This window comes from Somniosus microcephalus, chromosome 3 (assembly GCF_052327205.1).
Source record: "Somniosus microcephalus isolate GS21.2 chromosome 3, FLI_Smic_1.0, whole genome shotgun sequence".
Lineage (NCBI taxonomy): Eukaryota > Metazoa > Chordata > Chondrichthyes > Squaliformes > Somniosidae > Somniosus > Somniosus microcephalus.
Genome location: NC_140989.1, coordinates 37,683,658 through 38,185,529, shown reverse-complemented (window position 1 = coordinate 38,185,529; position 501,872 = coordinate 37,683,658). Strand labels below are relative to the sequence as shown.

General features: G+C 46.6%; 2 protein-coding genes across 2 annotated transcripts in view; both read left to right on the top strand.

Moving 5' to 3' along the window:
* Positions 1–14,682: 14,682 nt before the first annotated feature.
* Positions 14,683–252,160, top strand: ttc27 (tetratricopeptide repeat domain 27). Its single transcript, XM_085977359.1, has 20 exons — positions 14,683–14,716; positions 14,997–15,171; positions 22,920–23,049; positions 32,583–32,723; positions 39,857–39,959; positions 48,281–48,445; positions 50,000–50,133; positions 61,977–62,089; positions 83,405–83,471; positions 121,961–122,074; positions 164,403–164,498; positions 164,982–165,104; positions 168,725–168,952; positions 179,227–179,325; positions 198,309–198,361; positions 199,133–199,298; positions 230,304–230,501; positions 235,757–235,868; positions 240,632–240,732; positions 251,914–252,160. Exons 1-20 carry the CDS (start codon positions 14,683–14,685, stop codon positions 252,034–252,036), a joined length of 2,475 nt encoding a protein of 824 aa, XP_085833485.1. The 3' UTR covers positions 252,037–252,160.
* Positions 252,161–408,909: 156,749 nt separating this feature from the next.
* ltbp1 (latent transforming growth factor beta binding protein 1) overlaps positions 408,910–501,872 on the top strand; it is a 580,062-nt gene continuing 487,099 nt past the window's right edge. The window contains 2 exon segments of the mRNA XM_085980097.1: positions 408,910–409,694; positions 501,269–501,339. Coding sequence (XP_085836223.1) covers positions 409,261–409,694; positions 501,269–501,339 — 505 coding nt within the window. The 5' untranslated portion in view covers positions 408,910–409,260.

Below are 501,872 nucleotides of genomic sequence, written 5' to 3'. Positions count from 1 at the left end.
CCTCCCCCCCAAATCTCCTCCCCCCCAAATCTCCTCCCCCCCCCAAATCTCCTCCCCCCCCAAATCTCCTCCCCCCCCAAATCTCCTCCCCCCCAAATCTCCTCCCCCCCCAAATCTCCTCCCCCCCAAATCTCCTCCCCCCCAAATCTCCTCCCCCCCAAATCTCCTCCCCCCCCAAATCTCCTCCCCCCCAAATCTCCTCCCCCCCCAAATCTCCTCCCCCCCCAAATCTCCTCCCCCCCCAAATCTCCTCCCCCCCCAAATCTCCTCCCCCCCAAATCTCCTCCCCCCCCCAAATCTCCTCCCCCCCAAATCTCCTCCCCCCCCCAAATCTCCTCCCCCCCCAAATCTCCTCCCCCCCCAAATCTCCTCCCCCCCCAAATCTCCTCCCCCCCCAAATCTCCTCCCCCCCCAATCTCCTCCCCCCCAAATCTCCTCCCCCCCCAAATCTCCTCCCCCCCCAAATCTCCTCCCCCCCAAATCTCCTCCCCCCCAAATCTCCTCCCCCCCAAATCTCCTCCCCCCCCAAATCTCCTCCCCCCCCAAATCTCCTCCCCCCCCAAATCTCCTCCCCCCCAAATCTCCTCCCCCCCCAAATCTCCTCCCCCCCAAATCTCCTCCCCCCCCAAATCTCCTCCCCCCCAAATCTCCTCCCCCCCCAAATCTCCTCCCCCCCCAAATCTCCTCCCCCCCCAAATCTCCTCCCCCCCAAATCTCCTCCCCCCCCAAATCTCCTCCCCCCCAAATCCCTCCCCCCCAAATCTCCTCCCCCCCCAAATCTCCTCCCCCCCCAAATCTCCTCCCCCCCAAACTCCCCCCCCCAAATCTCCTCCCCCCCAACTCCCCCCCCAAATCTCCTCCCCCCCAAATCTCCTCCCCCCCCCAAACTCCTCCCCCCCAAATCTCCTCCCCCCCCAAATCTCCTCCCCCCCAACCCCCCCCCAAATCTCCTCCCCCCCAAATCTCCTCCCCCCCAAATCTCCCCCCCCAAATCTCCCCCCCCCAAATCTCCTCCCCCCCCAAATCTCCTCCCCCCCCAAATCTCCTCCCCCCCAAATCTCCTCCCCCCCCAAATCTCCTCCCCCCCCAAATCTCCTCCCCCCCCAAATCTCCTCCCCCCCAATCCCCCCCCCCAAATCTCCTCCCCCCCCAAATCTCCTCCCCCCAACCCCCCCCCCAAATCTCCTCCCCCCCCAAACTCCCCCCCCCCAAATCTCCTCCCCCCCCAAATCTCCTCCCCCCCCAAATCTCCTCCCCCCCCAAATCTCCTCCCCCCCCAAATCTCCTCCCCCCCCAAATCTCCTCCCCCCCCAAATCTCCTCCCCCCCCAAATCTCCTCCCCCCCCAAATCTCCTCCCCCCCCCAAATCTCCTCCCCCCCCAAATCTCCTCCCCCCCCAAATCTCCTCCCCCCCCAAATCTCCTCCCCCCCAAATCCCCCCCCCCCAAATCTCCTCCCCCCCCAAATCTCCTCCCCCCCCAAATCTCCTCCCCCCCAAATCTCCTCCCCCCCAAACCTCCCCCCCCAAATCTCCTCCCCCCCCAAATCTCCTCCCCCCCCAAATCTCCTCCCCCCCCAAATCTCCTCCCCCCCAAATCTCCTCCCCCCCCCAAATCTCCTCCCCCCCCAAATCTCCTCCCCCCCAAATCTCCTCCCCCCCAAATCTCCTCCCCCCCCAAATCTCCCCCCCCCAAATCTCCTCCCCCCCCAAATCTCCTCCCCCCCAAATCTCCTCCCCCCCCAAATCTCCTCCCCCCCAAATCTCCTCCCCCCCCAAATCTCCTCCCCCCCAAATCTCCTCCCCCCCCAAATCTCCTCCCCCCCAAATCTCCTCCCCCCCAAATCTCCTCCCCCCCCAAATCTCCTCCCCCCCAAATCTCCTCCCCCCCCAAATCTCCTCCCCCCCCCAAATCTCCTCCCCCCCAACTCCCCCCCAAATCTCCTCCCCCCCCCCAAATCTCCTCCCCCCCCAAATCTCCTCCCCCCCCAAATCTCCTCCCCCCCCAAATCTCCTCCCCCCAAACTCCTCCCCCCCCAAATCTCCTCCCCCCCCAAATCTCCTCCCCCCCCCAAATCCTCCCCCCCCCCAAATCTCCTCCCCCCCCAAATCTCCTCCCCCCCCAAATCTCCTCCCCCCCAAATCTCCCCCCCAAATCTCCCCCCCCAAATCTCCCCCCCAAATCTCCTCCCCCCCAAATCTCCTCCCCCCCAAATCTCCTCCCCCCCAAATCTCCTCCCCCCCAAATCTCCTCCCCCCCCAAATCTCCTCCCCCCCAAATCTCCTCCCCCCCCAAATCTCCTCCCCCCCCAAATCTCCTCCCCCCCAAATCTCCTCCCCCCCCAAATCTCCTCCCCCCCAAATCTCCTCCCCCCCCAAATCTCCTCCCCCCCAAATCTCCTCCCCCCCAAATCTCCTCCCCCCCAAATCTCCTCCCCCCCAAATCTCCTCCCCCCCCAAATCTCCTCCCCCCCCCAAATCTCCTCCCCCCCCCAAATCTCCTCCCCCCCCAAATTTCCTCCCCCCCCCAAATCTCCTCCCCCCCCAAATCTCCTCCCCCCCAAATCTCCTCCCCCCAAATCTCCTCCCCCCCCAAATCTCCTCCCCCCCCAAATCTCCTCCCCCCCCAAATCTCCTCCCCCCCAAATCTCCTCCCCCCCAAATCTCCTCCCCCCCAAATCTCCTCCCCCCCAAATCTCCTCCCCCCCAAATCTCCTCCCCCCCAAATCTCCTCCCCCCCAAATCTCCTCCCCCCCAAATCTCCTCCCCCCCAAATCTCCTCCCCCCCAAATCTCCTCCCCCCCAAATCTCCCCCTCAAATCTCCTCCCCCCCCCAAATCTCCTCCCCCCCCCAAATCTCCTCCCCCCCCAAATCTCCTCCCCCCCCCAAATCTCCTCCCCCCCAAATCTCCTCCCCCCCAAATCTCCTCCCCCCCCCAAATCTCCTCCCCCCCCCAAATCTCCTCCCCCCCCCCAAATCTCCTCCCCCCCCCAAATTTCCTCACCCCCCCCAAATCTCCTCCCCCCCCCAAATCTCCTCCCTCCCCCCCAAATCTCCTCCCTCCTCCCCCCCCCAAATCTCCTCCCCCCCCCCCCCAAATCTCCTCCCAATTCACAATTCACAATTCACAATTCAAATCGCTTTATTGGCATGATAAGTTACACCTTATGTTGCCAAAGCATCAAAATACATTTATGGTTTAGCACATAAACGCAGTTCTATTCATACAGTGTATAAACAGGTATATCCCTGAGTGTATAAATATACATTCGCATTGTTTATATATATTCTTTTCTTAGTTTACTGGTTGTCCCTCTGTTCATGGCAAGCTGTAACATAGTGTGCCGCCAGTGTTATACAGCTTCTCTCCTCTCCCAGTAGGAATGGGAGTTTTTGGTTGTCATTCAGATTTCTGAAATCAGGGCATATTTGTGAGAATTTTTGGTAGAAATTCTCCCTGATGCCCTGATATTTTCCACAAGCTGTGAGGAAGTGCATCTCTGTCTCCACCACTCCCTGACTGCAGTGAGAGCATATCCTGTCCTCTCTTGGCAGCCTGGTCTGCCTGTGTCTGCCTTTTTCGATCGCTAGGCTATGTTCGCTAAGTCTGTACCTTGTCAAGGTTCTTCTCAGTTTGTTATCCTTTACCATGGTCAGGTAATCAGCTATGTTGTATTGTCTGTTTAGGGCCAAGTAGCAATTGAGTTTGCTTTGGGTTTTTGTTGTTTCTGCCCAATATGTCAGATATTTTTCCTTTTGCTTAGCGACGATTGTGTTGGGTCGAATTCTTTGTGTTACCCTGTCACTGTCCTGGGGCTGGTTATTGTTGGTATTGTTAGTAGTTACTTCACTGAGTCCCAGGACTAGTTGACTGAGGGTATTCTTCTTTATGGTCAGCTCTTGGCATTTCAGGGCGTCGTAGTGATAGCATTGGGGGTTGCTCATTTGTAGGTGGTTCCAAAATTTGGTGGCTCTTTTTTGGATAGTAATTAGTAATGGATATTGGCCTAGTTCCGCCCTGCATGCATTGTTTACTGTTTTCCTTTGAGTCCGGAGGATACTTTTACAGAATTCTGCATGTAGGATCTCAATTGGGTGTTTGTCCCATTTTGCAAATTCTTGTTGAGTTAGCGGTCCCCATACTTCACTGCCATAGAGTGCAATTGGTTCAATTACTGATTTGAAAATTTTGAGCCAAATGCTAATTGGGATTTCTATTTGGATTGATATTTTGATGGCATAGAAAGCCCTTCTTGCTTTCTCTTTCAGTTCATTCACAGCCAGTTTGAAGTTTCCCGTAGAACTGATTTTTAAGCCCAAGTATGTGTAGTTAGTGGTTTGTTCAATTTTGGTTGTTCCTACTGTGAAATTTATTTTGGGTCCCTGATGTTTGGATCTTTGCTGGAACACAAGGACTTTGGTTTTTTGGGGATTTATTGTCAGGGCCCAAGTCTGGCAGTACGACTCCAGCAGGTCCAGGTTTTGCTGTAGCCCCTCTTTAGTAGGTGACAGCAGAACCAGGTCGTCTGCATAGAGGAGGAATTTAACCTTGGATTCATATAGGGTGAGGCCGGGTGCTGTAGATTGTTCAAGTAGTTTTGCCAATCCATTTATGTAAATATTAAAGAGTGTCGGTGAGATTGGCGAGCCCTGCGTCACCCCCCGCCCCTGTGGGAAGTAATTTGTTTGTTTGTCTCCAATTTTAACTGCACATTTGTTGTTTGTATACATTGATTTAATTACATCATATGTTTTCCCTCCTACCCCACTTTCGATAAGTTTCAGGAATAAACCGTCATGCCAGATGGAGTCGAAAGCCTTCTGGAAATCTACAAAGCATGCGTAGATTTTGCTTTTGTTGTGGTGAACGTGTTTGTCAATTAGGGTCTGTAGGGTGAAGATATGATCGGATGTTCTATAGTTTGGCAGGAATCCAATTTGGCTTTTACTCAAGACATTGTGCTCCTCAAGGAAGTTTATAAGTCTTTTGTTTATGATGCTACAGAATACCTTCCCCAGGTTACTGTTTACACAGATGCCTCGATAGTTGTTTGGGTCGATTTTGTCCCCACTTTTGTATATGGGCGTTATGAGTCCTTTGTTCCAGATATCAGGGAAATAACCGACACTCAGAACCAAGTTGAAGAGTTTTAGGATAGCCAGTTTCATTTTGTTGTCTGTGTGTTTAATCATCTCGTTTAGTATGCCGTCTGTCCCGCAGGCTTTTCCTGGTCGCAGGTCCTTGAGTTTTTCAAGAAGTTCTTTTTCTGTTATTATGGCGTCCAGCGGGTTTTGGTAATCTTTTATGGCCATTTCTAGCTTTTCCAGTTTTTTGCATATTTGGTGTTGCTCTGGTCTTAGTGTGTTCTTCTGGTATAATTTTTCAAAGTGGTTTACCCATGTGTCCCCATTTTGAATGGCCAAATCGTCGTGTTGTTTTTTGTGTAGTGTTTTCAAGTTTTCCCAGAAACAATTGGAATCAATGGATTCCTCCATGGAGCTGAGTGTATTCTTAATATATTGCTCTTTTTTGGCTCTGAGTGTGTTTCTGTATTGTGTTAGTGTCTGACAATAAGTAAGGCGTAGTTCCTCGTTTTCTGGATGTCTGTGTTTTTGGTTTGATATTTTTCTAAGTTTTTTCCTCATGTTGTGGCAATCTCGGTCAAACCATTTTTCATAGTTTTTTGTTTTGGGTTTGTTCTTGCGAGCTTTCAAGTTTGCATTTGTTGCCAAATTATCAAAAATATTGTTTAGTTTACTAACTGCCCGGTTTACGCCTTCTTTATTGTGAGTGTATATGTTATCCAGAAAGGTGTCTAAGAGAGCTTGAGTTGATGCATTGCTAATTGTTTTCTGGTATTTTTCCGTGTCGTTTTTGGCCCATCTGTACGATTTTTTGGTGTTGTACAGTTTACTGGGTTGTGTTTCTATGTTGTTTGTTTCTGTCTTTTTGAGGAACATAGTAATTTGACTGTGATCTGACAGTGTTGTTTGTGGTTTGACTGTGAATGCTCTGAAAGAGGATGGGTCTAAGTCTGCAATCATATAGTCTACTGTGCTGCAGCCAAGAGGTGAGCAATAGGTCGATCTTCCTAGGAGGTCTCCTATGAACCTACCATTGACAATGTACAGACCCAGGTTTCGACAGAGCTGCAGTAGCTGTTTTCCGTTGGTATTTGACTGCTTGTCGCAGTTATGCCTGTATGGAAGGGAAGGGATGTCAAAGTGGTTATTCCCGAAAACGTAATTGTTTCCCTGATTATTGGTGAAGTCTGGTTCTTCGCCCGTTCTTGAATTGAGGTCCCCACAGATCTGAGATCCCCACAGAATTGAGGTCCCCCCCCCCAAATCTCCTCCCCCCCCCCCCAAATCTCCCCCCCCCCCAAATCTCCCCCCCCCCCCAAATCTCCTCCCCCCCCAAATCTCCTCCCCCCCCAAATCTCCTCCCCCCCCAAATCTCCTCCCCCCCAAATCTCCTCCCCCCCAAATCTCCTCCCCCCCACAAATCTCCTCCCCCCCCCAAATCTCCTCCCCCCCCCAAATCTCCTCCCCCCCAAATCTCCTCCCCCCCCCAAATCTCCTCCCCCCCCAAATCTCCTCCCCCCCCCCCAAATCTCCTCCCCCCCCAAATCTCCTCCCCCCAAATCTCCTCCCCCCCAAATCTCCTCCCCCCCCAAATCTCCTCCCCCCCAAATCTCCTCCCCCCAAATCTCCCCCCCCCAAATCTCCCCCCCCCAAATCTCCTCCCCCCCCAAATCTCCTCCCCCCCAAATCTCCTCCCCCCCCAAATCTCCTCCCCCCCCCAAATCTCCTCCCCCCCCAAATCTCCTCCCCCCCCAAATCTCCTCCCCCCCCAAATCTCCTCCCCCCCCAAATCTCCTCCCCCCCAAATCTCCTCCCCCCCAAATCTCCTCCCCCCCAAATCTCCTCCCCCCCAAATCTCCTCCCCCCAAATCTCCTCCCCCCCAAATCTCCTCCCCCCCAAATCTCCTCCCCCCCAAATCTCCTCCCCCCCAAATCTCCTCCCCCCCAAATCTCCTCCCCCCCAAATCTCCTCCCCCCCAAATCTCCTCCCCCCCAAATCTCCTCCCCCCCAAATCTCCTCCCCCCCAAATCTCCTCCCCCCCAAATCTCCTCCCCCCCAAATCTCCTCCCCCCCAAATCTCCTCCCCCCCAAATCTCCTCCCCCCCAAATCTCCTCCCCCCCCCAATCTCCTCCCTCCCCCCCCAAATCTCCTCCCCCACCCCAAATCTCCTCCCCCCCCAAATCTCCTCCCCCCCCCAAATCTCCTCCCCCCCCAAATCTCCTCCCCCCCCAAATCTCCTCCCCCCCAAATCTCCTCCCCCCCAAATCTCCTCCCCCCCAAATCTCCTCCCCCCCAAATCTCCTCCCCCCCCAAATCTCCTCCCCCCCAAATCTCCTCCCCCCCAAATCTCCTCCCCCCCAAATCTCCTCCCCCCCAATCTCCTCCCCCCCAATCTCCTCCCCCCCCAATCTCCTCCCCCCCAATCTCCTCCCCCCCAATCTCCTCCCCCCCAATCTCCTCCCCCCCAATCTCCTCCCCCCCAATCTCCTCCCCCCCAATCTCCTCCCCCCCAATCTCCTCCCCCCCCAATCTCCTCCCCCCCCAATCTCCTCCCCCCAATCTCCTCCCCCCCCAATCTCCTCCCCCCAATCTCCTCCCCCCAATCTCCTCCCCCCCAATCTCCTCCCCCCCCAATCTCCTCCCCCCCAATCTCCTCCCCCCCAATCTCCTCCCCCCAATCTCCTCCCCCCCAATCTCCTCCCCCCCAATCTCCTCCCCCCCAATCTCCTCCCCCCCAATCTCCTCCCCCCCAATCTCCTCCCCCCCAATCTCCTCCCCCCCAATCTCCTCCCCCCCAATCTCCTCCCCCCCCAATCTCCTCCCCCCTCTCTCCTCCCCCCCCAATCTCCTCCCCCCAATCTCCTCCCCCCCAATCTCCTCCCCCCCCAATCTCCTCCCCCCCAATCTCCTCCCCCCCAATCTCCTCCCCCCCAATCTCCTCCCCCCCAATCTCCTCCCCCCCCAATCTCCTCCCCCCTCTCTCCTCCCCCCCAATCTCCTCCCCCCCCCAATCTCCTCCCCCCCAATCTCCTCCCCCCCAATCTCCTCCCCCCCCAATCTCCTCCCCCCCCAATCTCCTCCCCCCCCCAATCTCCTCCCCCCCCAATCTCCTCCCCCCCCAATCTCCTCCCCCCCCAATCTCCTCCCCCCCCAATCTCCTCCCCCCCCAATCTCCTCCCCCCCCAATCTCCTCCCCCCCCAATCTCCTCCCCCCATCTCCTCCCCCCCAATCTCCTCCCCCCCCAATCTCCTCCCCCCAATCTCCTCCCCCCCCATCTCCTCCCCCCTCGTCTCCTCCCCCCCTCGTCTCCCCCCTCCCCTCGTCTCCCCCCTCCCCTCGTCTCCCCCCTCCCCTCGTCTCCCCCCTCCCCTCGTCTCCCCCCCTCCCCTCGTCTCCCCCCCTCCCCTCGTCTCCCCCCCTCCCCTCGTCTCCCCCTCCCCTCGTCTCCCCCCCTCCCCTCGCCTCCCCCCCTCCCCCCGTCTCCCCCTCCTTCCCTCCCATATTACCATATATATAGTGTCCTCGCCAATATTTATCCCTCAATCAACATCACAAAAATAGATTATCTGGTCATCATCACATTACTGTTTGTGGGAGCTTGCTGTGCACAAAATGGCTGCCATGTTTCCTACATTACAACAGTGACTGCACTTCAGAAGCATTGGCTGTAAAATGCTTTGGGACGTTCTGAGGCCATGAAAGGCGCTGTATGATTTGCAAGTCAGTCTTTCTTTCTTTAAACCCATTTAAACACATGTTGGCATATTGCCTCTCCCAGAGAGGACGTGCAGTCGCAAAGTTTCGAGACGTTGCAATAAATAAAATGAAATCTATTTTGTATTATGTATTAGAGAAGTTTGAGTTCTCCATTTATCACTGGTACTTCTCCTTTGGTATCTTACTGGGTAGCTGGAAGAGTTAACGTGTTCTTACCTGTGTGTTTTGCAGCATTAATAATCACTTTTAGCAGGTTTTTAAAGTTTTTGTTGTCTGCAGGGAATTGGGGCGTTGCAGGGGGTTAGCATGCTGCTTTTTCTGCTCGGGACCCTGGGTTTGAAAGTAGTCCAGGTATGTGGGACTAAAAAGTCTCTTCCTTCTATTGGGTGTCACGTGAAATGGGTTTGGACACCCTCCAAATTGCCAAGCTCACTGAGTGCACGTGATGACAGAACCTTTGCTCGGTCACACAGAAGCAAGGTACACAAGCAAGGAAGTTACGATGAACCTTTATAAAACACTGGTTTGGCCTCAACTAGAGTATTGTGTCCAGCTCAGGGCTCCGCACTTTAGGAAGGATGTGAAGGCCATGGAGAGGGTTCAGAAAAGATTTACAAGAATGATTGCAGGGATGAGGGATTTCAGTTATGTGGATAGACTGGAGAAACTGGGGTTGTTCTCCTTGGAGCAGGGAAAGTTGAGAGGAGATTTGATAGAGGTGTTCAAAATCAGAGTAGATAGAGAGAAACTGTTCCCATTGGCGGAAGGGTCGAGAACCAGAGGACACAGATTTAAGGTGTTTGGCAGAAGAACCAAAGGCGACATGAGGAAAAACTTTTTTACGTGGTTAGGATCTGGAATGCACTGCCTGAAAGGGTGGTGGAGGCAGATGCAATCACGGCTTTCAAAAGGGAATTGGATAAGTACCTGGGGAAAAAAATTTGCAGAGCTGCGGGGAAAGGGCGGGGGGGTGGGACTGGCTGAAGTGCTCTTGCAGAGAGCCGGCACGGGCTCGACGGGCCGAATGGCCTCCTACTGTGCTGTAACCATTCTATGATTCTATGAAGAATTAGTGAATCTTACATCATTATTGCGAGTTTATTGAAAAATCATTTGTCGTTAACGGGGAGAACCTTCCACCTTGATGTACACGTAACAATCTATTAAATGAAGAAAAGAAAAGACTCTAGTAATTCCTCTTTAGTCCATAAATGCAGACTTGTCACATCGATATCTTCAAAGGAGCTGTATGCTATAAATGAGGTCTAACTAAGGCACAGTTTAACTTGCTGAAATGCTTACCCTTTGCATTTTCAGCCAGTCAGATCCATTTTTAGCAACCTTATCAATTAGTTTTTAATTTTAAAAATGTAGGTTACTGAATTTCCAAGGTCGAACAGTGGGAGATGGTGAAGTTTTTCTTTTGTTTAACGATAACGTGACAAATTGCAAATGGGTTTGAAGTGAATCGAGCTGGGATTATGGTTATACTGTGGGGCACAGAGAGTGATGTTGCTCCTCCCGCTAAAAAAAAAGTGACCTTCACTAGAAGCATGGGAGACTAGACAGGTGTAAGATCAACTAACGCACCGCGAAATACGCTCGGCACTCGGGAGTCCTGTGACATTAGTAGCAAGGTTTTAGTGTGTTTGTATAAAGTTCATTTGGCCAGTATTTTAATGGCGGTGTTGATGTGCTATCAATTACTCATAAAAGACGGAGAGTTAGGAGAGTAACTAAAAGGCTTTTATTAACAAAGAACAGAGCATGCCTCTCGTGGTTGACTGGTTTCCAAGAAGGCAGGGGGCTGCAGAGCAGTCACCTTTATACCTGGGCATGTGGGTGGAGCCAGGGGCGGAGCCAGCAGAGGCATGCATAGATACAACAGTGTGCAACAACAACAACAACGGTGAACAACAATAACTGGTTTACCACAGGTGTTAACCCATTTAACCACCTCAGAATGCTGCCACCTTCTCCATAGGTGGAAGATTAAAGCATCTCCATCATGCGACTGTGGAGCTCCTGATCAGACCCATCATTGAGCACTACCCTCAGAGGAAATTCGCAGGCAGCCTACAAGATATCCACACTGCTACACCGGAAGCTTTGGCCTTGGATATCTGACTTGGATATTGACATTTAATTTGTCTTTTGTTACTACCATACAAAAGGAGACAACCCATTTAAAATAAAACACCGGACTAAGGATTTCACGCAACACCCTTGTTCCTGATATTTCACAGCACGATTTCAGCCTACCGATTTCAAAATGGAAGTCCTGGCAGCATTAGAAAGAGATGACGCTGAATTAAAAAAAGAAAGATTGCTTATAACAATCTGCGTAAAATGTGGATCATTCGTTTAGGGTGTAAATAGGAAATCACATTGGTTTACAACGTGTAAAAAAAATACCCGATTAGGGGCATTTGGTTTCTCAAAAGCAACAAGCTGTAAGAATTTGGATCATCGGTCACACACACATTACCTAAAGGGTCTTAGGAGTTGTAAGGCCCTTTATTAAAGGGCTACAGCTTAAGCATAATCAGATACTACAAGCAATTGAAATAGATACAGTAGACATACAACCCGTGACAGATCAGAGCGGACGGACAGTGAGGCAGTACGGTGGTCCCGGATTGGGTGGATTCCTGCGGTCTGTGGCAGTGGTCACTTCCGTTGGGTCGTCCCTCGAGCTGTTGGAGGTGTTAGGCCATTGGCCAGCATCAATCCACCTCAGAGGCTAAACTTGACCAAGGTGTTAGGCCGTAGCCAGCATGCATCCACCTCAGAGAAACCTTCGCCCCTAACTGCCTGTTTTCCTCTCTCGGTCGCCTGTTTTTATACCTTATTTCGATGGACTGGTGGAGACTTAGTGTCAATCATTTTTACCCATTCCATTGTCCAATTACAAGGGAACAGCCCACCCCCCTCCCATCTTGCTGAGGTCAGCTATTTCCCTATCTGTTCTAAATGTCTTGTGTTTCTAAAGACATCTTGCTTATCCTCCCGGCTCCATGCTGTCCTCCTTATCAGTTTAGCTATGCCTTGAAGGCCTGTTTTTGTGTTCTGACCTCGTAATTCAGCCCGTAGTACAACTCTCTTTCTGACATAATAGCAAAATACTGCGGATGCTGGAAATCTGAAATAACAACAGAAAATGCTGGAAACACTCAGCAGGTCAGGTAGCATCGAGGAGAGAGAAACCGAGTCAATGTATCGGGTCGGACCCTTCGTCAGTTCTGAGGAAAGGTCACAGACCTGAAACGTTAACTCTGTTTCTCTCTCCTCGATGCTGCCTGGCCTGCTGTGTGTTTCCAGCATTTTCTGTTGTTACTTCTTTTCCTGACATGACTGGAATCCTTCTTCGTCATAAACTTAGGCAAACTGCTGATCTAGGGCACCCGTAACAGACTATTATTTCTTCCAATCCGCAATTACTTACAAAGCGCTGTATTAAAAATAGGACCTCTGGCCCACAGTGGATGGATGTCAAACTTGCTGTTTTGTCACATCAGACTTCCAATTAATCGCTTAATTTGAGCTGCGGTCACGTCAGGTTTGAAGTCACCGCCCATTGTACTACTTGTGTGCATAAAAGATATTTTAGTCTCCAAATGAAATAATATGCTGTTGCTTTAAGTATCTACTTGCCTATGATTGTTGGTTTAAGACTTGACTCAGCACAATCTATGGCAGCTGCCTTATTGAGGGAGTTCTTATTTTATTGTGGATTTTAAGCCAGTAATGTTCCATTACCGGGCACAAAGAAGAACCAGCTGTAGTCGGAATTGTTGCATCTTTGAAGTTTAAAGGTTTTTTTTTACCTCTCCTGGGATGGATTGGAGCACCTGTCTATTTTAGTCTCTTATCTTTTGTTTTAGGCTTGATGGGTTAATTAGAATGGGGGTGGGGGGTTGCACGGGTATCATTGCGTGACTGAGGGAGTGCTGCATTGCAGTCACTGCCAACGTGAACCGATTATCTGGTTAGTCACTCATTCGCTGTTTGTGAGACTTTGCTGTGCGTAAATTGGCTGCTAGGTTTGCCTTCACTGCTGGTAAAAGCACTTTGGGACATGTTGAACCACTTTAACAGGGATATTTTGGGATATTTGTCCCACTTTTTATGATTTTTTTTGCATGCAGAGGCTGGATATCAGCCTTTGTTACTGTTATTAAATGTTTCTTATTGTAGCGGAATAAAACTTTCATTCGTTTAAAAAAAAACCTGCAGGGTGTCAGTCTGCTGGCTCAGATAGTATAACAGTGTATATAACTGAGCCATGTAGAACAGAAGGAGCCCGGGTTGATTTCCACTCTGGGCTGAATTAGCTGGGTGGCAGGAGTCCAATTTTGCTATTAAAAAAAAATGTTTCTGGGCAATGCTGGCCCCATCGCATTTATTGCCCATTCCTAGTTGCCTTAAGGCAGTGGTGGGTCTTCTCCTTGAGTTGCTGCAGTCCTTGTGTTGATGATGATGCTCCGATGATGCCGTCAGGTAGGGAGGGAACTGCAGGATATTGGCCCAGCGATGATGAAGGGATGGCAATTTATTCCACAATCGAGGGTTTTATTCCCCGGAATTTAGATGGTTAAGGGGTGCTTTGATCGAAGTTTTCAAGATATTAAGGGGAACTGATAGGGTAGATAGAAAGAAACTATTTCCGCTGGTTGGGGAGTCTAGGACGAAGGAACATAGCCTAAAAATTAGAGCCAGACCTTTCAGGAGTGAAATTAGGAAACACTTCTACACATAAAGGGGGGTAGAAGTTTGGAACGCTCTTCCTCAAGTGGCAATTGATGGTAAATCAATTGTTAATTTTAAATCTGAGATTGATAGATTTTTGTTAATCAAAGGTATTAAGGGATATGGGCCAAAGGCTCCGATGATGCTGTCAGGTAGGGAGGGAACTGCAGGATATGGAGTTAGGTCGCAGATCAGCCATGATCTCATTGAATGGTGGATCAGGCTCGAGGGGCTTAAATGACTAAATACAGGAAACTCTTTTATCCAGGACCGGCGTGGTGCTGGTTGATCAAAAAGTCCGGATTACAGAGAGGTATACTTACCAAGGTACGAGAGCCCTGTACACGGCCACAGGTGCAGGAGCCCCGGTTACACGGCACTTGTGCAGGAGTCCCGGTTACACGGCCACAGATCCAGGAGTCCCTGTTGCACGGCCACAGGTGCAGGAGCCCCGGTTACACGGCCACAGATCCAGGAACCCTGGTTACGCAGCCACTAATATACTGTATAGTAAAACTTACCTGAACCTACTCCTGAATTTTGCCGGTTAAGAGAGATTTCTCTTTAGGTGCCGGTTAAAAGAGAGTTTCCTGTACTGCAGCCACAGTGTGCCGGGTGGAGGGGATGGGAGTCCAATTGCAGGGTTGCTGATCAAGCGGACTGATCTTTGTTGGGCTTGAGTGTTGTTTCAGCTGCACCCCTCCAGGCAAGTGGTGAGTTATTCCATCACATTCCTGACTTGAGGTGTGTAGATGGTGAAGCGGCTTTAAGGGGTCAGGAGGTGAGCCACTCATCGCAGAGTACCCAGCCTTTGCCCTGTTCTTGTGGCGACAGTGTTGATATGGCTGACCCAGTTAAGGTTGTGGTCTGCGGTGACCCCCCCCCCCCCCCCCCCCCCCAGGATGTTGCCGGTCCCAGTTGTCTCCTATATCCCTGGGCTAGGGTGGAGAAGAAGGAGCTTGAGTTCCTGTGCCTGATCACTGTCCAGGAACCGCTACTGGAAAAGTGCATGTCTGTGGCCGTTGAGCTCAGCTGTGATCCAACAGTTAAGTGGTTCTCGCTGTCGAGGCTCACGTGCAGAATGTCCACTTCAGCAAGGTTATGGGTGCCCATGGAATCATACCCCAGCATGGCTTTCAGGAGAGGAGAGGGTGACAAAATTGGTGAGGAAAATTGCAAACCAATATTCTAATCTTTTCAGTTAGAATGCACGCAACTTGTTTTCTCTCGACTCTGCAAACTCTGCCTTTATCCGCCACTGTATTAAAACTGTTTTGCGATTGATAATAAAGGTCACACAAAGTTTGCTTTCTCCATCCCGTGCAGTGCTGCCGGATCAGTAAGTGTTGAATGTCACGGTTACGGCAGCAGTTAGCCTGTGTATTTTGAATGGATTGTACTTCCTCGCCCTTCAGTGGTGACGGACTGTTGTTCCAATTGCAGAAAGCATCTTCTTGCTGCAGCAGCTGTTTGAGGGGAACTTCGAAGGCATTCTATTGAATCCAAGGATTCAGGAGATTTTTCCTGCTCGAATCGCTGATGGAGAAGTTATTGACAGCTACTTGGAAAATCAGATCCTGGCGTACCTCGATAGTCCATCAGATGATCAGAGGGAAAGGTGAGCTTCGGTTTGCTAGCATCACATAAACACTCTGATATAGAATCATAGAAGGAGGCCATTCATAGAAACATAGAAGATAGGAGCAGGAGTAGGCCATTCGGCCCCTCGAGCCTGTTCCACCATTTAATGAGATCATGGCTGATCATCCAAATTCAGTACCCTGTCCCTGCTTTCTCCCCATATCCCTTGATCCCTCTAGCCTTAAGAAATATATCTAACTCCTTGAATATATTTAATGAATTGGCCTCAACTGCCTTGTTTGGTAGAGAATTCCACAGGTTCACCACTCTCTGGGTGAAGAAATTCCTCTTCATCTCAGTCCTAAATGGCTTACCCCTTATCCTTAGACTGTGACCCCTGGTTCTGGACTCACCCGCCATCAGGAACATCCTTCCTGCATCTAGTCTGTCTAGTCCTGTTAGAATTTTATAAGTTTCAATGAGATCCCCTCTCATTCTTCTAAACTCTAGCGAATATAAGCCTAATTGACCCAATTTCTCTTCATACATCATTCCTGCCATCCCAAGTATCAGTCTGGTGAATCTTCGATGCACGCCCTCCATGGCAAGAACATCCTTCCTCAGATAAGGCGACCAAAACTGCACACAATACTCAAGGTGTGGTCTCACCAAGGCCCTGTACAACTGCAGCAAGACATCCTTGCTCCTGTACTTGAATCCTCTCGCTATGAAGGCCAACATACCATTTGCCGCCTTAACCGCCTGCTGCACCTGCATGCTTACCTTCAGCGACTGGTGCACAAGGACACCCAGGTCTCGTTGCACTTCCCCTTTTCCCAATCTATTGCCGTTCAGATAATCTGTCTTCCTGTTTTTGCCACCGAAGTGCATAACCTCGCATTTATCCATATTATACTGCATTTGCCATGTTTCTGCCCAATCACCCAACCTGTCCAAATCATACTGGAGTTTCTCTGCATCCTCCTCACAGCACACACGCCCACCCAGCTTTGTGTAGTCTACAAACTTGGAGATATTACATCTAGTTCCCTCGTCTAGATTGTTTATATATATATTGTGAATAGCTGGGGTCCTAGCACCGATCCCTGCGGTACCCCACTAGTCACTGCCTGCCACTCGGAAAAAGACCCGTTTATTCCAGCTCTTTGCTTCCTGTCTGCCAACCAGTTCTCTATCCAAGACAGTACCTTACCCCCAATCCCATGTGCTTTAACTTTGCATGCTAATCTCTTATGCGGGACCTTATCGAAAGCCTTCTGAAAGTCCAAATACACCACATCCACTGGTTCTCCCTTATCTATTCTGCCAGTTACATCCTCAAAAAATTCCAGTAGATTAGTCAAGCACAATTTACCTTTTGTAAATCCATGTTGACTTTGTCAGATCTTGTCACTGTTTTCCAACTGCTCTACTATTACATCTTTTATAATGGACTCTAGCATTTTCCCCACTACCGATGTCAGGCTTACCGGTCTATAATTCCCCGTTTTATCTCTACCACCTTTTTTAAATAGTGGGGTTACATTAGCTATCCTCCAATCCATGGGAACTGTTCCAGAGTCTATAGAATTTTGGAAGATGACCAGCAATGCATCTACTATTTCTAGGGCCACTTTCTTAATTACCCTAGGATGTAGATTATCAGGCCCTGGGGATTTATCGGCCTTCAATCCCATCAATTTCCCTAACACCATTTCCCTACAAATACTGATTTCATTCAATTCCTCCCTCTCATTAGACCCTATGTTCCCCGACATCTCTGGGAGGTTATTTGTGTCCTCCTTTGTGAAGACAGAACCAAAGTATGTATTTAATTGGTCTGCCATTTCTTTGTTCCCCATTATAAATTCCCCTGATTCTGACTGCAAGGGACCTACGCTTGACTTTACCAATCTTTTTCTCTTCACATATCTATAGAAGCTTTTACAGTCCGTTTTTATGTTCCCTGCAAGCTTACTCTCATAATCTATTTCCCCCCTCTTAATTAATCCCTTTGTCCTCCTTTGCTGAATCCTAAACTGCTCCCAATCCTCAGGTTTGCTGCTTTTTCTGGCCAAATTACATATCCTTGCCTTGGATCTTATGCTATCCCTAATTTCCTTTGTTAGCCACGGTTGAGTTACCTTTTTTGTTTTATTTTTATGCCAAACAGGGATGAACAAATTCTGTAGTTCATCCATGCGATCTTTAAATGTTTGCCATTGCCTATCCACCGTCAAACCTTTAAGTAACGTTCCCCAATCCATCCCAGCCAACTCGTGCCTCATACCAGTTTCCTTTAATTATATTCAGGACCCTAGTCTCTGAGTCAACTATTTCACTCTCCATTTTAATGAAGAATTCGATCATATTATGATCGCTCCTCCCCAAGGGGCCTCGCACAACAAGATTGCTAATTAATCCTTACTCATTGCATAATACCCAATCTAAGATGGCCTGATCTCCAGTTGGTTCCTCGACATATTGGTCCAGGAAACCATCCCATATACACTCTAGGAATTCCTCCTCCACAGTATTGTTACTAATTTGGTTAGCCCAATCTATATGTAGATTAAAATCACCCATGATGACTGCTGTGCCCTTATTGCACGCGTCTCTAATTTCCCATTTAATGCCATCCCCAACCTCAGCATTACTGTTTGGGGGTCTGTATACAACTCCCACTAATGTTTTCTGCCCCATGGTATTTCTCAGCTCTGCCCATACAGATTCCACATCATCAGAACTATTTTCCTTACTATTGTGTTAATCTCCTCTTTAACCAGCAATGCTACCCCACCTCCTTTTCCTTTTTTCCTGTCCTTCCTGAATATTGAATACCCCTGGATGTTGAATTCCCAGTCTTGGTCACCCTGGAGCCATGTCTCCGTAATCCCAATTGTATCATCTATTTGTGCAGCTAATTCATCCACCTTATTACAAATACTCCTTGCATTAAGACACAGCCTTCAGGCTTGATTTTTTAACACTCTTCGTCCTTTTAGAATTATTATTTACTGTGGCCCTGTTTGATTTACACACTTGATTTCTCTGCCTTCCAGTTTTGCTTTTCTCCTTCCTGTCTTTTGTTTCTATCCTTGCTTCCCTTTCCTCTGTCTCCCTGCACAGGTTCCCAACCCCGTGCCATTTTAGTTTAAACCCTCCCCAACAGCACTAGCAAACACTCCCCCTAGGACATCCTGCGATTACTACCTTTGAGGTCCTATTTTTTAGTTTACCTCCTAACTCCCTATATGCAGCTTTTAGGACCTCATCCTGTTTTTTACCTATATTGTTGGTACCTATATGCACCACGACAACTGGCTGTTCACCCTCCCCCTCCAGAATGCCCTGCAGCCGCCCCGAGACATCCTTGACACTTGCACCAGGGAGGTAACATACCATCCTGTAGTCTCGTTTGTGGCCGCAGAAACGCCTATCTATTCCCCTTACAATAGAATCCCCTATCACTATAGCTCTCCCGCTCTTTTTCCTTCCGTCCTGTGCAGCATGACCACCCATGGTCCCAGGAAGTTGGCTGCTGCTGCCTTCCCCCGATAAGCCATCTCCCTCAACAATATCCAAAGTGGTATATCTGTTTGAGATGGGGATGGCCACAGGGGACCCCTACACTACCTGCCTGCGCCTACGACTCTGCCTGATGGTCACCCATTCCCTTCCTGCCTGTGCAGCCTTTACCTGTGGTGTGACCAACTCCCTAAACGTGCTATCCACGATGTCCTCAGGATCGTGAATGCTCCAGTATGTATCCATTCGCAGCTCCAGCGCCGCAATGTGGTCTGTCAGTAGCTGCAGCTGGATACACTTCCCGCACACATGGTCGTCAGGGACACAGGAAGTGTCCCTGATTTCCCACATAGTGCAGGAGGAGCATGCCACGGGGCCGAGCTGTGCTGCCATAACTTACCCTTTAATTAATTGAAATTAAGTTAAATCAAATCAACACCACTAATTACACTGCAATTAAATGATATACTCAAGGGCCCTTGTTTACTAGCACTCCCAGCTACACAACAGAGACCCTAGAAACTATAAACCACAAAAATTAAGTTTGGAAAAAAGAGCAAAATACTCACCAACCAATCAGTTACCTGCTTTCTGGTGACGTCACACTTCGATTACTCTTTACTTCTCGCTGCTGCTGCCGGTGAGTCTGGGCCGCTCTCTCTCTCCCCGCTCCTTAACTCCTCGGTCTCTGCGCTCAGTCTCCACCCAGGGCCGCTATCGCTGCTGCCACCGGTGAGTCTGGGCCGCTCTCTCTCCCCGCTCCTTAACTTCTCGGTCTCCATTCTCAGTCTTCACCCAGGGCCACTCTCGCTGTTGCCGCCGGCCCATTGTTCCTGTGTAGGCTCTTTGCTAGAGTTATCCAATTAGTCTCACTGCACTGCTCTTTACCAGTAGCCCTGCAATTTTTTTCCCTTCAAGTATTTATCTCACTATAACTTTCTACTTAATCACAATTTCTGCCACAGCAATTCAGAATGGTCTTCTCCCTGTCTGATGAAGAAACCACAGTCAATAATTGGAAGTTTTTTTTTTACATTGAGTAACCCAGGTGAAGGGCTCAGACCCTTTGTCCTGGGTCGACATCATGGTTGAAAAGATAAGATAAATCAAGAAATATTGGTTTGGTGATGCCAGCTCTAGTTTGTAGGGCGAAGGGGAGACGCCCACAGGAATTCTACAATTTTGAAGCCATAAGAAATAGGAGCAGGAGTAGGCCATTTGGCCCTTCGAGCCTGCTCCACCATGGCTGATCTTCGACCTCATCTCCACTTTCCTGCACTATCCCCATATCCCTTGATTCCCTTAATATTCCAAAATCTATCGATCTCTGTCTTGAATATACTCAAAGACTGAGCCTCCACAGCCCTCTGGGGTAGAGAATTCCAAAGATTCACCACCCTCTGAGTGAAGAAATTTCTCCTCATCTCAGTCCTAAATGGCTGACCCCTTATTCTGAGACTGTGACCCCTGGTTCTAGACACTCCAGCCAGGGGAAACATCCTCCCTGCATCTACCCTGTCAAGTCCTGTAAGAATTTTGTATGTTTCAATGCGATCACTTCTCATTCTTCTAAACTCCAGAGAATATAGGCCCATTCTACACAATCTCTCCTCATAGGACAATCCCCCATCCCAGGAACCAGGCTGGTGAACCTTTGTTGCATTCCCTCTATGGCAAGTATATCCTTCCTTAGGTAAGGAGACCAAAACTGTACACATTACTCTTGAGAAAAAGAGAGTTAGGGTATTATTACATCGTATTTACAGCACAGAAACAGGCCATTCGGCCCAACAGGTCCATGCCAGTGTTTATGCTCCGCACGAGCCTCCTCCCACCGTTCTTGATCTAACCCCATCAGCATATCCTTCTATTCCTTTCTCCCGCATGTGTTTAGCTAGCTTCCCCTTAAATGCATCTATGCCAGTCGCCTCAACTGTTCCTTGAGGTAGCGAGTTCCACTGTGCACAGTTTTGGTTTTCTTACCTGAGAAAGGACATGCATGCCTTAGAGGCGGTGCAACAAAGGTTCACTAGACTGATCCCTGGGATGAGAGGGTTGTCCTATGAGGAGAGATTGTGTAGAATGGGCCTATACTCTCTGGAGTTTAGAAGAATGAGAGGTGATCTCATTGAAACATATAAGATTCTGAGAGGGATTGACAGGGTAGATGCTGAGAGGTTGTTTCCCCTGGCTGGAGTGTCTAGAACCAGGGGTCAGTCTCAGGATAAGGGGCCGGCCATTTAGGACTGAGATGAGGAGAAATTTCTTCAGTCAGAGGGTGGTGAATCTTTGGAATTTTCTACCCAAAAGGCTGTGAATGCTGAATCGTTGAGTATATTCAAGGCTACGATATATAGATTTTTGGACTCTAGGGGAATCGAGGGATATGGGGATCGGGCGGGAAAGTGGAGTTGAGGTGGAAGATCAGCTATGATCTGATTGAATGGCGGAGCAGGCTCGAGTGGCCGTATGGTCGACTCCTGCTCCTAAATCTTATGTTCTTATAACCACTTTCTGGGTAAAGAAGTTTCTCCTGAATTCCCGATTGGATTTATTAGTGACTATCTTCTATTTATGGTCCTGAGTTCTGGTTTCCCATTCCAGTGTTTCCTGTAAAAATAAATAAATAAATAAATAAATGTTGGTGCGCGGGCCCATTCAATTTCAATTGTAAAACCGTTGAGCGGCCTGCGTGGGACCTCCAGACCGCCGTGCAGCTTAACGGGAACATTGTCCCCCACAATTGGAAACATCTTCTCTATGTCTACTGCACCAAACCCTCGGTGTGTCGTTTCCTGTGTCATGATATTGCTGCGGTGTGGAATATGTGCGATCCCTTTGAAAAGATTTTCCCATCTTGGTGTGTACAGGCTCTTTGGGCTGGATTTTGCCAATGGGGAGCTTTTGGAGGCGGGACTCCCACTTGTTGGATTTTAGTCCCGCCTCCATCAACTTCTGGCCAACCCAGGCTATTTTCCCTTGATTGACCTTGTTAAGCCCGCCCAGCGGGCTCAGCAGGCCAATTATGGGAAAGCCGGGTACAGAGAACGTCAATGTATGACGTTTCATCTGTCAAAAAATTTTTGACAGATGAATTGTCATCGTTTGACAGCTCTGTGAAGCCAAAAAACACTGATATTCTCTGTAGTTTGATGAGTTCTTGAATTCAAGACCTCATCAAACCTCTCTCTTTTGCAGAAATTAGATGGTTGCAGCATTGGAGAATGCAGCAGCCGTCTGTCATCTCTGCTGCAGAGGTGCGAGACTCTCCGCATCCCCACAGATTGAAGCCTGCAGGAAGAAACAAAGGTAAGTACACTTTTACTAACACTTTGCACTCACCTCACATACTCGCCTCTCCACACTTGCACCCATCACTTACCTTCACAGCGCACTTTTGCACCCCTCCGACCCCCGCAGATCCACTGCTCGCCTCGGTGACCCTGGCGGGGTTCAGAGCCTTCGGGAAGCCCGCACTTGTGGGGGTAAAATGGGGATAATCCTCTTATCTGCGTGTTAACTACCTGTTAACAGGCAGATAAGTGGCAGTAATCCCCTTCCCGCCTACAAGGAGGCGGGACCCGGTGCGGGTCGGCTACCCGCCTCCTGGCAAGATGGCATGGAGGTGGGTTGGGGGGCGGGTTGGGCACCCGCCCCCAGATTCTGCCATTTTCCTGGCAGTCCCGCCTCCCCAGGGCTGGCAAGATTGCATCCTTTATCTCTGCTCATTTAACACAGTCAGAAACTTTCAAAGCTATGAACATATAATAAAGATCACTATACATGTACTAAGTAGCACAGGCAGTTAGCACACTGTCACTTCACCTTTGGGACATTGGGTTCAAATCTCGTTCAGAGCACTGGGTGTGACCGTCCCCTTTCCATCTGGCCAGCTGCAAAGGTGGAATGAGTTTGGGAGTCTCAACCCAGCGCCGAGTGAATCCAAACGCACGAGACAAAACTGCCCACAATCAAGAGGATGGCTGGGAAGTTCAAATAAATTCAGTCAAACTCTGCATTTGGCCTTGCTGCACCTTACCCGGGACTGGTTCGAAGGTCATAAAAAAAGAAACTAACGAAACCCACTGAGATTGATTTCTTAATTTTTCACCGGATTCTGGGAAACGAATGAAAGTGGCTCTTCTCTCTGTCCTTTTTGAGATTGGACATTTTTAAAACATCCAGAAATCGGGCGCAAGAAAAGATCCGAAGGCTGGACTGCCATCCGCTTAATCTACTTTCTTGCTCTCGTTGCAGGCAGCTGGCGGTGTTTTTGCTGGGTGTGGGCAGCTTGCAGCTCTTTGTACAGAGTAACTGGACCGGTCCTCCTGTTCACATACAGCCACAGGATATTTTACCTGCAGCAATGATTGGGAACTTTGCCGAGGTAAGGTGACATCGTGTGCAAAGCTGCAGCAGCTACTGTCCACCCATTTACGTTTCCCATAAAGTCTGGTGTAGGCCACACTTGTGTATAATCTGCTCTGTTACCTTAACGCTGCTGGAACCTTGTGTCGTGGCTCATGTAGAGGTCACGCCCGTGGATTTGAAAAGATGTGAAAACATATTTTTAATTTCTTCTGAAAGTGAGAGCATGATTTGTGGTAATAATTTTGGATAAAAGCGCATGCGTTAATTAAATTTGGAAAATCTTCCTTACGAACTAACCTGGAGTGAGTTAGTTAGTGTCTGGATGAACTGAAGACAAAGTGACATCAGTGTTTGTCCCTCCCTGAAGCTTCAATTCCTCCCCAGCCCGCCCTTTCTAGTCTGTTGGAACTCTTCCCTATCCCAGAGACTAGCTCCTCGTCCACCCCAGACTTGTACTTAATTCCCATTGAAGATTAATTTCCCCGGTTAAATTTTAAATAGTGAAAGATAATTTAGACACATGCAAAAGAAAATGCTTGCTGGCCGGGTGGAGAATCGCTTTTTAAAATCGCTTATTGTGCACCTTCCCCTGAAAGGGGAGCTGGTGACTGGTACTCAGCCCCCTGCTGATATCACTCTGAAACCAAGCTTTAGGAGACCTGTGAGGTGAGACCAGGGCAAGCTTCATCCCTTTTCCCTCATCCTGTCCTTCCTGTGGGGGGAGGGGGGAATACATTAGAAGGGTTAAAGTAATTGGTCAGAGGTTTAAAGGGGATTTGAGGAGAAATGTTTTCACCCAGAGGGTGGTGCGGGTCTGGAACTCACTGCCTGAAAGGGTGGTAGAGGCAGAGACCCTCATCACATTTAAAAAGTACTTGAATATGCACCTGAAGTGCTGTAACCTACAGGGCTATGGACTAAGAGCTGGAAAGTGGGATAAGGCCTGGACAGCTCCTTTTCGGCTGGCACGGACACGATGGGCCGAATGGCCTCCCTCTGTGCCGTAAACTTCTATGATACTTCTACGATTAGAAAAGTCAAGGATGAGAAACGGCCTTTGAAGCCCATTCCCTTAGTACTTTAAATCTTCCTCATGGTGTCCAATTGTATTTTGAATAGCATTGTTATTTTTGCCTCTGTTTTCTTGCCTGGTGGATTGTTCCAAACATGTTTCATTCTTGGAGTAAAGGCGTTTCCCTGATAGAGAGCCATAGGGCTGGGTTTTCATTGAGGAGGCAGGACTACAACTTTCGGGGTTGTAGTCCCGCCTCCATCGAGTTGTAGCCAACCCACGCGATTTAGATTTGATTGACCTTGTTGGGCCCGCTCAGCAGGCCAATTAAGGGCCACCCGGCAACAGGTGATGTCACAGATAGATATTTCATCTGTCAAGACCTTTTGACAGATGAAATATCAGCGTTTCACAGCTGTTTGAAGCTGTCAAACACTGACAATCTGTACTCCAGGTTAATTCCTTCCTCTCAGGATGATTTAGAGATCTCTCCGGAACAGAAAGCTGAATGCTGCAACTTTTGACAGCTCGCGGCCATTCTGCTTTCTGTGCCGGTGAGATGAGGGACTCCCGAGACCTGAAGGAAGGAAGGCTGTAAAGGTAAGTAAAACTTCTTTAAACACTTTACACACACCAAACACACTTACCTCTGCACTCATGCACCCATCACTCACCTGAACACCGGACATCTCGAACCCTCTAAGCCCTTCATCCCGACGGCCCACCTCGCTAACGTGACGTGGTTTGGAGCCGTCGGGAATCCCACATTTCACCAATGAAAATAGGGATTAGGCTAAAAACTGCCTGTTAACTACCTGTTAACAGGCAGTTAATTGGCACTAATCCCCGTCCCGCCTTGGGGAGGAGGGTCCCAGTGCGGGTCGGGTACCCGCCTCCTTTGAAACTGGCATGGAGGCGGGTTTGGGGCGGGATGGGTTCGTGCCCCCCGATTTCGGGATTTGAACCTCCCACGTGCCTCCAATCCCGCCTCCACGGCCCAATGAAAATCCTGCCCATAGAGTCATAACAGCACAGAAGGAGGCATTCGGCCCATCGAGTCCGTGCCGGCTCTGTAGAGCAATCCAGTCAGTCCCATTCCCCCGCTCTATCCCCGTAGCCCTGGAAGTTTATTTCCCTCAAGTGCCTATCCAGTCTCTCCTTGAAAACATTTGAGTGTCTCCGCTTCCACCACTTCCGTCGGCAGTGAATTCCAGGTCCTCACCACTCGCTGCATAAAAAAGTTTTCCTTCACATCCCCCCTGTATCTCTTGCCCAAAACCTTTAATCTGTGTCCCCAAGTCCTTGTACCATCAACTAGTGGGAACAGCTTTCCCCGTCTAGCCTATCCAAACCCGTCCTAATCTTGTACACCTCTGTCAAATCACCCCTCAACCTACTTTACTCTAATGAAAACAAATCCAGCTTCTCCAAACTGTCCTTGTAGCTAAGATCCCCCATCCTCAGAACCATTCTGGTAAATCTCCTCTGCACCCTCTCAAGGGCCTTCACATCCTTCCTAAAGTGTGGTGACCAGAACTGGATGCAATACTCCCGTTGTGGCCTAACCAGCGCTTTATAAAGGTTCAGCAAAACTTCTCTACTTTTGTACTCAATACCTCTATTTATGAAGCCCAAGATCCCATATGCTTTGCTGACCACTCTCTCAATATGTCCTGCCACCTTCAGGGACCTATGCACATTAACTCCCAGGTCCCTCTGTCCCTGCACACTCTTTAAAACTGTGCCATTAAGTGTATATTGTCTCTCCCTGTTCCTACTGCCAAAATGCATCACCTCACACTTCTCTGTATTAAATTCCATATCTGTCCAAATGACCTTTTACTAAATTTCTGAGAGGTTTTTTTTCAAATTGGAAGAGGGGAAAAACACGAAGCCAGCAAATTTATTTGGCTTCCACCGGCGCCGAAGATTGTAGATGTGAATATATCGGAACATAGCTGTATATAGGATTGGAAAATATCACTTCAGTCCATCTGACCAACACAACACACTAGATCCCTCAACTGCTTTCCTCACCAAATGCTGTCCAACTCCCTTTTAAAGTTGCTGTTGTTATCAGCCTTGATCAGCTACCTGGAACGTCAGTTCCAAACATTCACTCCTAGGCACAGACCATTGGCTTGTCTGGTAGCTTTCTAAAATTAAATATATATAAGGTAAATCGTGCTTGACTAATCTACTGAAATTTTTTGAGGATGTAACTGGTAAAATAGATAAGGGAGAACCAGTGGATGTGGTGTATTTGGACTTTCAGAAGGCTTTCGATAAGGTCCCGCATAAGAGATTAGTGTGTAAAGTTAAGGCACATGGGATTGGGGGCAAGGTATTGTGGTAAACCACTGTTATTGTTGTTCACCGTTGTTGCACACTGTTGTATCTATGCATGCCTCAGCATGCCTCTGCTGGCTCCGCCCCTGGCTCCACCCACAGGCCCAGGTATAAAGGTGACTGCTCTGCAGCCCCCTGCCTTCTTGGAACCCAGTCAACCACGAGAGGCATGCTCTGTTCTTTGCTAATAAAAGCCTTTTAGTTACTCTCCTAACTCTCTGTCTTTTATGAGTAATTGATAGCGCATCAATTTTATTAGCAAAAACAAAATGTTGGCACAAAACGCTGAGCAGCAGGCGCTGCAGCAAACGACGGCACCAAACGCTGAGCAGCAGGCGCTGCTGCATGCCCTCAGACCAACATGCCTGGACCTAGACCCTCAAGAGGCGGGTTCGTCTACCAAGTTCGCACAATGGCTGCGTTGCTTCGAAGCTTACCTGGAAGCCTCAGCCGTGACACTAGATGGAAACAAACTAAAAATCCTGGCCTCCAAGGTGGGCCACCAAGTCTACACGCTCATCCAGGACGCGGCTACCTACACGGCGGCTATCGATCTGCTAAAAGGACAATACACACGCCCGGTAAATACGGGTTATGCCAGACACCTCCTGAGATCCCGCAAACAGCAGTCCGGGGAATCGGTGGAGGCATTCCTACGGGCACTACAGATACTCGGCCGAGCCTGCGATTGTAAAGAGGTATCGGCCGCGACACACGCGGAGGGACTTATCTGAGATGCCTTCGTTGCGGGCCTCAAATCCGACTACTCCCGGCAGAGACTGCTGGAGAAGGGCGAAATCGACCTGAAGAAGGCAGTGTCCCTCGCGCTCTCGCTAGATGCGGCCCACCGGAATATGGACGCATTCTCCCCTAACCGCTCCGCACCGTGGACGCCGCAACCTTGGGTCATGGGACCGCCACCCCCGGCACCAACTGCTGCAGCGATGTCCAAGGGCCCGAAATGTTACTTTTGTGGCCAGGCAAAACACCCCAGAGCACGCTGCCCGGCGAAAAACGCTACCTGCTCTGGCTGCGGGAAGAAAGGACACTACGTCAGCGCCTGCAAAGGTAAAACCGCTAACGCCAGCAGCGCCGCGTGTGAACCGTGGGGGCAGCCATCTTGTCCGCCATCTTGGACACCTCCAGCCGCGTGGGGATCGGGATCATGGGCGCAGCCATTTTGTCCGCCATCTTGGACGCCTCCAACTCCAATCGCGGGTGACCCGGACTCAACCACCGCCTCGTCTGACGACCACAGCGACTCGCTCGACCATACGCTGGCCTCCGTGATGCTGGACCAATCTCTCCCTCACCAACTGTCCAGGTCCATGATGGACATTATGATAAACGGCCGCGCCACTACCTGCCTTTTCGACAGCGGGAGCACGGAGAGCTTTATCCACCCCGACACGGTGCGCAGTTACTCTCTCCCGGTCTTGCCATCGGATCTCTATGGCTTCCAAATCCCATTCAGCAGACGTCGGTGGCTACTGTGTAGTGACCCTTTCAGTAAGGGGCACAGAATACAAAAATTTTAAACTTCTTCACAGAATCACAGAAACCCCACAGTGCAGATAGAGGCCATTTCGGCCCATCGAGCCTGCACCGACACATATCCCACCCGATCCCCGTAACCCCTACACCAACACATATCCCACCCTATCCCCGTAACCCCACGTATTTAATCCCCCTAACACTAAGGGTCAATTTATCATAGCCAATCAACCTAACTCGCACATCTTTGGATGTCCTGCCCCATCTCTGCGCTGCCGTTCTACTGGGGTTGGATTTTCAGTGCCACCTTAAAAGTGTCACATTAGCGTACGGTGGACCCCTCCCCCCACTCACAGTCTGCAGCCAGCAGCTTTTAAATCGCCCGCCGCGCACCATTTGCAGCCTCTCCACGCTTAAAGTCTCCCCCCCCCCCCCCCCCCCTTGTTCGCTAACCTCACCCGCGACTGTAAGCCCATCGCTACCAAAAGCAGGCGGTACAGTGCCGGGGATAGGAGCTTCATTAAATCCGAAGTAGCAAGACTCCTGAAGGAAGGGATTATTGAGGGTAGCACTAGCCCATGGCGAGCACAAGTGGTGGTAGTGAAGACTGGCGAAAAACAGCGCCTAGTTATTGACGACAGCCAGACGATCAGTTGCTACACCCAGTTAGATGCATACCCACTCCCCCGCATATCTGACACGGTCAATCAGATAGCACAATACCGGGTGTTCTCGACAATTGATCTGAAGTCGGCATACCACCAGCTCCCCATCAGGGCTGAGGACCGCCAGTACACAGCTTTTGAAGCTGACGGTCGTCTCTACCACTTCCTCCGAGTCCCCTTTGGCGTTACCAACGGGGTTTCGGTCTTCCAAAGGGAGATGGACCGAATGGTTGACCAGAACGCGCTGCAGGCCACCTTCCCCTATCTAGACAACGTCACCATCTGCGGCCACGACCAGCAGGACCATGACGTTAACCTAGAGAAATTCCTCCGTACGGCCCAGCGGCTGAATCTAACATACAACAAGGACAAATGTATGTTTCGCACCACGTGCCTCGCCATTCTTGGCTGCGTAGTGGAGAACGGAGTCATCGGCCCCGACCCCGACAGAATGCGCCCCCTTATGGAGCTCCCCCTCCCCCACTGCCAAAAAGCACTGAAGAGATGCCTAGGGTTTTTCTCTTACTATGCTCAGTGGGTGCCCAACTATGCGGACAAAGCCAGACCCCTCATCAAGTCCACCTCCTTCCCCCTGACAGCAGAGGCATGTGCAGCCTTCACCCTCATAAAAAAAGATATTGCGAAGGCCACAATGCATGCAGTGGATGAGTCCATCCCTTTCCAAGTGGAGAGCGACGCATCCGACTTCACCCTAGCTGGAACCCTTAACCAGGCGGGGAGACCCGTGGCCTTTTTCTCAAGGACCCTCCAGGGCCCCGAGATTCGACACTCCTCTGTCGAAAAGGAGGCCCAGGCCATTGTGGAAGCGGTGCGACATTGGAGGCATTACCTGGCCGGAAAACGATTTACCCTGCTCACTGACCAGTGTTCAGTAGCTTTTATGTTTAATAATAATCAGAGGGGCAAAATCAAGAACGACAAGATCTTGAGGTGGAGAACTGAACTCTCCACCTACAATTACGATATCTTGTACCGGCCCGGGAAACTCAATGAGCCCCCAGGTGCTCTATCACGAGGTATATGCGCCAACGCGCAAGTTGATAGACTGCGGACCCTCCACAATGACCTCTGCCACCCGGGGGTCACCAGGTTCTTCCATTTCATCAAATCCCATAACCTGCCCTACTCCATCGAGGAGGTCAGGACCATGACCAGGAACTGCCAAATCTGTGCCGAGTGCAAACCGCATTTTTATAGGCCAGACAGAGCAAGCCTGATCAAGGCCACTCGCCCCTTCGAGCGCCTGAGCGTCGATTTTAAAGGGCCCCTCCCCTCCTCTGACCGCAACGTGTACTTCCTCAACATAATTGATGAGTACTCCCGTTTCCCGGTTGCCATCCCGTGCCCGGACATGACCAGTACCACGGTCATTAAATGTCTGAATGACCTTTTCGCCTTGTTCGGCTTCCCTAGCTATATCCATAGCGACCGGGGCTCATCCTTTATGAGCGACGAACTCCCGTCAGTACCTGCTCACGAGAGGTATTGCTACAAGCAGAACCACCAGCTACAACCCCCGGGGGAACGGCCAGGTGGAAAGAGAGAACGCGACGGTTTGGAAGGCCGTCCTCTTAAACTTAAAATCTAAGGGCCTTCCGACCTCTTGCTGGCAGGAGGTCCTCCCTGCGGCGCTCTACTCCATTCGGTCACTGCTTTGTACGGCCACCAATGCCACCCCCATGAAAAAATGTTCACTTTCCCCAGGAAGTCCACATCGGGGACCTCGCTACCGACATGGCTGACGTCTCCAGGACCCGTCCTACTGCGGAAGCACGTGCGGTCCCATAAAACGGACCCCCTGGTCGAGAGGGTGAGCCTCCTCCACGCCAACCCCCAGTATGCTTACGTGGCGTACCCGGACGGGCGGGAGGACACAGTCTCCATACGAGACCTCGCACCTTCGGGTGCCCCTGAAACACTACCATTGCGGGAGGACACAGTCTCCATACGAGACCTCGCACCTTCGCGTGCCCCTGAAACACTACCATTGCCATCCACCTCCACCACTACCCACAACCCAACCCCGGTAGACGGCATGCCGCAGCCCCAGGACCCGTCATTGACCACCCAACCACTCAATGAGACGCCAGATTCAACGTTGGATGCTGCACCATCACCGCCGCCACCACGACGATCAGGACGGCATACAAGGCCACCTGATAGACTTACTTACAGGAACCTTTAGCACACTTCACCCCGCCGGACTCGATTTTAAACAAGGGGTGAATATGGTAAACCACTGTTATTGTTGTTCACCGTTGTTGTTGTTGCACACTGTTGTATCTATGCATGCCTCAGCATGCCTCTGCTGGCTCCGCCCCTGGCTCCACCCACAGGCCCAGGTATAAAGGTGACTGCTCTGCAGCCCCCTGCCTTCTTGGAACCCAGTCAACCACGAGAGGCATGCTCTGTTCTTTGCTAATAAAAGCCTTTTAGTTACTCTCCTAACTCTCCGTCTTTTATGAGTAATTGATAGCGCATCAGGTATTGACTTGGATAGAGAACTGGTTGGCAGACAGAAAGCAAAGAGTTGGAATAAGCAGGTCTTTTTCCGAGTGGCAAGCAGTGACTAGTGGGGTACCGCAGGGATTGGTCCTTGGACCCCAGCTATTCAGATATATTAATGATCTAGACAAGGGAACTAGATGTAATATCTCCAAATTTGCAGACGACACAAAGCTGGGTGGGCGTGTGTGCTGTGAGGAGGATGCCGAGAAACTCCAGGATGATTTGGACAGGTTGGGTGATTGGGCAAAAGCATGGCAGATGCAATATAACGTGGATAAATGTGAGGTTATCCACTTTGGTGGCAAAAACAGGAAGGCAGATTTTTATCTGAATGGCAATAGATTGGGAGAAGGGGAAGTGCAACGAGACCTGGGTGTCCTTGTACACCAGTCGCTGAAGGTAAGCATGCAGGTGCAGCAGGCGGTTAAGAAGGCAAATGGTATGTTGGCCTTCGTAGCGAGAGGGTTTGAGTACAGGAACAAGGATGTCTTGCTGCAGTTGTACAGGGCCTTGGTGAGACCACATCTGGAGTATTGTGTGCAGTTTTGGTCGCCTTATCTGAGGAAGGATGTTCTTGCCATGGAAGGAGTTCAGCGAAGATTTACCAGGCTGATACCTGGGATGGCAGGAATGACTCATGAGGAGAGATTGGGATGATTGGGCTTGTACTCGCTGGAGTTTAGAAGAATGAGAGGGGATCTCATTGAAACTTATAAAATTCTGACAGGACTGGACAGACTAGATGCAGGAAGGATGTTCCCGATGGTTGGGGAGTCCAGAACCAGGGGTCACAGTCTAAGGATAAGGGGTAAGCCATTTAGGACTGAGATGAGGAGGAATTTCTTCACCCAGAGAGTGGTGAACCTGTGGAATTCTCTACCACAGAAGGCAGTAGAAGCCAATTCATTAAATATATTCAAGAAGGAGTTGGATATATTTCTTAAGGCTAAAGGGATCCAGGGGTATGGGGAGAAAGCAGGAACGGGTACTGAATTTGGATGATCAGCCATGATCGCATTGAATGGCGGAGCAGGCTCGAGGGGCCGAATGGCCTACTCCTGCTCCTATCTTCTATGTTTCTATATTTTATATATATATATATTTGATTTTAAAAAGCTATTATAATTATTTCCATAATTGACGGTGAATATTTCCCTAATTATTTACAAAGAACCAACAAAATATTTTGTGTGCACTCCCCTGCCGCAATGTCCTTTGATACGCCCAGCATTGTGTGTTTTGGTAAAAGATGATAACAGTTTGCAAGATTAGATTTTTTAGTTGCTGCCCCAAGTCTGCCATTCTGTAGCTGAAACCATCATCTTTATGGTTTCAACACTGGACTCATGATTGCAGAACAGTGAAAGATTAAATTCAGCTCTTTTGTCCATGTTTGGACCCAGGCTGTAATGAGGTCTGGAGCCGAGGCGGGAGGGGTGGGGGGAGCCAAAGACAATGAATTTGACCAAGATATATATATGTATATTTGTTTTATTTTAGCCTCAAAGCTTGCGAGTCGCTCTGTTAAACAGTTTGGTTTTGGACGGGGAAGAAATTTACAGCCTTCTCTCTAACCCCATCCTGCTGACATTAGCCAGGACAATCCTGGTGAACTGCAGGAGTAAACTGGATCTTTTCCAGGTAGGGGTACATCTGTATTTAATGTTCTTGTGTTGTAAGTTGCCCTTCGATGCACAAACGTGAGAGGATTGTTTGATCCATTGCCGTTTTATTAAATATTATTTTGTCTTTAACGTGGCGATTTATTTTTCCAGCACGGTGTTAATTAATTATGCTTGATTTTTCAAAAAATTGTGACTTTGAGGCTTTTGATTGGTAAGTTACAGTTCACTGTATATTATATGCTGGAGGCACTGACTGCCTATGTGGGTTTGAACACGCTCATTTTACCTCTATGATTTCAGGATGAATTGAGCACCGCTATCTGGAATGATCGAGAATGCTGTGGGCCAGCAACCACTGTGAAGCTGGTCGGGACTAGCCAGACATTAGTTTGACTGATCTCGACCTGGTTCACAGTGGCTGTTAGCCCACAGTACGGCATGGCATTACAACAACTTCCATTTATACAGCGCTTCTTATGTAAAAAAACGTCCTCGAGGAATTTCACAGATGTATAACCGGACAAAATCTGACACTAAGCAAAAGATTAGGATGAAGTGGGTTTTAAGGAGGAGAGGGAGGTGGAGCGGCAGAGAGGATAATGGAGGGAACTCCAAAGCTCAGGGTCTTGGTGGCTCAAGGCACGGCCACTAATGGTGGGGTGAAGGGAGTTCAGAATACAGCAGAGGCCAGAATTGCAGAGTTCTTGGAAGGTTGGAGGGCTGGAGGAGGTTACAGAAATAGGGAGGGGCGAGGTGATGGAGGGATTTGAACACGAGCATGACCATTTTTAAGTTGAGGCGCTGGGGGACCGGAAGCCAATGTAGGTCAGTGAGCACAGGGGCGCTGAGTGTGTTTCGAATGAGTTGAAGTTTATGGAGGCTGAAGGTTGAGATGCTGGCCAGGAGAGCATTGGAATAGTCGAGTCTGGAGGTGACAGACATTGGAATAGTCGAGTCTGGAGGTGACAAAGACATTGGAATAGTCGAGTCTGGAGGTGACAGACATTGGAATAGTCGAGTGGAGGTGACAAAGACATTGGAATAGTCGAGTCTGGAGGTGACAAAGACATTGGAATAGTCGAGTCTGGAGGTGACAGACATTGGAATAGTCGAGTCTGGAGGTGACAGACATTGGAATAGTCGAGTCTGGCGGTGACAGACATTGGAATAGTCGAGTCTGGAGGTGACAGACATTGGAATAGTCGAGTCTGGAGGTGACAAAGACATTGGAATAGTCGAGTCTGGAGGTGACAGACATTGGAATAGTCGAGTCTGGAGGTGACAGACATTGGAATAGTCGAGTCTGGAGGTGACAGACATTGGAATAGTCGAGTCTGGAGGTGACAAAGACATTGGAATAGTCAAGTCTGGAGGTGACAGACATTGGAATAGTCGAGTCTGGAGGTGACAAAGACATTGGAATAGTCGAGTCTGGAGGTGACAGACATTGGAATAGTCGAGTCTGGAGGTGACAGACATTGGAATAGTCGAGTCTGGAGGTGACAGACATTGGAATAGTCGAGTCTGGAGGTGACAAAGACATTGGAATAGTCGAGTCTGGAGGTGACAGACATTGGAATAGTCGAGTCTGGAGGTGACAGACATTGGAATAGTCGAGTCTGGAGGTGACAGACATTGGAATAGTCGAGTCTGGAGGTGACAGACATTGGAATAGTCGAGTCTGGAGGTGACAGACATTGGAATAGTCGAGTCTGGAGGTGACAGACATTGGAATAGTCGAGTCTGGAGGTGACAGACATTGGAATAGTCAAGTCTGGAGGTGACAAAGACATTGGAATAGTCGAGTCTGGAGGTGACAGACATTGGAATAGTCGAGTCTGGAGGTGACAAAGACATTGGAATAGTCAAGTCTGGAGGTGACAGACATTGGAATAGTCAAGTCTGGAGGTGACAGACATTGACTCGGAGTTTTGGCAGCAAATAGACTGAGGCAGGGGCAGAGACAGACAATGTTACGGAGGTGGAAGTAGGCGGTCTTTGTGATGGAGAGGATATGGGGTAAGAAGCTCAGCGAGATTGCCAGCAGTCTGGTTCAACTTGAGACAGTGATAAGGGAGATGGAATGTATCGGTGGCGAAGGAATGGAGTTTGTGGCAAGGGCTGAAGACAATGCCTTCGGTCTTCCTAGTATTTAACTGGAGTAATTGCAGATTATCCAGGAGTGGATGTTCAACAACACCGAGGCAGTGGAGGGGTCGACAGAGGTGGTGGTGAGGTAGAGCTGAGGTCGTCAGTGTACATGTCGAACCTGATGTCATGTCTTCGGATAATGTTGCTAAGGAACAGCATGTTAATCAGGAAGAGGTGATGGCCAAGGATAGATCCTTGGGGGACTCCAGGGATATGAGACAGATATAGAGAATATTTGGGCAGAAGGTCAGCTTAGGGTCAAATAGGACGCCAAGGTGGCAAAAAGTCTGGTTCAGCCTGAGACAGTGAGACAAGGCTGCAGAGAAGTCGTGAAGGACGAGGGGGATAGTGCACCACTTTTACAGTCACAGAGGATGTCATGGTGACTTTGATTAGGACCGTTTCAGTGTTGTGACGGGTGGAAACCTGATTGAAGAGATTCAAACGGGAGTTGCGGGATAGATGGGCACGGAGATGAGAGGTGACAACACGTTCAAGGGTTTTGGAGAGGAAAGGGAGATTGGAGATAGGGTAGTAATTTGCAAGGACACAAGGGTTAAAGGGGGGTTTTTTGAGGAGGGGGCTGATGATGATGGTTTGAAAAGGGACGGGGACAGTACCTGAGGAGAGGGAACCGTTTACAGTGTCAGCTAGCATGGGGCCAGGAAGGGAAGTTAGGTAGTAAACAGTTTAGTGTGAATGGGCCCGAGAGAGCTGGAAGTGGATCTCGTGGACAAGATGAGCTCGGAGAGGTTCATGAGGGGAGATAGGAGAGAAACTAGAGAGAGACGGGGGTTCAGGGCTTGGGCAGGGGGAATCCGAGGGGAAGTTTAATTTGGTGGGCAAAAGCAGCTGGGATGTGGACAACACTAGTAAGGCTGCAATTATTGTCCATCACCAGCTGCCCTGAGAAAGTGGTATCAACCACGTAATGTGGGACTGAAGTCACGTGTGGCCAGACCAGGTAGGGCTGGCAAGCTTGACGTGAATGACCGTATTTAGCGAATTCATTTTCACAATTGATGATGGGCAGATTTGAGCCCTCAACCTCTGGGGTGTTAGACCAGCACTGTAACCATTACACAACTGTAGCCTTCATAGTTAATGTCATTACATATCAGTGACATTGATGATCCACATTGGGAGCCATTAGAGACCCCGAATAAACATGGCAACTAAATTATTGTTTTGTGAGTGCCGGACCTTTTTAAAAAAAAATTAAAATAAGTTAATTATCGTCATTGTACCCTTTCTTGGGCTGCCGCGTATCTATCACCTGTGTCTGTAGGGCTGGTGCACGGCCTGATTGCAGTGTGACGCTGTTGTTCGGAGGTGTGGATCCACTTCTCTCTCACTCTGAGGAAGACTGTTGGATTTGTTCATTTCTGCCGAAAGGTCATTGACCTAAAACTTTAACTCAACAACAACAGCTTGTATTTATATAGCGCCTTTAACGTAGTAAAACGTCCCAAGGTGCTTCACAGGAGAATTATAAGACAAGAAAAAAATCTGACGCTGAGCCACATAAGGATAAATTAGGGCAGTTGACCAAAAGCTTGGTCAAAGAGGCAGGTTTTAAGGAGCGTCTTAAAAGAGGAAAGAGAGGCAGAGAGGTGGAGAGGTTTAGGCAGGGAATTCCAGAGCTTGGGGCCTAGGCAACAGAAGGCACGGCCACCAAAGGTTGAGCGATTATAATCAGGGATGCACAAGAGGGCAGAATTAGAGGAGCGCAGATATTTCAGGGGGTTGTGGGACTGGAGGAGATTAGCGATAGGGAGGGGCGAGGCCATGGGACTCTCTTGTTTCTCTCTCCACAGATGCTGCCTGACCTGCTGAGTATTTCCAGCATTTTCTGTTTTTAGATTTCCAGCATCCGCCGTATTTTGCTTTTGCTTAAACCCGATCGGTTGGAGCAGCTGCTGACAACAACAACTTGCATTTATACAGCACTTTTAAGTGGCGTGATTACTCGACAGAAATCTAATCTCAAACCCATTTTCAATGCTGTCTGATTACTGCCCTGTAATGACCCCCAGGTGTCCGTCCCTTTCTGGATATTAGCATTGTATTTGAAAGATTAGATCGAGGCGGCAATGACTGCTTCAGAAAAGCTCTGAGAATCTTTTTGTGCTGTATGAGGTGCGACCAGCAGGGGGTGTGCTTGCTTCACCTGGTGCGAGCTGAATTTTTACATTTCTATAAGTGCTGCCACCTAGTGCAAAGTTGCCTCTGTCAGCAATACATCACATTTTCTCTTTCCTTTTGATTTTTAAAGAATTTTTTTAAAACTCCATGTTATAAAACTTCTTGAAAAGACTCTTCCGAAACAAGAGGGGCAACATAAAATCAGGAATGTGAATATTAATGGATGATTTGAAAAATGGTATCTTTTTTCTTCAATGCCGTTACCTTTATTTAACACTATTAACCCCAGTTCTCTCTTCCACGCATCAGTGGACACGCAGGCTATCTGTTCCCATGGCTTAGCAGAGGTAGCCCGCTGTTTCATCAGAATTAAATGTTTTATGATGGTGGTACTCCTTTAAAAAAAAAGTAAAAGTGTGTGGCACAGTGGGTTAGACACCGTCCTTTCATCTCTGAGACTTGGATTCAGCCCAGACTGATGGGATGAAAGATTCCTCTGACTGCAGCTGTAGGAGCTCTAGGTGAAATGAGCTAGAGCAGTCTCAATCCCGTTCACCCATCACCCCGGTGCTCGCTGACCTGCATTGACTCCCGGTCCGGCAACGCCTCAATTTTAACATTCTCATCCTCCTGTTCAAATCCCCCCCATGACATCGCCTCTCCCTATCCCTATAGCCTCCTCCAGCCCTCCGACATCTCTGCTCTCCTCCAATTCTGGCCTCTTGAGCATCCACCGTTGGTGGCCGTGCCTTCTGTTGCCTAGGCCCTAAGCTCTGGAATTCCCTGCCTAAACCTCTCCGCCTCTACCTCTCTCTACTCCTTTAAGACGCTCCTTAAAATCTACCTCTTTGACCAAGCTTTTGGTCATCTGCCTTAATATCTCCTTATGTGGCTCAGTGTCAAATTGTGTTTTATAACACTCCTGTGAAGCGCCTTGGGATGTTTTACTACATTAAAGGCGCTCTATAAATACAAGTTGTTGTTGTGGATCTGGCTGTGCGACACGTGAACTGGGACTTCCTGATGCAGGCACTGGATGCCTGAAATAGGAGGAGTTTCATTCCCCAGCGCTAATTGTAGATGGGAAATGTGTCAGCGTCTACCTTCAGGCTGGTATTTTAGCTGCCTGGGTTTTACACTATAAATACATGAACAGCAATTGACATTTATATCATGTAATCAAACATCTCCAAGTGCTGCTGCTAACTGACGAGCCGCATGGGATTCAGAACAACTTACACATCTTACCGACCCTTTAATGTTGTGGCCTGAGGTGCTTCAAGGGGTGGGCGTGGTTGTAAGGGACAGCAAGCAGTAGAAGAGTTAGGGGACCGTGACTGAAAGCTCGGTTGAAGAGGTAGATTTTGATGAGGCTGTTGAAGGTGGAAGAAATGGTTTAAGTTGAGCATTGCAAGTGTGGGACCAAGCCAGCTGAAAGCTTTGCAACTGGTTTGGGGGGGGGGGGGGGGGAATGCGGGGAAAGGATGCAAAAGAAGCCAGAATAGGAAGAGCAGAAGGGTGCTCACTGACATGTAGGGCTTGAGGAGGTTGCAACAGTAAAGAAGGGCAAGATTTTGGAAGGACTTAGTTGAGGACAGGGATTTTGAATTTGATGCTTTGGGGGCTAGGGTCAGTGGAGGTTAACGCGGTCAAGGGGATAGGGCAACAGGACTTAATGCAGGATAGAATGAGAGTGGTTGAGTTACGACATAACATAAGAAATAGGAACAGGAGTAGGCCATACGGCCCCTCGAGCCTGCTCCACCATTCAATAAGATCATGGCTGATCATCGACCTCAACTCCACTTTCCCGCCCAATCTCTATATCCCTGGATTCCCCTAGAGTCCAAAAATCTATCGATCTCGGCCTTGAATCTACTCAACGACTCAGCATTCACAGCCCTCTGGGGCAGAGAATTCCAAAGATTCACAACCCTCTGAATGAAGAAATTCCTCCTCATCGCGATCTTAAATGGCCGACCCCTTATCCTGAGACTGTGACCTCTGGTTCTAGACACTCCAGCCAGGGGGAACAACCTGGAGTTCTGTATTTGATGTTAATGCTGGGTGGAGCTTGGAAGGCCGGTGAGGAGAGTATTGGAGCAGTCGAGTCTTGAGGTGATGAAAGAATGGTTAGGGGTTTCAGTGGCAGTGGGGGAGGGGGGGTGGTGAGTGAGGCGGGCTATGTTACAGAGATACAAATGGGCAGCAACAACTACAACTTGTATTTGTATAGCGTCTTTAAATGTAATAAAAACGTCCCAAGGCGCTTCGCAGGAGATTTTATCAGACAAACTTTGACACCGAGCCACATAGAGATATTAGGACAGGGGACCAAAAGCTAGGTCAAAGGGGTTGGTATTAAGGAGCGACTTTAAGAAGGAGAGAGGCGCAGAGGGTTTAGGGGAGGGAATTACAAAGCGTAGGGCCGAGGCAGCTGAATGGCGAAGCGATGAAAATTGGGGGATGCGCAGAAGGCTAGAATTGGAGCAGCACGGTGATCTCGTCGGTGGCGGGGTGGGGGGGGGGTGGCGAATTGTAGGGCTAGAGGAGGTTCTGGAGATAGTGAGGGGCGAGGCCTCGGGCAGTCAAAACAAAGGGTCATAGAACCTGAATGGTTAAGCTAACCTTTTTTCCTTTTGCCACAGAGACTGCTGGCCTGCTGAGTGTCTGCAGCATTTTCTGTTTTTTTTCAGGTGTCCAGCATCTACGGCATTTTCCTGGTGGTTTTACCAAGACGGAATGGTTGGGCCGGATGGCCTGTTTCCATGTTGTAATTTCTGTGTAATGCTAAAAAAAACTTCCCCTTTGTAGAGAGAGAGAGAGAGAAAAAGAATCTATCTTTCTTTGCAGATGTTGCCCTGGTGGACAATGCGGTGTGTAAACGTTCAGCAGCAGTTATTGGCAGAGCGCTCTTCTCAGCTCCTCACCATCACTCAAGGCTGTGTTGACAAAGGTACAACTTTCTCCAGAGTCTTTCAACAAAAACATTGAGCGCATCATCCGTAAGGGGTGGGGAGAGAAAATTAATTTGAAAATGCTTGACTTTATTTTGTTGAAGTAAGGGTGATTTGCGTTTCAGTATGAGCGAGTGTCCCTATTCAGGATTTGCAGAGTGAATATTGAGATATATGTCAGTGGAAGACAGAGTGACCATTTAAAATACTGAATTTCATTTGAAGTTCGATATTGACATGTAATTGCGATCATGTAACTTTCAGAAATCTGGTATTGTTAAAATACACAAATGCTGAACAGCTGAGAGTGGAACATTCCTTTACTTGAGTGTTTCTTGAATGAAGTAGAAAATGATAAAGTTGCAGTTTAACTTTAGCACGAGGATTCAGTGATTGTCTCAATTACTTTGTACCAAAGACCTTCTAAAACGCATCAAAAAATATCTCATTGTACGCATTGTCATCTTTCGACATTCAGATATTTAAAAATACAAGCCCATAAGTTGTGGTTAATTAGATAGTTTCTTAAAATGAAAAGAAAACTTTTCCAATGAAAACAAAACACAAATTGTGTGCCATTAGCTGAATAAAATAATTGGTACAACATGTGGCAGCAACAGTGCGTGGATGTAGAGCGTGAACATAAACAGTAGAACCCATCAATTCTTATATACGCTAAGTTTTTTTTAATTGGTTGTGTAGACCAAGCCAGTTGTTTTTCTGAACTGCATGTAAAATGTCTGGTGCGATTCGTGAGGCACTGTTGCAATCATCTACTCAATAGTTAATACTGAGAGAGACTGCAACAACAACAACCACCTGTATTTATATAGCGCCTTTAACGTAGTAAGACGTCCCAAGGCGCTGCACATGTAAGACAAATTTGTGACACCGAGCCACATAAGGAGAAATTAGGGCAGGTGACCAAAAGCTTGGTCAAAGAGGTAGGTTTTAAGGAGCGTCTTAAAGGAGGAAAGGGAGGTAGCGAGGCAGAGAGGTTTAGGCAGGGAATTCCAGAGCTTGGGGCCTAGGCAACAGAAGGCACGGCCACCAATTGTTGAGTGATTATAATCAGGGATGCTCAAGAGGGCAGAATTATAGGAGCGCAGATATCGCGGAGGGTGAGGGGCTGGAGGAGGATACAGAGATAGGGAGGGGCGAGGCCATGGAGGGATTTGAAAACAAGGATGAGAATTTTGAAATCGAGGCGCTGCTTAACCGGGAGCTAATGTAGATCAGCGAGCACAGGGGTGATGGGTGAACAGAATTTGGTGCGAGTTAGGACACGGGCAGCCGAGTTTTGGATGACTTCAAGTTTACATAGGGTAGAATGTGGGAGACCAGCCAGGAGTGCATTGGAACAGTCAAGTCTAGAGGTAACAAAGGCATGGATGAGGGTTTCAGCGGCGGATGAGCTGAGGCAAGGGCGGAGACGGGCGATGTTACGGAGGTGGAAATAGGCGGTCTTAGTTATGCTGCAGATATGTGGTTGGAAGCTCATTTCAGGGTCAAATATGACACCAAGGTTGCAAACAGTGTGGTTCAGCCTCAGACAGATGTTAGGGAGAGGGATCGAGTCAGTGGCTAGGGAACGGAGTTTGTGGCAAAATACAAGACGACGTTAATAAACTTGCAGAATGGACGTGTTAATGGCAAATAAATTTCAATATAGGTAAGTGTTAGGTGGTGCATTTTGGTAGGAGGAATAAGGAGGTCACATACTCCTTGGAAAATAAGAGTTTAAATGAAGTACAGGAACAAAGGAATCTAGGAGAACAGATTCACAAATCATTTAAAAGTAGCAACGCAAGCTAACAAGACCATTAACAAGTGCAAACAAGGCACTGGGGTTCATTTCTAGAGGAATAGAATTGAAAAGCAGAGAATGTATGTTAAACTTGTATAGGACCTTGGTTAGACCACACTTCGAGTGCTGTGAACAGCTCTGGTCTCCATATTACAAAAAGATTGCAAAGGCACCGGAAAAGGTGCAAAAAAGATTAACAAGGATGATACCAGAACTGAGAGGTTATAAGTGTCAGGAAAGACTGAATAGGCGGGGGAGCTTTTCGCTAGAAAAGAGAAGGCTGAGGGGTGACCTAATAGAGGTCTTTAAAATTATGAAGGGGTTTGATGTAGAGGAGTCCAAAACTAGGCGACAATAATATAAGATAGTCACTAATAAATCCAATAAAGAATTCAGGATAAACTTCTTTACCTAGTGTGTTTTTGGAATGTGGAACTAGCTACCACATGAAGTAGTTGAGGTGAATAGCACAGATGCCTTTAAAGGGAAAGCTGGATAAGTACATGAGGGGGAAAGGAATAGAAGGTTATGCAGATAGGGTGAGATGAAGTGAGGTGGGAGGAGGCTCGTGTGGAGCATAAACATCAGCATGGACCAGTTGGGCCGAATGGCCTGTTTCTCTGCTGTAAGTGCTACGTAATTCTATGTAACTGCTACATTATACACACAAAACTCTCAGCATTGGGAATAAATCTGTACAACCTCCTACCCCCGCCCCCCACAAAAATAGCATGCAATGCATTAACAGCAAAGATCAGATTTGCCAGGTTTGCTACAGATGGCTGAGCTGGTCGCACTCTTGGCTCTGTCAGAAGGTTGTGGGTTCAAGTTCCATGGCAGGACCTGAGTGCCTTACCTGGGCTGATGATCCATTGCAGTACTTGAGGGAGTGTTGGAGGTGCCATCCTGCGGGTCCAGCGTTAAGAAACTGTCGTGGGAAGATTTGGAGGCTTGTTGTTATGTAAGAAATGAGATCAAGTGGGCTGAAGGACCTTCATCTAACCCCGTCTTTTAGGGAATTAAGCACAGTGGAGGGATTTTCTGCTTCTTAACTGAAGCGATTCTGATATCTGTCACTTAAATAAAGCACTGCTCGCCATTCTTTTATTCTCACTTTGTCACTGAGCAAGCTTTTTTTTTTGTCGGGGCTTAGTTTTTTTTCTCTCAACCCAGGAATGAATCGGTATGGAAAGTTCCCCGTGCTCAGTACATTCCTGTCTGCGAGAGGAGTCAGGGGGGTTAGTGGAATGCGGTTTATATTCCCTCATATACAATACATAAATATAATAGCGTGATCAGTTTAGTTACTTATTACTTTTCTTGTTTGGAACTGAAACAAGGCATTTGCCGGCATTGCTTCCTGAAAGCTGCTATTTTTTTTGTTGCTGAGAAGCATGTGTAACATTTTTAACGTGTGCCAGGAGGACATTCCAGATTTCAGATTGTACCAGAGCTTAATGAGCTCCTTTCAGCAGATATGTATTTCGCTTATGCGTTAAAAACAACCCCTTGTGTGGGATAGCAGAAATCTCCCCCACTTTTGCTGATGTTGCACTGATATTCTTTTGCTATTTCAGTGGAGTTTTTTTTGTTGTGTGGCAAGATTCCCTGAAGGGCAACGCCTTACGTGACAGGACGGTGCGCACCGAGGCCTGCTTATTGTTTTTGGTTTCTTCCTTTCCTTTTAATAGCGTCACTGCAGCGATTAGTGTTCGTGGGGGTAGAAGTTTTTAACGGCGTCGCCATTATGTGAATTATCACACTAACAAAAAGGGGCACCAACCGCTGCATGGAAACTGCAGCCCAGCTTTAGAAACTTGATATAACAGCAGAAAACGCTGGAAAAACTCAGCAGGCCAGGGCAGCATCCGTGGAGAGAGAAATGGAGTTAACGTTTCAGGTCGAAGACCCTTTCATCAGAACTGGAATAAAAAAGCAGGAAAAGGAACAGATTTTAAAGCAAGTGGGGGCTGGGGAAAGGGGGAGGGGGATGAAAGAACAAAAGGGAAGGTCAGAGATAGGATAGAAAGTGGGAGAGATTAAGAGACATTAAGAGATATTCAAGGAACAACGGATGGCTCTGGATGAATGGCCCTGGCAGAATAGACATAGAAACATAGAAGATAGGAGCAGGAGTAGGCCATTCGGCCCCTCGAGCCTGCTCCGCCATTCAATGAGATCATGGCTGATCATCCAAATTCAGTACCCTGTCCCTGCCTTCTCCCCATATCCCTTGATCCCTTTAGCCTTAAGAAATATATCTAACTCCTTCTTGAATATATTTAATGAATTGGCCTCAACTGCCTTCTGTGGCAGAGAATTCCACAGGTTCACCACTCTCTGGGTGAAGAAATTCCTCCTCATTTCTGTCCTAAATGGCTTACCCCTTATCCTTAGACTGTGACCCCTGGTTCTGGACTCCCTGACCATCGGGAACATCCTTCCTGCATCTAGTCTGTCTAGTCCTGTTAGAATTTTATAAGTTTCAATGAGATCCCCTCTCATTCTTCTAAACTCCAGTGAGTATAAGCCCAATCGACCCAATCTCTCCTCATACGTCATTCCTGCCATCCCAGGTATCAGTCTGATGAATCTTCGCTGCACTCCCTCCATGGCAAGAACATCCTTCCTCAGGTAAGGCGACCAAAACTGCACACAATACTCAAGGTGCGGTCTCACCAAGGCCCTGTATAACTGCAGCAAGACATCTTTGCTCCTGTACTCGAATCCTCTCGCTACGAAGGCCAACATACCATTTGCCTTCTTAACCGCCTGCTGCACCTGCATGCTTACCTTCAGCGACTGGTGCACAAGGACACCCAGGTCTCGTTGCACTTCCCCTTCTCTCAATCTATTGCCGTTCAGATAATAATCTGCCTTCCTGTTTTTGAAGGACAGCTGCCATGTGGGAGGGAAGAAAAAAGCCCAGACGAAAGTGTGCCCCCCTGTTATTACTAGTGCATTTCTAATTCATTGTTGTTTGCTCCGGTTTACGACATTGTAAGACGATTTAATTAGCATTTTTTGTACTGCGTTGTATCGGAAAGGCCTGATGAATATTTATTTAGTATTGTCATACAAATGTTCTTACAAATCCCTCCTTTTGTCCTTCAGATCTCTCTTTCCCGCCCCCCTCACCCCACAACATCCTGCATTCTAATTTTAGTTTCCCGATAACGTACCGCCTGCAAACTTCAGCGGTTGCTTTGGCCATATTTGCATAATGCAAAGTGCTGGTTGAATAATTTGGTAATATCCAACCCGAGAAATAAAGTGACTTGACATGGGAGGCAACCTTCTTTACAAATGAAGCAACATGTTTATATGGAAATGATGCATAAAAATGGTGTGGCAATAAATATTCAATTTTAAAATATATATTTATATATAAAATGTTTTATTTTAATATTATCACAACCTGTTAATTCAGTGCAAGTTGACCAGAAACAGTCTTAGGAGAAGTGATGTACGCTGCAACACATTTAAACAGGATATTTAGTGGGAGATAATATTTTCACGACCTCAGGACGTCCCAAAGTGCTTTACAGCCAATGAAGTACTTTTGAATTGTAGTAATTGTTGTAATGTACTAAACGCGGCAGCCAATTTGCAGACAGCAAGCTCCCACAAACAGCAATTGCCTACATTACAAAAAGTACTTCATTGGCTGTAAAGCGATTTGGGACGTCCTGAGGTCGTGAAAGCCGCTATAGAAATGCAAGTCTTTCTTTCTATGTGATGATGACCAGATAATTTTTTTTAGTGATGTTGGTTGAGGGATAACTATTGGCTAGGGCACCGGGAATAACTCCCCTGTTCTTCTTCGAAATAGTGCCATGGGATCTTTATGTCCACCTGAGAGAGCAAACAGGGCCTCGGTTTAACACCTCATCCGAAAGACGGCACCTCCAACAGTGCAGCACTCCCTCAGCACTACACTGCAGTGTCAGCCTAGATTTTTGTGCTCAAGTCTCGAGTGGGACTTGAACCCACAACCTTCTGACTCCGAGGCAAGAGTGCTACCAACTGAGTCACGGCTGAAATTCAAAGTAATTCCTTGTAGAATACTTGAGAGGTGTGATAAATGCTATAAAACTGCAAGTATTATCCTTTTTATTATATTCTTATAAAGAAGTTACTGCATAAAAAAAGTTGTACAGAATATGGAGTACAGATGTAAACATCTTAAACTGAAAACCCAAGAGAAGGTCTGATTGTGATTCTCAGGTTTGAAAAGCTATGAAGTATTCTATTACTACATTTAAAAACATATTTACTGCACAAAGAATTGTTAGGCTGTTAGGGGAATGTTCACAAGATGAAGAAGGTCCTTTAGACCATTTGATCTGACCCTTTTAGAATATCAGCCCAATTGTCTTCCCATTATCCACCTGAATGAGCAGACAGGATCTCTATTTAACATCCCCGTTATTTTAAACATCTCATCCAGCAAAGGGTGAAGAACACAAAGCAAATGAGCTACTCTACAGCTTGCGATTCGGTCACTGAATAAGAAGATAATAAAAAGAATCAAACATTTGACAGGGTTGCTCGCAACTGAACAAACAGCTCTGCTGGCTACACAATTAGCAAAACAAATTCTAAGACCGGTGCTTTGAAGGTTAAAGCAGCTTTCGGAGAAAAATTCGTCATTCTCAACCTAGCTTCTAGTCGACATGCACCAACGGCACAAAACTGCCAAGAATTCAACGCTAACCGCCATTAAATCCCGCTCGGAGAGTTCATAAGGATGACTGGTGTAGGCACGAGAGATTTTTACACTAGCCCAGTAGGGACTGCTGTCCTGAAGATGAGGCCAAGGTGAAGATTTCCTCTGTGCACGTTGTGCAATGAAGTTCTGAACCCGTTTATTAAGGATGAGAGAAGACAGGATCTCCCCCCCACCCTTCCCCCATTCTTGGGAAAGAGTAAAGGGAGCTTTATCCTGCATTTTTGCCTTTATTATACATGACCCGAGAGTGTTCAATACTGACGGTGGGTGTGAAACGTGGCATGTAATCCATTCTGATAATCCAGTACTGATACACCTCTAATGAGTAGAAAAGAATCATCAAAAATACAGAGGAAGGGAGAATTGAAGGCATTGCCTCAGTTCAGAAAAAACCACACCTCTAACATATTACATGTAAAGTCACCTGTGGAAGAGAGTGTTTGAAGACCAGGACCTCAAACCCAGCACCAAGCTCATGGTCTACAGAGCAGCAGTGATACCCGCCCTCCTGTATGCCTCAGAGACATGGGCCATGTACAGCAGGCATCTCAAAGCACTGGAGAGTTACCACCAACGCTGCCTCCGCAAGATCCTGCAAATCCATTGGCAGGATAGGCACACCAACGTCCCTGTTCTCGCTCAGACCAACATCCCCAGCATCGAAGCTTTGACCACGCTCGATCAGCTCCGATGGACGAGCCACATCGTCCGCATGCCCGATACGAGACTCCCAAAACAAGCGCTCTACTCGGAGCTCCGACACGGCAAGAGAGCCCCAGGTGGACAGAGGAAACGCTTCAAGGACACCCTCAAAGCCTCCTTGAAAAAGTGCAACATCCCCACCGACACCTGGGAATCCCTGGCCCAAGACCACACAAAGTGGAGGAGAAGCATCCGGGAAGGCGCCGAACACCTCGAGTCTCTTCGCCGGGAGCAAGTGGAAGCCAAGCGCAAGGAGCGCACGTCAACCCAAGCACCCCACCCACCTGCCCCTTCAACCACCGTCTGCCCCACCTGTGACAGAGACTGTAGGTCCCGCATTGGACTCATCAGTCACCTGCGAACTCATTTTTAGTGTGGAAGCAAGTCATCCTCGGTTCTGAGGGACTGCCTAAGAAGAGGAAGAGAAAGTCAATGCCTCCACCGTACCAACAATACAATCAATCTATGCAATCAAGAATGCCTCCAATAGCCAGGATGTCAGCTTGGCTCAGTTGGCAGCACCCTTGCCTCTCGGTCAGAGGGTTGTGGGTTTCGGCCCCTCTGCAGAGCTGTGGTAAATAATTTAAGCTGAAACTTCGGTGCAGCATTGAGGAGTGCTGCGTTATCAAGCGTTTTATCCTTATAATAATGATGAAGGGAATTAACAGGGTAGATAGGGAACGACTCTTATCTCTAGTAGGGAAATCCAGAACAAGGGGACAGTCACCTTAGAATTCAAACTAAGATGGCTAAAAGCAAATCCAATTAAAAAAATCCTCATGCAAAGTCTTGTGAGATTATAAATGTACTGCCCCAGATGGTCATAGAACAGTCAATACAGGTGATTTAAAAAGGAGCTGGATGAGTTGAAGGGCTCAGTCTTGTTCCTCGGCATGCCATTGTGTGACCAGTGCCACTATAAACCTTTCACTTCAGATGTGTCCAAAGTTTCAGTTTTAGCCTGACTTGTTGGAAGGTAAAAGAAAGTAACCCCTCCGATTATCCAATTGTACAATCATACGCATCTTTCTATGGCAGAAAGTACTTAAAAGTTTGTAATGCCTTTGATTTATTCTCAGTGCTGACAAACGAGGCCTTTTTCAGCTCGGGGGAGTGCCGGAATTTAGCCATCCAGTTCCACCTGGAATGTGGATACGCTTTGCTATATTACTACGAATACAAGGCGGCCAAGGAGAATTTCAGCACAGCCCAGAAAATGGCAAAACTTTCGACCACCATGACAGGTAGGTCAGACTCTCGCATCATACATTTTAGTTGTGAGTTTATTTTCTCCCGCTGTAAGAGGCGCAAATCTAGCCAAGAGAGGAGCTCTTTTCTAAAACAAAACAAAAAACTCTGTGGAACTAACTAGTGGGTCTCTCTGAGCATTTCACTTTGTTGTATAGAGCTCTGAGTTTGCACTACAATGCAGCTGTTGGAGGTGAAAATGCCAGGAGTATGTTCTTGAAAATATCGTGACAGTCGGCATCGGTGGCACTAGGCTAAGGAAGAGAAACCGCAGCCAGATCGCCCCACTCTCGGTCATGGTCCAGTGACCCCTGTGCGTCGGCTGAGGGACCGAATCGGGTTCCACTGTAATGCCTCACACAGTGGAATAGCATGTCCAGCACGGTCTGGGTTCCCAGACGGAGAATCTGAGCAAGGTAGTGGAAGGCAACATTCCACCATTTTTCTTTTCGCCGAGGCTCTCAGAGACTCCTTTCTAATGGGAATGAACAGCATTCATTAAAATTTAATTAACTCATAGTCTGCTGGGAGATCCAGGGTGATTCCGTCTTTTAGTTCACCCATCTAGATACTGGACCAAGCACCAATAGAACAGTAATGACGCGAATGTGATGTCAAGAGTAACTTTGTTACTTTAAGGCTTACTGAACATTTCAAAATAAAATTAATTCTAAGCACTTCTTGCCCCCATTATCTTTCCTTCCCTCTTTATTACTTTATTTCTACCTGATATGCTCTATTCTATATCTTCTAATGTTTTTCTTAAAAGTTTTACTTTTATTCTGTCCCACTGTTCACCTTGGAAGCGTTTTATTTGTATTGTTGAGCTGAGGCCACCAGTGCAGTGCACCCGTCAAGACTGACGACGGTGGAAGAGAAGATGAGATAAATCGAGGACTGGTTAGATGATTAAAAAGCGAGACAGGGGGACAGATGGGAAAAGGGTGGAGTAAATACCCCAGGGCGCAGGAACTTCCTTATGTGTGATACGATTGCAAATGGGCCCAACTCCTGGTTTTGGAGATGGGATCAGCATTGAAAATTTTGACTTCTGGCTCCAGAAATCTCGGAAGATTGATCTGATTGCATTTAAAAACAAACGGGCCGACCACAGCCCGATGAAGGACCTCAGGTGCCAGCTTGGCTGATCTCATCTGGATGAGATCATTTAATTACAGCACACTAAGGGTTAAGCCTTCTGCAGTGATTCAGAATGTTTGGATTTAAACGTACAGGACACTTTTAACACTGCTTTTGCTTTTCTTATATCACCGTCATGAGCTTGTTGGTAAAAGTTGAATAAGGAACGTGTCTAGAATTTGCAATACATTCTTCAAGGTAATTGATACGACAGTCCGTATTAAACTTGCTTATGGAAAACATGCAGCTTGACTACTTTTTATAAATCTTAAATTCAGTTTCATATTCAGTGAATAAAATTATCGCTTTCTCCACCCTCCCCCCCCCCCCCCCCACCAAAGGTTCTCCAAGCCTGCCAGTCCTTGACCGCTAATACCCGAAATGTAAAATCGGACTCGCTTTTCTTTAAGGTGCCTTGGGGAAGCGTACGCGATTCCAGGAAAACTATTTGGCTCAGCTTATCCTCAGCGTCCAGCGGGAAGATGATGCCCTGTGTCAAACCGGCCTCACGCTGCCGCCCACCCCCTTGGAAAATCTGCCCAAGGTAAGTCCCAAATGAAATTGCACTTCAAAGTTCACCGGTGCTTCGACTCACTGCCATTTCTTGTAATGAACTCATACCTGTGTCTAGCTTAAAGTTGGTAACAGATAATATCTTATTGCAAAAGGCCTGATTTTAACATAGGGAGGAGTGGGGCAGTGCGGGTGTTGTGAGGGGTGGGGGGGTGGGGGAGCGCAGGCTGAGCTGGGAGGCAAACTGTCCTGACCTCGGTAGGATGAGTACCAGGGCCGCCATCTGCATAGCGCCAGTCAGGTTCCTGCCAGAAACTGGTCGACGGGAGCAGCTGGTGATCTGCAGGCAAGAGCATGGTGTTGTGGGGGGCAGGGGGCAGCCATCAGGGGCTGAGCGAAAGGTTCCTAGAAACATAGAAGATAGGAGCAGGAGTAGGCCATTCGGCCCCTTGACCCTGCTCCGCCATTTAATGAGATCATGGCTGATCATCCAAACTCAGTACCCTGTCCCTGCTTTCTCCCCATATCCCTTGATCACTTTAGCCTTTAAATATATTCAAGAAGGAGTTAGATATATTTCTAATGAATTGGCCTCAACTGCCTTCTGTGGTAGAAGAAATTCCTCCTCATCTCTGTCCTAAATGGCTTACCCCTTATCCTTAGACTGACCCCTGGTTCTGGACTCCCCGACCATCGGGAACATCCTTCCTGCATCTAGTCTGTCTAGTCCTGTTAGAATTTTATAAGTTTCAATGAGATCCCCTCTCATTCTTCTAAACTCCAACGAATATAAGCCCAATCGACCCAATCTCTCCTCATACATCATTCTTGCCATCCCAGGTATCAGTCTGGTGAATCTTCGCTGCACTCCCTCCATGGCAAGAATATCCTTCCTCAGATAAGGCGACCAAAACTGCACACAATACTCAAGGTGTGGTCTCACCAAGGCCCTGTACAAGACTGCAGCAAGACATCCTTGCTCCTGTACTCGAAACCTCTCGCTACGAAGGTCAACGTACCATTTGCCTTCTTAACCGCCTGCTGCACCTGCATGCTTACCTTCAGCGACTGGTGCACAAGGACACCCAGGTCTCGTTGCACTTCCCCTTCTCCCAATCTATTGCCATTCAGATAATAATCTGCCTTCCTGTTTTTGCCACCAAAGTGGATAACCTCACATTTATCCACATTATACTGCATCTGCCATGCATCTGCCCAATCACCCAACCTGTCCAAATCATACTGGAGTTTCTCGGCATCCTCCTCACAGCACACACGCCCACCCAGCTTTGTGTCGTCTGCAAACCTGGAGATATTACACTGTAAGTCATGGAAAGGGCATTTCTGGAGGGCCTTGCAATGAAAGGTCCCAGGGCAGGGGAGGCCTGGACATTTCTTGTGGGCTTGGCAGGACAGCCCTGCTCCTCCAAGCCCTCCAACTGCTTGCATTTTTATAATGCCTTTACTGGAGGAAAACATCCTAAGGCGCTTCGCTGGAGTGTAATCAGACAGAAATTCACACCAAACCAAAGAAGGGGAAATTAGGATTGGTGACTAAAAACTTGGTCAAAGAGATGGGTTTTAAGAAGGGAATGGTAGCGTAGTGGTAATGTCACTGGGCTAGTAATCCAGAGGCCTGGACCAATGCTGTGGAATTTAAATTCAGTTAATTAAATAAATCTAGAATAATTACTAGTATCAGTAATGGTAACCATGAAACTGTCGGATTGGTGTGGTCTATATGTGACTCCAGTGTGACAGCAATGTGGTTGACTCTTAACTGCCCTCTGAAATGGCCTAGCAAGCCACTCAGTTTGTAACAAACCGCTACGAGAAACAATATTAAGAATAAAATCGGATGGACCACCTGGCATCGACCTCGGCACCGGCTACGGGCACGACAATGGCACACCCAGCCCAGTTGACCCTGCAAAGTCCTCCTCACCAACATCTGGGGACTTGTGCCACCTAGAAGGACAAGGACAAGGGCAGCAGGCGCAAGGGAACACCACCACCTCCAAGTTCCCCTCCAAGTCACACACACCATCCTGACTTGGACTCCCCGACCATCGGGAACATCCTTCCTGCATCTAGTCTGTCTAGTCCTGTTAGAATTTTATAAGTTTCAATGAGATCCCCTCTCATTCTTCTAAACTCCAACGAATATAAGCCCAATCGACCCAATCTCTCCTCATACATCATTCTTGCCATCCCAGGTATCAGTCTGGTGAATCTTCGCTGCACTCCCTCCATGGCAAGAATATCCTTCCTCAGATAAGGCGACCAAAACTGCGCACAATACTCAAGGTGTGGTCTCACCAAGGCCCTGTACAAGACTGCAACAAGACATCCTTGCTCCTGTACTCGAAACCTCTCGCTACGAAGGTCAACGTACCATTTGCCTTCTTAACCGCCTGCTGCACCTGCATGCTTACCTTCAGCGACTGGTGCACAAGGACACCCAGGTCTCGTTGCACTTCCCCTTCTCCCAATCTATTGCCATTCAGATAATAATCTGCCTTCCTGTTTTTGCCACCAAAGTGGATAACCTCACATTTATCCACATTATACTGCATCTGCCATGCATCTGCCCAATCACCCAACCTGTCCAAATCATACTGGAGTTTCTCGGCATCCTCCTCACAGCACACACGCCCACCCAGCTTTGTGTCGTCTGCAAACCTGGAGATATTACACTGTAAGTCATGGAAAGGGCATTTCTGGAGGGCCTTGCAATGAAAGGTCCCAGGGCAGGGGAGGCCTGGACATTTCTTGTGGGCTTGGCAGGACAGCCCTGCTCCTCCAAGCCCTCCAACTGCTTGCATTTTTATAACGCCTTTACTGGAGGAAAACATCCTAAGGCGCTTCGCTGGAGTGTAATCAGACAGAAATTCACACCAAACCAAAGAAGGGGAAATTAGGATTGGTGACTAAAAACTTGGTCAAAGAGATGGGTTTTAAGAAGGGAATGGTAGCGTAGTGGTAATGTCACTGGGCTAGTAATCCAGAGGCCTGGACCAATGCTGTGGAATTTAAATTCAGTTAATTAAATAAATCTAGAATAATTATTAGTATCAGTAATGGTAACCATGAAACTGTCGGATTGGTGTGGTCTATATGTGACTCCAGTGTGACAGCAATGTGGTTGACTCTTAACTGCCCTCTGAAATGGCCTAGCAAGCCACTCAGTTTGTAACAAACCGCTACGAGAAACAATATTAAGAATAAAATCGGATGGACCACCTGGCATCGACCTCGGCACCGGCTACGGGCACGACAATGGCACACCCAGCCCAGTTGACCCTGCAAAGTCCTCCTCACCAACATCTGGGGACTTGTGCCACCTAGAAGGACAAGGACAAGGGCAGCAGGCGCAAGGGAACACCACCACCTCCAAGTTCCCCTCCAAGTCACACACACCATCCTGACTTGGGAATATATCGCCGATCCTTCATCGTCGCTGGGTCAAAATCCTGGAACTCCCTCCCTACCAGCACTGTGGGAGTACATTCACCACACGGACTGCAGCGGTTCAAGAAGGCGGCTCACCACCACCTTCTCAAGGGCAACTAGGGATGGGCAATAAATGCTGGCCTTGCCAGCGACGCCCACATCCCAGGAATGAATTTTTTAAAAGGACAAGCGGCCTGACAACACCGTGGCTTTAGAGGGGTTGAGAGAGGTGGTGGTGAGGTCGAGCTGGGTGTTGGGAGGTGGTGGTGAGGTCGAGCTGGGTGTTGGGAGGTGGTGGTGAGGTCGAGCTGGGTGTTGGGAGGTGGTGGTGAGGTCGAGCTGGGTGTTGAGGTGGTGGTGAGATCGAGCTGGGTGTTGGGAGGTGGTGGTGAGGTCGAGCTGGGTGTTGAGGTGGTGGTGAGGTCGAGCTGGGTGTTGAGGTGGTGGTGAGATCGAGCTGGGTGTTGGGAGGTGGTGGTGAGGTCGAGCTGGGTGTTGGGAGGTGGTGGTGAGGTCGAGCTGGGTGTTGAGGTGGTGGTGAGGTCGAGCTGGGTGTTGGGAGGTGGTGGTGAGATCGAGCTGGGTGTTGGGAGGTGGTGGTGAGGTCGAGCTGGGTGTTGAGGTGGTGGTGAGGTCGAGCTGGGTGTTGAGGTGGTGGTGAGATCGAGCTGGGTGTTGGGAGGTGGTGGTGAGGTCGAGCTGGGTGTTGGGAGGTGGTGGTGAGGTCGAGCTGGGTGTTGAGGTGGTGGTGAGGTCGAGCTGGGTGTTGAGGTGGTGGTGAGGTCGAGCTGGGTGTTGAGAGGTGGTGGTGAGACCAAGCTGGGTGTTGGGAGGTGGTGGTGAGGTCGAGCTGGGTGTTGGGAGGTGGTGATGAGGTCGAGCTGGGTGTTGGGAGGTGGTGGTGAGATCGAGCTGGGTGTTGGGAGGTGGTGGTGAGGTCGAACTGGGTGTTGGGAGGTGGTGGTGAGGTCGAGCTGGGTGTTGGGAGGTGGTGGTGAGACCGAGCTGGGTGTTGAGGTGGTGGTGAGGTCGAGCTGGGTGTTGAGGTGGTGGTGGTGAGGTAGAGCTGGGTGTTGTCAGAATACATGTGGAACCTAACGTCATAACTTTGGATGATGTCACCAAGGGGCAGCATGTAGATGAAAATAGGAAGAGGCCAAGTTACGATCCTTGGGGGACGCCAGAGCAACATTCCCTGCAATATTTTTTGGCCCTGCACGGCCCCTTTAAGGGGCTACATGGGCCATTCAAAATACCGCGCATGCTGGGTGTTTACATTGAAGCGCTGGCTGTGCGGGTTCCCTGGAGGGCTGCGTTGCCGTGCAGCTTACAGAGAACTATACTCGAGGAAACAGCGCAGAGGCCAGAAGAGAAACATGCTCTGGCTATGATTGGATAGATATAAGTGGAACCAGATCAGGGCTGTCCCACGCAGCTGGACAAGGGCGAAGAGGCGTCTGAGGAGGATGGCCGAGTCTACCGTGTCAAAGGCTGCAGACAGGTGGAGAAGGTTGAGTAGGGTTAGTGCACCACGGTCAGAGAGGATGTTATTTGTGACTTTCATTAGGGCCGTTTCAGTTCTGTGGCAGGGGTGGAAACCCGATTGGAGGGATTCAAACATGGAGTTGCGGGCAAGCTGGGCACGGATTTAGGAGGCGACAACACGTTCAAAGACTTTGGAGAGGAAAGGGAGGTTGGAGATGGGCCGGTAGTTTGCAACGACAGAGAGGCCAAGGGTGGGTTCTTGAGGAGGGGGGTGCTGATGGCAGATTTGAAAGGGGGCGAGGACGGTAGAAGAGGATATCAGCTGACTGGAATCGAGACAGCCCAGCAGAGAATACAGTGTCTGTAGTAAGCGGCAGCGAAGTTGGAGCTCGCTATGAGGAGCCAGCGGAGAAATGGACTGTAAAACGACATCTTTTTGGACATTTTCTGGCTCCGACTCCTCTTCTCGCTTGGTTGGCCTGGCAGGAAAGCCACAACAGCTTCCCCACACAGGCCTCTGGTTAAGATTGCAGTCTGGCCCCAATTACAGCATCGGGGCCCTCTGGTTAAGATAGCAGTCTGGCCCCAATTACAACATCGGGGCCCTCTGGTTAAGATAGCAGTCTGGCCCCAGTTACAACATCGGGGCCCTCTGGTTAAGATAGCAGTCTGGCCCCAATTACAACATCGGGGGCCTCTGGTTAAGATAGCAGTCTGGCCCCAATTACAACATCGGGGCCCTCTGGTTAAGATAGCAGTCTGGCCCCAATTACAACATCGGGGCCCTCTGGTTAAGATAGCAGTCTGGCCCCAATTACAACATCGGGGGCCTCTGGTTAAGATAGCAGTCTGGCCCCAATTGCAACATCGGGGCCTGATTTGCGTCTATGCATATTTAAAGAATAACCCCTCCGATTTCCGGCGCCTGTCCTCGCCTGCTCAGAAGAGCAGATGTAAGAAGTCACACAACACCAGGTTATAGTCCAACAGCTTTATTTGAAATCATAAGCTTTCGGAGCGCTGCTCCTTCTTCAGGTGAAGTGGAGAAATGCATAAAGACACAGCTTATATAGTCAGAGAATCATGTCAGATGTTTACAGGTAACCTTTCCAACTGCCATTTATCACACCTCGGCAGAGAGATAATCACAGCAGTCAAAGGTGTGAATGGTGTCCAAACAGGTCAGTCAGGGAAACATTACATCAAAGAACAATGAGGTGGGGTCACAAGGGGTCAAATATTGCAGATGCTGGGGTCTGTATGAAAAACAAAAAAACAGACAAAAAACATTTTTTTTGGCTGGAAATCACAGCAGGTCCGGCCGCATCTGTGTAGAGAGAACAAGCCAATGTCGACTCGAGTCTGGATGACCCTGCATCAGGTGGGGTTACATGTAGCGTGACATGAACCCAAGATCTCGGTTGAGGCCGTCCTCATGGGTGCGGAACTTGGCTATCAGTTTCTGCTCGACGATTTTGCGTTGTCGTGTGTCTCGAAGGCCACCTTGGAGAATGCTTACCCGAAGATCGGAGGCTGAATGTCCTTGACTGCTGAAGTGTTCCCTGACTGGGAGGGAACACTCCTGCCTGGTGATTGTTGCGCGGTGTCCGTTCATCCGTTGTCGCAGTGTCTGCATGGTCTCGCCGATGTACCATGCTCCGGGGCATCCTTTCCTGCAACGTATGAGGTAGACAACGTTGGCCGAGTCACATGAGTATGTACTATGTACCTGGTGGGTGGTGTCCTCACGTGTGATGATGGTATCTGTGTTGATGATCTGGCATGTCTTGCAGAGGTTGCTGTGGCAGGGTTGTGTGGTGTCGTGGTCGCTGTTCTCCTGAAAGCTGGGTAATTTGCTGCGAACGATGGTCTGTTTGAGGTTAGGCGGCTGTTTGAAAGCGAGTAGTGGAGGCGTGGGGATGGCCTTAGCGAGGTGTTCGTCGTCATCGATGACATGTTGAAGGCTGCGAAGAACATGGCGTAGTTTCTCCGCTCCGGGGAAGTACTGGACGATGAAGGGTACTCTGTTGTGTCCCGTGTTTGTCTTCTGAGGAGGTCTATGCGATTTTTCGCTGTGGCCCGTCGGAACTGTCGATCGACGAGTCGAGCGTCATATCCCGTTCTTACAAGGGCGTCTTTCAGTGTCTGTAGGTGTCCATCGCGTTCCTCCTCGTCTGAGCAGATCCTGTGTATTCGCAGGGCTTGTCCATAGGGGATGGCTTCTTTAACATGGTTAGGGTGGAAGCTGGAGAAGTGAAGCATCGTGAGGTTGTCCGTGGGCTTGCGGTAGAGTGAAGTGCTGAGGTGTCCGTCTTTGATGGAGATTCGTGTGTCCAGGAATGAGACTGATTCTGAGGAGTAGTCCATGGTGAGTTTGATGGTGGGATGGAACTTGTTGATGTTATCGTGTAGTCTTTTCAGTGCTTCTTCGCCGTGGGTCCATAGGAAGAAAATGTCGTCGATGTATCTGGTGTATAGCGTTGGTTGGAGATCCTGTGCAGCGAAGAAGTCTTGCTCGAACTTGTGCATGAAGATGTTTGCGTATTGGGGTGCGAATTTGGTCCCCATGGCTGTTCCGTGTGTTTGGGTAAAGAACTGGTTGTCGAAGGTGAAGACATTGTGGTCAAGGATGAAGCGGATGAGTTGTAGGATGGCGTCCGGAGATTGGCTGTTGTTGGTGTTGAGTACTGAGGCTGTCGCAGCGATGCCGTCATCGTGGGGGATACTGGTGTAGAGTGCCGAGACGTCCATCGTGGCGAGGAGTGTTCCTGGTTCAACTGGTCCGTGGGTGCTGAGCTTCTTCTGTAAGAAGTCTGTAGTGTCGCGACAGAAGCTGGGGGTTCCCTGTACGATGGGTTTCAGGATGCCCTCGACATATCCAGAGAGGTTCTCACACAGGGTTCCGTTGCCTGATGCGATAGGACGTCCAGGTGTGTTGGCTTTGTGTATCTTTGGGAGGCAGTAGAAGTCTCCCACGCGGGGAGTATGTGGGATGAGAGCATGTAGGATGCTTTGAAGGTCTGGATCGAAGGTTTTGATCAGTCTGTTGAGTTGGCGGGTGTGTTCTTTGGTCGGATCTGCGGGTAACTGTCTGTAGTGTTCCTGGTTGTCCAGTTGTCGGTATACTTCTTTGCAATAGTCCGTTCTGTATGACGATGGCACCTCCTTTGTCTGCTGGTTTGATGACGATGTTGCGGTTGGTCTTGAGAGCGTGGATGGCGTTGCGTTGTGCTCGGGTGACATTCTGGACTGTCTTGTGAGTGCGGCTGATGAATCTGGCGTTGATGCATCTCATGACAGCTTGAGCATACATGTCAAGCTTAGGGCAGCGACCCTCCGGAGGGGTCCAATTTGACTCTTTCTTCTTCGGTTGCTGCACTGCGGATCCCTCTGCTGTTCCGGATCATTGATTGTCTCATTGGGTTCGCTGCTGAAATCTTGGGGTTTGTGGAAGAATTCCCGGAGCCTCGTTCTCCTGATGAATTCCTCTGTGTCTGCCGCGAGAGGAGAGCAGGTGACAGTCTTAGCCTGTGGGGTCGGTGGATAAGTCCCTCGGGTGATTTTAAATGCCCGCCCGTCTGGTCTCCGCTGGGCGGGCAGGGTTCAAAATGCCCCATACCTCTTTTTTAAATAACCACATTTGTTTTTTTTTCTCTGGAGCCCTTGAAACTTTACAAAGCTGCTGGAAGGTTCCAGTCTATTTCACAGATGTGTTCCTTCGTTGTTGTGGAACACTTCTGTGCAATGCATCATGAATTTCCTGACATTCCCCACCCTCAAGAATTTTTGGAGCTTCAGGAAGAAGTGTACTCCACCGCCACCCCCCCCCCCCCCCCCAGTACTGACACGGACACTATAGTAGATCTCAGACCTTTTTGGTGTCTTAGACTTCGTGTGTTGCTGGTAAACCTATCCTTTCTCCTCCACCCCCAGCCTGATGCCTCACAAAGCAACTTGTGGGAGCTTGTTCTGTACGTCTGTGAATGCCCATTCACTGCACTGATGTAAAGTTGCGGTTTCAATCCCTGCCATGTTGGGAGTTTATTATAGAGCTGCCAATTCCGAGGCACAGCAGCTGGAGAACTGCAGGAAGGCACTGTGTTGCCGTGCTGGGCTGAATAAGATACAATGTGCCTGGGCATATATCCTTGAAATATATTTCCCACATTACAACAGTGACTCCACTTCAAAAGTACTTCATTGACTGTAAAGCGCTTTGAGACGTTTGGTGCTCATGAAAGGCGCTATATAAATGCAAGTCTTTCTTACGGTATGAGTTTTCTGTTATTCAGTCACTTGTCCACATTTGTATCGTTTGGAACAACGTACTGTAAATGAGCTGCAGCGATCAGCAACTTTCCTTACAAATTCAGCAGCATTCTTCTGGTGCATTCGATTCTGGAAATTATTAAATAGCTTTGCAAAAAAACAAAGTTGCCTCATCTGTTCCCTGTGTACTCTTCTGACTTGGTTGCCTCTGCTTTCCTGTGATTGATTGTTTATAAACATGTGACTGGTCGGTGGTAGTGATCAGTGATAAATCCTGGTGAATTCCTGTGCTAACAGACAAAGAGTCGGTGAGCAAAGTTGGTGCTCAAAAATTCTGAACACGCGTCTGAAATTTTACTGGATGTTGCCTGCCATTGGGACCGTGGCTGAGATTCAATCAGGTGGGAGTGTGGTTGGGGGCAGAGTGCAGACGTCTACCTACAGGTGCTGGTTGTATTGAGGTTAATATAATTTAATGTAGCCCCTCTGGTAATAATGTACACTGCTTACAACTCCCTCTGTAAGGAAGGACCTCTTTATTGAGATCTGCACACACGGGGGGGGGGGGGGGGGGGGTTGCGTATTATTTATTGAAAGAAAACAATTAGTTTTGTGTGTCTGGCTCGGTCACTCTTTAACTTGTTGGACATCAGGAGTTGATTGTACCCTATTGCCTTGCATGATGTGTGATCGCTGGAGAGCAGCCAGTGGCTATACACCACATACTTAACAAAAAATTGTATTCCATGTAATACGTCTGGAATTTACGTTTAGAGACTCTCATTAAACAGAGCACCGTAGAAATGAATAGAGGTAAAAATGGGACAAAAACACGCCAAGTTAGATTTTTTTTTACAAGGATCTGATTTTCACGTTACTGTACTTCAGACATTTTTATAAATTTATAGGTTATTTTTTAAAATCTTATTTTTAAAAAGTCGGAACAGTTTCAAGTCCTCCAAGTTAAGATTCTAAAAAGAAAGTTATAAGGAAGGTTAAAGCAAATTAAATCCTGGTTGACAAATACAGAACTGTTGTCCGCATTAATAGCAATAACCAGATATCTATTGCTCATTGGGCCAACATTTGCGATCGGAGGTTTCCCACGGGCGGGCGGACGCCTCCGACCTGCAAAATGTCTACGAGTTTACCTGGTGGTCCGGGTGGAATGGTGGCTTGCGCTCCTGGGCGCCTCTGGGTCCGCGCGGGCAGAGCAAACTGGATATGTAAACTGTGAAACATTTGCATATTTAATCACAACTTGCACTAAAATCCCTGCATTTTTAAACACAAAAGCTAAACTATTTCAGCTAACAAAATTGTGCAAAAATAGCATCCTTCTCAGAGAAAGACCTTGCGGTTCGAAGGCGCCCCTGGGATCACGTGGGCCGGCCCAACCAATGGAAGAAGGGAATCCCCATTCAACCTTTTGACAGTTCTGTACGTACGGAACTGTCAAAAGTATGAATGGGGAATCACCTAAAAAAAAAAATACACCAACGCATTAAATAAATTTTTTAAAAATTACATTTATAATTAATTAAAATACCATTTAATTAAATATTTTAAACAAAAAATGTAATGTTATTACGGGGCTACAAATAAACTTACCTTTTTGAACAGTTTTTTTAATTTATAAATGATTGTCAAATTTCAATTTTTCTATTTTTTAAAACTCTTAAGCTGGTAAAAGCAGGTCTTATTTGACAGGCATTCAGCAGGCGGAAGTTGTGCAAAAAGCGCAACTCTCCACCCGCAGAGGCACTTTTACTGTGCAGGCGGAGGATCTGTCGAGGATTCGTACCCAGCTACGAAGAACTCTCAGTTTTGAAAGACTCGGATGTGAAGTGTCTATTGATGTTAGAAGGGAACAGAACGAGCTCAGAGGGGATCCGGGAGGGTGTGAGGCGTTTGCCAAAGGCTGCTATCAGGGTGGTCCTAAGCTGAAGGTGACGTAAGAAAACTACTAGGCACTTGGTCTAAGCGTTAAACAAAGCTTTAATCAACTGTTTTACAACATGGAGGTCTAGTTGTGTCCTTCACTAGTTCCTGTTAAGAATGTCCTGCGCAAGCTGGGCCTGTGCCCGAGTATTTATACTCTCCCTAGACAGCGCCACCCGTAGGCTGCTCAGTATTATTTCATAAGTCTTTCTTTCATGAATGACTGATTCATGTCAAAAGGTATTTAAATTACTGGTCTTCCAGTCTAGGAGCTGGTGTGGTTGTTGCACTAGTTGGAAGGAACAAACGAGCCATTGCAGAACAGATCAGAGACTCTGCAGAGTCCCCCACCCCGACCCCTGCATTTGAGAAGCAAACCTAAAGGCTTCCTGACTATTTTGACAGTAGCATTGTACTGGCTGATGATATCTCTTGGTACTAACTGCCTGGGGTGATGTAGAGCCTCATACACTTTGGGCCTCTAGCTTCCAGCTCTGCATTTGTTCAGATTTTAATGTAGGTCCCAGTTTTTAGTTGCAATTCATTAACAGGCATAAACTATGGCGTGTGTACTATGTATGCTGCGATCAATTCAGAACGCAATATTTTGTTGTTAATTAACATGAATTCCGTAGTATTAAAATCCTTTTGAGGAGCTAAAGTTGAATACATGAAGGAATAAAAAAAAAACTCACGGATGCAATATTTTCCTTCTGTTGCCAACAGAACCTTGAGCTGAGTGATGACACTTTGCTGAATTCAATTAAACTGGCAGATCCTGAGGAACACAACATGCCGGACCTATGTGGGGAGGAGCTTGCCGTAATCCTTGGTATCTGGTGAGCATTTTCCGGCACTCGGACAGGCTGGTGTTTTGTGGCAGTGCGTTGGTTTACTTGTCATCACTGTTCAATGTAAAAAATAAGAAACCACGTCGGCTAAGACTTTTGCGCTTCCCCCCCCCCCCACCCCGCTTCGAAACTGAGATTGGCAAACCCGGGAAATCGGTGGGATTAACTAATTTGTCGGTGGTGATGTGAGGAATCAGCACGACCACTCAGTAACTTGGATTATAGCTGGCGGATAATTGATCCGCCGAATGCGCTTTCTGAGCTGTCCGGGCCAGAGGAGCCCAGGTTTGATTCCGAGACCTTGCTGAGTGAACTGATCTGACCCAAAGCAGCTCGCCGGGGCTGTTATAACTGGTCTCGGCACCCCTGGGCTAGCGAACGAGGCAGGAAAATCAGCCAGGGCCCTACCTCTTTCATAACTGTGCAGCGATTCCTGCTCTGTGTCTAAATCTTTCCTGGGGGGAGGACAGGATCAGTTAAATAACCTGCCGGCACTCGCTGTCAAGGCTACCAAAAAATTGAAAAACAGACCGTGTTTTGGCAATGCTGAAACCCTGCACTGCAAAATGAAGTAAGGCCATTTAGAATTTATGCAAAGACAAATTACCGAGTGAAAGGTGGTCGTTTATAGATTGGACAAAGAATCTCATGGTAATCCAAGGGGTATTGCAAGGAGGGATTTGGGTAATAGCGTAAACTGGGAGCTTTCTACGAACGATTTTAAGTCATCTGATCCCCAAGAGGCGGAAAGTGCCGCCTGTAATCCTCTGCCACTCGCGTTGTGTTTATTTTATTATTTGCCCCCCCTCTCTCTCCGTGCACTCCGGTCCTCCTGTACTCGTCGTTTCCCCCAACCCACCCCACCCGATCCAGCATTGATGATAGAGCCTTCAGTCACCTCAGTTCTACTCTGAACTTTGTCTTTAAAACGCGACACTCCTCCCTGCCTTCTTAACACCCAGCTCTTTTCCCAAGCCTTTGGCCGCCTCTCTCAATTCCCCTACAAACCCTCAGCGCCTGTTCATTTCTTACTCGCACCGTGGGAAGTTATACTACATTAAAATCACTATATCATCTTGTGTGGATTTTTAAAAAAATGTCTCCTGCCATTGGTTAGTGATGCAGAATGGCACAAGAGCTGATAGTCGATTAGGTTCTGTCAGATGCGGAATAATTAAAGATTTTTCATCCTTTATGTAATAATGTAGATCATTTATTTTATAAGCCTGCAGAAATTCAACCTAAGCATCTCTTGTGGCTTCTCCCTGATACTGCAGTGTATTACCTCCAAATTGTAACACCCTAAACAACTAGTTTTCTACCACTATAACCAACAAGGGAGGCATTTTATTATTGACTAATAGACAAATCACAACACACCGAAAGACACTATTGGCAGCCTGAAATGAACTGCGCCTGGTGCTCAATAAAGAAAGACTTGCATTCATAAAGTGCCTCATCAGAAATATCTCAAAGCACTTCATCTACGATTAATTACTCTGAAATGATGTGATTCTTATGTAGGCAAATACAGCAGCCATTTTATGTACAGCAAGATCCCATAAACAGCTATACGTTGAATGATCAGTTAATCTCTTTTTGGCGGTGCTGGCTGAGGGAGGAATGTTGGCCCAGACACCAGGTGAAGTTGCTATTGTTCTTCGAATAATGCCACAGGATTGTGACCCTGAACCACCTGGAATAGGCAGACCAGATCTTAGTTTAACCTCTCATCTGAAAGATGTCACCTCTTGCAATGCAGCACTCCCTCAGAGTGTCAGCCTACATAATGTTTTCAAGTCCTGGAGCGGTGCTTACACTCAAATCTTCTGACTTGGAGGCAAGAATGGTGTCAACTGAGCCAAGCTGACATATATTGTGAGTAATAATGAACATAAGTCAAGGTTCAGATGGTGACCCGAAATAACAACAGAAAATGCTGGAAAAACTCAGCAGGCCAGGCAACATCCGTGGAGAGAGAAATAGAGTCAACGTTTCAGGTCGAAACCCTTCGTCAGGACTGAAAAAACACAGGAAATGAAACCGATTAAAAGGCCAGTTTGGGGGCTGGGAAATGGGGATATGAACAAGGTTGAAGAGCCAAACGGAAATCCCGTCAAAGAGAAGAGCAGAACTTCTTCAAGGTAGGCATTCCTAGAAGAGGTGTGGCAGTGAACCAAACACTAGTACGATAGCAAAATACTGCGGATGCTGGAAATCCGAAATAAAGTTGTTATTTTGGATTTCCAGCATCCGCAGTATTTTGCTATCGTTCAGATGGTGACCAGTGTTTACTGTTTTCTCTGCTGGTTTATAATGTTACTGATGTCCGAACAGGTGGAGAACCATTTAGTGACTCCCTTATTATCACTAATTCTGCAGGTTTGAAAGCGCTTAGTCACCCTCCTAATATTTCCTTCTTTGGCTCGGTGTCAATTGTTGTCTGATTACGCTTCTGCGAGGCGCCTTGAGACATTTTACTACGTTAAAGGCGCTATATAAATGCAAGTTGCTGATGTTACTACTAAAATGACAATTGAGAAATAACCCAGATTTGGTGTGATCCATTAGGTCATGTGTGCAGCTGGTTGGCTACATTTTTTTTAAAAACTAACACAATTCTGATCAGATCGTCACCAAACAGAATAAAGCCAAGAGGCAGGCGGAGTAATATTAACTGCCTCGGCCTTTGCCGTACTGCAGTCCATCCTCTCAGTTATTACATTTATTATTAGCCACGGCTGCTTTCTCAGATCAAGAAATTGAGAAAGTGGCATGTGCAGGTTCCTTTACCCGAAGAAAACTTATGTAAAGTCTGTAGAACAGCAAATGTTTGGAACATTAATTTGTTTGCCTTTCAAGAAAGAAGCATTCACGTCTCCATTCAATAGATTTCAGCCAGCTTTGTGGCCTGTATTATAATTCTCGTGCTATTTTCAGTTGAACCATCAATCCAGTTTAATCCCCAAAAATGTTGAGCATTTCTGTCACTTCCGGTGGGATTTTGTGCATCTGTTCTTGGATTGGTCAGTAAATTAAAAAAATCCTTAACATTCTTTGTTGAAATATGATTCTTTTTCCTGTTAGATTAATGATTTCAGTCAAGAGCATTAAGATTTATGTTCACCCTAAATGACTGCAGACTCTGAAGCAGAAATTGTGTGGGTAAAAGTCCTCGGCCATAATCTGTCATTTTCTCTTGTACATTTTATTCATGTCATGCACAGGATATTTGTTACATGAGCCAACTCCGAGCTCGCGCGTTAAGGTTATCTGCCTCACGTCATGAGGGCAGTTGCAGATGAAAGTCATGGCATGCAGGGCTCATGGTTAATGATGTCATGCTTCCCCAAGGGTGATAAGGCTAACTCATCTGACAGGTAGCAGATGTTTAGATAACCTTTCTGTCCTTTATTTTTCCTTTTCACTTGAGTTAATCACAAGTGTGTTGCAGGCCATATGGAGGAACATGTGTTCTTCGCTTTGTTGGAAGCAAGTACGGTCATATACTGACCAGATGGTCTTGGCTTTAAGTTGATCTCAAAACATGATTATTAAAGGAGAAAGTCACCTCTACACAGCCTGCCACCCATAGCAGTAAAGATTGTAAGGTGGTAGTGAAAGCAGTTTAATGGGAACTGGATCAATTCTTGATCGGAGGGATATGGGTTTTAGATAGATGTCTTATTCCCCAATTTATTTCTCTGCTCCTCTCCTAAAGGAGGGGAATTCTTCCTGCGGTACGGTTCCCCATGGATCCGCCATCATCCAGTACCCCACCCAAACGATTCCTCCTGTTGCACTCTTCTACAGTCACATTTTCATTTAGATAAAAGTAAAATAACAAGAAAATGAAAAGCATTGTCTTGACAGGCCACATTCAAATCCACTCTCCGTAATTCCCAGCACCATGGCGCTCTTAAAGGTCATGACCTCTTTTATAGCACGCACGAAACTGACTGTCGGCAATGAAGCAAATATAACTGCTGAACTTCAGCCCCATTCTTTCATAACTTCACATATGAGCTAAATTCTTAAGTTACTGAATTTTGCTTTCTTTGGATCAAGTGTTTTCCAATTGACATTAGTTATCCAACACTTGACGAGAGTACCACGTACATCATAGTGTGGTATGGCATTTATGGAACTCGGGTGCCTGACTGGATATATAACACGCAAATGTGTTAGTGTGTCTAATGTGCTTTGAGTGCTCTCTCTCTTTATTTTAAAAGTTGATTCCTGTACAGAATTGTTTTGTCTTCCCTGCCACCACCCCCACCGCACTCCCCCCCCCCCCCCCCCCCCTCCCCAAATGTCATAATCTAGATCTTGGGGCTCACCATGTGGCCAGTTGTAAATGCGAAAGCATATTCTTCTGCACAGCAATTTGGAGCATCGCCATTCCACTACCATTTTCATTTTTCAAAATATTTATTGGATTATCTGTCGAAATAAGCATCTGCTCCTCTTCGACTGTTCAATTGGCAAAGGCGATGTGTAATCAAGCCATACAGACTGGAAGGTCCCAGGTTTGATTTCTGAGCTGTGTTAACTGATCTCATCTGAGGCAGTAGTTGGGCACTTGCATTGCACCTAAGCATTCATGGGCTAAGGAGAGGAAGTAATCCGGGCTACTGCTTCTGATTACCATCCAGTGACTCCAGTTGCAGTGTGTGAGAAAGGAATGGATACACTTTGGTAGAATAGCATAGTGCTGAGGAAGGTCACTTGGGTGAGGTAGCGGAGTGTCCATGAGGTATACCCCAACAGGAGAGAGTAGTTTCAGGAGAGAAGATGGGTGAAAATCGGCAAAAAAATAAACGGAACATTTTTTATCACAAATATAAAGTTGAACTTATGAGAGTTCCACTACAGTCAGAAAAAATTGTGAAACAATAACTTATTTAGGAATAAGTTTTGGATAAGTTGAAGTTGGTATAAGGTGGAGATTGGTAGGCCAATGAGGAGGGTTGAGTTGGACCATGGTTGTCGAATGTGCGGCTTTTGTTTAAAGCCTTAAATTACAGGAAACTTTCGATTTACCGGCACCTAAATAACCGGAAATCTCGGTTAACCGGCAAAATTCAGGAGTAGGTTCAGCTAAGTTTTATTACTTGCCTTCCTCGATCTGTTGCTGTGCAAGGGTGTTGCTGCAGCTGTTGCTAAGCTACAGAGACGCTTGGAACTTGTGGCCATTGTTCTGAACAGCAACAGGGTTTGTTGCTTTATATGGAGCTCTCAGCTCCGTATCTTTTACTATAGCTTTCGGTTATCCGGAATATTTGATGAACCGGCACCATGTCTGTCCCGTCGGTGCCGGATAAAAAAAAGTTTCCTGGTAAAAAGGAAAAGTCCTAAGTGAGATTTGCAGACTACTTGATTGTGCCATATTTTACCAGCGTTTCTGAGGCTGTGATATAGAAACATAATTGATTCCTGGGATGAGAGGGTTGTCCTATGAGGAGCGATTGAGTAGATTGGGCCTATATTCTCTGGAGTTTGGAAGAATGAGAGGTGATCTCATTGAAACTTATAAAATTCTTACAGGGCTTGACAAGGTAGATGCAGGAAGGCTGTTTCTCCTGACTGGAAAGCCTCAGGATAAGGGGTTGGCTATTTAGGTCTGAGATGAGAAATTACATCACTGAGGGTTGTGAATCCTTGGCATTCTCTGCCCCAGATGGCTGTGGATGCTCAGTCGTTGAGTATATTCAAGACAGAGATCAATAGATTTTTGGACTCTTAAGGGAATCAAGGGATATGGGGATCGGGCAGAAAAGTGGAGTTGAGGTCGAAGATCAGCCATGATCTTATTGAATGGCGGAGCAGGCTCGAGGGGCCGTATGGGCTACTCCTGCTGCTATTTCTTATGTTATGTTCCTTTGCTTAGTCTCAGCTACTTCTGTTGTTGCTTTCAATAATCAGGACGCCAACCAGTATATGGTAAGTTGATTTATTTTTAAATACAAATGATTTTTTAAATAATTCAGGCTGCAAGGGTAAGACGACTAGGGTCTTGCATAATGACTCCGAACAATGGATCAAATTTCACTCAGCGAATAGCTGAACCTTACAGCCCTTTAAAATCCAAGATGTGATCCTATACTGAGTTATATGACCTCATTAAGGAAACTTCATTTGGCCTCAACACCTCAGGCTAGGGAGGGGATGTGATTGGAGGGTGAGGTGGGTGGAGAAATCATCCAGGGGTTTCCCATTACTGCATTACTGCCCAGCAAGAAGTGTGTGGCTGTTGGGTGGGAACAGGATTGGGGTCATTGCTAGGCCCTACATGAGTAGTCATTGCTTGTGCCAAAGTACCAGAGGGCGACTGACACCCGTGGAAATGCGCCCCATCAAAGGGTCAGCAGCTTCAGGGGAGAAAAATTGCTAAGGGAAATGGCCAATAGGTGATGATGGGGTGGTACTTGAAAAATATAGAAATAGAATAGCCGCTCAGTTGCAGTCAAGGTTTCAAATCATCGACAGAAAATGAACTTTGTACTTGTAAGAAATTCATTTGCTAAACTTGCTTTTGTCCCCTCTATGGACATTGAAGCAACAAGTGAGCTCATTGGATAGCATCGGTCGAAATAGTGAAGTCACGCTGTACTTTTTTTTTGTCACTGTATCTGAAAAATATTGGCTTAATCTCCATGGAAACTTGAGTTTTTTTCTTCTTCTGGACAGCCTACATGCAGCTCTGGTGCCCTTTCAAGCTTTAATGAAATTCTCAGATGCTGCGCCCCTCTCTTCAACCTGTCGGCCGAATACAAGCAAGCGTGGGGAAAGCATGTTGTTCGATGGCAGGGATTCGAGGAGGTGTTGAAATACTAAGAATAGATTGGTGCTAGACTGTGGGAACAAATTCATCGATACAAACGTCATGGTTTTCTGAAAGAGACATGCTGTTGTGTGGGAGACCAACCTCCCACTTATCCTTAAAAAGGGACGAGCCAATTTTGTTTTTGCATTTTTTGGGGGAGGAAGCAAAGGATGTGGAATGTTTAGTACCTATACTAACAAAATTCCAAACAAAGCTTTGTAGCGAGGGTAAGTGGGTTGGGTGTAGTATTTTCAGTAAAGAATACTGCGCCCATCTAAGTAAGGATGTTGTTTGAATAGAATTGCACTTTGTAGGACTAACCCTTGAAGTGTTAGATTATTGTTAGGCCGCCCTCTAGTCTAGTCAGACCTTCACAGCCAACAGCCAGCTGCTGAGCTGGCGTTGAGAACAAGACCCATCAGTGAGCTCTGCATAGGGAGCAGAATGGATCAGCATCCTTTCCTGCCGTGGAGGCCAACTGGAAGAGAGGCTAGAGCTGCGAAGCTTCAGTACTGGCCAACTCAGAAAGGGTGCTGATATTCTCGTTTATATTGAAAGTTCCCCCCCCCCCCCAGCTTTGCACTTTATAGCACCATTAAACATTTTTCATCAGTTACTGGTGCTTCTGTTTAGTGGTGTTGCTTTAAATTTGTAGTGACGGGGGCACTTGATTAAGTTTACTATGTGACTGTCATCACGCCCCACACCGAGAGTACAGGAATGCGCGTTGCCTGCACCAAATAAACCCGAAGTTGCATTTTAAAACATGAACCGGGTACAATTCCCATTTGTACGTTGAACGTCAATTAAGCAGTTAGTATGTATCCTTCGTTCGTGCCTCTCAGCTCATGAATTTTCAAATTGTTTCCGAACAATAAAATCGCGTTCTGCTTTATTTTTCACATCACATCTGGGTAGTTGCAGATTAGAATTACATTATAACTTTTTTGGAAGGTCTTGGATCTAATTGGAGCTTTGATAGAGGATAACCTTATGTTCTTCACCCAAAGAATGTAGTGAAATCTGAGATTTATTCGCTGTGAGCCAAGCGTATGTAGACTTGTCAGCAAGTTATACGTTATACAACTCCATTGAGAAGAAGGCAAGCTCTGTGGCTTTATTTTTGTTGTTGTTGTACTAAGGTGCTTTTAATATTAAAAGGACTGTTGCACTTAAGGCCTTTTCCCAACCCTTTCCTTATGTTCCCAGCTAGACTGCAGTTTCCATGAGTAGACCCAGTCACATGAACTAAACCTGCGTCTTTTTTTTTGGCTGGATATAGACTAGCACCGCCCAGGTCTAACAAATAACTCTGACTCATTTACTGGAGAATTCATGGGATTCATACCTCTGCTCTTTTGGTCTTCTTGCACCATTTTCTACTTCAAAGAGCAGCGAGGCAACCATTTCTCTCTCTCTCTCTCTCTCTCTCTTTTGCCTTTGCATGAAGCCTCCTTCAGACCATGCTGTCTTATGGGAAGGGGTTAGGGCTCCTCTGCTATCACCATATTCTGCTTGAGCTGAATCAAGCATCATTCTGCCAAATTTACTTCCACTTCATGTACATTATTGAAATACCTACCCATTGGGATACGCACCAAGTCCCGTTCGCCCATCACCCCTGTGCTCGCTGACCTACATTGGCTCCAGGTTAAGCAGCACCTCGATTTCAAAATTCTTCATCCTTGTTATCAAATCCCTCCATGGCCTCGCCCCTCCCTATCTCTGTAATCTCCTTCAGCCCCACAACCCCCCCAGATATATCTGCGCTCCTCTAATTCTGCCCTCTTGAGCATCCCTGATTATAATCGCTCCACCATTGGTGGCCGTGCCTTCAGCTGCCTGGGCCCTAAGCTCTGGAATTCCCTGCCTAAACCTCTCCGCCTCTCCACCTCGCTTTCCTCCTTTAAGATGCTCCTTAAAACCTACCTCTTTGACCAAGCTTTTGGTCACCTGCCCTAATTTTTCCTTATGCGGATCGATGTCAAATTTTTTGTCTTATAATACTCCCGTGCAGCGCCTTGGGACGCTTTATTATGTTAAAGGTGCTACAGGAAACTTTGGTTTATCCGGAGGTTAACTGTCCGGAATGCTCGAGCCACCGGCAAAAATCAGGAGCCGTTTCGTTAGTTTTTTTTTCTTTTCGTTGCTTTTTTTTCACCAGTCAGGCTCTGCAAGGTCTCGCTGAAGCTGTTGCTAAGCTACAGAGACACTTGCAAGGTACGGCCGACTGTTTAGAAGCTGTTGCTAAGCAACAGGGTTTGTTGCCAGATATGGAGCTCAAAATCTCCGTATGTTTCAACATTAGCGCTGGTTTGTCCGGCAGTTTTGATGGGATGGCAACAGCTCGGTCCCGTCGGTGCCGGATAGCACACAGTTTACTGTATATAAATACAAGTTGTTGTTGTTGTTGATGATAATCTGTAAGGCTGCAAGTCAGAGTAATGTTAATGGTTGCATTTAACATTCGCGGAATGTTCACACTTTGGCAGGTGTTTCTCAGCAGCGCTGCGCCCCTTTAAAGGACCCACATCTTCCCCTTTGAAGCTCCCGTTCCTGCCATTTCAAGCCCTTCCCAGGAGCAGGGTGTGAGCTCTTTCTCTTCCAGGGTTCCTGAACCCTCCCGGGCATGTCTTTACTATGCCAATTTTGCAGGCAAGATCACGTGGGCAATATTCCCAAATTGACCTTTGTGACCATTCCCTGGTCTCGATTAGCTTACTAGAAGGTTGTAGTGTAAAAGGGTTAATGTTTGGGCAGAAACGGGATAGTGGTTTCTATAATTCAACACGCTTTTCATTGTCGCCCCATTAATCTATCACATTACAGACACATGGACAATTTCAATGCATTTTAATTTTTTTTATAAATTGGAATTTCGGCAATGTCTTGTACAAGGAAATTGATGTTTTCCTGTGTCTCAAATTGAAGCATGTCACCTTGCCAGATACTTTGCCTAGATTGCATTAGTGATATTTCAAGAATAAGTATTTTACAAAAATTTGGAATACCAACTTGTAGCTTTTCAAAATAAAATGTATTGGTAATTTGTTTCTAATTCTAAGTTTGATGTAACTTTAAGCCGGAATTTTAATCGGGAGGCAGGGGCTAGGAAGCGGTCGGTGAACCCGGGAGAATGGGTTTCCCGCAGACCTTGCTGAATTTGATGGCAGGGCCTGATTTGCATTTGAATGGTCTGTTTCCCACCTGCAGCCAGCCAGATAGAGAGGCTGGCTGTGGGCAGGTAGGCCTGTGGCACTAGGCCGCAGAGAGGCGGGAGGGATTGGGTGGGAGCCATGGGGTGGTCAGGGGCCGGAGAAGGATCCGGGGGGAGGAACGGAGAGATTGGGGCCAGAGCATTGTGGGGGGGGGGGGTTGCAGATCAGTGGCCTTGTGCGGGGGGGGGGGGGGTGGGGAGTCTCCGATCGCGGGGATGGGTTAGGCAGGAACGCTGGATCCGGGAGGTAAGTGTAAAGGCACTTACCTCCTGGATTCAGCAGTCCTCGTCTCGCATTAGCTGGCGGGTTCTCCGAGGCCTGAGAAATCCGACCAGCCGCAGTTAAATTTGTAATTGTGGTTAAATCTGAGGCACCCCAGCCTCATTATAATACTTAAATGGGCGACCCACCTCCTGGGAGCGGGTTCGCTGCCCGACCCGGCCCGCCTCCGTTAAAAAAAAAAAAACTTGCATTTATATAGCCCCTTTCACGTCCACCGCACGTCGCAAAGCACTTTACAGCCAATGAAGTACTTTTTGAAGTGGAGTCACTGTTGTAATGTGGGAAGCGCGGCAGCCAATTTGCGCACAGCAAGCTCCCACAAACAGCAATGTGATGTTGGTTGAGGGATAAATATTGGCCGGGACACCGGGGATAACTCCGCTGCTCTTTGAAACAGTGCCCTGGGATCTATTACGTCCACCTGGGAGAGCAGACGGGGCCTCGGTTTAACGTCTCATCCGAAAGACGGCACCTCCGACAGTGCAAGTAAGCAGATTCGGGTCGGGATTCAGTTTTTTAACACTTTAACCTCCCACCCGACTGCAACACACCCGTTTTTTGGGATTAAAATTCCCCCCATTGTTTCACTGGACGGTTCTGCCTTGGATTATTTTGAAATAGATGTGTGAACACTCCACTGCCCAGCCTAGTCATTCCACCTCTTTTAGCTCTACTTTGGTATAAGGATGGTCGCCCCGTTGTGCTTGTCGCTACGCTGTGTGCTACCTGGATCAGATTACAGGTGGCCAGAAACTTCAGGCAGCAATCCCAGACAACTTGGTCTTTATTTATCCACTTTTATTTCCCACTCCTCCTGAAGATGATGCTACGTGATCAAGATTTTTTTTTTTTTTTTTTTTAAACAGAGAAACCGTCTTAGCTGTGAGATGCAATCCCCAGATCATCAGTAGATATCTCAGAACATCCTGCATTCTTTTCAAATAAAAATGAAATTTGACTTATTCAGTCACCAGCAAGTCAGTGACCTTGGTCATGTGTCATGTGTGAGTCGGTGTTCAGCAGGCTACTTGACCATGTGGGGGTGGGGGAGGCGGGGGTGTGTGGTTAGGGAGGTCACAGCCAAGCCTGAATCTGTCTTCAGTTCACACCCACCCACTCGGGTTACTAGATAGTGAATAGGAGCAGGTTGATAACTCACAACACCGACTCCAGTTGTTATTCTCTTTGCTGCCGCTTTGGCTGAAATCAGCCGCCTCAGCACAGATCGGGTATCGAGCCTGGGCACCAGGGTGCAGCGCCCCGTCACGTGGCATTTGGCAGGTGGTTAGTGTCAGCAGTGCCAGAGTGTGCTGTTCATGTTTGTTTAATAAACTGCTTCTGAGCACCTTACTTCCATGCATAAGCTGCACACGAATTGGCTGCAGGATAAGATCACACCCTTGGCACACATCACATCAGCACACACTAATACCAGACACATTGGTGGCTAACTGCTGTCATCGTAATTCTCTCATTACAACTGGCTGGTTCTTAATGACCCACAACTGCTTGCAAAATAAAAATATGTGATACTTGAATACTGTACGGGATAATCTTACCGTAACTGAAATTCACATCAATGCTCCAGAATTAATTGGACCTATTTTAAGGTGCCTGCGACTGATCTGAGCAATCAGTGCGTATTATGTTTTTGTTGTTGTTTCCCCGGCTGGTTTTTGCGACTCCTGCAACTCAACATTTTTAGGTACGATTCAAGTTGTTACATCAGAGTGCGGGCTGCAGATATCTTCAGCATCTCATTTTCAAAATATTCAGCTATGCCTTTAGCTCTTGCGTAAGGGACGGTTAGTTATATATCAAAATTAACTTGGATTTATTGATGTCCAGAGACAGCTAAACAGAGTTCACTTTAATCTATGATTCGTATTTCACTGTTTGTGCCAAATGCCATAAATACACTAAATAGTGGGGAATAGCTCCGTCTACTTCAACCCGTCGAGAGGCATAGTATTTCTGGAAGATTTCTTCCCCCGGCTTGTGTGGGTTTTGATTTGCAGCCCTCGACGTGTGGAATCTATCAAAGGTTTGTGTTACAGAGCTGTCGTGTGTGTGTGTGTATATATATATATATTTTTTAATATATATATCCCAGTGTATATTTTCACCCTGCAGCAATTGCACCATTTGTCGACTGTCAATAGGAGCAATTTCTTCTTGGTCATCTTCAATTTATGTGCGTGGACTTGAATGGCAATTTTTTTAATATTTAAAAAAAATGCCAACTATCTGCCCTAAGGAGAGTGACTCTATTTGGGGCACATTTACATTCTAGGCTTCAAACTGAGGGTCCCAGACTCTCGGGGGTCCATCAGGTCATCAGATTTATTGTATTCTGTATTTGTTGACTTACTGGAAGTCACTTCTGTGGCTGCACACTACCAAAAAAAAAACCACGATTTCCTAATCTTTTCCTCTGGATAGCTGACAACTGTCTTTCGGATATTAGTTCAGAAAGTCCCCGGAACACGTCAACATCTGCGGGAGTCCCCCCACACAAAAGCCTGAAAAGCGCTGCAGTTACACAGATGCTGGCAGCCCTCCAATACCTCACCCAAGGGGCCATCCTTCATCTGTAAGATAGCTAAGGCAGGCGGGAGCATCACAGCTGAGCCCAGTCCTGCCACCAACCTATGTCTGCTCATTGTACACGTTCAAGCATGGACCCAACGCAATAGTAAGCAGGGAAGGCTGGCTAATTTCCAACTTGCCAGGTCAATTCTAATGCCCCATAAAGTGCATGGGCTAAGGTTAGCTAATTGAACGCAGCCCAGATATCAGAGCTGGGTGCTTCCTGGTTTGCATGCTCAGTACTACGCCAAATGGTGCATTGATTTATTGAGCTATCAGGGGAGCTCCATTACCGTGAATATGTAAAACCTGCATTTAATTCCACCTCCCCCCCTCTCCCTTCCAATAAGTTAAATTCCCGGTCTACACAGTAGTCCGGCACAAAGGCTACTGCACTTGGCCGCCATGCGTTATTGTTGGAGTTTTACTTTGGATAAGAAGCTTTTTTATTTTGCTTCCCTTCGAGCTCTGCTTTGACTGCGGAGGGGGAAAAAAAGTTTGTTTTGTTTTCAACCGTGCTTGATTCCAAAGTAGATTCGTGATTGCAAAATTGCCTTTCTGCAAATGCTGTTCCGCAGATTTCTTTGATTTTATTTTTAACCTAGCAGCTTGTTGTATTTTTCCAATTCTTCATTCCAGATCTTCACACTGCTTAACAGGTCCTGGGAAACCATGTGCTGAGCATGCACATGGAAATGTTGTCATGACTTTACAGACAGATGGTGCTGCACATTGTCTCCTACTCTTGTGTGTTGTATAAAGCCCACGGGCATTGCTCCAATGTGCTTTTCCTCAGTTAAGGGTCCTTCCGCTCCTCGTATCAGATCTCTCTCTGCCAAATAAATTGAGGCAAAGTCTTGAGCCTCTCTGCAGTAATAGATTAGAATAGATAGACAAGAGCATCAAACATTCTCGTTCTGGTAGTTAATCTGGCATGGCGCTGAGGACTTGACATCAATGCTGGGAATCAGATCGCCAAATGGATGGTTCAGTGCTTTTGACACTGTTGCTATCTTGCAGGAAATACAGGGCCAGCGAGCAGGTTAAAGGTCATTTCACCCATTCCAGAGCTGTTTCCTGGACAGCTCCGGATCAGGTTCCATTTGATGACACACGTGTGGCCGCCACATGGAGCAATACTCACACGTCATCGCTGTCCAGGTTTACCTGCAGCACATGACGGCCACTTGGGCAGGTCGGCCCTGACACCGAGCATTATGACTGCTCTGCAGGGGCTTTCTCTCTCCTATATCTGAAGGATGTTGAATGAAGAAGAAAGATACATCACCTACCTGGTGGGAATTTCTTAATTTTCCAAATGTTTTGCATTCTCCATACACCACACATCCATTCTCTCAGGTGTTGCAGTGCATTGTTTTGTGAGGAGGGTGGGGTTAGTGTTAAGTGATTAGCTAGTTGCAGTTTAGCTTAAGCCCAAAGTAAATCAGCAAGCACAATGGTGCAGGGACTTTATACATTGGCGACCATTTGTGGTACCGCCTAGCTCCAATATCTGATATCTTCAAGTATGTGTGCTCAGCATTTAGTTTCCTGTGAACCTATCAACAATGTTCCCTCTAATTTTGGGGGGGTTCGCGGCCCCTTTAACGGCCCATTCAAATTTTCGTGCATACGCGTTTTTTTCCATTTAAAAGCCAGTGAGCGGCTTGCGCGGGACCTCCAGACCACTGCGCAGCCGTGCAGCTTAACAGGAACGTTGCCTATCAAGTTAGTCTATACTCCTGAAGAAGAAGAAAAGAGTATTCCTGGATGAGCAAAAATGTTCTCCAATTAAATATTGGGAAGACCGAAGCCATTGTTTTTGGTCCCCGCCACAAACTCTGTTCCCTAGTCACTGACTCCATCCCTCTCCCTAACATCTGTCTGAGACGGAACCACACTGTTCGCAACCTTGGTGTCATATTTGACCCTGAAATGTTCCGACCACATACCTGCAGCATAACAAAGATTGCCTACTTCCACCTCCGTAACACCGCCCGTCTCCGCCCTTGCCTCACCTCATCTGCAGCTGAAACCCTCATCCATGCCTTTGTTACCTCTAGACTTGACTATTCCAACGCACTCCTGGCCGGCCTCCCACATTCCACCCTACGTAAACTTGAGGTCATCCAAAACTCGGCTGCCCGTGTCCTAACTCGCACCAAGTCCCATTCGCCCATCTCCCCTGTGCTCGCTAACCTACATTGGCTCCCGGTTAAGCAACGCCTCAATTTCAAAATTGTCATCCTTGTTTTCAAATCTCTCCATGGTCTCGCCCCTTCCTATCTCTGTAATCTCCTTCAGCTCCACAACACCCCCTTCCCCCCGCCACCCCCCCGAGATTTTGGATGATCAGCCATGATCTCATTGAATGGCGGAGCAGGCTCGAAGGGCCGAATGGCCTACTCCTGCTCCTATCTTCTATGAATTTCTGCGCCCCTCTAATTCTGCCCTCTTGCGCATCCCTGATTATAATCCCTCAACCATTGGTGGCCGTGCCTTCTGTTGCCTAGGCCCTAAGCTCTGGAATTTCCTGCCTAAACCTCGCTGCCTCGCTACCTCTCCTTCCTCCTTTAAGACGCTCCTTAAAACCTCCATTGTACTCCTGTGCAGCGCCTTGGGACATTTTACTACATTAACGGCGCTATATAAAAACACGCTGTTATAGTGGACAGAAGATGCAAGTAATTTAAAGATGACCTTATCTGGGTGATGATCAATTTTATCTGCACATTGCATTCACTTTCCTTTTTTAAAATTTTCTCCTGTTGTGACTCATTCTTTAACATCTTGACAAATACATAGTCTTTCTTTGATTACTGTTGTGACTCATTCTTTAACATCTTGACAAATACATAGTCTTTCTTTGATTACTGTTCAATCTATTTGCCAGTTCTGGTGTTGGAAGACTGAGGTAAGCGCTTGGGCTTTTCAGCCTTGCAGTTCTTCCAAACTTTGAAGTGTGACGTCTGAAGAGCAACTGGCTGAAAAAACAGAGACATTGACACACCCACATATGTACAACACACACACATACGTATATGTACACGCAACATGTCCGGTTGTTGATGTTTCAGACATGTAAGCATTTATCAGGTAGATAAATGTCTCCAACAGATGAATCATAGAAATTACAGCACATTTTTTTTATTCGTTTATGGGATGTGGGCGTCGCTGGCAAGGCCAGCATTTATTGCCCATCCCTAATTGCCCGCGAGAAGGTAGTGGTTAGCCGCCGCCTTGAATCGCTGCAGTCTGTGTGGTGAAGGTACTCCCACAGTGCTGTTAGGGAGGGAGTTCCAGGATTTTGACCCAGCGACGATGAAGGATCGGCGATATACTTCTAAGTCAGGATGGTGTGTGACTTGGAGGGGAACTTGGAGATGATGGTGTTCCCATGCGCCTGCTGCCCTTATCCTTCTAGGTGGAAGAGGTCACAGGTTTGGGAGGTGCTGCCAAAGAAGCCTTGGCGAGTTGCTGCAGTGCATCTTGTAGATGGACAGTATGCAGACGATGCTTGCGTCTGCGCTCACTCGGAGGTCGAACTCCAAACCATCGTCAGCACCTTCACCGAAGCGTACGAGAGCATAGGCCTTACACTAAACATCCGTAAGACAAAGGTCCTCTGCCAACCTGCCCCCATCACACAGTACTGCCCCCCCGATTATCAAAATCCACAACAAGGCCTTGGACAACGTGGACCACTTTCCATACCTCGGGAGCCTACTGTCAACAAGGGCAGACGTCGATGATGAAGTCCAACACCACCTTCAGGGTGTTAGGACAGGGATCGGTGCTAGGACCCCAGCTATTCACAATATATAGAAATGATCTAGACGAGGGAACTAGATGTAATATCTCCAAGTTTGCAGACGACACAAAGCTGGGTGGGCGTGTGTGCTGTGAAGAGGATGCAGAGAAACTCCAGTATGATTTGGACACGTTTGGTGATTGGGCAGATGCGTGGCAAATGCAGTATAATGTGGATAAATGCAAGGTTATCGACTTCGGTGGCAAAAACAGGAAGACAGATTATTATCTGAATGGCAATAGATTGGGAAAAGGGGAAGTGCAACTAGACCTGGATGTCCTTGTGCACCAGTCGCTGAAGGTAAGCATGCAGGTGCAGCAGGCGGTTAAGAAGGCAAATGGTATTTTGGCCTTCATAGCGAGAGGATTCGAGCAAAGGAGCAAGGATGTCTTGCTGCAGTTGTACAGGGCCTTGGTGAGACCACACCTTGAGTTTGTGTGCAGTTTTGGTCACCTTACCTGAGGAAGGATGTTCTTGCCATGGAGAGAGTGCAGCGAAGATTCACCAGACTGATACCTGGGATGGCAGGAATGACGTATGAGGAGAGATTGGGTCGATTGGGCTTATATTCGCTGGAGTTTAGAAGAATGAGAGGGGATCTCATTGAAACTTATAAAATTCTAACAGGACTAGACAGACTAGATGCAGGAAGGATGTTCCCGATGGCAGGGGAGTCCAGAACCAGGGGTTACAGTCTGAGGATAAGGGGTAAGCCATTTAACACTGAGATGAGGAGGAATTTCTTCACCCAGAGAGTGGTGAACCTGTGGAATTCTCTACCACACAAGGCAGTTGAGGCCAATTCATTAAATATATTCAAGAAGGAGTTAGATATATTTCTTAAGGCTAAAGAGATCAAGGGATATGGGGAGAAAGCAGGGACAGAGTACTAAATTTGGATGATCAGCCATGACCTCATTAAATGGCGGAATAGGCTCGAGGGGCCGAATGGCCTACTCCTGCTCCTATCTTCTATGTATCATGGTCCACAGAGCAGCAGTGATACCCGCCCTGCTGTATGCCTCAGAGACATGGACCATGTACAGCAGGCACCTCAAAGCACTGGAGAGGTACCACCAATGCTGCCTCCGCAAGATCCTGCAAATCCATTGGCGGGATAGGCCCACCAACGTCAGTGTTCTCGCTCAGGCCAACATCCCCAGTATCGAAGCATTGACCGCGCTCGATCAGCTCTGATGGACGGGTCACATTGTCTGCATGTCCGATACGAGACTCCCAAAACAAGCGCTCTACTCAGAGCTCCGGCACGGCAAGAGAGCCCCAGGTGGGCAGAGGAAATGCTTCAAGGACACCCTCAAAGCCTCCTTGAAAAAGTGTAACATCCCCACCAACACCTGGGAATCCCTGGCCCAAGACTGCACAAAGTGGAGGAGAAGCATCCGGGAAGGCGCCGAACACCTCGAGTCTCTTTGCTGGGAGCAAGCGGAAGCCAAGCGCAGGCAGCGCAAGGAGCGCACATCACCCACCTGCCCCTTCAACCACCGTCGGCCCCCCTGTGACAGAGACTGTAGGTCCCGGATTGGACTCATCAGTCACCTGCGAACTCATTTTTAATGTGGAAGCAAGTCATCCTTGGTTCCAAGGGACTGCTTAAGAAGAAGACACACTGCAGCCATGGTACGCCGGTGGTGGATGGGGTGCCAATCAAGTGGGCTGCTTTGTCCTGGATGGTGTCGAGCTTCTTCAGTGTTGTTGGAGCTGCACTCATCCAGGTAAGTGGAGAGTGTTCCATCACACTCCTGACTTATGCCTTGTAGATGGTGGAAAGGCTTTGGGGAGTCAGGAGGTGAGACACTCGCCGCAGAATATCTAGCCTCTTGTTGCCACAGTATTTATGTGGCTGGTCCAGTTAAGTTTCTGGTCAGTGGTGACCCCCAGGATGTTGATGGTAGGGGATTTGGCGATGGTAATGCCGTTGAATGTCAAGGGGCGGTGGTTAGACTCTCGCTTGTTGGAGATGGCCATTGCACATGAGGCCATTCGTTCTGTGCTCTTCAATTGGAGCTATCTAATCGTAATCCAATTCTTTGCCCTTTAGCTGTATCCTTTTATATTTTTCTGCAATAAATTCACTTTTAAATGTTATTGTACAGCCTCAATAGCCACTTGCGGTAAAGTATTCCATGTTCCAATGACACCTGTGAGGAAGAAAATCTAGCTTCCCCTTTCAGTCTTTTAGTGATGATCCTCAGTCAGTGCCCCCTTGTAATGGATTCACCAACAAGCTGAAACACTCACTACTTACCCTCTCAAAACCTTTCATCATTTTGAAAACCCTTTTTATAGCCCCCCCTTTTACATTTGCTGTTCGAGTGGGTAAGCCTACATTTTTTGAGCTTTTTTCATAACTACAACCTCTCATTCCTGATACCATTTTAGTGAATCTTTCATGATTTTAATACCCTTCCTATAATGAGGTGACCAGAATTACACACAGTACTTGCCCAATTAATATCTGTACACATTTAATAGCACTCCTTGGCCTAGAAATTCGGTGGGCTGCGCCACCAGTTAGCGCCCAAAGAGGGCACTTAGTGGGTTTAGCGCCACTGGTCACGCCTCCCGCGAAATTTAGCGGGGTGCTAATGGTGGCGTTAGCCGGGAGAGCTGCGCCGCCACCGATGACGTCATCGGTGTGCGCAGTGCCCCGCTACTGCCCCGATCGCGAAATTTGGTAGCGCCCCCCACTGTAACGCTGGTCGCAATTTGCGACCGGTTCAAGGGGGCCTACCTGCGGCGGTAGAGGCGCTGAGGTGCGGGGCGGCCATTTTTTTTGCTGGCCGCCTGCTAGCACCTCTTCGCACAGCCGTCCCTGGCCTCCTGAGCGCCCCCCCCCCCCCCGGCGCGTTGTGCCGGCTGTCTCCAAAGAGCCCGGCACTTCTCCTCGGTGCCGGGCTCTTTTGCCGGCACTCGCGATCTCAGATCGCGCTGCAACAGGCCCCTCCCCTTTAAGAAGGGGAGGAAGGCCTGCAGTACCGCAGCGCGCCGTGCCGCAGCGTGTGGCGCTGCGGCACGTTGCGCTGCGATTTTCAGTTGCAGCGCCCCAAGACGGATGTGGGGTGCCTCGAGTAGCGCTGCGCTTCCGTTTGGGGCGCTCAACTGAATTTCCGGCGGGCGTTCGCAACTCCTTCCGGGGCGGTACTTCCGGCGCCCTGGCGAGACTGGCGCCCCGAATTTCTAGGCTCTTGTTTTTACAGTTAAGGCCCTAAGATCTAACACTTGGAATCCCATTTGTCTTTTTATGGCCTTTTCTACCTGCATTCCCACCTTTCAAGATCTATTGGGAGGGGGGGGGGGCGATTTTAACCCTACTCGCTCAGTAGAAACCTGGCAGGTGGGCAGTTAAAATCGCCCTGGCTCTTACCCATCCGAAAGCTGCCATGATCGTAACATCTGCAATTTTAACCTGCTCTCCTGAGCAGGCAGCAAGGACACGCGCCCGGAGCCAACCGGGTCCTTCTTTACATCTGCATGTTGCAGCCCAGTGACACCATTTCGACCCAACTGTAATTTTAACTCTGGCCTGAGCGATAAATCCACCTGGTGTTAAAATTGGGGCCATATGTATCTAGAACCCTAGATCTCACGGTCCCTTTTAGAGTTAACTTCCTTCCACTGTTTTTTTTCCCTGCAAAATGTACTGCTTCACAACTCTTTTTTTAAAATTTGTTTTTATGGGATGTGGGCATCGCTGGCAAGGCCAGCATTTATTGCCCATCCCTAATTGCCCGCAAGAAGGTGGTGGTGAGCCGCTTTCTTGAACCGCTGCAGTCTGTGTGGTGAAGGTACTCCCACAGTGCTGTTAGGGAGGGAGTTCCAGGATTTTGACCCAGCGACGATGAAGGATTGGCAATATACTGCTAAGTCAGGATGGTGTGTGACTTGGAGGGGAACTTGGAGGTGGTGGTGTTCCCATGCGTCTGCTGCCCTTGTCCTTCTTGGTGGAAGAGGTCGCGGGTTTGGGAGGTGCTGCCGAAGAAGCCTTGGTGAGTTGCTGCAGTGCACCTTGTAGATGGTACACACTGCAGCCATGGTATGCTGGTGGTGGAGTGAGTGGATATTTAAGGTAGTAGAGGGGGTGCCAATCAAGCAGGCTGCTTTGTCCTAGATGGTGTTGAGCTTCTTGAGTGTTGTTGGAGCTGCACTCATCCAGGCAAGTGGAGAGTATTCCATCACACTCCTTACTTGTGCCTTGCAGATGGTAGAAAGGCTTTGGGGAGTCAGGAGGTGAGACACTCGACGCAGAATACCTAGCCTCTGACCTGCTCTTGTTGCCACAGTATTTGTGGCTGGTCCAGTTAAGTTTCTGGTCAATGATGACCCCCCCAGGATGTTGATGGTAGGGGATTCGGTGATGGTAATGCCATTGAATGTCAAGGGGAGGTGGTTACACTCTCGCTTGTTGGAGGTAGTCATTGCCTGGCACTTCTGTGGCATGAATGTTGCCTGCTACTTATAAGCCCAAGCCTGAACATCTTTGTATCTAACTGCTACCATGATGGTCGAACACATTGTTAATTGTTGCTTATGTACATATTAAAATTTTGTTTCAACAGCACGGATTTTCAGAAGAACAACCCTGTTCATAAGCTGACTGAAGAGGAGCTGTTGGCATTCACCTCAGTAAGTACTGCAATCTCTTGTTGATTCTTCTTTCAGGCTGCGTGCTCTCTTCACTTGAGATTCTTCCTGAACAAACAGTGGCTGAAACTTTTCCAGCCCTTTTCCACATTATGTTTCCCTGTTGGGTGGATCCCCTAATTTACTAGGGTTGGTGGAATCTGAAAAATGTTTGCAGGCCGAAAGTATGAGCAGTGCACGGACAAAAGCTTGAAAGTAATAATTATATTTTTAAGGAAATCGGCGCTGCCTTTGCAAGCTGATATTAGTAGGCAGTGGAAGTTATTGCCGCACTTTGTAACGCTTCATTTCTTTGGTTGTAAATTGGTAGAGGAATCAAAAATTTTTTTTTTTTTTTTTTTTTTAAAAAGGGCTTTGTTCCAGAGTGAGATCAGGCTAGCTTCTGCTATCTGGGGTTTGTGTCTCAATTGTTCCTTCTCATAGTATTATTAGTGGGTATCATGGGAGATTATTTCTATCCTACAAAACAAACATTGATTTCATGTTCTAGGAAAGATCTCATGACCCCAATTTCTAGGTCTCTTGAGTCGTACAGTGTGGTGCATGAAGTTACTCTTTGTCCTAGGATTCTAGCCGCAGATGTTTATCTTTTTTCTTTCATTTTTATTATATTGCAACTTAGGGGAGGGTGTAAAAGAAGTGGCAAGTCTGAAGAATATTCCAGCAGTTAAAAGAACATCATACTTTTTCGGATTGGTTTATTATTCGCCTTCAGGATATTAAAAGTTTTTCATTTTTAAAGTCTGCTCGTGTTGCATACAGTGGAGATGGTAGGCGCACTGCCCCAAGACCTCCTTTTGTCACGTTACGATGGCCATTCGGAGGCATGTGACATGATGACTCTCCTTCCAGTTCTGCTCTGTCCACAGCAGCGTGGTTGAGATCAGGAACTCACTTGAGGGGGACTTTGAACCAGGCTCCCCTGCGGCCCTGCATATTGGTGATTCTGTGCACTGTATCTCTGTAACCTCCTACAACCCTCCGAGATCGCTGCGCTCCTCCAAAGCTGGCCTTGGAAGCAGCCCTGATTTTCTTTGCTCCACCATTGGAGGCCGTGCTTCAGCTGCCTAGGCCCTAACCTCTGGAATTCCCTTCCTCAACCTCCCCTCTTCTCTACCTCTCCCTCATCCTTTATAACGCTCCGTTAAAACCTCTTCAACTGAGCTTTTGGTCACCATTCCTAATATCTGCTTATGTGGCTCGGTGTCAAATTTTGTTTGATAGTGCTCGTGTGAAACGCCTCGGGACGTTTTACTACGTTAAAGGTGCTATATAAATGCAAGTTGTTGTCGTACTATCATCTAATTTTTCTAGGTACTGTACTGCCTTCATTTATTTTGTATTAGGTTGGGTAGAAATGTATAAACCTTGTTTCTTCTAATCATTAACAGAATTGAGCAGGCATTGGGTAAAGCCGCTGTGTTTCTTTTTCTTGCATGCAAATAAGAAAATTGACTTTGATAGCATTGGTATGACAATGTCCTTGGTGATATGTCCTTCCTGAATATCACTCATCATGACTATATTTGCTAGGCTAGTACTGCACTTGATGTCATGCACATTGTCGCAACTAAAAACTGCCAGGGCTGCCCCAGACATTGTGCAATCACTCAAAAAGGTTGCCAGGAGCGCAAGAGATGTTTAAACGTGCACTTTAAACGCACCTTATAATATGTGTTGTCACTTTTATAATATACATAATCAACTTTAAAAACAAGTTAGGAAACGACCGGTAAGGGCAAAACCGTAACTTAGTTTTCCTTCTCCTTTATGAACAACGCTGTCGATTTTGCATCTTAATGCATTTTTTACACAGTAGGTTAAACAGAGAATTGCGAATGGTTGGGAGTGATAGCAGCGATGATTTTCTAAACCACGAGCAAAACTCTACTCCAAAAATAGGATTTGTTTTGTTGTGGTCACCTTTACCCGTCTGTTATATAAGTAGTGTTACACCAACGTCAGTGTTCTCGCTCAGGCCAGCATCGAAGCTTTGACCACGCTCGATCAGCTCCGATGGACGGGCCACATCGTCCGCATGCCCGATACGAGAATATCAAAACAAGCGCTCTACTCGGAGCGCCGACACGGCAAGAGAGCCCCAGGTGGGCAGAGGAAACGCTTCAAGGACACCCTCAAAGCCTCCTTGAAAAAGTGCAACATCCCCACCGACACCTGGGAATCCCTGGCCCAAGACCGCACAAAGTGGAGGAGAAGCATCCGGGAAGGCACCGAACACCTTGAGTCTCTTCGCCGGGAGCCAGCGGAAGCCAAGCGCAGGTAGCGCAAGGAGCACACGTCAACCTAAGCACCCCAACCGCCCGCCCCTTCAACCACCGTCTGCCCCACCTGTGACAGAGACTGTACGTTCTGTATTGGACTCATCAGTTACCTGAGAACTCATTTTTAGTGTGGAAGCAAATCATCCTCGGTTCCGAGGGACTGCCTAAGAAGAGGAAGAAGAAGTGGTGTTATTTTTAATAACAGTGATTAAATCTGACCTGTTGACGAGTGGAAGGCCCCTCCCCTTCACCCCACCCTTGCCCACCATGCCCTATCTCCAAATGTTATAGTTGGCATCAGTGACAAAGATGTGACATTCACTCTTCATGTAACATTACAATGGAGGAGAGGCAATGCTATTGAATTATTTAGGGGTACACAATACTGGCACAGCATATTGGAGCGCAAATACACAGAGTTAGGACGTTGGTTTGCCTTTGTTATTTTAACTTGTGCCATTGTGGAGCCATGTCGAAATGGAGCCCAGACCACCTCTTGCCATGGGAAGGAAAGTAAATATTGGAGGGTCACGTCACTGGAGGAGGTGCTCTTCTGCAAGTACCTAGCAGCTGATCACAGAGCAGTCCTGGTGAGACATGAACCCAGGTGTTCTGATTGACAGTTTAACACCAGTCGGAAAATATAGGCTCAGGCCTGTAGCCCAGTCTCTTAGCTAAAGAATCTGTGTCGTACGAGGAGATGGTCATCATATAGAAAACAAAATGGCAAATAAAAACAAATAGCAGTTTACATGTTTCTAGTTTTCATTACACAAACCATTTCTTTTAAGTAAGAGCCAATGTTTTTTGTGTAATATAGGCTTACATTGTTGGAATCTGTTATGGTGCCACTGTAAGTGTGGGAAGTGGTGTGATGTCATTTTAAGAACATAAGAAATAGGAGCAGGAGTAGGCCAATCGGCCCCTCGAGCCTGCTCCGCCATTCAATAAGATCATGGCTGATCTGATCCTAACCGCCAATCTACTGTCACAGAACCATCTCCTGAATCTAACAGAATTAGACACACGAAATAGGAGCAGGATCAGGCTACACGGCCCCTGGGCCCGCTCCGCTACCCATAGGGCCATGTCCGATCCGAACCTAGACTCGTGTCCAAATTCCTGCCCGCTCCCCGTAACCCTTAATTCCCTTTACTTCTAGGAAACTGTCTATTTCTGTTTTAAATTTATGTAATGATGTAGCTTCTACAGCTTTTTGGGGCAGCATATTCCATGGACCTACCACCCTCTGAGTGAAGTAGTTCCTCCTCATCTCAGTTTTGAAAGAGCAGCCCCTTATTCTAAGACTATGCCCCCTAGTTCTAGTTTCACCCATCATCGGGAACATCCTCCCCGCATCCACCCGATCCAACCCCTTCACAATCTTATATCTTTCAATAAGATCGCCTCTCATTCTTCTGAACTCCAATGAGTAGAGTCCCAATCTACTCAACCTCTCCTCATATGTCCATCCCCTCATCCCCGGGATTAACCGAGTGAACCTTCTTTGTACTGACTCGAGAGCAAGCATGTCTTTTCTTAAGTATGGACACCAAAACTGTATGCAGTATTCCAGGTGCGGTCTCACCAATACCTTGTACAACTGAAGCAATACCTCCCTATTTTTATATTCTATCCCCCTAGCAATGAAAGCCAACATTCCATTGGCCTTCTTAATCACTTGCTGCACCTGCATACTAACCTTTTGAGTTAAGTCCTGAGAACCATGGGTGCTGTGAGAGGGGCACAGAATCTAATTTCAGCACCATCAAGATATTGAGAACCAGCTTCCATTTTATTGTTTTGCTCTGCTTATGAACATGCCGAACTCTGTCTTTGTAGCATTACCCATGGGGATGAATTGTATATTTTTCATCTCCATCCCCCCCCCCCCCCCCCCCCATGTAGTGGACTAAAAGCCGGCAAATCCCCTGGACCTGACGGCCTACATCCTAGGGTGCTAAAAGAGGAGGCTGCTGAGATAGTGGGATGTATTGGTTGTGATATTCCAAAATTCCCTAGATTCAGGAACGGTCCCAGCGGATTGCAAGGTAGCAAATGTAACCCCGCTATTCAAGAAAGGAGGGAGAGAGAAAACAAGGAACTACAGGTCAGTTAGCCTGACATCAGTTATTTGGAAAATGCTGGAATCCATTATTAAGGAAGTGGTAACAGGGCACTTAGAAAATCATAATATGATTAGGCAGAGTCAACATGGTTTTATGAAAGGGAAATCATGTTTGACAAATTTATTAGTTTTTTGAGGATGTAACTAGCAGGGTAGATAAAGGGGAACCAGTGGATGTAGTATATTTGGGTTTTCAAAAGGCATTCGATAAGGTGCCACATAAAAGGTTGTTCAGCAAGATAAGGACACATGTGGTTGGGAGTAATGTATTAGCATGGATTGAGGCTTGGTTAACAGACAGGAAACAGAGAGTAGGGATAAACAGGTCATTTTCAGATTGGCATGCTGTAACTCGTGGGGTACCACAAGGATCAGTGCTTCGGGCCTCAGCTATTTACAATCTATATCAATGACTTAGATGAGGGGACCAAGTGCAATGTATCTAAGTTTGCTGACGATACAAAGCTAGGTGGAAAAGTTAGATGTGAGGAGCCTGAAAAGGGATATAGAGAGATTGAGTGAGTGGGCAATAAGGTGGCAGATGGAGTATAATGTGGGGAAATGTGAAGTTATTCACTTTGGTAGGAAGAATAGAAAAACAGAATGGGCCTGAATTTGTGGTCGGAGGCTTCCCACGGCGACTTGCGCTCCTGGACCTCTCCGGGAACGCGCGGGTAAAGGCACACGTATCCATGGGGTGCACGCGGTTCGCAAGTGCCCCTGGGATCACGTGGGCTGGTCCAACCAATAAAGGAAAGGGATCCCCATTCCTGCTTATGGGGATTCCGTTTTCATATGTAGCATGAATGGGGATCACATCATAAACACAATTACACACCAATTAAATCACATCATAAACACAATTACACACCAATTAAATCACATAAACACAATTACACACCAATTAAATGTTAAAAAATACAAAGTTAAAGTTAATTAAAATGCCATTTAATTAAACATTTAAAACAAAAATTAAATTTTTTGAAAAATAAATTTAAATGTTTTAAAGGGGCTAAAAATAACCGTAACTTATTTTACAGGTGTTTTAATGTGTAAATAAGTTTTTAAAATTATTTTTATATTCATTTAAACTCTTACGCTGGTAAAAGCAGGCCTTACTCCTGCTTTTACCAGGCGTAACAGTTTCATGGGCATTCACTGGGCAGTAGTTGGCCAAATAACCGAACTCTGCGCCTGCCGATGTCCTTTTCCCAGGGATGTATTGGATCTTCAAAGAAGATTCTTGCGCGGCCCATACGCACCACGAACGCAACCGTAGGGGCCGCAAAATACGGGCCATGATTTTTTAAATGGTGAGAAACTATTAAATGTTGGTGTTCAGAGAGATTTAGGTGTCCTCGTACAAGAAACACAGAGTTAGCCTGCAGTTACAGCAAGCAATTAGCAAGGCAAATGGCATGTTGGCCTTTATTGCTAGAGGGTGGGAGTACAAGAGTAAGAAAGTCTTGGTACAATTGCACAGGGCTCTGGTGAGGCCACACCTGGAGTACTGGGCACAGTTTCGGTCTCCTTATTTAATGAAGGATATACTTGCCTTCGAGGCGGTGCAACAAAGGTTCACTAGATTGATTCCTGGGATGAGAGGATTGTCCTATGAGGAGAGATTGAGTAGATTGGGCCTATACTCTGGAGTTTAGAAGAATGAGAGGTGATTTCATTGAAATATAAAAGATTCTGAGGGGGATTGACAGGATAAATGCTGAGGGGTTGTTTCCCCTGGCTGGAGAGTCTAGAACTAGGGGGATAGTCTCAGGATAAGAGGCCGGCCTTTTAAGACTGAGATGAGGAGGAATTTCTTCACTCAGAGGGTTGTGAATCTTTGGAATTCTCTGCCCCAAAGGGCTGTGGATGCTGAGTCGTTGAGTATATTCAAGGCTGAGATAGATAGATTTTTGGATTCCAGAGGATTCAAAGGATATGGGGATTGGGCAGGAACGTGGAGTTGAGGTCGATAATCAGCCATGATATTGAATGGCGGAGCAGGCTCGAGAGGCCGTATGGCCCACTCCTGCTCCTAATTCTTATGTTCTTATGCAGTCAGTGTGTGGAATAGCCTTCTTAGAACGGTAGTGGAGGTAAAAACCTTGGAACCATTTAAAGATCTGTACTGTGATAAAAGGACTGGATGGGCAGCTCACCGGCCTCGTTTGTGTCAGCCTTACAATCTTCGGAAAGTGCATTATTCTATAATGCTGTTTCTGGTCTGCTTGCGTTGTATTTACGGTACTGGTCCCATGATATTTTTTAAATATATAGCATTGCCTTTTTGTGTCTCCTGCCAAAAACGGTTCGGTCAGGTGGATAAAATCTCAATGATTTATAAATTTGCTTTATTTCGGTGGCGTCTGGAAATCTCCTTGACAATGTGATTAATTTTGAGTCTTTCACTGGAGGAGCAATTCATTCCGTTACAAATAAAACCTTCATAAAGGCTAATATAGCAGCATAAAACGCTCAGGCTCAATTTGCACAAATGCTCTTTAAGACACCGTGTGCTTGTGTATTGTTTATCATTCGGAAAACATTTTGAATATCACCGGCTCCCTTTTTTTGGAAATGGTGATAAAATTTGACATGGCAAAAATTGGGGTCAGCTGTGATGTGTTTATTAATATTCCCTGGCATGGAGACAAATACCATGTTTCATGGACTATTGTAGAACAAGTACAAACCGTACATATTCTTGGCAGACATTTTATTGCTTGGTGGCCTCAACCTTATAACTATCATAAATTAAAAGTCATGATCAAAGCATCTGCCCCGAGGCAGAAAAGCCTGCTTTGCTTTGTGGAGGGAAAAGTGGTCACTTCTGAGAAACTGTCCCACTGCGATGAACCTTGAGGGACAAAACTGAATGTTCTCGTAGGTTACATGACGCTTCACCAACAATGGAAGGGTTATGCCCCCTGACCTCTCATTTTTCTAATCAAAGGGTTTAAAACAGCCAGTTTGTAAATTGTCTATTTACGCTACAGACTCGTACAGCAGTGAAAGAGTAACTTACTAAAGCAAATATTAAGGCAGAATAGGGAGAAGCTGAGTAAGGAGTAATACTTAGAACTATGGGGGGGGGGGGAGAAACTGCAAAGTAAATTTGAGTAAAATCACTTTGAATGTGTTGGAACAATGGTAACTTGATGATGATTCTTCTGTTCTCTTGGGACCAGTTTGACAATCTTGACTTCTTCATAGAGACCTTGCTTTGTTCTTCTATCTTCACACATTCTGCTAAAGCTTTTCTCAGTTGTGCCGAGATCGGAGTGGACTTGATACCATGAAACACTGTGCAAGTGAGTGTATCAGTGTTTGGGATTTTGCCTTGGCATTTTACGTTCAAGGTGGCATGAAGCCATAATGGCCCAGAAATTCGGGTCGGAGGCTTCCCGCGGATGCAAGCCCCCGACCTGCACTTACCTTGCGCGCCGGCCGTTGAGCTGTGGGCCCCCGTGGAATTCCAATCCTGGACCTGCTCCAACTGCCGGCACGCAGTGCTTGTGTATCCCAGGGGCGCAGTTAGTTCGATGCATCCCCTGGGATCACGTGGGCCATGGGGAGCCAATCGGAGCAGGGAATGCTTCATTCATAAGTTTGACAGGAAGAGCTGTCAAACCTATAAATACTATAAGCCCCAAAACATCACTAAATCTTCAAATACATTTTTTTAAAATAAACTATAAATTACATGAAATAACTATTTTAAACAATTTACATTTTTGAAAAAAATAATTTTATTTTCTAACGGGGCTAAAAATAATCCTCCCTTCTTTAAAGTATTTAAAAATAATAAACCTGTGCAAAAAATGTTTTATTTTTAATTAATTCACCACTTACCTTGTAAAAAGCAGGCCTTGCGACTGCTTTTTATATGTCTAACTTCTGGAGACTTACCCTCCCGGGAAAACCGGCAAAAAAAACGTAAGTTCGATGCGCACGCGCAGTCTCTCCTGCGCACGCGCAGTCTCTCCTGCTCACGCGTTCGACCTCTGAACCCCTTCTTTCAGGGGAACGGAAGTGCCGGTTTCCCGCGCATGCGCAGTGCATGCAGGAAACCGGCACTTCCATTGGGCTTACGGGTGAGTACCCCGTGCGTACTCACCCGTGGAGACCTGAAGTTCTGGGCCAATAAGTAGAACTTAGTCAGTACATATTTCACATTCATAAAATAGGGTAGAGATGACTACATTTTCTGATATTTCCTTTGTGCATTAGTTTTAACAAATGTATGTATATATGTTTGAATTTTTGAGGAGGTAACAAGGAGGGTTGATGAAGGTAGTGCGTTTGATGTAGTCTATATGGATTTTAGCAAGGCTTTTGATAAGGTCCCACATGGCAGTAAAAGGTCACGAAAGTAAAAGCCCATGGGATCCAAGGCAAAGTGGCAAGTTGGATCCGAAATTGGCTCAGAGGCAGGAAACGAAGGGTAATGGTCGAAGGGTGTTTTTGTGACTGGAAGGCTGTTTCCAGTGGGGTTCTACAGGGCTCAGTATTGGATCCTTTGCTTTTTGTGGTATATATCAATGATTTGGACTTGAATGTAGGAAGTATGATTAAGAAGTTTGCAGATGATAGAAAAATTGGCCGTGTGGTTGATAATGAATAAGAAAGCTGCAGATTGCAGGAAGATATCAATGGACTGGTCAGGTGGGCAGAACAGTGGCAAATGGAATTCAATCCGGAGAAGTGTGAGGTAATGCGTTTAGGGAGGGCTAACAAGACAAGGGAATACACAATAAATGGTAGAGCACTGAGAAGTCCAGAGGATCAGAAGGACCTTGGAGTGCATGTCCACAGATCCCTGAAGGTCGCAGGACAGGTAGATAAGGTGGTTAAGAAGGCATATGAGATACTTGCCTTTATTAGCCGAGGCATAGAATATAAGAGCAGGGAGGTTATGCTTGAACTGTATAAAACACTAGTTAGGCCTCAGCTAGAATACTGTGTGCAGTTCTGGTCACCACATTGCAGGAAGGATGTGATTGCACTAGAGGGGGTGCAGAGGAGATTTACGAGGATGTTGCCTGGGCTGGGGAATTTTGGCTATGAGGAAAGATTGGATAGGCTGGGGTTGTTTTCTTTGGAACAGAGGAGGCTGAGGTGTATAAAATTATGAGGGGCCTAGATAGAGTGAATAGGAAGGACCTATTTCCCTTAGCAGAGGGATCAATAACCAGGGAGCATAGATTTAAAGTAATTGGTAGGAGGTTTAGAAACATAGAAAAATAAGAGCATGAGTAGGCCATTCGGTCCTTCGAGCCTGCTCTGCCATTCAATATGGTCATGGCTGATCCTCTATCTCAATACCATATTCCCGCTCTTTCCCCATACCCCTTGATGCCTTTTGTGTCTAGAAGTCTATCTATCTCCTTCTTAAATATATTCAGTGGCTTGGCCTCCACAGCCTTCTGTGGTAGAGAATTCCACAGGTTCACCACCCTCTGAGTGAAGAAATTTCTCCTCATCTCAGTCCTAAATGTCCTACCTCATATCCTGAGACTGTGACTTTTCAGCAAAGGGCGGAAACATTGGTGGGAGTTGTGTATAGGCCACCAAACAGTCGTGGTAATGTAGGGCACAGTATCAGTGAAGAAATTAGAAGTGCATGTAACAAGGGCAATACAGTAATCATGGAGGACTTTAATCTACATATTGACTGGGCAAATCAAATTACCACTAATGGTGTGGAGGCCGAATTCTTGGAATGCATGCGAGATGGTTTCCTGGATCAGTATTTGGAGGAACCAACCAGGGAACAGGCTATTCTGGATCTGGTACTGTGTAATGAGAAAGGCTAATCAATAATCTTGTGGTAAAGGGGCCTTTAGGGACAAGTGACCATAATATGATTGAATTTTACGTTAAGTTGGAGAGTGATGTAGTCCAATCTGAAACTAAGGTCTTCAATCTAAACAGAGGAAACTGCAAGGGTATGAGGGACAAGTTGGCCATGGTAGATTGGGAGACTACATTAAAAGGTATGAAGGTGGACATATAGGGCAGGATTTTCATTGGGCCGTGGAGGCGGGATTGGAGGCGTGTGGGGGGTTAAAATCCCGAAATTGGGGGGCACGAACCCATCCCGCCCCCAACCCGCCTCCATGCCAGTTTCAAAGGAGGCGGGTACCTGACCCGCACTAGGACCCGCCTCCCCGAGGCGGGGAGGGGATTAGTGCCAATTAACTGCCTGTTAACAGGCAGTTTTTAGCCTAATCCCTATTTTTAATGTTGAAGTGTGGGATTCCCGACGGCTCCAAACCACGCCAAGTTAGAGGAGGCGGACCGTCGGGATGAAGGGCTTGGAGGGGTCGTGATGTCCAGTGTTCAGGTGAGTGATGGGTGCATGAGTGCAGAGGTAAGTGTGTTTGGTCTGTGTAAAGTGTTTAAAGAAGTTCTACTAACCTTTACTTACCTTTACAGCCTTCCTTCCTTCAGGTCTCAGGAGTCCCTCATCTCACCGGCACAGAAAGCAGAATGGCTGCCAGCTGTCAAAATCTGCAGCCTCTGCTTTCTGTTCTGGGGAGACCTCTAAATCATCCTGAGAGGAAGGAATTAACCTGGAGTACAGATCGTCAGTGTTTGACAGCTTCAAACAGCTGTGAAACGCTGATATTTCATCTGTCAAAAGGTCTTGACAGATGAAATTTCAATCTGTGACGTCACCTGTTACCGGGCGGCCCTTAATTGGGCTGCTGAGCCCGCTGGGCGGGCCCAACAAGGTCAATCAAGTCTAAATCGCGTGGGTTGGCTAGAACTCGATGGAGGCGGGACTGCAACCCCGGAAGTTGTAGTCCCGCCTCCTACACATCGCCTCAATGAAAATCCAGCCCATAATGTCTAACATTCAAGGAAATAATGCATAATTTGCAACAAACATATATTCCTCTAGGGCATAAAAACCCAAAAGGAAAAGTGATCCAACCATGGCTAACAAAAGAAATTAAAGCTAGCATTAAGACAAAGGAGGAAGCTTATAAAGTTGCCAGAAAAAGCGGTCAGCCTGAGGATTGGGATCTTTTTAGAAATCAGCAAAGGGGGACAAAGGGATTAATTAAGAAAGGGAAAATAGAATATGAGAGTAAGCTTGCAGGGAACATAAAAACTGACTGTAAAAGCTTTTATAGATATGTAAAGAGGAAAAGATTGGTGAAGTCAAGCGTAGGTCCCTTGCAGTCAGAATCGGGGGAATTTATAATGGGGAGCAAAGAAATGGCAGACCAACTAAATACATCTTCACAAAGGAGGACATAAATAACCTCCCAGAAATACCGCGGAACATAGGGTCTGATGAAAGGGTGGAACTGAAAGAAATCAGTATTTGTAGGGAAATGGTGTAAGGAAAGTTGATGGGACTGAAGGCCGATAAATTCCCAGGGCCTGATAATCTACATCCCAGGGTACTTAAGGAAGTGGCCCTAGAAATAGTAGATGCATTGCTGGTCATCTTCCAGAACTCGATAGACTCTGGAACAGTACCCATGGATTGGAGGGTAGCTAATGTTACCCCACTATTCAAAAAAGGTGGCAGAGAAAAAGCGGGGAATTATAGCCTGATATCGGTAGTGGGGAAAATGCTAGAGTCAATTATAAAAGATGTAATAGCAGAGCACTTGGAAAGCAGTGACGGGATCGGACAAAGTCAACATGGATTTACAAAAGGTAAATCATGCTTGACTAATCTACTGGAATTTTTTGAGGATGTAACTGGTAAAATAGATAAGGGAGAACCAGTGGATGTGGTGTATTTGGACTTTCAGAAGGCTTTCGATAAGGTCCCGCATAAGAGGTTAGCGTGCAAAATTAAGGCACATGGGATTGGGGGCAAGGTATTGACTTGGATAGAGAACTGGTTGGCGGACAGAAAGCAAAGAGTTGGAATAAACGGGTCGTTTTCCGAGTGGCAGGCAGTGACTAGTGGGGTACCGCAAGGATCGGTCCTAGGACCCCAGCTGTTCACAATATATATTAATGATCTGGACGAGGGAATTGAATGTAATATCTCCAAATTTGCAGACGACACAAAGCTGGGTGGGAGGGTATGCTGTGAGGAGGATGTCATGAAACTCCAGTACGATTTGGACAGGTTGGGTGATTGGGCAGAAACATGGCAAATGCACTATATGGATTTGCCACTACAAAGTGAGGTTATCCACTTTGGTGGCAAAAACAGGAAGGCAGATTATTATTTGAATGGCAATAGATTGGGAGAAGGGGAAGTGCAAAGAGACCTGGGTGTTCTTGTGCACCAGTCGCTGAAGGTAAGCATGCAGGTGCAGCAGGCGGTTAAGAAGGCAAATGGTATGTTGGCCTTCGTAGCAAGAGGGTTCGAGTACAAGAACAAGGATGTCTTGCTGCAGTTGTACAGGGCCTTGGTGAGACTGCACCTTGAGTACTGTGTGCAGTTTTGGTCACCTTACCTGAGGAAGGACGTTCTTGCCATGGAGGGAGTGCAGCGAAGATTCACCAGGCTGATACCTGGGATGGCAGGAATGACGTGCGAGGAGAGATTGTGTCAATTGGGCTTGTACTCACTGGAGTTTAGAAGATTGAGAGGGGATCTCATCGAAACCTATAAAATTCTGTCAGGTCTGGACAGACTAGATGCAGAAAGGATGTTTCTGATGGCCGGGGAGTCCAGAGCCAGGGGTCATAGTCTAAGGATAAGGGGTAAGCCATTTAGGACTGAAATGAGGAGGAATTTCTTCACCCAGAGAGTGGTGAACCTGTGGAATTCTCTGCCACAGAGGGCGGTGGAGGCCAGTTCATTAAATATATTCAAGAAAAAGTTGGATATATTTCTTGAGGCTAAAGGGATCAAGGGATATGGGGAGAAGGCAGGGACAGGGTACTGAATTTGGATGATCAGCCATGATCTCATTGAATGGCGGAGCAGGCTCGAAGGGCCGAATGGCCTACTCCTGCTCCTATCTTCTATGTTTCTATGTTAAGAAATTGAGAAAGAAAGGGAAAATGGAATATGAGCACAAACTAGAGAAAAATATAAAATCAGATTGTAAAAGCTTCTATAGGTATGTGAAAAGACTGGCGAAGGTAAATATAGGTCCTTTACCATCAGAGACGGGAGAATTTATAATGGGGAATGAGGAAATGGCAGAGAAATTAAATAAATACTTTGTTTCTGTCTTCACGGAGGAAGACACAAAAAACCTCCCAGAAATACGAGAAAACCAAGTGTGTGGTGAGAATGAGGAACTTAAAGAAATTATTATTAGTAAAAAAACAGTACTAGCAAAATTAATGGGACTAAAAGTCGATAAATCCCAAGGACCGGATGACCTACAGCCTAGGGTTTTGAAAGAGGTAGCCATTGGGATAGTGGACGCATTGGTTGTCATCTTCCAAAATTCTATATATTCTGGAACGGTTCCTGCAGATTGGAGGATAGCAAATGTAACCCCACTATTTAAGAAAGGAGGGAGAGAGAAAACAGGGAACTACAGACCTGTTAGCCTCACATCAGTAGTTGGGAAAATGCTGGAATCTATTATAAAGGATGCAATAACTGGGCACTTAGAAACTAATAGTAAGATTGGGCAGAGTCATCATGGATTTATGAAAGGGAAATCCTGTTTGACAAACCTGTTGGAGTTCTTTGAGGATGTAACTAGTAGAGTAGACAAAGGGGAACACCGCGGTAGATGTGGTGTATTTGGATGTTCAGAAGGTCTTCGATAAGGTCCCACACAAGAGGTTGGTGAACAAAGTTAGGGCACATGGAATTGTGGGTAATATACTAGCATGGATTGAGAATTGGTTAACAGACAAAAAACAAAGAGTAGGGATAAACGGGTCTTTTTCAGGATGGCAGGCTGTGACTAGTGGGGTACCGCAAGGATCGGTGCTTGGGCCCCAGCTATTCACAATCTATATCAATGATTTGGATGAGGGGACTAAATGTAACATTTCCAAATTTGCTGATGATACAAAGCTAGGTGTCAGCTGTGAAGGGGATGTGAAGAGGCTTCAGGGGGATCTCGACAAGCTCAGTGAGTAGGTGAGAACATGGCAGATGGAATATAATGTGGGTAAATGTGAAGTTATCCACTTTGGTAGAAAAAACACAAAGGCCGAGTATTTCCTAAATGGTGAAAGATTGGGGAGTGCAGATACTCAAAGGGACCTGGGTGTCCTTGTACATGGAATTCTCTACCGCAGAGGGCTGTGGAGGCTCAGTCATTGGGTATATTCAAAACAGAAGTCGATAGATTTCTGACTAGTAAGGGCATCAAGGGATATGGCGATATGATCTCATTGAATGGCGGAGCAGGCTCGAAGGGCCGAATGGCCTACTCCTGCTCCTATTTCATATGTTCTTATGTGACAAATTTAGAGGGGATTTGAGGAGAAATTTTTTCACCCAGAGGGTGGTGGAGGTCTGGAACTCACTGCCTGATAGGGTGGTAGAGGCAGAAACACTCATCACATTTAAGAAGTACTTGAATATGCACTTGAAGTGCTGTAACCTACAAGGATGTGGACCAAGTGCTGGAAAGTGGGATTAGGCTGGATAGCTCTTTGTCGGCCGACACGGACAAGATTGGCCGAATGGCCTCCTTCTGTGCTGTAAATTTCTATGATTCTATGTTAACTAATGCGCAGAAAAAAAAAATATTTTTTAATAAGTTATGTACACAAAACAAAATAGATGTGTGTGGGGGAAATGGAAGTAGAAGGAGACTATAGAAACCAAGAGATGCAGAACTATGGGAATGGGATAAAAGGAAAACCGGAATGCTGGAAACTTACAGTAAGAACAGGAAAGCCTGGAAATAAACAGAAGCTCAGTTAGCAAAGAAAAGAAAAAGGTTAATGTTTTGGATGGAAATCACTCAGTTCCAGCATTTTAAAATTTTGTTTTGTCTGAGAAGAGAAATGGATAAAAATGCAATCGAAAACTTGAGCAGTATTTAAAGAAGTCAATTTGTAACAAAACCAAAATAAGGTGGGGGGAAGAGGAAATTAAGAATAGATAAAGCAGAAGATAATGCTGTGACTTGTCATACAGCCCTTGCATCACAGGTACCTGAATTTGTTTAACCCAGACTGACGATATGAACATCTCTGCTGGCTGCTACATTGTTATGAAAAATGAGCTTGGGGAACTTGAACCAATTGGGTGTGCCCACAGCAACAAAAAAACTGCCCATAATTTGGCAAAGGATTATCAGTCTCACTGTGGATGCCACAATAATGGCTGATGATGGAATTGGAAAAGTTACATTGATTCAGTAGTGGGGCTTTTCTGAAGTTGGGGTTAAACCACATTATTGGGGCAGAGTGAAAGAAACTTTGCTCAGCATCTGGTGATGCTGTTGGGACTTGGGAGCGCTTGATGCCAACACAGAGCAGTAAAGGTAGAGCACCATTTCATTCTCCATCACTGGTGCCCCCTCAGCATGTTGAGCACAGAAAATTGCCTAAAATTTGTAATTGCGCCAACAGTGTGCTTAAGAGGTGCCCCCACGTCTCTAGTGCTTGCAAAATAGTGCCCACTCCAGATATATCTAACCTGACTGAGGTGTACTGAATAATGTCACTTCAGTCATGCCAATCAAGATAAACTGGTTACACGCAACCTCTGATTTGCTCTAAAGCTCTGAGAAGCCTGCAACTGCAGGGGTATTCACATGACCCATCACATGGCGGTGCTCCAAGTCTTGGAAAATGCCAGGCATCAGGTCACTGCGCACGCATTATGTGAATAATGCATATTTTCTTAGCACAAGAGGTTGAGCTTGTCTTTGTATGCAGTTACAGGTTTTTTGTAATGTCTTAGATTTGTGGGGTGTTAGATTCTATGTTAATCTTCTGCTGTCGGTTCGGTCTTCGTGCACTTGACGCTGTTGGAGGTGTATCGGATCTGCCTGGTATTTAACGTAGCTCAGCGTGCACATCGAGGCTGAAAAATCTGGGTTTATATTTCTGGCGATGTGTGTATTGTAAAATGATCAGTTAGGAGCAGCAGGATCCCTTCACTCGGGTTTCGACCTGAAACGTTGACTCTATTACTCTCTCCACGGATGTTGCCTGGCCTGCTGAGTTTTTCCAGCATTTTCTGTTGTTATTCCTTCACTCTCGCTGGACTTTAGGAAATGTTCACTGGTTCTTTCTCCTTCTCCAGTTTCCCTTTGAAATTTTCCCCTTCGCCCTTGTCTTCAGACGGCAACGACCAACATTGGAGCGCGGTTCCAAGAACAGGGTTCACACTCTAGTTAAATATGCGAGTCTGAAGCTCACCCCACGCACTTTCATCGGGGATGCTGTGGAAGTTGCTCAAGTCCCTGTCGATTCCAGTGTCTCGGCAAGTATTTGAAGGAGAACAATCAGCCAGGGTCTCTGCTGCTGGTCATTGCACAGTGAGCACTGCTGGAATGGGCATGAGGTGAGAACAGGATTGACTAAAATGTCCAACTGGAGCATCCAGCCATGCAAATGGTTTTTGAGCTTTTGTTTGTTCTGCATTGCCATGTCACAAAGAAATGATTGTATTTATATAGTACTTTATAACATCTCTCTGAAACATCCCATAAAGTGATTCACAAACAATGAAATACTTTGAAGTGCGGTCAAGGTTGCTGTATAGGGGTGCACGGCAGCCGTTTTTACACAGCACAATCCCACAAACAATAATGTCTTAATCTAAATGTACACTCTCGGGAGCCGCAAGCCTACATTTCGTTGTACTGCACTTGTGCACTAACAATGACAATAAAGTTGATTATGATTATGATTATGATTAATGAAAATGAACGAGCAATTCATGTATTTTTGGTGGTAGTGTTTGAGGGAATAATTTTGACAGATAGCAGCAGAACTCCCTGCTCTACTTTAAACAGGGCCATGGATTCTTTAAAATTCACCTGAATCTCTGGAACCAGTAGATAGGGCCTTAGCTTAATAAGTCATTTGACGGGTGGCAACTGTGACAATCCAGCACTTCCTCAGAACTGCATTCATAGTGTTAAACCGGGTTAAGTGATTGAGTCCTGGAGTGCGGTTTGAACCCGCAATCTTCTGACTCAGAGGTCAACAGCAACAACAATTTGCATTTATATAGCGCCTTTAACATAGTAAAATATCCCGAGGTGCTTCACAGGAGCGTTATCAGACAAAATTTGACACCGAGCCACATAAAGAGATATTAGAGGCAGGTTTTAAGGAGTGACTTAAAGGAGGAGAAAGAGGCAGAGAGGTTTAGAGAGGGAATTCCTGACGTTAGGGCCGAGGCAGCCGAAGACATGGCTGCCAATGGTGGAGTGAGGGACATCAGGTATGTGCAAGAGGTCACAGTTGGAGAAGCGCAGCAGAGTTTTGATTGAGCTCAAGTGTACGTAGGTTGGTAGGTGTGAAGATGGCCAGGGGAGCATTGGAATAGTCAAAATGCTGCCACTGAGCCAGACTGTCACTGTAGCACACGTTGTTAGAAAACTGGAGAAAATGGTGTCTTTGTAGTGTATTCTGAAGCTGTTGTGTGCGTGAGCAGGCATCTATCCAGCCTACACGTAGGTGCTGAAATCTGCAGGCTGGTTAGATGGTTGTCCTGCACTCAGCACAGGCCCACTTTGCTGTCTGAAAAGTATAGAATAGAATCATAGAATGGTTACAGCACAGAAGGAGGCCATTCGGCCCGCCAAGCCCGTGCCGGCTCTCTGCAGGAGCACTTCGGCTAGTTCCACTCCCCGCCCTTTCTCCGTAGCCCTGCAAATTTATTTCCTTCAGGTTCTTATCCAATTCCCTTTTGAAAGCCACGATTGAGTCTGCCTCCACCACCCTTTCAGGCAGTGCAATAGAAAAAAGTAAATTTAGCTTTCCACTAGAAACGGCGTGTATGTGATCACCTCTCCATTTAAGGGGAGAAAAATCTGTGCTTTTGTGTCCATTATAAATTTGTTGTAAGTGGAAAATCTAAACGGTTTCTGTTATGACAACATTGACCTGACTTTCGATGGAGCACATGATATGCCTGTGCTTTTCCCAGGGTGGACACGCAAGCCTCTGTGGTTTTGTTCAGGGAAGTTAGCCGTGGCCTTTTTTGTTTTCACCACAAAAAGGGAATAAGAAGAGAAATTGGATGGTAGTATTCTGAAGTGAAGAGGGGGAAATGCACAATAGGTCAGATCAGTATGTGAAAGAGAAATGTAGGTTAACGTTAGGGTTGTAACCTTTCATCAGGTCAGAACCATTAACCCATCTTTTTCTTTGAGGATGATCAGCCTGCTCCAGGTTTCCAGAAGTATTTTCTTATCATAATACACGGTTTTCTCTCTGTTCATAGAAGGAGGCCATTTGGCCCAACGTTCCTGTGCCGGCTCTTTGCAAGAGCTATCCAATTACTCCTACTCCCCCGCTCTTTCCCACAGCCCTGCAAATTTTTCCTTTTGAAGTCTATATCCAATTCTATTTTGAGCGTTACTATTGGATCTGTTTCCACCACCCTTTCAGGTAGCGCATTCCAGATCATAACAACACTCGCAGTTAAGAAAAAATTCTCCTCCTCTCCCCGTGTTGGTTGGAAGGAGCTTCTGGTGCCCTGTAAGGACTCACACAGCTGTCTTGAGATTATTAGAATTGAGCACGAAATCTAACCTGACACTCAGGTGCAGTACTGAGAGAGGTGCGGTCTTTTGGCTGAGAATACACCTCTCAGGAGGATATAACAATCCCCATTATTTGAAGAAGAGCAGGGGAGCTCTCCCAGTGTCCTGGCCAATATTTATCCCTAAACCAACACCACTAAAGCAGATTATTTGGTCATTTATCTCATTGCTATTTGTGGGACCAGCAAATTGGCTGCCACGTTTCCTACATTACAGCAGTGACTTCACTTAAAAAGTACTTGATTAGCTGTGAAGCACTTTGGGACGTCCTGAGGACATGAAAGGTGCTATTATACAAATGCATGTTTTAAAAAAAATCCATTTTCTACCTGAGTCAGGCAGGTCTGCATTATTCTATAGTGCCGTTGAAAATTTACCAGGCACCCTGACTCATTATGTGCCATGGGGATAGATTTACCACTGGGATTCTTCCCACACAGACTCGGGTAACCCTGCAAGCCACTATCCTAATGGGTAGGGCTTTCCTATCTGCTCAAGCAGCATGAAGTTGGACAATATTCCGTGATGGTTACCTGCACTATATTAGCTAGTTAGCCCCTGCACACGCTTAAGGTTCCCCAAGCCATGCCTCTATCAACCTATGCAGAGGTTCTTTGAAATAACAACAGAAGACGCTGGAAAAACTCAGCAGGCCAGGCAACATCCGTGGAGAGAGAAACAGAGTCGACGTTTCCGGTCGAAACCCTTCTTCAGAACTGAAGAAAAAAAGGCAGGAAATGAAACAGATTAAACGCGGGTGGGGGGGCTGGGAAATGGGGGAGGGGATGAAAGAAGAGACTTTAAGAGATAGAAGGGAAACTGAAAGCAATGAAGATGAACAAGGTTGAAGAGCCAAACGGCGATCCTGTCGAGGTTCTTTGGGCCTGGGTAGGTAGGCCGTGTCCCTCAAGGGGCGAGGGAGTGCACTCCATATCAGGCAAACAGAAGTTCTGTGGGAATTCTCAGTAGCTTGATTTGGAAATTCTCAAACATGGTGATGGGTTTCCATGTCTGGCTGACAAAAAGTGAATGCATAAAATGTGTTTTAGAACAGGGGGGAAAAAAATCAATGTATGTTTTTCCAGTACTAAGTCAGCAATGATTGCAGACTAATGGTTAATAAGGGCCTATTAAACGAGCAGTAAAAGTGGGGATAAAAACCAAATCAGGCTAGCACTTGTATGCATTGGTGTTCAGCCATTGTAAGGTCTCCAGTTTGTATAATGCACTTGCCGGTAGCTCTTTTATTGAACTGTCTTTATCTGTTATTGATCATGCCCAGGATGATGGCCTGTATAGCTCTCAATCAGGAGAAATCGCGAAGCCCAAGCCGAGAGCCATGAGTTCGGTTCCCAGGGCCCGCCTGTCATTCATGCCTGTGTGCCTCTGAGCTTTGTTGGCTCTCAGCCTCCCAAGTTTGAAAAAAAAGCAACCTCGCAGGCCACAGGATGGAGAACCTGGGATTGCATCCAGCTTGAATCACTACTGTCCGGGTGACAATCAGTGTGCCGTTCCTTTTCTCTCTCGTCCTCCCAGCTCATGGGGGAGGGTTGTGTGTCCTGGAGTCAGTCTGCAAGGGAGGGAAGGCGATTCTTTACCCTACTGATTTGGCTCGGATAAAAAGCTGCGCTTGACTGGTTTCATTTAACCCCTTAAATTACGGCAGATCTGTCATCAGCGTTAACTAGCGAGGTAGTGCATGTATAAAAATTAATCGAGTTACGGTTTTCATGGTAGCTGTCCCGGCGTGATTTATTTTCAATGAACTCCTCCTGATGGGTTCTGCATTTGTAAAAACATTGCGCATAATCCCATGAGCCAACCTATGAGTATAAGATGTCTGGAGATTTATAGTCGAGGTTGTAAAGGTAGCACAGGATTACATCATGACAGCAGTAAATTGGTGCCCCTTCCCCTCAGAGAGTACAAAATAGTCTCTTTTGGCTTATTATTGATCTAAACAGGAGCGTGCAAATCATTAATCAAAATGTGACTTTTAATATTATAGAAACAAGCTGTTGGCTCAGCAGGTGATTGAATGTTGCAATTTGTTACAAAATAAATTAATGGGAAGGTTTGATGATTCATTTTCTCCCAAACTTTAAATGGCCCCAGCGTTCAGTGCAACCTGCATTTGTTTGTGCGACTTAGGAAAGTCAGTGACGAGTTTGTGAGGAGGGCCATATCACTGTCTGTTTGAATGGTTTCAATGTTAAAGGTGATTTCAGGGACAGCAAATGGATTAGCAAAGCATCTTGTATTGATTAACTAGAAATTAGATTATCAATGATTCCTAGTGTGCTGTATATGATGCCCCTATACTTTGTTCTGTACTACATCCTGGCTTAATGTTTCTCCACCTTCATCCAGCCATACCACCCACATGTGGTCACTGACTCCTTCCTGACCCATGGAGAAACAATAGGAATTAAAGTCAATAATATTAGTCACTGTTAGGGGACCAGGTGGCACGATGGCTTACAACTCTGACTGCTTTTTCATATGGGCTTGAATACAGGCCAGACTGATGGGATAAAAATGCCTCGTCTCCGCTGGCTGTAAGGGACCCTATGTGAAATGAGTTTTGGTAAATCCTTGTTGTGATTTACAGCACAGGTCTACCAATAATTAAGCTTTTATTTGGCACTGAGTTGCTATTCTCTCTCGTGCATCGTTTATACTGTCAATCAGTCAAATGGGAACACTCCACGCTTTCACTACAGTTTAATTTCCAGATGATTGTGCAGCTCCCACTTGGTTGCTTTATTGTGACCTGTGAGAACCTCTTCCAGTTCACTGTTAAGTGGATGGTCTACTGTCGAATTATGAGAATTGGGTTGCAGTGAAACAGCAGATGGTTTCTTGACATTGGATTTTGCCCCACAGTATTTGGTGTGTGCATGGGTGACATCAGCAAGCACACTAGAATTACAGTGTCATGCACGGCATCATCGCCTTATTGCAGCATTCCAGTGAAGTACACAGCGCTGGTCAGGAGAGCTTGATAGTTGGGATTTGTGCCAAATCACTTGCTTCCCAAAGCAGTATAATCAGGGCTTTAGAGAGACCAGAAGGTTGGCTGGCGTGAGAAACAGAATATTTAATCCCGTGCAGCGGGGTTGCTATTCTAAGGCTGGTTTTTGTTGAGGCAGAGCAGAGGCAACTTTATTCTGCAACTTTTCAGAATTGTAGTTGGCCTGCTAATGCTTAATGCTGACCCTGGGTGCAAAATGTAGGCCCAATGGTTCCATTCTCAAGCACTGACATTGCTCATTCCCCCGCCCTTCACCACCCCCACAACCACCCAATTTTCTTCCTCTGAAGGTAGAGGGGTCTAGTGTCAGAGGTGCTGCTAGCCCTGCACTACATTGCCCAAGTGACCATTTTTAATGTTTGAGCCTACAGCATGGTTCCCCATTCTATTCAGACAAGCTCCACTTTTTCATCGATCTTACCAAGATCTGGGTAGGACTCTACCTCAATCATGGTTCTGGTGGGTCAGTACAAGTGTCTCTGTTATTTTCTCTTTGTATCTCTGTTACTCTTCTAACTTTTGTTTCTCTCTGTTAGTCTCTCCATGTCTCTTCCTTTCCCCCCTCTCTCTCTGTAACTGTCTCAGTGTCGCTTATTGTTCCTCTTTTCTCCTCTTTATGTTTCTGTTGCTGTTCTCCTTTTCTTTTCTTTTTCTCTGTTCTTTTCATTTTGCTTGGCTTGATGTCCCCTTCGTCCTCACGGTTGAAAAGCAACCAGCATCCACTGCTCATGCATGAAGAGTGGCCTGTTGGATGAGTACTGGTGCCTCTTGAGCTGTGTCAGGAGAACAAGAAAGAACATCTGGTGCCAACATCTGGCAATAGTGCAAGAAAGTGAACATGATGGTGGTGTCACAAGTGTAAACATTATATGTAGCTTTGTGGCCGGACTGATTTAGGAGAGAAGGATCATCAAGGGGAATATACGACTGGCAAAAGAAAGTGGTGTGGGTGTGATTGGATAAGCAGGTCACTCTTCTGCTAATTTGAGCAGGAAGTGGAAGATCGTGGCTGACTTGAGTTGCTGGAAAAGTAGTGGGTGAACATACGTGAGGACGTGCTGCAACTGTGAGGCTAGTGGTCTGGACGGTATCCCCATCTTGGGCTTGGCAGCAGTCATTTTTCAGATATTGGTTAGTGATCCAAAGATTATACTCCAGCTGAAAAAGTACTTCACATTTCATATCCATGTACAATCATTCTGAAAACAGTCCAAAGGTTCTGAGTTTTCCATTTATGTGGTTGCATAACCACTGGTCATTTACAAAGGTTGCACAGACATTTCAGTCCTGTGTATTCGCAAACCCCAGTGGGTCTTCCCCTTCCTACACCCCATAGCGCAATGGACTACTGAGCTACCAGTGCAAGAAACAACTGCACTGTAGTGGTTATGGTATTGGGCTAGCAACCTAGAGGTCATGAGTTCAAATCCTATCGCAGCAAGCTGTGACATTGAATCAGGAAAAAATAGCCATGAAAGCTGCTGGATTGTACCCAGCAGGTTTTTTTTATTTTTTATTCATTGATGGGATGTGGGCGTCGCTGGCTAGGCCTGCATTTAGTGCCCATCCCTAATTGCCCTTGAGAAGATGGTGGTGAGCCGCCTTCTTGAACCGCTGCAATCCATATGGTGTAGGTACACCCACAATGCTGTTAGGAAGGGAGTTCCAGGATTTTGGCCCAGCGACAGTGAAGGAACGGCGATACAGGTCCAAGTCAGGATGGTGTGTGGCTTGGAGGGGAACTTGTAGGTGGTGATGTTCCCATGCGTCTGCTGCCCTTGTCCTTCTAAGTGGTAGAGGCCGCGGGTTTGGAAGGTGCTGTTGAAGGAGCTTTGGCGAGTTGCTGCAGTGCATCTTGTAGATGGTACACACTGCGGCCACAGTGCGCCAGTGGTGGAGGGAGTGAATGTTGAAGGTGGTGGATGGAGTTCCAATCAAGCGGGCTGCTTTATCCTGAATGGTGTCGAGCTTCTTGAGTGTTGTTGGAGCTGCACTCATCCAGGCAAGTGGAGAGTATTCCATCACACTCCTGACTTGTGCCTTGTAGATGGTGGAAAGGCTTTGGGGAGTCAGGAGGTGGGACACTCGCCGCAGAATTCCCAGCCTCTGGCCTGCTCTTGTAGCCACAGTATTTATATGGCTGGTCCAGTTCAGTTTCTGATCAATGGTAACCCCCAGGATGTTGATAGTGGGGGATTCAGCGATGGTAATGCCATTGAATGTCAAGGGGAGATGGTTAGAGTCTCGCATGTTGGAGATGGTCATTGCCTGGCACTTGTGTGGTGCGAATGTTACTTGCCACTTGTCAGCCCAAGTCTGAATGTTGTCCAGGTCTTGCTGCATATGGACACGGACTGCGTCAGTATCTGACGAGTCTCGAATGGTGCTGAACAGTGTGCAATCATCAGCGAACATCCCCACTTCTGACCTTATGATGGAGGGAAGGTCATTGATGAAACAGCTGAAGATGGTTGGGCCTAGGACACTGCCCTGAGGAACTCCTGCAGTGATGTCATGTGATTGAGATGAATGACCTCCAACAACCACAGCCAACTTCCTTTGTGCTAGGTATGATTCCAACCAATGGAGAGTTTTCCTCTTGATTCCCAGTGACTTCAGTTTTGCTAGGGCTCCTTGATGCCACACTCGATCAAATGCTGCCTTGATGTCAAGGGCAGTCACTCTCACCTCACCTCTTGTGTTCAGCTCTTTTGTCCATGTTTGGACCAAGGCTGTAATGAGGTCAGGAGCTGAGTGGCCCTGGCGGAACCCAAACTGGGCGTCAGTTAGCAGGTTATTGCTGAGTAAGTGCCGCTTGATAGCACTGTCGACGACACCTTCCATCACTTTGCTGATGATTGAGAGTAGACTGATGGGACGGTAATTGGCCGGGTCGGATTTGTCCTGCTTTTTGTAGACAGGACATACTTGGGCAATTTTCCACATTGCCGGGTAGATGCCAGTGTTGTAGCTGTACTGGAACAGCTTGGCTAGGGGCGCAGCTAGTTCTGGAGCACAAGTCTTCAGTACTATTGCCGGAATGTTGTCAGGGCCCATAGCCTTTGCAGTATCCAGTGTCTTCAGCCGTTTCTTGACATCACGTGGAGTGAATTGAATGGGCTGAAGACTGGCACCTGTGATGCTGGGGACCTCAGGAGGACGCCGAGATGGATTATCCACTCGGCACTTCTGGCTGAAGATAGTTGACTCTTAAAGTGCTCTGAAGTAGCTTAGCAAACCATTTGGGCTAGCCATGAATGGGCAATAAATGTGATCTTACCTGTATCTCCCACATCCCTGGGGAAGGTGGGACCTGTACAAGTCAGACGGGTTGCACCTGAACTGGAATGGGACCAACATCCTTGCGGGGAGGTTTGCTAGTAATGTTGGCGGGGGGGGGGTTTAAACTAACTTGGCAGGGGGATGGGATACGGAGTGGAACTATCGTAGGGGGTGATGCACAGCCAAATATAGAGGAAAAAACAAGTCAGCCTGGAAGGCAGAGCAAATATGTAACGGCACAAGGGAGTATGGCAAGGCTGGATGGCATTTATTTTAATGCAAGGAGGTTTGCGAGTAAGGCAGATGAATTGAAGGTGTTGATGAACACATGGGAGTATGATATTGTTGCTATCACAGAGACATGGTTGAGGGAGGAGCAGGACTGGCACTCAATATTCCAGGGTATAGAATCTTCAGGTGAGACAGAGGGGGGTGTAAAAGAGGAGGGGGCGTCACAACATTAATCAAGGAGTCAATTACTGCTGTAAGGAGGGATGATATCTTCGCGGGTTGCTCTAATGAGGCCATATGGGTAGAACTTAAAAACAAAAAAGGGGCAAGCACTTTGCTGGGAGTGTACTATAGGCCCCCAAACAGTCGGGGTGATAGAGGAACAGATATGTAGGCAAATCTCAGAAGTGTAGAAATAATAGGGTAATAATAGGGGATTTCAACTTCCCCAATATTAACTGGGATAGTCAGAGTGTGAAAGGCTTAGAGGGTGCGGAATTCTTAAAGTGCACCCAGGAGAGCTTTTTGAGCCAGCATGTAGAAAGTCCTACAAGAGAGGGAACGGTACTGGACCTAATTCTAGGGAATGTAGCCGGGCAAGTGGTAGAAGTGTCAGTAAGAGAGCATTTTGGTGACAGTGACCATAATTCTGTGAGATTTAAGGTAGTCATGGAAAAGGACAAAGATGGACTGGAAATAAAGGTTCTAAATTGGGGGGAAGGCCAATTTTAATATGATAAGGCAGGATCTGGCCAAAGTGGACTGGGATCAGCTACTTGTAGGAAAATCCACATCGGAGCAATGGGAGTCTTTCAGAAAGGAAATAGAGAGAGTACAATGTCAACATGTTCCCGTGAAGGTCAAGGGTGGGACCAACAAGCCCAGGGAATCCTGGATGTCAAGTGATATACAAGAATGGATTAGGAAAAAAAGGGAGGCTTTTGGCAGATACAAAGGACTAAAAACAGTGGAAGCCCTAGAGGACTATAGAAAGTGCAGGGGGGTACTTAAAAAAGAAATTAGAAGAGCGAAGAGGGGGCATGAAAAAACACTGGCGGGCAAAATAAAGGAAAATCCCACGGTGTTTTATAAGTATATTGAGGGCAAGAGGATAACCAGGGAAAGAATTGGGCGCATTAGAGACCAAAGTGGCAATCTGTGTGTAGAGCTGGAAGATGTAGGTGAGCTTTTAAATGAATATTTTGCATCTGTGTTCACTATGGAGAAGGGTGATGTAGGCATAGAAATCAGGCAGGGGGATTGTGATATACTTGAACAAATTAGTATTGAGAGGGAGGAGGTACTAGCAGTTTTAGCAGGCTTAAAAGTGGATAAATCCCCAGGCCCTGACGGGATGTATCCCAGGCTGCTGTGTGAGGCAAGGGAGGAGATTGCAGGGGCTCTGACACAAATTTTCAGAACCTCTCTGGCCACAGGGGATGTGCCAGAGGATTGGAGAACAGCTAACGTAGTACCATTATTCAAGAAGGGTAGTAGGGATAAACCAGGGAATTACAGGCCAGTCAGCCTAACATCAGTGGTAGGGAAATTATTGGAAAAAATTCTGAGGGACATAATTAGTCTCCACTTGGAGAGGTAGGGTTTAATCAGGGATAGTCAGCATGGCTTTGTCAAGGGGAGATCATGTCTGACCAATTTGATTGAATTTTTCAAGGGGGTGACTAGTTGTGTGGATGAGGGTAGTGCAGTGGATGTAGTCTACATGGACTTCAGTAAGGCTTTTGAAAAAGTCCCACATGAGAGATTGGTCAAGAAGGGAAGAGCCCATGGGATCCAGGGCAATTTGGCACATTGGATCCAAAATTGGCTTAGTGGCAGGAGGCAGAGGGTGATGGTCGAAGGTTGTTTTTGTGACTGGAAGCCTGTGTCCAGTGGTGTACCGCAGGGATCGGTGCTGGGTCCTTTGCTGTTTGTAGTGTACATTAATGATTTAGATATGAATGTAGGAGGTATGATCAGTAAGTTCGCAGATGACACGAAAATTGGTGGAGTGGTAAATAGCGAGGAGGGAAGCCTCAGGCTACAGGACGATATAGACGGGATGGTTAGATGGGCAGAACAGTGACAAATGGAATTTAACCCTGACAAGTGTGAGGTGTTGCATTTTGGGAGGACTAACAAGGCAAGGGAATACACAATGAATGGTAGGACCCTAGGAAGGACAGAGGATCAGAGGGACCTTGGTGTGCATGTACATAGATCCCTGAAGGCAGCAGGACAGGTAGATAAGGTGGTTAAAAAGGCATATGGGATACTTGCCTTCATTAGCCGAGGCATAGAATATAAGAGCAGGGAGGTTATGATGGAGCTGTACAAAATGCTAGTTAGGCCACAGCTGGAATACTGTGTGCAGTTCTGGTCGCCACACTATAGGAGGGATGTGATTGCATTGGAGAGGGTGCAGAGGAGATTCACCAGGATGTTACCTGGGCTGGAGCGCTTCAGCTATGAAGAGAGACTGGACAGGCTGGGGTTGTTTTCCTTAGAGCAGAGAAGGCTGAGGGGGGAACTGATTGAGGTATACAAAATTATGAGGGGCATAGATAGGGATGATAGAAAGGAATTTTTCCCCTTAGTAGAGGGGTCAATAACCAGGGGGCATAGTTTCAAGGTAAAGGGCAGGAGGTTTAGAGGGGATTTGAGGACAAACTTTTTCACCCAGAGGGTGGTTGGAATCTGGAACTCACTGCCTGAAAGGGTGGTAGAGGCAGGAACCCTCACAACATTCAAGAAGCATTTAGATGAACACTTGAAATGCCATAGCATACAAGGCTATGGACCAAGTGCTCAAAAATGGGATTAGAATAGACAGGGCTTGATGGCCGCCGCGGACACAATGGGCCGAAGGGCCTCTTTCTGTGCTGTATAACTCTATGGGCTGGATTTTGTCAATGGGGACGGGACTCCCACTTTTTAGGTTGTAGTCCCGCCTCCATCGATTTGTGGCCAACCCACGCGATTTTCCCTTGATTGACCTTGTTGAACCCGCCCAGCGGGCTCAGCAGGCCAATTAAGGGACACCCGGTTACAGGTGATGTCAGGGATTGACATTTCATCTGTCAAGAGCTTTTGACAGATGAAATATCAGCGTTTGACAGCTCTGTGAAGCTGTCAAACACTGACAATCTGACTTCTAACTTGAGTCCTTCTCCACAGACTCAATTAGAAATCTCTCCAGAACAGAAAGCTGAATGCTGCAACTTTTGACAGCTCGCGGCCATTCTGCTTTCTCTGCCGGTGAGATGAAGGACTCCCGAGACCTGAAGGAAGGAAGCCTGCATTAGTAATTAAAGGTAAGTAAAACTTATTTAAACACTTTACACACACCAAACACACTTACCTCTGCACTCATGCACCCATCACTCACCTGCACACATCTCGACCCCTCCAAGCCCTTCAGCCCGACGGTCCGCCTCGCTAACTTGGTGTGGTTTGGAGCTGTCGGGAATCCCACACTTCAGGGATAAAAATAGGGATTAGGCTAAAAACTGCCTGTTAACCACCTGTTAACAGGCAGTTAATTGGCACTAATCCCCTTCCCGCCTCGGGGAGGCGGCTCCCAGCACAGGTCGGGTACCCGCCTCCTGGGAAACGGGCATGGAGGCGGGTTGGGGGCGGGATGGGTTCGTGCCCCCCGATTCTGCAATTTTAACACCCCACACGCCTCCATTCCCGCCTCCACGGCCCAATGAAATTCGAGCCCTATGACTCTAACAACAAAAAAAGCCACTTTTGAACATACTGAGCATCATTTGTAGACTAATTTTTTTGAGCAATGTCAGTCCTCGGGAATGGGATGGTTTTGCCACCCAGTGTCAGCACGAAACATTCTCAAGTCAGATCTGGGATGGGTTAGTTTCAGAGAGTGAAACTCTCTACACTTGCCCAGCAAATATCACTAACTGCAACAATATGAATTTGTTCATATTGTTGTTTCAACAAGTTCATCTTGTTGAACTGGTGGCATTTCTAAGCACGATTGTCAATTTGTGGTTTTGTGCCACAGGACAAGGAGCGACATTGGAATTGGCCAGACTTCATGTAGCACCTTTACGACAGAGAGAGAAGACTTTCATCCCATGAGTCTGCACTTGATTTAAGACCAGGTCCCTGCAGTAAAAGCACAGTGCAATCCTCGTATGCCACCCAGTCAATTTCAATGTGCCTAACTTGGCATTGTAGACAAAACATCACCAATAGAATGGGGAGTATGCAGTAATGACAGGGATTTATTAGCAATTTGAAAAGTAGGACAGAATGCAATCCTAGTAAGCCACCCAGTCACTTTCATTGTAGAGAAACCGTCACCAAAAGAAGGGAGAGCATCCAGTAATGAGAGGGATTTATGAGCAATTAGAAAAGTAGATGATAGCAGCCCGTGGGCTAAGACATGTAATGAATATACAGTGAAGTAATTTTGTACAAAACACAGATACGAGTAGACTAACTGAACCTTGCAGATAAGCGGTACTTTCGTTTTTTGTCTGCTGTTCTGCTCACACATGCAGGGCCGGGCAAACCGGAGTCGCTAAACTAACTTTGGCTGCAGGTAATGTTTTTTGTTGTCTACAGGAGCAGTTAGGCGGGCTTCAAATCAGTAAAATGCAGTGCCAAAAGCCAAGTTATTCTTTATTGTAAAACCCAAGGCACAATGAGCTCATGCGCGCTTCTCCCCTTCCGGGCATTTCAAACTGAGCAAAACTCGAGCCGCTCCCAGTTCCATAGTTACACATATAAACAGTAAGTAACGTTGGCTACGGACTGGCTCTGCATTTAATTTTGGTTAATCAACACTTGGTTCCTGGTAGAACTGTAATCACTAATTCAGATGAGTTACTCTCAAACATGGATGAACAGAAAATCAAAATTACTTTTTTTTGTTACACTTCAGGCCTTTCTTGCTGCCTTTTATACAGCAGTTACGATATTTGGACCTGCTGAATAAGAAACATAAGAAATAGGAGCAGGAATAGGCCCCTCGAGCCTGCTCCGCCATTCAATAAGATCATGGCTGATCTACGGCTCAAAGCCGCTGATCTTGGGCTCAAAGCCACTTCCCTGCCCACTTCCCATAACCCTTCACTCCCTTATCTTGCAAAAATTTGTCTATCTCCACCTTAAATGTATTTAATGACCCAGCCTCTACGGCTCTCTGAGGCAGAGAATTCCACAGACTTACGACCCTCTGAGAGAAGAAATTCCTCCTCATCTCAGTTCTAAAAGGGCGACACTTTATTCTAAAACTGTGCCCCCGCGTTCTAGATTTCCCCACGAAGGGAAACATCCTCTCTGCATCTACCTTGTCGTGCCCCTTCAGTATCTTATATGTTTCAATAAGATCACCTCTCATTCTTCTAAATTCCAATGAGCATAGGCCCAGCCTGCTCAACCTTTCCTCATAAGTCAACCCCCTCATCTCTGGAATTAACTTAGTGAATCGTCTCTGAACTACCTCCAATGCAAGTATATCCTTCCTTAAATAAGGAGACCAAAACTGTACGCAGTACTCCAGGTGTGGTCTCACCAATACCCTGTACAGTTGTAGCAGGACTTCCCTGCTTTTATACCCCAACCCTTTTGAAATAAAGGCCAACATTCCATTTGCCTTTTTGATTACTTGCTGTACCTGCATGCTAACTTTTTGTGTTTCATGCACAAGGACCCCAGGTCCCTCTGAACTGTAGCATTTTGTAATCTCTCTCCATTTAAATAATAATTTGCTTTTTTATTTTTCCTGCCAAAGTGGATAACCTCGCACTTTCCCACATTGTACTCCATCTGCCAATGTTTGCCCACTCACTTAGCCTGTCTATATCCCTTTGCAGGTTCTTTGAGTCCTTTGCACAACTTTCTTTCCCACCCATCTTTGTATCATCCGCAAACTTGGCTACATTACACTCGGTCCCTTCATCCAAGTCATTAATGTAGATTGTAAATAGTTGGGGCCCCAGCACCGATCCCTGTGGTACCCCACTAGTTACCATTTGCCAACCGGAAAATGACCCATTTATCCCAACTCTCTGCTTTCTGTTAGTTAGCCAATTCTCTATCCATGCTGATATATTACCCCCAATTCCGTGAGCTCTTATCTTATGCAGTAACCTTTTATGTGGCACCTTATCGAATGCCTTCTGGAAATCCAAATACACCACATCCACTGGTGCACCTTTGTCCACACTGCTCGTTACCTCCTCAAAAAACTCCAGCAAATTTGTTAAACATGATTTCCCTTTCATAAAACCATGCTGACTCTGCTTGACTGCATTATGATTTTCCAAATGCCCTGCTACTGCTTCCTTAATGAAGGACTCCAGCATTTTCCCAACGACAGACGTTAGGCTAACTGATCTATAGTTTCCTGCTTTCTGTCTCCCTCCTTTCTTAAATAGGGGTGTTACATTTGCGGTTTTCCAATCCGCTGGGACCTCTCCAGAGTCCAGGGAATTTTGGTATATTGCAACCAATGCATCCACTATCTCTGCAGCCACTTCTTTTAAGACCCTGGGATGCAGGCCATCTGGTCCAGGGGACTTGTCACCTTTTAGTCCCATTATTTTACCAAGTACTATTTCTTTAGTGATAGTGATTGTCTTTAGTTCCCCCTTCCCTGTGGCCCCTTGATTATCCATTATTGGGATGTTGTTAGTGTCTTCTACCGTGAAGACAGATACAAAATATTTGTTCAGAGTCTCTGCCATTTCCCCGTTCCCCATTATTAATTCCCCAGTCTCATCCTCTAAGGGACCAACGTTTACTTTAACTACCTTCTTCCTTTTTATATACCTGTAGAAGCTCTTTCTGTTTTAATATTTCTTGCCAGTTTACTCTCATAATTCATCTCTCTCTCTTTTTTAGTCATCCTTTGCTGGTTTAAATTTTTTTCCCAATCCTCTGGTCTCCCACCAATCTTGGCAACATTGTATGCCTTCGTTTTCAATTTGATACCATCCTTTACTTCTTTAGTTAGCCACGGATGGTGCTCCCTTCTCTTAAAAATCTTTCTTTCTCACTGGAATATATTTTTGTTGAGAGTTATGAAATTTCTCCTTAAATGTCCGCCACTGCATTTCAACTGTCTTACCCTTTAATTTATTTTTCCAGTCCACTTTAGCCAGTTCTGCCCTCATTCCACTGTAATTGCCTTTGTTTAAGATCAGGACACTGGTTTGAGATACAACTTTCTCACTCTCCAAACTGAATTTGAAATTCAACCATGCTATGATCACTCTTTCCTCGAGGATCCTTTACTGTGAGATCATTTATTAATTCTGTCTCATTACACAGTACCAAATCGAAGATAGCCTGCTCCCTGGTTGGTTCCATTACATACTGTTCTAGGAAACCATCCCGGATGCACTCTATGAACTCCTCCTCAAGGCTACCATGGCCAATTTGATTTGTCCAATCAATATGGAGATTAAAATCACCCATGATTTTTACCATACCTTTTTTACAAACCTCCATTATTTGTTGATTTATACTCTGTCCAACAGTATTGCTACTGTTCGGGGGCCTGTAGACTACGCCCACCAGAGACTTTTTCCCTTTATTACTTTTTATATCTCCACCCAAACCGATTCTACATCTTGATCTTACATAGAAACATAGAAGATAGGAGCAGGGGTAGGCCATTCGGCCCCTCTAGCCTGCTCCACCATTCAATGCGATCATGGCTGATCATCCAAGTTCAGTACCCGGTCCCTGCTTTCTCCCCATATCCCTTGATCCCTTTAGCCTTAAGAAATATATCTAACTCCTTCTTGAATATATTTAATGAATTGGCCTCGACTGCCTTCTGTGGTAGAGAATTCCACAGGTTCACCACTCTCTGGGTGAAGAAATTCCTCCTCATTTCTGTCCTAAATGGCCTGCCCCTTATCCTTAGACTGTGACCCCTAGTTCTGGATTCCCTGACCATCGGGAACATCCTCCCTGCATCTAGTCTGTCTAGTCCTGCCAGAATTTTATGAGATCCCCTCTCATTCTTCTAAACTCCAGTGAGTACAAGCCCAATCGACCCAATCTCTCCTCATATGTCATTCCTGCCATCCCAGGTATCAGCCTGGTGAATCTTCGCTGAACTCCTTCCATGGCAAGAATATCCTTCCTCAGATAAGGCGACCAAAACTGCACACAATACTCAAGATGTGGTCTCACCAAGGCCCTGTACAACTGCAGCAAGACATCCTTGTTCCTGTACTCAAACCCTCTCGCTACGAAGGCCAACATACCATTTGCCTTCTTAACCGCCTGCTGCACCTGCATGCTTGCCTTCAGCGACTGGTGCACAAGGACACCCAGGTCTCGTTGCACTTCCCCTTCTCCCAATCTATTGCCATTCAGATAATCTGCCTTCCTGTTTTTGACACCAAAGTGGATAACCTCACATTTATCCACGTTATATTGCATCTGCCATGCTTCTTCCCAATCACCCAACCTGTCCAAATCATCCTGGAGTTTCCCGGCATCCTCCTGACAGCACACACGCCCACCCAGCTTTGTGTCGTCTGCAAACTTGGAGATATTACATCTAGTTCCCTCGTCTAGATCATTAATATATATTGTGAATAGCTGGGGTCCAAGGACCAATCCCTGCGGTACCCTACTAGTCACTGCCTGCCACTCGGAAAGAGACCCGTTTATTCCAACTCTTTGCTTTCTATCTGCCAACCAGTTCTCTATCCAAGTCAACACCTTGCACCCAATCCCATGTGCCTTAATTTTACACGCTAATCTCTTATGTGGGACCTTATCGAAAGCCTTCTGAAAGTCCAAATACACCACATCCACTGGTTCTCCCTTATCTATTTTACTAGTTACGTCCTCAAAATATTCCAGTAGATTAGTCAAGCACGATTTACCTTTTGTAAATCCATGTTGACTTTGTCCGATCCTGTCACTGTTTTCCAAGTGCTCTGCTATCACATCTTTTATAATGGGCTCTAGCATTTTCCCCACTACCGATGTCAGGCTTACCGGTCTGTAATTCCCCGTTTTCTCTCTACCACATTTTTTGAATAGTGGGGTAACATTAGCTACCCTCCAATCCATGGGTACTGTTCCAGATTCCATCGAATGTTGGAAGATGATCAGCAATGCATCTACTATTTCTAGGGCCACTTCCTTAAGTACTCCAGGATGTAGATTATCAGGCCCTGGGGATTTATCGGCCTTCAATCCCATCAATTTCCTTAACACCATTTCCCTACAAATACTGATTTCTTTCAGTTCCTCCCTTTCATCAGACCCTATGTTCCCTGACATTTCTGGGAGGTTATTTGTGTCCTCCTTTGTGAAGACAGAACCAAAATCTTCTGAACCAATATCTCTTCTCACCACTGCACTGTTCCCATCCTTTACCAACAAAGCCACCCCACCTCCCTTTCCTTTCTGTCTATCCTTCTGAATTGTCATATAATCTGGAATATTCAGTTCCCATCCCTGATCACCTTGCAACCACGTCTCTGTAATGGTGATCAGATCATACCCATTTGTATCTATTTGTGCTGTCAACTCATCTATCTTGTTACGAATGCTGCGTGCATTCAGATATAGAGCTTTTAACTTTGTCTTTTTACCATTTCTCTTATTAAGAAAGAAGAACGAAAAACTTGCATTTATATAGCGTCTTTCACGACCACCGGACGTCTCAAAGTGCTTTGCAACCAATGAAGTACTCTTGAAGTGTATTCACTGTTGTAATGTGGGGAACGCGACAGCCAATTTGCGCACAGCAAACTCCCACAAACAGCAATGTGATAATGACCAGATAAACTGTTTTTGTTATGTTGGTTGAGGGATAAATATTGGCCAGGACACTGGGGAGAACTCCCCTGCTCTTCTTCGAAATAGTGCCATGGGAGTTTTTTACGTCCACCTGAGAGGGCAGACGGGGCCTCGGTTTAACGTCTCATCCGAAAGATGATGATATTAGGTATCGTCTGTCCATCAATTTCTATTTGAATGCAACAGCAAAAATAATTGAAATAGATACGGAGTTAGTCCAGCCTTTTGCTGCACAGACTATTTTTCCTCTTGAGTTAGCAGTTCTTGAGTACCACAGGCACAAGTTGGAAAATCAATAGGACAGAAATCTCCTCTCTGTTGGCTATAGAGGCCCAATCTGAAATGGCTGTTGACTCGGCTCTTTTCCTAATGGGTGCAATCGCACTATATAAAAGTGCCCATAGTTCAGCATGAGTTAGCACTAAATTGCCAGTCTCACAAAGGCCATTAGGATGGCTGCTATGGGAAGTTGTAAATAAAATCACAGTTGTGCAATAAGGCTGCTCTCGTTGGGCAAAGTAGACTCTTGGCTTCATCGCTCACGTATCCCACGGTCAGATCCACTCATTGTTTAAATGTGGTGGAGCCTGTGTAATGCCCTCTACATCTTGAACTTCTCCCACTCCCCCCTACAGTTCTTTTCCTCTTCCTGCGTGAGGAAAATGCATGCACTAAGTTAATCTCAGTTACGGTTGGGAGAATTTGCCGTGCTTGCACCATTGGACAGCTTTAATAATGAAGTTGTATATTTTTGTGCCATTGCAGCCTTAAATGACTGCAGCTGTACACAGTACCAAGCAAATCCTGCGCTGCGATGCAAAAATACATATACAGGGTATATATATAAATTGCATAAGCAGAACCAGAACTGGCAGAAAGTAAATCCTATGGGTGTGACTCACTTTCCAATAAACACTGTGGTTCTTATTGGACTTGGTTTGGTTTAGGATGTTTTCAGATCCATTGTTTTACGTCCACAGACTAACCATTATCCCAAATACGCTGGAGTGCTTTAATGTGTGGGAATTTCTTTCAGTGTTCTTAAGGATGTTGGGAGTACATGACGAATAGTGCTGACTTCCTTGTGAACAAAATTAACTCTGCAGAAGATGGGAGTCCCTTTGTGCTGGGAATAACAGGATGTGTGGGAAGCTATCTCTTTTTCTCATGCACCGTTAACTCTACCCGGTTTCCTCAGGCATTTCTCCCTTCCCATTAAGTGTGTATTCAGCTCATTCTGACAGCTCTACCCATTTTGTAATGCTCTAATCGTAAAGTTTTTTTAAAAAAACTGGTTCGAAAATTTGGCTGTCTTAGATCGATGCATTGAAACTCCCAATTGACTAGCCAAGTGAGACCGATTACAAGTAAATCATATTTAGAAACACTTTTGGATAAACTTAGGACATTTGGGTGGTCCTTTGAAAGTGTTGACAACATTGTATTCCCCCTGGGTCTGGGTGTCTACCAGTTATTTCAAGAGTTAGCTGGCATAGTAACCTGAAGTCAATATTGGTTTACACCATTACTGGAAGTCATGCATGTTTCTTATCTCCATTTGGTTTAAAAAAAAATCAAAGCTTATTTTTCCCCTTTGATTTTCTCCTCTTACTGTCTCTTCTGACCCCGGTGAGTTATGTTGAGGATATCGTACATCGGGCAGCGGCAGCTCTCTGGTACTTCGCCCCTGTTGCCTTTCTTTGTGTGTGTTGGAAGGCTTTGAGTGTTGGAAGACTATTTAATTGTAGCTCTGCATCTTGCCTCTGTTAAAGTTTACTGTCCAACCCCCACTTAAGAACTGAGGAATCCTTTCCGAAGCATGGCTGGTGGCCTGAAACATCAGCTCGAACCGCTAGGCTCAAACCCTCACAGAGAAGGAGTAAGGGACCTCTGTGCCACTGGGTTGGTTTGTTTGCACTATAACATTCCTCCTTGCTGAAGAAGGAGAAGCTCCATATGGGTAACACCACAACTAACTTATTTAGTAATGGATTAAAGGCCAATAAACAGAATCATCATTCTGGTCAGTTCATTGAAATTGGTTGTTACAGTTTGCCAAGTGGCACATAACATAAGAAATAGGAGCAGGAGTAGGCCAATCGGCCCCTCGAGCCTGCTCCGCCATTTAATAAGATCATGGCTGATCTGATCCTAACCGCCAATCTACTATCACAGAACCATCTCCTGAATCTAACAGAATTAGACACACGAAATAGGAGCAGGATCAGGCTACACGGCCCCTGGGCCCGCTCCGCTACCCACAGGGCCATGTCCGATCCGAACCTAGACTCATGTCCAAATTCCTGCCCGCTCCCCATAACCCTTTATTCCCTTTACTTCTAGGAAACTGTCTATTTCTGTTTTAAATTTATGTAATGATGTAGCTTCTACAGCTTTTTGGGGCAGCATATTCCATGGACCTACCACCCTCTGAGTGAAGTAGTTCCTCCTCATCTCAGTTTTGAAAGAGCAGCCCCTTATTCTAAGACTATGCCCCCTAGTTCTAGTTTCACCCATCATCGGGAACATCCTCCCCGCACACTAGGAACAAGATCTGATTTTGCTCACACAATGAAGAGAATATTGTTGAGAAAATAGATTTGTGAGGAGTTGGGTTTTAATTTTGTAACATCTCCATGTAGGAGAACCAACATTGTCCCATGTTATTCTCTCTAAACAGATTAGACCTTGTTAGGTCTGATAAGATTGGGTCCATTTAACCAAAGCAAAAAAGTTGAGCTCTGAATGTTTGGAGAGCTGACATTAATGGGGGTTTGAATTTGTGTTACTTGTACGTTGATTCTGTTTTCACGAATTCACTTTCAGGGAAAATCAATGGAATGAGAGTCAACTTCATGACGCAGAGAATAACACTCTTTATTTTTAATACCCTGCCAAAATTGGAATTAAATGAACATTCTGTTTTGAAAATATGCATCAAACACTAAAATAGTCTTAAGAGTCCGTGTTTAGTTTTGTAACTTTTCCATTTATCAAATTTTTAATTCTGAACACAGCAGTTTAAAAAAAAAAAAAATCTTCTATATAAATATTATTTCTTTGTGTTTCAGTATATACTGTCTCAGCCAAAGTTCTGGGCCCTTCAGGTAACCACCCTAATGTTGAGAACAAAACTGGAGAAAGGTAGCTCCCGTCGGATTGAACGTGCAATGATGCAGACTCAGGTAGGACGCTGCTTCTACTGTGGTTACAAGTGTTTATTAGCTTTACGGGCAACATGAGGAGAATCGGCACAGGATATGTGTCAGCACATCTCTATCTGTTTGGAGTGGAAGGGAAATTGGCAAGTTGTTAAAATGTCCAGTTTGTACTAAGCAGCATCCTCCTGAGCAGTGACCTTGGGCTGCAGATCCTGTGGAGGATCTGTGCTGCTAACAAGAACATCCTGCTTCTACAAAAGACCACACCCATTCACCCCACCTACAGAGCCATGTCAGGAAACCTGCAGATCCCACTGTCCCTCTAAGTGACAGGTGCTACTCATAGAAGTTTAGGACGTTAATGTAGACATGCTTTCACTTGAACATTTTTCACTAAGTTGATTCAGTGAGTTGAAGTTCCCTCATGAGAAGCCTAGCAATGAAAATATTTGTTAGTACATCAGAGTCTAGATTCTAGAGATCAAAACCAAGCAGGGAGAAAAGTCAGTGAGACACAGATACTGCTGCCTATTGAAGCTTATTATCATAGCAAGTAATATGCCAGCATAGAAGAACCTGCATTTATGTAACACCTTTCATCACCTCAGGATGTCGCACGCCCATTGAAGTACAGGAAACTTTGAGTTATCCGGAGACGAACCGTCCGGCAAGCTCGAGCCACCGGCAAAAATCAGGAGCTGTTTTTTATTCTTTTCTTTTCTTTGCTTTTTTTGAACAGTCAAGCTCTGCAAGGTCTGTAGCTAAGCAACAGCTTCAGCTAGAGATGCTACACAGACGCTTGCCGATTGTTTAGAGGCTGTTGCTAAGCAACAGGGTTTGTTGATTCATACGGAGATGAAAATCTCCGTATGTTTCAACATTAGCTCTGGAGTGTCCGGCAGTTTTGAGGGAACGGCAGCAGCTCGGTGCCGGACAGCACAAAGTTTCCTGCACTCTTGAACTGTTGTAATCTGGGTAAATGTGGCAGCCAATTTGCACTCAGTAATGAGACTAATTACCAGATAATCTGTTTTTAGTGGTGTTGGTTGGGGGATAAATGTTGGCCAGGGCACTGAGAGAACTAAAAGTTGCAACACAGGTAAGCAAGGCCATTAAAAAAAAAAGCAAACCAAGCACTAGGGTTTATTTCTAGGGGTATAGAATTGAAAAGTAGGGAAGTTATGCTAAACCTGAATCGAACCTTGGTTAGACCACACTTGGAGTACTGCGTACAGTTCTGGTCACCATATTATAAAAAGGATATAGAGGCACTGGAGCGGGTGCAGAGAAGATTTACAAGGATGATGCCAGAAATGCGAGGGTATACATTTCAGGAAAGGATGAACAGGCTGGGTCTCTTTTCTCTTGAAAAAAGAAGTGGGGAGAAAAGTCAGTGAGGCACAGATACTGCTGCCTATTGAAGCTTATTATCACAGCAAGTAATATGCTAGCATAGAAGAACCTGCATTTATGTAACACCTTTCATGACCTCACCGATGTCTTTAAAATTATGAAAGGTTTTGATAGAGTGGATGTAGAGAGAATGTTTCCACTTGTGGGGAAGAGCATAACTAGAGGCCATCAATATAAGATAGTCACCAAGAAATCCAATAGGGAATTCAGAAGAAACTTCTTTACCCAGAGTGTGGTGAGAATGTGGAACTCGCTACCACAGGGAGTGGTTGAAGCGAATGGTATAGATGCATTTAAGGGGCGGTTAGATAAGCATATGAGGGAGAAGGGAAGAGAGGTTATACTGATAGATTTAGATGAGGAAAGACGGGAAGAGGCTCGAGTGGAGCATAAACACCGGCATGGACTGGTTGGGCCAAATGGCCTGTTTCTGTGCCGTATATCCTATGTAACTTTAGTAGCACTGTTGGTGCTCAGTTGGTAGCTCTGTAAAACTCTCTACGATAATTCATGGATTTGAGCTCTCAATCTCGGCTGACAGTCCAGTGCAGTACTGAGGGACTGCTGCAATGTTGGCAGTGCTATCCTTCATAAAGAGACTTTAAGCCTAGATCCTGTCTGCCTATTGCAGTGATTAAGGTGGATGTTAAAAGTCCCGTGGCAGTATTCAGAGTAGAGCAGAGGGGTTTTCTGGTGCCCTGGCCCGCATTCCTCTTCAACTAATACCACTGGAGAAACAGACCACCAGCTCAGTCGTCCATCTCCTTACTGTTGTGGTACTCACTTGTCCAATCCAGATTGATGGGATGAAAGTGTCTTCTCGAACAGCCATTGGAGACCTGTGAAATGAGTCTGGGCAGTCTCGACCCACTTCCGAGTAGATATGGACCCTGAAGCTACTTTGTGATCCCACTGCACTAAACTGCCCATAATTTGTTACTGGATCACCAATCGTAATTAGAGCTGTGAGGATGGACAGGGATATCAGTGATGGGTAGTGGGACACCTTTTCCTTCAAGTGGGAGGAGGCCATTCGGCCCACCGTGCCAGTGCCGACTCTCTGAAAGAGACATCCAATTAGTCCCACTACCCCGCTCTTTCCCAATAGTCCTGCATATTTTTTCCTTTTCAAGTAATGTATCTAGTTCCCTTTAGAAAGTTACTGTTGAATCTGCTTCCACCACCATTTCAGGCAGTGCAGTCCAGATCATCATAACCCGCTCCGTCGTAAAGTTCTCCTCATCTCCCCTCTGGCTCCTTTGCCAATTAAGCCACATTTTCAGGGTGGAATCTGTGCAGCTTCACTCTGCAACTGTCTGTGGTTTACCTGACCTGGGAATCCTTGATGCTGACAGTGGGTTCTTGAGCTGGGAAACTGTTCCGTTCTCCAGCAGGAACATCCCTTGCATTCACGAGCACACTCCCCATACGCACAATACAGCAGCAGCTTCCTAAACCCTTCCTCCCCTAAAGCAAAATGAACAGGGGCTGTTTTATAATGTCGGATATGGTAGAATTTTGAAACGGTTTCTAATTGTTCAGATGCACTTAAGGCGAAGCTGGATAAGTACATGAGGGAGAAAGGAATAGAAGGATATGCAGATAGGGTTAGAAACATAGAAGATAGGAGCAGGAGTAGGCCATTCGGCCCCTCGAGCCCGCTCCGCCGTTCAATGAGATCATGGCTGATCATCCAAATTCAGTACCCTGTCCCTGCCTTCTCCCCATATCCCTTGATCCCTTTAGCCTTAAGAAATATATCTAACTCCTTCTTGAATATATTTAATGAATTGGCCTCCACTGCCTTCTGTGGTAGACAATTCCACAGGTTCACCACTCTCTGGGTGAAGAAATTCTTCCTCATCTCTGTCCTAAATGTGGCCCCTGGTTCTGGACTCCCCGACCATCGGGAACATCCTTCCTGCATCTAGTCTGTCTAGTCCTGTTAGAATTTTATAAGTTTCAATGAGATCCCCTCTCATTCTTCTAAACTCCAGCGAGTATAAGCCCAATCGACCCAATCTCTCCTCATATGTCATTCCTGCCATCCCAGGTATCAGCCTGGTGAATCTTCGCTGCACTCCCTCCATGGCAAGAACATCCTTCCTCAGATAAGGTGACCATATTTGCACACAATACTCAAGGTGTGGTCTCACCAAGGCCCTGTACAACTGCAGCAAGACACCCTTGTTCCTGTACTCAAACCCTCTCGCTATGAAGGCCAACATACCATTTGCCTTCTTAACCACCTGCTGCAACTGCATGCTTACCTTCAGCGACTGGTGCACAAGGACACCCAGGTCTCGTTGCACTTCCCTTTCTCTCAATCTATTGCCGTTCAGATAATAATCTGCCTTCCTGTTTTTGCCACCAAAGTGGATAACCTCGCATTTATCCACATTATACTGCATCTGCCATGCTTCTGCCCAATCACCCAACCTGTCCAAATCATACTGGAGTTTCTCGGCATCCTCCTCACAGCACACACGCCCACCCAGCTTTGTGTCATCTGCAAACTTGGAGATATTACATCTAGTTCCCTCGTCCAGATCATTTATATATATTGTGAATAGCTGGGGCCCTAGGACCGATCCCTGCGGTACCCCACTAGTCACTGCCTGCCACTCGGAAAAAGACCCGTTTATTCCAACTCTTTGCTTCCTGTCTGCCAACCAGTTCTCTATCCAAGTCAGTACCTTGCCCCCAATCCCATGTGCCTTAACTTTACATGCTAATCTCTTATGCGGGACCTTATCGAAAGCCTTCTGAAAGTCCAAATACACCACATCCACTGGTTCTCCCTTGTCTATTCTACCAGTTACATCCTCAAAAAATTCCAGTAGATTAGTCAAGCACGATTTACCTGCTCTGCTCTGCTATTACATCTTTTATAATGGACTCTAGCATTTTCCCCACTACCGATGTCAGGCTTACCGGTCTGTAATTCCCCGTTTTCTTTCTACCACCTTTTTTGAATAGTGGGGTAACATTAGCTACCCTCCAATCCATGGGAACTGTTCCAGAGTCTCTAGAATTTTGGAAGATGACCAGCAATGCATCTACTATTTCTAGGGCCACTTCCTTAAGTACCCTAGGATGTAGATTATCAGGCCCTGGGGATTTATCGGCCTTCAATCCCATCAATTTCCCTAACACCATTTCCCTACAAATACTGATTTCTTTCAGTTCCTCCCTCTCATTAGACCCTATGTTCCCTGACATCTCTGGGAGGTTATTTGTGTTCTCCTTTGTGAAGACAGAACCAAAATATGTATTTAATTGGTCTGCCATTTCTTTGTTCCCCATTATAAATTCCCCTGAGTCTAACTGCAAGGGACCTACATTTGACTTCACCAATCCTTTTCTCTTCACATATCTATAAAAGCTTTTACAGTCAGTTTTTATGTTCCCTGCAAGCTTACTCTCATACTCTATTTTCCCCCTCTTAATTAATCCCTTTGTCCTCCTTTGCTGAATCCTAAACTGCTCCCAATCCTCTGGTTTACTGCTTTTTCTGGCCAATTTATATGTCCTCTCCTTGGATCTTATGCTATCCCTAATTTCCCTTGTTAGCCACGGTTGAGTCACCTTTTCTGTTTTATTTTTATGCCAAACAGGGATGAAGAAATTCTGTAGTTCATCCATGCGATCTTTGAATGTTTGCCATTGCCTATCCACCGTCAACCCTTTGAGTAACATTCCCCAATGAATCCTACCCAACTCACGCCTCATACCATCGTAGTTTTCTTTATTTAAATTCAGGACCTTAGTCTCTGAGTCAACTGTTTCACTCGCCATCTTAATGAAGAATTCTATCATATTATGATCACTCCGACCCAAGGGGCCTCGCACAACAAGATTGCTAATTAATCCTTTCTCATTACATAATACCCAGTCTAAGATGGCCTGATCTTTAGTTGGTTCCTTGACATATTGGTCCAGGAAACCATCCCGTATACACTCCAGGAATTCCTCCTCCACAGTATTGTTACTAATTTGGTTAGCCCAATCTATATGTAGATTAAAGTCACCCATGATAACTGCTGTGCCCCTATTGCACGCTTCTCTAATTTCCCGTTTAATGCCATCCCCAACCTCCGCATTACTGTTTGGAGATCTCTATATAGATGAAGTAGAGTGCGGGGAGGCTCATGTGGAGCAGAAGTTCCAGCATGGACCAGTTGGGGCCGAACGGCATGTTTCTGTGCTGCAAAATTCTATGTAATGTAATTCTTGAAATAAACTTTTTAAAAAAAGTTATGTATAATCTTACTATCGGCAGTCTTGAGGTCAATAAAGGTGAGCTAGAATTACGCAAAATATTATAAACACGAATCATCGCACAGCCCGGATATTTGACGACAGATTCAAACGGGGAGATTTCACGCGGCGTGTTTTCACAGCACGTGGGGAGAGCAATGCGAGGTACGGTGGTGATTGGGGGGACGGTGGGGGGGGGGGGAACGCAGGTTTGATTATTATTTTCCTCTACACCCCTGAGCTCAACCTCGTCTGCTGAGGGGCGGCAGTGAGCGGAAGCACTGCCTCACCGGGCGGAGAAATGGAGAATAAAAGGTGGACAATCTGTGCTCGCGCGTGCACCTTCCAGCCATCCTCTGCGAGAGAGCAGCATTGGTGAAGGTATGGGAGCAAGTAACGGACTTGCCCTTGCAGTTAATAGCCAGGGGACAGCTCCGCAATTAAAATATACTAAATGTTTATCCTGGAGAGACAAAGGCAGATTTTACAAATGAAAAATATTTGAGGTATTGCAGACTTCCACTGGATTTTTAAAAAAAACATATAATACCTTGCACAATTCGGCTATTTTTGTGGTCTAGAAATATTTGCAATCAGCGAATAGCAAGAATATTTGTAGATTGTGATTATTTCCAGGCTTACAGTAGTTTCATGTAGACCCTCCTTTTATGCTGCCAAAATAGCTTTCTTGAGTAGTCTCATTATTAAAAGACTGAAGTTGAGATAAATTACTGATAGGGAAATATAAACGGTTCTATGTCATGGAAGGTGGAGAAAAATTTCCCCCAAAATATGAGCAGTCAGACCTGATTTGGAAACCTATCGAAACTGAAATGCCACATGCTCATTCTACGGTGGAATCCCGTATGTTTCTGTCGAGTACTGCTTCGATAAAATGAAGCATTCCCAATACCCAAGTGGTTGTTGGAGAGGTTGTGATGACAACTATTTACGTGTATCGTGGACACGTCCCAATATTGCTGGTGAACTATTATGAGACAGACCCACAGCTATACAGGATATAATGTCTCATTCAGACCCATTTGTTGTCTGCTCTTTCTTCCTGTACCATTTCATTAGAGTCTGTATGGATGCAAACTGGTATGTTTGTTTTGCCATCAGGAAATGCATAATGAAAATCCGGAGATCACAACTTATACCAGCTATAGATTTATGGTTGGCAGCAACTTCGGAACTTAAATTATATGGGAACGGTTTGTGAAAATATTTGAGTTCATGGGAGGAAAAGAAATCTAATGCGCACGGCATAGGGCAATCCCTAGATGTACTATCTCATTATTTAGTTACTTGGCTGCTGTACTGTTGCATCATTTGTTTTGTGTTTGCCACGTATAATTGGTATCGTCTATCGTTTCGATATTTACAAATTTGTGTTTTGATTGGTAAACAACTGTTTTTATAAATCCAGTATGAAAAATAAAAAGCTAAAAAATCTTTTAGGACAATTAAATGTTTTGTACAGGGAGGACATAAGGTGAAGATGTGCATCAGTGAAACCTCAGGCGATGTGGGGACTTTAGTGAGCACAGTGAAGTCATGGTATAGACTGGCAACTCATGAGGCTTGAGTAGATTTCAGCCTGATTTTGGAAGGTTATTCAACTTTATTTTGCCTCAGAAATATTGCCATGTCTGATACAAGATCCTAGAAGTAGCATGACAAATCCTCCCTCAAATCTAGGACAAAAATGACAGCTATCAGCACTGGCTTTTCCCTCACTGACTGACTCATAAAAACATAGAAGATAGGAGAAGGCCATTCAGCCCCTCGAGCCTGCTCCGCCATTCAATGCGATCATGGCTGATCATCCAAATTCAGTACCCGGTCCCTGCTTTCTCCCCATACCCCTTGATCCCTTTAGCCTTAAGAAATATATCCAACTCCTTCTTGAATTTCTTTAATGAATTAGCCTCTACTGCCTTCTGTGGTAGAGAATTCCACAGGTTCACCACTCTCTGGGTGAAGAAATTCCTCCTAATTTCTGTCCTAAATGGCCTACCCCCTATCCTTAGACTGTGACCCCTGGTTCTGGACTCCCTGGCCATCGGGAACATCCTTCCTGCATCTAGTCTGTCCAGTCCTGTCAGAATTTTATAAGTTTCAATGAGATCCCCTCTCATTCTTCTAAATTCCAGCGAGTACAAGCCCAATCGACCCAATCTCTCCTCATACGTCATTACTGCCATCCTAGGTATCAGCCTGGTGAATCTTCGCTGAACTCCTTCCATGGCAAGAACATCCTTCCTCAGATAAGGCGACCAAAACTGCACACAATACTCAAGATGTGGTCTCACCAAGGTCCTGTACAACTGAAGCAAGACATCCTTGTTCCTGTACTCAAACCCTCTCGCTACGAAGGCCAACATACCATTTGCCTTCTTAACCGCCTGCTGCACCTGCATGCTTACCTTCAGCGACTGGTGCACTAGGACACCCAGGTCTCGTTGCACTTCCCCTTCTCCCAATCTATTGCCATTCAGATAATAATCTGCCTTCCTGTTTTTGCCACCAAAGTGGATAACCTCACATTTATCCACGTTATATTGCATCTGCCATGCTTCTGCCCAATCACCCAACCTGTCCAAATCATCCTGGAGTTTCTCGGCATCCTCCTCACAGCACACACGCCCACCCAGCTTTGTGTCGTCTGCAAATTTGGAGATATTACATCTAGTTCCCTTGTCTAGATCATTAATATATATTGTGAATAGCTGGGGTCCAAGGACCGATCCCTGCGGTACCCCACTAGTCACTGCCTGCCACTCCAGAAAAAGACCCGTTTATTCCAACTCTTTGTTTTCTGTCTGCCAACCAGTTCTCTATCCAAGTCAATACCTTGCCCCCAATCCCATGTGCCTTAACTTTACACGCTAATCTCTTATGTGGGACCTTATCGAAAGCCTTCTGAAAGTCCACATACACCACATCCACTGGTTCTCCCTTATCTATTTTACCAGTTACATCCTCAAAAAATTTCAGTAGATTAGTCAAGCACGATTTACCTTTTGTAAATCCATGTTGACTTTGTCCGATCCTGTCACTGTTTTCCACGTGCTCTGCTATTACATCTTTTATAATGGACTCTAGCATTTTCCCCACTACTGACGTCAGGCTTACCAGTCTGTAATTCCCCGTTTTTTCTTTCTACCACCTTTTTTGAATAGTGGGGTAACATTAGCTACCCTCCAATCCATGGGTACTGTTCCAGATTCCATCGAATGTTGGAAGATGATCAGCAATGCATCTACTATTTCTAGGGCCACTTCCTTAAGTACCCTAAGATGTAGATTATCAGGCCCTGGGGATTTATCGTCCTTCAATCCCATCAATTTCCCTAACACCATTTCCCTACAAATACTGATTTCTTTCAGTTCCTCCCTTTCATCAGACCCTATGTTCCCCGACATCTCTGGGAGGTTATTTTTGTCCTCCTTTGTGAAGACAGAACCAAAAATTGGTCTGCCATTTCTTTGTTCCCCATTATAAATTCCCCTGTTTCTGACTGCAAGGGACCTACGCTTGACTTCACCAATCTTTTTCTCTTCACATATCTATAAAAGTTTTTACAGTCAGTTTTTATGTTCCCTGCAAGCTTACTCTCATATTCTATTTTCCCCTTCTTAATTAATCCCTTTGTCCTCCTTTGTTGAATCCTAAACTGCTCCCAATGCTCAAGTTTACTGCTTTTTCTGGCCAATTTATATGTCCTCTCCTTGGATCTTATGCTATCCCTAATTTCCCTCGTTAGCCACGTTTGAGTCACCTTTTTTGTTTTATTTTTATGCCAAACTGGGATGAACAAATTCTGTAGTTCATCCATGCGGTCTTTGAATGTTTGCCATTGCCTATCCACCGTCAACCCTTTGAGTGACATTCCCAATCAATCCTACCCAACTCGCGCCTCAGACCATCGTAGTTTCCTTTATTTAAATTCAGGACCCTAGTCTCTGAGTCAACTACTTCATTCTCCATCTTAATGAAGAATTCTATCTTATTATGATCGCTCCGACCCAAGGGGACTCGTGCAAGAAGATTGCTAATTAATCATTTCTCGTTACATAATACCCAGTCTAAGATGGCCTGATCTCTGGTTGATTCCTCGACTCTGACCCGAGAATTCTCAACAAGTAACACTTTATGGTTCAGATACGAGAGGGCACTTACCGAAAAAGGACAACGTCCCAGTGTATCCTATGGAAGGATATACTTGCCATAGAGGGAGTGCAACGAAGGTTCACCAGACTGATTCCTGGGATGGGGGATTGTCCTTGAGGAGAGATTGAGTAGACTAGGCCTATATTCTCTGGAGTTTAGAAGAATGAGAGGTGATCTCATTGAAACATAGAAAATTCTTACAGGGCTTGACCGGGTAGATGCAGGGAGGACGTTTCCCCTGGCTGGGGAGTCTAGCACCAGGGGTCACAGTCTCAGAATAAGGGGTTGGCCATTTAGGACTGAGATGAGGAGAAATTTCTTCACTCAGAGGGTGGTGAATCTTTGGAATTCTCTACCCCAGAGGGCTGTGGAGGCTCAGTCGTTGAGTATATTCAAGACAGAGATCGATAGATTTTTTAACATTAAGGGAATCAAGGGATATGGGGATAGTGCAGGAAAGTGGAGCTGAGGTAGAAGATCAGCCATGATCTTATTGAATGGCGGAGCAGGCTCGAAGGGCCAAATGGCCTACTCCTGCTCCTATTTCTTATGTTCTTATGTTGACATCCTTCCTGAAGTAAGGCACCCAAACTGGACACAACTTACTGTGTCTCCTAACATTGTGTCATCTGCAAACCTGGATATACAACTCTTTATTCCTTCATCCAAGTCGTTAATCTATATAGAGTGAAAAGATGAGGCCCCAGTACAGATCGCTGGGGAACACCACTTGTCCCATCCCGACAGTCAGAGCATGTTCCCGTTATCCTGAGTCTCTGTCTCCTACCCCCAGCCAATTTCCAACCCATGCTGCGAGTTTGCCTCTAATTCAGTGCGTTTTTGATTTTGCTAATAATCTCTTGTGCAAAATCTTATCAAATGCCTCTGGAAGTCCATATAGGCAGCATGCATACGCACTCCCTTATCCACCATGTTACTGACCTACTTCATAACTGGCTGCACCAACTGGAGGGCCTAATCAAGTTTGCCGTGGCTCAGTGACAGCATTCATGCCTCTGCGTCAGAAAATTCTGGGTTCAAGCCCTCAGTCCAGGGACTTGAGCACATCACTTAGGCTGACACTTCAGTGCAGTGCTGCACTGTCAGAGGTGCTGCCTTCAGATAAGACATTAAGCTAAAGTCGTGTCTGCTCTCTTGAGGTGGATGTAAAAGATCCCATGGCATTATACAAAGAAGAGCAGAGGAGTTTTCCCGGTACCGTGGCCAACATTAACCAACACCACCAAGTCAGATAATCTTGTCATTTAACCCATTGCTGTTTGTGGAGCAGGGTGTGCGCAAGTTGTCTGCCTGCCCGCTCGAGAGACTGTTTGAATTTATGATTTATGCAAGGAGCGTTGAAGTATAATTGTTCATATCTTGATGCGATCTTTCATAAATTGGTGTTGGTCTTTCCTTTAGCCCCATGCATTTCTGTAAACTAAAATTCATAATTTAGGAATCTGACACACAGTCCTTTTTATTTCAGCCAAGAGAGTTAATGAACTTGAAGTGTTAGTGACTGCTTAACGATACTTCATGTATAGCCACAATTCAATCTGGGATGTGGGTAGGACAGTGTTAACTCCTCAGCAGCAGTTTCTTTCGAGAATAATCAGAATTTCATCTTGTGCAGGAAATTACTATTCCTTCCTTTTTGTTCCGTTCCATATATTTCTGCGGTGGAATGTAGATTCCATAATGTAAATGGTAAAAGTGACTTGTATCACAGATAGAGAAAAAGTCCCCCCCCCCCCCCCCGCAACCCAAAGCTAGACAATTAATTGTGTCCTTGGGGCTTGGTTGCATACCATGGGATCCTCTAATCCAAAACGGAGACTAGCTAAATGGGTACGGGTACATATTCTACATTGTTACCACCTTGTGGAAAGGAAACCGTGGAATTGTGTCCACGTCATTTCTATGAAAGCTGCAGCCTCTTCTCGGGGTGGGGGGTGGAGGAGGTGTGGGGGGATGTGTTTTGTTTTTAAATGAACCTGGAGAAGATCTGCAAAGCTGTTACCTGGAGAAATCCTCACACCGTCACAAAGTGTTATTGTTTGGATTTATGAGCCAAAGAGGTTGCTTATTCTGTCGCCTTATGTTGTCTGAAGGCACCCTTGCTTTGCTTATTTTTTTTTTTTAAATGCTGAGTCAGAAGCCTAGCCCGTAGAGGTTGCCAAATGAGGGTGGTTGTGGCACCACAGCTGCAATTTGTGTGGCTGCTGAGACAAGGTGGGCAGTCTGGTATCTCATCCATCCAGCTGTTCTTCACATGTGAGCCTAGGCAATGAGTTGTCAGGAGCCTCTTCGAGCACAAAGCCATCGCGTGCATTCCCAGCAGAGCCCACTAGAGAAAAATTAGGAACAGGAACACTGGCTGACATTCCCTCTCTTCCCTTCCCCTCCATTCTCCTTGGCAGCCTCAGAACATAGAGTTGCTAACAGTAGTGATGTGGTCACTATCACTCTGGCTCTCCTCAGTTACTTCAGCACAAACCCAGAACTTTTGTTTCTTGTCTGTATAGCTCAGTGCCAGACCACATGGTGTATAGAAACATCGAAAAATAGGAGCACGAGTAGACCCTTCGAGCCTGCTCCACCATTCAATATTGTAACATTTGCATATTGAATTATCATTGGCCCGCAGGCATCTGTAAGGAATACCTATTATTCACGTGATCACATGCTGAGTTGTCATTGGCCTGCAGGCATCTGTAAGGACTACTATTGTTTTGAAGACCCAGGCTAGGGGTCCTAATGCCAGCTTTTCCCCACTGATGCTGCTATGAGTAAGGTCACAGACCTAATGCTTAATAAAAGAGTTAAACTGTAATACTCCGTTGTCCTGCAATATATAATTTTTAGACAAAGTGTGTAAAACAAGACATGGTGTCAGAATAGGGATTGTAAATGGACATCGTTGGAGCTCCCTTGCCTCGAATGGATTGGGAATCCTTGAACTTACCTGTTGAATGGCGCAAGTTCAAGCAACACGTGGAGTTGATGTTCTCGGGTCCGCTGAAAAGCAAAGGGGAGGAAGAAAGATGCAGCTACCTACTCCTGTGGATCGGAGAAAAAGGGAGAGACATTTTTAACACATGGTCTCTCACCGCGGATGAAGCAAAGGTACTGAAAAGTTATTTTGACCGTTTTGAGTCGTATGTGATGCCCAAGACAAATACGATATTCGCTAGGTACAAGTTTCAGGAGAAAGTACAAGGAGCTAGTGAGTCGTTTGAACAGTTCGTGACTGAGTTAAAACTGCTGGTAAAAGACTGTGAATATGCAGATAAAGATGAGATGGTCATAGACCGCATCGTGTTTGGAATACATTCAGCTAAAGTGAGAGAGAAACTTTTGAATGTTGGGTCCGGGCTAACGCTGGACAAAGCTATGGACATAGCTAGATCGCACGAGATAGCCCAAGCACAGTTGAAAACCATAACCGGCGCCACGAGCAACTCGCGTGAACAGACAGTGCACGCAGTTAATAGACACACACCAAAGAACACCGCCCAGAGAGCATGTTTCAGAACAGAAAGAGCAGAGAGTTCTAAAAATGAGCGACACAGACATAAAACGCTTCAAAAACTGTGGATATTGTGGAAACAAGGTTCATGGGGAAAAGGAGCACTGCCCTACCAAAGGAAGGCAATGTGCTAAAGGTGGTAAACGGAACCACTTTGCTAAAGTTTGCAGGACTGTTTTTGGAATAGTAGTACACACAGTGAGTGACAGCCAAATGTCAGATAGAGAGCCAAATGCAGAGGAACTGTTTATTGATTCTGTGTCACAGAAAAAACAGATTTCAGAGACTGAGCAAGCCTTTGCAGATATTGAGATAGGAAAACAGGGCACAGAGCTTAAGTTTAAACTAGACACTGGAGCTCAGGTTAATGTAATTCCTCTGAGTGAGTATCACAGCTTGAAGGATGAGTGTGAGCTACAGCCCACCTCACGCAGACTGACCAGTTATGGGGGTGAGCAGCTCATTGTAAAAGGCACATGCGTGATGAAATGCAAGTACAAAGAAAGCGACATGATGTTGGACTTTTACATTGACACTCAAGCACCTCCAGTGCTAGGTCTAAAGGCATGTTTAGACATGGACCTCGTCAAGCTAGTGCTATAATTGACAGCACCAGTTGAGAAGCAGACAGTCATGGAGGAGTTTGCTGACGTTTTCAAAGGAATCGGACTATTCCCAGGTGAATGCACTATTCACCTTGACCCAGCAGCAACCCCTGTGGTTTGCCCACCGAGAAGGATACCCCTTGCTCTACGTAGTCGCCTGAAGGAGGCGCTGCAGAGCATGGAGAATACAGAAATCATCGTCCAGGAAACCGAACCGACAGAGTGGGTCAACGCGTTAGTAGTGGTTGAGAAACCACGTACAGGCAAGCTCAGAGTCTGTCTCGACCCCAGAGATTTGAACAAGGCTATCAAACGCCCTCACTACCTTCTACCAATGCTAGATGACATCACACCCAAGCTAGTGGGAGCACGTTACTTCAGTGTAATGGATGCACGATCAGGATACTGGACTATCAAGCTCACGGAAGAGTCATCTAAGCTATCAACGTTCAACACACCATTTGGACGCTACCGATTTCTGCGTTTACCATTTGGTCTTATCTCAGTTCAGGATGAATTCCAGCGGAAGATCGACGAAACCTATGAAGGCCTCGACGGAGTAGTCGCAACCGTAGACGACATCCTCATCTATGGCAGGAATAGAGAGGAACATGACAGGAACCTCCGTGCGATGCTGCAAAGATCACGGGAGAAAGGTATCCGGCTCAACCCTGAGAAAAGCATAATCGGATCCACCGAGATCAGTTATTTCGGGCATCGCCTCTCAACTGATGGCATTAAGCCAGATCCAGAGAAAATCTCCGCCATCAAGAAGATGGAGCCGCCGAAGAACCGCGCAGAGCTGGAGACAGTACTAGGCATGGTTAACTACTTAGCCAAGTTTGCCCCGAGCCTCTCTGAAATCAACGCACCCATGCGTCAGTTGCTCAAACAATCCAATGAGTTCCTGTGGGACAAACAACATGACACAGCATTTCAGAAAATGAAAGACCTAATCACCAGAGAACCAGGACCAGTTCTTGCCTACTTCGACCCCAACAAAGAGCTCAGACTACAAGTGGACGCGTCAAAGTACGGACTAGGCGCAGTATTACTGCAAGAAGGAAAGCCCATTGGCTACGCTTCCAGATCTCTCTCAGACAGTGAAATCAAATCGAGAAAGAGCTATATGCAATTCTGTTTGGATGTAAGCGTTTCCACCAGTACGTCTATGGCCGACAAGTCATTGTGGAATCCGACCACAGGCCCCTCGAGTCAATCATGAGGAAACCACTAGCCGCAGCCCCACCAAGGCTACAGAGAATGAGCCTTCAGCTACAGAAGTACGACTTCACAATCATTCACCGTCCAGGCAAAGACATTCCTGTCGCAGACACGCTCTCCAGAAAGTCTCTTAGCTACCAGGACAGCAGCCTCAGTGAAGGCATGGATGTGCAGGTGCACATGGTGTACAACAGCTTACCTGTGAGTGACTCAAAACTGAAGGAGATCCGAGCAGGAACAGAGAAAGATGCACAACTCACACTGCTGAGCAAAATCATACATGAAGGATGGCCTGAGGAAAGGAGGAAATGCCCTCGGAGCATATCTGAATTCTGGAACCACAGAGACGAACTGTCACAAATCAACAGAATCGTCTTCAAAGGGGAGAAAAATCATCATTCCTACCAGTCTCAGAGAAGAGATGTTGACAAAAATTCATGCTGGACTTATGGGCATGGAAAAATGCAAACAAAGAGCACGTGAAATTATGTTTTGGCCCGGAATGTGCAAACACATTGAGGACATTGTTGGAAAATGTTCTATTTGTCTAGAACGCCACCCATCAAATGTCAAAGAGCCCATGATACCTCACCGTATCCCAGACAGGCCCTGGCAGGTCGCAGCAACGGATCTGTTCACATGGAACAACGAGGACTACATAGTGACTGTTGATTACTGCAGCAGATTTTTTGAACTGGACAAGCTTCACAGCACCACATCTGCAGCTGTGATCCACAAGCTAAAGGCAGCCTTTGCCAGGCATGGCATTGTAGAGACTTTAGTCTCCGACAATGGCCCCCAATACAAATCAAGAGTTCGAGTCGTTTGCCAAGGCATGGGATTTTACACATGTCACATCAAGCCCACATTACCCTCAAAGTAATGGCCTTGCTGAAAAAACTGTCCAGATTGTAAAAACACTCATGGACAAAGCCAAAGTGGACAAAAGAGACCCCTACATCAGTCTCCTCGAGTACCACAGCACTCCGGTTGACAACTTCAAGTCACCAGCACAGCTGTTGATGAGCCGCAGACTTCGCTCAATCCTTCCAAGCACCAACCAGCAGCTGCAGCCAGAGGTCGTCAGCTGCAAGCAAGTGCATGCAAAACATGTACAGAGACAGCAATACCAAAAGAGATACTATGACAGGTCAGCTAGACTACTGCCGCCGCTGCACAATGGAGAATCCGTCAGGATCCAGGAGCATGACTACTGGAAGCCAGCAGTCATCATCCAGCCAGCTGACACTGAGCGATCGTATCACGTCCGCACCCCAGAAGGACAGGTGTACCGCCGCAATCGCAGGCACCTCCTGAACACCAAGGAACAACACCGTCATTCCGACGAGAGGATCAGTTCAACAGAGTGTGATGAACAGAGCAATACACAAAACACATCATACTTACCTGAACCTAAACCTGAACCTGAATTGTTGACCGATTCAGGAGCATGCTCAGTTTCACACCACACAAGATCGGGACGAGAGGTCAAGCCTAGAGTTATCCTGACTTGTGAACTGTCAAAGGGTGTAGGCGGATCGCTGCCCTAAAAAAAAAACTGTACATCGTTATTGAAACGTTGAGATGTTTTCAGTGCTAGTTAAATGCTGAGTTTGCTTATATGTTTATGCTACCGAGAACATTATATAGAAGAAAGGTTTAAAAGTAATGCATAACATTTTTCTTTTAAAAGAAAGGGGATGTAACATTTGCATATTGAATTATCATTGGCCCGCAGGCATCTGTAAGGAATACCTATTATATTCACATGTGATCACATGCTGAGTTGTCATTGACCTGCAGGCATCTGTAAGGACTACTATTGTTTTGAAGACCCAGGCTAGGGGTCCTAATGCCAGCTTTTCCCCACTGATGCTGCTATGAGTAAGATCGCAGACCTTAAGCTTAATAAAAGAGTTAAACTGTAATACTCTGTTGTCCTGCAATATATTATTTTTGTACAAAGTGTGTAAAACAAGACAAATATGATCATGGTTGATCCTCTATATCAATACCATATTCCCGCTCTCTCCCCATACCACTTGATACCTTTTGCGTCTAGAAATCTATCTATTTCCTTCTTAAATATATTCAGTGACTTGGCCTCCACAGCCTTCTGTGGTAGAGAATTCCACAGGTTCACCACCCTCTGAGTGAAGAAACTTCTCCTCATCTCAGTCCTAAATGTCCTACCCCGTATCCTGAGACTGTGACCCCTCGTTCTAGACCCCCCCCAGCCAGGGGAAACATCCTCCCTGCATCCAGTCTGTCTAGCCCTGTCAGAATTTTATATGTTTCAATGTATTTATCCACTCCAGTATTGACAGTGAAGGCATAGCGAAGATCCAACAGTCAAGATACTATTTTTAATTTACCCAACCTCACACAACTCGCCAATATGTAGGCTTATTATTCTGTGGTGAATATTTCATACTACTTGTAGTGTATCCAGTGTTCATGTCCTTGCCCCATTTCTTCAACTTTGGACGAGGTGAATATTTACACACCAATCTCACGTATGAGCTGACAGTTTTATCTGAGCCAATTTGTTCCGCAGGCTCGGATGGTCTATAGTTCAGAACACTGAAGAAGGTTAGTGATGAAATAGCAGAGGAACTAGCTGTAATTTTCTAACCTCCTTTGGAAACGGGAATTGTATCAAAGGACTAAAGGGTTGCATCTGTAAAAGGGAAAGGGGATGAGTCAGACAACTTATAAACCAGTCGACCTCACATTAGTAGTTGGAAAACTGCTTGAGATCATGATAAGGGACAGTGATTGTGAGCAGTGTTAATGAGCACTTAGAAAAGTATGTGCTAATCAGGAACAGTCACCAGTTTTGTAAAGGGCAGGGCATGCTTATCTAATTTAATCAATTGTTCTGAGGAAATTATGAGAGCCTAGACAAAGGGATTGTGAGTGTTTGATAAAGTGTCACATAGGAGAGTTTAAGGCCCATGGTTTAAACAAAAGTTTAAAGTGGTCGCATGGATTGGGGGATGGCTGAAGAATGGAAACTTGGAGTAGGAGCAAACAGATGTTTCTCAGATTGGCAAGATGGAGCTACGACTGTGCCCTGGGATCTGCATCTAGGGCACCTTGTCCTCCATATGTAAATAAATGATCTGGACGTGGGCTGAGTGCAATAACATTGATGACACCAAATGAGGGGGCATGGCAAACTGAGGGAGAATGGAGGAGACTACAGGGGGACATAGAGAGGTTAGGAAAGTGAACACATATGCACTTTAACATGAATGAGTGATATTTTACATGTTTGGAACAGAGAATGGAAGTATGCAAATAATAAAATTCTCAATGGAGTGAAAATGCATCAAGATCCAGGTTAAAAAAATCTTTAGAAGTACAATATTGGGCATGTAAAAGAGCAAATGGAATTCACATTTTATATATAAGGGCATTGAATACAAAAGCAAGGAAAATGAGTCTGTACAAGAGACTGGTAAGATTATAGAAAGGATATCATGAGAATGGTGCAGTGAAGACTCACTGGGAGATGGCCCCCCGCGCAAAGTACAGTAAATTCTTGTTTAAATGGCAATTAATCATCCAGAATACTTTAATAACCAGCAAAATAGATGACCGGTAATCTTGCTGAATCCATCCAGCACTCGTTTTACCCAGTCCGAGTCTCCCGCGGTGGCTGAGTTAAGTCAGTGGCTTTTATTTTTGTTTGTGTTAAAAATTGCCTTGGTAGGTATACCTCTCTGTTATCCAGAATTTTCCATCAACCGGCACCACCCCGGTCCCATGGGTGCCGGATAAGAAAGAGTTTACTGTAATTGGCAGTGTCGACTCAGACATTGGTCGCAGCTAGATAACCAGTACGGTGGGAAAAATCAACATTTGCACTTGAGAAACCCCTTGCTTCCTCCTCCTCTTCTTCTCCCGCTCTCTCCTGAACCGTGCTGGCAGCGGTCAGAGGAGAGGTCGTTCACTTTTCCTCTCGGCCAGTGTTTAGGATGTACATTGTGGGGAGGGGCCGCAAAAACAAAAGATAATTAACTGCGCCCGCAAACAATGGTTTAGCAAGTGAAGAAATTGTTCCAGTAACCGGTATGAACGGTATTTTTTTTCCCATTTGCGCAGTTCTGCTGTACACCAAGTTTTTGAAGTAACTTTTTTTTGGTGGAGAAACCTATTTTGAGTTTCAGCACCTTTATGAGGGTAATTGGAAAAAAAAAATCATCCTGCAGGTTGTTTATTGTTACAAGTCAGGGTCATAGTCACAGGAAGCATTTAATTTTATTGGCCTCTGATGTCAGACGTCTGTGGATTTCCAACAGCGTTTTGTAGCATACCAGTTCATGGTTGTTAAAATAGTAGACAGCCGCTCTGGCAGCCCATTACTGTCTCAGCTATAGGCTCCATGGAAGCAGTGAGACGGTGGGAGTCGACTCGTAACAGCTGCAGCTCACTGCTGCCTTTCCAGTTTCAGCTGCTCTCTTCCCCATAAGATTGGTAGCAGTTTATTCACTGACTTCAATTACTCTCCGCAAGTGCGCCCATACAGCAATGTTTAACTTTTACAAGTTGAAGCAGCTTAGATTATCGTTTTCCTTTTGCTGTGTGAGGGAAAAAAAAACATTTGGTCCATAATTGAATCGTAGAATGATACAGCACAGAAGGAGGCCATTCGGCCCATTGTGCCTGTGCCGGCTCTTTTAAAGAGCGATCCAGTGAGTCCCGCTCCCCTGCCCTTTAAGTGTCAGCTGTGGCTCAGTGGGTAGTGCACTCGCCTCTGAGTCCGAAGGTCGTGGGTTCAAGTCCCACTCCAGGGACTTGAGCACATAAAGCTAGGCTGACACTCCAGTGCAGTGCTAAGAGAGTGCTGCGCTGTCGGAGGTGTCGTCTTTTGGATGAGACGTTAAACCGAGGCCCCGTCTGCGCTCTCGGGGACGTAAAAGATCCCATGGCACTATTTCGAAGAAGAGCAGGGGAGTTATCCCCGGTGTCCTGGCCAATATTTATCCCTCAACCAACATAACAAAAACAGACTATCTGGTCATTACCACGTTGCTGTTTGTGGTAGCTTGCTGTGTGCAAATTGACTGCCACGTTACAACAGTGACTCCACTTCAAAAGTACTTCATTGGCTGTAAAGCGCTTTGAGACGTCCTGTGATCGTGAAAGGCGCTATAGAAATGCAAGTCTTTTTTTCTTTTTTTTCCCCCATAACCCTGCATATGTTTCCAGTTCCCCTTTGAAAGTTATGATTGAATCTGCTTCCACCACCCTTTCAGGCAGTGCATTCCAGATCATTATAACCTGCTGTGTAAAAAAAACAACTTCTCATCTTGCCTCGGAAATTTTAATTTCCTCGTTCATCCAAATGAATAACTGAAGTTTCATAAAAGTATGCACAAGCTGATGGGAAAGATAAGTCCCAGTAAGCCAAGGAAGTCTTTATGGCCCTTTTTATTGGAATAGATGGATGTTTCATTCACAAGATAAGTTGAGAGAAAGTAGGCTGCTTTGTCTGCAAGTTTGGTCACATCTTTCCAGAATATCAACACTACAATCTTCCCATTACAGAATCTGGCTACCTCTTAAATGAATCAAGTGTCCTGGCCTCAACCAACCCTTCATGGCAACCTGTTCCAGCAGTTGATCACGCTCTATGCAAAGAACTACTTCCTGACATCTATGTTAAACTTGTTCTTCACAGCGCTGACCCTGTGCTCTCTTGTACCGGTGAACCTGAAAGGATTGTTCTCGGTTTACTTTCTCTGTTGTATCAAGTGCCCCGCGCTCTTCCCCATTGCTCTGATTCTTCCTCTGTGTCCAATATTGCCTTAAACAATACAATGGTCTCTGTCACTCCCTGTGGCAAAGCTTCAACAATCCTCTCTGTAAAAATAATACTCCTAACCCCTCTCTCACTTTCTTAGTAACAGTTTACATTGAGTATTCTATCAAAACACTTCATAATTTTAAAAACCTTTATTAAATCTCCTCTTGGCCTTCTCTACTGTAGGTTGCAACACTTCAAGTGAATATCCAAGTACTTTTTAAATGTGATTAGGGTTTCTGCCTCTACCACCCTTTCAGGCAGTGAGTTCCAGACCCCCACCACCCTCTGGGTGAAAAAAATTCTCCTCAAATCCCCTCTAATCCTTCTACCAATTACTTTAAATCTATGCCCCCTGGTTTTTTGTTTATTCATTCCGGGATGTGGGCGTCGCTGGCAAGGCCAGCATTTATTGCCCATCCCTAATTGCCCTGGAGAAGGTGGTGGTGAGCCGCCACCTTGAACCGCTGCAGTCCTTGTGGTGAAGGTACTCCCACAGTGGGTTTGGGAGGTGCTGCTGAAGAAGCCTTGGCGAGTTGCTGCAGTGCATCTTGTAGATGGTACACACTGCAGCCACGGTACGCCGGTGGTGGAGGGAGTGAATGTTTAAGATGGTGGATGGGGTGCCAATCAAGTGGGCTGCTTTGTCCTGCATGGTGTCGTGCTTCTTGAGTGTTGTGGAGCTGCACTCATCTAGGCAAGTGGAGAGTATTCCATCACACTCCTGACTTGTGCCTTATAGATGGTGGAAAGGCTTTGGGGAGTCAGGAGGTGAGATACTCGCTGCAGAATATCCAGTCTCTGACCCACTCTTGTTGCCACAGTATTTGTGGCTGGCCCAGTTAAGGTTCTGGTCAATGGTGATCCCCCCAGGATGTTGATGGTGGAGGATTTGGCTATGGTAATGCCGTTGAATGTCATGGGGATGTGGTTATACTCTCGCTTGTTGGAGATAGTCATTGCCTGGCACTTGTGTGGCGCGAATGTAACTAGTCACTTATCAGCCCAAGCCTAAATGCCAGGTCTTGCTGCATGCGGGCATGGACTGCTTCATTTTCTGAGGAGTTGCGAATGGAACTGAACACTGGCAATAATCAGCAAACATCCCTACTTCTGATCTTATGATGGAGGGAAGGTCATTGATGAAGCAGCTGAAGATGGTTGGGCCGAGGACACTGCCTGAGGAACTCCTGCAGTGATGTCCTGGGGCTGAGATGATTGACCTCCAACAACCACAACTATCTTCCTTTGTGCTAGGTATGATTCCAGCCAATGGAGAGTTTCCCCCCCGATTCCTATTGACTTCAGTTTTACTAGGGCTCCTTGATGCCACACTCGGTCAAATGCTGCCTTGATGTCAAGGGCAGTCACTCTCCCCTCAGCTCTGTAATTCAGCTCTTTTGTCCATGTTTGGACCAAGGCTGTAATGAGATCTGGAGCCAAGTGGTCCTGGCGGAATCCAAACTGAGCATCGGTGAGCAGGTTATTGGTGAGTTAGTGCCGCTTGATTGCACTGTCGACGACACCTTCCATCACTTTGCTGATGATTCAGAGTAGACTGATGGGACGGTAATTCTTGAGGATTTGTCCTGCTTTTTGAGGACAGGACATACCTGGGCAGTTTTCCGTATTGTCGGATAGATGCCAGTGTTGTAGCTGTACTGGAACAGCTTGGCTAGAGGCGCGGCTAGTTCTGGAGCACAAGTCTTCAGCTCGACAACCGGGATGTTGTTAGGATCCATAGCCTTTGCTATATCCAGTGCGCTCAGCCGTTTCTTGATATCACGTGGAGTGAATCGAATTGGCTGAAGACTGGCTTCTGTGATGGTGGGAACCTCAGGAGGAGGCTGATATGGATCATCCACTCGGCACTTCTGGCTGAAGATGGTTGCAAACGCTTCACCTTTGTCTTTTGCACTCGCATGCTGGGCTCCGCCATCATGGAGCCTCCTCCTCCCGTTAGTTGTTCAATGGTCCACCACCATTCATGATTGGATGTGGCAGGACTGCAGAGCTTTGATCTGATCCGTTGATTATGGGCTCGCTTAGCCCTTTCTATAGCATGCTGCTTCCGTTGTTTAGCATGCATGTAGTCCTGTGTTGCAGCTTCCCCAGGTTGGCACCCCATTTTTAGGTATGCCTGGTGCTGCTCCTGGCATGCTCTTCTACACTCCTCATTGAACCAGGGTTGGTTCCCTGGCTTGCTGGTAATGGTAGAGTGATGGATATCCGGGCCATGAGGTTACAGATTGTGGTGGAATACAATTCTGCTACTGCTGATGGCCCACAGCGCCTCATGGATGCCCAGTTTTGAGCTGCTAGATCTGTTCTGAATCTATCCCATTTAGCACGGTGGTAATGCCTCACAACACGATGGAGGGTGTCCTCAGTGTGAAGGCGGGACTTTGTCTCCGCAATGACTGTGCGGTGGTCACTGCTACCAATGTTGTCATGGACAGATGCATCTGCGACAGGTAGATTGGTGAGGACGGGGTCAAGTATGTTTTTCCCTCGTATTGATCCTCTCACCACCTACCGCAGGCCCAGTCTGGTAATTATGTCCTTCAGGACTCAGCCAGCTCGGTCAGTAGTGGTGCTACCAAACCACTCTTGGTGTTGGACATTGAAGTCTCCCACCCAGAGTACATTCGGTGCCCTTGCTAACCTCAGTGCTTCTTCCAAGTGGTGTTCAACATGGAGAAGTACTGATTCATCAGCTGAGGGAGGGCGGTAGGTGGTAATCAGCAGGAAGTTTCCTTGCCCATGCTTGACCTGAAGCCATGAGACCTCATGGGGGCCGGAGTCAATGTTGAGGACTCCCAGGGCTACTCCTTCCTGACTGTATACCACTGTGCCGTCACCTTTGGTGAGTCTGTCCTGCCGGAGGTTCAGGATATACCCAGGGATGGTGATGGAGGAGTTTGGGACATTGGCTGAAAGGTATGATTCTGTGAGTATGACTATGTCAGGCTGTTGCTTGACTAGTCTGGGGGCCAGCTCTCCCAATTTTGGCACAAGTTCCCAAATGTTGGTGAGGAGGAATTTGCAGGGTTGACTGGGCTGGGTGCCGTTGTCGTGTCCGAAGCCGGTGCTGAGGTCGATGCCAGGTGGTCCATCCGGTTTTATTCTTAATATTGTTTCTCGTAGCGGTTTCTTACAAACTGAGTGGCTTGCTGGGCCATTTCAGAGGGCAGTTAAGAGTCAACCACATTGCTGTGGGTCTGGAGTCACATATAGGCCAGACTGGGTAAGGACGGCAGATTTCCTTCCCTAAAGGGCATTAGTGAACCAGATGGGTTTTTACGACAATCCGATAGTTTCATGGTCACCATTACTTGATACTAGCTTTTTATTCCAGATTTATTTAATTAACTGAATTTAAATTCCCCAGTTGGTTATTGACCTCTCTGCTAAGGGAAATAGGTCCTTCCTATCCACTTTATCTAGGCCCCTCATAATTTTATACACCTCAATCAAGTCTCCCCTCAGCCTGCTCTGTTCCAAAGAAAACAACCCCAACCTATTCAATCTTTCCTCATAGCTAAAATTCTTCAGTCCTGGCAACATAGAAATATAGAAGGTAGGAGCAGGAGTAGGCCATTCGGCCCCTCGAGCCTGTTCCGCCATTTAATGAGATCATGGCTGATCATCCAAATTCAGTATCCTGTCCCTGCCTTCTCCCCATATCCCTTGATCCCTTTAGCCTTAAGAAATATATCTAACTCCTTCTTGAATATATTTAATGAATTGGCCTCAACTGCCTTGTGTGGTAGAGAATTCCACAGGTTCACCACTCTCTGGGTGAAGAAATTCCTCCTCCTTTCAGTCCTAAATGGCTTACCCCTTATCCTTAGACTGTGACCCCTGGTTCTGGACTCCCCCGCCATCGGGAACATCCTTCCTCCATCTAGTCTGTCTAGTCCTGTTAGAATTTTATAAGTTTTAATGAGATCCCTTCTCATTCTTCTAAACTCCAGCGAGTATAAGCCCAATCGACCCAATCTCTCCTCATACGTCATTCCTGCCATCCCAGGTATCAGTCTGGTGAATCTTCGCTGCACTCCCTCCATGGCAAGAACATCCTTCCTCAGATAAGGTGACCAAAACTGCACACAATACTCAAGGTGTGGTCTCACCAAGACCCTGTACAACTGCAGTAAATCGCCTCTGAACCCTCTCTAGTGCAGTCACAACTTTCCTGTAACGTGGTGACCAGAACTGCACACAGTACTCTAGCTATGGCCTAACTAGTGTTTTATACAGTTCAAGCATAACCTCCCTGCTCTTATATTCTATGCCACGGCTAATAAAGGAGAAAGTATCCTGTATGCCTTCTTAACCACCTTATCTACCTGTCGTGCTATCTTCAGGGATCTGTGGACATGCACACCAAGGTCCCTCAGTTCCTCTACACTTCTCAGTGTCCTACCATTTATTGTGTATTCCCTTGCCTTGTTAGCCCTCCCCAAACGCATTACCTCACACCTTTACGGATTGAATTCCATTTGCTAGTTTTCTTCCCACTTGACCAGTCCATTGCTATCTTCCTGTAGTCTACAGCTTTCATCCTCACTATCAACCACACGGCCAATTTTTGTATCAGCTGCAAACTTCTTAATCATGCCCCTATATTGAAGTCTAAATCGTTGATGTATACCACAAAAGCAAGGGACCTAGTACTGAGCCCTGCGGAACCCCACTGGAAACAGCCTTCCAGTCACGAAAACACCCGTCGACCATTACCCTTTGTTTCTTGCCACTGAGCCAATTTTGGATCCACTTTCCCTTGGATCCCATGGGCTTTTACTTTTCTGACCAGTCTGCCACGTGGGACCTTGTCAAAAGCTTTGCCAAAATCCATGTAGAACAATCCACTAAGAACAAAAGTGGACTCCGAATTAACCCCTGATGTACATTTTTCTTTAATCTGAAGAACACTCACTTTCTTTTACGTTTCCTGCCCATAATCAACTTTCTATCCATGCTGATGTTTCATCTTGCACCAAACTCCTCAATTTTAATCACAATCCTTTTGTGAGACACTTTATCAACCACCATCTGACAATCCATATCTACTGCATCTATTGCATTTCCTTTATCTATTCAATTGGTTACTTCTTCAAAAACTTGTCAAACATCACTTGCCTTTAACAGATTTGTGCTGGCTGTTCTTGATTAACCCATGCACTCCTCAATGCTTATTAATTTAGTCTCAAATTGTGGATTCTAAGGGTTTGCCCATGCTGTTGGTATACTGTCTGGTCTATAGTTCTTTTTACCCAGCTTATCCTTCTGTCCCTTTTTGAATAGGGGTATTAACTTGGCTATTCTCCAGTCCCCGGAGACAATTTGCATATTAAGGATTGAAAAATTGTGGCCCGAGCCTCTGTTATCTCCTGTCTGACCTTTTACAACAATCTTGTGTGCGTGCCATCAGGACCTAGTGACTTGTCCACCTTGAGTTCTGCTAATTGTTTCAGAACCAATTCCTTTACCACAGTGAGCTCTATCAATTGCTCCACATTGTCCAAAGATGTGCGAGTTAGGTTGATTGGCTATGATAAATTGACCCTTAGTGTTAGGGGGATTAAATACGTGGGGTTACGGGGATAGGGTGAGATATGTGTCGGTGCAGGCTCGATGGGCCGAAATGGCCTCTATCTGCACTGTGGGGTTTCTGTGATTCTGTGATTCTCCTCTGGTGCAACTAGGCTCTCTCTCACTTCCACCATCACTTGTAAAAAGCAATGCGAAATATTTATTCACTATCTCCGCCATATCCTCACCCTCCAACATTCGACTCCCTCCTTCATCCCTGAGTGGGCCTACCCTCTCTTTAACTATTTTACTTTTCATATGCACACAAAAGCCCTTACTATTTATCTTTATATATTGTCTCCTAGCTTTTTTCCACATTCCCTGCTAATCTCTCTCTTCACCTCCCTACTTCACTTTCTATATTAGGCTTGATTACCTGTTGTACTTGTTCTGTTTATTTATCCACAAGCTCTTGTATTTAATTGCACCCCTTTTCACTTTATAGGAATATCATAGGCTTAGGTAGCAGTGGGGAAATTAAAAACCAGAGCGTGTCAGGAAGGGGCAGAAGGTATGGAGTAAAAGGTAAAGTAATAAAAAGGGCAAAAGCAGGAACTAAGTGTCACAAAACATATTTGAAAGTTCTCTATCTGAATGCACGTAGCATTCGTAACAAAATAGACGAGTTAATGGCACAAATAACTACATATGGGTATGATCTTGTGGCCATTACAGAAACATGGCTGCAGGGTGACCATGCCTGGGAATTAAACATACCAGGTTATTTAACGATCAGGAAGGACAGGCAGGAAGGAAGGGGAGGTGGGGTGGCTATGTTAATAAAGGAAGGAATCACTGTAATACAGAGAAATGATATTGGGTCAAAAGATCAGGACAATGAAACAGTTTGGGTGGAGGTAAGGAATAATAAGGGGAAAAAACCACTAGTGGGCGTAGTCTGTAGGCCTCCGAACTGTGGCAACTCTGTTGGACGGAGTATCAATCAGGAAATAGTTGAGGCTTGTAATAAGGGAACATCTATAATTATGGGGGATTTTAACTATCATATTAATTGGACAAATCAAATTGGGCAGGGCTGCCTTGAGGATGAGTTCATTGAGTGTATTAGGGATGGGTTTCTTGAGCAGTATGTAACTGAACCGACCAGGGGGCAGGCAACCTTAGATCTGGTCCTGTGTAACGAGACAGGATTAATTAAAAATGTCCGAGTCAAGGATCCCCTTGGAATGAGTGACCATAACATGGTTGAATTCCATATTCAATTAGAGGGTGAGAAGGTTGGATCTCAAACAAGCGTGCTAAGCTTGAATAAAGGAGACTATGAAGGTATGAGAGCGGAATTGAGTAGAGTGGATTGGGAAAATAGATTAAAGGGTAAGACGATACATGATCAGTGGTGTACATTTAAGGAGTTATTTTACAACTTCCAAAAAATATATATTCCACTGAGAAGAAAAGGGTGTAAAAGAAAAGACAGCCATCCGTGGCTAAGTAAAGAAATTAAGGATAGTATTCGACTAAAAACAAGGGCATATAAAGTAGCCAAATCTAGTGGGAGGATAGAGGATTGGGAAAACTTTAAAAGACAGCAAAAAATAACAAAAAGATTGATTAAGAAAGGGAAGATAGATTATGAAAGTAAATTAGCAAAAAATATAAAAACAGATAGTAAGAGTTTTTATAGTTATATAAAAAGAAAAAGGGTGGCTAAAGTAAATGTTGGTCCCTTAGAGGATGAGACCGGGAAATTAATGGTGGGAAATATGGAGATGGCAAAAACACTGAATGAATATTTTGTATCAGTCTTTACAGTAGAGGACACTAAGAATATCCCAACACTGGACAAACAGGGGGCTATAGGGGAGGAGGAGCTAAACACGATTAAAATCACTAAGGAAGTGGTACTCGGTAAAATAATGGGACTCAAGGCAGATAAATCACCTGGACCTGATGGCTTACATCCTAGGGTCTTGAGGGAAGTGGCGGTAGGGATTGTGGATGCATTGGTAATAATTTTCCAAAACTCCCTGGACTTGGCAATGGTCCCGGCAGACTGGAAAACGGCTAATGTAACACCCTTATTTAAAAAGGGCAGTAGACAGAAGGCTGGAAACTATAGACCGGTTAGCCTAACATCTGCAGTAGGTAAAATTTTGGAGTCCATTATTAAGGAGACAGTAACAGGACATTTGGATAATCATAATTTAATAGGACAAAATCAGCATGGTTTTATGAAGGGGAAGTCATGTTTGACAAATTTGCTGGAGTTCTTTGAGGAAGTAACGTATAGGGTGGATAAAGGGGAACCAGTGGACGTAGTGTATTTAGACTTCCAAAAGGCATTTGACAAGGTGCCACACAAGATTATTGCTTAAGATAAAAAAATCACGGGATTGGGGGTAATATTCTGGCATGGATAGAGGATTGGCTATCTAACAGAAGGCAGAGAGTTGGGATAAATGGTTCATTCTCAGACTGGCAATCAGTAACTAGTGGTGTTCCGCAGGGGTCAGTGCTGGGTCCCCAACTCTTTACAATCTATATTAACGATTTGGAGGAGGGGACCGAGTGTAACATATCAAAGTTTGCAGATGATACTAAGATGGGGGGGAAAGTAGTGAGTGAGGAGGACATAAAAAACCTTCAAGGGGACATAGACAGGCTAAGTAAGTGGGCAGAGACTTGGCAGATGGAATACAATACTGGAAAGTGTGAGGTTATGCACTTTGGCAGGAAAAATCGTAGAGCAAGTTATTATCTTAATGGCAAGAAACTGGAAAGTACTGAAGTACAAAGGGATCTGGGGGTCCTGGTGCACGAAACTCAAAAGGTTAGTATGCAGGTGCAGCAAGTGATTAAGAAGGCCAATGGAATGTTGGCTTTCATTGCTGGGGGATAGAATATAAAAATAGGGAGGTATTGCTTCAGTTGTACAAGGTATTGGTGAGACCGCACCTGGAATACTGCGTACAGTTTTGGTGTCCATACTTAAGAAAGGACATACTTGCGCTCGAGTCAGTACAAAGAAGGTTCACTCGGTTAATCCCGGGGATGAGGGGATGGACATATGAGGAGAGGTTGAGTAGATTGGGACTCTACTCATTGGAGTTCAGAAGAATGAGAGGCGATCTTATTGAAACATATAAGATTGTGAAGGGGTTGGATCGGGTGGATGCGGGGAAGATGTTCCCGATGATGGGTGAAACTAGAACTAGGGGGCATAGTCTTAGAATAAGGGGCTGCTCTTTCAAAACTGAGATGAGGAGGAACTACTTCACTCAGAGGGTGGTAGGTCCATGGAATATGCTGCCCCAAAAAGCTGTAGAAGCTACATCATTACATAAATTTAAAGCAGAAATAGACAGTTTCCTAGAAGTAAAGGGAATTAAGGGTTACGGGGAGCGGGCAGGAATTTGGACATGAGTCTAGGTTCGGATCGGTGATGGCCCTGTGGGTAGCGGAGCGGGCCCAGTGGCCGTGTAGCCTGATCCTGCTCCTATTTTGTGTGTCTAATTCTGTTAGATTCAGGAGATGGTTCTGTGATAGTGGATTGGCGGTTAGGATCAGATCAGCCATGATCTTATTGAATGGCGGAGCAGGCTCGAGGGGCCGATTGGCCTACTCCTGCTCCTATTTCTTATGTTCTTATCTTTATTGTGTACTCTATCCATCATTATTTCCCGCTGCTGATCTGTTGACCCGCTAACTAACTTTTCTGCCCACTTAATTTGGGCCGCCTCCCTGATTACCCTGCTAACATTGCTTTTTCCAAGTCCGGCACTCTTATCTGTGAACACTTTCTTTGCGGCCAATTGGACTGGTGAAATGTATGAACAACCAGAAGCTGCTGCAGGTGTTGATTATTTTAAGAGAGCCCTTTTGCCAAAATTGTGGCGCAAGCAATCAAGTTATCCACTGCCTGATACGTGAAATAATCCAGCCATAATTTGCACTTAATCACTCTTTAAATGCCTGATGATGAAGATCACGTGAGGCTATTGGAAATCTTTTGTTATGGCTGACGTAAGAAAACTCACTAAGCACTTGGTTGAGTATAAAACAAGGCTTTAATCAACTGTTTCACAACCATGAGATTCTAGTTACGTCACTAGTTCCTAGTTACAAAAACGTCCTGGGCAAGCTGGGCCCACGCCCGAGTATTTATACTCCTTGGACGGCGCCATCAGCTGGCCGCCCGGTGTTAGTTCATGAGTCATTTCTTCATGAATGATAAGATTCATGACAATGGCTACTTTTTCTTTTTAAATTAAACACTTGCTGATCTCCCCCTGGTGTTGCTCGTGCAAAATCTGGGTCACGGTTGCGATGGCTAGCCGCTAAGACGGAGCTGCGTTTAATCTGTTTCTGAACCTTGTTAAGGTCACTGCGCAGTTCGTGCATGCGGGTCTAATTCGGCACATCCCGAGGCTAATTATTCGGGGGAGTTTCTGTAGAGTGGCAGCTGCTTATAAGTCTCTGGCTTCTGTCCTTGGGGAGAGGGCAAGTTATCAGTGTCAAAGCAGGAAATTACTGTCTATCTTTCCCTTTAAAAAAAATAAATAAATAAATAAATAAACAAAATACTTTTGACACTTTTTAAAAGATGGAATGTGATAGATTTTCTTCATGTACAGGAAACTCTCTTTTAACCGGCACCTAAATGCCCGGAAATCTCTCTTAACCGGAAAAATTCAGGAGTAGGTTCAGGTAATTTTACTATATATTAGTGGCCGTGTAACCGGGACTCCTGCACCTGTGGCCGTGCAGCAGGGACTCCTGCACCTGTGGCCGTGTAACCAGGGTTCCTGCACCTGTGGCCGTGTAACCGGGGTTCCTGCACCTGTGGCCGTGTAACAGGGTCTCCTGGATCTGTGGCCGTGTAACAGGGTCTCCTGGATCTGTGGCCGTGTAACAGGGTCTCCTGGATCTGTGGCCGTGTAACCGAGGTTCCTGCACCTGTGGCCGTGTAACAGGGTCTCCTGCACCTGTGGCCGTGTAACCGAGGTTCCTGCACCTGTGGCCGTGTAACAGGGACTCTTGCACCTGTGGCCGTGTAACCAGGGTTCCTGCACCTGTGGCCGTGTAACAGGGTCTCCTGCACCTGTGGCCGTGTAACCGAGGTTCCTGCACCTGTGGCCGTGTAACAGGGACTCCTGCACCTGTGGCCGTGTAACAGGGTCTCCTGCACCTGTGGCCGTGCAACAGGGTCTCCTGCACCTGTGGCCGTGTAACAGGGACTCCTGCACCTGTGGCCGTGTAACAGGGACTCCTGCACCTGTGGCCGTGTAACAGGGACTCCTGCACCTGTGGCCGTGTAACAGGGACTCTTGCACCTGTGGCCGTGTAACAGGGTCTCCTGCACCTGTGGCCGTGTAACAGGGTCTCCTGGATCTGTGGCCGTGTAACAGGGACTCCTGCACCTGTGGCCGTGTAGCAGGGACTCCTGCACCTGTGGCCGTGTAACAGGGACTCCTGCACCTGTGGCCGTGCAACAGGGACTCCTGCACCTGTGGCCGTGTAACAGGGACTCTTGCACCTGTGGCCGTGCAACAGGGACTCCTGCACCTGTGGCCGTGTAACCGGGGCTCCTGCACCTGTGGCCGTGTAACAGGGACTCCTGCACCTGTGGCCGTGTAACAGGGACTCTTGCACCTGTGGCCGTGCAACAGGGACTCCTGCACCTGTGGCCGTGTAACCGGGGCTCCTGCACCTGTGGCCGTGTAACCGGGGTTCCTGCACCTGTGGCCGTGTAACAGGGACTCCTGCACCTGTGGCCGTGTAACAGGGTCTCCTGCACCTGTGTCCGTGTAACAGGGTCTCCTGCACCTGTGGCCGTGTAACAGGGTCTCCTGCACCTGTGGCCATGTAACAGGGTCTCCTGCACCTGTGGCCGTGTAACAGGGACTCCTGCACCTGTGGCCGTGTAACAGGGACTCCTGCACCTGTGACCGTGTAACAGGGACTCTTGCACCTGTGGCCGTGTAACAGGGACTCCTGCACCTGTGGCCGTGTAACCGGGGTTCCTGCACCTGTGGCCGTGTAACAGGGTCTCCTGGATCTGTGGCCGTGTAACAGGGACTCCTGCACCTGTGGCCGTGTAGCAGGGACTCCTGCACCTGTGGCCGTGTAACAGGGACTCCTGCACCTGTGGCCGTGTAACAGGGACTCTTGCACCTGTGGCCGTGCAACAGGGACTCCTGCACCTGTGGCCGTGTAACAGGGACCCTTGCACCTGTGGCCGTGTAACAGGGACTCCTGCACCTGTGGCCGTGTAACAGGGTCTCCTGCACCTGTGGCCGTGTAACAGGGTCTCCTGCACCTGTGGCCGTGTAACAGGGACTCCTGCACCTGTGGCCGTGTAACAGGGACTCTTGCACCTGTGGCCGTGTAACAGGGTCTCCTGCACCTGTGGCCGTGTAACAGGGTCTCCTCGATCTGTGGCCGTGTTAGGTTGATTGGCTATGATAAATTGACCCTTAGTGTTAGGGGGATTAAATACGTGGGGTTACGGGGATAGGGTGGGATATGTGTCGGTGCAGGCTCGATGGGCCGAAATGGCCTCTATCTGCACTGTGGGGTTTCTGTGATTCTGTGATTCTCCTCTGGTGCAACTAGGCTCTCTCTCACTTCCACCATCACTTGTAAAAAGCAATGCGAAATATTTATTCACTATCTCCGCCATATCCTCACCCTCCAACATTCGACTCCCTCCTTCATCCCTGAGTGGGCCTACCCTCTCTTTAACTATTTTACTTTTCATATGCACACAAAAGCCCTTACTATTTATCTTTATATATTGTCTCCTAGCTTTTTTCCACATTCCCTGCTAATCTCTCTCTTCACCTCCCTACTTCACTTTCTATATTAGGCTTGATTACCTGTTGTACTTGTTCTGTTTATTTATCCACAAGCTCTTGTATTTAATTGCACCCCTTTTCACTTTATAGGAATATCATAGGCTTAGGTAGCAGTGGGGAAATTAAAAACCAGAGCGTGTCAGGAAGGGGCAGAAGGTATGGAGTAAAAGGTAAAGTAATAAAAAGGGCAAAAGCAGGAACTAAGTGTCACAAAACATATTTGAAAGTTCTCTATCTGAATGCACGTAGCATTCGTAACAAAATAGACGAGTTAATGGCACAAATAACTACATATGGGTATGATCTTGTGGCCATTACAGAAACATGGCTGCAGGGTGACCATGCCTGGGAATTAAACATACCAGGTTATTTAACGATCAGGAAGGACAGGCAGGAAGGAAGGGGAGGTGGGGTGGCTATGTTAATAAAGGAAGGAATCACTGTAATACAGAGAAATGATATTGGGTCAAAAGATCAGGACAATGAAACAGTTTGGGTGGAGGTAAGGAATAATAAGGGGAAAAAACCACTAGTGGGCGTAGTCTGTAGGCCTCCGAACTGTGGCAACTCTGTTGGACGGAGTATCAATCAGGAAATAGTTGAGGCTTGTAATAAGGGAACATCTATAATTATGGGGGATTTTAACTATCATATTAATTGGACAAATCAAATTGGGCAGGGCTGCCTTGAGGATGAGTTCATTGAGTGTATTAGGGATGGGTTTCTTGAGCAGTATGTAACTGAACCGACCAGGGGGCAGGCAACCTTAGATCTGGTCCTGTGTAACGAGACAGGATTAATTAAAAATGTCCGAGTCAAGGATCCCCTTGGAATGAGTGACCATAACATGGTTGAATTCCATATTCAATTAGAGGGTGAGAAGGTTGGATCTCAAACAAGCGTGCTAAGCTTGAATAAAGGAGACTATGAAGGTATGAGAGCGGAATTGAGTAGAGTGGATTGGGAAAATAGATTAAAGGGTAAGACGATACATGATCAGTGGTGTACATTTAAGGAGTTATTTTACAACTTCCAAAAAATATATATTCCACTGAGAAGAAAAGGGTGTAAAAGAAAAGACAGCCATCCGTGGCTAAGTAAAGAAATTAAGGATAGTATTCGACTAAAAACAAGGGCATATAAAGTAGCCAAATCTAGTGGGAGGATAGAGGATTGGGAAAACTTTAAAAGACAGCAAAAAATAACAAAAAGATTGATTAAGAAAGGGAAGATAGATTATGAAAGTAAATTAGCAAAAAATATAAAAACAGATAGTAAGAGTTTTTATAGTTATATAAAAAGAAAAAGGGTGGCTAAAGTAAATGTTGGTCCCTTAGAGGATGAGACCGGGAAATTAATGGTGGGAAATATGGAGATGGCAAAAACACTGAATGAATATTTTGTATCAGTCTTTACAGTAGAGGACACTAAGAATATCCCAACACTGGACAAACAGGGGGCTATAGGGGAGGAGGAGCTAAACACGATTAAAATCACTAAGGAAGTGGTACTCGGTAAAATAATGGGACTCAAGGCAGATAAATCACCTGGACCTGATGGCTTACATCCTAGGGTCTTGAGGGAAGTGGCGGTAGGGATTGTGGATGCATTGGTAATAATTTTCCAAAACTCCCTGGACTCGGCAATGGTCCCGGCAGACTGGAAAACTGCTAATGTAACACCCTTATTTAAAAAGGGCAGTAGACAGAAGGCTGGAAACTATAGACCGGTTAGCCTAACATCTGCAGTAGGTAAAATTTTGGAGTCCATTATTAAGGAGACAGTAACAGGACATTTGGATAATCATAATTTAATAGGACAAAATCAGCATGGTTTTATGAAGGGGAAGTCATGTTTGACAAATTTGCTGGAGTTCTTTGAGGAAGTAACGTATAGGGTGGATAAAGGGGAACCAGTGGACGTAGTGTATTTAGACTTCCAAAAGGCATTTGACAAGGTGCCACACAAGATTATTGCTTAAGATAAAAAAATCACGGGATTGGGGGTAATATTCTGGCATGGATAGAGGATTGGCTATCTAACAGAAGGCAGAGAGTTGGGATAAATGGTTCATTCTCAGACTGGCAATCAGTAACTAGTGGTGTTCCGCAGGGGTCAGTGCTGGGTCCCCAACTCTTTACAATCTATATTAACGATTTGGAGGAGGGGACCGAGTGTAACATATCAAAGTTTGCAGATGATACTAAGATGGGGGGGAAAGTAGTGAGTGAGGAGGACATAAAAAACCTTCAAGGGGACATAGACAGGCTAAGTAAGTGGGCAGAGACTTGGCAGATGGAATACAATACTGGAAAGTGTGAGGTTATGCACTTTGGCAGGAAAAATCGTAGAGCAAGTTATTATCTTAATGGCAAGAAACTGGAAAGTACTGAAGTACAAAGGGATCTGGGGGTCCTGGTGCACGAAACTCAAAAGGTTAGTATGCAGGTGCAGCAAGTGATTAAGAAGGCCAATGGAATGTTGGCTTTCATTGCTGGGGGATAGAATATAAAAATAGGGAGGTATTGCTTCAGTTGTACAAGGTATTGGTGAGACCGCACCTGGAATACTGCGTACAGTTTTGGTGTCCATACTTAAGAAAGGACATACTTGCGCTCGAGTCAGTACAAAGAAGGTTCACTCGGTTAATCCCGGGGATGAGGGGATGGACATATGAGGAGAGGTTGAGTAGATTGGGACTCTACTCATTGGAGTTCAGAAGAATGAGAGGCGATCTTATTGAAACATATAAGATTGTGAAGGGGTTGGATCGGGTGGATGCGGGGAAGATGTTCCCGATGATGGGTGAAACTAGAACTAGGGGGCATAGTCTTAGAATAAGGGGCTGCTCTTTCAAAACTGAGATGAGGAGGAACTACTTCACTCAGAGGGTGGTAGGTCCATGGAATATGCTGCCCCAAAAAGCTGTAGAAGCTACATCATTACATAAATTTAAAGCAGAAATAGACAGTTTCCTAGAAGTAAAGGGAATTAAGGGTTACGGGGAGCGGGCAGGAATTTGGACATGAGTCTAGGTTCGGATCGGTGATGGCCCTGTGGGTAGCGGAGCGGGCCCAGTGGCCGTGTAGCCTGATCCTGCTCCTATTTTGTGTGTCTAATTCTGTTAGATTCAGGAGATGGTTCTGTGATAGTGGATTGGCGGTTAGGATCAGATCAGCCATGATCTTATTGAATGGCGGAGCAGGCTCGAGGGGCCGATTGGCCTACTCCTGCTCCTATTTCTTATGTTCTTATCTTTATTGTGTACTCTATCCATCATTATTTCCCGCTGCTGATCTGTTGACCCGCTAACTAACTTTTCTGCCCACTTAATTTGGGCCGCCTCCCTGATTACCCTGCTAACATTGCTTTTTCCAAGTCCGGCACTCTTATCTGTGAACACTTTCTTTGCGGCCAATTGGACTGGTGAAATGTATGAACAACCAGAAGCTGCTGCAGGTGTTGATTATTTTAAGAGAGCCCTTTTGCCAAAATTGTGGCGCAAGCAATCAAGTTATCCACTGCCTGATACGTGAAATAATCCAGCCATAATTTGCACTTAATCACTCTTTAAATGCCTGATGATGAAGATCACGTGAGGCTATTGGAAATCTTTTGTTATGGCTGACGTAAGAAAACTCACTAAGCACTTGGTTGAGTATAAAACAAGGCTTTAATCAACTGTTTCACAACCATGAGATTCTAGTTACGTCACTAGTTCCTAGTTACAAAAACGTCCTGGGCAAGCTGGGCCCACGCCCGAGTATTTATACTCCTTGGACGGCGCCATCAGCTGGCCGCCCGGTGTTAGTTCATGAGTCATTTCTTCATGAATGATAAGATTCATGACAATGGCTACTTTTTCTTTTTAAATTAAACACTTGCTGATCTCCCCCTGGTGTTGCTCGTGCAAAATCTGGGTCACGGTTGCGATGGCTAGCCGCTAAGACGGAGCTGCGTTTAATCTGTTTCTGAACCTTGTTAAGGTCACTGCGCAGTTCGTGCATGCGGGTCTAATTCGGCACATCCCGAGGCTAATTATTCGGGGGAGTTTCTGTAGAGTGGCAGCTGCTTATAAGTCTCTGGCTTCTGTCCTTGGGGAGAGGGCAAGTTATCAGTGTCAAAGCAGGAAATTACTGTCTATCTTTCCCTTTAAAAAAAATAAATAAATAAATAAATAAACAAAATACTTTTGACACTTTTTAAAAGATGGAATGTGATAGATTTTCTTCATGTACAGGAAACTCTCTTTTAACCGGCACCTAAATGCCCGGAAATCTCTCTTAACCGGAAAAATTCAGGAGTAGGTTCAGGTAATTTTACTATATATTAGTGGCCGTGTAACCGGGACTCCTGCACCTGTGGCCGTGCAGCAGGGACTCCTGCACCTGTGGCCGTGTAACCAGGGTTCCTGCACCTGTGGCCGTGTAACCGGGGTTCCTGCACCTGTGGCCGTGTAACAGGGTCTCCTGGATCTGTGGCCGTGTAACAGGGTCTCCTGGATCTGTAGCCGTGTAACCGAGGTTCCTGCACCTGTGGCCGTGTAACAGGGTCTCCTGCACCTGTGGCCGTGTAACCGAGGTTCCTGCACCTGTGGCCGTGTAACAGGGACTCTTGCACCTGTGGCCGTGTAACCGGGGTTCCTGCACCTGTGGCCGTGTAACAGGGTCTCCTGCACCTGTGGCCGTGTAACCGAGGTTCCTGCACCTGTGGCCGTGTAACAGGGACTCCTGCACCTGTGGCCGTGTAACAGGGTCTCCTGCACCTGTGGCCGTGTAACAGGGTCTCCTGCACCTGTGGCCGTGTAACAGGGACTCCTGCACCTGTGGCCGTGTAACAGGGACTCCTGCACCTGTGGCCGTGTAACAGGGACTCCTGCACCTGTGGCCGTGTAACAGGGACTCCTGCACCTGTGGCCGTGTAACAGGGACTCCTGCACCTGTGGCCGTGTAACAGGGACTCTTGCACCTGTGGCCGTGTAACAGGGTCTCCTGCACCTGTGGCCGTGTAACAGGGTCTCCTGGATCTGTGGCCGTGTAACAGGGACTCCTGCACCTGTGGCCGTGTAGCAGGGACTCCTGCACCTGTGGCCGTGTAACAGGGACTCCTGCACCTGTGGCCGTGCAACAGGGACTCCTGCACCTGTGGCCGTGTAACAGGGACTCTTGCACCTGTGGCCGTGCAACAGGGACTCCTGCACCTGTGGCCGTGTAACCGGGGCTCCTGCACCTGTGGCCGTGTAACAGGGTCTCCTGCACCTGTGGCCGTGTAACAGGTACTCTTGCACCTGTGGCCGTGTAACCGGGGCTCCTGCACCTGTGGCCGTGTAACCGGGGTTCCTGCACCTGTGGCCGTGTAACAGGGACTCCTGCACCTGTGGCCGTGTAACAGGGTCTCCTGCACCTGTGTCCGTGTAACAGGGTCTCCTGCACCTGTGGCCGTGTAACAGGGTCTCCTGCACCTGTGGCCATGTAACAGGGTCTCCTGCACCTGTGGCCGTGTAACAGGGACTCCTGCACCTGTGGCCGTGTAACAGGGACTCCTGCACCTGTGACCGTGTAACAGGGACTCTTGCACCTGTGGCCGTGTAACAGGTACTCTTGCACCTGTGGCCGTGTAACCGGGGCTCCTGCACCTGTGGCCGTGTAACCGGGGTTCCTGCACCTGTGGCCGTGTAACCGGGGTTCCTGCACCTGTGGCCGTGTAACCGGGGCTCCTGCACCTGTGGCTGTGTACGGGGCTCTCGTACCTCGGTAAGTATACCTCTCTGTAATCCGGACTTTTTGATCAGCCGGCACCACACCGGTCCCGTCGGTGCCGGATAAAAAAGAGGTTCCTGTATATTGTTACTGATCTGAAATAAGCAAAATAAATGACTCCAGTTAAAAATGTTTTCTAAAACAACTTGAACACTTCTCTACCTGTTCATGTTGAGCAGTGAGATGACTTTCCAGAAAGTGTTCTGAAATGTACACTCCATTGTAGTAACATTGATGAAAAAAAATTAAGTGATCTTCAGCATGGAATTTGATTGATGGGAGGGGTTGCTTTCAATTGTTTTTCCGTATTTCCTAGTGGGTTAGTTTTTTTAGTGACTGCCTCAGACTATAAAAGATTTTGTGGTTAATGTCTGGTTTTGTAGCTTAATGCCATACATTACTCTGGTTTTATTGTCCTGTGTTTCTAGAGAGACTTGCAGGCAGTTTATTGTGAAAAGCTCCTTCTGCATTGATTGGAAAACAAGCTGCCGATGAAGAAAAATTATTAATAGTATATTTGCTGTATAGTGAATAACCATATAATGCGTTAATAGTGGGTGTAAGGTCTGTCTAGGTGGAGACACAAGGCCTGTCCGGGTCTGGGCACGAAGCCTGTCTGGGTGACAAAGACCTGGGAGGAGTGAGCATTGTCATTCTATTATCTTTAACCTGCCCCTTTTGTACCACAGTGTGTCTACAACGGTTCCTGTTGATTGTCATTTACTCTACGGCCCACTCCTTGCTGCTTCAGTTCTCCAGCCCACTCCCTCCCAATTCCCGCAGTCTTCCCACTTGGCAGTGCAAGTTTTGCAGAGACAAACAAATGAGAGTTAAGAACACAGCAATGAGAATGAGGGAAAACAAATAAAGATGAGAAGGGAAAGAATCCGAAGCAAAGCAGCTGGGAGCGTGAGAACGAGAACACAAGTGAACGAGAGTGTGAGAAAGTGAAGGTGGAGACTGAGAAAAAGAGAGAAAAAAGTAATGGAGGAGAGCCAAAGATAAGTCAAAGAGGAAAGAAGTGAAATAGAGAGAGAAACCAAAGTGAAGGAAAAGAGGAATGAGAAAGAAGAGGAGAGATGGAAACAGTGAAGGAGGATTAGATATAGAAGTGAAGAATGGAGCAAGAGAGGTGGAGGGATGATTAAAGCTTGGAATGTACTTCCAGGTAAGCCAGTAGAGGCAAAACCCTGGGGGTCATTTAAGAGGCTCTTGGATTCTGTGAAAGAAGAACTGTTGTTTTTTCTAAATGGATAAGATGACTTTGCTTTTCTAGAGGAGAGACTGCCACCTTGATCCTATCGTGAATTAAAGGCTTTTAGACCAGGTTTCCATCTAGTGGACCTCCTCTGCACCTTTTCTGGGGTATCTATGTCTCTCACTATGTGAGTGGACCAGACTGAACACACTAAACCACTAGTGTGGTATTTCACTCCCCACATCAGTCAGTGTCACGGCATCCCTGCAGCAGTTCAAAGTTGGATTATATCCTGCACACGTTGGGCACTCAGACTGGTGTGAGACAGCCTCCTGGAGGTATCTCTCACCTCAGAGCTGGAGTGTGCTTGCTAATCTCTTGGGTTATGCTGCCACTTTTGTATTGCTGTACACCCAAAACCACTTTGGATCAATGTAAAAATATCAGTATAAGTGTAGTTATAACAGATTAGCATCAGCCCTGCAAAATTGTGCATTCTGTTTTGTAGGGTGGACCCACATCCACAAACAATGTAAGTTGTAACCGCCCAAACTTTTCACGTAAAATCTTTGGGACAGATTTGGTCCCAGGTGCGAAAGGATTTTTTTTCTAACTTGCTACTTACCTTGGTTATTTTTAACTCCTTGTACATTTTATGCAATTGAATTGTTCTTATTCGCAGTGGAGGTTGAAGTGCCTTATTTCTTGTCATTATGTACCGTACTTTAATATACATTTTGCTGGTGATTTTCACAGTAATTTTGTGTTTAATCAAAACCTGGGGAAAAGGAGGAAAAGCCGTCTAATCCAGCTCGTGGGAATTACTTTGGACCATTTTCATCTCTTCCATAAGAACATAAGAAATAGGAGCAGGAGTAGGCCAATCGGCCCCTCGAGCCTGCTCCACCATTCAATAAGATCATGGCTGATCTGATCCTAACCTCAAATCTACTATCACTCTACATCCCTCCCGAACCCATGTGATCTCCTGGGAGAGGCGAAAAAACAGATAAAAAACCCAATGGCCAATTTGGGAGAAAAAAATCTGGGAAATTCCTCTCCGACCCATCTAGGCGATCGAAACTTGTCCAGGAGATCACTGTCCCTATATTTTCTACAGTACTTACCTTCTGTAAAAGGTGATCTCCACTCCACCCCAGCCAGGAACAGGAATAGAACCATCTCCTGAAATCTAACACATAATTAGAACACAAGAAGTAGGAGCAGAACCAGGCTACACGGCCCCTGGGCCCGCTCCGTTACCCACAGGGCCATGACCGTTCCGAACATAGACTCATGTCCAATTTCCTGCCCGCTCCCTGTAACCCCTAATTCCCTTTACTTCTAAGAAACTGTCTATTTCTGTTTTAAATTTATTTAATGATGTAGCTTCCACAGCTTTCTGGGGCAGCAAATTCCACAGACCTACTACCCTCTGAGTGAAGAAGTTTCTCCTCATCTCAGTTTTGAAAGAGCAGCCCCTTATTCTAAGATTATGCCCCCTAGTTCTAGTTTCTGTGATTTTTGAAGTATTGTATAGATTTTTCCGCACTTTGTGGAAAATAATAAAATGGCAAAACATTAATGTGTTTATCCCCCCCCCCCCCCCCCCACCACCCAATCCCTCCTGGAAGCGTTGAGTCCTTTCTGGGATACAGTTCCTTAGGTAATGGCTATCCATTGGTACCTTGCTCAATGGCCATTATTCATACCTGGGCCTTGACTGTGGTGATGACAAACTATTCAAACATGGCCATGCCCAGTCCTGTCCTCACTTCATCTCCACATACATACACAATTCTAGAAGGGTTGCTGGATAGTGATCGGGGGCGATTTTCCCCGCCCTGTCACGGGCACTGAAGCCAACTATCGTGCTGAGGTTAGCTGATGAAGCACAGACCATGGAACTTGCTGAACTGTTACAGAATTATTGCTTTACTTTACCTGTCCTGCTTAGGCTCTTGCAGATCACTTTGAAGACAAGACCACATCTGTAGTGGAGCGTCTAAAGATCTTCTACTGTTGCCAAGTGCCTCCACACTGTGCTGTTCAGGTACGTCTATGAGTGCCCAATGTTCTCTCCATCTCTAAGGAGCATAATGTAGCCAGTTTAACATCTTATCCAAAAGACGGCACCTCCCGACTGTGCAGTGCTATCTCGGTGCTGCACTGAAGTGACAGCCTAGATTATGTGCTCAAGTCTCTAGAGAGTGGCTTGAACCCACAACCTTCTGACGCAGAGGCAAGTGGACACCTGAAAACATGTTTATTACAGATATAAGTTTGATTTTTGTGTTTTATATACAGTGACTCTTTAGCATTGTGGCTGAAGAGTTTTCCAGTCTCAGATTTCACTTTATTTGACAACAAAGTTAGCATTCGGCAGACTAAATTCTCTTAGTCCTCGAGAAGCGCCCTCTGTGGCAATCATATTTTAAAACTTCTTTTGCAGGAAATGTTCTTTTCATCGCGAGTGAGGCAGATGAATACATTACAGGAGTTTTTCATATGAATTATCTTTCTTTTCCCCATTTAGCGGCAGCTAGCCACACTGTTGTTTGAGCTGGGATGCACCAGTTCGGCTCAGCAGATCTTTGAGCAGCTGGAAATGTGGGAAGATGTTGTGATTTGCTACGAAAGAATTGGGAAACATGGAAAGGTGAGAGGACACTGCGCTTGGAAATAACAATTCGGCTGAATGTAGCACGGGTTATTAGAGGGGCTTTTTGTGTGCTGCAAGACCATGTTATCGAACGAGTTATTCTTTCAATCTGCTTGTTCCCAGTAATTAAACGGTGATCGTATTGAATTGAATCTAAGACCTGCCTCCATACAATTTTGACTATATTTTAATCAGTTTGCCAGTGTTGTCTACAGGGGTCTGTGAAATCTTTTTTTAAAAACTGACCCCAAGTATGTGAAAAAGGAGAAATTTCTTCTAAAAGACTGAAAAGATGTAGCTTAAAACGATGGTTCCTTGTTCCTAACAGTTACATCTACTGGGCCAGGCAGCTATGTCACATTCTGCCAGTGCCATTTACACTTCACCTAGAACCATCTTTTGTTTCTTAACTTGTCCCATTACCATCTCCTTTTCCCTTGCACCATCATCCCTTTTGTCTCTTAATCTCTCCTGCCTTCCACCCTATCACAGACCTTCCCTTTTGTTCTTTCCTCCCCTCCCCCCTTTCCCTGCCCCTACACTTGCTTAAAAACCTGTTCCGTCTCCAACTTTTTCCAGTTCTGACGAAGGGACATCGACCTGAAACTTTAACTCTGTTTCTCGCTCTACAGATGCTGCCTGACCTGCTGAGTGTTCCCAGCATTTTCTGTTTTTATTTCAGATTTCCAGCATCCGCAGTATTTTGCTTTTGTGTTGTTGTAGCTATATCCCATTGCAGTGCTTAAAATTTGCTTACGAACAAAATCCACTTTTTTCATTTCCCTTACATGAAGGTTTGGAAAAAATCTGATGGCATTTTGTAAAACCTATATTTGGCTCCTGGAACCTTTTGTGCACTACATTGACTATATAGATCCAAAAGAAGGATTAGCATCCTACTCTCTGGAGTTTTCCTTTATTCGAATATAGTAATAGTTGCATTTATACAGCGCCTTGCCACACTGAAATGTCTCAAAGCACTTTACCCAACCAATTAAATGCAGCCCCAGTCGTTATGTAGGCAAATGCAGCAGACAAACTACTGCAGCAGTGAGCTGAATGACTACTTAATCTGTCTTTTTGAGTGGTGTTGGTTGAGGAAGCAAGGGTTCAAGAGAAAAGTGCCTGATCAACTTGGAATATTGCCATAGAATCTTCAACCTCTACCTGAATCACTGGAACAGACTATTGGGGCCTCGGCTTAATATCTCATCAAAGGATAAATTAACCCAATGCACCAACATTTCCTTCGATTATTAATACTGGAAAAGTCATACTTCTGCTCCGAGCAAATTCAGTAAATAGAGAGTAGCTTGTGGATCATTATATGATACATTATTTAAACACTCTGCTGGTCCCTTGCTTATGTACGTTATCCAGTTAGATGTACAGTGTCTTTAAACGTCTTATCACACCCAGGCCAATGTGGTATACCTATAGAATGGATTAATGTTTGTTTTAAAAATAGCTCCCCCAGTGGCTCAGCAAGACGATGAACTATACAGAGCAGGGAAGTTCCAGGTTCCAGATCCCTAGTCTATGCTGAATTCGCTGATTTGGGGCTGGGGGAGGGGGGCAGGATTGGCGTCACAACTGGCCTGAGCACCTCTGGGTTAGGGAGGTGAAATCGGCCAGGGTTCCCATTCCTCATCGTCCTCCAGTGGCCTCTGCTGGAAGTGGGTGTGGTGTGTGTGTGTGCGTGCGTGTATTGATTGAAGACTGGATCAGGCGCCACTGAAACTGCTGACAGTTCTGCCAACACTCACCATCAAGGCTCACGCATAATGGTCACTTGGGTGAGGGTGGAAAGCTGACGAGAATAAAAAATCTTATCTATTGTTGAAAGCAATTGATGCTAATTTTATGATGAAGGATTAGAAATGGGAATTTAAAATTCGGATTTTTTTTCCCCCCTTTGAAATGTTTTCCTCATTGTATTTCCTTTTCATTTAAAAAAGAACACCTTTCTCTGTCGAAGCTATCCCCAGGCAGTCTCACTGAAGCTTGGGACGTTGGTTTGATAGGAAGGGGACTGGTGCGGGGGGGGGGGGGGGGGGAGTGAGGGGGGAAATGAGAAGAAAGCCAGTCATCTTACAAGAGCGAGGCTTGCCCATGCTGAGCTGACGAGAAGAACATGCTGAGCAGCCAGACTGATAAAAGTTTCAATGTTTTTTAACCGCACAAATTGAGACACTCGGCCTCCACGAGGTCAGTCCCCCAACTGAGAACGGACATGTGTGAATGGCAATATAGTACACTCCAGCTTTTTATTCTACTAGTTAATCACTGGACCTGGAAATTAGCTTATGATATTGACACTGGCACTAACTCTCTGTGACCTAGTGCCAGAGTCTCAATGATCTTACATAACCATGGCAACCTATAAGAAGAAGCCAATGCACCTGTACATTTATTGATTAGATAGAGCTTTATTTCCTTGTTGAAGCATTCTCAAGGGGGAGAAGGGGTTTAAACAATATGTTACTGTGCTTTATGACAACTCAGTGTGATTTTTGAAACCACAAATTACATTTAATCCTTTTTAAATACTCATTTTCCGTCTGGCGTCACAAAATGCAAATGTGCTTTTCATTGCACGCATGTACACAAAAGCAGTCATTTGCTTGATGCTGTTGTTGTCAAAACTCCATCCATTACAGCTGAGAGCATTTGTTTTTGGTGCAGAGCAATTATTGCAGTTTGTACGTGATTGCCCAAAGGTTCAAATTGTCGCTGCATCGGCAATCCCTGGAAAAGAAAAATGCCTAATGGGTGCGAGAGAGAGATTTATTGCAGTTGAGCAGTGGGAGCAGCCAGCTTGTTGGTAACTCATAGTGTGAGTGATTGCATTGACTGTGATACACGGTAACACTGAGGGCTACGCACCAATCACACCCTCTAAAAGCATAGTGCTTCGCTCCACTACCCAGTCATTATCCAGACCTAGGAGAGCGGGCAGAGGAGGCTTACTAGAATGGTCCCAGGGATGAGGGATTTCAGTTATGTGGGGAGACTGGGATTGCTCTCCTTGGAGCAGAGAAGGTTAAGTGGAGATTTAATAATGTTCAAAATTACAAAGGGTTTTGATAGACAGGCCTCTGCTGACAGGAAGGTCTGTAACCAGAGGACACAGATTTAAGATAATTGGCAAAAAAAACAGGGGAGATGAAAAGAAATGTTTTTATGCAGCGAGTTGTTGCGATCTGGAATGCACTGGCTGAAAGGGTGGTGGAAGCAGATTCAATAGTAACTTTCAAAAGGGAAATGGATAAATACTTGAAAAGTCAAACATTTGCAGGGCTATGGGGAAAGAGCAGGGGAGTGGGATTAATTGGATAACTCTACCAAAGAGCCGGCACAGGCACGGTGAGCCGAATGATCTCCTTCTGTGATGTATGATTATATTGTTTAATTCTCTCCGATACCGAGTATCATGTAAATATGCCCAACTACCACACACAGTACCATCATAACATCTTTAATGAATTAATTTAAGTTGATGAAGGCAAATTAACTGAGAAAAGCACTCTGACTGGAGAAAGAACACCCGCCTGTGTTGCATGTGCTGAACCTGTTGGACTGGACTAGGGTTTACTTTCTCCTCTCATCATCTGCAGGCAGAAGAAATCCTTCGTAGAGAGTTGGAGAAGGAGGAGACTCCCACCTTGTACTGCCTCTTGGGAGATGTGCTGAATGACCACCAGTACTACGACAAGGCCTGGGAGCTGTCCAAGTACCGCAGTGCCCGTGCCCAGCGCTCCAAGGGGCTGCTCCACCTCCGCAACCATGAGTTCAAACAATGTGTGGAATGCTTTGAGCGATCGGTGCAGATCAACTGCTTACAGGTGGGGAGACGAGATGATTTACTGTTGTTTACTTTCTCTTGTTGAGCTTAATGTATGTCTCGCTCTGCTGACCGTGTTCATGGGATGCATACCTCTGCTCTTTTGGTCTTCTTGCACCATTTTCTACTTCAAAGAGCGGCGAGACAACCATTTCTCTCTCTCTGTTTTGCCTTTGCATTAAGCCTCCTTCAGACCATGCTCTTTTATGGGAAGGGGTTAGGGCTCCTCTGCTATCACCACATTCTGCTTGAGCTGAATCAAGCATCATTCTGCCAAATTTACTTACTTCCACTTCATGTACATTATTGAAATACCTACCCATTGGGATACGCACCAAGTCCCGTTCGCCCATCACCCCTGTGCTCGCTGACCTACATTGGCTCCCGGTTAAGCAACGCCTCGATTTTAAAATTCTCATCCTTGTTTTCAAATCCCTCCATGGCCTCGCCCTCTCCCTATCTCTGTAATCTGCTCCAGCCCTACAACCCTCCGAGATACCTGTGCTCCTCCAATTCTGCCCTCTTGAGCATCCCCGATTTTAATCGCGCCACAATTGGTGGCCGTGTCTTCAGCTGCCTCGGCCCTAAATTCTGGAATTTCCTCCCTAAACCTCTCCGCCCTTTAAGACGCTTCATCTGCCCTTATATCTCATTGTGTGGCTTGGTGTCAAATTTTTGCTCCTGTGTAGCGCCATGGGACATTGTACTACGTTACAGGAACTATATAAATGCAAGTTGCTATGAAACAAAACCTGGCAGGAGAATTCTACCGGCAGAGACGAGTCTGTGTTGAAACGAGCATGTCTTTAACACCTCAGCTAGTAATTTTCAGTCAGTGCTTTTCGATTTGTGTAGTCTGTGTTTTCATCCAAGCCAATAGGTCCAGTGCCGTTTAGCCTGCTATAAGTCAGACCCACTGGACGGCAAAGCGATGCAAATTCTTGTGCGTGATACTAAATGCATTGGATAATTGAGCCACGCTCCTTTCTCCTTAGGCAGTCCCTCGGAATCGAGGATGACTTGCTTCCACATTAAAAGTGAGTTCTCAGGTGACTGATGAGTCCAATGCGGGACCTACAGTCTCTGTCACAGGTGGGGCAGACGGTGGTTGAAGGGGTGGGTGAGGTACTTGGGTTGACGTGGGCTCCTTCCGCTGTTTGCGCTTGGCTTCCGCTTGCTCTCGGCGAAGAGACTCAAGGTGTTCGGCGCCTTCGCCACACTCCAAGCCAGAAGTCGCAGGTGACTGACTACTCATTGCCTTGTGCCAGGCGGAGGGGCTCCAACAGTGCACGCAAGGAACTGAAGTGAACACCGCGAATGTAAGCATTACGGCAAGTCATTCAGTGCCTGGATGGGAGAGACGGGGTGTGAGGCCTTTCAGTGGACTGAGCACGACAAAGAGGGAGAGCAGGAGCAATCGTTGGTGCTTGAGGGTGGAGATGTGGTGGAGGGAGGGGGGAATTATTGGTTCGGGACAAAAACGGGTGTGATATCAGCGGTGACCAAGGCCGCAGTCGGGAGGCCCGAACCATTTTCAGATCGGGGCCTCATTTAGGTTTTACCTGCTCTGCTGCAGCTCGCTAGTTTGGTACCAACGGAAAATGGGCCAGCTCCTGCATGGAGCCAGCTGGCAGGCAGGCTGGAATATTTTTGCAGGGCCATGAGGAAGAAACTTATCTTTTCTTAGCAGTCTCTAGCGCTCCCTTTAAGGACCTCACTGGTTAGACCTCTCGTCGTTTGGGGAAAACGAGACTAGGATGCACTTCGCATGCTCTGTGTCTTGTATAGGACTCTGATTTGCGTATTTAAACATTCTCCTGTCTGTGTTGGGCAGGAGTTTGCCGGGCACCCATGTAAAGGCCTGCCTGACAATTGAATCAGGTGGGCAAATGGGTGTAGACGATCCCACCCGATTTTCCTCTGTCGATCGTTTGTTTTTTCAGGCAAGAATGGGCGGCCAACAGTTGAAAATCCCCACCCCACCCCACCCCAATTCTAACTATTTTCCCAAAGAGAGAGAGAGAGCTAATTGGTTTAATAGCATGTAAGTAGATTTTTTAAGTCAGGAAAGAGAGGTGTAAAATGCTGCAAACTGTAAAAAGGCAGTTTCAGTCAGACCCGCTCAAAGGGATTAGAAAGACTCCAACATAGTAAAGATCTATAGATATGAAACTCTTTCCCCTCTTGTTTACCTATTTTAACCCATCAACCTCCACGGACTTTTAAAACCTCATTGCCTAACCACTGCTTCATGATTTATGTCATCTCCTCCTACTCCTTTCAACCTTAAAAAAACACACCTTTAAAGGATTAATCAGTCCATTTGTTCTGTTTATTTAGCAGGATAAGGGTTAATGAGTAACCTCAGTTGGTCCCTGGTAAATGCACAATTATGCTTCTTGTTTAGACTCGTAAATCCAATGTGTTTATCTCTTGTAATAGCCCATTAGATTAAAACTCGCTTGTTAGAACAGCAGCGGTGAATGGTCATTTGACTATAAGCAAGTTCTCTGCAGGTTGGTACCACTGCTACTGCTTGATTGGGACAGTAGAAGTTACAAGCTTCTTCACTTCTATTTTTTTCATAATTAACTTGGAGCATATGTAAGGACTCCATTAAACGCGCAGCTCCAACAATTTCTCCCGCAATTGAAGCAAACTTTAAATGATCTGATCATTCATTGCGGAGGAATTATTACGCAGGATTGAAAGAAACATTCTCAGTAAATTTACATGAAATCTGATTGGTGGTTTTGATACTGATCATTCCTCTTTTTTTTTAACTTACCACCTTCCATAAACTTGAGCTCTTCCTAAACTCTGCTGCCCACACCCTAATCGCACCAAGTCCCGCTCACCCTGTGCTCGCTGACCTACATTGGCTCCCGGTTAAGCAATGCCGCGATTTTAAAATGTTCATCTTTGTGTCCAAATCCTTCCATTGCCTCGCCCCTCCCCATCTGTGTAACCTCCTCCAGCCCTACAACCCTCTGAGTTCCTCCGATTCTGGCCTCTTGCGCATCCCTGATTTTAATCGCTTCACCATTGGCGGCCGTGCCTTCAGCTGCCAAGGCCCTAAGCTCTGAAATTCCCTCCCTAAACCTCTGTACCTCTCTCTCCCCTCCTTTAAGTTGCTCCTTATCACAGAATCACAGAAACCCCACAGTGCAGATAGAGGCCATTTCGGCCCATCGAGCCTGCACCGACACATATCCCACCCTATCCCCGTAACCCCACGTATTTAATCCCCCTAACACTAAGGGTCAATTTATCATAGCCAATCAACCTAACCCGCACATCTTTGGACTGTGGGAGGAAACTGGAGCACCCGGAGGAAACCCACGCAAACACGGGGAGAATGTGCAAACTCCACACAGACAGTCACCCGAGGCCGGATTCGAACCCGGGTCCCTGGCGCTGTGAGGCAACAGTGCTAACCACTATGCCAGCTACCACTTGTCAAATTTTTGTCTTATAACACTCCTGTAAAGTGCCTTGGGACATTTTTACTATGTTAAAGGCGCTCTATAAATACAAGTTGTTATTTTAGAATTCCTCTACTCTCTCAACAGAATGTGGGGAGGGGGGAGGAATGTGCAGGTGAACTTGTTGCTTTCCATGTGTTCAATAACAGGAGCTTACATCATCTCAACAACAACTAGCATTGATGAGCACCTTTAATGTAGAAACATATTTCATAAAAGTGTAATTGGGAAAAAAAACTTCAACAACTTAAAGATGTTTCTCCAGATTCCAAAGAAACCAACAGCCCTAATAAATATGAATTATAAAAGGGATTGCACCGCAGGACTGCTAAAAAGTAACATGTCCTCTTGTGAAAAAATAAACTGGTGGTTTCAGTTTTTACCATTAATGAGATCGTATTCTCCACCATTGTCTTTGGAGCTCTTTTTGGAAAAGATTGTGCTGGGATCAGTACCCATTTCCCGGGATGGTACATTGTCATTTTGGTAAAAATAAAACTTTGTTCGATTCTCACCAAACTCTCTCGTCAGATTCTCTGTACCTTTATGATATTTGATTAAACCTAACCCAGCCTGTATTGGTATCCTCAAACACAGACTTGTGGCTGCAGTAAGTTAAAAGATTTTATTGCACCTAACCAGAATTAAAAGTGGTGCCTTCTGGATTTATTTAAGAGATCAGCATGGTGAGAACTTTCAGTCTGTGTTTGCATAACTTCTGGCATCACCTCAAGAACATTGCGTTAAATGGACGCCCTGCCAAAAATGCCCATTTGAGTGTTTGATGGTTGTGTTATGAACCCAGAAATTGTACATTGGCATTGGTGCCTCATGTTAGAAAAGTGCCATTTTGAAAATTTAAAGTGGCATTTTGTCCAACCAGAATTTTTCCAGGACAAAACCGTGCCAAAAGTGTCTAGTGTTGCTTTTGTTATTTGCATTACACTTATCCTCGTTGCTCTGCTGAGGATGTTGGAGACCTTCAATTATCCCCCAATTTCCATTATCCACCGGGAGGGGAGATTCCTGTCCAATATGGTGGGTACTGGAGGGCCGCTATCGTTTGAGTCATTACTCAACCTCCTTGATTTGCCCTTCATATGTGGGCAATTGTCACTCAGATTCCGGTATTATCTTTGTCTTATGAAACTACATGATAATTTTACTGATGAGTGATTATTTATGCGATTGAAAACTATGAGGTGGCATAGACACTTTTAACTATGACTGACTGACGAGGAGCTAAGTGCAGAATGCCATCAGTGACTCAAGGGACTGTTGACTTATTACAAAAAAGGTAAAAAGAAAAAAAAAACTGCCAAAGCTATTAATATAAAACGAAAACAGAAGATGCTGGTCAGTCAACGTCTGGAGAGAAGAGGGAAGTTAATGTTTCAGGTGTAACCCTTCATAAACTGGAAAAAAAAATTACGGATGAACAGAACTTAAAAAGGAATAGAACAAAGGGAAGGAGAAGGAAGCACACACACATCTTGAGCATTGTGTGCGGTTTTGGTCGCCTTATCTGAGGAAGGATGTTCTTGCCATGGAAGGAGTTCAGCGAAGATTCACCAGGCTGATACCTGGGATGGCAGGAATGACGTATGAGGAGAGATTGGGTCGATTGGGCTTGTACTCGCTGGAGTTTAGAAGAATGAGAGGGGATCTCATCGAAACTTATAAAATTCTAACAGGATTGGACAGACTAGATGCAGGAAGGATGTTCCCGATGGTCGGGGAATCCAGAACCAGGGGGACACAGTCTAAGGATAGGGGGTAAGCCATTTAGGACTGAGATGAGGAGGAATTTCTTCACCCAGAGAGTGGTGAACCTGTGGAATTCTCTACCACAGAAGGCAGTAGAGGCCAATTCATTAAATATATTCAAGAAGGAGTTGGATATATTTCTTAAGGCTAAAGGGATCAAGGGGTATGGGGAAAAAGCAGGGACCGGGTACTGAATTTGGATGATCAGCCATGATCTCATTGAATGGCGGAGCAGGCTCGAGGGGCCGAATGGCCTATTCCTGCTCCTATGTTCTATGTTTCTATGGAATGACCTGTAAAGTGCTTAAAAGTTGATTGGCATAAAAATCGGGAGAGATGTTGAACGGGCTGCTGACTCGCTATCACCGGTTTTACACTATCGCACAAAGTCAAGATCTACCCCACCGAGCCCAATAGCAGACCGGCTGCCACCTTTTCTGGCATCGGCCAATTAAGCACCAACCAGGGATCAACCCGAGACTTTGCTAATCTTTACAGCTCGGTGTAAGTGGTGAATTTACCCTGAGAGCCACGGGTTAAAATTAATTGGAATCTCTAATTGTGCTGTAATTTTTAACCTTTTTATTAGGTCCTTTTTCTTAACGGATTAATTTGAAAGTATCTCTGCCCCCAGACCCCCAGTAGCTCGCCCATGACCCCCCTCACTCACATTTTGCTTTCGACTTCTAATTTTTTTCCCTCTCTCTCTCTCTCTCTCTTTCCATCTCTCTGCCATGTTCTTTGTCTATTCCTCTGTGGTAATATTAAAATTGCATTATCAGTTTAACCTGGTGGAAATTTTCTTTAGATTTAGCATGTGTATTCTTTGATTTCTGTGCCATACCATTTCTCTTTTAGCCTAGTCTGCCTTCTAATGTTCAGCTTTATCGTGAACCTTATTTTGTAACCATTCTTCATGCTTGGCAGAATGTCGAATGTATTTTCCTACAGTGCAGAGTAATCCATTAAAAGAAATTGGAGGCCAGCGTTTGGAGAAAGAGCCTTCCTTGCGTATCAGTTCCTACATATCTGCTCTATTTTAAATTGATGTTAAAGTTAGAATTGATATGCAATTAGTTTTTTTAATTCTTTGTCTGCTGGATAGTTTAACTGCAGCTCCCTTGGGGTAAGTGTGGTGACTGTTCTTGGCCATTCTGAGTGGGAGAAAGAGTAAAGTGATCCTCGACAAAGTCATGTGACCAAGTCTGCCATGAAGGTAAATAGCGTCTGTTTGACATCACCTCACTGTCAGTCAAAATTAACTGAACCTTTTGTAACGCCGATACATTAATCACAAAGTCTGCTGCTTTTGAACAAAAGGCTTGGCTTTTAGTTTCATTAAAAATGATTGCACACGATAGTCTGCAGCAAGCAAAGAATTATTTGCTTAACTCTGTCAACTTGACAAGTGTTTGAAACTCTTGTCAGTGAATTGTAAAAAGATCTTTTTTTTCGTAAAGTGCAAGTCATTCTTTCTCTCGTCTTAAGCCAGTCCATTGACTTGCTTGGGCTTCCAGTGCAACAACTTGCTACTGAATAGTTGGATGGATTAGCGACGTGGTACTGCCTTAAGATTCTCCGAACGCCACTTCACAATGCCCCCTTCAAATGGTGTGCAGTAGGAATCTCCTGTTCGAATGACTTTTTTATTTTTTTGAAACTTGATTTCAGCATGTTTTTATTCATTTGTGGCCAAAACCACACTTGTCAACTATCATTCCATTCCCTCAACCGTAAACCCATAACATCCAGATGCTTGAAATGCGTGTTGGCCTGTGTAGCAGATTTGTGGTCTGGGAACTGTGGAGATGTAAAAAAATAAATTGCTGGGGTGAATGATGGTTTGGATTTAATGATGTCTGTTTTTAAATTTAAAAAAAAGACTTGTCCGTTTATGACAATTTCTTTTTAGCCATCTGGCAGGTTATGTCGTGAAGTCCCATCCATTAGCTTGCTACTGCTTTGATGGTAGTTGGTTCTACTGGGATCTTCCCAATGCCGGGTGTTGGTTAGCAAACTGGTAAATCGCAGGAAGTGATGTTGGCATTAGGGTTACAAGCCCCTGAGGGTAAACGGGGGGAGCTAATGGAGGGAATGTTATTAAAAAGGCAGCTCGGTTTGTTCATCTTCTGTAAACAACAACAACCTGCATTTTTACAGCGCCTTTAACATAGTAAAACATCCCAAGGCGCTTCACAGGAGCGTCATCAAGCAGAATTTGATATCGAGCCACATTAGGAGTTATTAGGACAGGTGGAGGTAGGTTTAAAGGAGCGTCTTACAGGAGGAGAGAGAGGCGGAGAGGTTTAGGGAGGGAATTCCAGAGCTTAGGGCTGAGGCAGCTGAAGACACGGCCACCAATGGTGGAGCGATTAAAATCGGGGATGCTCAAGAGGCCAGAATTGGAGGAGCCCAGGTGTATCGGAGGGCTGTAGGGCTGGAGCAGATTACAGAGATAGGGAGAGGGCAAGGCCATGGAGAGATTTGAAAACAAGGATGAGAGTTTTAAAATCGAGGCGTTGCCAATCCGGGAGCCAATGTAGGTCAGTGAGCACAGGGGTGATGGGTGAACAGGACTTGGTTAGGATACGGGCAGCAGAGTTTTGGATGAGCTTTGGTTTATGGAGTGTGGAAGATGGGAGGTCAACCAGGGGAACATTGGTATAGTCCAGTCTAGAGGTAACAAAGGCATGGATGAGGGTTTCAGCAGCAGATGAGCTGAGGCAAGGGTGGAGTTGGGCAATGTTACAGAGATGGAAACCAATGGCAACTGCACCTTGCTGAAGAGAACTGGAACTGTCAACGTTACCGTCTCCATTTAAAAACACTGGGCCAGAAATTCGGGTCCCCACGGGTGAGTACGCGTTGGGTACTCCTCACGCGTAGGCCCAACGAAAGTGCCGGTTTCGTGCATGCACTGCACATGCGCGGGAAACCGGAACTTCCGTTCCCTTAAAGGAAGGGGTTCACAGGTCGAACGCGTGCGCCGGAGAGGCAGCGCGTGCGCCTGGAACTTCCGTTTTTTTCCAGGTTTCTCCGGGAGGGTAAGTCTCCAGCAGTTACGCTTTTAAAAAGCAGTCGCAAGGCCTGCTTTTAACAAGGTAAGTGGTGAATTAAGTAAAATTAAAACATTTTTTCCACAGGTTTATTATTTTTAAATACTTTAAAGAAAGGTAAGTTTATTTTTAGCCCCGTTCAAAACTGTAATTAATTTTTTCAAAAATTTAAATTATTGTTTAAAATTGTTATTTTATGTAATTTATAGTTATTTTAAAAATGTGATTTAAAAAAAAAAAAAAAATTATTTGAAGTTTTAGTTATGTTTTGGGGCCGAACTCTATTCATAAATTTGACAGGTCTTCCTATCAAATCTATGAATAGAGATTCCCTGCTACGATTGGCTCTCTGGCCCACTTGATCCCAGGGGACGCTTCGAACTAACTGCACCCCGGGATACGCAAGCACTGCGCGCCGGCAGTTGGAGGAGGCCCAGGATCGGAATCCCACGGGGGCCCACAGCACAACGGCCGGCGTGCTAAGTAAGTGCAGGTCGGGGGCTTGCACCTGCGGGAAGCCCCCGACCCGAATTTCTGGGCCACTGTCTTTTTGTTAGTCTTCACCAACATCAAAAATTAAACCAACATTTTAACACTAGTGCTCTGCTTCCACTGTCTAGAAAGCAACACAGAACCGGGAGTCTAATTTGAGTTTGCCAGCTCTGTATTGCTCTAAGCAAACCGATACATGTAGTGCAGCTTGTCCTTATCTTACCTTTCCTGGACATTCGAGGAACACCGATTCTAAACTCAGCTCTGAACGTCATGCAAGCTTGACTACCCTCAATGAACAATGTATCAAATATCAGGATGCCAGTTTGGGGAAGGACCTGTTGGCCAATAATTGGTGTTTTGAAAAAAAATGGAAGTCTGATAATCATGGTCTCTCTCAGCCACATTACTATACAAATTCTGGGCCCATCCTACTGCAATTGGGATATTGTGAGGAAGTTCAGGGCTGTTGATGGAAGTTTCAATGCATTGCGAAGAGCATGCATGCACCAGATCAGAAGTTCAAGATTACACTCTGTACTTCTACACAATACAGCAGCTTAGGCTTCAAAGCAATTGGCAGAAGATTTAGTTTGTAGAGAGGCTTTCCCAGTGATTTCAGTGGGTAAGTGTACCATGTAGCGTGGTGTTAAACCATACAGAACAGAAAACTCCCAGGTCCAATATCTGATCTCTGCGATGTTAGTTGATGTCCACCAGGACAGCAGTACAGTTGGGACCACACTGTCCCTGAGCAAGGGCCAGAGTTTGCCTTTGCGGGAGCCCCATGCAAAGGTTCGGCTTGTTAGGACCCCCCCTACAATTTACTGGACAAAACTGATGAGTTGCACAAACACACTGGCGGTAGGGCTGGTGGGAAGGTCCCTGCGGGTGCTTCATGATGCGTAAGGCAGGGTGAAGTGTGCAATCAGATTGGGGACTTCCCCCTCGGACTGCACGGTTTGCATGTTCCGGGGTCGTCCGCGCTTGTGTCGGCACCGAGCCCTGCTGGCCAGATCTGCTCAGGGGGCCCCGTGCAATTGCACGGGTTACACCGTACTAACCCCGCCCCGGCCCCGAGCTAAAGATGAGGAAAATCGGCCATGGTTCCTGCTCCTGATTCCGTTCTGTCAATCTTCGGAAAGCATACGTGTGTATATGTTGGGTGAAGGCCGGACCAGGTATGACTCCACCAAGTAAAAAGCCCACCATACACATTCTGCCTCCCAAGTCACTGTCTTCCGGGGAGGAGGGAAGAAGATTAGGAAATGTTTTCCTTAACTTTCAATAACTTTTCCAGTTTTTATCATTTGAACAAAAGTTTAACATCCCCATTATAACTCGAAGTTGACAGCTGCAGTGAATTCCAGTTGTGTGTGTTACTGCGGGGTTACACGGAGCAAGGATTTATTTGACTTGCAATGTGGAGTTAATAGTAAAAATCCCATCTTAAAATACAGTCTCTTTTTTTCCAGCTCGGAGTTTGGTTTTCTTTGGGCTGTGCATACCTGCGATTGGAAAACTTCGAAGGTGCTGCAAAAGCATTTCAGAAATGCGTGATGTTGGAACCTGATGTAAGTACAGCACAGCAAGGCTGCTGCCTTAAAACAGAGATGGGTTTAAAGGCAGGAATTGTGGCACACAAGAGCCAATTTCTTTTTTTCATTTATCTGAAGGTGCAGCCTGGCTGAACTATCCAGGTGTGTGTGTGTATATTCTACCACTCTTGTGTTTTTCTGGCTGTGCAGTGTTGCCCTGTTAGCTATTCTGTCCATCAGAAGCAGTGCCCCTGCCCACTTTATACAGCATGGAACCCAGACTCAAAAAAGAGCCTGCGACTGCATTAAGTGGGATAGGCAAATATATAATGTGGCCTTTCTACAACTCCTTTATTGTAGAAAAGTCTCAAGGCACTTCATAGAGGCTTAAGGAAAAATAGACGATTATTTGAATTCTGAATGTTTGACATAAGTTTCTCCTGGGTGGCATTTACCTTTACCCAAAACCCCATATAGTGAAGATGACTAATCTCTGTATGAATATGATGCTGGATTTTGTAGTGCCAATTACAGTACTAATATTTCACTATTTAACCTGGACTGATTTTTGAATACTTCGGTATTGTTCGCGGTTCTTGCAGCATCATTTGTAGCTTCCCAGCTGGGTTATAGAAAATGCTTAGATCTAAGAATTTGAACGCATCTTAGGGCAGGATTTTCATTGGGCCGTGGAGGCGGGATTGGAGACGTGTGGGGGGTTAAAATAGCAAAAACTGGCGGGCGGACCCAACCCCGCCTCCAAGCAATTTTCACTAATTCGTGTCTAATGGTTCCGTCTCCGTCCGGCCTCCAAGAGGCGGGATAGGCCGTTAAGGCCCTTAACAATCTCTAAATTGCCTCTATAATGGCATTTTGAAAGGCCTTTGCGATTTTAACCCTTTTCCCACGTGAAACACGCCTTGTTCTGAAACACGACGGTGAAACCTGGCGGGAGCACAATTGGATTGCTGACTGTCAGCTGCAGCTCAACCATTAAAGAGGAGATTTGATCAGCCATCATTTGCAGGTGGCAGGACTTTGTAGTCTCAGGTCTGGGGGAACTTTTAGAAAGCATAACCACAGCTGTGGAAGTTTGGCGCCTGACACCCATCTGCAGTGTGACCTCCTGGGAAACCTCTCTCGCCATCTTCACTGAGCGCTTCCTCAACTGAGGCATATACCAGAAGCATGGGAGTCATTTATTTCCTTCCCTTCTGGACATTAGATGAGGACGAAGACCAGCTGTGGCACCAGCAGAATCAGGAACAACAGCAGCAGCAACAACAGGAGCGCCAAGCTGCTGCTCACCCACCTGAAGCTGCAGGGGCCAGCGCATGGAAGCCCGTCGGTGCAGGAGATACCCCCCAAACAGGGTCTACAGACACAGGGTCAGCTACCTCAACATGTCTGAGCAGCAGTGCCAAAGGCGGCTCCGACTTTCGCAAGAGGTAGTGGGTGACATCTGCGCAATGCTGCAACAAGACCTGCAGGCCAGAGGAGTGGGTGGACAACCCTTACCAGTAGCCATCAAAGTCACCACCGCACTCAACTTTTTTGCCTCAGGCTCATTCCAGGGATCAGCAGCAGACATCAGTGGCATCTCCCAGGCGGCCGCACACACTTGCATCATGCAGGTAACCGATGCCCTCTTTGCCATCGCGCACAATCACATCCATTTCACCAAGGATCAAGCAAGTGTCACGGCGCGAGCGGTTGGATTAGCTAACCTGGCAGGCTTTCCAAGGGTGCAGGGCATCGGTTGACTGCACACATGTGGCCCTTAAGGCACCCCATCGCAATCCAGGTATTTTTGTCAACCGCAAGGGCTTCCACTCCCTTAACGTTCAGCTGGTGTGTGACCACACGAAGGAAACTTTGCATGTTTGTGCCAAGTACCCTGGCAGTTGCCATGACTCCTTCATACTGCGCCAGTCTAGTGTGCCTCCGCTATTCAGTCCACCAGACCAACTTAACGGATGGCTACTTGGAGACAAGGGCTATCCCCTGAAGACATGGCTAATGACGCCGTTGAGGATCCCATCCAACAAAGCTGAGGAGAGCTACAACTGCAGCCACATGTCCACCAGAGCCATAATCGAGCAAACCATCGGTTTGCTGAAGATGCGCTTCAGATGCCTGGATAGATCAGATGGAGCCCTGCAGTACTCAGCAGCCAGGGTCTCCAGAATCGTCGTGGTTTGCTGTGCACTTCACAACATGGCACAGCGTCGTGGCTTGCAGATTCCTGAGGACCAAGTGGCTCATCACATATCCTCCTCTGAGGAGGAGGAGGAGGAGAGCGAAAACGAACATCTTGCAGAGGCCCATCGACCAGCGGCAGCAGTACGCGAGAACATTGCTGCCCGGGATGCAAGGAACGAACTCATCTTGGCCAGGTTTGCTTAGCCTAGCCAATCAAACATTTTTGCTTCGCAGCTTCTTACCTGAGCATCGACAATGGCCAAGGACCAGCGGATTCCTAGCAATTTGACCACCATACTGACAATTGCAAGTAATCCTAAGCCCTCAATGTGAAAGTCCTATTCGCGAAATGACACATGCCACAACTACACCAGTAGCCATCAGATTTTTTATTTACATTATTCATCTGATGGCTTTTTCACAGAAAACATCAAATTTCACCCAAGTGACTACCCTTGTGACTATTTGTGCAGTATCTTTCTCTTACACGTGCTCCTACGTGGTGCTTCCCCTGTGGCTTCAGCAGATGTGGAGGCCCCTTGCTCACTTTCCTGCTGCTCCTGTCTCGACACCTTTGGCGGGTGTCCCCTGGGGTTGCGAACCTGTGAGGGCTCGGCAACAGTCTGCTGCTCCTGCGGCTGTGCAGGGGTTGAGACGCCGATCTCAGTTGGGTGTGGACTCTGGTGGGGCTCTGACCGAGGGCTCTGCAGTGGCATGGAAATGTGAGCGCTTGGAGAGGAGTCCCCACTTCCTTGATGTCTGTCACTAACTTCCCTCTCATGGGTCGGGTCCCACTCAGCGCTTGCAAGTGGCTTGAGAGCACCTTGCTGCACATCAGGGGGGCCATGGGGACCCGTATCTGCCCTTGCAGTCCTACTCAGAAGGACTTCCATGAAGGTCTGGTTTCTCTGTTCAATAGATGACCGTCGCTCCTCCAGAGATGTAATTCTATTCTGAAAACTCACCATGTTTTCTGCACTCTGGCGACTTATCACCTCCATGGAGGTTGCCATCCTTTCCATGGTGATGTGTTCATGCGCTAATGACTTCACAAAGGCTCTGCTCATGTTCGCGATGGACTCCTCCATTCGCTCCACACTCGCAGTGACCCTGGAGACAAAACCTGCCGGAGACAAAACCTGCCCGAGACTCCTGCATCTGTTCCTGGAGTTCCAGCACCGCTGATCTTATGGATGGACACAGAGGTAGAGGGTCGACATGCAGCTGAACCGAGCTGGCAGAGTCCTGCGCCCTCCGACTAGGACTCTCCACTGCTGTCCCTGTCTCCACAATCTGCTGATGCTCACTTGTGAGCTGTGATACACCAGGTGACAACACTAATCTATGTCCCGAAAGTCCCACTGAGGTGCGAGTGTCTGCGCTGGTGCTGGGTGCGGTGAATTCTGCTGACGCTGCACCCTCAGAGGTTGTAGCTTCCTTTGAGGAGTCTTGAGGCTCATGCTCTTCCTCCTGGCTAGTGGGGACGGGTGCTTGCGATGGTCCTGTGGGGGAGTAAAAGAAAGAGTCAGAGATGTGATGCCAAGGTTACATGCACATTGCATATTGCAGATGATCATGTCCATTTGTTAGAGCTTCAGAATCATTATCAGCGACTCATGCAATGTCAATGAGAGAGATGGAAAACTATTCTGTCACCAGCTTGCTGTGATACACTCCTCTGTCCATCCTCTACTTGCGCATCTTCCTCCACTCCTACAATCTCCAGGACCGCCTCCTCCCAGAGGGTGAGGTGGGCTACTGAGGGTGGCCTTCCTCCTGTCCTTGCTCTTTCTCGCTTATTGTGAGCTCCCTTTTCCTGCAATGAGGGAGACAAGTGAAGGTTGAGTGAGAATGAAGGAGTGAGTGTAGAGATTGCAAAGCATAGATACTTAGAAGGAGACAAAGATGGAGTGAGGTGGCAAGACCAAGGGCCCTCCCTATGTGTTGTCAGTTGTTTTCATAGCATCACAGTGATAGGGAGTGTGAGGGCTGCATAGTCGAATAGTTAGGTGAATGTGACCATAGAGAGAGAGGGAATGGGTAAGGGTGCATGGATGTCAGTGTCAAGTGGGATGTGGAGGAAGAGATTGCTAAAGCTGAGTGCTGGTGAGAAAAGGCAATGGGGATCAGATTGAGGGTGATGGGAAATTCATACTCACTTTTCCAGTGTGCAGAAGGTTATGAAACCTCTTCCTGCATTGAATCCAGGTTCTGCGGGTTACTGGTAATGAGTTGACCTCCTCTGCCACCTGGATCCACACAGCCTTGGTCTGCTGGGGAGGCTTCTTCCTCCCTGAAGAAGGGAAGAGCACCTCTTTATTGGCTCTTGCTCCCTCAACTAAAGCCTGCAGGGCAACGTCATCAAACCTGGGAGCAGACCTAGGTCTCTCGCTGGTCATTCTGCCTCCAGGTCCCTGTAGCATGAAAGGCCAAAAGGTTGGCAGTCTGCAGAAGAAGCAAGGCTTGTTGCAGACCTTAAATGCAGCAGCAGTGATGACATCATCGGAGGCGACTTTCAGACTGGAAAAACTCATTTGCCATGGGTTCCCACACGCTGGAACTCCATTGGCGAATTAAGTTAAAATCGCATCAATCTGCCACATCGATTTAGATTCGGGTGGATAACACAAAATGCGGATTACACGACCCCAGCCCGCCCCCGAATTAAAATCCAGCCCTTAGAGTCCACTGTGATTCAGGAGATGTGGAGCAACATTGTAACTCAGACAAGTTACCAAGATGCAATAAAAGGTCATGTTATTGATGTTTTAGTCTGGTGGCTAGGCTTAAATGCCAAGAACTTGTGTAACTAATGGTGTGTTTAACATCCCCGTTCCACTGGGGAAAGGAGAGGGGCTGAAAATGTTCTCAACTTTGACTGGACTTTAACTGCATGTAACTTAAATAAGCTAGTGCCATGACAGTAATTCAGATGATGATTCAAGAACGTAATATGTTTTAATTCATTACCCATTGATGTGTATTAGAATTGCAAATCATTCTGAATGGTATATTTATGCTGTGGCTAAAACTGTCATGGAGGGATTCCATGAAATACATTTGCACTTTATTTTTCTGTAAATATTTTGATTTTGAATCCTGATGGCTCCCAGCCCAATATGCCACTTACTTGCACAGTTTACTAGGAACAGCCTGTTAGCTTACACAAAGACCACAGCTTCTGCAGATTTCTCACTGGCACTGCCACGAGTACTTGTTTTTAAAAAAAAAATTAAAATAGAGACTGGAACGGCCTGAAGAAATGATTGCTTTATGCTTTTGATTGGAGGGGAAAGAAAGTCCAGGGAGAGCCCTTTCTATTTAAACCCAATCTGAAAATAAACATTTATATGTGTTGAAATGCCGTGAAATCCTTTGCTTGTAGTGGATCCACCATGTCCGGTCTCATTCCTTCCTCAGTCGATCTGGTTTCATGAGTTACTGGGAACAACGATATTTATTTCTGGAGCTTTTTCCCCCATTCTCAGGGTGTGGGTGTCGCTGGCAAGGCCGGCATTTATTGCCCATGTCTAGTTGCCCAGAGGAGGTGGTGGTGCATCTGCAGTTTGATAATACTGAGTGGCTTGCTGGCAATGTCCCCTTAGCTCCCGCACAGCCGGCTCACTGACTTTTGAATGGAAAACCGGCGCTTGTGCGGACATTTGAAAAGGTCGTGCAGTCCGTTAAAGGGGCCGCGCATCCAAAAAAAAATTAAAGGGAATATTGCTCGCTGGGCCACTTCAGAGGGGAGTTATGAGTCAGCTACATTGGTGTGGGACTCGTGTCACATATAGGCCAGAGCGGGTAAGGACAGCAGGTTTCCTTCCCTAAAGGCAGCATTTGACCGAGTGTGGCATCAAGGAGCCCTAGTAAAACTGAAGTCAATGGGAATCGGGGGTGGGGGGGCGGGAACTCTCCACTGGCTGGAGTCATACCTAGCACAAAGGAAGATGGTTGTGGTGGTTGGAGGTCAATCCCCAGGACATCGCTGCAGGAGTTCCTCAGGGCAGTGTCCTAGGCCCAACCATCTTCAGCTGCTTCATCAATGACCTTCCCTCCATCATAAGGTCAGAAGTGGCGATGTTCGCTGATGACTGCACAGTGTTCAGCGCCATTCACAACTCCTCAGATAATGAAGCCGTCCATGCCCGCATACAACAAGACCTGAACGACATTCAGGCTTGAGCTAATAAATGGCAGGTAACATTCGCGCCACACAACTGCCAGGCAATGACTATCTCCAACAAGCAACCATCTACCCACCGCCCCTTGGCATTACCATTGCCAAGTCCTCCACCATCAATATCTTGGGGGTCACCATTGACCAGAAACTTAACTGGACCAGCCACATAAATACTGTGGCAACAAGAGCAGGTCAGAGGCTGGATATTCTACCTCCTGACTCCCCAGAGCCTTTCCACCATCTACAAGGCACAAGTCAGGAGTGTGATGGAATACTCTCCACTTGCCTGGATGAGTGCAGCTCCAACAACACTCAAGAAGATCGACACCATCTAAGACAAAGCAGCCCGCTTGATTGGCACCTCATCCACCACCTTAAACATTCACTCCCTCCACCACCGGTGCACCGTGGCTGCAGTGTGTGCCAGCTACAAGATGCACTGCAGCAACTCGCCAAGGCTTCCTCGGCAGTACCTCCCAAACCCGTGACCTCTTCCACCTAGAAGGACAAGAGCAGCAGGCACATGGGAACACCACCACCTCCTCCAAGTTCCCCTCCAAGTCACACATCATCCTGATTTAGAAGTATATCACCAATCCTTCATCATCGCTGGGTCAAAACCCTGGAACTCTCTCCCTAACAGCACTGTGGGAGTACCTTCACCACACGCGGTTCAAGAAGGCAGCTCACCACCACCTACTCAAGGGCAACTTGGGATGGGCAATAAATGCTGGCCTTGCCAGCAACGCCCACATCCCATGAGCGAATAAAAATAAAAGACATTGAAATTCGGGTCGGGGGCTTCCCGCGGGTGCAAGCCCCCGACCTACACTTACCTTGCGCGCCGGCCGTTGAGCTGTGGGCCCCCGTGGAATTCCGATCCGGGGCCTGGTCCAGCTGCCGGCGCGCAGTGCTTGCATATCCCAGGGGCGCAGTTAGTTCGATGCGTCCCCTGGGATCACGTGGGCCGTGGGGAGCCAATCGGAGCAGGGAATGCTCCATTCATAAGATTGACAGGAAGACCTGTCAAAAGTTATAACTACTACGGCCCCAAAACAGCACTAAATCTTCAAATAATTTTTTTTTTAAATCTCATTTTTTAAATAAACTATAAATTACATGAAATAACTATTTTAAACAATAATTTAAATTTTTGAAAAAATAATTTTATTTTCTAACAGGGCTAAAAATAAACTTACCTTGCTTTAAAGTATTTAAAAATAATAAACCTGTGGGAAAAAAAGTTTTAATTTTAATTAATTCATCACTTACCTTGTAAAAAGCAGGCCTTATGCCTGCTTTTTAAATGTCTAACTTCTGGAGACTTACCCTCCTGGGAAAACCTGTATAAAAATTTTTTTTTTAATGAAGTTCGATGCGCACCACAGCCTCCCCTGCGCTCGTGTTACGACCTCTGAACCTCTTTGTTCAGGGGAACGGAAGTGCCGGTTTCGCGCGCATGCGCAGTGCATGCAGAAAACCGGCACTTCCATTGGGCCTACGGGTGAGTACCCAGTGCGTACTCACCCGTGGAGACCCGAATTTCTGGGCCATTAGTAAACCAGTTGGGTTTTTACGACAAACTGACAGCTTCAAGGTCACTTTTACCAGCTTTTTATTTCCAGATTTTTTTTTAACTAGATTACTAGTTTAATTATATAACCACTATATGATTGTAGTGGGGCCAGAGCTTCACCTAGAGCATCCCAAACTCAGGAAGAGACACTACTGACTTAGTAGCTCCAGCTCAGCTTAAAGGGAACATTGGCTTCAAGTTGTGGAGGCTGGCTCTTGAATTCTGTGCCCGTCTGTGGAAAGCAACACAACTGTTTTTACATAGAAAGATAGGAGCAGGAGTAGGCCATTCGGCCCCTCGAGCCTGCTTCGCCATTTAATGAGATCATGGCTGATCATCCAAATTCAGTACGGAATTGGGATTACGGAAACATGGCTCAAGGATGGCCAAGACTGTGAACTCAACATCCAGGGGTATTCGATATTCAGGAAAGATAGGCAAAAAGGAAAGGGAGGTGGGGTAGCATGACTGGTTAAAGAAGGGATTAATACAATTGTAATGAAGGATATTAGCTCTGATGATGTGGAATCTGTATGGGTAGAATTGAGAAATACTAAGGGGAAAAAAACATTAGTGGGAGTGGTATATAGACCTCCCAACAGTAAGGCGGAGGTTGGGGATGGCATTAAAAGGGAAATTAAAGAAGCGTGCAATAAGGGCACAGCAGTCATCATGGGTGACTTTAATCTACATATAGATTGGGCCAACCAAATTAGTAACAATACTGTGGAGGAGGAATTCCTGGAGTGTTTACGGGATGGTTTCCTGGACCAATATGTCGAGGAACCAACCAGAGATCAGGCCATCTTAGACTGGGTATTATGTAACGAGAAAGGATTAATTAGCAATCTTGTTGTACGAGGCCCCTTGGGTCGGAGCGATCATAATATGATCGAATTCTTCATTAAGATGGAGAATGAAGTAGTTGACTCAGTGACTAGGGTCCTCAATTTAAATAAAGGAAACTACGATGGTCTGAGGAGCGAGTTGGGTAGGATTGATTGGGGAATGTCACTCAAAGGGTTGACGGTGGATAGGCAATGGCAAACATTCAAAGACCGAATGGATGAGCTACAGAATTTGTTCATCCCAGTTTGACATAAAAATAAAACAAAAGTGACTCAACCGTGGCTAACAAGGGAAATCAGGGATAGCATAAGATGCCAGGAGAGGACATATAAATTGGCTAGAAAATGCAATAATCCTGAGGATTGGGAGCAGTTTAGGAGTCAACAAAGGAGGACAAAGGGATTAATTAAGAAAGGGAAAATAGAATATGAGAGTAAGCTTGCAGGGAACATAAAAACTGACTGTAAAAGCTTTTATAGATATGTGAAGAGAAAAAGATTGGTGAAGTCAAGCGTAGGTCCCTTACAGTCAGAATCAGGGGAATTTATAATGGGAAACAAGGAAATGGCAGACCAACTAAATACATACTTTGGTTCTGTCTTCACAAAGGAGGACACAAATGACCTCCCAGAGACGTCGGGGAACATAGGGTCTGATGAAAGGGAGGAACTGAAAGAAATCAGTATTTGTAGGGAAATGGTGTTAGGAAAATTGATGGGACTGAAGGCCGATAAATCCCCAGGGTACTTAAGGAAGTGGCCCTAGAGATAGTAGATGCATTGCTGGTCATCTTTCAGAACTCGATAGACTCTGGAACGGTACCCATGGATTGGAGGGTAGCTAATGTTACCCCACTATTCAAAAAAGGTGGTAGCGAAAAAGCGGGGAATTATAGACCGGTAAGCCTGGCATTGGTAGTGGGGAAAATGCTAGAGTCTATTATAAAAGATGTAATAGCAGAGCACTTGGAAAGCAGTGACAGGATCGGACAAAGTCAACATGGATTTACAAAAGGTAAATCATGCTTGACTAATCTACTGGAATTTTTTGAGGATGTAACTGGTAAAATAGATAAGGGAGAATCAGTGGATGTGGTGTATTTGGACTTTCAGAAGGCTTTCGATAAGGTCCCACATAAGAGATTAGTGTGCAAAATTAAGGCACATGGAATTGGGGGCAAGGTATTGACTTGGATAGAGAACTGGTTGGCGGACAGAAAGCAAAGAGCTGGAATAAACGGGTCGTTTTCCGAGTGGCAGGCAGTGACTAGTGGGGTACCGCAAGGATCGGTCCTAGGACCCCAGCTGTTCACAATATATATTAATGATCTGGACGAGGGAATTGGATGTAATATCTCCAAATTTGCAGACGACACAAAGCTGGGTGGGAGAGTAAGCTGTGAGGAGGATGTCGTGAAACTCCAGTACGATTTGGACAGGTTGGGTGATTGGGCAGAAACATGGCAAATGCACTATAATGTGGATAAATGTGAGGTTATCCACTTTGGTGGCAAAAACAGGAAGGCAGATTATTATTTGAATGGCAATAGATTGGGAGAAGGGGAAGTGCAAAGAGACCTGGGTGTTATTGTGCACCAGTCGCTGAAGGTAAGCATGCAGGTGCAGCAGGCGGTTAAGAAGGCAAATGGTATGTTGGCCTTCGTAGCAAGAGGGTTCGAGTACAGGAACAAGGATGTCTTGCTACAGTTGTACAGGGCCTTGGTGAGACCGCACCTTGAGTATTGTGTGCAGTTTTGGTCACCTTACCTGAGGAAGGACGTTCTTGCCATGGAGGGAGTGCAGCGAAGATTCACCAGGCTGATACCTGGGATGGCAGGAATGACGTATGAGGAGAGATTGTGTCGATTGGGCTTATACTCACTGGAGTTTAGAAGATTGAGAGGGGTTCTCATCGAAACCTATAAAATTCTGTCAGGTTTGGACAGACTAGATGCAGGAAGGATGTTTCTGATGGCCGGGGAGTCCAGAACCAGGGGTCATAGTCTAAGGATAAGGGGTAAGCCATTTAGGACTGAAATGAGGAGGAATTTCTTCACCCAGAGAGTGGTGAACCTGTGGAATTCTCTGCCACAGAGGGCGGTGGAGGCCAGTTCATTAAATATATTCAAGAAAGAGTTGGATATATTTCTTGAGGTTAAAGGGATCAAGGGATATGGGGAGAAGGCAGGGACAGGGTACTGAAATTGGATGATCAGCCATGATCTCATTGAATGGCGGAGCAGGCTCGAAGGGCCGAATGGCCTGCTCCTGCTCCTATCTTCTATGTTTACCGCGTCCCTGCTTTCTCCCCATATCCCTTGATCCCTTTAGCCTTAAGAATTATATCTAACTCCTTCTTGAATATATTTCATGAATTGGCCTCAACTGCCTTGTGTGGTAGAGAATTCCACAGGTTCACCACTCTCTGGGTGAAGAAATTCCTCCTCATCTCTGTCCTAAATGGCTTACCCCTTATCTTTAGACTGTGACCCCTGGTTCTGGACTCCCCCGCCATCGGGAACATCCTTCCTGCATCTAGTCTGTCTAGTCCTGTTAGAATTTTATAAGTTTCAATGAGATCCCCTCTCATTCTTCTAAACTCCAGCGAATATAATCCCAATCGATCTGATCTCTCCTCATACGTCATTCCTGCTATCCCAGGTATCAGTCTGGTGAATCTTCGCTGCACTCCCTCCATGGTAAGAACATCCTTCCTCACATAAGGTGACCAAAACTGCGCACAATACTCAAGGTGTGGTCTCACCAAGGCCCTGTACAACTGCAGCAAGACATCCTTGCTCCTGTACTCGAACCCTCTCGCTACGAAGGCCAACATACCATTTGCCTTCTTAACCGCCTGCTGCACCTGCATGCTTACCTTCAGCGACTGGTGCACAAGGACACCCAGGTCTCGTTGCACTTCCCCTTCTCCCAATCTATTGCCGTTCAGATAATAATCTGCCTTCCTGTTTTTGCCACCAAAGTGGATAACCTCGCATTTATCCACATTATACTGATCTGCCATGCATCTGCCCAATCACCCAACCTGTCCAAATCATACTGGAGTTTCTCTGCATCCTCCTCACAGCACACACGCTCACCCAGCTTTGTGTCACCTGCAAACTTGGAGATATTACATCTAGTTCCCTCGTCTGGATCATTAATATATATTGTGAATAGCTGGGGTCCTAGCACCGATCCCTGCGGTACCCCACTAGTCACTGCCTGCCACTCAGAAAAAGACCGATTTATTCCAACTCTTTGCTTCCTGTCTGCCAACCAGTTCTCTATCCAAGTCAGTACCTTACCCCCAATCCCATGTGCTTTAACTTTACACGCTAATCTCTTACGCGGGACCTTATCGACAGCCTTCTGAAAGTCCAAATACACCACATCCACTGGCTCTCCCTTATCTATTCTGCCAGTTACATCCTCAAAAAATTCCAGTAGATTAGTCAAGCACGATTTACCTTTTGTAAATCCATGTTGACTTTGTCCGATCCTGTCACTGTTTTCCAAGTGCTCTGCTATTACATGTTTTATAATGGACTCTAGCATTTTCCCCACTACCGATGTCAGGCTTACCGGTCTATAATTCCCCGTTTTCTCTCTACCACCTTTTTTGAATAGTGGGGTAACATTAGCTACCCTCCAATCCATGGGAACTGTTCCAGAGTCTATAGAATTTTGGAAAATGACCAGCAAAATGTATCTGCTATTTCTAGGGCCACTTCCTTAAGTACCCTGGGATGTAGATTATCAGGCCCTGGGGATTTATCGGCCTTCAAGCCCGTCAATTTCCCTAACACCATTTCCCTACAAATACTGATTTCATTCAGTTCCTCCCTCTCATTAGACCCTATGTTCCCCGACATCTCTGGGAGGTTATTTGTGCCCTCCTTTGTGAAGAGAGAACCAAAGTATGTATTTAATTGGTTCCATTTCTTTGTTCCCCATTATAAATTCCCCTGATTCTGACTGCAAGGGACCTACACTTGACTTCACCAATCTTTTTCTCTTCACATATCTATAGAAGATTTTACAGTCAGTTTTTATGTTCCCTGCAAGCTTACTCTCATATTCTATTTTCCCCCTCTTAATTAATCCCTTTGTCCTCCTTTGCTGAATCCTAAACTGCTCCCAATCCTCAGGTTTGCTGCTTTTTCTGGCCAATTTATATGTCCTCTCCTTGGATCTTATGCTATCCCTAATTTCCCTTGTTAGCCACGGTTGAGTCACCTTTCTTGTTTTATTTTTATGCCAAACGGGGTGAACAAATGCTGTAGTTCATCCATGCGATCTTTAAATGTTTGCCATTGCCTATCCACCGTCAACCCTTTAAGTAACGTTCCCCAATCCATCCTACCCAACTCGCGCTTCATACCATCATAGTTTCCTTTATTTAAATTCAGGACCCTAGCCTCTGAGTCAACTACTTCACTCTGCATCTTAATGAAGAATTTGATCATATTATGATCGCTCTGCCCCAAGGGGCCTCGCAGAACAAGATTGCTAATTAATCCTTTCTCATTACATAATACCCAGTCTAAGATGGTTCCTCGACATATTGGTCCAGGAAACCATTCCGTATACAATCCAGGAATTCCTCCTCCACAGTATTGTTACTAATTTGGTTAGCCCAGTCTATATGTAGATTAAAGTCACCCATGATAACTGCTGTGCCCTTATTGCACACGTCTCTAATTTCCCGTTTAATGCCATCCCCAACCTCAGCATTACTGTTTGGGGGTCTGTATACAACTCCCACTAATGTTTTCTGCCCCTTGGTATTTCTCAGCTCTACCCATACAGATTCCACACCATCAGAGCTAATATCCTTCCTTACTATTGTGTTAATCTCCTCTTTAACCAGCAATGTTACCCCACCTCCTTTTCCTTTTTGCCTGTCTTTCCTGAATATTGAATACCCCTGGATGTTGAGTTCCCAGCCTTGGTCACCTTGGAGCCATGTCTCCGTAATCCGAATTATATCAACTGGTTATGTATTAAGCAACATATGTAGATTACCAAGTAGCTACTAGACAGAGTGCAGTGGTCCCCAGTCTTTTAGCGCCAGTGGCTCCCGGAGGATTGACAGAGTGACTAACCGATCACTTGTAATGTTGGCACACATATTTCTCACTGTATTCCACACCATCAGTGGGCAGGGTGTCATTACAACAACAACAACTTGCATTTATATAGCACCTTTCACGTAGTAAAACGTCACATGGCCTAAGAGTATTATAAGACAAAAAAATATATATTTCTGGAGACAAAAGCAAATAAGATTGGCTCCAAGTGGGATTTTCTTTTAAAAGCATGCTTGTTGCATGCATGTGCAATTTCTGATCTGTAGTTCAACAGACATGGCTCTTCAAAGAAGTAGTAGTGGTAATTATTGCAGAGCAGTGGATATGTGGAGCAGGAACCCTGGCAAAACATGTAATACTGTGTTAATTTTTTTTAAATGCTGGATAAACAGCCATTTAGGAATGTGATTGAAGACTATGAAGCTAGGCAGAGATCCGGATGGTCGTATACCCTTGGGAATAGTTTCTGAGCTGCTGTGACAATGGAAATGTTAGGTCATGGCAAACAACCAGTGAGCAATGTCTGGTGTATCTTTTATAGGCTAAGTAGACATACTGCAGTTTTATTCAGCTATCCTGGTGGGGGAGAACCCTTTACAGATCCGTTCTACCGGAGATAGATGGGTTGGATGGAGTGGATTGCACATTGTCTGTACAAGGAGTGGCCAAGGGCCCCCTTGTTGCTCTGTGCTTTCTTACAATAGTGTTCCAATCGGCAATGCTGGATGTGTCTAACTTGCTCTATTTCTGCTGCTTCCCCGCGCTGGGACACGTACACTGACCCTGTTTGTCGAACACAAGTTACTGCCAATGCTTTGTACACAATGGACTTGTACCAGTTTTAAATAATTTGTGTATTATATAAAGAACTGGCTTTAAAAACCTGCCTCCTTCTGTGTATCGTTAAATATTCCTGGTGTTTACCTTGGCAACCTTTGCTGCATTTTAATTATATTTATTTAAGTTTCAACATTAGAGGGAGAGAATAGTGGAATATATTACACAACAAGTTTTGATCCAAACTGGCAGGATATTGAGGTAGAATGTACAGAACTTATCCCACGATCAAGTGTTTGGCCTCCAGTTTGAAAGTGTTTACTGTGACAGATCAGAGGTCTGTCTGGTCTCAAATCACAAAATACTATGTGGGGGAGAGTTCAAAACTAGGGGCCATAAATATAAGATAGTCACCAATAAATCCAATCGGGAATTCAGGAGAAACTTCTTTACCCAGAGACTGGTTAGAATGTGGAACTCGCTACCACAGGGAGTAGTTGAAGTGATTGGGATAGAGGCATTTAAGGGAAAGCTAAGTATGTACATGAGGGAGAAAGGAATGCAGAGAGGATGTTTCCCCTCGTGGGGAAATCTAGAACTCGGGGGCATAGTTTCAGAATAAAGGGTCGCCCTTTTAGAACTGAGCTGAGGAGGAATTTCTTCTCTCAAAGGGTCGTAAATCTGTGGAATTCTCTGCCCCAGAGAGCTGTGGAGGCTGGGTCATTAAATACATTTAAGGTGGAGAGCGACAGATTTTTGCAAGATATGGGAGTGAAGGGTTATGGGGGAGAGGGCGGGGAAGTGGCTTTGAGCCCAAGATCATCCATGATCTTATTGAATGGCAGAGCAGGCTCGAGGGGCCAAGTGGCCTATTCCTGCTCCTATTTCTTATGTTCTTATGAATAGAAGGTTTGGTCCATAGGGTTTGTTGAAATAGGGTGCAAGGAGGCTCGTGTGGAGCATAAAAACACTATCACTGGGCTGAATGGCTTGTCTCTGTGTAATTCCATGTAACTATAATTTTGTAATAGTTATGGAATTTTGGCAGCTGGCCATCTGCTGACCACTTCAATACTTTAATTTGATTACTACTTCTTAAAAGTAGCACTTCTGCGTGTACCTGGAATACACATTGGGCCTGAATTTGCGATTGGCGGCGTCCCGCGGGCGGATGCCTCCGATCATCAAAAAAACTACGCATTTACCTGGTGGTCCGGGAGATGCGGAGGCTTGCGATCCTGGGCCTCTCCTGGTAGAAATGCGCAGAGGCCCATGTATCCCAGGGGCGCAGGCGGTTCGCAAGCACCCCTGGAATCACGTGGGCCGACCCAACCAATGAAAAAAGGGAATCCCCATTCATACTTATGGGGATTCTGTACATACGGAACTGTCATAAGTATGAATGGGGATGACTTAAAAATAAACGAACACATGAAATGAATAAAAAAATTACACATATAACATTAATTAAAATGGCATTTAATTAAATACTTTAAACAAATGTAATTTTTTGAAAAAAACATTTATATGTTTTAACGGAGGCTAAATGTAAACTTACCTTATTGGACAGGGTTTTTAATGTATAAGTGAGTGATAAAATTTTATTTTTCTATTTTTTAAAACTTTTATGCTGGTAAAAGCAGGCTTTACGCCCCTTTTCCTGGGGATGCAGAGGTCTTGACAGATTGCAAGTGCCGGGTTTCAGCGCATGCGCGCCGCATGCCTACACCCGGAACGTGCGCGGCCCCTGCGGGCTCGTACGCACCCGTAGGGGCCGCAAAATACGGCCCATTATTTATCCTATGTATTGAAGTCACTTCAAAGGGCTGGTGACCTGCCCAGGTGGTTGGCCATCAAGGACACACAGATGGCAGAAACACACTATTGCCATTGCTGGGCTGCAGGAAGGAGTCCGAGGTTTTCTACCTCTCTATTTGGGATGAAGGGATTGGCGGCAGTGTCCTGTTTATCAGGCACTCGGTTCGCCTTTGTCCTGAAGCAGGTGTATGGCTGGAGACAGGTTTTTATGAGACCGGCCTATTGTCTTTGCCCCCCCCCCCCCCCCCCCACTGTGATTCAAAACTGTATTTAATTGTGAGATACCTTCTTCATATTCCTTTCTCTCTGTTTGAACTTTAAACTATAAACTGGGTATAGCTGTGGCTCAATGTCACGACTTCTTTAAGCGCCTTGGGCCATTTTACTGCACTAAAGGCGCTATACAAATGCACGGTGGTGTTGTTTAATTTCCGTTTTACCACAACAGCAACAATTTGCATTTATATAGCGCCGTTAACGTGGTAAAACTTCCCAAAGCGCTTCACAGGAGCATTAGCAAACAAAATTTGACACCGAGCCACATAAGGAGATATTAGTGCAGCTTGGTCAAAGAGGTAGGCTTTAAGGAGCGTTTTAAAGGAGCAAAGCGAGGTAGAGAGGCGGAGAGCTTTAGGGAGGGAATTGGCAGCTGAAGGCACGGCCGCCAGTGGTGGAGCGATTAATATTGGAGATGCTCAAGAGGCCAGAATTGGAGGAGCACAGATATCTCGAAGGGTTGTAGGGCTGGAGGAGATTACAGAGATCGGATGGGGTGAGGCCATGGAGGGATTTGGAAACGAGGATGATAATACCAGGCAGTTGAACAATTTCACTTGCAAACTTTTCCTCGCCGACGGGCACCCCAAGTTACAAGAATTCTTGAAGTTTTGAGAGCCTTATTATTTGGAAATTAATTTAAAGTACTTGTTAGAAATCAAGTATTCTTTTACACTAATCTAGTAAAATCTACTGGCTTTGCTGTAGCTTCTGTTTAATTTTAACTGAATAACTAATTTGTGGTTTGCCGCCTGAGATATATACAGTCTATCACAGTGTTGTTTATCCGTCTCATGGAGAGGTCTGGTCTTATTGTTTAATAGAGTATATATTTATGGTAAAAAGGTTTATTGTTCCCTGGCACAGGTTACTTTGCACACAAGGTCATGAGTTGGTTTGTAGGAAGTGAGGGTTGCCCGTGGAAATGGTGCCTTTGTGTTGGGTCTGAGAGAAGGTATCTGGAGAATGTCTGGATTGTAACAATTTACTGTATTTTGCAAAACCAAAGTATGGGAAATCATATCATTTAATTCTGCATTATTTCCTCTGCAGTTTATATGCAAAATAATGATGCTGGTTCTGTTTAGATTTATACGAAAATAGGATTGACGTAAGAAAACTACTAGGCACTTGGTCTAAGCATTAAACAAAGCTTTAATCAACTGTTTTACAACATGGAGGTCTAGTTGTGTCCTTCACTAGTTCCTGTTAAGAATGTCCTGCGCAAGCTGGGCCCGTGCCCGAGTATTAAGACTCTCCCTGGACAGCGCCACCCGTAGGCCGTTCAGTATTATTTCATAAGTCTTTCTTTCATGAATGACTGATTCATGTCAAGGATCATTTATTTATAATCATTTTAATTATACATCAAGATATTGCAAATGGAGAACTGGGTGGAGGACATCGTCAAATCTGGAATTTCAATCTGGGTGAACATGGTATATAGCTCTCACCCACTTCTGCTCCTGTAAGAGTCATTGGTTATATGATTTGCATAGTGTTTATTCAGTTCCTAATCACCACAGATCCACAGAACAAATTGCCAACCTTACTTTGGTCAGACAGATCTGGAAAACGTCACACCCGTTTAGTAAGTGTTGCTGCTCTGAGGCGGAGACACATTGTTGGGCAGAGTAGAGGGAGCTTTACTGAGCGAGCGTTCCGTGCTCTAGAAGTGGTCGGTGCAGACAGTGGGCACCAAAAATAAGAGAACACCCCAAGTACTGACATTCCTCACCGTGACAAACATGAAATTGGAAATCATGTGAACAATTACAGAAAAAGATTGAGTGGAATGGAATATTATATGCCCCATGTGGTACAAGTTTGAACTAAAACATTCAGTTAACTTGCAGGAAACGCCAACTTTTAAACCATTTCATGTTTCCAGCTTTTCCATTATAATGAAGTACAGTTGATTTTGAAAACTGCGGCTGCTAGGGAACCAACAAAAGTTTAAAAATCATAATGACCTAAGCACCAGATGTAATACGGTCTTGCAACATGCTTCCAGCTTCTGTTATTCTTGGTGTAAGTTAATTTTGGCTCAAATTTAATGCTGTAGCAGCTGACCCCACCTTTAATCTGAACAATTAGGGCTATACTAATGATGTGTTAACTGTTAACAGATCCATTGACACATCCGTTTCTGTTAAATAGTCTCATTGGGCAGATATGTAACCAGTGCCCCTATCTGATGTCCAGTTGAAGGTGTGGATTCATTCTACTTGTTTCTGTTCTTTTAGAATGCAGAAGCTTGGAACAATCTATCAACGGCATATATCCGATTAAAGGAAAAGTAAGTCATTGGCATGCTTCCTGTTATTGTGAGACCCAACAATAACAATTTGACCAATAAAGGAATCATTAACATTTTCATAAGTTTTATACTTAATGTAGAATCACTTTTGAGTCTTTCTGACTTTATTTAAGTGCATGTACTGAAACAAATATAATTCTAACAGGATTGTCTGTAATAAGTAGGCCTTCCCTGACAACGCCAGGCTTAGATACATGAATTTGCTTTGGAAACGCTTTGTTATAAGTACATACATAACATTGTCTAAATTGACTGACCTTTGTTCCTTGTGTCTTTTCCACAATATTGATTGAACACAGTACAAATATATTGTATGCCATTGAGTGTCATAGCCATAAGCCATTGACCTAAGGTTTACAGAAAGAATTAAGAAGTGTTGTACTGATTGCCCTACTGAAACCCGAGGGGCAGTCCTGGTAGCACAAATCTAAATCAATATTTGTGTTACTGTATCCTCGGACCATATTTACTTTAAAGAAGGGGAAGATTTTCTACCCCCGCAGAATAAGAAAGTCTTCCTTTGTGGTGTTAGCTGGCGATGGTCTCCAGGCTGTTGCCTGTGGATGTCGCTCACGGAATCAAGACCTGGTGCCTGTTGATCTCCATTAGCAGGCATCAGTGAAAGCTATGTTCTCTCACTTCATCACTCTGGTCAGTTACATTCAGTGATTCCGTGCAAGGGTATGTTGTAGAAGAGCCATAATATCAAGGAGGTGTGACTAATTTGTTGCATAATTCTGCCTTACATAGAAGTAAAGCCCTGCGATCACTCCAGGAAGCCATTAAATGTAACTATGAGCATTGGCAGATCTGGGAGAACTACATTCTTACCTGCATAGATGTTGGCGAGTTCAACGACGCCATTAAGGCATACCATCGACTCATGGATTTAAAAGACAAGTACAAGGATGTCCAGGTGAGTCCTCCTTGTCTTGAATTGTGTCTGCATTTTGCTTTCTGTTCTTTTGGTCTACAGCTTGAATACGTCCCATTGAACGATAAAGCGAGGGGGTGTTTAAGTTACAGGTCAGTGGTTGCTCTGTGCATGGTCTGATTTGCTCCTTGAACTCTAAGCAATGTTTCCTTTGACTATATATTTTTTTTAAAGGCTTTCACTGCCAAATAACACACTCCTGCATGAAAATAGCAAATGTTTCCAAGCTGAAATTTAAGCTCGAAAAGAAAGAAAGAAAGACTTGCATTTCTATAGCACCGGACGTCTCAAAATGCTTTACAGCCAATGAAGTACATTTGAAGTGGAGTCACTGTTGTAATCACAGAATCCCCACAGTGCAGATAGAGGCCATTTCGGCCCATCGAGCCTGCACATATCCCACCCGATCCCCGTAACCCCACGTATTTAATCCCCTAACACTAAGGGTCAATTTATCATAGCCAAATCAACCTAACCCGCACATCTTTGGACTGTGGGAGGAAACCGGAGCACCCGGAGGAAACCCACGCAGACACAGGGAGAATGTGCAAACTCCACACAGACAGTCGCCCGAGGCCAGATTTGAACCCGGGTCCCTGGCGCTGTGAGGCAACAGTGCTAACCACTATGCCACGTGGCAGCCAATTTGCGCACAGCAAGGTCCCACAAACAGCAATGTGATAATGACCCTAGAAATAGTAGATGCATTGCTGGTCGTCTTCCAAAATTCTATAGACTCTGGAACAGTTCCCATGGGTTGGAGGGTAGCTAATGTTACCCCACTGTTCAAAAAAGGTGGTAGAGAGAAAACGGGGAATTATAGACCGGTAAGCCTGACATCGGTAGTGGAGAAAATGCTAGAGTCCATTATAAAACATGTAATAGCAGAGCACTTGGAAAACAGTGACAGGATCGGACAAAGTCAACATGGATTTACAAAAGGTAAATCGTGCTTGACTAATCTACTGGAATTTTTTGAGGATGTAACTGGTAGAATTGATAAGGGAGAACCAGTGGATGTGGTGTATTTGGACTTTCAGAAGACTTTCGATAAGGTCCCGCATAAGAGATTAGCGTGTAAAGTTAAAGCACATGGGATTGGGGGCAAGGTACTGACTTGAATAGAGAACTGATTGGCAGACAGGAAGCAAAGAGTTGGAATAAACGGGTCTTTTTCCGAGTGGCAGGCAGTGACTAGTGGAGTACCATCGGGATCGGTCCTAGGACCCTAGCTATTCACAATATATATTAATGATCTAGACGAGGGAACTAGATGTAATATCTCCAAGTTTGCAGACGACACAAAGCTGGGTGGGCGTGTGTGCTGTGAGGAGGATGCCGAGAAACTCCAGTATGATTTGGACAGGTTGGGTGATTGGGCAGATGCATGGCAGATGCAGTATAATGTGGATAAATGTGAGGTTATCCACTTTTGGTGGCAAAAACAGGAAGGCAGATTATTATCTGAACGGCAATAGATTGGGAGAAGGGGAAGTGCAACGAGACCTGGGTGTCCTTGTGCACCAGTCGCTGAAGGTAAGCATGCAGGTGCAGCAGGCGGTTAAGAAGGCAAATGGTATGTTGGCCTTCGTAGCGAGAGGGTTTGAGTAAAGGAACAAGGATGTCTTGCTGCAGTTGTACAGGGCCTTGGTGAGACCACACCTTGAGCATTCTGTGCAGTTTTGGTCGCCTTATCTGAGGAAGGATGTTCTTGCCATGGAGGGAGTGCAGTGAAGATTCACCAGACTGATACCTGGGATGGCAGGAATGACGTATGAGGAGAGATTGGGTCGATTGAGCTTATACTCGCTGGAGTTTAGAAGAATGAGAGGGGATCTCATTGAAACTTATAAAATTCTAACAGGACTAGACAGACTAGATGCAGGAAGGATGTTCCCGATGGCAGGGGAGTCCAGAACCAGGGGTCACAGTCTAAGGATAAGGGGTAAGCCATTTAGGACAGAGATGAGGAGGAATTTCTTCACCCAGAGAGTGGTGAACCTGTGGAATTCTCTACCACACAAGGCAGTTGAGGTCAATTCATTAAATATATTCAAGAAGGAGTTAGATATATTTCTTAAGGCCAAAGGGATCAAGGGATATGGGGAGAGAGCAGGGACAGGGTACTGAGTTTGGATGATCAGCCATGATCTCATTGAATGGCGGAGCAGGCTCGAGGGGCCGAATGGCCTACTCCTGCTGCTATCTTCTATGTTTCTATGACCTGATAATCTGTTTTTGTTATGTTGGTTGAGGGATAAATATTGGCCAGGACACCGGGGATAACTCCTTCAAAATAGTGGTCATGGGATCTTTTACGTCCACCTGAGAGAGCAGATGGGGCCTCGGTTTAACGTCTCATCCAAAAGACCACGCCTCCAGCAGTGCAGCACCCCCTCAGCACTGCACTGGAGTGTCAGCCTAGCTTTATGAGCTCAAGTCCCTGGAGTGGGACTTGAACCCACGACCTTCTGACTCAGAGGTGAGAGTGCTACCAACTGAGCCACAGCTGAATCTTGGGGGTCGATTTTCATAAAACTGTCGGGAAGGAGGCGGGACTACAACTTTCGGGTTTTAGTCCCGCCTACATCGATGTTCGGCCAACCCACGCGATTTTCACTTGATTGACCTTGTTGAGCCCACCCAGCGGGCTCAGCAGGCCAATTAAGGGCCACCCGGCAACAGGTCACGTCACAGACTGAAATTTCATCTGTCAAGAGGTCTTGGCAGATGAAATATCAGTGTTTCACAGCTGTTTGACGCTGTCAAACACTGACAGTCTGACTTCTAACCTGAGTCCTTCTACACAGACTCAGTTAGAACTCTCACCGGCAATGAAAGCTGAAGGCTGTCACTTTTGACAGCTCACAGCCATTTTGCTTTCAGTGCCAGCTGAGTGATGGACTCCCGAAACCTAGAGGAAGAAAGGCTGTTAAGGTAAGTACAGGTAATTTAAACTTCTTTACACACTTTAGACACACCAAACACACTTACCTTTGCACTCATGCACCCATCACTCACCTGAACACCGACATCGCGACCCCTCCAAGTCCTTCAACCCGACGGCCCGCCTGCTCTAACCTGGCGTGGTTTGGAGCCATTGGGAATCCCACCCGACACCCCTCAAAATAGGGATTAGGCTAAAAACTGCTTGTTAACTACCTGTTAACAGGCAGTTAATTGGCACTAATCCCTTCCCGCCTCGGGTCGGCGGGTCCCAATGTGGGGCGGGTACCCGCCTCCCCTGAAACTTACGTGGAGGCGGGTTTTGGGCAGGATGGTGTCGGGACCCCCGAAATCGGGATCCCCCACACGCCTGAAACCCCGCCTGACGGCCCCAGGAAAATCAACCCCTTGATGTGTGTTTAACTGACAGTTGAGAACAAGAAACTGGTATAAATGTTACCGACACTAGGAAGCTGTCACCCACCAAGTGTTTATTCAGTAGCGGAATTCCCTCTGGATAACAATGGTGTGTGTCTACACCAAGGAGAAATGCTTTCTGTTGACTGGAGAATTAATCCATAGATGTTTTCTCAGGTACTGAGTAAATAAGGAAATTATATCTGTTGTGCTTTGTGAAGCGGCAAAACGCAGAAACCGCAAGTTTAGGACCTGAATGTATTTAATTGTCTTTTTAAATCTCTTGTGAGAGTGGGATAATAATAGTGTGGGCTATGAGGTAAACAGTGGCTGAGTCACATTATTGATGCAGCTTCTCTGTAAAGGAGCTGATACTACTTCAGCTTTTCACAGTTACTGGTGCTTTCTGCACTTTTTACACGTACATCCTTGAATGTTTCTTTAAAGTCTGGGAGTACTGAAGTTCCCAAAGCATCTGCAAAACGTTTCACTGTAAATGTCTCGCTGTGACTGACTGCTATGGGGTAAAAATCAAAGAAACACGAGAACTTATAAAATGTCTTAGCCTACTTTTAAATGAAACAGCAAAGAAAAGATGGGCGTTTATTTAGCCCCTTATCACGTTTCTCAGGAATGTCTCCGTGTTTCATGCAACTAGTTACTTTGAAGTGCAGTGGACTGTTGTTACCTAGGCAAATGAAACAGCTATTTTTTGCAGAGTGACTGCAGTCATCCAAGGGTTAATGCATGTTGCGCTAGGGAGCCTGCTCATAAACTAACTTGGCTATAAAGAGGCACTTCAGGCTGCTTTGTAATGTCTGATACTTTGTGATTGTGAGCTACACCCAGAAGCTGTTACTTGTAATACTTCACCCATTTTGCTGCACTTTTGTTTGAGCACAGCCTCAATCTACAATCTCCACTTCTATTGTCATTGCTATCTCGGTTTTTTTTGTTGTTTTAAATGATATAAGAGTTTACAACCCTGGGACATTCACTCAACTCAGTATAGCAGAATGGAGAAAGTGGGCAGTACTGTGGGGTTAGGATGTTGCCCTTTGACCCCCTGGGACCAGGGTTTGACCTTAGACCAAAACCCCATTCTCTTCTCTCTGCCAGGTGTCCTAGAAGTGGAAAAAATATTCCAGTTTGCTTCCCAGTCCTTGACGTCCCTCACCTTGGTTAGCACAAGAAATCCAGTTTATTGAATCAAAATAATAAATTGTTCTCTGGTTGTTATATTTGATCATTGAGACCCAACCGTCTCTTTGTTTTGCTTATAGTTACACACTACTGTAGTTAAAGAAAAGAACTTGCTTTTTTTAATGCTTTCGCACAAATTTATGTTAAATTTGTAAAATGAAATGTGCAGTAGGTGTTAAATAACGAAATGTTGTTGTGAAATAATGTTCTATTTGGGTGCAGCCAGTTAGACTGCAATAGTCTTTTTCAGCCCTGTACATTCTTATACTCCTATTTAACAATAACCAAGACAGGGGGAAGCTCTCCTGTTAGCTTTATCGCACAGAACGTTTTTTCTCGTTGCCGACACAATCAATAAACAACAGAAACACTGAACCAGTCAGAAAGGTCAGTCATGAGCATACAGTGAACCGATTGGAAAGCTCCTGCACAAGACGTCAGGTAGATGGAGAAGGCAGACAAAGAAATGTTCTTTCGATAAAAGTAGAAATGCGGGGAGACATTACCGGAAAAGGTTTATTAAAATAAACACCAAACAATGCGATGTTTTCCATCATTGTTAAGTAGCTGCACCACAGGTGGAATTGCAGCCTCTCTTTCAGATATTGGCCTGAATTTCTCAGAACTCAAATGCATTTTTAGTGCCTTTATTTTATCAACTGATCCTTAAAGTTTCTGAAGTAATGTCTGACTTTTGGGCCAGAGGGTGGGGAGAGGGGGAGCGTAGGTCATGTTTACCTCCGGCTTTGCATGTCTCGAAAATTCCTGGCACAGCGTATATAGAAGCTAGGGATGAGCACAAGTCTGAGCCAGTGCAAGATATCAGCTTAGTTTGGCTCGGCCTGGTTCATCTCTGTTATTTCTTGTTCAATGGCAGGATTCTCCAGTCTGAGTACAAAACAAAATACCCCATTCCCACCACCACCCTACGTAGCCCAGAGAAACCTTCTCACAAATCGCTTATTGTTAACTAAATTCATTTTCGCCGTGCATATTGTTTATTAACGCACCACATTATGCATTCATATAAAGTAGCACATATAGGCAATTGTGCTAACAAGTTAACCAGTGCACTAAAAATAGCGCACACAGAGGAAATTAAGCCCATTAGAGTGATTTCCAGCTCTCCGGCTTGGAACTCAGTTTGATGGGCTGCGAGCAGTTTGAACCCAGGTCAGTTTACTTATGCCTGTGCAAACAAGAAAGAAAAGTCCAGAAGAACGAGAATAGAAGCATCCCTGGCTGCTCTTTAATACAGTATAAAATGTGACTGTGGAAATGTTACATTACAGTTGATGCCTGAATCGGGCAAAACTGATTTGCAGGCACATGTTCCACCGCTGGAACCACATCCCGTTGCGCTGTACGTGCGCTGACTTTTCTTCACCAGTGCCCAAATGCCAGTTCCGTTTTTAATGTCAGCTAGCATTAGAAAGGTTTAAGAATGACATTGTAAAGGTTCCCAGGCAGGCCAAACCGACTCTGGAAGGACCATTTTACGCCAGGGACAGTTGTACAGTACCACAGCTGGTGGTCGCAGGCCATACGCCCTAAATTTGATTTGTGCGATATCACAGTCGAGTTGTCCCACCTGCTTTGCATCCACGTGAAGCCTAAACTTCTTTGAATGTCTTGGCAACAACACACGCTGTGTAGCCTGACTGATCTAGAAATCTCCAATTACTGGGTTAAACTGCCTCCTCTGCTCTTTGTGTCTTCGTGAACTAGCTTTTTCTTCTCGTCGGTATTTCACTGCATTGACCTTTTGTACTGTCCGTCAGCAGTCACAAATGTTGGGCACCATTAATGGAAGTAATGATTTTTGTACTGGCACTTTTACAACATGTTCTCTCTCTGACCTTTGCTTAACCAAACACAGTGTGGACAGAGTAAATACTGGCTGAGAAAGAAATGCTATTGAGTTCTCAAGTATCGGTGTGAGGCACTGGGAGCTGCTGGTGTGAAAACTAAAAGAAGGTACAGGGTAGAGGCAGAAAGCGAAGGATTAAAGGAATAGAGCAAGACCATGTGAACTGAAATATCTTTATTTGAAGAATTTATCCTTGATGTTGTAGAAAGATGAATATATATTATAAATTTACCCACGGCACGCTTCAAATTAAGTCAGAGGACCTGCTGTTTTACAAGGATAAGATATGTGAACATTGGTTGGAATGTAGGTGTGTGTCCCTTTAAGCCTGGAAGATGTAACTTATTTATCTTTGGTCCCTTCCAGAAGTTAGGAAGTGGGAAAAATGACCCAATCAGGTGTGGTAGAATAAATCTGCCTATCTTGCGGTAAATTTGGACTGATCATAATAAATAATGACTGAAAGCTGTTACAGGAACTTACAATTGCAGGAAGTTACCATTGTAGGCAAAGCTTTTCATTTATTATCTAGATACATGTGAAAAAAAACACAGCATGCCTGCGCACATTTTCTGTCTCATACTCCGGCATCACATTGTCTGTGTTACACTTAGTATTGGCAAATTTTATGCAAATTAACTTATTCTGTAGTGATGACTCCAGCAGGAGACTGGCAGAAGCTCTGGGTAATGGCAGACTTGATTTCACCAGGTCTCCACCGTGCCCAGAGGTTTCTGATTTGACTTATCGGCGGTGGTTGGGGGTGGGGGGGGTGCAATCCAAGGGCAGGATCTTCTCGTATCATGTGTGTTGACACATACCAGCCACCACAGCGGCGGTTTTAGGTCCCACCAGTGGGCTCGAGGTCACGGAAGTGGTCTTGACTCCCAAAGAAAGCCCTCAATTTGTTTTTTTTTTTGAAAAGCATATCAGCCCCATACTGAGAGGGCCAAGAAGGACATGGTCGAGGTCAAGGAGGACCTGGGCGACCCACCCCCCCCAAACTCAGTGGAGATTGCTAGTTTGCTGAAGTAACGCCATTGCAATCACCACTGCTACTTCGACCGCTAAAGACCAGCACCGGAGGGCTTTCTAGTGTAAATACCTATTGTTATTTCATCTTCCTTTTTAATTCCACTGTATTTCTATACTAGGACCACACACTTTAGGGACGGCAAAGAAATTGCCATCCAAGATTCATAAAATACATGAACCGAGGTAAAAAGCCAGGACTAAGTGGCAGCAGATTGATTTTAGCACAAGAAAGAAAGCGAGGCCGGGAAAAAAAGGACAAATTCTGCTGCCTAATCTTGCAACCTTTTATACGGTTGCTAACCACATGTATGAAACCAAAGAGAAACTAGACGTTCACTCTAAATATTTGCTATGAAGATACATTTTTTGTGAGTGTAGTTTTGCCAGCTTAGATAATTCAAAATGTATTCCTGTTTATATCTTTCAGTAATTTGCTGGCGGATATAAATAAACAGACAAACAAATGAGGTTGAAATTCCCACAGAAATCAACAAGCAAAATGAATTCTTAACTCTCCATTGGCCGCTCTGCTCCCGATCCACTGCTCGGCTCGCTGCGGGCTATTCTAATCAGTTTTCCAGCAAATTGTGGCGTAAATTCGGCACTGGCGGATCAAGGAGCCCCTAACTAATGGGGTTCAGCACCAATGTCGCCATTGCTGCGAATTCCGGGCCACATGTACAACAGTCTTTATGGAACAAAAAAGAGAGAAAAAGCCAGTTACTCCATGCTGGGTGCATCTAACCTGGAGCCGGAAGCATTTTCCAATCTCAGTCCTTCTCAAATAATTAAACTCCAATTGACCTGAGGTTCATTTTCCTTAAAAAAAAAACAAGTAGTCTTTGTGCCCTTAAAGAGACACAGATCCTCCTTCTCAACATGTATTGTGCATTCCATGTTACAACACTCCTCTTATAAAGCAGCAATGGAATGGGAGATGGATGGTTTAAAAAAGATCATAATTCCAAGTAGCAATGTATTTCGTGTCACCTGCTGTAATATATTTTACACTAGTACCTTTACAAAATGCTAATGCTAATCCTTTGGAGTCTGGATAAATGTAAATTTGTCCCAGCCATAAAATTCCATTGCACCGTTATCTAGAAATATCTAATCCAAAGTAGAGCATTCCAAGGTAAATTAGCTTTCCATTTATGCTATTTCTGTGTTCAGTAAGTGGAGAGGCAAAAACGTATACATCCCTCATACAATTAATGCCTAAGTGTGAATATCTGGAAACATTGGTACATCTATCCTTTACCTAATCAAAAGACAGGTGATGGTTGTTCTTTGTAGAAAGTTGCATCGCCTGGCTTTGATTGTTAGTATCTGGTAGTGGTCTCTGTAATCCGCACACAGCTGGAAGATCAAAGGACCAATTCACTCCAACAGCATGTATTGTCCTTGGAAATTCTGATTATTAAAAGGAAGAAAGTGTGGAAGAAACAAAGTAAAGTATTTTTTCTGTGTCTTGTGAATGCTGAATGCCCTCTGCAACTTTCAGAATGCAGCACATACACATATTCTGACTTAACTCCTTTTGCAAAGAAGTGATACATAAAAGGTTGACATTTTGGGCATTGTTTATTATGAATTTTGAGGAATGCACTGAGCTGCACCAGGGGTTGCTAAGGTGTGGATCTGTACTAACCTTTCCCCAGAGACCAAACTCCTGATCTTGGTTTGAGCTGATGGAGGGCTGGGGGTTGCTGAGTGGAGGTGAGGCGCTCCCCACATAAAATGGAAGCGAGGAAAAATCAGAGAGAGAGAGTTCACCCCAGGTAGAGAAAGAGAGTGTCACACCCAGGCCACTGTTGTTTACCTCCTAGCAACTAGCTGAGGAATGGCAGTGGCAGAGTCCTTGGAGCAAGTTGTCTGCCCTCTGTCTCAGTCAGAATATGGCTTCTTGATCAACATAGTTAGTTTGCTGATGGTTTAAATTTGTCTTGGCTTGGAAATGGAATGTCAGGGTGACCTTAAATGGTGTTGAAAGAAAATAACTTGTGAAGAAAAAATGTGTTAAGTCCTAGGATAGAAATGTCACAGTTTTTTAAATATATATATATATATTTTTCTCTCTCAATAACTCAAAGCCCTCTGTTCCCTAATAAAACCTGCATATTTGCACTATAGCCATTGGCCCATAATTGCATACTGTTAAAGCTACTTTAGATTGGATTCAGGGAATCTGGCATCAGCAAGCCAGGTCTTGGCATTTACTCTGCTAAATCTGGATCCCTTCTCCCTTCGGCAGAATTGTAGACCCAATTTTTCGTGGGTCTGTGAATCTAACGCCAAGATAAGGGTCTTGGATTTAGCAGTGTAAATGGTGAGGAGCCAGAATCTAAATTAAAGCAGCACCTACATAAAAGCAGCTTTAGATTACACAACACAGGCATCAGTGCATAATTAGGTATGAAGGCCCTTTAAGAGAACACTCCACAAGTTTAAAGTTCAGATCGTATTATTTCTTCAGTCTGTGCTTTTACTTTATATTCCTGTTTCCATAATAATCAAATGAGACTTGTAATTCGGTATTCTTTTGAAACCAGAGAATGGCTCTAGTGTTTGATTCTTAAAAAGATTCTATTCAGTTGAGTCCATCACGTTTCCTATATTGCGTTTACTAATTCAGGACTGCGGAAGCATTTAAGCACCACAGTGTTTGAATTTTTAATTTTATCTTTTTCTTTCAAAATTAAAAAATACCCTTGTCTTTCCCCCGCCCCCCCCCCAACCTCCCAAACCTCAGGTGACGAGATGTTGAGCACCATTTCCCTAATTTGAGAGGGTGAGCAGGTAGGTAGGCAGGCAACCTGCTGCCGGGCCGGTGACGGTGCTGCCCAGAGCAGGCTACTGGGAGATGTGCTAGAGTGGCCTGAGGGCGACTCGCCGTCTTGTAGGGAAGCAGCTCGCCACCACGCAGCACGTAGCTGAGACGATGGCCTCGATTTTGTCAATGGAGGCGGGTTGGGAGCGGGTCAGGTGGTTTCCAGGTTCCAGTCCCACCCCCCTGCTGCATCCGGCCCACGGACGTGATTTTCCCTTGATTGACCTTGTTAAGCCCGCCCTGCGGGCTTGCCGGCCAATTAAGAGGAAGCCGGTCAGATGACATAATTTGATGACGCGTCATCTGCCGGTTTTCTTAAAGGGACCATGCACAATTTTTTTTTTGACAGCTGATTTTTCAGTGTTTGAGAGTGCTGCAAACACTGACAATCACTGTACAAAGATGAGCTCTTGCACCCAGGCTCTCCAATGACTCCCTCCATAGGCTAGAACAGATGGCAGCTGCAGGTGAGGTAACAGAAGCGATCTGTCACTGGTGAGAGGTTCTCCCAATGAGGTGGCACTAGACATGGATTTCAAAACTTGTTACCTAAAGAAATGTGTGAATGCATTAAAAATGAATTTCCCAACATATTCCTGCCTCTGAAACTCACCAGTGAAACATTGGATCCTTCACACCACTTCTGCAACTGTCATCAATGCAGAAAGATTACAGCAGTATCACAACACGCCACACTTACTGGCGTGGTGTCCAGATGTCGGGAAACCCGAGGCAGAAGCGGCAAAATTTAAAAAATAACCTGTCAACTACTCTCAACTACCTGTTAACAGGCAGTTAATTGGCTTTAATCCTCTTCCCACCACTAGGTGTCGGGTTCATGCGCAAATCGGGGACCCGTCGCTTGGGAAAATTGTTTGGAGGCGGGTTGACGGCGGGATCAGAACCCGCCGTCAATCAAAACGATTTTAACCTTTGACCCGCCTCCGAACCCGCCCCCTCAGTGCCGATAAAATCGCGGCCGATGAATTTACTATGGGGCAAGGGAGGATCATGAGGTCAAGTTCCTCCGATGTTGTACCAATACATTGTGACATGATGCCCTGCCCTGCAACACCTTGATTTAAATGTCTTACCCATGTTTTAAGGCAAATGATTTTGGCTTGGCATGCCATCCCATAACAATCCCTCAAACTTCTACACTGACTGACTGCCCAAATACCTCAATTTTGCATAAACAGTTCCTCGGGCTGATTTCTGAGAATAACAAATCATTGGCTCCAGCTACGTTCTACACATCTTCTAACTCTTTGCAGTTTGGAGCATTGCAGTCTTGGAGAGTATATTTCCAAACATTGTTTTGTGCAATAAAAAAGATTCATTACTTTGCAAGCTGTCCAGCCCTCAAAAGGGAATTCAGACTTGATACTCAGCATAGACAATCTACTTTACACATGACCGAGGTATTCAGTGAAATGGACAAGATGTAATATAAAGGGGCTGTGAATTATAGGAAGCATTCAGCCTGCAAACAAGTATGTTTATCACAAACTCCTTACTCTACTGACTGTATATCCATTTCATCCCTGCACCAATAAATCGAAATGGGCTTCAGAGTTCAGGTTTTCAGTTTGTCCGATGGCTTCGCTCCGATGCTCCAGATCTTTGTCTATGGTCTTACATTATGAGACAATGTCATCACTTGCTAACAGCCGAGAAGCTACAATAAAATACTTCAGATGTTTTAACTTTCTTCTTTCACTGTATGGACTTGATATAAATTCTTGTGATAATCTAAAACAAAGGGCAATCCGACTGCCACTCAGGTGAGGGAGGGTGAACAGACAGTTTAGATTCGACTACTTTAAGCAGAGGGTGGTAACATGTGGAACAGACGGCCCGGGGAGACAATAAAGGTCGATAATGTCGGCGAATTCAAGACTGAACTGGAAACAGTGATGGGTCTGTGCCATCCAGGGGTCTCTGGTATTTTTCACATTTTAGGGCTGGCAGATGGGCCACAATGGGCTCTTCTGGTCCAGCACATTTCTGCGTTCCTAATTTGTGTATTTGCGATAGCTGACCTATTCCGTTAACTTTCACCCATTCTGCACATGCAGTCCAGCTTTAGTAGCTAGGTGAGATTGAGCAGGCCTGGAAAGTTGGACCGGCACACAGGAGCTAGGATTTAATGAGCTCACTTGATGTTGGAAGTTAAAACAAATCACTGCAATAATTACTTTATTACTCCAGGACAAAGCAAGTCTGTTTAATTGGCACCCCATCCACCGGCTTAAACACCCACTCCCTCCACCAGTGGTGCACCGTGGCTGCAGTGTGTACCGTCTACAGAATGCACTGCAGCAATTCGCCAAGGCTTCTTCGGCAGCACCTCCCAAACCCGCGACCTCCACCGCCTAGAAGAACAAGGGCAGCAGGTGCATGGGAACACCAACCCCTTGAGTTCCCCTGCAGGTCGCACACCATCCTGATTTGGGCATATATCGCTGATCCTTCATCGTTGCTGAGTCAAAATCCTGGAATTTCCCACCTAACATCACTGTGGGAGTACTTCACCACATGACCAGCAGCGGTTCATGAAAAAGGCCCACCATCACCTTCTCAAGGGCAACTAGAGATGGGCAATAAATGCTGTCTTTGCCAGCGACGCCCACATACCGAGAATGAATTTTTAAAAACTATGTGGATTATGTATTCATTCTCTTGTATAATGGGATGGCTTCAGAGCAAATGCACTGCACGCTAAAAGATGAATGGACACAGTTTTGTTTTCCGAAGGCAGTGACATACTGTGAGCTGCTGTGGTTCTTTGACACCTTACCCAGGTATCTGTTCTTCCTGTGTGAGTGTAGATGTCATCCTCCATAACATTGTTGGATTTTTCAACATTGTTATCTTTCAATGGGTGTGTCACAATCAAGTACCTGAAAAATTTGGTTAACTTTAACACCCTTTTGTCTTTTTCTGTGTAATTCTGTTTTTTTTTAATTGAAACCATAAGAAACCTTGGTTAGACCACACTTGGAGTACTGTGCACAGTTCTGGTCTCCATATATCTTGGTTAGACCACACTTGGAGTACTGTGTGCCGTTCTGGTTCCATATACCTTGGTTAGACCACACTTGGAGTACTGTGTGCCGTTCTGGTTCCATATACCTTGGTTAGACCACTCTTGGAGTACTGTGCACAGTTCTGGTCTCCATATATCTTGGTTAGACCACACTTGGAGTACTGTGTGCCGTTCTGGTTCCATATATCTTGGTTAGACCACACTTGGAGTACTGTGTGCCGTTCTGGTTCCATATACCTTGGTTAGACCACTCTTGGAGTACTGTGCACAGTTCTGGTCTCCATATATCTTGGTTAGACCACACTTGGAGTACTGTGTGCCGTTCTGGTTCCATATACCTTGGTTAGACCACACTTGGAGTACTGTGTGCCGTTCTGGTTCCATATACCTTGGTTAGACCACACTTGGAGTACTGTGTGCCGTTCTGGTCTCCAAACACCTTGGTTAGACCACACTTAAGAATAGAAAGATGTGTTGAAAGGCTGAGATGAGGTAAATGGAATGGGAGGAGACTCATGTGGAGTATAAACACCAGCACAGACTGGTTGGGTCGAATGGCCTATTTCTGTGCTGTATATTCTATGTAAGTTTACACAACTTAATGAATGAAGCTAGTACCAGGAGAAGTGTCTTCCATTGATACAGCACCTTATTATGTCTCTCAAACATCTCAAGACGCTGTCAATTTAGAGATACAGCGACTCTTGTTATCTATCAAATGTGCCAGCCATTTTTCTCTCTGCCAGATGAATGACCAGTTGATCTGTTTTTGGCTGTGTTGGTTGAGAGAGGAATATTGGCCAAGAAACATGATCCAACTAACACTCTTCAAATTGGGCTATGGGATATTCAACATCCATTTGAACTAATGGGGCCTCGGTTTAACAGTTTAATTTTCATGTAAATAGCGGCATCTTCAACAATGTAGCACTGTCCCGAGTGGCAGCCTGCTCATGGCCTCAAATTTTGGAGCGTGGCTTGAACCCCTAACCCTCTGACTCAGAAGCAAGAGTGCTACCAACTGAGCTAAGCTGACACTTTTTTTTAGCAGATTGGCAAAGCTGGGTTAAACATGTCCATTTGAAGCTGGATCGCCCTCAATCAATGACTGCACCTCTACTGCTGGTCAGCTTCAGCACACAATACACTCAGTAACTTCTCCAAGTTAGTCCTCCCCCTCCCCCTCCCCAATCCCTTCAATCAATGCTTAAAAACATAGACAGGGACATAAATTAAAGGTGTTGATCATCACTTATTGTAACTGTAAAATGGGTCTGGGTGGTGGTACACTCTCCAAGTTCATTAATATAACTTGTAGTGTGCAAGATCCTCATTCTGATCATTCAAGAAAGGTTTATGTTTGTACAATTCATTTTAGCCTAATTCAACACAGATAATGGGCAGGGCAGAGGACGAGGTGTCTGAGGCAGTCAGGTGGATTGTCTTGATCTCTGAAAATGGAAGAAATAGAGAATGGAGGCTGAAAAGGTGGTTTGCACTCTTGAACAAGAGAATTATCCAAAATAACAACAGGAAACGCTGGAAAAACTCAGCAGGCCAGGGCAGCATCTGTGGAGAGAGAAACAGAGTTAACGTTTCAGCTCGAAGACCTTTCGTCAGCACTGGAAAAAAGCAGGAAATGGAAAGCAAGATTGGGGGCTGGGAAAAGGGGGAGGGGATGAAGGAACAAAAGGGAAGGTCAGTGATAGGATAGAAAGCAGGAGAGATTGAGAGACATTGAGAGATATTCAAGGCAAGGGGAGGTGGTAATGGGACAGGTTAAGGAACAAAGGATGGCTCGAGGTGAGGTGTGAATTACGCTGGCAAAATGAAGGACAGCTGAAGGGAGGGAAGAAAAAAAAATTATCCATACATTCCAGGATAATCCTGGAGTAATGGGAGCATTGGGATGTAAAGAGAGGGGCAGGATATTGCTTTAGATGATCAAGGCTTATAAGCAGGGCCAGTCTTGATTGGTGGCTTTTTTGAGAGCTTTTTTAAACAACGTTTGTTAGTTTTTCTGGGTTGGCATGTACATTTTAGAGTGACGTTGAATGACGGAGCAGTTTGCTGTGAGTAAGTACACCAGTTTCACAAGAAACCTAAAATACAAAGCTGGCATCAGTGAAAGTGACGGTGGAGCTGCTAGAGTGTCATTAAAAACCCAATCGGCTCACTAATGTCCTTTAGTGAAGGAAAACTTACCGCCCTTACCCGGCCTGGCCTATACGTGACTCCAGTCCCACACCAACGTGGTTGACCCTGAACATCCCTCTGAAGTGGCCTTGCAAGCCATTTAGTTGCATAGGGATGGACAATAAATGACAGCCTTGCCATCACCGCCTAAATCCCAAGAACGAATTTTAAAAAAAGTCTTCAGTTCCAATCTCGCAACAGATGTGTTTGTGACCTGAATACATGTGATATTTTAACCTCTTATATTGGCTTCCATTAGCAGCTACAGTGGATCTGTTGTGCATCTGTTGTGTATTTGTGGAGATGAAAATGTTTGCAGTTTTGATGCACCCCGTATGTTTCACCGTCCAGTTTATTTTGCTCTCGGCTGTCCGGTGGCGCAGACCTTGTTGCAGAAACCTGCTGCTCCGCAGCGCGGCTGGACATGAATTCGCGCCTGCGGTTTCCCAACTGGTGAGAAGCCGGATTTTAAAAGCCAGGTTGCTGTTGTGGGTTGGGGGGGTGAAATAAAAGCAAGATACTTCCTGTCAGGGAGTGAGAGGAATTAATAATCAGCGCACGCCAATCTTCTGCCAGTTGGCTCCCCAGTACCATTGGCTTGCCAGTTTTGGAGAAGAATGTACGGCACTGAGAGGGACCTAAAAGGGGAAAAGTATTCCGAAACCATGCTTCAGCTCAAGATAATACTTGTATTATTCTTCCATGTCATTTGTTAAAATACCTTGGTACTCGTCTGTTGATTGTTTGCTTGCGATCGCTAAGAAGCTGAAAAGCACAGTAATAGTGTGTGGCAGCAGCAGTTTGACTATTTGCTTTATTGGCTCAGACACAAGTTTGTAAAAGTCTTGCCTGATCGCAGACAATGACTAAACTGTGATTCGTTTAGTTAAAAGTCCATTATAAAGGCAGTAAAAAGCTTTGAGGCTTTCTATTTAAGATTTCGAGGTTTTTTTTTATCATGACTAATTTGTGAGCTGTACAGGAAAGTTGATAAATTGCCATTATCTTGTAGGGATGTTTTAATAGCTTCTGCCAGCAAAGTGGATTAAATAAAAAAAGGAATACTATATGGTGCAGTGTGGTAGCATGCTGTCCTTTCAGCTCGGGAAACTGGGGCCTGGAGCGCAGCCCAGACTGGTGGATTAAAGTTTCCTTTCTTTGCTGGCTATAAATGTCCTTGGGGAAATTAGTTTCGGCAGTCTCAACCCAGTTCCTAATGGGCACCAGTTAACAGCACAAAATTGCTTCTAATTAGGCACTAATTGACATTAAATTGGCAATTCCACTTAGAAGCTATAAGGACGGCCGGTGTGGGAAATGGAAATGTCACATTGTTGCAGTAGGGCATGCTTTTCTGAAGCTTGGGTTTTGGCAATGCAGAGCATAGGTTTCAAAATTGCAGTCCCCATGTCAGCAGATTAACATCAGTCATCAGCTCCTATATTTGTTGACTTTCGAGCGCGTCACTACTGTACTGCACCTGTTTGTTAATACAGCCCCCACCACTTAAAATGGGCAATCGCTTACATCGACCAAAAAAAGTGATTGCCATTATCTCCATTTGCATTAACGTCAATCTCAAAGTTGTCGGTTACAGCGTCTTAAGTGCTCCATTTATTTCGGGGCGAGAGAGCTGTGCTTACTCATTAGTTTGCGCCTCATTAAGGTGCACTGAACGTTAAAATAACATGACCATCCCCATTAAATTGGCAATTCCACTTAGAAGCTGTCGCCTTTTCTGCATAATTAGCACATTGCGAGGTCAGCTACGTGCTGTTTCTTTAATTACATTGTATACTAACAAAAACTTAACAGCAGCTTTCGAGCCAAAGTACGTAGAAAGATCTGGCAGTTGATGCACCATCATTCGAGACCTTAAACGTCCTTCCGTTTCAAAGTTTTGCTTGTATATGTCGAATTTTACCTACTCATACCTGAAGTAGTTCATGATCTTAAATAATGGTATTGCTAATTTATTGGTTTTCCTCCTAATAATCCTATTAGATCTATATGAGGGAGCGCTGATCTCTGACCGATCTTACTCACTATACTGGGCCGACAGGTGCGACTGCCTATTAAATCTGTGTAAATTTATATTAAAAGTATAACTCATTATTATAAAGCGACTGCGGTATGGAGGTCTACAACTTTCACTTACAGTATGAATTGGAAGAAATCAGTTAAAGTCTCCATATTATCTACTGGCTGTTTTGGTGGCTTTTAACCCTTTTGAATAACAGTGTTTCCAGTAGACTGCCGTAAAGTTTGTCGAGCCTTATACCGGCCATCATGTATAGCGGGCAAATTGTGAATGCGTCCGCTATAAGCAGTGGACATTGTAGTGCATTGGAGGCAGTTCATGAGAAGGTTCACGAGGTTGATTCTTGAGTTGAAGGGGTTGTCATATGGAGAAAGGTTGAGCAGGTTGGGCCTACACTCATTGGAGTTTAAAAGAATGAGAGAGGATCTTATTGAAACACACAAGATTCTGAAGGGGCTAGACAGCGTAGATGCAGGGAGGATGTTTCCCCTCGTGGGGGAATCTAGAACTAGGGGTCATAATTTCAGAATAAAGGGGGCACCCATTTAAAATGGAAATGAGGAGGAATTTCTTCTCTGAGGGTCGTGAATCTTTGGAATTCTCTTCCCCAGAGAGCTGTGGAGGCTGGGTCATTGAATATATTTAATGTGGAGATAGACAGATTTTTGAATGGTAAGGGAGTCGAAGGTTGTGGGGAGCGGGTGGGGAAGTGGAGTTGAGGCCAAGATCAGGTCAGCCATGATCTTATTGAATGGCGGAGCAGGCTCGAGGGGCCAAATGCCCTACTCCTGCTCCTACGTCTTATGTTCTGCAATGATTGCACTGTTTTTCTTTGAGTAGCTGACACAATTTTACAGAAGTTAGGACGGGGGTTCCTGGGATGTCGGTAAAGTAGCAGTTTTGCTCAGCGGTAGCACTCGCACCTCTGAGTGGCGTGTTCAAGCCTCTCCCAAAGCGTTCAATGCTTAATCCAGTACTGACACCATGAAGGGATTGCATGAGTCACTAAACTCCTGTTCAGCAGAATGGAGGAGATCCCAAGGCACTATTTAAAGCACAGGGAGTTCCCTGGGCAACATTCATCCCTCAACCAAAATCAGGAATGTGTCATTATCTACTGCAGGCTTCCAACACTGAAAAGTTTGAAAACCAGAGACACAGAGCAATTTAACTCTGTCTGCCCCGGGTTTTACCCTGGTAACGGTGTAAATATTGCGGGTGGCGGTAAATGCTCAATTATAGTGTCCCTACTACTGTCCTGGCTGAAATGAACTAACTTGACACAAACTGGGTGTGAAACCTGGAGCCTTCCTAGTCTGTGTGGCTCAGGCACTCACTCCTTTAAACAGGGAGCTGTATTTTGTTAAAATTTGGGTCAGCGTAATTCACATTGGTAACTGGACCAGACCACAGGTAACTAATAAAGAAAATAAAGACTTGCATTTATATAGCGCCTTTCACGACCTCAGGATGTCCCAAAGCGCTTTACAACCAATGAAGTACTTCTTGAAGTGGAGTCACTGTTGTAATGTAGGAAACACGGCAGCCAATTTGCACACAGCAAGCTCCCACAAACAGCAATGCGATAATGCCCAGATAATCTGTTTTTGTGATGATGATTGAGGGATAAATATTGGCCAGGACACCGGGGATAACTCCCCTGCTCCTCTTCGAAATAGTGCCATGGGATCTTTTACGTCCGCCTGAAAGAGCAGACGGGGCCTCAGTTTAATGTCTCATCCAAAAGACGGTACCTCCGACACTGCAGCACTCCCTCAGCACTAGCACTGGAGTGTCAGCCTAGATCTTGTGCTCACCTCTGGAGTGGGACTCGAACCCACAACCTTCTGACTCCGATGCGAGAGTGCTACCCACTGAGCCACGGCTGACAAGTAATATGAAGGAAGTGGCCCTGCTAAGTAATATTTGAACCAAGTATCTTTCCATTTTAAATAATTTTGTCCCAAGTTTTGGCTGCTTTCCTGTACTGCAGACATGCCATGCATCATTCCCCAGCTGAGGGTGTAGGCCTGCAGGAAATGACCTTCTGACAATGATGTTCTTAACTCAGGCAGCATGAGGTGGGGCCCAGCCTCCCTTTCCTACTAAGGAAGCACCTGGCTATCTCCACTTGGTGCTTCTTGCTAATGGCCTGAACATCAGGAGCTCACTGTACAGGGTTTCATAGATGTGGACCTGTGTTTTAATATTGAATGGTGTGCTGCTGGGTTGCTGTTTGTGTGTGCAGTTTAGCAGAGAAGACTAACCTGAGGTTCAGTAAAGTCGCCTGTCTCAGATAGCTACTTTAAGCAGCATCTCGTATGAAATTGATGGACAGGAAAAGACCAGCTGGTCCATCAAGCCTGCGCCACACCATGGTGGCTGGAGCATCAATGACCCGACACTTCCTACCCCAACCCCGCAGGCCAAAAAACAGAGAAAAAGGCCAGGGCCAATTAGGGAAAAAATACTCCAGTTACCAGGCGATCAAAACGATTTCAGTCATGACGAGATCCCTTTTATAAACTAATTTCAGCAACGTTTTCTCCCTTTTTAGTGAGGGTGTAGATTAATAAGAGAGTAATTAAGTGAGTGAGTGTGTTGATCCACCTCCTTCGCATTGCTGGACTCGATTCTACCAAATATTCAAAAACATCAATGAGAAATAGAAGAAATCCTAATCATATTTCTCTTTTATTAGAGTTCTTTTCAAGGGTTTGGCTTTTAAATGGGAGAGGGCAGCGATGCTCAGTCTCTTGCTAAGAGAAAAGTCATTTTCTTTGTATCCAGATCTGATGTTCCAGGGCACTGGGAACAGTGGTTGTATTTTTTTTTGGTCAGAAATTCCTCTGTGCTCATAGACCCATTTCATTACAAGGACTAATATTCTAAAAACACTTGAATGAAAACGTGATGCTTGGAAAGAAAGTATTATGAAAATATTTTTTAAAAATTAAATCATTCATGCCCTTGTAGCACACTTTTGTGTAGAAAGTGCAGGAGCTGATAAAGTTGCTCTGCCATTTTGATTTGAGTGGTGTACATATGGGACCTCGGTGATTGAGTTTTGACCATTTCTCCCACCGCTTTCCTGCACTTTTACCCAGAGACTCGCCCTTTGTGCAGTTTTTTGGAGTCACGAGATTAAGCAGCTTGGGAAATGCACACAGGCGAGTGAGCTTTTTTGCCAGTCTTCTCCCCTTCTCTTCTGCAGGTATTGATCCCCGCCAGAATAAGGACTCCACAAGCGCTGGACACTCTTTGGCGTCTCACCCATGTAGCTATTTTCCGTGCGAGCGCCACGTGTCAGCAGCTGTGCAACCACCAAATAGTCAAAAACATCAAAAAGAAAATAGACAAAATCCCAGTGGTGTTTCTGTTCATCAGAATAGTTTCGTTCTGAGAAGTGAGTTGGCTATACAAACTGAACAGTGGTGAAATGCAGTTTTATACAAAGAATAAGGATCTATCAACACATTTAATGACAAATCTATTAGCGTATAATCGAGAAACCCGGGTAATTGGCCAAAACTAGCTGCAGCATGAATAATTCTGTAGGTTAATTAGAGAGTAATTAAGTGAGCGGATAAGTAACTTAATGGAATAACAAAAGGACATTGTGCATGATGTATAACAATATGTTTTGTTAAGTAACATCTGTACGCCACTCGCCCGCTACCATGAAGCAGGAAGGCGGTTATTAATTATGACTTACTTAACCAAGGGGGAAAAAAATACTTACTTTAATTTTAAGACTATCTTTTTCAAAACAAGTGCATGTACGCAAGCTGAATCAACCATTATTTGCACATGCTCACTTGTTCTAAAACCTTTTCCAACCGATGTATTTTTTTTTCACTCTGACAACTTCCCCAGCTTAGAGTCATAACAGTGCAGAAGGAGGCCATTCGGCCCATCGAGTCTGGGGAAGTTGTGTTTAGGTGAGTAATGCTGAAACTGCTTGTAAAGGGGGGAGCAGGAGAGGATTGTCCGCTCATGCTGGCGGAAGCCACTTTTCTTTGCCAAGAGTATTCCCTCTTGATAAGCCACCCTCCACAGGAAGGTGAGAATCTGAACACCCGGCACCACTTGTTGAGAGGGCTGTTCTTGGCCATCATGTGAAGTGATGTGTAATCCAAAGACAATAAATAGGCCTGTTTTTCATTCACAGTTTGCTACCTCAGATTGCTTTGACCCATGCCTCAGTTTACAGGAAATTCTTGTTTAAACAGCATCTAAATATCCGGAATTCTCTATTAACCGGCAAAATTCTCGCTCTGAAAATAACACCTCAATAACCGGCAATGTTGCCGAGGCTGAGTCTCCTGCGGTGGCCGAGTTAGTCAGTGGGGGTAGCTCTCCAAACTGTCACTACTCGGGTTCTTGGCGCTGTCGGAAGTCGGAACACCTCAATAACAGGAGTCTGACTCTCCCGCGCTGCCGGTAGTCTCTTCTGATCTGCCATTTTACAGGGGTACTGTGTGTCTCCCACGCTGCTGGTAGTCATTGCATTGCATTACCCTCAACTGGCAGTACTGTACTTAATCAAGCATCTTCCACCATCCATTTAACACAACATTCTGTAGGTGAGTACCCAATTACTGTATACTGCACATTTCTTGATTTTTTTATTTTTCTTTGTTAAAAATAGCCTCGGTAGATAACCCTCTCCGTCATCTGGAATTTTTGATCAACCGGCAACACGCCGGTCCCGTCGGTGCCGGATACAAAAGAGTTTCCTGTATATGAAATGTAGGAGCTGGATTTTCAGTTGGTCGGGAGAAAAACTATCAAAAGACACCCAAATCTCAACAGTCTTATTCACTGGGAGCATCAGTCATAAATAGGCTGTCATTGTTGTTTTAATCTATTGCTTTAAACAAAACCCATTGTTTACATGGGCTCCTCACATTGTATATTCATCCCTCCTGGTGCTAGTCTTCTCAAAAATGTAATTTCCTCTATCAAGTGTCTAGAATTAGTCTAATTGGAATAATGTGAACAATACTGAGAAGTCTCCATGTTTGAATCCCTCCAGTCAGGTTTCCGCCCCTGCCACAGTACCGAAACGGCTCTTATCAAAATTGCAAATGGAATCCTATGGACTGGATTTTGTCAATGGGGGGCTTTTGGAGGCGGGACTCCCACTTGTTGGGTTTTAGTCCTGCCTTCATCGACTTGTGGCCAACCCACGCTATTTTCCCTTGATTGACCTTGTTAAGCCCGCCCAGCGGGCTTAGCAGGCCAATTAAGGGAAAGCCGGTTACTGGTGACGTCAGCGAGTGCTGTTTATCTGTCAAGAGCTTTTGACAGGTGAAATGTCATCGTTTGACAGCTCTGTGAAGCTGTCAATCACTGACAACCTGTCTTCTAAGTTGTGTCTTTACTCAAGACTCAATTAGAAAGCCTTCCTGACCAGAAAGCAGAAGGCTGCAGCTTTTGACAGTTCAGCGGCCATTCTGCTTTCTGTGCCGGTGAGCTGAGGGACTCCCGAGACCTGAAAGGAGGAAGCCTGCAGGAAGAAGTAAAGGTAAGTAAAACTTATTAAAACATTTTACACACACCTCACACACTTACCTCTGCACACATGCACTCATCACTCACCTGCACAACGGACACCTCGGCCCCTCCGACCCCCGTAGACCGACGGCCCACCTCGCTGACCCTGGCGAGGTTTGGAGCCGTCGGGAAGCCCACACTTCAGGGCTCAAAATAGGGATGAGTCAAAAAACTGCCTGTTAATTGGCACTAATCCCCTTCCCACCTCGAGGAGGCGGCTCCCAGCGGGGGTCGGCTACCTGCCTCCTGGGAAGATGGCACGGAGGCAGGCTGGGGCGGGATGGGTACCCGCCCCCGTCCCCAGATTCTGCCATTTTCTTGGCAGTCCCGCCTCCCCAGGGCTGGCAAAATCGTCCCCATTGTGACCGTGGTAAACTATCCCTCCTCCTCCTCCTCCACTTGTCTGCAGCCTTTGACACGGTTGATCACACCAGCCTCCTCCAGCACCTTTCCACCGTCATCCAGCTAGTGCTGTCAGGGCACTGTGAGCAATCATTTCGTTTGCATTTACCATTAGATTCCTTTGGCTCCGAGATTCTGGGGACCAGAGAGGAAGGAGAGCAGATGTGTCAGGAGGGCCGGAATTTGGGGTGGGACCTTGATGCTTCCAGGATGTCACCCTGTGCAAGAAACCTAGAAATTCCTTTTAGGGTAGGGAGAGCAGGTGAATCTTCCAGTCATGTCTCTCATCACAAGGGGGCATGTCTGGGAGTCCTCCACCTCATCTCCAGTAGGCCCAGTCAGCTTCGAGCCGGTGTGAGTGCCTTTCAGAGTTAATTGTTAGACCTGAGCTGCGTTAACCCATACCTGGCAGAGAATAACTACATGGGTTTTGGTTGCTAAGAGACTCTGTATGCTTATGGATCTGTCACCTAGCCAGGAACATGAGAAAAGCATTGAAGCAAAAGCCCAAACTGCACATGATGAATCACTTGGTCAGAAGTTTCTTGGTGAGTTCATGTGAGTAGCGTTTTTAAAAATTAGATGGGTGAGTTTATGGAGATCTGCATAACACGTGTTGTTTAGTAGTGTTTTCAGTATTGAGGTGTTAGCTGTGACTCAGTGGGTAGCGCTCTCGCCTTTGAGTCAGAAGGTTGACAGGGTTCAAGTCCCACTCCAGGGGCTTGAGCACAAACTGTAAGCTGAGGGAGTGCTGCACTGTCGGAGGTGCCATCTTTCGGATTAGATGTTAACCTGAGGCCCCATGTGCCCTGGCAGGTGGGCGTAAAAGATCCAATGGCACTATTTTCAACAAGTGTAGGGGAGGTCTCCCTGGTGTCCTGCCCAATATTTATCCCTCAACCAACATCACATTGCTGTTTGTGGGAGCTTGCTGTGTGCAAAATTGGCTCCCGCGTTTCCTACATAACAGTGACTGCACTGCAAAAGTACTTCATTGGCTGTAAAGTGCTTTGGGACATGCTGAGGCTGTAAAAGGCGCTATATAAATGCAAGTCTTTATTATTTTAATATAAACGCCAACTTCAGTATTTTTCACTTGGTGGAGTTTTAGTCCAAAAACCCGGAACCCTGAGTATAGTGATGGAAGGTGTCGTCGACAGTGCTATCAAGCGGCACTTGCTCAGCAATAACCTGCTAACTGATGCCCAGTTTGGGTTCCGCCAGGGCCACTCAGCTCCTGACCTCATTACAGCCTTGGTCCAAACATGGACAAAAGAGCTGAACTCGAGAGGTGAGTTGAGAGTGACTGCCCTTGACATCAAGGCAGCATTTGATCGAGTGTGGCATCAAGGAGCCCTAGCAAAACTGAAGTCAATGGGAGTCAAGGGGAAAACTCTCCATTGGTTGGAATCATACCTAGCACAAAGGAAGTTGGCTGTGGTTGTTGGAGGTCATTCATCTCAATCACATGACATCACTGCAGGAGTTCCTCAGGGCAGTGTCCTAGGCCCAACCATAGAAACATAGAAACATAGAAGATAGGAGCAGGAGTAGGCCATTCGGACCCTCGAGCCTACTCCGCCATTCGATGAGATCATGGCTGATCATCCAAACTCAGCACCCCGTACCTGCCTTCTCCCCATATCCCTTGATACCTTTAGCTCTGAGAAATATATCTAACTCCTTCTTGAATATATTTAAAGACTTGGCCTCAACCGCCTTCTGTGGTAGAGAATTCCACAGGTTCACCACTCTCTGGGTGAAGAAATTCTTCCTCATCTCTGCCCTAAATGGCTTACCCCTTATCCTTAGACTATGACCCTGTGGTAAACCACTGTCATACCTGTCTGTGTCTGTATGTGTATTCCACTAGGTACAGGTCTGGACATGCCTCGGCTGACTCCTCCCACTATTCCAGGTATATAAGTGACTACCTCCCAGTCCCTTAGTATTCTGGACGGGTCGACCACTCGAGACTAGACCTTCATTCTTTAGTTAATAAAAGCCTGATTGTTACTCGCTCAACTTCAGTCTTTTGAGTAATTGATGGCGCATCAATTTTATTAACTAAATTTTTTATAATGGAGAAGATCCTCACACCAGCATGCCTGGACCTGGACAGTCGGGAAGCGGACGCTTCCACCAAGTTTGCTCACTGGCTCACGCCATGGCTGACGTCCCCAGGGCCGGTACTACTGAGAAGACACGTGAGGGCCAATAAAACGGACCCCCTGGTCGAGAGGGTCGACCTCCTCCACGCCAACCCCCAGTACGCTTACATTGCGTACCCGGACGGGCGGGAGGACACAGTCTCCATACGAGACCTCGCACCCTCGGGGACCGCTGTAACCCACTACCCATTACCACCCCCCCCCACGACCCGATATCCAACCCCAGCAGCCGGCTCGCCTTGGACCATCACCCACGAGGACTACACTCCAGGGCGCCAGCCTACACGGGACGCGACGCCGGAAGCTCCACCACCCCTGCCGTCGCCACGTCGATCACAGCGGCAGAAAAGACCTCCGGAGAGACTCCAATACACGAACTTTTAAATACACTTCACCCCGCCGGACTCATTTCTAAACAAGGGGTGAATGTGGTAAACCACTGTCATACCTGTCTGTGTCTGTATGTGTATTCCACTAGGTACAGGTCTGGACATGCCTCTGCTGACTCCTCCCACTATTCCAGGTATATAAGTGACTACCTCCCAGTCCCTTAGTATTCTGGACGGGTCGACCACTCGAGACTAGACCTTCATTCTTTAGTTAATAAAAGCCTGATTGTTACTCGCTCAACTTCAGTCTTTTGAGTAATTGATGGCGCATCAGACCCCCAGTTCTGGACTCTCCGACCATCAGGAACATTCTACCTGCATCTAGTTTGTCCAGACCTGTCAATTTTATAAGTTTCGATGAGATCCCCTCTCATTCTTCTAAACTCCAGCGAGTATAAGCCCAATCGACCCAATCTCTCCTCATACGTCATTCCTGCTATCCCAGGGATCAGCCTTGTGAATCTTTGCTGAACTCCTTCCATGGCAAGAACATCCTTCCTCAGATAAGACGACCATTAAATGAGTAAGTATGACCATCCAGGATGCATGAAGACCAAGGACTAGTAAACGCAGATTAAAGAAATATAACCCTAATTGGATTAATAAAATAATACAACGTAAAATAGGTAAGGGAAAAAAAGCATGCAAGGAAAAAGATGAGGGGAACCACTGAGAAGATACACCAAAAAAAGTTCTTTAAAAAAAGCAGTCAGAGAGTAAAGGGGAATTAAAAATTAGCAGAATTCTAGAAGCCAAATGCAACAGTGACAAATTCTTCCAGTATTGCAACAGCAAGGTGGTTATCAAAGAAGAATAAGGGTGCAAATGGAATTGAACTAACATGATTACTTTCTGAAAGTATTCAGTAGAGAGACATTAGTAGCGTGCCATCGTGGGTCTATACCTAAAAATGACTTTGATGTCACTTGCATGGAACTCTTAGACAGGCTGAAAAAGCTTGAAACCAACACATTCCGATGGGTGGATGGTAATATCCACAGTGAGATGTGGCAGAATCTATATATAATCTCATCACGAAGGAGCTGGTGAATACAAGCCAGTCTCACTGAATTAGAAACAAGCTAATGTTTCAAAAAAAGGATACAAAACAAACCCAGGTAACATCTTGCATATATGACCAGCAAAATAATGGAATTGATTGTCAGAAATAAACTTGAGGGTGGCCTACATGAAAATAATGTAGTTAAGGGCAGCTAACGTGCTTTCTGAGGGGCAGATCCTGCCTCTTCAGTCCCCTTGACATTGGTGTGAGGCAGCGTCATCACAAGTGGCCTTTGGAGTTGTATGTTGTAGTTTACCTAAAATGCCCGAAAACCTTCGATAACCTTCCAGGTATAAGGCTGCTGCACAAGCTTAAGGCAGGACTATTATAGGTAAAACTTGGAGGTGGGTAAAGAAGTGGCTGAGAGAGAGGAAGCCGACGAGTATTGTTAGGGGAGTGATGTCGGGCAGGGGAGATGATTTGAGTGGGGTGTCCCAGTGATCGGTGCTCGGGCCACTTCTGTTTCTAATCTACATAAATAACCTGCACTCAGAAATGCAATGCTAGCTGGTCAGAGTCGGAGATCACATTAAATTGGTTATTAATCACTTTTTTTAACCTCTGCTCAAGGGATTCTCAAGGTGGCAGAAACCTGGGAGTCCGGTCCCATGACCTAACAAGACCTTAATAACTTCCAATGCTTGTAAAAGCTTGTAAAACAAATAATTTTCTTTACACAATGAATGTAAAATTATTGGTAATAAACAGGACCCACAGCAGGGAATGATGGTGTATCTCATGAGAAAGACCATGACAGCCTATTTGTGACTCCAGGTCTTTTGATGTCCCCAGGAATAGATGATGTGATGTAGTTCACACCACATGGTGCATCCACTCACTGACCAATTCATCAGCTCATTTTGAAGTTTTAATACCGTGAGATTTTATCATTTTTAAGTACTTGTGTTTCTTCTCGGGCATTGGCTGCTACTTATACAGTGAATAAGACATTGACTGTGTCACAGTGTTAAACCGGTAGTTTATTAACAACAGTTGCAGATTTACCTGTGTATCTGTTGCAGGTGAATCGTGCACGGGCTCCACGGGCCATGTTCAGGCCTGGGTACGAACGGTCAGGGAGCCTCGCTTGGCTCTCTTGTACTCTGAATACCCCAGCTGCTCCGTTCTGTAGAGTCAGTTACTCATTATAAGGTTAATATGTCTGGATCGCAAGTTAGAATTAATTCGTTGCTATTTGCCTGTGGTTTCTGCAATGTTGGTTCATGCTGTTCCAAAAATGCCTGTATATTGCTCATTTGGGGATGGTACAAGCCACACGCAAAGACTCATTTGTATTTGTTTGGATAAAAGTATAGATCAACAGTTTTCAACTCGAGACTTATTAAATTACTTGCGTGCAGCGGTAAAGTTTTTCTCTGCTGTACTGCACTCTGTCAGTTCCAGGCCAGCAGATGTTCCCTTGCTACAGTTTTGTTCCTTTGTTTGCCCGCTCTTTAAGGGGGCAATTCACGCTTGGATAGAGTTCTCCAAGCAGTGGTGGCCCTCCAGTATGTTGCTGAAATGGCCATTCTTCACTGGTGAGGCTGAATAATGAGAGTCAGCCAGACGTTAAAGGTGTAGGGGGCACCACAGCCCAGGCCGATCCTGTCCTCAAGCATTGCACCGTCCGACAGAGCACGCTGGAAAGTGATCAGGAGCACTGGCAACTTTCTCTTAGCAGCTTGCAGTTTTATTGCAAATTGTAAAATGCCTATTTCTAAGTAATTTCTTGTTCTCTGGATATGGGCGGCCCTGGATTTAGTTCCCATTCCTAGCTTTCCTCGAGCAGGTGGTGGTGTCTAAGAAGCAGAGAGTTATGACCAATCTCTCAAAAACTCTGAAGAACTGCTCTCGCCACCTTCCACTCACTTAAATACAATGAGATCAGTAGTTTATCATTCTAAATTACTAATTGATCCTAGATAACAACAGAAACTGCTGGAAAAACTCAGCAGGCCAGGCAACATCTGTGGAGAGAAATTAGAGTGACGTTTCGGGTCTAACCCTTTTTTCAAACTGGAAAGGAAATGAAATAGATCGAAGGCGATAGAACAAAAGAAGTAAAAGAGACACTAAGAGGTATTCAAAACCAGACGATTGATTGATCCTAGTATGTCCATGTCACAGGAGGCTGCAAGGGTACTGAACCTGTGTAAACTCCCAGGATCTGAGTGCATTACTCATTGCAGTCCTTGTGGTGGTGGTGGTGCTCTCACAGTGGTGTTATGTAGGAAATTCCTGGATATTGACCCAGCAGCAATGAAGGAGCAGTGGTCTATTTCCAAGTCAGCATGGTTTATGACTTGGAGGAGAACATTCAGTTGATGGTGTACCCAAGACATTGCTGCCGCTGTCCTCGATTTATAAAGGAGGAGATTTTGAAGCAAGCTTGGTTAGTTGCTGTAGTGCCACCTGTGGACATACACGGCAGCTAAAATGCACCGCTGCTGGAAGGGCCGGAGATTGAGTGGAATGGCAGGGTGCCAATCGAGTGCTGTGTCCTGGACGATGTTCAGTGCTGTTGGCAGCTGTCACATCCGGATGAGCGGTGAGTATTCCATCGCACTCCCGACCTGGACCTTGTGGAGAGGCTTTTGGGGGTCAGGAGCTGAGCCACTTGTTGCAGGGCACCCAGCCTCAGCCCTGCTCTTGTAAACACGTTATTGATGAGGCTGGTTCACTTAAACTCCTGGGAAAGCATTAATGCTGTATCTTTATCCACTGATTAACTGTGATATACAGATTAGGAAGGCTTGATTGCCACTGTATGGTAACAACAACTTGCATTTATATAGCGCCTTTGATATAGTGAAACGCCCCAAGGCGCTTCACAGGAGCGTTATCCCAGACAAAATTTAACACCGAGCCACATAAGGAGATATTAGGACTGGCTTGGTCAAAGAGGTAGGTTTTAGGGAGCATCTGAAAGGAGGAGAGAGAGGCAGAGAGGTTTAGGGCGGGAATTCCGGAGCCTGGGGCCTAGGCAGCCGAAGGCACAGCCGCCAGTGGTGGAACGATGCAAATCGGGGATGCGCAAGAGGCCAGAAATGGGCAGTCTGACCCAGCGTGGTGGCAGTGGAGGCTACAGTTGGCCTCAGCATCCTGGACTAAGGAAGAGAAAGTTGACCAGGATCCCTGCTGCTGATTGCTTTCCCCCCCCCGGTGCCCCTGCTGGAAATGTGTGAGTGTGAACATTGGACTTGGCTGCAGTGCTCCCCGAGATTGAATGATCTGCCAGCACTCGCCCCAAGTGGTCATTGTACGTAGGTAAAATGACCACTCAGGTGAGGTACTGGAGGGTGGCAGGTGGCTGTGGAACCATACCCCAGCAAGGAGTCAAAGCCTTCAGGAGAGGAGAGGAGAAAATCTGGTGAGAAATTTTAAAAACCACATATATCCTGTTAAAGTGCAGGGGATACTTGACATGATTTTTTTCCCCCCTCTTCTCCTTGTTGGCTCATGGATGCCGAGTCCAAATGTAATGCTCCCACCACTGCCCTCGCAGAAATCTGCTCATCCTTTTTCTTTTAAAAGGGTTGAGGGAGGAATGTAGGCCGGAACACCATAGCACGATGAGAACTTTAACATCCACCCTGTTTATAAAAAAAAAACATATGAAGAACAGCATCTCCACCAGTGCAGCATTCGTTTAGTACTGCACAGGGGTGTCGCCTTGGGTTATACACTTAAGTTCCAGCACAGAGCTCAAGCCCACAACCTTCTGGCACACATGCGAGAGAGTGTTACCACCTGAGCCGAGTTTATTAAAAAGAATGGATGTGCATAAATCTCAGTCACTTCTCATGTTCGTTTCAGGTCCTGAAAATCCTAGTGCGAGCTGCGGAAGAAGGGATTGCCGATCGCAAAGGGGCTTCCGCAACAGTATTGACGGGAAAACTGCGGGAGCTCTTTGGTAGGGTGACTTCTAAAGTAACCAACGATGCTGAGATTTGGAAGTTGTACGCCAAGCTTTGCGGAGATGGCCAAACTGCGAACGCTGAAGACAATGAAAAGGTTGGTGCCCGATATTGCTGTGAACATTGCGCAGGGCCGAAGCATCCTGCTTCCATCATACCTTTCTTGTTCAGCTCTCATTGCCCAGGTTCCCCTCCGCATCTCGAGAAGAAAGGGGGATCAGGCAAATGGTGACTTGCCTGGCCTCTGCCAATACCATGCTTGAACCAACTCCAGGAATGGGCGAAAGAGTTAGTGTCGAGTGACACCCCCCACCCCCCTCGCGCGTGCCCTGCCTGCCAAGTTCCCTGACTGAAATTAAGAGCTTACGGTCTGAAGAATCTAATTGCTGCCTTTAACAATGTGCTGTGCCACTGGGGCGTCTCGCCTGCTCGTGATTTGGCCTTCTCTAAATCACCCACAGCTTTACAGTTTTTCAATGTCCTCTGTGTTTAATTAGTGATGAGGGTGTGCAGATACTCAGCATTCCTTTGTGCTAGCCCTTCCTCTTCAGCCTAAAACTCCTTGGGCAGGATTTTCATTGGGCTGTGGAGGCGGGATTGGAGGCGTGTGGGGGGTTAAAACCTCGCAATCGGGGGGCACGAACCCATCCCGCCCCCAACCCGCCTCCATGCCAGTTTCAAAGGAGGCGGAAACCCAACCTGTGCTGGGACCCGCCTCCCCGAGGCAGGAAGGGGATTAGTGCCAATTAACTGCCAGTTAACGGGCAGTTTTTAGCCTAATCCCTATTTTTATTCCTGAAGTGTGGGATTCCCGACAGCGCCAAACCACACCAAGTTAGCGAGGCGGACCGTCGGGCTGAAGGGCTTGGAGGGTTCGAGATGTCTGGTGTTCAGCTGAGTGATGGGTGCATGAGTGCAGAGGTAAGTGTGTTTGGTGTGTGTAAAGTGTTTAAAGAAGTTTTACTTACCTTTACAGCCTTCCTTCCTTCAGGTCTCGGGAGTCCCTCATCTCACCGGCACAGAAAGCAGAATGGCTGCGAGCTGTCAAAAGTTCCAGCATTCAGCTTTCTGTTCTGGAGAGATCTCTAAATCAGCCTGAGAGGAAGGAATTAACTTAGTGTACAGATTGTCAGTGTTTGACAGCTTCAAAGAGCTGTCAAATGCTGATATTTCATCTGTCAAAAGCTCTTGACAGATGAAATGTCAATCTGTGACGTCACCTGTTGCCAGGTGGCCCTTAATTGGCCTGCTGAGCCTGCTGGGGGGTCTCAACAAGGTCAATCAAGGGAAAATCGCGTGGGTTGGCCACAACTCTATGGAGGCGGGACTACAACCCCAAAAGTTGTAGTCACGCCTCCTACACGCCTGCAGTATCAAAATCCAGCCCATAAAATGTACATGCCACATATTTTAGTTTTAAAACTTTAGAAAAAACAATTTATCATAAGGGCTAAGAACTAAGCTGTAAATGAGATTTTACAGTGCTTGTGTCTCAGTGCATTGTTGTAGGAACATAGTCACTACTAGGAGTAGAAAACATTATGCGCCCATTGACTGGATTTTTTTTTTAAAGTATGCATTGAGTAAACCTTTCCACCAACCTTTTGGTTGAAAGTATTTTCCTCTTTTCCCTCCTTCCTTTTGTCCATCTCCACTTCCATATGTTGTTCACTGTCCCCGCTCCCTCTGAGCATAGACGGCCTGCTCCAAGACCTGTACTGAAGCTGACCCTGTGCCACCCTTTAGGTAATGTGTACCTCACATCCTCGGGACTTCCCCAGCAGCAGGCCAGAGATTGGCATCTTGCTCTGGAGAATGGTGTCCTACCATTCCACAGCACACGCTATAGATCTCATGGTGAAATGGGCTGCCCCATTGCTAGCCAAGTCCTCTATCCAGAACCTGATAACTTCCATTTAAAGCTCTGGACATCTTTGAACCCATGAAATGCTCTGAAGGAGGAGAAAGAATTTTGCCACAGTTAAATCTGTTTTTCGTGATGTTATTTGAGGGATAAATGTTAGCCTATTAACTGGGGGTATCTAGAACTAGGGGGCATAGTTCCAGGGTAAGGGGTCACCCATTTAAGACGGAGAGGAGGAGGAATTTCTTCTCTCAGAGGGCCGTGAATCTTTGGAATGCTCTACCCCAGAGAGCTGTGGAGGCGGAGTCATTGAATATATTCAAGGCAGAGATTGACAACTATTTGAGCTACAGGGGAGTCGAGGGTTATGGGGAACAAGCAGGAAAGTGGAGTTGAGGCCAAGATCAGATCAGCCAGGATCTTATTGAATGGCGGAGCAGGCTCGAGGGGCCGAATGGCCGACTCCTGCTCCTATTTCTTATATTCTTAGAACTCCCCATCTCTTCTGCAAAAGGTGCCATGGGATTTTTTTTTTACATCCACCTGAGAAGGCAGACGCAGCCTCGGTTTAATGTCGCATCCGAACGGCGGCACTGCTGACAGTGCAGCGCTCCCTCAGTACTGAACTGTAGTGTCAAGCCTAGCTTGTGCGTTCAAGCCCTGGAGTGGCTGTGACCTCCTGACTCGGAGGCTGGCGTGCTACCACTGAGGTCTGAGGGGTGAGTGGGGACGGAGGGGGAGTCTCCTTATCAACACCCAGGTGATAAAATTCATTTGTGGACACTTCAAGAAACTTCATGGATTTACAGTGCCGGATGATATCTTTCTGCAGTTGTTTGCAGTGAAGTGCGGTTGATGGCTCCCGTTCAAATCCCTCGTCCAGAACGCATTAAATTTATAAATTGTGGATTTTCATACCACAGGATCAGAAAGCTCCTGCCACGGAACTCCACCGTTTTTTGCCGCAGACTCCCAGAGGTCTTGGCCCAGACGCTCTGATATCTGCAATGCCTGGAAAGTTCACCATACTCAATCATTTCACTGCCACGCTCCAGAACAATTTTGGAAGTCTTTGACTCGCACTTCCATTCTTTTCATAAGCACTAAACTTCTATTCAAACGATTGACAAAAAAACAAGTCTTTCAGTGAATGGGAAGGCTCCATACTGAGTTATTTTTAAAAGCGTGCTTGGGATTTAAAGTGCTAATATTTTTGAGTTGTTTTAAATCCTAGAATTGCAGGCGCTTTTGAGGGGGGTGGGGAGGGCGTCCGCGAACACATTTGCCTCTGCACTGCTTACTTGGGCAAAGCCAATATGGTACTTTTGGTGCTGTGTGTCTTGGGACACTTGATCCATGTGCGGGCAGACATTCTCCGTTCATACCTAATCCCGTCCAGCTCAGGGTTGGCCCTGAAGTGGAGTTTGCTGTCTGCGGGTGTCAAGCAACCCATGGTGCACCACCTGAGGAGGGCAATCTTAAAAACAGCAGAGTTCGGGAAAAGAAGCACTTTCGACATTTATGGGGGGAAACTGCATACTTTTTTTTTCCAAAAGAGAATTTTTAAGTGTTAGATACCTTTTTTAAAAGGGTAATTTTTCACTATGCTTAAGCTGAGCAGGTTCAAAAAGAGTAATAATTACAAGGGGAAAATCTGATCGACGGGTCCAGAGATTATCATAAAGTTTGAGAGCAAAAGCATCATGGTTTATAATTATCTGAACCCAGTTTTATTCCCCATCACTTGCAGGAATCCATTCCTGCGTGCCTATTTTAATGTATTAATTAACCTTTCCCAGCCACAAGTAGCCATTATTTGCAAGGTAACAACAGAAACCGCTGGAAAAACTCAGCAGGCCAGGCAACATCCGTGGAGAGAGAAATAGAGTCAACGTTTCGGGTCGAAACCCTTCTACAGAACTGAGAGAAAAGGCAGGAAATGAAACAAAAGGCAGTTTGGGGGCTGGGAAATGGGGGAGGGGATGAAAGAGACATTAAGAGATATTCAAGGTGAGACGAGATAGTAATAGGACAGGTAAAGAAACAGACAATGGCTCTAGATGAAGTGTGAAATGCGCTGGCAGAGTGAGAGACAGCTGCCTTGTGGGAGAGAGAAAAACAAGGAAAAGTCACAAACCAAAAGTGTGGATTAAAAATATAATAGGGGCCGGGCCGAGGTTATGATCTGAAGTTGTTGAACTCGATATTGAGTCCGGAAGGCTGTAAAGTGTAATCCGAAGATGAGGTGCTGTTCGTCGAGTTTTGCGATCGCATTATTTGCAAGGTCCCTGTTTATTGATAACTAAATAAGTTAAATTCTGTTCTTATTATATTCGATGATATTGGCACAAGAAAGAGCAACAGTGGTCACTTCACCACTGCCAATGTATTGTAAAGTCAGCAGCAGATTACTGGGGAAGTACTATACCTATTATAAATCAGAAAATGCTGATGATTTCAGTATTATATACTAGTTACGCTTTCAATAGCAATACCAAATGTCACTAATAATCAACTGAGATAGTGGGCATGTTTGTTTAGCCTTCCCTTTGCTTACAAGTGCACAAGGGTTAAATAAATATTTCATAATGACTTCCGTGTATTCTGGATTAATATGTCACCTTTTTATTTTATTGCTGTGGTTTATTTTTCATACAAATTAGATTTTTAAAATACACTCGCCTGTGGCTGGGCTGAAGCATGGAGCGAGCATTTTTGCGCCATTTCCCTGTTGAAGTGTCAGCCATGGCTCAGCGGGCAGCGCTCTCGCCTCTGAGTCTGAAGGTTGTGGGTTCAAGTCCCACTCCAGAGACTTGAACACAAAAGTCTAGGCTAACGCTGCACTGTCAGAGGTGCCGTCTTTCGGATGAGACGTTAAACCGAGGCCCCGTCTGCTCTCTCAGGCAGACGTAAGAGATCCCAGGGCACTATTTCAAAGAAGAGCAGGGGAGTTATTCCCGGTGTCCTGGCCAATATTTATCCCTCAAACATTTTACAAAAACATTATCTGGTCATTATCACATTGCTGTTTGTGGGAGCTTGCTGTGCGCAACTTAGCTGGCACGTTTCCTACATTACAACAGTGACTACACTTCAAAAAGTACTAAATTGGCTGTAAAGCGCTTTGGGATGTCCTGAGGTCATGAAAGACGCTATATAAATGCAAGTCTTTCTTTTGTTTCTTCATAGGCTAACTAGTGGTCACTAAGGCGTTGTTAGAAAACCTAAGGTTACTCATATGCTATAATTCCATTATGTGCTGGGGCCTGACATTACATTATTCTAATCTTGACTGGCAAGTGAATTCTAATATCTTGACTGTGCAAAGGTATTTTGGATCACCGTTGATGGGACCACTCCACCACTCTCTTTGGCTAAAGGAGAATACAGTGGAGGTAATGAGGAGGGAGCGCGAGAGAAGTAATGAGGAAAATAAATAGACTGTGCGTCCTTAACATGTTGTGCATTGCCTTGCCTTTTATCTGCAGGCACTGCAGTACCTAGGTAAAGCTCATCGGTGTGAAACCCAATCGAGTGGATGGGAGAAAGACATTGCATCTTTCAAAGAAGTAACAAGAGGAGCGATAGAACTTGCACACGGTAAGCTGCCAACAGCTGTATTAGCATCTGTAGTCCTTGATTTTACACCTACCTCGGTGTGTGGTCACTCGTAATCAGCGTTAATCTAGGTCCTGCTGTCTATGCTGCCCTGTGTAACAGCGAGCAGAGCAGGTGAGGGGATGCTGGGGCTGACCTATTTACTTTAAGGTTGGACCATCCTGCTGTCGTGGCTCTGAGGTAGAACTATCTGAACACCGTGCACGTATCCGTGAAAGTTCTTTTGTCAGGCACAGGATTCGAGGGCCAGAACGCACAGCATAAAGTTAAGTGTGTTGAAAGAAAATAAGAAATTTAGACTTTTTATTTAGTAAGAAGGTGATAGAATTGTGGAACAGATTAACAGCAGGAGTGGCGGAACAGAAACAGTGGCAGGTTTTAGAAAAAGCAATGGATGCATTCCTATTAGGAAAGGAAATATAGAACTATTAGTTCCAGAAATAAGGTAAGGAAGTTGATATATGGGGTTTAGAAGGGTAAGCTAGATGTACTGATGGCCGCCTTCTGCCCAACCATTGCTGTTACTATTTATGTTATATCTCTTTTGAGAACTGAAAGACATTGTCAACTTTTCACAAGTGTGTATCTGTTTCATATACCAAAACTGATTTCTGCATCTTTAAATATAATGCAAGGTTATTTTAACTCCCTTCCTAGTTTTCACCCTTCCTCTCCTGAAGGCTTATGCTGGGTTATGATTCCCTGGTCATCGGCAACTCTAGTGCCTTATTCCAAGTGGTAATTTTTCAGAAATCATTACAGCCTTGACTTAGCTACGGACACGAGCTGAATGCAAAAGGAGAGATGAGATTATCTGCCCTCAACCTCAAGGCAGCAGTCGACCGAGATTAACACCAAGGAGCTGTCGCAAAGCTACAGTCAGGGGGCAAACCCTTCAGTGGTTGGAATCATACCTGACGCACAGGAAGATGGTTATGTTTGTTGGAAGCCAATCATTGCAGACTCAGTATCATGTGGGAGTTCCTCAGGGCAGTGTCCTCGGCCCACTTTTCTTCAGCTGCATCATCAATGACTTTCCCTCAGGATTGGTGCTGTTTGTGGATGATTCTGCACTGTTCATCTTCATTCCCAACTCCTCTGCTATTGGAGCAGCCCATGCCAGCCTAGAGCAGGACCTGGATAACGTCCAGGTTTCGGGTGTGGGACTAAGCACGACTGCTCTTTCCAAGAGCCAGCACGGGCACGGCAGGCCGAATGGCCTCCTTCTGTGCTGTAAGTGCCTATGATTCTAAGTGCCAGGTAACATTCATGCCACAATTGCTAGGTAATGACCAACCAGCACATCTTCGCCTTGAATGGCGCCACCATCACTGAATTCCCTACCATCATCCTCCTGGGGGGGGATCACCATTGACCAGAAGTTTAACTGGACCAGCCTTATGAACACCATGGTGACACGATCAGGGTAGAGGCTGGGTACTTTGCTCACCTGACGCCGCAAAGCCTCTCCGCCATCGACAAGGCTCAGATCAAGAGTGTGATGGATGCGTGCAGCCTGAACAACACTCAAGAAGCTTGGCACCAACCCTGCCACTAGTCTCAATATCCACTGCGCACTTTGACTGCAGTATGTACTAGCTACAGGATGCACTGCAGCAACCAGTCAGAGAAGAGGTGAAAGCCATACAAGATGCAAACAGAGCAGAAACTGGGAATGAGCACAAGATCATTAATATTCTGAATGAATATTTCCTCCAACTGTTGACAAGGGAAGATATGAGCAACGTGCCCTGTCCAAACAGAGTTAACAAAAACTAAATCAACGACTTTGATATAAATGAGCTGGAAGTTTTACACAGGCCAAAAAGGGCTCATAAGAAACAATAACCAGGAATAGATGGTATTTATTGCAGAGTGCTGAAGAGACTAGGGAGGAGAAATGCAACGCACTGGCACCCATCATGAGGGAGTCACTGGGACAGTGAGAGGTGCCAGTAGATTGGAAAAAGATCAAAGTGGTGGCCATATTCAAGAAAGGGGATACAACAGACACAGACTAATATAGATCCATCAGTCTCACCTCTATTCCGCATAAAATAATGGGATCAACCATCAGGAGTGAACTTGAGTATCTGTGCAATAATAACCTAGTAGATGGTAGACAAAATAGATTCAGAAGGGCAAGTTCATGTTTGAACAACCTTGACTTTTTTGAAAAAGTAACATCCCAAGTGGAATTTGTAAAGTCCTGTGATATAGTGTGCCGAGACTTCCAAAAGGCATTTGATAAATCCCCTCACGAGAGGCTATTAGTCAAACCCGAAATGTTGATGGTTCGGGGGAAACCCTGGAAATGGATCAGAAACTGGTTGGTTGAAAGGTAAAAAACCAATCTGTACTTGTTGAAGGAGTTAGTTTGGGGTGGGGTCCCTAGGACTCGGTGTTGGGACCACTGCTGTTTCTCATTTACATAAATGACCTGGACTCGGAAACTCAATCCAAAGCGATCAGATTTTCTGACGACGCCAGACTAGGAGAGGCGGTGAAATTGAAGGAAGCAGTTCAAAAATGACAGCGAGCTGGACAGAACAGGTATTCTTACCATAGGTAGCATCACAGCCAAGCAATGTTCACACATGCACACTTACTGGTAGGAATTATTGGATAGCAATAAGAAGCTGATTTTTTCCCCCATCCCCTCTTGCAAACAATGTCTGTGGCAGATGAAGGCACGGCCGCCAATGGTGGAGCGATTAAAATCGGGGATGCGATATGGAGGAGCGCAGATATCTCGGGGGGGGGGGGGGGGGGGGGGGTTTGTAGTGTTGGAGGAGGTTACAGAGATAGGGCAGGGTGAGGCCATGGAGGGATTCGAAAACAAGGATGAGAATTTTAAAATCGAGGCGTTGCTCGAACGGTAACCAATGTAGGCTAGCGAGCACAGGGGTGATGGGTAAGTGGGAGTTGATGCGAGTTAGGATACAGGCAGCAGAGTTTTGGATGAGCTTTAGGTTATGGAGGGTGGAAGATGGGAGGGCCGACCAGGAGTGCGTTGGAATAGTCAAGTTTAGAGGTAACAACGGCATGGATAAGGGTTTCAGATGAGCTGAGTCGGGCAGTGTTGTGGAGGTGGAAGTAAGCGGTCTTAGACAAATATATAAAACCAAATTAGATAAATATATAGAACCAAAAAATCTCAGTAAACTTGTCTTATTCTTGGAATAAACTCCAAAAGAAATGAAATGAAATCTTAGTACATTTTTTATTTTGATGAAGAAATATTGCCACCATCAGAGAGTTAACCACAGACGTTGCTTGCAAGTGTCATCTGGATTTAATTTTCAAGCTTTTTAATAACTAATTACATAGCTATCTCAACTTTTGAGTACTGCTTTATTGCCAGTTATTAAAATGAGAAGTATGTGCATAATGTTGGCAGTGATGTACATTGTAGATTCCAAGAACCAAATGAGCCCATATTGGAAAAATATCATCTTCTTCCAATTCTGCCTCCTCCCCTCACCTTTCAGCTTCCGGGAGGGGCTGTTCCCTCCACAACACCCTGGTCCACTCCTCCTTCACCCTTACCATCTGCTCTCCTTCCCGTGCGAGAGCAATAGATGCAACACCGGCCCTTTCACCATCGTCCAGCGCCCCAGCCACGCCTTCTGAGTAAGACAGCGATTTACTTTGTCTTTCTTCCAGCTTAATATACTGTATTCGCTGCTAGCAATGCGGTCTCCTCTATCTTGGGGAGATTAAACGCAGGCTGGGTGATAGCTTCGCTGAACACCTCGGCTTCACCAGCAAGTGCAACCCTCCGCTCCCGGTCACTTTCTTCTTTAATTCTCCACCCCACTCTGACCTCGGCCTCCCGCAGGTCCAGTGAAGCTCAACGCAAGCTCAAGAAACAGCACCTCACCTTTCTACGAGGCACTTTGCAACTTTCAGACCTTAACCACAACTCCCATTTTGTCTCTTTGACGGTCGGTGCTTGTAATGTAGGATGGGTGTACCAGCACTCCCAGTGCTGGGGAAAGGCTGTGAATTAGTGTTTGGGATGGCGATCCCCTACGGTACACAATGTGGGCTGCACCGCTGGGCTCTCCCTGCCTTTTTCTTCCACCAGATTCCCAGGCCACTTTGCCTGTTTTTCCATGTTTCCCCCTCCCTCTGCATATTTTGCTTTAACCATTCACATTCTTTGGGTCTTCTGTGTGTGTGTATACATTTATACTTTTATTTCTCTCATCATGCCTCCTTTTAACTTGCACTATTTTCACTTCTGTCTTTTAATCATCTCCTCCACTTAGTCACTTTTACAGATAATTCATTTTTCTCACGTTGTGTATGTGGTAAATTCTCCCCGCCCCCTTTTCCCTTGCTCTGCTCCTTATAAGCTGTTCGTCTGCAACATCCTCCGGTTCTGACCAAGGAAACGTTGACCTTTTTCCTTTCTCTGCAGATGCTGCCTGACCTGCTGAGTGTTTCCAGCATTTTCTGTTTGTATTTCAGATTTCCCGCATCTGGGGTATTTTGCTGTTTGAAAAATATCTCTCAAGTGGGAGAGGAATAAGTGTCATTTGCTAAGATTGTTTTCCTTCATTTTCCACAAAGTCACGACGTAAAAGTCATTTCTAAGGAAGAAAAATATTCCGAAATAAATGACCTGTTTTTGCTTATTTCTGCAGTATCTAATTATAGTGCTCTCACTGTTCTGTGGCCTAATGCAATAATCGATGCCGTAATATCTTGTGTGTGTGTGTCTGGTTTTTTTTGTGCAGTGTCAATCAAATGCAGCAAAGACAAAAGTAACCCTCAGGAGGCTCTACAGATACTGTCCTCGGCTCGCCTCAGCCTGCGTGGCCTGTCCAGCAAAGCACAGGTAGAACACCTCAAACCCCTTTTCATTTTTTTTTTTAAAAAACTGCTGCATTTTCTTTGCAGCGGACAGAAATACAGGCGAAATTTCATCCTATTCGGAAGCCATTGCAAAACTTACATTGTAAGACATTGTAACCCAAGAATGTGTTGAGTTCAGGTAACAGCTGTAGTTTGTCATTATTTTCATATGAATATGCTCCGGGACAGAGAGCTGTCGATGCTTCTTGTATACTTTTCTGTATGTACATATATTTATTTATGTGGCGCATTATAAATCTTGCATCTAGTGTGCATTTCCTGCATCAGGATTTTGTCATGCCAGAGTGTAAATGGTATTGCCATAACACTTCAATGGCGTTGATTCAGTCTTCCTCGTTCCACCTAGCAGCTAGGTGGCGCTGTGGTGCCTATCTTTATTTATATACTTACCTGTCATTGGCTGTAGTGGATCATGTGATTCGGAGCTCGGAGCCTCTGCTCCCAGGCTCTCAAGGCCTCCTTCCATCAACAGCTCTCGGAGTTTCTAGGTGGGTTTTGTGGTGTATGTGCCTTTAAGAGCAATTATGGTGTATGTGCCTTTAAGAGCCCCAGGTGTGCGTAATGCCGGTAATTGCCACTTGGGCTATATAAGCCTGTGTATTGTGTATATCCTTTAGAAACCCCCCCCCCCCAGACTTGCTTAGTAAATACCTATGAACCAACTCCTGTCTTCAGTGTCTTTATCTACACACGGACACTACAGGTTTTCTTACCTCACACCTCCTGCCCCCCATCCCAATCTTGGGCTTTCATTTTTTTTTGGCCTGTCATTCGGCAAATAAAACACCTTCTTCAAAAACTGATCCCAGGAAAGACACAAACCCCAATGGCTTTAGGTGCTGAGATTGGGAAATCTCTGCCTAAGGCACCAGCTACTCTCTGGCGCAGTTATTTCAACTGTACCTGTGAACAGTATTGTCTCATCCAAACAAAAAGCAAGAAACTTCACACTATCCACAGTGAGTGGTACTCCAATAATTATAGGCGAGTCCCCCAACTCGCCAAGGATTCTTCGACAGCACCTCCCAAACCCGCGACCTTTGCCACCTTAGAAGGACAAGGGCAGCAGACACATGGGAACACCATTACCTCCAAGTTCCCCTCCAAGTCACACACCATCCTGACTTGGAAATATATCGCCGTTCCTTCATCGTCGCTGGGTCAAAATCCTGGAACTCCCCCTCCCTAACAGCACTGTGGGAGTACCTTCACCACATGGACTGCAGCAGTTCAAGAAGGCGGCTCACCACCACCTTCTCAAGGGCAATTAGGGATGGGCAATAAATGCTGGCCTTGCTAGTGAAGCCCACATCCCAAGAACGAATAAAAAAAAAACTGCCGGCCATAGTAAAGTCATGGAACCCTAGCAGATGAGAAGCTGTTTTAACATCTCGGTCTTAATAACTTGTATCTGATTGGTTTCAATCGAATTTGTGACACTCTCAATCATAAATGTCTTCTCTTAATGCTCAGCATTAGGTTGGAATAGTAGACTATGGTATCTTGGTCTGATAGAGAAGCCAACCTATTGATGGACCTGGTGATCTGAGTCCATCAGAGTGCACAAATATCAAGGTAGTGAGAAATGGTTCTTTTGTTTTATCACAACCTCTACCCAGGGGTCCTTCAGGAAGATGTGCAATGACCTAGTGAATGGAAAGTAACATTTGTTCTCTTTGCTGATGACATCACCTAGGTTGGTTAATATTCTATCTGCAGGTAGATTTGCACATTGAGTAACATAATGCATCATTTTCAACACTGCGAGAACCAAGTCAGAAACTCTGCTAATTCCACAAAAACATAGTTCCTTCATGCCTCTTGCAAGTCGAGCTGTCACCTCATTAATGGCTGTCTCTTCAGACCTCCTTCTAGTGACATTTTTGGCTTCACCATCTCCCCAACCTCACCTCTCCTCCATTGTTAAAGCTGCCTCCGAGAAGCTGGGTTTCCTTTCTGGTGCTATTAACTATCTACAAAGCCTAAGCCTATCTAAGATTAGAATATTGCTGCCATAACTGGCGAGGCTCTGCTAACACCGTCATCTTCTCTCGGTCTGTCACAACCTTTCTCTATTTTAATGATGTCGCAGTCTTCTAACAAACCACTGATATTGCCCTTCTACTAGTGCCCTTTAAGGGTTTCAAACTGTTTTCAGCTACAAGCACATAGCAAATTGGTTTGGTAATCGTGATGGATTTACACTGAAGAAAACAAATGGCAAAGATGGCAGAAGAACGGAGATCCTCAAGTAAGCTCAGCCCCGGTTGTCACCTTCGGTAACTGCACTGTTTTGCAAAGCCTATATTTTGCCTTGTGATGGAATATGGTAGCCCTGTTTGACAGGCTGCAGAGAACACCCGTCTCTTGCGCCTGCTCTCCAAACTCCCAAAGCCACTGAGGCAACAGTCAGTGAGGATATTGTGTTCTTACTAGAGTCCAACCTCTAGAATATTGCAGTACCATTGCGGAGCTGTCAGTCCTCTGTGAGGCTATGATGAGTAATATCATATGAATTACAAGCACTTGAGCCAGACCACCACTTTTACGCCAAGAATACAAGAATTGCCACCACTGTACTAAAACGTCAGCCCTGAATACCAATGGCAATGTTTCACACACCACTTCCCAGTCCAGAACAGCTTTATCCCCATGTGATGTTATCATCTAGAAGTTGGAATGCAAAAATAGCCATCACTTCCTGAACCCAGATTGCTGGGACTTGACTGATGCCACAGCTCGGTTTCTCAAAGTCTTTTAAGTGCCCGGAGCAGCCAGTAATTTATATTCATGAGATATCCGTCTTGTTACACTTGTCTCTTACTACACCTTGCCGTTATGTCACCTTAAACCGGTGACTTCTATATCAGTAAAGAGCTATGGCACCAGTAGGTTTTTCATTATATTATAGTGAATTATATTATAGGGCATAGTTTCAGAATAAAGGGTCACCCTTTTAGAACTGAGATGAGGAGGAATTTCTTCTCTGAGAGTCGTAAATCTGTGGAATTATCTGCCGCAGAGAGCTGTGGAGGCTGGGTCATTAAATACATTTAAGGTGGAGATAGACAGATTTTTGCAAGATAAGAGAGTGAAGGGTTATGGGTAGTGGGCAGGGAAGTGGTTTTGAGCCCTAGATCAGCCATGATCTTATTGAATGGCGGAGCAGGCTCGAGGGGCCAAGTGGCCTATTCCTGCTCCTATTTCTTATGTTAACAGGCTGTCCAAGTTGAACAGCATGGGCCATTTCTGTGCTACCTGATTGGAATTTCAACTGTTGATTTGCACATAATATTAGATCCAGCATTGGTGTGTGTTGAACAAAATAATCACTTGGAAAACCGGTGATGTTATTTCAGAATTCAGTGAAGGAAATTTGTCTTCAGCTTTTCATTGTTCGTCCAACTTAAATTTCTGTAATTGTACATTGATTGTTCAAATTTCAGTTGCAAGGCAGTTTGCTGGCCCCATTTCTGAAATATCAATTGTGTAGAAAACCTCTGGCAGTGCCTGAATAAAGGAAATTGTTTTGAAAGATTGTGCTACCATTTGAGAAAGGAAGTCTCTGTTGAGTTCATTAAAGTGCTTGTCAGCCTGCACCCAATCCAGCTTCGAAGAACACTCACCAGCACACTTGCAAAGTACCACAAAAGCAAAATACTGTGGATGCTGGAAATCTGAAATAGAAGCAGAAAATGCTGGAAATACTCGGCAGGTCAGGCAACATCTGTGGAGAGAGAAACAGAGTTAACGTTTCAGGTCGATGACCTTTCGTCACGTTGCAATGTTGAGGCTGGTGCCACATTGAATATTTTCCTTATAGAGACTTCAAAGGTGCAGCATAGTCCCATTGCAGAGATTGGGGCAGATTTTATGTTCCTGCACCTGGGTGTATTGGGTTGCCTGGGTATAGCGGGTGTAGCAACATGTGGTGGGGAGGATTGCATGCCTGCAAAGGAGCCCATCTTGATTTTCCCTCCATTAATTTAAATGGATGAAAAAAATTGCATGTGTTCCCATACTGCCAGGTGGTTGTTCCTTCCCTGCCTGATCTTTCTCTATACGCTGCACGCAATCACCACCATGCACCCAGGAACATCTGCCTTATTTCTCCATTGTAGTAATCTAAGCTACACTATCTCCAATGGCTGTATGTGTATTTCCCAATTTGGAAAGCTATGCCATTTGTTTTTCTAACAATAGAAATGTCAAAGCAGCTTATTCAATGAGAAAAGAAATAGAAAACCTTTTAGTGAAATTTGTAGTCCATAGGTCTGGGTGGTGGCACTGCATTGGCGCACATTGAGCAGGATTTTCATTGGAGGCGTGTGGGGGGGTTAAAATCACGAAATCGGGGGGCACGAACCCAACCCGCCTCCATGCCAGTTTCAAAGGAGGCGGATACCCGACCTGTGCTGGGAGACGCCTCCCCGAGGCGGGAAGGGGATTAGTGCCAATTAACTGCCTGTTAAGTTAACAGGCAGTTTTTAGCCTAATCCCTATTTTTATTCCTGAAGTGTGGGATTCCCGACGGCTCCAAACCACGCCAAGTTAGCGAGGCGGACCGTCGGGCTAAAGGGCTTGGAGGGTTCGAGATGTCCGGTGTTCAGGTGAGTGATGGGTGCATCCGTGCAGAGGTAAGTGTGTTTGGTGTGTGTAAAGTGTTTAAAGAAGTTTAATGACCTTTACTTACCTTTACAGCCTTCCTTCCTTCAGGTCTTGGGAGTCCCTCATCTCACCGGCACCAGAAAGCAGAATGGCCGCGAGCTGTCAAAAGTTGCAGCATTCAGCTTTCTGTTCTGGAGAGATCTCTAAATCAGCCTGAGAGGAAGGAATTAACTTAGTGTACAGATTCAGTGTTTGACAGCTTCAAAGAGCTGTCAAATGCTGATATTTCATCTGTCAAAAGCTCTTGACAGATAAAATGTCAATCTGTGACGTCACCTGTTGCCGGGTGGCCCTTAATTGGCCTGCTGAGCTCGCTGGGCAGGTTCAACAAGGTCAATCAAGTGAAAATCGAGTGGGTTGGCCACAACTCGATGGAGGCGGGACTACAACCCCAAAAGTTGTAGTCCCGACTCCTACACGCCTCCAGTATCAAAATCCAGCCCAGTGTCTCTCACACCTGTTATTCCCAGTGCAAGCAAGCAATGTCACAGGATGCTTTTCGGTACACAGTTTTGGCCTCCATGGATGAGACATAACAGCCACCACTTGGCGTCGTGATGCTTGGCATGGCTCAGAGTGATAGCTAAGTGGAGTAAGTGTACTGTCCAATCCGTAGCACTGAGCATCAGTATTCTAATGCTTAACACCACGACAATCATCTTTTCTCCAATAAAATTACTCTTCATAATCTAGAGCGCAAAGTCCCAAAATCAGTCTTGTTGCTCATCTCTGGATGATTTCCACTGCCAGTCAAACATTGCTAAAGGAGAAAATACTAACAGCATTTTACAGGTGACTTATCATTATCCATTTGAACAGTGTCAAAGCCATAAATAGTCAGCAAGCAATCGGTCACAGACCCAGTGGATTTCTTTGAGGAGGTAAACACATTTGTGACAGAAAGTTATATGTAATATACTTGGAGGGCATTTGAAGAAGTTTCACATGCCTTTTTTGAGAAGGCTCCTGGGATTAACACTCAAATGAGCTAAAACTGGCTTCACAGTAGGAAACAAAAGGTGAAGGTTAAAGAAAAAGCCCCTCTTTAGAGCGTCAGCAACCAGTGGAGTTCTGCAGGGAGCTATTTAGGTCCACTGCTCCTCACTTCATTTCATCAGTGAAATGGAGGCGAGGACATCCACCACTACTTTAAAATTTGATGCTGACACCATCCCTTTAGCACTATTCAAAGGGATTTGGATAAATTATGTGAATGAGCTGAAGAGTACAGATAGATTTTAGTGTGGAACAAATAGAAGCTAACACACAGGATCAAGAAACATTTCCATATTTTCCAGTCCATACATAACTGTTATCAACAAAGGCATCACTAGGATGTCCGATTGTAACCAAAAAAAACAAGATCATCTAAATTTATATCGCCTCACTGATGAGGCTACATTTGGAATATTGTGCACCATTTTGGGCATCCTACCTCAAGTGACAGGGATCTAGAACAAGGGGACAGACATGGGCAGCACGGTGGCATAGTGGTTAGCACTGTTGCCTCACAGCGCCAGGGACCCGGGTTCAAATCCGGCCTCGGGTGACTGTCTGTGTGGAGTTTGCACATTCTCCCCGTGTTTGCGTGGGTTTCCTCCCGGGTGCTCCGGTTTCCTCCCACAGTCCAAAGATGTGCGGGTTAGGTTGATTGGCCATGATAAATTGACCCTTAGTGTTAGGGGGGATTAAATACGTGGGGTTATGGGGTTACTGGGATAGGGCTTGGGTGGGATGGCTGTCAGTGTAGGGACCGGGTGCTAGGGTTTGGATGATCAGCCATGATCTCGTTGAATGGCGGAGCAGGGCCGAATGGCCTACTCCTGCTCCTATCTTCTATGTTTCTATGAGAGATTTAGGCCAGAGAACAGGAGAAACTTTTACACAGCGGGTCGTGAGACTGTGGAATGCACTGGCAGAATTCGTGATTGAAGCAGAGAACATGTTGGAAATTTAAGAATAGATTAAATAGGTGGTTGAAGTACAAGGTAATAAAGTGATATGTGAACAAGGGCGGGCACCAATGCTCCCGTTTAGCTACATATTAGTTGGCTATTCTAGAACAGAATTGATAGAATGTGTCAAAGTACAAATATCATTTGCAGTCTTCTCAGAATAAGGAAAAAAATGCTAACCATGTGTTATAAAAATAGGCATCTCAGTACCCAATAGTTGGTATAGTAGTTTGCTCTGGTCTTGAGTGGCTGGACACTGGCTGGCTCCTGTGACTTCCCCACACAATGAGGCAGAAATTCCAATCCCTACAGGTGAGTACGCACTGTGTACTCACCCGTAGGGCCAACGGAAATGCTGGTTTTAGGCATGCGCTGGAAACCGCCATTTCCAATCTGTCAAGAAAGCTCTTGACAGATCCTCCGGCTGCCCTGGAGCAGGGCCTCTGCGGGTGGAGAGTTCCGTTTTTTGGAGACCCTCCGCCCGCAGAAAACACTTACAATTCTTGCGCCTGTAAAAGCAGACGTAAGGCCTGCTTTTACCAGGATAAGAGTTGAAAAAAGTAATTTAAAAAAATTTCCCACTGACTTATCGCTTAAAAATACTTTAAAGAAAGGTAAGTTTATTTTTAGCCCCGTTATTTTTGTTTAAAATACTTAATTTATGTAATTTAAAGTCATTTTAAAATGTGATTTAAAAAAAAAATATTTAAAGTTTTACTATGTTTTTGGGGGTGATCTCTATTCGTATATTTGACAGGTCTTCCTGGCAAATGTATGAATGGAGATTCCCTTCCTTGGCTCCCCATAGCCCACATGATCCCAGGGACGCTGCAAACCGCCTGCGCCTCTGGGATACATGGGCCCTGCGCACCGGCAGTTTGGAGAGGCCCAGCAACGGAACTCTGCACCTCCCTGGTGCCCTCCGGTCCAGGTGGAGATTTTTCCAGATCGCAGCCCTCCGCCCGCGGGAGGCCTGCGAACGGAATTTCTGGGCCATGCATGAGTTCTTAATCTTGGGTCATCTGCTGTGAAGTTGACCAGAGCCCAGTCTCTTCCCCAGAAGGATGGGAAATTAGGAGATCTGTCAACTTGTAATGTTCTTGCAGACATCTGGTTGCAGCATTTTTAGAAGCTTTTAGAGCAGTCCACCCTCTCATTAACACAATCGTGGGTGGTGGGGGGGGAGGTTAATGTTTAAAAAAAAGTTTTTTATAACTGAACTGCTCCCATAATCATCAAAGGATTAAGGTTACCCATAAATTCTTCTTATTTGGAAACAAAATGTCTTCATTGAATTTTTTTCCCATTTGGTCACAGAGGAAGCTATTGTGGTTAATATTGACACATTTATTTGTCTTGCATATCACAGGAGCATTTTACAAGCTAGTTCAGAAAGCACATCTGTTTTACAAATGGAGAGTACTGCCAAGATAGCCATCCTCCATTTGTAAACTTATTCTAACCAAATATGCTTCTTTTTTTCCCCTCCCCAAGAAAACTTTTAACTTTAGTAACAATTGTTCCTCATCTTGCATTGCCTTGAAAAGCAAAACTTCCTTTCATCTTTCAAATGTTCTTTTTTTCCCCCCCAATTTTCTCCCTTTTCTCTCTCTCTCTTTTCTTCCTTCCCTCCCCTGAATGCACCGACTCTTGCTGGGGTGCAGTTCCATCGACACCTCCAGCCCCAAAGTGACCATTCCTCATAGGTGCTCCTAGACTGTGAGCACGGAGATCAAACATGAGGCATTCTTGGTCTGCACGGCTTAATAAGACACTGAGTGCTGCATTTACCTACCAGGCCTTTGGCCAATTGCCAGTTCTTCTCATTCCCTCCTCCTTGATGGATTTCGTTTAGTTAATCTGTATTTAAAGTTGGAGGAGACCTACGAACCACCAGCTCAGATATTTATTCTTCAGGAGGGACCCCCAGTCAACGAGCTACATTAGGATTAAATTTGATAGTCTGATGATGGTGGTGCCAGTAGCAGATGCTCATGGACAATTGTTGTGCAGAGTTCAGCAGAATAGTAGCCCTGTGTCTGCTGCTTGCTACAAGTTAGAAACGTGGGGTCTTCTGGCCATGCCCACCCATTATTCTCTTTCTCCTTCGTGGTATTGCCAATCAAGATTAGGCCAATCAGTTTGAAGCTTTATTGTGTAAACTGACCTTCACTTTGTGAATCTTTGGCATTCTCTACCCCAGAGGACTGTGGATGCTGAATCGTTGTGTATATTCAAGGCCGAGATAGACAGATTTTTGGACTCTAGGGGAATCGAGGGATATGGGGATCAGGCGCAAAAGTGGAGTTGAGGTAGAAGTTCAACCATGATCTTATTGAATGGCGGAGCAGGCTCGAGGGGCCGAATGGCCTACTCTGGCTCCTAATTCTTATGTTCTCCTTTATGGTATTGTCAATCAAGAGTAGGCCAATCAGTTTGAAGCTTTATTGTGTAAACTGACCTTCACTTTACTCATGAATGAATCATCATTTGGAAACCAATGTGAACCCAGTCTGTAACTGACTCTCTGCCAGGGTCTTTCTTGTAACTCAGCAAAGAACAAAGAGCTTGCGTTTATGTAAGACCGGGGCTGAAAAGCAGATGTTTGTGACACAATCCATTTCTGATCTGCATCGGTTTAAAAATTTATCCTGAACAAAATCAGAACCCATTTGGTGGTGGGCGGGGGGGGGGGGAAGTAATTCAACTAGGATCGATTCTACATGGATCCTCGGCTCCTGAGAGATTCCAAGACCGTAGTTCACTTTTCCTGTACAGCGCTGCTTGTGTGTGGCCCTGCAAATCACAACAGTCGCTGCTCTTTTGAACCACTTTAATGTCAGCAGCTACTTCATAACAATTTTATCAGTGGATTTCCTGAACCTCCATTTCCCATGCTTTCACTGTGTAACAGGAGTGTATCGCCAACTCTCTCCCATTTTCGTGGATCTGAATGCCAGGCAAAGATTCATTTGGATTAAAATTGTTTTTGAAATACGCTCTTTTTTCCCCAGTTTTGTTCAGTGATATGTGCTGGTTATTGTTCATAGAATCATAGAAAGTTACAGCACAGAAGGAGGCCATTTCGGCCCATCGTGTCCGCGCCGGCCAACAAAGAGCTATCCAGCCTAATCCCACTTCCCAGCTCTTGGTCCGTAGCCCTGCAGGTTAGAGCATCCCAAGTGCACATCCAAGCACTTTTTAAATGTGGTTAGGGTTCCTGCCTCTACCACCCTTTCAGGCAGTGAGTTCCAGACCCCCACAACCCTCTGTGTGAAGAAATTTCCCCTCAAATCCCCTCTAAACCTTCCACCAATTACTTTAAATCTGTGCCCCCTGGTTTTTGACCCCTCTGCTAAGGGAAATAGATCCTTTCTATCCACTTTATCTATGCCCCTCATAATTTTATACACCTCAGTAAGGTCTCCCCTCAGCCTCCTCTGTTCCAAGGAAAACAGACCCAGCCTATCCAGTCTTTCCTCATAGCTAAGATTCTCTATTCCCAGCAACATCCTTGTAAATCTCCTCTGTACCCTCTCTAGTGCAATCACATCCTTCCTGTAATGTGCTGACTCTGCCCCGTTTATACCATGTAATGGATTAGCTACACAGTGGAGACAGTGAACATGAAGTTGCTCCAATTGTGACTTTAGCTCTATTGTGCATTCACTACCGTTTCAGTCCATCAAGATTGTTGGTGGGGTTGGGGGAAGGGGCATACAGGCCTGCAATACTAAAAAAAAAATATTGCTGAGCTCAGAGTCCCATCTCACTCACTGCCAGACCCAAACTAGCAGGCTAGCAGCGAATGCCTCCGGCAGGTACTGTTTGTCTTTGCTGCTGACCGTACATTTCGATGGAGGCAGTGAGTGGAAACCCCTGGCTTTTTGCTGCCTCGACTATGCTTCAAAATAATTCACGTGAAGCCCCTTTGGGCCATTTCCGAGGGACAGGATAAGGTGCTGTATGAAGACAACTCTGCGACAGCAGGGACCGCAGGTCATTTATACTCCAGGGTTGCCTCCAGCTTCAATCTTGCAAACTTCTTGTGTCAAGGAGGCTCAAACCTGCAGAGCTGGTGTGTTTGTGGCAAGGTTGTGTTGAGTTGTTGAGCATTGTTGCATACTCGTGCTGAAGATGCTTAATTCTGTGCACCTTGGGTAAATGTTAAGTATTCCGCCAGCTGACTGGGTCGGAAATGGAAACAGGGCTTGGTTTATAATAGGTAGGTTTATTCAAGTAACACATTTTCAGATGTATCGGTTTTAAGCATCAAAATGTATTTAAAAACCCAGCTGTGGTGTTGGCTGATAGCTATTTGGCAACACAGCATTGATGAAATGTAATGCTGCTTCCTAATTGTAACTAATCCTGGGGCTGTTTCGAAGGAGAGAGAAAGAGTGAAAGATAGATTAAGGTACTGAATTGGAAAGAGCTGCTGAATGGAATACAGGTAGCAATCAATGCGAGAACAATAAACAGGTCCTTAACTTTTTCGTTTTCGGCCTTATCTGTTACAGCAACTTTACACCGACGTTGCGACGGGTGAAATACAGAGTGAATTAGCTGGTGAGAAAAAGACAATGGACAACTTGATTCTGGAGCTTCAAGAGCTCAGCAACCAGCTGCGGAATCAGTTGTGAGGAAAAAGAAGAATTGAAACTCCTTTCCCCGCTGGGATACCAATGATGGACATTCTCTGTAAAACTGTAATAAGTCGTTGCACCAGATGTATGTCAATAATCAATAAAATACTCCTTTTATACATATTGCTACTAGGATGACATTTTGTCTCTGTTCTTGCCTTTCTGATGTATTCTGATATAGATACTGAAAGGCTGTTTCCCCATGCTGGGGAGTCTAGAACTTGGGGTCATTGTCTCAGGATAAAGGGTCGGCCTTTTAGGACTGAGATGAGGAGAAATCTTTTCACTCAGAGAGGGTTGTGAATCTTTGGAATTCTCTGCCCCAGAGGGCTGGGGCTGCTCAGCCCTTGAGTATATTTAAGACAGAGATCGATAGATTCTTGGGCACGAAGGGCCTCGAGGGATATGGAGCTAGGGCGGGAAAATGGAGTTGATGTAGAAGTTCAGCCATGATCTCATTGAATGGCGGAGCAGGCTCGAGGGGCCGAATGGCCTACTCCTGCTCCTAATTCTTATGTTCTTATGTATTGTTCACCTACTTTTTTGATTCAAGTAACTGAGAATTGAATTGCCTTATATCAAATTTTGGACAGGATGGTCAGATTTTTTTTGTGAGCTTTCTTAAATGAGCACCACAGTCCAGCCTTCAAGTTAAAAGTACAAAGGAAAGAATGAGCTTACATTTATATAGTGTTTTACTTATTATATCCTCAGGGCATCCTAAGACACTCTACAGCCAATGATATCTTTTTTGAAGTGCAGTCACTGTTATGTAGGCAGTGAGAGAAAGCTGCCCTTCTCTAGGCACTGTGGTGGTTTGTCTCCCATATACCTGGGATTTCCTGGTTCCTGATAAGATGGCTCCTGGGCTGGCAGCTCCCTGGAACATCAGGACCCTCATGGACAACGCCAGCAGTGACAGACCGGAACACCGTACTGCTATCGTTGCCCGGGAGCTCAGACGTTTCGGCATTGACATCGCCGCCCTAAGCGAGACCCAGCGGGCAGGGGAAGGCCAGCTCAAGGAACAAGGCGGTGGCTACACCTGAAGAAGAACGCCGCCTCCATGGGGAAGGCTTCGCCATAAAAATTGAACTAGGGCGTCTCAGAGACTCTCCTAGCGGTATAAACGAGTGCCTCATGACTGTTCGGCTCACCCTAGCCCGGAGCCAGTCATCAGTGCGTACGCCCCAACACTGGAAGCCACAGACGAGACCAAAGAGGAATTCTACTCCAGCCTCGAACAATCCCTGTCCCGAGTCCCAACGGGCGACAAGCTGATCCTTCTTGGCAACTTTAACGCCAGAGTTGGAAAGGACAAAGACCTCTGGGGAGGTGTGATCAGCAGAAAGGGGGTAGGGAAAGCCAACTCCAACGGTACCCTCCTCCTGACGAAATGCTTCGAACATGGCCTTGTCATAACCAACACCTTGTTCCGGTAGAGAGACAAGTACAAGGCTTCATGGCAGCACCCTCGCTCCGAGCACTGGCATCTGCTGGACTACGTCATCATCTGAGCGAGGGATCGCAAGGACATCCGCATCACCCATGCCATGACAGGAGCTGACAACTGCTGGACAGACCACTGCCTAATCCGCTCTGTCATCTCCATCAATGTGGCCCCAAAACAGCGGCGGCAACAGAAACAATGCCGCAGGAAAATCAACGCTGGAGCACTCAAAGACCCGGTTAAGGAAGCCCTATTCAGCATGCGCCTCACAAACAACCTTACGACTCCCAGTAATGCAGAGACACAGTGTATCCACAACGCCCTGGTCTGCACTCAAGGCCTCCATAATCAATACCTGTGAAGAGATGCTCGGTCACTCAACCAGGAAACGCCAAGACTGGATCGACGAGAATGACCAGGAGATCCAGGAGCAAATAAGCCACAAGCGCAAGGCATTCCTGATCTGGAAAAAGCAACACAACTCGAGAGCAAGAAAGCAGCTCTACAGATGCCTGAAGGCCGAGGTCCAACAAAAAACTTGCGATCTAAAGAACAGGTGGTGGGTGGAGAAAGCGCAGGAGATCCAGCAGCTAGCCGACAACCTCGACGTGCATGGATTTTTTAGCGCAATCAAGACCATCTACGGCCCAAGCACCCAAGGTCCTACCCCGCTGCGGACCAAGAACAGAGAGGTACTCATCAAGGACAGGGAGGCAGTTAGTGCCCGCTGGAAGGAGCACTTCGAAGATCTCCTTAACCGAGACTGTCTTTGATGCGAGTGTCCTCAACTCCATCCCGCAGCATGCTACCCGCCAGCATCTCAGCACAACCCCAGCACGGCATGAGGCCATCCGACAACTGAAGAACAACAAGGCCTCAGGAGCAGATGGAATCCCCGCCGAAGCACTAAAGCATGGCAGAGAAGCACTACTGGCGCGAATTCATGAACTCATTTCTCTTAACTGGAAGGAGGAGAGCATGCCGGGGGATCTCGGAGACGCCATAATTGTGACCATCTTCAAGAAAGGTGACAAGTCTGATTGCGGTAATTCCAGAGGAGTTTCCCTGCTGTCTGCCACAGGGAAAGTCATCGCAAGAATCTTCCTCAATCGCCTTCTTCCAGTGGCTGAAGAGCTCCTCCTAGAGTCGCAATGCGGATTCCGTCCACTAAGGGGCACAATGGACATGATCTTCACCGCGCGCCAATTACAGGAGAAATGCAGGGAACAGCACCAATCACTGTACATGGCCTTCTTTGACCGCACAAAAGCCTTTGACACTGTCAACCATGCGGGATTATGAAGTGTCCTCCTCAAATTCGGCTGCCCTCAAAAGTTTGTCACCATCCTCCGTCTGCTTCACGACGACATGCAAGCCGTGATCCTGACCAATGGTTCCACCACAGACCCAATTCATGTAAGGACCGCAAGGCTGTGTCATCGCACCAGCGCTTTTCTTGATCTTCCTTGCGGCAATGTTCCATCTCCCCCTCAGTAAGCTCCCCGCTGGAGTGGAGCTAATTTACAGAACAAATGGGAAACTGTTCAACCTCCATCGCCTCCAGTCCAGATCCAAGGTCGTCCCTTCCTCTGTCGTCGAATTGCAGTATGCAGACGATGCTTGCGTCTGCGCACACTCGGAGGTCGAACTCCAAACCATCGTTAACACCTTCACCGAAGCGTACGAGAGCATAGGCCTTGCACTAAACATCCGTAAGACAAAGGTCCTCTACCAACCTGCCCCCACCACACAGTACTGCCGCCCGATTATCAAAATCCATGACAAGGCGTTGGACATCGTGGACCACTTTCCATGCCTCGGGAGTCTACTGTCAACAAAGGCAGACGTCGATGATGAAGTCCAACACTGCCTTCAGTGTGCCAGTGCAGCCTTCGGTCGCCTGAGGAAGAGAGTGTTTGAAGACCAGGACCTCAAACCTGGCACCAAGCTCATGGTCTACAGAGCAGTAGTAATACCCGCCCTCCTGTATGCCTCAGAGACATGGACCATGTACAGCAGGCACCTCAAAGCACTGGAGAGGTACCACCAACGCTGCCTTTGCAAAATCCTGCAAATCCATTGGCAGGATAGGCGCACCAACATCAGTGTTCTCGCTCAGGGCAACATCCCCAGCATCGAAGCTTTGACCACGCTCGATCAGCTCCGATGGATGGGTCACATCGTCCGCATGCCCGATACGAGACTCCCAAAACAAGCGCTCTACTCGGAGCTCCGACACAGCAAGAGAGCCCCAGGTGGGCAGAGGAAACGCTTCAAGGACACCCTCAAAGCCTCCTTGAAAAAGTGCAACATCCCCACTGCCACCTGGGAATCCCTGGCCCAAGACCACACAAAGTGGAGGAGAAGCATCCGGGAAGGCGCCGAACACCTCGAGTCTCTTCGCCGGGAGCAAGCGGAAGCCAAGCGCAAGGAGCACGTCAACCCAAGCACCCCACCCACCCGCCCCTTCAACCACCGTCTGCCCCACCTGTGACAGAGACTGTAGGTCCCGCATTGGACTCATCAGTCGCCTGAGAACTCATTTTTAGCGTGGAAGCAAGTCATCCTCGGTTCCGAGGGACTGCTTAAGAAGATGATGACTTGGGATTTCCATACTTTTTTTTGTTGATTTGCGGGTGGGGGAGTGGATGTGAGTGTAGAATTCATAACCAAATATAATGGGGATTGCACTCCAATTAGGTGACAAAGTAACCAACAAGGTCATGCAGTAACTTGACTATCATGGGCAGAGGCATGATGGAGTTACATGAGTTACCAGCCCTGTACTGGGGTTGGTGCGGGGGGGGGGGGGGGGAGGTGGAGGAAGGGGGAAAGATGTTGCAAACTACCACAACAGCTTGCATTTATATAGCGGCTTTAACGTAGTAAAATACCCTAATCCGACTGTGAGCTGCAGACTGAGCTTTTAAATCAAAACTGTGACAATTGAGAGAGACGTTTGGCATTTTATAGAGAAAGGTCTATTAAAATAGTCGAGTTTTATTAAATAAAGTAAGTGCTTTAATGCATCAGCCTCACCTCTAGCTCAATACAACAGCTGCGTCACAGTAGGAAGCTCGAGGTGAATTTAGCTTTTCACATCAGCAATAGCTTTTCTCACGAATGCTTAGATGAATGTTTCGAGAGTGCTCTTAATGTTCCATCATTATGAGCAGTAGCAGGGGAGTTGCTGGAGCTAAACCCACAGATGTGTCCTGTACAGGGATTGCTGTTATTTTCTTTCTGAACTCATGGGTATTTTTAGTCAATCTCTGGGGCGAGTCGGAAGTGGGGTTAAACAAATTGCTGCTAAAGTGATAATCTCAAACTGTTCTGCTGCCTTAAAGGAAATTCCATTATCACCTCACGTGACCACTACCACCTCATTTTGCTTAGGCAAACATTTAGCCTAATTGGCATGTGCTTGGGTTAAAGACTAAATTGCTTGTATTTGCAAGTGCCTTTATCACACCAAAAGGTCCAAGAGCACTTCAGAAAATGAATTACTTTGGAAGGGCAGTGACTGTTGCTGCTCAAGCCGATGTCGCAGCTATTTGTGCGCTATCAATATGCTATAAACAGCGACGATACCATGGTGATATTGGTAGAGGGGAAAAATGGTGGCTGGGGCAGGCTGTGGCTGCTTCAGACATACTGCTGCCGGTGTCCGATGTGTCATCCAGATCACGTAATACTGCAAACCTGTTGGTTGCTCAGAAGGTGGAATCCAGGATAACCAGACACTTCATTTTGTGGCCTCACACCAACCCATAGTCTGGTTAAGGAAGTCATTGAAGTCCATGAGGCGTGCTAGGTCTGTCACCTGCTTCTTCAAGTTGGTAATTTCCTGTTTGAGAGACTCGATCTCTGGACATTTAGCACGTGAAGAAGAAGCCAATATTGCCTCAGCTCAGTTCCTGCTCTACCCAAGAGTACCTTAAAGTGTGCTGACAGCACATGCTGCACTGGAGTCGTTATCCTGCCTTCTGGTTCCTGGGGGTAGTCATTGTGAAGCTAGTAGTTCTTCCTGTGAAGAGATAAGAACTGCAAAAAGAGAAAGAAAACACACAAGCAGTGCAGAGCACATTAGCTTCCAAAGGAATAGTGTTGAAGTGATGTGTATATATAAATATAAAAAGGATCTGGCTCTAACGCAATTCGGTCCAAACTCCCTTGGTCTCCGCTCCCACTGTAAGAGACCTTCCTGCTCTGCTCGAGTCACACTGCGCTTGTAGTCTTCCCTCACCCTGATGTAACTCCTCTAACAAGGACCCATAGTTTTCTAACCTTCAGTCAATTTCTTATCCGTTAAAATTCCTTGTTCTTGTGATGTGGGTGATGCTGGAAAGGCCGTATTTATTGCCAATCCCAAGTTTCCCTGAGACGGTGATAGTGGACCTTCTTTAAACACTGCAGTCCTTGTGCTTATAGTGCTCTCACCATGATGTGAGGTAGAGAATTGAAGGATTTTGAACCAGCAACAATGGGTCCAAGGTTTATCTTGGATCCCCACAGCTTTGAGTTTAGCTAATAGCCATGTGAACTTTGATAAATACCTTTTGGAAGTTCAATCATCGGTTTTCCAGAGTCCACCTGGTTTGTTACTTCCTCAAAGAAGTCAAGGAGGGTGGTCAAGCTGGATTTTCCCCATTCTAATCCAAGTTGATTGTTTATTAGTTCTTGTACAGATAATCCTTAAATTTACTCTGATAAAATCCATTTAAATGGAATTGAACTAAGACTAATGGGTCTGTAGTGTTGCCTGTGTCTGTCTCATCACTGTTTTTGAAAATGGGCACCACATTAGTCTGTTTCCAGTCTGACTAAATACCTGAAGGGAAAATAATTACAGGGCTATGGGGAAAGAGCAGAGGAGTGGGATTAATTGGATAGTTCAAGCAAAGAGCCGGCACAGGCACGATGGGCCAAATGGCCTCCTGTGCAGTATGATTCTAGGATTCTACTGGTACCTCAGTGGTGTCCAGCGCCTCCTTCATAATGACTGTCAATGTTTCACAACTTTCTTCTCTAGTCTCTCTCAGCACGCTGGGATAAATACCATCAAACCCTGAGGATTTATCGCCTTTGAGCCATTTTAGCCTGTAAAAGGCAGCAGGATACTTTGTAAGGCAGAACAATATCTTGGCAATATACTGTGCCATGGTTTGGCACTGGGTGAAGGTTTGCACTTTTGTATATTTTGTGCAGCAAGTTCCTGATCTGGGCCACGCTGTACTGGGGAGAGGGGACCAGTGAAAATTGTGCCTATACTTACAGGGGCAATGGGAATAATTGGAACTGAGGCACCTTAGCAGGCAGACCACAGAGCAAAACTGGAAGAGACCAGAGAAGATATCACCTGCCAAGCCCTTCAATGAGGTAAGTGGTGTGAGGCGACCTAAAGAGCTCAACCTTTTTTTTAAAAAAAGGCCTGGAATGAAACACGGAGGGGTCTTCACGATTCCTACTTAACACTGCAAGCTTACTCCATGCACAAAAATAACTTTCAAACCCACGGTAACATTCCAGTTCCCCGTATCCCACTCCGAGTGGTATATAAACAGGATTAAGGATGATCCACGCAAAGTAAACTGACTGAAAAGAACAATCATTTCGAAACAGTTTGCCCAACATTTACAAGTTTGTGTGTGATGCACTCGACCCATTAAGGAGGAGGTATCACAGCTGAGGTTCTGGGGCTTATGTTTCTGGAATGTCTACCCCATAGTTTAATAGTCATTCCAGGAACACGATGGCTCAGATTTGCACCTGTGGTACATTTTCTCCCAGCAGGTCACACTTAGTAATTAGAATTACAGAAATCCAGGAACTGTTTTTTTCTCTCTCTGAAATCTTGGCTAGCATTAGTCGTGGTATAATATAGCCTGGTTCTGTCTCTACCTCTGTGCGTGGGGAAGAGGAGGAAGGAATGCAAACAAACATTTTGTATTGTCTCTGGTAGTAACCAGCTTCTGTCCCGCAATCAACTAATTCCTTGTCTTACTTTCTCCTTGGGAGCTGTGTTAGTTAGCTTTTTGATTTACAGAAGTTAAATGAGAGAAAAGGGAAAGAAATACCCCCCCAAAAAAGTGCCGGCGGCTGCATTTAAGTGCAGGTTTGGTCCACGTGTGGATTCGCTCCCCTCGGGTGTCTGCTTTGCCTCAGTGGTCACACTCTTGAGGATGAAGAGTGGAGGATTCAAGCCCTACCCCAGAGACTAGAGCAGGTAATCTAGGCTGACAGTCCCGTGCAGTACTGAGGGATTGCTGCACTGCCTGAGGTGCCGCCTTTCCGACGAGACGTTAAACCAAAGCCCTGTCTACTCTCTCAGCTGTGTGGAAAGGTTCCCATGACACTATTTGAAGAAGAGATGGGGAGTTTTCTTGGTTCCTGGTCCACATTTATCCCTCCCGCTACATCACTATAGCAGAAAATCTGTTCATTTATCTCTCTGCTCTTTGTCGGGGGACCTTGCTGTGTGCAAATTAGCTGCCACATTTCCCTAAATTACTTCATTGGCTATGAAGTGCTTTGGGACAGCCTGAGGTTGTAAAAGGCACTATTTAAAAGCAAGTACTTCTTTATAATTGCATACTTTTCTATGATCGGTTTCATTTCTTGAGAAGTGCTATCTTTTAGTTGAAAGAAAACCTGAGATGCACAGGAGGTTTGTGTGTGTCTGAAAGTGAAAGAAAGGCTAACACAACCGGAGGAGGCCATTCAGCCCCTCGAGCCTGTACCTGCCATTCAGTGAGATCAGGGCTGATCTGTACCTTAACTCCATCCACCCGTCTTGGTTCCGTAAGCCCTTAATACCCTTGCCTAATGAAAATCGAGCAGTCTCAGTTTTGAAATTTTCAATTGACTCCCCCCAGCCTCAACAGCTTTCTGGAGGAGAGTGTTGCAGATTTTTCTGAGGTCAAATCCTTCATGCGACGCTGATTGACCTGTTGTGTGTTTCAAGCATTCATTTTTTTAATGGTCGGAGCTACAATGCTCTTCAGTGTCCCAAGGTGCCTTGCCCACTTTTTAGCTTCTAATCTGTAGGTTTTCAAACCTGGTGTCTGTGAGGTCATCAGACTTTGGTATTTCCCTGTATTTGTTGACTTATTTATTTTTGTTGCTGTACTGAAGAAATAATCTGCATTGATATAGCACATTTTACCGTCAATTAATCACACTTTATTAAAGAATGTAGTGACTATTGTCTTGTAAACTGACAGGTGGCAGGTAACATGTAAGTGCCAGGCAATGACCATCTCAAACAAGAGAAAGCCCAGCCTTCTCCCCTTGACCTTCTATGACACCAGCACCGACTCCCAATGATCAACGTCTGGGGTTTAACTAAATCAGTCCAGTCCCCCTCAACACTCACATCCAACAGCAGCTGCGTGGAGCTCATGGACTTCTTTGTCATGAAGATTGAAACCATCTGTTCAGCTGCCTGTGAAGGTCCCCCCTTTTACCTTGCACACCGAACCAAACCTCTTCCCCCCCACCCACCCACCCCCCCCCCCGTCCTGAACCCAAGTCCTTCTCTAGTTTCTGTTGTGTCGGTACCTTTCTACCTAGACACAATTTAGGACTCGGAACTCAGAGATTCAAACATGAAGTGCTTTTATATGAAGGAAAGGAAGTTCTGGAAAGTTCCGAACAAAGAGAGCTAAACTTAACAGAGAACACCCAACCATTTATCTCCTGTGACAGCGCCACCACAGGTGGGAGGAGAACACACAATACATAACATTTCCTCCCCTCTTAAATGGAAGGTCCACGTTATTCCTCAACAGGTAAGTTACTTTCAATGCACTCAACGAACCTAGGGTAGAGGTAGACTGCCTCAAACCCTGACTTTACCCTGGGGTTTATTCTGCCCCAGTCTTGTGGGTAAGTCACTAAGCCTACAGATCCAAGCGTCTTGGAGGCCGCCGCTCTCTGACAGGATACCGACGGTCATCGCTGGCTTCCACAGCAGTAGGCATTGACACAGGCCTGGATGGAGAAGGTGCCTGTGTCAGTCGAAAGTCAGGAGTTTGCACAGGTGGAACAGTCTCTTTGACTTCCTGTGTTGGAGAAGAGCACTGTGGCAAAGGATGCTGGTTTGCGGTATCATCCGGGAAACAGTTCAGGCCAACCAGCCGTTTGAGCCTCTGTGGCTGTCTCTGCTCCTAGCAACAGTTGATCTGTGTGTCTTCTCCAGACGACGTCCTCAGCAGTCTCAACCGTGTAAGACACAGGGCCTGTCTGCGCGATCACTGTAGCAGGAACCCATTTCGGTCCAGTGTTGTAGTTTCGAGCTAGGATGTGCTCTCCCGGATGAAACCGTCTCTCCTTGGCTCTTTTCAACTTGAGCTTGTTGTTGACAATGGACAACCTGTTCTGCCCTTGGAGGTTTGAGTAAGTCAAAACTTGTCCGCAACTGCCTCTTCATCATGAGCGAAGCGGGGGAAGTTTTGGTTGTGGCATGCGGCTCGTTCCTGTAGGACAACAGGAAGCTGTTCAGACGTTGGTGGATTGAGCCCTGACCTTGCGATGCCTTCAAGGCGTGCTTCAAAGTTTGCACAAACCTTTCTGCCTGGCCGTTAGTAGAGGGATGATAGGGCACAGACCTGATGTGTTGGACACCATTCATATGCAGGAAGGTTGCAAACTCCTGTGATACAAATTGTGGACCGTTGTCACTTACGAGTTGTTCCGGTGAGCCATAACGGCTGAACATCTCACCAAGTTTCTCAATTGTTTTCTCTGCCATGGTAGACCTCATCACAGCGACCTCCGGCCACTTGCTACGAGCGTCCACAACTACCATAAACATCTTCTCTTCGAAAGGACCGGCGAAGTCCACATGTACTCGCTGCCACACTTCTGCAGGCCAATCCCAGGGGTGTAGGGTTGCCAGCTGTGGAACATTCCGGACCCTTTGACATGGGGAACATGTTTTGGCTTTATCCTCAATATTCCCATCGAGACCTGGCCACCAGAAGTAGCTTCTTGCCATTTCCTTCATCCAAACCATCCCACTGTGGCCTGTATGAAGTTGTTGCAGTATAGGTTCCCTCAGAGGTGGCGGAATGATGACACGGCGTCCCCAAAGAAGACAACCTGCGTGGACGGAGAGCTCATTTCTTTTTGAAACGTAAGGTTTCAAACTAGGAGAATCTCCTATAGCTCTCCCTCGAATGACATCGTCCATTACCTCAGACAGGACTGGATCGTTGCGGGTGTACCTTCGCACCTGAACTGCAGTGACAGGTGCTCCCTCCACTTGTCTAAAGTAGAAGATGTCTATCTGACGAGGCTCTGGGGGAGTAACAGGCAAGGGTAGCCTCGAGAGACCATCTGCGTTGCCGTGCAAGTCTGATTTGCGATATTTGATGTCGTATGTGTGTCCTGACAACAGTAAAGCCCACCTTTGCATCCTGCTTGCAGCGAGAGATGGAATTCCGATGTGGGGCCCGAAGATTGAAGTCAATGGACGGTGGTCCGTCAGGAGTGTGAACCTTCTCCCAAACAGGTACTGATGAAATTTTTGAATTCCAAAAACGATTCCCAAGGCCTCGCGCTCGATCTGCGCATAGTTACTCTCGGCCTTGTTCAAGGTGCGTGATGCGAAGGTGATAGGTTTCTCTTCACCCGAAGGCATGATGTGGGATATGACTGCTCCCACACCATATGGTGATGCATCACATGCTAGCTGCACGGGTAGCTTTGGGTCGAAGTGTCAGGACCTCCGATTTCAGCAATGCTTTCTTTGCTTGGGCGAAAGCTTCGTTGCACAGTTCAGTCCATTTCCATGTTTTGCCTTGACATAGCAACTGATGTAACGGCTTCAGCAATGTTGCTAAGTCTGGAATAAACTTCCCATAGTAGTTAAGTAGCCCCAGAAATGAACGTAACTGGCTCACATTCTGGGGTGCTGGGGCCTCCACGATCGCCTTGACCTTTGACGGCGCCTTATGCAGGCCAGTAGCGTCAATCACATGCCCCAGGTACTCAACTGAAGACTGAAAGAATTCACATTTGTCTTTACGAACTCTGAGTCCGTACTCTTTCAGTCGTTGTAGTGTCGCATCCAAGTTCAGAAGATGATCCTCATTTGTCCCAGTGACAAGGATGTCGTCCAGGTAGCACTGGACTCCTGGCAGTCCACTCAAAATCTGATCCATTGCCCTTTGGAATAGAGCAGGGGCCAACGTAATTCCAAACGGAAGGCGGCAGTACCTGTATAGCCCCTTGTGTGTCACAATTGTCAGCAGCTCCTTTGATTTGTCATCGACATGCATTTGTAGATAAGCCTGGCATAAGTCTATTTTGCTGAACTTTTGCCCTCCGGCCAGGCCCGTAAAAAGATCATCAATGAGGGGAAGAGGGTACTGTTCCGCAGACGGCACCGGGTTAATAGTCACTTTAAAATCCCCGCAGATTCGAACAGATCCATCCTTTTTCAGGACAGGAACAATGGGTGTGGCCCATTTGCTCACGCTCACAGGCTCCAGGACTCCATTCTCGACTAAGGCCTCCAAGTTAGCCTCAACTTTTGGCCTAATTGCATAGGGTACAGGTCGGGCTTTGTGAAACTTCGGCTTGCTGTCAGGTTTAATGTCCAGTCTCACGTTGATCTTTTTCATGCTCCCAAGTTCCCCATTGAAGAGTTCTGCATGTTTGTTTAACACTGCAGTCAGACCCAACTCCCCTTTTGACATCATGCGGATTGCAGACCAGTCCAGCGTGATTTTCTCTAGCCACGCACGTCCCAGTAGCGATGGGTAATTTCCCTTTACCACATATAGTGGCAGTTTTGCAGTCTGTCCGTTCAATTTAACTGTCACCTCAATGACGCCTCTCATGGCCACAGGTTCGCCGGTATACGTCTTTAGCACAATGTTTGTTGGCTGAAGGGTAAGATGCTTTAGCATTTTGTTGTAGACAGTGTCTGAAACAAGGGACACAGCCGCGCCTGTGTCCACCTCCATCCGCACTGATTGTCCCTCCACCAGTGGTGACACCCAGTAGCCATTTAAATCACCTGCAACTGTCAGTATGTGCACCTCTTCCTCCTCAGAGGTGTCGCTCCCCTCTGTTTTGCTTGTTCCATCATACTGCACTGAATGAACACTCTTTTTCCTCTCTTGTCCAAATACAGACATTTTGCTTCCATACTTCCCAGCTCTGTCCTTTTTTTTACCTCTACAGGCGCGTTCAATGTGACCCTTTTTGCCACAATTTCGGTATTCCAGCTCTGTACACCAGCAGTCATTAGCGTGATGGCCCATTTTCCCACAACGGTAACATGCGCCATTCCGCGCACCTTTAGGCTCAGACGACACCTTGTGAACTCTCCCTGTTGAACTCAACTGGTGAGCCTCCTTTTCCGCCATCTCCATGGAGACACTAACTTCAATGGCCTTTTCAAGAGTAAGGTTGTCCTCAGTAAGAAGGCGCTTCTGTGTGGCTGCATTTTGCAGACCACACACAAGTCTGTCTCTAATGGTGTCATTCAGCACCTCCTTGAACTGGCAGTGTTCCGACAACCTTTTTAAAACAGCAATAAACATCGTCACTGATTCCCCCTCCTCCTGATTCCGTTTGTGAAATCTAAATCTCTCAGCAATAACCAGAGGTTTTGGTGAAAAATGTGCTCCAAGAATTTCCACTAGTTGCTTGTATGCTTTAGTTCCTGGCTTATCTGGTTGCACGAGGCTGCGAAGTAAATTGAATGTCTTCGGCCCGATTACACTCAAAAAGGTAGGCACGACCTTTTCATTTGCCACCGCATTCGCCAATACAAAATAGTCAAAACGTTCTGTATAAGCGCTCCATTGCTCCACATTTTCATCAAAATCACCGATGTTTCCTAATATAGTAGCCATCTCACGTTTCAAATTAAATTTTCTGTTTACTCACTGCACCCGTAACGTACGCAGATTCATCCGCTCCTCGTTGCCACTTGTTGTGTCGGTACCTTTCTACCTAGACACAATTTAGGACTCAGAACTCAGAGATTCAAACATGAAGTGCTTTACTGGAAGGAAAGGAAGTTCTGGAAAGTTCCGAACAAAGAGAGCTAAACTTAACAGAGAACACCCAACCATTTATCTCCTGTGACCGCCACCACAGGTGGGAGGAGAACACACAATAGAACACACAATACATAAGTTTCCTGTCTCCCCTCATGCCCTCGCCGAACTCATCTTGTCCATGAGCTCCACCTCCTGCTCCCTTGATCCCATTCCCATTAAAGTGCTGACCACCCAACTTCCCTTCCTGACCCCCATGCTCGCTGACATCGTAAATGGTTCCTTCTCCTCAGGCACTCTTCCTCTCCCTTTCAAAACAAATGTCATCACTCACCCGCTCCCACCCCCCCCCCTCAAAAAACCACCCTTGACTCCTTAGTCTTTGCAAAGTACCGCCCCATTTCAAACCTCTGTTTCCTCTCAAGTCCTTGAACATTTTTTGCCTCCCAAATCCGTGGCCATCATTCCCTCAGCTCCATGTTTGAATCTCTCCAATCAGATTTTGCTCCTGCTACAGCACTGAAACAGCCCTAATCAAAGTCATAAATTACACCCTCTGTGACTCTGGTGCATTTCCATCCTCATCCTCCTAGACCTAGACCTCTCTGCAGCCTTTGCCACAGTCAATCACACCATCCTCCACCAACTCGTCTCCTCCAATATCCAGCGTGGTGGGACTGCCATCACTTGGTCCCACTCTTGCCTATGGAGTCATAGCCAGAGCATTTCTAGCAATGTCACTTTACTACTTCTGCCTCTTCCTTCTCTTCCCGTCCCGGCACCGTTACCTGTATCCTTGGCCTCCGCCTCTTTCACATCTACAAGCTGTCCCTTTAGTGATATAATCCAAGGACAAGGGCTCAGGTTTCACACAAACTTGGCATCCTATTTGACCCCAAGCTGAGATTCCAGGCCCATATCCCCTCAATCACAAAGACTACCTATTTCCACCTCTGTAGCATCGCCCAGCTCAGCCTCTGCCTATTGCTGTTCCTTCATCATCGCTGGGTTAATATCCTAACACTGTTGTGGGAGCAACATCACCACAAGCAGGAGCGGACCGGCTGTATCAGAAATCAGGAGATTTCCCCGAGTGCCCCATTAAGTGTTCCTCATAGCATTGTATTACTACTGCCCCCTTTTCCATGAGAATCGCGAAGAATCACATGCCCGTTTGGGGCAGCCAGTCCACCCCTGACTACAAGGACTGCAACGGTTCAAGGTGAAGGCCCACCACCATCAGGACAATGCGGCCTTGCCAGTGCAACCCACATCCCGAGAACAAATTAAAAAAATTGCTGACAGCTAATATGTCCACAGCAAGATCCCACAAACAGCAGACGAATGACCAGTTAATCTGACGTTGATTGAGGGATGAATGTTGGCCTGGCCTGGACAGACACAACATCTCACCTGAAAGACGGCACCTCTCTCACAGCACTCTCTCACTACTGCACCTAAGTGTCGGCCAAGGTTCGGCACGCAGGTCCTGGAGGAGGGCGTGAACCCACAACCTGCTGATTCAGAGGCCAGAGTGCTGCCACTAATCAAAACTGAGACTAAGGGGAAAGAAGACAAAATCTGCAGTAATGGCAGTGTTTCCCTTAGTCCAGCTGACACACTCTTTCAGAAGTTAGGATGGAATATTTCTGGTGGCATGTCAATATTTGCAAGGGGTGCCCCACAGAGAAAAGTTTGAAAACCACTGCTCTAATCCATTGTTACCACATAACTACTCAGACTCACACAAGTGCTTTAGCCCATGCAGCAGTTAACAGCTGTGCTCACACAACCAATGCCATCAGCTTGTGTGACTAATGTGTGGTTGCTCATTGTGTCAATAACCTGTTCATTTGCTTTTATATTGGCCTTGTTTTAACTTGGATTCCAGGAGACCAGCATCTCTGTGACGGCTCCTGGCAATTACACTAACATATCCGCTCCCTTACCCCAGCAATATGCCCTGGTCATCCAAGAACTGTCCGTGGCTGCGATGTGTCTGATAGTTATCAGATAAAATCTCCATCTTTCCCCTTTAAATGAAAAGCAAAGTCGTTCTCGAGGCTACCCTGAATGAAAGCATGAGATTAGAGTGGGGAAGAGCAGGTTGCAGTTCCACAGTAGGGTCGTCAACCCTAATTCTTTCATATTATGGTCACTCTTCCCTAAGGGCCCCTTTACTACAAGGTTATTAATTAACCCTTTCTCATTGCCCAATACTAGATCTAAAATAGCCTGTTCCCTAGTTGGTTCCTCAACATATTGATCTAGAAAACTATCTTGTATATATTCCATGAATTCGTCCTCCACACTATTACTGCAAATTTGGTTTGCCCAGTCTATATGTAGATTAAAGTCCCCCATGATTACTGTATTACCCTTGTTACATGCACCTCTAATTTCCTGATTTATACTCTGCCCTGTTTGGGGGCCTATAAACAACTCCCACCAATGTTTTCTGCCCCTTGCTGTTTCTTAGCTCCACCCAAATTGATTCTATATTTTGATTTTTGGAGCTATGATCCTTTCTCTCTACTGTCTTTATCCCATCCTTTATTATCAGGGCTACCCCTCCTCCTTTTCCAATTGCCTATCTCTTCCAAAAGTTGTATCGTGGAATATCTAGTTCCCAACCTTGGTCACTTTGTAACCGCATCTCCGTAATGGCTATTAGATCAAACCTATTAATTTCTATCTCCGCTGTTAATTCATCTATTTTGTTGCGAATGCTTCGTGCATTCAGATATACTGACTTTAGCTTTGACTTTTTACTATATTTCCCTGATGTCACCGTAGTCACTGATGCCTTATTACCTTTGTTACTCTCTCTGTCCCTTCCTGACCCACTCTGCTTACTTTTACCCAAAACTCTGCTCTGCTCTAGAGTATTGACATTGCTCTTGCTACTTTTAAATTTACTCTTTCCTGAATCTTTCCACCACCCTCCCCCACCCCCCTCATTAGTTTAAACCCCTGTCTACTGCCCTAGTTATTCGATTCGCCAGGACACTGGTTACGGCCTGGTTTAAGCGGAGCCTGTCCCAACGGAACAGCTCTCTCTTTCCCCAGCACTGGTGCCAGTACCCCATGAAGCAAAACCCCTGCCTCCCACACCATTCTTTGAGCCATGCATTTAAACCTCTAATCTGTTTGTCCCTATACCAATTGGCACATGGCTCAGGTAACAATCCAGAGATTATTACCTTTGAGGTTCTGCTTTTTAATTTGGACCCCAACTCCTCAAACTCTCTCAGCAGAACCTCATTCCTAGTTCTACCTATGTCGTTGGTTCCTACGTGGACCATGACAACTGGAAACTTTCCCTCCCACTCCAAGTTCTTCTCCAGCCGCAAGGGGATGTCTTTAACCCTGGCACTGGGCAGGCAACACAACCTTCGGAACTCCCTGTTGTGGCTACAGAGAACAGTATCTATCCCTCTGACTATACTGTCCCGTACCACAGTCACATTCCCTTTCATTCCCCCCACTCGAATGGCCTTCTGCACCATGGTGCCATGGTCAGCTTGCTCATCCATCCTGCAGGCTTTTCCCTCATCCACACAGGCAGCAAAAAACTCATATCTGTTGGATAAGGACAAATGCCGAGGCTCCTCCAGCACTTCACCTTGGGTCTGTTAGAAACTGGGGGTGCCTAAAAATGTATATGGCTACACGAATAATACTGTGTTTAAATGATTCTATGTTTCTGCTCAAGACAAGTAAGGGGATTCTAAGTTTCGTTTTCCTGGAACACTGGCATTAGAATTTGAGAGAGTCTTTTTAATCAGTTAGATTAGGTGAGGCATAAACATTCCGCACGGGGGTCTATAGGATGGCCCTGCCAGGCTAGTTGTCTGCTGCCTGTAAGTTAGGGTTTTGACTTTGTTAATGTACAGTATCTTTAATTTGGCCAGCGAAGGCCCCAACCTATGTTTCTTCCATTATTATTAATAACCATATTATAATCTCTACAGATAGAATTTGGAGTTTGTTTAGCAGAACTGTTTGCGAAGATAATTAAAAGTTAATTAGGAAAAGACATGGAATGAAAGGAATTTGAGGAGGCTAAGGTATCCAGCTTAGAATGGGTTATTTGCTAGATGAAAGTGAGATAGCGACTGGTGAAAGTGCGACAGCTCTGGCTGAGACCATGGTTAAGAGGGACAGGGTCAGGCCTTGTACTTGCTGGGTCAAGGAGGATAGAGACAAGAGAGATAAGACACAAATTCCAAAGGAAGAACCTTCAGAAAGATTAAACAATAAGACAAATTGGATGAAGTAATGAGACCCCCTTTTTGGGGAGGGCTTTCAACCAAGGACCAAGACAAAGAACTTGAGGTGCCATTGGGTGATGAGGTTTTAGAGGAACCTCTATAGTTTAAATGATCTTGTCAATAATTTGGCCTCAGGCCCACCTCTAAAAAGAGAATAAAAGTAACACCCCGAGTGCTTGCCCACACAGACGGTGGAGGGGAGAGCCAAGCAAATGTTGGGCAGGTCGAACGCTCTTTCGAGAGTGATCCCATGCTCACCAACTCGGAGGTTCGAGAGAGAGAGGCCGGAAGCCAGAGAACTGTTCACGCATGGCAGCCATCTGTCCGATCGGGACCGATATCAACTGCTTGTCATGGTCGTATGTTTTTGCTGTGTAACTAATGTGTTATATTCCATCTTAAACTCTGATTAAACACAGCATACCCACCATATTGGTTTGCAGTCGATCCTGATTATTTGAAGGACTAGAGATAAGCTACTAAGTGGCCAATTCTCTACAGTCCCCTTTGTAGTGTCCGAGGATCAGTAATACTCAGACTGCAGGAGAACAATAAAACAGGTATTTACTGAACAGAGAGTAATTCAAGACTGAAATACAGAAGGCTGCTATGGCTTTATATACAGGGGTGGTCACTGCTGGTACTGCAGTATAGAATCAGTTCTTCTCTTAAAGGCACATACACAACAATTCCTCCCCTTTTAGATAAACATAACATTCATTTAACAACTAAATAATAACTAATTACATATACAATTTTCTCTGTACTATATACATCAACTGAAATAATCATTTATAAGTTCAGTCTTTGAGGAGGCTTCCTGATCCTGACTGGATAGCGCCTTTCTCGAGTATCCTGTTCTTGCGGCGGAGTTGATTCTGGCTCATTGTCATTGGTTGGTTCGTCAGCTTCCAATACCACTGCCTCCGAGGTAGATGCAATCTGTACTTCGGGTTGATTACCAGGTGCACCTGCTCGTGGTATGGGTTTGGCTTGTTCCTGTGACTCTAGAATCTGGTCAGCATAGCGTCTCACGATGCTCTCTCCAACGTCCACTGTGTACATTAGTGGTCCCTGCTGTGTGCATATCGTTCCTGGCTGCCATTTTTCTGTTTGGTAGTCGCGGGCCAAGACTGGTTCCCTATCTTGAAGCTCCTGGTTGGCTTCTCATTTATGTGCTGGAATTGCTTATCCTCAACATCTCATCTTATGTTTGGTTTGAGCAAATCCAGGTGACATCTTAGCCTTCAGTTGAAGAACATTATGGCTGGAGCTTGGTTGGTGACTGCATGTGTCGCATTCCGGTAAGCAAACAAGAAATTATCCACCTTGTGTTGTAGTGGTATGTCGTCATTATGCATTGCCTTTATGGCCTTTTTAAAGGTCTGAACAAACCTCTCAGCCAATCCATTTGTGGCTGGATGATATGGGGCAGATGTGTAATGCTTCACCCCATTATTCTTCAGAAACCTCCGGAAATCCTCTGACACAAACTGTGGCCCATTGTCGGAGCAAATCTGTTCTGGCAAGCCATTCCTGGTGAAGATGGTCCGTAGGACTGCAATAGTTTTCTCCGTGGTGGCAGAGGACATTTTGATGACCTCTGGCCATTTCGAATGGGCGTCCACAGCGATTAGGAACATTGAGTCCATAAATGGACCAGCAAAATCAATGTGTACCCATTGCCATGGAGATGAGGGCCACTCCCATGGATGTAGCGGGGCCTGTGGTGGAGCGTTTTGGACCTTCTGGCATCCTGTGCATCTCTTGGTCATGTCCTCGATTTCTTTATCGATTCCCGGCCACCACACAAACGCCCTGGCTAGGCTCTTCATTTTTACCCCTCCCAGATGACCCTCATGAAGCTCATTGAGCACTCTATCTCTCAACTTGGATGGAATTACCACTCGGGATCCACACATCAAGCTCCCCCGGCACACTGACAGCTGTTCTCTCCTTGGCGAGAATGCTGGCAACAGTGAGTCGCCATGTGCTGGCCATCCCTTCACCGTCAAATCATAGACCCGAGAGAGTGTCGGGTCATTTCGGGTTTCCTTCTCTATACTTGAGTTTGTAACAGGTAGACATTCGACTATGGTCGCATGGAATATCTCAACAGGGTCCACTGCAGATGCTTCCTCTACCGTAGGCAACGGTAGACGCGACAGCCCATCAGCGTTTCCATGCTGTTTCGTACCCTTGTACTCTATGTCGTACTGATGTGCCCCTAGAAAAAGTGACCATCTTTGCAGCCGTTGCGCCGTCATCACCGGAACGCCCTTCTTTGGGTTAAAAATGGAGACCAGGGGCTGATGATCAGTCAGTAGGGTGAATTTTTGCCCGTGCAGATAGTGATTGAACTTCTTCACCCCCCACACCAGGCTGAGGGCCTCCCTGTCAATCTGGGCATAGTTACGCTCGGCTGAGGTTAACGAGCGTGACGCAAAGGCTATTGGCCTCTCTGAACCGTCAGGGAATTTGTGTGACAGCACCGCTCCGAAGCCATAGGGAGACGCATCACATGCTAACCGAATCGGTAGTGTTGGATTGTAGTGGGCCAATACTTCTTTTGAAGTGATTAGGCATTTACATTTCTGAAAGGCACGCTTACACTCATCACTCCATTTCCATGTTACTCCAGTTTGCAGCAGGGTGTTCAGTGGGTGCAGAATTGTAGAAAGATTTGGCAAGAACTTATGGTAGTAGTTCACCAACCCGAGGAACGACCTCAGTTGCGACACATTTTCCAGTGCTGGAGCCTTGACTACAGCCTCAATCTTGTCCGGCGACTTATGCAACCCTTCCTCATCAATCATGTGGCCACAATACGAGATTTGTCTCCTGAAGAACTCGCATTTGGGGCGGTTGGCTCGTAGCCCATATTCCTGTAATCTCGTGAGCACCTGCTCCAGGTTGGCAAGGTGTTCACTGTCATTTTCGCCCGTAACCAGGATGTCGTCCAAATAACACTGGGTCCCCGGGATCCCTTGCAGGACTTGTTCCATCGCCCTCTGCCAAATAGCCGGGGCTAATGCTACCCCGAATACCAGTCGATTGTACTGGTAAAGGCCTTTGTGAGTGTTTATCGTGAGGTATTTCCTAGACGCTTCTTCCACCTCCATTTGTAGATACGCTTGGGCCAGATCAATCTTTGTAACGCGTTTCCCTCCAGATAGTGAGGCGAAAATATCTTCTATCCGTGGAAGTGGATATTGTACTGTGTGCAGGACTGGGTTCACAGTTACCTTGAAGTCCCCACAGATGCGAACCACCTTCGGTTCCCCAGGCGTGCTGCTCAATGATTTCTTCATTACAGGAACGATGGGTGTGGCCCACTCGCTCCAGTCCACCTTGGACAGCACACCCGAACTCTCCAGCTCTGCTTCAACGGCTGGGCGGATCGCGTAAGGTACCGGTCTGGCCTTAAAAAATTTTGGGTTTGCGTTATCTTCGATTTTTATCATTGCCGTTACTCCTTTTAGAGTCCCAAGTCCTTGTTGGAACACCTCTTTCACGTCAGTTAGAATTTTTGACAGTCGCCCAGGTGTGACGTCATCATCCTTTTTATCAGTCACAGTTAGCGCTTGAATGGAATGCCAATCCAATTGTATTTTTCGGATCCATTCACGTCCCAATAATGGTGGTCCTCCATCTGGTAGTATATATAGATACAGTTTCTGTGTTTCCTTGCCGTTGTATTCAACTGGCACCCTTATTTTTCCTCTGGGGTAGGCTTTTTGCCCCGTGTATGTCTTCAATACAATGGACGTGTCCTTCAAGGGTATGTGTGAGAATAGCCGCTCATAGTCTTGTCGATTCATGACAGTTAGGGCTGATCCTGTGTCCAATTCCATCTTTACTGGGGACCCTGCTATCATGAGGGTGACCCAAATGGTTCGGTGATCCTCCTTTGCGATCACGTTGTGTAACTTTAGACAACTTATTCTCCTGCTCCCGGAGTCCTTATCACTCTCCTGATCTTCCGAACTACTGTCTGTCAATTTCTTTACTTTCTTGTACTTTTCCTTAGTAGTTCTTGTAGTGTTGGTTTTCTTTCCCGACCTGCAGACTCTTGCTATGTGTCCCATTTTCCCACATTACCTGCATACTTTGTCCTTAACCCAGCAGTCCTTTTGATCATGGGTTGTTCTGCCGCAGCGATAGCACTTTTCTGCTCCATACGCCCTTTCGTTAGCGCTGTATTCCTGTGGTTTCTGTTGTATTTCCGCAGCTCCCCGTGCTGCTGCTTCGTAGGATACTGCCACGCTGAAAGCCTGTTCTAGCGTCAGCTCCTTTTCTGAAAGTAGTTGTTTCTGGGTTCCTTCACTCTGGAGCCCGCAGACAAACTTATCCCGCAAGGTGTCTGCCAGTCTTGCTCCGAACTGGCAGTGCTTCGATAACTTGCGTAGTTCCGTAAGATAGTCAGCATTGTTCTCATCTTTGTGCTAGTTTCTTTTATGGAACTTGAATCTTTCTGCTATCAGCAGCGGTGTAGAGTTTAGGTGTTCCTGTAAGATATTAACAATCTCTTCAAAACTTTTCTCCACTGGTTTAGCTGGTGTAATTAAATTCCGCAATAGGCCGTACGTTCTCGCGCCCATCAAATTTAATAATACCGACGCCTTCTTTCCATTGGCCACCTCATTGGCATTGCAGTACACTTCAATTCTTTCCACATACGTGGTCCAGTCTTCTACCTCGTTGTCGAAAACAGTGCTACTTCCACTCTTCGGCATCTTGGGTGATTTAAAATGGCGCCTCCCGCGCTTTTTCTTCTTCCCCAATGGAATAAAATGGCGCCTCCCGCGCTTTTCCTTCTTTCCCTTGCTGCCACGCTGCTCCTAGCGTTCTACAGGGTAATGGCGGCGACCCGCGGCTTCGGCGCGTCTCACTTTTCCTTCCCCGCGTTCTATCCTCTCCACGCTGCCCTGTTCTTGAGCACCGACCGCGCCCTGTGCGCTCCACCCTCTCTCTCTCTCTCTCTCTTCCTCCCGACGACGCTGCACGGCCCCTTTGCAGAGCCGCTCGATCGAGCCCGAGCCCGCCGCAGTCTGGAAGGGTCAGCGTACTACCTGCTACCAGCACGACTTGCTGGAACACCTCGACTGGGGAGCCAGGCCCAGCTCTCCACAGCCTCCCCTGCAACTCTCCAATGGATCCCTGGGCGGTTGCCCGCGGTCGACGCCCGCCGTTCTGACTTCGACCTCCAAGAAGCTTCTCTTCAGGGAAAAGATCCCCGTGAGGTGATGCAGTACTGCAGGTGAGTTCAAACCTGCCCGTCGCCAATGTAGTGTCCGAGGATCAATAATACTCAGACTGCAGGAGAGCAATAAAACAGGTATTTACTGAACAGAGAGTAATTCAAGACTGAAATACAGAAGCCTGCTATGGCTTTATATACAGGGGTGGTCACTGCCGGTACTGCAGTATAGAATCAGTTCTTCTCTTAAAGGCACATACACAACACCCTTACCTGCCTGAGTTGCAGTCACACCCTCCTGTCCCTGACCACTAACCAGACTTGTACCACTACCTAACCTAAGGGGTGTGACTACCTCCTGGATCAAAGTGTCCAGGTAACTCTCCCAATCCCAGATGCCCCGCAATGTCTGCACCTCAGACTCCAGCTCAAAAACTCTGATCTGAAGTTCCTCAAGATGCAGACACTTACTGCAAACGTGGCTGTCCGGGATCACAGTGCTCTCCACAAACTCCCACATGCCGCAGTTGAGGCACACCACCTGCACTGCCATCCCTATATGACCTTGTTCTATTTAATTAAATTTAAATAAAATTGTATTTAAGTAACTTAGTTTACAGTTTAGTTTCTTGACTACTTAATTGATCTAAATTAAGTTATGGGTAATGAAATTAAATATCTACCTGTAACACACAGCACTACAAGTAGTGTAGGCAAAAAGCAGCAACTCCTTCCCCCTCTTTGAATTCCCACTCTCTCCAAATTCCCAACTGAAACACTCTGTTTAAGTCCACTCCGTTTAATCCCGCTCTGTGCAGCTGTGGGAGGCAGGAGGTCATGTGATGAAACCTCCAGGACTATGTCCAATCAGAGTTGGCGACCGTAGTCCACAGAGCGGTGGGCTGGTGCTGACCTCTGGCACTGACTGACCAGCGCCTTCCCACAGAGGAGGCAAGAAGAGTCACTACTCAGCTGCACAGCCTGGCAGTGGGCTTAAGAGTGGCAGACACTGAAGAACAGCCATCCCCATCCCCAATTAAAAAAAAATCCTATACCCTCAAAAGAATTAAAATACTGACTAAAGGGGAGCTGGCTGTATCAGTAAAAAGATGGCGGAAAGAAGCTGCAAATGCTGGAATCCTAAAAATAAAGTATCAAATGCTGGAAATACACAGCAGGCCTGCGAAAAAATAGATTCATATTTCAGGTGCAAGACCCTTCATCAGATCTCCTGTACCAAACCTTCCAACCTGAGGAGAATATTTGAGGGTTACATTTGCTGGGGATTCGAGGGCTGCTTTAGATTGACGCAAAATCCCTCACTGATTCTGTTTGAGACGAGGTTTGTCAATAAACTGAAGTAATGAGATGAGTGTACGTAATGAGGGAAGGCTTTCTGCATCAAACCGGGGATCCATCCGTATCCAGGGGAAGGAATTGCTCCAGGGACTTGAGCACAAAATCTAGGCTGACACTCCAGTGCAGTACTGAGGGAGTGCTGCGCTGTCAGAGGTGCCGTCTTTCGGATGAGACCTCTGCCCTCTCAGGCGGATGTAAAACCTCCCATGCCACTATTCGAAGAAGAGTAGGGGAGTTAACCTCCGTGTCCTGGTCAATATTTATCCCTCAATCAACATCACTAAAACAGATTATCTGGTCATTATCACATTGCTATTTGTGGGAGCTTGCTGTGCACAAATTGGCTGCTGTGTTTCCTACATTACAATAGTGACTACACTTCAAAAGGCCTTCATTGGCTGTAAACCTGAGATCATGAAAGGCGTTGTATAAATGCAAGTTCTTTCTTTCTTACTCCTGGGCGAAGCCTATTTTTGTTAGAAAATGTAGCGCTCTGTGAAGACGAATACAATGTAGATATCAGATGCCAAGGGTGAACTGATTTTGGCCTGTAGTGTGGACGTTCACATCTTTTCACTATTGTCAGTCAGGCTTCTGCCACTGGCGTTCAGTATTTGTTTGAGTTTGTAAGGTGTGGTTCATGATTCTCATCGTTTTCACAGGAATACAAAGGGGTCTCTCTTACTTACTGCCCCCTGCCCCCTCCAAGGAGCTTACCATTTAAAAAGAAATGTTGGACTGGTAAAACCAGTTTTATCCTTCAAAAGGATAGATGGAGTCTCTCTCCTCCCCATTACCACGAGCACTTTCCCTTACGTAACCATAGACACGGAGAGTCAGATACTCTACAAAACAATGAATCTTGTGCTGCTGGAGCCCTGGAAAAGTCAGATATCTAATGCATATGATTTAGGATTGAACGATGCAGATTGTAATGTTAGCTTAATGTCACGGAGTTTTCCTGCGATTGTCTTCAGGGGTTAAGGAGAAAGTTCTACTGTGATTTACTTGTACTTCCAGGTGAAGCAGCGATTTACTTGTACTTTTTTCAATTTAGTATACTGTCTTCGCTGCTCACGATGCAGTCTCCTCTACATTGGGTGGACCAAATGGTGACCGCTTTGCTGAACACCTTTGTCCAGTCCACAAGCGTGACCCCGAGCTTCCGGTCGCCTGTCACTTTACTTCTCCGCTCCACTCCCACTCTGACCTCTGGGTCCTCGGCCTCTTACACTGTTCCAACGAAGCTCAACGTAAGCTCGAGGAACAGCACCTCATCTTTCGATTAGGCACTTTACAACCTTCCGGCCTCAACATTGAGTTCAACAATTTCACATCATAACCACTGCTCCCATTTTTTCGGACAGCAGATGCTGGTAGTGATTCTGCTGGTGCCATTTACACCTCCTCTAGACCCATCTTTTGTTGTTTTACATGTTCCATTATTAATAATAATAATCAACTTTATTGTCATTGTTAGTGCACAAGTGCAGTACACGAAATGTAGGCTTGCGGCTCTCGAGAGTGTACATTTAGATTAAGACATTTAAACATTCAACATTCATTTGGCTTGTAATACATTAACATAAACATAATAAAGTGCATTGGCAGATGTGCAGGCTTTAGAGTTTATTTGTGGAGTTCAGTAGGATGACAGCCCTGGGAAAGAAGCTGTTCCTAAATCTGGTCGTACGGGTGCGAATGCATCTGTAGCGTCTCCCAGATGGCAGGAGGGTGAACAGACTGTGGCTGGGGTGGGTAGGGTCTTTGATGATGGTCAGTGACCTCCGTAAACAGCGTTTCTGGAATATGTGCTCTATGGTCGGTAGCCGGGTGCCGCTAATGCGTTGGGCAGTTTTGACTACCCGCTGCAGGGCTTTCCGGTCATAGGAGCTACAGCTGTCATACCATACTGTGATACAGTTCGTCAGGATGCTCTCTATTGTGCAGCGGTAAAAGTTAGAGAGGATCAGGGGTGACAGGTTACATCCCTTCAGCCTCCTTAGGAAATATAGGCGCTGCTGGGCCTTCTTCACCAGAGAGGAGGTATTGAGGGACCAGGAGAGGTCTTCTGTGATGTGGACTCCGAGGAACTTAAAGCTGTCCACCCTTTCCACCACAGCCCCATGGACGTGGATGGGGGTGTGACTTCCGCCTTTAGACTTCCTGAAGTCCACAATGATTTCTTTGGTTTTCTTGATGTTAAGGGCCAGGTTGTTATCGGCGCACCACTTCACGAGATGCTGGACCTCCTCCCTGTAGGCTGACTCATCGTTGTTGGTGATCTGGTCTACCACCGTGGTATCATCCGCAAACTTGATGATGGTGTTGGAACCATGAACAGCCACACAGTCGTGGGTGACTACCCCCACCCCCCACCTTTGCCTTGCACCATTACCCCTTTTGTCATTTAATCACCCTATCACCGACCTTCCCTTTTGTTCTTTCCTCCCCTCCCCCCTTCTTTCCCTGCCTCTGTACTTGCTTAAAAACCTGTTATATCTGTAACATTTTCCAGTTTTGACGAAAGGCCATCGACCTGAAACGTTAACGCTGTTTCTCTCTCCACAGGTGCTGCCTGACCTGAGTGTTTTGCAGTATTTTCTGTAGAGATCAGAAAACCCAGTTGGTGGGATCATGGGCACTACCCTGCTCCATACTTAGCTCTTCACACCATGACACGACACAAGAAACTTATTGTGGGAAGTGCAATTGTTTCTATTTCACCCGTTTCTCCCTCCTGCTCTGTGTCCCCTCTTTTTCCCACTCCCCTTTTCCCACTGTTCTTTTCACACAAAGGCTAGCAGAAATCTGGAATTCTCTGCCCCAAAAGGCTGTGGATGTTGGGACAATTGGAGCCTCCAAGACTGAGGTCGATAGATTTTTGTTGGGCAAGGGTATCAAGGGATACGGAGCTAACCCGGGTAAATGGAGGTAAGATACACGATTCAGCCATGATCTAATTGAATGGGGAGCAGGCTTGAGGGGCTGAATGGCCTCCTCCCGTTCCTATCTTCCTATGTACGTGAAGAGCGCTACAGAAATGTAAGTTGTTGAAGATGATTTTTGCAACATCTATAGCGCTGTATCTATATAGAATTTTACTTTTTCTTCCAATTTTCTTCATCCTTCTCCTCCTCTTCTCCTGAAGGCGGTGACTCATTATGGGTACAACAACAACTTGCATTTATACAGCACCTTTAACATAGTAAAATGTCCCAAGGTGCTTCACAGGAACGCTTTCAAACAAAATTTGACACCAAGCCGCATAAGGAGATACAGGAAACTCTCGTTTAAACGGCACCTAAATATCCAGAATTCTATATTAACCGGCAAAATTCTCGCACCGAAAACAACACCTCAATAACCGGCAATGTTGCCGAGTCCGAGTCTCCCGCGGTGGCCGAGTTAGTGGGGGGTAGTTCTCCAAACTGCCACTACTCGGCTTCTTGGCGCTGTCGGGAGTCGGAACACCTCAATACCCCTGTAACAGGAGTCTGACTCTCCTGTGCTGCCGGTAGTCTCTTCCGATCCGCCATTTTACAGGGGTACTGTGTGTCTCCCACGCTGCTGGTAGTCATTGCACTGCATTACCCTCAACTGGCAGTACTGTACTTAATCAAGCATCTTCCACCATCCATTTAACACAACATTCTATAGGTGAGTACCCAATTACTGTCTACTGCACATTTCTTGATTTTTTAAATTTTCTTTGTTAAAAATAGCCTCAGTAGATAACCCTCTCCGTCATCCGGAAATTTTGATCAACCGGCAACACACCGGTCCCGTCGGTGCCGGATAAAAAAGAGTTTCCTGTATTAGGACAGCTTGGTCAAAGAGGTAGGTTTTAGGGGCTTTGTACAGAAGAGGTTTGCTAGAATGGTTCCAGGGATGAGCAATTACAGTTACGTGGATAGACTGGAGAAGAGAGGTAGAGAGGCGGAGAGGTTGAGGCAGGGAATTCCAGAGCTTAGGATCTAGGCAACAAAAGGCACGGCCACTAAAGGTTGAGTGATTATAATCCGGGATGCTCAAGAGGGCAGAATTAGAGGCGCACAGATATCTCGGGGGGGGGGGGGGTTTGTGGGGCTGAAGGAGATTACAGAGATAGGGAGGGGCGAGGCCATGGAGGGATTTGAAAACAAGAATGAGAATTTTGAAATCGAGGCGCTGCTTAACTGGGAGCCAATGAGCACAGGGGAGACGGATGAACGGGACTTGGTGCGAGTTAGGACAGAGGCAGCAGAGTTTTGGATCACCTCAACGTTATGTTCATGTTCTGGGTTCGAGGGGCATTCCTTTCCAAAAAGTATTTCATTAGCTGTAAAGCACTTTGGGACGTCCTGAGGTCGTGAAAGGTACTGTATAAATGCAAGTCTTTCTTTTATTCCTTTTCACTCTCTTCCAGACCTCTGAAATTGTATTGTGTTTTGAAAATAAGCCTTTTGAAAATAAAAGAAGTTCCCTAACAGTAGACTGTTAGCCACAAACGGTTGTTGAAGTAGAATCGATAAGGGAATTATGTAGTTGCTTGAAAAAGAGGAACATTAAAGAGTTTGGGGATCACGCAGTTACACTCAAATTAAACTGTGTCACCCAGGTGCGGAAAAATGCTTCCTTGACTTTAATGGGCCGAATGCTGTTTCTGTGCTGTAAGCTTTTAGGATTCTATGACTTTGGACACAAAAATGATCTGGAAATAAATGCATGTTATTCTTTGATAATTATACAGTAACTGTGCCAATTGTTAATCTGGTGCGATGCAGCTGCCTGTTCAGCTGGTACAAGCTGTTCCCAGCCTAGGTGCTTCCAGATCGACCTCCGGGTCAGTCTGAAGTGGCAACTCCCACTGAAATGGATGGAGCTGCTCCAAGACATACACGGGCCGACCTCACAATGTACGTCACTGTAAGCAGAGAATGGAAATGATGAATCTCCCTGGCGTGCTAAATACATTACATAAAAAACTTTAGCCTACTGACAAGACAACTATCTTAATCATTTTTTTTGTAAAATAATATGTGGGAAAGTACTTTGTACAGATGCATTCCTTTTCCCAACAGCCTTCCTTCTCCTTCGATGTAGAGACAATACTATTTGTTTTTGTCTATATTTGATGATTTATTTTCTACTCTAGTTATGGTCTCTGCACATTGTACGGCACACTTGTGTCCCAGTTCACAACCTCTATTCCTCGTCTCCTGCTCCACCCTCAGAGAACAATCTTACTGTCACCACACCCTACTCTTTGGAGCTTTCTGCCAAAACTATTTCACTACATCTCCCTCTTCCTTCAAAAGTCTCTTAGAGACTTATCTCTTTTTCTATGTTCCCCTCCCCACCTTAATCACCCATCTCCTGCTTGGCAACCTCTTTGTAATGTGCTCTTAGGTATTCTTCTACATGAGAGATGCTATACCAATAGAAGTTGTTGTTGAGCAGATGACCAGCTCCAAGGGTTCTGCGGCTATCTACCTGTCCACTAGATGACATCAGACCACCTGAAGGCTCTCCTCCTCTGGTTTCCTCCATTACCAGTGGCCTACACTTGGTGTCCACGCTGTGGAAGTATGGCTGAGATTGGCAGCTCACCGTGTGGGATATCACCACGGGCACGAGTCATAAGAACATAAGGAGCAGGAATAGGCCATTTGGCCCTTCGAGCCTGCCCCGCCATTCAATAAGATCATGGCGGATCGTCTACCTGATCTCCATTTTCCTGCACAATCCTCATATCCCTTGATTCCCATAATATTCAAAAATCTATCGATCTTGGTCTTGAATATACTCAACGACTGAGCCTCCACAGCCCTCTGGGGCAGAGAATTCCAACGATTCACCACCCTCTGAGTGAAGAAATTTCTCCTCATCTCAGTCCTAAATGGCTGACCCCTTATTCTGAGACTGTGACCCCTGGTTCTAGACTCCCCAGCCAGGGGAAACATCCTCCCTGCATCTACCCTGTCGAGCCCTGTAAGAATTTTGTATGTTTCAATGAGGTCACCTCTCATTCTTCTAAACTCTAGAGAATATAGGCCTAGTCTATTCAATCTCTGGTCTGGAGTCTGGATGGTAGCATTCTGTGACACAGCACTGTGGGGCTCCACCATGCGCTTTCCCCATCAGTAACCAGATTTCTTCAACAACAGAAGCTGCACCCGTTACTGCTGTGTCAGTGCTTCCGATCACGTGAAGAAAGTAGAGCAAAGCTCGCTGTACTCGGACTTAATGTCTTACACCCAATAGGCGCTGTATATCAGAGCAATAAGGAGTTTGATTGCTTGGGGAAACGGCAGCGGGTTTTTCCTCTGCTGCAGCCTGGCTCAGTTGGTAGCACCCTTGCCTCTGAGTCAGAAGATTGTGGGCTCAAGTCCCACTCCAGAGACTTGAGTACAAAAATCTAGGCTAACACTGCAGGGCAGTATTGAGGGAGTGCTGCACTGTCAGAGGTGCCGTCTTTCGGATGAGACGCTTAAACCTCGCCGCCTCTCTACCTCTCTTCTCCAGTCTATCCACGTAACTGTAATTGCTCATCCCTGGAACCATTCTAGCAAACCTCTTCTGTACAAAGCCTTCCAATGTCCTTCTTAAAGTGTGATACCCAGAATTGGACAGAATACTCCAGCTGGGGCCGAACTAATGGTTTATAAAGTGTAGTGTATGTATCCGTCTACCTTTAAGAAAACCATTGTATGTAACCGTTCACCTTTAAGAGAACTATTTTAGGTGTGGCACTACTTTGTTGGCTTCTGTATACTGTAATACCGACGGTGACCACACCGGTATATAAGTGCTGTGTCAGGATTTATTTGGCAGATTCGCCCTGACCTTCGAATAGTAAAGTCCTGTTTTAAGTTACTCTGGTAGTCTGTGTATTAATTAACTAAACAACTCACAGACTTTACAGTGGCGACGAGTCCGATCGTACCCTGCGGCAACAATACTTCCGAAGCAGTTAACGAGCGTCGAGAAGAGGCAACCGCCCTCGTCGTTCTGCTGGGAGAAAACTCGAGGCTGCAGAACTAGAAAGGAAGAAGAAGTTAGAGACAAAGACTTCCATCAGCAACAGGCACTGACTGTCCCTTCTGCCACGGTGAGGAGTGAGCTGATCAGCACGAGAAGCAAGGCGGCCACGGTGACTGTGAGTAAGGGAAAGTAAAAAGAATAACCGGAGGATAAGGGCGGTGCACTCGACCACGGTCGAGGGGGAAAGGAGCCGGACAGAAGTCGGGTCCAGAGGCGCTGAGACTGGGGCAGCGTGGAGCAAGGAAGCCGTGGTACAGACAGGCTGGGGGACGCAACAGCGTCGTGAGACAGCTAGACCGCGACCGGCGAAAAAGGCCGGGCAGCAACCGAAGCCATGAAGCGCTGCGACCGGGAGCGTAGGCGCGGGAAGAGATAAACTCAGCCGCAGCCGGGGAGGGAAGCACCGGACTGCGAGAGGGCTGGGAGGCACGATTGGGAGCCGAGTGAGCGGGAGAGGCAGAGCCGACCAAGGGGGAACTGAGCGAGAGCCAGTCCAGCGGCTGAAACTGTTCTCCGTCAACGGGGTGTACCCAGCGCCGGTAGAGCCGAGCGAGCGGGAGAGAGAGACAGAGCCCGAGCAAGGGGAACCGAGCGAGAGCCAGCCCAGCGGCTGAAACTGTTCGCCGTCAACGGGGTGTACCCAGCGCCGGTTGCCCTGCCGAGAAAAGGGAAAGCCCTGAAGCCGACGCGCAGGCTGTGAACCTGAAAGCCAGCGGCCGTCGCCCGTGGGGAAAGTGTACCCCTCCCGCTAGGGAAGAAATGCGGGAAGCCGCCATTAGGCGGGGAAGAAGACAGAAGCGGGAAACCGCCATTGAAGTGGGCGGGGAGAGAAGATAAGCGCGGGAAACCGCCATTTTCGCGGGAACCGCCATCTTGGAAAAAAAAAGAAAAGAAAATTTAAAGAAATAATTCGTGGTGTTATCAGGAAGAGAGGAAGATGCCTAAGTGTGGTAACATCAACGATTTTAATTCCGAGGTAGAAGACTGGGCCACGTATGTGGAACGCATTGAGATCTATTGTGAGGCCAATAAAATAGAAGAAGATGACAAAGCTATAACCTTGCTAAACTCGATGGGCGCGAAGACATACGGGCTCTTGAAGCATCTACTAGCACCAGCTAAACCGGCGGATCAGACTTTCGATGATATTGTGACTGTTCTGAAGGATCACTTGAACCCCACACCGTTGATGTTGGCGGAACGATTCAAATTCTATGCGAGAACGCAAAGGAAAGACGAAAGCAACGCAGAATACTTGGTCGAACTGCGTAGACTAGCAAAACACTGCCAGTTTGGAGGGAATCTGACAGAGGCATTGCGCGACAAGTTCGTGTGCGGGTTGTCAAAGGAAGGAATGCAAAAGCGACTACTCGAAGAGAACGACCTTACACTTGACAGGGCTGTCCTTATTGCAGCATCGCACGAAGCCGCAGCGAAGGGAACTGCGGAAATGCAGCTAAAGGCAGCGGCACTCAGTGTGGATCAAATTACCTCGAGTACAACAAAATGCTATCGTTGTGGGAAGACAACACACGACCAGAACCAATGCTGGTTTAAGAACCAGGAATGTAGGAAATGTGGCAAACTGGGTCACATAGCTAAGGTATGCCGGTCAGGGAAGAAGACCAACAACCAAAGGAAGCCATCACAGGAAAAGTACAACAAGGTACACAAGGTGGCTGAGAAGAGTTCAGACGAACAGAATTCGGACTCCGACCCAAACGGCCAGGAGCTGGGCAGTCTGAGAATTCACAATGTGAGTAAGGAAGCTGACCTGCAAACTATCTGGGTCATGCTAAAAATAGCTGGAATCCAAGTGAAAATGGAGTTGGACACTGGATCAGCTCTATCAGTCATAAATCGAAGGGATTACCACCGGCTATTCTCACATATACCCTTAAGAGATACCAAGTTCGTATTGCAGACATACACGGGGCATAAAGTATACCCCATGGGGAAGATAAGAGTCAAGGTGAGAGATGGGGGTAAAGAACACCCAAGAATGAACTTATACGTACTACCTGAGGGAGGACCACCACTTTTGGGACGGGAGTGGATCAAGAAAATAGACATGGAATGGCACTATCTAAAAGCCATAACGAGTGAGGACTCGGTGCAGACAATCAGCTCAGATTCTGAAACGGATGACGATAAGACCAACCCAAATATGAAAGACAAGGCTAAAATGGACTTGCCGACTAAGGTTGGAAGAACGAAGGCATGCATAAAGGCTTATGCTCCAGAGAAGAACAAAGTTTCAGAACAGAACTCCACCGAACAACGACAACATAGTTTGACAGAGAATTCTGAGTCTGTTCAGGTTACGGACATATCCATGACTGACGAACACCGAGCTCGGACTCAACTTTATTTCAAATTACGACAGCAAGTAGAACAAGTGAGTTACCGTCTCGAACAAGAGATGAAAACAATGAAAAAGTTCTATGACACCGAATGGGAGAATCTGGAAAGACAACAGAAGCAGCTAGCTCAAGCAGAGAGCGACCATAGAGCCATTGTGACCAATTACCGATCACATCTCCCTTATGCTGTTCAGGAGTTAGAATATTTGCAGGAAGGAGCAAATGAAGAGGAATCTTCAGGAAGCCAGGATTTTATTCCCGTTCTTCTCTACGACTCCTTACAAGCAGAGTGTGAGAAGTTGAAGGAACAGTATGAACAGGCCCAGGCTACAATCCTGGAGGGGATTAACTCGGCAACCTCCGAAAAGCTAGTTTCAGTAGAAGCATATGAGCAACTAAAGGTTGAACATGAGCAAGAAGTCCAAAGGCTGCAGGAAATTCTTGATGAGCTCAAGGCCAAGACAGACTCTTCGGTAGAAGTTCCATCCATAGATGAGAAATTAGAGGTGAAAGACATGGCAGAACATGAAAGACAAGATGTCCAAGAACTCATAAAAATATTGAAGGAAACCCAAGACAAATATGAGGCGGCAATGACCGAGGTTCAACAACTTGAAGAACAGATTCAACTGGGAATCCTTTCAGTGGAAGAAAAGGAAACTGTAAGAAACACAGAGACTGTAAGAATGGCCCCTGAACATGAGCTAGAGAGCATCAAGGCGCAACTTCTCCGAGCGCTGAAAGCCAAAGTACAAGAGGAAAAGAAGGTGAAAGCATTGGAGGAAAAGGTGGATGAAATGGAGAAGACTCTGATCCACAGTGTTCCCGTGGAAGAGTTAACGGTCAGCCAACTCCTTCATATGCTGAGGGACAAGACTCTGCAATGGGAACAATCTGAACACGAGCTTCAGTCTTCAAAGGGAAGGAGTTCGGAGCTCTCAAAAGTTATGGAAATAGCTGAGGATGCAACACAGATTTTACTGGGATGCCAAAAGTACGCTGAATCACGTCTATGTGAACAACAGAATGTTGAAACAGCTGCTCCAGTAGAAGGATTGAATAGCCCGATCAATCAATCCCCGATGGAAGGGGAAGTATTGAAATCACAAATGAGGTCATTAGTGAAGGATTTGCAGGAAACCCAGGAAGAGCGGGATGAATATGAACGCATGAAGAAGTCTCTTCAGGAAAGATGTCTAGGGAGGGAACAACAGTCGGCTAACGTCCAGTTGGGTAAGGAAGAAGTAGCAGGCCCTCTCGCTAGACTAGTTCAGGACGACACCGAATATTACCATGACCTGTTGAGTGACACGGAATATTACGAGGACTTGGTCTGCCCAGCTTGTGATGAAAACTCCCAAAGTGCAGAAATCAGGATGAAGCACTTAAAGTCTAAGGAACATAGGGAGATGGTGGCGCTACAGCTGGCAGCTGATAAGGGAGCCCCGAGAGTCTCCAAGAAGCAGAAAAGAAAAAGACGAAGCAGAAGGTGATAACCATCTAAATCATTATCACTTCTACCAGATCATGTACGTGGGCCCTACGAAGGGAGCCAAATCAGTTGGCAAGTAGGAAAAATTACCAAGGCAGTCCAGCTGTTTGTAAAAGTCAGCACTGCTGGTTCAGCAGGACGGAAGTTCAAGCTGTTACGTCAAGGGAAAGACTATTGGATGAGTCATGCTAGCAATGTGAACCGGCTACACCACAGAGATGTTGTTCGGACCGAGTCAAGACCAGAGACTGAATCTGTGAACTGTTCCCACAGAGACTGAATCTGTAAACTGTTTCCCGCATAGATTATACCTGTGAATTGTTTTACATGAAGTTGAATATATGTTATGTTTAATGGGGGACTAAGTATGTTGTAAGCTAAAAAGGGAGGATTGTAGTGTATGTATCCGTCTACCTTTAAGAAAACCATTGTATGTAACCGTTCACCTTTAAGAGAACTATTTTAGGTGTGGCACTACTTTGTTGGCTTCTGTATACTGTAATACCGACGGTGACCACACCGGTATATAAGTGCTGTGTCAGGATTTATTTGGCAGATTCGCCCTGACCTTCGAATAGTAAAGTCCTGTTTTAAGTTACTCTGGTAGTCTGTGTATTAATTAACTAAACAACTCACAGACTTTACATAAAGGGTTTAGCATAACTTCCTGGCTTTTGTTCTCTCTGCCTCTATTTGTAGAGCCCAGGGCCCCATATGCTTTATTAACTGCTTTGTTAACCTGTCCTGCCACCTTCAAAGATTTGTGCACAAGCACCCCCAGGTCTCTCTGTTCTTGCACCCCCTTTAGCACTTACCATTTAGCACTTTTTGACTCTCTCGTGGATGTTGGATCAGAATAGAACCAGGCTTGGCTGTGAACATAAGAGCATAAGAAGTAGGAGCAGGAGTAGGCCATACGGCCCCTCGGGCCTGCTCCGCCATTCAATAGGATCATGGCTGATCCGAACCTAGACTCACGTCCACTTGCCTGCCCGCTCCCCATAACCCCTAATTCCCTTATCGGCTAGGAAACTGTCTATCTCTGTTTTAAATTGATTTAATGTCGCAGCTTCCACAGCTCTCTGAGGTAGCAAATTCCATAGATTTACTACCCTCTGAGTGAAGAAGTTTCTCCTCATCTCAGTTTTGAAACGGCAGCCCCTTATTCTAAGATTATGCCCTCTAGTTCTAGTCTCACCCATCAGTGGAAACATCCTCCCCGCATCCACCCGATCAAGCCCCCTCACAATCTTATATGTTTCAATAAGATCGCCTCTCATTCTTCTGAATTCCAATGAGTAGAGGCTGCTGGTACTTAGTATCTAACATCACACATGAATAATGACCTCCCCTGGCCAGGGCACACTGCATCTCTGCGCTCCTCCAATTCTGACCTTGTGCACATCCTTGATTTTAATCGCCTCTGAGTCAGCAGGTTGTGGGTTCAAGTCCCACTCCAGTTATTTGAGCACATAAAGCTAGGTTAACACTCCAGTGCAGTGCTGAGGGAGTGCTGCACTGTCGGAGGTGCCGTCTTTCGGATGAGACGCTAAACCGAGGCCCCGTCTGCTCTCTCAGGTGGACGTAAAAGCTCCCCTGGCACTATTTCGAAGAAGAGCAGGGGAGTTATCCCTGGTGTCCTGGCCAATATTTATCCCTCAATCAACATCACTAAAAACAGATTATCTGGTCATTATCACATTGCTGTTTGTGGGAGCTTGCTGTGCGTAATTTGGCTGCCGCATTTCCTACATTACAACAGTGACTACACTTCAAAAAGTACTTGAGACAGTGTCAAGATCAGTTGTGAGATTCTGGTATGCTGTGCATTTTAAAATTTGCTTTAAAAAGTTTGGCCTAGAAATTCGGTATGGCCTCGCCAGGTCTTTTGCGCCCGAAATTTTGTGCTCGCCAGGATTCCCGTAGCGCCCGCCTAAAATTCAGTTGCGACGGGCCAAGACGGCGGCGGGCGCTATTGCAGGGTTTGGCCGCCTCGCTAGGGGCGATGAATGTCACTTTCAGGCGTCCAGCTGCCGCTGCGGCACCCGATGCGGTGCGGCAGGCTGGGGTACTGCAGGCCTCCTCCTTCTCTTAAGGAGGAGCTGCCTGCAGCCGTCAGATCGCCGGTGGATTCCCCCGGCAAATGAGCCCGGCACCACGGAGAAGTGCCGGGCTCGCGGGACTCAGACATCAATGCCGCGGGGGGGTGGTGCAGGAGCCCGGGGAGGGAGGTGCGGGCAGGCGGCCGCCGGGAAAGCGGCCGGCCGCCGCTCCACCTTTATGCGCCGGCCTTTCGGAGCTGCAAGACCCCGTTTCACAAACGCTGTTTGCGGCTGCCACGGGCGAGGCGGCCGCAACTGAATTTGGCCATCGGGCCAGAATAGCATTGCAACCGGGGCGCTGCGCACACCGATGACGTCATCGGTGCTGGCGCGGCGCTACCGGCTAACGCCGATGTTAGGGTCCATCTGAATTTCGGGCGATAAAAAACTTCAGGCGCAAACCACTTTATAGCCAATAAGTGGGCGCAAACGCAACTGAATTTCTAGGCCTTTTTCTTTAAACTCAGAAGGCCTATTCAATTTCAAGGACTGAAAAGATGACTATCCTGTCAATCACTGGCCATTTCGCCGGCCGCTGGAGGCTGACGACCAACGTTTGGTGTGTGCATTCGGATTAGGCACTTCCCCCCAGTGCTCAACAAGCAATGCACTTGGGTCGTATAACCATGGCCACTGCTCATCTCACAGTCTAAACAAACCCAGCCCACCATCTCTATGCAGGAGTAGAATGCGGTCACGTGCACCGATACTGGAAGCTGAACAACCAGCGAGGTGCTTAACCCTGATTTATTCAGAGCAGTTATGTACAGAGTTCTGCAGACTTCAGTGGCAGGAAGCAGTACATGAGCTGCTTTTATACTGGTGCTGTATTAGCTTGGATTCGGAGAGACTGGCTCCTGGTGTTTATACTGCCATATCGGACTCCCTTATCCCAGTAGCTGTCTTGTAAACCCAAACATTTGGACTAAGGGTCTCCTACCAGGATAAGGGAACAGGAATTAGCACAGTAAATGGCAGGACTCAGCTCCCAGAATCCAATCTAAACAACTCCCCACATAATAACTGTTTACTTGAGTGATAGTTAACAGGTTACAGTCTGGTATACATCAGTGATAATAATCAAATTATTCACACCATAAACACAACACACATCCTTTTTTTTTATACCATTTAACAAGTATGTAAAAGGCATGTGGTGCACAGAGTGTTTATAAACTTTACCGCACATATTATGAGCTACATTTACCTAACACTACATCTTTATTTAATTGCATCCAGGCGTGGAATAATGTTCTTAGGAACTGGATAAAAATATTCATTAATAGACCACTGAGCGACTAATGGTGTAACCATTTAAGACTGAGATGAGGAGGAATTTCTTCACTGAGGGTTGTGAATCTTTGAAATTCTCTGCCCCAGAGGGCTGTGAATGCGGAGTATTTGAGTAGATTCAGGGCTGAGATCGATAGATCTTTGGACTCTACGGGAATCAAGGGATATGGAGATCGGGCGGGAAAGTGGAGTTGAGGTCGATGATTGAATGGCGGAGCAGGCTTGAGGGGCTGTATGGCCTACTCCTGCTCTTATTTATTATATGTTCTTATGTAACAGTACATCGCCTTCTTAGAACTAAGCTGAAAGGGCATTGTCACCGTGATGGAGCGTTTTCTTTCAGAATTCTGCTGCCAGTTTGGTGCCTGTCATGAACGTATGCTGCAGTGCAAGTTTGTTCTTTTCAATACAGCTGTTTTTCTTGGGTTATATTAAAACTAAGGTAAGGGATGAAATGGTAGTGCTAGTGCCAGCATATACTTAATTATATTCTCTGGTTATAAACCAGGTGAGGTGCCGTGAGGAGCAATCCTGCCCCTTTAACTGGCTGGTTATTTCCCAGCACCAAACCTGCGCACAGTGCTGTCCTTGATTGAACTTCTGGTGCAAGATCAGAGAGTGAACTGGAATGGAGTTTATGGTGTGTGATAGGTCTCTGGCATTATTGTCCACCCACTTACAGATAGGGCTGCTCATGAAGTCATGTTTGAACGACTATTGCGAAATTCAAATAGCTTAGCGCTGACACATTAGGGAGTTTGTTTTATATTAGCCCGTCTATAATGCAAACTTATCACAATTCTGTTCAGCACAACACACACTTCAAAAGAGTAATTATCATGGGAGAAGGTTTACTGCGAGAAACTGGCAGCATTGCCAGTATCAAAGTCTGGAGTGGAGGTGTGAAAGAAAGAAAGACTTGTTTTTCATGACCGCAGGACATCCCAAAGCACTTTACAGCCAATGAAGTTCTTTTGAAGTAAAAACAGAAAATGCTGGGAATACTCAGCAGGTCAGACAGCATCTGTGGAGAGAGAAACAGAGTTAACGTTTCAGGTTGATGACCTTTCTTACAGTAAACCTTCTCCCATGATAATTACTCTTTTGAAGTGTGCATTGTGCTGAACAGAATTGTGATACATTCTTTTGACGTGTAGTCACTGTTGGAATGCTGGAAATGCGGCAGCCAATTTGGGCACAGCAAGATCTCACAAACAGCAACAAGATAATGACCAGATAATCTGCTTTTGGTGGCGTTGGTTGAGGGGTAAAAATTCCATATTTTTTAACATAATTTTTTTTAAAGTTTGTTTATGATATTTCAGCTTCTACCGTAATCCCATGTGTATGCCCCAATCTTTATTTTGCTCTCTGTAAAATTTATAAAAAGTGAAGGATAATCAGTGCATTTTACTTCCTGGTTTGCTGTCTGTGAGAATTCTTCAATGTGATTGACTGCTTAGCCTGCTTGTTGACATCACTGTTGCTGGAGATCCCCTAGGCTTGGCGTCAGATTCAAATTAACATCAGGAAAGGTGAACTCGAAGCCTCAGAGATCACTAGATCTTTGTGGGCAGCCTTCTTCGAGGTCAGCGGCGAGCGCCATCAATTCGCTGCTCACGACAAAATCCGGGCCATTAATACCTCTGGTCATGATGAGAAGTGGAGCACAGTGCCTGAGGCAATAAAGACTCTTGTAAATAAAGTGTTCCTGCTTGGAAATACAAGTTCTGACTTTTTATTGATGATATAAAGAAGCAGAGAAGTAAAATATGGTGTCGGAAGTTTAGTGATTCTTTGCAAAGTCGGAATAAAGGCTGAAAGAAGGAAAACTGCAAGGCATTGGGGCTGGGAATTAACTGAAGCAAATGCAACAACTAAGTGCTTTGAAGCTAAAAACTCCATTCTCTGTTATCTCCCAGCTGCAGAAAGTAATGAAAACAATTGCAAACCACAAAAATAAGTGGTAGAATTACAAAAAAAAAGTCTGTGGTAAGCATTGTGAAACTACCAAAATCCTGCAGCAATGGGGCAGTTCAGTTAGGGTACTAGACGAAGAACGTACCACAGATCTGGAAGCACTTAAGCATGAAGAACATAACAAATAGGAGCAGAAGTAGGCCATTCAGCCCCTCGAGCCTGCTCCGCCATTCAATAAGATCATGGCTGATCTGATCTTGGCCTCAACTCCACTTTCCTGCCCCCTCCCCATAACCCTTGATTCCCCTGTTTTTCAAAAATCTGTCCATCTCCACCTTGAATATATTTAATGACCCAGCCTTCAGAGCTCTCTGGGGTAGAGAATTGCAAAGATTCACGACTCTCTGAGGGAAGGAATTCCTCCTCATCGCCGTTTTAAATGGGTGCCCCCTAGTTCTAGATTCCCCCACGAGGGGAACATCTACCCTGTCAAGCCCCCTCAGAATCTTATATGTTTCCATAAGATCACCTCTCATTCTTCTAAACTCCAATGAGTATGGGCCCAATCTGCTCAACCTTTCCTCATGATCTCTGAGGCTTTGAGTTGATTTGAATCTGACGCCAAGTCTAGGGGATCTCCAGCAACGGTGATGTCAACAAGCAGGCTAAGCAGTCAATCACATTGAAGAATTCTCACAGACAGCAAACCAGGAAGTAAAATGCACTGATTATCCTTCACTTTTTATAAACTTTACAGGAATCAGAATATGAGGCCGGCCAGGGAATAGTTGAGTCTGGAGGTGACAAAGGCATGGGCGAGAGTTTCAACAACTGATGGGCTGAGCAGAGGCGGGCAATGTTATGAGGTGCAATTGGTTATTCCACAACCAATTGAGGAACTGGCAGGAGTAAAGACATCACAGATGGCAAACCAGTGTTTCATGATGGTGAGTAAATTGAAGAAGCCAGCAGCGACTATGGTAGAAAACTCAAACCCTCATGGAATGATCTTGTAAGTGAAACCTAAGACGTTAACGTTAAACTAAGGATCGATTAGGTTTCAAGTACATGTTAATGTTAAACTAAGGATCGATTAGGTTTCGAGTACAGGAACAAGGATGTCTTGCTGCAGTTGTACAGGACCTTGGTGAGACCACACCTTGAGTATTGTGTGCAGTTTTGGTCGCCTTATCTGAGGAAGGATGTTCTTGCCATGGAGGGAGTGCAGCGAAGATTCACCAGACTGATACCTGGGATGGCAGGAATGACGTATGAAGAGAGATTGGGTCGATTAGGCTTATATTCGCTAGAGTTTAGAAGAATGAGAGGGGATCTCATTGAAACTTATAAAATTCTAACAGGACTAGACAGACTAGATGCAGGAAGGATGTTCCCAATGGCGGGGGAGTCAAGAACCAGGGGTCACAGTCTAAAGATAAGGGGTAAGTCATTTAGGACTGAGATGAGGAGGAATTTCTTCACCCAGTGAGTGGTGAACCTGTGGAATTCTTTACCACAGAAGACAGTAGAGGCCAATTCATTAAATATATCCAAGGAGTTAGATATATTTCTTAAGGCTAAGAGGATCAAAGGATATGGGGAGAAAGCAGGGGCAGGGTACTGAATTTAGATGATCAGCCATGATTGCATTGAATGGCGGAGCAGGCTCGAGGGGCCGAATGGCCTACTCCTGCTCCTATCTTCTATGTTTCTATGTTTAATTCATAGGCCACCTCTGCAACCAAAAGCAATTACATAGAATTACAGAACATAGAATTTACAGCACAGGTGCTTATGTTCCACATGAGCCTCCTCCCACCCTTCTTCATCACACCCCATCAACGTATACCTTTCTCCCTCACGTACTTATCAAGCTTCCCCTTAAATGCTTCTATGCTATTCGCCTCAACTGCTCCATGCCGTAGCAAATTCTACATCCTAACCACTCTCTGGGTAAATGTGTAATAAAAGTTCTGAGTTTAAGCACTGACAAGGCTAATTATTATAACAGGGAACCAGACTTCAGCACATAATCTGGGCTGGCACCTCAGTGCAGTACCGAGGGAGCGTTGCATTATAGGAGTTATGCCAAAACGAATTAATTGGCCGTGAAGCACTTTGGGACATCCTAAAGACGTGCGAGACGCTATATTAATGGACAGCGATTTAGGGAAAATCATTGTCATCAGAGGAAGGCTTGAAAGAAACATATACTTCACTATCCTGAAGAGTCATTACAGGGAAGAACAGGTTATCATTAGAGAACGGATGATGAATCATGATCACTGGGAGTTGTGAAAAAATCTGAAGAACTATTTCTTTTTCATGTTATTTTGTTGATTAATTTTCAGCTAGTAAGAATACATATTTCGGTAGCAATTAATAGTTCATGCTAGATGATGTAGCAACGCCAGTGCTGTGTTGAACCAGCTGACTCACGAATAGACTCCTTGAACACCACCATCTGGTGTAGAGGCTGAGCAGTTAAGTGTATTTAAATACAGGTATATGGCAGTGGCTCATTGTGAGAGGTGGCGAACAGTGCCTAAGGCAGCAAAACAACTTCTCAATAAACTGTGCCTGGAAGTACAGCCACTGATTTCCTGATGACATAAAGAACCAGAAAGATAAAACAATCAGAAGAAAATTTACTTGCAGACACTCAACAATGTATATTTAGACGAGATGCTGTGGGAAAGATATTCTAGCGGATTTAGATGCCAGTGATTTTTTTTTGTGCCAGGAATCTTGATCAGGACATGACGGCACAATTTGTTTTAACGAAAGGCAGTAGTGGGGTCATCTGGCTTAGCACCGGTGTGATAGCTCTCAACACAGGCTCCCCTTGTAACATCAGCAGGGAAGAACAAGAGACCGAGAGAAACTAATGTCTTTCTGGCTTTCTTATTTGGATAATGTTTGAAACATAATTCAAGGAGATGGCTTTCCTCAAAGCCAATCATTTGAGATCGTTGGCCATCACAGGAAGCACTGGACTGCATTACAGATTAAAACTAGGGTCAAGCAGAGAGGCAACATCATTTTCATGATGTTAATAAAATGTACAACCTTAATATAATTTGATACTTCACAGAGAGCAGTGTGTTCCTACAGAAGAAATTAGTACAATTTTAACAAAGTTATGTAGTTTACAATTTATACCAAAAGACCAAATAAGCGTTGGCTAGAAACTTGTATGGAACCTCAGGTGGATGACAGAGTACTAATGTGATAATGACCAGATAATCTGGTTTTGTTATGTTGATTGAGGGATAAATATTGGCCAGGACAGCGGGGATAACTTCCCTGAACAACTCGCTCGTCAAAAGCTTGCCCACGTAATTATTGGACAAATGAGACGCAGCAACATCTGTGTTTAAACATCTGTGGTGGTCCCTTGGACGTTGCATGGATTCCATCCAAAGACTCATGTCTTCCAGTGGAAGATGCCCAACAATGACAGAGTTTCATGAGAAGTTAAAGAATCTAACAGTTAGAGATCTGTTTTCGCTAATTGTGTCCAAGTCTTCATTTTATTTTTTCTATCTTTTTTTAAGAATTGCCATTTTCATTGAGTTGTACAGGGATGTACGTACTTTCTCACGCTGTTGTAGAATACAGTGTGATTGAGTATGTTTTCATTTGCAGGTTGCACAGCGCTCACAGATACATACTTTGGGGGTCCTATGTACCTCTACAGTTCTTCATGCTAGGGCAGGGATACCAGTTGGCAGGAACAAGGTCTTTTCTTATCATGAGGGCTCAGGTCACTCGGGGACGGGGAGAACGGAGCGGAAGTGGTGTTTGGATCTTGGGGTTGGTGGGGGCTTCAATACTGCCTCAAGGATTATAGACTAAATGGAATTGAATTGGCAGAGAGGGATTTAGTAGGACACCTGTAAACAATAGTAAACTCATCACTTTCAATATCGTGACAATGTGGTGAAGCAACTTAAGTTTGATCAATGGACTGAGTTCTATTACGACAATTTTAGCAATGTGAGGAGATTGCCTTGGTAAAGTTAAGCGGCATTTTGTTTCCTGTACCTGTAGCATGTCCTAAATCCAGTGAATGTACTTTCAGACATATGGGGGGGAATTTTAATGTTCTGACGCGCTGGGAGTGGGTGTCCTGTAGCGTGCATTTCCCCAGCGTGCGTGTGACGTCACTGACAGGTTCCCCGCCCAGAAGTCAGCCTGATTGACAGGAATGCTGGCGAAGAGGCCACAGCCCCAGGTAGGTGCGAGCCCTGACCGCGGGCGGGCCGATCCCTGACTTGGTGGGGGGTCCAATCCTGAGGGGGGGGGATTGATCCCTGACCGGGGGTTGTCTGATCTCTGACCCCCAGGGGGTCCGATCCCCGACCCCAGGTGGGGGGAGTTTGTATGGGGGGTTAATAGTGGGGGAGCTTGTGGGTCCGAGGGGAAGTAGTCCTCCTCCTCCTGGCCCACAGGGAGTGCTCCTCGAGGCTGTCCTCGCCTCGCTGCAGCTGCTGAGATTCCCGAGGCCCGGGAACTCCGGCCGGCCACAATTAAATCCGAGGCTTCCAGCCTCATTTTCATGTTTAAAGTGCCAACCCGCCTCCTGGGAGCAGGTTGGCTGCCCATCCCGCCACCCCCCCGCCCCGTTTAAACTGGAAGTGGGCAGTTTGGAGGCGAGTTGGGGTTGGGATTCAAATTTTTAACACTTTAACTTCCCACCCGACCCCAACACGCCCATTTTTGGGGGTTAAAATTTCCCCCATGATCTACCTTGGACATAAAAACACCACAGCTGTTACTGTGCCCTGTCAAACCTCTCCCGATTTGATCCTGGATTGGTTGCTATGACGGGTTGGTCAAGTCTCAGCCCGTCAAGAGTTATTCAGCACAGAAACAGGCCATTCGGCCCAACTAGTCCATGCCGGTGTTTATGCTCCACTCGAGCCTCCTCCCATCCTTCCTCATCTAACTATATCAGCATAACCCTCTATTCTCTTCTCCCTCGTATGCTTATCTAGCTTCCCCTTAAATGAATCTATACTATTCACCTCAACCACTCCTTGTGGTAGCGAGTTCCACATTCTCACCACTTTCTGGGTAAAGAAGTTTCTTCTGAATTCCCTATTGGATTTCTTGATGACTATCTTATATTGATGGACTCTGGTTTTGCTCTTCCCACAAAAGGAAACACTCTCTCTGGCCGCGATTTCACCGACCGAGGTGGGTCCGGGGCGGCCAGGGTCGGTGACACGGTCCCAGCCCGCTGCCTACTGCAGCCCGCACTCTCCAAGTGATTTTACGTTAATAGGGCTTGTTAAGCCCGTCCTGCGAGGTTCCCGGCCAATTAAAAGGAAGCGGGCCTGATAATGTCATTTGATGATGCGTCATCAGCTGGTTTCCTTAAAGGGGCCATGTCCAAATTGATTTTGACAGTTGTGCTCTCAGCTTTCTACAGCATTGAGGTGCTGCAAACCTGACAATCACTGCACAAAGGTGCTCGGCTGCACCCAGGCTCTCCCATGACTCCCTCCATATGCTTATAGAGTGAGTCACAGCCGCAGGGAGATTCTCTTCCCTTCTGATGGGCGGAAGAGACCTCCCCAGGAGACCAACGCAGCCTGATTGCACATTGCACAGGAGGACACAAGCAGGGATGTTGTCAAGAGGACCAGGCTGCAATGGCGCAAGCCTTTCAATGATCTCAGTAGATCACAAAACTTTAGTACAAAGCCACACTCAACCTCATCCTGCTGTGCCTTTTATCACATCTCCATCACTCTGCCTCCTCACTCACACCAACTTACCTTGCACCTCCACCCATCCCTCTCTATCTACATTATCACTTCCCCATCTCACTAGCCACCCCTCACACTCACCCTCATCCTACTGCAAGCATACCAACTAACAACATGCAAGGGTAGGCACTTGAGTGTTTTAGCCAATGTTCATGTCAAATTTATGTTAATGTGTTGTCAAACATTGAAATCTATATTTTCAACACTTACCTTATTGCACAGATCTGTGCTCACCTTTGGAAGTGTCTTAGTGAGTTCCAGTGAATGTTGAGACATAACGGTACCCCCTACACTGGTGATGAGTGTGAAAGGAATGGCTTGGACATTGTAGGGATGCTTTATGGTATTGGTGTGGGGTGGTGTCAACCTGGCGCATCGTGTGGCAGCCACGATGTACAGCGTCAAGCGAAGTAAATCTGGACATGGTGATGCCATCCCTGGCCTCCCGGGCAACAATGTGGTCAGGTGGTGATGCCCTGTGTAGCATCAGATGATTGCGGAGAAGGTTGGTATTGTTGTTGGTGATGTTGGTGTGCCTGGTGATGTTGGTGTTGGGACTGATTGTGGGGGGATTCAGAGGACCAGGGTGAGAATTTTTCAAGGGCTGGAATACGTGGCAGCTGAAGTTGAGATGACAGAAGCGATCTGTCAATGGTGAGAGAGCTTGCTCCAAGGAGGTGACAGTGGATAGAGAGTTTACTTCAAACACTTCCAAACTGCATACAGCTCAAAAGTGTCTTCCACGTGCTGAAGGCTCAAACTTCTGACATTGGAAAGTGAACAGCTGCGAATTGGTAGCTTTCATACCACTTTTGCAGCTGGCACCTATTCACAGCAATGGGGAGACATAGAGAACCTGACCTACTTACCTGACGTGATCTCCGAACGATGTGAGCCTCATTAAAAAAGTGGTAAAATAGAAATAGGCTGGCAAAACAGTAGTTAACAAGCGTTTAACAAGCGTTTAACTATCTTAAATGCCTCCCCCGCCGCTTGGTGTTGGGTCTGTTCTGAAATCGCAGACCCGACACTTTGGAAACTTACATGGAGGCGGGTTGGGAGTGGGTTCCCAACCCGCTGTCAATCATTTCGATTTTGACAGCGGATCCACCTCCGAACACACCCTCTGAGCGCCGGCAAAATCGCAGCCTCTGCATCTACTCTATCATAAGCTTTCATTAACTTTAAAGACCTCTATTAGGTCACCCCTCAGCCTTCTCTTTTCAAGTTTAATAAATGAAGTGTGCCCATGTGCACAAATGCTGGGTGTTTTTTGCATTATATTTACAAATTTTAGTTGGGATAGAGGAGGGATTCAAATAACTCACTATTAAAGGTACGGGAAATTCTGTTATTTCAGGATAGCGTAGACCAAGATCCCATGGGTTTGTGCCTCGCGAATTGTAAAAATAATCATAAACTATTGTGAGCTTTAAACAGAAATAAATGAAACAATGAAACAAATAGACCACATTAACAATAAATTTATCCCCAAATTATATAAATTTGGGATGAGAATCTAAACTTCCAAGTTTCCAAAAACGTGGAGGAGAGGTAGTTGAAACCTGGTCAATCACAGGGAAAAAAATTGAATTTTTAAAAAATGGCAGCCAAGCATTTAATTAATATATTAAAAAAAATAATTAGTAAGGCACATCCAACCAGATTAGGCTGCGCAGGTATTAGGAGTGCACACAGATGTTGGAGATATAATGGTACATGGGAATGCTCTGGAATTGCTGGACAGTTCAAGAATTTTGGTCTTGATTTTTGAATGCAATTAAATCTATTAAAAGATCAAATTTGGAACTGAACCCAGTAACAGTTATTTTAGGAGATATTTCTGGTTTAAAGGTTAACTCTTCTGAGCTAAATTTATAGGACTGAGCCTGCTAATGGATAAAAAGGATAATATTACAGACTTGGACGAGCCAGGATATGATGGATGGCAGAATATGCAGCAAGATGGAGTAATGGAAAGAGAATCTGATTTAAAAAGAGAGATTCAATGACATTTCAAATTCAATTAAGGCTCAGTTAACATTTCAAAGGTAAAACTTAAAATACTTCAGGGGAATGTTTGTGTGAACTGATTTTGAGAAGAAATGTAACATATGTAATTCCTCAGATTTGTGACTATTCCAAACTTCAGTAAAATATTTAATTAAGTAACTACAGTACAGAATGCAAAAGATTCTGCAGTTATGACATGTTGTGAATTTGATGGTATTTTCCGCCTCCCTTGATCTCTTGAAGGTGGCAATTATAGATTGCAATACCGTGGGCCATTCTTCATGTGTTTTAGTCGCTCCACTATTGGCGGCCGTGCCTTCAGCTGCCGAGGCCCTAAGCTCTGGAATTCCCTCCCTAAACCTCTCCGACTCTCTCTCTTCCTTCAAGACGTTCTTTAAAACCTACCTCTTTGACCAAGTCTTTGGTTATCTGCCCTAATGTCTCCTTATGTGGCTCGGTGTCAAATTTTGTTTGATAATTGCTCCTGTGAAGCGCCTTGGGACGTTTTACTACGATAAAGGCTCTATATAAATGCAAGTTGTTGTTGTTGTTGTGTTACCCTTGACAGCGAGTGTTGACAGGCTGTTAACCATGGGGAACATCACAGGCGAGCCCGACTCAGTTCACACACTCGCACACTATCCAGAAAGAGCCAAGGATAGTAATTAGGGGAGGGAAACCTTCCATGATCTCAGGCCACTGGGGCTGGGATTGCCTCATTCATCACAGACAAGGAAACCTGGGACCTTTTGGTTTGTATGACTCAGTTATGTGCTGCGTTTCCCATCTGAGTCATTGGAAAGGGAGTTGTCTTGATGTTCTAACCAGGAACAGCAGCTGGAGCATGACTCCTGGTTCTACTGTGGGAAAATGTTTCATTCTTCTTCAAAAAGGGGATCCCAAAAGAAATGGCACTCTGTGACAATGGTAGAGGTTAGCATCAACAAAGGGGGGATCTGCCCACATTGGGAGTCTTGAAACAAAAGCAATAGTAACAACCAAAATCATAATTACACCTGACCCAGAAAATGGACAGGGAATGGAAGTCATAGCACCTCTGAGGGCATAGTGACCACAGAATGATCAAGTTTAACGTGTCAGAGGTACCCAAGACCAGGAGCCAGGTATATAACTTTAAGGATGATTCTATGGTCAATGTTATGCCTGGAATGTGGGGTCCAGTCAGTGGCAGCCAGGCTGGAGGCAGACAGTTCAGCCATCAAGCTCTGTTTGGTGACGCAGAGATAGTTACTAATGTATAGTGGCACTGCAGGCATAACCCCTCAGAGTCCAGACAACAAACACAGGCTGGAATTTTCCAGGGGGGTCAGCGGGCGGGATCGGTGATGGGTCTGGTGGTAAAGTGTTTTTTTTTGACAGCCGGTCGGGACCCCGCTGTCAACCCGCCGTAACGTGCCTTTCCCAATGTCGGGTCTGTCAGCGCTGAGCAGACCCGACAGGCAGCGGCGGGCAACCCAATTAATCTCATTACCATCTAGTTGACAGATCTTAAACAGGCTTTTTTAACTTACCTTTTCACTTTAACTTCATGGCCACGGGAACCACGCTGTTCGGGGACCACCGCTGTCAACCTGAGGCGGGTGTTCCGTGGCCATTGCTCCAGCTGATTACATGACCATTTCAAATGTACAGTAAAAGCTCCCACCTGACAGATCATCACTTTCCTCATCCACAAGCTGTTTCTCAGTCCATTTCCAGCACAGATTCTGCAGGCTTTCCACCTTCCACTCTCCATTCACTCTGACCTCATTAGAAGAACTCTCTCACCATTGACAGAATGCTTCTGTCATGTCTACTTCACCTGCCATCTATTCCATCAACATGGGTGCCCTTTATACTGTCTCACCTTGGTCCTCAGAATCCGACCATGGTCAGCCCCAACACCAGCAGCACCAATAACAATACCAACCTTCACCGTAATCACCTGACGCTGCACAGAACACAGGGCATCAGCACCCGAGCACATTGGTGCCTGGGAGGCCAGGGATGGCCTCACCATGGCCAGATTTACTTCACTTGACACTGTACACCCTGGCTGCCACATGATGTGCCAGGTTGGTATCACCTCACACCAACACCATAAAGCATCCCTACAATGCCCAAGCCATTCCTTTCACACTCATCACCATTGCAGGGGGTACCGTTATGTCTCACCATTCACTGCAACTCACTAAGCCACTTCCAAAGGTGCACACAGATCTGTGCAAAAATGCAAAGTGTTGAAAAAAAGATTTCAATGTTTTACAGCACATTAACAGAAACTTTACATGAACATTGAATAAAACACCCAAGTGCCTACCCTTGTGTGTTGTTAGTTGGTATGATTGCACTAGGATGAGGGTGAGTGTGAGGGATGGCTAGTGAGATGGGGAAGTGATAATGTAGATAGAGAGAGAGGGATGAGTGGAGGTGCAAGGTAAATTGGTGTGAGTAAGGATGTGCAGGAGTAGGATGGGAAAGGCAGAGTGATGGGGATGTGATGAATGGCACAACAGGATGAGGTTGAGTGTGGCTTTGTACTAATGTTTCGTGATCTAATGAGATCATTGAAAGGTTTGCGCCACTGCACCCAGGTCCTCCTGACGACATCCCTGCTTGTGACATCCTCTGCAATGTGTTGGTGTCCTGGGGAGGTCTCTTCCACCCATCGGAAGGGAAGAGGACCTCCCTGCATACGGTGACTCCCTCCATAAGCATACGCATGGAGTCATGGGAGAGCCTGGGTGCAGCCCTGCACTTCTGCGCTGCGCTTGTCAGTGTTTGCAGTGCCTCAGTGATGTAAAACACTGACATTCACAACTCCTCAGATAATGAAGCCGTCCATGTCCACATGCAACAAGACCTGGACGATGTTCATGCTTGGGCTGATAATTGGCAGGTAACATTCGCACCACAGAAGTGCCAGGCAATGATTATCTCCAACAAGCGAGAGTCTAACCACCTCCCCTTGACATTCAACAGCATTACCATTGCCGAATCCCCCACCATCAACATCCTGGGGGTCACAATTGACCAGAAACTTAACTGGACCAGCCACATAAATACTGGCGCAACAAGAGCAGGTCATTGGCCAGGTATTCTGTGGTGAGTGTCTCACCTCCTGACTCCCCAAAGCCTTTCCACCATCTACAAGGCACAAGTAAGGAGTGTGATGGAATACTTTCCACTTGCCTGGAGGAGTGCAGCTCCAACAACACTCAAGAAGCTCGACACCATCCAGGACAAAGCAGCCCACTTGATTGGCACCCCATCCACCACCTTAAACATTCACTCCCTCCACCACCGGTGTACCGTGGCTGCAGTGTGTACCATCTACAAGATGCACTGCAGCAACTTGCCAAGGCTTCTTCGGCAGCACCTCCCAAACCCGCGACCTCTTCCACCTAGAAGGACAAGGGCAGCAGGCGCATGGGAATACCACCGCCTCCAAGTTCCCCTCCGAGTCACACACCATCCTGACTTAGAAATATATCGCCGATCCTTCATCATCGCTGGGTCAAAATCCTGGAACCCCCTCCCTAACAGCACTATGGGAGTACCTTCACCACACGGACTGCAGCGGTTCAAGAAGGCGGCTCACCACCACCTTCTCAAGGGCAATTAGGGATGGGCAATAAATGCTGCTGGCCTTTCCAGCGATGCCAACATCCCATAAACGAATAAAAAAAAAAGCACAACTGTCAAAATAAAGTTGGCCATGGTCCCTTTAAGGAAATCGGCTGATGACGCGTCATGATTGACGTCGCAAGACCCGTTTTCTCTAATTGAACCGGGAAACTTGCTAGGCAGGCTTAACAAGCCCTATCAAGGGAAAATCATTTTAGACAGCGGGATGGAGCCAGCAGCGGGGTCAAGACCCGCCACCGATGTCGCCCACCACGGACCTGCCAAGGTAAGGAAACTCTCGGCCACAGCATTAACACTCCCAACAGTTCAGGTAACGCACAGCATTAACATTCCCCACAGTTCAGACAATGCACAGTGCTAACACTCCCACAGTTCAGACAACGCACAGCATTAACACTCCCACAATTCAGACAACGCACAGTGCTAACACTCCCACAGTTCAGACAATGCACAGTGCTAACACTCCCCACAGTTTAGACAATGCACAGTGCTAACACTCCCACAGTTCAGGCAATGTACACAAGGAGACCATTCAGTCCAGTGTGCCTGTGCCGACACCATTTTCCTAATGCTCTTACTGGTCTCCTGAGTTCTACCCTATGCAAATTGCAACTTATCCAAAACACCTGCATACTAATCCACACTAAGTCCTGTTCCCCATCATCCATGTACTCACCAAACTTTATTGGCTCCCTACCTGCCTATACCTTCATTTCTAATTCTTTATCCTCCACAGCCTTGCCCGCCCCTGCCTTTGCCACCTTGACAGGCCTATATTTTGGTATGTGCCCTCCACTCTTCCGATACTCGCCTCCTTTGCATCTCCTTCTCGATTTGCTCCACTGTTGGTTGTAGAGCTTCCACCATTTTGGCCTTACCGAACATTCTAAGTGTCCTTGCCTTGCTGCCTTCCTCCTCCTTCAAAGCCCACCTCTTCGATCTTGCTTTTGGTCACCACCCCAAACCTTCTTCCTTAGTTTCTCCGTCTCTGCTTATTTTTCACCTTTGTGTAACATTTGGGGACATTTTGTGGTTAAAGGCACAATATAAATCTAAATTGTCTAAGAATCCGTTTGAAGAACAAGGATGAGTTTTTTTTACATTGCCAATATTGCCCCTTCCTTCCTCTGCTGAAGACATTGACTTCTTATCAGTGTGCCATTCCACAGCCACTGATCACCCTCCAGTACCTCAATCAAGTATTCATTTTTCCTGTGTTAGCTGTGACATTGTGCAGTTAGGGTGTTTGCCAGCAGGAAGGCCTGATCCTCTCTGCATTCACAAACATGCACCTCCAGCAGGGAGCACTGGATATCAATCAGCAGCAGGAATTCTGGCTAATTTTTTCCCTCCGCTAACTAAGCACAGACTGGGGATCGGACCAGGGAATTTCCTGCTCCATAACTCTTCCACTTGCTGGCTCAACCCATTAAGCCTTTAGGGGACTGTGAGTGAAGAGATCTTCGATCAAAATAAGGCTGAACATGATCATGGCCTACGGTACAGATGCTGCTGGCTAATGAAAATGGGAAAGTATTGGATTACTGAATTGTCACCTTCACAGCAGAACAAAGAGGAACACGTTTCTGCTCGAGGGCACTGGTGCCAAGGCAGAAAATGAAACCTTTGTAGGCAGTGGGTTTTTTTTCACGCAGAGTACACAATAGGGCGATGATGATTAGGGAGTGGCTGCTTTCTCCACTTGCAAACCATTTGTGATAAGAACAGCAGTTTTTGCTCTCCTGGATTTAATGACTGGAACAAGGCCAACTCAAACTCTCTCAACATGAAGGCAGAATCGATCATTGCAGTGCTAATTCACTGTGCTTATCAAAAATGAAAGTCGAAGCAAACAAGTGTATTCCCACTTGGCCCAACTATTTCAATTGGATTGATGGTTATTGGAAAGAGGTCCTGAAGCAGGGTGTCGCAGACATAAGTTACTGAGTGATGCTGGTCTGTGATAAGGTGGTGGGAGCGAAACCTTTGGATTCAGTCAGAAATTTAAATTTCTTGCCAACTTTGGAACTTTTAGCACAGCTTTGATTCTTTCCTTGCGAAGCGTTTTGAAAAATACTGAAAGGATAAGGCAATCCCCATCCCGTCAAAGCAACTGAAGAATTCAGTGGGCTCATTGAATGGAAAATGCTGTCAGCTATCACACCATGAAGTAAAACAAGCCAAGCATTACCCCTTAAAGCAGAAGCAAAACACTGCGGATGCTGGAAATCTGAAATAAAAACAGAAAATGCTGGAAACACTCAGCAGGTCAGGCAGTGTACTGTCCTCCCTACGTGTATGTGTCTGTACGCAGTTAGGCAGACAGCCAAACTCCTTTCAATAACGACATGGGAGTCAGGATGTAGCGTCCAAGCTCCGGTGTTTAATAATGCCACACTTGCATGAGGTCAATGAAACAATACAAATCAGTTGCATTGGGTTGGAGTAAAACTGAGAAAGAAAAAAGAAAGAAATGCACCTTGTTACATACATGAGATATAACTAACATCTAAACATGAATATATAATGAAACCATTCAACTCACAGGCAATGCTTTCGAAGGCGTAACAAGGTAAGATTACAGCGGATTAACTTGCAGCACGCTCCATGCTGCTGTGACCTCTTTGTTTGCTATCACTATACTACTTCCTGTTGAGTGACCCTACTGGCCATTTCCATTTACTGCCACCTACTGGCGGCAACAAAACGAAACTCCTGCAATTATAAGGCAGAACACTCCCCGCCTGGTGTCTATTAGATGCCACTACTTATAAAACATACAGAACTGTGAAATCAATAACACTCAGTCCTCCTTAGGTAAGAGGAGTACAACCTCTGAGATGGGTCTGAAGAACCTTTTGACCGTCCCTTGAACAGTGGCCTTGGTGTTCTATCGGTTCATGGTGGTGTCTTGTGAGCAATGTTGTGATGTGGCTTTGATGTGGCAGGACAACAGGACTCCTTTCTTGCAAGCTCAGTTCTGCATGCGTCAGCCATCCTCCAATTCTGATGAGGCCGTCATTCAAAACTGGATTCAGTTTCCACAGTAAACTGGTCTTGGTAATGGTTCTTTACTCTATACTCCTCAGAGTACGCCTAAACTTGAACTGACCTGATGATAATGTTCTCAGCTGCAGCCAACTCGTCTGGGGAACGAGGCTTCCTGCACCAGTGCCAACCTCTGCATTTGTTTGACGAGCTGCCAGGATCGGACTTGTGAGAGCGAGCCACATGGATTAAGAAAGCTATGGCTCTAACAAGCGATCGCCAGGTTGAAAAGCATTCAAAGCGCTCACAGGTAAGTAGGCTCTCTTGGGTGTGAGTCATTAAGCTGATCACATGACCTCCACATCTAGATCTGGGCTGACGAGCTTGAATGATTCTTGTGCCATATGGTCAGCTTGGTCAGGTTTGTGTAAGAAAGCTGGCCCGGTAAACCACATTGTATTGGAGAGCTGGGAGGCAGGCACTGACCTGGTGGCGAGGTCAGCTGGATTCAGCTCTGTGGGCACATAGTGCCACTGGTTGGGGCATGTTGATTGTCTTATTCGCTGAACTCTGTTGTGTACATATATGAAGAATCTCTTTGACTCATTGGAGATGTAACCGAGCACAACTTTGCTGTCACAGTAGAATTTCACTGCATCAAGCTTGAAATCTATCTCATCCAGGATGAGATCCGCCATCTCTACCACTAATACTGCAGCGCATAACTCCAGGCATGGTATGGTGGGCTCTGGCCGGGGTGTCAACTTCGCCTTTCCCAGGACAAATCCCACGTTGCTTTGGCCCTCATCATCCAGGGATCTCAGGTAGGCTACCGCGCCAATAGCTTTCTCGGACGCATCTGAGAATACACACAACTCTGTGTGTTTGGATTTGGAGAGTGTGTCTGGTGAGTAGGTGCGTGGGATATGAAGATTTTTTAGATTTTTGAGAGAATTTCTCCATGTCTCCCATTCTGTTAACCTGCCTTCAGGGAGTGGAGAGTCCCAGTCGCCCGTGTCTGTGCAGAGTTCTCGTAGTAGGGCTCTTCCCTGAATAGTCACGGGCGCCACCATGCTGAGAGGGCCAAAGAGCGAGTTGACCGTTGACAGCACTCCACGGCGTGTAAATGGCTTGTCACCTACAGACACTGCAAAGGTGAAGGTGTCAGATTCAATTTCCCAACATAAACCAAGGCTTAGCTGGGCTGGCATGGTTTCGTCGCTGAGGTCTAAGTTTTTAATGCCCTTGGCGAGATCCTCAGCTGGAAAGGCCTTCATCACTGCTACACTGTTTGAGGCAATTTTGTGCAGCCTTAGGTTGGACTGTGCTAATGAAGCTTGAGTTCGCTTCAGCAGGTTGATGGCTTCTGCTTCTGAAGGTAAGGATATGAGGCTGTCATCAACATAAAAATGTCTCTCCACAAACTGTCTTGTGTCTTTTCCATGCTCGTGTTCTCCCTCTTTGGCTGCACTTCTGAGCCCATAGATGGAGACTGCAGGGGAGGGGCTGTTACCAAAAATGTGGACCCGCATCCTGTATTCAGTGATGTCCTTTGACATGTTGTTGTCGCGATACCAGAAGAACCTCAGATAGTTCCTATGGTCCTCTCTCACCACAAAGCAATAGAACATCTGTTGGATGTCTGCGGTTACTGCTACGAGCTCTTTCCTAAAGCGAATCAACACGCCAAGGGGGGTGTTGTTTAGGTCTGGACCCGTGAGCAGAACGTTGTTGAGTGAAATGCCACAGTGCTGAGCACTGGAGTCGAAAACTACTCTTATTTGATTGGTTTCTGGGAGTGATAAACTCCAAAAATCGGGAGATACCAGCACTCTTCTCCTTCTTTGAGTGGAGGTGATAATTCAGCATGGTTACTCTCGAAAACCTTTTCCATGAAGGCAATGAACTGTTCCTTCATTTCGGGCTTTCTATCTAATGTGCGCCGCAGTAATGCGAGGCGTGACAGTGCCTGATCGCGATTGTTAGGCAGAAGAAGCCGGGGTACCTTGAAGGGGAGAGATGCAACCCAGCTGTTCACCTCATCTTTGTGAAATTCTTTCTCCATAATATTCATGAAAGCTTCGTCTTCGAAGGAGAGAGCATCTTTGTTGTCAACTTTTGTCTTTTCAAACACGGTGTGCCCCAGTTTGTCGACAGCTCTGGTGTCAGCCGAGCACCCCCATGCTGTGTGAGAGAAATCACCTTGTTGCTCCCCGCCGTAGCTCGCTCTCTCTTTCAGGTGGATGTGACTTGGGCAGGGAGTGAGGAAAGAGGGTCGTCCGCTTTCCAGCACGTTGGTCTTAAAGGTGCTTACGTTGGGCTTGTGAGCTTGGCCTAGGCACACTTCTCCCACGAGCACCCAGCCTAAGTCGAGTCTTTGGGCAAAGGGGGCATCGTGTGGTCCGTTAACTTGCTCTCTCACCTTATGCACCCTCACCACATCTCTCCCAAGCAGGAGGAGAATCTGGGCCTTTGGATCCAATGCTGGGATGCATGATGCTATGGGCTTTAGGTGGGCACGGTGAAGTGCTGTCTCAGGCGTTGGTATCTCCGATCGGTTGTTCGGGATTTCACTGCACTCTATCAGTGGCGGTAAGTCTATGCTCACCCCTTCACTCACTGCCTCGGCACAGAACCCATCTGCTTTCCATCCTGCCATCTCCAAGAGTCCGGCACAGGTTCTCAGTGAGTAAGGGACTGGGCTACTCTCGACGTCAAAAAAGTCTGACCATGCGAGTGACCGGTTACTTTGGTCATCGAGTATTGCGTACATGTTAACTGAGCGGTCGCACTGTCCTTGTGGGTAGACTCTTACAAGGCATATTTTGGAACACGATCGTCCTGTGAGGCCTTGGCCACACACCTCAGTGCATATGGAGCTCACCGTTGGTGCAGTGGTAAGGGTTCCCTTTCTCTCATCTCCGGGTTCAGAGTCTTTGATGGTCGGCTTTTCCGTTGTGGGGGTAGGACCTGGGTGCATAGCTGTGCTATGGTGGTCACTCTCACACTCCCTGCATCTCAACGCTATCCTACAGTCTCTTGCAGTGTGGGAAACGGAGGCGCAACACCTAAAACATATCCCATTACCTTTGAGGTAGGCTCTGCGTTCATCTATGGTCTTGTTTCTGAAGCCTCTACATTTTGCGAGCGGATGAGGCTTATGATGGATGGGGCAGTGTTTTCCGGCATCGTCTTCATTCTTTGCTGCATCTATGCTGATGTCGGTCTTTGCAGTGACATCCGTCTTATGCACAGATATAGGCATTCTTGGGCCTACGTACTTTGACATGGGCTTCTCATACTTTGAGGGTCCACTACAGTAGCTGGACAGGGCAAAGCTTGGATCATTTCTAATTCTGGCCTCTCTGCAGATAAAGTTCACAAAGAAGGAAAATGGGGGAAACCACATGTGGTTGTCTTCTTTGAATTTTGAGCCTACGTTGATCCATTTTTCTTGGAGAGGGTGGGGCAACTTCTCCACTATTGGGTTGATGCCGCGAGCAGTGTCTAAATAGGAGAGCCCAGGTAAGTATCCGTCTGTTTTGGCTGCCAGTAACTCCATTAAAAGGTCTCCGAGTTCTCTAAGCTTAAGGTAGTCTCTGTTACCTATTTTAGGAAAGTTTTCCAGCTTACTGAAGAGGGCTTTCTCTGTCACCTCAGGAGCGCAGTAACACTCCCTGAGTCTTGCCTAGACCATTCTAAGGGCTGTGCTTGGGTCATTTGTGTACACAAACCGGATCCTACGGGCGCCTACCTATCTGGGAGACGCTACAGATGCATTCGCACCCGTACGACCAGATTTAGGAACAGCTTCTTTCCCAGGGCTGTCATCCTACTGAACTCCACAAATAAACTCTAAAGCCTGCACATCTGCCAATGCACTTTATTATGGTTATGTTTATGTTAATGTATTACAAGCCAAATGTATGTTGAATGTTTAAATGTCTTAATCTAAATGTACACTCTCGGGAGCCGCAAGCCTACATTTTGTTGTACTGCACTTGTGCACTAACAATGACAATAAAAGTTGATTTTTTTGATTTTTTTGATGTTCTGACGATTCTTTGCCCAGCCATGATGACAATAAATCCAACTCCTCACTAGCACTCAGGCTCAAGCCGCCAGTGGCATTAAGGAAGGATGACTGCCATGCTCTAAAACTCTCTGGCTTGTCGTCAAATTTTGTGAGACCTGTCCTTACAAGTTCTCTACGTGCCAAATATTGGGCAATGCCTGTCATATTAGGAGTCTGTGCATGGGTTGCCAGAGTATGATCGCATCGGAAGGGCTGCGATTGGATGGGAGACTGCCATGCCGGGTGACCTGTTCTAACCTTTGAAAAGGGTTCTTTTTTGATGTGTGGAATTTTGGCATAAGTACCTTCCAAGTGGTTGGGAGTGGCGGATTGAGGCACAGGTTTCTTCGGGAGCGCTGCAAACTCTCCTTCGTGTGACCAGTCGTCAATAACAAGGAAGGGGTCGTCATCAGTGTAGCGTGAATGATCCACCTGAGTGACCTCATGTTGGGCTGGTGATGGCGATTCCGTGTTCTCGTGCAATGGTTCAAAGTTTGGGAAGGAGGAGATGTCTGTGCGTGTCCTAGCCTGCTCCTGGACATAGTCGCTTGTCCGCCTCTCAGTGCTTTGAGGTGATGCAGGACGAGCAATGCTGCGGTGCTCTCCCACCTCTGCTTCTAGTTCCGCTTCCCATATCTCCGCCTCAGCAGTAGCGGCAGCTGCTTCTTTCTCAATGTGTTGTGCCTCCAGCGTGGCGTCCAATGTAGCAGCCTCTGCTTGTAGTCGGACCTTCTCTTTCTACACAGCCAGTTCCTGTTTAGCAAAGGTCACGCGAGCATGTGCCGCTTTAGCTTTAGCCCAGGCTCTAGCTGCTGCTACACTGGCTGTTGATGATCTAGATGAGCGTGTACTTCTTGAGCTGGTCACAGATCTCTGCTCGTCTTGGAAGCTCTTGCCGTCCATGATTGCACCGTGCTGCACTGCGAATGTTGCTTGTTGCACCAGCTGATGACTTGCCTTTTTACTGTACTGTCCTCTCTACGTGTATGTGTCTGTACGCAGTTAGACAGCCAGCCAAACTCCTTTCAATAACGACATGGGAGTCAGGATGTAGCGTCCAAGCTCCGGTGTTTAATAATGCCACACTTGCATGAGGTCAATGAAACAATACAAATCAGTTGCATTGGGTTGGAGTAAAACTGAGAAAGAAAAAAGAAAGAAATGCACCTTGTTACATACATGAGTTGATTCTTTACCTGATATTTATCAGCTAAGTGATATGACACCTGAAGGTTCACCAATGGAGCAAGTTATCTGGGAACACCACCACCTCCAAGTTTCCCTCCAAGTCACACACCATCCTGACTTAGAAGTATATCACCGTTCCTTCATCGTCGCTGGGTCAAAATCCTGGAACTCCCTACCTAGCAGCACTGTGGGAGTACCTTCACCACACGGACTGCAGCGGTTCAAGAAGGCGGCTCACTACCACCTTCTCGAGCGCAGCAAGGGATGGACAATAAATGCTGGCTTTGCCAGAGATGCCCACAACCTGTGAATGAATAATAAAACAATTATCAAGTTTGTGCTAATAAATTGGACAAGCGCGGGTTTTTCTACCAGTATTAGAGGACATTTGGATGGACATGAGTGACTGCCAAAATAAGATCTACAAGAATTTGCACACCATATATAGAATATTGAACCTTCAGATGAGTGTTAAACTTATGTTGCTCACTCAGTGGATCTTGTGGGAGAGATTGCTGTCAGTGGTTGAGTGGAAACTGCAAACTCTTTGTAGAGCCTGAACTTCTTTTCAAAGTCAACTGGACATTGGCTCATTTTAATTAAAAAATAAACTAGATCCCGATGAAAAGTTGGCAGTTTGCTGATATTCACCAGACTTTAAGAATCCAGCTACTGTTGATTACAATCTAGGTCTTTACCACAGAAAATGAATGAACTTGTGTTCTTGGCGATCTTTTAAAAACAAAATTGTTTTATGGGATGTGGGTGTCGCTGGCAAGGCCAGCATTTATTGCCCATCCTAATTGCCCTTGAGAAAGTGGTGGTGGGTCGCCTTCTTGAACCGCTGCAGTCCATGTAGTGAAGGTACTCCCACAGTGCTGTTAGGTAGGGAGTTCCAGGATTTTGACCCAGCGATGATGAAGGATCGACGATATACTTCTAAGTAAGGATGGTGTGTGACTTGGAGGGGAACTTGGAGGTGGTGGTGTTCCCATGCGCCTGCTGCCCTTGTATTCTAGGTGGAAGAGGTCGCGGGTTTGGGAGGTGCTGCCGAAGAAGCCTTGGCGAGTTGCTGCAGTGCATCTTGTAGATGGTACACACTGCAGCCACGGTGCGCCGGTGGTGGAGGGAGTGAATGTTTAAGGTGGTGGATGGGGTGCCAATCAAGCGGGCTGCTTTGTTCTGGATGGTGTTGAGCTTCTTGAGTGTTGTTGGAGCTGCACTCATCCAGGCAAGTGGAGAGTATTCCATCACACTCCTTACTTGTGCTTTGTAGATGGTGGAAAGGCTTTGGGGAGTCACGAGGTGAGACACTCGCCGCAGAATACCTAGCCTCTGACCTGCACCTGTTGCCACAGTGTTTATGTGGCTGGTCCAGTTAACTTTCTGGTCAATGGTGATGCCCAGGATTTTGATGGTGGGGGATTCGGCAATGGTAATGCCGTTGAATGTCAAGGGGAGGTGGTTAGACTCTCACTTATTGGAGAAAGTCATTGCCTGGCACTTCTGTGGCGCGAATGTTACCTGCCACTTATCAACCCAAGCCTGAATGTCGTCCATGTCTTGTTGCATACGGGCGTGGACTGCTTCATTATCTGAGGAGTTGTGAATGGCGCTGAACACTGTGCAGTCATCAGCGAACATCCCCATTTCTGACCTTATGTTGGAGGGAAGGTCATTGATGAAGCAGCTGAAGATGGTTGGGCCTAAGTCACTACCCTGAGGAACTCCTGCAGCAATGGCCTGGGGCTGTGATGATTGGCCTTCAACCACCACAACCATCTTCCTTTGTGCTAGGTATGACTCTAGCCAGTGGAGAGTTTGCCCCCTCGATACCTATTGACTTCAGTTTTACTAGGGCTCCTTGTTGCCACACTCGGTCAAATGCTGCCTTGATGTCAAGGGCAGTCACTCTCACCTCACCGCTGGAATTCAGCTCATTTGTCCATGTTTGGACCAAGGCTGTAATGAGGACGAGAGCCAAGTGATCTTGGCGGAACCAAACTGGGCATCAATGAGCAGGTTATTGGTAAGTGCCACTTGATAGCACTGTCGATGACACCTTCCATCACTTTGCTGATGATTGAGAGTAGACTGATGGGGCAGTAATTAGCCAGGTTGGATTTGTCCTGCTTTTTGTGGACAGGACATACCTGGGCAGTTTTCCACATTGTTGGATAGATGCCAGTGTTGTAGCTGTACTGGAACAGCTTGGCTAGAGGCGCGGCTAGTTCTGGAGCACATGTCTTCAGCACGATAGCCAGGATGTTGTCGGGGCCCATAGCCTTTGCTGTATCCAGTGCGCTCAGCAGTTTCTTGATATCACGTGGAGTGAATCTAATTGTCTGAAGACTGGCTTCTGTGATGGTGGGGACCACAGGAGGAGGCCGATATGGATCGTCCACTCGGCACTTCTGGCTAAAGATGGTTGCAAACGCTTCAGCCTTGTCTTTTGTATTCACGTGCTGGGCTCCACCATCATTGAGAATGGGGATATTCATGGAGCCTCCTCCTCCCGTAAGTTGTTTAATGGTCCACCACCATTCACCACTGGATGTGGCAGGACTGCAGAGTTTTGATCTGATCCGTTGATTGTAGGATCGCTTTGCCCTGTCTATAGCATGCTTCTTCCGCTTTTTAGCATGCATGTAATCCCGTGTTGCAGCTTCCCCAGGTTGGCACCTCATTTTTAGGTACACCTGGTGCTGCTCCTGGCATGCTCTTCTACACTCCTTTTTGTACCAGGGTTGGTCCCCTGGCTTGGTGATAATGGTAGAGTGAGGGATATGCCGGGCCATGAGGTTACAGATTGTGGTGGGATATGTAATGTCCGTGTGTAATTGAGACACGGACTGCAGAAGTTGGTTATAACAGGTGTTTACTGAATGGAGACAAAACTGGAACTACTATACAAAGTTACTACACAGGCTTATATACAGGGGTGGTCACTACTGGTACTGCAGTATACAGGGGCTGCAGAATATAGTTCCTTCTTCAAAGTACATACACTACAGGATACAATTCTGCTGCTGCTGATGGCCCACAGCGCCTCATGGATGCCCAGTTTTGAGCTGCTAGATCTGTTCTGAATCTATCCCATTTAGCAGGTGGTAGTGCCACACAACACGATGGAGAGTGTCCTCTGTGTGAAGACGGGACTTCGTCTCCACAATGACTGTGCGGTGGTCACTGCTACCAATGCTGTCATGGGCAGATGCATCTGCGACAGGTAGATTGGTGAGGACGAGGTCAAGTAGGTTTTTCCCTCGTGTTGGTTCACTCACCACCTGTCGCAGGCCCAGACTGGCAGTTATGTCCTTCAGGCCTCGGCCAGCTCAGTCTGTAGTGGTGCTACAGAGCCATTCTAGGTGATGGACATTGAAGTCCCCCACGCAGAGTACATTCTGTGCCCTTGCTACTCTCAGTGCGTCTTCCAAGTTCTTCTTCCTGTAAAGCAGTCCTTCAGAGCTTCAGTGTTAGTGAGCAAAGCTCTGCAGTCCCCAGATGTTTTTGGCATTGCTGCCTGCTTTTGTCAAAAATCAGCCCAGTTTCACAGGTTTGAATGACAAGAGATGTCAGGCCCCAAACCCTGCTGTAGTGATAGTTACTGAATAGTAAAGGGAAAGAAGTAAGAATAAAGTAACAGATCAAAATGTACAGCTCAGAATTTTCATGGCTACATTGAAAATCCCGGAAGTGAAACTTCTGCTCGCTTGGACAAGTGTTTGGGATTTCTGACAGAGTTTGCTATTTTGTGGTCTCTCATGATTAGCCAACACATCTGGTGCAAAAATAACTAGAGCGACTTGGAATTGAGTTTCCTCGGTGAACAGCATCAATTTACTGATTTTGTGAAACAAGTGCTTCTTGAAAATACCCCCATGGAGCCTGTGATAGAAACCGCCCGATTTCCCTTTCCATAGCCGGGCGGATCCACAACGCTGGTTTTACGTACGGGCGGCAGGTTGAAAGTCTACCCCATATCCTAGACGCATCTTCTTCAGCAGTTCATCCTCTGGGATCCACCTTTCTGAATGTTGATGTTGCTGTATGGATCAACATCACTTTTCCTGTTACAACTTGTAAAAGAGGGAGATGGTACAAAAATAGATGAGAAAATCAAAGGTTTTAATGGCAATATTTGGTTTCATGCCTGCTCCCAAATATCTGGCCAAGTCTGGTGAGATGCTTGGGATTTATCTATCCTGTTCCATCTCTTCATAATTTTAAACAACTCCAGCGCATCACCCTGTAATCTGCTGAGGTAATGTTTTAATCTTGAGAAGCTAAAAAGGTTTGGATTTTGAATCGGTGCTTTTTTCACTCCTACAGTGAGGGGTGATTATTAGTACTCTATCGCGGTATCTCCCAACTAGGTGTTAACCAGTTTCATCTGCCATATCGAACTCAATATTCTTGTTTGCAACAGGAAATGGCAGCAATTGGCTTTGCCCTCGCCCCCAGTTATTGTTGATTTCCACCATAATGAGCCAAGCATTTCTTTAGCCAATGCCTGTTGAGTTCTGTGACTGCTAATGCATTTGGAGCTCTTGCGTTATCCTACAGAACTCTTGCGTTATCCTACAAAACATAGAAGATAGGAGCAGGAGTAGGCCATTCGGCCCCTCGAGCCTGCTCCAACATTCAATGAGATCATGGCTGATCGTCCAAATTCAGTACCCTGTTCCTGCCTTCTCCCCATACCCCTTGATCCCCCTAGCCTTAAGAAATATATCCAACTCCTTCTTGAATATATTTAATGAACTGGCCTCTACTATCTTCTTTGGTAGAGAATTCCACAGGTTCACCACTCTCTGGGTGAAGAAATTCCTCCTCATCTCTGTCCTAAATGGCTTACCCCTTATCCTTAGACTGTGACCCCTGGTTCTGGACTCCCCGACCATCGGGAACATCCTTCCAGCATCTAGTCTGTCTAGTCCTGTTAGAATTTTATAAGTTTCGATGAGATCCCTTCTCATTCTTCTAAACTCCAGCGAGTACAAACCCAATCGACCCAATCTCTCCTCATACGTCATTCCTGCCATCCCAGGTATCAGCCTGGTGAATCTTCGCTGCACTCCCTCCATGGCAAGAACATCCTTCCTCAGATAAGGTGACCAAAACTGCACACAATACTCCAGATGTGGTCTCACCAAGGCCCTGTACAACTGCAGCAAGACATCCTTGTTCCTGTACTCAAACCCTCTCGCTACGAAGGCCAACATACCATTTGCCTTCTTAACCGCCTGCTGCACCTGCATGCTTACTTTCAGCGACTGGTGCACAAGGACACCCAGGTCTCGTTGCACTTCCCCTTCTCCCAATCTATTGCCATTCAGATAATAATCTGCCTTCCTATTTTTGACACCAAAGTGGATAACCTCGCATTTATCCACGTTATATTGCATCTGCCATGCTTCTGCCCAATCACCCAACCTGTCCAAATCATACTGGAGTTTCTCGGTATCCTCCTCACAGCACACCCAGCTTTGTGTCATCTGCAAACTTGGAGATATTACATCTAGTTCCCTCATCCAGATCATTAATATATATTGTGAATAGCTGGGGTCCAAGGACCGATCCCTGCGGTACCCCACTAGTCACTGCCTGCCACTCGGAAAAAGAGCCGTTTATTCCAACTCTTTGCTTTCTGTCTGCCAACCAGTTCTCTATCCAAGTCAATACCTTGCCCCCAATCCCATGTGCCTTAATTTTGCACGCTAATGTCTTATGCGGGACCTTATCGAAAGCCTTCTGAAAGTCCAAATACACCACATCCACTGGTTCTCCCTTATCTATTTTAACAGTTACATCCTCAAAAAATTCCAGTAGATTAGTCAAGCACGATTTACCTTTTGTAAATCCATGTTGACTTTGTCTGATCCGGTCACTTTTTTCCAAGTGTTCTGCTATTACATCCTTTATAATGGACTCTAGCATTTTCCCCACTACCGATGTCAGGCTTACCGGTCTGTAATTCCCCATTTTCTCTCTACCACCTTTTTTGAACAGTGGGGTAACATTAGCTACCCGCCAATCCATGGGTACTGTTCCAGAGTCTATCGAATTTTGGAAGATGACCCGCAATGCATCTGCTATTTCTAGGGCCACTTCCTTAAGTACCCTAGGATGTAGATTATCAGGCCCTGGGGATTTATCAGCCCTCAATCCCATCAATTTTCCTAACACCATTTCCCTACAAATACTGATTTATATCAGTTCCTCCGTCATTAGACCCTATGTTCCCCGACATCTTTGGGAGGTTATTTGTGTCCTCCTTTGTGAAGACAGAACCAAAGTATGTATTTAATTGGTCTGCCATTTCTTTGTTCCCCATTATAAATTCCCCTGATTCTGACTGCAAGGGACCTACGCTTGACTTCACCAATCTTTTTCTCTTCACATATCTATAAAAGCTTTTACAGTCAGTTTTTATGTTTCCTGCAAGCTTACTCTCATACTCTATTTCCCCCCTTTTAATTAATCCCTTTGTCCTCCTTTGGTGAATCCTAAACTGCACCCAATCCTCAGGTTTACTGCTTTTTCTGGCCAATTTATATGTCCTCTCCTTGGATCTTATGCTATCCCTAATTTCCCTTGTTAGCCACGGTTGAATCATTTAACTAATGGCTCACTGAATGGTTGGACTAATAACTACGTTATTGCATTAACTCTTCGTAGGAAAATGGTCAAGGATAAGCTGACCAACTCAATCATCACAAACAGAACAAATGGCTTTCAAAATTACGCAGGCCCAACCAAGGTGTGCTAGTGTTTATCCTTCACACAAGCAGCAGTCCTAATCTCATGTGCCCACCCTGTTCTTACCTCCATTTGTCCTCTTTCCTTCACCCACCTATGTAATCGATTCTTAAATGTTGCTGTGGTCTCTGCTTTAAACACTAACTCCAGTAATGGATTCCACAGCCTTACTACCTTCTGTGTAAAAACATTTCTCAAGCTTTCTGTCCTAAACCTCTGACATTTATTCTTCTATCTGTGTCCTCTATTTCTAGACCCCTCAATCACTGGAAATGGGCTTTTTAAAATCTATCCTGTTTCACCCCTTCATAATTTTAAACAACTCTATCGCATCACCCTGTAATCTCCTGAGGTAATGTTTTAATCTTGAGAAGCTAAAAAGATTTTAATGGTCAACATTTTGGAAGTTTGTTTTCAGAAGTTTTAATTTAGAAATTTGCAGCGGAAAAACCTGTAGGTAGGTGTTCCAGATTATGTTCAAATTCAGTTCAGAGAAGAGTCCAACCGTGGTTGTGACAGTTAAAAGAAATAAAGTATAACAGGGCAAGTTTCCTTTAAAATGTAATTATCTGCATGATGTCCTTAGCAGCAGCTGGGATTGCAGTGACATTGGTCGAGGGCAGATGGTGAGAAATATGTTATACTAGCTGGGGGAGCCCGGCGTTGCCGAGGCTTTTTCGAGGGCATGTTGTTGTTGGAAGAGAGAGAGCGAGCGAATGGGGGGGGGGGGGAAGAGAGAGAGAGAGCGGGGGGGGGAAAAGAGAGAGAGAGAGAGCGGGGGGGGGGAAAGAGAGAGAGCGAGCGGGGGGGAAAGAGAGAGCGCGAGCGGGGGGGTAAGAGAGAGAGCGAGCGGGGGGGTAAGAGAGAGAGCGAGCGGGGGGGAAAGAGAGAGAGCGAGCGGGGGGGAAAGAGAGAGAGAGACTGGGGGGGAGAGAGAGCGAGAGCGAGTGGGGGGGAAAGAGAGAGCGCGACTGGGGGGGAAGAGAGCTCCCCCTCTCCCCCCCCTCTCCCTCACTCCCCCCTCACACTCCCCCCCCTCTCCCTCACACTCCCCCCTCACACTCCCTCCCCCTCTCCCTCACACTCCCCCCTCGTGTAATCGCTGTCTCCCCCCCGTGTAATCACTGTCTTCCCCCCCGTGTAATCACTGTCTCCCCCCCCGTGTAATCACTGTCTCCCCCCCGTGTAATCACTGTCTCCCCCCGTGTAATCACTGTCTCCCCCCCGTGTAATCACTGTCTCCCCCCCGTGTAATCACTGTCTCCCCCGTGTAATCACTGTCTCCCCCCGTGTAATCACTGTCTCCCCCCCCGTGAAATCACTGTCTCACCCCGTGTAATCACTGTCTCCCCCGTGTAATCACTGTCTCCCCCCCCGTGTAATCACTGTCTCCCCCCGTGTAATGACTGTCTCCCGTGTAATCAATGTCTCCCCCCCATGTAATCACTGTCTCCCCCCGTGTAATCACTGTCTCCCCCCCGTGTAATCACTGTCTCCCCCCCACCCCGTGTAATCACTGTCTCCCCCCACGACCCCGTCTCCATCAAGGACACCGATCTTGCTCCCCCACCAGCTGGGAACAGCTAACTCAGCACAGACGAGGAATGCTGAGTGGCGGCCGGCGCCGGGAGCGGGCTCTCGCGGGCGGCGCATGCGCGGTCAGTGCGGGCGGCGCATGCGCGGTCAGTGCGAGCGGCGCATGCGCGGTCAGTGCGGGTGGCGCGAGGCGGCCTGGCGGCCGTTAGCGAGCGGGAAACTTCGGGCGGCCCGCCCGCGCTACGGCCCCGACACCGTGAAACCTGAGAGGGGGAAGTAGAGAGAGACAGGGAAGAGGAGAAGGAGAGAGAGGGAAGAGGAGAAGGAGAGAGAGGGAAGAGGAGAAGGAGAGAGAGAGAGGGAAGAAAGAGAGAGAGAGAGGGAGAAATTTTTTGAGCTTCAGGCCCCGAGTCCCCCCTGCGCGAGGGTGAGGAGGAGGGGGGGGGTTGCTAAACACAATATAAAACTCAAATAAATTGTTAATTAATTCCCTAACACATAATTCAAATATTTACCTTACTTCCCTAACTTTCAAACGTATAGAACACGGACAGACAGACAGACAGACATCGGGACAGACAGACATCGGGACAGACAGAAGAGCCGCTTTATATATATGTAGATGATGTATTTTTCTCAATTGCATGGCATCATAATATGGCTCATTTGATGCGGCAATGCTGATAGATGGAAGATGTGGTTGGGACCTGGCATTACTAGTTTGCACCTTGCCCATCTAGAGTTCGGCATTTTAACACCAATATTGACGCAGAAATTCAGCTCCCTGTCTCAAATATTTTGATGGTAGGAATGCTAAATCTTGCTGGCTAAAATCTGTTATAACATCCTTCAAAAATAAAGAAAATACCAAAAAAAAAACACACAAAGGCAAAATAATTCAGCTGCCTCAAACAGAGTTAAAGGTAACTTTCACATACGCTCCCAATAAACTGATGCCCTTTCCAATCGCGATTTCCTTAGCCCAGAACATGCTTGACCCACATTGCGTGTTTTAAATGGGTGATCTGAGATCACAGTGGGAATATTGAGGAATCACATCTGTACTAATTTCAATATAATTTCTTTAGTTTTCATTTTGTTTTGGGTGAGAGCACTGTAGGCCGGCCTTAGAGGCCAGACAGGAGATGATGCACATCATACAATGGGCGGAGATATGAGAAGAGCAATCATCCCCAGAATTTCTGGCCTGTGCAGATGGAAAATCTACCTTACGGAGGAGATGGGAGACCTTTGTTGCAATTGGTGTTGTGAGGTGGGAGGCAGCAGATTTAGCAAATGGCAGTAACTCATATCAGCTCTGATCCATGCACTGAATGGAGGGGATGGGGGGATCTTTGCTTCCAAGTTTACTATTAGCACCAAACTAATTTATGTTTTGTCTGAGTGACTATCTGAAGCCAAAAACAACAAAAAAGGATTGCCCTGTCTCCTACTTGTATAAATATTTACTTAACAATACATTGGAATTCCCTAACAGGGACTTGCTATAAATAGGCGGAGATGTTTGGAGAAAAATACACAAAATTACAAGTTAACAGCAGCCTCCAATTATTTCAATCAGAAGGATTAAATGGTGTTTATTCTACTGAGCAAATTACAGACAGAATGGAAGTTCTCCAAAACGTCCTATGCTGGAATTGCTGGACAGAGTAAGGATTTCTTCACTTTCTTCCGTTGGATGTACATGAGGTTTTAACAAATTGATTTCAAAGGTTGCATGTGTTTTTTACATCTCCATCTTCCTGTACTGTAGTTTCTTCCCCTCCTTAGGATTCCCCATGCCATTTCCTAAATAACATGATTCCAACTGGTTGCAAATGCCATTCAACAGCCCGTTGCCTGGGGGAGGGGCCGTACATGGAACAGCCCAGGTTGAATTATCCAGTGTTGCTCCTCTCCTTCCCGAGCCTTATCTCTGCCCATGTCTTTGCACTCCTTTGGGCAATGTAACCTAATCCCAGTCCTCTGCGAGTGGCAAACTACCAGTAGGTACATGAGAGCAGTACAGGCTGGCTATTCTCTGACTTTTCCCCCCAAGGGGAATCGACTTGCTTCCAGATAACATGGCTATGATGAGCCAATCCAAACTGTACATTTCATTGGTCGGATACAGAGATTCTGATGATATTACATAACTGGCCAATTTTGATTTTAGAATCCTGCGCTAAAAGTATAGGAAGATTGATAATAACTGCAGTGTGACAATGTAGTTTAATTTCCTGTGGTAGTGGACTAGTTAATATTTTTTTTTGGATTCATTCTCAGGATGTGGGCATTGCTGGCAAGCATTTATTGCCCATCCCTAGTTACTCTGAGAAGGTGGTGGTGGGCCTTCTTCTTGAACTGCACCTGTCCAGCGGTGTGATACAACCGAAAGGCTTGCTAGGCCACTTCGGAGGGCAGTTAAAAGTCAACCACATTAGTGTGGAACTGGAGTCACATAGAGGCCAGCCCGGGTAAGGGTATCCATTTTCTTTCCCTAAAGGATGTTAGTGAACCAGTTATTTATTTACAACAATCCGACAGCTTCATAGTTACTTTTACTGATACCAGCTTTTATTTTTTAATTTCCAGATTAAAAAAAAAACTGAATCGAATTTTCAAACTACCATGCTCTTTTATACTCACCTTCTCTGGATTATGAGACCAGGCCTCTGGATGTTTTGTGCAATATTTTAAAATAGTTTTTAGCCTGCTTATTTTAAATGGGTTAGTGTACTTCAAAATAATGTGCAAAGGAATGTAAATGATCAGTCCACTCCCAGAGGAAAATTAAACCTAAATGTGTATAGTTTAACATCACAACTACACAGAAAAATCCCTGCAATGTCTTCTTTCATGCCACATTTTTCATAGATGACATAGAATTTACAGCACAGAAACAGGCCATTAGGCCCAACTGCTCCGTGCTCCACACAAGCCTCCTCCCACCCTTCTTCATCTCACCCTATCAGGCAAATCTTCTATTCCTTTCTCCCTCATGTGTTTATCTAGCTTCCCCTTAAATGCATCTATGCCAGTCGCCTCAACTACTCCTTGTGGTACTGTGGTGAGTTCCACATTCTAACCACTCTCTGGGTAAATAGGTTTCTCCTGAATATTCCATTGGATTTAATAGTGACTATCTTATATCTATGGCCCCTAGTTTTAGTCACCCCCACAAGTCTTTTCTATTTCTACCCTATCAAACCCTTTCATAATCTTAACAACCTCAATCAGATAACCCTCAGCCTTCTCTTTTCTAGAGAAAAGAGCCCCAGCCTGTTCAATCTTTCCTGTTAGGTATAACCTCATTGTAATGATGGTAACAGCCTCCTTCCTATTACAGAAGGTATATATCACAGTAACAGATTCCACGTACAGGGTGTCTAACTACATTGAAAATTACATACGTTGGGAAGCTGTGAAATGTTGAATCATTGAGGCATTCATTGTGGGCACTTATTTACTGCTTCCAAATGTGTATTCAGTTTATACTATTATTAAAATCTCAATTTTTCAGATTTAAAGCTGTGGAGTTGATTTAAGTCAACTGCCCAGCAGAAACCAGGCGGGTAGGCTGTTAAAAACGAGCAGGTTACTTACTGTTTGGAATGCAACCCATTCCGCTGTCACAGAACTGAGATGTGAGGAGAGAATGGAGAGACTCTGTCTATTTCAGGTACAGGTATAGAGAAGGTGGAGTCATCAAATCACTTCGAACTAAGAGCTGAATACAAGTTCAAACTGGTTGAAAAGAAAATTTAAGACTGATGTCGGGAAATTCCTCTTTCTACAAACAGTGGAGCACATGGAATGAACTTCTGGTTAGGGTAGTTGAGGCACAAACCCTAGAATCATTAGGATGCCAAAATGGGAGGGGAATTAAGTGTCTTTCTGGATGGATGTGCTAGGAATGACTTTCCTCACTTGTATTTATCTTGTGATCTTGTAGGTACCCTGACCTGTTTTGTTACCCATATTAAGGAGACCTGCATTTAAGACAGCACTCCAACAACACTCAAGAAGCTCGACACCATCCAGGACAAAGCAGCCCGCTTGATTGGCACCCCATCCACCACCTTAAACATTCACTCCCTCCACCACCGGCTGCAGTGCCGTGGCTGCTGTGTGTACCATCTACAAGATGCACTGCAGCAACTCGCCAAGGCTTCTTTGGCAGCACCTCCCAAACCTGCGGCCTCTTCCACCTAGAAGGACAAAGGCAGCAAGCACATGGGAACATCACCACCTCCAAGTTCCCCTCCAAGTCACACACCATCCTGACTTGGAAGTATATCGCCATTCCTTCATCATCACTGGGTCAAAGTCCTGGAACTCCCTCCCTAACAGCACTGTGGGAGTACCTTCACCACACGGACTGCAGCGGTTCAAGAAGGCGGCTCACCACCAGCTTCTCAAGGGCAACTAGGGATGGGCAATAAATGCTGGCCTTGCCAGCGACGCCCACATCCCATGAACGAATTAAAAAAAGATGGGGGAAGAGGGAGGCCACTGAATTAGACCCAAAGATCAAACTGGGCAGAAATAAAAGACAGAATGCTGCAGTGATGGAGAGAGAAAGTGGACAGCCAGCGAGAAGAGGTGAAGCAGAAAGGAAAGCCGAGGAGAACAACAATTTATTAGCAAAGATATGGACAGGTTTGAAAAGAGACTGAGAATGGGTAGATTTTGGTATTTCTATAAAAAAAACTAGGGATGTCAAATGACAGACAAGAGTAACTGGTAAGAATGTTGCCATGGCCATGGGGAGACATGCGTAAACACTGTGAAATAGTTTCAGCATTGGCGCCCGGGATCTAGAAATTACAGTCCTCAACAACACTATATTTAAATAACTTATCTTGCAGCTAGTTTAAATTTCTAACTCGGTGGGTTTGTAACTATTTACAAAATATGAACAAATTTTTAATTTGCAGCTATTTTGGTAAGCGCCCATAACAGAAATACAACGTTTGCCATCACTTCTGCCGATGCCGTGCGGGCGCAGGGCCATCGAGGGGTAACTGAAGGTGCGTCCACCGTTCAGCCAAACAGTTGTTGGTATTTGGAGCAGCTGTTTGACCCAAGCACAAACTTCTAACTTTCAGCACAGCTAACATCCTCCAGCGTTCAGTGATACCTGACCAAAATGGCAAACATGTCCTGCATAGTAATGTAAGAAGTCACACAACACCAGGTTATAGTCCAACAGCTTTATTTGAAATCACAAGCTTGCGGAGCGCTGCTCCTTCATCAGGTGAAGTGGAGAGATGCATAAAGACATTTGACCCCTTGTGACCCCACCTCATTGTTCTTTGATGTAATGTTTTCCTGACTAACCTGTTTGGACACCATTCACACCTTTGATTGCTGTGATTATCTCTCTCCCGAGGTGTGATAAATGGCAGTTAGAAAGATTACCTGTAATCATCTGGCATTATTCTCTGACTATATAAGTTGTGTCTTTATGCATCTCTCCACTTCACCTGATGAAGGAGCAGCGCTCCGAAAGCTTGTGATTTCAAATAAAACTGTTGGACTATAACCTGGTGTTGTGTGACTTCTTACATTTGTCCACCCCAGTCCAACACCGGCATCTCCACACCTGCATAGTAATATAAGGTCTCAATTTCTAAAACTTCCCCAAGTGTGGCAAATGTTTGAAGATCCAAAATGAATCACAGAACGAAAATTTAAAACTGGCTGCATGACAAATTATTAAAACCGGATGTCTTTAGGCGGAGTCAGCCTGCGGTAGCTATGGAGACTGAGCAGCACGTAAGAAAGTAGTCCCAGTTCCTGCAACTGAATAAACTATGCAAATAATGAGATTTTGGCTGACATACAGAATAATAGATACTTGGGAATGAACTACAGGACTGCAATTCAACTGGGTGGATTCTGATGACATCATGTACTGAAAGGGAGAAGCGCGAATGATGCTTGAAGAGATTTATGAAGCAGGAGCTACGCTCGATTAAGTAACAACCTTTAACTCAAGCCCCAATATTAATAGATACTGAATAACGTGGCCCCAGAATTACTACTCTTCTTGGGCAGTCCCTCGGAACCGAGGATGACCTGCTTCCACATCAAAAATGAGTTCTCAGGTGACTGATGAGTCCAATGCGGGACCTACAGTCTCTGTCACAGGTGGGGCAGATGGTGGTTGAAGGGGTGGGTGGGTGGGGTGCTTGGGTTGACGTGTGCTCCTTGCGCTGTTTGTGCTTGGCTTCCGCTTGCTCCCGGCGAAGAGACTCGAGGTGTTCGGCGCCTTCCCGGATGCTTCTCCTCCACTTTGTGCGGTCTTGGGCCAGGGATTTCCAGGTGTCGATGGGGATGTTACACTTTTTCAAGGAGGCTTTGAGGGTGTCCTTGAAGCGTTTCCTCTGCCCACCTGGGGCTCTCTTGCCGTGCCGGAGCTCCGAGTAGAGGGTTTGTTTTGGGAGTCTCGTATCGGGCATGCGGACAATGTGACCCGTCCATCGAAGCTGATCGAGTGTGGTCAAAGCTTTGATGCTAGGGATGTTGGCTTGAGCAAGAACACTGAGGTTGGTGCGCCTATCCTGCCAATGGATTTGCAGGATCTTGCAGAATTACTACTCTTGTCGCCGTAAGAGTGACAGACTGGAACCGCTCCCCCGCATCTGCCTTAGTCCCAAGCCGGAGACCCCGTCCCAAATCCTAGGGATGGGCTCACTTGCATGGCCAAGGAGTGTGTCTCACACCTTGGGTTCCCAGCTCTGATTGGACATATTCTTGGAGGTGTGGTCACATGACCTCCTGCCTCCAACCACCACTGCCACTGCCCCCCCACCACACTCCTGCCATTGGTTGCCTGAGACGCCCGTTCTGATGGTGCACTGCCTTCCCACGCCAGTCAGAATGCGAATAGACTCTTCGTTACCCAATTGTACGATTCTTGAGTGTCAGTCAAATGGCCTTTCTTTTCTCCCATGTTTGATGCTTTGATCACTTTTGTTTATTAGTTATAAAGAAAATTAAAAGAACACAATTTTTTTGAATGCCCCGATGATTTTTCTCCCGGGTTGCTGGCAGCAGTGTCCTGGAGATTAGTCGTCAATTCCTGGAGACTCCAGGCCAATCCTGTTGGGTTCACAACCCTACTCACACCGGCAAGGGTACGCCAGCCATTAAGGATAATGGTTTGTGGAAGCAGTGGTTTAAAGTGAGCTGGAGCAGCTTTTAAATGACATAAATCTAAAATCTTTCAGATGAGAAATTAAACCGAAGCCCTGTCTGCTCTCTCAGGTGGACGTAAAAAATCCCATGGCTCTGCTTTGAAGAAGAGCAGGGGAGTTCTCTCCGGTGTCCCGGCCAATAGTTAACCCTCAATCTGTTGTGTATGTACCTTTAAGAGAGAACTGTTTTACAGCTCCTGTATACTGTAGTACCGGCAGTGACCACACCTGTATATAAAGCCGGAGCAGGCTTCTGTACTTCAGTCTTGAGACTACTCTACTCCAGTAACTACCTGTTGATTGTTAAGTTACAGCATCCGTGTAGTTCTTGGGGAAACATCCTATTTAAAGAATCACGGATCTAACAGTGGCGACGAGTGTCGATTCGAATCTACCTGCAACTCTGCATTTCCCTTCGAGGATTCGCTCCGGGAAGGCGGTGGAAGAAAGTCGAGGCCAGAAACACAGGCGTCGACCACGAGCAACCGCCCAGTCGTCCGGCAGGGGAGGCTGTGGAGAGCCGGGCTTGGTTCCCCAGCCACGGCGATCAGCAACAGACTGACGACAGGTACAGCGCAGACCCTTCCCAGACAGCGGCGGCTGGAGCCGACTGACGGCAGAGAAAAAGCCGAGCAGCGTCGACGGGGTAAGATAGAGGGTGAAGCGCACAGGGCGCAGCCGGGGGTTGAAAACCGAGCGGCGTCGAGGAAAAACAAAACGGAGAGAGAGAGGGTAAAGCAGCAGCCGGGTTCAGGACCGAGCGACGGAAACGGGAAAGGCGCACAGAAAAGAAAAATGCGCCGAGCACAGCCAGGGCTCAAGGGCTGAACAGTGTCCGCGGGGAGAAGAAGGGAGAGTGCGGGAGACACCATTGAGCCGCGGAGAAGAAGGAAGAGCACGGGAGACGCCATTTTTAGAAGCCGCAGTGGAGAAGAAGGGCGAGCGCGGGAAGAAAGGAAAGCGCGGGAGACGCCATTTTGTGCCAGCGGAAAAGAAGGGAAAGCGCGGGAGACGCCATTTTTGACAGTTAAATCACACCCAGGGATGCCGAAGAGTGGCAGTATCTCTACGTTCGACAATGAAGTCGAAGATTGGGCGACATATGTGGAACATATTGAGGTGTACTGCAGGGCGAATGAAGGGCAGCACGGTGGCATAGTGGTTAGCACTGTTGCCTCACAGCGCCAGGGACCCGGGTTCAAATCCAGCCTCGGGTGACTGTCTGTGTGGAGTTTGCACATTCTCCCCGTGTTTGCGTGGGTTTCCTCCGGGTGCTCCGGTTTCCTCCCACAGTCCAAAGATGTGCGGGTTAGGTTGATTGGCCATGATAAAAATTGGCCCTTAGTGTTAGGGGGGGTTAAATATGTGGGGTTACGGGGATAGGGCTTGGGTGGGATGGCTGTCGGTGTAGGGACCGGGTGCTAGGGTTTGGATGATCAGCCATGATCTCGTTGAATGGCGGAGCAGGCTCGAAGGGCCGAATGGCCTGCTCCTAGTTTCTATGTTTCTATGTAAGTGCCAGATGCTAGGAAAGCACTGGTTTTGTTAAATTCCATGGGTGCAAAAACTTATGGGTTACTGCGAAACCTAATAACCCCAGAGAAGCCTGTGAATAAGAATTTTGAAAGCATAGTAGAAATCCTACAGGACCACTTAAACCCCACACCGCTGCTGATAGCAGAACGATTTAAGTTCCATAAAAGGAACCAACACAAAGACGAAAGCAATGCTGAGTACTTAACGGAACTGCGCAAGCTATCGAAACACTGCCAGTTTGGAGTGGGACTAGCAGATATGTTAAGGGACAAGTTTGTGTGTGGGCTTCAAAATGAAGGAACCCAGAAATGGCTTCTATCAGAAAAGGATCTTACGCTGGACAAGGCTTTCAGTATGGCAGTATCACACGAAGCAGCCGCAAAGGGCGCTGCAGAGATACAACGGAGACCGCAAGAATATGGCACCAATGAAATGTCCTATGGAACAGGGAAGTGTTATCGCTGCGGCAGAACAACACACGACCAGAAGGATTGTTGGTTCAAGGACCAAGTGTGCAGACAGTGTGGAAAACCAGGACACATAGCAAGAGTCTGCCGGTCTGGGAAGAAAACCAACAGCAAGAAATCTCCACAGGAGAAGTACAAAAAGGTACACAAGGTGATGGACAGTAGTTCAGATGAACAGAAAAGTGACACAGACTCCGGAAGCAAGGAGCTGGGTTGTCTGAAACTACATAAGGTAACCAAAATGGAGGACCACCACTGCTAGGACATGAATGGATCCGGAAGATACAATTAGATTGGCATTCCATACAGGCACTGAAGGTTGAGGCCAAAAAGGATGATGACGTCACACCTGGACGACTGTCAAAAATGCTAACTGACGCAAAAGAAGTGTTCCAGGAGGGACTCGGAACACTAAAAGGCATAACAGCAATGATTAAAATAGAAGAAAATGCAAGCCCAAAGTTTCTTAAGGCCAGACCAGTGCCTTATGCGATCAGACCAGCCGTCGAAGCAGAGCTGGAAGGGTTGGAACGTTCAGGAGTACTGTCCAAAGTAGACTGGAGCGAGTGGGCTACACCCATCGTTCCTGTAATGAAGAGGTCGTTGAGTAATACGCCTGGGGAACCAAAGAAGGTCCGCATCCGTGGGGATTTTAAGGTGACAGTGAACCCAGTCCTTCACATGGTACAATATCCGCTTCCACGAATTGAGGATATTTTCGTCTCGCTATCTGGAGGTAAACGCTTCACCAAAATTGATCTAGCCCAGGCGTACTTGCAAATGGAGGTAGAAGAAGCCTCGAAACAATACCTCACGATCAACACTCATAAAGGTCTCTATCAATACAACCGGCTGGTGTTCGGGGTAGCATCGGCTCCGGCTATTTGGCAAAGGGTGATGGATCAAGTCCTGCAAGGGATTCCAGGGACCCAGTGTTATTTGGACGACATCCTGGTCACGGGCAAAAATGACAGTGATCACCTCGCCACCTTGGAGAAGGTGCTCACCAGATTAAAGGAATATGGGCTATGAGCTAATCGCCACAAGTGCGAGTTTTTCCAGAAGCAGATCTTGTATTGTGGCCACGTCATCGATGAAGAGGGGTTACATAAGTCCCCTGAAAAGATTGAGGCAGTAGTCAAGGCTCCAGCACCGGAAAATGTGTCACAACTGAGGTCGTTCCTCGGGCTGGTAAACTACTACCATAAGTTCTTACCAAATTTGTCCATGGTATTACACCCACTGAACACCCTACTGCAAACAGGGGTGCCATGGAAGTGGAATGACGAACGTAGACGAGCTTTCCAGAACTGTAAAGAATTGATCACATCAAAAGAGGCGTTGGCCCATTTCAACCCAGCACTACCAATTCGTTTGGCATGTGATGCATCACCCTATGATATTGGAGCGGTGCTGTCGCACAAATTCCCAGACTAGTTGGAGAGGCCAGTAGCCTTTGCGTCTCGGTCACTAACCTCAGCCGAGCGCAACTACGCCCAGATTGACAGGGAGGCCCTCAGCCTAGTATGGGGAGTAAAAAAATTCAACCACTATCTGCATGGGCAGAAGTTCACCTTGCTGACTGACCACCAACCACTTGTCTCCATCTTTAATCCTAAGAAGGGCGTTCCAGTGATGACTGCACAACGGTTACAAAGATGGTCCCTGTTTCTAGGGGCGAATCAATATGAAATAGAATATAAAGGCATGAAACAGCATGGAAACTGATATGCCATCAATGACTCAAAGACAAGGATTCAACTGAAGGCTTTTAATCACTAAGAACATAGCAGTATAGCAGGTCTTCCCACATCGGGTTCATCTGGTAGTAAATGACTCATACAGCTCCTGAGACCTTTATATGGCAAAAGACAGGGGCGTCGCCAATACACACAATAAGAACAAAAGGGGGCGGTTCACAATACAAGCAGGTAAAATACAAGCAGGTAAAATACAAGCAGGTAAAACACATGGGTTGATGAAGGCATATTTCATCACATTGACCCCTTCTACAGATTTAGTCTGTCCGGGGGTGTGATAGTCCTTCCTGAACGTCGCAACAGTACCTCGGGTTCCGACCGGGAGTCCGTGGTGCCCTCCTGGGCATACCCATGTGCTGGGGGTGTTGCAGGTACTTCAGGGGGTGGTGAGGATACCTCTGGGGATGGTGGAGGTTCTTCTGGGGGTGGTGGTGATGGGTCGTCGTCATCGCTTCCTGCCGAGGCGAGGTCCTTTATGGACACGGTGTCTTCACGCCCGTCGGCGTGCTTGACGTACGCGTACTGTAGGTTTGCGTGGAGTAGGTGTACTGCCTCCACGAGGGGATCTGTTTTGTGGCTCCTCACATGCTTCCGTAACAGGACTGTCCCTGGGGTGGAGAGCCACGAGGGTAGGGATACTCCTGAGGTTGATTTGCGGGGAAAAACAAACATCTTCTCGTGAGGAGTGGCGTTAGTAGCAGTACACAGTAGCGACCTTATCGAGTGGAGTACGTCTGGGAGGAGCTCCTGCCAGCGGGAGGTGGGGAGGCCTTTAGACCTTAGTGCTAAGGTGACCGCCTTCCACACTGTCGCGTTTTCCCTCTCCACTTGCCCATTACCCTGGGGGTTATAACTAGTGGTCCGACTCGTGGCTATCCCCTTCGACAGCAGGTATTGGCGCAGTTCATCGCTCATGAACGACGCCCCCGTCAGTGTGGATGTAGTTAGGCATGCCGAACGTGCAAAACAGGTTGCCGAGGCACTTGATGACCGTGGCACTGGTCATATCTGGGCAGGGGTAGGCGAATGGGAAGCGGGAGTACTCGTCCACAATGTTGAGAAAGTACACATTGCGGCCGGTGGAGGGGAGTGGTCCCTTGAAATCTAAGCTCAGGCGCTCGAATGGCCATGTAGCTTTGATCAGGTGGGCTCGGTCGGGTCTGAAAAAACGGGGCTTGCATTCCGCACAGGTGCAGCAGTCCCTGGTCATAGACCGGACCTCCTCGATGGAATAGGGCAGGTTACGGGATTTTATAAAGTGGAATAGCCGGGTGACCCCCGGGTGGCAGAGGCCATTGTGGAGGCCCTGTAGCCTGTCCCCCTGGATGCTGGCACACATCCCTCGTGATAGGGCGTCGGGGGATTCGTTGAGGGCCCCCGGCCTATATATTATGTCGTACTCAAACGTGGAGAGTTCGATCCGCCACCTGAGAATTTTGTCATTCTTGATCTTCCCCCTCTGTTTGTTGTTAAACATGAAGGCTACTGACCGCTGGTCGGTAAGCAGGGTGAAGCGTTTGCCGGCTAGGTAGTGCTTCCAGTGCCGCACTGCCTCCACTATGGCCTGGGCCTCCTTCTCTACCGAGGAGTGCCTGATCTCGGGCCCTTGGAGGGTTCTTGAGAAAAAGGCTACGGGCTGCCCATCCTGGTTGAGGGTGGCTGCTAAAGCGAAGTCGGACGCATCGCTTTCGACCTGGAAAGGGATGTTTTCGTCCACTGCCCGCAGCGCGGCCTTCTCAATGTCGTGTTTAATGCTGTTGAAGGCGACGTGGGCCTCGGCCGTGAGCGGGAAGGACGTTGATTTCAGGAGGGGACGGGCCTTGTCGGAATAATTGGGGACCCATTGGGCGTAATAGGAGAAGAACCCCAGGCACCTTTTCAGGGCCTTGGGAGTGTTTGGTAGGGGTAGCTCCCATAGGGGGCGCAATCGGTCGGGGTCCGGACCGATTTCCCCGTTTTCCACCACGCAGCCCAGGATACAGAGGCGCGTGGTGCTAAAGACACACTTATCCTCGTTGTAGGTGAGATTGAGTCTGAGGGCGGTTTTCAGAAATCTCGCAAGGTTTGAGTCGTGGTCTTGCTGGTCGTGGCCGCAGATGGTGACGTTGTCTAGGTATGGGTAGGTGGCTGTTAACTGGTTCTCATCCACCATGCAGTCCAAATCCCGCTGGAAGACCGAGACCCCGTTCGTTACCCCAAAGGGGACTCTGAGGAAGTGGTAGAGACGTCCGTTCGCCTCGAAGGCAGTGTATGGACGGTCCTCCGGTCTAATGGGGAGCTGGTGGTATGCCGATTTTAGATCGATGGTGGAAAACACCCGGTATTGCACGATTTGGTTAACCATATCCGCTATGCGGGGCAGAGGGTAGGCGTCTAGCTGGGTGTATAGATTAACCGTCTGGCTATAATCTATCACCATCCGCTTCTTTTCGCTACCCTTAACTACTACTACCTGGGCGCGTCACGGGCTGGTACTGCATTCGATGATACCCTCCCGCTTGAGTCTTTCTACTTCCGATGCAATGAACCGTCTATCCTCCCAGCTGTACCGCCTACTCTTGGTCGCTATGGGTCGACAGTTGGGTGCGAGGTTGGCGAACAGAGAGGGCGGCTTGACCTTCAGGGTAGCCAGACCGCACACTGTGAGGGGCGGCTGGGACCCACCGTAGGTAAGCGTGATACTTTGGTGGTGGCACTGGAAGTCCAGACCCAAGATCACGCTCACACAGAGATCTGACATTATCAATAGTTTAAAATCTCTGTAATCATTGCCTTTTACCGACAACATAACCGCGCAGAAACCTGTAATATTTGAGGTATGAGTCTTATCGGCCATGGCGATTTTGCCCTGTGTGGGGACTATCATTAGAGAAAGTCATTTTACCAGGCTAGGATGAATAAAGCTTTCGGTGCTCCCGCAGTCAATCAAGCATTTAACCTTGTTCCCATTTACCTCTATGTCCATCATCGATTTAGACAACGGATGTGGCCTGGATTGATCCACTGTGATCGAGGCCACCAGTGGGTCCTGGAGGTCTGTGTAGTCGGGGCAAGATGGTGGACTCCATGAGGGTGGACAAGATGGCTTCCAAGATGGCCGCTCCCACGGCGCGCACGCGGCGGTGGTGGAGTTGGAGGCGGGGTTCCCTCTGCAGACTTTGCTGAAATGTCCTTTCTTCCCGCATTTAAAACAGGTGGTGCCCTTCGCTGGGCACAGATGCCTGGAGTGTTTGTCCTGGCCGCAGAAGTAGCATTTCGGGCCCCGATGCATCGCAGCAGTAGTGGGGCTCCTGGGTGGGGGCTGGGGCTCCGATGGTGCTGGGCTGGCCTGAGACCTGGGAGGTGAAGATGGCTTCCAAGATGGCGGCCCTCACGGCGCGCACGAGGCGGAGTGGGCCGCGTGGCCTGAGGAACAGGATTCAGAGTTCTTCTGGGCCATATCCAGCGATCGCGCTATATCTATAGCCTGTTTTAAGTCCAGTCCCTCCTTTTCAAACAGTTTCTGCCGAATATAATTTGAACTGAGGCCCGCAATAAGGGAGTCTCGAATCAGCTCCTCCGTGTACACGATGGCAGACACGGCCTTACAGTTACAGTCTCGGCCCAGTACTTTTAGGTTTAGTATAAAGTCCTCTAGTGACTCACCATGCCGCTGCGTGCGAGTAGTCAGAAGATGCCTGGCGTACACCACGTTTATTGGTCACGCGTAGTGGGCCTTCAGGATGGTGCAGGCATCCTCATAGCTGGTGGCATCTTGGATGAGGGGGGAGACCCGATGGCTCACCCAGTTTCGCAGGATTCCCAGTTTCATGTCTCCGGTAGCGGTTTCGGCTGCGGCTATGGCAGTGGATGAGTTTGCAATGAAAAATTCGAAGCATTGGAACCAGTGTCCGAACTGTGTGGCTGCGTCTGAGGCATGGGGGTCCAGATCCAAGCGCTCTGGTTTCAAGAGTCGATCCATCTTGGTGTTTTAGTGATTAAAATTGATATGCCATTAATGACTCAAAGACAAGGATTCAACTGAAGGCTTTTAATCACTAAGAACATAGCAGTATAGCAGGTCTTCCCACATCGGGTTCGTCTGGTAGTAAATGACTCACACAGCTCCTGAGACCTTTATATGGCAAAAGACAGGGGCGTCGCCAATACACACAATAGGAACAAAAGGGGGCGGTTCACAATACAAGCAGGTAAAATACAAGCAGGTAAAATACAAGCAGGTAAAATACATGGGTTGATGAAGGCATTTTTCATCACAGAAACGCTGATGGGCTATCACGCCTGCCACTGCCTACTGTGGAGGAAGCACCAGCAGTGGACCCTATCGAGATATTTTATTCGTCAATAATTGAACGATTGCCAGTAACGAATGCGGATATAGAGAAGGAGACCCGCAATGATCCGACACTGTCTCGGGTATATGATTTGACGGTGAGGGGATGGCCAACACATGGCGACTCACTGTTGCCAGCATTCTCATCCAGAAGAGAACAGCTGTCAGTATGCCAGGGGACAGTGATGTGTGGATCCCGAGTGGTGATTCCACCCAAGTTAAGGGAGAGAGTGCTAAATGAGCTTCATGAAGGTCATCTGGGAGGGGTGAAAATTAAAAGCCTTGCTAGGGCTTATGTGTGGTGGCCGGGGATCGATCAACAAATCGAGGACCTAACCAAGAGCTGCTCAGGATGCCAGTAGGTCCAAAATGCACCACCACATGCCCCTCTACACCCATGGGAGTGGCCCTCCTCTCCATGGCAACGGGTGCATATTGATTTTGCTGGTCCATTCATGGACTCAATGTTCTTAATAGCAGTGGATGCTCACTCGAAATGGCCTGAGGTGATAAAAATGTCCTCAACCACTACAGAGAAAATGATTGCAGTCCTACAGACCATATTTGCCAGGAACGGCTTGCCAGAGCAGATTTGCTCTGATAATGGACCACAGTTTGTGTCCGAAGAGTTTCAAAAATTTATGAGAAGGAATGGGGTAAGGCATTACACATCCGCCCCGTATCATCCAGCCACAAATGGATTGGCTGAAAGGTTCGTACAAACCTTTAAAAAGGCGATAAATACCATGTGCGACGATGAAATTCCACTACAGCATAAGGTGGACAATTTCCTATTAGCCTACAGAAATGCGACACATGCAGTTACCAACCAGACCCCGGCCATGATGTTCTTTAACCGAAGGTTGAGCTCTCGTCTGGATTTGCTCAGACCCAATGTGTGAAGAAATGTTGAGGATTAACAATTCCAGCACACCAATGAGAAGCCGACAAGGAGCTTTAATGTAGGACAACCAGTCTTGGCCCGTGACTACCGAACAGAGAAGTGGCAACCCGGAACGATATGCACAAGGCAGGGGCCATTAATGTACACAGTGGATGTCGGGGAGAACATTGTGAGACGCCACGTCGATCAGATCTTAGCGTCACAGGAACGAATCAACCCCATGTCTCGAGTACCTGGGGATGAACCCGACATACCGGTAGCATCTACCTCCGAACCAGTAGCAGTGGAAACCGATGAACTAACCGACGAAAAGGGGCCAGAATCGCCTCCGCACCAAGAACAAGAACCTCAGGAAAGGCGCTATCCCGAAAGGATCAGGAAGCCGCCCCAAAGACTGAATCTATAAATGGACTATTTTCAGTTAATGTTGCATGTTAAAAATGTCAATTGTTAATTGAATGTTATGGTACTGTTAATCTAAAAGGGGAGGAATTGTTGTGTATGTACCTTTAAGAGAGAACTGTTTTACAGCTCTTGTATACTGTAGTACCGGCAGTGACCACACCTGTATATAAAGCCGGAGCAGGCTTCTGTACTTCAGTCTTGAGACTACTCTACTCCAGTAAGTACCTGTTGATTGTTAAGTTACAGCATCCGTGTAGTTCTTGGGGAAACATCCTATTTAAAGAATCACGGATCTAACACAATCAACATCACAAAAAAACAGATTCTCTGGTCATTATCACATTGCTGTTTGTGGGAGCTTGCTGTGTGCAAATTGGCTGCTGTGTTTCCTACATTACAACAGTGACTACACTTCAAAAGTATTTCATTGGCTTTGAGGCTTCAAGGACACCCTCAAAGCCTCCTTGAAAAAGTGCAACATCCCCACCGACACCTGGGAATCCCTGGCCCAAGACCACACAAAGTGGAGGAGAAGCATCCGGGAAGGCGCCGAACACCTCGAGTCTCTTCGCCGGGAGCAAGCGGAAGCCAAGCGCAGGCAGCGCAAGGAGCGCACGTCAACCCAAGCACCCCACCCACCCGCCCCTTCAACCACCGTCTGCCCCACCTGTGACAGAGACTGTAGGTCCCGCATTGGACTCATCAGTCACCTGAGAACTCATTTTTAATGTGGAAGCAAGTCATCCTCGGTTCTGAGGGACTGCCTAAGAAGAAGAAGATTTCATTGGCTGTAAAGCACTTTGGGACGTCAGGTGGTCGTGAAAGGCGTTGTATAAATGCAAGTCTTTTTTTTCTTTATCTACTGTATTTAGCTGTTTGCTGTCTATGTTCACCTGTAAGGAGTGTAAAATCAGTCCAGGTTCCAGATGGAGACGTATCTTGCCATCAGACTGTGGTTCCTGTAAATCCCATCCAGGCTGGGTACTGGAAGCTGTGAAATATCGTGAGCTTTGGAAGTGCTTGCACCAGTATCGCTCACTGAAACTGGCATATGGATGCAACCTATAAAAGTCCACATCTGCAATATGACAAGTGCCAATCAATATGGGGTTTCGGAACCAGGCATGGTTAGCTGATCAAAGATTGTGATTGGCTTATTGACAAATTGTAACATTTGATGAGGTTATGCTGTGGTTTAGGTTGATGTGAAAAGCTTACTTGTGTAAATAGTGAGACACAGAATAAAAGATGTGGGGGGGAATTTTTTGGGGGAGTCAGCGATGGCGGGTCGGGTGGGAAAAAGATTTTTTTGACAGCGGGTCGGGACCCCGCTGTCAACCCGCCGCCACGTGACTTTCCCAGATGTCGGGTCTGTCAGGGCAGAACAGACCCGACATGCAGCAGCGGGGGAGGCAATTCAGGTCGTTATGACCTTGTTAACAGCCCATTAAGAAGTATTTTGAGCTCACTTTTACATTTTACGAGGTCGCCCACGGGGTCCACGCTGCTCGGGGATCACGTCAGGTAAGCAGGTCGGGAGTTGTATGACCATGGAATCATCTCATTACTTGACAGCTGCAAATGTGCTATAAAAGCTCCCATCTCACAGCTGTTCACTTTCCAAGCTCAGAAGCTGTTGCTTACTGCTATTGGAAGACAGATTGAGCTTTATGCAGGTTGCAAGTGTTTGGGGTAAACTCTGTATCCAGTGTCACCTCATTGGAACAACCTCTCTCAGCATTGACAGACCACTTCTGTCAACTCAAGTTCACCTGCCATCTATTACATCAGCATCGGTGCCCTTGAAACTATCTCAGCTTGGTCCTCAGAATCCCACCACTATCAGCCCCAACACCAGCAGCACCAGGCACACCAGCAGCTCCAACAACAACACCAACCTTCTCCGCAATTACCTGATGCTGCACAGGACAGAGGGCATCAGCACCTGACCACATTGCTGTCCGGGACGCCGGGGATAGCCTCACCATGGCCAGATTTACTTCACTTGACGCTGTACACGCTGGCTGCCATATGATGCGCCAGGTTGGCACCACCCCACAACAACACCATAAAGCATCCCTACAATGACCAAGCCATATATTTCACACTCATCACCATTGCGGGGGGTACCGTTATGTCTCACCATTCACTACAACTCACAAAGCCACTTCCAAAGGTGCACACAGATCTGACCAGTCAGGCAAAGTGTTGAAAATAAAGGTTTCAATGTTTGTCATCACATTAACAGGAACTTCACATGAACATTGGCTAAAACACACATGTGCCTTTTTTCTTTATTCGTTTATGGGAGTGTGAATTGGAGGGGAACTTGGAACTTGGAACACAGACAGCAAACAACTAAATACAGTAGATAAAGAAAAAAAGAAAGACTTGCATTTATACAGCGCCTTTCACAGCCACCCTTGTGTGTTGTTAGTTGGTATGATTGGACTAGGTTGAGGGTGAGTGTGAGGGGTGGCTGGTGAGATGGGGAAGTGATAATGTAGATAGAGAGGGATGGGTGGAGGTGCAAAGTAAGTTGGTATGAGTAAGGATGTGCAGGAGTAGGGTAGGGAAGGCAGAGTAATGGGGAAGTGATGATTGGCACAGCAGGATGAGGTTGAGTGTGGCTTTGCAATAACGTTTTGTGACCTACTCAGATCATTGAAAGGTTTGCGCCACTGCAGCCTGGTCATCCGGACGACATCCTGCTTGTGCCCTCCTGTGCAATGTGCAACCAGGCTGCATTTAACTCCTGGGGAGGTCTCTTCCGCCCATTGGAAGGGAAGAGGACCTCCCTGCACGCTGTGACTCCCTCCATAAGCATATGGAGGGAGTCATGGGTGAGCCTGGGTGCAGCTGTGCACCTCTGTGCAGTGCTTGTCAGTGTTTGCAGCACCTCAATGCTGTAGAACACTGACAGCACAACTGTCAAAATTAATTTGCGCATGGTCCCTTTAAGGAAACCGGCTGATGACACGTCATCAAATGACCTCTTCAGACCCACTTCCTTCAATTGGCCGGCAAACGTGCTGGGCGGACTTAACAAGCCCCATCAACATAAAATCATTCTACACAGCGGGCTGGAGCCAACAGCGGGGTCGGGACCCACCACCGATGTCGCCCACCACGGACCCGCCGAGGTCGGGGAAATCGCGGCCGTGGGTGAGGGAAAGGGATGCAGAGAGAGAGGGGCACAGTGGGAGAGACAGAAAGGGAGGCCGATAGGGGTGAACTTGCAGATGAGTTTGGGAAGGAAGAGGAAAAGGGAAGCAAGACGCAACAGGATAGTGGGAAAGGAGAAAGATTGCTTTCTGAGAGAGAACACCAAAAACGGGTGTGAGAAAAAAGGGTTAATTTAAAAAAGGGAAATCCTGCCCTTTTTCTATTAAGAGGGGCAAGCTCTAGATAAAACTTGGGTATATTATACAGCTGCACCTCTGGTAACACGCAGATTGTTGCAGCAATATTTGGTGAAAGATGCAAGCTAGTTTCTTTTTTTGTTAAATTTTGGGCTTTTGGTCCCACTACAGTAATCTACCTGTTAGCCGAATAGAAGAGTCCATCTATTTCATGTCTGTAGATACACCTTCTGTATTCAATATCCAGGCATGTAAAGCTTTGGAAGGTATCACAGTCTGGATTAATTTTCTTCAGGCATGGAGGGAATTGTAAGGCAGAATATTATTAAAAGTATCTGGAACTGAAAGAAAAACTTGACTAAAGCATAACACCATAACCTGGACCTTGTGCTTTAGCTTGTGTAATAGAAGCTAGGTAAATATACATTTTTATATAATATATAATATCTGCGATTTGTGGTTTCTTGAGAAAATGCCCTTTTTCTAAACAGTCTGCTTACTCAATATCTTCAGTATTGTGCTGTCCTCAAGTTGTTGGACCTGAATTTCCATGGAAGTTGTCCTGTAACTCTAGTGTTCCGCTGAAGATACAGCTGGACATTGGGACAACCCCCACTGAAATTCAAGGCCATTGTTTTTAGCCACAACTGGATGGCCTCTGTGCTTAATTGACAGAGAGACAGGCAGAGAAAGAGAGAGCAAAATGTTGGTGTACTGAAAAGCCGAGCAATAAAACAACTGCAGGAACCCAATGCAGATTATGCATGTGGAAACGCCTGTTTCACAGTGCAAAGAAGAAGTGCCTTCTCCCCTCGGCAACCATGTGGATGGGGGAGAGGGAAGAGGGTGAGATAGGGAGGAAAAGTCAGAAAGTAAGGGGAGAGAGACTGGCAAGATGGACGAGGGAGACTGTGGGGAGAAAACAAGAATGGAGCAGTAAGGTGTGGCAAGAGGCAGATGGTGGGGGAAGAACAAGAAATAGAATTGTAAGTCGCAAAAGAAAGGTGTGGGAGAGAGAAGTGGGGAGAGTTGTGGTTGGAAGAAATAGGAATAGAGAGAAGTTTTTGGGGTATTGTGAAAGAGGAAAGTCTTTGTGTGTGTATATGTGTGTGAGAGCAAAAGAAGGCTATGAAAGGCTACGGGGGCTACTGTTTAAGTTTGGGGACTGGGCAAAGGTCACACAAGACTAGGATGAGTACCGGTTCAAACAGATTCTACTGTAACCACTGCATGGAAGTAGTGTGCACAACTGAGAATAGAAGGAATTTTAGTTCACATTTGTGCTGTGCTACACATAGGCCCAGAACATAGGCATAGTGGTTAGCACTGTTGCCTCACAGCGCCAGGGACCCGGGTTCGAATCCGGCCTCGGGTGACTGTCTGTGTGGAGTTTGCACATTCTCCCCGTGTTTGCGTGGGTTTCCTCCAGGTGCTCCGGTTTCCTCCCACAGTCCAAAGATGTGCGGGTTAGGTTGATTGGCTATGATAAATTGACCCTTAGTGTTAGGGGGATTAAATACGTGGGGTTACGGGGATTGGGTGGGATATGTGTCGGTGCAGGCTCGATGGGCCGAAATGGCCTCTACCTGCACTGTGGGGTTTCTGTGAACTTGGTGTCGGGGGCTTGCCGCACGTGCAAGCCCCCGATGTGCACTTACCCGGCGCGCCGACATCTGAAACCTGGCCCGCAGTGGATTTCCTGTCAGTGGCCCGGTTCTGATGTCGGTGCGCTGTGCTAACCTGACCCAGTGGCGTAGTTAGTGCGATGTGCCGGCTGGGATCAGGTGAGCACTGTTCAGCCAATCAGGGGAGGGGAAACTTCATTCATAAGTTTGAGAGTAAGAACTGTCAAACTCATGAGAAGTACGGCACACCAAAACACTACTTAAACTTTAAATAAAATTTAAAAAAACATCCCAATCATTAAATTAAGTATAAATAAGTTTAAAAAAATAATTTAAACAATAATTTTTTTTTTTGAAAAAAATAAATTTTTAATAAAAAAGGTCTAAAACTAAACTTACCTTATTGTAGATTCTTTAAAATAATAAACCTGTGGAAAAAAAAATTATAAATTGCACTAAAACACCACTTACCTGTAAAAATAAATACTTACGTGTGCTTTTTACAAGCGTAAAGACCGGAGGCCTTTACACATGCGCAAATCCCCCAAAACAGAGGAAATCCAAGACGCACGCGCTGCCCCCTACAGCGCACGCGCTAGCCTCTTCACCTCTTGGGTTAGAGGAGAGGAAATGTCGGTTTTCAGCGCATGCGCTGTGCATGCTGAAAACCAGCATTTCCTCCGGCCAGACGCGTGAGTACCCCCTCCGTACTCACGCGTTTGGGGAGGAATTACTGCCCCATTAGTGTGGGAGTGCATGATGTTGATATTGGATGCGTGAAATGGGAAGAGTTCCATTTCCCAACCCCAGCACTAGCATCCCTCATCTTGATGAGCACACAGTCATTTACATTTGGTGGACATTAAGTTGGGAAATAAATTCTACTTAGTACATCTTCATTGCCATTACCATCGCCGAATCCCCCACCATCAATATCCTGGGGGTCACCATTGACCAGAAACTTAACTGGACCAGCCACATAAATACTGTGGCAACAAGAGCAGGTCAGAGGCTAGGAATTCTGCGGCGAGTGTTTCACCTCCTGACTACCCAAAGCCTTTCCACCATCTACAAGGCACAAGTAAGGAGTGTGATGGAATACTCTCCACTTGCCTGGATGAGTGCAGCTCCAACAACACTCAAGAAGCTCGACACCATCCAGGACAAAACAGCCCACTTGATTGGCTCCCCATCCACCACCTTAAACATTCACTCTCTCCACCACCGGTGTACCGTGGCTGCAGTGTGTACCATCTACAAGATGCACTGCAGCAACTCGCCAAGGCTTCTTCGGTAGCACCTCCCAAACCCATGATCTCTACCACCTAGAAGGACAAGGGCAGCAGACGCACGGGAACACTGACGTGATAAAACTCACTACACACTTGGTTTGAGCATAAAGTAAGGCTTTAATCAACTTGTTTCAGAACATGGAGGTCTAGTTGTACTTCACTAGTTCCTTGTCTTACAAAATGTCCCTGGCAAGCTGGGGCCGACGCCCGAGTATTTATACTCCTTGGACGGCGCCACCAGCTGGCCGTCCAGCGTTATTTCACGAGTAGTTTCTTGATGAATGATGAGATTTATAACATTCTTCCTACCTAAAAGATTTGGAAGTCCGACGACTTCCTCTTAGTGGATCAGGTGGACCACGAATAGCCGCAATCTTTTAGATTTTTGTTTATGGCTAGAAGGCACGGCTCCCCGGACCATGTCTTGGTCCCTGGACTGCTTGATCTGTATCGATGGATCGACAGGGCCCGTGTTGCTTTGATCGACCCGAGGGAGGCTGGGGAGATCATGACTCCGGGTGCGGGTCCCCACAGGCGCAGAACTGACTTCATCCTGTTGGATAGCCGGGGATTGACCAGCGTCCTGGCCTCGGGTGGCCATCCTACGGGGAGTGCTCGGTTCCCCGAGTGGATCCGGTGGGGCAGCTGGCAGGTCTCTCGATGCCCCAGGTAGGGCATCATCTTCGGGGGAGCGCAGAGTGTCGGCATCATCCCTCTATCAGTTGGGTCCATGGAACCGGCCGGACAGGGAGCCAGGTCCCGGAGCAAAACGGTGGACTCCCAGCCAACAGGGTACTGCGCGTACGTGGGGTTGACGTCTGTGATTTCTACCTCGTCGATGAGAGGATCGGTTTTAGATGATCAGATGAATCTTCGGAGCAGCACAGGGCCGAGAGCTGCCAACCATGACGGTAGAGACGTTCCAAGGGTAGAGCGACGCTGGAAGCTGAAGAATCGCTCGTGAGGTATGACATTGGTAGACGTAGAAAGGAGAGACCTGATGGAATGTAACACGTCAGGGAGCATAGTTTCCCACTGTTGGTCTGGTAGGTTGCGTGACCTCAGCGCAAGACGAACAGCGTTCCAAACGATAGCATTGTATCTCTCAACCTGTCCGTTACCGATGGGATGGTACGGTGTCGTTTTACTTGTGCTGATTCCCCGTTGGGAGAGAGAACTTTTGAGTTCGCTTGACATAAGGGAGGGACCCCGATCAGAGTGGATGAAATTGGCCGTACCACAAAGGGAAAAGACTTGATCAAGGCATTTGATCACTGTGGAAGTAAGCATGTTGGGACAGGGGAAAGCAAAGGGGAAGCGTGAATATTCGTTCACCATAGTCAGTAAGTAGGTGTTTCATGTTGAGGAAGGCAATGGCCCTTTAAAGTCAATGCTGAGTCGCTGCATAGCGTGTATGAGCGAGCCATCCGATGGATGGAAGAATTGCGGTTTTAATTCCGCACAAATTCTACAGGAGGAGCACGTTATTTTCACATCTTCCGTAGAAAATGGGAGATTTTTAGATCGCACAAAGTGCAACATACAGGTAACGCCAGGATGGCATAAGTCAGTATGAAGATCCACCAGAGTCGAAGTTGACATAGAAGAGCAGAATGCCCGCATGAGGGTATCTGGGGCCACATTCTCTTTGCCGGGTCGATAATGTATGGTGTATCCAAAGGTGGCCAATTCCATCCTCCAGAGTTGTATTTTGTTATTCTTGATCTTAGTGTGTTTCCGATTATCCAGCATAAAGGCCATGGAGTGCTGATCGGTTATAAGTGTGAAATGGCGACGAGCGAGAAAATGACTCCATTTACGTACCGCTTCGATGATGGCCGTAGCCTCCTTCTCAACAGGAGGATAATGGAGCTCGCTACCCTGCAAAGTTCTGGACAGAATTGCAATGGGTCGACCACCTTGATTCAAGGTAGCAGAGATCGCCACATCCGATGCATCGCACTTGACCACAAAAGGAAGATTTTCATCAATGGAACGAAGCGTGGCTTTTTCCAGTTGTCGCTTGAGGAGGTTGAAAGCTGAAATAGCCGTTGCCTCTAATGGAAATGACTTTGCGTGAAGCAGGGGCTGGATCTTGTCGGAGAAGTCGGGTATCCATTTCGCATAATAGGCGAACATGCCGCGTGCCCGACAAAGAGAGCCGAGATTCGTAGGGGGAGGGAGCTCCTGAAGCGGACGAAGTCGCTCTGGATCCGGTTTGATGACACCGTTGCCCACCCAGTAGCCAAGGTACTGATTTCACAGATTTGGACTCATTTAAGGTTAAGTTGCGACGACGGAGAACGTCAAAAAATTTCTGGAGGTTGGCATCATGCTCCTTCTGGTCATGATGATATTATCCAGACATGGAAAAGTGTCCGTTAAGTTCTCCTGTTTGACTAGGCTATCCAATGCCCATTGAAAGACGGCCACCCCATTGGTGACCCCAAATGGAAGGCGACAAAACTGGTAAAGCCGACCATTGGCCTCAAAGGCCGTATACTTCTTGTCAGAGTCCTTAATGGCACTTGATGATATGCACTCTTTAAACCAAAAGTTGAAAATACCTTGTAGTTGGCAAGGCTATTGACCATGTCTAGGTGCGTGGTAGTGGGTAGGCATCCAGGTCGGTATACTGGTTAATAGTTTGTGAGTAATCGATGCAAAGACATTTCTTGTGTTGCTTCAGAGGATTTTTAACAACGACGACTTGAGCCCGCCAGGAAGATGAACATGGCTCAATGATACCGTCAGCTAGAAGGCAAGAGATTTCTGTCTCGATAAAGGATCGATCATCTTGGCTGAAACGTCGTGATTTAGTGACTATGGGTTTACATCGGGGGGAAAGATTGGCAAACAAGGAGGGCTTGTCGAGTGAAGCCGCCGAAAGCGCACAAAACGGTACTTTGGAAATAGTAAGCTCTGGCTTTGACGCTCCAAACTCGAAAGTGAGTCTTTTGTGTTGTTTCTGGAAATCCTGTCCCAGGAGCACATCACTGCATAGGTTCTTGAGCACCCCGAGCCGGGTGGAGAAATTAGTGCGGCCATTGAGAATAAGGTCGACAAGACAAAAGCCGGAAGAATTGTTGGTCAGTGTCGTCAAAGCCATTGCAATTTCCCTGTCCGAGGGGTAAATATGCAGTTTTAACTTACAGACAGCCTGCTCACTAATGAAGCTGTCAGAGCTGCATGAGTCAATTAAAGCACTCAAAATGTGTCCATTTACTGAAACCTTTGTGGCTGCATGGGACAGACTTTGTGGAAAAACAGCTGTGATGGGAGGAGAGGCAGTTTTACCCTTGACAGCTGTAACCTTAGTAGTGGTTCTTGGGGGAGGAGCAGTTTTATGGATTGCAGCTGTAACCTTAGTAGTGGCTCTTGGGGGAGGAGCAGTTTTATAGATAGTAGCTGCAAAACTAACGGGAGCTCTCGACCGGTATACCTTAGAAAAGTGGCCTTTCTTACTAACAGCGGCACTTGACTGGCATACCTTAGAAAAGTGACCTTTCTTGCTGCAATGATTGCAGGTCGCGTTACGAGCAGGACAAAATTTCCTATAATGGAACGCACCTCCACAGAAGAAACACTTCCTTCCAGATTGCCAAGATGCTGCTAGGGCGGGGTTGTCATCAGTGTAGGTTTCTAGGGTAGGGTTGTCATCAGCTGGGTTGGAGTCGTCATCCGTGAGGGCTTCCGCCTGAGGCCTATCGAAAGAGTCACTAAAAGTGATAGCAGCAGCCCGTGCACGTGGTGAAAGATAGGTGTCTGCATTCCTCTTTGCTAAGTCCAGAGAACATGCCTGGTCATAGGCAGCCTGCAACTTGAGGGTTTTATTCTCCAACAGATGCTGACGTATGAAGGGAGACGCAACTCCATTAATAAAGGAATCACGAATTAACTCCTCCTGGTACTGCTCAGCTGTAACAGCTTTAAGATTACAATCCTTGCTGAGCCTGCGAAGTTTCTGAAGGAATTTGTCAAGTGATTCCCCGGGTTGTTGTCGAGTTGTGGCCAGTAGATGCCGAGCAAAAATTTCATTTGTGGACTTGACATATAGCTGCTGTAGTATTTGGATAGCGGCATCATAGTCTACACAGTCTTCGATATAATCAAACACATGAGGGGATATATAATTAGCAAGCATTCGTAACTTGTTAGGAACATTCTCACCACACTCCTCAAGGACGTTGCTAAAGGTACGATACCAGTGTTTCCATACCTTAGCGGCTGTCAGTGAATTCGGGTCCAGGTCGAGACGGGCGGGTCTGAGTAGTTTCTCCATGATGGATCGATTACTTGTCTGAGTTCCCTTCTATGGTTCGAGTCGTAGCTGGCTGTTCCTGAATCACCGAAAGCGTTGGGTCGATATCAAGTTGATTAAATTGACGTAATAAAACTCACTACGCACTTGGTTTGAGCATAAAGCAAGGCTTTAATCAACTTGTTTCAGAACATGGAGGTCTAGTTGTACTTCCTTGTAGTTCCTTGTCTTACAAAATGTCCCTGGCAAGCTGGGGCCGACGCCCAAGTATTTATACTCCTTGGACGGCGCCACCAGCTGGCCGTCCAGCGTTATTTCACGAGTAGTTTCTTGATGAATGATGAGATTTATAACAAACACCATCACCTCCAAGTTCCCCTCCAAGTCACACACCATCCTGACTTGGAAGTATATTGCCGATCCTTCATTGTCGCTGGGTCAAAACCCTGGAACTCCCCCCCTAACAGCACTGTGGGAGTACCTTCACCACACGGACTGCAGCAGTTCAAGAAGGCGGCTCACCACCACCTTCTCAAGGGTAATTAGTGATGGGCAATAAATGCTGGCCTTGCCAGCGATGCCCACATCCCTACACGAACTGCACGATTATAAATGTAGGAGACTGCTGATGTTCAGGACAGCAGTTCTGACATTGATTGGTGTACCAGGTTAGGGTCATAGGTCAGTAGCTATAGTATTGATTCACAGCCATCAGTACCTGATTTATACTGACTGGTTATGAATGTGACTCTTGTGGCCAGGAGAGAGTTTTACAGGCAGAGTTTCTGCCAGTAAATTTTAAATGTATTGAGTGCACGGATTGGAGCACATTTAGTATCCTGACACCGCACTGGCGTTATACTCCATGCAGTATACAACCAACAGAGAGAGAAGGTGGCCTCCCCCGGGAGCCTTGCTCACCCCTTCACTTTGGGGTCAGTGCGGGATGGGATGGGACGGTCACGGGACCTAACTGGAGCTAAAGGGGTGGATTTCCCTTCTCCTGCCAGAAGACTTCTCCTACCACCCCAACACTGCTGTAACCCTGACCGATGTTACTGGGCCACGGCTCATTAATGCAAGGTGAGTTCCTGGCAGGGGCTTTGCCATCCAAGAGGGAGCCCACTGCTGCTGCTGTAGGACCACAGGAAAGGCCATTAAAGGGGCAGAAAAACTCCGTAGATGGGTGGGCCTTAAGTGTTCTTTAGGCTTCGGACTGAGACAAGGACTAAAGAAGCCCAGACTGTCATTCTGCATCGTCAACAAGGGACAGAAATGTCCATGCAACTGCACCCTTGACACATAAAATAAAATTTCCCTTTTTTTGAGTTTTGGAACTTTCCAGATCGATGCCAGCTGCTCTTCCCTGAGAGAGCAACACTTGCAAAAGCTTTGACTTGATCATCAAGTAACATTTGGGTAAATATTGTTGCACATACACCGAGGTTCTATTCAGCAATATTGTGCAGCACCACCTCCACTTTAGCAGATATCAAAAGGGAGGTTGGGTAATGTGCTACTCTATTACTTGCCTGCAGACTCATGCCTCCACCTTCATTTTCCTTTCCCTTCATTTTTGCCTGTCTCTTAATTCCCTGTCCTTTCAGCCTCGGCAGAGGCTGCTAATGGGTTGAGCCGCCTGTTGAGGGTCTCCAAAGGCTTGCAAAATATTTGTCGCTCTATGTAACGCTCCCCTTTAAATAGAATCATAGAAATTTACAGCACGGAAGGAGGCCATTTCGGCCCATCGTGTCCGCGCTGGCTGACAAAGAGCTATCCAGCCTAATCCCACTTTCCAGCTCTTGGTCCGTAGCCCTGTAGGTTAGAGCATCCCAAGTGCACATCCAAGCACTTTTTAAATGTGGCGAGGGTTTCTGCCTCTACCACCCTTCCAGGCAGTGAGTTCCAGACCCCCACCACCCTCTGGGTGAAGAAATTTCCCCTCAAATCCCCTCTAAACCGCCTACCAATTACTTTAAATCTATGCCCCCTGGTTGTTGACCCTGCTGCTAAGGGAAATAGGTCCTTCCTGTCCACTCTACCTTGACCCCCTCATAATTTTATACACCTCAGTAAGGTCTCCCCTCAGCCTCCTCTGTTCCAAAGAAAACAAACCCAGCCTATCCAATTGCCTCCATCTCTATAAGTTCCTCATACACAATTTTTTGCTTTCACCGATAGCGTCCTTCCTAAGCCTATCAGAATCCGCGCCTGAAATTGTGGTAATGAGCTAGCCCAGGAAATTTTGGGTGCGCACTTCCATTCAAGTCTGTCTAAAACCTGACAAACGTCATCCTAGCATAAACTATGGCAATAGAGGAACATCTGGGCTATAGTGTCTTTCGGAACCGGGCAGTTCCAAAATAAACAATGTGCTGGGCTCTGTACGGCATGTGGTTGTGGTGCGTAGCAGAAACGTAGGCCCCAAAACAGTGGCACAATTGTTGCATTTTGGGGCAACTGTTTAATATATTTTAGTGCTGCCTGTATACATGGCTTGAATTGAAGAATTATTGCCAGGTTTCGCCACCCAGAAGCCAACATGAGGAACGTGAGTAACTGTTTCAGCAGATGATCCAGAAATAATAAAATGACAAAAACTTCCATTGTGAAATAAAAGCATATAATCCCGCTGAAGATCATGCTGACGTTTAACAAATAACTATATTGCAGGGAATTAAATTTTTTTTTAAAATTATGCCCAGGGCTACATTTTAGCATTTAATCAGAAGAAATGTGTGGTAGAGGCCAACTCTGTGACCTGATGTGTCTGAGATTGACAGGAATCTGTTAACATAATTAAAAATACAGACAGGCACTCAATGGCCTTATTTACACTGCTTATAAATAGCCGGCCTTCAATCGGCAAGTAGCCTGTACTGGCATGCACTGGGATACAGTGACAGTATTTGACCTCAATCCTAATAAGCAATTTTTAAAAATTCTTTACAATAAGGGAAATATCTGACTCACAGCATATTTTTCCATTTGTTCTGTGGTCATTTTGACACTTAATTAACATTTAAATGTATAATAGTGGTCCAGACCTGTTTTGCGAGGTGGTATGTTCTATTAATATAGGTTTTAAATAGCTGCTAGGACCCGTGCAAGCCTTTTTTATAATGCAATTCTCAAACAATGCACATTTGCTCATATTTAAAATATGCCTTCTCCGCGAGCCCAAACACGACACGTTAACAATGTTCCCACTAAAGAGGGAAACTGGATTATTATTTGGCCAGTTATCTTAATCTTTTAACATAATTCAAACACATTAGATCGACAACAAGCTTAGCTTAAAACGTAATGCTTTACTTAATTGAATCAGCACCTAACCTAACAATAGTCACATTTAATTGGAGTGGTCGGGAACTGTTAATGGATCTCAAATTTCAGACCCTGATATTACAAAAGGTGTTGGCGTCACTGGAGTTGTCGTGGTTATAAGAAAGTGCAGTTTCTTTAGAAAATTCTGTTATGACTGAAGTGCTAGCTGTGGCTCAGTTGGTAGCACCCTCGCCTCTGAGCAAGAGGTTATAGGTTCCCGTCCCACTCCAGGGACTTAAGCACAAGAATTTAGGCTGTCACTCCAGTGCAATACTGCACTGTCGGACGTGCCGTCTTTCGGGTGAGACGTTAAACCAAAGCCCTGTCTGCTCTCTCAGGTGGGCGTAAAAGATCCCATGGCACTATTTCGAAGAAGAGCTATCCCTGGTGTTCTGGCCAATATTTATCCCTCAACCAGCAGCACTAAAAACAGATGATCTGGTCATTATCACATTGCTGTTTGTGGGAGCTTGCTGTGCGCAAATTGGCTGCCGCGTTTCCTACTTTACAACAGTGACTACGCTTCAAAATTACTTCATTGGCTGTAAAGCAGTTGGGACGTCCTGAGGTCATGAAAGGCGCTAAATAAATGCAAGACTTTCTTTCGTTATTTTTATAAGTATAAGCTGCGTTAAAAATTGAAAGGCTTCCCCGATTGCAAGTTCTTAAAAATGCTTTGGGTCGTGAAAGGTGATATATAAATTCAAGACTTTCTTTATCTCCAGTAACTCAGCTTAACAGCCCATCAGCAGTACATTCTGCAATGGTAACACAATCTAGTATGCTAGTTTATGCAATAACCCGACACTTCATAAAGGGACGTTTTCTAGTTGTATGTGTTCAGAATGACTCTTATAAACATCATATTGATGCAGGATGCTGAACGACTCCAGCTACATGATACCACGTTTCCTTCTCTTTCAGTTCTCTCACCCCCGCACCTCCCAAAAAAATCAAGAATGCCAATGACATTATACACAGGACTTTTGTTTACGAGGAAGGGTATAGGGGGAGAAATTCGGTATCGCCCCATTTGGGGCGCAAATATCGGCCGGTCGCAAAGATTAGCGCCTGGCGCTAATTATCGCCTCCAACAGCAAACTTAGCTTTTATCGCCCCTGGAGGTGATTGGAGTGCTAAATCAGGCACTACACAACTCTCTTAAGGCGCTAAGGCCGAGGAGCAAGGCGCTACCTCAGAGGGCGGGCGCAGCGCAGGTGCTGTCAGTTAGCGATTCAACACAGACACACTGGCGCCGGTCAGTTCTTAAAGGGGAGGGTCGATCTTGCTCTGCAGCCACACCCTGCTCAGTGGAGCCTTGAATCTCGGCCTGGGCAGACCTGTGGCTAAATCTAGCAGCCAGACACTATGGAAAGGGCCAGGGAGCGAGCACAGTGCTTCTGCGAGCAGGCTTTGGAGGCTCTGGTTCGCGGGGTGGAGCGCAGAAGAACCATTCTGTACCCAGAGAGTGGCAGGAGGCCTTTGCCAAGCAAGCACAGAAAAGTGTGGAGGGTGGTGACTCAAGCAGCATGGTGCCTAGGACCCATGTGCAATGTGGGAAAAAGTTCAACGACCTCACTCAGGTCGTCAGGGTGAGTGCCTTTTTTTCGAAACCTCTTCATCCCTCCATCTCCACCTCACTTTATGGCCAAAGGGTCTTGAAAGCCCCAATGCCCAACTCTCATCCAACACCTATGGCCCTTTCATGAAACACAAATGCACATTCCACACTTTGCATACAGTAAGGGCTATTCAACCATGGGAGGCATTTCAGGCAAGCTCATGGCTGCATACAGTAAGGGCTATTCAACCATGGGAGGCATTTCAGGCAAGATCCTGGCTGCATATTTACTCAGACGCCGTCCTTTTTCTTGCAGGCCAAGCTGTCTCATAATAGGAGACAGCAGCAACGGACCGGTGGAGGGCGGCCTCACCTTCAAGCCCTCAGTGATCTTGAGCAGCTCATCCACAGGATTGTGGCAAGCCGGGTGATTGGTCCCGTCGCCACTGGAGACGCCGACCCCGTTCTGGACAGCAATGGTAAGGTCATCACCTTTTTGTCCTCTCTCCTTCCACTTGTTCCTCACAACAGCAGCCTTTGACACTTTCAATCCAAATCGCTAAATCACTGCACTCATGCCTCCCTTGCTGCCACCCTGTCCTCAAGCTAAAGCCACTCTTGTACCTCCCTGCTTTCAGATGGTGATTCACCAGGTGAGGAGACGGGCCCTCAAGCTGCCAGTGAGAGTGAAGCTGAATGCGAGGAGGAAGAGGAAGCTGGACCATCAGCGTCACCCTCTACTGAGGCAGCCCATGCCCATACTGGGGACACGCCTTCCCTGGAGGGGAGCAGGGGGTAATTGTCTGATGAGGGTGAAGCTCCAGGACCCAGCGGGCTGCAGCAACGCGAGAGGGGTAGGGAAGCTCGGGGGCCTTCTCCCCGGAGGGAGAGTATGGCCTCGAGTCCTGCTGCACTGAACGCAGACGAGGAGCGGGTCCTCGCTGAAATGAGCACCCAGGCGGAGCAAAGGCACACTGGGCTCATGGCTGCAGTGGCAAGTGTTGTATCCGTGTGTTAATGGAGACACGGAATGCAGGAGTTGGTTTAACAGGTGTTTACTGAACAAAGTCTGGAGGTGAACTAAAAGATACAAGACACTATACAGGCTTATATACCCGAGTGGTCACTACCGGTATTACAGTACACAGGGGCTCTTAAAGGTACATACACTACAATTCCTCCCCTTTTAGATAATTAGTACATAACATTTTAAGTAATCAGTAATTAACATGTTTACAAGAACAATAATCTACACATTTGCTGCAGTTAATCAATTATAAGTCAGCCTCTCTGGAGGCTTCCTGACTCGGTCCGGATAACGTCTCGGTGGTGTAGTAGTTTTCGGTGGTGTAGTAGGTTCTTTTGGTAAGGTCGATTCGGCTTGAATGCCAGTGTCGGGTTCATCTGGTTCCAGTATCACCGGATCGGAGGTAGATATTATGGGTATCTCTGCTTCATCATTAGGCGTATAGAGTTGTGGTGTAGGTTGTCCCTTTTCGGATGACTCTATGATCTGGTCAGCATGGCGCCTTATTATGCTTTCTCCAATGTCCACGGTATACATCAGCGGTCCTAGTCGTGTGCAAATAGTTCCAGGCTGCCATTTCTCGGTACGGTAGTCCCGGGCCAAAACTTGTTGACCTATCTGGAAGGTTCTAGTTGGCCTTTCATTCATGCCTTGAAATTGCCAGTTCTCTACGTCCCTTCTGATGTTTGGCTTGATCAAATCCAGCCGGCATCTTAGTCTTCTATTGAAAAACATCATGGCGGGAGTTTGGTTTGTAACCACATGTGTTGCATTCCTGTACGCAAACAAGAAGTTATCTACCTTATGTTGTAGATTTATGTCTTCATTACCCATGGCCTTTATGGCCTTCTTGAAGGTCTGGACAAACCTTTCAGCTAATCCATTAGTGGCGGGATGGTATGGGGCGGACGTATAGTGCTTAACCCCATTGTTTTTTAAGAACTTCCTGAATTCTTCGGACACAAATTGCGGTCCATTATCAGAACAGATCTGTTCAGGCAGCCCATTCCCGGCAAATATGGTCCTTAATACTGTGATGGTTTTTTCCGTGGTGGTGGAGGACATCTTTATTACCTCCGGCCACTTGGAGTGTGCATCAACCGCGATTAAGAACATTGAGTCCATAAATGGACCAGCAAAGTCGATATGTACCCTTTGCCATGGAGATGAGGGCCACTCCCATGGATGTAGAGGGGCTTGTGGTGGGGCGTTTTGGACCTTCTGGCATCCTAGACAGCTCTTGGTCATTTCTTCGATGTCTCCATCGATACCTGGCCACCACACAAACGCTCTGGCTAGGTTCTTCATTTTCACTCCACCCAGATGCCCCTCGTGAAGCTCCTTTAGCACTTTATCCTGGAGTTTGGGTGGAATCACCACTCTGGATCCACACATCAAGGTTCCTCGGCACACTGACAGCTATTCTCTTCTTTGCGAGAATGCTGGCAACAGTGGTTCGCCATCTGCTGGCCATCCCTTCACCGTTAAATCGTAGACTCGAGAGAGAGTCGGGTCATTTCTCGTTTCCTTTTCAATGGTAGAATTAGTTACTGGTAGACATTCCACTATGGTTGAGTGGAACATCTCCACTGGGTCCACTGTAGGTGCCTCTTCTACCGTTGGCAACGGTAGGCGCGATAAACCATCAGCATTCCCATGCTGTTTTGATCCTTTGTATTCTATGTCATATCGGTGTGCCCCTAGGAAAAGGGACCACCTCTGTAGCCTTTGTGCTGTCATAATGGGTGATGCGCCATCAATTACTCAAAAGACTGAGGTTAAGCGAGTAACAACCAAGCTTTTATTAACTAAAGAATGAAGGTCTAGTCTCGAGTGGTCGACCCGTCCAGAATACTAAGGGACTGGGAGGTAGTCACTTATATACCTGGAATAGTGGGAGGAGTCAGCCGAGGCATGTCCAGACCTGTACCTAGTGGAATACACATACACATACAGACAGGTATAACAGTGGTTTACCACATTCACCCCTTGTTTAAAATTGAGTCCGGCGGGGTGAAGTGTATTTAAAAGTTCGTGTATTGGAGTCTCTCCGGAGGTCTTGTCTGCCGCTGTGATCGACGTGGCGACGGCAGGGGTGGTGGAGCTTCCGGCGTCGCGTCCCGTGTAGGCTGGGGCACTGGAGTGTAGTCCTCGTGGGTGACGGTCCAAGGCGAGCCGGCTGCTGGGGTTGGATATCGGGTCGTGGGGGGGGGGTGGTAATGGGTAGTGGGTTACAGCGGTCCCCGAGGGTGTCGTGGGGGGGGTGGTAATGGGTAGTGGGTTACAGCGGTCCCCGAGGGTGCGAGGTCTCGTATGGAGACTGTGTCCTCCCGCCCGTCCGGGTACGCAATGTAAGCGTACTGGGGGTTGGCGTGGAGGAGGTCGACCCTCTCGACCAGGGGGTCCATTTTATTGGTCCTCACGCGTCTTCTCAGTAGTACCGGCCCTGGGGACGTCAGCCATGGCGGTAACGCTGTCCCCGATGTGGACTTCCTTGGGAAGACAAACATTTTCTCGTGAGGGGTGGCATTGGTGGCAGTGCAGAGCAGTGACCGAATCGAGTGGAGCGCATCGGGGAGCACCTCCTGCCAGCGGGAGGTCGGAAGGCCCCTAGACTTTAAGGCTAGTAGGGCGGCCTTCCAAACTGTTGCATTCTCTCTTTCCACCTGTCCGTTCCCCCGGGGGTTGTAACTGGTGGTCCTGCTTGTGGCTATACCCCTAGCGAGCAGGTACTGGCGGAGTTCGTCGCTCATAAACGATGAGCCCCGGTCGCTATGGATATAGCTGGGGAAACCGAACAGGGTGAAGAGGCTGTTCAGACATTTAATGACCGTGGCACTGGTCATGTCCGGGCAGGGGATAGCGAACGGGAAATGGGAGTACTCGTCAATGATGTTGAGGAAGTACACATTGCGGTCGGAGGAGGGGAGAGGCCCTTTAAAATCGACGCTCAGGCGTTCGAAAGGGCGAGTGGCTTTTATCAGGTGGGCTCTGTCTGGTCTATAAAAGTGCGGTTTGCACTCAGCGCAGACTTGGCAGTTCTTGGTCATGGTCCTGACCTCCTCAATGGAGTAAGGCAGGCTCAATGGAAGAACCTGGTGACCCCCGGGTGGCAGAGGTCATTGTGGAGGGCCCTCAGCCTATCGATCTGCGCGCTGGCGCAGGTGCCACGCGATAGGGCATCTGGGGGTTCATTGAGCTTCCCAGGCCGGTACAAGATCTCGTAATTGTAGGTGGAAAGTTCGATTCTCCACCTCAAGATCTTGTCATTTTTGATTTTGCCCCTCTGCTTGTTGTTGAACATAAAAGCAACTGAACGCTGGTCAGTGAGCAGGGTAAATCATTTTCCGGCCAGGTAGTGCCTCCAATGACGCACAGCCTCCACAATAGCCTGGGCCTCCTTCTCGACCGCGGAGTGTCTGGTCTCCGGGCCCTGGAGGGTTCGTGAGAAGAATGCCACAGGTCTCCCCGCCTGATTAAGGGTGGCGGCCACCTGGAAGGGGATGGATTCGTCCACTGCGTGCATGGTGGCTTTGGCAATGTCCTCCTTGATACGGTGGAAGGCCGAGCGGGCCTCTGCCATCAGGGGAAAAGAGGTGGATTTGTTCAGCGGACGGGCTTTGTCTGCATAGTAGGGGACCCACTGGGCGTAGTAGGAAAAAAACCCTAGGCACCTCTTCAGAGCTTTTAGGCAGTGGGGCAGTGGGAGTTCCATAAGGGGACGCATCCGGTCCGGGTCGGGACCGATGACCCCGTGTTCCACAACACAGCCAAGGATGGCGAGGCGGTCTGTGCGGAATATGCACTTCTCCTTGTTATATGTCAGGTTCAGGAGTTGGGCGGTGCGGAGGAATTTCTCGAGGTTTGCGTCATGGTCCTGCAAGTCATGGCCGCAGATGGTCACATTGTCTAGGTAAGGGAAAGTGGCCTGCAGCGCGTTTTGATCGACCATCCGGTCCATCTCCCTTTGGAAGACGGAGACCCCGTTGGTAACGCCAAAGGGAACCCTAAGGAAGTGATAGAGGCGGCTGTTTGCCTCAAAAGCAGTATACTGGCGGTCTTCGGGGCGGATGGGGAGCTGGTGGTACGCTGATTTCAGGTCAATGGTCGAAAAGACGATGACCAGGCGTTGTTTCTCACCGGTCTTAACGACCACAACCTGGGCTCGCCAGGGGCTGGAGCTGCCCTCAATAATCCCCTCCTTCAGGAGCCGCTCCACTTCGGTTTTGATGAAAACCCTGTCCCCGGCACTGTATCGCCTGCTCTTTGTGGCGATGGGCTTACAGTCGGGGGTGAGGTTAGCAAACAGTGGGGGGGGTGGGACTCTGAGTGTGGAGAGGTTGCATCTGGTGCGCGGCGGGCAATTTGGAGGCTGCTGGCTGCGGACTGTGAGTGGGGGGAGGGGGCCACCGTACGCCATCGTAACGCTTTTGAGGTGGCACTGGAAATCCAACCCCAGTAGAACGGCAGCGCAAAGTTGGGGCAGGACCAGGAGTTTAAAATTATTGAACACAGTCCCGTCTACTACTAGTGTCACCACGCAGTAGCCGCCAATGTCCGCTGACTGGGACTCGGCGGCCATAGAAATCCGTTGGTGCGCAGGCAGGACTGGGAGAGAGCAACGCCGCACCGTGTCGGGGTGGATGAAGCTCTCTGTGCTCCCGGAGTCAAAAAGGCAGTTTATTGCATGGCCGTTTACCTTAACGTCCATTTTGGACCGAGCTAGTTGGTGCGGTCTCGTTTGGTCCAGCGTAACAGAGGTCAGCGTAGGGGTCGGTGTGTCACTGCGGGTATCAGATGGGGGGGGGTTGGCGGCCTGCTGCGTCCCGGCTGGTGTCCAAGATGGTGGTGTCCATGATTCCCATGTGGCTGGAGTCGTCCAAGATGGCTGCTGCTACGGTGGTTTGCACATGGCTGGGGAGGCCCAAGATGGCGGCCCGCACGGCCCACACGCGGCGCTGTTGGGGGCCCAAGATGGCGGCTCGCACGGCCCACATGCGGCGCTGCTTGCATTCGGGGTGGCTTTGGCCTTGCAGACGCTAGCGTAGTGTCCCTTTTTCCCGCAGCCCGAGCAGGTCGCATTCTTTGCTGGGCAGCGTGCTCTGGGGTGTTTGGCCTGGCCACAGAAGTAGCATTTCTGGCCTTGGGATACTGCTGTCTGGCTTTGGGACACTGCTGCGGTGGTTGGGCCGTTGTTGGGCTGTGGCTGGGGTGGCACGGTGCTATGGGGCTGTCCTACCGTGTCCCAGGTTGTCGTTCCCCGCGGCGTCCACGGTGCAGAGGAGTAGGCATCCATGCCCCGGTAGGCTGCGTCCAGCGTTAGTGCGATTTCGGAGGCTTTGTCGAGGGTGAGGTCACTCTGCTCCAGCAGTCGCTGTCGGGTGTAGTTGGACCTGTGGCCCGCTACGAAGGCATCCCGGATCAGTTCCTCCGTGTACTTAGCGGGCGTTACCGCCTTACACCCACAGGCCCGGCCAAGCACGGACAGTGCTTGGAGGTATTCCTCAGTCGATTCCCCAGGTTGTTGCTTGCGACTCCCCAGGAGGTGCCTGGCGTAAACTTCGTTCACAGGGCGCGTGTACTGGGTCTTGAGGAGCTGGAGGGCGGCTGTGTACGAGGTCGCGTCCCGGATGACTGAGTACACTCGGTGGTTCACCTTGGAGATCAGGACAGACAGTTTGTTCGCATCCGTTACGACCGCAGTGGAGGCAGTCAGGAATGCCTCGAAGCACATGAGCCAGTGAGCAAACTTGGTGGAAGTGTCCGCTTCCCGACTGTCCAGGTCCAGGCATGCTGGTGTGAGGATCTTCTCCATTATAAAAAATTTAGTTAATAAAATTGATGCGCCATCAATTACTCAAAAGACTGAGGTTAAGCGAGTAACAATCAGGCTTTTATTAACTAAAGAATGAAGGTCTAGTCTCGAGTGGTCGACCCGTCCAGAATACTAAGGGACTGGGAGGTAGTCACTTATATACCTGGAATAGTGGGAGGAGTCAGCCGAGGCATGTCCAGACCTGTACCTAGTGGAATACACATACACATACAGACAGGTATAACAGTGGTTTACCACAATGGGAACGCCCTTTTTAGGGTGGAATATGGAGACGAGGGGTTGATGGTCAGTCAACAAGGTAAATTTTTGTCCGTGTAGGTAATGGTTGAATTTCTTTACTCCCCATACCAGGCTGAGTGCTTCCCTGTCGATCTGGGCATAGTTACGCTCAGCTGAGTTCAATGAGCATGACGCAAAAGCTATCGGCCGCTCCGAGCCATCAGGGAATCTATGCGATAATACCGCTCCTACGCCGTAAGGGGATGCATCACATGCCAGTCTGATTGGCAGTGATGGGTTGTAATGAGCCAACACTTCCTTGGACGTGATCAAGCCTTTGCATTTATGGAAGGCACGTTTACAGTCTTCGCTCCATTTCCAAATTACTCCCATTTGTAGCAGTGCGTTAAGAGGGTGCAGAACAGTTGACAAGTTCGGTAAAAATTTATGATAGTAATTTATCAATCCCAGGAACGACCTTAATTGTGAGACATTTTCAGGTGCTGGGGCTTTTATGACCGCTTCAATTTTTTCAGGTGACTTATGCAACCCTTCTTCGTTAATTATATGGCCACAATATGATATTTGTTTCTGGAAAAATTCGCACTTGGGGCGATTTGCTCGTAGGCCCCATTCTCTCAGCCTAGTGAGCACCTGCTCCAAATTGGCAAGGTGCTCGTTGTCGTTTTCTCCTGTTACAAGGATGTCGTCTAGGTAGCATTGAGTCCCCGGAATCCCTTGCAGGACTTGCTCCATAGCTCTTTGCCAGATAGCTGGAGCTGATGCTACTCCGAAAACCAGTCGAGTGTACTGGTACAGGCCTTTGTGTGTGTTTATCGTGAGATACTTTTTAGAGGCCTCCTCAACCTCCATCTATAGATATGCCTGTGCCAAGTCAATTTTGGTGAAACGTTTCCCTCCGGATAGTGAGGCGAAAATATCTTCTATCCTCGGAAGAGGATACTGTACCGTATGAAGGACCGGGTTTACAGTCACCTTGAAGTCCCCACAGATGCAAATTTTTCTCTGTTCTTCAGATTTATCATTATTCAACGTTTTCTTCATGACTGGGACGATGGGTGTTGCCCACTCGCTCCAATCTACCTTGGATAACACGCCTGCCTTTTCCAAATTCTCCAGCTCTGCCTCGACTGCTGGACGAATTGCGTATGGCACCGGCCTTGCCTTAAAAAACTTGGGAATTGCCGCATCTTCCACTTTTATTGAGGCGGTGACGCCTTTCAAGGTTCCTAGTTCCTGTTGAAACACTTCTTTGGCGTTGGCCAAGATGTCTTTTAATCGTTCAGGTATGACGTCATCATTTTTTTTCTTACTGGCCACCGTCAGTGCCTGAATGGAGTGCCAGTCTAAACGTATCTTCCTGATCCATTCACGTCCCAACAGCAGTGGACCACCATCTTGCAGAACGTATAAATACAACTTCTGTATTTCCTTGCCGTTGTATACAACAGGCACCCTTATTTTCCCTCTGGGGTATACTTTCTGCCCCGTATATGTCTTCAAGATAATAGATGTGTCTTTCAAAGGTATATGCGGAAATAGCCGCTCGTAATCCCGTCGACTTATGACGGTCAGAGCTGATCCTGTATCTAGCTCCATTTTAACTGGGGACCCCGCTATCGTGAGGGTAACCCAAATGGTCTGGTAATCTTCTTTGGCAATTACATTATGTAATTTGAGACAGCTTAGTCTCTTGTTTCCGGAGTCGCTATCGCTCTTCTGGTTTTCTGAGCGTTACTTTCATTCTTGTGCTGATTCCTCCTGATTCGCCTCTTCTGGTTTTGCACGCGTGGGTTCGAATCCCATCCTCGTCGCCACTGTTGTATCCGTGTGTTAATGGAGACACGGAATGCAGGAGTTGGTTTAACAGGTGTTTACTGAACAAAGTCTGGAGGTGAACTAAAAGATACAAGACACTATACAGGCTTATATACCCGAGTGGTCACTACCGGTATTACAGTACACAGGGGCTCTTAAAGGTACATACACTACAGCAAGGATGCCCGAATCCATTGAATCACTGGCAAGGAGTGTGGAGCACTTCGCTGTAGCACAGGCAGCTGCCACGCAAATGCTAAGTGCTGCAATGCAGTCAGTGGCTGGTCTCATGCAGACGCAGATTGAGACCACGCGAGCACTGACTGCTGCCACCCTCGCAGGATCGGGCAGATTTCCCCGGGGCTCTCACCGCGCCGCAGCAGGCCAGCAATCTGTGCTCCATCAGATAGCTCCGGATGCTGAAGTGCTGCCCCGTGGGAGTGCCAGTGTGTTGGTCGAGCAGGGAGTTGCTGTCCTCTCTCAAGATGACAGCATTCCTGCTGCCACCACTGGCACTTCTCCACTGCAGTTGCCACCACCTGTAGGACAGACTGCTGCCGAGTTGGAGCAGTCAGTAGCCAGGCCCTCCAGGCCCAGAGCTAGCCCAGGCCGTCCCTCAAGGGCATCTGCAGTCTCAGTTTCTGACACTCAGCAGCCTTCCCCCAGCCTTGCTCCAGCCACTGGGGTCCCATTATGGAGGAGCTGCAGGGTGGGAAGGGGGCAATTTTGCAAGGGAAGCAGATCACTCTCGAAGGGCAAATAATAGGAGGTGTGGCAAAATGTATTTCATTGTCTTATTGAAGGCCGAGGTTTGTGGTCAAATTTTTGTTACTGTTTTGGACATTGTCTCCAGGTTGTGAGAGCCAGTTATGTGAATGACTGCTTTTTTTTGTGTTTCTTTCTATTACTTTGTCATGCGGAAATGAGACACAGTTTGTGAAATAAAGAAGTGTCTGTATTCAAAATGTACATGTTTGGTCTTTGCACTCAATGTTGCCTTGACCGGCTTAGGGGTTGCGGGATGGTTTCATTCAGGTTGTTTGAATGGCAGAAGCCATTCCCTCAGAGGGGGCCTAGAAGCGACTTGCTATGAGCCTTTGATGGATGGCCCTTCCACTTTGTACCTCCCTCCCGCCTTGGTGCTGCTGATGATCATCCTCCTCATCTTCCTCCTCCTCCTCCTCTGCTGGTGCTCCAATGTCTGGTGGCATTGGCTGGGTCCTGAGGATTGCAAGGTTATGCAGCATGCAGCACACAACAACGAAGTGGGAGACTCGCTCAGGCGATTACTGCAGGGCTCCTCCAGAATGGTCCAGACAGCGGAACCGTTGCTTGAGCACGCCGATTGTGTGCTCAACGATGTTCCTGGTCGCTTGATGGCTCTCATTGTATCGTAGCACAGCAGGGGTGCTGGACCAAAGGAGCGGTGTCATCAGCCAGGTGCACAGCGGATATCCCTTGTCCCCAAGAAGCCAACCTCCTGGGTGATGCGGTGCCTGGAAAAGGTCTGCCACAGAAGTCTGGCGCAGGATGAAGGCATCGTGGCTGCTGCCTGGAAAGTGGGCATTGACAGCGAGTATCAGCTGTCTGTGGTCACAGACCAACTGGACGTTTAAGGAATGGAAGCCCTTTCGGTTGCGGAAATCCTCGGCATTCTCTTGCGGCGCCCGCAAAGCCACATGCGTGCAGTCAATGGCGCCCTGCACCATGGGGAAGCCCGCTATCATCGCAAAGCCCGTTGCGCATTCTTGCTACTTGTCCGGTGTCATGGGGAAAGAGATGTACTCTCGTCTCCTTTTAAAGAGGGCATTTGTTACCTGACGGATGCAGCAATGCACCGCGAACTGGGAGATATTGGCGATGTCCCCAGTAGCTGATTGAAATGAGCCGGTGGCATAGAAATTGAGAGCCACTGTTATCTTCACTGGCACCGACAGAGACGTCCTGCTCCTCAGTTGAGGCTGCAGATCTGGCTGAAGCAGGTGGCAGAGCTCAGTGACCACCTCCTTGCTGAATCGCAGCCTTCGCAAACACTGCTCCTCAGATATATTAATGTAGGAGAACTGTTGGCGAAAAACCCTGGGAGGGTAAGGTCTCCTGTACCGAGGCCTGTTGGCTCTCCTCCATCTGGCCATGATTGCCACTCTCTCTCTATGTCTCTGTGCCCTCCGAATGTGATGGAGAAGGACGATGTTCCCATTCATTGCAGCCCCCATAGTATCTGGCCAATCAACGTTATGAAGGTCAAAAAGCAAAGTACCTGCAAAGTTATGGTCAGAAGCCAAAACTACCTCAGACAGCGTTGATTCAATGCAGAAGTCTCTCTTTCTCTCTTTGTCTCTCTGCAAACCTCTCTCTCTCTCTCAGAACAAGTGGTGCAAAAATAGCTACCACACAAAAGCCAGGAAGAGGCCCCCTTTAAATAGCGCCCCCCCAGCCCCACAGCGACTGGGAAGCATTCCAGTCAACCTGTCGTTGGTAACGCCAGGCAGAAAGGAGGGGGGCGCCACTGAATTTCCGGTCCGGGGTGCCCCAAGGGCGTTGCACTTTCGAATGACGTCAAGATCTGCGTGCGCAGGAGATCGGGCGGTATTGTTTAGCACCGCCGCAAAATGTCCGGTCAATTTCGCGAGAGGCACAGATATCGCCGCGCCCGGGCACTAGTTGGTTTGCGCCCCACTTAGCGCCCTCTTAAGGCACTAATGGGTGGCGCTACCAACTGAATTTTTCCCCCATAGTCAATAAGGCAGGGAGGCAATAGCACTGCACGGTACATATCTGAATGTGCTCACGTCCAGTTTTTTATGTCTTAGTCCAAATAGCCTTTGCAACAGGTGGCAGTATGATGTGCGGGAATTGGAAAAGCTCTACACCCACACTTGAATAACCTACTAATTGGAGACGAGTTAATGCTTGTGGGTATAAATACTGATGGATGATTAACATTACCGGACATTGACGTTCCCAACTTTGATGAATATGCCATTGGAGCTTGATCTGAAGCATGCCCTTACAGGTTTTACGACACATTCTCAGTACTTATAGTTCTAGTGACGTACAGTTGGCTGTCGCATGTTTGGAAAGTTTGCACAAAAATAGTGCATTAGTTCCATCGGTCCAAAACATGTTTACTGAACAAAAACAGACTAACACCCAGAAGATCAAGATAAAGTGAAAAGGTTAAAGAAAGTCTCTCATACATCTTAATATTTGACCTATTCATTTGGCTAGCATGAAAATTTGGCTAGCATGAAAATTTGGCATTGTACATCATCACTTTAAAAAAAAAAACCCGATGGGATTACTTTTCAGTATTAAATGAGGCTATTATTGTAGAAGCTACGTGGGAATTTTTAAGGTTTGAGTAGTTTAATGAGACATCTTGAGGGATTTTTGGCAGTTTAACATCCATACGAAGAGCAGCATTAAACTATATAGCCGCAGTATTGGCCCTACGTACAATCCTAACCCAGATGATGATGTCACCCAGCTGTTATCATCCTGGAGGCATTACCAATAGAAAAGAACTGAATTTGAAGGGAAGGGGGCAAATTATAAAGACTTTCCACTTGGTGGCCAAGCTAGGTGGCTGGCTGACACGATGTAAGTCTGCCATCTGGATCATGTCGATAATCCTTTATGATGAGTTACAGTAAAAATAATCACACTTGCATTTATATAAACCTCTTTTACATTAAAACATCTTAAAATACTTCACACAATTAATTACTTCTGAAGTTCAGTCACATAGACATAGACAGATTAGCAGAATGGGCAGACAGGTGGCAGATGCAATTTAATGTGAATAGTGTAATATGTTTATTTAACTACAGTACATGCATAAGTACCTGTAATACATTTTGGGAGGAAAAACAAAGAATGGGAGCATACATTCAATGGAAGGGTGCTGAAGGGTGTGAATGAACAGTGACACCAAAACTCGATCAAGTTGGTTAAACACGATTTGCCTTTAACAAATCTGTGCTGGCTTTCCTTAATTAATCCACACTTGTCCAAGTGACTGTTAATTTTGTCCCTGATTATTGTTTCTAAAAGCTTCCTCACTACCAAGGTTAAACTGACTGGTCTGTAGTTGCTGGGTTTACCTTTACACCCTTTTTTGCAACATTTGCAACACCCCCGTTTCTAAGGAGGATTGGAAGATTATGGCCAGTACCTCCTCGATTTCTTTCTTCACTTCCCTCAATGTCCTAGGATGCATCCCATCTGGTCCTGGTGACTTATTTACTTTAAGTACAGCCAGCCTTTCTAGTACCTCATCTTTATCAATTTTTATCCCATCCAGTGTTTCCTCTACCTTCTCCCTCACTATGTCTATGGCAGCATCTTCTTCCCTGGTGACTTGAGATACTGGGACTATTTCCACTGGAGCAGAGAAGGCTAAGAGGAGACTTAATATTATGCTGGGTTTTGATAGAGTGAACAGGAAAAAATTATTTCCTCCGGTTGGGGAATTAGAGCCAAAGGGTCTTCAATTTAAAATGATCTCTATGAGAGTGAGGAGAGAGGAGAGAGTTTCAGAGAAGTTTTTTTGCACTGCAGGGAGTGGGTTAGGCAGAGACCATTATATTTTTTAAGGGAAAATTGGATAAATATTTGAAGCAGAGGAAGACAAAGGTCTACGGGGAGAGAGCAGGTCGCAAGGGTCAGTGTTCTAGCAAGGAGCAAGCACAGACACAATGGGCCAAATGGCCTTTTTCTATGCTATAAAATTCTATTGTTATGTCGGAAAAAGCAGCAGTGGCCATGTCGTACAAGCAGCAATCAGGTGAGTAAGCAGTTGACCAGTTTTTTGATGGTATTGTCAGATAGGGCAACAGGAGAAGTGCCTGCTCTTCTTCAAATGGTGCCATCCACCTGAACCAATGGAACAGGCGTACAGGTCCTTGGTTTCACATCTCAACGAAAGGAAGGGCTTCAGTGGTTCTGTTGTTGATGGTGACGAACGCACATGGACAACAGCTACTTGGGCGAGAATAACCACTTGGGAATTACTCATGAGAATGGCTACTTGGGCAAGGAACCAGAGGGTTGACAGAACCTGTGAAATCGTACCCCAACATGAGCTTTCAGGAGAGACCGTACCCCAACATGAGCTTTCAGGAGAGACCGTACCCCAACATGAGCTTTCAGGAGAGACCGTACCCCAGCATGAGCTTTCGGGAGAGACTGTACCCCAACATGAGCTTTCGGGAGAGACCATACCCCAGCATGAGCTTTCAGGAGAGGAGAGACTGTACCCCAACATGAGCTTTCGGGAGAGACTGTACCCCAACATGAGCTTTCGGGAGAGACCGTACCCCAGCATGAGCTTTCAGGAGAGGAGAGACTGTACCCCAACATGAGCTTTCGGGAGAGACCGTACCCCAACATGAGCTTTCGGGAGAGACTGTACCCCAACATGAGCTTTCGGGAGAGACCGTACCCCAGCATGAGCTTTCGGGAGAGACTGTACCCCAACATGAGCTTTCAGGAGAGACTGTACCCCAACATGAGCTTTCAGGAGAGACTGTACCCCAACATGAGCTTTCGGGAGAGACTGTACCCCAACATGAGCTTTCGGGAGAGACTGTACCCCAACATGAGCTTTCAGGAGAGGAGAGACTGTACCCCAACATGAGCTTTCGGGAGAGACCGTACCCCAACATGAGCTTTCGGGAGAGGAGAGACTGTACCCCAACATGAGCTTTCGGGAGAGACCGTACCCCAACATGAGCTTTCGGGAGAGACCGTACCCCAGCATGAGCTTTCAGGAGAGGAGAGACTGTACCCCAACATGAGCTTTCAGGAGAGACTGTACCCCAACATGAGCTTTCGGGAGAGACTGTACCCCAACATGAGCTTTCGGGAGAGACTGTACCCCAACATGAGCTTTCAGGAGAGGAGAGACTGTACCCCAACATGAGCTTTCAGGAGAGGAGAGACTGTACCCCAACATGAGCTTTCGGGAGAGACCGTACCCCAGCATGAGCTTTCAGGAGAGGAGAGACTGTACCCCAACATGAGCTTTCGGGAGAGACCGTACCCCAACATGAGCTTTCAGGAGAGGAGAGACTGTACCCCAACATGAGCTTTCGGGAGAGACCGTACCCCAGCATGAGCTTTCAGGAGAGGAGAGACTGTACCCCAACATGAGCTTTCGGGAGAGACTGTACCCCAACATGAGCTTTCGGGAGAGACTGTACCCCAACATGAGCTTTCAGGAGAGACTGTACCCCAACATGAGCTTTCGGGAGAGACTGTACCCCAACATGAGCTTTCAGGAGAGACTGTACCCTAACATGAGCTTTCGGGAGAGACTGTACCCCAACATGAGCTTTCAGGAGAGACTGTACCCCAACATGAGCTTTCAGGAGAGACCGTACCCCAACATGAGCTTTCAGGAGAGACTGTACCCTAACATGAGCTTTCAGGAGAGACTGTACCCCAAAATGAGCTTTCGGGAGAGACTGTACCCCAACATGAGCTTTCAGGAGAGGCTGTACCCCAACATGAGCTTTCAGGAGAGACTGTACCCCAACATGAGCTTTCAGGAGAGACCGTACCCCAACATGAGCTTTCAGGAGAGACTGTACCCCAACATGAGCTTTCGGGAGAGACTGTACCCCAGCATGAGCTTTCGGGAGAGACTGTACCCCAACATGAGCTTTCAGGAGAGACTGTACCCCAGCATGAGCTTTCGGGAGAGACTGTACCCCAACATGAGCTTTCAGGAGAGACTGTACCCCAACATGAGCTTTCAGGAGAGACTGTACCCCAGCATGAGCTTTCGGGAGAGACTGTACCCCAACATGAGCTTTCAGGAGAGACTGTACCCCAACATGAGCTTTCGGGAGAGACTGTACCCCAACATGAGCTTTCGGGAGAGACTGTACCCCAACATGAGCTTTCAGGAGAGACTGTACCCCAACATGAGCTTTCAGGAGAGACCGTACCCCAACATGAGCTTTCAGGAGAGACTGTACCCCAACATGAGCTTTCGGGAGAGACCGTACCCCAACATGAGCTTTCAGGAGAGACCGTAACCCAACATGAGCTTTCAGGAGAGACCGTACCCCAACATGAGCTTTCAGGAGAGACTGTACCCCAACATGAGCTTTCAGGAGAGACTGTACCCCAACATGAGCTTTCAGGAGAGACTGTACCCCAGCATGAGCTTTCGGGAGAGACCGTACCCCAACATGAGCTTTCAGGAGAGACCGTACCCCAACATGAGCTTTCAGGAGAGACTGTACCCCAACATGAGCTTTCGGGAGAGACTGTACCCCAGCATGAGCTTTCGGGAGAGACCGTACCCCAACATGAGCTTTCAGGAGAGACTGTACCCCAACATGAGCTTTCAGGAGAGACCGTACCCTAGCATGAGCTTTCAGGAGAGAATGTACCCCAACATGAGCCTTCAGGAGAGACTGTACCCCAGCATGAGCTTTCAGGAGAGACCATACCCCAGCATGAGCTTTCGGGAGAAAATGTACCCCAACATGAGCTTTCAGGAGAGGAGAGACTGTACCCCAACATGAGCTTTCGGGAGAAAATGTACCCCAACATGAGCTTTCAGGAGAGGAGAGACTGTACCCCAACATGAGCTTTCAGGAGAGATCGTACCCCAACATGAGCTTTCAGGAGAGACTGTACCCCAACATGAGCTTTCGGGAGAGACTGTACCCCAGCATGAGCTTTCGGGAGAGACTGTACCCCAACATGAGCTTTCAGAAGAGACCGTACCCCAGCATGAGCTTTCAGGAGAGACCGTACCCCAGCATGAGCTTTCGGGAGAGATCGTACCCCAACGTGAGCTTTCAGGAGAGACTGTACCCCAACATGAGCTTTCGGGAGAGGAGAGACTGTACCCCAACATGAGCTTTCAGGAGAGACTGTACCCCAACATGAGCTTTCAGGAGAGACTGTACCCCAACATGAGCTTTCAGGAGAGGAGAGACTGTCCCCCAGCATGAGCTTTCGGGAGAGAATGTACCCCAACATGAGCTTTCAGAAGAGACCGTACCCCAGCATGAGCTTTCAGGAGAGACCATACCCCAACATGAGCTTTCGGGAGAGGAGAGACTGTACCCCAACATGAGCTTTCAGGAGAGACCGTACCCCAACATGAGCTTTCAGGAGGGACTGTACCCCAACATGAGCTTTCAGGAGAGACTGTACCCCAACATGAGCTTTCAGGAGAGGCTGTACCCCAGTATGAGCTTTCAGGAGAGACTGTACCCCAACATGAGCTTTCAGGAGAGACTGTACCCTAACATGAGCTTTCAGGAGAGACTGTACCCTAACATGAGCTTTCAGGAGAGACTGTACCCCAACATGAGCTTTCAGGAGAGACTGTACCCCAACATGAGCTTTCAGGAGAGGAGAGACTGTACCCCAACATGAGCTTTCAGGAGAGACCGTACCCCAACATGAGCTTTCAGGAGAGACTGTACCCCAACATGAGCTTTCAGGAGAGACTGTACCCCAACATGAGCTTTCAGGAGAGACTGTACCCCAGCATGAGCTTTCGGGAGAGACTGTACCCCAACATGAGCTTTCGGGAGAGGCTGTACCCCAACATGAGCTTTCAGGAGAGGCTGTACCCCAACATGAGCTTTCAGGAGAGACTGTACCCCAACATGAGCTTTCAGGAGAGACTGTACCCCAACATGAGCTTTCAGGAGAGACCATACCCCAACATGAGCTTTCAGGAGAGGCTGTACCCCAACATGAGCTTTCAGGAGAGACCATAACCCAACATGAGCTTTTGGGAGAGACTGTACCCCAACATGAGCTTTCAGGAGAGACTGCTGTACCCCAGCATGAGCTTTCGGGAGAGAATGTACCCCAACATGAGCTTTCGGGAGAGAATGTACCCCAACATGAGCTTTCGGGAGAGACTGTACCCCAACATGAGCTTTCAGGAGAGACTGTACCCCAACATGAGCTTTCAGGAGGGACCGTACCCCAACATGAGCTTTCAGGAGAGACTGTACCCTAACATGAGCTTTCAGGAGAGACTGTACCCCAACATGAGCTTTCGGGAGAGACTGTACCCCAACATGAGCTTTCAGGAGAGACTGTACCCCAACATGAGCTTTCAGGAGAGACCGTACCCCAACATGAGCTTTCGGGAGAGACTGTACCCCAACATGAGCTTTCAGGAGAGACCGTACCCCAACATGAGCTTTCAGGAGAGACTGTACCCTAACATGAGCTTTCAGGAGAGACTGTACCCCAACATGAGCTTTCGGGAGAGACTGTACCCCAACATGAGCTTTCGGGAGAGACTGTACCCCAACATGAGCTTTCGGGAGAGACTGTACCCCAACATGAGCTTTCAGGAGAGGCTGTACCCCAACATGAGCTTTCAGGAGAGACTGTACCCCAACATGAGCTTTCAGGAGAGACCATACCCCAACATGAGCTTTCGGGAGAGACTGTACCCCAGCATGAGCTTTCGGGAGAGACTGTACCCCAACATGAGCTTTCAGGAGAGACTGTACCCCAACATGAGCTTTCAGGAGAGACTGTACCCCAGCATGAGCTTTCGGGAGAGACTGTACCCCAACATGAGCTTTCAGGAGAGACTGTACCCCAACATGAGCTTTCAGGAGAGACCGTACCCCAACATGAGCTTTCGGGAGAGACTGTACCCCAACATGAGCTTTCGGGAGAGACTGTACCCCAACATGAGCTTTCAGGAGAGACTGTACCCCAACATGAGCTTTCAGGAGAGACCGTACCCCAACATGAGCTTTCAGGAGAGACCGTACCCCAACATGAGCTTTCAGGAGAGACCGTACCCCAACATGAGCTTTCAGGAGAGACCGTACCCCAACATGAGCTTTCAGGAGAGACCGTACCCCAACATGAGCTTTCAGGAGAGACCGTACCCCAACATGAGCTTTCAGGAGAGACCGTACCCCAACATGAGCTTTCAGGAGAGACCGTACCCCAACATGAGCTTTCAGGAGAGACTGTACCCCAGCATGAGCTTTCGGGAGAGACCGTACCCCAACATGAGCTTTCAGGAGAGACCGTACCCCAACATGACCTTTCAGGAGAGACTGTACCCCAACATGAGCTTTCGGGAGAGACCGTACCCCAACATGAGCTTTCAGGAGAGACTGTACCCCAACATGAGCTTTCAGGAGAGACCGAACCCTAGCATGAGCTTTCAGGAGAGAATGTACCCCAACATGAGCCTTCAGGAGAGACTGTACCCCAACATGAGCTTTCAGGAGAGCCCGTACCCCAGCATGAGCTTTCGGGAGAGACCGTACCCCAACATGAGCTTTCAGGAGAGACTGTACCCCAACATGAGCTTTCAGGAGAGACCGTACCCTAGCATGAGCTTTCAGGAGAGAATGTACCCCAACATGAGCCTTCAGGAGAGACTGTACCCCAGCATGAGCTTTCAGGAGAGACCATACCCCAGCATGAGCTTTCGGGAGAAAATGTACCCCAACATGAGCTTTCAGGAGAGGAGAGACTGTACCCCAACATGAGCTTTCGGGAGAAAATGTACCCCAACATGAGCCTTCAGGAGAGACTGTACCCCAGCATGAGCTTTCGGGAGAGAATGTACCCCAACATGAGCTTTCAGGAGAGGAGAGACTGTACCCCAACATGAGCTTTCAGGAGAGACCATACCCCAACATGAGCTTTCAGGAGAGACTGCTGTACCCCAGCATGAGCTTTCGGGAGAGAATGTACCCCAACATGAGCTTTCAGGAGAGGAGAGACTGTACCCCAACATGAGCTTTTGGGAGAGACTGTACCCCAACATGAGCTTTCAGGAGAGACTGCTGTACCCCAGCATGAGCTTTCGGGAGAGAATGTACCCCAACATGAGCTTTCAGGAGAGGAGAGACTGTACCCCAACATGAGCTTTCAGGAGAGGAGAGGCTGTACCCCAACATGAGCTTTCAGGAGAGACTGTACCCCAACATGAGCTTTCAGGAGAGGAGAGGCTGTACCCCAACATGAGCTTTCAGGAGAGACTGTACCCCAACATGAGCTTTCAGGAGAGGAGAGACTGTACCCCAACATGAGCTTTCAGGAGAGACCGTACCCCAACATGAGCTTTCAGGAGAGACTGTACCCTAACATGAGCTTTCAGGAGAGACTGTACCCTAACATGAGCTTTCAGGAGAGACCGTACCCCAACATGAGCTTTCAGGAGAGACCGTACCCTAACATGAGCTTTCAGGAGAGACTGTACCCCAACATGAGCTTTCAGGAGAGACCGTACCCTAACATGAGCTTTCAGGAGAGACTGTACCCCAACATGAGCTTTTAGGAGAGACCATACCCCAACATGAGCTTTCAGGAAAGACTGTACCCCAACATGAGCTTTCGGGAGAGACTGTACCCCAACATGAGCTTTCAGGAGAGACTGTACCCCAACATGAGCTTTCAGGAGAGACTGTACCCTAACATGAGCTTTCAGGAGAGACTGTACCCTAACATGAGCTTTCAGGAAAGACTGTACCCCAACATGAGCTTTCAGGAGAGACTGTACCCCAACATGAGCTTTCAGGAGAGACCGTACCCCAACATGAGCTTTCAGGGGGGACTGTACCCCAACATGAGCTTTCAGGAGAGACTGTACCCCAACATGAGCTTTCGGGAGAGACCGTACCCCAACATGAGCTTTCAGGAGAGACTGTACCCCAACATGAGCTTTCAGGAGAGGAGAGACCGTACCCCAACATGAGCTTTCAGGAGAGACCGTACCCCAACATGAGCTTTCAGGAGAGACCGTACCCCAACATGAGCTTTCAGGGGGGACTGTACCCCAACATGAGCTTTCAGGAGAGACTGTACCCCAACATGAGCTTTCGGGAGAGACCGTACCCCAACATGAGCTTTCAGGAGAGACCGTACCCCAACGTGAGCTTTCAGGAGAGGCCATACCCCAACATGAGCTTTCAGGAGAGGAGAGACTGTACTCCAACATGAGCTTTCAGGAGAGACCATAGCCCAACATGAGCTTTCGGGAGAGACTGTACCCCAACATGAGCTTTCAGGAGAGGAGAGACTGTACCCCAACGAGCTTTCAGGAGAGACCATACCCCAACGAGCTTTCAGGAGAGACTGTATACCAGTGTGAGTTTTCAGGAGAGGAGAGATAAGGAGTGAAAGCAAATACAATCCAGTCATGGAAGCAGTCCACAATGCTGAGAGAACAGCCATGTATCTATTTGCAGCCATTTTGCAGAAGGGACTCCCACAGCTATGCTATACATCTTTTAATTTACCAGCTATCTTTCAAGCTGTAAGATTGAATTCTCCATGTCATTCTAGCGGAGGCCTTTACTGAAGCCAGATGTGCTTGTAAATTTAGGTTTGTTAACTGTTTGCCTGATGCAAATGGTAATTGTGAGAGATTTCACCGAACAAAATAGAGTTGCCTATTAAGGGAGTATCTGAATTACAGTTTCCACCCATCTTTCTGTAGCCTAAGGGGAGAGGTGAGTGCATTTCTTGAGTCTTGTGCAAGGATTATATCGTTTATGTTCTCCTCTCTTGATAAGTTGCCCAAATACACAGACACATTTTGTAGTCAAACCTTGTTTACCACCACACTTAACAATATCCGGAGAGGAGCAGGAAGACTCCTTGATGTAATATTGAGAACAGAAAATTCATGTTCAGTTACAGTAACCGGCCAGCTCTGCATTAAAGTGATGCGTTCTCATTAAAAGCTGAAATAATTTGAGCCAAAAAATGTTTTACTCCTTCACTTTGACAGACTATATCCATCCTTAATCCTCAAATTATTATTTTATACAACTAAAAGTAAGAGTGCATATCTTAAAGTAATAATTAGTGTATTGTTAAAGTGGAAAGAAAAATGGCACATCCTGGAAATCTATAAAATAAAAGCAGAAAATCCTTGCGATACATAGCAGAACCCTCTGCATCTGAAAAGACCAAACAGGTTAACATCCTGGGTTGAGAGCCCCTCATTAGAACAGGTCCGACCCAAAATGTTAACCCATATTTTTAGACTGTAGTAGTCTGTATAGAGATAAAGAAAAAAAAGAAAGACTTCTATTTATATAGCACCTTTCGTGACCTCTGGACGTCCCAAAGTGCTTTACAGCCAATGGAGTACTTTTTAAGTGGAGTCACTGTTATAATGTAGGAAACGCGGCAGCTAATTTGTGCACAGCAAGGTCCCACAAACAGCAATGCGATAATGACCAGATCATCTGTGTTTTTTTAGTGATGTTGATTGAGGGATAAATATTAGCCAGGACACCAGGGATAACTCCTCTGCTCTTCTTCGAAATAGTGCTGTGGGATCTTTTATATCCACCTGAGAGGGCAGACGGGGGCTCGGTTTAACGTCTCATCCAAAAGACGGCACCTCCGACAGTGCAGCACTCCCTCAGCGCTGTACTGGGAGCGTCATTCTGGATTTTTGTGCTCAAGTCTCTGGACTCTGGAGTGGGACTTAAACCCACAACCTTCTGACTCAGAGGCGAGGGTGGTACCAACTGAGCCATGGCTGACAGAGGGTAGAAACTGGTCTTCAATGTTAGCACAAAACGAGCGTTATTGCATCGACTGCCTGCTATACTCCCTGCCCGATTATTCAGTTCTATTGCACTGACTATCAAGTGGGAAGTATAACGGGCGGCCGATAAAATACCGCCTGTTTTGCGCTACCGTCCAAGGCGAATTTCTGCCCCATAGTTTTGCGGGTATACAGGCAGTTTGCCTGGTAATCCTGCTCAGTTGCCGCCGAGCTGAAAGGTTGCTATTTTCTGATCCACGTCTTAAATTACTGCAGCAATAGGTTAAGCCATCCAGTGGCATGCTAGCTGAAAGTATTCACCACTAGCTCTTTATCAGGCAAGAATGGGCACTTGAGTTATGCAAATGAGCGTGACTTAATGCTGTAGCAGAAAATAGCAATTTATGAGCAAGTTACAACACAGATCCCATTTCAAAAATGTCCAGCCACATATTCTACCCAAGAAATGCTGTAAAATGGGTTATGTCTGCATTGGCTTTATGCTCGAGATTTTCGCAGAAATAAAACCCAAGTGAAAGTTTGTGTCAGTAATAATCTTATTGGTGTACACAAACATTAAAAAAAACATTGAATTGCCTCTTAGGTTCCTCCTTTAATAAATGAGCATTTTAAAGTACATTTGTTTGTGGCACTGCAATGGAAGGATATTAGAGTACCTTGCCTATGTATAATTGATCAGATTAACAATCAGAAGTTTATTTTATATAGCGTTCCTTACAAGGTGGTGCAAGAGGAAGGAATTTAAAGGGGGATACTGAAGGCAGAGTTGAAGAGATAGGATTTTAGGCAGCTTTAGAAAGACAGGGAGAATATAGCAAGGCAAAGCAGTTTTGAGAGAATCCTAGAAAGAGGTGACTGAAAGTTTGGTCTTGGGTAGTGGAGAGAGAGAGCAGAGAGAAAACCGTATCTGGAGACTGAGGAGTGGAGGGTGCAAGCTGAGACAAATGGCTGAAGAAAATCATTCAGTTAGAGTGGGACAAGTCTGTGGAGGGATTTGAAGCTGAGGACTAGGATTCTGAAATTGATTCATGAGGACACAGGGAGCCATAGAGCTTGGCAAGGAAGGGCTATTGGTGTGTGGGAGAGGACACAGGCTGTAGAGTTCTGGATTAGCTGTGGTTCATTAAGGATGGGGGAGAGGAGACTAAGAAAGAGAGTGTTTGAGAAATCAATCCTCGAGGTAAGAAAAGCAAGCAGTAAAGTTTCAGCAAGGGTGAGGGAGAGATAAGCCAGCAATGTTCCAGAGGTTGAAAGAATGCGGATTTTGTCAACAGACTTACCTTGAATAGAATGCTGAGGTTGTGTGCTACAGGAATCAGCCCGAGTAGGCAGCTGGGACATTGAGCTAGAGGCACATAGGTGCTGGCAGAGCTAAAAAGTGTGGCTTTGGTTTTGTCAACATTGAAAATGTTGACTTGTCTGTGATTTAACGTCGGGCCGGCAGATGGACTCAGGAAACAGTCTTGGAGTTAATGGTGGTGGAAGATGAATAGGGTTGTGAGTCATCAGCGTCCATGTCGAAGTTGACTCTGTAATTGGTACTGATATGTAAATGCCAAATAGGAAGGAATTGAGGATGGAGCCCAGGCACACGAGAGATGATCATGGAGATCCCAAGAGGAGAAACTATTTGAGAAGATGTAGCGACTGTGTTTATTTGAGAAGATGGAGCGACTGTGTTTATGCCGTTACTCCAGGTTTTTTTTGTCTTCAGTATATTGTAAAAGTTCAATTATAGTTTTGCCTTTTGGTTAACACTTACCCATAAATATCTGAATTTTGAAATTTTACACAGCATTACAGGTGTTCTTGTGGTAGTCTTGATCCCATGCAAGAACTATGCAGCTGAGACTATTCACACAGTAACTACTCTATGTCTTGAGCTATTAGTTCTAGATGGAAAATGGACAAAAATAACAATAGATGCAACATAATAGTTGATGAATTTTGTGTGTATGGCATAACTAATATGTAACTCCATTCCCCTCTCCATCAGTGCTCCTGCAGTACACACCATTCTTCAACAAAGAAAATGGGCAAGTGCCCAGCCTGTTCTCATAAGACTCCAGACTAGAAATTCATTATAGCCCAGGAATGGGCGGTGTCAGTAGAAAAGTTGGAGGATTAGCGCCAGGTGCTAATGCTTTAGACTGCACGCAAAATTCATGCTCATGGCTCAAAAAAATGATTGGAGTCCTAATTCAAGTCTTAAAGCCCAAGCTCATTGGCGCTATACTCAAAGAGTGGACCAATATCAAGTGCAGCCTAATAGCAAGTCATGATTGCCACAGGCTTTTTTCACTACTTAAAAGGGAGGTTCATTGATGCTGCAGCACCTTAGTCTCAGCATTGCTGGCTGTGCAGCTGCCTCAGCAAGCAGCAGCAGCAGCAGGACGACAAGGAGAAGGAGCCGGAGGACTGAACCAGGTGTACTCATGGCAGATCCACACCCCAGAGAGAGAGCCCGCAGATTCTGCGATTCAAGCAGTTGGTTTGCGCTGTGGAGAGATGGAGGGCAGAGTTCTACCCGGCAAGTGGCAGGAGGCCCTCGCTGTAAGTCTTCCGCACCATGTGGAAGGAGGTAGCGTGGTATGCTTCGGGCAGCACTGTGGTCCCCAGGACCCACACACAGTGCAGGAAGAAATTTAACGACCTCATTCGGGCGGTCAGGGTGCGTGAATGCTTCAACAAATGTTACATACCATCATCTGAACCATAGTCTTCACACACTGAACAAAGCACCACACCCCAGCATTCACCCACCAATAATCTCTAGCGACCAACACTCACATCCACATCTCACACCTTGCACACAATGACAGCTATTCAACTATGGGAGGCACATCACCCAAACACATTGCTTCACACTCACTCACACACTTTCTCTTGCAGGCCAAGGTGGCTCACAACAGGAGGGAGCAGGAGTGCACAGGCAGGGGACAAATCGACACCCAACCACTGTCTGCGCTGGAGAATCAAGTGCTGCAGATTGGGGACAACAATGGTATGTTCATCCTTACTCCTCCTTCTCACATCCCACTTCCCCCTCATCCCACAAACGTTTCACAGTTTCCAGCTAATCATGCTGTATGCATGCATTTCTGCCTTCCTGCCCCACTCCCCTCACCTTAACCCAACTCTTGTGCCTTTATGCTTTCAGATAACGAGCAAGCACCTGAGCAGCCTGTCCCTGAGGGCACCATAGAGAGTGAGGTGGGAGAAGAGAAGAACCGCATCACTGCATGTCTATCCCGCAGGCACCAGTTCAGATACTGGCACTATTCGTTCTTTAGAGGCTAGTATAGTAGCGGGATCTGCACAGGGTGAGGCACCGGGGACGAGGGGACTGCAGCAAGGTCAGGGGGAAAGGGTAGCTCGGGGTCCAGCTCCCCAGAGGGCGAGTTCAATTGCGAGTTCTGCTGCACAGGACTCAGATGAGGACCTCGATGGGGAGGCATTTAGAAGAAGGATGATGGGCATGCACACAGAGATGATTGTTGCAATGGAGAGCCTCTCGGCAATGGTAAGGAGCGTGGAGGAGTCTGCCTCCAACACTGCACAAGGCTCTGCGCACACCATGGAGCCCATCATTTCCAGTCTGCAAAGGATGGTAGACTCCCAGAGAGACTGTGGCAACCCAGACCTGATGCCGCGTGTGATGGGCGATCTGGCAGCTTCCATTGCAGCACAGGTGGCAGCGACGCAACGTCTTAGTGCTGTAATGCAGTCTATGGTTGATGGCATCCAATCTCAGATTGCTCTCATGCAGTCTCAGCTTGTTGCTATGCAATCTCTGACTGTTGCCATCGTGGCTGGTTCTATCACTGTCGACCAGTGCTTTCACGGTGTCGCAGCATCCCAGCAATCTGTGCTTCTTCATCTTATCGTGTCCACGGACAGTCTATACATAGCCCAGCCAGAACTGGACACATTTTTGCGCCTTGTTGTTGGATTCGGCAAGATCTGCAACAGTGCAGGGTTCCTCTAACGATGGACATTGCAGGAGATGTTGCATAGTCTGTGCCTCAGTTCCACATTCACAAGTTGTCGGGCTGGTTGAATATCCCCATTTGCTTAGTGACACCTTTTGAGCAACCTACACCGGTCCTAAGTCTGTTAAGGCACTTCCAGGTTGCCCAGTTGCAATTGGCTCCTGGGGGAAGGCTTTCATCAAGTAAAATTTCCATCGCTGGGGGTTGTTCAAGACTGGCGAGCCGGTCTTTCCACAAGGCGATGCGGGCTTCAGATGAGGCTGATTGTAATGGAACAACGCTGTTCATGAAGCTCTTTCTTGACTTTAGGCGGCTGGGTGTAGGTGTATGACAATGCAGAGGGTGTCTCTCATCTGATGTTTGACGGAGTCGATCTTTCTTACTGGCTACCGTTCTTCTTATATCAGGGGGAGCGATACCCGCCAGGATATATAGGCTGTTGGTGTTTGTTGGTTTTAAGCAACCTGTGATAAATCGGCAGCTTGCATTCAGAACGGCATCCATCTTCTTGGCATGAGTAGACCTTTCCCATGCAGGGCAGGCGTATTCGGCAGTGGAATAGCAAAGAGCAAGTGCACTGGTTCGCAATGTTTTCGGGCTTGTTCCCCATCTTGTGTTAGTGAGCTTATTCAGGATGTTGTTTCGTACGCTCACTTTTGCCTTTGTCTTCTCGATGTGGTTCTTGAAGGTGAGGCATCGGTCAAAGGTGACTCCTAAGTAGATAGGGTGCTCGCAATGTGTCAGTGTTGCTCCACACCAGGTTACTTTCAGCTGGCGTTTGGCTTCACGGTTTCTGAGGTGGAATGCACAAACTTGCATCTTTGATGGGTTTGCGCGAAGGTGGTTTTCTTCATAGTAGGATTTTAGTCCCTCCAAGGCCTCAGAAAGCGTTTTCTCCACGGTGTTAAAATCAGTGCTTTGGGCAGTGACACATAAGTCATCAGCATATGTAAAACGACGTGTAACACCGTCTATAGGTTGGTCATTCGTGTAGATGTTGTACAGCAGCGGTGCAAGCACGCTTCCCTGAGGAAGACCATTCTTCTGAATACGCCACCTGCTGCGCTTCCCACCTAGTTCAACATAGAACCGGCGATTCTGAAGCATGCTTTCTAACAGCTCTGTTAAGTGAATATCTTTTGTCATCTCTAGAATCTTGCAGAGGAGACGTCTGTGGTTCACTGTATCGTATGCTGCTGACAGGTCTACAAAAACAGCACCTGTTACCATCCCTTGCTCAAAACCATCTTCGATGTGTTGTGTGAGGTTGAGCAGTTGGCTTGTTGTTGATTTGCCGGGGATGAAACCTGCTTGCTCTGGAATGATCTTCTCATCTACAGTTGGTGCTATCCTATTGAGTATCAGGCGTTCAAACAGCTTATAGGTGTGGCAAAGCAGTGAAATTGGCCGAAAACTCTTAGGATCTGAGGGATCTTTTCCAGGCTTTAATAGTGCTATTACATGTGCCTTCTGCCAGATATTAGGTAGCTTGTGTGTTGCCAAACAGTGGTTGAACAATTGTAGGAGCCATTTCTTTGCTTTCTGTCCAAAATGCTTTATCTGCTCCGTTGCTATGTTGTCAAGACCAATTGCTTTCCCGTGTTTTAGACTAGATATACCAGTTTCCAGCTCTTCCATGGTGAATGGTCTAGTGAAGCCAGGATAATCGCTGTACTTCTTCCGATCTAGTTGGTTGTTGATTTTTCCATTTAGGAGCAACTGGTGTGCAACTTGGTTAGCAGACACATTTGGATGTTGGGCAGCTTTCTTGGGATCACCTCCAAGTTTGCGTATGAGAGACCATGCCTTCTTGCTGTTTTTTGTAAGATCTGTTGCTGAGGTGCTGCCCCGGGGGAATGGCAGTGGATCAGTGGAGCAGGAACCTGCTGTCCTCTCTCAGGATGACAGCCTTCCTGCTCCCACCACTACCACTCCGTCATTGCCCTCGTCGCTGCCTGTCACCCAGCCTGCCCAGACTGCTGCCGCCCATGCTGAGGTGGTGCAGTCTACAGCCGGGCCTTCCAGGCCCAGAGCTGGTCGAGGGTGCCTTGCAAGGCCATCAGAAGTCTCCCGCACGGACACTCAGCAGTCTTCCACCAGCCCTGCTGCAGCCACTGGGCCAACACTTCGTAGGAGCACTAGAGTAGGCAAAGGCACAGTAACGAGAGGCACTAAGGGATTGCACATGGTTGAATAGTTAATATTTTTGGTGTAAATATGTGTTCATTGATTTTTGATAAATTTATTCATTCACTTACCATTCTTGTGGTGTCTCTCATTTCAGCTTTGCGGTGTGAAACGGCCTGTGAAAGGGTTGGAATGATGGGGAAGTGGTGAGCAAAGGGGATGTGGGCTTTCAGTCAGCCTGGTTTGAGGCTGCAGGTCTGTTTGGAGGAGGTGGCAGAGTTCTGTGACTACCTCCTTGGTGAAGCGGAGCTGTCTAATACACTGCTCCTCACTTCATTGAGGGTAGGAGAAGTGCTTTCAGAATATCCTCGGAAGGTAAGGCCTCCTGCTGAGAGCCCTGATGTCCCGCCTCATCTCTCTGCGCACATGTTCCCATCATTCCTGCCGCCTACGCTCCCTCTGCCATAGATCCTGGAGGGCGAGGTCGACTGCCAGTACAGCCCCCATTAATGTTACCAGGTGTAGCAGTTTGATTTTTTGAAGAATAAATGTAGCTACTTCTTAGTTGCCACAACACTCCTGATACAAAAGAACCTTGAAATTACTGAATTAAACTGTTGGGAGTATGTGAAACTGACAAGAAACCACTGAAACTGCACTAACCTGACAGCTGCGAGCCATTCGTGATGATCCCTTTAAATAACATCCCTGAAGGTGGCTTCCTGGTGCTTCACGCCAGCTCTCCCTGTTGGTGTTTACTCCAGGTGTTAAGGTAGGTGGCGACAATCAATTTCACAGATTGGGCGGTCAGTGAGCGTTGCACACTCACTGACATCACGATCCACCTGGCATTGATGTTCCCGGCGATAACTCTCACCAGCGGCACAACAGGGGGTGGGGTGGGGGGGATTTGGAATTGGTGTGCGGCGCTGGATTCGCCTTGCTCCGCCGATACTGCTCTAGCGCCCCGTTAGTGCCATCTGCTGGCGCTAACGGGAGGTGCTAAGGGGATGAATTCCTCCCCCATGTGATGACTTTCCTCTTTAGTTTTGCTCCCAGGTAAATTCTAAATTCTAAACTTATTTAACTCTTTCCACCATATGGGTAGTTGTGGGATTGAATACATATCTTATCACTCTGGCACAGTTGGTCAGCGTACCAGTCTCATTATACCAACAAGGTTTTTGTTGCATTTGTCCCATGCTGTACTTAATGGCATTTTCACCTTGTCCTTGCCAATAGCTCTGGTTGTCCATTTGAAATAGGCAGAGCAGTATGTGGATTTCCTGGGCTGAAGCAGTTGGTGAGTGTCACTTCAATGGAATCTGGAACAGTACCCATGGATTGGAGGGTAGCTAATGTTAACCCACTATTCAAAAAATGTGGTAGAGAGAAAACAGAGGATTACAGACCAGTAAGCCTGACATCGGTAGTGGGGGAAATGCTCGAGTCCATTATAAAAGATGTAATAGCAGAGCACTTGGAAAACAGTGACAGGATCGGACAAAGTCAACATGGATTTACAAAAGGTAAATCGTGCTTGACTAATCTACTGGAATTTTTTGAGGATGTAACTGGTAAAATAGATAAGGGAGAACCAGTGGATGTGGTGTATTTGGACTTTCAGAAGGCTTTCGATAAGGTCCCGCATAAGAGATTAGCGTTTAAAGTTAAGGCACATGGGATTGAGGGCAAGGTATTGACTTGGATAGAGAACTGGTTGGCAGACAGAAAGCAAAGAGTTGGAATAAACGGGTCTTTTTCCGAGTGGCAGGCAGTGACTAGTGGGGTACCGCAAGGATTGGTCCTTGGACCCCAGCTATTTACAATATATATTAATGATCGAGACAAGGGAAGTAGATGTAATATCTCCAAATTTGCAGACGACACAAAGCTGGGTGTGCTGTGAGGAGGATGCTGAGAAACTACAGGATGATTTGGACAGGTTGGGTGATTGGGTAGAAGCATGGCAGATGTAATATAACGTGGATAAATGTGAGGTTATCCACTTTGGAGGCAAAAACAGGAAGACAGATTATTATCTGAATGGCAATAGATTGGGAGAAGGGGAAGTGCAACAAGACCTGGGTGTCCTTGTGCACCAGTCGCTGAAGGTAAGCATGCAGGTGCAGCAGGCGGTTAAGAAGGCAAATGGCATGTTGGCCTTCATAGCGAGAGGGTTTGAGTACAGGAACAAGGATGTCTTGCTGCAGTTGTACAGGGCCTTGGTGAGACCACATCTTGAGTATTGTGTGCAGTTTTGGTCGCCTTATCTGAGGAAGGATGTTCTTGCCATGGAAGGAGTTCAGCGAAGATTCACCAGGCTGATACCTGGGATGGCAGGAATGACGTATGAGGAGAGATTGGGTCGACTGGGCTTGTACTCGCTGGAGTTTAGAAGAATGAGAGGGGATCTCATTGAAACTTATAAAATTCTGACAGGACTGGACAGACTAGATGCAGGAAGGATGTTCCCGATGGTCGGGGAGTCCAGAACCAGGGGTCACAGTCTAAGGATAAGGGGTAGGCCATTTAGGACAGAAATGAGGAGGAATTTCTTAACCCAGAGAGTGGTGAACCTGTGGAATTCTCTACCACAGAAGGCAGTAGAGGCCAATTCATTAAATATATTCAAGAAGGAGTTGGATATATTTCTTAAGGCTAAAGGGACCAAGAGGTATGGGGAGAAAGCAGGGACCGGGTACTGAATTTGGATGATCAGCCATGATAGCATTGAATGGTGGAGCAGGCTCGAGGGGCCAAATGGCCTACTCCTGCTCCTATCTTCTATGTTTCTATGTTTAATTGCTGTTCAGAAAACTAGATCATTTATATTTCTTTATTTGTATTTTCATTGATGATTTTTTTAACATTTCAAGATATGTATTTTTAACATTTCAAGATATGTATATCTAATTAAATTTCTTACAGCAGTCTTGTTTGCAGCAGAATGGGGATTGCTTTGGGGGGTTCCAATGATGCTCTTATATTTGGAAGTGCAGTTGTTGAGGGGACAAGAACGACAGCTTCAACTGTACTTCAAATGTAATGCATGCACGTGCCCTTATCCATTTTTACTGGCCCAGACAGTCATTTCAAGGACATACTGTTTTGGCACCTTCACAAAGATGACTATAATGTAGATATGTCACCTGGATGCAGACCTGCAAACAACTTGTACCAAAAGGAAACTTCTTCCCATGGGCATGAAGATCATAACTGCTCTAAACTTTTACACCACCTGATCATTCCAAGCCACCATTGCCCACACATGCCAAAGCAGTCAGTTGGCTATCCACAGATGCATAAAGCAATGGGCAACAGGTACCTCATTTCCTTGTGGAAAGAAAGCATCAGCTCAACAGGGCACAGACATTTTCCCCCGGTAGCAAAGCTCCCAAGAGTGCAGAACTTGGAAGTATAGTGAACAGTGAGGAAGATAGTGATAGACTTCAAGAGGACTGGTGAAATGGGCGGACACGTGGCAGATGAAATCTAACGCAGAAAAGTGCGAAGTGATACACTTTGGTAGGAAGAACGAGGAAAGGCAATATAAACTAAAGGGTACAATTCTAACGGGTGTGCATGAACAGTGTGACCTGGGGGCATATGTGCACAAATCGCTAAAGGTGGCAGGGCAGGTTGAAAAAGCGGTTTGAAAAGCATATGGGATCCTGGGCTTCATATTTATCCTGCAACCAACTTTACTAAAACAAATTACCTGGTCATTATCACATTGCTGTTTGTGGGAGCCTGCTGTGCGCAAATTGGCTGCCGTGTTTCCCACGTTACAACAATGACTTCACTTCAAAAATACTTCATTGGCTGTAAAGCGCTTTGAGATGTCCGGTGGTCGTGAAAGACGCTATATAAATGCAGGTCTTTCTTTCATAAATAGAGGTATAGAGTACAAAAGTAAGGAAGTTATGATGAACCTTTATAAAACACTGGTTCGGCCTCAATTGGAATATTGTGTCCAATTCTGGGCACCGCGCTTTAGGAAGGATGTGAAGGCCTTAGAGAGGGTGCAGAAAAGATTTACAAGAATGGTTTCACAGGTGAGGGACTTCAGTTACATGGGTAGACTGGAGAAGCTGGAGTTGTTCTCCTTAGAGGGGAGATTTGATAGAGGTATTCAAAATCATGAGAAGTCTAGACAGAGTAGATAGAAACTGTTCCCATTGGTGGAAGGGTCAAGAATCAGAGGACACAGATTTAAGGTGATTGGCAGAAGAACCAAAGGCGACATGAGGAAAAACTTTTTAATGCAGCGAGTGGTTATGACCTGGAATGCACTGCCTGAAAGGGTGGTGGAGGCAGATTCAATCATGACTTTCAAAAGGGAATTGGATAAGTACCTGAACAAAAAAAATTTGCAGGGCTACGGGGAAAGGGCGGGGGAGTGGGACTAGCTGAAGTGCTCTTGCAGAGAGCCAGCACGGGCTCGACAGGCCGAATGACCTCCTTCTGTGCTGTACAGATTCTATGATTCTAAGCTGGCACCCATGTACTGTACAGACCATTGAGCCTGGCTGTCACATCCTGTCAGGTATGTTACTGTCCCCTGCAGGGTACCAAACTGGGCAATCCACTCGCACCCATCCCGTATAGAAGCACACTCACTTTGACAGCCATCAAAGGGGTCACGGGTCAAGTTCTGTTCTGCTCCATCACTTGTCAGCCTACTCCATTTTGTGCCTCCACATTGGGTTTTCTTTCATTTCATTTTTGCCTGCCACTTCTTTACCCTTCTGCCAACCACATCCTTCAGACTTAGCGAAGGATGACAAATATTTAACGTATATTTTGAATCAGAAGGTCGTGGGTTCAAGCCGCACTTTTTTAAAATTCGCTTATGGGATCTGGGTGTCACTGGCAAGGCATTTATTGCCCATCCCTAGTTGCCCTTGAGAAGGTGGTGGTGAGCCGCCTTCTTGAACCGCTACAGTCCGTGTGGTGATGGTACTCCCACAGTCCTGTTAGGTAGGAAGTTCCAGGATTTTGACCTAGCGACGATAAAGGATCGGCAATATACTTCTAAGTCAGGATGGTGTGTGACTTGGAGGGGAACTTGGAGGTGGTGGTGTTCCCATGCGCCTGCTGCCCTTGTCTTTCTAGGTGGAAGAGGTCACGGGTTTGGGAGGGGCTGCCGAAGAAACCTTGGCGAGTTGCTGCAGTGCATCTTGTACTCCAGCACATAATCTAAGATGACACTTCAGTGCAGTACTGAGGGAATGCTGCATTGTTGGAGGTGTCATCTTTTGGATGGTTTGAGGCCTTGTCTACCTCTTCAGATGAGTGCAAAAGAACCCATGGCAATATTTGAAGAGGAGCAGAGAGTTCTCCCAATGTCCTGGTCACTAGTCCTCCCTCATCTGATGTTGGTGGGACCTCACTGGTGTGCAAAAGGGCTGCTGTGTTAGCCTGCACAACAACAGTAACTGCACTTCAAAAGTAATTCATTGGCTTTGAAGTGCTTTGGGGGGGGGTGCTGAGGACTTTAAAGGTTCTACATAAATGCTGAGACAAACTTTGAAATGGCCACATCCCTTTAAATTTGAGGCGCGAGCCAGACTTTCAGAATCTCCCATTTGAGTACAAGGCCAAAGTTGTGGCGGGAGCTAATGCTAGTTAGTCAAACAAGCTGCCTTCAGTAGACTGCAGGCAGTCAGCCCAGTGCACTTTTGGCTAGCTTTGCGCTGGAAGCTAGACATTCTCAGTACAGATTTTTGCCACCACTGCGAAAATTGGGGGCTCTACTTTCTTTCAGGAAGGAAACATTTTGTCTGTCGCCTCAGGGAGGAACATGGAAGAAATGACGGACTAGGTTTCTTGTGGAGCCCACTGTGAGGGTCACCTTGTGGTTTACAGATGAGGTCATTGAGTGGATCATATCAAGCAATCTAAACTTAGTCAATCTGCCCTCAAACATTTTTGTTCTGGTTTAGTCTTGATATCCTCAGTCACTCGTATTACCACATTTCACTTTACATTAAAGAGAAAATAGCTCGTTCTCCTTTTTACAACTCTCACTGTCTCATTTTCCTAAATCATGCATCACTTGTGTGCCAAATTCTCAAATGTTATCCGAAAGAAGCACTCTTCCAGAGCCCTAAACACTTAGCAACTGTACGGACTAACATTTAAAGTCAGTAAGAGCGACATAGCATGCAAACCATGTTTATTTTGAATGACAGGTGACAAAAGTAAGTCATTTAAAAAAAAATCCAAATGAGTAATTGTCAATTGTCACTTGACAGTTCATCCATCCCAGCTAATTGACAGACTGCGCCATTTTGCACGGTCATGTTGAAATGGATGTCCCCCTAAGGGGGGAAAACAAAAACCTGCCTTTGCTAATTGAAAAGAACAACCAGCTGCTGCGGAGACAGTTGAAACACAGTTGGGAAAAGACATTTTCTCTTTGGCTGCAGAACCCAAATCCATCTTTAAGTCAATGGACAGCGGGACTTTTGCCCTGAAAGTAATCAGTTTATAATTGTGACACAGGAGAAGCCTGTCATGAGAATATTTGGGAATTATAATCTGTTGGAAGGATAGCAATGAGCCGCTTTATACCACATGCGGACCGGATATTGATAGTTTATTTGCGCTGGACCTTAAAGAAAAATAATTTTTGCCTCACAGAACGCGTATATAAACATACCTAATTACACCAACCCTTTATCTTTCCTATTTTCTCCTCTCCTCTCCTGAAGGCGATGACTCAGCAAGTGGCAGCAGCCCACCCCTTGCCGAACTGACCGTTCTCGTGTTTGATACCAGACAGCATCAGCAAGCTGTTCAATGGTACAGGTTATCAATGGCCTCATCTGTAAACCACAAGGCGACCCTCACAGTGGGCTCCACAAGAAACCTGGTCCGTCAATTCTTCCTCGTTCCTCCCTGAGGCAACAGACAGAGAGTGTTTCCTTCCTGAAAGAAAGTAGAGCCCCCCCCGCAATTTTCGCAAGCGGTGGCAAAAATCTGTACAGAGAATGTCCGGCTTCCAGTGCAAAGCTAGCCAAAAAGTGCACGGAGCTGACTGCCTGCAGTCTCCTGAAGGCAGCTTGTTTGACTGATTAGCATTAGCTCCCACCACAGCTTTGGCTCTGCAGTCGAATGGGAGATTCTGAAGGTGACCCTTGCTGGAAAGTGGATGCACGTGAATATCAGGTGAGGGAAGGGATCAAACCTAGGTGGGAAGAAAGAGCTTTGTTAGAGAATTGCATTTGTGATTTCTACCTCATCCATCTGATAGCTTTAATTTGGGACTATTGGCCCAGAAATTCGGGTCAGGGGCTTCCCGCGGGTGCAAGCCTCCGACCTGTACTTACCTAGCGCGCCGGCCGTTGTGCTGTGGGCCCGCATGGGATACCGATCCTGGGCCTGCTCCAACTGCCGGCGCGCAGTGCTTGCGTCTCCCAGGGGCGCAGTTAGTTCGATGCGTCCCCTGGGATCACGTGGGCCATGGAGAGCCAATGGTAGCAGGGAAATGCCCATTCATAAAATTGACAGGAAGAGCTGTCAAAACTATAAATACTATAAGCCCCAAAACATCACTAAAACTTCAAATAAAATTTTTTTTAAATCACATTTTTAAAATAACTATAAATTACATAAAATAACTATTTTAAACAATTTAAATTTTTGAAAAAATTTATTACATTTTCTAACGGGGCTAAAAATAAACTTACCTTTCTTTAAAGTATTTAAAAATAATAAACCTGTGGAAAAATGTTTTAATTTTAATTAATTCACCACTTACCTTGTTAAAAGCAGGCCTTGTGCCTGCTTTTTATATGTGTAACTCCTGGAGACTTACCCTCCCGGAGAAACCGGCAAAAAAAATTAAGTTCCATGCGCACGCGCTGCCTCTCCGGCGTACACGTTCGACCTGTGAACCCCTTCCTTTAAGGGAACGGAAGTTCCGGTTTCCCGCGCATGCGCAGTGCATGCACGAAACCGGCACTTCCGTTGGGCCTACGGGTGAGTACCCCATGCGTACTCACCTGTGGAGATCCGAATTTCTGGGCCATTGTCTGATTTCAGGATACAAGGTTAACAAAAAAAAAATCTGAGGCCCTTTATTAAATGGCAGGTTGAGCTTATTTGGTCTTGTATAGGGATTGCCTTCTTCAGCATAATCATCATCCTGAGCCTACATCACTTAATATCTATTAATATATCCAAACAGCAGGTATTATGAAAAAACCCTGAGATTAGAAAGTTCTCTCTCTCTCTCATTTACAAAAAAAATGTATTCATTTTTATGGGATCAGGGTGTCGCTGGCAAGGCCAGCATTTATTGCCCATCCCTAATTGCCCGAGAAAGTGGTGGTGAGCCGCCGCCTTGAACCGCTGCAGTCCGTGTGGTGAAGGTACTCCCACAGTGCTGTTAGGGAGGGAGTTCCAGGATTTTGACCCAGCGACGATGAAGGATCGGCGATATACTTCTAAGTCAGGATGGTGTGTGACTTGGAGGGGAACTTGGAGGTGGTGGTGTTCCCATGCGCCTGCTGCCCTTGTCCTTCTAGGTGGAAGAGGTCGCGGGTTAAAGGAGGTGCTGCCGAAGAAGCCTTGGCAAGTTGCTGCAGTGCATCTTGTAGATGGTACACACTGCAGCCACGGTACGCCGGTGGTGGAGGGAATGAATGTTTAAGGTGGTGGATTGGGTGCCAATCAAGTGGACTACTTTGTCCTGGATGGTGTCGAGCTTCTTGAGTGTTGTTGGAGCTGCACTCATCCAGGCAAGTGGAGAGTATTCCATCACACTCCTTACTTGTGCCTTGTAGATGGTGGAAAGGCTTTGGGGAGTCAGGAGGTGAGACACTTGCCACAGAATACCCAGCCTCTGACATGCTCTTGTTGCCACAATATTTATGTGGCTGGTCCAGTTAAGTTTCTGGTCAATGGTGACCCCCAGGATGTTGATGGTGGGGGATTCAGCGATGGTAATGCCATTGAATGTCAAGGGGAGGTGGTTAGACTCTCACTTCTTGCAGACAGTGGTGGCTGGCTGGAGCTGGAGAGAGGTGTGACCCAGAGCTGTGTTTTTTAAGAACTTATTCTTTGGCCCTCTGATAGGTTTGAATCTCAGAATGAAATACTCTTATTACAGATATCTATCTACATATAAACTCTAGGTTAAGATGTATTTGTCACACTCTACGATGACCTCTTTATGAAGACAACACCGCCCCCCCCCAAGTTTATTCTAGCTCGTTGGTCATTATTGTTCAGATTATTATTTGAATGGCAATAGATTGGGAGAAGGGGAAGTGCAAAGAGACCTGGGTGTTCTTGTGCACCAGTCGCTGAAGGTAAGCATGCAGGTGCAGCAGGCGGTTAAGAAGGCAAATGGTATGTTGGCCTTCGTAGCAAGAGGGTTCGAGTACAAGAACAAGGATGTCTTGCTACAGTTGTACAGGGCCTTGGTGAGACCGCACCTTGAGTATTGTGTGCAGTTTTGATCGCCTTACCTGAGGAAGGACGTTCTTGCCATGGAAGGAGTGCAGCGAAGATTCACCAGACTGATACCTGGGATGGCAGGAATGACGTATGAGGAGAGATTGTGTCGATTGGGCTTATACTCACTGGAGTTTAGAAGATTGAGAGGGGATCTCATCGAAACCTATAAAATTCTGTCAGGCCTGGACAGACTAGATGCAGGAAGGATGTTTCTGATGGCCGGGGAGTCCAGAACCAGGGGTCATAGTCTAAGGATAAGGGGTAAGCCATTTAGGACTGAAATGAGGAGGAATTTCTTCACCCAGAGAGTGGTGAACCTGTGGAATTCTCTGCCACAGAAGGCAGTTGAGGCCAATTCATTAAATATATTCAAGAAGGAGTTAGATATATTTCTTAAGGCTAAAGGGATCAAGGGATATGGGGAGAAGGCAGGGACAGGGTACTGAATTTGGATGATCAGCCATGATCTCATTGAATGGCGGAGCAGGCTCGAAGGGCCGAATTGCCTACTCCTGCTCCTATCTTCTATGTTTCTATGTGAGTGAGGGTGGTAGTCAGTTAAGTTGGGAGTGCATATGATGGAGGGTTTCTCAAATCATTCCAACACCAGCTCAAGGTGCCTCAACATTTCTATTGGTTTTGTAGCTCGGGTATTAAAGAACTATTTTGAAGATGGTGTTTCGCCTTTGAAACCTGCAGATTTTGAGAAATGTTTCCATCAAGAAACCTGCAAACTTTGTGGATAAAGCATGCTTGTAAGATATTTAACGAGTTGGGTAACCTTATGATTAAGCAAAACACAAAAGCTTTGAGATAGAAAAGTATAATTAAACAAAAGCTCTGGAATAAGGACCTTGGAGTTCAACTCATGCACTTGAATCAATCTAATCTTTGGTCAAACACATACTTAGCACCTAGCATTGTACAGATTAGGTAATTCTATTGAAGATTCTTCACACATTCCATTGCACACCACTCAGGATAGCTAGGCTGGGGTTCTTGTTGGTGGGTAAGTGTTGATGTTGTTACTCAGAAGAAGGTACTCTCCTTCACATATGGTGGCTCTGTTCTAAAATCTCCCTGCTTTGGGAAGTAGAGTTGAAAGTTATAGCCAAGGCAGATGTAGCCATTGATAAGGATCCTTAGATAGGCTTATTGGGATTATTGTCAGATTTAGATGCTCCTCTGTTTTGATACAGAATGATTATGTCAGCATTGTTCTTGGGTAGAGGCTTATATTCCTAGTGTGATGATCGAGGGAGCCACCGATTTTATGCAGTCCTCAAAAATATCCTCAATGATGGTGGAGCCCAGCACGTGAGTGCAAAAGACAAGGCTGAAGCATTTGCAACTATTTTCAGCCAGAAGTGCCGAGTGGATGATCCATCTCGGCCTCCTCCTGAGGTCCCCAGCATCACAGATGTCAGTCTTCAGCCCATTCAATTCACTCCACGTGATGTCAAGAAACGGCTGAAGACACTGGATACTGCAAAGGCTATGGGCCCTGACAACATTCCGGCAATAGTACTGAAGACTTGTGCTCCAGAATTAGCTGCGCCCCTAGCCAAGCTGTTCTGGTACAGCTACAACACTGGCATCTACCCGGCAATGTCTACAAAAAGCAGGACAAATCCGACCCGGCCAATTACCGTCCCATCAGTCTACTCTCAATCATCAGCAAAGTGATGGAAGGTGTCATCGACAGTGCTATCAAGCGGCACTTACTCAGCAATAACCTGCTAACTGACGCCCAGTTTGGGTTCCGCCAGGGCCACTCAGCTCCTGCCCTTATTACAGCCTTGGTGCAAACATGGACAAAAGAGCTGAACTCAAGAGGTGAGGTGAGAGTGACTGCCCTTGACATCAAGGCAGCATTTGATCGAGTGTGGCATCAAGGAGCCCTAGCAAAACTGAAGTCAATGGGAATCAAGGGGAAAACTCTCCATTGGTTGGAATCATACCTAGCACAAAGGAAGTTGGCTGTGGTTGTTGGAGGTCATTCATCTCAATCACATGACATCACTGCAGGAGTTCCTCAGGGCAGTGTCCTAGGCCCAACCATCTTCAGCTGTTTCATCAATGACCTTCCCTCCATCATAAGGTCAGAAGTGGGGATGTTCGCTGATGATTGCACACTGTTCAGCACCATTCGAGACTCGTCAGATACTGACGCAGTCCGTGTCCATATGCAGCAAGACCTGGACAACATTCAGACTTGGGCTGACAAGTGGCAAGTAACATTCGCACCGCACAAGTGCCAGGCAATGACCATCTCCAACAAGCGAGACTCTAACCATCTCCCCTTGACATTCAATGGCATTACCATCGCTGAATCCCCCACTATCAACATCCTGGGGGTTACCATTGATCAGAAACTGAACTGGACCAGCCATATAAATACCGTGGCTACAAGAGCAGGCCAGAGGCTGGGAATTCTGCGGCGAGTGTCTCACCTCCTGACTCCCCAAAGCCTTTCCACCATCTACAAGGCACAAGTCAGGAGTGTGATGGAATACTCTCCACTTGCCTGGATGAGTGCAGCTCCAACAACACTCAAGAAGCTCGACACCATTCAGGATAAAGCAGCCCGCTTGATTGGCACTCCATCCACCACTTTCAACATTCACTCCCTCCACCACCGGCGCACTGTGGCTGCAGTGTGTACCATCTACAAGATGCACTGCAGCAACTCGCCAAAGCTCCTTCAACAGCACCTTCCAAACCCGCGACCTCTACCACTTAGAAGGACAAGGGCAGCAGACGCATGGGAACATCACCACCTACAAGTTCCCCTTCAAGCCACACACCATCCTGACTTGGACCTGTATCGCCGTTCCTTCACTGTCGCTGGGCCAAAATCCTGGAACTCCCTTCCTAACAGCATTGTGGGTGTACCTACGCCATATGGACTGCAGCGGTTCAAGAAGGCGGCTCACCACCATCTTCTCAAGGGCAATTAGGGATGGGCACTAAATGCAGGCCTAGCCAGCCAGCGACGCCCACATTCCATCAATGAATTAAAAAAAAAAAATTAATCTGAAGATAGTCATTTTATAATTCAGAGGAGGTGGGACATTACCATCAAATTTGGGAAGGGATGAGGAAGACATGGCTGAGATATGGATATCTGTTGGGAGCAGGAGACTGCTTGCCTCCTTCATATTAATTCAGCATCCGATCTGCCCAAATAAGGGAACATAAGAAATATTGGTCAGGATGGGGAGATGGGAAGGCCATCTGAGGTTGACCTGAGCACCATCTTCTTTCTGCCCTTTGTTTTCGTTTTCTGTACCTGTGTAGTGGGTTTCAGGAAAGGCAAGATGGAGGGGGAAAAGTTGGAATTTTATTGAAATGTCTATGTTGGGTTAGGTATCAGCTCCTATATACAGGAAACTCTTTTTTAACCGGCAAAATGCAGGAGTAGGTTCAGGTAAGTTTTACTATATATTAGTGGCCATGTAACCGGGGTTCCTGGCTATGTGGCCGTGTAACCGGGGTTCCTGCATCTGTGGCCATGTAACCGGGGTTCCTGGATCTGTGGCCGTGTAACCGGGACTCCTGCACAAGTGCCGTGTAATCGGGGCTCCTGCACCTGTGGCCGTGTACGGGGCTCTCGTACCTTGGTAAGTATACCTCACTGTAATCCGGGCTTTTTGATCAACCAGCACCACGCCGGTCCCGTCGGTGCCAGATAAAAAAGAGTTTCCTGTATTCTGTTGCTTGTCTCTGTTCCAGCTTGTGGCTCAAGTTGAAAAGGAAATAATAATTATATTTCATTAACAAAGGATTTTCAACATCGAATAGAAGCACAGGAAGACCAAACTGGACCCGGTCAACAAAGAGCTGACTCTGGAAACTAAGTAACAGTGGAAACAAGGTAAGAAATCATACACCTGGGTGTCAGCTTGGCTCAGTTGCTGGGACTCTCACTTCCAGAGTAGTACTTACTGAGGGAGTGCTCCATTGTAGGTGGTGCTGTTCTGTGGAGCAGGTTTTAAATCAAGGTCCTGCCAAAGGGACATTAAAGCTATAGTGGATTGCTAAGGATGACATCAAAGAGGTTGAAAGAAAGAACTTATGGTGCCTTTCACATCTTCAGGACATCCCAAAGTACTATACAGCCAATGAATTACTTCTGAAGTATGGCCACTGATGTTATGTAGGCAAGGCTTTCTTCATCTGAACTTCTGATCTTCTACAAGGTAATTTAAAACTTTCAGAAAGACATAAATAGGTACTTAAGTTATTACAACATAAACCCAATCTCAGTGAAGGAACAACAACAACTTCCACAGCGACAATTTATGTGGCAAACCATTCCAAGTTATTTCAAGCAGGCAGACTGGATATCCACCAGAAGATTAGGAAAGGAATTAGGGGAGATGACAGAAAGCAGAATTGAAGAGGTACATTTTAAAGGAGCCCTTTGATAGTGGGGAGAGATGTAGCAAGGCCAAACAGTTAGGGGAAAAAAAATGTCAAAGTGCATTGATGTACTGGCTGAAAGTTCTGTCATCAATGGTGGTGGGAGTGGGCCGCGTACTTTCTGGGAAGGTAAAAATGATGCGGTGAAGAAAAGATGAAGCATTAGGTAAACTACTGAGACATAGAGGCGCTATACCTTTAAGAGAGTGTGCACCAGAACTTTAAATATTGTTCCTGATGAATGATGAGATTACATGATACTATGTAATTGAAACTGGGCAAGAGAAATAGCTTTCTTTGATAGAGTAGACACAGTTAATTAAAACACTGGGAAACCTGATCCAAAGACCCACTGCATTACGTATTAAGTACAGCAGGCTGAAAGTTCGGTTGCATGGTGCCTGTTGTTTGGGCTCTATGGATGCCGAATTGGCTCCGAAATGGCGTCCAAGCAGCGCGCACTTTCACGGCAGATGCTATTTTAGTGAGGGGGTTAGCGCAGGGAGCGTGCGCCGTTAGTATGCAGAGTAGGCAGATCGTCCCATCAATCAGCGTGTATCGCTGACTTGACGCCAGCGCTGCCATTTTCAACCTCAACGCTGGAGCTAACGCCCTCTCTTAACCTCGCACAGCAGCAGGAAGGACCCCCACCAGCGCTCTTTAAAGGGATCATCACCTATTTACAGGTTAGTTGCTGATTGATTTCTACTAGCTGTTGTTGAGTTTGTAGGAATGTTTGGTGCTTTCTAGACTTCTTTAACATTTCCTAAAGTCTACAAGGAGTGGTGTGGCACGTGCTCAAGGACTTGGTACTGACTTGCAAGGGGTCTGCTCAGACCAGTTGCCCCCAGACATGGGTGCAGTAATTTGTATCCCCCTTGGCCTGCAGCATGACGGGGAGAATGAGCAGAGGCGACACAGAGCAGGACAAACTGCTGGAAGAGGGAGGGAGGAGGAGGGGGAGAAGGGCTCTCAGCAGGAGGCCATATCCACCCAAGGTCTTCAGGGAACAATTCTCCTACCTCAACCTCAGCGAGGAACAGTGCGTGTGACATCTCCGTTTTACTAAGGAGGTGCTCACAGAAATCTGCCACCTGCTGCAGGCAGACCTTGAACTTCTTCGCGTCGGGCTCCTTCCAGGCTGGAGCAGGCGACAATTGTAACATCTCCCAGTTTGCCATCCACTCCTTATAAGGGAGGTGAGTGAGGCTCTGTAAGCAAGGAGAGCTGAATATATTTCATTCTCTCTTGCCAGAGAGAAGCAGATGGAGCGAGCACATGGCTTCCCTGTGGTGCAGGGTACCATTGACTGCACACACATCGCTTTGCGGGCCCTGCATCTCAATTTGGCGATGTACCGCAATCGGAAGGTATTCCACTCCCTCAATGTCCAGCGGGTGTGCGACCATACTCAGAGCATCATGCAGGTCAATGCTCGGTATCCTGGCAGCAGCCTTGCTGCCTTCATTCTGCGGCAGTCCGCTGTACCATCAACATTTGAGCCACCCTGACAAACCAGAGGGTGGCTACAGGGTGACAAGGGCTATCCACTGACTACTCGGCTCATGACTCCGCTGCCCAACCCACACAAATGTTGACAGCATGCATATAATGAAAGCCATACTGCCACACAGAATCTGATTGGCTACCTTAAACAATGCTTCTGCTGCCTGTGGAGGAGCCCTGCAGTACTCACCAGAGCGCGTCTCAAGATTCATGAGGGCACAGCCCTTGCCACCAGGTATACGGCGACCAGCTGAGGAGGAGGAGGAGGAGGAGGAGGAGGAGGAAGCAGAAGAGGAAGAAGTGGAAGGGAGGAGGCAAAACAGACAGCCCCTTTCTGCCCAGGCTGTCCTGTGATTGACTCATTGGACTGTGGTACTAGTGAATGCAACCCCAATTCCACATTCACCATTAGTCCCACACCTTACCTTCCCTCTGTTACTGACTGTCACTGCATCCTCTTGGTCACAATGCTACAATAAAAGCCACCAAACAAACCGAACCAATTTTATGAATCAAACCATTACAATATTTCATTCAAAAGTCAACTAATCAACCTTGTGCATTCCTTTAGCACCCATCTTCAGTGTGCCTTTGCCTGCCCTAGTGCTCCTACGCAGTGCTATCCCAGTGGCTGCAGCATGGCTGGTGGAAGGTTGCTGACTTTCAGTGGGGAGACTGCAGATGGCCTTGCAGGATGACTTCGAGCAGCTCTGGGCCTAGTAGGCCCGGCTTCGGACTGCACCACCTCGGCATGGGCGGCAGCAGTCTGGGCTGGCTGGCTGACAGGCATCAGCAAGGGCACTAGCAGAGTGGCAGTGGTGTGAGGACAAATGCTGTCATCCTGAGAGAGGACAGCAGGTTAGTGCTCCACAGAGCCACTGCCACTCCCCTGGGGCGGCATCTCAGCAATTCTAGTAATCTGTTGGAGGACAGATTGCTGGACTGCTGTGAGACCCTGCAAGCCCCTTTCAACACTGGTAAACCCAGCCATGATGGCAGCAGTCTCTGCTTGCGTGGCAGCAAGCTGAGCTTGCATGACTTCAGTCTGAGCTTCCACTGCAGCACTCAGACGTTGGGTGACTTCTGCTTGTGCTGCAATGGAAGCTGAGACATTGGCCATCAGACGCTGCATCATGGTTGGGTCCACAAGTGCGCTAATGGACCTGCCCTCCCTTTCCATGCTGGAAAGGATGGGCTCCAAGCTCTGAGCAAAGCCCTGTAGAAAGATGTAATAGCAGAGCACTTGGAAAGCAGTGACAGGATCGGACAAAGTCAACATGGATTTACAAAAGGTAAATCATGCTTGACTAATCTACTGGAATTTTTTGAGGATGTAACTGGTAAAATAGATAAGGGAGAACCAGTGGATGTGGTGTATTTGGACTTTCAGAAGGCTTTCGATAAGGTCCCACATAAGAGATTAGCGTGCAAAATTAAGGCACATGGGATTGGGGGCAAGGTATTGACTTGGATAGAGAACTGGTTGGCGGACAGAAAGCAAAGAGTTGGAATAAACGGGTCGTTTTCCGAGTGGCAGGCAGTGACTAGTGGGGCACCGCAAGGATCGGTCCTAGGACCCCAGCTGTTCACAATATATATTAATGATCTGGATGAGGGAATTGGATGTAATATCTCCAAATTTGCAGACAACACAAAGCTGGGTGGGAGGGTAAGCTGTGAGGAGGATGTCGTGAAACTCCAGTACGATTTGGACAGGTTGGGTGATTGGGCAGAAACATGGCAAATGCACTATAATGTGGATAAATGTGAGGTTATCCACTTTGGTGGCAAAAGCAGGAAGGCAGATTATTATTTGAATGGCAATAGATTGGGAGAAGGGGAAGTGCAAAGAGACCTGGGTGTCCTTGTGCACCAGTCGCTGAAGGTAAGCATGCAGGTGCAGCAGACGGTTAAGAAGGCAAATGGTATGTTGGCCTTCGTAGCAAGAGGGTTCGAGTACAGGAACAAGGATGTCTTGCTACAGTTGTACAGGGCCTTGGTGAGACCACACCTTGAGTATTGTGTGCAGTTTTGGTCGCCTTACCTGAGGAAAGACGTTCTTGCCATGGAAGGAGTGCAGCGAAGATTCACCAGGCTGATACCTGGGATGGCAGGAATGACGTATGAGGAGAGACTGTGTCGATTGGGCTTATACTCACTGGAGTTTAGAAGATTGAGAGGGGATCTCATCGAAACCTATAAAATTCTGTCAGGCCTGGACAGACTAGATGCAGGAAGGATGTTTCTGATGACCGGGGAGTCCAGAACCAGGGGTCATAGTCTAAGGATAAGGGGTAAGCCATTTAGGACTGAGACGAGGAGGAATTTCTTCACCCAGAGAATGGTGAACCTGTGGAATTCTCTGCCACAGAGGGCAGTGGAGGCCAGTTCATTAAATATATTCAAGAAAGAGTTGGATATATTTCTTAAGGCTAAAGGGATCAAGGGATATGGGGAGAAGGCAGGGACAGGGTACTGAATTTGGATGATCAGCCATGATCTCATTGAATGGCGGAGCAGGCTCGAAGGGCCAAATGGCCTGCTCCTGCTCCTATCTTCTATGTTTCTGTGTTTCTATGTTGGAGTTGGACTCCTCAATGCCCCTTGACATTGCATTTCAGGCTTTCTGGATTAGGTATGAGCATATCGTCATCTTTAATGGTTTCAACGCTGCCGCTGGCCACAGCCTCAGTCACAGCCAATCCAATTATGGCGAGCACTGTCTCCTCGAGCGGGGTCAAGATATGGAGGTGCACCTATCCCCCTCCAGTTAGCTGCCGCTGCCTACGATTGTGTGCCACCTTGTCCCTCGAGAGAGGGAAGTGTTTCAGTGGCCGGAATTTTCAAAGGTAAGAATAGGTGGGTTGGAAGTGTGGGGGGCAAGTGAAAGTTGTGCAAATGTAAAACCTGACCCCAACCCGCCTCCAACCTGCCCACTTTCACCTTTCACTCAGGAGGGACGGGGTGAGGAGGCGGGCTGCCAACCTGTTGCCAGGAGGCGGGTTGGCAATTTAAATATTATAATGAGGCCTGAAGCCTCTACTTTAGCCTGCTGTGCAGGTTTTACTGCAGGCGGCCGGGGATCCCGGGGCTCGGAACTCCCAGTGGCTGCAACGAGGCGGCCTCAGCCTCGGGGAGCAATCCTTGTGGGCCGGGAGGAGCAAGAGTGCTTCCCCCCGGCTCCCCAAGCTCCCCCACCAACAGCCTGACCCTCCCCGGGATTGGATCCCAACCCCCGGGCCTGGAACAACCCCCTCCACCCTGGGATCGCGACTGAGCCCCGGGGTTGGGGATCGGATCACCCCGGGGATCGATCTCACCCCCCCCCCCCGGGCTTGGAAAACCCACCAACCATCCTGGGCCCAGCACTTAACTTGTCCTGTGGCCACCTGGTCCACGATCCGTGCATGGCTAGAAGCCAGCCTGTCAATCCGCAGCGTGCAGGGAAACCAGAACTTCCAGGTTTCCCGCTGTCTCCCGGGTCCCCCTGCACCGTGCGGGTGGGACCCGGGAAAATCCTGTGGTTTACTGTGTTTGGCTGATGTGGCTGTCATGGTTGAATAGCCGGCAGTGTGTGCAAGCTGTGAGATGTGAGTGTGAGGTTTGCAGCAGTGGTAAGTGTGTGAGGGTGAGATGGAGCATATGAATGTGAGGTATGAGTCGCGATTGACAGAGACTGTTGGTAGGTGAGTAATGGGGGTGTGGTGAATTGAGCAGTGTGTGAGGCTAGTGGTGCATTTTGTGGGATATGGCATTTGAAGAGGAACTCACTGACCTTGACCACACGTGTAAGGCCATTAAACTTCTGCTTGCATTGACAGCAACAGCTATCTGCTCCCATTCCCTTCTCAGCGTCTGTCTGGAGGGCCTCCTGGCTCCCTGTGGATACAGGACATCTCTCTCCTGTTCACCTCCAGCACCAAGGCCTCGAGTGCTACATCTGAAAATCTGGGACCTCTCTCAACGACTTCCAGTCCCTGCTGCAGCCAGAATGCACCTTCCCTTTAAGAGGTGCAGGCTGGCTTTAAGAACTGTAGGCTAGCTTTAATTGGTGCTAGCTTCGCACGAACTTGGGCCCCCTGCTGAGTGTGCAGCCACTCAGCAGCATGTTTAGCACTGGGCTGCACGCCACTATCATTATAATTAGCAGGCAGCACGAAGTTTGCATGCTGCCTACATTACATTGAACTGGCACGAGTTAATCGTGATTCGCGATTCCCGCGCCCGTTTTCAGGGGTTATCCAATTTTTAGCCCACAGTGTTTTGGTGAATTGGAACAGAGAACTGAGAGGCGACTCGTGCTGCAGTTACACCTCACATCTTGTTTTGGTGTCAAGCGATTTTTCACATTGCACCAAAGCAAATCACAGGGGGGCGGGGGGGTGATTTTCTCTGATTGTTATTTGTAGCAAAATTGTAATGAACTCTAAAAGAATGTATGTATGATTTTGCTATGAATAATGAATAGAGGAAATCTTTCTGGACGGTATAACTGCAGCATAGCCCTGCCAAACTTAGGTTGACTTCACAGGGTAACTGCCACTGGTGGGAAACCTACTTTGAAATTAAGGTTTAAAAGAACTCAGGTCGTCTGCTCACCCACCTTTAAGTTTCTAATAGGAGAAAAGAGCTACAAATCCCATCAACGCTTTTCTAATATTAGAAATCTTACCAGCAGTCAGAGGGGCAACGAGAGAGCTTTGATTAAGTATTGAAGTGCCCATGCATCAAGCTCTACTTTTTTTGATTAAAAGACGGTAAGAGCAGGTATTACACTCCACATTGCCCACTCGCACCTTGCCAAAAAAGGTACCAGTGTTATACTGGTTCCAATGTTGCGACTTGGAGATAAAACTATTAAACCTGTTCAATTACTATGTGCTTGTGACAACTAGAGACAAAGGTTAATCTGAAACAATGCAAAATCCACACAAGAGAAGAGAGATCTCAATAAACAAAGCAAAGATGCCTGGTGGATCACAAGGTCTGAGTTTCTAAATACTGAGAAAGGGGAGAAAGCTTCCTTGAATTTCCAAGAAGATCATATGACTCGCATCAGGCGAGACTGTGATAGATCACATAGTCCATTAAGGGTAAATCGGATGGATTGGGTGAACGATAATTGCTTCAACACAAATGAACCACTTTTGTTCATTCACTTTTATTTGAACGTTTAAATATTGTGTTCAAGGAAAGAACGTTTCTTTGTTACAGAAAGCCTGTGGATTCCAACAAAGATTACCATGTTTTAGAATGCCTCTTTTGTCCCAGTCAACTGGAGTGTACACAGCTACTTGTCCGATTTTTATTTCTCCTAATTGGTGTTCTTAGGCATTGTCTTAAAGGCTACTTAAGTGCAATGTGGGTGGTCTGGAACCTGCAAAGATAGTTTTCATGTCTGTGTGTGACCTCATAAAACAAGAATTAGTTTGAACACCATAATTAAAATTTATGGTATACATAGAATGATAGCAGTGAGATATTATAAATAGCTCCACCAGCAAGGCTCATTAGATCTTTGTTGCTCATGAATTATCGAGTGAACCTTACTTCAATAGAACATCTTTCAGTTTCTCTATTGACTTCCATTGTCAAGCAGTCTGATCAGAAACAGCAAGGACTAGATGCAAGTTAAAAGACTTTTTACTCTGCTCCAGCAATGTGCTTCAGAAGGACATCCTCAACTGCACCAATGTGCATGTTCGATCATAGACTCAGACTGGCAGAATTAATTTCATGCAAGATATTTGCAACCATTTCTGCGGTGGCTCCAGACAAGAAGGTCCTGAGTTTGATCTTCAGAACGTGCTGAGTTAGCGGATCACAGGTGGGGTAGAACTGGCCTCAAAGCTTCTGGCTAAGGGAGGAAAAAGTGGCCATGGTTCACACTTCTGATCACTATTCAGCGACTTCTGCTGGAGTTGCGGAGGACCGAGCTTGATTCTGATGATTCCCTTGGTTGAACACCCTGCATGAATAATGGTCACATAGATGAGGTGCTAGAGGATGCTTGGTGCCAATAGGATGATACATGGCAAGAAGTCAGAGCCTCCAGGAGAGAAGGCTGGGGAAAATTTAGCAGTGGAAACAAATGATGTGTACAGCCTCCAGAGAGAATAAACTTTCATCTCATTGGCCGAGGTTGGATTTGAACTGTGTTTCAGGGGAGATAGAATGGTTTGCCCAACCTGGCATGCCAACCATTTGTTACAAATAGATGTTACATCACTGCGATGCTAGCCACTCCTGACAGAACCATGCTCGATTTTATTATAATCTGATGGAAATTCAGTCATCTTCTATGGTAAGAAACCACATTCTGTACCATTTAAGATGTATATTGGTTGGGAACACATTAGCTATTGAAATAGTAATGATATAAGAAGTTTTTGCAATGCGAAAAGGTCATTAAACCTCACCTAGAATCATAGAATGGTTACAGCACGGTAGGAGGCCAGTCGGCCCGTCGAGCCCGTGCCAGCTCTCTGCAAGAGCACTTCAGCTAGTCCCACACCCCCGCCCTTTCCTCGTAGCCCTGCAATGTTTTTTCCTTCAGATACTTAGCCAATTCCCTTTTGAAAGCCAGGATTGAGTCTGCCTCCGCCATCCCTTCAGGCAGTGAATTCCAGATCCTAACCACTCGCTGCGTAAAAAAGCTTTTCCTCATGTCGCCTTTGTACCTTCTGCCAATTACCTTAAATCTGTGTCCTCTGGTTCTCGGCCCTTCCGCCAATGGGAACAGTTTCTATCTACTCTGTCTAGATTCCTCATGATTTTGAACACCCCTATCTAATCTCCTCTTGACCTTCTCTGCTCTAAGGAGAACAGTCCCAGTTTCCTCCCACAGTCCAAAGATGTGCGGGTTAGGTTGATTGGCTATGATAAATTGACCCTTAGTGTTAGGGGGATTAAATACGTGGGGTTACGGGGATAGGGTGGGATATGTGTTGGTGTAGGGGTTACGGGGATCGGGTGGGATATGTGTCGGTGCAGGCTCGATGGGCCGAAATGGCCTCTATCTGCACTGTGGGGTTTCTGTGATTCTGTGATTCTCCAGTCTATCCACGTAACTGAAATCCCTCATCCCTGGAATAATTCTCGTAAATCTTTTCTGCACCCTCTCTAAGGCCTTCACATCCTTCCTAAAGCGCGGTGCCCAGAATTGGACACAGTACTTCAGTTGAGACCAAACCAGTGTTTTATGAAGGTTCATCATAACTTCCTTGCTTTTGTATTCTATGCCTCTATTTATGAAGCCCAGGATGGCGTATGCTTTTTTAACCACATTCTCAACCTGCCCTGCCACCTTCAACAATTTTCTTGCTTATTTATTTTAAACTACAAATACTTCATTGCTAAATGCTCTTGCTCTTTCCTCTACCTCTTACTATATTAATTTCAAGACACAGTCAGCCTCCAATTTTGCTAGCTCATTGTTTCCCAGGACTTCAAAACTACGGAACTCCTTATCTTCCACGGTCTTTTCTTCCTGCAGCAATCTTCAGGCTTTTCAAATCCAAGCTTAGCATTGCATAATGTCAGCCTTGGCTCAGTGGTAGCACTGAGTCAGAAGGTTGTGGATTCAAGTCCTTCTCCAAAGATTTGAGCACATAATCCAGGCTGTCACTTCAGTGAAGTACTTAGGGGACGCTGCACTGTCGGAGGTGCCGCCTTTCAGTTGAGATGTTAAATCGATGTCCCGTCTGCCCTCTCAGGTGTAAAAGTGCAATAGATGGCACTATTCGAAGGAGAGCAGGGGATTCTCCCTGGTGTCCTGGCCAATATTTATCCCTCAGCCGACATCACTAAAACGGATTATCTGGTCGTGTATCTCACTGCTGTTTGTGGAACCTTGCTGTCTGCAAATTGGCTGCTGTGTTTCCTACATTACAACGGGGATGCATTACACTTCAAAAAGTACTTCATTGGCTGTAAAGTGCTTTAGGATGTCCTGAGGTTGTGAAGGGTGCCTATATAAATACAAGTTCTTGCTTTCTTTACATATTTGTTATTTCCTGAATTACCTTGTTGGCTCATTTGAACCTTGGTAATCTGATTGAACCTTCTGCACTGAGTCACTTCTCACAGGTTTCTCAAAATGAAGTATAAGTAACACAGATCCCAGAACCGCACTATATGAATCCAAGGTGTTGTTGTTGATAACAGGTCCTCTCTTCAGAAATGCATGCCGTTTTCTATTGAACCTATCTACCTTGTCCATTTCAATAATATCCTCTGGCAATTTATCTCATAACTCTTTAACCCTTTGGGTGAAAATCTTTCACATAACTTCCCAAATTGTTAAATATATCCCTCGGATTTAAACCTTTTACCACAGTCAACTGCATCAATTTTGTCGATTCCCTTCATAACTTTGAAAACTTCCATTGGATTGCCCTCTAAGATTTCCTGCTACCTGGAATCACCTTTGTTTCCTGCCTCTGTATATTTGTCCCAAGGGAGAAATAATCATCCTAGAATTGGGTGATTATAGAAATGCACACTGCTCTCTGCATGGTGTCTGGTCAACACACTGTAGAGCAAAAATACAAGCTCTGTTGATTTGTACTCTGTCCCTCTGCTAATACAACCCAGTATCTTACTTGTCTTGTTTTTACTGCAATTAAACACTGCTGTTTCATACACCTTCGAAGTCCTGAATCTCTTTCCTGGTCAGTACACTGTACCAGTGCTCCATTTAACACATAGGGGAAAAAATTCAGTTGTTTGCGCCTCCCGTTAGCGCCTTAAGAGGGCGCTAATGGGGCGCAAAGCAACTAGCGCCCGGGCGCGGCGATGTTTGTGCCGCTCACGAAATTAACCAGACATTTTGCGGCGGCACTAAACACTACCGCCACGATCTCCTGCGCCGGCAGATTGTAATGTCAGTCGAGTGTGCAACGCCCCGGTAGCGCCCCGGACCGGATATTGAGTGGCACCCCCTGCCTTACCGCCTGCCGCTAGCAACGACAGGTTGAGGGGAGCGTTATGCTGTCAGAAAGGGACTAGGGGAGCGCTATTTAAAGGCGACCGCTTCCTGCCTTTTTTTGTCGGTGACATTTTTGCACCACGCAGTCTGAGAGAGAGAGAGAGACTTCTGGAGAGATTCAACGCTGTGTGAAGGAGTTTTGGGTACTGAGCAGCACTTTGCAGGTTCATTTTGATTTTGCCCTTCCTTGCTTCGCCAGCGCTCTGAGGTAGCACCTCGCTCCTTGGCCTTTGCGTCTTAAGACAGGTGTGAAGCGCCTGATTCAGCGCTCCAATCACCTCCAGGGGCGATAAAAGCCAAGTTAGCTGTTGGGGGCAATAATTAGCGCCAGGCTAACTTTGCGAACGGCTGATAATGGCGCCCCAAATGGGGCAATACTGAATGTTTCCCCCATAGTGTTGTGAATATGTTATCTCACTGCTATGCTAGCCACCCATGATTTTATTATATTTGATGGAAATTCAGTTAACTTCCGTGAAGCTGACAGAATTTCCTCTTGATTTTTTGCTCCCAATCTAATCTTCTTTCATATGGCAGTAGCAAAAAACAAATTAAATATCAATATCTAAGTCAGATATCCAGGCCAAAGCTAATTATTTTACACAATGCAATATCATGTGACAGTTAAACCAATGTGACTTATGTACATCAAAAATATAATGGAATTGCTTTCACTGCAGTTTATTGCAGGAACAAAAGTGACTCGGAGAGATAAACCATATGAAAGTCAAGGATCATAGCACAATGCTTTTGACAGATTCACCCAGTGCAGTCGTCAAACTACCACCAACACAGTAGAATTTGACAACTGATAATTATGGTCTAATTTAACAAATTTTATACATCAGGAGGTGAAAATGGAGCAATTGCTGATCAAGTTTTCTTCATTCAAATCCCTTTTCCCGTCCATCTATAAAAATACACAAAAGGAGGCAGCACCAGTTCTAGGCCTCAAAGTTCTCCCAGGCCTACCGAGCAACTGGGTGTCTTCAAAACATCTGTTAGATCGTAGCTAGATTTTTCAGCTTCTCAAAGGCAGTAAAAGATTGCTTTGCTTTGCCGTAGAATTTTAAAATTCTCATCTTCATTTTCAAGTCTCTCCATGGCCTCACCCCTCCCTACGTCTGTAACCTAATCTAGCCCCACAACCCCCCCGAGATATCAGCGCTCCTCTAATTCTGGCCTCTTGAGCATCCCTGATTTTCATCTCTCCACCATTGGTGGCCGTGCCTTCAGCTGCCGAGGTCCTAAACTCTGGAATTCCCTCCCTAAACCTCTCCGCCCCTGTACCTCTCATTCCTCCTTTAAGACGCTCCTTGAAACCTAACTCTTTGACCAAACCTGTCCTGATAGCTCCTTATGTGGTTCGGTGTCAAATTGTGAGGGGTGGCTAGTGAGATGGGAATATAAATAAATGCGAGGGTGTACATATCAGGAAAGGATGAACAGGCTGGGTCTCTTTTCTCTTGAAAAAAGTGACCTAATAAAGGACTTTAAAATTATGAAAGGTTTAATAGAGTGGATACAGCGAGAATGTTTCCACTTGTGGGGAAGAGCATAACTAGAGGCCATCAATATAAGATAGTCACCAAGAAATCCAATAGGGAATTCAGAAGAGACTTCTTTACCCAGAGAGTGGTGAGAATGTGGAACTCACTGCCACAGAGAGTGGCTGAAGCAAATAGTATGGATGCATTAAAGGGGCGGCAAGACAAGCAAATGAGGGAAAAGGGAATGGAGGGTTATGCTGACAGATTTAGATGAGGAGAGATGGGAGGAGGTCGAGTGGAGTATAAACGCTGGCATGGACTGGTTGGGCCGAATGGCCTGTTTCTGTGCTGTATATCCTATGTAATGTTCGGTGAAGCACCTTGGGACGTTTGTACTGCGTTAGAGGCGCTATATAAATTTGTTGTTGTTGTAGGCGCTGCATTCTCGTTCCGAAAATCGCAGTGCAATTCTGAGCTTGCGGGAAACCTGCAGATTTTGTTCCAGGGCTTCAGTTGTCCAGAAGCTGCAGGTTTTAGGGGAGGGGGAATGATGCCACGTTAACGGTGCCAATTCAGACTGCACCAGATTCGATTGTTGTTTTATAACATCACTTTCTCGACAAATAAAAGTGACATCCAACATCACGTGCCCGTTTCTTGGACCTCACAAAAGGTTCCTCATTCCCTGAAATTCCTGACCTGGAAAATCCCAGCATCCCGTCCCTTCCCACAGGTACGCACACACAGTAGGGTAGGATCTCAAAAATCCCCATTCCCACCTCAGTGCTAAATGCCACGGTAAGATCTTCAGATTGTACATTTAAGGATTATGTGGCTCTTAAAGCGCCCTGTCTCTCTCTTGTATGAATTGTCGATGACAAATTGCCTGACCTCGGAGCAGCATCGAATACAAGTGTGTGTCTTGTTCTTCACGCATGGTGCCCAGCCTCAGCCTCACAAGTTGAAACGGATACTGCCATATCTGAGCAGTCGCTCTCTAGCTGGGTTGGATTCAGTTCAGTGTCTTTTTTTACCCTTTGGGAGTTCCATTGAAATCCTAAATTCATGTTGCGTACTGCATCAGACATCTCTAATAACCCGACACAATGCTTTTTTAAGTATTCGCAGCTGTTCAGAATTTGATAGTGTTGTGCTTGTGTGTGTGTGTGTGTGCGCGAAGTTACAAAAATTGCCAAGAACAAGATGTGATTTGCAAAGTTGCAATAGCCTTCCAATTATTTTACGTGGGATTTAGATTTAAAAGCAGTGCAGTTTATACCGTGCAAGTAATAAGATAATAGTCGATATTACGATTGACTGGAATACATATATACATTGGATTTAATTTGCATTTATATCCATTATATTTTTTAAAAATGTAAAAACTTGGGATTAAAATGTAAAATTCTGCATTTTTTTTCAAAATGCGACAATGCGCAACTCAAAACACGAATTAATCGTATTGGCAGCCGAGAAACACTCTTCCTATGTAACCCAGGAAGCAGGTTGTTTGTTTCATAATGTTGCTCTAGTTTCTGACTGACGTGATGGTATCGACTGCTGTAATTGTGTGTGTGTTGGGGGTGGGAGGGTGATCAGCGTCCCAACTTCCAACCTTCCCGAGTGCGGGGAGCCGAGGATTGGACCTCGACCCATGTGAAACACCAAGGTGCCTGTGTGTGTGTGGTGTGTGTGTTTCTCCTGCCTGTAACTCTGCGGGAAAAAGGGCAGTTCCAGCCCCAAATCCTCTTTGTGCTTGACGTCATGTCTGCCTGAGATTGGACGGCGGGGCTGTGACTCCAACCTCCCTCCCACTCCCCCCTCTTCCCAAAAAAAAACTTTTTAAAGACTTTCAATCTGTTCAAACTAAAATATTTTACAACCATCGCGATACCATCTAACATCTGCTGCAGGCTGTGTGTGTGTGTATGTGTGTGTGTGCTTCTCTCACTTATTTATTTGTGCTGACTGCTCCTCAGCTTTATTTTTTTTAATTTGTAAAGTTGTCTGTTCCGAGAGATATCTGGCAGCCAGCAATTTTTTCTATATATATAGAAAAATTATATATCTACATATATAGATATATAATAAGAAGTCTTCAGAGATCCACCGAGGCAAGGGGGCCAGTCCAGTCTGTTCAAAAGCAGCACAGAAATAAATCAGAGCGGAGTCGAGTTTCTTGAAGGCACAAACTTTTTTTCCCCACCTCCCTCTCCCCATCAACATGGAGTGGATGAGATACAGCGTCTTACTGTGGTTAGTCTCCGTCTTTCAGCCGCACCAAGCCTGGTCTGACAAGAGGAGCCTAAGGAGGATCACTTACATGCTTCACCCGGGCAAGTCTCACCCTGCCGCCGCCAGCAGCAGCAGAAGCATCGGCCGGACCAGTGTCTCTTCATTCGGCACCAGGCACGGCTCGACCTCCTCCTCCTCTTACACCCTGAGGGCGCAGGGCTCGGCTCCCGTGCTGGAGGTGAAGACCAGCTACAGGAGGACGTCGCCCCAGGTCAGGACCCGGCGGATGGGCAAGGCGAGCCCTCATGTCCAGCAGCACCAGCCCATCGCCCAGTTCCATCCACACCAGTTCTACCAGCAGCATCACTCCAAGCCGCAGTCCATCCGGCACCCCGTGCAGTACCAAAAACAACAGCTTAACGGGTAAGGAAATCTCCCTTGAACTTTGTGCCAGATCATTGCTGGCTGTATCCTCACCATACACTTCTGACCTTCTGTGCCATTCCTGTTTATCAATTAAGCCGCACCCACCTAACATCACTGCCCAAAGAACTATTCCTAACTTACGATTTCGAAGCACGACGCTTAATATTTTATACATGTGGGTTTTCCCCAAAGATAAATCATTATTTATAATATCAAGCGCTTTCAATGTTAATTATTCTTTCACCTTTACAATATAGGCGATGGTTGTTTTTATGTATAATCTGAGTGGTAACAGAAAGGTACAGGTAGTAATGATAATTTTAAAAAAACAAGCTTAAGGGAAATCTGATATGTCAATACGAGCAAGTTTTTCACTAAATTGCTTTCTTCCTGCAACGTGCAACATGGAACTGCAACTTGTGTCCCATATCCACAGCACACTGCACACAGCAGGATCGAGATCACCGCGGTGCGACCTACCGTGCACTGCCTCACGTGTACCAGATACACCCGAACCATTGCTAATATATCCACACAAACTTCGCAAACGTGATATATTTAAAAACACATATGGAACAGCTTCATGCCGAGAGGGGATACATTGTTATTGTGGTGAACTTATTTTGCGCTGGGGAGAAAGAGTTAGACAAGTTGTATTTTCTTTTACATTTCTGGGTGGGAGGGGGCGGAGGGTAATTTTTTTTCAATCTAAGAAACACCTTGATACTGAGCGCTTAATACTGAGAGTCTTGACCCCAGCGTTTCAGAATCATGACCCTGGGGTTTGAGAATCTTGACCGTGAGGTTTGGGAATCTTAACCCTGGGGTTTGATATTGAGAATCTTAACCCTGGGGTTTAATATTCAGAATATTGTCCGTGGGGTTTGAGAATCCTGACGCAGGGGATAGAGAATCTTGTCCCTGGGGTTTGATATTGAGAATCCTGACCCTGGGGTTTAATATTCAGAATCTTGACCCTGGGGTTTGAGAATCTTGACCCTGGGGTTTGAGAATCTTATCCCTGGGGTTTGATATTGAGAATCCTGACCCTGGGGTTTGAGAATCCTGACCCTGGGGTTTGAGAATCTTGACCCTGGGGTTTAATATTGAGAATCTTGACCCTGGGGTTTGAGAATCTTGACCCTGGGGGATTGAGAATCTTGACGTTGAGGTTTGAGAATCTTGACCCTGGGGTTTAATATTGAGAATCTTGACCCTGGGGTTGAGAACCTTGACCCCGGGGATTGAGAATCTTGACCCTGGGGTTTGAGAATCTTGACTCTGGTGTTTGAGAATCTTGACCCTGGAGTTTGACAACCTTGACCCTGGGGATTGAGAATCTTGACCCTGGGGATTGAGAATTTTGACCCTTGGGATTGAGAATCTTTACCTGGGGATTGAGAATCTTGACCCAGGGGTTTGATATTGCGAACCTTCACCCTGGAGTTTGATAACCTTGACCCTGGGGTTTGAGAACCTTGACCCTGGGGATTGAGAATCTTGACCCTGGAGTTTGAGAACCTTGACCCTGGGGATTGAGAATCTTGACCCTGGGGTTTGATATTGAGAATCTTGACCCTGGAGTTTGAGAACCTTGACCCTGGGGATTGAGAATCCTGACCCTGGGGTTTGAGAATCTTGATCCTGGGGATTGAGAATCTTGACCCTGGGGATTGAGAAACCTGACCCTGGTGTTTGAGAATCTTGACCCTGGGGTTTAATATTGAGAATCTCCACCCTGGGGATTAAGAATCTTGACCCTGGGGTTTGAGAATCTTGACCCTGGAGTTTGAGAACCTTGACCCTGGGGTTAGAGAATCTTGACCCTGGAGTTTGAGAACCTTGACCCTGGGGATTGAGAATCTTGACCCTGGGGTTTGATATTGAGAATCTTGACCCTGGGGTTGAGAACCTTGACCCCGGGGATTGAGAATCTTGACCCTGGGGTTTGAGAATCTTGACCCTGGGGTTTTAGAATCTTGACTCTGGTGTTTGAGAATCTTGACCCTGGAGTTTGACAACCTTGACCCTGGGGATTGAGAATCTTGATCCTGGGGATTGAGAATCTTGACCCTTGGGATTGAGAATCTTTACCCTGGGGATTGAGAATCTTGACCCTGGGGTTTGATATTGAGAACCTTGACCCTGGAGTTTGAGAACCTTGACCCTGGGGTTTGAGAACCTTGACCCTGGGGATTGAGAATCTTGACCCTGCGGTTTGATATTGAGAATCTTGACCCTGGAGTTTGAGAACCTTGACCCTGGGGTTAGAGAATCTTGACCCTGGAGTTTGAGAACCTTGACCCTGGGGATTGAGAATCCTGACCCTGGGGTTTGAGAATCTTGATCCTGGGGATTGAGAATCTTGACCCTGGGGGTTGATATTGAGTATCCTGACCCTGGGGATTGAGAATCCTGACCCTGGGGTTTGAGAATCTTGAGACTGGGGATTGAGAATCTTGACCCTGGGGTTTGAGAATCTTGAGCCTGGGGATTGAGAATCTTGACCCTGGGGTTTGAGAATCTTGACCCTGGGGTTTGAGAATCTTGACTCTGGGGTTTGAGAATCTTGACGCTGGCGATTGAGAATCTTGACCCTGGAGTTTGAGAACCTTGACCCTGGGGTTAGAGAGTCTTGACCCTGGAGTTTGAGAACCTTGACCCTGGGGATTGAGAATCTTGACCCTGGGGTTTGATATTGAGAATCTTGACCCTGGAGTTTGAGAACCTTGACCCTGGGGATTGAGAATCTTGACCCTGGGGTTTGATATTGAGAATCTTGACCCTGGGGTTTGAGAATCTTTACCCTGGGGTTTAATATTGAGAATCACCACCCTGGGGATTGAGAAACTTGACCCTGGGGTTTGAGAATCTTGACCCTGGGATTTAATATTGAGAATCTTGACCCCAGGGTTTGAGAATCTTGACCATGGGGTTTGAGAATCTTGACCCTGGGGTTTGAGAATCTTGATCCTGGGGTTTGAGAATCTTGACTCTGGGGTTTGAGAATCTTGACCTTGGCGATTGAGAATCTTGACGTTGAGGTTTGAGAATCTTGACCCTGGGGTTTAATATTGAGAATCTTGACCCTGGGGTTTGAGAATCTTGACACCGGGGTTTGAGAATCTTGACCCTGGGGTTTAATATTGAGAATCTTGACCCCAGGGTTTGAGAATCTTGACCATGGGGTTTGAGAATCTTGACCCTGGGGTTTAATATTGAGAATCTTGACCCTGGGGTTTGAGAATCTTGACCCCGGGGTTTGAGAATCTTGACCCTGGGGTTTAATATTGAGAATCTTGACCCCAGGGTTTGAGAATCTTGACCCTGGTGTTTGAGAATCTTGACTCTGGGGTTTAATATTGAGAATCTTGACCCCAGGGTTTGAGAATCTTGACTCTGGGGTTTGAGAATCTTGACCCTGGCGATTGAGAATCTTGACGTTGAGGTTTGAGAATCTTGACCGTGGGGTTTAATATTGAGAATCTTGACCCTGGGGTTTGAGAATCCTGACCCCGGGGTTTGAGAATCTTGACTCTGGGGTTTGAGAATCTTGACCCTGGCGATTGAGAATCTTGACGTTGAGCTTTGAGAATCTTGACCCCGGGGTTTGAGAATCTTGACCCTGGGGTTTGGAAATCTTGACTCTGGGGTTTGAGAATCTTGAACCTGGGGATTGAGAATCTTGACCCTGGGGTTTGAGAATCTTGACCTGGGGATTGAGAATCTTGACCCTGGGGTTTGAGAATCTTGACCCTGGGGATTGAGAATCTTGACCCTGGGGTTTGAGAATCTTGACCCTGTGGTTTGAGATTGCGATTCTTGACCCTGGGGTTTGAGATTGAGATTCTTGATTCTGGGGTTTGAGAATCTTGACCCTGGGGTTGAGAACCTTGACCTTGGGGATTGAGAATCTTGACCCTGGGGTTTGAGAATCTTGACCCTGCGGTTTTAGAATCTTGACTCTGGTGTTTGAGAATCTTGACCCTGGGGTTTGAGAATCTTGATCCTGGGGATTGAGAATCTTGATCCTGGGGATTGAGAATCTTGACCCTGGGGGTTGATATTGAGAATCCTGACCCTGGGGTTTGAGAAACCTGACCCTGGGGTTTGAGAATCTTGACCCTGGGGGTTAATATTGAGAATCTCCACCCTGGGGTTTGAGAGTCTTGACCCTGGGGTTTGATATTGAGAATCTTGACCCTGGGGTTTGAGAATCTTGACTATGGGGTTTGAGAATCTTGAACCTGGGATTGAGAATCTTGAGCATGAGGTTTGAGAATATTGACCCTGGGGATTGAGAATCTTGACCCTGGGTTTTGAGAATCTTGACCCTGGGGTTTGAGAATCTTGACCATGGGGTTTGAGAATAATGACCATGGGGTTTGAGAATCTTGACCCTGGGGTTTGAGAATCTTGACCTGGGGTTTGAGAATCTTGACCCTGGGGTTTGAGAATCTTGACCAGGGGTTTGAGAATCTTGACCCTGTGGTTTGAGAATCTTGACCCTGGTGTTTGAGAATCGTGACTCTGGGGTTTGATATTGAGAATATTGACCCTGGGGTTTGAGAATCTTGACCCTGGGTTTTCAGAATCTTGACCCTGGGGTTTGAGAGTCTTGACCCTGGGGTTTAATATTGAGAATCTCCACCCTGTGGTTTGAGAATCTTGACCCTGGGGTTTGATATTGAGAATCTTGACCCTGGGGTTTGAGAATCTTGACTATGGGGTTTGAGAATCTTGAACCTGGGATTGAGAATCTTGACCCTGAGGTTTGAGAATATTGACCCTGGGGATTGAGAATCTTGACCCTGGGTTTTGAGAATCTTGACCCTCGGGTTTGAGAATCTTGACCCCGGGGTTTGAGAATCTTGACTCTGGGGTTTGAGAATCTTGACCTTGGCGATTGAGAATCTTGACGTTGAGGTTTGAGAATCTTGACCCTGGGGTTTAATATTGAGAATCTTGACCTCGGGGTTTGAGAATCTTGACCCTGGGGTTTGGAAATCTTGACTCTGGGGTTTGAGAATCTTGAACCTGGGGATTGAGAATCCTGACCCTTGGGTTTGAGAATCTTGACCTGGGGATTGAGAATCTTGACCCTGGGGTTTGAGAATCTTGACCCTGGGGATTGAGAATCTTGATCCTGTGGTTTGAGAATCTTGACCCTGTGGTTTGAGATTGAGATTCTTGACCCTGGGGTTTGAGAATCTTGACCCTGGGGTTGAGAACCTTGACCCTGGGGATTGAGAATCTTGACCCTGGGGTTTGAGAATCTTGACTCTGGTGTTTGAGAATCTTGACCCTGGGGTTTGAGAATCTTGATCCTGGGGATTGAGAATCTTGACCCTGGGGATTGAGAATCTTGACCCTGGGGGTTGATATTGAGAATCCTGACCCTGGGGTTTGAGAAACCTGACCCTGGGGTTTGAGAATCTTGACCCTGGGGGTTAATATTGAGAATCTCCACCCTGGGGTTTGAGAATCTTGACCCTGGGGTTTGATATTGAGAATCTTGACCCTGGGGTTTGAGAATCTTGACTATGGGGTTTGAGAATCTTGAACCTGAGATTGAGAATCTTGAGCCTGGGGTTTGAGAATCTTGACCTGGGGTTTGAGAATCTTGACCCTGGGGTTTGAGAATCTTGACCAGGGGTTTGAGAATCTTGACCCTGTGGTTTGAGAATCTTGACCCTGGTGTTTGATATTGAGAATCTTGACCATGGGGTTTGAGAATCGTGACTCTGGGGTTTGATATTGAGAATATTGACCCTGGGGTTTGAGAATCTTGCTTCTGTGGTTTGAGAATCTTGACCCTGGGTTTTCAGAATCTTGACCCTGGGGTTTGAGAGTCTTGACCCTGGTGTTTAATATTGAGAATCTCCACCCTGGGGTTTGAGAATCTTGACTATGGGGTTTGAGAATCTTGAACCTGGGATTGAGAATCTTGACCCTGAGGTTTGAGAATATTGACCCTGGGGATTGAGAATCTTGACCCTGGGTTTTGAGAATCTTGACCCTCGGGTTTGAGAATCTTGACCCCGGGGTTTGAGAATCTTGACTCTGGGGTTTGAGAATCTTGACCTTGGCGATTGAGAATCTTGACGTTGAGGTTTGAGAATCTTGACCCTGGGGTTTAATATTGAGAATCTTGACCGTGGGGTTTGAGAATCTTGACCCCGGGGTTTGAGAATCTTGACTCTGTGGTTTGAGAATCTTGACCCTGGCGATTCAGAATCTTGACGTTGAGGTTTGAGAATCTTGACCCGGGGTTTTGAGAATCTTGACCCTGGGGTTTGAGAGTCTTGACCCTGGGGTTTGATATTGAGAATCTCCACCCTGGGGTTTGAGAATCTTGACCCTGGGGTTTGATATTGAGAATCTTGACCCTGGGGTTTGAGAAGCTTGACTATGGGGTTTGAGAATCTTGAACCTGGGATTGAGAATCTTGACCCTGAGGTTTGAGAATCTTGACCCTGGGGATTGAGAATCTTGACCCTGGGTTTTGAGAATCTTGACCCTCGGGTTTGAGAATCTTGACCATGGGGTTTTAGAATAATGACCATGGGGTTTGAGAATCTTGACACTGGGGTTTGAGAATCTTGACCTGGGGTTTGAGAATCTTGACCCTGGGGTATGAGAATCTTGACCCTGGCGTTTGAGAATCTTGACCTGGGGTTTGAGAATCTTGACCTGGGGTTTGAGAATTTTGACCCTGGGGTTTGAGAATCTTGACCCTGGGGTTTGAGAATCTTGTCCCTGGGGTTAGAGCATCTTGACCCTGGGGTTTGAAAATGTTGACCCTGGGGTTTGAGAATCTTGACCTTGGGTTTTGAGAATCTTGACCCTGGGGTATGAGAATCTTGACCCTGGGGATAGAGAATCTTGACCTTGGGGTTTAAGAATCTTGACCCCGTGGTTTGAGAATCTTGACCCTGGTGTTTGATATTGAGAATCTTGACCATGGGCTTTGAGAATCTTGCTTCTGTGGTTTGAGAATCTTGACCCTGGGTTTTGAGAATCTGGACCCTGGGGTTTGAGAATCTTGACCCTGGGGTTTAATATTGAGAATCTCCACCCTGGGGTTTGAGAATCTTGACCCTGGGGTTTGATATTGAGAACCTTGACCCTGTGGTTTGAGAATCTTGACCCTGGGTTTTGAGAATCTTGACCCTGGGTTTTGAGAATCTTGACCCTCGGGTTTGCGAATCTTGACCATGGGGTTTGAGAATCTTGACCCTGGGGTTTGAGAATCTTGACCTGGGGTTTGAGAATCTTGAACTTGGGGTTTGAGAATCTTGACCCTGGGGTTTGAGAATCTTGACCTGGGGTTTGAGAATCTTGATCTCGGGTTTGAGAATCTTGACCATGGGGTTTGAGAATAATGACCCTGGGGTTTGAGAATCTTGACCCTGGGGTTTGAGAATCTTGACCTGGGGTTTGAGAATCTTGACCTGGGGTTTGAGAATCTTGAACTTGGGGTTTGAGAATCTTGACCCTGGGGTTTGAGAATCTTGACCTGGGGTTTGAGCATCTTGACCCTGGGGTTTGAGAATGTTGACCCTGGGCTTTGAGAATCTTGACTCTGGGCTTTGAGAATCTTGACCCTGGGTTTTGAGAATCTTGACCCTGGGGTTTGAGAATCTTGACCCTGGAGTATGAGAATCTTGACCCTGGGGATAGAGAATCTTGACCTTGGGGTTTAAGAATCTTGACCCTGTGGTTTGAGAATCTTGACCCTGGTGTTTGATATTGGGAATCTTGACCATGTGGTTTGAGAATCGTGACTCTGGGGTTTGATATTGAGAATATTGACCCTGGGGTTTGAGAATCTTGCTTCTGTGGTTTGAGAATCTTGACCCTGGGTTTTGAGAATCTTGACCCTGGGGTTTGAGAATCTTGACTCTGGGGTTTGAGAATCTTGACCCTGGGGATTGAGAATCTTGACCCTGCGGTTTGAGAATCTTGACTCTGGGGTTTGAGAATCTTGACCCTGGGTTTTGAGAATCTTAACCCTGGGGTTTGAGAATCTTGACTCTGGGGTTTGAGAATCTTGACCCTGGGGATTGAGAATCTTAACCTTGGGGTTTAAGAATCTTGACCCTGTGGTTTGAGAATCTTGACCCTGGTGCTTGCTATTGAAAATCTTGACCATGGGGTTTGTGAATTGTGACTCTGGGGTTTGATATTGAGAATCTAGACCCTGGGGTTTTAGAATCTTGATTCTGGGGTTTGAGAATCTTGACCCTGGGGTTTGAGAATCTTGACCCTGGGCTTTGAGAATCTTGACCCTGGGGTTTGAGAATCTTGAACCGGGGGTTTGAGAATCTTGACACTGGAGTTTGAGAATCTTGACCCTTGGGTTTGAGATTCTTGACCCTGGGGTTTGAGATTGAGATTCTTGATTCTGGGGCTGGAGAATCTTGACCCTGGGGATTGAGAATCTTGACCCTTGGGTTTGAGAACCTTGACCCTGGGGATTGAGAATCTTGACCCTGGGCTTTGAGAATCTTGACCCTGGGGTTTGAGAATCTCGACCCTGGGGTTGAAAATTCGTGACCCTGGGGTTTGATATTGAGAATCTTGACACAATGGTTTGAGAATCTTGACCCTGGGTTTGATATTGAGAACCTTGACCCTGTGGTTTGAGAATCTTGACCCTGGGTTTTGAGAATCTTGACCCTGGGTTTTGAGAATCTTGACCCTCGGGTTTGCGAATCTTGACCATGGGGTTTGAGAATAATGACCATGGGGTTTGAGAATCTTGACCCTGGGGTTTGAGAATCTTGACCTGGGGTTTGAGAATCTTGAACTTGGGGTTTGAGAATCTTGAACTTGGGGTTTGAGAATCTTGACCCTGGGGTTTGAGAATCTTGACCTGGGGTTTGAGAATCTTGATCTCGGGTTTGAGAATCTTGACCATGGGGTTTGAGAATAATGACCCTGGGGTTTGAGAATCTTGACCCTGGGGTTTGAGAATCTTGACCTGGGGTTTGAGAATCTTGACCTGGGGTTTGAGAATCTTGAACTTGGGGTTTGAGAATCTTGACCCTGGGGTTTGAGAATCTTGACCTGGGGTTTGAGCATCTTGACCCTGGGGTTTGAGAATGTTGACCCTGGGGTTTGAGAATCTTGACTCTGGGCTTTGAGAATCTTGACCCTGGGTTTTGAGAATCTTGACCCTGGGGTTTGAGAATCTTGACCCTGGAGTATTAGAATCTTGACCCTGGGGATAGAGAATCTTGACCTTGGGGTTTAAGAATCTTGACCCTGTGGTTTGAGAATCTTGACCCTGGTGTTTGATATTGGGAATCTTGACCATGTGGTTTGAGAATCGTGACTCTGGGGTTTGATATTGACCCTGGGGTTTGAGAATCTTGCTTCTGTGGTTTGAGAATCTTGACCCTGGGTTTTGAGAATCTTGACCCTGGGGTTTGAGAATCTTGACTCTGGGGTTTGAGAATCTTGACCCTGGGGATTGAGAATCTTGACCCTGCGGTTTGAGAATCTTGACTCTGGGGTTTGAGAATCTTGACCCTGGGTTTTGAGAATCTTAACCCTGGGGTTTGAGAATCTTGACTCTGGGGTTTGAGAATCTTGACCCTGGGGATTGAGAATCTTGACCTTGGGGTTTAAGAATCTTGACCCTGTGGTTTGAGAATCTTGACCCTGGTGCTTGCTATTGAAAATCTTGACCATGGGGTTTGTGAATTGTGACTCTGGGGTTTGATATTGAGAATCTAGACCCTGGGGTTTGAGAATCTTGATTCTGGGGTTTGAGAATCTTGACCCTGGGGTTTGAGAATCTTGACCCTGGGGTTTGAGAATCTTGACCCTGGGGTTTGAGAATCTTGAACCGGGGGTTTGAGAATCTTGACACTGGAGTTTGAGAATCTTGACCCTTGGGTTTGAGATTCTTGACCCTGGGGTTTGAGATTGAGATTCTTGATTCTGGGGCTGGAGAATCTTGACCCTGGGGATTGAGAATCTTGACCCTTGGGTTTGAGAACCTTGACCATGGGGATTGAGAATCTTGACCCTGGGCTTTGAGAATCTTGACCCTGGGGTTTGAGAATCTCGACCCTGGGGTTGAAAATTCGTGACCCTGGGGTTTGATATTGAGAATCTTGACACAATGGTTTGAGAATCTTGACCCTGGGTTTGATATTGAGAACCTTGACCCTGTGGTTTGAGAATCTTGACCCTGGGTTTTGAGAATCTTGACCCTGGGTTTTGAGAATCTTGACCCTCGGGTTTGCGAATCTTGACCATGGGGTTTGAGAATAATGACCATGGGGTTTGAGAATCTTGACCCTGGGGTTTGAGAATCTTGACCTGGGGTTTGAGAATCTTGAACTTGGGGTTTGAGAATCTTGAACTTGGGGTTTGAGAATCTTGACCCTGGGGTTTGAGAATCTTGACCTGGGGTTTGAGAATCTTGATCTCGGGTTTGAGAATCTTGACCATGGGGTTTGAGAATAATGACCCTGGGGTTTGAGAATCTTGACCCTGGGGTTTGAGAATCTTGACCTGGGGTTTGAGAATCTTGACCTGGGGTTTGAGAATCTTGAACTTGGGGTTTGAGAATCTTGACCCTGGGGTTTGAGAATCTTGACCTGGGGTTTGAGCATCTTGACCCTGGGGTTTGAGAATGTTGACCCTGGGGTTTGAGAATCTTGACTCTGGGCTTTGAGAATCTTGACCCTGGGTTTTGAGAATCTTGACCCTGGGGTTTGAGAATCTTGACCCTGGAGTATGAGAATCTTGACCCTGGGGATAGAGAATCTTGACCTTGGGGTTTAAGAATCTTGACCCTGTGGTTTGAGAATCTTGACCCTGGTGTTTGATATTGGGAATCTTGACCATGTGGTTTGAGAATCGTGACTCTGGGGTTTGATATTGGGAATATTGACCCTGGGGTTTGAGAATCTTGCTTCTGTGGTTTGAGAATCTTGACCCTGGGTTTTGAGAATCTTGACCCTGGGGTTTGAGAATCTTGACTCTGGGGTTTGAGAATCTTGACCCTGGGGATTGAGAATCTTGACCCTGCGGTTTGAGAATCTTGACTCTGGGGTTTGAGAATCTTGACCCTGGGTTTTGAGAATCTTAACCCTGGGGTTTGAGAATCTTGACTCTGGGGTTTGAGAATCTTGACCCTGGGGATTGAGAATCTTGACCTTGGGGTTTAAGAATCTTAACCCTGTGGTTTGAGAATCTTGACCCTGGTGCTTGCTATTGAAAATCTTGACCATGGGGTTTGTGAATTGTGACTCTGGGGTTTGATATTGAGAATCTAGACCCTGGGGTTTGAGAATCTTGATTCTGGGGTTTGAGAATCTTGACCCTGGGGTTTGAGAATCTTGACCCTGGGGTTTGAGAATCTTGACCCTGGGGTTTGAGAATCTTGAACCGGGGGTTTGAGAATCTTGACACTGGAGTTTGAGAATCTTGACCCTTGGGTTTGAGATTCTTGACCCTGGGGTTTGAGATTGAGATTCTTGATTCTGGGGCTGGAGAATCTTGACCCTGGGGATTGAGAATCTTGACCCTTGGGTTTGAGAACCTTGACCCTGGGGATTGAGAATCTTGACCCTGGGCTTTGAGAATCTTGACCCTGGGGTTTGAGAATCTTGACCCTGGGGTTGAAAATTCGTGACCCTGGGGTTTGATATTGAGAATCTTGACACAATGGTTTGAGAATCTTGACCCTGCGTTTGAGAAACTTGACCCTGAGGTTTGAGAATCTTGACCCTGGGAATTGAGAATCTTGAACCTGAGGTTTGAGGATCTTGACCCTGGGGTTTGAGACTCTTTACCCTGGGTTTTAATATTAAGAATCTTGACCCTGGTGTTTGAGAATCTTGAAGCTGTAGTTTAATATTGAGAATCTTGACCCTCGGCTTTGATATTGAGAATCTGGACCCTGGGGTTTGCTATTGAGAATCTTGACCATGGGGTTTGAGAAAATTGATTGTGGGGATTGAGAATCTTGACCCTGGGGTTTGAGAATCTTGACCCTGTGGTTTGAGAATCTTGACCCTGGGGTTTAATATTGAGGATCTTGACCCTGGGTTTTGATTTTGAGAATCTTGACCCTGGGGTTTGCGAATCTTGACCTTGTGGTTTGAGAATATTGACCCTGGGGTTTAACAATCTTCACCCTGGGGTTTGAGAATTTTGATCTTGGGGTTTGGTATTAAAATCTTGACCATGGGTTTTGAGATTCTTGACTTTGGCATTTGATATTGGGAATCTTGACCCTGAGGTTGGAGAATCTTGACTCTGAGGTTTGCGAATATGTCCCTGTGGTGTGATATTGAGAATCTTTACCCTGGCGTTTGATTCTGAGAATTTTCACCCTGGGGTTTGGCATTGAGAATCTTGACCCTGGGGTTTGAGAATCTTGACCTTGGGGTTTGAGAATCTTGACTCTGGGGTTTGAGAATCTTGACCCTGGGGTTTGAAAATTTTGACCCTGGGGTTTGATATTGCGAATCTTGACCCTAGGGTTGCAGAATCCTGGGGTTTGAAAATCTTGAACCTGGGGTTTGAGAATCTTGACCCTGGGGTTTGATATTGGGAATCTTGACCCTGGGTTGCAGAATCCTGGGGTTTGAAAATCTTGAACCTGGGGTTTGAGAATCTTGACCATGGGGTTGGAGAATCTTGACTCTGGGGTTTGATAATTTTGACCCTGGGGTTTGAAAATCTTGGCCCTGGGGTTTGATATTGAGATTATTGACCCTGGGGTTTGAGAATCTTGACCCTGGGGTTTGAGAATCTTGACCATAGGGTTTGAGAAAATTGACTCTGGGGTTTGAGAATCTTGACCCTGGGGTTTGAGAATCTTGACTGTGGGGTTTGATATTGAGAATCTTGACCCTGGGGTTTGAGAATCTTGAACCTGGGGTTTGAGAATCTTGACCCTGGGGTTTGAGAATCTTGACCCTGGGGTTTGATATTGAGAATCTTGACCCTGGGGTTTGAGAATTTTGACCCTGGGGTTTGAGAATTTTGACCCTGGGGTTTGAGATTCCTGACCCTGTGGTTTGAGAATCTTGGCCCTGGGGTTTCAGAATCTTGACCCAGAGGTTTCAGAATCTTCACCCTGGGGATTGAGAATCTTGAACCTGAGGTTTGAGAATCTTGACACTGGGGTTTGAGAATCTTGACCCTAGGGTTTGAGAATCTTGACCCTGGGGTTTGAGAATCTTGACCCTGGGGTTTGAGAATCTTGACCCTGGGGTTTGAGAATCTTGACCCTGGGGTTTAATATTTAGAATCTTGACCCTGGGGTTTGAGAATCTTGAAGCTGTAGTTTAATATTGAGAATCTTGACCCTCGGGTTTGATATTGAGAATCTGGACCCTGGGTTTTGCTATTGAGAATCTTGACCCTGGGGTTTGAGAATCTTGACCATGGGGTTTGAGAAAATTGACTTTGGGGATTGAGAATCTTGACCCTGGGGTTTGAGAATCTTGACCCTCGGGTTTGAGAATCTTGACCCTGTGGTTTGAGAATCTTGACCCTGGGGTTTAATATTGAGGATCTTGACCCTGGGTTTTGATTTTGAGAATCTTGACCCTGGGGTTTGCGAATCTTGACCTTGTGGTTTGAGAATATTGACCCTGGGGTTTAACAATCTTCACCCTGGGGTTTGAGAATTTTGATCTTGGGGTTTGGTGTTAAAATCTTGACCATGGGTTTTGAGATTCTTGGGCTAGATTTTCAGTTGCTAGCGCCAGCAGTTAGCGCCTTAAGAGAAGTGATTTTCGGGCGCTATGCGTGTAGCGCCCATGCGCAGCGCAGTTTGCGCCCCGCACCAAATTAAGTTGCCCGTTAGCGCCGGCGCAAAGTTTAGCGCCCGGCCGGATGCGCGCGCAGAAAATGACGTCACATCCTCGTGCAACGCCCTTTGGCCGCCCCGATTCCAAACTTCAGTCGGACCGCCCCATTGTGCGGCTGGCGGCTGGAGCGTTTGGAAAAAGGAGCGCAACACAACCAGCGCGGGCCCCGGGGGGCGCAAATTAAAGGGGACGTGCTCTCCAGTATAAAGGCCAGCCTTTTTTCAGAAAACACTCTTGTGCAACGCATTTCTGGAGACACAACAAGGAGGATAGCTAACTGGTTTCAAGCAGCAAGAGCTCAGGTATTTTTGGACTCAGGCCAGAGCGCTGCAAGTGTCCTTTTGGAAATTTGAGTGTTTGCCAGGATTTGATGGGGGTTGCATGGGGTGCCAACGCGGAGCTGCAGCTCCATGTCCGTAGGGCTCGCAGACGCATTGTGAGAGGGGCAGCCCTGGCTAGAGGCAGAGGGGGCTACAGGCGTCGGCCACGTAGGCCTTACCCAGTCAGGCTATACCGCCAGCAGCGCTCCTACCTAAACATGAGTGCCGCGCGATGTGTTAAAAGGCTCCGATTCCGAAAGGAGGTGATTGCAGAGATCTGCCACCTGCTTCGCCGAGATCTGCGGCCAAAGCTCAGGTGCAGGACGTCTCTGTCGGTGGAAGTGAAGGTGACGGTGGCATTGAACTTCTATGCCACTGGCTCCTTCCAATACGCTGCTGGGGACATAGCAAACATCTCCCAGTACGGCGCGCATCGCTGCATCCGCCAGGTGACCGAAGCACTGTTCAGAAGGAGAAGCCAATTCATCTCCTTCCCCATGGCCCTGGAGAGCCAGCATCAGCGCGCATTGGGATTTTCCAGACTCGGGGAATTCCCCTTGGTGCAGGGCGCCATTGACTGTACGCATGTGGCTTTGCGGGCCCCTCTGGAGCATGGCGAGCAGTATCGCAACAGGAAGGGCTACCATTCTCTGAATGTGCAGCTGGTGTGTGACCACAAGCAGCGCATCATGGCAGTCAATGCCAGCTTCCCAGGCAGCAGCCACGATGCCTTTATCCTGCGGCAGAGTACTGTGCATGACATGTTCCAGGCACAGCCTCCCCCAAGAGGATGGCTACTCGGGGACAAAGGCTATCCTTTGTGCACCTGGCTCATGACCCCGCTCCGCGCGCCCAGGACCGCTGCTGAAGAGGCCTACAACGAGAGCCATCAAACCACCCGCAACATCATCGAGCAAACTATTGGGGTCCTCAAGCAGCGGTTCCGCTGCCTTGATCGCTCCGGAGGAGCTCTCCAGTATTCGCCGGACCGGGTCTCCCAATTTGTGGTGGTTTGCTGCATGCTACACAACCTGGCTATCCGCAGGACTCAGGCACTGCCACCTGACGTTGGACCAGCACCTCAGGAGGAGGAGCAGGAGGAGCATGAGGAGGAGGAGGAGCAGGAGTACGTTCCCAGGAGGGAGCGACCAGGGCCAAGGGCCGCACGACGCCACCTTATTACACGGTACTTCTAAGCCCCCTGTCAGGGAATGGCCAGGGGCCATGAGGGAAGATGAATGCAGCCGCTCCGCAAGCCCTCAGCCGGCGAAGCCAACAAACACTAAGAAGAACAACCATGGAGACTGCATGAATAAAGATAATTATTTATTACACAAAAATGAAAAGCCCTTCCCACATGAATCCCCAAAAACAATAAACGGGCCCCCCAAAAAGCCCAACAAACGACTCACTCCCTCAAACTGGGGAGGAGTCACTCCACATTTCTTCAAACCGGGCCTCAACGTCGGCCTAACGCAAAAAATAAGCCCTCCAACAACACAACCATGGGCAAAATAAAGATGGCCACCGCCATATAAAAGGAAAGCTGGCCACACCCTCTACTGAGTGGCCCGCGAGGGCGAGACCTTGCCCAGCCTTTTGCCTCCCCTGCCCGGCCTGCTGCTCCTTCGCAAGCTCTGCCCAGTGGCTGCTGCGAGGCTGGGGGAAGGCGCCTGAGGCTCAGATGCCCTTCCGCCAGATGCCGCTGGGGGGTGGCCTACACGGCGTTTGGGCCTCGAGGGGCCGTCTGCTGAGTGGCGCACCTGAGCCTGGCCACCATCAGCTGCAGCCGCTTGCCCTTGACGCCCCAGTGGGGGAATGGCGGCGATGGATGGCGCAATGTGGGCCAGCTGGCGTCTGGGATGCGCTGGCTGGTGCTGTGGCGCGGTGGCACTCGGCCAGGCCCGCACTGCAGGATCCGCAACAATCAGCCGAGGGGCGGCTTGCTGGGATGGTCCAGCGCGGCGGCTGCCCTGGCGATGCCTGCCTGAGACAGCGCGTGTGGCAGCAGTGAGTGCCCCTGTTGTCCTGGTGTGCGCCCGCATCACATCCGCCAGGGTCTTGACGGCATCAGTCAGCATGCGGCCACTCGCGGCAGTTGCTGCCCCGAACTCGCGCACACTGGTCGCCAGCGACTCGATGGCCTCAGGCATGCGCCCCACCACGCTCATGAGCTCCGTGTGGCGCCGGTCCGAATCCTCGGCCATCTTATCCAGCTTCCGCACCTCCTCCGAGGTGAAGGTGTCCGGTTGGAGTCGCGACTCTCCCGCTGGGGAGGAGGGGGCCGAACTAGGGGACCCTTGCCACGTTGGTGGCGGCGAGTGTGCCGATCAGCAGCACTCCCCTCTGATCCTTCCCCCCTTTGGGGGGAAGGCCGCGGGCCACGCGCACGGCTCCTGGGTGGCTGGACGCCACTGGTCCCAGAAGCTGCATTGCCCTGCGACAGTTCCTCCAGGCACTCGTCCAGTGAGGAGGTGTCAAGCATTTCCTCCTCTCCTGCGGGACGTGACTGTTCCCCCGATGGTCCGGCTTGCTCCTCCTCCTCCTCCTGCTCGGAGGTGCTGTCACTGGCAGCTTCAGGGTCCTGGTCGTCACCAGCTGAAAGCAGGAATGCACAAGAGTAGCTTCAGAGTGAGGAGACGGCGTCAGCAAGGGAGTTAGGACTGGTGGCATTCAGCGCATTGGTGGGACAGTGGCAAAGGAGGTAGCTCGGATGGGCCAGTGCGACGCGAGAGGGCCAAAAGGCGAGGTCCTTACCATTGCCGGGCAGTGGAGGGTCGGCTACTCCGGACGCTGTGGGGACGATCACACGGGCTCCCATGAGCACACACACGCGCTCCTCCAGCCGAGTGAGCTTCTGCAGCTTGGCGCGGCCACCCCTGGCACGGGCCTGGCGATTAAAGGCTACTTTAGCCTGCAAGAGAAAGGACGGGCTGTAAGTGCGCAGTGTAGCCCTGATGTAGTGTGCACTGCCTCCCATGGTGGACTAGCTGGGCCAGAGTGTAGAGTGCCGAATGGCCAATTGATGCTCATGACTGTCCCAATGCTGCTGGCTGAGGGCTGGCCAATAGGACTTTCAGCTCCCTTTGCCCATCATGTCAGGTGTACATGCAAGAATGAGGAGGAGACTGGAAAGGCTACTCACCCTGACAATCCTGGTCAGGTCGTTGTATTTCTTACGACATTGTTTGTGGGTGCTGGGGGCCTCGCCGGTGAACGTCACCCTCTGGGCGATCTGCTTCCAGGCTTTGGTGTAGTCGTGGTGGGTTGGATTCCTCCCACTCTCTGGGAACAAGATCTTGCGCCTCACCTCCAGAGCTGTGACCATTATGTCCAGATCACCCTCTGAGAAGCGCAGGGCACGCTGACGGGCCTTCTCTGGCGTTGCCATGACTCCCTGGGGCTGAGCAGCAGTGTTGAGGCCTCTTTGCAAGGCTGCAGTGTGCAGGGCGTGGCAGCAGACCAATTCGTCCCTTCCCCCTTTAAGAGCTGGTCGGCGCCACGGGGTCTGCTGTCAGTCCAAAAATGACCGCACCCGCGCTGCGCCCCGCCTGGGCGCTATCCCTCTGGACCGCCGGCTTAGCGCCTAAAGATAGTAGTGGAACGCCTCTTTTAGCGCTCCACCAACCTCTTAGGGCGAAGCCACTGAATTTCCGGCAACGGGGCGCTACTTTGGGGCGGGCGCTAACTTCGGGCGGGCGCTAAGGTTAGCGCCCCAAAACTGCCTATACTGAAAATCTAGCCCCTTGACTTTGGCATTTGATATTGGGAATCTTGACCCTGAGGTTGGAGAATCTTGACTCTGAGGTTTGCGAATATGTCCCTGTGGTTTGATATTGAGAATCTTTACCCTGGCGTTTCATTCTGAGAATTTTCACCCTGGGGTTTGGCATTGAGAATCTTGACCCTGGGGTTTGAGAATCTTGACCTTGGGGTTTGAGAATCTTGACTCTGGGGTTTGAGAATCTTGACCCTGGGGTTTGAGAATCTTGACCCTGGGGTTTGATATTGCAAATCTTGACCCTAGGGTTGCAGAATCCTGGGGTTTGAAAATCTTGAACCTGGGGTTTGAGAATCTTGACCCTGGGGTTTGATATTGGGAATCTTGACCCTGGGTTGCAGAATCCTGGGGTTTGAAAATCTTGAACCTGGGGTTTGAGAATCTTGACCATGGGGTTGGAGAATCTTGACTCTGGGGTTTGATAATTTTGACCCTGGGGTTTGAAAATCTTGGCCCTGGGGTTTGATATTGAGATTATTGACCCTGGGGTTTGAGAATCTTGACCATAGGGTTTGAGAAAATTGACTCTGGGGATTGAGAATCTTGACCCTGGGGTTTGAGAATCTTGACTGTGGGGTTTGATATTGAGAATCTTGACCCTGGGGTTTGAGAATCTTGACCCTGGGGTTTGAGAATCTTGACCCTGGGGTTTGATATTGAGAATCTTGACCCTGGGGTTTGAGAATCTTGACCCTGGGGTTTGAGAATCTTGACTGTGGGGTTTGATATTGAGAATCTTGAACCTGGGGTTTGAGAATCTTGACCCTGGGGTTTGAGAATCTTGACCCTGGGGTTTGATATTGAGAATCTTGACCCTGGGGTTTGAGAATTTTGACCCTGGGGTTTGAGAATTTTGACCCTGGGGTTTGAGAATCTTGACCCTGGGGTTTGAGATTCTTGACCCTGTGGTTTGAGAATCTTGGCCCTGGGGTTTCAGAATCTTGACCCTGAGGTTTCAGAATCTTCACCCTGGGGATTGAGAATCTTGAACCTGAGGTTTGAGAATCTTGACCCTGGGGTTTGAGAATCTTGACCCTGGGGTTTGAGAATCTTGACCCTGGGGTTTAATATTTAGAATCTTGACCCTGGGGTTTGAGAATCTTGAAGCTGTAGTTTAGTATTGAGAATCTTGACCCTCGGGTTTGATATTGAGAATCTTGACCCTGGGGTTTGATATTGAGAATCTTGACCCTGGGGTTTGAGAATCTTTACCCTGGTGTTTGATAATCCTGAGCCTGGGGTTTGAGAATCTTGACCCTGTGGTTTGAGAATCTTGACCCTGGGGTTGAATATTGAGAATCATGACCTTGGGGTTTGATTTTGAGAATCCTGACCCTAGGGTTTGAGAATCTTGACCTTGTGGTTTGAGAATCTTGACTCTGGGGTTTGAGACACCTGACCCTGGGGTTTGCTATTGAGAATCTTGACCCTGGGGTTTGAGAACCTTGACCCTGGGGTTTAACAATCTTCACCCTGGGGTTTGAGAATCTTGATCCTGGGTTTTGAGAATATTGACCCTGGGGTTTAACAATCTTGACCCTGGTGTTTGGGAATTTTGATCCTGGGGTTTGGTATTAAAATCTTGACCATGGGGTTTGGGATTCTTGACCTTGGTGTTTGAGAATCTTGACCCTGGGGTTTGATATTGGGAATCTTGAACTTGGCGTTTGATATAGGGAATCTTGACCCTGGGGTTGGAGAATCTTGACTCTGGGTTTTGAGAATATGTCCCTGTGGTTTGATATTGAGAATCTTTACCCTGGCGTTTGATTCTGAGAATTTTGACCCTGGGGTTTGATATTGAGGATTTTGACCCTGGGGTTTGAGAATCTTGACCTTGTGGTTTGATATTGAGAATCTTAACCCTGGGGTTTGAGAATCTTGACCTTGGTGTTTGTGAATCTTGACCCTGGGGTTTGAGAATCTTGAACCTGGGGTTTGAGAATCTTGACCCTGGGGTTTGAGAATCTTGACCCTGGGGCTTGAGAATCTTGACCCCGGGTTTTGGGAATCTTGACCCTAGAGTTTGAGAACCTTGACCCTGGAGTTTGAGAACCTTGACCCTGGGGTTTGAGAATCTTGGCCCTGGGGTTTGAGAATCTTGACCCTGGGGTTTGATATTGGGAATCTTGAACTTGGCGTTTGATATAGGGAATCTTGACCCTGGGGTTGGAGAATCTTGACCCTGGGGTTTGAGAATCTTGACCCTGGGGTTTGAGATTGAGATCCTTGACCCTGGGGTTTGAGATTGAGATTCTTGATTCCGGGGTTTGAGAATCTTGACCCTGGGGTTTGGTATTGAGAATCGTGACCCTGGAGTTTGAGAACCTTGACCCTAGTGATTGAGAATCTTGACCTTTGGGATTGAGAATCTTGACCCTGGGGTTTGAGAACCTTGACCCTGGGGTTTTAGAATCTTGACTCTGGGTTTTGAGAATCTTGACCCTGGAGTTTGAGAACCTTATCCCTGGGGATTGAGAATCTTGACCCTGGGGTTTGAGAACTTTGACCCTGGGGTTTTAGAATCTTGACCCTGGGGTTTGAGAATCTTGAACCTGAGGTTTGAGAATCTTGACCCTGGGGTTTGAGAATCTTGACCCTGAGGTTTGAGAATCTTGACCCTGGGGTTTAATATTAAGAACCTTGACCCTGGGGTTTGAGAACTTTGACCCTGGGGTTTGAGAATCTTGAAGCTGTAGTTTAATATTGAGGATCTTGACCCTCGGGTTTGATATTGAGAATCTTGACCCTGGGGCCTGATAATGAGAATCTGGTCCCTGGGGTTTGAGAATCTTTACCCTGGGGTTTGATAATCTTGACCCTGGGGTTTGAGAACTTTGACCCTGGGGTTTTAGAATCTTGACCCTGGGGTTTGAGAATCTTGAACCTGAGGTTTGAGAATCTTGACCTTAGGGTTTGAGAATCTTGACCCTGTGGTTTGAGAATCTTGACCCTGGGGTTTGTTTTTGAGAATCTTGACCCTGGGGTTTGAGAATCTTGACCTTGTGCTATTGAGAATCTTGACCCTAGGGTTTGAGAATATTGACCCTGGGGTGTAACAATCTTCACTCTGGGGTTTGATATTGAGAATCTTGACCCTGGGGGTTGAGAATTTTGACCCAGGGGTTTGAGAATCTTGACCCTGGGGTTTGAGATTCTTGACCCTGGGGTTTGAGGATCTTGACCCTGAGGTTTGATATTGAGATTTTTGACGCTGATGTTTGAGAATCTTGGCCCTGGGGTTTGAGAATCTTGACCCTGGGGTTTGAGTTTCTTGACCCTGGGGTTTGAGAATCTTGATTCTGGGGTTTGAGAATCTTGATTCTGGGGTTTCAGAATCTTGACCCTGGGGTTTGGTATTGAGAATCTTGACCGTGGAGTTTGAGAACCTTGACCCTAGTGATTGAGAACCTTGACCCTTGGGATTGAGAATCTTGACCCTGGGGTTTGGTATTGAGAATCTTGACCCTGGAGTTAGAGAACCTTGACCCTAGTGATTGAGAACCTTGACCCTGGGGTTTTAGAATCTTGAGTCTGGGTTTTGAGAATCTTGACCCTGGAGTTTGAGAACCTTATCCCTGGGGATTTAGAATCTTGACCTGGGGTTTGAGAACTTTGGGCTAAAAATTCGGTATCGTCGCGCCAGATCTTTAGTGCCCGAAATTTTGCGCTCGCCCGGATTCCCGTAGCGCCCGCCTGAAATTCAGTTGCGCCGCCCCAAGACGGAGGCGGGCGCTATTGCAGGGTTTGGCCGCCTCGTTTGGGGCGATGAAAGTCAGTTTCAGGCGTCCAGCTGCCGCTGCGGCACCCGATGCGGTGCGGCAGGCTGGGGTACTGCAGGCCTCCTCCTTCTCTTAAGGAGGAGCTGCCTGCAGCCGTGAGATCGCCGCTGGATTCCCCCGGCAAATGAGCCCGGCACCACGGAGAAGTGCCGGGCTCGCGGGAGTCAGACACCAATGCCGCGGGGGGGTGGTGCAGGAGTCCGGGGAGGGAGGTGCGGCCAGGCGGCCACCGGGAAAGCGGCCGGCCACCCCTCCACCTTTATGCGCCGGCCTCTCGGAGCTGCAAGGCACCGTTTTTCAAACGCTGTTTGCGGCCGCTACGGGCGAGGCGGCCGCAACTGAATTTGGCCATCGGCACGGAATAGCATTGGAACCGGGGCGCTGCGCACACCGATGATGTCATTGGTGCCGGCGCAGCGCTACCGGCTGACGCCGATGTTAGGGACCAACTGAATTTCGGGCGCTAAAAAACTTCCGGCGCAAACCACTCTATAGCCAATAAGTGGGCGCAAACGCGACTGAATTTCTAGGCCTTTGACCCTGGGGTTTTAGAATCTTGACCCTGGGGTTTGAGAACCTTGACCCTTGGGATTGAGAACCTTGACCCTGGGGTTTTAGAACCTTGACTCTGGGTTTTGAGAATTTTAACCCTGGAGTTTGAGAACCTTATCCCTGGGGATTGAGAATCTTGACCCTGGGGTTTGAGAACTTTGACCCTGGGGTTTTAGAATCTTGACCCTGGGGTTTGAAATTCTTGACCCCAGGGTTTGAGAATCTCGACCCTGGGGTTGAAAATTCTTGACCCTGGGGTTTGAGAACCTTGTCCCTGGGGTTTGATATTGAGAATCTTGACACTATGGTTTGATAATCTTGATCCTGGGTTTGAGAATCTTGAACCTGAGGTTTGAGAATCTTTACCCTGGGGTTTGAGAATCTTGACCCTGGGGTTTGAGAATCTTGACTCTGGGGTTTAATATTAAGAACCTTGACCCTGGGGTTTGAGAATCTTGAAGCTGTAGTTTAATATTGAGGATCTTGATCCTCGGGTTTGATATTGAGAATCTTGACCCTGGGGTTTGATAATGAGAATCTTGTCCCTGGGGTTTGAGAATCTTTACCCTGGGGTTTGATAATCCTGAACCTGGGGTTTGATAATCTTGACTCTGGGGTTTGAGAATCTTGACCTTAGGGTTTGAGAATCTTGACCCTGTGGTTTGAGAATCTTGACCCTGGGGTTTAATATTGAGAAACTTGACCCTGGGGTTTGTTTTTGAGAATCTTGTCCCTGGGGTTTGAGAATCTTGACCTTGTGCTTTGAGAATCTTGACTCTGGAGTTTGAGACACCTGACCCTGGGGTTTGCTATTGAGAATCTTGACCCTGGGGTTTGAGAATCTTGACCCTGGGGTTTGAGAATATTGACCCTGGGGTTTGATATTGAGATTCTTGACCCTGATGTTTGAGAATCTTGGCCCTGGGGTTTGAGAACTTGACCCTGGGGTTTGAGTTTCTTGACCCTGGGGTTTGAGAATCTTGATTCTGGGGTTTGAGAATCTTGATTCTGGGGTTTGAGAATCTTGATTCTGCGGTTTCAGAATCTTGACCCTGGGGTTTGAGATTCTTGACCCTGGGGTTTGATATTGAGATTCTTGACCCTGATGTTTGAGAAACTTGGCCCTGGGGTTTGAGAATCTTGACCCTGGGGTTTGAGTTTCTTGACCCTGGGGTTTGAGAATCTTGACCCTGGGGTTTGAGATTGAGATTCTTGACCCTGAGGTTTGAGATTGAGATTCTTGATTCCGGGGTTTGGTATTGAGAATCTTGACCCTGGGGTTTGAGAACCTTGACCCTAGTGATTGAGAACCTTGACCCTTGGGATTGAGAATCTTGACCCTGGGGTTTGAGAACCTTGACCCTGGGGTTTTAGAATCTTGACTCTGGGTTTTGAGATTCTTGACCCTGGAGTTTGAGAATCTTATCCCTGGGGATTGAGAATCTTGACCTGGGGTTTGAGAACTTTGACCCTGTGGTTTTAGAATCTTGACCCTGGTGTTTGAAATTCTTGACCCCAGGGTTTGAGAATCTCGACCCTGGGGTTGAAAATTCTTGACCCTGGGGTTTGAGAACCTTGTCCCTGGGGTTTGATATTGAGAACCTTGACACTATGGTTTGATAACCTTGATCCTGGGTTTGAGAATCTTGACCTTGAGGTTTGAGAATCTTGACCCTGGGGATTGAGAATCTTGAACCTGAGGTTTGAGAATCTTGACCCTGGGGTTTGAGAATCTTTACCCTGGGGTTTGAGAGTCTTGACCCTGGGGTTTGAGAATCTCAACAGTGGGGTTTAATATTAAGAACCTTGACCCTGGGGTTTGAGAATCTTGAAGCTGTAGTTTAATATTGAGGATCTTGATCCTCGGGTTTGACATTGAGAATCTTGACCCTGGGGTTTGATAATGAGAATCTTGTCCCTGGGGTTTGAGAATCTTTACCCTGGGGTTTGATAATCCAGAACCAGGGGTTTGATAATCTTGACTCTGGGGTTTGAGAATCGTGACCTTAGGGTTTGAGAATCTTGACCCTGTGGTTTGAGAATCTTGACCCTGGGGTTTAATATTGAGAATCTTGACCCTGGGGTTTGTTTTTGTGAATCTTGACCCTGGGGTTTGAGAATCTTGACCTTGTGCTTTGACAACCTTGACTCTGGAGTTTGAGACACCTGACCCTGGGGTTTGCTATTGAGAATCTTGACCCTGGGGTTCTAGAATATTGACCCTGGGGTGTTACAATCTTCACTCTGGGGTTTGAGATTCTTGACCCTGGGGTTTGAGAATCTTGACCCTGGGGTTTGATATTGAGATTCTTGACCCTGATGTTTGAGAATCTTGGCGCTGGGGTTTGAGAATCTTGACCCTGGGGTTTGAGATTGAGATTCTTGACCCTGAGGTTTGAGATTGAGATTCTTGATTCCGGGGTTTGGTATTGAGAATCTTGACCCTGGAGTTTGAGAACCTTGACCCTAGTGATTGAGAACCTTGACCCTTGGGATTGAGAATCTTGACCCTGGGGTTTGAGAACCTTGACCCTGGGGTTTTAGAATCTTGACTCTGGGTTTTGAGATTCTTGACCCTGGAGTTTGAGAATCTTATCCCTGGGGATTGAGAATCTTGACCTGGGGTTTGAGAACTTTGACCCTGTGGTTTTAGAATCTTGACCCTGGTGTTTGAAATTCTTGACCCCAGGGTTTGAGAATCTCGACCCTGGGGTTGAAAATTCTTGACCCTGGGGTTTGAGAACCTTGTCCCTGGGGTTTGATATTGAGAACCTTGACACTATGGTTTGATAACCTTGATCCTGGGTTTGAGAATCTTGACCTTGAGGTTTGAGAATCTTGACCCTGGGGATTGAGAATCTTGAACCTGAGGTTTGAGAATCTTGACCCTGGGGTTTGAGAATCTTTACCCTGGGGTTTGAGAGTCTTGACCCTGGGGTTTGAGAATCTCAACAGTGGGGTTTAATATTAAGAACCTTGACCCTGGGGTTTGAGAATCTTGAAGCTGTAGTTTAATATTGAGGATCTTGATCCTCGGGTTTGACATTGAGAATCTTGACCCTGGGGTTTGATAATGAGAATCTTGTCCCTGGGGTTTGAGAATCTTTACCCTGGGGTTTGATAATCCAGAACCAGGGGTTTGATAATCTTGACTCTGGGGTTTGAGAATCGTGACCTTAGGGTTTGAGAATCTTGACCCTGTGGTTTGAGAATCTTGACCCTGGGGTTTAATATTGAGAATCTTGACCCTGGGGTTTGTTTTTGTGAATCTTGACCCTGGGGTTCTAGAATATTGACCCTGGGGTGTTACAATCTTCACTCTGGGGTTTGAGATTCTTGACCCTGGGGTTTGAGAATCTTGACCCTGGGGTTTGATATTGAGATTCTTGACCCTGATGTTTGAGAATCTTGGCGCTGGGGTTTGAGAATCTTGACTCTGGGGTTTGAGTTTCTTGACCCTGGGGTTTAATATTAAGAACCTTGACCCTGGGGTTTGAGAACTTTGACCCTGGGGTTTGAGAATCTTGAAGCTGTAGTTTAATATTGAGGATCTTGACCCTCGGGTTTGATATTGAGAATCTTGACCCTGGGGCCTGATAATGAGAATCTGGTCCCTGGGGTTTGAGAATCTTTACCCTGGGGTTTGATAATCTTGACCCTGGGGTTTGAGAACTTTGACCCTGGGGTTTTAGAATCTTGACCCTGGGGTTTGAGAATCTTGAACCTGAGGTTTGAGAATCTTGACCTTAGGGTTTGAGAATCTTGACCCTGTGGTTTGAGAATCTTGACCCTGGGGTTTGTTTTTGAGAATCTTGACCCTGGGGTTTGAGAATCTTGACCTTGTGCTATTGAGAATCTTGACCCTAGGGTTTGAGAATATTGACCCTGGGGTGTAACAATCTTCACTCTGGGGTTTGATATTGAGAATCTTGACCCTGGGGGTTGAGAATTTTGACCCAGGGGTTTGAGAATCTTGACCCTGGGGTTTGAGATTCTTGACCCTGGGGTTTGAGGATCTTGACCCTGAGGTTTGATATTGAGATTTTTGACGCTGATGTTTGAGAATCTTGGCCCTGGGGTTTGAGAATCTTGACCCTGGGGTTTGAGTTTCTTGACCCTGGGGTTTGAGAATCTTGATTCTGGGGTTTGAGAATCTTGATTCTGGGGTTTCAGAATCTTGACCCTGGGGTTTGGTATTGAGAATCTTGACCGTGGAGTTTGAGAACCTTGACCCTAGTGATTGAGAACCTTGACCCTTGGGATTGAGAATCTTGACCCTGGGGTTTGGTATTGAGAATCTTGACCCTGGAGTTAGAGAACCTTGACCCTAGTGATTGAGAACCTTGACCCTGGGGTTTTAGAATCTTGAGTCTGGGTTTTGAGAATCTTGACCCTGGAGTTTGAGAACCTTATCCCTGGGGATTTAGAATCTTGACCTGGGGTTTGAGAACTTTGGGCTAAAAATTCGGTATCGTCGCGCCAGATCTTTAGTGCCCGAAATTTTGCGCTCGCCCGGATTCCCGTAGCGCCCGCCTGAAATTCAGTTGCGCCGCCCCAAGACGGAGGCGGGCGCTATTGCAGGGTTTGGCCGCCTCGTTTGGGGCGATGAAAGTCAGTTTCAGGCGTCCAGCTGCCGCTGCGGCACCCGATGCGGTGCGGCAGGCTGGGGTACTGCAGGCCTCCTCCTTCTCTTAAGGAGGAGCTGCCTGCAGCCGTGAGATCGCCGCTGGATTCCCCCGGCAAATGAGCCCGGCACCACGGAGAAGTGCCGGGCTCGCGGGAGTCAGACACCAATGCCGCGGGGGGGTGGTGCAGGAGTCCGGGGAGGGAGGTGCGGCCAGGCGGCCACCGGGAAAGCGGCCGGCCACCCCTCCACCTTTATGCGCCGGCCTCTCGGAGCTGCAAGGCACCGTTTTTCAAACGCTGTTTGCGGCCGCTACGGGCGAGGCGGCCGCAACTGAATTTGGCCATCGGCACGGAATAGCATTGGAACCGGGGCGCTGCGCACACCGATGATGTCATTGGTGCCGGCGCAGCGCTACCGGCTGACGCCGATGTTAGGGACCAACTGAATTTCGGGCGCTAAAAAACTTCCGGCGCAAACCACTCTATAGCCAATAAGTGGGCGCAAACGCGACTGAATTTCTAGGCCTTTGACCCTGGGGTTTTAGAATCTTGACCCTGGGGTTTGAGAACCTTGACCCTTGGGATTGAGAACCTTGACCCTGGGGTTTTAGAACCTTGACTCTGGGTTTTGAGAATTTTAACCCTGGAGTTTGAGAACCTTATCCCTGGGGATTGAGAATCTTGACCCTGGGGTTTGAGAACTTTGACCCTGGGGTTTTAGAATCTTGACCCTGGGGTTTGAAATTCTTGACCCCAGGGTTTGAGAATCTCGACCCTGGGGTTGAAAATTCTTGACCCTGGGGTTTGAGAACCTTGTCCCTGGGGTTTGATATTGAGAATCTTGACACTATGGTTTGATAATCTTGATCCTGGGTTTGAGAATCTTGAACCTGAGGTTTGAGAATCTTTACCCTGGGGTTTGAGAATCTTGACCCTGGGGTTTGAGAATCTTGACTCTGGGGTTTAATATTAAGAACCTTGACCCTGGGGTTTGAGAATCTTGAAGCTGTAGTTTAATATTGAGGATCTTGATCCTCGGGTTTGATATTGAGAATCTTGACCCTGGGGTTTGATAATGAGAATCTTGTCCCTGGGGTTTGAGAATCTTTACCCTGGGGTTTGATAATCCTGAACCTGGGGTTTGATAATCTTGACTCTGGGGTTTGAGAATCTTGACCTTAGGGTTTGAGAATCTTGACCCTGTGGTTTGAGAATCTTGACCCTGGGGTTTAATATTGAGAAACTTGACCCTGGGGTTTGTTTTTGAGAATCTTGTCCCTGGGGTTTGAGAATCTTGACCTTGTGCTTTGAGAATCTTGACTCTGGAGTTTGAGACACCTGACCCTGGGGTTTGCTATTGAGAATCTTGACCCTGGGGTTTGAGAATCTTGACCCTGGGGTTTGAGAATATTGACCCTGGGGTTTGATATTGAGATTCTTGACCCTGATGTTTGAGAATCTTGGCCCTGGGGTTTGAGAACTTGACCCTGGGGTTTGAGTTTCTTGACCCTGGGGTTTGAGAATCTTGATTCTGGGGTTTGAGAATCTTGATTCTGGGGTTTGAGAATCTTGATTCTGCGGTTTCAGAATCTTGACCCTGGGGTTTGAGATTCTTGACCCTGGGGTTTGATATTGAGATTCTTGACCCTGATGTTTGAGAAACTTGGCCCTGGGGTTTGAGAATCTTGACCCTGGGGTTTGAGTTTCTTGACCCTGGGGTTTGAGAATCTTGACCCTGGGGTTTGAGATTGAGATTCTTGACCCTGAGGTTTGAGATTGAGATTCTTGATTCCGGGGTTTGGTATTGAGAATCTTGACCCTGGGGTTTGAGAACCTTGACCCTAGTGATTGAGAACCTTGACCCTTGGGATTGAGAATCTTGACCCTGGGGTTTGAGAACCTTGACCCTGGGGTTTTAGAATCTTGACTCTGGGTTTTGAGATTCTTGACCCTGGAGTTTGAGAATCTTATCCCTGGGGATTGAGAATCTTGACCTGGGGTTTGAGAACTTTGACCCTGTGGTTTTAGAATCTTGACCCTGGTGTTTGAAATTCTTGACCCCAGGGTTTGAGAATCTCGACCCTGGGGTTGAAAATTCTTGACCCTGGGGTTTGAGAACCTTGTCCCTGGGGTTTGATATTGAGAACCTTGACACTATGGTTTGATAACCTTGATCCTGGGTTTGAGAATCTTGACCTTGAGGTTTGAGAATCTTGACCCTGGGGATTGAGAATCTTGAACCTGAGGTTTGAGAATCTTGACCCTGGGGTTTGAGAATCTTTACCCTGGGGTTTGAGAGTCTTGACCCTGGGGTTTGAGAATCTCAACAGTGGGGTTTAATATTAAGAACCTTGACCCTGGGGTTTGAGAATCTTGAAGCTGTAGTTTAATATTGAGGATCTTGATCCTCGGGTTTGACATTGAGAATCTTGACCCTGGGGTTTGATAATGAGAATCTTGTCCCTGGGGTTTGAGAATCTTTACCCTGGGGTTTGATAATCCAGAACCAGGGGTTTGATAATCTTGACTCTGGGGTTTGAGAATCGTGACCTTAGGGTTTGAGAATCTTGACCCTGTGGTTTGAGAATCTTGACCCTGGGGTTTAATATTGAGAATCTTGACCCTGGGGTTTGTTTTTGTGAATCTTGACCCTGGGGTTTGAGAATCTTGACCTTGTGCTTTGACAACCTTGACTCTGGAGTTTGAGACACCTGACCCTGGGGTTTGCTATTGAGAATCTTGACCCTGGGGTTCTAGAATATTGACCCTGGGGTGTTACAATCTTCACTCTGGGGTTTGAGATTCTTGACCCTGGGGTTTGAGAATCTTGACCCTGGGGTTTGATATTGAGATTCTTGACCCTGATGTTTGAGAATCTTGGCGCTGGGGTTTGAGAATCTTGACCCTGGGGTTTGAGATTGAGATTCTTGACCCTGAGGTTTGAGATTGAGATTCTTGATTCCGGGGTTTGGTATTGAGAATCTTGACCCTGGAGTTTGAGAACCTTGACCCTAGTGATTGAGAACCTTGACCCTTGGGATTGAGAATCTTGACCCTGGGGTTTGAGAACCTTGACCCTGGGGTTTTAGAATCTTGACTCTGGGTTTTGAGATTCTTGACCCTGGAGTTTGAGAATCTTATCCCTGGGGATTGAGAATCTTGACCTGGGGTTTGAGAACTTTGACCCTGTGGTTTTAGAATCTTGACCCTGGTGTTTGAAATTCTTGACCCCAGGGTTTGAGAATCTCGACCCTGGGGTTGAAAATTCTTGACCCTGGGGTTTGAGAACCTTGTCCCTGGGGTTTGATATTGAGAACCTTGACACTATGGTTTGATAACCTTGATCCTGGGTTTGAGAATCTTGACCTTGAGGTTTGAGAATCTTGACCCTGGGGATTGAGAATCTTGAACCTGAGGTTTGAGAATCTTGACCCTGGGGTTTGAGAATCTTTACCCTGGGGTTTGAGAGTCTTGACCCTGGGGTTTGAGAATCTCAACAGTGGGGTTTAATATTAAGAACCTTGACCCTGGGGTTTGAGAATCTTGAAGCTGTAGTTTAATATTGAGGATCTTGATCCTCGGGTTTGACATTGAGAATCTTGACCCTGGGGTTTGATAATGAGAATCTTGTCCCTGGGGTTTGAGAATCTTTACCCTGGGGTTTGATAATCCAGAACCAGGGGTTTGATAATCTTGACTCTGGGGTTTGAGAATCGTGACCTTAGGGTTTGAGAATCTTGACCCTGTGGTTTGAGAATCTTGACCCTGGGGTTTAATATTGAGAATCTTGACCCTGGGGTTTGTTTTTGTGAATCTTGACCCTGGGGTTCTAGAATATTGACCCTGGGGTGTTACAATCTTCACTCTGGGGTTTGAGATTCTTGACCCTGGGGTTTGAGAATCTTGACCCTGGGGTTTGATATTGAGATTCTTGACCCTGATGTTTGAGAATCTTGGCGCTGGGGTTTGAGAATCTTGACTCTGGGGTTTGAGTTTCTTGACCCTGGGGTTTGAGAATCTTGATTCTGGGGTTTGAGAATCTTGATTCTGGGGTTTCAGCATCTTGACCCTGGGGTTTGAAAATCTTGACCCTGGGGTTTGAGATTGAGATTGTTGACCCTGGGGTTTGAGATTGAGATTCTTGATTCCGGGGTTTGAGAATCTTGACCCTGGGGTTTGGTATTGAGAATCTTGACCCTGGAGTTTGAGAACCTTGACCCTAGTGATTGAGCACCTTGACCCTTGGGATTGAGAATCTTGACCCTGGGGTTTGAAAACCTTGACCCTGGGGTTTTAGAATCTTGACTCTGGGTTTTGAGAATCTTGACCCTGGAGTTTGAGAACCTTATCCCTGGGGATTGAGAATCTTGACCCTGGGGTTTGAGAACTTTGACCCTGTGGTTTTAGAATCTCGACCCTGGGGTTGAAAATTCTTGACCCTGGGGTTTGAGAACCTTGTCCCTGGGGTTTGATATTGAGAATCTTGACACTAGGGTTTGATAATCTTGATCCTGGGTTTGAGAATCTTGACCCTGAGGTTTGAGAATCTTGACCCTGGGGATTGAGAATCTTGAACCTGAGGTTTGAGAATCTTTACCCTGGGGTTTGAGGATCTTGACCCTGGGGTTTGAGAACCTTGTCCCTGGGGTTTGATATTGAGAATCTTGACACTAGGGTTTGATAATCTTGATCCTGGGTTTGAGAATCTTGACCCTGAGGTTTGAGAATCTTGACCCTGGGGATTGAGAATCTTGAACCTGAGGTTTGAGAATCTTTACCCTGGGGTTTGAGGATCTTGACCCTGGGGTTTGAGAATCTTGACCCTGGGGATTAATATTAAGAACCTCGACCCTGGGGTTTGAGAATCTTGAAGCTGTAGTTTAATATTGAGGATCTTGACCCTCGGGTTTGATATTGCGAATCTTGACCCTGGGCCTTGATAATCGTGACTCTGGGGTTTGAGAATCTTTACCTTAGGGTTTGAGAATCTTGACCCTGTGGTTTGAGGATCTTGACCCTGGGGTTTAATATTGAGAATCTTGACCCTGGGGTTTGTTTTTGAGAATCTTGTCCCTGGGGTTTGAGAATCTTGACCTTGTGCTTTGAGAATCTTGACTCTGGAGTTTGAGACACCTGACCCTGGGGTTTGCTATTGAGAATCTTGACCCTGGGGTTTGAGAATATTGACCCTGGGGTGTAACAATCTTCACTCTGGGGTTTGAGAATCTTGACCCTGGGTTTTGAGAATATTGATCCTAGGGTTGAAAATTCTTGACCCTGGGATTTGAGAACCTTGTCCCTGGGGTTTGATATTGAGAAACTTGAGACTTTGGTTTGCTTATCTTGATCCTTGGTTTGAGAATCTTGACCCTGAGGTTTGAGAATCTTGACCCTGGGGTTTGAGAATCTTAACCCTGGGGTTTGAGAATCTTGACCCTGGGGTTTGATATTGAGTATCTTGACCCTGGAGTTTGAAAATCTTGAACCTGGAGTTTGAGAACCTTGACTCTGGGGTTTGAGAATCTTAACTCTGGAGTTTGAGAATATGTTCCTGTGGTTTGATATTGGGAATCTTTACTCTGGGGTTTGATATGGAGAGTCTTGACCCTGGGGTTTGAGACTCTTGACCCTGAGGTTTGATATTGAGAATCCTGACCTTGGGGTTTGAGAATATTGACCCTGGGGTTGGAAATTCTTGAACCTGGGGTTTGAGAATCTGGACCTTGGGTTTTGAAATTCTTCACCCCAGGGTTTGAAAATCTTGACCCTGGGGATTGAGAATATTGAGGCTGGGGTTTGTGAATCTTGACCCTGGGTTTTGAGAATCTTGACCCTGGGGTTGGAAATTCTTGACCTGGGGTTTGAGAATCTTGACCTTGTGGTTTGATATTGAGAATCTTGACCCTGGGGTTTGTGTTTCTTGACTCTGGGGTTTGAGAATCTTGACCCTGGGGTTTGAGAATCTTGACCCTGGGGTTTGATATTGGGAATCTTGACCATGGGGTTGCAGAATCCTGGGGTTTGAAAATCATGAACCTGGGGTTAGAGTATCATGACCATGGGGTTTGAGAATATTGACCCTGGGGTTTGAGAATCTTGACCCTGGGGTTTGAGAATCTTGACCCTGGAGTTTGAGAATCTTGACCTGGGGTTTGAGAATCTTGAACCTGGGGTTTGATATTGTGAATTTTGACCCTGGGTTTGAGAATCTTTTCTCTGGCGTTTGAGAATCTTGACCCTGGGGTTTGGGAACCTTGACTCTGGGGTTTGAGAATCTTGACTCTGGGGTTTGAGAATCTTGACCCTGGGGTTTGAAGTTCTTGACCCTGGGGTTTGAGAATCTTGACTCTGGGGTCTGAGAGTCTTGACCCTGGGCTTGAGAGTCTTGAACCCGGGGTTTGAGAATCTTGACCCAGGGATTGATATTGAGAATCTTGACCCTGGGTTTTGATATTGAGAATCTTGCCCCTGGGTTTGAGAATCTTGCCTCTGGGGTTTGAGAATCTTGACCCTGGAGTTTGAGAAGCTTGACTCTGGTGTTTGAGAATCTTGACCCTGGGGTTTGAGAATCTTGACCCTGGGTTTGAGAGTCTTGAACCTGGGGTTTGAGATTCTTGACCCTGGGGTTTGATATTGAAAATCTTGACCCAGGGTTTGAGAATCTTGACCTTGGGGTTTGAGATTCTTGGACGTGTGGTTTGAGAATCTTGACCCTGTGGTTTGAGAATCTTGACCCTGTGGTTTGAGAATCTTGACCCTGGGGTTTGAGAATCTTGACCCTGGGGTTTGAGAATCTTGACTCTGGGCTTTGAGAATCTTGACCCTGTGGTTTGAGAATCTTGACCCTGGGGTTTGAGAATCTTGACTCTCGGGTTTGATGTTGAGGTTCTTGACCCTGTGGTTTGAGAATCTTGACTCTGCGGTTTGAGAATCTTGACTCTGGGCTTTGAGAATCTTGACTCTGGAGTTTGAGATTCTTGACCTGGCGGTTTGATATTGAGAATCTTGATCCTGGGGATTGAGAATCTTGAGCCTGGGATTTGAGAATCTTGAGGCTGGGGTTTCAAATTCTTGACACTGGAGTTTGAGAATCTTGACCCTAGGGTTTGATATTGATAATCTTGACCCTGGCGTATGATACTGAGAATTTTGACCCTGGGGTTTGATATTGAGAATCTTGACCCTGGGGTTTGAGAATCTTGACCTTGTGGTTTGAGAATCTTGACTCTGGGGTTTGATATTGTGGTGTATGTAACCTGTTCCACCTTAAGAGATGTACTACTTTCTCTGGCTGCTGTATACATAATACCGGTGGTGACCACCGGTATATAAGTACTGTGTAGTGATATTGTATTTAGTATAGTCCTGACCTCCAACTAGTAAAGACCTGTTGAAACTTTATTCTTGTAGTCTGTGTCAGTAATTAATCTTAATACAACTGGAACACACAGACTTAACAGTGGCGACGAGTCCGATTCTTACCCTGCGGCAGTTTATATCCACGGTGGCTTCGTCCACAGAACGGGCGTCGAAGAGAGGCATCCACCCTCATCACCCTGCTGGAAGACACGTCGCGCGGCAGGCATCGAGAACCCGGAGTGCAGAAGACATCCTGAACTCGAAGCCTCCATCAGCGGCAGTCAGCTATCTTCTTTCTACCTCGGTGGTGGGTAAGCCGGTCAGCGATGCGAGCAGAAAGTCGGCCGCGTTGGCTGTACAGACGGGGGGAGGAAGACGGTGGAATAAGGGCGGTGAGATCGATCGAGACCGGAGATAAGGGCCGGGCCGCATTCGGGCCGAAAGGCGCAGCGCGGGGACATCGATCGCGGCTGGTGATAAGGGCCGGGCCGCTTTCGGGCCAAAAAGGCGCAGCGTCTGGGGCGACTGAAGGCGCGAGAGCCGTGGTGGGCGAACGCAGCCGGTGCTAATAACCGGGCTGCAAGAAGGGCTGCGAGGCGCGACATCGGGGAAGCGCGAATGCCCGAGGGAGCCGCGGTGAAGCGGAGACAGCGTCGGGGGAGTTACTAACCGCTGGGAAAGGGGAGCAGCAGCGGCACGCCAAACGCCATTGCAGCCAGTGGGTGAAGACTGCCAAGCGCGGGAAAACCGCCATTTTGTAGGCGGAGGACGAAGACAAGAGCGGGAAGCCGCCATCTTGGGATAACATTTAAAAAAATAAAATAAAATAAATTGCAACGATGCCTAAACATGGGAACATTAATACCTTTGATGGCGACATCGAAGATTGGGCCATGTATGTAGTACACATACAAAATTATTGTAAAGCAAATAAAATCCCAGATGCAGAGAAAGCAATAACTTTATTGAAATTAATGGGTGCGAAGACATAGGGGCAATTGAAACAGCTTTTATCACCAGATGAACCGGCGGATAGGACGTTCAAGGAGATTGTTACTGTCCTGAGAAATCATCTAAACCCCACGCCGCTGATGCTAGCGGAACGATTTAAATTTTACAGCAGAAGGCAGCTGAAGGATGAAAGCAATGCTGAATATTTAATGGAATTGCGTAAGCTAGCAAGGTGCTGTCAGTTTGGAGCGGGACTGACAGACGTGCTAAGAGATAAATTTGTGTGTGGATTATTAAAAGAAGATACACAAAAGCGACTGCTCGAGGAGAATGAGCTGACGCTTGAGAAAGCGGTCACTATGGCAGCAGCACACGAGGCCGCAGCGAGAGGCACGGCAATAATGCAGCTACGGTCACCGGAACTCAGTACAAATAAATTGGGTTTGAGTACTGTAAAATGTTATCGTTGTGGAAAGACAACACACGATCAGAACCAGTGTTGGTTTAAAAACCAAGAATGCAGAACGTGTGGCAGGCTTGGCCACATAGCTAAAGTATGCCGGTCAGGAAAGAAGACCAGCAACAAAAAGTCACCGCAAGGAAAATACATAAAGGTGCACAAGGTGACAAAGACCAGTTCGAACGAACAGAAGTCAGATTCAGACGCTAGCAGTAATGAACTGGGTAGCTTAAGAGTACACAACGTTGGTAAGGATGCAGATCTCCAGACAATTTGGGTCACTCTTCAGATAGCAGGAGTCCAAGTAAAGATGGAATTGGACACTGGATCGGCATTGACGGTCATGAATAAGAAAGATTACAAAAGGTTATTCCAACATATTCCCCTACGGGATACGGAGATTATATTGAAAACATACACGGGGCAAAGAGTGTACCCCATCGGAAAGATAGAGGTAAAAGTGGTCCACAAGGGCGAAGAAAGCCAAGTAATGGACTTATATGTGCTACCTGAAGGAGGTCCACCACTACTGGGACGGGAGTGGATTAGGAAAATGAATATGGACTGGCACTCCTTAAAAGCACTAACGGTAGATTCCAGGGAAACAGATGTCAAACCTAAACGATTGTCCAAAATATTGGATGATGCTAAAGAGGTGTTCCAGCAAGGACTGGGAACACTGAAAGGAATTACGGCAAACATCAAGATTGATGAACATGCACAACCAAAATTTTTCAAAGCCAGACCGGTACCCTATGCAATACAACCTACTGTAGAAGCGGAACTGGAAGCGCTAGAACGTTCAGGTGTACTGTCTAAGGTAGATTGGAGTGAGTGGGCTACGCCCATTGTTCCCGTTATGAAACATCCTTCGAGCAACAAGCCAGGAGAACCAGGGAAGGTTCGCATCTGTGGAGATTTCAAGATCACCGTTAATCCGGTGCCTCACACGGTGCAGTATCTGCTTCCGCGGATTGAGGATATTTTTGCTTCGTTGTCTGGCGGGAAACACTTCACCAAGATAGACCTGGCGCAGGCGTACTTGCAGATGGAGGTTGAAGAAGAGTCACGCCAGTACCTCACAATCAACACGCATAGAGGTTTGTACCGGTATAATAGGCTGGTTTTTGGAGTGGCATCGGCTCCGGCAATTTGGCAGAGGGCCATGGAGCAGGTATTACAGGGAATTCCAGGCACACAATGTTACCTGGACGATATTCTGATTACAGGTGATGGTGATGAAGAACACCTCGCAAACTTGGAACTGGTGCTCAACAGACTGAAAGAGTATGGACTTAGAGTTAATCGGCAGAAATGTGAGTTCTTTCAGAAGCGGATCTCGTACTGTGGTCATGTCATTGACTGGGAGGGGCTTCATAAGTCTCCTGACAAGATAGAGGCAGTTGTAAAGGCTCCCGCTCCGGATAATGTCTCTCAGTTGAGGTTGTTTCTGGGATTGATTAACTATTACCATAAGTTTCTACCGAATCTATCCACGGTACTGCACCCGCTGAACGCTCTTTTACAGAAGGGGGTACCATGGGAATGGAGCGAAAACTGTAAGAAGGCATTTCGCAAAAGCAAAGAATTGATCACCTCAGAGGAAGTGTTGGCTCACTTCAACCCGACACTGCCTATTCGGTTGGCTTGTGATGCTTCTCCATATGGTATTGGGGCAGTACTCTCACACAAGTTGCCAAATGGCACAGAAAGGCCAGTCGCGTTTGCATCCAGATCATTGACCTCCGCTGAGCGCAACTATGCGCAGATCGATAGGGAGGCTCTCAGCCTTGTATGGGGAGTGAAGAAGTTTAATCATTACCTGCAGGGCCAAAAATTCACACTTCTGACAGACCATCAGCCATTGGTATGCATTTTTAACCCTAAGAAGGGTGTTTCGGTGATGACAGCACAGCGACTCCAGAGATGGTCCCTTTTCCTAGGGGCACATCAATATCAAATAGAATTCAAAGGTACAAAGCAGCATGGCAATGCTGATGGGCTGTCGTGCCTGCCACTACCTGAAGCGGAAGAGACGACGAAAGTTGACCCTGTTGAGTTATTTCATTCGACCATCATCGAGTGTTTACCAGTCACCAATGCAAGTATTGAAAGAGAAACCAGGAACGACCCGACACTGTCCCGAGTTTACGAGGTGACAGTGAAGGGATGGCCAACACATGGTGATCCTCTGTTACCGGCATTCTCGGCAAGGCGAGACCAGCTGTCCGTCTGCCATGGTACTTTGATGTACGGGACAAGAGTGATTATTCCTCCCAAGTTACGGGAAAGAGTTCTAAAGGAACTGCATGAAGGTCATCTGGGGGGAGTTAAGATGAAAAGTCTTGCTAGGGCTTATGTATGGTGGCCGGGCATTGACCAACAGATAGAGGAGTTGACAAAAAGCTGCGCTGGGTGCCAAAAAGTGCAAAATGCACCTCCGATCGCACCGCTACACCCATGGGAATGGCCTTCAGCCCCATGGCAACACGTACATATTGACTTTGCTGGTCCATTCATGGACTCCATGTTCCTAATTACGGTGGACGCACATTCCAAATGGCCAGAAGTGATCAAGATGAATACCACTACTTCAGAAAAGACAATTGCGGTGTTAAGAACAATATTCGCAAGGAACGGATTGCCAGAACAGATATGTTCGGACAACGGACCACAGTTCGTGTCGGAAGAATTCCAAAAATTCTTAAAGAAGAATGGGGTGAAACATTATACCTCTGCCCCATATCATCCGGTGACAAACGGGTTGGCCGAGAGATTTGTCCAAACATTCAAAAAGGCAATAAAGGCCATGAACGATGATCAGATTCCGTTACAACACAAGGTGGACAATTTCCTAATGGCATATCGAAACGCCGCTCATGCAGTGACTAACCAAAGTCCTGCCATGATGTTTTATAACAGGAGGTTGCGGTCCAGGTTGGACTTGTTAAAACCAAATGTGCGGAGGGAAGTGGAAAACAAACAGTTCCGGCATATTAATAACAAGTCCACTCGAAGTTTCGACGTAGGACAACCAGTGTTGGTAAGGGGCTATGGAAACGAAAAATGGCAGTCCGGAACAATTCAGGCCAGACAAGGACCTCTGATGTACACAGTAGATATTGGTAACAATGTGATAAGGCGTCATGCGGATCAACTGGTAGAATCAAGAGCAAGGGTCGAACCCATGGTTGTGACAGAGACAACTGTGGAAGACGTTAATGAACCTGAAGCATCTACCTCGGCAGGGACTGTACCTGATGATGACGTCCAATACATAGGAAACCAACAAGAAGAGTCACCTCAGCAACAAGAATCAGAGACCACTGAAAGGCGTTATCCAAACCGAATCAGAAGGCCTCCTGAGAGACTGAACCTTTGAACTGTTTATACCTGAAGTTATATATGTATATATGTTATTATGTTATGTTAAATGGGGATATGACTGTTAAGCTAAAAAGGGAGGATTGTGGTGTATGTAACCTGTTCCACCTTAAGGGAACTTAAGCCTGTTCCACCTTAAGAGATGTACTACTTTCTCTGGCTGCTGTATACGTAATACCGGTGGTGACCACCGGTATATAAGTACTGTGTAGTGATATTGTATTTAGTATAGTCCTGACCTCCAACTAATAAAGACCTGTTGAAACTTTATTCTTGTAGTCTGTGTCAGTAATTAATCTTAATACAACTGGAACACACAGACTTAACAGATATTAAGAAACTTGACCCTGGGGTTTGATATTGAGAATCTTCACCCTGATGTTTGTTAATCTTGACCTGGGGTTTGCTATTGAGAATCTTGACCCTGGTGTTTGAGAATGTTGACCCTGGGGTTTGAGAATCTTGACCCTGGGGTTTGAGAATCTTGACACTGGGGTTTGAGAATCTTGACCCTGGCGTGTGAGAATCTTGACCCTGGGGTTTGATATTGAGTATCTTGACCCTGGGGTTTGAAAATCTTGAACCTGGGGTTTGAGAACCTTGACTCTGGGGTTTGAGAATCTTGACTCTGGAGTTTGAGAATATGTTCCTGTGGTTTGATATTGGGAATCTTTACTCTGGGGTTTGATATGGAGAGTCTTGACCCTGGGGTTTGAGAATCATTACCCTGAGGTTTGAAAATCTTGACCTGGGGTTTGATGTTGAGAATCTTGACCCTGCGGTTTGAGAATATTGAACCTGGGGTTGGAAAATCATGACCCTGGGGTTTGAGAAACTTGACCCTGGGGTTTGATATACAGGATCTTGACCCTGGGGTTTGATATTGTGTATCTTAACCCTGGGGTTTGAGAATCTTGACACTGGGTTTTGCGCATCTTGACCCTGGGGTTTGATATTAAGAAACTTGACCCTGGGGTTTGATATTGAGAATCTTGACCCTGGGGTTGGAGAATCTTGACCTGGTGTTTGATATTGAGAATCTTGACCTTAGGGTTTGAGAATCTTGATCCAGTGGTTTGAGAATCTTGACCCTGTGGTTTGATATTGAGAATCTTGATCCTGGGGTTTGATATTAAGAATCTTGACCCTGGGGTTTGATATTGAGAATCTTGACCCTGGTGTTTGATATTGAGAATCTTGACCTTGGGGTTTGAGAATCTTGATCCAGTGGTTTGAGAATCTTGACCCTGTGGTTTGATATTGAGAATCTTGACCCTGGGGTTTGATATTCAGAATCTTGATCCTGGGGTTTGAGAATCTTGACCCTGGGGTTTGATATTAAGAATCTTGTCCCTGGGGATTGATATTCAGAATCTTGACCCTGGGGTTTGATATTGAGAATCTTGACCCTGGGGATTGATATTCAGAATCTTGACCCTGTGGTTTGACAATCTTGACCCTGGGATTTGAGAATATTGATGTGGGTTTTGATATTGAGAATCTTGACCCTGGGGTTTGAGAATCTTGACCCTGGGGTTTGATATTAAGAATCTTGCCCCTGTGGTTTGATATTGAGAATCTTGACCCTGGCATTTGATATTGAGAATCTTGACCCTGAGGTTTGATATTGAGAATCTTGATCCTGGGGATTCATATTGAGAATCTTGAACCTGGTGTTTGAGAATCTTGACCCTGGTGTTTGAGAATCTTGACCCTGGGGTTTGAGAATCTTGACCCTGGGGTTTGAGCATCTTGACACTGGGGTTTGAGAATCTTGACCCTGGCAATTGAGAATCTTGACCCTGGGGTTTGATATTGAGTATCTTGATCCTGGGGATTCATATTGAGAATCTTGAACCTGGTGTTTGAGAATCTTGACCCTGGGGTTTGAGAATCTTGACCCTGGGGTTTGAGAATCTTGACACTGGGGTTTGAGAATCTTGACCCTGGGGTTTGAGACACTTGACCCTGAGGTATGATATTGAGAATCTTGACCTTGGGGTTTGAGAATCTTGACCCTGGGGTTGAAAATTCTTGACCCTGGGGTTTGAGAATCATGACCTTGGGTTTTGAAATTCTTCACCCCAGGGTTTGAAAATCTTGACCCTGGGGTTTGAGAATCTTGACCTTGTGGTTTGATATTGAGAATCTTGACCCTGGGGTTTGTGTTTCTTGACCCTGGGGTTTGAGAATCTTGCCCTTGAGGTTTGAGAATCGTGACTCTGGGGTTTGAGAATCTTGACTCTGGGGCTTGAGAATCTTGACCCTGGGGTTTGAGAATCTTGACCCTGGGGTTTGATATTGGGAATCTTGACCCTGGGGTTGCAGAATCCTGGGGTTTGAAAATCATGAACCTGGGCTTTGAGTATCATGACCATGGGGTTTGAGAATATTGACTCTGGGGTTTGAGAATCTTGACCCTGGGGTTTGAGAATCTTGACCCTGGAGTTTGTGAATCTTGACCTGGGGTTTGAGAATCTTGACCCTGGGGTTTGATATTGTGAATTTTGACCCTGGGTTTGAGAATCTTTTCTCTGGGGTTTGAGAATCTTGAACCTGGGGTTTGGGAACCTTGACTCTGGGGTTTGAGAATCTTGACTCTGGGGTTTGAGAATCTTGACTCTGGGGTTTGAGAATCTTGACCCTGGGGTTTGAAGTTCTTGACCCTGGGGTTTGAGAATCTTGACTCTGAGGTCTGAGAGTCTTGACCCTGGGCTTGAGAGTCTTGAACCCGGGGTTTGAGAACCTTGACCCTGGGGATTGATATTGAGAATCTTGACCCTGGGTTTTGATGTTGAGAATCTTGCCCCTGGGTTTGAGAATCTTGTCTCGGGGGTTTGAGAATCTTAACCCTGGGGTTTGAGAAGCTTGACTCTGGGTTTGAGAGTCTTGAACCTGGGGTTTGAGAATCTTGACCCTGGGGTTTGATATTGAAAATCTTGACCCAGGGTTTGAGAATCTTGACCTTGTGGTTTGAGATTCTTGGCCGTGAGGTTTGAGAATCTTGACCCTGTGGTTTGAGAATCTTGACCCTGGGGTTTGAGAATCTTGACCCTGGGGTTTGAGAATCTTGACCCTGGGGTTTGAGAATCTTGACCCTGGGGTTTGATATTGAAAATCTTGATCCAGGGTTTGAGAATCTTGACCTTGTGGTTTGAGATTCTTGGCCATGAGGTTTGAGAATCTTGACCCTGTGGTTTGAGAATCTTGACCCTGTGGTTTGAGAATCTTGACTCTGGTGTTTGATATTGAGAATCTTCACCCTGATGTTTGTTAATCTTGACCTGGGGTTTGCTATTGAGAATCTTGACCCTGTGGTTTGAGAATCTTGACTCTGGTGTTTGATATTGAGAATCTTCACCCTGATGTTTGTTAATCTTGACCTGGGGTTTGCTATTGAGAATCTTGACCCTGTGGTTGGAGAATCTTGACCCTGGGGTTTGAGAATCTTGACCTTGTGGTTTGAGAATCTTGACTCTGGTGTTTGATATTGAGAATCTTCACCCTGATGTTTGTTAATCTTGACCTGGGGTTTGCTATTGAGAATCTTGACACTGGTGTTTGAGAATCTTGACCCTGAGTTTTGATATTGAGAATCTTGACCTGAGTTTTGATATTGAGAATATTGACCCTGGGGTTTGAGAATGTTGACCCTGGTGTTTGATATTGAGAATATTGACCCTGGGGTTTGAGAATCTTGAACTTGTAGTTTGATATTGAGAATCTTGACCCTGGGGTTTGAGAATCATTACCCTGGGGTTTGAGAATCTTGAACTTGTAGTTTGATGTTGAGAATCTTGACCCTGCGGTTTGAGAATGTTGAACCTGGGGTTGGAAAATCATGACCCTGGGGTTTGAGAATCTTGACCCTGGTGTTTGAGAATCTTGACACTGGGGTTTGAGAATCTTGACCCTGGCATTTGAGAATCTTGACCCTGGGGTTTGATATTGAGTATCTTGACCCTGGGATTTGAAAATCTTGAACCTGGGGTTTGAGAACCTTGACTCTGGGGTTTGAGAATCTTGACTCTGGAGTTTGAGAATATGTTCCTGTGGTTTGATATTGGGAATCTTTACTCTGGGGTTTGATATGGAGAGTCTTGACCCTGGGGTTTGAGACTCTTGACCCTGAGGTTTGATATTGAGAATCTTGACCTTGGGGTTTGAGAATCTTGACCCTGGGGTTGGAAATTCTTAACCCTGGGGTTTGAGAATCTTGACCTTGGGTTTTGAAATTCTTCACCCCAGGGTTTGAAAATCCTGACCCTGGGGTTTGAGAATATTGAGTCTGGGGTTTGAGAATCTTGACCCTGGGGTTTGAGAATCTTGACCCTGGGGTTGGTAATTCTTGACCCTGGGGTTTGAGAATCTTGACCTTGTGGTTTGATATCGAGAATCTTGACCCTGGGGTTTGTGTTTCTTGACCCTGGGGTTTGAGAATCTTGCCCTTGAGGTTTGAGAATCGTGACTCTGGGGTTTGTGAATCTTGACTCTTGGGTTTCAGAATCTTGACCCTGGGGTTTGAGAATCTTGACCCTGTGGTTTGATATTGGGAATCTTGACCCTAGGGTTGCAGAATCCTGGGGTTTGAAAATCATGAACCTGGGGTTTGAGAATATTGACTCTGGGTTTTGAGAATCTTGACCCTGGGGTTTGAGAATCTTGACCCTGGAGTTTGAGAATCTTGACCTGGGGTTTGAGAATCTTGACCCTGGGGTTTGATATTGTGAATTTGGACCCTGGGTTTGAGAATCTTTTCTCTGGGGTTTGAGAATCTTGACCCTGGGGTTTGGGAACCTTGACTCTGGGGTTTGAGAATCTTGACTCTGGGGTTTGAGAATCTTGACTCTGGGGTTTGAGAATCTTGACCCTGGGGTTTGAAGTTCTTGACCCTGGGGTTTGAGAATCTTGACCCTGGGGTTTGGGAACCTTGACTCTGGGGTTTGAGAATCTTGACTCTGGGGTTTGAGAATCTTGACTCTGGGGTTTGAGGTTCTTGACCCTGTGGTTTGAGAATCTTGACTCTGCGGTTTGAGAATCTTGACCCGGCGGTTTGATATTGAGAATCTTGATCCTGGGGATTGAGAATCTTGACCCTGGGATTTGAGAATCTTGAGCCTGGGGTTTCAAATTCTTGACACTGGAGTTTGAGAATCTTGACCCTAGGGTTTGATATTGATAATCTTCACCCTGGCGTATGATACTGAGAATTTTGCCCCTGGGGTTTGATATTGAGAATCTTGACCCTGGGGTTTGATATTAAGAATCTTGATCCTGGGGTTGGAGAATCTTGACCCTGGGGTTTGATATTAAGAAACTTGAACCTGGGGTTTGATATTGAGAATCTTCACCCTGATGTTTGTTAATCTTGACCTGGGGTTTGCTATTGAGAATGTTGACCCTGGTGTTTGAGAATGTTGACCCTGGGGTTTGAGAATCTTGACCCTGGGGTTTGAGAATCTTGACACTGGGGTTTGAGAATCTTGACCCTGGGGTTTGATATTGAGTATCTTGACCCTGGGGTTTGAAAATCTTGAACCTGGGGTTTGAGAACCTTGACTCTGGGGTTTGAGAATCTTGACTCTGGAGTTTGAGAATATGTTCCTGTGGTTTGATATTGGGAATCTTTACTCTGGGGTTTGATATGGAGAGTCTTGACCCTGGGGTTTGAGACTCTTGACCCTGAGGTTTGATATTGAGAATCTTGACCTTGGGGTTTGAGAATCTTGACCTTGGGGTTTGAGAATCTTGACCCTGGGGTTTGAGAATCTTGACCCTGTGTTTGAGAGTCTTGAAACTGGGGTTTGAGAATCTTGACCCTGGGGTTTGATATTGAAAATCTTGACCCAGGGTTTGAGAATCTTGACCTTGGGGTTTGAGATTCTTGGCCGTGAGGTTTGAGAATCTTGACCCTGTGGTTTGAGAATCTTGACCCTGTGGTTTGAGAATCTTGACCCTGGGGTTTGAGAATCTTGACTCTCGGGTTTGATGTTGAGGTTCTTGACCCTGTGGTTTGAGAATCTTGACTCTGCGGTTTGAGAATCTTGACTCTGGGCTTTGAGAATCTTGACCCGGCGGTTTGATATTGAGAATCTTGATCCTGGGGATTGAGAATCTTGACCCTGGGATTTGAGAATCTTGAGCCTGGGGTTTCAAATTCTTGAAACTGGAGTTTGAGAATCTTGACCCTAGGGTTTGATATTGATAATCTTGACCCTGGCGTATGATACTGAGAATTTTGACCCTGGTGTTTGATATTGAGAATCTTGACCCTGGGGTTTGATATTAAGTATCTTGACCCTGGGGTTGGAGAATCTTGACCCTGGGGTTTGAGAATCTTGACCTTGTGGTTTGAGAATCTTGACTCTGGGGTTTGATATTAAGAAACTTGACCCTGGGGTTTGATATTGAGAATCTTCACCCTGATGTTTGTTAATCTTGACCCTGGTGTTTGAGAATCTTGACCCTGGGGTTTGAGAATCTTGACACTGGGGTTTGAGAATCTTGACCCTGGTGTTTGAGAATCTTGACCCTGGGGTTTGAAAATCTTGAACCTGGGGTTTGAGAACCTTGACTCTGGGGTTTGAGAATCTTGACTCTGGAGTTTGAGAATATGTTCCTGTGGTTTGATATTGGGAATCTTTACTCTGGGGTTTGACATGGAGAGTCTTGACCCTGGGGTTTGAGACTCTTGACCCTGAGGTTTGATATTGAGAATCTTGACCTTGGGATTTGAGAATATTGACCCTGAGGTTGGAAATTCTTGACCCTGGGGTTTGAGAATCTTGACCTTGGGTTTTGAAATTCTTCACCCCAGGGTTTGAAAATCTTGACCCTGGGGATTGAGAATATTGAGTCTGGGGTTTGAGAATCTTGACCCTGGGGTTTGAGAATCTTGACCCTGGGGTTGGAAATTCTTGACCCTGGGGTTTGAGAATCTTGACCTCGTGGTTTGATATTGAGAATCTTGACCCTGGGGTTTGTGTTTCTTGACCCTGGGGTTTGAGAATCTTGCCCTTGAGGTTTGAGAATCATGACTCTGGGGTTTGAGAATCTTGACTTTGGGGTTTGAGAATCTTGACCCTGGGGTTTGATATTGGGAATCTTGACCCTGGGGTTGCAGAATCCTGGGGTTTGAAAATCATGAACCTGGGGTTTGAGTATCATGACCCTGGGGTTTGAGAATCTTGACCCTGGTGTTTGAGAATCTTGACCTGGGGTTTGAGAATCTTGACCCTGGGGTTTGATATTGTGAATTTTGACCCTGGGTTTGAGAATCTTTTCTCTGGGGTTTGAGAATCCTGACCCTAGGGTTTGGGAACCTTGACTCTGGGGTTTGAGAATCTTGACCCTGGGGTTTGAAGTTCTTGACCCTGGGGTTTGAGAATCTTGACTCTGGGGTCTGAGAGTCTTGACCCTGGGCTTGAGAGTCTTGAACCCGGGGTTTGAGAATCTTGAACCTGGGGATTGATATTGAGAATCTTGACCCTGGGTTTTGATATTGAGAATCTTGCCCCTGGGTTTGAGAATCTTGTCTCTGGGGTTTGAGAATCTTGACCCTGGAGTTTGAGAAGCTTGACTCTGGTGTTTGAGAATCTTGACCCTGGGGTTTGAGAATCTTGACCCTGGGTTTGAGAGTCTTGAACCTGGGGTTTGAAAATCTTGACCCTGGGGTTTGATATTGAAAATCTTGACCCAGGGTTTGAGAATCTTGACCTTGGGGTTTGAGATTCTTGGCTGTGAGGTTTGAGAATCCTGACCCTGTGGTTTGAGAATCTTGACCCTGTGGTTTGAGAATCTTGACCCTGGGGTTTGAGAATCTTGACCCTGGGGTTTGAGAATCTTGACCCTGGGGTTTGATATTGAGTATCTTGACCCTGGGGTTTGAAAATCCTGAACCTGGGGTTTGAGAATCTTGACTCTGGGGTTTGATATTGAAAATCTTGACCCAGGGTTTGAGAATCTTGACCTTGGGGTTTGAGATTCTTGGCTGTGAGGTTTGAGAATCTTGACCCTGTGGTTTGAGAATCTTGACCCTGTGGTTTGAGAATCTTGACCCTGGGGTTTGAGAATCTTGACCCTGGGGTTTGAGAATCTTGACCCTGGGGTTTGAAAATCTTGAACCTGGGGTTTGAGAATCTTGACTCTGGGGTTTGAGAATCTTGACTCTGGAGTTTGAGAATATGTCCCTGTGGTTTGATATTGGGAATCTTGACCTTGGGGTTTGAGACTTTTGACCCTGAGGTTTGATATTGAGAATCTTGACTCTGGAGTTTAAGAATATGTCCCTGTGGTTTGATATGGAGATTCTTGACCCTGGGGTTTGAGACTTTTGACCCTGAGGTTTGATATTGAGAATCTTGACCTTGGGGTTTGAGAATCTTGACCTTGGGCTTTGAGAATCTTGTCTCTGGGGTTTGAGAATCTTGACCTTGGGGTATCAGAATCTTGTCTCTGGGTTTGAGAATCTTGACCCTGGGGTTTGAGGATCCTGACACTGGCGTTTGAGAATCTTGACTATGGGGTTTGAGATTCTTGACCTTGTGGTTTGAGAATCTTGACTCTGGGGGTTGAGAATCTTTACGCCGGGATTTGAGAATCTTGACCCTGGGGTTTGATATAAAGAAACTTGACCCTGGGGTTTGCTATTGAGAATCTTGACCCTGGATTTTGAGAATCTTGACACTGGGGTTTGAGAATCTTGACCTTGTGGTTTGAGAATCTTGACCCTGGGGTTTGAGAATCTTGACCCTGGGGTTTGATATTAAGAAACTTGACCCTGGGGTTTCATATTGAGAATCATCACCCTCAGGTTTGAAAATCTTGACCTGGGGTTTGATATTGAGAATCCTGACCCTGGGGTTTGAGAATCTTGATGCTGGGTTTTGAGAATCTTGACTCTGGGGTTTGATATTGAGAATCTTGACCCTGGGCTTTGAGCATCTTGACCCTGGGGTTTGAGAATCTTGACCCTGGAGTTTGATATCGAGTATCTTGACCCTGGGGATTGAGAATCTTGACTCTGGGGTTTGAGAATCTTGAACCTGGTGTTTGAGAATCTTGGCCCTGGGGTTTGAGAATCTTGATGCTGGGGTTTAATATTGAGAATCTTGACCCTGGGGTTTGAGAATCTTGACCTTGGGCTTTGAGAATCTTGTCTCTGGGGTTTGAGAATCTTGACCTTGGGGTATCAGAATCTTGTCTCTGGGTTTGAGAATCTTGACCCTGGGGTTTAAGAATCTTGACTCTGGGGTTTGATATTGAGAATCTTGACCCTGGGGTTTGAGGATCCTGACACTGGCGTTTGAGAATCTTGACTATGGGGTTTGAGATTCTTGACCTTGTGGTTTGAGAATCTTGACTCTGGGGGTTGAGAATCTTTACGCCGGGATTTGAGAATCTTGACCCTGGGGTTTGATATTAAGAAACTTGACCCTGGGGTTTGCTATTGAGAATCTTGACCCTGGATTTTGAGAATCTTGACACTGGGGTTTGAGAATCTTGACCCTGGGGTTTGAGAATCTTGACCCTGGGGTTTGAGAATCTTGACCCTGGGGTTTGATATTAAGAAACTTGACCCTGGGGTTTGATATTGAGAATCATCACCCTCAGGTTTGAAAATCTTGACCTGGGGTTTGATATTGAGAATCCTGACCCTGGGGTTTGAGAATCTTGATGCTGGGTTTTGAGAATCTTGACTCTGGGGTTTGATATTGAGAATCTTGACCCTGGGCTTTGAGCATCTTGACCCTGGGGTTTGAGAATCTTGACCCTGGAGTTTGATATCGAGTATCTTGACCCTGGGGATTGAGAATCTTGACTCTGGGGTTTGAGAATCTTGAACCTGGTGTTTGAGAATCTTGGCCCTGGGGTTTGAGAATCTTGATGCTGGGGTTTAATATTGAGAATCTTGACCCTGGGGATTGAGAATCTTCACCCTGGGGTTTGAGAATCTTGAACCCTGGAGTTTGAGAATCTTGACCCTGGGGTTTGAGAATCTTGACCCTGTGGATTGATATTGAGAATCTTGACCCTGGGGATTGAGAATCTTCACCCTGGGGTTTGAGAATCCTGAACGCTGGAGTTTGAGAATCTTGACCCTGGGGTTTGAGAATCTTGACCCTGTGGATTGATATTGAGAATCTTGACCCTGGGGTTTGAGAATCTTGACCCTGGTGTTTGAGAATCTTGACCCTTGGGTTTGATATTGAAAACCGTGACCCTGTTTTTTGAGAATCTTGACCTTGGGGTTTGATATTGGGAATCTTGACCCAGGGTTTTGGGAATTTTGACCCTGGTGTTTGAGAATCTTGGCCCTGTGGTTTGAGAATCTTGACCCTGGGGATGGTGAATCTTGACCCTGGGGTTTGAGAATCTTGAACCTGGTATTTGAGAATCTTGACCCTGGGGTTTGTGAATCTTGAACCTGGGGTTTGAGAATCTTGAACCTGGTGTTTGAGAGTCTTTACACTGGGGTTTGAGAATCTTGACCCTGGGGTTTGAGAATCTTGACTCTGGGGTTTGATACAGAGAATCTTGACCTTCGGGTTTGAGAATCTTGACCCTGGATTTTGAGAATCTTGACCCTGGGGTTTGATGTTGAGAATCTTGACCCTGGGTTTTGAGAGTTTTGAGCCTGGGGTTTGAGAATCTTGAACCTCGTGTTTGAGAATCTTGACCCTGGGGTTTGATGTTGAGAATCTTGACCCTGGGGATTGAGAATCTTGACCCTGGTGTTTGAGAATCTTGAACCTGGTGTTTGAGAATCTTGACACTGAGGTTTGATATTGAGAATCTTGACCCTGGGGTTTGAGAATCTTGACCGTGGGGTTTGATATTGCGAATCTTGACCCTGTGGATTGAGAATCTTCACCCTGGGGTTTGAGAATCTTGAACCTGGTGTTTGAGAATCTTGACCCTGGGGTTTAAGGTTTTGAGCCTGCGGTTTGTGAATCTTGACCCTGGGGTTTGAGAATCTTGACCTTGTGGTTTGAGAATCCTGACGCTGGTGTTTGAGAATCTTGAGCCTGGGGTTTCAGAATCTTGTCCCTGGGGTTTGAGAATCTTGATCTTGGGGTTTGAGAATCTTGACCCATGGGTTTGATATTGTGAATCTTGACCCTGAGGTTTGTTATTGAGAATCTTGAACCTGGGGTTTGAAAATCTTGACCCTTGGGTGTGATATTGAAAATCTTGACCCTGGTTTTTGAGAATCTTGACCCTGGGGTTTGATATTGGGAATCTTGACCCTGGGTTTTGGGAATTTTGACCCTGGTGTTTGAGAATCTTGATCCTGGGGTTTGAGAATCTTGACCCTGAGGTTTGATACTGAGAATCTTGACCGTGGGGATTGTGAATCTTGACCCTGCGGTTTGAGAATCTTGAACCTGGTGTTTGAGAATCTTGACCCTGGGGTTTAAGGTTTTGAGCCTGCGGTTTGTGAATCTTGACCCTGGGGTTTGAGAATCTTGACCTTGTGGTTTGAGAATCCTGACGCTGGTGTTTGAGAATCTTGACCCTGGGGTTTGAGAATCTTGTCCCTGGGGTTTGAGAATCTTGATCTTGGGGTTTGAGAATCTTGACCCATGGGTTTGATATTGAAAATCTTGACCCTGGGGTGTGAGAATCTTGACCCTGGTGTTTAACAATCTTGGCAATGGGGTTTGAGAATTTTGACCCTGGAGTTTGATACTGTGAATCTTGACCCTGAGGTTAGTTATTGAGAATCTTGACCCTGGGGTTTGAGAATATTGACGCTGGGGTTTGAGAATGTTGACTCTGCGGTTTGAGAATCTTGACTCTCGGGTTTGAGAATCTTGACCCTTGGGTTTGATATTGAAAATCTTGACCCTGGTTTTTGAGAATCTTGACCCTGGGGTTTGATATTTGGAATTTTAACCCTGGGTTTTGGTAATTTTGACCCTGGTGTTTGAGAATCTTGACCCTGGGGTTTGAGAATCTTGACCCTGGGGTTTGATATTGAGAATCCTGACCTTGGGGATTGTGAATCTTGATCCTGGGGTTTGAGAATCTTGAACCTGGTGTTTGAGAATCTTGACCCTGGGGTTTGAGAATCTTGACCCTGCAGATTGAGAATCTTTACCCTGGGGTTTGATATTGAGAATCTTGACCCTGGGGCTTGAAAATCTTGACCCTGGGGGTTGCAAATCTTGACCCTAGGGTTTGGGAATCTTGAACCTGCTGTTTGAGAATCTTGACTCTGGAGTTTTAGAATCTTGATGCTGGTGTTTAATATTGGGAATCTTGACCCTGTGGATCGATATTGAGAATCTTGACCCTGGGGTTTGATATTCTTGACCCTGGGGTTTGAGAATATTGACACTAGGGTTTCATATGGAGAATGTTGACCCTGGGGTTTGAGACTCTTGACCCTGAGGTTTGATATTGAGTATCTTGACCCTGGGGTTTAAGATTTGTACCCTGGGGTTTGAAAATCATGACCCTGGGGTTTGAGAATCTTGACCTTGTGGTTTGAGAATCTTGACCCTGGGGATTGAGAATCTTGAGCCTTTGGATTGATATTGAGAATCTTGACACTGGGATTAGAGAATCTTGACTCTCGGGTTCGATATTGAGAATCTTGAACCTGGGTTTTGAGAATCCTGACCCTGGGGTTTGATATTGAGAATCTTGACCCTGGGTTTTGAGAATCTTGACCCTGGGCTTTGAGAATCTTGACCCTGGGCTTTGAGAATCTTGACCTTTGGGTTTGAGACTCTTGATTCTGGGGTTTGAGAATCTTGACCCTTGGGTTTGAGAATCTTGACCCTGGCGTTTGATGTTGAAAATCTTGACCCTGCTTTTTGAAAATCTTGACCCTGGGGTTTGATATTGGGAATCATGACCCTGTGATTTGATATTTGGAATCTTGACCCTGGGGTTGGAGAATCTTGACACTGGGGTTTGAGAATATTGACGCTGAGGATTGAGAATCTTGACCCTGGGTTTTGAGAATCTTGACCCTGCAGTTTGATATTGAGAATCTTGACCCTGGGGTTTGAGAATTTTGACCCTGTGTTTTGATATTGAGAATCTTGACTCTGGGGTTTGATATTGAGAATATTGAGCCTGGGGATTCAAAATCTTAACCCTGTCGATTGAGAATCTTGACCTTAAGTTTTGAGAATCTTGACTCTGGGGTTTAATATTGGGAATCTTGACACTGGGGTTTGATATTTAGAATCTTGTCCCTGGGGTTTGAGATTCTTGACCCTGGGGTTTGAGAATATTGACCCTGGTATTTAACAATCTTGGTAATGGGGTTTGAGAATTTTGACCCTGGAGTTTGATATAATGGCCTAGAAATTCAGTTGGTAGCACCAGCAATTAGCGCCTAAAGAGCCTGAGAATTGGGGCGTTACCCAATTTTCGGGTGGGCGCAGTGAATATAGCGCCACCTCCCATATTGAGTATCCTTTTAGCGCTGGCGCTAACTCTTTTCACTCGTCCAAGGGCGCAGGCAGATCATGACGTCATTTCAGTGTGCAACGCCTTTTTGGCGCCCCGCACCGGATATTCGGTGGTGCCCGCAACCTTTTCGCCTGGCGCTGTTAGTGACAGTTGGATGGAGCGTTCCCAGGCCCTTCTCGGACTCGGGGGCGCTATTTAAAGGGGACAGCACTAGTATCAAAGCTGCAGCCATTTGGGCTGGCCATTCTGATCGTTGCTGGAGAGAGTTGCTGACCTTCTGTTGGACAGTAATTTTCTCATTGAGCCTTCGGAGGCACTGGCACTGGCAGCTTGAGGGCCTGGCTCCCGAGCTGGTGATGCAGCATCTGAAAGCAGGGAGGGGGAAGCGTGGCTTTAGCAAAAGGACAGCTTGGCAGCAAGGGATGCGAGATTGCGGCAAGACTATGACATGGGTGCACAGTGAGAAAGCATGCTGGCGGGGGGAACAAGTGGAAGGAGACAGTTGTAAAAGGTGAGAACCTTACCATCGCTGTCGACAATGGGGTCGGCAGCTGCAGTTGTTACAGGACCACTCAGACGTCCTCCAAGAATCTGGTGGACTCTCTCCTCGAGATCCGTAAGAGTGACCACTTGTGGAGGTCCTCCACCGGTGCGAAGCTGGTCTTTGCCAATCCTCGCCAGCTTGGACTGCAAGGGAAAGGAGGGAAAGTTATGTTACATGATGCCCTGAGTGATCATCTCATGCCCCCCATGGTGGAAGAGCCCTTACATGATGCCCTGAGTGATCATCTCATGCCCCCCATAGTGCAAGAGCCCTTACATGACGCCTTGAGTCAAATGTGCATGTGTGTGCCCAGAAAGGGCCATGGGTGCTTGCTGGCAGATGGCCAATGGGGCACAGCCCACCCTGTAGCCATAAAGTCTGGTGCAAATGAAGGGATGCAGAAGTTTGCAGAAACAACACTCACCCTCACGACCCGAGTGAGGTCGTTGAATTTCTTTCTGCGTTGGACAGGGCTCCTGGTCACCATGCTGCTGGAGTTGACCCTCTGGCATACATCCCTCCAAGCTCGTCGGTAGTCCTTATGATTCGGCCTCGTGCCATTGTTTGGGTAGAGAACATTTCGCCGGCGCACCACTGTGGCCACCAATTGCTCCAGAGCCTCATTGGTGAAGCGCTCTGCTCTCTGTCTCACCTTCTCCATCTGGTCCAAGTTTTTAGCGCCAGAGAAGGGCCTGCGCCGATTCTGAGGCCTGCAAGGCGAAGAGTGTGGATGCTGAAGCTGACTGACCCACCCCTTTAAGAGCTGGCCGGCGCCTGGAAGTCTCGTGGTCATCAGTAATTGAGAGCACCTGCGCTGCGCCCGTCCGCTCTGATATTGGGTTGCGCTGGAAGTTTAGCGCCTTAGGAGTCCCGTGTAATGCCTGAATTCGCGCCTCAATCCCCTTTAGGGGCGATGCAACCCAATATCGTGCCAGGCGGCGATAAGTTTCGTCTGGCTATAAACTTTGCGCAGCGCCAGTTCTAACGCCTCAAGCGGGGCTATACCCAATTTCTAGGCCTAAGAATCTTGACCCTGGGGTTTGTGAATCTTGACCCTGGGGTTTGTGAATCTTGACCCTGGGGTTTGTGAATCTTGACCCTGGGGTTTGAGAATCTTGACCCTGGGGTTTGTGAATCTTGACCCTGGGGTTTGAGAATCTTGACGCTGGTGTTTGAGAATCTTGACCCTGGGGTTTGAGAATCTTGACCCTGGGGTTTGAGAATATTGAACCTGGCATTTAACAATCTTGGCAATTGGGTTTTAGAATTTTGACCCTGGAGTTTGATATTAAGAATCTTGACCCTGGGATTTAATATTGGGAATCTTGACACTGGGGTTTGATACTTAGAATCTTGTCCCTGGGGTTTGAGAATCTTGAACCTAGGGCTTGAGACTCTTGACCCTGATGTTTGATATTGAATATCTTGACCCTGGGGTTTGAGATTCTTGACCCTGGGGTTTGAGAATATTGAACCTGGTATTTAACAATCTTGGCAATGGGGTTTGAGAATTTTGACCCTAGAGTGTGATATTAAGAATCTTGACCCTGGGGTTTAAGATTTTGACCCTGGGGTTTGTGAGTCTTGACCCTGGGGTTTGAGAATCTTGACCTTGTGGTTTGAGAATCTTGACGCTGGTGTTTGAGAATCTTGACCCTGGGGTTTGAGAATCTTGACCCTGGGGTTTGAGAATCTTGACCCTAGGGTTTGAGAACCTTGATCTTGGGTTTTGAGAATCTTGACCTTGGGGTTTGAGAATCTTGGCTCTGCGGTTTGAGAATCTTGACCTTCGGGTTTGAGAATCTTGACTCTAAGGTTAGATAATCTTGACTCTGGGGTTTGAGAATCTTGACCCTGGGTTTTGTGAATCTTGACCCTGAGGTTTGAGAATATTAACCCTGGTGTTTCACATTGAGAATCTTGACCCTGGGGTTTGATACTGTGAATCTTGACCCTGAGGTTTGTTATTGAGAATCTTGACCCTGGGGTTGGAGAATGTTGACTCTGCGGTTTGAGAATCTTGACTCTGGGGTTTGAGAATCTTGACCCTTGGGTTTGATATTGAAAATCTTGACCCTGGTTTTTGAGAATCTTGACCCTGGGGTTTGATATTGGGAATCTTGACACTGGGTTTTGGGAATTTTGACCCTTGTGTTTGAGAATCTTGACCCTGGGGTTTGAGAATCTTGACCCTGGGGTTTGATATTGAGAATCATGACCTTGGGGATTGTGAAGCTTGACCCTGGGGTTTGAGAATCTTGAACCTGGTGTTTGAGAATCTTGACCATGCAGATTCAGAATCTTGACCCTGGGGTTTGATATTGAGAATCTTGTCCCTGGGGTTTGAGAATCTTGACCCTAGGGTTTGGGAATCTTGAACCTGGTGTTTGAGAATCTTGACTCTGGAGTTTTAGAATCTTGATGCTGGTGTTTAATATTGGGAATCTTGACCCCGGGGTTTGATGTTGAGAATCTTGACCCTGTGGATTGGTATTGAGAATCTTGACCCTGGGGTTTGAGATTCTTGACCCTGGGGTTTGAGAATATTGACCCTAGGATTTCATATGGAGAATCTTGACCCTGGGGTTTGAGACTCTTGACCCTGAGGTTTGATATTGAGTATCATGACCCTGGGGTTTAAGATTTGGACCCTGGGGTTTGAAAATCATGACCCTGGGGTTTGAGAATCTTGACCCTGGGGTTTGAGAATCTTGTCCCTGGCTTCAGAGAATCTTGATGCTGGGGTTTAATATTGAGAATCTTGACCCTGGGGATTGAGAATCTTGAGCCTGTGGATTGATATTGAGAATCTTGACACTGGGATTTGAGAATCTTGACTCTCGGGTTTGGTATTGAGAATCTTGAACCTGGGTTTTGAGAATCTTGACCCTGGGGTTTGATATTGAGAATCTTGACCCTGGGTTTTGAGAATCTTGACCCTGGGCTTTCAGAATCTTGACCCTGGGCTTTGAGAATCTTGACCCTGGGCTTTGAGAATCTTGACCATGGGGTTTGAGAATCTTGGCTCTGCGGTTTGAGACTCTTGATTCTGGGGTTTGAGAATCTTGACCCTTGGGTTTGAGAATCTTGACCCTGGGGTTTGATATTGAAAATCTTGACCCTGGTTTTTGAAAATCTTGACCCTGCGGTTTGATATTGAGAATCTTGACCCTGGGGTTTGAGAATCTTGACTCTGGGGTTTGATTTTGGGAATCATGACCTTGTGATTTGATATTTGGAACCTTGACCCTGGGTTTGGAGAATCTTGACGCTGGGGTTTGAGAATCTTGACGCTGGGGATTGAGAATCTTGACCCTGGGTTTTGAGAATCTTGACCCTGCGGTTTGATATTGAGAATCTTGAACCTGGGGTTTGAGAATTTTGACCCTGTGTTTTGATATTGAGAATCTTGACCCTGGGGTTTGAGAATCTTGACTCTGGGGTTTGATATTGAGAATATTGAGCCTGGGGATTCAAAATCTAAACCCTATCGATTGAGAATCTTGACCTTCAGGCTTGAGAATCTTGACCCTGGGGTTTAATATTGGGAATCTTGATACTGGGGTTTGATATTTAGAATCTTGTCCCTGGGGTTTGAGAATCTTGACCCTAGGGTTTGAGACTCTTGACCCTGATGTTTGATATTGAGAATCTTGACACGGGGTTTGAGATTCTTGACCCTGGGGTTTGAGAATATTGACCCTGGGGTTTGACATTGAGTATCTTGACCCTGGGGTTTAAGATTTGGACCCTGGGGTTTGAAAATCATGACCCTGGGGTTTGAGAATCTTCACCTTGTGGTTTGAGAATCTTGACGCTGGTGTTTGAGAATCTTGACCCTGGGGTTTGAGAATCTTGTCCCTGGCTTTAGAGAATCTTGATGCTGGGGTTTAATATTGAGAATCTTGACCCTGGGGATTGAGAATCTTGAGCCTGTGGATTGATATTGAGAATCTTGACACTGGGATTTGAGAATCTTGACTCTCGGGTTTGATATTGAGAATCTTGAACCTGGGTTTTGAGAATCTTGACCCTGGGGTTTGATATTGAGAATCTTGACCCTGGGTTTTGAGAATCTTGATCCTGGGCTTTGAGAATCTTGACCCTGGGCTTTGAGAATCTTCACCTTGGGGTTTGAGAATCTTGGCTCTGCGGTTTGAGAATCTTGACCCTGGGGTTCGATATTGAAAATCTTGACCCTGGTTTTTGAAAATCTTGACCCTGGGGTTTGATTTTGGGAATCATGTCCCTGTGATTTGATATTTGGAATCTTGACCCTGGTGTTGGAGAATCTTGACACTGGGGTTTGAGAATATTGTCGCTGGGGATTGAGAATCTTGACCCTGGGTTTTGAGATTCTTGACCCTGCGGTTTGATATTGAGAATCTTGACCCTGGGGTTTGAGAATTTTGACCCTGTGTTTTGATATTGAGAATCTTGACCCTGGGGTTTGAGAATCTTGACTCTGGGGTTTGATATTGAGAATATTGAGCCTGGGGATTCAAAATCTTAACCCTGTGGATTGAGAATCTTGACCTTCAGGCTTGAGAATCTTGACCCTGGGGTTTAATATTGGGAATCTTGACACTGGGGTTTGATATTTAGAATCTTGTCCCTGGGGTTTGAGATTCTTGACCCTGGGGTTTGAGAATCTTGACCCTAGGGTTTGAGACTCTTGACCCTGATGTTTGATATTGAGTATCTTGACCCTGGGGTTTAAGATTTGGACCCTGGGGTTTGAAAATAATGACCCTGGGGTTTGAGAATCTTGACCTTGTGGTTTGAGAATCTTGACGCTGGTGTTTGAGAATCTTGACCCTGGGGTTTGAGAATCTTGTCCCCGGCTTTAGAGAATCTTGACCCTGGGGATTGAGAATCTTGAGCCTGTGGATTGATATTGAGAATCTTGACACTGGGATTTGAGAATCTTGACTCTCGGGTTTGATATTGAGAATCTTGTACCTGGGTTTTGAGAATCTTGACTCTGGGGTTTGATATTGAGAATCTTGACCCTGGGTTTGAGAATCTTGACCCTGGGATTTGAGAATCTTGACCCTGGGCTTTGAGAATCTTGACCTTGGGGTTTGAGAATCTTGGCTCTGCGGTTTGAGAATCTTGATTCTGTGGTTTGAGAATCTTGACCCTTGGGTTTGAGAATCTTGACCCTGGGGTTTGATATTGAAAATCTTGACCCTGCTTTTTGAAAATCTTGACCCTGGGGTTTGACATTGGGAATCATGACCCTGTGATTTGATATTTGGAATCTTGACCCTGGGGTTGGAGAATCTTGACACTGGGGTTTGAGAATCTTGACGCTGGGGATTGAGAATCTTGACCCTGGGTTTTGAGAATCTTGACCCTGCGGTTTGATATTGAGAATCTTGACCCTGGGGTTTGAGAATTTTGACCCTGTGTTTTGATATTGAGAATCTTGACCCTGGGGTTTGAGAATCTTGACTCTGGGGTTTGATATTGAGAATATTGAGCCTGGGGATTCAAAATCTCAACCCTGTGGATTGAGAATCTTGACCTTCAGGCTTGAGAATCTTGACCCTGGGGTTTAATATTGGGAATCTTGACACTGGGGTTTGATATTTAGAATCTTGTCCCTGGGGTTTGAGATTCTTGACCCTGGGGTTTGAGAATATTGACCCTGGTATTTAACAATCTTGGTAATGGGGTTTGAGAATTTTGACCCTGGAGTTTGATATAATGGCCTAGAAATTCGGTTGGTAGCGCCAGCAATTAGCGCCTAAAGAGCCTGAGAATTGGGGCGTTCCCCAATTTTTGGGTGGGCGCAGTGAATATAGCGCCACCTCCCATATTGAGTATCCTTTTAGCGCTGGCGCTAACTCCTTTCACTCGTCCAAGGGCGCAGGCAGATCATGACGTTATTTCAGTGTGCAACGCCTTTTTGGCGCCCCGCACCGGATATTCGGTGGTGCCCGCAACCTTTTCACCTGACGCTGTTAGTGACAGTTGGATGGAGCGTTCCCAGGCCCTTCTCGGACTCGGGGGCGCTATTTAAAGGGGACAGCACTAGTATAAAAGCTGCAGCCATTTGGGCTGGCCATTCTGATCGTTGCTGGAGAGAGTTGCTGACCTTCTGTTGGACAGTAATTTTCTCATTGAGCCTTCGGAGGCACTGGCACTGGCAGCTTGAGGGCCCGGCTCCCGAGCTGGTGATGCAGCATCTGAAAGCAGGGAGGGGGAAGCGTGGCTTTAGCAAAAGGACAGCTTGGCAGCAAGGGATGCCAGATTGCGGCAAGGCTATGACATGGGTCCACAGTGAGAAAGCATGCTGGCGGGGGGAACAAGTGGAAGGAGACAGTTGTAAAAGGTGAGAACCTTACCATCGCTGTCGACAATGGGGTCGGCAGCTGCAGTTGTTACAGGACCACTCAGATGTCCTCCAAGAATCTGGTGGACTCTCTCCTCGAGATCCGTAAGAGTGACCACTTGTGGAGGTCCTCCACCGGTGCGAAGCTGGTCTTTACCAATCCTCGCCAGCTTGGACTGCAAGGGAAAGGAGGGAAAGTTATGTTACATGATGCCCTGAGTGATCATCTCATGCCCCCCATGGTGGAAGAGCCCTTACATGATGCCCTGAGTGATCATCTCATGCCCCCCATAGTGCAAGAGCCCTTACATGACGCCTTGAGTCAAATGTGCATGTGTGTGCCCAGAAAGGGCCATGGGTGCTTGCTGGCAGATGGCCAATGGGGCACAGCCCACCCTGTAGCCATAAAGTCTGGTGCAAATGAAGGGATGCAGAAGTTTGCAGAAACAACACTCACCCTCACGACCCGAGTGAGGTCGTTGAATTTCTTTCTGCGTTGGACAGGGCTCCTGGTCACCATGCTGCTGGAGTTGACCCTCTGGCATACATCCCTCCAAGCTCGTCGGTAGTCCTTATGATTCGGCCTCGTGCCATTGTTTGGGTAGAGAACATTTCGCCGGCGCACCACTGTGGCCACCAATTGCTCCAGAGCCTCATTGGTGATGCGCTCTGCTCTCTGTCTCACCTTCTCCATCTGGTCCAAGTTTTTAGTGCCAGAGAAGGGCCTGCGCCGATTCTGAGGCCTGCAAGGCGCAGAGTGTGGATGCTGAAGCTGACTGACCCACCCCTTTAAGAGCTGGCCGGCGCCTGGAAGTCTCGTGGTCATCAGTAATTGAGAGCACCTGCGCTGCGCCCGTCCGCTCTGATATTGGGTTGCGCCGGAAGTTTAGCGCCTTCGGAGTCCCGTGTAATGCATGAATTCGCGCCTCAATCCCCTTTAGGGGCGATGCAACCCAATATCGCGCCAGGCGGCGATAAGTTTCGTCTGGCTATAAACTTTGCGCAGCGCCAGTTCTAACGCCTCAAGCGGGGCTATACCCAATTTCTAGGCCTAAGAATCTTGACCCTGGGGTTTGAGAATCTTGACCTTGTGGTTTGAGAATCTTGACGCTGGTGTTTGAGAATCTTGACCTTGTGGTTTGAGAATCTTGACGCTGGTGTTTGAGAATCTTGATCCTGGGATTTGAGAATCTTGACCCTGGGGTTTGAGAATCTTGATCTTGGGGTTGGAGAATCTTGACTCTGGTGCTTGAGAATCTTGACCCATGGGTTTGATATTGAAAATCTTGACCCTGGGGTTTGAGAATATTGAACCTGGCATTTAACAATCTTGGCAATTGGGTTTTAGAATTTTGACCCTGGAGTTTTATATTAAGAATCTTGACCCTGGGATTTAATATTGGGAATCTTGACACTGGGGTTTGATATTTAGTATCTTGTCCCTGCGGTTTGAGAATCTTGAACCTAGGGTTTGAGACTCTTGACCCTGATGTTTGATATTGAATATCTTGACCCTGGGGTTTGAGATTCTTGACCCTGGGGTTTGAGAATATTGACCCTGGTATTTAACAATCTTGGCAATGGGGTTTGAGAATTTTGACCCTAGAGTTTGATATTAAGAATCTTGACCCTGGGGTTTGAGAATCTTGACCCTGGGGTTTGAGAACCTTGATCTTGGGTTTTGTGAATCTTGACCTTGGGTTTTGTGTATCTTGACCTTGGGGTTTGAGAATCTTGGCTCTGCGGTTTGAGAATCTTGACCTTCGGATTTGAGAATCTTGAACCTGGGTTTTGAGAATCTTGACCCTGGGGTTTGATATTGAGAATCTTGACCCTGGGTTTTGAGAATCTTGACCCTGGGCTTTGAGAATCTTGACCCTGGGCTCTGAGAATCTTGACCTTGGGGTCTGAGAATCTTGGCTCTGCGCTTTGAGAATTTTGATTCTGGGTTTTGAGAATCTTGACCCTTGGGTTTGAGAATCTTGACCTTGGGGTTTGGTATTGAATATCTTGACCTTGGGTTTTGAAAATCTTGACACTGGGGTTTGAGAATATTGACGCTGGGGATTGTGTATCTTGACCCTGGTGTTTGAGAATCTTGACTCTGGGGTTTGATATTGAGAATCTTAACCTTCGGGTTTGAGAATCTTGACTCTGGAGTTTGATATTGAGAATATTGAGCCTGGGGATTCAGATTCTTAACCCTGTGGATTGAGAATCTTGACCTTCAGGTTTGAGAATCTTGACCCTGGGGTTTGAGACTCTTGACCCTGATGTTTGACATTGAGAATCGTAACCCAGGGGTTTGAGATTCTTGACCCTGGGGTTTGAGATTCTTGACCCTGGTGTTTGAGAATATTGACCCTGGTATTTAACAATCTTGGCAATGGGGTTTGAGAATTTTGACCCTGGAGTTTGTGAATCTTGACCCTGGGTTTTGTGAATCTTGACCCTGAGGTTTGAGAAGCTTAACCCTGGTGTTTCACATTGAGAATCCTGACCCTGGGGTTTGATATTGGGAATTATGACCCTGTGAATTGATATTTGGAATCTTGACCCTGGGGTTGGAGAATCTTGACACTGGGGTTTGAGAATATTGACGCTGGGGATTGAGAATCTTGGCCCTGGGGTTTGAGAATCTTGACCCTGTGTTTTGATATTGAGAATCTTGACCCTGGGGTTTGAGAATCTTGACTCTGGGGTTTGATATTGAGAATATTGAGCCTGGGGATTCAAAATCTTAACCCTGTGGATTGAGAATCTTGACCTTCAGGCTTGAAAATCTTGACCCTGGGGTTTAATATTGGGAATCCTGGCACTGGGGTTTGAGAATCTTGACCTTAGGGTTTGAGACTCTTGACCATGATGTTTGATATTGAGAATCTTGACCCTGGGGTTTGAGAATCTTGTCCCTGGCTTTAGAGAATCTTGATGCTGGGGTTTAATATTGAGAATCTTGACCCTGGGGATTGAGAATCTTGAGCCTGTGGATTGATATTGAGAAGCTTGACACTGGGATTTGAGAATCTTGACTCTCGGGTTTGATATTGAGAATCTTGAACCTGGGTTTTGAGACTCTTGACCCTGGGGTTTGATATTGAGAATCTTGACCCTGGGTTTTGAGAATCTTGACCCTGGGTTTTGAGAATCTTGACCCTGGGCTTTGAGAATCTTGACCCTGGGCTTTGAGAATCTTGACCTTGGGGTTTGAGAATCTTGGCTCTGCGGTTTGAGAATCTTGATTCTGGGGTTTGAGAATCTTGATCCTTGGGTTTGAGAATCTTGACACTGGGGTTTGATATTGAAAACCTTGACCCTGGTTTTTGAATATCTTGATCCTGCGGTTTGATATTGAGAATCTTGACCCTGGGGTTTGAGAATCTTGACTCTGGGGTTTGATTTTGGGAATCATGACCCTGTGATTTGATATTTGGAATCTTGACCCTGGGTTTGGAGAATCTTGACGCTGGGGTTTGAGAATATTGACGCTGGGGATTGAGAATCTTGACCCTGGGTTTTGAGAATCTTGACCCTGCGGTTTGATATTGAGAATCTTGACCCTGGGGTTTGAGAATTTTGACCCTGTGTTTTGATATTGAGAATCTTGACCCTGGGGCTTGTGAATCTTGACTCTGGGGTTTGATATTGATAATCTTGACCCTGGTTTTTGAAAATCTTGATCCTGCGGTTTGATATTGAGAATCTTGACCCTGGGGTTTGAGATTCTTGACCCTGGGGTTTGAGAATATTGACCCTGGTATTCAACAATCTTGGCAATGGGGTTTGAGAATTTTGACCCTGGAGTTTGATATTAAGAATCTTGACCCTGGGGTTTAAGATTTTGACCCTGGGGTTTGTGAATCTTGACCCTAGGGTTTGAGACTCTTGACCCTGATGTTTGATATTGAGAATCTTGACCCTGGGGTTTGGGAATCTTGACCCTGGGGTTTGGGAATCTTGACCTTGTGGTTTGAGAATCTTGACCCTGGGGTTTGAGAATCTTGACTCTAAGGTTGGAGCTTCTTGACTCTGGGGTTTGAGAATCTTGACCCATGGGTTTGATATTGAAAATCATGACCCTGGGGTGTGAGAATCTTGAACCTGGGGTTTGAGAATATTGACCCTGGCATTTAACAATCTTGGCAATTGGGTTTGAGAATTTTGACCCTGGCGTTTGATATTAAGAATCTTGACCCTGGGGTTTAATATTGGGAATCTTGACACTGGGATTTGATATTTAGAATCTTGTGCCTGGGTTTTGAGAATCTTGACCCTAGGGTTTGAGACTCTTGAGCCTGATGTTTGATATTGAGTATCTTGACCCTGGGGTTTGAGATTCTTGACCCTGGGGTTTGAGAATCTTGACCCTGGGGTTTGAGAATCTTGATCTTGGGGTTTGAGAACCTTGAATCTGGGGTTTGATATTGAGAATATTGAGCCTGGGGATTCAAAATCTTAACCCTGTGGATTTAGAATCTTGACCTTCATGTTTGAGAATCTTGACCCTGGGGTTTAATATTGGGAATCTTGACACTGTGGTTTGATATTTAGAATCTTGTCGCTGGGGTGTGAGAATCTTGACCCTAGGGTTTGAGACTCTTGACCCTGATGTTTGATATTGAGAATCTTGACCCTGGGGTTTGAGATTCTTGACCCTGGGGTTTCAGAATATTGACCCTGGTATTTAACAATCTTGGCAATGGGGTTTGAGAATTTTGACCCTGGAGTTTGATATTAAGAATCTTGGCCCTGGGGTTTGAGAATCTTGACCCTGGGGTTTAAGAATCTTGACCTTGTGGTTTGAGAATCTTGACCCTGGGGTTTGAGAATCTTGACCCTGGGGTTTGAGAATCTTGACCCTGGGGCTTAAGAATCTTGACCTTGTGGTTTGAGAATCTTGACCCTGGGGTTTGAGAATCTTGACCCTGGGGTTTAAGAATCTTGACCTTGTGGTTTGAAAATCCTGACTCTAAGGTTGGAGAATCTTGACCCTGGGGTTTGAGAATCTTGACCCATGGGTTTGATATTGAAAATCATGACCTTGGGGTGTGAGAATCTTGACCCTGTGGTTTGAGAATATTGACCCTGGCATTTAACAATCTTGGCAATTGGGTTTGAGCATTTTGACCCTGGAGTTTGATATTAAGAATCTTGACCCTGGGGTTTAAGATTTTGACCCTGGGTTTGTGAATCTTGACCCTGGGGTTTGAGAATCTTGACCTTGTGGTTTGAGAATCTTGACCCTGGGGTTTGAGAATCTTGACCCTGGGGTTTGAGAATCTTGATCTTGGGGTTTGAGAATCTTGACTCTGGGTTTTGAGAATCTTGACCCTGGGGTTTGAGAATATTGACCCTGGGGTTTGAGAATATTGACCCTGGGGTTTGAGAATATTGACCCTGGCATTTAACAATCTTGGCAATGGGTTTTGAGAATTTTGACCCTGGAGTTTGATATTAAGAATTTTGAACCTGGGGTTTAAGATTTTGACCCTGGGGTTTGTGAATCTTGACCCTGGGGTTTGAGAATCTTGACCCTGGGATTTGAGAATCTTGACTCTAAGGTTGGAGAATCTTGCCTCTGGGGTTTGAGAATCTTGACCCATGGGTTTGATATTGAAAATCTTGACCCTGGGGTGTGAGAATCTTAACCCTGGGGTTTGAGAATATTGACCCTGGCATTTAACAATCTTGGCAATTGGGTTTGAGAATTTTGACCCTGGAGTTTGATATTAAGAATCTTGACCCTAGGGTTTAATATTGGAAATCTTGACACTGGGATTTGATATTTAGAATCTTGTCCTTGGGGTTTAAGAAGCTTGACCCTAGGGTTTGAGACTCTTGACCCTGATGTTTGATATTGAGGCCTAGAAATTCAGTGCCCTTAGCACCGATTTTGCGGCGCTAGAGGGCCTAGCGCTGCAATTGGCGCCGGTTCCTAAATTGCCTGGGGCCCTACCGCGGCGGTAGACCGGTAGCGCTGCGCCGGCACCGATGACGTCATCGGTGTGCGCAGCGTCCCGGTTGCCGTGGTAACCCGGCCCCAAGCCGAAATTCAGTTGCGGCCGCCTCGCCAGTGGCAGCCGCAACTAAGACTCCGGCAAACGAGTGCTGCCGGAGTCTGCGCCGGCGCTTTAAGGAGGCACGGCGGCCGGCCGCTTTCCCGCCAGCCGCCTGCCCGCAGCTCCCTCCCCGGACTTCTCCCCCCCCCCCCCCCCGAACAGATGCAAGCCCGGCACTTGTCCGAGGTGCCGGGCTCATTTTTGAGGAGATTTGCGCGGGCCGCGGCCGGGTGCAGGCAGCTCCTCCTTAACGGAAGGAGGAGGCCTGCACTTCCCGAGCCTGCCGCACCGCAGCGGGCGCCGCAGCGCCGGAATAGCACCGCAATGCGGCGCGTTGCGCCAGTTTTCAGGCGCTAAAACCCTTCAGTAGCGCCGGCAGCCGTTTGGGCGCGGCGCTATGAATTTTTGGCGCGCGCAAAGGGACTTAGCGCCGGCGCTAACTTCCGGCGCTAAAGCCCTGGCGCAGCGCAAACTCAATTTCTCGGCCTGAATATCTTGACCCTGGGGTTTGAGATTCTTGACCCTGGGGTTTGGGAATCTTGACCTTGTGGTTTGAGAATCTTGACGCTGGTGTTTGGGAATCTTGACCCTGGGGTTTGAGAATCTTCACCCTGGGGTTTGAGAATCTTGATCTTGCGGTTTGAGAATCTTGAATCTGGGGTTTTATATTGAGAATATTGAGCCTGGGGATTCAAAATCTTAACCCTGTGGATTGAGAATCTTGACCTTCAGGTTTGATAATCTTGAGCCTGGGGTTTAATATTGGGAATCTTGACACTGGGGTTTGATATTTAGAATCTTGTCCCTGGGGTTTGAGAATCTTGACCCTGATGTTTGATATTGAGAATCTTGACCCTGGTGTTTGAGATTCTTGACACTGGGGTTTGAGAATATTGACCCTGGTATTTAAAAATCTTGGCAATGGGGTTTGAGAATTTTGACCATGGAGTTTGATATTAAGAATCTTGACCCTGGGGTTTAAGATTTTGACCCTGGGGTTTGTGAATCTTGACCCTGGGTTTTGAGAATCTTGACCTTGTGGTTTGAGAATCTTGACCCTGGGGTTTGAGACTCTTGACCCTGGGGTTTGAGAATCTTGACCCTGGTATTTAACAATCTTGGCAATTTGGTTTGAGAATTTTGACCCTGGAGTTTGATATTAAGAATCTTGACCCTGGGGTTTGAGAATCTTGACCCTAGGGTTTGAGACTCTTGACCCTGGGGTTTGAGAATATTGACCCTGGTATTTAACAATCTTGGCAATTTGGTTTGAGAATTTTGACCCTGGAGTTTGATATTAAGAATCTTGACCCTGGGGTTTAAGATTTTGACCCTGGGGTTTGTGAATCTTGACCCATGGGTTTGAGAATCTTGACCTTGTGGTTTGAGAATCTTGTCGCTGGTGTTTGAGAATCTTGACCCTGGGGTTTGAGAATTTTGACCCTGGGGTTTGAGAATCTTGACCCATGGGTTTGATATTGTAAATCTTGACCCTGGGGTGTGAGAATCTTGACCCTGGGGTTTGACAATATTGACCCTGGCATTTAACAATCTTGGCAATGGGTTTTGAGAATTTTGACCCTGGAGATTGATATTAAGAATCTTGACCCTGGGGTTTAAGATTTTGACCCCGGGATTTGTGAATCTTGACCTTGTGGTTTGAGAATCTTGACGCTGGTGTTTGGGAACCTTGACCCTGGGGTTTGAGAATCTTGACCCTGGGTTTGAGAATCTTGATCTTGGGGTTTGAGAATCTTGACTCTAAGGTTAGAGAATCTTGACCCTGGGGTGTGAGAATCTTGACCCTGGGGTTTGATATTGAAAATCTTGACCCTGGGGTTTGAGAATCTTGAGCCTGGGGTTTGATATTGAGAATCCTGACCTTCGGGTTTGAGAATCTTGACCCTGGGTTTTGAGAATCTTGACCTTGGGGTTTGATATTGAGAATCTTGACCCTGGGTTTTGAGAATCTTGACCCTGGTGTTTAATATTGAGAATCTTGATCCTGTTGTTTGAGAATCTTGAACCTTGAATCTTGAATCTTGAATCAGAATCAGGGGAATTTATAATAGGGAACAAAGAAATGGCAGACCAACTAAATACATATGTTGGTTCTGTCTTCACAAAGGAGGACACAAATAACCTCCCAGAGATGTCGGGGAACATAGGGTCTGATGAAAGGGAGGAACTGAAAGAAATCAGTATTTGTAGGGAAATGGTGTTAGGGAAATTGATGGGATTGAAGGCCGATAAATCCCCAGGGCCTGGTAATCTACATCCTAGGGTACTTAAGGAAGTGGCCCTAGAAATAGTAGATGCATTGCTGGTCATCTTCCAAAATTTTATAGACTCTGGAACAGTACCCATGGACTGGAGGGTAGCTAATGTTACCCCACTATTCAAAAAAGGTGGTAGAGAGAAAACGGGGAATTACAGACCGGTAAGCCTGACATCGGTAGTGGGGAAAATGCTAGAGTCCATCATAAAAGAGGTAATAGCAGAGCACTTGGAAAACAGTGACCGGATCAGACAAAGTCAACATGGATTTACAAAGGGTAAATCGTGCTTGACTAATCTACTGGAATTTTTTGAGGATGTAACTGGTAAAATAGATAAGGGAGAACCAGTGGATGTGGTGTATTTGGACTTTCAAAAGGCGTTCGATAAGGTCCCGCATAAGAGATTAGCGTGTAAAGTTAAGGCACATGGGATTGGGGGCAAGGTATTGACTTGGATAGAGAACTGGTTGGCAGACAGAAATCAAAGAGTTGGAATAAACGGGTCTTTTTCCGAGTGGCAGGCAGTGATTAGTTGGGTGCCGCAGGGATCAGTCCTTGGACCCCAGCTATTCACAATATATATTAATGATCTAGACAAGAGAACTAGATGTAACATCTCCAAATTTGCAGATGACACAAAGCTGGGTGGGCGTGTGTGCTGTGAGGAGGATGTCGAGAAACTCCAGGATGATTTGGATATGTTGGGTGATTGGGCAGAAACATGGCAGATGCAATATAACGTGGATAAATGTGAGGTCGTCCACGTTGGTGGCAAAAACAGGAAGGCAGATTATTATCTAAATGGCAATAGATTGGGAGAAGGGGAAGTGCAACTAAACCTGGGTGTCCTTGTGCACCAGTCGCTGAAGGTAAGCATGCAGGTGCAGCAGGCGGTTAAAAAGGCAACTGGTATGTTGGCCTTCGTTGCGAGAGGGTTTGAGTACAGGAACAAGGATGTCTTGCTGCAGTTGTACAGGGCCTTGGTGAGACCACATCTTGAGTATTGTGTGCAGTTTTGTTCGCCTTATCTGAGGAAGGATGTTCTTGCCATGGAAGGAGTTCAGCGAAGATTTACCAGGCTGATACCTGGGATGGCAGGAATGACGTATGAGGAGAGATTGGGTCGATTGGGCTTGTACTCGCTGGAATTTAGAAGAATGAGATATGATCTCATTGAAACTTATAAAATTCTGACAGGACTGGACCGACTAGATGCAGGAAGGATGTTCCCGATGGTCGGGGAGTCCAGAACCAGGCGACACTGTCTAAGGATAAAGGGAAGGTCATTTAGGACAAAAACGAGGAGGAATTTCTTCACCCAGAGAGTGGTGAACCTGTGGAACTCTCTACCACAGAAGGCAGTGGAGGCCAGTTCATTAAATATATTCAAGAAGGAGTTGGATATATTTCTTAAGGCTAAAGGGATCAAGGGATATGGGGAGAAAATATGGGTACTGAATTTGGATGATCAGCCATGATCACATTGAATGGCGGAGCAGGCTCGAGGGGCCGACTGGCCTACTCCTGCTCCAATCTTCTATGTTTCTATATTTCTATATTTCTGTGGTTTAACATTGAGAATCTTGACCCTGGGGTTTGAGAATCTTGACCTGCGGTTTGAGACTCTTGACCCTTGGGCTTGATATTGAGAATCTTGACCCTGGGGTTTGAGATTCCTGACCCTGGGGTTTGAGAATATTGACCCTGGGGTTTAATAATCATGACCCTGGGGTTTGAGAATCTTGACCCTGGGGTTTTGATATTGAGAATCTTGACCCTGGGGTTTGAGAATCTTGTACTTGGGGTTTGATATTGAGAATCTTGACCCTGGGGTTTGAGAATCTTGTACTTGGGGTTTGATATTGAGAATCATGACCCTGGGGTTTGAGAATCTTGACCCTGGGATTTGATATTGAGAATCTTGACCCTGGGGTTTGAGAATCTTGACCTTTGCATTTGATATTGAGAATCTTGACCCTGGGGTTTGAGAATCTTGAACTTGGGGTTTGATATTGAGAATCTTGACCCTGGGGTTTGAGAATCTTGACCCTGGGGTTTGAGAATCATGACACTGGGGTTTGAGAATCTAGACCCTGGTGCTTGATATTGAGAATCTTGACCCTGGGGTTTGAGAATCTTGACCTTTGCGTTTGATATTGAGAATCTTGACCCTGGGGTTTGAGAATCTTGAACTTGGGGTTTGATATTGAGAATCTTGACCCTGGGGTTTGAGAATCTTGACCCTGGGGTTTGAGAATCATGACGCTGGGGTTCGGGAATCTTGACCCTGGGGTTTGATATTCAGAATCTTGACCCCGGGGTTTGATATTTAGTATCTTCACCCTGGGGTTTGCGCATCTTGACCCTGGGGTTTGATATTGAGAATTCTGACCCTGGGTGTTGAGAATCTTGACCTTGGGGCTTGAGAACCTTGACGCTGGGGTTTGAGAATCTTGACCTGAGGTTTGAAAATCTTGAACCTGGAGTTTGAGAATTATGACTCTGGGGTTTGAGAATGTTATCTCTGGGGTTTGAGAATATGTCCCTATTGTTTGATATTGAGAATTTTGACCGTGGGTTTTGATGTTGAGGATTTTGACGCTGTGGTTTGAGAATCTTGACCTTGTGGTTTGAGAATCTTGACTCTGGGGTTTGAGAATCTTGACCCTGAGGTTTGAGAATCTTGACTCGTGTTTGATATTAAAAATCTTGTTCCTGGGGTTTGATTTTGAGAATCTTGACCTTGGGGTTTGAGAATCTTGACACTGGGGTTTGAGAATCTTTACAGGGGTGTTTGATATTGAGAATTTTGACCCTCGGGTTTGAGAATCTTGACCCTGTGTTTGATATTGCCAATCTTGACCTTGGTGTTTGATATTGGGAATCTTGACCCTGGGATTGGAGAATCTTGACTCTGGGGTTTGAGAATTTGTCCCTGTGGTTTGATATTGAGAATCTTTACCCACGGGGTTGATACTGAGAATTTTGACCCTGAGGTTTGATATTGAGGATTTTGACCCTGGGGTTTGAGAATCTTGGCCTTGTGGTTTGATATTGAGAATCTTGACCCTGGGGTTTGAGAATCTTGACCCTGGGGTCTGAGAATCTTGACCTTGGGTTTTGAGAATCTTGACTCTGGGGTTTGAGAATCTTGACTCTGGGGTTTTAGAATCTTGACCCTGGCGTTTGATATTGAGAATCTTGACCCTGGGGTTTGAGAATCTTGACACTGTGGTTTGATATTGAGAATCTTGACCCTGGGGTTTGAGAATCTTGACCCTGGGGTCTGAGAATCTTGACCTTGGGTTTTGAGAATCTTGACTCTGGGGTTTGAGAATCTTGACTCTGGGGTTTTAGAATCTTGACCCTGGCGTTTGATATTGAGAATCTTGACCCTGGGGTTTGAGAATCTTGACCCTGGGGTTTGAGAATCTTGACACTGTGGTTTGATATTGAGAATCTTGACCCTGGGGTTTGAGAATCTTGACCCTGGGGTTTGAGAATCTTGACCCTTGTGTTTGAGATTGAGTATCTTGACCTGGGGTTTGAGAATCTTGAACCTGTGGTTTAACATTGAGAATTTTGACCCTGGGGTGTGTGAATCTTGACCCTGTGATTTGATATTGAGAATCTTGACCCTGGCGTTTGAGAATCTTGACCCTGAGTTTTGATATTGAGAATCTTGACACTGGTGTTTGAGAATCTTGACCTTGGGGTTTGATATTGAGAATCTTGACCCTGGGGTTTGAGAAACTTTACCTTGGGATTTGAGAATCTTGACCTTGTGGTTTGAGAATCTTGAATTTGGGGTTTGAAAATCGACCCTGGGGTTTGATATTGCGAATCTTGACCTTGGTGTTTGATATTGTGAATCTTGACCCTGGGGTTAGCAAATCTTGACTCTGGGTTTTGTGATTCTTGACCCTGGGGTTTGATACTGAGAATCTTGACCGTGGGGTTTGAGAATCCTGAGGCTGGGGTTTGAGAATCTTGACAGTGGTGTTTGGTATTGAGAATCTTGACCCTGTGGTTTGAAAATGTTGAACCTGGAGTTTGAGAATCTTGACTCTGGGGTTTGAGAATCTTGACCTTGTGGTTTGATATTGAGAATCTTGACCCTGAGGTTTGAGAATCTTGACCCTGGGGTCTGAGAATCTTGACTTTGGGGTTTGAGAATCTTGACTCTGGGGTTTGAGAATCTTGACTCTGGGGCTTTAGAATCTTGACCCTGGCGTTTGATAGTGGGAATCTTGACCCTGGGGTTGGAGAATCTTGACCCTGAGGTTTGAGAATCTTGAACCTGTGGTTTAACATTGAGAAGCTTGACCCTGGGGTGTGAGAATCTTGACCCTGGGATTTGATATTGAGAATCTTGACCCTGGCGTTTGAGAATCTTGACCCTGAGTTTTGATATTGAGAATCTTGACACTGGTGTTTGAGAATCTTGACCTTGCGGTTTGATATTGAGAATCTTGACCCTGGGGTTTGAGAAACATTACCTTGGGATTGGAGAATCTTGACCTTGTGGTTTGAGAATCTTGACACTGGGGTTTGAAAATCGACCCTGGGGTTTGATATTGCGAATCTTGACCTTGATGTTTGATATTGTGAATCTTGACCCTGGGGTTAGCAAATCTTGACTCTGGGTTTTGTGATTCTTGACCCTGGCGTTTGATATTGAGAATCTTGACCGTGGGGTTTGAGAATCCTGACGCTGGGGTTTGAGAATCTTGACAGTGGTGTTTGGTATTGAGAATCTTGACCCTGTGGTTTGAAAATGTTGAACCTGGAGTTTGAGAATCTTGACTCTGGGGTTTGAGAATTTGTCCCTGTGGTTTGATATTGAGACTCTTTACCCACGGGTTTGATACTGAGAATTTTGACCCCGAGGTTTGATATTGAGGATTTTGACCCTGGGGTTTGGGAATCTTGACCCTGCGGTTTGTTATTGAGAATCTTGACCCTGGGGTTTGAGAATCTTGACTCTGGGGTTTTAGAAAGTTGACCCTGTGGTTTGGGTTTCTTGATCCTGGTGTTTTGGAATACTGATCTTGGGGTTTGAGAATCTTTATGCTGAGGTTTGAGAATCTTGACCCTTGGGTTTGAGAGTCTTGACCCTGGGGTTTGAGAATCTTGACCCTGGGCCTTGAGAATCTTGACCCTGGGTTTGGGAATATTGATCCTGGGGTTTGAGAATCTTGGTGCTGGGGTTTGAGAATCTTGACCCTTCAGTTTGAGAGTCTTGACCCTGGGGTTTGATATTGTGAATCTTGACCCTGGGGTTTTAGAATCTTGACCCTGGGGTTTGAGTATCTTGACCCTGGGGTTTGAGAATGTTGACCCTGGGGTTTGAGAATCTTGATGCTGGGTTTTGAGAGCCTTGACCCTGGGGCTTGAGAATCTTGACCCTGGGGTTTGAGAACCCTGACCCTGGGGTTTGGGAATCTTGACCCTGGGCTTTGAGAATCTTGATGCTGGGGTTTGAGAATCTTGACCCTTGGGTTTGAGAGTCTTGACCCTAGGATTTGATATTGTGAATCTTGACCCTGGGGTTTGGGAATCTTGACCCTGGAGTTGATATTGAGAATCCTGACCCTGGGGTTTGAGAATCGTGACCTTTGGGTTTGAGACTCTTGACCCTGTGGTTTGATATTAAGAATCTTGACTCGGGGTTTGATATCAAGAATCTTGACCCTGGGTTTTGATATTGAGAATCTTGACCCCGAGGTTTGAGAATCTTGACCCTAGGGTTTGATATTGAGAATCTTGACCCTGGGGTTTGATATTAAGAATCTTGACCCTGGTGTTTGATATTGAGAATCTTGACCCTGGGGTTTGAGAATCTTGACCCTAGGGTTTGAGAATCTTGACCCCGAGATTTAAGAATCTTGATGCTGGGGTTTGAGAATCTTGACCTTGGCGTTTGAGAATCTTGACCCTGGGATTTGAGATTCTTGATGCTAGGGTTTGAAAATGTTGACCTGGGGTTTGAGAATCTTGCCCCTGGGGTTTGGGAATCTTGACCCTGGGGTTTGAGAATCTTGATGCTGTGGTTTGAGACTCTTGACCCTTGGGTTTGAGAGTCTTGACCCTGGGGTTTGAGAATCTTGACCCTGGGGTTTGAGAATCTTGACCCTGGGGTTTGGGAATCTTGACCCTGGGGTTTGAGAATCTTGATGCTGGGGTTTGAGAGTCTTGACCCTGGGGTTTGATATTGTGAATCTTGACCCTGGGGTTTGAGAATCTTGACCCTGGGGTTTGAGAATCTTGATGCTGGGTTTTGAGAATCTTGACCCTGGGGATTGAGAGCCTTGACCCTGGGGTTTGAGAATCTTGACCCTGGGGTTTGGGATCCTTGATCCTGGGGTTTGAGAATCTTGACCCTAGGGTTTGAGAACCTTGACCCCGAGGTTTGAGAATCTTGATGCTGGGATTTGAGAATCTTGACCCTTGGGTTTGAGAGTCTATACCCTGGGGTTTGAGAATCATGACCCTGGGGTTTGAGAATCTTGACCCTTGTGTTTGAGATTGAGTATCTTGACCTGGGGTTTGAGAATCTTGAACCTGTGGTTTAACATTGAGAATCTTGACCCTGGGGTGTGTGAATCTTGACACTGTGGTTTGATATTGAGAATCTTGACCCTGGGGTTTGAGAATCTTGACCCTGGGGTTTGAGAATCTTGACCCTTGTGTTTGAGATTGAGTATCTTGACCTGGGGTTTGAGAATCTTGAACCTGTGGTTTAACATTGAGAATCTTGACCCTGGGGTGTGTGAATCTTGACCCTGTGATTTGATATTGAGAATCTTGACCCTGGCGTTTGAGAATCTTGACCCTGAGTTTTGATATTGAGAATCTTGACACTGGTGTTTGAGAATCTTGACCTTGGGGTTTGATATTGAGAATCTTGACCCTGGGGTTTGAGAAACTTTACCTTGGGATTGGAGAATCTTGACCTTGTGGTTTGAGAATCTTGACACTGGGGTTTGAAAATCGACCCTGGGGTTTGATATTGTGAATCTTGACCTTGGTGTTTGATATTGTGAATCTTGACCCTGGGGTTAGCAAATCTTGACTCTGGGTTTTGTGATTCTTGACCCTGGGGTTTGATACTGAGAATCTTGACCGTGGGGTTTGAGAATCCTGAGGCTGGGGTTTGAGAATCTTGACAGTGGTGTTTGGTATTGAGAATCTTGACCCTGTGGTTTGAAAATGTTGAACCTGGAGTTTGAGAATCTTGACTCTGGGGTTTGAGAATCTTGACCTTGTGGTTTGATATTGAGAATCTTGACCCTGAGGTTTGAGAATCTTGACCCTGGGGTCTGAGAATCTTGACTTTGGGGTTTGAGAATCTTGACTCTGGGGTTTGAGAATCTTGACTCTGGGGCTTTAGAATCTTGACCCTGGCGTTTGATAGTGGGAATCTTGACCCTGGGGTTGGAGAATCTTGACCCTGAGGTTTGAGAATCTTGAACCTGTGGTTTAACATTGAGAAGCTTGACCCTGGGGTGTGAGAATCTTGACCCTGGGATTTGATATTGAGAATCTTGACCCTGGCGTTTGAGAATCTTGACCCTGAGTTTTGATATTGAGAATCTTGACACTGGTGTTTGAGAATCTTGACCTTGCGGTTTGATATTGAGAATCTTGACCCTGGGGTTTGAGAAACATTACCTTGGGATTGGAGAATCTTGACCTTGTGGTTTGAGAATCTTGACACTGGGGTTTGAAAATCGACCCTGGGGTTTGATATTGCGAATCTTGACCTTGATGTTTGATATTGTGAATCTTGACCCTGGGGTTAGCAAATCTTGACTCTGGGTTTTGTGATTCTTGACCCTGGCGTTTGATATTGAGAATCTTGACCGTGGGGTTTGAGAATCCTGACGCTGGGGTTTGAGAATCTTGACAGTGGTGTTTGGTATTGAGAATCTTGACCCTGTGGTTTGAAAATGTTGAACCTGGAGTTTGAGAATCTTGACTCTGGGGTTTGAGAATTTGTCCCTGTGGTTTGATATTGAGACTCTTTACCCACGGGTTTGATACTGAGAATTTTGACCCCGAGGTTTGATATTGAGGATTTTGACCCTGGGGTTTGGGAATCTTGACCCTGGGGTTTGTTATTGAGAATCTTGACTCTGGGGTTTTAGAAAGTTGACCCTGTGGTTTGGGTTTCTTGATCCTGGTGTTTTGGAATACTGATCTTGGGGTTTGAGAATCTTTATGCTGAGGTTTGAGAATCTTGACCCTTGGGTTTGAGAGTCTTGACCCTGGGGTTTGAGAATCTTGACCCTGGGCCTTGAGAATCTTGACCCTGGGTTTGGGAATATTGATCCTGGGGTTTGAGAATCTTGGTGCTGGGGTTTGAGAATCTTGACCCTTCAGTTTGAGAGTCTTGACACTGGGGTTTGATATTGTGAATCTTGACCCTGGGATTTTAGAATCTTGACCCTGGGGTTTGAGTATCTTGACCCTGGGGTTTGAGAATGTTGACCCTGGGGTTTGAGAATCTTGATGCTGGGTTTTGAGAATCTTGACCCTGGGGATTGAGAGCCTTGACCCTGGGGTTTGAGAACCCTGACCCTGGGGTTTGGGAATCTTGACCCTGGGCTTTGAGAATCTTGATGCTGGGGTTTGAGAATCTTGACCCTTGGGTTTGAGAGTCTTGACCCTAGGATTTGATATTGTGAATCTTGACCCTGGGGTTTGGGAATCTTGACCCTGGAGTTGATATTGAGAATCCTGACCCTGGGGTTTGAGAATCGTGACCTTTGGGTTTGAGACTCTTGACCCTGTGGTTTGATATCAAGAATCTTGACCCTGGGTTTTGATATTGAGATTCTTGACCCCGAGGTTTGAGAATCTTGACCCTAGGGTTTGATATTGAGAATCTTGACCCTGGGGTTTGATATTAAGAATCTTGACCCTGGTGTTTGATATTGAGAATCTTGACCTTGGGGTTTGAGAATCTTGACCCTAGGGTTTGAGAATCTTGACCCCGAGGTTTAAGAATCTTGATGCTGGGGTTTGAGAATCTTGACCCTTGGGTTTGAGATTCTTGATGCTAGGGTTTGAGAATGTTGACCTGGGGTTTGAGAATCTTGCCCCTGGGGTTTGGGAATCTTGACCCTGGGGTTTGAGAATCTTGATGCTGTGGTTTGAGACTCTTGACCCTTGGGTTTGAGAGTCTTGACCCTGGGGTTTGAGAATCTTGACCCTGGGGTTTGGGAATCTTGACCCTGGGGTTTGAGAATCTTGATGCTGGGGTTTGAGAGTCTTGACCCTGGGGTTTGATATTGTGAATCTTGACCCTGGGGTTTGAGAATCTTGACCCTGGGGTTTGAGAATGTTGACCCTGGGGTTTGAGAATCTTGATGCTGAGTTTTGAGAATCTTGACCCTGGGGATTGAGAGCCTTGACCCTGGGGTTTGAGAATCTTGACCCTGGGGTTTGGGATCCTTGATCCTGGGGTTTGAGAATCTTGACCCTAGGGTTTGAGAACCTTGACCCCGAGGTTTGAGAATCTTGATGCTGGGATTTGAGAATCTTGACCCTTGGGTTTGAGAGTCTTGACCCTGGGGTTTGAGAATCATGACCCTGGGGTTTGAGAATATTGACCCTGGGATTTGATATTGAGAATCTTGACCCTGGGGTTTGAGAATCTTGAACTTGGGGTTTGATATTGAGAATCTTGACCCTGGGGTTTGAGAATCTTGACCCTGGGGTTTGAGAATCATGACACTGGGGTTTGAGAATCTTGACCCTGGTGCTTGATATTGAGAATCTTGACCCTGGGGTTTGAGAATCTTGACCTTTGCGTTTGATATTGAGAATCTTGACCCTGGGGTTTGAGAATCTTGAACTTGGGGTTTGATATTGAGAATCTTGACCCTGGGGTTTGAGAATCTTGACCCTGGGGTTTGAGAATCATGACACTGGGGTTCGGGAATCTTGACCCTGGGGTTTGATATTCAGAATCTTGACCCCGTGGTTTGATATTTAGTATCTTCTCCCTGGGGCTTGCGCATCTTGACCCTGGGGTTTGATATTGAGAATTCTGACCCTGGGTGTTGAGAATCTTGACCTTGGGGCTTGAGAATCTTGACGCTGGGGTTTGAGAATCTTGACCTGAGGTTTGAAAATCTTGAACCTGGAGTTTGAGAATTATGACTCTGGGGTTTGAGAATGTTATCTCTGGGGTTTGAGAATATGTCCCTATTGTTTGATATTGAGAATTTTGACCGTGGGGTTTGATGTTGAGGATTTTGACGCTGTGGTTTGAGAATCTTGACTCTGGGGTTTGAGAATCTTGACCCTGAGGTTTGAGAATCTTGACTCGGGTTTGATATTAAGAATCTTGTTCCTGGGGTTTGATTTTGAGAATCTTGACCTTGGGGTTTGAGAATCTTGACACTGGGGTTTGAGAATCTTTACAGGGGTGTTTGATAGTGAGAATTTTGACCCTGGGGTTTGAGAATCTTGACCCTGTGTTTGATATTGCCAATCTTGACCTTGGTGTTTGATATTGGGAATCTTGACCCTGGGATTGGAGAATCTTGACTCTGGGGTTTGAGAATTTGTCCCTGTGGTTTGATATTGAGAATCTTTACCCACGGGGTTGATACTGAGAATTTTGACCCTGAGGTTTGATATTGAGGATTTTGACCCTGGGGTTTGAGAATCTTGGCCTTGTGGTTTGATATTGAGAATCTTGACCCTGGGGTTTGAGAATCTTGACCCTGGGGTTTTAGAATCTTGACCCTGGCGTTTGATATTGAGAATCTTGACCCTGGGGTTTGAGAATCTTGACACTGTGGTTTGATATTGAGAATCTTGACCTTGGGTTTTGAGAATCTTGACTCTGGGGTTTGAGAATCTTGACTCTGGGGTTTTAGAATCTTGACCCTGGCGTTTGATATTGAGAATCTTGACCCTGGGGTTTGAGAATCTTGACACTGTGGTTTGATATTGAGAATCTTGACCCTTGTGTTTGAGAATCTTGACCCTGGGGTTTGAGAATCTTGACCCTTGTGTTTGAGATTGAGTATCTTGACCTGGGGTTTGAGAATCTTGAACCTGTGGTTTAACATTGAGAATCTTGACCCTGGGGTGTGTGAATCTTGACCCTGTGATTTGATATTGAGAATCTTGACCCTGGCGTTTGAGAATCTTGACCCTGAGTTTTGATATTGAGAATCTTGACACTGGTGTTTGAGAATCTTGACCTTGGGGTTTGATATTGAGAATCTTGACCCTGGGGTTTGAGAAACTTTACCTTGGGATTGGAGAATCTTGACCTTGTGGTTTGAGAATCTTGACACTGGGGTTTGAAAATCAACCCTGGGGTTTGATATTGCGAATCTTGACCTTGATGTTTGATATTGTGAATCTTGACCCTGGGGTTAGCAAATCTTGACTCTGGGTTTTGTGATTCTTGACCCTGGCGTTTGATATTGAGAATCTTGACCGTGGGGTTTGAGAATCCTGACGCTGGGGTTTGAGAATCTTGACAGTGGTGTTTGGTATTGAGAATCTTGACCCTGTGGTTTGAAAATGTTGAACCTGGAGTTTGAGAATCTTGACTCTGGGGTTGAGAATCTTGACTCTGGGCTTTGAGAATTTGTCCCTGTGGTTTGATATTGAGACTCTTTACCCATGGGTTTGATACTGAGAATTTTGACCCCGAGGTTTGATATTGAGGATTTTGATCCTGGGGTTTGAGAATCTTGACCTTGTTGTTTGATATTGAGAATCTTGACCCTGAGGTTTGAGAATCTTGACCCTGGGGTCTGAGAATCTTGACCTTGGGGTTTGAGAATCTTGACTCTGTGGTTTGAGAATCTTGACTCTGGGGTTTTAGAAAGTTGACCCTGTGGTTTGGGTTTCTTGATCCTGGTGTTTTGGAATACTGATCTTGGGGTTTGAGAATCTTTATGCTGAGGTTTGAGAATCTTGACCCTTGGGTTTGAGAGTCTTGACCCTGGGGTTTGAGAATCTTGACCCTGGGCCTTGAGAATCTTGACCCTGGGTTTGGGAATATTGATCCTGGGGTTTGAGAATCTTGATGCTGGGGTTTGAGAGTCTTGACCCTGGGGTTTGATATTGTGAATCTTGACCCTGGGGTTTGAGAATCTTGACCCTGGGGTTTGAGAATGTTGACCCTGGGGTTTGAGAATGTTGACCCTGGGGTTTGAGAATCTTGATGCTGGGTTTTGAGAATCTTGACCCTGGGGAATGAGAGCCTTGACCCTGGGGTTTGAGAATCTTGACCCTGGGGTTTGAGAACCCTGACCTTGGGGTTTGGGAATCTTGACCCTGGGCTTTGAGAATCTTGATGCTGGGGTTTGAGAATCTTGACCCTTGGGTTTGAGAGTCTTGACCCCAGGATTTGATATTGTGAATCTTGACCCTGGGGTCTGGGAATCTTGACCCTGGAGTTTGATATTGAGAATCCTGACCCTGGGGTTTGAGAATAGTGACCTTTGGGTTTGAGACTCTTGACCCTGTGGTTTGATATTAACAATCTTGACTCGGGGTTTGATATCAAGAATCTTGACCCTGGGTTTTGATATTGAGAATCTTGACCCCGAGGTTTGAGAATCTTGACCCTAGGGTTTGATATTGAGAATCTTGACCCTGGGGTTTGATATTAAGAATCTTGACACTGGTGTTTGATATTGAGAATCTTGACCCTGGGGTTTGAGAATCTTGACCCTAGGGTTTGAGAATCTTGACCCTGAAGTTTGAGAATCTTGATGCTGGGATTTGAGAATCTTGACCCTTGGGTTTGAGAGTCTTGACCCTGGGGTTTGAGAATCTTGACCCTGGGGTTTGGGATCCTTGATCCTGGGGTTTGAGAATCTTGACCCTGGGGTTTGATATTGTGAATCTTGACCCTGAGGTTTGAAAATCTTGACCCTGGGGTTTGAGAATGTTGACCCTGGGGTTTGAGAATCTTGATGCTGGGTTTAGAGAATCTTGACCCTGGGGATTTAGAGCCTTCACCCTGGGGTTTGAGAATCTTGACCCTGGGGTTTGAGAATCTTGACCCTGGGGTTTGGGAATCTTGACCCTGGTGTTTGAGAATCTTGATGCTGGGGTTTGAGAATCTTGACCGTTGGGTTTGAGAGTCTTGACCCTAGGATTTGATATTGTGAAGCCTGACCCTGAGATTTGAGAACCATGACCAAGGGGTTTGAGAATCTTGACCCTGGGGTTTGGGAATCTTGACCCTGGGGTTTGATATTAAGAATCTTGACCCTGGGGTTTGATATTAAGAATCTTGACCCTGGGGTTTGATATTAAGAATCTTGACCCTAGGGTTTAATGTTGAAAATCTTGAACTTGGGGTTAGAGAATCTTGACTCGGGGTTTGATATTAAGAATCTTGACCATGGGATTTGATATTGAGAATCTTGACCCCGAGGTTTGAGAATCTTGACCCTGGGGCTTGATATTGAGAATCTTGACCCTGAGGTTTGTTATTGAGAATCTTGACCCTGGGGTTTGATATTAAGAATCTTGCCTCTTGGGTTTAATATTGAGAATCTTGACCCTGAGGTTTAATACTGAGAGCACTTGGGAAACAGTGACAAGATCGGACAAAGTCAACATGGATTTACAAAAGGTAAATCGTGCTTGACTAATCTGGAATTCTTTGAGGATGTAACTGGTAGAATAGATAAGGGAGAACCGGTGAATTTGGTGTATTTGGACTTTCAGAAGGCTTTCGATAAGGTCCCGCATAAGAGATTAGTGTGTAAAGTTAAAGCACATGGGATTGGGGGCACGGTACTGACTTGGATAGAGAACTGGCTGGCAGCCTGGAAGCAAAGAGTTGGAATAAACGGCTCTTTTTCCGAGTGGCAGGCAGTGACTAGTGGGGTACCGCAGGGATCGGTGCTTGGACCCCAGCTATTCACAATATATATTAATGATCTAGACGAGGGAAGTAGATGTAATATCTCCAAGTTTGCAGATGACGCAAAGCTGGGTGGACGTGTGTGCTGTGAGGAGGATGCCGAGAAACTCCAGTATGATTTGGACTGGTTGGGTGATTGGGCAGATGTATGGCAGATGCAGCACACAGGAAACTTTCTGGTATCCGGCACTGACGGGACCGAGCTGGTGCCGTACCATCAAAACTGCCGTAGAAACCAGCGCTAATGTTAAAACATACGGAGCTTTTGAGCTCCGTGTGAATCAACAAACCCTGTTGCTTAGCAACAGCTTCAAAACAGTCGGCCGCAGCTTAAAAGCGTCTCTGTAGCTAAGCAACAGCTTCACCTAGACCTTGCAGAGCCTGACTGGGAAAAAAAATCAACGAGAAGTAAAAAAACTTATAGGAAACGGCTCCTGAATTTTGCCGGTAGATAGAGCTTTCTGGACATTTAACCTCCGGTTCAACAAAAGTTTCCTGTAATGTGGATAAATGCGAGGTTTCCACTTTGGTGGCAAAAACAGGAAGGCAGATTATTATCTGAACGGCAATAGTTTGGGAGAAGGGGAAGTGCAACGAGACCTGGGTGTCCTTGTGCACCAGTCGCTGAAGGTAAGCATGCAGGTGCAGCAGGCGGTTAAGAAGGCAAATGGTATGTTGGCCTTCGTAGCGAGAGAATTCGAGCACAGGAACAAGGGTGTCTTGCTGCAGTTGTACAGGGCCTTAGTGAGACCACACCTTGAGTATTGTGTGCAGTTTTGGTCGCCTTGTCTGAGGAAGGATGTTCTTGCCATGGAGGGAGTGCAGCGAAGATTCACCAGATTGATACCTGGGATGGCAGGAATGACGTATGAGGAGAGATTGGGTCGATTGGGCTTATACTCGCTGGAGTTTAGAAGAATGAGAGGGTATCACATTGAAACTTATAAAATTCTAACAGGACTAGACAGACTAGATGCAGGAAGGATGTTCCTGATGGCGGTGAAGTCCAGAACCAGAGGTCACAGTCTAAAGATAAGGGGTAAGCCATTTAGGACAGAGATGAGGAGGAATTTCTTCACCCAGAGAGTGGTGAACCTGTGGAATTCTCTACCACAGAAGGCTGTTGAGGCCAATTCATTAAATATATTCAAGAAGGAGTTAGATATATTTCTTAAGGCTAAAGGGAACAGGGGATATGGGGAGAAAGCAGGGACAGGGTACTGAGTTTGGATGATCAGCCATGATCTCATTGAATGGCGGAGCAGGATCGAGGGGCCGAATGGCCTCCTCCTCCTATCTTCTATGTTTCTATGTAATCTTGACCCTGTGATTTGCGAATCTTGACTCGGGGTTTGATATTAAGAATCTTGACCCTGGGGTTTGATATTAAGAATCTTGACCCTGGGGTTTAATGTTGAAAATCTTGAACTTGGGGTTTGAGAATCATGACTCGGGGTTTCATATTAAGAATCTTGACCCTGGGATTTGATATTGAGAATCTTGACCCCGAGGTTTGAGAATCTTGATCCTGGGGTTTGATATTGAGAATCTTGACCCTGGGGTTAGATATTGAGAATCTTGACCCTGGGGTTTGAGAGTCTTGACCCTGGGGTTTGAGAATCTTGACTCTGGGGTTTGAGAATCTTGACCCTGGGGTTTGGGAATCTTGACCCTGGGGTTTCAGAATCTTGATGCTGGGGTTTGAGAGTCTTGACCCTGGGGTTTGATATTGTGAATCTTGACCCTGGGGTTTGAGAATCTTGATCCTGGGGTTTGAGAATCTTGACCCTGGGGTTTGAGAATGTTGACCCTGGGGTTTGAGAATCTTGATGCTGGGTTTTGAGAATCTTGACCCTGGGGATTGAGAGCCTTGACCCTGGGGTTTGAGAATCTTGACCCTGGGGTTTGAGAACCCTGACCCTGGGGTTTGAGATTCTTGATGCTGGGGCTTGAGAATCTTGACCCTGGGGTTTGAGAATCTTGATGCTGGGGTTTGAGAATCTTGACCCTGGGGTTTGATATTAAGAATCTTGACCCTGGGGTTTGATATTAAGAATCTTGCCCCTTGGGTTTAATATTGAGAACCTTGACCCTGAGGTTTAATACTGAGAGCACTTGGGAAACAGTGACAAGATCGGACAAAGTCGACATGGATTTACAAAAGGTAAATCGTGCTTGACTAATCTGGAATTCTTTGAGGATATAACTGGTAGAATAGATAAGGAAGAACCGGTGGATGTGGTGTATTTGGACTTTCAGAAGGCTTTCGATAAGGTCCCGCATAAGAGATTAGTGTGTAACGTTAAAGCACATGGGATTGGGGGCACGGTACTGACTTGGATAGAGAACTGGCTGGCAGCCTGGAAGCAAAGAGTTGGAATAAACGGCTCTTTTTCCGAGTGGCAGGCAGTGACTAGTGGGGTACCGCAGGGATCGGTGCTTGGACCCCAGCTATTCACAATATATATTAATGATCTAGACGAGGGAAGTAGATGTAATATCTCCAAGTTTGCAGATGACGCAAAGCTGGGTGGACGTGTGTGCTGTGAGGAGGATGCCGAGAAACTCCAGTATGATTTGGACTGGTTGGGTGATTGGGCAGATGTATGGCAGATGCAGTACACAGGAAACTTTCTGGTATCCGGCACTGACGGGACCGAGCTGGTGCCGTACCATCAAAACTGCCGTAGAAACCAGCGCTAATGTTAAAACATACGGAGCTTTTGAGCTCCGTGTGAATCAACAAACCATGTTGCTTAGCAACAGCTTCAAAACAGTCGGCCGCAGCTTAAAAGCGTCTCTGTAGCTAAGCAACAGCTTCACCTAGACCTTGCAGAGCCTGACTGGGAAAAAAAATCAACGAGAAGTAAAAAAACTTATAGGAAACGGCTCCTGAATTTTGCCGGTAGATAGAGCTTTCTGGACATTTAACCTCCGGTTCAACAAAAGTTTCCTGTAATGTGGATAAATGCGAGGTTATCCACTTTGGTGGCAAAAACAGGAAGGCAGATTATTATCTGAACGGCAATAGTTTGGGAGAAGGGGAAGTGCAACGAGACCTGGGTGTCCTTGTGCACCAGTCGCTGAAGGTAAGCATGCAGGTGCAGCAGGCGGTTAAGAAGGCAAATGGTATGTTGGCCTTCGTAGCGAGAGAATTCGAGCACAGGAACAAGGATGTCTTGCTGCAGTTGTACAGGGCCTTAGTGAGACCACACCTTGAGTATTGTGTGCAGTTTTGGTCGCCTTATCTGAGGAAGGATGTTCTTGCCATGGAGGGAGTGCAGCGAAGATTCACCAGATTGATACCTGGGATGGCAGGAATGACGTATGAGGAGAGATTGGGTCGATTGGGCTTATACTCGCTGGAGTTTAGAAGAATGAGAGGGTATCACATTGAAACTTATAAAATTCTAACAGGACTAGACAGACTAGATGCAGGAAGGATGTTCCTGATGGCGGCGAAGTCCAGAACCAGAGGTCACAGTCTAAAGGTAAGGGGTAAGCCATTTAGGACAGAGATGAGGAGGAATTTCTTCACCCAGAGAGTGGTGAACCTGTGGAATTCTCTACCACAGAAGGCTGTTGAGGCCAATTCATTAAATATATTCAAGAAGGAGTTAGATATATTTCTTAAGGCTAAAGGGAACAGGGGATATGGGGAGAAAGCAGGGACAGGGTACTGAGTTTGGATGATCAGCCATGATCTCATTGAATGGCGGAGCAGGATCGAGGGGCCGAATGGCCTACCCCTGCTATCTTCTATGTTTCTATGTAATCTTGACCCTGTGATTTGCGAATCTTGACTTGGGATTTGATATTAAGAATCTTGACCCTGGGGTTTGATATTAAGAATCTTGACCCTGGGGTTTAATATTGAAAATCTTGAACTTGGGGTTTGAGAATCATGACTCGGGGTTTCATATTAAGAATCTTGACCCTGGGATTTAATATTGAAAATCTTGAACTTGGGGTTTGAGAATCATGACTCGGGGTTTCATATTAAGAATCTTGACCCTGGGATTTGATATTGAGAATCTTGACCCCGAGGTTTGAGAATCTTGATCCTGGGGTGGGGTTAGATATTGAGAATCTTGACCCTGAGGTTTGAGAATCTTGACCCTGGGGTTTGAGAATCTTGACCCTTGGGTTTGAGAGTCTTGACCCTGGGGTTTGAGAATCTTGACTCTGGGGTTTGAGAATCTTGACCCTGGGGTTTGATATTAAGAATCTTGACCCTGGGGTTTAATGTTGAAAATCTTGAACTTGGGGTTTGAGAATCATGACTCGGGGTTTCATATTAAGAATCTTGACCCTGGGATTTGATATTGAGAATCTTGACCCCGAGGTTTGAGAATCTTGATCCTGGGGTTTGATATTGAGAATCTTGACCCTGGGGTTAGATATTGAGAATCTTGACCCTGAGGTTTGTTATTGAGAATCTTGACCCTGGGGTTTGAGAATCTTGACCCTGGGGTTTGAGAATCTTGACCGTCGGGTTTGAGAATGTTGATCCTGGGCTTTGAGAATCTTGACCCTGGGGTTTGAGAATCTTGATGCTGGTCTTTGAGAATCTTGACCCTTGGGTTTGAGAGTCTTGACCCTGGGGTTTGAGAATCTTGACTCTGGGGTTTGAGAATCTTGACCCTGGGGTTTGGGAATCTTGACCCTGGGGTTTGAGAATCTTGATGCTGGGGTTTGAGAGTCTTGACCCTGGTGTTTGATATTGTGAATCTTGACCCTGGAGTTTGAGAATCTTGACCCTGAGGTTTGAGAACCCTGACCCTGGGGTTTGGGAAACTTGACCCTGGGCTTTGAGAATCTTGATGCTGGGGTTTGAGAATCTTGACCCTTGGGTTTGAGAGTCTTGACCCTAGGATTTGATATTGTGAATCTTGACCCTGGGGTTTGGGAATCTTGACCCTGGAGTTTGATATTGAGAATCCTGACCCTGGGGTTTGAGAATCGTGACCTTTGGGTTTGAGACTCTTGACCCTGTGGTTTGATATTGAGAATCTTGACCCTGGTGTTTGATATTGAGAATCTTGACCCTGGGGTTTGAGAATCTTGACCCTATGGTTTGAGACTCTTGACCCCGAGGTTTGAGAATCTTGATGCTGGGGTTTGAGAATCTTGACCCTTGGGTTTGAGAGTCTTGACCCTGGGGTTTGAGAATCTTGACCCTGGGGTTTGAGAATCTTGACCCTGGGGTTTGGGGATCTTGATCCTGGGGTTTGAGAATCTTGACCCTGGGGTTTGAGAGTCTTGACCCTGGGGTTTGATATTGTGAATCTTGACCCTGAGGTTTGAAAATCTTGACCCTGGGTTTTGAGAATGTTGACCCTGGGGTTTGAGAATGTTGACCCTGGGGTTTGAGAATCTTGATGCTGGGTTTAGAGAATCTTGACCCTGGGGTTTGAGAATCTTGACCCTGGGGTTTGGGAACTTGACCCTGGGGTTTGAGAATCTTGATGCTGGGGTTTGAGAATCTTGACCCTTGGGTTTGAGAGTCTTGACCCTAGGATGTGATATTGTGAAGCCTGACCCTGAGATTTGAGAACCATGACCCAGCGGTTTGAGAATCTTGACCCTGGGGTTTGGGAATCTTGACCCTGGAGTTTGATATTGAGAATCCTGACCCTGGGGTTTGGGAATCCTGACCCTGGGGTTTGAGAATCTTAACCCTGGGGTTTGATATTAAGAATCTTGACCCTAGGGTTTATTGTTGAAAATCTTGAACTTGGGGTTAGAGAATCTTGACTCGGGGTTTGATATTAAGAATCTTGACCATGGGATTTGATATTGAGAATATTGACCCCGAGATTTGAGAATCTTGACCCTGTGGCTTGATATTGAGAATCGTGACCCTGAGGTTTGTTATTGAGAATCTTGACCCTAGGGTTTGAGAATCTTGGCATTGGGGTTTCATATTGAGAATCTTGACCCTGGGGTTTGAGAATCTTGACCGTGGGGTTTGAGAATCTTGATCTTGGGGTTTGTGATTGTTGACCCTGGGTTTGAGAATCTTGACCCTGGGGTTTGAGAATCTTGATGCTGGGGTTTGATATTGAGAATCTTGACCCTGGGGTTTGAGAATCTTGACCCTGGGGTTTGTTATTGAGAATCTTGACCCTGGGGTTTGAGAAGCTTGACCTTGGGGTTTGAGGATCTTGACCCTGGGGTTTGGGAGTCTTGATGCTGGGGTTTGGGAATCTTGAGCCAGGGGTTTAAGAATCTTGACCCTGGGTTTGGGAATCTTGACCCTGGGTTTGAGAATCTTGACCTTGGGGTTTGAGAATCTTGACCCTGGGGTTTGGGAATCTTGATGCTGGGATTTGAGAATCTTGACCTTGGGGTTTGAGAATCTTGACCCTGGGGTTTGGGAATCTTGACGCTGGGGTTTGGGAATCTTGAGCCTGGGGTTTGAGAATCTTGATGCTGGGGTTTGAGAATCTTGACCCTTGGTTTTGAGAGTCTTGACCCTGGCGTTTGATATTGTGAATCTTGACCCTGGGGTTTGAGAATCTTGACCCTGTGGTTTGGGAATCTTGACGCTGGAGTTTGATATTGTGAATCTTGACCCTGGGGTTTGAGAATTTTGACCCTGGGGTTTGATATTGAGAATATTGACCCTGGGGTTTGAGAATCTTGACACTGGGGTTTGAGAATGTTGATGCTGGGGTTTGAGAATCTTGACCTTTGTATTTGATATTAAGAATCTTGGCCCTGGGGTTTGATATTAAGAATCTTGACCCTTGGGTTTAATATTGAGAATCTTGATCCTGAGGTTTAATACTGAGAGCACTTGGGAAACAGTGACAAGATCGGACAAAGTCGACATGGATTTACAAAAGGTAAATCGTGCTTTACTAATCTGGAATTCTTTGAGGATGTAACTGGTAGAATAGATAAGGGAGAACCGGTGGATGTGGTGTATTTGGACTTTCAGAAGGCTTTCGATAAGGTCCCGCATAAGAGATTAGTGTGTAAAGTTAAAGCACATGGGATTGGGGGCACGGTACTGACTTGGATAGAGAACTGGCTGGCAGCCTGGAAGCAAAGAGTTGGAATAAACGGCTCTTTTTCCGAGTGGCAGGCAGTGACTAGTGGGGTACCGCAGGGATCGGTGCTTGGACCCCAGCTATTCACAATATATATTAATGATCTAGACGAGGGAAGTAGATGTAATATCTCCAAGTTTGCAGACGACGCAAAGCTGGGTGGGCGTGTGTGCTGTGAGGAGGATGCCGAGAAACTCCAGTATGATTTGGACTGGTTGGGTGATTGGGCAGATATATGGCAGATGCAGTATAATGTGGATAAATGCGAGGTTATCCACTTTGGTGGCAAAAACAGGAAGGCAGATTATTATCTGAATGGCAATAGATTGGGAGAAGGGGAAGTGCAACGAGACCTGGGTGTCCTTGTGCACCAGTCACTGAAGGTAAGCATGCAGGTGCAGCAGGTGGTTAAGAAGGCAAATGGTATGTTGGCCTTTGTAGCAAGAGGACTTGAGTACAGGAACAAGGATGTCTTGCTGCAGTTGTACAGGGCCTTGGTGAGACCACACCTTGAGTATTGTGTGCAGTTTTGGTCACCTTATCTGCGGAAGGATGTTCTTGCCATGGAGGGAGTGCAGCGCAGATTCACCAGACTGATACCTGGGATGGCAGGAATGACGTATGAGGAGAGATTGGGTCGATTGGGCTTATACTCGCTGGAGTTTAGAAGAATGAGGGGATCTCATTGAAACTTATAAAATTCTAACAGGACTAGACAGACTAGATGCAGGAAGGATGATCCCGATGGCAGGGAAGTCCAGAACCAATGGTCACAGTCTAAAGATAAGGGGTAAGCCATTTAGGACAGAGATGAGGAGGAATTTCTTCACCCAGAGAGTGGTGAACCTGTGGAATTCTCTACCACAGAAGGCTGTTGAGGCCAATTCATTAAATATATTCAAGAAGGAGTTAGATATATTTCTTAAGGCTAAAGAGATCAAGGGATATGGGGAGAAAGCAGGGACAGGGTACTGAGTTTGGATGATCGGACATGATCTCATTGAATGGCGGAGCAGGATCGAGGGGCCGAATGGCCTACTCCTGCTCCTATCTTCCATGTTTCTATGTAATCGTGACCCTGTGGTTTCAGAATCTTGACTCGGGGTTTGATATTAAGAATCTTGACCCTGGTGTTTGATATTGAGAATCTTGACTACGATGTTTGAGAATCTTGACCCTGGGGTTTGGTATTGAGAATCTTGACCCTGGTGTTTGATTTTGAGAATCTTGACCCTGAGGTTTGTTATTGAGAATCTTGACCCTGGGGTTTGAGAATCTTGACCCTGTGGTTTGATATTGAGAATCTTGACCCTGGGGTTTGAGAATCTTGGTGCTGGGATTTGAGAATCTTGATGCTGGGGTTTGAGAATCTTAAACCTTGGGTTTGAGATTCTTGACTCTGGGGTTTGATATTAAGAATCTTGACCCTGGGTTTTGATATTAAGAATGTTGACCCTGGGGTTTGATATTAAGAATCTTGACCCTGTGGTTTGAGAATCTTGACTCGGGGTTTGATATTAAGAAACTTGACCCCGAGGTTTGTGAATCTTGACCCTGTGGTTTGAGAATCTTGACTCGGGGTTTGATATTAAGAATCTTGACCCTGGGGTTTGAGAACCTTGACTCAGGTTGTGATATTAAGAAACTTGATCCCGAGGTTTGAGAATCTTGACCCTGGGGTTTGGGAATCTTGACACTGGGGTTTGATATAGAGAATCTTGATCCCGAGGTTTGAGAATCTTGACCCTGGGGTTTGGTATTGAGAATCTTGACCCTGGTGTTTGATATTGAGAATCTTGACACTGGGGTTTGATATTGAGAATCTTGACCCTGGGGTTTGAGAATCTTGACCCTTTGGTTTGGGAATCTTGACCCTGAGGTTTGAGAATCTTGATGCTGGTGTTTGGGAATCTTGACCCTTGGTTTTGAGAATCTTGACCCTGGGGTTTGATATTGAGAATCTTGACACTGGGGTTTGATATTGAGAATCTTGACCCTGGGGTTTGAGAATCTTGACCCTTTGGTTTGGGAATCTTGACCCTGAGGTTTGAGAATCTTGATGCTGGTGTTTGGGAATCTTGACCCTGAGGTTTGAGAATCTTGATGCTGGTGTTTGGGAATCTTGACTCTGGGGTTTGGGAATCTTGACTCTGGGGTTTGATATTGAGAATCGTGACTCTGGGGTTTGAGTATCTTGATCCTGGGTTTTGTGAGTCTTGACCCTTGGTTTTGAGAATCTTGACCCTGGGGTTTGATATTGAGAATCTTGCCCCCGAGGTTTGAGAATCTTGACCCTGAGGTTTGATATTGAGAACCTTGACCCTGGGGTTTGCTATTTTGAAACTTTACCTGGGCTTTGAGAATCTTGGCCTAGGGTTTGGTATTGAGTATCTTGACCCTGGGGTTTGAGAATCTTGACCTGGGGTTTAATATTGTGAATCTTGACCCTAGGATTTGAGAATGTTGACCCTGGAGTTGAGAAACTGGGGCTGCGATTTCTGTTCGCTCAGCTTAGGTCGATTGCACCTTCAGCTGATCCTTTGGAACTAACCAGAGGCTGCAGTGAGCTCCCCTCTCATTTGTGATGAGCGACCACCTCCAAACCCAAAATAAATCAGCAGTAATTTCCTGTTGATATAAAAAAATGACTCAGCACTTGTTGAAACATAGCCATTTTTTTAATTGAAGCGTATTAGATATTGTCACACTGGTAAAATATTCAGCTGTCAAGCATTGAACTGATGGGCAGATTTAATAAAGGAATTTGTTTTACAGCATTGTATCATTGCTTGTTAGATATTTTACTGCCAGATAAATGTTTGCTTAGTCAGCATCGTCCCCTTCTCTCCAGTAAATGTACCACTTTATGATTTGCAGAGTTAATGTCTGTGGTGGTCAGTGCTGTCACGGGTGGGCTCAAGCTCCTGGCTCTCAAAGATGCACCAAACGTAAGTTACTTCTGTTGCATTTCGAAAAGTCTTTCTCATGTCGGCAAGTTGGGATTTGTTTCGAGTTTTTAAATCTATACATACTGAGGAAGCCCAGAAGAAGATTATAACTCAGCTTCCATATCACCTTCAGAGTAATACTGTCAGACTCAGACTCCATATCACCCACCGCCTATTTCCACCTCCGTAGCATTGCCTGACTCCATCCCTGCCTCAGCTCATCTGCTGCTGAAACCCTCACCCATACTTTTGTTACCTCTAGACTCGACTTTGCCAACACACTCCAAGCTGGTCTCCCATCGTCCACCCTCCATAAACTTGAGCTGATCCAAAGCTCTGCTGCCCGTGTCCTAACTCGCACCAAGTCCCATTCACCCATCACCCCTGTGCTTGCTGACTTATATTGACTCCTGGTTAAGCAATGCCTCGATTTTAAAATTCTCATCTTTGTTTTCAAATCCCTCCATGGCCTCGCCCCTCCCTATCTCTGTAACCTCCTCCAGCCCCACATCCCCCCGGAGTATTCCGCGCAC

Bases quoted from the DNA above. Each gene is read 5' to 3' on its own strand.
- ttc27 (XM_085977359.1), top strand. From the start codon at position 14,683: ATGGCTTTCAGGAGAGGAGAGGGTGACAAAATTG. The intron at 48,446-49,999 runs GTAGGTCAGACT...CTTTTCTTTAAG, and splicing joins ACTTTCGACCACCATGACAG to GTGCCTTGGGGAAGCGTACG. The intron at 83,472-121,960 runs GTAAGTACTGCA...TTTGTGTTTCAG, and splicing joins AGCTGTTGGCATTCACCTCA to TATATACTGTCTCAGCCAAA.